The sequence below is a fragment of the Mastigoproctus giganteus genome, chromosome 11 (assembly GCF_048544385.1).
Source record: "Mastigoproctus giganteus isolate SK-2022 chromosome 11, ASM4854438v1, whole genome shotgun sequence".
Classification (NCBI taxonomy): Eukaryota; Metazoa; Arthropoda; class Arachnida; order Uropygi; family Thelyphonidae; genus Mastigoproctus; species Mastigoproctus giganteus.
Genome location: NC_143585.1, coordinates 107,394,386 through 107,971,101, shown reverse-complemented (window position 1 = coordinate 107,971,101; position 576,716 = coordinate 107,394,386). Strand labels below are relative to the sequence as shown.

The following is a 576,716-nucleotide window of genomic DNA, read 5'->3' as shown; positions in this document are numbered from 1 at the left end:
TTTCTCGTCTTCTGTTATCTCAAAGACCTTCGTATTATTTACTCGAGTGAGTTTTTTTCCTTTCTTTTCTTACATCTATATCAAGTATGCATCTTACCATTCTGTGATCACTTCCAACATACCTTATTCAGGATGGTAACATCATTCACGATATATCTTCTGTTAGTGAGGATGAAGTCGATTTCATTAGTTGTTAATCCATTTGAACTCTTCCATGTCCACTTTCTGTTCACCCTTTTCTTGAAAAAAAAGTGTTCATTACTGACAATTCTCGAAATTCTGCAAATTCCACAAGTCTTTCTTTTCTTTCACCAATTCCGAAATTTCCTGAAGTTCCTCTTTCTGCGCTGTTTTGTCTTTTTCCAACCTTAGCATTGAAGTCCCCCATAATGTGATAGTGTAGTGGGTTTTCTGCTCATCTAGAAGAGACTCAATTTCCGTGTACATTTCTTCAACCTCTTCGTTATCATGACTCGATGTTGGTGCATAAATCATTATAATCTTTAGCTTGTACCTCTTAGAAATCCTGAGTATTAGTCTTGACACCCTTAGTGATGTACTTTTGAATTCCAAAATGTTGTGTTTTATATCTTTATGGACCAGAAAGCCAACTCCACCTTCGCTCCTTTCACTGTTTCCATTGGTGTACAGCAGATTTCCCCTTGATAAACTTATAAGTGATTCTAAGTAGATTATAAGTACCAAAAATACAGCATTGTAACTTTTCCCATCTTTGATAAACATTTCTGCATGGATTATTATCATGATTTCTGTCTTTAAATTTAAACGTCCTTCGAAATGGCATACAGCAAAGAAATGCGCATTGTTTATTTATATATTTAATGTTCAGTTATCTGAAAGATTGGCTTCCATAATAGATCTTGTCGCTGTTAGGCTGGATAACTGATGCTTTGCTCTGTTGTGTTCTTCGCTTGCATATATAGAGGATGTACCATAACATGTGGGACCCACTTCAGGATTTAGGACCTAATAATAATAAAAGTGCATGTAAACATATCTGATTTTACCTTGTTTCCAAGTTATAGCCATTTTTGTGTTCCAGCAACTATCTGCTTATGTTTACAGGAAATGCTCAAAATGACCACCGTGTGCCTGAATAAAAGCCTACAAACGTCGCATCATAGACCATACCCCGCTCGAAAGTTCCAGGTGTCTGCCGGATGTGCTGACGTGTCTACCACCATCTGAAACTCGTTTTCTAAACGAACTTGTTTCCTCAAGGCGTTCATCTGTTCTCTGAAAGGTCTTATTTGGCACATAACGATTAGCGAAGTTTTCTGCATACAGACGTCTTGCCTCGGCTGCAGCGCATCTAGCAGGTCTACTATACATGAGATGGAAAACATCTCTCGATTGAATAAGACGCCATTATCATAGCAAATCCACAGTATTAAAATGTTAATAACAAGTTCTGAATGCAGTGCCCTTGAGAGAACTAACCAAAATCACTCAAAGAACACTACGGGATCTTGGTTACATAACTATCTGCAAAGTCCTCTCTGAGATATTGAGCATTCTTTGTAAATAGTTGAGTGGAGCCGTCTATGCTAACTCAACTCAGTTTGTAGAAAGAAATTCTGGAACACAAAAATAGCTGTAATTCGGAAACAAGGCGAAATCAGACCCATATTTATATTTTAGGGCCTAAATCCGTCCCTGAAGTAGGTCCCACATGTTATGATACAACCTGTGTGTGTGCGTGCGCGCGCATAAAAAAATGCAAGTAACGTAATACAGAAAAGCAGGAAACAAGAAAAATATAATTGGGTATATGTAATTATAGTATCACCAATTATATACCATATATGAAGTTCATATTGATACTTCTAAGTTACTATGTTTGTACACATGCAAAGTACATTACCAGTAGATTCTGTATCCAAACTTTTGCCTCAGTAAGAAACTTTAATTCTAATCATCTGCAGACTAGAAACAGTGGAGGTAAATATTCAGAAAGTTGCATCCTATAAATGAAATAAATTCTTATACAGCTATAATCTTAGTCTTATTTTTAGCGAAATAAATATTTTTAATGTATTTATTATGATATATTTACAGCTTGCAAATGCATCATAATTAAGATAATTACTCATTAATAAGGTAATTAAATACATTACTGGCCGTTTTTTTTTTTTATTTATCAAATTGGAGAATTCATCCCACTTATTGGATGATTTTTTCTGGCAGGATCAACCAAATAGTGAGTTAGTTGATCACAGCTAGGAAATTAAAATACATTTTCTGTTTATTCTCTGGAACAGTCGCATAGGGTCAGAGGAACTTAAAAAAGATAGAGAATACAAGAACAGCACATTATTTAGTGATCACGTGGACGCAAACAACGGTTAAATCAAAAGCGTGTACTACTGCATGTGGACGTTGACCCTCAGGTTGTCAAGCTACGATAGCCTTGGAAGTAAGAGCTAGCACCATTTGCAAAACTCGACAAAAAATATATATACAGTATAAGAAAAACCCTGTTGATGACATATTGAATTTCTTAGAAGTGGGAGACTTGAATGCCTCCAAGCCATTGGACCACGTTTCATCTCTTGTCAAAACGAGCATCCATAACTTAATCATGAGTGATGTAGGCACTGGTTAACTTTAAAATAAAGGAAAGGTAATTTTTTTTTTTTTTTTAAATATTGATAAAACTAAATGTATTGAAGGTAGCGCTATAAATCGTTTGGATGGATAATGGGGATGCACATTTTACGGTATTTTGAATATTTTCGATACATAGTTAATTTATTCATACGTTTTATTTCAAAACACTGTTTTGGATTATTAAATTTAAAAAAAACCAGTCCTCTTCAACTGAAAACTTTTGCAAATTCATGACATAACGTTCTAATGTACTTCATAGAGTTTCTGTATAGCTTATAATGAAGATATGCCTGCATTACTTGGGAAATTTATGTACTCAGTCACGAAAACTAAATTTACTTTGGTGAATCACACTAAAGCTGTAAATCCGCAAGATTAAGAAGGATTTCTTGTTTTTAATCTTTTACATCATCAACTGAATTTGTGTGAATTATGCTGTGTTAAGTCCAGAACTTTGTCAAATCGTTTGATTTAGTTCTCCGATGAACTTGAATTGCAATTGCAAGCTGTCTAAAGTCGGAATATCGCCCACGTTACAGGCAGAGTTAACACTGTTTCATTATATTTTTAATTTGGAATACCATGAAAATGTTTCGGTGTGCAAATCGTTATATTTTTCACCACGAAATTTTCAAAAATATTTATTAAGAAGCGATTTCTCATCTAATTGTATGTGTTTGCATGTACGCGCTATTCATATATATGTATGTACCCGATGAGGATTTTTCGTTTGCATGCTCGTCGTGTTCTTACATTTTTCACCCTGTACATTATATTGTTAGCAAACTTTGTGAAATATTTTGAGCATAGGACCTCGGTCAAAAGTGTGGTGTAGTTTTAAATAAGATTTATTTTGAAGTCAGTAAAAGACACCTTTTTAACAGGTTTCTTACAACGACAAAAGCGTGGCTGATTTGTTCCCGCTGCCTGCATTAATGCCAGTGGGCAGTCAAGTCTCGACACGTAGTCCTCCTAGATTTCTTAGAAGTACTGTGTAGTTTCTCTTCTCCGACTCTCTTTTGTTGTTTGTTTCTCCTTTGTGAGAAGTTATCTTATTTAGCCTAAGAGAAATTTAAATTATGTTAGTCTTTTCTTATGATGCGTGCGATATCGAATTACAGAAATATTCAATTTGTGAACTTTTTTTTCTTTCTGCATATTTTGGACAATTTCTTTGTGAGGAGGTAATAGTTAACATATGCTGTTTAAAAGATGAGTAAACTGAGCTTAATTCGCATCGATGAAAAAACATGAAGTATATTACCTTAAACAGTGATAATCGTTTTAATTCGAAATTAAGTAGTAGTAGTCAAGTACGTCGATTCCATAAAAATTTCCCCTAATAGATGTAACTGTATTTCTTTTTTTTTAATAAAAATCGCGTTTCGTTTTATTTTAAAAAACAAAATGAAACGTTTATTGTCGTGCCCTAGAATCATAATAGTAGCAGCTGTTATATTTTAGAAGAACTGTGATTAACGTTCATAATAATTAATACAAGTTTGACAAAATCAGTAAAAAATTATTTTCAAGTTTGTACTTATGATACTTCGTGATTAATCTTCATCTAAAGGAATTTGTGATACTTAATACAAGAATTCTAAAGAAATCACTTTGATATTAAACTTTTGAGAATATAAAATATTGAAAAATATGTGCTTTTAATATTGTACAACATTATTAAACGTATTTCATATAATAATTTATACATATTTTACATAATTTTAATTAAGTGGGCTGACCTTTGTTATGGACGCTCATGCTTAAATCTTTTCTGTTGGTTCATAATTATGTTGGTTGATAAAATTGTCGAATGTCAAATGTGTTCCAAATCGAAATTAATTTCGATTTGGAACATTACATCATAATCAATCGAGCATTACGTTATAATTTTTTCCTTATATGAGAAAAGAATTAATATCCGTTTCAATCTCTTTATGTTCGTACTTAAAACGGGATTAAAAATCTGACAACCCCGACCTGGCTAATGAATGTGCTGCTCTCCAACCTTTGTTCCATTTCACATTTTTTTTAAATTTTGAAATGTTAATTTTTAAATTCTTAGTTCTTTAAATTCTGATACTTTTCATCGTATTTTATGGATATAATTTACTAATTTTATTACTGGAATTTGCTAGTATTAAAATTGCAAAATAGAAAGAGATAAAGGGGGAAGAGTTTCAAGAATTTCTATTACAAAAATTCAATCTACGCTCTCCTTATTCCTTCCTCCAATAATAGTGCTTATTAATTTTTTTTATATTTTTGCTGTTATCATTTTTCCAATAACTGCTAAGTAAACTGAGGTAAGGCTTAGAGTAGTTATTGAAAATTTCACCCCTGGTCTAGTCTATTGGATTAATTCGATGTGTCTGCTCTAACAATGGGAATTCAACGCAATCAATATCTAAATTATTCACCTTAAACATTCACGAAGATAAACTGATGTTACAATTCAGTTTAATTTATTTGATAAAAGAATAAAATTTATTTCAGCGTGTGCTCACTAAAAATCTGCATTCTATCAGGATGTGAAGTATTGTTATTAAAATTACCATAGTGGTTCGAAACGTAGCAAAAATTGTGATGTCGTAAATACACTTTCTCTAACGAAAAAATTACATTCCCATAAATGTGTTCATTATAGGCTATAAGTAAACGAAATTAAACTCGACTAAGGTACAATTTGATATCAAGGAGCATTTAACTCACTTTTTTTTCGTTTTTATTCTTTTACTTCTGTTCCATTTTATATTAAAAAGCTCTTAAAGGTAACAAATGAAAATAGCTAAAGTTAATGTTTACCAGAGCATGATCAGCACTCCGAAAAGCGGCATAGAAAGAAACTGGTGCACATAATATAAAATGTCGTTTCCTCAAGTTGGAGGCCAACCGTATGTGCAATAACAGCTGTAGTTACTGTGTACTCAATACTTAAAGTAGTATGGCACACTCGCCACATAGTCTAGACCTGTGCTTATCAAACTGCTACCACTTGGGATTACCGAAGCATCATTTGTCCGGCAAGAAGCTGAACATTGGTGAATATTTAGCAAAGTCAGTGATATCCTGACTGCAGTCACTTGACCTCCATGTCTTCATAACGACTACCCAGTACTCATCCAACAGTAGGACCTGCATGACTGGAGTAGCTATTATTCAGAATGATTACTAACTTCTACCCTGTGCACAAAGTTGTATCGCTGTAGTTAAGTGAATCGACACAGTAGCTTTGTGTACTTTATTTTCGAACACCCCTCGTGTACACAGTCTTTCATGTCTTTGGCGAAATAACTTTCTACAAAGTAAGTCTATTTTACATCGGATTCATTCCGATCTCAATTTTAATCAGGTATCGCATATCTTTTCGCATGCATCAACTCTATTTCATTTGTAATTTTATTAAAATGAAGTTGTCTATTTCTGTTTATTTAGAAGGAAGGTTGGTAGTTACTTTTTGTAAAAGCGAAGCTTTGTGTTTGAGTCCCTCTATGCTGCTGTTATTGTATTAGTTAGCTGTAGTCATTAACAATTTTTTAAAATTCACATCTTAAAACTTAATTTTAAATTAAATTTAACTAAAATTTTAATTAAACTAGTCATCTGGATAATTATGACAGTTTCCAGGCTTTAAAGCAGCGAAATGGCTAGAATGAATAATAAGCAGATAATTTCTAAAGCAAGATGCACGGCAGTCAAGGCAGCATGATAGCAAGAAGTATGCTCCATATTCTGCCAATAAAAAATATATGCCATCTTATGCATTATGTAGACGTGCACATTTTACTATTTTTCCTTCAATGAACCTTCTCATTCCCTCAGAAATCATGCACTTATTAATAATTTTTTTAGGAAAACGCTGCCATTATTAATTTTTGGATCGAGTGCAAAAGGAAATTCAATAAAATTTATATTTATCACTAAAGCATTTGCTTTACTCTAGCACAAGTCCAATTAAAGGAACTATACAATTTTATAGTATGATCTGTGGCTCATGCTACACCAAAAATGAAAACTTGCCACACATATCTACTTCACTTATAGTCCCGAAATCCAAATTATATTAATGTAAATTATATAAGTAACTGCATTTTATACATCTTATAACGTCCCTCCATCTGTCATGATGAAGTCTCATATCTACTCCTATATTTCATTCCAGTAAAGAATTTTTAAATCCTTCGACAGCCTCGCTTAATTTTAATATGCGTAACTCGGAAAGTTGAATATATATGAAATCACTGCCAGTAGCCACAAGCGAAATTAATTTTCATGTAGCAGCCTCAGAATATAGCTTATGATTTATATGTGGCAGTAGTATTTGGTTTCTATTTAACAGAAATATTTTACCGTGAGTGAGTTCCTTTTAAAGGAGGTAATACTAAAGCGTTCCATTTTTCGGGTTTGCCTGCGAAGCATGATAAGAACGAGCGGGGACGGGTACGTTTCTTTAAAAATTGCTTATGATATGATCAAATGAAAATAATGACCATAAAAATAATTTCTTTGTGTGTGTGTTTTAATTGAAAGAAGCAGCTAGATTTGATGGTGAATCCTACGAGTTGGCGGGTGCTCATCTATAAATTTGCCAGTCTTTGACAAATATCGCTGGACAGTTCCCTAAATCAGGAACCGGGGGAAAAAAATTTCATATTATTCCAGAGAAAATAAATCGAGACTTTTTTTTATTTAGAAAAAATTATATAACAGCTGTAGCACGTACGTTCTAATACAACAATCTACACGTGTGTAATTTCCAAAGATATGCAATTTTTGCAACTTGGCGCGGTAGTTGTCACGGGTTCTGCCAAATTATGGGGCCCTGGCTAAGTTAGTTGGACATCTAGCTAAGTTAGACATTAATTAATTCGACTCTGAGGTTGAATTAATTAATGAAGATTTAGTATATGCATACAGTCTTTCTCATAGGTCCAGAGAAGCTTGGCCATTTCCAGCTTTTCAGAACCCATAGTTAAAAAACAAAATAGGACACAAAACGCGAGACATAATTTAAACGCATTTAACAAAGGCTTTTCTAGAACCTTGTGCAAATGCACTAAGTTTTGATGAAAAATTTATTTTAACAACTGTTATAGTCCCTTTCTTAGTTAGAAGCTCAGGCGAAATGGTCCTCATCCACTCACCTTTCCCAAGCGTTAGTTTTGTCTGCATAGTTTTTCCATGGTCGAAGATGTATTGGTCTTGCCTGCATGTAGTGAATAATTTCGAACGTATCTTTCGGTATATTTCAAAATAAATATATGCCGAGCCAAGTAAGAAAAAGTGAACGGTAGCTCAGAGTGATGATTTCTGGATACGCTTCCTTATCTAGGAAGGATGAATTTCCTGTGCTGGCTTATTATTTAATATTATTAGTGCCAGTTGATATTTAAATTAGAATTGTATATAATAATAGTAGCTTTGGCCTAAAAATTTGATAATACTTCAATTCACATTACATCCAGATAATATCACGTTGCATCCAACATATGGATGTATAATACATCATGATTTGCACCGATATAACAGTTGTATTTTGCTTTTACATAATTATGTAAAGTACAACAAAGAAGCTGTCGCCATCACTGTAGTTTTACAGTGATGTCATGTTACCGAGGTAATAATCATCTGTAAGTTCTTAAAACCACTGGAATTACATATCTTTTCCATAACTTAATTAAACAAGATAATTCGACCTTTTTTCAATCTTCAGTTAATTGTAATATTCAAACCCAAAACTTAGGAATGGACTTAAATTTTGGAGAGGGAAATAAGTTAAAGAGCAGTTTTGTAGGGAAAGAGCCCTGCATCAACTAGAAAAAATTGTTTAATATATAGTTTCGAAGTGTAGGAACTAATCCCTGATATTTCGGAATAAATATTAATACCACTTAACTTCAGACTGCTTTTGTCAACGTTATTCACTGTATAACATGTTATGGAGTTGCAATATCCTTAGATATTTTGATCCCCTGGATTAAGAATAATTTTTTTGCTCAAAACGTTTCTCCAAAGATTGTGATTCCTTTTCAAGTAAATCACTTTCAAATATAGTTAAAATGACAATGTTAATGATAATCGTTTAAGTTTTAGTCGTCGATTAAAATCAGTGGGATGCATGAGATCTAAGGAATATGGTAAATAACAAGCTAAATATTCCACTTCAAATGGATTAACAATGACTTTCGGAAATTATATTGTCTTAACCAGCTTTCAAAAATATGCTTCACTGCCATTTTGATGCCAAGGGATCATTTTCGCAAAGTAAATAGCAATCCAATCTTAATGTTTAATCAATGCTTTTAAAAAGCTTAAGTTGAAAGAGTGCTCAAGGAATCTATCCCTTGATTAGAAGGCTACAATAGAATGTAGTATTAATTTTTGTGCTATTTCCAGTATTTTCGAGTAAGCCATTTTTAAAAATAATTCCGAAATGGAATAACAACGGGAACTTTGCCTGCAATAACCATCGCGCACTGCACGGCATGCACTTGCCTGTATACCAAATATCCACAGAGATCAACTTTTAATGATGGATCAATTTTTAAAATGCCCTAACTTCTAAGCATTAAGATTTTTGAATGACATGTGAATTAACATGTTGTCATCAACATTTTTATTCTTCTTTGGTTGTGCATTATTTTATTTTATTTCATAAGAATATGTAGCTTTAACACAATTAACACTTTATCAACCTTTTCTTGATTTTCTTTTTGAAATACACCAAACTGTGTCAAAATTAAAAATATGTACGTTAACATTCTTCGGGGAAAATGAATGAATTTTGTATGTTCTGTATGTAACAGAAAGGAATTGAGCTTAATGAATGTTTACAAATATCAAATGAGGTTCGCTGTTTAGGTACTATGCTGGTATACTTGTGCATTCTAATGTAAAGTATGTGAATAAAAATGTTTTTCAAATAATGTTTCTTTTATTTTATACCCCTCCTTAATTCACTGTATATCCCCAAAACATTCTGATTTAGGAATGCAAAACGCCTAAAATCCAACAACAAGAATTCATTAGCCACAAGATTTAGGATCCAGCTTATTTTTCACTTGAGTCTATAAAAGTTAATTTCAGGAGTAAAACTCAAATTCCTTTGAAAGAGACATGATTCATCATTTATTCTTTAATACTGAGTAAAATGGAATCCATACTTTTCGATAGTCTAAAAAACTTCATCGAGCTTCGATATTTAACACTATATTCAGCATTTCATTCGCTATAATAGCTGAATCATTCAGCATTGGTATCGATACATCTGTTTAACATAGCTTTTCACATCTGAAGTGGAGCAGCTGGATGATCTAAATTCAACCACATAAATCCGATATATTGCATCAAACTATTTCAAGAAGCTTGGATATCACTATTTAAAATTCGCCAGCTCAAGTTCATGTACCATTCACTTACCATAGAAATCGAAATCTAAGTTAGTTTTATTGACCGTACTGTTATTTTTCAGGTATGGAGACACTCCATGCAACGAAATTCACACACTTAAAGTAGATACGTTCAAACTATAGTAAATCTTCGCTTTAATGAATCTCAATTTAACAGTCCTTCGATAATGTTCACTGAACCAAGCTTTTCTCTCCTTACATAACTGCCTAAATATTATGGTATTTACTATCATACTCACTAAGAAAAATATCACACTGAATTGGAAAGTTGCCTTTGCTTTCATTTACGAATACAATAGGGGATAGCAGTATAGGAAAACAGAAGTACCGTAAGAAGAATCAGAGGCGTCAACTACCCAGCTAAATCTTGACACCCTCGTGTCTGCCCTTTTCAGGGTTCACATCTGTAGTGTATCAAATAACTAAAACATTCCTTATCATTCCTCACCATTAGCCTACCGAACATGGAGGACATCAGAAACGTTATCTGAACCTCCAGAAAGTTTCTTATTTAGAATCTCAAACTCTAAATAAGCTTTAGCCAGTCAAAGCAAAATTTGAAGAATTTCAAGCTTTTCTAGCTTCCGTACAACTGGTAAGTACAGTAAAATTTCATTTTTAATATTGTATTTTACAGAGCATTTTACAAAAAACTGAAATAATTTTTCATAACATTCTATAAACTTCTGTGGCAATATTCATTTCTTCTGGGTTTAATTGGCAGACCTTATCCCCATGTAATCGATTAAAACGAGATTTTACTCTAGTTAATTTAAACAGTCTTCGAAATAAGAAGCCTGCACGTAATCAAATATTAGTCATCAATTCATTGTTTCCCCTCTTCAGAATAATGCAGTAAGAAAGAATTAATCAACAGCAATGCATTTTGTCAAACTGATATTGATGGCTTCTGGAGTTACATGACAACAGCATTTGTGCAAAGCAGGAATAACGGTTAATTTGATTCCGCTGAACTACGCTTACTTCAGATACTGATTTGGTCAACGGAATCCATGGAATGTAAAAGAAGAAAGACCAGATTAGACTTCAGAGTTTAGGAGGCAGTAGAAGGCAATATGTTGAAAGTATTTTGCACACCATGATAGTTACCAAAGTGTACAAAAAATCGTCTCAAAGGCGTATAAGGCTCGTTTCAGACGAGTGGATTTTTATTGCATGACAATTTTAACCAATTGTTCTTAAAATTATATGGAAGTAATACTGGTTCCTTTCAGGCTAACAATGTATATGTTCAACGCCACTATAGTAGTAGTCTTCAAATTAGCAGCACACTAATCACGGATAATTTTTTCTCAAACGTAATACAAATATATCCCTTGCAGAACCTCAGCCTCGTTTACATACCCATTTTTCCAGTTATATCAGAATCAATTGTAAACGGTCAAACCGCTTTGATTAAGTTTCATATGTGCGACACACATTAAATGAGTTTTTCAACGCTAGGAATGGAACTGCTGTCATTTTAAGTACTGCAAAGATTTGATATTTCACGTCAATAAGGCGAGATCTTTCTTTTTTTTCTTATTTTAATACCAACAGCGCTGAGAATCCCAACTTAAGAATTGCTTTGTCCAGTAAGGTAGACTAATCGAAATGAATGCTCAAAAACATTATCTTTTGATGAAATGCTGTTTTCAGGAAGCCATTTGAAGAGTGAAGAAAGAGTTGTCCTTTTTTGGAAATATTTCGAAACTGACAAGAATAGCTTTTATACCAATTGATAGATGTCGTCCAATTTAGAAAAGTCCCAGTACTTACGAAGGAGTTTTATTAAGCGTTCTAATGTCCCTTAATGTTTGTAACCTGTCAGCATCGGTCTTCGTATGATTGGAATACGTTTACCCTGCATTTTCTCCATTTTTGCGATTATCGCATTTACATTTTGTTAAATATCACATTTCCTTGCAAGTACAAATTTTGACTGTCAAACGAACAGGGTTAACTCCGTTTGCTAAGTTACATAGTTATTTTCGCAGTGTTAGCTGTCAGTTTCCAACTTTTTCTCACAACACAAAAAAGCCAAATTAGGACTATCACGAGAAGGGTGCCTGTTTCAATGTGAAATAGGAGCTGCGTGTAGCCTTCACCCATCTCGTCGAAAAACTGAAAAAAAAAACACGTCGGCATTCCGTTGCCAGCCTTTCACAAAAAGGTTGTCAGTACATTTTAACCTTTTTCGAAAGAATTTGCTTTAAATCTGGAAGTGTGTGACTCTTTGGCAAGATCGTCGATAACTGAATTTTAATGTTTTGAAAAATATTTCCCTAGTTGCATTGTGTTGGCAAAGGTGGGCAGAACAAAATACCATCGTGGGCTTCCCCAGTTCGCTTGTATCTGAAAAAGAACACATTAGTTAAATTCATAATATCTGCGGATTCATCGACTACTAAGCGTAGACAGTGCATAATAGCAACTCTGTATCCCCTACCCTAACAAACTATTGAATGACAAGAAATACAGGAAAAATATCCTGGAAGACTTGCACCGACCTCCGGTGAATTGATTAACGCGATCTAGTCCGTACGTCTACCAGTCTCTCATATGTCGCATAAAATCAGGAACTTCCGTATTTGAAGATTTTGGCTGTCTTTTTAATAGACTGTTTTGAATAGATTGTTAACCGAATTCATATTGTAAACTTAATTTTGCTGTGTATACATGTTCAAATCTGAATTATCTCCCTCTTGTAAATATGTATAAGTATGACTATACCTTCCAGGAACGTGCATTGTCAGGCATTATCAATCATCCTTTTAATTCATGTGCTTTCACTTATAATTCTTTGTACAACCTTCTAGCCAACCAGCTGCATAGGAGGTGAAATAAACCCCAAACACGAGAGGTATTAGAACCTATAGTACTTAGTTGTGTACTTAGTACTTGGGTTGAAGGTTGAGAAGACGAAAGAAGATATTTGTTGACATTGGACTTGAACTTCTGCAAACTGTAATTTTCAGGAAATACGTATGAAGGAAGGTTGTTCCAGAAAACGGCAGTTGAATGAATAAACGAGGAAGATGAAAATTTGGGTTCTGTGAGTTTCAAGTTGGACAGTAAATGGAAGTTGGCTGGTGGCGGCACGTGTTCGGACTGTTTTGAAAGAGAGAGCGGGCATTATAGAAGCCAATTCAGAAGAACAGTGCCCGTGAAAGTATCTCTAGAAGAGGCATGCAGCAGAAACAGTACGTCTATGAGACAGCGAGTGGAGAGATTCTGTTAGAGATGAATCATTAATTAACCTAACTGCCCTCTTCTGAATGGAATCAAGAAGCCTGAGAGAGGTTTTGGAGGCACCACCCCAGATGTGGCAACAATATTCGATGGCAGGGCGGATTTGCGATTTATACAGAGTGAACAGCTGTTTGGAAGAAAAGTAACGCCGAGAGCGAAAGAAAAAACCAAATTTTTTAGATGTAGAGGAAGCAATATTTGTAATGTGCTTGTGCCAAGAGACATTAGAAGTCAGGGTAATCCCCAAAAGAGAGATATAAACTTGCCTAGAAATCGGAGTGTCACCAAAGATAAGCATAGGAGCAGAAGAATCCTTTTGGCGAGATATAAGACAAGACTGAGTTTTAGAAGGATTGAAATCAACTAAGTTGTCTTTGCCCGACTGGAGAATTACCTGGAGATTGGCATTTAAGGAATTGGTAACGGATATTCGAGAAGTTGAAGCTGATTGAGCAGGGCAAGTTTTCTCAACATGGAAAGTAGAATGCAATGTGCTGTCATCGGCAAAACTATGGAGAGGATTTCCAGTCAAAGGAAGAAGGTCATTAATATACAAGAGGAAAAGAGTGTGGGAAAGAACTGAACCTTGGGGGAAACCAGCATTAGTGGAGAAGTTAGAAGGCAGAGCCATCTACCATCACCTCAGTGAGCGATTAGAGAGAAAACTGGATAAACAATTACTAAAAACAGTTGGCAAACCATAAGATGGAAGCTTGTTTAGAAGACTTTTTATGCCAAACACGATCGAAAGCCTTTGAGATGTCAAGAGCAACTACTTGTGTTTCACCGAACCTTTCCATTGAATTAGCCCATAAATGGTAACATAAGCCAGAATATCACCAGTGGATCGACACTGACGGAATCCATACTGGCAGTCATTGATCAGACAGAAGATTTCTAGGTAGTTTAAGAGTTGGCCATTAATTGATTTCTCCATTACTTTAGAAAGAATAGAAGTAATTGCAATTGGACGATAATTGGGTGGGAGGGATTTGTCAGCCTTTTTAGGAACTGGCGGGATATGAGCAAATTTACAAGTAGAAGAAAAAACACCTTTGGAATAAGAAAGTGAAAAAAGACGGCAAAGAATAGGAGTAAGTTCAGGAGCACAGGATTTGAGAACAAGTGGAGAAATATCATCGAGACCTGGAGCTTTCTTAGCAAATGTTCGACAAAATCCTTCTGACATCCTTTTGACGGAAGACCACAGAAGGCATTGAATGGAGTAGGTTAGGAATGGTGGGAGATGTTTTACCAAGATCATTAATACACGAGTTTGAAAAAATATGGGATGCTAGCAGGTCAGCTTTATCCTTGGCTGAAGTGACAACAGAACCATCTGGTTTGAACAGAGGTGGGAGCAGAGATGGGCAAAAGTTGCGACCAATAGCTTTGGCAAGAGACCAGAATGTTCGACTACCATTAGGGCAAGAAGCAAGTTTTCTACTCTTAGTCTGTTTAAACTCTAGTTTGGACTGATTAACAACTACTTTACAACTGTTGCGAGCGTTGGTGTAGGCGGAAAATGAAACTGAAGAATTAGAAACAACTAAATTACGATATGCAACATTCTTCTCTTGAACAGCCTTAGCACATTTATTGGAAAACTAAGGTTTAGATAAAGGACGAGATTTTAAAGTGGAGTGTGGGATAAAGGATTTCATTCCTACAAGAATAATTTCACTGACACGATCTAAGCAAACGTTGACATTAAAAGTTTTGAAACAGTAATCCGACCAAGAAAAAGAAGAAAAGAAATCTCGCAGGTCATCCCATTTTGCATTCTTGTAATGCCAAACAACACGAGGTTGGGAATAGCCATGAGATAAAGGCTCCATTGGAGGAGACAATCACCAAGTTGTGACCTGAAGTGCCTAAAGGACCACTCACTTCGACCGTGTATTTAGAATGGTTGTTTGTGAGAAAAAGATCAAACGTGTTGGCTGTATGATTAGGATTGTCCGGTATTCTTGTACGTAAGTGAACAATCTGTGCAAGGTCATTAGTAATTGCAAAAGCCTCAGCATCTCGACCAGCTGGGTCGGTGTGACTAGAAAACGGAAGCCAGCTGGAGTTGTGAACATTAATATCACCAAGGAAAATTACCTCACTGTTAGGAAAGTTGGACTGGAGAAAGTCAAGTTGCAAAGAGAGGAAGTCAAAGCGCTCCAAGTGATTAGTGGAGTTGGGAGAACGGTAGAGACAATAGATGAATTTGACACAATTAAGTAGAGATGTTAAGCCAGAGAAGATCAAAGAGAGGAGATTCCAAATTGCCAAGTCTCTGTAAGGGAATATCAGAACGGACATATGCACAAGTACCATATACTGTATGATTCCTTTCGCCTTTGAGGCGAAAGAAATCATACAGCGAATAATTTGGGCATCTGAGATGAGCAGTAGTTGAATCAACCGATAACTGAGATTCTGTCAGAAAAAGTACATGGGGTTTGGCAGACTTCAAGTGGAAATGGACATCGTTGAGATTAGAATTGAGACCACGTATATTTGTGAAATGAATTGGGAAGTGCTTGGGAGGTTTAGATCTTTTCGCAGATAAGCTTGCTCTATTAGTTTGACAATTCATGGTGTATTCAATAGTAAGACAAAGTGGGTGGGACATGCTGTATGAAGTAATGAAATTTTTGGATATGGCATACACATGGTAAGAATATACCCAGATCCTTAACATAACGTGGCCTCGACAATGCTCCCCGCATACACTCTACTCGGACTCCCTCCAGTCACCATCTGGCAGAGTAGAGTTAGCAAGATTATACACTAGCTGATCCGGAAGCCTCCTAGAGAGTTACCAATAGGTTCGTTCCGGTGTACTAACTAGCGGCCGGCCTGCGAACACCGTTTTAGAGCTGTACCCTCGAAATGTTAGGAATATTGGATCTCGCCATGATGTTCATCATAACCTCAAAAGTCATCAATCGTACTGCATGACGGAAGAGATAGGGAAGGGTTGACCGGAACTTAGCTTTAGAGACTAAACGTGAGTTCCACCACTTCAAGCTTCCAATAAGCAAAGTGGTGGTATTGCACCAGTTGATGAGTCATCTACTGCCTGGTAACATAGAGGGCGGCATTCCTCCATGTGGTGTGGGCGCCACACCTCGACCCGCTGCTTACGTTGGTTCACACTTGGGTGGTCACCCACCATGTATTTGTGCGTGGAGGTTATACCCAGGTTAATAAACTGAAAACTGATATTGTTGCTTTACGTTTTAGGCTATATATTTAATTATATAGTGAAGATATTCGTTACAGTTGTTTTTAATCTTCATGTAAAGTACCGGTTATATTAATTCTTATTTCTCAGAAGCAGTTGCTCGACAAGTTTATATGAAACTATTAAACTGGATTTCACCAAAATCGATCAATCTATTTAGGCACTGGATACACATCAATTCTGTGCATGGCAATTCACTGCATGCGACAATTCGGTGTATGACGCAGTTTGGTGCATGACATTTCGCCGTGTTACAACTGGTGGCTACAACTGTTTGGTGAGCACAACGATTCGCTGAATTCTGTGAGAACTCGGTGTATGACAAAGCAAGACCGAAACTTCAAATTTTTAACATGCCGTGATGTAAATGTTTAAGCATTTACTTCACGTTATTTAGTGATAACGGTACAGTTTATATTTCTAGTACGTTGCACTAACCATCACCTTTCTCAAGCGCGTGAGCGTATACACGTAAACCGCCTATTGTCTTCTCCATATATATCCACTTCTATTAACTCCACTCCTACTGGAGAAAGTTTCATAAAATTTTATATTTTGTTCTTTCAGAGTGATTTCTACAGTCCTCCCAAATATAATGAAACTTGGACCAATAGGAATCTGGTTTCCCCCAGACGTCATCATCTCTGCTATCTTCAGCATGACTGTCCCTGTATTGTAAAATTTTGCGAAATGAACGGACAGTCATATCGAAGATAATAGGCACATACGTACCTTCTAATCTGCCTATGAGTAGGACGAGTTGAATACTTTTACACAATATAAATTAATTAAAATATATGCATGTTCTTTTCTTTTTTTCTGTTATTTTCTAAATTTCCGCATTCCTTCTAGGTTACCAAAATTTCTCTTGGTTTCTCAAACCTTCTACTTCATTGATTTTCTTAATCTCTGGGCCGTATGTGATACGCAAAACAGTGTTTCATCACATTTTCATATACTAAATTCCGAAATATCAAGTGCCAAATTTGGTGCGTGATATTTCGGAACTGTCTTCTATCAAATTGTTACGTACAATGAATACATCGAATTGACGCAACGAATTGGCTTGCCCCAAATGGGTGTGAACATTGTAGTACCCAGGTTTTTCCTTGATAGGGAGAAAAGGTTACAAAATAGGCATTTTTACTATCTGTTAGTAATATGGTATATTTCCCTGTCAAGAAATTGTGCACTCTTCCAATAGGGCCATTTAAGGCAAAAAATGTTGCTGGGGGAGCATTTGCCGCCCCCGCACCCTCTTAGTACGCTACTGGATATGATTTCTTAGGCGCTAATACTAAGGAACTTAATTTTCTCCATATAAGGCTTGTTTTTTTAAATAAAATTGCGTAAACATGAAATAACTGAAAGCATGTAGATCAAGAACATTATCATTGTTCGGATGCCAATTAAAATAATATCCTTGGTTCTCTTGTAGTGGCGTAACTAGGGTTGATGGCGCCCCTTGAAAATTGTTCTTTTGGAATTTTTGCATTTTTTAACCATAAAAAGACGTCCCCCCAAATTTGGCGCAGATAATACGTGCCCCACCCGCCTCTCCCTAGTTACGCCTATATTCTCTTTTAATCCAAATATCCACAGCATACAATTTACATGAAAATCACATTATAAACATTCTCGCCGGATAGAAAAACAGACAACATGATTGACCCGTTTCCTAATCAAACTAAAATTATAAGGAATTTTTCTTTTTTTTAAATTTTTATCCTTAAATATATTTTTATATATTGCTTCTATATATTACGCGACGATTTTGTTGTTGGATATCGATTATGCAGCCACTTAGCTTCGTGGTCATCTTTTCCTTTCTTTCGTTTTGTCTTTCCTTCTTTCTCCTAACTTATTATTTTTGCAATTTTATTTATATATACATATATATGTTTTTCTGTTTTGTTTTTTTCGGTACGGTGTTATAAGAAAACTTCCGTTTAGTCCAATGTATTTCTAACTGCCTTATGATTTTTTTAATCTTTCGAAAAAAAAATCCCCTTATTTGAAATGGGCCTAATAACTGAAAAACCCCTATGGAAATCAATTCAGCTAGGAACCCTCTCTGGCAGACACTTTAACAGCGAGGCCTTCGTAGGCAGCACAGTTGGTATAATCACCGTTCTCCGCACACCACGGGAAATTGACCTGAATTCGAATCCGGTCAATGAGAAGAGGAATTTTTACGGGGTGTTTTTCAAAATATGTATGTATTTGTGTACGGCACCTGGAACTTAGTTCATCTCCGCCTCGTTTCACTTTTAAGATACAGGATTCTGTAGAAATGGCCAGAAATTACTCAGTTCTAGAGACTGTTTTCCCTACTCAGTTCTAGAAACTCTTGTTTGACTACCCGGAATCAGCAGATCAGAAATGCGCCACCACCTCGGTAAAGTAGACCTGGGCCTACCAGCCAGCAACAGCAGAAGAGAGGGACGTCAAGAGCCCAACAAAGTTCGAACCAAACGCTAGCCAAAAATTCTTAAAAAAAAAAAATCTTAACAATACAAATATTAAATACTGTACACAAGATTAACCTCAACATATGAGGTAAACAAATGATACTTTGAGGTTTCAAAGTAAACAAAGCAAGTAATCTCGTTAAATTTTAAAAATTAACATAAATATCAAAAATTAAAGATTATAAACAAGATCAAAGAAAATAATTAAGGATAATAATCCCCAAACAAAAAAAAAAAAAAAAAAACACCCTAGGCCAGTACCATTCAGCAGACAAAACTTTACACAGGAATTTTAGCACAGAAACAGGCACAAACCTTATAAACAGCTTAGGTTAACTGTGACATCCAGTAAGTCCTGCAATCATCAGTAGCAAAGTCACAGTCAGTCAATCACCAATAACAAAGTCAGTCAATTAACAGCCAGCCGAGCAATTTCAGGAGCACAGGAAATTTCATTGTTAAATTGAGTTGTAGTTCGAACACTTGTACAGTTGCAAAGAAAAAAAAACAAACAAACAGAGCAGAAGTCCAAAATTGGAGATCTTGTTGAGAAAATTGACGGCATTGTAGCGCTGGTGAAGTCTTGAGCTGAATTTGAAACATTCATAAGTGCAATTATTGCAAAAAGAATTGTAAGCCTTTTATTAACTGGTAGCATTTGATACAAAATTAGGGTACAATAATGATGGAAAAAAAAAATTATGATATTAGAGTCCCCTGTAATATCAACCCATATTTATTTTGTCTGTAAACAGGCAAATTGACCAGGACAATTAGTCCTGGTCAATTTGCCTGATCCATGATCCATGTCCTGATAACAAATGGGAGGTAAACAAGTCAAGACTAAACTAGACTGTAGATTTTTTATTCATAAGAGTGTCAACTTTAGGAAAAAACTTACGAGTTACACTGCCCAGTGTTGTGCTATCCCGCCTATTCTGCCACAAATTGATCAATTCTTGCCAAATTCTTTGTCGTTCAGCTTTAACATCAACTTGAGTGTTAATAGAAATTCCAAGGATCTGAGTGGGAATCTGAAGTTTGGCTATAACGTTAGCCTCTGAAAATTACATAGAGATCGAGTGGTAATGTCCCAGCTAAAACCTGCAAAGCGGGTGTTGAAACCGTTCGACAAATCTTCAAAATGCAAAGCAACATTGTACGTTAAATTGACATCGATTTTGATTGCGCACCCTATGGAACCAAGCGCCAGCAACATAGGCAACCATAGGGAGAAACACAAAGTTCCAAAACTATATGAGAGTATATGCGTCCTTCCCAAACTGTATGAGAAACAGAGTTATAGTAAATTCTTAAAGATCTTCTATAAATGCCCCACTCAGTTCTAGAAACTCTGACAAGAGCGCCGGTGAAATTCCTGATCTTAATTCGCAGAATGGATAAATGAGGGACAAAATTTAACCTGTTGTCAATAGTTATTCCCAAAAGTTTAATTTCCGTTAGAGGTATTTGTGTATTGTTTATTTTAGCTCTTAGTGGTCGACGAACGTCCAATTTAGAGCGAAGGACAATAATTTTTGTCTTGGTAGGACTAGTTTAACTTATTTTCGATTGTCCATTACTGAAGATCAGATAAAACTTTCTCAGCAGATATTCCAATTGAAGATCTTTAATTGCCGCTAACAAGGACTGTCAAATCATTCGCATATGCGATGATCTTCACGTTGTCAAAGGTTCGGGTAATCCAACCTAGCAAAACAAAGTTCCAGAAAAGTGGTCCTAAAATGGAGCTTTAAGGACACCTTCGAAAGCCCTGACGCAAAATTTGTCTGTAGTTAGGTCTAACGGTGATAAATCTGTTATAAAAATAACTCTTAATTAGAAGAGGGAATCGAAAGCATCCTCGACGTCAAAGATAGCAAGAGTATGCTTGAAATTGAAGTGTTCAACAGAAGAAATGAAGTCAACAAGGGCGTCCTCGCAAGAACTGACATCCATTTAGGCCTAAACCTTGAACAATATTGCTTAGTTGGTATGTAAAGCCTAGTAGCTTCCAAGATAAGTTCTTTGAATGCTTCCCATTTTGCATTTGCTGTTGGTAACATCATCAGTTGGTCCCACTGTATAGAATTTAAATACTGTCTCAGTCCATCGTAGTCGCCTTTACGAAAGCAATAACCCCTCCCTTTACCCCTAATGGTAGTTACCTCTTTGAGTAAATCCCACTTCAGCACACTGTGATCACTGCCACCTAGTGGTTCATTTATCTGCAGATTCTTAATGCATGAAGAGTCACAGCTGATAATCAAATCAAGAGTATTCCTCCCTCTAGTTGCCTCCCGAACATGCTGATTTAGCGAGGGGAAAGCCAGGGGTGTATTCAACTCTGGCAGTAAGCTAGAGAATCTTGTAATAACTGAGAGTAAAGTGGAGGAGAAATTGTTGAAGATAAATACAAGAAAGGCACCTGGGGTGGATGGGATCTATCCAGTTATATTAAAGGAGGCAGCAGAGGAAGTAAGTAAACCCTTAGCCATAATTATGAGGGCTTCCTTGGACTCAGGGGAGGTATCCGCAGACTACAGATGTGCAAATGTGACCCCAATTCACAAAGGAGGATCAAAGGCTGACCCAAGCAATTATAGACCTGTGAGTTTAACTTCTGTTCCAGGAAAATTAATGGAGGCACTAGTTAAAGAGGCACTGCAGGATCATTTAGACAAGACTTCAGTTATAGGTCGGACACAGCATGGTTTTGTTAAGGGGAAGTCTTGCCTGACCAATTTGATTGGATACTATGATGCAGTCACAAAGGAACTGGATGCAGGGAATAACTTTGATATTATATACTTGGATCTTAGAAAGGCTTTTGATACTGTTGCACACGGACGACTGCTGCACAAATTGGAGCAGTGTGACATTGGAGGCAAATTGCTGCTGTGGATAAAGGGATGGCTGAGGGGGATAAGACAGTGAGTGGTAATCAATGGACACTGCTCATCGTGGAATAATGGTATTAGTGGAGTCCCTCAGGGCTCAGTGTTGGGTACATTATTGTTTTCTGTATTCATAAATGATATTGATGATGGTATATCAAGCTAAATGTCGAAGTTTGCAGACGATACCAAGGTAGGCAGGGTTGTCAAGGACACTACTGACACTATGCTGCTGCAACAGGATCTGGAAAGGTTGAGCAGATGGGCTGAGAAGTGGCAAATGAAGTTTAACATTGACAAATGTAAAATGTCAACTCTGTGGTACTACACTGACAGTGGTAGAGAATGAAAGGGACCTGGGGGTGGTTGTGCAGGCAGATATGAAGTTCTCTGAGCAGTGCAGACGGGCTGCAAGAGTAGCTCATGGTGTATTGTCAATGATATATAGGAATTTTTCTAGCAGGGATAAGGAGGTGATTATTCCATTGTATAAGGCAATGGTCAGGCCACACCTAGAGTACTGTATACAGGTCTGGAGGCCTCATTTCAAGAAGGATGTAGAGCTGCTGGAACGAGTACAGAGAAGGGCAACAAGATTAGTGAATGGAACAAAGGGGTGCTCTTTCGAAGAACGGCTTAAGTTTTGCAAATTACAGTGTCTGGAGACTAGGCACCAGTGAGGTGATCTGATAGAGATGTATAAAGCATTGAATGATTTGAGCATGCTCAATGCTGATGGGATTCTTCCTCTCGCTCAGAATAATCACCTGAGAGGGCATAAATTCAAATTGAGGAAAGACAGATGTACGATAGACGTGCGAAAATTTGCCTTTAGCCAGCGAGTGGTTGGTTGGTGGAACAGACTTCCATCCCTTGTCGTGGAAGTTGATAGCCTAAATAAGTTTAAGGCTCAGCTGGACAGGTATTTTGAACGAACAGAGGGGTGAAGTGGGAGTGGTTTTTTTTTTTTTTTTTTTGGCTGATGCTGCATAAGCTTGCTTTCTTGCATCATATGCCTCTACTAATGCTAATGCTAAAGACCTTCCAGGAGTGAATCCGTATTGATGGTGCAATTAGTCCCCGTTCCAATAACAAGTTGTTTAATCGCAGGGCAATTAAACGTTCTAACAGCTTACCAAGGTTGGCCAATAAGGCTATAGGCTGATATGACCTTGGTTCCTGACGGGGGGCTTGTCTGGTTTCCTAATCAGCTTGATAAGGGCAGTCTTCCACAGATCCGGGAAAGTTCCAGCATCTAAACATTTATTCAAAAGTTGTAAAAGTATACTGGGCTTAATCTTAGCGAGATGCACAATAAAAGTATTCTTCAGCATGTCCATTTCTGAGCATTTCTTAATTTTCACTTGCTTGACCGACGTGTCCAACTTGATGGCACTAAATGTTTATATTCATAGTTTATCGTGTGCATACTACTTTTCACCGATTACTTTGGTATTGTATACGTCTCTTTTTTTTCCCATTCTGTTATTATTGAAGATTTACATCCAAACTTATCTTTCCTTGATTATGCTATCTGACTTCTTGGCGGTTACCTAAAAAAAATCCTCATCACGGTTTAGCTCAGTTTACTGATAACAGGAGACTTCTAGTTAATCAGTTTATTTTACAACGTTACTTATTAATTTTGAATGTTCTAAGCATGCCTTCGACCTAATCGTGCACTTCAGGAAGAATCAAATATTGACATATTTCTTCTTTCCAAAATGTCATATTGGGTTAACGCTTAGGTGGTTTGCATAGAATTGATAGTCTCTGAACATCGCGCTATTGAATTCAAAATTTCTAATTCAAGAAATTACTTAATAATCCACCCAACATATTAACTTATTTTTCCTTACAGCAAACTAAATGGAATAGATTTTTATAAATTATAAATAACGAAGTTTAAATTTTGATGTCGTTTCCATGAATTTCACTTCTATGGATTATACATTAGTAGTATTACAGGTCATTTGAACAAACTTTTCCCAACAGGGAGGTCCTTGGAAGTGACATCAGTGCCAAGGTAACTATCGTACTATAGTTTGTCACCCATGATCCTTTGCGCAAAACCAACCGCGTGACTGGATTTGTTTTCTCTTCGCTGCCAGGGGGGCGCCACTTGCTTATTCCCAATTTTTTTGGCTACTGCATAGTGCCACATGATTTTTTTCAGAAAAATAATTATAGCATTCAAACTGAGGTCTTCATACTCCACGGTGAACAGGATAAACTCTAAGACTACTAAGATATAAGATTTTTGAACTTTTCTGAGAGCAATGTAATCTTTTAAATACAACCTGATTTCCTTAAATTAAAAGTTACTTCATATCAAACAGTTTGAAAATATTCATTTCTGAAAATTATAAGTAATCCTTGCTGTAATCAAAGATACAGCTAGGATTCAGCTATAGTCTTTTACCTCTTACTTATTTACAAAGGAGACATTATCAATAATAAAAAAATGTGCATGAGTCTTTTCTAATAATAAGTTCTCAATTCTGATACTGTTCCATTAACAACACTAAATAAAACGCAAATTGTGATTGCCGGCTTTTCACTTTATTAATTCTGGGAGCTTTTTCAGATTGGATCAATAAGTGCTGGACACCATTTGAAACAAACTTCACAAGGCTGCCATTGGAATTTTCAGTGATAGTAAGAAACTTATAAACAACACTAAATAGGAGGCAGATCTTGAAAACTATTTACAAAACAGACATTATCAATGTGCATGAGATAATAAAGTTCGCAATAATGATAAAATTCTATTTACAACGCTAGGATGCAAATCTTGAATACTATTTACAAAAGAATCATTATCATCAATAAAAATGTTCACGAGGCTTTTCTAATAATAAAGTTCTCAAAAGTTATAAACATAACATACCATTACAATATGTTATGTTTATAACATACATCCTGTTATGTTTATAACATACATCCTGTTATGTTTATAACAGGATGCAAATCTTGAATACAAAAGAGACATTATCAATAATAAAAAATTGTGTGAGATAATAAAAAAAATTTCGATACTGATAGAATACCATTAACGACGCACACCCTGTTACTAGGTTGTTTGTTAATTCTGGAAGTTTTTTTTTTCAATCGGATCCTCAGGTATCGGGCTCAGTTTGAAATTTCACAAGATCAACATGAACAATCTGCTCACACAAGGAAAGATATAATTTATTTGTCAATTAATTTATTAATAGACAAATTATTACCTTTCTTCACTCGAATTTCAGGCCCTCATGGGTAGCACAGTTGGTAGAACTGCCATCCTCCCCACACAGGATGGAAAAGACCTGAGTTTGAAGTGAAGATTTTATGGACCTCTTTTACAACTTGTCTGAGTTAGTCGGTCCTTAGACGAGGGTAGTATGTTTTATTTTTATCCCGGTAACTCCGACTTTTTGTCCTACAAACAGAAAATTGACCACAGAACACATGCAATTTACAGACAGCATACACAGTGTAATGCAGCCTTGGTCGCTGATGCACCTAAAAACACCAACTACCACACTCGAATTTCACCGAAATGGGAAAGTTGGAGGAGCCCCAAACTTCGGAAATCATAGCAAGGACTGTTATTCAGTTTTATATGGTTTAGAAATCTAAAACTACATTAGCAGTTTTTGCGAAGCGTACCTTTATAAAAGGAATATCACCATAGAAATTGCGATTTTTCATGTTCTCGTGAACCATTACTTTCGTTATATTCTTTATCGGTGTCTAGGAATTTACAAAATCGTCCGCAAAGTGAACATATTGTTACAAAGCTTCTCTTTCGAGCCAGTTGATGTGAAGATTTCACCCCACCTCCACTAACCCGACGCTACTACCTTCAGTTTGTATTTTTTTTGTAATATGTAAACGTAGCTCGACTTCGCTTTCCTTTCGATTCACCGCATTGACTTTTGACAAGATTTGATTTTAAAAATCAAACAAATTGACGCGAAGAGCTGTAAAACATAATTTTCTTACCGAGGTTAGATTCGTTGGCAATACTGAAACTAGACACTTTAGGAATAATTTTCACAGAGCTACACCTCCGAACTACTTGACCAAGAGGTTAAAATCAACGTCGTGCACCTATTGGAAAAACTGAGGGGGAAAAAAGTACACATAATACAAAATATTCAAGTTCTGTAACTGTGAACCATCCTTTTAGTCATAAAGTTCTTAAACAAAGTCCTCTCCTCCAATACCATAACTGCAGACCAAAGTATATGATTTAATTAGAAGTCGTAGTTCTTTCAATGGACAACACATTTCCGTTTCAGGAGTTTGTGTGTGTGTGTGGTGGGGGGGGGGGATGACTCTTCACTTTCTGAAGTGTCCATAGTAAAACTGATAAATAAAAGATTTCTCTCTGTTCAAAAAAAAATAAGAGGAGAGGAAGTTTCCTACATGAATGTTCTGTTATTGCAAATGAAAGAAGAAATATAGATTTATTCCCTTAAAGCAGATTTATTCCCTTTTTTTCTTATTCTCACTCATAATGGAATGTATTTTAGTGATTAATAAATAGTTAAAATACACCTCAGCTGTTGAATTAATCTATATTCCTAAAAATTGAAGCGTGCACATACATGTTGTATGCTACTGCCGCTAACAACACAAGTTCAAACACAACGGTGGGAAATTTTCACTTATTGATGAAGCGCTGACCAATTTCTTTGTTAATTCTGACCAGTACTCATGTGTATGACTCCATATTCACCTTACATATCCATGCTAACATGAAGGAAGCAGATTGAATTATGACAGGCGAATCTGGTCTCCCATCTCTGCTAAAGACAACCATAGATCCTGCTGAAAATGTATATCGGATACAATTTTCAAAAGCCAAACACGAGCACGAAATTGAGCTGACTTATTTACTGTGCTCTTCACAACAATGAATTCAAAGTAATATTTTTACTGCTTGTAACATAATTAAAAACTGTTGGGGGAAAAAGCGTAGAAACTCTTAACACTTCAAACTGTATATGGAACAAACCTCAAAAGGGTGCTTTTTATCCAAAAACACTGAAAATCCCCATCAGTGCTTGCCTGCCAGTAAAACACGCAAAGAGGAGCATGTGATTACATTAGTCAAAAAAAAAATTTCAAATTATTATATTAGGATCACCCATAATTCATTAAATAAAATTTATTTTGTGTCTGTAAATTGCGTGTGTTCTCTGATCGATCTGCCTGTTTTGCTAGACGAAAAACTCACAGTTTCTGGGAGGAAAAAACCTTGCTATCTACGCCTGAGACCGACTAACTCAGTCAAGGAGTGAAAAAAGACCATTAAAGTTCCTCGCTTCATTGACGGGATTCGAACCCGGGCCTTTTCCACCCGGTGTGGGGAGATTACATTAGTAAGAGATCAGAGGTCTTTTTTTAAGAGACGAATGCATTCCCAGCGTTTTGTGTAAACACCACCAAACTGGTGTTCACTTTTGCTTAATTACACCAGTCGGCATCAATTTCCTCCCTGAAATAATTTCGACAGATTCGCGTAGAAAATATGCTCAAAAACACAGATATGTGCTTAAAAAGTACTCATCAGCCTCAGTTTTAATATCATAGGTTATTATCATTTTTCACAGGCCCTGCAAGTAAGCATTTTCGTATTTCAAAAAGTTTGAGTTTCAGAGAGCGAGTGTGATGAACAAAATTGAACAGTATTTGTAATAAGTTGTATGCATAGGTGCGTGCACTGTGTTTAAATTAGAAATCTGCAATATCTTAATTGTGTTCTTATGTGCACGTACCTCAACCATACATGAAATATGTCGCATTCTTAGCGTAATAAGCCTGATAGCTTTTGCTACATTTGCGGAGAAATCGTAATAAAATGGCAGCAGAAGCCACTGTCACAAGTGAGAAAAGCCCCTGAACTCTGTTTTGGATGTAAGGTCGGAGATCAAGACAAACTATGGGCTAGAGTATGATTGGTAGTCTGTCTCATCTCTCAGTGGTGGTGGGAGGCAACGTAGGATCCCACTAGGGGACCTGCAGCCAAGCAGCCAGAGACACAACTGAACAAAACACCACACTACATAAACCAGACACTACACATTTTCCTGGATTTTGCAGTAGTTCTGCATTCCATCACAGAGTACATATGGCACAGATGTAGGAAACCACCACTGTCTCCTGACCCTAAACACTATGCCACTGGGTGGAAAAGGCGAGGGTTCCAATCCTATTAATAACGCAAGGAAATTTTATGGGCTTTTTTTTTTTTTAACTCTGTAGCTGAATTGGTCGGTCTCAGGCACAGATAGCAATGTTTCCCCGACCAAGAATCGTGGGTTTTTCGTCCAGAAAAACAGGAAAATCGACCAGAGAACACACGAAATTTACGAACATAATAGACTTGGATAGTTGAATTAATACTCCGGATGACACTAGCGTGATATGTATTTAAGGCATAGATACATAAAGTATGATCAAGGTGAAAACTACAGATGTAGGAACGTGGGTTTAATGAAGCATGCTAAGCCACTCGTCGGTTTTATTTAGTGTGATGTCATGTTTGGTTCTGACTGGCTTCTTAGCAACAGTCAGCAGAATAGTTTCTGGTTAGTTCCTGCCTTTTCCAAGAGGGGGCAGGCTATCTGTTCACTTGCTATATCACTATTGGGGCTACCTGAAGTCTGGACAAGGCTACAAGACAAGAAGCCCATGAAGATTTAAAGGAGTGAAGAAGAATGGGTAGAGATAGACAGAGTTACAGGAGAGAGAGAGAGAGAGAGGGAGAAGAAAAGTGTCTTCTCCCTGGAAGTACTGAAAAGAAGAGATGAAGTATAAAGCATAAAGAGTGTGGTCAGATGTCTGTTGAGATGATGAGTTTCAGATGAGTCATATCAGTTTCACATTGAAGAGAACCTGCCTTTGGTAAAAATGGCACCTCTCATGATCAGTAGACATGCACGAGTGGGGTCAGCATAATAGACATCACACTGTGTTTCACACAATCGTCAGTAATAGCGAGGCCCCGGGTGCCAAGCGAATGTGACTGAGCGATTTATCTGTGCTTTCACTGCGATTTTCTAAAAAGTGAATTATAGTTATCTTTTACGTTCCTGTCCTTATAAAATTTATTTATTTAATAGCAGCTCTTGTTAAAAAAAGTACTTTACACTTGGTATGACCAAGTGTAAAGTACTTCTCACTTGGTGTGACCAAGTGAGAAGTAATAGGTGTTAGTAATAAATATATAAGAAATAAAGAAAGGTGGCTTTCCTTCCCACTTGGTCACACCAGGCACTGCTCCTGCCTCCCCGTGGCGGGGTCGGTAACCTTGGCAGAGAAGTTCATCTGCCAGGGGCTAAGAGGAGCCAACATGGAACAAAATATGTTTCCAACTTTAGAACCGCCAAGCTGTCGGCCAGACACAGAAAATGACCATAATTCGTCGCAAGCAAAGAGCTTGAAAACCAATCCCTCGGCGACAGACTTACCTGCATTCTTAATAATGCACTCCCTATCTGAACAGCCTCTCAGTAAGCTATCCCCCTTTCTGATTCAAAAACACCTGGAAAGTATTGCAGGGTCTCCCAAGACGGTTAAGAGACTGCAATCAGGAGACTTACTTATTGAAACTCTAAATTGCAGGCACTCTGAAAAATTACTAAAAAAGACAACTTTCGCTGGTATTCCAGTGAAAGTAACTCCACATGCAACCCTAAATACATCAAAGGGTGTAATATCTAGTTGGGACCTGATAAATGTGACGGAGGAAGAAATTAATAAAGAGCTTCAGGAACAAATTGTAATTGCTGTAAAAATAATTATGATCAAGAGAGATAATATTCTCACACCTACCAGAAATATTCTTACCTTTAACAGTCCAGGCCTACCCTCATCAGTAAAAGCTGGATATCTACTTTGCCACACTCGTCCTTTCATACTCAATCCGTTGAGATGTTATAAATGCCAAAAGTATGGCCACTCTCAAACGACATGAGAGGGAACCCAGTTTGTCCCAACTGTGGATCCTCCGATCACATTCAAAGTGATTGTTTGGCGAAAGAAATGATATGTCCCAACTGCAGAGGCAACCATCCTGCTTACTCTAAGACATGTGAGAGGTGGAAAACGGAGAAAAAAATTGTGAAATATAAAGTTGAAAACAGAGGTAGTTATCAGGAGGCAAGAAAATTAATTGCACCCAGTATACCTAACCGTACCTATGCCAATATTGCAAAAAAATATCAAACCATTGCCACACAAACCGATGTTACCGTTCCTTCAAACACACCAATCTCTGACTGGGCTCGGGCTGTCCTCTCTCAGCAACAGTCCAGTGCCGTTAAGCACTCAGACCAAGCAAATAATACGCCTCTCACAATACCAGCAAAATCTCAATCTCCGCAGTGAATGCCACTACTAAAAATAATGCTAGTTCCACTTCAAAAAATATTATTCAGGACACATCGATGGATGCAGAGTACCCATCCAAACAGGAAAATCCGATTCTGGAAATATTTGCAGAAGATGAAATGGACACCGGTCGCACTTCCTTTCCAAAATGAGACAAGCCGAAGCCTGAATGCCATAAGACAGCCACGTTAGGTACAGCTTCTTCTTCTAAATTCAAGTAATGCCTTACATTTTGCAGTGGAATTGCAGAGGCTTTCGTGGCAACATTGACGACATTCAATACTTAATTAACCGCTATTCTCCAGTTGGTTTCTGCCTGAGAGAAACCTATTTAACTCCTGAAATCTCCGTCTCCATAAAAAAACTATTCAATCTATAGAAAAGATTGGAATACATCCGATTCTGCTCGTGGTGGTGTAACCATTTTGATTAGTTCAAAGATTCCGGCTAGACAAATCGCTCTCCTAACCCAAATCGAAGCCGTTGCGGTGCGTCTGATTACTCAGATCGCTTTAACAATTGTCTCAGTTTACATCGCACCAAATCATACTGTCTCTTATAATGACCTTGAAGAACTTTTAAGACAGCTACCCTCTCCTGTCTGCTTGCTAGGGGATTTCAATAGCCACCATCCTCTATGGGGATCATCTAAATTAGACAGCCGCGGCCGAATGATTGAAACTAGAAAAACAAAACCTTACTCTTCTTAATAGTGGCTCGCACACCCATATACAGTTACCTACTGGAGAGACTTACGCAATTGACCTATCCATTTGCTCCCCGATACTGTTTTCAGTCATGCAATGGTCCGCTCTGGCTGATCCCATGGGCAGTGATCATTTTTCGATTGTTTGTAATCTATTGACTACACAACCACCATTACAACAGCCCTGCAGGAAATGGAAATTCTCTAAAGCCGATTGGGCCAAATTTCAGTCAGCAATCACTCTTGACAAAAAAACTATTCAACTACATCCCATAGATGAAGTTACTGATTATATTACATCCCGTCTTTTAGTTGCAGCTAAGTACTCAACTCCATTATCAAATCCCCCATCCCGACGGCATTTCAACTACTGGTGGAACGAAGAGCGCACAAAAGCAAAGAAGGAAAAAACATAAAGCATTTAATTTATTCCGTCGATCTCCAACCACAGCAATCTAATTAGCTACAAGAAGCTAAGGGCAAAGGTGTGTTACATTCAAAAGCAGGCCAAGAAAGATTCTTGGACTCGGTTCGCGTCTACTATCAATAGAAACACTGACTCTAGACTAATATGGAAGAAAATTAGGCAGCTTTCTGGGAAGTTTCCAACAGTTCCTTTCCCAATTCTCTCCTGCAATGAGCAAGAACTCTATGCTCCTCTAGATATAGCCAATGCCTTGGGCAAAACCTTTGCTCAAATCTCGAATGCATCAAACTACACTCCAACATTCCAGAAAATTAAGGCCGCCATCAAACAGAGACCTATCAACTTTCGAACCTCACTATCACTTCCATATAATCAGCCTCTGCAATATTGTGAATTTTTACACGCCATCAGAGCAACACGAAACAGTGCCTCTGGGCCAGATGGCATATATTATGTCATGTTGCAGCATCTCGATGACAAAAACCTTACAACTGCTTCTAGTCTTTTTTAACCGGATCTTCCTGGAAAATATTTATCCAACCTCTTGGCACCATGCTACAGTTTTGGCGTTTTTGAAACCTGGAAAAGATCCCTCCAGTCCTAATAGTTACAGACCAATATCTCTGTCAAGTTGCCTTGGTAAAATTCTTGAAAAAATGATCCACAGTCGACTTGCCTGGATCATTGAAACTCAACATCTACTGAGTAATTGTCAACATGGCTTTGGCAAAAACAGGTTCTCCCTAGATCTGATGATCAAGGCGGAATATGAAATTCTCAATGCCTTTGTGAAAAACGAACACCTTGTCATGATCTGCATTGATATAGAGAAGGCATTTGATACTACCTGGAGGTATGGCATTCTCAGTGACCTATATAATCTTGGTCTACGAGGGAACCTGCCCATATTTATTAAGAACTTCCTCAAGAGCCGATCTTTCCAGGTCAGATATCAAAATTTCCTTTCTGCTACATTCTCGCAGGAAGAAGGTGTACCGCAAGGATCCGTTTTGAGTGCAACCTTGTTTGCCCTTAGAATTGATTCCATTACAAAAGAACTCCCAAATACTGTAGAGGCTTACCTTTACGCTGACGATCTCTCTATTTCTTGTCATTCTCAGCACATGAGATCTATCGAAAGGCAATTGCAGATGTCCCTCAATAAAGTACAAAAGTGGGCTGAGCTCAATAGATATCGTCTTTCCCAACAGAAAACAATTGCGATCCACTTTTGCAGTCAACGCAAATTACATACAGATCCTGAACTTCGGATTTGAAATTCCACCATTCCGATTGCCAGCAATACGAAATTTTTGGGACTAATCCTGCACAGTAAGCTCAACTTCTTTGAACATGTTAAATTAATATATACTGCCTATCTTAAAAAGATCAACGTGCTAAGAGCTTTATCTGCCCTCTCTTGGAGAGCAGATCGTACAACAACTTGGCTGCTCTTATATAGAACACTGATTAGATCCCGTTTAGATTATGGTGCTCCACTTTACGATTCTACCCGAAGGAGTGTGATACGCTGGCTGGATCCTATTCAACATAATGCTGCGGATTGCAATTGGTGCATATAGGATATCTCCAACTCAGAGTCTATACATTGAATCTCATGAGTCCCCCTCTGCATCTTCATAGAAAAATGCTATTACTTAAATATGCAGCCAAAATACAGACTTGCTCTTCGCATCCTATTCAGCCATACCTTTTTATTCAACCACTACTCAATCTCTACAGAAATAAACCAAGTAAAATACGACCAGCTGGCCTACGGCTCCTTGAAATATCACAGAATTGGAATGTTCCTCTCCACAATAGGCAACAGATAAACAATTACTCTCATCCACCATGGACCACCTTTCCTCAATTGACCTGCGATACCTAATTTCTTCAATGAGGAAAGAATCGTCTACCTGCACTGACTGTGCAACAACTCCATACTACACATATTCAAACCTGTGCTGACTTCTTGCCGATATATAGGGATGGTTCCAAATCTCATTCAACTGTTAGAGCAGCAGCAGTGTTCCCTCTGCTATCATATCAGCTTCTCTTCCACCTGAGTATAGCAACTTTTCAGCCGAACTGTATGCAATACAATTAGCTCTAGAAGATTTGACTCTACATCCATCTGCAAAATATATAGTTTACACTGACTCTCTCAGCTCAATTAGAGCAATGCAGAATACCTCCCAAAAGAATCACCATGTTTTAATGAAAATCAGGAGTTTGTTATTGCAGATTTATCATCTTCAACAACTTGTGAAGTTTTGCTGGATTCCAGCACATTCAGGCATAAAAGGGAAAGAAGTGGCTGAGATATCTGCCAAAAGTCCAAGTTTAGACCTAACCTCTGTCCCTGTTCCAGCGCCCGATTATAATATCTTAATTCAAGCAGCATGCCATGCATAGTGGACAGAGTTATGGCATAACCAAACGAATAACAAACTTTTCCAGTTGAAACAAGACCCAAAGTTCTGGCACTCGGGCAATCAGACAGTGCGGCGGGAAGAATTGGTACTCACACAAATGAGACTAGGACACACCCATCTGACTCACCGCCATCTACTAATGGGCGATGATCCTCCTCAGTGTCCACACTGCTTAGAACATCTAACAGTCAAACATATTCTGATTGACTTTCCACACTATCAACAACATCGAGCTTCAATACTTCAAAATCTGGCTAATCGTCGAGAACCATTGATATTACATCATATCATTGGAGAGGACGCAAATGTTAACGAACTTTTCTGCTTTTTAAAACAAATTGGAGTGTATCATCTTTTATGAATAGGTTTCCGAACTGGAATTAATTTAAACTGGCTTCATTATTAATTATTTTCTAATATTCTTACGAATAGGCGCACTATAGCCATAGCAGCTAATGCGCCAATAAACAACCATACCACACACACACAGTAATAGCGAGTAACTGTTAGTGTCACCCAGAGGAGAGACCACTTGGTGTAGAAGTTTTCCGTGCCACCAGCACTAGCAAATCCCATATATTAGCTGAGTAAATAGCGGTGAGTGCTGCAATAAAGTCGCTAGTGTAGAAAAATATTCCAGACCATCAGCAGTGTAGAAGAATGTTTCAATCTGTCAGCAGATTAGATTGAATAGTATGCAAGAATGTTCTTTGCTCTCGGCGGATTAAGTCCAATGGTGTGGAAGAATGTTTCATTTCATCAGCAGTAGTTGAAACCGACATTAGTAACGACAGCAGCTGCCAATCAGTAAGAGGGATACTCCCATGGTAGAGCAAAGCATAATTCTTCTTCTGTCTCTTCTTCTATCCTTGGACCATGCATAGCACGGTCCAAGGGCAATAAATAAAACGTCAAGGAGATGCAAAAGAGGAACTGGAAGTGGGAGTTACATGAGTAGGAACTGTTGATGTTCTAGTTGAAAGTGCACTGTAGATGTAGGTATAGATATTTCAACATAGGTTTTCTAGAAAAGGAGAGAAGGAATTACTGCTGGAAAAAAAATTATCACAGATGTGTAAGAAAGCAGTGTTCCTGTCCACAGAAAAGGGCAAAAGTGCCGAGAGAGGGTACGGTTATATTTGGCATCCTTTCGCAAAGAAAAATAGAAAAAACTTCTTTACTTATGTAAAAACTAGAAGGAGGGGGATGAATCACATGGATTCAATTGATATCGAATGTTGATGATCCTGCTCGGGTTGATGACAAGCTGAATAAGTATTTTGAATCTTCAATCACACATGAGGAAATCTTTAGGGGAGTGGATTCCTGACGTTTATCAAACCCTACCACAGGGTAAATGATTTTGTAATAACTGAGAGGAAAGTAGAAGAGGAATTGTTGAAGTTAAATCTAAGAATACAGCTGGGGTGTTTAGGACCTATCCAATTATATTAAGGGAGGCAGCAAGGCAGGCAAGTAAATCCTTATCTATAATTATGAGTGCATCCTTGGATTCAGGAGAGGTCCCCGCAGATTGGACACATGCGAATGTATCCCTAATTCATAAAGGGAGATGAAAGGATGACACAAGTCATTACAGACTTGTTTAACTTCTGTTCCCGTAAAATAATGGAGTCACTAGTAAAAGAAATAATGCAGGATCATCTAGACAAGGGTAAATCTTGTCCAACCAATTTCATTGGATTTTACAATGTGGTCACAAAAAACAATTTTGTTATCATATACAGAAAAACAAGATGCATGGTATTTCAGAGACTGCTGGGAGCCATTGTGGTACAAGTAAACACATGGGTTGTGTTAGGGTAGCTAAGAATAGAAACAGGTGCAGGTATACTTGCGTGTACACCAATGCTAGGAGTTTAGTAAATAAATTTCATGAATTTGAGGTATTGCTCAAAACATCGAAGGCAGATATTGTTGGGATATCAGAGACGTGGTGTCACACAGATATAAGGGATGCGGAACTGCAATTTGGGGAGTACAACGTCTACAGAAAGGATAGACAGGATAGGAAGGGGGGGAGGGGTTATGCTATTAGTTAAGAAACACATCAAAACCAAGGAAGTGAAGCCAGTCGACATCGCTGGACAGTGCAGTGTGGAGTCAGTTTGGTGTGACATAAGCATTGGGAGATCAAAATTGAGAGTAGGAGTGTGCTATAGGCCTAATGACTCTGATAAGTATAATAAGGAACTGTACAGGGAAATAGAGTGGGCCAGTAAATCAGAGTGTCTTATAATGGGAGATTTTAATTTCCCAGATATTGACTGGAATTTGGGGGCTGGATACTCACACACTAGAAGGGCTTTTGTGGATTTATTGGATGATTGTTTTCTACATCAGCATGTTCGGGAGGCAACTAGAGGGAGTAATACTCTTGATTTGATTATCAGCAGTGATTCTTCATGCATTAAGAATCTGCAGATAAACGAACCACTAGGTGGCAGTGATCACAGTGTGCTGAAGTGGGATTTACTCAAAGAGGTAACTACCATTAGGGGTAAAGGGAAGGGTTATTGCTTCCGTAAAGGCGACTACGATGGACTGAGACAGTATTTAAATTCTATACAGTGGGACCAACTGATGATGTTACCAACAGCAAATTCAAAATGGGAAGCATTCAAAGAACTTATCTTGGAAGCTACTAGGCTTTACATACCAACTAAGAAATATTGTTCAAGGTTTAGGCCAAAATGGATGTCAGATGAACTAATGAGGCATATGGCAGAGAAGAAAAATGCATGGGATACTTACAAATTAACACATGACACAGAAGCCTATGATAGATACAAGTTGATATGCAACCAAGTTACAAAGGAGGTTAGGCAGGCGAAGGCAGATTACGAGAAATCCTTGGCAAGGGATGCAAAGAAAAACAGCAAAGAGTTCTTTACTTATGTAAACTCTAGAAGGAAAGGGATGAATCAGATTGGTCCACTTGATATTGATGGGTCAAGTGTTGATGATCCTGCTCAGGTGGCTAACAAACTAAATGAATATTTTGCATCGACATTCACACATGAGGAGTTATTCAGCGAGGGGAATGCCAGAGGTGTATTCAACTCTAGCAGTAAGTTACAGAATCTTGAAATAACTGGGAGTAAAGTGGAGGAGAAACTATTGAAGATAAACACAAGAAAGGCACCCGGGGTGGATGGGATCTATCCAGTTATATTAAAGGAGGCAGCAAAGGAAGTAAGCAAACCCTTAGCCATAATTATGAGAGCTTCCTTGGACTCAGGGGAGGTACCCATAGACTGGAAATGTGCAAATGTGACCCCAATTCACAAAGGAGGATCAAAGGCTGACACAAGTAATTATAGACCTGTGAGCTTGATTTCTGTTCCAGGAAAATTAATGGAGGCACTGGTTAAAGACGCACTGCAGGATCATTTAGACAACACTTCAGTTATAGCTCAGACACAGCATGGTTTTGTTAAGGGGAAGTCTTGCCTGACCAACTTGATTGGATACTATGATGCAGTCACAAAAGAACTGGATGCAGGGAATAACTTTGATATTATATACTTGGATCTTAGAAAGGCTTTTGATACTGTTGCACATGGAAGACTGCTACACAAATTGGAGAAGTGTGACATTGGAGGCAAATTGCTGCTATGGATAAAGGGGTGGTTGAGGGGGAGAAGACAGAGAGTGGTAATCAATGGACACTGCTCATCGTGGACTGATGTTATTAGTGGAGTCCCTCAGGGCTCAGTGTTGGGTCCATTATTGTTTTCTGTATTTATAAATGATATTGATGATGGTATATCGGGATTAATGTCCAAGTTTGCAGACGATACAAAGGTTGGCAGGGTTGTCAAGGACACTACTGACACTATGCTTCTGCAACAGGATCTGGAAAGGTTGAGCAGATGGGCTGAGAGGTGGCAAATGACGTTTAACATTGACAAATGTAAAGTACTACACATGGGAAACAGCAACCCCAGAGCAACGTATCAACTCTATGGTACAACACTGACAGTGGTAGAGAATGAAAGGGACTTGGGGGTGGTTGTGCAGGCAGATATGAATTTCTCTGAGCAGTGCAGACGGGCTGCAAGAGTAGCTCATGGAGTATTGTCAATGATATACAGGAATTTTTCCAGCAGGGATAAGGAGGTGATTATTCCATTGTATAAGGCGATGGTCAGGCCACACCTAGAGTACTGTATACAGGTCTGGAGGCCTCATTTCAAGAAGGATGTAGAGCTGCTGGAACGAGTACAGAGAAGGGCAACAAGATTAGTGAATGGAACAAAGGGGTGCTCTTACGAAGAAAGGCTTAAGTTTTGCAAATTACAGTGTCTGGAGACTAGGCACCAGCGAGGTGATCTGATAGAGGTGTATAAAGCCTTGAATGGTTTAAGCATGCTCAATGCTGATGGGATTCTTCCTCTAGCTCAGAATAATCACCTGAGAGGGCATAAATTCAAATTGAGGAAAGACAGATGTAGGATAGACGTGCGGAAATTTGCCTTTAGCCAGCGGGTGGTTGGTTGGTGGAACAGACTTCCATCCCTTGTGGTGGAGGTTGATAGCCTAAATAAGTTTAAGGCTCAGCTGGACAGGTATTTTGAACGAACAGAGGGGTGAAGTGGAAGTGGTTTTTTTTTTTTTTTTTTTTTTTGGCTGATGCTGCATAAACTTGCTTTCTTGCATCAAATGCCTCTACTAATGCTAATGCTAATGCTAACAGTACTTGGATTTCAGGAAGGCTTTTGATGATGTTGCACATAATAGACTGCTGTACAAATTGGAACAATATGGCAATAAGGGAAAATTACTCTTATGGATAAAGAGGCGGTTGAGTGGGAGAAGACAGAGGGTTGTTATCAATAGATATTGATAACAACTTTGACTTTCCACACTATCAACAACATCGTGCTTCAATACTTCAAAATCTGGCTAATCGTCGAGAACCAATAGATATTGATAACAACTGCGGAACTCTTCTGAATTTATCAGTGGAGTTTCGCAATGTTCGATGCTGGGCCTATTGTTGTATTCTGTATTTATTAATGATATTGATGAAGGTATATCAGGGTTAATGTCTGCGAGTAATACTAAGGTTGGCAGGATGGTTAATGACAGGTACGACATTATACTACTGCAACAAAGTCTAGAAAAATTAACCAGTAAGGCTGAGAATTGGCAATTGAAGTTTAACATTGACAAATGAGAAGTACTGCACATGGGTAGCAGTAATCCCAGAGTAATGTACCTGTTGTCGGCACTACAGTCAGGGTAGTGGAAAACGAAAAAGACCTGCGGATAATTGTATATGAAGTTCTCTGAGCAATGCAGACAAGCTGCCAGGACAGGACAGGAGATGGGGTTTTGTGCATGATGTAGAGGAATTTTGGTAGCAGGGATAAGCAGGTGATTGTTCCATTGTATGTAGCAATGGATAAGGCACTGTACAGTTCTGGAGGCTTACACTTTTTAGGAAGGATTTAGAGCTGCTGGAGGATACAGAGAAAGGAAATGAGATATGTTATTATTAATATTGCTCATATTATTTCTTCCTGATTCGGGGATCCACCTCGTAACGGGTATTGCTACCAAGTACACAGGGTGATTGTTGTTATGTCTGGTGTTACTCTTGGTCAAGGAACTCTCTGACTATCCTACAGGTGTTCAGGATTGCGACTTTCTGGAGTTCCTTGTAGGTGTTCGCTGGAAGACCTATTGCTGCTAGGCTGTTATGTAGGGTCTTTGGCACCATACCTGTGGTTGACACGATGATCGACATGGTCGTTACTTGTTTCATATGCCACATCTCTTTGATCTCCTGTCTTAGGTTCGTGTATTTCCTGATTTTCTCCCCATGGGTTTTCTCTAGGTTACCAGTGTTGTGTACCGCTATGTCAATCAAAGAGGTAGCTTTTCCCTTCTTGTCCGTTATTATGGCGCGGTCCCAGTACAGCTTGTGGGTTGGGTCTCTAGTACTACCTGGGCTTCACACTTGTACTACGGTATGCTTTCTTCAATCAGCTGGAATTTCCTTGCTAGCTTCTGATGTATTATCCTGGCTACCTAGTCGTGTCTATTAGTGTACTCAGTCTGGGTGATTGCCTTGCATCCCATTGTGATGTGTTGGATAGTTTCTGAGGCCAGGTGGCATTATCGACATGCATCGTCAGGCACTTCGGGCTTCTTGGCGATGTATTTTCTATAGTTTTTGGTGTTGATTACCTGGTCTTTATTAGATCATAAGTATAGCGTAGCTTAACTTTTATGGTCTTTATTATTATTATTTTTGCTGTCTGCGCGGGGAGCACAGTGGTATCGTCACTGTGCTATCCCCACACCGGGTGGAAAATGCCAGGGTTCGAATCGAACTTTAATGGGCTTTTTTCACTCCGTGGCTGAATTAGTCGGTCTCAGGCATAGATAGCAAGGTTTTCCCCCCAGAAACTGGGGTTTTTCGTCCAGCAAAACAGACAAATCGACCATATGCAATTAATAGAACACATGCAATTAACAGACATAAGATGCACAGCAAGGCAGATGAATTTCCTTATTCGGGTCGCCTTAAAATAATAGAATAGTTTTATTATTTTTGCTCTTATATTATTTCTCCCTGATTGAGGATTCCACTTCGTGATGGGTATTGCTACCAAGTGCACAGGGTGATTGTTGTTATGTCTGGTGTTACTCTTGGTCAATGAACTCTCTTACTATCCTACAGGTGTTCAGGATCGCGACTTTCTGGAGTTCCTTGTAAGTGTTTGCTGGGAGACCTATTGCTGCTAGGTTGTTATGTAGGGTCTTTGACACTATACTTGTAGTTGACACGATGATCGGCATGGTCGTCACTTGTTGCATAGTTATTATTATTGTTATTAGCCCTATGATGCAAGGAAGCCTGAGACTTATGCTGCACCAGCCAAAAAAATTCCCGAGTGACCCTAAGAGAGAGATCACCAAAAAAGAGAAGAATGATGATATCCAGCTCAGGACCATGGGTGTGCCAAGCCCACAATCACCATATGTGAGCTCTTGGGCTGAACTTAATCGCTAATACGAAAATCACCGAACTACAAAGCCATAAACCACGAGGGTTCCATGTATTCCAGGTGAACCTAAAAAATGACTGCCATTTAAATAATGTACATGTGTGTGTGTGACACACTAAATTTTGTGCAAAATTTAGAGCATAATTTTTTTAATTTGTGGGTGGTAAGTATCAAGTAACTAAGGCCATAAAGGGGTTAGTATGTATATTTTTTTGAAATTACGTGTATTCAGATTAAGAGACCGGTGGGATTACTTAACAAGTACAGGTCAATGTTGAAAAAAAAGCCGTAAGTTAGGGATTAATTTGACAGTGTCTGCAATTCTGGTGAGACACGATAGGAGGGAGTATATGAAAGAGTCTTGTCAATCAATTCGGCCCTGGAGAGATTGTGCAAGGAAGAGTTGGATCTTTTCTCAGCCTGGTCAGTGCTTGTTAACAGGAGAGACTGTTTCTACAGGGATGGGATACACTTAAATAGAAAGGGTGTAATAATATTTCTTGATACTATGGAGGCAGAGTTAGATGGGTAGGAAAACTGCCAGCTTGGTGAGATACACGGATTAATAGATTAACAATAGCCGCTGGCAGAGGTGAAAGTGATTCTTGCATCGCTTCTATTGAAATACAATTGAGCAGCAGCCTGGAAAACAAGGCAATTGGGATTTTCAGGAGTGCTGGGAGTCATAGTGAAACAAGTAAATACATGGGCTGTGTTACTGTAACTAAGAGTAGAAACAGGTGCATGTATACTTGCATGTACACCAATGCTAGGAGGATAGTTAATAAATTTGATGAGCTTGAAGTGCTAGTGAAGGCATCAAAGGCAGATATTATTGGGATATCAGGGACGTGCTATCACATAGATATAAGCACTGCAGAATTTGAATTTGGAGAGTACAATGTGCACAGAAAGGATAGACAGGACAGGAATGGAGGAGGGATTATGCTGTTAGTTAAGAAACACATAAAGTCTAAGGAAGTGCATCAAATTGATGTTGGTAAACAATGCAATGTTGATTCTGTTTGGTGTGACATAAGCACTGGGAAAGGAAAAATGAGAATAGGTGGGTATTCTAGGCCTAAGGAATCTGATGAGTATAATGAGCAATTGTGAAGAGAAATAGAGTGGGCCAGTAAAACAGAGTGTGTTATAATGGGGGATTTTAATTTCCCAGAGATTGACTGGAATTTGTGGGTTTGTCACTCACACACTAGCAAAGTTGTTGTGGATTTATTGGATGATTGTTTTCTACAGCAGCATGTTCGGGAGGCAACTAGATTGAGTAATACTCTTGATCTGATTATCAGTAGTGATTCTTCATGCATTATGAATCTGCAGATAAAGGACCCATTAGGTGGCAGTGATCACAGTGTGCTGAAGTGGGATTTACTCAAAGAGGTAACTACCATCAGCGGTAAAGGGAATAATTTTTGCTTTCGTAAAGGTGACTACGGTGGTCTGAGACAGTATTTAAATTCTATACGGTGGGACCAACTGATGATGTTGCTAACAGCAAATTCAAAATGCTTCCCATTTTGAATTTGCTGTTGGCAACATAATCTTGGAGGAAATAATCTTGGAAGCTACTAGGATTGATTTTCATACAAAGAAGAAATATTGTTCAAGATTTAGGCCTAAGTGGATGTCAATTGAACTAATTAGACATGTGGCAGAGAAGAAAAATGCATGGGATACATATAAATTAACAGGTGACACAGAAGCCTATGATAAATAGAAGCTGGTCAGTAACCAAGTCACAAAGGAGGTTAGGCAGACAAAGGCAGATTACGAGAAATCTTTGGCAAAGAATGCAAAGAAAAACAGCAAAGAGTTCTTTACTTATGTAAACTCTATAAGCAAGGGGATGAATCATATTGGTCCACTTCATATCGGTGGTTCAACTGTTGATGATTCTGCTCAGATAGCTAACAAACTAAATGAATATTTTTTATCTACATTCACACATGAGGAGTTATTCAGGGGGGGGGGGAATGCCAGAGGTGTATTAAACTCTGTCAGTAAGCTAGATAATCTTTTAATAACTGAGAGTAAAGTGGTTGAGAAATTGTTGAAGATAAACATAAGAAAGGCATCTCGGTGGAAGGAATCTATCCAGTTATATTAAAGTAAGCTGCAGAGGAAATAAGCACACCCTTAGCCATAATTATGATAGCTTCCTTGGGCTCAGGGGAGGTACCCATGGACTGGAGATGTGCAAATGTGACCCCAATTCACAAAGTAGGATCAAAGGGAGACAAAGTTAGTTTAACTGTATTGGTTAACTAAGACTTGTTAGTTTAAATTCTGTTACAGGGAAATTAATGGAGGCACTGGTTAAAGAAGCATTGCAAGATCATCTAGACAAGACTTCAGTTATAGCTCGGACACAGCATGGGTTTGTTAAGGGATGCTATGATGTAGTCACAAAGGAACTGGATGCAAAGAATAACTTTGACATCATATATTTGGATCTTAGAAAGGCCTTTGATACTGGTGCACATGGAAGACTGCTGCACAAATTGGAATAGTATTGCATTGGAAGCAAATTGCTGCTATGAATAAAGGGATATTTGAGGGGGAGAAGACAGAGAGTGGTAAACAATTGACACTGCTCATTGTGGACTAATGTTATTAGTGAAGTTCCTCAGGGTTCAGTGTTGGGTTGATTGTTGTTTTCTGTATTCATTAATGATATTGATGACGGTATATCAGGCTTAATGTCCAAGTTTTCAGACGATACGAAGGTCGGCTGGGTTGTTAATGACACTAATGACAGTACGTTGCTGCAACAGGATATAGAAAATTTGAGCAGATGGGCTGAGAGGTGGCATCTGAAGTTTAACATTGACAAATGTAAAGTACTACATATGGGAAGCAGTAACCCCAGAGTGACGTATCAACTGTGTGGTACTACACTGACAGTGGTAGAGAGTGAAAAGCATTTGGGGGTAATTGTGCAGGCAGATATGAAGTTTTTTGAGCAGTGAAGACGGTCTGCAAGAGTAGCTCATAGTGTCTTGTCAATGATATACAGGAATTTTTCTAGCAGGGATAAGGGAGTGATTATCCCCTTGTATAAGGCAATGATCAGGCCACACCTTGAGTACTGTATACAGGTCTGGAGGCCTCATTTTAAGAAGGATGTAGAGGTGTTGGTACGAGTACAGAGAAGGGCAACAAGATTAGAGAATCGAACAAAGGGTTGCTCTTACGAAGAAAGGTTTTACGAAGAAAGAAGTTTTGCAAATTACAGTGTCTGGAGACTATGCACCTTCGAGGTGATGTAATTGAGGTGTATAAAGCCTTGAATGGTTTGAGAATGATCAATGCTGATGGGATCCTTTCCCTTGCTCAGAATAATCGCCTGAGAAGGCATCAATTCAAATTGAGGAAAGACAGTTTAGGTTAGATGTGTAGGTTAGATGTGAGGAAGTTTGCAGTTGTAGGTTAGATGTGAGGAAGTTTGCCTTTAGCCAGCGGGTGGTTGATTGCAGGAACAAACTGCCATCTGTCGTTGTAGAAGTTGATAGCTTAAACAGATTCAAGGCAGAACGAGACAAATTTGGAGCCAGTGGATGGGTGAAATGAGAAGGGTGTATGTGTGTTTGGGTTTTTTTTTTTTTTTTTTTTTTTTTGGCTGATGCTATATAAGTTTGGTTTCTTGCATCTTGTGCCCTTGCTAATGGTAATGCTATTGTACAGTTTCTTTGCCTGATTTTAATGTAAAAACCTTGTTGTCGGGACATATAATATGCAGCTTCGCCCTATGCTGATTGACAATTGGGGTTAAAAGAAGAAGATGAAAATGCAATCCATTGAAAATTCTTACCGTCTCAATGGTATTCGAACTCAGACGTCTTCCCACAGAATGCCGAAAGGAATCGGGGGGGAGCTGGAAAAATAAGTCGAAGAATTGGGACAAGGAATATGTTTTCCATATTACCATGTTTAAAAAATTGGCAAAATGAATTAGTGGCTATGAAACAGTTTTTCCAAATCCGCTGCTTTTTTTTTTTTTTTTTTTTCAAATTATTTTTCCTCAATTTATTACTGTATAGGGAAGACGGCAGTTGCATCCGCTCTGCTCACTGCGAAAGTTCTACGATGTAGTTTTTAAGTTTTTTCAGTGGACATGAATAAACTGGTGAAACACTGCATATCCCTTAATCGAAAATTATTGTTCGAACGCCACAGACAAGTAAAAATCATTTTAAAAAGTTGCGTTCTGCAGTATATGCAGCATTGTTTTGAAGGCAAGAACAGAATTTAATATTGTTGCCCTTCAGTTTCTGGATCTTGCCGTATGGCAGTGCTTCGTATCATAAAATGTCTACATGTTGTGGTTGGTTTTTCATTGTGTTGTGTGTCACTATAATCTGTTTAACTGATTGTCAAAATGGTCAGAACGATCAGTGTTCAGCCGAGGAATGCCGCTATCAGCCGCATTCTCCTTTAATTCCTTGTAAGAACTTGTAAGGGCACGGTAGCAGTTATTACAATTTATAGTACTTATAGTCAGATAATATCTCGAACATTCTTCTCGAGCTTTTATTATGGTTTATTCGTTATGATTACGTATCAGTAATTTAAAAATAGCAGTTCCCCATTAACTTATTCTTTCTAAAAATGTTGTTTCATAATTTCATTTAGTAATGCTATTTGAAGTTTGTATATAAGGTACCTTCTCCAGGAAACTTACCGATCCTGACAATACTTATCGCATAATTTACCCTTTCCATAAACTAAAGTTGCACCAAATTTACTGCAGTGAATTAAGTTATTATTTGTATTATTCCCATTAATATATCAGCTATTTGACATCGATGGTTCGACTGTTGATGATCCTGCTCAGATAGCAAACAAACTGAATGAGTATTTTGCATCTACATTCACACATGAGGAATTATTAAGGTTTGAAAATGGCAGAAGGTTATCAAATTGTAGCAGGATACTTAATGATTTTGTAATAACTGAAAGCAAAGTAGAGGAGAAATTGTTGAAGTTAAACATAAGAAAAGCATTTGGGGTGGATGGGATCTATCTTGTTATATTAAAGGAGGTGGCAAAGCAATTAAGCAAACCCGTAGCCATAATTATGAGAGCATCCCTGGACTCAGGGGAGTTTCCCACAGACTGGAGATGTGCAAATGTATCCCCAATTCACAGAGGGGGATCAAAGGGTGACACGAGTAATTACAGACCAGTTAGTTTAACTTCTGTTCCGGGTAAAATAATGGAGTCACTGGTTAAAGATGCATTGCAGGATCATCTAGACAAGACTGCAGCAATAATTCAGACACAGCATGGGTTTGTTAAGGGAAAGTCTTGTCTGACAAATTTGATAGAATATTATGATGTGGTTACAAAGGAACTGGATGCAAAAAATAATTCTGATATCATATATTTGGATTTCAGGAAAGCTTTTGACACTGTTGGGAATGTATGACTATTGTACAAATTGGAGCAGAATGGTATTAAGGGTAAGTTGCAACAATGGATAAAAGGATGGTTAAGTGGGAGAAGACAGAGGGTGGTAATCAATGGGTGCTGCTCTTCGGGGACTAATGTTATTAGTGGTGTCCCACAGGGTTCGGTGTTAGGTCCACTGTTGTTTTGTATATTTATCAATGATATTGATGAAGGTATATCAGGTTTAATGTCAAAGTTTTCAGATGATACAAAGGTTGGCAGGGTTGTTAATGACAGTAATGGCAGTGTGCTACTGCAACAGGATCTAGATAATTTGGGCAGATGGGCTAAGAAGTGGCAACTGAAGTTTAACCTTGACAAATGCGAAGTACTGCATATGGGTAGAAGTAACCCCAGAGAAACGTACCAACTGTGTGGTACTACACTTAAGGTGATAGAAAATGAAAAAGACCTGGGAGTAATTGTGCAGTCAGATATGAAGTTTTCTGAGCAATGCAGACAGGCTGCCAGGGCAGGTCATGGGGTTTTGTCAATGATATATAGGAATTTTGCTAGCTGGGAAAAGGTGATTATCCCTCTGTATAAGGCAATGGTCAGGCCACGCCTTGAGGTCTGGAGGCCTCATATTAGGAAGGATGTAGATTTACTGGACCATGTACAGAGAAGGGCAACAAGATTGGTGAGGGGAATGAAGGGATCCTCTTACCAAGAGAGGCCACTCTCCAGCCACTGCAAATTGCAGTGGCTGGAGACTAGGCACCTGCGCGGTGATCTGATTGAGGTCTATAAGGCCTTGAATGGGTTGAGCACACTGAATTCTGATGGGATCCTTCCACTTGTTCAGATTACGAACCTAAGGGGGCATAAATTCAAATTAAGAAAAGACAGATGTAGATTAGATGTGCGGAAATTTGGCTTTAGCCAGCGGGTGGTTAATTGCTGGAACAAACTTCCATCTGTCATTGTGGAAGTTGATAGGTTGAATAAATTTAAGGAGGAACTGGACAGGCATTTGGAGGGAATGGTGTGTTTTTTTTTTTTTTTTGGCTGATGCTGCATAAGCTCATACACTTGCTTTCTTGCATCAAATGCCACTGCTGCTACTACTACTACTATTTGCAGTCAATTTTGATGCATAGGTTTCCAAAGTCTTAAAATTTCTACATATGCAGCCGCATATGTAGAAATTTTTGTGTTTATCCGTAATATGTATATCTTACTACAATTTAAGGATACAATGTAGTGAGATATGTATTCCTTACAACAATTTAGATAAGATATTCATCTATTGTATTACCTTCAAATAGTAATGTTTGCTTCTGCTCATAGATGGTAGTAATATTGGGACAGTTAAAATGTTCAACTTTTTAACTGTTCCCTCTTTCAGTAATTATGCTTGAGGCTTAAGCTGCACCAGCTAAAAAAAAAATTTCTGAGTTACCCTGAGAGAGAGAGAGAGTCTGAAGAGAAAAGGAATCACCATAAAAGAGAAGAATGTTGATATCCAGCTCAGAAACCTGGGTGTGCCAAGCCCATACTCACCAGATGTGAGCGCCTGGGGTTAATGGAAAGATTGTTTTAATGTGACCGTTTATCTGCATATCTATTGCATATTGTTTATTCCATCTGTGTGGGGCTCCTCCGTAACCAGGTGGGAAGGAGCAGCAGTGCATAGCACATGCTTCTTGATTAGACCGGGGTTCGAGCCCGTCACCACCAAATACGGAGGATGCGGAAAGGTCAGGGAATGACCACCGCTTATTCCGGAGCAGTATGGCCTTAGTTGCTAATTCTCCTAAACAAAAACAAAAAATCTGTGTTTTGCTTAGCTTTGGTTTATTAAAATATGTAAGCAGAAGCAAAGGAAATGTCTGAATCACCCTGACAATTTCTGCTACATGTGTGGATGGTTTATAACAAAAACTGAGAGGCTTGTTTTGCAAACAGAAATTATAGCATTACTAAACATGCATATTCTTTGTAATATTGGTGATCAGGAGCAAACTTGGGCTGCACATATGTGCTGTATTACCTGCATCACATCTGAGGATGTAGCTAACTGGAAAAGCTAAAAGTATGCCTTTTGTTGTTTCTGTGATGTAGCAAGAACTGCACAATCACATATATGATTGCTATTTCTGCATAATAAAAATGTCAGGGATATCCAGAAAAAAGCAGGCACAGCTTCAAATATCCTAATATATACTCTGAAATAAGGCCTATTCTGCATAACAAAAACGTGCTGACACCAGGTACCCCAAAATCATGGAATAAAGAGTGTTGAATATATCAAGGATTCTCATGTACCCTGTAGACTTTGCTGGACATCCATTTCAATAGTTTTGGACTACCACCCAGAAAATCATGATGCCCCTCACTTAATTAAGCAATGAGTTGAATGACTTAGTTTGTGATTTAAACTTATCTAATGAGCAAGCAGAACTGCTTATTCCAGGTTACAAAAGTGGAAGTTACTTGAAGCCGGAACTAAAACTATAATATATCAAAAACATCACAAAGTGTTTTTAAAATGTTTCTTTATGGAAAATTAAATATGTTTCTTTAAAGATATTAGTGGTCTTCAAAACCATCTTGGCATTGAATGCAATTGCAATGTAATGAATGGTGTATATTTATTGATGCCTCAAAATTAAGTTTGGTTTTGCTTCACAATGAAAATGTTTTCCCATCCATTCCTATACTTCATTTCCTTGGCTTGAAAGAAACATATTGAAGTAAGTTTCTGAGTGAAATAAAGAACTGTGATGTTACTTGGAATGCATGTGGTGATTTTCAGTTAATTGGATTACTTACTAGTTTGCTTGTGCGTTTTGCAAATATAGTCATGAAACAGAAAAACATGCCCAGCGCTGCACAGTATGTTTGTGGATAGTCATACAACACAAAAACATATTGTGCAGTAGTGGGAAAAGGGCGAGAAGTGATCAAAATTATGTTCCACTGGTAGAATCTAAAAAGGTTCTTCCACCTTTTCATATAAAGCTTGGATTAATGAAGAAGTTTGTTAAGGCTCTGGTTAAAGAAGGAAGTGTTTCCCAATTTAACAGATCCAAAACTGAAAGGAGGAATTTTCATTGGGCCTCAAATAAAGAAACTCTTCAATGGTGATACATTTGAAACAAACTACAGTATACTGAATTAGCAGCTTGGCAGATGTTTAAAGCAGTTATGCATGGATTTCTTGGAAGGAGGAAACAAGATAATTATGAATCTCTGGTGTCAAATTTACTGCAATGTTACAAAGATATAGGCTGTCAAGTGTCTTTAAATTCATTTTCTTTGGTCCATGTATATTTCCCCCTCCCCTTAGAATTTGGCAGTCATAAATGATAATCAAAGGGAATGTTTTCATTAGGACATTTCCATTATGAAAAAGCAGTAGCAAGGTTTCTTGGGATACTGCCATGATGGGAATTTACTGCAGGTTCCTTAAGAGGGGAAGCAAAGTGGACTATGAAGAATACTATCTTGAGTGGCAAACATTTCTAAATAAATAGTATGTATGTATGGGGGGGGGGGGCTGGTATCCAAGTCCCCACAGTTACAAGAATTTGAGAATTAAAGGAAGGCCTTGAGAAAATTGACCAAGCACTTGAATATTTTTGTGAGAATGACCATCTTCACGATCATCAGCAAAAGTTAAGCGCGAAGTTAAAAACATAACTAAATGCTATGACACAATTTTACCTAAAAAATACAAAACTCTGGATTCATTCTTTATTTGTAAAGCTGAAAAATAGTGTAACTTCAATAAACTTTACTTGATCTTATGTTGTTCGACGTATAATAAAAAATGTTTAATAAAATTGTCTCATTTTTCAAGTAAACAATACACGTTAACAATACACAAGTAAACAATACACGTTACAAAACTTTGGTCCTCATTTTAATTGGAATTTTCTGGAACCAGTTATCCTCAGATAATGAGAATCCCCATCATTTTAAAGTATTTTAAAATGAAGAAGATTCATTTTTAAGATCTTCCGGTCACCTAGTTCCCTGAGGAGCTGCTGTGGCCACCAACAAATTCCTTCAACTGCATTGATCATGTACTGTATGAGCAGCATCACAAAATGTCACACCCAAAAGTTCACTGATCCCATCCTTCCATCTGGTTGCAGGGTCTTCCTTTAACAGCAGCTTTTGGAGTTGGTTTTGTTGTGGTCTCTGTGGCATGATGTGGTGGTATGCCATTGCCTACCACATGGCCAATTTTGAAAGGGGCTGGCTTTAATCATCATGCATCCCACGAGATCCTCTTGAAGAGGAAAGGTGACTATAGCAGAGCCCTGCTTAGTGCAGAAGGCTGATTACAACTGGTTTTTGCCTGGTTTCCAGAGGTTGTCTATGTATATAAATGGATATATATTATTCATTAGATTTGCACAAGTAGTTATATCTTCATTAGAATATATTCATAAGGTGACACTATTATCCCTCTTCAATGTCTAATTAATGTCCTATATTTCCAACTAATTATGTCATATTTTAAAATAATTTTCTCCCAAACCATAAAGCACGCAACATTTCCTTACCATAAACAATTTTCATGCTGATTCGCACGGTCTTAACTCCCAATGAATACATTTCTTACATTTTAAAATATTCATTCCTGTATTTCAAATTTACACTCCTTTCATGTGGCATTAACTGCTGCATAATCTTCTGTATTCTTTGAACTCAATAACCATTAAACTGTTATTTTAATCTTAGAGCCTAAAGATTTTTAAGATAGCATGCATATTATTGTATGGTATTTGAAATTGGTTAAGTTATTCATTAAGTTACTAAAATTTAATCTGTCAGTGGAGATGTGATCGAGACCTAATTTTGGTATTTTTGGAATCAGTGGATCAAATTCGTTTAGAATCTACGTTAGCTGTGGATATATGATTTTTTTTTTTTTTTTTTTTGTCACTATCACCATACTGTAAAAAGTACTGCAAAATTATTGATTAAAGCCATTAAATAATTCTAAAGGAATTTTTTGAACAGTTCCACAAAATCTGTCATCTTATTTTAACACTATAGCATTAGTAGAGGCATATGATGCAAGGAAGCAAGCTTATGTAGCATCAGCCAAAAAAATAATAAAATAAAATTCCTGTTTCACCCATCCATTCATTCCAAATGTTTGTCTAGTTCAGCCTTGAATTTATTTAAGCTGTCAACTTCCACAACGACAGATGGAAGTTTGTTCTAGCAATCAACCACCCACAACACAGATTGCACCGAGCAATCTGTAATTATTGCATACCATTATAGAATTAGGAATACAGAATTAACATTGAATAAACCTGACAACAAAAAGAAGCAGTTGGAAAAATTAGGATGCATAGTTGAAATAAGTAATGTCAGACTGTGAACCTCAGGCCACCCGTCCACAGACTGGTGAACCTCTGAAAAAATATTCATATTGAAAGTACATATAGACATCTGCCTGGATATACTTAAGTACAGGGTATTTCAATTAAAATGCACTGGGTCTGTTTTGCATATTTTTCCAGTTTGTAAAATTTGTTGTCTGAACATTTTTGTAATATTTGGCTGACATTTTTGAATTTGATGTTAAAATTGGACTAAGTATAATTGTTCATTTACAATTTCTAAATTAAAATTTTATCCAATCAACCTCATTTTTTTTTTTTTTTTCCTGGGTGGAAAAGTTGTTTTCAGTCTGGTTTAAAAGCATCATAAGTGTACTTCTGAAGAGTGAATGAACCATTTTATTTGAAGAAGACAAAAATTATAAAACAATAGTTGTAGTGTACTGAGACATGATACAAACTGCTCAATGGGCATGCAGCAAACATCACATGCAACTTCTGTGTTTGTTTTATTTTTTTCAAATAAAATCGGATTTCATTTGTTTTAGAAGCAGTAATGGTGTTTTTAAACTAAAACTCAGAGAATAACTACTGAGGGAAAAATCTGTTGATATGTACAATTTTAACAAGAAATTCGAAAATTTGTGCCCAAATATGACATAAAAGAGTCCGGATGTCAAATAGCCTAAACCTAAAAACAGCAATATATTTTAGAAAGAAAGATAAATAAACATGTCACGAGGAACAGCATATACTGATTAAATGAACTTAAACTGGAACTTTTGTAACTTACTCAAATCTTTAATTCGAATGAGTACAACGAACAAGTGTACAAGGAAATAGTGGGCCAGTAAATCAGAATGTCTTATGTATATATATGGGGGATTTTAACTTCCCAGATATTGACTGGAACTTGTGGGTTGGTCACTCGCACACTAGTAAGACTTTTGTGGATTTATTGGATGATTGTTTTCTGCAGCAGCATGTTCAAGAGGCAACCAGAGAGGGTAATACTCTTGATCTGGTTATCAGCAGTGATCATTCGTGTATTAAGAATTTGCAGATAAAGGAACCACTAGGTGGCAGTGATCACAGTGTACTGATGTGTGATTTCCTTAAAGATATAATTACCATCAGGGGTAAAGGAAACTTTTTGCTTCTGTAAAGGTGACTATAGTAGTCTCAGACAGTTTTATATTCTGTACAGTGGGACCAACTGATGGATGTTACAAACAGCAAATTCTAAGTGGAAAGCATTCAAGGAATTAACCGTGGAAGCTAATAAACGTTTCATACCTATAAAGAAATATTTTTCAAGGTTTAGGCCTAAATGGTTGTCGAATGAACTAATGAGACTTGTGGCAGAGAAGAAAAATGCAGGCGACACTCTAGCCTATGGTAGATATAAGCTAGTCTGTAATCAAGTCACAAAGGAGGTTAGGCAAGCGAAGACAGATTAAGAGAAATCTTTGGAAAATAATGCTAAGAAAAACAGCACGGATTTCTTTACTTATATAAACTCTAAAAGGAAGGGGATGAATCAGATTGGTACACTTGATATCGATGGTTTGACTGTTGATGATCCTGCTCAGATAGCAAACAAACTGAATGAGTATTTTGCATCTACATTCACACATGAGAAGTTATTAAGGATTGAAAATGCCAGAAGGTTATCAAATTGTAGGAGGGTGCTTAATGATTTTGTAATAACTGAGAACAAAGTGAAAGAGAAATTGTTGAAGTTAAACATAAGAAAGGCACCTGGGGTGAATGGGATCTATCCAGTTATATTAAAGGAGACGGCAAAGGAACTAAGCAAACCTTTAGCCATAATTATGAGAGCATCCTTGGACTCAGAGGAGATCCCCACGGACTGGAGATGTGCAGATGTATCCCGAATTCACAAAGGGGGATTGAAGGGTGACAAGAGTAATTACAGACCAGTTAGTTTAACTTTTGTTTTGGGTAAAATAATGGAGTCACTGGTTAAAGCTGCATTGCAGGATCATCTAGACAAGACTGCAGCAATAATTCAGACACAGCATGGATTTGTTAAGAGAAAGTCTTGTCTAACAAATCTGATTGGATATTATGATGTGGTTACAAAGAGCTGGATGCAAAAAATAATTTTGATATCATATACTTGGATTTCAGGCTTTTTACATTGTTGTGCATGGAAGACTACTGTACAAATTGGAGAGATATGGTATTAAGGGTAAGTTGCTATAAAAGGATGGTTGAGTGGGAGAAGACAGAGGGTGGTAATTAATGGGTGCTGCTCTTCGTGGACTAATGTTATTAGTGAAGTCCCACAGGGTTTGGTGTTAGGTCCATTGTTGTTTTATATTTTTATCAATGATATTGATGAAGGTATATCAGGATTAGTGTCGAAGTTTGCAGATGATACAAAGGTTGGCAGGTTTGTTAATGGCAGTGTGCTACCACAACAGGATCTAGAAAATTTGGGAAGACGGGCTGAGAAGTGGCAACTGAAGTTTAATATTGACAAATGCAAAGTACTGCATATGGGTAGAAGTAACCCCAGAGGAACTGTGTGGTACTACACTTAGGATGGTAGAAAATAAAAAAGGCCCTGGGAGTAATTGTGCAGTCAGATGTGAAGTTTTCTGAACAATGCAGACAGGCTGCAAGAGCAGGTCATGGGGGTTTTGTCAGTGATATACAGGAATTTTGCTAGCATGGAAAAGGTGATTATCCCTATGTGTAAGGCAATGGTGAGGCCACACCTTCAGTACTGTGTACAGGTCTGGAGGCCTCATTTTAGGAAGGATGTAGATTTGCTTGATCGTGTACAGAGAAGTGCAACAAGATTGGTGAGGGGAATGAAGGGATCCTCTTACCAAGAGAGGCTTAAATTCCACAAACTGCAGTGGCTATAGACTAGGCACCTGCAAGTCGATATGAATGAGGTGTATAAGGCCTTGAATTGGTTGAGCACGCTGAATTCTGATGGGATTCTTCCGCTTGTTCCGATTATGAACCTTATGGGAATATAAATTCAAATTGAGGAAAGACAGCTGTAGAATATATGAGTGGAAATTTGCCTTTAGCCAGTGTGTGGTTAATTTTTTTTTTTTTTATGTGAACCCCAAACATGAGAGGTATTAGAACCTATAGTGCTTAGTACCGTGCTTGGGTTAAAAAAGCATGGGTTGAAGGAGAAGTATGGGGGGAGGGGGATGCCGGAAACTTTGCTCTAGAGACTAAACATGGGTTTCACCACTTCAAGCCTCCAATAAGCAAAGTGGTGGTATTTCACCGGTTGATGAAAGTAATTGCTGGAACAAACTGCCATCTGTCGTTGTGGAAGTTGATAGGTGAAATAAATTTAAGGAGGAACTAGACAAACATTTAGAGGGAATGGTTGTGTGGAATTTTTTTTTTTTTTTTTGGCTGATGCTACATAAGCTCATACGCTTGCTTTTTTGCATCACATGCCACGATTACTATTTAGTATATTTTTCAATATTTGACTTCATCGAAAGATATTTGAGAATGTGTGCTGGTAAATGCTGGGAGTTAATACCGTAATTATAAGTTTAGTATTTTTTGAAAAAAAAATCCATATACAAGGCAATATTTTAATTTTATCTGGCAGTATGCTGAGTTAAATTAACTTATTAATGTTTGCTTATTATAATAATCACAGCTGAAACATGTTATTCAAATCCAACAGAAATAATTAAAGTATTGCAAAAAATTGAATGAATAAGATATGTGCAGTGAAATGAAAAGGATTACTTTTATATATTATTAATTGATTGGTTATTTACTAATAAATTAATTATTAAGTTAATTAGTTATTTGATTTTTACTTATATTAATTACAGAAAATATAAAAAACTCAATTAATTTAAGAAAAAAATATCAAACAAAAAAAAAAAGATTCATGCCTGAAATGAAATGTGTAGTGTACATTAACTAACTTGTTCTATAGTGTTTTAGGTTAATTAGATAGTGAGAATGTATAACATATCTGAAAGATTGATTTATTTTATGTGCATCCTCTGAAGTTGAACCTGACAGGAAGTTCATAATGGATAAATGGTGTCTCTCCTTACCTCTTCTTGGATGTTCTGGAGTATTTGGTTCTTCATTCTGTAGAGTTGCCAGTTATGTCATTTTAAATATTGTTCATATTAACCCCAGGGGCTCACATATGGTGAGTATGGGCTTGGCATACCCAGGGTCCTGAGCTGGATATCATCATTCTTCTGTTTATTGTTGATTCCCTTCTAGGTAACTCAGAAATTTTTTTTTAGATGGTGCAGCATAAGCCTCAGGCTTCCTTGCACTATATGGCTAGTAATAATAATAATAAAAAATAATATTTTTGTCCATTTAACAAGAATAACAGCATTTATTATGTTATTTTACTAACTTTATGTAGGTTTAAATTTATTTAATTAAAAAATGGAACATAACTACCACAGGTTCACCATAGATCAGTACTTTTCAAACTTTTTTTTTTTGCCTGTAGTTCCCCTAGGAAAATCAAAGTCTTGAGAAGGATTCTAGTTTCTTTAATAAAAACAGTAATAAGTAACAGTAAATTAAGAACAGTAATTACTTCTGTGCAAATAAAATTTGAAATTATAAAAAATTAGTAGAACCTTTGAAATCCTTCTTTGGAGCCCAGGGATTCTGCAGAACTCATTTTTAAAACGCTATATACAATTATGACTTTTGGATGTTTCTAAATTCATATTGAAATATTAATATATCTCAGAAACCCCCAGACTTTTTTCTTTTTAAGTTATCTGCCCCCCTTTCATTAAAAAACAAACAAAAAAAAATATGCAGAACCCCAGTTTGATAATCTATGCCATAGGTAACTGACCCCTGAAATGAGTATTAGTATTAATATTGGCATGTGATGCAAGAAAGCAAGCTTATGCAGCATCAACCAAAAAAGAAAGAAAAACTTCCCACATCACATTTTCATCCGCTTTAATAATTTATATAATTCTTCCTTAAATTTTTCAAAACTAGCCACTTGTACAACACTGGATGGAAGTTTTTTCCAACAATCAATTGCTCACTGGCCAAAAGCAAATTTCTGCATATATATATCCTGCAACCAGTCTTCCTCGGTTTAAGTTTTTGCCCCCCTTATGTGTATATTGCCTGCACAAGATGCCATCTGGGCTTGGCACACCCAGAGTCCTGAGCTGGATATCATCATTCTAATCTTTCTTGGTGATTTCCTTTCTACTTCTTTCTCTCTCTCTGTCTGGGTAACTTGGAATTTTTTTTTTTTTTTTTTTTTGGCCAGTGCAGCAAAACCTCAGGCTTCCTTGCATCTTATGGCTAATAATAGCATTTAGCCTAATAATGGCCCTTTTTTTTGAGGTCAGGATGAAATATGATACTTATTCTTGTTAACACTGACTAGACAGGAAATGTAGCTGAAAATTTTTAAAATACAGGTAGCCCTTGTATAACACTGCAGTTTGGTTCCTACAAAATCTCATGTAATGCAAAATCGTGTTATACGGGACTAAGAACCAGTACAAAAAGGAGGAGTTAGGTTCAAAAAGCTAACAAAAATGTGCCATTTTTTTTTTTTTATCACCATCGGAAACTTAATTTTTATAGTAATAACTTAATATTTTAACTTTATTTTTATAATAGTAGTAACTTAAATAGTAATAACTGAACAAACGTCTTACCTTACAAACTGTGATATTTATATGTCAGATAACAAACTGTGATATTTATTTGTACGTTCATTTAATTTTTTTCCTCTTCATTGCTGCTAAGCACAATCTCTTCTGCAGCATCTAAATTTTTTGTACCTTCTTCTCTCTTGAAAAGTCTAGAACTGCACTCTTTGAAGTCAATTATTTTTTATGGTCTCAAACAGGCACAAGTTCAAAAGCACAGAATCTAACCCATGGATCTCCCAACAAAATACAGTGGATCCCTGCTTTAAATGATACGTGAAAATCAGAAGAATATTTTCCAGTTAGCAAAATAAAAATAAATTTACACTTACATACATAGCTTAATTAATACGTACTGTAATATGTACATACTAATTGATATTTCTGTTTACTGACTTTTTTTTTTTTTATTGTAAAATTTAAAACAGAACAATAAGCAATTAATAACAAAGAACATGGCACGCACAAGTTACAACAAACATGATATGGAGTAATGAGTTTCTGAAAATTTATTTATGTTTTTTATATGATTGAATATTTCATGGAAGAGGAAACACATTTCACCATAATAACATGAAAGCCCACAGAATTCCAGCTGTCGGTATTTAGCAAATGCAAGAAGATCAAGTTTACAGTTTACTATCTGTTTATAATTGATTACACTAACAGAAAATACCAATAAAGTGGAAATTGCAAATTGTTTTTATTGTTTTATGGTTGTGACTTCCAGAAATGTGCTTTAGAAAAATATCACAAAGGCGATAACAACTAGCGAATCAACAGCAGGGATTCACAAAAAGGAATGGAAACGTTGAAAATTACATCTAACATAATAGCAAGGTTTTCCCAGCACAAAAGCTCTAAAATACTGTGTTATGTGAGATTTCCAGCAATTCTCAAACCGTGTTATGCGAGGTTGCCGCAATTTATCAATCGCATTAGAGCGAAACTGTGTTTTAGAAATACTGTGTTATATTGGGGTTGCCTTTACTAAAATAAGTTTATTAATTAATAAAATTAAGAAAAGGAATAAGAATTTCAGGAAAATTCAATCAACATTTAGCGTACTCAACCCATTAAAAGCTTTAAATACCTCAACCAGATCTCCTCACAGCTGCCTAATTTTCATATACTAGAATTTTCAGAACTGAAGTCTTTCTTGGTAAGAGTGCTCTTTTGTTCTTGTCACTAATCTCGTTCCTCTTCTCTGCATTCTTTCCAATGCCTCTATGCCCTTCGTAAGATAGCTTCCAGGCTGGTATGCAATACACAAGGTGTGGCCTTACAGATGTGACTTTATAGTGAAGAATAATTACCTCCTTATCCCTGTTGGCAAAGTTCCTGTATATCAATGAAAATAATCTATCAGCTATCCCATCAACTTATCTGCACTGCTCAGAGAAACAGACTGCCCGCTATTGCTGAAGAGTTGGTTTTTGGTCCTCAACTAATAACTATGCTTGCTTGCTTATTTTTTTTTTTTTTTTGTTTTTTATATGCAAATATGTGTATACATACAACATACGTACTTATATGTGCTTATTTCTGTCTTTACTAGACCATTAGAATTTCTTGACTGTGCTGAACCATTAGATCTCTTAGGAAATGAAACAGCAAAAGAAGAATTAGGATATGGTTGCACAAAGGTAGGCTAAGAGAATAGACAAGCTTGTAAACCAGACTCATTTGTATAATGATATATATATGTGTGTTTATAGTATTTACAGTGTCCCGAATTAACCTTCCATTGCTAGTACGGCATGTGACAGATGCCACTTTTTAATTTTTTTTTTATTTATTTATTTTTTATTTGTAAATAAAATCAAATCCTCTTATGTTCCTTTGCTCACCAATATTTGCTGACTGGTTATTCAATATTTTCTGTTTTTGTTTTAATATACTATAAATTACAACACATCAGTTTGTGTTTTTTTTTTTTAGCCTATATATAGCCAGGCTGTATATAGTTTAAGGTTTTCCAGATCGAGGTTTGTCTACTCCTCTGTTCGTAAACCTTAATCTGGAATGCCTTGATACATTAGAACCAACAAAATTTTTCAAAAAAAATCCATTTGTAAGAAGTTATAAGCACAATTGCAATTGCTATAGTTGGCATTAGCCATGCCATAGTTTATACCATTTTGATAGAACATTTGGGGAAATAACAATTCTGTCTTGTGAAAAAAGACAGCTGTTACCCTTCAGCTAGATTTTTATTTCCAAAGTTGAGGGGGCTCTTTAGAGGAGGAGGCAGCTATTTTCCAGCCTAAATGAACTCAGTATAGCTGTGGCCAACACTGCATGAGTACTCACAATGAAAAGTGCTTGATGATGTTAGCCATCTTCCCCAACTATGGCAAGTTGTTGTTGATATAATCAGTAGGATTATATTGAAGATCTATAATTATGCTTTGTTAAGATTTATTAAACTGTCATTTATTGAACACCTAACAGTAGAACTTATTTACTGACTTTTAGCATTAGTTTAGGCATATGATGCAAGAAAGCAAGCTTATAGAGCATCAGCCAAAAAAAAAAAAAAAAAACCTTCCTATTTCACCCATCCAGTCACTCCAATTGTTTGTCTAGTTCAGCCTTAAATTTATTTAAGCTATCAACTTTCACAACAACAAATGGAAGTCTGTTCCAGCAATCAATTACCCACTGGCTAAAGGCAAACTTCGACACATCTATTCTACAACTCTCTTTCCTCAATTTGAATCTATGCTCCATGAGGTTCTTAATCTGAGCAAGTGGAAGCATCCCATCAGCATTGAGCCTGCTCAAGCCATTCAAGACCTTATACACCTTGATCAGATCACCTCGCAGGTGCCTAGTCTCCAGATGCTGCAATTTGCAGAACTTAAGCCTTTCTTCGTAAGTGCACCCCTCTGTTCCTCTCACCATTCTTGTTGCCCTTCTCTGTACTTGTTATAGCAAATCTACATCAATGGCTTGTAAGCAGCATTTAATTCTTGGGTACGACGATACTGAAAGTATGTAAAGTTCAAGGGAGAGTATTTTGAGAAGGAGAAATCCACAGAAGATTCAGATGATGACAGTTAAGATAAGATCTTGCACCAGTCTGCAAATTAAATGATCATCCCTAGTATATGTTTTATGAAATTCAAGAAAATACTGCCACAAACTGTCTGGTTGACCAGACAGTTTGTGGCAGTATTTTAATTTTGGCAGCAAAATTACCTTCACTTAGATGCCTTCACTCCCTTCTATTTAATCAAATTAGTTTCTGATAAAATTTTAACTTCAATCAGGTTATAATTATTCATTCAAGGGCCCCTGAAAATCACTCTTGCTCTGTCCTTGCATAGTTTGCCATATGTCAACTTTCACCTTAGCAATATTATCCTGTTATGCCCTGTTATATTGTCTCTGTTTTTTAGATTACTATATACAGTCATTTCTTGTAATAATGAAATGTTCATTCCTTCATTTTTTTCTCTTCTCTTTGCTACCTTCCCTCCCCACTGCATTTAGTTTGGTGGTCAAAGGCATGAAGATGTACAGATTACAAAAGTAAACTGCACAGTTTTACCAGGGGTTGAGTGCTTTGGTGAAACAAAGTTTTTTAAAGATGGTTTTCCATGTATCAAGTAAGTGTATAGTGATTTTATTGAATATAGGCAATTTTTTAAATAATTTTTTGATGTACAAGAAGTCCTTTGTTGTGATTTTGATTCTGCTCTTGAATGATGGGAATCAGAGTTAGAGTTATGTGTGATGATTAAGAGAGAGAGAGTGTCTCTTAATCTTGATGTGCTGAGATGCTGTAGTGTGATGTGGGATATAATTTCAAATAAAATTGGTGTGTAATCTGCTACAAGGATGGAGATGGTTATGTTGCAGTATAGGAACTGGGTTATGAAAAGGCTTTTAAATGTTTAGTTGGATTCAGTGCCTGTCTTGGTAGATATTTCTTAGCCAAGGAGGTGGGGGGGGGTCTTCTTGAGTTTAGATGAATGCAATAGGAAGACTACATTTGCAGTGGAGTGGGGGGCTGCTGAACAGCTGGAGAGAGAACCTGATTTTTTTGAGCAGCAAGTCTGGGGTCATCTTTGAAGAAAACAAGTCAGAGGAGCAGTGTGACCAGTGAACACTGGTCACACTGTCCCATTCCTTTTAAAGTTTCCAGGGGACCTGACTATCAAGTTGAAATAACCACTATCAAGTGTGCTGCCATATTTCAGCTGGTCAGTTTCTCAATCCTGGTTCTCCAGAAATGTTCTAGTCCAGAACCAAACTTCCAGCAAAACTGCTCACTGTAGTGTAGTACCACACTAATATTAAATGAAGGCAGAGATGGGAGAAACCCCCGGTGCCATCAGACAACTAACACACTAATATTATAATTTTACTATCTTGGCTACCCTTGCCTGAATATCTGAACAATATAGGAAAGTTAAGTGAGGTGTACTTCTAAGCCCTCCCTCTTCTCCATCTCTATGGCCTTTTCAAAGTACCTCTGTGGATACTACTTCAATGTGAAGATGCTAGATAATTTTGGTGTGACTTTTTAGAGGCAATCTTCATAGGATCATGACTTTATGCTGGTGGGATGGTTGGAGCTGAAATGGAGAACTGATATGGTGTTTGTGGTCTTCATGTCACTAGTTATGACATGAAGACCACATAATCTCTTTGTCCTTACGATTACACCCATGAGTGAAATGTGGTTATCCTCCAGTTCCAAGTTAAACGGAAATATTGTCAGTATTTTTAATGTGGTGGTGAAAGTTTTTCACAGTCTTTCTGTTATTGCTCCAGATTAAGTGAATATCATGTAGAGTAGACACAATGACAACTTTAAACACAAGCAAACCATAGAATTGCTTGGGACTTTGTTATTCTTAGAGGCCTTGTGCCTGGGTGTTAATCCAACAAAGGTGAAACTAATTTTACATCAACAGAATCATATCATATTTTCTAATAGAAAAATAACTTTTATAAACAGGCAATGTAGTTGTAGAAATTCATTTTGAACTGTACTATTTTCTTACTAATGTTGCAAAATACACTTACCACATTTTGCAGTATTTTTGCTATAACTCCAAGCTTCTTAGTAACTGGAGTTGATGTAACTCCAGGATAACCATGGAGTTATGCAGACCTGGTGATTTGTTGTTTATATCAGATAGTATAAGGAAACTTTTTCTTAAAATCAGTTTTCTATTTATTCATACTGATTGCCTTATTTTGGGATATTGAGTGATGTGACACAACCCTTGCCTAAAACCATGAAGGAGCACTTCCAAAGGAAAATATCCCAAATGTGGATACAGTTTCATTAGAAACATCCCAAGGAGCTGTAAAAGGTTAATGGAATGACACATACCTATCTGGTCCTAATTACTGAACAGCATAGGGGAATAGTAGTAGTAGTAGTGGCATGCGATGCAAGAAAGCAAGTGTATGAGCTTATGCAGCATCAGCCAAAAAAAAAAAAAAAAAAATCACACCATTCCCTCCAAATGCCTGTCCAGTTCCTCCTTAAATTTATTCAGCCTATCAACTTCCACAACGACAGATGGAAGTTTGTTCCAGCAATTAACCACCCGCTGGCTAAAGGCAAATTTCCGCACATCTGTTCTACATCTGTCGTTTCTTAATTTGAATTTATGCCCCCTTAGGTTCGTAATCTGAACAAGTGGAAGGATCCCATCAGAATTCAGCGTGCTCAACCCATTCAAGGCCTTATACATCTCAATCAGATCACCGCGCAGGTGCCTAGTCTCCAGCCACTGCAATTTGCAGAACTTAAGCCTCTCTTGGTAAGAGGATCCCTTCATTCCCCTCACCAATCTTGTTGCTCTTCTCTGTACACGCTCAAGTAAATCTACATCCTTCCTAAAATGAGGCCTCCAGACCTGTACGCAGTACTCAAGGCGTGGCCTGACCATTGCCTTATACAGAGGGACAATCACCTCTTCCCTGCTAGCAAAATTCCTATATATCATTGACAAAGCCCCATGACCTGCCCTGGCAGCCTGTCTGCATTGCTCAGAAAACTTCATATCTGAATGCACAATTACTCCCAGGTCTTTTTCATTTTCTACCACCTTAAGTGTAGTACCACACAGTTGGTATGTTTTTCTGGGGTTACTTCTACCCATATGCAGTACTTTGCATTTGTCAAGGTTAAACTTCAGTTGCCACTTCTTAGCCCATCTGCCCAAATTATCTAGATCCTGTTGCAGTAGCACACTGCCATTACTGTCATTAACAACCCTGCCAACCTTTGTATCATCTGAAAACTTTGACATTAAACCTGATATACCTTCATCAATATCATTGATAAATATACAAAACAACAGTGGACCTAACACCGAACCCTGTGGGACACCACTAATAACATTAGTCCCCGAAGAGCAGCACCCATTGATTACCACCCTCTGTCTTCTCCCACTTAACCATCCTTTTATCCATTGTTGCAACTTACCCTTAATACCATTCTGCTCCAATTTGTACAATAGTCATACATTCCCAACAGTGTCAAAAGCTTTCCTGAAATCCAAATATATGATATCAGAATTATTTTTTGCATCCAGTTCCTTTGTAACCACATCATAATATTCTATCAAATTTGTCAGACAAGACTTTCCCTTAACAAACCCATGCTGTGTCTGAATTATTGCTGCAGTCTTGTCTAGATGATCCTGCAATGCATCTTTAACCAGTGACTCCATTATTTTACCCGGAACAGAAGATAAACTAACTGGTCTGTAATTACTCGTGTCACTCTTCGATTCCCCTTTGTGAATTGGGGATACATTTGCACATCGCCAGTCCGTGGGACCTCCTCTGAGTCCAAGGAAGCTCTCATAATTATGGCTAAGGGTTTGCTTAGTTGCTTTGCTGCCTCCACCCCAGGTGCTTTTCTTATGTTTAACTTCAACAATTTCTCCTCCACTTTGCTTTCAGTTATTACAAAATCATTAAGTATCCTGCTACAATTTGATAACCTTCTGCCATTTTCAAACCTTAATAATTCCTCTTGTGTGAATGTAGATGCAAAATACTCATTCAGTTTGTTTGCCATCTGAGCAGGATCATCAACACTCGAACCATCAATGTCAAGTGGACCAATCAGATTCATCCCCTTCCTTTTAGAGTTTATATAAGTAAAGAAATCCTTGCTGTTTTTCTTAGCATCTTTTGCCAAGGATTTTTCGTAATCTGCCTTCGCCTGCCTAACCTCCTTTGTGACCTGATTACAGATTAGCTTATATCTGCCATAGGCTTCTGAGTTGCTTGATAATTTATATGCATCCCATGCATTTTTCTTCTATGTTACAAGTCTCATTAGTTCATTAGATAACCATTTAGGCCTAAACCTTGAACAATATTTCATAGGTATGAAACTTTTAGTAGCATCCACGATTAATTCCTTGAATGCTTCCCACTCAGAATTTACTATTGGTAACATCGTCAGTTTATCCCACTGTACAGAATTTAAAAACTGTTGGAGACCACTGTACTCACCTTTATGGAAGCAAAAACCCATTCCTTTACCCCTGATGGTAATTAAATCTTTAAGTAAATCCCACATCAGTACACTGTGATCACTGCCACCTAGTGGTTCCTTTATATGTAAATTCTTAATACACGAATGATCACTGCTGATAACCAAATCAAGAGTATTACTTTCTCTGGTTGCCTCTCGAACATGCTGCTGCAGAAAACAATCATCCAATAAATCCACAAAAGTCTTATTAGTGTTTGAGTGACCAACCCACAAGTTCCAGTCAATATCTGGGAAGTTAAAATCCCCCATTATAAGAAATTCCGATTTACTAGCCCACTCTATTTCTCTGTACAATTGTTCATTGTACTCATTCGAGTCATTAGGCCTATAATACACTCCTACTCTTATTTTTTCTTTCGCAGTGCTTATGTCACACCAAACTGACTCAACAGTGCACTGTTCATCTATATCAACTGGATGCACTTCTTTTGATTTTATGTTTTTCTTAATTAACAGCATAACACCTCCTCCCTTTCTATCCTGTCTATCCTTTCTGTACACATTGTACTCCCCAAATTCCAGTTCAGCATTCCTTATATCTGTGTGACACCACGTCTCTGTTATCCCAACAATATCCGCCTTTGATGTCTTGACCAACACTTCAAATTCATCAAATTTATTTACTATACTTCTAGCATTGGTATACATGCAAGCTTACATGCTCCTACTCCTAGTTACCCTAACACATCCCATATACCCACCTATTTCAGGATGACTGCCACCGTCCCTGAAACCCCTAACACCCCACGCTCCAGGTCGCTACTTATTCTAATAGAAGTTGTGCAAGAATCACCTTCACCTCTGCCTACGGCTACTGTTAAACTATTAGTCCTTGTATCCCCCCCCCCAAGCTATCAGTTTTCTGACCCACCTAACACTGCCTCGATAGCATCAGCAAATATTTTTGCACCCTTTCTATTTAAGTGTATCCCATCCCTATAGAAGCAGTCTCTCCTGTTAACAAGTACAGTCCAGGCTGAAAAAAATTCTACCACTTGAGCCTTGCACAATCTTTCCAAGGCCGAATTGATCGACAGGACTCTCATCATATACTCCCTCCTATCATGTCTGGGCAGAATTGCAGACACTTTCAAATTTAACCCTAATTCACGGCTTTTTTTCAACAGTGACCTGTACTTGTTAAGTAATTCCGCTGGTCTCCTTCTCTTAATATCATTAGTGCCAACGTGTACAACTATGTCACCTTTTGTGCCCTTAAAAGATGATATCTGCTCTACAACGTCATCAACCTTTACCCCTGGCAGACGTGGTAGATGACTCTCATCAACCGGTGCAGTACCACCACTTTGCTTATTGCAGGCTTCAAGTGGTGAAACCCATGTTTAGTCTCTAGAGCAAAGTTTCCGGCATCCCCCTCCCCCATACTTCTCCTTCAACCCATGCACGGTACTAGGTACTATAGGTTTTGATACCTTTCGTGTTTGGGGATTTCATAAAAAAAAAAAAAAAAAATACCCTGGTCCTGTTCCACCTATCCTTTTTACAAAGCATGTTCCCCATTTCCCTGACAATAGAGTCACCAACAACTACTAGTTCCTTTGGGACCAGCGCATTCTGCCTTGGGGGTTGCCGCTGTGTTGCGTGATGCCCGAGTGCAAGCTCTGGTGTGGGCAGCCGAGAGCTTGATGGGCCCTCACTTTTAATCCTTCGAGGACATCCACCCTGTCCTTCAAGCTCTCATATATGCCCATAACAATGCTGAATTGTCGCCTGATTTCCTTGCATCGCGCACATACAAAGACATCCCCCACGGCAGTATCATGTCCCATACCTGACTGCTCCACAAACATCAAACAAATAGTGCATTTTAAAAGGCTGTGATTCAGAGGGCAACTGCCCCCCTCAGTTCTCCCCTGAGCCACAGCACTCCCATTAGTTTGAGCCTTTTGCTTTGCTGCTCTGGTCTGGTCTGATTCATGATTTCGATTTAATTTCAATAAAATTTCAATTTCAGTACAAAATTAAAACTCTAAACTTGTATCCCAACACTGTTATAATGCTATATTTATGTTTCAGTATCGAGTGTTATCTACGAAATCCCTTTATATAACTTCCGTATCAAGTTAAGTATTAATTATTTATTTTTGCTAGTTATTTATGTTACGTAATCTAAGTCGTTATATGTATATAGTTAAAAGTACAGTTTAATTGACAATGAAGTTCAACAAGATTAATAGATTTGCTGATTAATTGACAATATTATATTATGTACTATACTATACTAATCTTATGCTATCTAGTTCGAGATATTTTGTATCGTGTAACAATGGCGGCAATTTACGAACGGTAAATCTACGGATACTTAAGTATCGATTAGCTTCCAAATCTCACTATCTTAATTCAGAATAAACTAAGGATCCTGACTAGCTACTTACAGAAATAATTTGATATAACAATTGGTTAATAATTGGCTAAATATGGTTAAAAAAAAACTTCTCGTTCAATGGAGCTGCAACTTGTAACAAGTTGATTTGATACCCTTACCGATACTAAGTAATACCTACAAAATCTCTATCTAAGTTAAACTTTAAACTAAGTATCGTAACTAGGAATATAAACCTACTCTAGAAAATAAGTTAATATGCCAATTTAAGCTAATAAATCAGAAAAAACTTCTCTGTTCCAGGAGTGGCAATAAGCTATGTCCGGACTGGCTACTCTTGTTCTCCAAAAGGTTGTTGCCATACGGTTGATATTACAGATTGCATTAACACTAGTCTATCAGTCTATCTTCCACCAAGTCATACCTTCTCTTACCAAGATCTTGAAAAGCTGCTAATGCAGTTGCCTTTCCCTGTCTGTTTCTTGGAGGATTTCAATTGTCACCACCCCTTTATGGGGATTGACAAAATTAATTATACATGGCTGCCTAATTGAAACCTTTCTGGATAAGCAAACCCTTACTGTTCTTAATACTGGTGCTCCTAGTCACATACAATTACCAACTGGACAGACTTCTGCAATTGATCTATCAATATGCTCCCCCAATTGTTTCCAATCATAGAATGGTCTGTTATGGACAATCCCGTGGGCAGTGACCATTCTCTGATTATTTGTGACCTGCTCACTGCACAACCACCATTAGCCAAACCCTACAGGAAATGGAAACTCTCTCAAGCAACCGTGTCAAATTTTAATCAGTTGTCACCCTGGATGGACAATATATAAGAACACAGTCGATAGATGAAGCCACAGATTATATCACTTTACACCTACTATCTGCAGCTAAATGTTCAATTCCATTGTCAAATCCCCAGTCCCGATAGCACCTTAACTATTGGTGGAATGAAGACTGCATAAAAGCAAAGAAGTTAAAAAAACAAAGCATGGAATTTATTTCGTAGATCCCCAACCACAGCTAATCTTATCAACTGCAAGAAGTTAAGGCAAAAGCACATCTCATTCAAAAGCAAGCCAAGAAGAATTCTTGGATTCGGTTTGCATCTGCCATAAACAGAAACACTAACTCCAAGTTAATATGGAAGAAAATCAGGCAGATTTCTAACCACCCCTTCACCAATTCTTTCATGGAATGGGCAAGAACTCTCTGCTCCTGAGAACATAGCAAATGCCTTAGGCAAAACCTTTGCCCAAGTTTCAGCGGCATCAACTTATTCTCCGGATTTTCAGAAAATAAAGACCAAGACTGAACAACGAGCCACCAACTTTGAAACCTGTTTTCCTTCCGTATAACCAGCCTCTTCAATATCACGAACTTCTATACACCATTAAAACAACACGCAACAGTGCTACTGGGCCAGATGGAATATCTTATGTCATGTTACAATAATCTTGGTTACAAAAATTTACAAATACTGCTGGTCTACTATAACCGAATATTTACGGAAAACATTTATTCCAGCTCTTGGCATCATGCCACAGTTCTTGCCTTTTTGAAACCTGGAAAAGACCCTACAAGTCCGTACAGTTACCAACCAATTTCCCTCTCCAGTTGCCTTGGTAAATTACTTGAAAAAATTATCCATAATCGAATTGTTTGGATCATTGAAACACAACACCTGATGAGTAATAATCAGCATGGCTTTCGTAAGGACAGGTCCTCCTTAGATCTCATGATCAAGGCAGAGTCCGCAATTTGCAGTGCCTTCATAAAAAATGAACATCTTGTTATGGTTTCCATAGACATAGAGAAGGCATTTGACACTACCTGTCATCATGGCATTCTCAGTGACCTCCATGCTCTTGGTCTAAGAGGCAACCTGCCTATATTCATCAGGAACGTTCTCCAGAATCGTTCACTCGCTTTCTATGACATTTTTACAGGAAGGAGTGCCACTAGGTTCTGTACCGTGTGGAACCCTTTTTTGCCCTTAAAATTGATTCCATCACAAAAGAACTTCCAAATACAGTTGAGACCTATCTTTATGTGGACGATCTCTCCATTTCTTGCCACTCTCAGAATATGAGATCCATTGAACGGCAATTGCAGATATCCTTGAATAAAGTCCAAAGGTGGGCAGGACTCAATGGCTATCATTTATCACAAAAGAAAACTGTTGCAATCCACTTTTGTAATCAATGAAAAATGCATACAGATTCTGAAGTTCGGATGTCAAACTTTACCATTCCAGTGACTAACAATATCAGATTCTTGGGATTAATCCTTGACAGAAAATTAAAATTTTTTTTGAGTCTTGGGGACTTTGCATCTTTGCTGCTTTTCTATAGAGCATTGATCAGATCCCGATTGGATTATGGTTCTCCACTGAATGATTCTGCTTGAAAGAATACACTACTCTGGCTGGATCCTATACAGCATTGCGGATTGCACTTGGTGCTTTCAGGAATCTCCTACCCATAGTTTATATATTGAATCTCATGAGCCCCCTCTTTACCTCCACAGAAAAACATTACTACTTAAGTATGCAGCTAAAATACAAAGTTTCTGTCTGCATCCTATTGAGCCATACCTGTTTAATCCACCACTGCAAAATCTGTATAGAATCAAACCTAGTAAAATATTAGCGCCTTATTGAATTAATCCAGAGTTGGAATGTTCCTAATGTCAACAGGCTACAAGTAATGAAATGCTCTCATCCACCTTAGAGACCTCCTCCTCAATTAACTTGCGATACTTACTTCACAAGTGGGAAAAGAATCACCTACCGTCACTCAATGTGAAACAACTCCTTGCAAGCCATATTCAGAAATATGTTATTTTATTGCCAATAAATTAACATATACTGATGGCTCCAAATCACCTTCAGCCATTGGAGCAGCAGCAGTATTTCCCACTACAATCATTTCTGCTACCCTTCCACCTGAGTATGGCAGCTTTTCTGCAGAACTTCATGCAATAAAATTAGCTTTAGAAAACCTGAATCTCTACCCATCTTTAAAATATACACCTTTAAAGTATACACTGACTCTCTGAGCTCAATTACAGCAATACAAAACTTTTCTTATATGGTCATCCTATGTTAAACCAAATCAGAAGCCTCTTATTAAAAATTGAGGAACGCCATCAATCTGTTACCTTTTGCTGGATCCCAGCGCATTCGGGGATAAAGGGGAATGAACTTGCTGACAAAACTGCCAAAAATCCGTCAACTTATGATTCAACCTTCGCCCCTATTCCAATCTCTGATTATAATCATATCATACAAACAACATGTCTTCCACAGTGGAAAGAGTGTGCCACAGTGGAAAGGGCACACCCAAACCAATAATAAACTTTTATTAGTTGAAACAGGATCCACAGCCTTGGCACTGTAGCACCAAAACAGTGTGAAGAGAAGAAGTAGTGCTTGCACGAGCATGGATAGAACATACATACCTGACTCACCTTCATCTACTTACAGTAGAGGATCCTCCTCAGCACATTTAACAGTCAAACACATTCTCACTGACTGCCCTCACTATCATCAGGACAGAACATCCATCCTCCTTTCTCTAACAAATCTTCGAGAACCGAAGACATTAAAATATATTATTGGTAACGGTGCAAACATCAATGAATTTTTCTCTTTTTTGAAAAAAATTGGAATCTCATAAATTCTAAAAGAACTCTATTAAAAAATGAAGTGATTATATCTGAAATTTGTTTTTTATTATTTTCCTATGAATAGGTTTACTATAGCCCCAACAGCTTGTGCACCATTAAATCCCCATAACACACACACAGTTGATACATTACTCTGGGGTTACTGCTTCCCATATGCAGTACAGGTAGTTCTTGACTTTACGAGTTAATTCGTTCCTAGCATGCACTCGTAAAGCGAAAACTCGTAAAGCAGGAATTTATTTCCCATAGACATAATGTTAAAAATAGGGGTTACATTATCAACAATGAAATTAGTTAGCTAATTAGTTTATGCTTAAACAATGATTGCTTTATCCAAAGAAATGAAAACATAGCCTGTAAAATCAAGAAAATTATAATAATAGAGAAATTATTTATGACTTACAAATGTTAAAGAATGTTTATTCTTCATCATCATCATTATCGACTAAGTGCACGCTCATCGATAACTCATTATTGGCTCGACGCTCATTGGTTTATTGCACAAGGAGTCGTCTTCTTCAGAAATGCTTTGAAGCATTTATTTCCAACATCTATTTTCTTTATAAATTTCAGTAGCATGCATAAGATTTTAACAAGTTTACGAAACTTAAAAAAAAAAAAAGGAATGAAGAGAAGATTCTGAAAATTTATTTGTTTTTTATACGATTGAAGATTTCAGTAGAGGGCAAACACATTTCACCATGATAACATAAAAAAAACCACACAATTCCAGTTATCGGGATTATTGCAAATGCAATAACATTGAGTTTACTACCATTTATGATTGCTTGCAGTAACAGAAAAGCCCAATCAACAGGAAAGTGCAAATTGTTTTTATTGTTTTATGGTCGTGACTTCTAGAAATATGCTTTAGAAAAATATCACAAAGCCTTTCAAAATTGGTTCTTATAACGGAACATATGATAACGATGAAAGTGTAGTGCATTTTAGTGATTTGAATTGGTGATTTAGTGATTTGAATAAAAACGACCTTTTAGGGAGTTATACAGCGAAAATTTGAACTTCCGAGGTCATTGAATGAATTACCAAAAAACAATGTGTTATTGGATTCACATTTCGATATTTTCACGATACAATGGAAACGGATTAATATCGTAAAGTGGGATACACTGTATTGTATAGCTACATGTGTGGTTTGAAATGCGGTATTTGTGAATGTTTAACATTCATTTTTTGCAATTAATATTTTCAATTTTGCTGATACTTGGGGGGGGGGAGGACTCTTAAACCTGGGAACTCGTAAAGCAAGAACTGCCTGTACTTTACATTTGTCAATGTTAAACTTCAGTTGCCACCTCTCAGCCCATCTGCTCAACTTTTTTAGATCCTGTTGCAGCAGCGTACTGTCATTAGTGTCATTAACAACTCCACCAACCTTTGTATCGTCTGCAAACTTCGACATTAAGCCTGATATACCATCATCAGGCCCGAGTGCTAAGCGATAGTGACAAACGATTTTCTCAATGATTTATAGAATGATCTTATCAAAGAAAAATTTTTAATTATTTTCTAGTGTCTTTTTCTTTTTTATTTACTTCAAGTGGTTGTGTGCTTAAAGTATTAAGTAAGAACACAGAAAGGAAAACAACCTTTCTTTATTTAATATATATATTAATAACAAAAACTAACTTCTACAACTGCTTGGTCACTGGTGGCACTGCTCCTGCCTCCACGTGGCAGGGCCGGTAACCTGGGAGAAGAAACTCACTCTCCCAGGGCAAAAAGGAGCTACGATGAATAGCAACAGAAGAAACAATTACTGATCTCGATCCAGCTCCATCGACTAGGGATGGTATAACTACATCCAATGCAAAGAGGCAGAAAAAAGAAGGAACTGAAAATTCTGCTCCTCTTTTTCTAATTCTGCACTCCTTGACAGACAACCCACTGAGTAAGCTTTCCCCATTTTTAATCCAGAAATGTATTGAAAATGTGGCTGGCCCTCCAAAAATGGTCCGAAGACTCCAATCTGGAGACCTTTTAGTTGAGATGAGTGAACATAAACACTCAGAAAGACTGCTTAGAATATCTACATTTGGTGGAATTCCCACAAAGGTTATCCCACGTGCCACCTTAAACTCCTCTAAAGGGGTAATAGCAGAGTGCGATCTCCTTAACATTTCAGAGGAAGAGATCGTTCAAGAACTAAACGATCAAAATGTCGTATGTGCGAGAAGGATAGTCATCAAGAAAGATGGAGTACTTACTCCTACTTGGACAGTGATTGTCACATTCGATACACCAACTCTGCCATTAACTGCAAAAGCTGGATATTTGAGATGTAAAATTACACCATACATTCCTAACCTAGTCCACTGTTTTAAGTACCAGAAGGTTGGGCACTCCCAAGCAGTCTGCAGAGGTGTTACCACCTGTGCCTTCTGTGGTTCAAAAGAGAACATACAAACAGCCTGCACTACTGAAATGCAGTGCTGTCCAAATTGCCAAGGAAATCATTCGGCATACTCAAAGGAGTGCACCCAATGGCAGAGGAAAAAGAAAATCCAAACATACAGAGTTGAAAACAAAGTGCCATACCATGAGACAAAGAAACCGTTTTTAGTGTCCACTAAATCGCCTTCTTATGCTTCAGTTATGCAAAAGCCATGGTGCTCTGTAACAGTACAGTCCGATTGCTCAGTTCCTCCAAGCATATTAATATCTGACTGGGCAAAAAAAAAAGTCTTTCAGTAAACACACCACTGGCAATACCGCCAGGTAAAACCTCTGTACAGCACCCAATAAAGCACACAAGTACTGAAGAAGAGAGTCAAAAATCTTGAACCGATACCATGGACATTGATACAAAATCACATGAAGATGATACCCTTCTTGAAATACATGCAGAGGAAGACATGGATATCAGTAGACCAATATTCCCAAAAAAAGAAAAAACAAAAATAGACAAGCGTAAACAAACTGCATCCCATAAGCAAACAGATACACCTGATAATACTCAATAATGCATAGAATCGTACAGTGCAATTGTTGCGGACTCCCAGCCAAATTAAATGATGTTTATGATCTTATTACAAAATATAAGCCTGCTATTCTTTGCCTACAGGAAACAAATCTGACCCCTCAAATATCTATAAGCATAAAACATATAATGCTCAGAAAAGATAGGAACAACTCTAATATAGCTCATGGAGGGGGTAGCACTGCTAGTCAACTCCAGAACTCCTTTCAGATCTATCCCTCTGAAAACAACATTAGAAGCAATCGCTGCCCGAGTCGGGGTTGGGATAACAATAACAGTTGTTTCCTTATACCTTTCAGCCGTGAGTGCTAAGTGATAGTGTCCAAGCGATTTTTCCTAAGTGATATGTAGTGATCTTTCTCATTGATTTCGTTCTGCTTTCTTTCCAGTGTTTTTCTTATCCTCATTTCTTTGTAAGTGGTTCTGTACTTAACAGATTCTGACCCAGAAAGGAAAATCACCTTTCTTTTCCTAGTATATTTATTAATTTTTGCACTAACAAACTAATTTCTCCAGCCACTATGTGGCACTGCTCCTGCCTCCACGTGGCGGGGCCAGAAACCTGGAAGGAAAAGCTCTCACTCCCAGGGCTAAAAGGATCAACAATGGACTGTGATGCGTGTCCACCACTAGAGCCAACAGGCTCTCAACATACTGAGACCCCTCAGAATGGAAGACAATCTCAGTCTTCCAAAAAGAATGAAAAAGGACTCTAACAAATCAGAACCACCAGCTTTTCTGATAATACATTCCTTATCGACTCAGCCAGTAAGCAAACTCTCTCCCTTTGTCATCCAGAGATGTCTCGAGACTGCAGCAAGTACACCGAAAATGGTGAAAAGGCTCCAATCAGGAGACCTTTTAATTGAGACCACTCAAGCAAGGCATTCAGAATTATTACTAAAAATGTCTTCTCTAAGCAGAATCCCAATCAAAGTCTCACTGCGTAACACATTGAACTCCTCAAAAGGAGTAATAAGTGAATGGGATTTTTTGAACGTGACCGAAGAGGAGATAGTCATGGAATTACTAGAACAGAAAGTAACTCAAACAAGAAGAATTTTGATACTGAAGGATGACAATATTGTTCCAACACGTAATATTATATTACTTTTAGTACACCAAATTTGCCGACTTCAGTTAAATCAGGCTACCTAAACTGCCGTATCCGACCATACATCATTCCAAACCCTTTAAGATGTTTCAAGTGCCAAAAGTTTGGTCACTCCCAGACAATGTGCAGAGGCGAAACTACTTGTCCTAACTGCAGGTCAAAAAATCATTCACAAACAGAGTGTACTGCAGAGACTCAGGAATGTCCAAATTGCAAGAATGACCAACCAGCATACTCAAAATCATGCGAACTCTGGAAAATTGAAAAAAGAATACAAAAGTATAAGATCAAGAATAAGGTCACGTCAAGAAGCAAGAAAGCAAATGAAGTCAACAATCCCAAAAAGCATGTACGCTTCCATTACACAAAAGTGCAAATCTGTTTCAACCCAAACTGAGGTATCAATTCCACCCAATACATCCATTGCAGCATGGGCACGATCTGTGCTATCAACACCTCAACCTACCACCAAACCTGTTCTAGTTGATGAAATAAGTAATACCTTTATCACAGTTCTGCCTAAAATCTCATCATGTGATAAAATGTCAAATAAATCATGAAGGCAACAAGCCACCGAATTACAACAGACAAACTCAAATAGAATGGACTCTGTTATGGTTGCCGGGTATCTCTACTATAATTAGTAGTGCCCCGGATCCATAACCCAGTTTAATAATTATAATTTAATACTTTTTCTTGCTTGCTTAATCGTTCAGTAATGTGATTATATCCTATTATTTTTATCAATATTATATATTATTTTTAAATCGTACAGTGCTGCTCAAAAAAATTGCATCAGCTCATTTTTTAGGTTGTTTGTCCTTATATTGGCAGCAAATCTTTTAGAAATAGCTGAAAGAACATAAGTAATAACAATGCACATATAAAACTATTAAAATCAGAAAAATTTACTTGCGTGCCTATGTGGGTAAATATACAATGAAATAAAGAAAATATAGCTACATACGATGAAACAACCCTTGATCTTCATGCAGAAGATGACATGGAGACTGGATTTTCACCATGTCAAAATGATGACGTAGAAGAGAATACAGATTCCGGATGATCCAATTTTCCTAGAAAAGATAAAACGAAATATGACCGTCAAAAGCAAACCACTCACAAGAAATAGACAGCCTTGCCTTCCCTCCTCAAACCCGGATAATGCAGAACATTGTACAGTGGAATTGTAGAGGTTTACACAGCAATACTGATGACATCTATGATTTAATCTCCCGATATGGTTCTGTAGCCGTTTGCATACAACAGACTAATCTAACTCCACAACTCCATCAATCAAAAATTTTACATTTTACAAAAAGTATAGAAACTCTTCATTATCCACAAGTGCAGGCATTGCGATTCTAGTTGACTGTAAAATACCTTCTAGAAACATTCCACTTCAGACCCACCTAGAAGCTGTTGCTGTACATGTATCAGTTGGGCAAATTCTAACTCTAGTAACTCTATACCTTCCACCTAACAAGATGTGCACATTCAAAGGACTAGAAGACCTCATAAGACAAATACCACCACCTTTTTGTATCCTTGGTGACTTCAGTGCACATTATACATTGTGGGATCAGACCCATTAAAAATAGAGGACATTTGATAGAGACGATGCTAGACCATCTGAATCTAACATTACTGAACACTGGTGAAAATACTTATACTCACCTTCCCACTGGATCTATGTCAGCAATTGATTTAACTCTCTGTTCCCCCATATTGTATCCCAGTATAGAATGGACAGTTTGAAACAACATATGCAATCATATGCAGAATCCAAACGCTTCAAACACCATACCCTGATAATCACTTAAAATGGAAATTCTCCAAAGCAGAATGGGAAAAGTTTTCAACCTGCTGTTCTTTTGATAGCCAATTGATCAGACTACAACCCATTGATGATGTCACAGAGCATATTACCAGACAAACAGGTATCAAGCCTCCACATGTAAACACAAAAACCTTAAATACTGGTAGATTGAAGCTTGTACCAATGCCAGAAAGGAAAAAAAAATAAAGCTTGGAACCTGTTTCGGAAGTTTCCAACTACCAACAACCTAATTCAATATAAAGGACTAATAGATTAACAGTAGCCGCTTGCAGAGGTGAAAATGATTCTTTCACTGCTTCTATTGGAATGACCAGCAGCCTGGAAAACAAGATGCAGGGTATTTCAGAGACTGTTGGGCGAGTCATTGCAGTACAAGTAAACACGTGGATTGTGTTAGGGTAGCTAAGAATAGGAACAGGTGCATGTATACTTGCATATACACCAATGATAAGAATTTCATAAATAAATTTGATGAATTTGAGGTGTTGGCCAAAACATCAAAGGCAGATATTGTTGGGATATTAGAGACGTGGTGTCACACAGATATAAGGAATGCAGAACTGGAAGTTGGGGAGTACAATGTACACAGGAAGGATAGAGAGGGTAGGAAGGGAGGAGGGGTTATGCTATTAGTTAAGAAACACAAAATCCAAGGAAGTGCAGCCAGTCAACATCGCTCAACAGTGCAGTGTTGAGTCAGTCTGGTGTGACATAAGCACTGGGAGATCAAAATTGAGAGTAGGAGTGTGTTATAGACCTAATGACTCTGATGAGTATAATAAGAATCTGTACAGGGAAATAGAGTGGGCCAGTAAATCAGATAGTCTTATAATGAAGGATTTTAATTTCCCGGATATTGACTGGAATTTTTGGGTTGGTCACTCACATACTAGCAAAGCTTCTGTGGATTTATTGGATGATTGTTTTCTACATCAGCACGTTCGGGAGACAACTAGAGGGAGTAATAATTTTGATCTGATTATCAGTAGTGATTCTTCATGCATTAAGAATCTGTAGATAAAGGAACCTTCAGCACACCGTTACCACTGCCACTAGGTGGCAGTGGTAACGGTGTGCTGAAGTGGGATTTACTCAAAAAGGTAACTACCATCGGGGTAAAGGGAAGGGTTTTTGCTTTCGTAAAGGCGACTACGATGGTCTGAGACAGTATTTAAATTCTATATGGTGGGACCGTATCCCACCATATAGAATAGGGATATAGAATAGGGGCTTAGAGGGGAACAGGTATCCTGTGTGTTATCACACACTCAGCCTAAAACACTGATGGATCCAATATCTCTCTATTACAGAAGATTTAGGAGAAGTCCGGTTGGCCTGCCTCCCTAAAATCCACTCATGCACACCTTCTCGATGGTAAGTCCTGTTGCGTCACTTAGGTGGCAACGAACGTGTAGAGTGGTTCTCTTTCAAGACGCCTGGTCAGCGTGAAGAGGAAAAGACCAAACCCTCCAGCAATGAGAGCACAACAATACAAATGGCCCTCAGTCCCCAGCAGCTTTCACTCTCCCTCTTACGGCAGCGAGAGGATCAGAGTGGAAGCAGAGGGTGCTAAGAATCTCTGGGTACAACCAGGCTGCCATGCACGGAAATTGAACTTGGCCTGTTATAACGTACGATTACTCATCGGTGAAGACAGGATATTAGAGCTGGAAAAGGAATTAGAAAATGTGAATTGGAATATCATCGGTTTGCCTGAAACAAGAAGAAGAAATGAATCACTTATAAGTTTATCAAGTGGAAATCTGCTGTACACCAATGGAAACAGTGAAAGGAGTGAAGGTGGAGTTGGGTTTCTGGTCCATAAAGATTTTAAAAACAACATTTTGGAATTCAAAAGTACATCACCAAGGGTGTCAAGACTAATACTCAAGATTTCTAAGAGGTACAAGCTAAAGATTATAATGATTTATGCACCAACATCGAGCCATGATGATGAAGAGGTTGAAGAAATGTACACTGAAATTGAGAGTCTTCTAGATGAGCAGAAAACCCACTACATTATTATTATGGGGGACTTCAATGCTAAGGTTGGAAAAAGGCAAAACAGCGCAGAAAGAGGAACTATAGGAAATTTTGGAATTGGTGAAAGAAATAAAAGAAGTGAAAGACTTGTGGAATTTGCAGAATCTCAAGGAATGTCAGTAATGAACACTTTTTTCAAGAAAAGGGTGAACAGAAAGTGGACATGGAAGAGTCCAAATGGATTAACAACTAATGAAATCGACTTCATCCTCACTAACAGAAGATATATTGTGAATGATGTTACCGTCCTGAATAAGGTAAATGTTGGAAGTGATCACAGAATGGTAAGATGTACGCTTGATATAGATGTAGGAAAGGAAAAGAAAAAACTGACTCGAGTAAATAATACAAAGGTCTTTGAAATAACAGAGGAGGAGAAAAAGCAGTATGTACTGGAACTTAAGAACAAGTTTGAGCTTCTGCAGACTGCTCAGGACCAAGATATCGACAAGGAATATTACAACTTTCTGAAAGTGATAAAGCCCAAGAAACCTATAGGGAAACAGAAATCCAAAGAAGAAAAAATTAATCAAGAAACACTTGTCATGATGAACCAAAGACGACAAATGAAGAGCAAGAAAAACACTGACAGGGAGAAAATTGAGTATACTGAGTTATGCAAAGCCATTAGAAAGAGACTCAGAGAGGACATAAGATTTAACACAAGAAAAGTAGAACAAGCATTAAGGGAAAACAAAGGATTTAAATCAGCAGCCATGAGCAGTAATACAGAAAGACAAATGATACTGAAACTGAAGAATAGCAAGGGTGTACTTATAAACAGCAAGAAGGCATAATTCAAAAAGCAGAAGACTACTATAGAGAATTATACAAGGAGCGAGGGAATGATACCAGCAGTGGGGAAGATGGATTGCAAAGTAGCAACACATACGACATACCCGATATTCTTCCTGATGAGGTAGAACATGCATTGAAGAAAATGAAGAATCGGAAAGCCCCGGGGGAAGATGAAGTTACTGTAGAGTTGTTAAAATTGGGAGGAAGAGACATAACACAAAAACTGGCAAGGCTCTTCACAAAGTGCATTAGAAAAGGTGTGATGCCTAAGCAGTGGAATAATGCAATCATAGTTTTGCTGCATAAGAAAGGAGATAAATCAGAAATTGGAAATTATAGACCAATTAGCTTGTTATCCCATATCTACAAGTTGTTCACAAGGGTCATTACTAACAGATTAGAAAGAATATTTGATGAGAATCAACCAAAAGAGCAAGCTGGCTTTAGGACAGGATTCTCAACTATGGATCACCTTCATGTAATATCACAGCTAATGGAGAAAGCAAATGAATATAAAACACCATTATGCCTGACATTTGTGGATTATGAAAAGGCATTTGACTCCATACAGCATAAGGCAATGTTTCGGGCACTGGAAAGACAAGGCATAGATACTCCATATATTATGATTTTGAAGAAAATATATGAGAGTGCTACCTCCTTTATTAGACTAGACAAAGACAGTAGGAAATTTAAAATCGAAAAAGGAGTTCGACAAGGAGACACAATATCTCCGAAGCTGTTTACTGCTGCCCTTGAGGAAGCATTCAGAAGATTAGACTGGTCGCAGAAAGGAGTCAATGTGAACGGAGAGTACCTAAACCATTTACGATTTGCAGATGACATTGTGGTCATAAGCCACGATCCCAAAGAATTAGAGGAAAATCTTAATCAGTTATGCACAGTTAGTAAGGATTTTGGACTAAAGATGAATATGGCTAAAACAAAAGTAATGATGAACAAGTATGCCACGGAAAGGGAAATAATGATTGAAGGAGCAGTAATTGAAAAGGTGGAGTCATATACTTATCTCGGACAAGTTATTAGCTGTAATAATGATAAATGGCTGGAAGTCAAGAGAAGAATAAATTTTGGATGGATAGCATTCAGGAAATATAGTCACATACTGAAGAGCAATATCCCAGTTTGTCTGAAACGTAAAATAATGAATCAATGTATACTCCCCACCATGACTTATGGAAGTGAAACTTGGGCACTCACCAAAAGAATGGAAGAGAAGCTAAGAACTACACAGCGAAGAATGGAACGAATTATATTGGGAATCAGACTGTTAGATAAGAAGAGAAACACATGGATTAGGCAGCAAACTCAAGTAAAGGACATCCTTATCAAAACTAAAGAACTAAAATGGTCTTGGGCAGGACACATAGCTAGAAGACATGATGACAGATGGACTAAGAAAATAACAGAATGGTACCCAAGAGGAGCTAGAAGAAAACCTGGAAGACAAAGGCGGAGATGGATAGATGAAATTCATGAGTTTTTGAGTAGTAAATGGATGGCCAGTGCTCAAAACAGAATCAACTGGAAAGTTGCTGGAGAGGCCTTCATCCTGCAGTGGATTGAAAATGGCTGATGATGATGATGATGATGATGGTGGGACCAAGTAATGATGATGTTACCAACAGCAAATTCAAAATGGGAGACATTCAAAGAAATCTTGGAAGCTACTAGGCTTTACATACCAACTAAGAAATATTGTTCAAGGTTTAGGCCTAAATGGATGTCAGATGAACTAGTGAGACATGTGGCAGAGAAGAAAAATGTATGGGATACATATAAATTAATGGATGACATGGAAGCCTATGATGGATATAAGCTGGTCTGTAACCAAGTCATGAAGGAGATTAGGCAGGCAAAGGCAGATTATGAGAAATCTTTGGCAAAGGATGCAAAGAAAAACATCAAGGAGTTCTTTGCTATGTAAACTCTAGAAGGAAAGGGTTGAATCAGTTTGGTCCACTGGGTATTGATAGTTCAACTGTTGGTGATCCTTCTCAGGTGGCTAACAAATTAAATGAGTATTTTGCATCTACATTCACACATGAGGAGTTTTTCAGGGATGGGAATGCCAGAGGTGAATTAAACTCTGGCAGTGAGCTAGATGATTTTGTAATAACTGAGAGGAAAGTGGAGGAGAAATTGTTGAAGATAAACATAAAAAAGGCACGGCGGTGGGGGGGGGGGAATTGGATCTATCCAGTTAAATTAGAGGAGGCAGCAAAGGAAGTAAGCAAACCCTTAGCCATAATTATGAGAGCTCCCTTGGACTCGAGGGAGGTACCCACGGACTGGAGATATGTAAATGTGACCCTGATTCACAAAGGAGAATTAAAGGGCGACACGAGTAATTATAGACCTGTTAGTTTAACTTCTGTTCCAGGGAAATTAATAGATACACTGGTTAAAAAAGCACTGCAGGATCATCTAGACAAGTCTTTAGTTTTAGCTCGGACACAGCATGGGTTTATTAAGGGGAAGTCTTCTCTGACCAATTTTATTGGATGCTATGATGTAGTAACTGGATGCAGGGAATAACTTTGATATCACATACTTGGATCTTAGAAAAGCTTTTGATACTGTTGCATTTGGAAGACTGCTGCACAAATTGGAGCAGTGTAGCATTGGAGGCAAATTGCTGCTATGGATAAAGGGATGGTTGAGTGGGAAAAGACAGAGAATGGTAATCAATGGACACTGCTCTTCCTGGACTAATGTTATCAGTGGAGGTCCTCAGGGTTCGGTGTTGGGTCCATTGTTGTTTTCTGTATTTATAAATGATATTGATGATGGTATATCAAGCTTAATGTCCAAGTTTGCAAACAGTACAAAGGTTAGCAGGGTTGTTAAAGACACTGCTGACAGTATGCTGCTGCAATAGGATCTGGAAAGGTTGAGCAGATGGGCTGAGAGGTGGCAAATGAAGTTTAACATTGACAAATATAAAGTACTACATATGGGAAACAGTAACCCTGGAGTAGCGTATCAACTCTGTGGTACTACACTGACAGCAGTAGAGAATTAAAAGGACATGGGGGTAATTGTGCAGGCAGATACGAAGTTTTCTGAGCAGTGCAGACAGTCTGCAAGAATAGCTTATGGTGTCGTGTCAATGATATACAGGAATCTTTCTAGCAGGGATAAGGAGGTGATTATCCCCTTGTAATTGGCAATGGTCAGGCCACATCTTGAGTACTGTATACAGGTCTGGAGACCTCATTTTAAGAAGGATGTAGAGCTGTTGGAACGAATACAGGAAGGGTAACAAGATTAGTGAATGGAATAAAGGGTTGTTCCTACGAAGAAGGCTTAAGTTTTGCAGATTACATGTCTGGAGACTAGGCACCTGCGAGGTGGTTTGTTTGGTGTATAAGGCCTTGAATGGCTTGAGCATGCTCAATGCCAATGGGATTCTTCCTCTTGCTCAGAATAATTACCTGAGAGGGCATAAATTCAAATTGAGGAAAGACATTTGTAGAATAGATGTGTGGGAGTTTGACTTCCATCTGTCATTGTAGAAGTTTATAGCTTAAATAGATTCAAGGCAGAACTTGACAAACATTTGGAGTGAGTGGATGGGTGAAATAAGGGTGTTTTTTTTTTTTTTTTTTTTTTGCTGATGCTATATAAGCTTGCTTTCTTGCATCATATACCTCTACTAATTTTAATGCTAAGTGGGGGAAAGCATTACACATGCTACCTCTTCTTTGGAGGCTATTTTTCTTCAATTTGTAGATAACATTGATTTTTAAAATTTTTTGACAGTGTTTATAAAGCAGTGGTTTATATGTAATTTGAAAGTAAGTTAAATCTCTACTATGCTTACTTTTTATTGGCACCTTCATTCTTTTTGCTTAAAAAGAATAAATTTTTAAAAATGATTTTAATAAATTATATCTTCAGTATTGTGTGAACCTGATAAATATACTGAATAATAATAATAATAATAATAATGCCATAATATGCACACACAAAAGACACTAATTACTGTACTCACAAGGAAAGCAGATGAATAATGTTGAATCTAAAAAAAGCTGAGGGGAATGTGAATAAAAACTGATGAATAGCTAATAACTATACACAGAGTTGTAAATAGCAGGCTTCTTCCTTCAAAGGTTCAAGCAAATTGTGAAATAAACATTCCCATTATATATATGAACCATTTATTTCCACCAAACCTTTTTTCAAAGTATGGTAGGAATGAATTCCACAAAGTAAGCAAATTGTCTTATAAATGATTCCTAGATTTTAGTCTCAATCATGGGAAGAATTCAGTTTTTTAAATCTTATCAGATCTTATACTAACTGGAGAAATGAATGTAAAAAGAGGCATAAATGGGTGGAATCTGTTAATAATAATCTGTACCCAAAAGACCAGAAAAAATATGCTGTCCACTGTAGTCATTAATTTTTCTGAATGTAAATTGAATTAACTCGAAATCCCTCTTTTGGAGAAAGTTCTAAATTATTGTATCAGTCACAAATTTATTCATTAAGGAGTGTGTTATGCTGTTAGAAGTATCCGGATAACTCAAGTATATGTATAAAAATAGCTGTTCATGCTAGAATTAAGTAAATCAACAAAATGCAGATTGTTAGGTCCAGGAATTAAACTTAGAAATTCCCAGTGAAGAATTATCATAGGATGCCATATGGTGATTCTGAATCTGCGAGTTGCTATGTTTGATTCCTGGACCTAACAATCTGCATTTTGTTGATTTACTTAATTCTAGCATGAACAGCTATTTTTATACATATACTTGAGTTATCCGGATACTTCTAACAGCATAATACACTCTTTAATGAATAAATTTGTGACTGATACAATAATTTAGGACTTTCTCCAAAAGAAGAATTTCAAGTTAATTCAATTTACATTCAGAAAAATTAAGCAGTCTATCTGTTTATGCCATTTCAGCAAAACTGCCACACCCTAGATCAGTGGTTTTCAACCTAGGTGCAGACACTAGGATGCCGCAACAACATTCTTGGGGTGCCGTGTAATTTTAGTTTAAGTTACTTAAAGTTATTATTATTTTTTTTTTTTTGAAATTTATACATTTATTTCATTATAAAAAGATTTTACGGTATGCATTGTACCGTATCTTTTTAATCTTGTGGTGATCTGTAATTGATCTTTATTTAGTACTGCTATATAAAGAAAAAAATTTTATTTGGATATTTCTTATGTTAAGTATTTTTTTGGCCTAGGGGTGCCGTGAAAAAATTACTGGGACACTAAGGGTGCCGTGAACCGAGAAAGTTTGGGAACCTCTGCCCTAGATGGTTGGTGTAATCACCAAATGGAAATGTCACGGTGCTACGACTATAGCTGAGAAATATGCAGGTAAACTTCAGAAACTGACAGAGAGTAGAGGGCACTCAGAAGAGTAGTACATCCCATCAGTCCTCATCGATTATTGTCAATCAGGAGTTCAGGGAAACCACAGGAACTGATATTAGTACAAGGATACTCAGGGAACTTCACAGCATTGGATTTTATTTTGCAGAAGAGCTGCATCACACAAATCAGACATGACTACCCACAGTGCATAACATTGGCTTGCCTGGTGCACAACCCATTAGTTCTTGGAACTTTGGAAAGCTGTGTTATGGAGCAAAGAATCACTGTACACTGCTTTCTGATCTGATGGTCACGTTTGAGTCTGGTGGGCACCTGGAAAATGTTGTTTACTGGAGTTTGCTGTCCCATCTGTGAAGTTTGGTGAAAGTGTTGCTACCATCTGGGATTGTTTCTCATTATTTTGTCTTAGGCCCATTGGTCACCATTCCTGGAACAATAAATGCCATGGAGTACATTGACATTCTGGTAAATTCCCATCTTCCTGTATTGTGACAGCAATATGGGGGATGAACCTAGCCTTTTCTAAATTTAATCAAATTTGACCTTAGTCATAACCAAAAATGAATATCTTTTTGGATAAACTGGAATCCCTTTGAAGTGTAATGAGTAGGGCAACATGTGAAGGAATTCACAATGTGAAATGTTCAAATAATGATGTTGTTTACAAACTTTGTTAATTTATACTTTTATGGCTATGTAAATTGATGCTTTACACTGTGTTTTATTCTACTTATACAGCTTCTCATAGCCTGAAATATTATGCTTTAAAACTTTACACAATCTGAATTTCGTATACTTTTAGCATCTCTCATATTACAGATTTAATCATAACTGTGTTGTCAGCTCCTATTACTCAGGGTGCTTACCTGTCTACTGACAAGGAGACAATCTCTGAAATGGTGCCATCTGGGTGATAGCATTCAACTGAGAATAAAGAACAATATTCTTTCCTACTTGGGAAGCATTGCTTATTCAGAATGTAAATAAGAAGTAGATAACTTATAAGGAGGATTCACAATATCAGATGTTCAAATAGTGATGCCAACTACAAACTTTGCTTATATTTTTTAGCTATGTAAGTTTAAGCTTTACACTATTTACAACAGTGATATTTATTTATTAATTCAATTTGTGAAGGTAAAAAAAACTTCTGCCAAAGAACATAGTTTGATATATGAAATTTTGTTAGAAAGGATTGACTAGCACACTAATTGATTTAGCTGAAATAGGTACTTAAATGCATGGTATAGAAAAAATTTCCACATAGAAAACTCCAGAGAAGCTATTAAGCTTTGGGCAAGGTATTTACCATTTTGTGTTGTGAATAAGCACTAATCTGTTACATTTGAAATCCTACTTAAAAGTTTATTTATTTATTTTTTTTTTTTTTACAGGTACACTGGACATTACTTTGCCACAACACTCCTTTATTCAGTACTCTTAGGCTTTCTAGGAATGGATCGATTTTGCTTGGGACATACAGGAACAGCTGTAGGAAAGCTATTGACATTAGGTGGAATTGGAATTTGGTGGATTGTTGACATTGTGTTATTAGTTACTGGTAATTTAATGCCTGAAGATGGAAGCAATTGGGTACCTTATGTATGACAGTGATGCTCCTGCTTGGTACAGTTTTGTGTGTTTAAATTTAAAATATAATTTGCTTATAATTAGGGCTTAAGGAGAAACTCGTGTATAAATAATTTTTAAAGAAGTTAAGTTTTATATGACTGCTGATTAGATAATCAGTCAGAAAAAATGTTTCCCCCCATAAACTTTTATTCATTGGTAATAAGACATTGTTCCATAATTGCACTTACCTTTGATAAAAGGACAGTATATACAGTATATTTACATACATATGTAAACATGGTCAGTTTTTTTTTTATTTTTTTTATTTTTAGCAAATACAAGTTATAGACCTTTGAGATATTTCATTAGCACCTCTCCTATAATATTATCAAAAATATTGTAAATGTTAATGAGTATTTAACTGACTTTTCAGTGTCAGTGAACACTTAAAGAGAATAGCTATACAGAGAAATAGAGTGGGCCAGTAAATCTGAATGTCTTATAATGGCAGATTTTGACTTCCGAGAAGTTGACTGGAATTTGTGAGTTGGTCTCTCACACACTAACAATATTTTGTAGATTTCTTGGATGACTGTTTTCTAGCATGTTAGAGAGGCAACAGGAGGAAGCAATACTCTTGATGTGGTTATCAGTAGAGATTGTACATGCATTAATAATCTGCAGGCAAAAGAGCCATTTGGTGGCAGTGATCACAGTGTATTAATGTGGAATTTAATTAAAGACATAACTACAATCAAGGGTAAAGAGAAAGGCTTTTTCTTTCATTGACTACAGTGGTCTCAGTTTTTAAATTCTATACAATGAGACCAACTGATGCTGTTACCACCAGCAAATTCTAAATGGGAAGCATTCAGGGAAATAATCATAGAAGCTACTAGGTTTTACCAATGAAGAAATACTGTTCAAGATTAAAGCCTAAATGGATATGAGATGAACTGTTGAGACACGTGGCAGAGAAGAAAAGTGCATGGGATGTATATAAATTATTAGGTGATTCAGAAGCATATAGTAGATATAAATTAGTCTGTAATCAAATCACAAGGGAAGTTAGGCAAGCAAAAACTGCTATGCTTATATTAACAGTAGAAGGAAGGAATTGAATCACATTGGGCCAACAAATGGCCATCTTCTCATATGGCCAACAAATTGAATAGGTATTTTTCTTTTACAGTCACACATGAGGAATTAGGGCAGAGGTTACCAGAAGTATATCAAACTCTAACAAGGAGCTAAGTGTCTTTGTGATAATTGAAAGGAAAGTGGAAGAGGAATTGTTGAAGCTGAACATAAAAAAAAGCACCTGGGGTGGATGGGATCTAACCAATCATATTAAGGAAGGCAGCCGAGCAAACCTTTAACCATAATTATGAGAGCATCATTGGATTCGGGTTAGGCCCATATGTACTGCAGATGTGTGAATCTATCCCCAATTCATAAAGGGGGATTAAAAGGTGGCACGAGTAATTACAGACCTGTTAACTTATATGTTCCAGGGAAAATAATGGAGTCACCGTCTAAAGAACTAATACGGGGCCATTTGGACATGTATGCAATTATATTGTAGTCATAGCATGGATTTGTTAAGGGGCAGTCTTGTCTAACCAGTGTGGTAGGTTATTATGATGCAGTGACCAAGGAACTGGATGCAAAATATAATTTTAATGTCATACTTGGATTTTAAAAAGGCCTTTAATACCATTTCACAAAAAAGAGCACTGTATAATCTGAAGCAATGTGGTATTATTGGCAAATTACTGCTATGGATAAAGGGATGGTTATCAATGGGCACTTCTCTTCAGGAACTAATGTTATCAGTGGAAGCCTCCAGGGTTCAGTGCTGGGCCCGTTGTTTTCAATATTTATTAATGATATTGATGAAAGTATATCAGGCTTAATGTTAATGTCAAAGTTTGTAGATGATACAAAGGTTAGTTAAAAGTAGTTCACCCTGACACAAATCAGGGTGAACTACTGCAACAAGATCCAGGAAAATTGGGTCAGTGGCTGAGAAAGAGCAGTTGAAGTTTAACATTGACAAATGCAAGGTACTACATATGGGTAGCAGTAATCCTCAAGTAACTTATGAACCATGTGGCGGGCCTTTTTCATTTTCCACTCACTCAGAGTACCTGTAGAGTGACCTGATTGAGGTGTTTAAGGCCTTGAATGGATCGAGTAAGCTGAATGTGAATGGCATTCTTCCTCTTGCTGAAACTACACACATGGGGGGGGAGGCATAAATTTAAGTTGAGGAAGGATGGTTGCAGGATAGATGTGCAGAAGTTTGCCTTCGACCAGTGGGTAGTTGATTGTTGGACCGGGCTTCCAACTGTTCCAACAGTCAGCAGCCTGTGGAATGATCTGATTGAGGTGTTTAAGGCATTGAATAATAGATTGAGTAAGCTGAATGTGAATGGCATTTTTCCTCTTGATGAGATTACACACAAGTGGGCATAAATTTAAGGTGAGGAAGGAAAGATGCAGGATAGATGTGCGTAATTTTGCCTTCAGCCAGTGGGTGGTTCATTGTTCGAACAAGCTTTCATCTCTTGTTGTGAAAGTGAATGGTTTCAATAAATTTGAAGAAGAACTAGACAAATTCTTAGAGGGTATGGATGGGTTTTTTTTTTTTTTTTTGGCTGATGCTATATAAGTTTGCTTTCTTGATGATATCTTTACAGCATATACTTCCTGCATTTTGGATATTGCCACATTATTTTTGAATAAGAGATTACAACTTGAGAAATCTAAATTTAACTTGCAAATTGCATATTAAGACTTTGAAGGAAATGTGAAAGCAATAGTGGAACAAAAAAATCAGAATGAAAATTTACTCATTAAAGCAAGAAAAATGCTTCTCTGATCACTCCAAGTATTCAGTAGTAGCTTACAACATAAAGCTGTAATGGAATAAAATTTGCACTGCTAAAAGCATTAGCATTAGTAGAGGCATATTATGCAAGAAAGCAAGCTTATACAGCCAAAAAAACCCCTTCCCATTTCACCCATCCATTTGCTCCAAATGTTTGTCTAGTTCTGCCTTGAATTTATTTAGGCTGTCAACTTCTACAACAACAGATGGAAGTTTCTTCAATTTGAATTTATGTTCCCTTGGATGGTTAATCCTGGCAAGAGGAAGAATCCCATCAGCATTGAGCTTGCTCAAACCATTCAAGGCCTTATGTACCTCAGTCAGATCACCTCGCAGGTGCCTACTCTTCAGACATTGTAATTTGCAAAACTTAAGCCTTTCTTCTTAAGAGCAACCCCAAAGGGTTGCTTTTAAGAAGAAAGAAGCATGCTCTTACAAAAATCATGCCTCTAACATTGGCTTTCACATTCTCACATAAGAAGTCAACAAATGGAGAAAGAAGTAACATAACAGTACACATAGATTATCATTTATGGGATCTCCTGCCAAGCTAGCTGTGGTGCTTTTCACTACTAAAAGATACAAGCTGTCAACTGTTTCTAACACGTCTGCCTATTACCACAAACCGTCTTCTCACTACGTGCTCCTGCACAAAATTGCTGCCCCAATATCAATCGGACTAAATTATTAATCATGCTTTCTTCTGAAAAACTGCTTCAAATGTTAGCATTAGATATCAAATTCTTTAAAACTAAGTTTCCGTTGTCAATACTATCTATCTATATGCTCGGTATGCAGATAATATTAATTATCTGAAAACAAAATTATATTGAATACCTGCTTTGTAAGTTTAATTCTTTCATTTTAGATTAAAATATGCACTGTCTTGAAGAAAATCTCAGTCCCACATTAGAGATCACTATACAAGATGTAACATATCTGAATCACATGTGGGATCCTAAGATAGATTGTAGGGCAGCTGCAGGGAAAAATTGAAATGCAAAGTACTGCATATGGGTAGAAGTAACCCCAGATAAAGATACCAACTGTGTGGTACTACACTTAAGGTGGTAGAAAATGAAAAAGACCTGGGAGTAATTGTGCAGTCAGATATGAAGTTTTCTGAGCAATGCAGACATGCTGCCAGGGCAGGTCACAGGGTTTTGTCAATGATATATAGGAATTTTGCTAACAGGGAGAAGGAGATGATTGTCCCCCTGTATAAGGCAATGGTCAGGCCGCAACTTGAGTACTCCATATAGGTCTGGAGGCCTCATTTTAGGAAAGATTTAGATTTGCTTGAGCGTGTACAGAGAAGGGCAACAAGATTGGTGAGAGGAATGAAGGGAGGGATCCTCTTACCAAGAGAGGCTTAAGTTCTGCCAATTGCAGTGGCTGGAGACTAAGTACCTGCGCGGTGATCTGATTGAGGTGTAAGGCCTTAAATGGGTTGAGCACGCTGAATTCTGATGGGATTCTTCCACTTTTTCAGCTTACGAACCTAAGGGGGCATAAATTCAAATTAAGGAAAGATAGATGTGCGGAAATTTGTCTTTAGCCAGCGGGTGGTTAATTGCTGGAACAAACTTATATCTGTCATGGAAGTTGATAGGTTAAATAAATTTAAGGAGGAACTGGACAGGCATTTGGAGGGAATGGTGTGATTTTTTTTTTTTTTTGGCTGATGCTGCATAAGCTCATACAGTTGCTTTCTTGCATCACATGCCACTACTACTACTGCATGAGGGCGTGTACTGCCAGTCATGTATGTGAAGAGCGTGGTTAATAAAGGTCTGCTAAATATGCCTCCATCATATGGTCACACTGGGTGGAAAACACCTGAGATAGAGTCCAGTCGATGATGTGAGGAATTTTTATGGGCATATTTCATCAACATAACTTTAATCGATCTCAGGAGAAGATAGCATTCTCTAGAGGAATCATTGTTTTTTCTCGCCATTTTTCGTCCAGCCAAACAGAAAATCGACCACAGAACACACAATTTACAGAAAGTATACACGGAGCAATATGGCCTTAGTCGCTAATGCTTTTAAAACCCTACAACAACAAACACCATATGGTTTGCTAACTGTTTTTTTTTTTTTTTTTTGTAATTTGTTATCCAGTTCTCTATCTGACGCTCACTGCGGATTATTGGAAGACGGCTGTCTGTCAACTAATTTCTCTACTAATTTTTGTGTTTCTCAAGGTTTGGTTCTTTTTTTTTTTTACTCTTTTTTTCTTGTATATTAACGACGTTCTTCCATTGACCGGAAATCATATCCTTAGGCAATAGAATGAGCTATCGTTTGCTTGATGATAGCACATTCCATTCCACCTTCCAGTTTGAGGAAACCATTCACTTCAAAATCAACTTGAACTTCTTGAATATCCATAACCAGTTCAACAAACCCCAGGGGCTCACATCTGGTGGGTATGGGCTTGCCGTACCCAGGGTTCTGAGCTGGATATCATCATTCTTCTCTTTCTTGGTGATTCCTCTCTCTCTCTCTCTCTCTCCCCCCCCTCCCTCCCCCCAGACTCTGAAAAAGAAGACAAGAGCTACGGGACCTTCGTCCCAGCTGTAACACTCCAAAGCACAGCTCAGCTGTTGCCATTAAGCTTTCTTTGCCACGCTCCCTTGCGTGGTTCTTTTTCTCCATCACCCAGGCAGGGGGAGGTTACCCCCTCGCCATCCCTCTGGTGGGGCATGGGCCTGCTCCACTGATTTGGGGCTCATCTTTATGGACCCCTTATCTCTGTCTTTTTCCCCCAGCCTTCAGTCTCCCTCCCCCTTCTCTAACTTATAACCAGTGTCTGAACCATCTCTAAATTGCCCTACACCCGAAAACTTAATAACAACATCAGTTGCATAAACAGTAATCCTTTTGGCTGACCCCTATCTGTAGTGTTTTATTTTTATTTATTTTTTTTTTTAGGTCCTAGCCACTGAAATCTCAGGAAATTAGGTGGCAGGACCTGCCAGGGTAAATAACTATAATACTGGTGTACCTGGTCTGCCTCCACGGGGCAGAATGTGGACAACATTGGAACCCATTAGGGGCCCAGCGGCTAAATGACCAGAGGAACAATGGTACACGACACTACACATATACAAAACCCATAAACTTTTAAACCTCTGGCATTGACAGTGTTCTGTTCCACACACAAAGTGTATAGTACGCGGAGATGGGGGAAACCCCTGGTTCCGTTTGACACTAAATACACTCTATTCTCTCTCTCAGGGTAACTTATAAATTTTTTTTGGCTGGTGCAGCATAAGCCTCAGGCTTCCTTGCACCATATGGCTAATAATAATAATTCTGATTTCCAGGTAATTCTCCAGTGGGAAAAATAAATTAGTTGATTTCAGTCCTGTCTTATATATACACTATAGCCATAGCAGCTAATGCTCCAGTAAACAACCATACCATACCTGTCTTATATCTCCAAAAAAGAGGATTCTCCTGCTCTTAGGCTTATCATCAGTAAAGCTCAGATTTCTAGATGAGATCACTTATTTCTCTCAAGGATTATCCTGACTTCTAATTTCTCTCTCTTAGCATAACACATCACAACCATTGCTTCTTCTGCATCTAAAAAACTTTCCTCTTTCGCTCTCGGCGTTACGTTTCTTTTGAAAAGCTACTCATTCTGTACAAATCGCAAATCCGCCATACCATGGATATACTGTTCCGACATCTGGGCTGGTGCCCCTAAAACATTCTATTCTCTGTCAGGCTTCTAGAGTCTATTCAAAAGAGGGTATTTAGGTTAATTACTGACTCAGCTCTAACAGAATCTCTCTATTCTCTGGCTCAGACGTTCTGTTTCTGATACATGCCTTTTCTGTAGATACTTCTATGGGCACTGTTCTTAATTGGCTTCTGTAATTCCCACTCTCTCTCTCTCTTCCTTCCAAATCAGTCAGAACACGTGCACAACCGGTCTGCATACTTTTACAACGCAACTTCAAATTCAAAGAACCATCTTTTTATTATTTCTCTTTTATTCCACACTCTACAGAAATTTAAGTCTAATATCAACAAGTATATTCTTTCAGCCTTCAACCCGCGAATGATATTAGTACTGTAGGTTCTAATATCTCTTGCTGGGGTTTTAAGAAAAAAACTATAAAACTACCAGCCAGGCAATGAATGTGTGGATCGTGCTGACAAACATCCCAATTTTTCTGTTTTTTCTGTTACAGAAAGTTCCTACACTGACTACATATCCATTATTCGAACAGCATGGTTTCAAGTGTGGCAAACTCATAGGAACAATAAACTCCTGCAAATGAAAAAAGAACCACAGCTGTGGACATCTTGTTTCAGGAGAACCAGGCAAGAAGATGTGATTCTGTCAAGACATGATCTAACTCATCTAAATTTGCTTATAGGAGAGAATCTTCTGTGTTCTTTCTATCAATTTCGGCTAAAAATCAATCATATCATATCCATGTAGAATGTTCTCAACAATCAGCTATCCAGAAATCTAGCTTTAGTTCTCTATCCAGCTTGCAGGAGCTGATAACTGTATCACACATTCTTGTTAATGATTCATATTTTATAGAGCTGTTTCAATATTTGAAAAAAATTGATATATTCGTCTGTGATCAACATTATAGAGAAGATTTAGCCATAAGTAAATGATGAACAGACACAATACCACCGAGGAAGCCCTTTGCAAAAAATCCTCAAATATAAAAGAACAGCAATATCGGCCTCTCTATTAGAGACTCGGACTTATTTCTAATGGAGAAAAAAAAATCGACTTATTATAGTAGGGTTACCCATAATTTATTACGTAAATTCGTATTTGTGTGTGTGTGTAAATTGCGTGTGTTCTCTGGTTATTTCTAATGGAGAGGTCGATTCCTTGGATATCAGAGTTTATCGACTAAACTGGAGGGGCGAACGAGTAAGTCGGTTACTTGTCCGTCACTCTGATTTCGCTGTTGTAGCGAGTTGTTGATAAAGCTTTTGTATAGAGTTTCTACTCTTGTTTTCGGTGCTTCTACAATTCATTTGGTTGTTTATGAAGGATAAAAGGTTTGAAAAATTGGAGGAGCATCAGAAGAGGGAAAAGTGGGAGGAAAATAAACTCGAATATTACCTTTCAAAAGCATTCATTTTCCATTTAAAGGTTCTGAAAGCACATTTGATCTTCAGTTATTCTATAAGAATGTAAGTAGATTAAAAAATAAATTGAGTTGTGTGAGGGACATTATTTTCAGTCTGGGATTTGATATGCTGTTGCACTGCTCGACAAAATAAACAGAACAGAATGTTTTTCATGAATACTTTATTATGAACAGTATCGGAAAGGGCGAATATACAGTATGTTCTAATAGGCATCCTGACTTTGCAAATTCAGAGTATCCAATAGAAATCGATCTACCCCCTTACCTAGCTGCACATTATGCATTACGCAAATTATTCATGCGTATAAAAACACAGGTTGCGACGACATCACTTCATTCCCGTTTTTAGGCTTGCTCAGTGGGATAGCCACACACTCCAGTGCTCAGGATGGCAATTCATCATTGTTCAGATGATTCTTTGAGATGGGGGGGGTGTTGGACGACTTGAAGCCGGGTAGTTACAGGCGGAGGTGACTTGACACGTTGGCTTAATGTGTTAAGCAGTGTTGGCACTATGAAAGCAGTTTACATTATGTGCATATAGCACAGTGGTATCGTCACTGTCCTCCCTGCACAGGTGGAAAAGGCCCGGGTTCGAATCTTTGATGACGCAAGGAACTTTTATGCTCTTTTTTTTCACTCCTTTACTAAGTTCGTCGGTCTCAGGCGTAGATAGCAATGTTTTCCCCCCATAAAAACTGATGTTTCATACAGCAAAACTGGTCGATTTGCCCAGAGAACACGCAATTTAGGGACACGATACACATGGATAGTTGAAGTGAATTTCTTGGTGATCCTAATATAATAGTATGGAAGCAGTTTCAGAAGACAAGAACCATTACAAGAAGAACTGCCAAGGTCGTCCGAGGACTTCGTCAACCAGAACAGACAGCTATCTGGCTCTAACAGCAAGACGGAACCTACGATGTCCTATCATCAATTGTCTCTTGAGGTTGCTGCGGCCATAGGTAAAAACATTGCCAACCAAACTGTGTTTAGAAGGCTCAATTCAAGTAGATTCTACACAAGGAAGCCAGTTGTTTTTTTTATTATTATTATGAAATTAATTGATATTTGGCAGCAAAGATGGAATAATAGCCATACTGGTGCTGTGATTCGTTTGTTCATTCCAATAGTTAATTTTAATTATGAAAACAAGTTGACTTAAGTGGTTAACTTGTCATGGTTCTCTAAGACAAAAGTTATATATCAGTTTGGTTTAGACTCCCAACCATATTTGATTGTAAAATGGCGAAGAGTTGGGAGCATGTTCTATATGAGTGCCCACTATATGAAGAATACAGGTATATATTAAGAGATCAATTTTCTCATTTTAATAGATGTTTTGAATATTTATATTTCAATCCAGGATTATTATTTAAGCTTTCAAGAATATTGTAGATTAGTCTTTCAAAAAAGAAACCAATTGGCTGTTTTAATAGATACAGTATAGATATTAGTTTTTTTATTGTTTTATTAATTTATTAGTTTTTTTATTATCGTTTTGTTTAATTTTCTAGTGGTCGTGTTAGTCCTGTTTGACTAATAATGGTGCTGGAATTTATTTATTCATTTATTATTATTTAATTTTTTATTTTTATTTATTTTATTTTTTTTTTTTTTGCCTTCTATCTCAGTCATGTTTTCCTGAGACAGACCGCTTGATTAATTTTTTTTTCTTTTTTTATTTATTTCTGTATTTTATTTTATTTATTTATTTATTATTATTTTTATTTTTATTTATTTATTTATTTTTTTTTTTTTTGCTAGCTTCCAGGTTTGCACAGCCTGGGAGCGGGATTGCTGGCACTCACCGGTATTGCACAACCTTTGTGGATGCGGGATTTTTTAGTGCAAATTGCACTGACAGAGCGGTAGACAGTCCATGTGCCTAGGGACGAGCACCAGGTATCAGGCACTCATTTAGTGCCTGCTCCCTGGTGGCGAAGAGGCCTGGTTTTTTTTTTTTTTTTTAACAACACATAACAAATACATACACACACATAACACTGCAGGCCCATTTGTAGGTTCTACTTGGATACAGAATATACAGGTGGAGATAGACATTAATCTGGGTGCCACTCTTGACGTGTACGTATATGTAAAATACCATACAATTATTATTATTATCTTTATTTCCTCCTAAGTGACACCCGCTTACCGCTATTAACCAGGAGGTGCATATTCAGATATACAAATACATAAAGTTATACATATAGTTTATACATATCATAATACTAATATGCGTATCATTGTCTTAATAAATTATGAAATTATACATTGTCTTAATAAATTATACAAATTATACATTATCTAATTAAATTATACATATTATTATCCTATTTTTACATGACAGGCAAATAGAAAGCATAATTTGTAATTTTACAAGAAATTAGAGAACTTTAGAGCATTTTCACATCTACCCCCACTATTTACAGGGAGATACCAAAGAGATAAGACACACGAGTAATACAAACAGCAGAAGTGCCAGTGCCGAAAAAAGCTTTAGTTCACTCTTAATTTCCTGCATTCTTTTTTATCTGTAGGCTTCACTTGTTCGCAGCATTTATAAGTGGAGAAATACATTCTGAATTAGGATACAATTGTTTATATCCCATTAACAACCCTTTTTAGCAATTGTTTATATCCCATTAACAACCCTTTTTAGCAATTGTTTATATCCCATTAACAACCCTTTTTAGCAATTGTTTATATCCCATTAACAACCCTTTTTAGCAATTGTTTATATCCCATTAACAACCCTTTTTAGACGGTTGGTGCCCTACTAGGACTGGCCCACTTTCCCCTGGTGTCGACGAGTACCCAGAATCATCTCTCCAGGTGACTGATGCTTCTAAGTAGCCAAATGACCAGAACACAACAGAACATTCCCACTTCTCACACGAACCTGCACCAATCACATTTCTGGCCTTTTTAGATTGATTCTGTTCTTCACAGCGACACGAGACGTTCCAGGTGCCATCCTATACATATCCATCGCATTAACCCCAAATCATCACAGATCTCATCAAAACTGGTGCCTTGAACATGTAACTTGGAGCCCTGACAAATGGCGTACAGTTCTGTTCTCTGGTGAGTCCCGTTTTAGCCTACAAACAGATTCTAGATTTTATTTCATCTGGAGGAATGCGGTACCATCCAAAGGATCACTTACAGATGCGATGTTCCCGTGTGGGGTGGAATAATGATAACGGCTATACCCCTCTTCATGTCTTTCATAGGGGTACAGTAACTGCACAGAGGTACCGAGAACAGATCCACGAACTAATGTCAGACTTTTTAGGGGTGCGTCTGTCCCAGATTTTCTTTTAGTGCACTAAACACAGAGATCAAGTGGTGAAGGAATATCTTGAAACTGCAGATATCCAACGACTACTGTGGCCAGCATGATCAGGAAACTCCACCAGTTCCGATCGAACGTGTATGGGATGCCTTTGGGCATCGCATTGCACGCCGAGCCAACTTCTCGGTCACTTGAAGAACTAAAGATGCGCAGGTGGAAGAATGGGATTTATTGCTACATAATGTTAAAGAGACCCTTATATCGAGCAGGAGTCATCACTCTAAGGCCTGTTTAACCATTGGAGGGGTTCATACGTCGTTCTGATGTCATGTGATCATATTTTCGAGCATCTTTTATCGACTTCTGTAATGTGACCTTTTTGGAAATTCTTATACAATCATCCCTATAAATGTCCCTTATACCTGTCCGAAGTTTCTCGCTGCCCCTCCTTTCATCATTATTCTTTGGTACCCCCACCATACCAAATTTTGACCCCCCTTCATTGGAAGCTGCAGGAATTACACCAGTTTTGTACGTGGTCTGTAAATGAGCATTTGCAGAAACTTGGTTTTCTGCTAATCATTCGCTGCATAGTTTTTGCCCTCTTTCGATTGGGTTTTTTTTTTTTTTTTTTTTGGCAATGGAAAAAGCTGCACTTGGAGGCGATGTGGCGATGCTAGATAAACCACATTTCAAACTGTTTTTTTGTGCCTAAGATGATTGGTTATAAAATTGAAGCTTGTGTCGTTAAGTTGGCTGTTTCGAATTACTCCGTGGCTGAGTTAGTCGGTTTCAGGCGTGGGCAGTAAAGTTTTCCCCAGAAACTGGGTTTTTCATCGAACAAAACAGACAAATCGATCATAGCACACACGCAATTAACAGACATAAGAGACTGCACAAAATGGTTGGTCTGCAGGGCAAACCAACCATTTTGGGGTTCGTAGGCCCACGCATTTATATATACCGAAATGTACCAAAAGAAGGAGTAAAACGTTTTATTTTTATTATTTATTATTATTTTTTTATGTTAACACTTTTGCTGCGAATCACACTAGTTAACGTGACTCGAGTGCCAACTGTTATAAATGATAAACCACCTCAACTGACGGAGTGGTCTTCACTTCTAGGTACTCCTAATTTCTAGATAGCATATGTGTATTGAATTGCAACTGTAGAGTCGATCACACATTTTCTTAGCTTGGTGTCCTTTAGTCACTAAGCAATGAAGAGAGTGAAGCATGCATTCAAAACTGTTATATATGTATAGGTAAAGTGGTAATAAATAGTGAACAAGTTTTCCACATTTTAAAAGAACAGTGTGCATTTTAAAGGAAGGTTGGTGAGATTCAATATTAACCTGACCTAAAATGTCAGATGGCTATATGCGGAAACACAAAAATCAGGCTGTGTCAAAAGGAAAACAAAAAAAGAAACGGAAAAGGGTTTGTATAAAATTAAATGGTCATTGCTGAAATATATATAAACGTTCCACAGCAGTACTAGTTGTCAATCAGAAGATTTCAGTAATGGCATTCACAGGCCTAGCTCTACCAATGAAAGAACAAGCACAGATCAAGTTAATATAGAATTAGAATCATACCAAATAGACGGTGTCGACATTTGATATAAATGAAAATTAGGATAAATCATAGCCTCTGAGTGATTTAAGTCCCCAAAAAACATCGGTTACTGTTTCACTATATCAGGTTTCGAAATTGATACAGTTAAAATAAATGCAGATCGCATTCATTACTTTGCACAAAATGTGCCATTTCAAAATTTGGAATGCAATTTGAAACCAAAGTCTAAACATTCTGGCGATGAAATATGCCGATAGGAATATTACTAAGCCCCTGATTTAAGTCACACAGATCCGTTGACATTATTCGGAATAATTGTTTGTTCCCATTGAAAAGCATGATGCGATATATCTTTTTGATATGGTAGCACCTTTTTTTTTAAACACATTGAACAAAAGAAGTAAATTGCAGTTCTCAATCATAACACAACGCTGCTGATATGAGCGGGATCTATTCTGGAGTCCAAGCCAGATCAAGAAAATCAACAAGCTGGCAGTATGGGTTCCATGTGTCTTCAAAGTCTTCATTTAGTAGTTACCACTTCTGCAGAAATATGCTGGCGTTAAAATTTTATCCGCATTTTACAATTGTTTTGCATATTCTATACAGCCTCATCATCGTGGTCGTTTATATGCTGGAAATTTTAATTTCTGTCAAAAGTATATCAGACACAAGAGAGTCATCATGTTACGATGATGCAACATCATTGAAAAGATTTGACAGTGAAATCCATTCAGCACTGTAAATAACTCAAAATGTGAAAAACAAAACTAACAGTGGTTCATGAAGCAAAAACTTTAATAAAAAGCTGAACAACTTAGAAATGGCATTAATGACAGTCATTTATGCTTCATATCTGCAGTCAGATATGAAGTTTTCTGAGCAATGCAGACAGGCTGCCGGGGCAGGTCATGGGGTTTTGTCAATGATATATAGGAATTTTGCTAGCAGGGAGAAGAAGGTGATTGTCCCTCTGTATAAGGCAATGGTCAGACCACGCCTTGAGTACTGCGTACAGGTCTGGAGGCCTCATTTTAGGAAGGATATAGATTTACTTGACCGTGTACAGAGAAGGGCAACAAGATTGGTGAGGGGAATGAAGGGATCCTCTTACCAAGAGAGGCCACTCTCCAGCCTTTTGAAACACATTGAACTAGTCTCCAGCCACTGCAAATTGCAGTGGCTGGAGACTAGGCACCTGCGCGGTGATCTGATTGAGGTGTATAAGGCCTTGAATGGGTTCAGCACGCTGAATTCTGATGGGATCCTTCCACTTGTTCAGATTACGAACCTAAGGGGCATAAATTCAAATTAAGAAAAGAAAGATCTAGAATAGATGTGCGGAAATTTGCCTTTAGCCAGCGGGTGGTTAATTTCTGGAACAAACTTCCATCTGTCGTTGTGGAAGTTGATAGGTTAAATAAATTTAAGTAGGAACTGGACAGGCATTTGGAGGGAATGGTGTGATTTTTTTTTTTTTTTTTTTGGCTGATGCTGCATAAGCTCATACACTTGCTTTCTTGCATCACATGCCACTGCTACTACTACCATTTGGGAAGCGTTTCTGAAAAACCTATCGAGTTAATGAAGCACTCAAAGAGTCTGGAATAGAGTTGTGCATAATTGCCAAATTAAGCACAACTTAATTCCGATTCTTAGAGTTCACCTCTGGATTATTTGGTTGACATTTGAGCAATTTCGCGTTATGATGCCCTTCTGAATTTGGTTGATGTTCGAAACAAAGACAATTTGAAAAAAAGTTGCATAAAACCACTGTTCCAAAATTCTGGTTACAGACAATGCACAGACCGAAAAAAAAAAAAAATATCGTTTCATAAAACACTAGTGGAAGTGGTAACAGAACTAAGTGCAAAATAGGCATTTTGAATTCAGGTTTTTTTATCGTATTGTGGATGTACTAGTCACAGAAATGACAAAAAGGCGTGCAGCATACAGTACGTTACTTGATACCTTTAGTTTTCTTGCAGACAAATCTCTATCAAAAGATGAAGTTCAATCCAAAGCCAGAGAGTTAGTGAAAATCAGTTCATCAGACTTGGAAGAAGACTTCGTTGATGAGTTTTTGATGATGTTTTTTGCGTAACAAAATGTTTGTACCAGAACTGATAACATCTGAAATAACATAATAAACTTGTTATAAGTTTTCCAAATGTGCGTATTGCTTTGAGGATTTATCTGTCAATAATTGGATCAAATACATAAGGAGAAAGATCATTTTTAAAACTTAAGAAAATTAAGAACTGTGTGTGCTTTACTATGAGCGAAGTTCACCTATCGTTTTTGGCTCTTCTGTGCGTTGACAGCTATATTATTACGTGAAATATGGACATTGAGCATGCTATGACAGACTTTGCGCAGCGAGAACCCAAAAAGAAAAGTTATAAATTGCCTAGTCATTGTGGAATTATTATTTTTTTTTAATATAATTTTGAAATTTTAGTTGCATTATTCTGTTCCGTTTAATATATGCCCCTTCCTTCGTAGGTACTTTGCACTGTGCGTAATGGGAACTCCGACTTTGCTGGTGTGGTATGGTTTTTAAAAGTCATGTCGATCCACTGGGAAATACTGCAAAACTTTCCTAGTACCCTTTGTATGAGCTGGTTTTTAGAATTTATGGTTACATCTCTGTATGATCGAGCATAAAAATTTATAATAAGGCCACTCGAGAATTGCCTCATCTACCCGTATGTATTAAATTTCAATTTCGTATGCGCTTTAATCGGTTGCTGTATCGCTGGACTAAAAACGTGGGTTTGAGGATAGTAAAACCTTACTATATTATAGTAAAATCTTACTATCCTCACCTGAGACAGACTTACTCAGCCCAAAAAATTGAAAGGAAGCCATAGACGCTCCTCTTGTTATCGAAGAGATTTGAACCTCAGCCTTTTCCACATGGCATGATGAGTGTCATGATTATAACCACTCTGCTACGCACGAAGACTATCATCGAACATAACCAAATTAATTTTTTTAATGGAAATGCAATATCATAGTGGTTTCGTTAAAAAAAATAGGGAAATTTGAATCATTTGATTTCTAGTTACTCCAATAAAGAGAGGGGGGGCACCAACAGTGCAGTCTGAAGATCTCTCCCTCTTTCCGACTAAAGATTTGCTCTTCTTGGCATACTTAGGGCTTGTAAAACAGTTGCCACAGTGGCCTTATGTGTGTGGGGTAGGAAAATTATGGCTGACCCTCCTTGTGGTAAGGCTTGTTTGTTATACGAATTGAAGAAAGCATTAGCATTAGCATTAGTAGAGGCATTTGATGCAAGAAAGCAAGCTTATGCAGCATCAGCTAAAAAAAAAAAAAAAAACCACTTCCACTTCACCTCTCTGTTCGTTCAAAATACCTGTCCAGCTGAGCCTTAAACTTATTTAGGCTATCAACTTCCACGACAAGGGATGGAAGTCTGTTCCACCAACCAACCAACCACTCGCTGGCTAAAGGCAAATTTTTCGCACGTATATCCTACATCTGTCTTTCCTCAATTTGAATTTATGCCCCTCAGGTGATTATTCTGAGCGAGAGGAAGAATCTCCATCAGCATTGAGCATGCTCAAACCCATTCAAGGCTTTATACACCTCTATCAGATCACATCGCTGGTGCCTAGTCTCCAGACACTGTAATTTGCAAAACTTAAGCCTTTCTTCGTAAGAGCACCCCTTTGTTCCATTCACTAATCTTGTTACCCTTCTCTGTACTCGTTCCAGCAGCTCTACATCCTTCTTGAAATGAGGCCTCCAGACCTGTATACAGTACTCTAGGTGTGGCGCTGACCATTGCCTTATACAAGGGAATAATCACCCTCCTTATCCCTGCTAGAAAAATTCCTATATATCATTGACAATACACCATGAGCTACTCTTGCAGCCCGTCTGCACTGCTCAGAGAACTTCATATCTGCCTGCACAACCACTCCCAGGTCAATTTCATTCTCTACCACTGTCAGTGTAGTACCACAGAGTTGATACGTTGCTCTGGGGTTGCTGTTTCCCATGTGTAGTACTTTACATTTGTCAATATTTCCCATGTGTAGTACTTTACATTTGTCAATGTTAAACTTCATTTGCCACCTCTCAGCCCACCTGCTCAACCATTCCAGATCCTGTTGCAGCAGCATAGTGTCAGTAGTGTCCTTGACAACCCTGCCAACCTTTGTATCGTCTGCAAACTTGGACATTAAGCTTGATATACCATCATCAATATCATTTATAAATACAGAAAACAATAATGGACTCAACACTGAGCCTTGAGGGACTCCACTAATAACATTAGTCCACGATGAGCAGTGTCCATTGATTACCACTCTCTGTCTTCTCCCCCTCAACCACCCCTTTATCCATAGCAGCAATTTGCCTCCAATGTCACACTGCTCCAATTTGTGTAGCAGTCTTCCATTTGCAACAGTATCAAAAGCCTTTCTAAGATCCAAGTTTATAATATCAAAGCTGTTCCCTGCATCCAGTTCTTTTGTGACTGCATCATAGTATCCAATCAAATTGGTCAGGCAAGACTTCCCCTTAACAAAACCATGCTGTGTCCGAGCTATAATTGAAGTCTTGTCTAAATGATCCTGCAGTGCTTCTTTAACCTGTGCCTCCATTAATTTTCCTGGAACAGAAGTTAAGCTCACGGGTCTATAATTACTTGTGTCAGCCTTTGATCCTTCTTTGTGAATTGGGGTCACATTTGCACATCTCCAGTCTATGGGTACCTCCCCTGGGTCCAAGGGAGCTCTCATAATTATGGCTAAGGGTTTGCTTACTTCCTTTGCTGCCTCCTTTAATATAACTGGATAGATCCCATCCACCCCGGGTGCCTTTCTTGTGTTTATCTTCAATAGTTTCTCCTCCACTTTACTCCCAGTTATTTCAAGATTCTGTAGCTTACTGCTAGAGTTGAATACACCTCTGGCATTCCCCTCGCTAAATAACTCCTCATGTGTGAATGTCGATGCAAAATATTCATTTAGTTTGTTAGCTACCTGAGCAGGATCATCAACAGTTGACCCATCAATATCAAGTGGACCAATCTGATTCATCCCCTTCCTTCTAGAGTTTACATAAGTAAAGAACTCTTTGCTGTTTTTCTTTGCATCCCTTGCCAAGGATTTCTCGTAATCTGCCTTCGCCTGCCTAACCTCCTTTGTAACTTGGTTGCATATCAACTTGTATCTATCATAGGCTTCTGTGTCATGTGTTAATTTGTAAGTATCCCATGCATTTTTCTTCTCTGCCATATGCCTCATTAGTTCATCTGACATCCATTTTGGCCTAAACCTTGAACAATATTTCTTAGTTGGTATGTAAAGCCTAGTAGCTTCCAAGATAAGTTCTTTGAATGCTTCCCATTTTGAATTTGCTGTTGGTAACATCATCAGTTGGTCCCACTGTATAGAATTTAAATACTGTCTCAGTCCATCGTAGTCGCCTTTAGGAAAGCAATAACCCTTCCCTTTACCCCTAATGGTAGTTACCTCTTTGAGTAAATCCCACTTCAGCACACTGTGATCACTGCCACCTAGTGGTTCATTTATCTGCAGATTCTTAATGCATGAAGAATCACTGCTGATAATCAAATCAAGAGTATTACTCCCTCTAGTTGCCTCCCGAATATGCTGATGTAGAAAACAATCATCCAATAAATCCACAAAAGCCTTGCTAGTGTGTGAGTGACCAGCCCCCAAATTCCAGTCAATATCTGGGAAATTAAAATCTCCCATTATAAGACTTTCTGATTTACTGGCCCACTCTATTTCTCTGTACAGAAAGGAACCCATAGAGAGTTTTTTCGGCGACCAATTGTGCCTAGTTGGCCGAACGGCCATTGCCTAGGTTTTGTCATATGAGCGGAGGCGTATCCACGATGAATTGGATACAATTTGGCAAACCCAGTGGATTTATTCTGAGAAAGGAAGACATTTGTATGCTTTCTTAAGCATCCCCCCAGTTCGAACTGTTGATGGGCTGTCGGTTTGCTTTATCCTGACAGGTTATGGCTTGAGGTCCAGACTATTTCAGCTAGGTGTGGCTTCCTCAGAAACGGGATCTTGTGGAGAACGAGAGACCAGCCTTCACACCGTGTTGCTCTCTCTTGTGTATTTGGATTTGCGTGCTCGTCTGGAGTAGGGGACGCTCGCTCTGACCTATAGAGTTCTACTCTCATTTTTCTGAATATATTAAGGAGGTTTACTGGAGGAGATCCTGAAGTTAGATAAGGGTGAGGGATATGATTGCTCGTTCTGCCACGTGGCTTATTGTGGATCATGAAATTTTCTTTATGTTATTTTGTTATTTGAGTTAGACTTGTGGAGTAAATCTATTTTTGTTGATTTCGTTGCTGACCTACTAGTTGTTAGGAAGTGAGGGATATATTTACACATCTCCACGGACTGGAGATGTGTAAATGTATCCCCAATTCACAAGGGGGGGGGAGATATAGGTGACACGAGTAATTACAGACCAGTTAGTTTAACTTCCGCTTCGGGTAAAATAATGGAGTCACTGGTTAAAGATGTATTACAGGATCATCTAGACAAGACTGCAGTAATAATTCAGACACAGCATAGGTTTGTAAAGGGAAAGTCTTGTCTGACAAATTTGATTGGATACTATGATGTGGTTACAAAGAACTGGAGGTAAAAAATAATTTTGATATCATATACTTCGATTTGAGGAAAGGTTTTGACACTGTTGCACATAGAAGATTATGTACAACTTGTAGCAGTATGATATTATGCGTAAGTTGTTACAATGGATAAAAGGACTGTTGAGTTGGAGAAGACAGAGAGTGGTAATCAATGGACGGTGTTCTTCGTGAACTAATGTTATTACTGGTGTCCCCCAGGGGTCAGTTGTTTTGTATATTTATCAATGATATTGATGAAATTAGATCAGGATTAATATCGAAGTTTGGAGATGATACAAAGTTGGCAGGGTTGTTAATGACAGCAATGGCAGTGTGGTACTGCAACAGAATCTAGATAATTTGGTTAGATGGGCTGAGAGTGGCAACTGAAGTTTAGCCTTGACAAATGCAAAGCACTGCATATGGGTTGAAATAACCCCAGAGAAGCGTACTAGCCGTGTGGTATTACACTTAGGGTGGTAGAAAATGAAAAAGACCTGGGAGTAATTGTCAGTCATATATGAAGTGTTCTGAGCAATGCAGACAGGCTGCAAGAGCAGGGGTTTTGTCAATGATATACAGGAATTTTGCTAGCAGGAAAAAGGAGGTGATTATCCCTTTGTATAAGGCAATGGTCAGGCCAAGCCTTGAGTACTGCGTACAGGTCTGGAAGCCTTATCTTAGGAATGATGCAGATTTGCTTGAGCGTGTACAGAGAAGGGCAGCAAGATTGGTGAGGGAAATTAAGGGATCCTCTTACCAAGAGAGGCTTAAGTTCTGCAAATTGAAGCAGCTGGAGACTAGGCACCTGCAATGTGATCTGATTGAGGTGTATAAGTAATTGAATGGGTTGAGTACGCTGAATTCTGATGGGATTCGTCCGCTTGCTCAGATTACGAACCGGAGGAGGCATAAATTCAAATTGAGGAAAGAAAGTTGGAGAATAGATGTGCGGAAATTTGCCTTTAGCCAGCGGGTGGTTAATTGCTGGAACAAACTTCCATCTCTCTTGGAAGTTGATAGCTTAAATAATTTCAAAGAAGAAGTGAACAATCTCATAGAGGAATGAATGTGTGAAATTGTTTTTTTTTTTTTTTTTTTTTTGGCTGATGCAATATACGCTCTACATAAGCTGATGCGGCATGCGCTCTACATAAGCTGATGCAACATACGCACTACATAGGCTGGTGCTACAGGATCAGCGCTTGCTTTCTTGCATCACATGCCTCCATTTCTACTGCTACATTACCGATGAGAATGAGTAACATAGGGGCTAGAGGCCGTTCATCAACTTGATGATAGTTTACTCAAATGAGAATTATCACCACTTTCTTGAAAGAAAGGGGCGCGGGATTAGAATCATTCGGTTTTATAGTTACACCCAATAAGCTAAGGGGTTAGAGATATTAACGTCATTATTATTATTATTATATCATATATTTTCTTAATAACCTCATATTATTATTATTTTGAAAATTCAATGATATATAATATTCGTGATGTGTATCTGTAGTTATTTTTCAAAGTGATGCGCGATATTTTGAAATGGCTTAGCGAATTACGGTTGATTTACTGCTGTATCTGTCGTTGTTACCAATGGCGTTTTGTGTCGCGGGGAAGTTATTCAAAATGTCCTTACTTTTTTTAGAGTACATTTGTTGTGGTACAAATATTAGCGGTTTGCATCACAAAAAGTGGACAATGGAACTAGTTATAAATGATAGCCATATTTTTTCTATGGCTGAATTAAATTAAAGTGCACGTTTAACGAATATAATAGTTATGAACAAATATTTTTAGGTAATAGTAGAGAAGAAAAATATAGATATTGCTAGTTCTTTAGAGCGATATTTATAAATTTTCATTTGTCATGAGATGTGAGAAAAAGTTGTGCGTAATTATGAAAGGTCACGAACTTCCGTTCGTAAGCGGTGTATGACCGCAGCTTATGTCAGTGACAGTATTTTTTATTTAGATAATATGCTGCCAGGAAACTTAACCAATTAATTTATACGGGAAACTAGTACCATACAGAATTTCCTAATTATTGGTTAAAAACATTGTTCAAGTCAACGGTGAGAATTGCTTAGATTTGCAAGTGCAGTAATGTGATTTGTGGAGGCTAAACCAGATCCTAGGGCTAGTTGGAATTGGCAGGAAGTGGAACAGGAACAGGAAGGTGTTTCATATGTGACTTCTTTAGTCACTTTGGTGCTCATTATTTTACACTTTAGCTTTTGTTGGAACAAATATAAGAAAAATGTATTATATAAGGAGAACGAGATAGTTGATAATAAACCAGTTGTTATAATGTAAGTAACTGTAAGCTTTAGTTCATATCGCAAGCTGCGAATTATACCTGATCGCATTTAGTAGCAGCGTAAGTGATTGCACGAAGCGGAGAACAAGCTAAACTAAATGTCCAAGTGCAACAAAGTATGACCAAGTAGGTTTCTCGAAATGTCATAGTGATAATAACAGTATGTCATTTTTCAGTAATTTCAAGAGGATTTTTAGTATTGGTGGTGCTGCTGGTGTAGAGCCAAAACGGAAAAGAGTGTATCATAATATTCGCTTCAATGAAAATCCGGAGGATTGGTGGAGTATCGTGGGCGAATTAGGAGATGGGGCATTCGGTAAGGTATACAAAGTAAGTGTGTTTCTTCCGTCTCATGTGTTAAGCCTACATTTCTCTTACGAACTCTAGTACTGTTATTACGTACAGATAACGGCTGCTATATGATAAGGCGACCGGACTGTTGCACATTGGCGTGATTATCTTATCTGGAAAGGAAAAAAAAAAAAAAAGGTTTTTGACCGAGTAAGACTTGGCTGTGCCACTGGCCCAGTAATTAAAATGATGTGACTACTTTTATTTATTTTTCTTTTTATTATTGTTAGCCGTTATACATTAGAATGATGAAGCTTGTAATAAACTTTTTATCCTTATCCTCAGCCTTATATCAAAATAAAACTGCAATCGAACGATGTCAACGCCAGATTCTCAGAATGCTTATTTGAATTTCGGGTGAGGATTTGTTGTGGGTTGGGGGGGGGATAGTAAAAATTTTTTGTAGTATTCAGTCCTAACCGCCCACTTGGTTTTATTAGTATTAGTGTAAAACGATACAAGGAAGCAAGCTTATACAGCATTAGCCAACAAATAAAAAATATATATATTCACAGCATCTATCCTGCAGCCATCCTCCTTCATTTTGTCCCCATTGTGTGTTTTCACACACTAGAGGATATCAATAACATAATAACAATAATGTCTGAGAAAGAGTAAGAATACCATCAACATTCAGCCTACACAATCTATTCAAAACTTTAAATGCTTCAATCAAGCCTCCTTATTTTCCCATTGCACCATTAAACCTACACCAATAACAGCAACAGTCTTGATTTCCAAGCATTGCAATTTCTAAAACTGAAGTGTTTCATGGTAAGAGAACCAACCCCCTTCGTGACATGGCCTAATAGTAATAGTGGCATGTGATGCAAGAAAGCAAGCATATCAGCTTATGTAGCATCAGCCAAAAAAAAAAAAAATTTTTTTTTTTTTTGGCTGATTTCCTCTAAATGTTTGTCCAGTTGCTCCTTGAATTTATTGAAGCTATCAGCTTCCACAAAGACAGATGGAAGTTTGTTCCAGCAATTAACCACCCGCTGGCTAAAGGCAAATTTCCGCACATCTGTTCTACAACTCTTTCCTCAATTTGAATTTATGCCTCCTCCAGTTCCTAATCTGAGCAAGCAGAAGAATCCCATCAGAATTCAGCGTGCTGAACCCATTCAAGGCCTTATACACCCCAATCACATCACTTTGCAGGTGCCTAGTCTTCAGCTGCTTCAATTTGCAGAACTTAAGCCTCTCTTGGTAAGAGGATCCCTTCATTGCCCTCACCAATCTTGTTGCCCTTCTCTGTACACACTCAAGCAAATCTGCATCCTTCCTAAGATGAGGCCTCCAGACCTGTACACAGTACTCAAGGTGTGGCCTGACCATTGCCTTATACAAAGGGATAATCACCTCCTTTTTCCAACTAGCAAAATTCCTGTATATCGTGGACAAAACCCCTGCTCTTGCAGCCTGTCTGCATTGCTCAGAACACTTCATATCTGACTGACAATTACTCCCAGGTCTTTTTCATTTTGTACCACCCTAAGTGCAGTGCCACACAGTTGGTACATTCCTCTGGGGTTACTTCTACCCGTGTGCAGTACTTTGCATTTGTCAATGTTAAACTTCAGTTGCCACTTCTCAGCCCATTTGGCCAAATTTTATAGATCCTGTTGCAGTAGCACACTGCCATTACTGTCACTAACAAACCTGCCAACCTTTGTATCATCTGCAAACTTCAACACCTAAGTCTGATATACGTTCATCAATATCATTGATAAATATACAAAACAACAGTGGGCCAACACCAGACCCTGTGGAAATCCACTAATAACATTAGTTAACGAAGATTGATTACCATCCTCTGTCTTTTCCCACTCAACCACCCTTTAATCTGGGTGTTCTTCTCTGCATTCATCCATATCTTTCTTAAAATATGGCTTCCTAGATGTGTATGCAAAACCCAAGATGTGGTAACTGTTGCTTTATACAATGGAATATTCACCTCCTTGTCCCTGCTGTCAAAATATCGCATTGACAGAACCCCATGAGCTCTTGTAACAGCCTGTGTTAGCTGCTCAGGGAATTTCATGTCAGACTATACAATTAGCTCTATGTAGGCCTCCGTAGCCGAATGGTCAGGAGCGGGAGTGCAGTAGCACATGCTCTTTGAGTAGACCGAGGTTCAAACTTCTGACTGCTGAATACGGTCAATCTGCCAACCCGCACTGGACCAGCATGGCAGATTATGATCCATTTCCCTCAGCATGAATTGTTGAGGAGGCTTCCATCCTGCAGTGGGTTGATAATGGCCGCACTTTACCTTTTTTTTTATCTTTCATTCTCCACCACCTTGAATGTGGCATCAAGTAATTGCATGTTATTCTAGAATTACTGCTTCCCATATGTAGTACCGTGCATTTATCAATGTTAAACCTCAATTGCCATTTCTCAGCCCATCCGCTTAATTTTTCTAGTTCCTGTAGCAATAGCACACTTTGATTCCTGTTATTATTTGCCCTGCCAACCTTTGTATCATCTGCAAACATTAAGCTTCAAACATTATGCCTTTATCAATAACATTAATAAATTGAGAACGGTAGGTGACCTATCACTGAACCCTGAGAGAGGCTGCTAATAACATTAGTCCAAGAAGAGCAGTGTCCATTAATAACCACCCTCTGTCCTCTGCCACTGAACCATCCCTTTATCCATAGCAGTAACTTTCCACTAATGCCACACTGCTCCAATTTGTACAGCAGGCTTTTGGGAGATCTTAGTATATGTGAGAGTTATTTTCTGCCTCCAGTTCCTTTGTTACTTTGGCATAGTCTAATCAAATTAATCATACAAGATTCCGTCTTTACAAAACTCATACTGTAAATTCTGTATAATTACGTTTCTTCTGAGATGAATGAGCAGTACTTTAACCACTGACACCATTATTTTTCTTGGTGTAAAAGTCATGCTCACAGGCCCTTTAATGCAGAAGTTATGCCCACATATCCACTTTGTTCTTTGATCTCCCCTTCATCATTAGTTGAGCTATTTGCAGTCTGTAGGAATGTTCTCATGCCAAAGATTTGGCTATAAGAATATTCTTATAGCCAAAGGTTTGCTTATCTGCAGCTTTTAGTATAATTGGATAGATTTCAACTCCTTATTTACTTTTAGCTTTAACAATTTCTCCTCCATTTTCCTTTCAGTTATTGTAAAATCTTTTAACTCCCAATTAGAAATAGTTATATTTCTAGTACCACCATTTCTAAAACTTCTTCATGGGTAATTGTAGATATGAAATATTTGTGAGCAACACGAACAGGATTGGCAGTAGTTATGCCATTCATATCTGAATGGTTCATCCTTTCCTTCCAGTGGTAACAGAAGCAAAGAATACTTTATTACTACAAGGTGGGGGGTCATCGTTATCTGAGGATAATTGGTTCCAGCAAATTCCACTTAAAACAGGGATCAAATTTTCATAATGTGTATTATGTACTTCTACAAAGTAAAAAAATGAGACAATTATATTAAACATTTTTTATTATAATAGGTTGAACAAATAAGGTTAAGTAAAGTTTATTGAAGTTACACAATTTTCAGTTTATGAAGGAAAGAATGAATCCAGAGTTTTGGTTCTTTTTTTTTTTTTTTTTTTGCTGTTTTTTCAGATAAAATTGTGTCATAGCATTTAGTTATGTCTTTAACTTTGCATTTAACTTGTGCGGCGCAATCATGAAGTGGGTTGTTCTCACAAAAATATTCAAGTGCTTGGTCAGTTTTCTCAAGGATTTCCTTTAATTTTCAAATCTTTATCCTTTGGTGATTCCATCGCAGCATCATTTTCTGCTAGCTCCTCATTTTTAAGTGTTTTTTTTTGTGCTTGATTCAAGCAGTTGTGCAATATCCCAATCATCAACTTCATGGAATACCACTTCTTTTGCAAAACTTGCAATTTCATTTTTAACCTGGCCACATTGCATTCTTCATGTTTATGAACAGCATTAGGGTATAACTTTTTCCATGAGCTATTCATTAATCTATGAAAAAATTTTTTCCAAGCTTCTCCAATCATATTTATACTGCAGAATATTAAAACATTTCCCAATATTGTCCATATTATTTTCATTTGCATTCTTCATATCACAACCTCGTAACTGTGGGGACTCGGACAATGAGTACTCTGTTACTGCCCCCCCCCCACCCCCGTACTTTTCTTTGTATTCCTACCTAACAAAGGACTTGCCATATTCTGCTATAGCTTTCTTATCCAACTTAGTAACTTGATTGCAGATTAGTTTGTACTTACTGTAGGTTTCCATTGCCCCTGCTGCTTTCTAATCATCCTTTGCATTTTTCTTTTCAACTAGTTTTATCAGTTCATCTGACATCCATGTAGGTCTAATCCTTGAACAGTACCTCTTAGTTGGTATGAAACCTTAGTAGCTTTCCTATGGTTACTTCCCTGAATGCCTCCAATTTAGAATTTGCAATTGGTAACATTATATATTAGTCCCACCAAAAGCAATGTAAAAACTAAGACCACTATAGTCACTTTTATGAAAACAAATCCATTCCTTTTACCTTCGATATTAGTATATCTTTAACTTTTTCCAACATCGATATGTTATGATTACTCTCATCTAGTGGTTCTTTTATGTGCAGATTCTTAATACATGAAGAATCACTACTGATAATTGGATCACTTTCTGTTATTGAGCCTGTAGCATGCTACTGTAGAAAACAGATCCATTAAATCTATAAAATTTCTGCTGCTGTGTGAGTGACCAACCCACAAGTTATATTTAATATCTAGAATTAAATTCCCTTCCCCACATTATAAGACATTCTGTTATATTGGCCCACTCAACCTGCCTGTGCAATTGTTCATTATACTGATCAATCATTTGTCTTATAACAGACTCTTACTGTCATTTCCCGGGGCTTATGTTACACCAAATTGACCCAGCATTGCACTTGCCACCGACCATCATCTGGGTGCACTTCCTTACATTTCATTAGTGTGCTTCTTAACCAAAGCATAATTCCTTCCCATTACACCCATGAGGTAATTTGTATGTGCTGTGGAGGACATGTCACTTGCACCACCAGTGGTGTAAGGCAAGAAAAGATGGCCACATTTCAATTGTGGTTCCAAGAAAATGTAATTCTGTACACATTGTACTCACCACATTCATATTCTGCATCCCTTTATGTCCGAGTGACACCATGTTTCTGATAGCCTTACAATGTCCATGTTTTATGACTTAACCAGTACTTCAAATTTGTTATCTATAATTCTGGCATTAGTGTACAAGCAATCATATGTGCATCTGTTTTTGTTTTTAATAAACCCAACACAGCCCATGTACTTTGTTTCATGAAGATCCCAAGCTTGTAATGTCTGACACTTTGCTTTCCAGTCTGATGTATATTCCAATAGGAGCAGTGCATGAATCAATTTCACCTTTGCTTGTGGCTGCTGTTAATCTATTATCTGGTTATCATCACTTTTATATTTATCTCTGTTGAAATAGAGTGGACACCATTAGAAATATTGAAATTTAACAAATTCAGTGTTGAAAGTGTCTCTTATTATAAAGATCAACTGAAGTATAATCATTAACAATACTAATGTATTGTTAATGAGATTATACTTCAGTCCAAATAATTAGCAGTGTTGTTACAAGAATTAAGTTTTGCTAAAGTAAGTTCACAAGGATACATATGGCCAAAATCCTTAATAAAATGTGGATAAATAATTATGCAAAGGTCATCAATATATTTAAGTAACAGGATATTTTGAGGAAGAGAAATTTCAGACCAGTAAAGATATAAAGTTGCAATAATACTAGAAGCAGAGCTACCTTTGATCTGTTGATAGACCTGATAACTATCAAACGTAGTTATTAAAGACAAAGATTAATCAAACTGTTCCAAAAAGTTATAATTAATAACATATTTATATTTGTGGTGAATTTCTAAATGAACAATTTTTAAATTAGAAAACATTATCTGTTAAAGAGGCTATGGAAATCAAAAGTGTGAATATTTTGTATTTTATTAGATTTTAATGTTTTCAAGAGGGGTAAATTATTAAGAATAATTTATATACACATATACATATACACTGGTGTTCAAAGAAAGTGCATCATACCTTAAAATTGTAATTGTCGTCCGAATAACATAAGTATATGGCAATATTTCTTACAGATTGCATTAGATAAGATTAACACGTATAGGCGATGACGTAATATTGCATCAGCTGTTACTTTCAGCTATATAAGCATGCTCTGCAAGAGTTGCAGTCATTCCTTGCTTGTGTCAGGATGGCAAGTTACGTGCAGTTGACGCCATGAAGAAAGAGTGCGATTGTGCTTTACGCGAGGAAGAATTTTCTTCCCGTCATATTGTTTATAGTGTCTTGTAATCAGTCGATAGTGAGTAGATTTCTTTCCAAACTGAAGAATACTGCTTCTGCTGATAGGATCTTGATGGATCTTCATAGACATTCTCTCAGATGGGCCAGACAAGCTGTACTTGCTACTGGGAGTCTAAAACGCTGATGGAACTGATATTTGGGTGACACTCAAGCCAAGTGGACCCAATTTTGGCAAAGTCAGGACGGTCTGTGACAACCAAATCCTCTGCTTGCACCTTCATGATGGTGGGACTGTTAGTAATCCTGGGTATAACCCCTATGCACAAGCACACTGTGGGTGACTACCCAGGTGAACCAACCTAAGCAGGGAGTCGACGTGTGGCACCCACACCATAGAGGAATGCCGCCCCTCAGGCAATACTAGGTGATAGATGACTCATCAACCGGTGCAATACCACCACTTTGCTTATTGGAGGCTTGAAGTGGTGGAACCCACGTTTAGTCTCCAGATCTAAGTTCCGGTCAACCCTTCCCCATCTCTTCCATCATGCAGTATGACTGATGACTTTTGAGGTTATGTTGGACATCATGGCGAGATCCAACTTCCTTACATTTCGAGGGTACAACTCTAAAATGGTGTTCGCAGGCCAGCTGCTAGTTAGTACACTGGAACGAACCTATTGGTAACACTTCAGGAGGCTTCTGGATCAGATAGTGAATGGAGGGAGTCCGAGTAGTGTGTATGCGGGGAGGCATTGTCGAGGCCACGTTATGTCAATGGTCAGGGTATATTCTTACCCACATCTTTGATACAGGCAGCAGGTGCACTCTATATCCAAAGATTTCATTACTGAAGTAATGAAATTTTTGGATATAGAGCATGTTTCATACAGCATGTTTCCCTCCACACTTTTTCTTACTACCATGAATTGTCAAACTAATAGAGTAAGCTTATCTGTGAAAAGGTCTAAACCTCCCAAATACTTCCTAGTTTATTTTGCAAATATATGTGGTCTCAATTGTAATCTCAATGATGTCCATTTCCACTTGCAGTCCAAACCCCATGTACTTTTTCTGACAGAATCTCAGTTATTGGTTGATTTAACTACTGCTCATCTCAGTTGCCCAAATTATTCACTGTATGATTCCTTTCGCCTCAAAGGTGGTACTTGTGCAAATGTTCGTTCCGATATTCCCTGTCAGAGAACTTGGTAATTTGGAATCTCCTCTTTTCGATCTTCTCTGGCTTAAAATCTCTCTACCTCATTGGGTCAAATTCATTTGTTGTCTCTACCGTTCTTCCAACTCCACTAATCACTTGGAGCTCTTCGACTTCCTCTCTTTGCAACTTGACTTTCCAGTCTAATTTTCCTTGATAATTTTAATGTTCACAACTCCAGCTGGCACCTCTGTAGCCAGGTGGGCAGGAGTGGCAGTGCGTAGCGCACGCTTCTTGATTAGACTGGGGTTCAAGCCCGTGACCACCAAATACGGAGGATGCGGTAAGGTCAGGGAATGACCACCGCATATCCTTGCAGTAATATGGCTTTAGTTGCTAATGCTCCTGAAAACCAAATAACAACAACTCCAGTTGGCTTCCATTTTCTAGTCACACTGACCCAGCTGGTCTGGTCAAGATGCTTTGTGGAGCCTTTACCTCATGGCTATGTGGCTTTGTGGAGCCTTTACCTCATGGCTATGTGGCTTTGTGGAGCTTTATCTCATGGCTATTCCCAACCTAGTGTTGTTTGGCATTACAAAAAGGCAAAATGGGATGACCTGCTAGATTTCTTTTCTTTGGATTGTACTACTGTTTCAAAACTTCTGATGTCAACGTTTGCTCAGATCGTGTCAGTGAAATTATTCTTGCAGGAATGGAATCCTTTATCCCACACTCCACTTTAAAATCTCATCCTTTATCTAACCCTGGTTTTCCAATAAATGTGCTAAGGCCATTCAGGAGAAGAATGTTGCATATCGTAATTGGTTTGTTTCCAATTCTTCAGTTTCATTTTCTGCCTACGCCAAAGCTCACAACAATTGTAAAGCAGTTATTAATCAGTCCAAACTAGATTTTGAACAGGCTAAGAGTAGAAAACTAGCTTTTTGCCCTAATGGTAGCCAACCATTCTGGTCTCTTGCCAAAGGTATTGGCCACAACTTTTGCCCATTTCTGTCAAAACCAGATGGTTCTATTGTCACTTCGGCCAAGGATAAAGCTGACCTGCTAGCATCCCATTTTTCTTCCAACTCATATATTAATGATCTTGGTAAAACACCTCCCACCATTCCCAACACAGTCCATTCCATGCCTCCTGTGGTTTTCCATCATAAGGATGTCAGAATAATTTTGACAAATCTTGATGCTAAGAAAGCTCCAGATTCTGATGGTATTTCTCCACTTGTTTTCAAAACCTGTGCTCCTGAACTTACTCCTGTTCTTTGCTGCTTTTTCACCTTTCTTATTCCAAAGGTGTTTTTCCTTCTACTTGGAAATTTGCTCATATCCAGCCAGTTCCTAAAAAAGGAACTGGCTGGATATGAGTCCCATTGCAATTACTTCTACTCTTTCTAAAGTAATGGAGAAATCAATTAAACGCCAACTCTTAAACTACCTAAAACCTTCCGTCTGATCAACAATCAGCAGTATGGATTCTGTCAGTGTGAACACTTTCACTGCAGCTCCGCAAAATTTTTCACTGAAAAATTTTGCGGAGCTGCAGTGAAAGTGTTCACAAGCCAAGTGTTCACACGCGATGTATATATGTCAGTTGAAGTGGCCCCATGTGGGGGGAAAGGCAATTAAATGGATAAGGCAAAAAGTCAGCAGAGGGAGAAACAAAAACTAACTAACAAAGGAGTGTGGATAAGACACTAAACTTTATTTTGTAAAATATTTTTAATATTTTTAAGATATAAAATAAAATAAACAAAGACAGGACAAAACAAATAACATAATACCCCCGTATCTCGGCTCTCTCCTTTGGTCACCATTGACTTTCAATGCGTTCCGGTCCATACAGACAGTAAGTTTTCTTGTTTTGCCCCATCTCTTAGATTTCTTTGATTTTATATTTCATTCTTCTTTTTCCACAGGATTCTATTGGCATGAACTTATTTATTATTATTTTTTTTTTTTTTTAAAGTTTATTTATTCTTTTATTCTTCCTTCTGGTTTCTGTCGGGTCGGCTATGATGTATACTTTTTATGCGTACATCATAACAGAAACAGAGACCTGGCTTATTGCAGTGGCTCCTACAATTTTTGCTGCCGACCCCCAGATGAAGTAGTTAAAGTCCTAGGACCCACAGCTTTAGGTACTTACTATAATTATGCTTATATTAATTGCATTTTATTTCAGGTAATTTGTTTTTTAGCATACAGGTTCTATCAATTCTTCCATGGTTATTACACCTGATGATAGCTCAACTCCCCTACCAAATACACATACACTATTTACCTTTTTGTCTATATATATATATATAAAACTAAACAAAAAAAAAATATATATTATAAACTGTAGGAAGTAAGAGTAGGAGACCGGCAGAATTACTTAACAAGTACAAGACAATGCCAAAAAAAAGCTGTGAGTTAGGGTTGAATTTGAAAGTGTCTGCAATTCTGCCCAGACACGATAGGAGGGAGTATATGATGAGAGCCTTATCGATCAGTTCAGCTCTGGAGAGATTGTGCAAGGCTCTAGGGGTAGAATTTTTCTCAGCCTGGTCTGTACTTGTTAACAGGAGAGACTGCTTCTACACTTGGGATACACTTAAATAGAAAGGGTGCAAGAATATATGCTGATGCTATTGATGTAGAGTTAGGTGGGCCGGAAAACTGCTAGCTTGGGGGGGGATACAGGAACTAATAGATTAACAGTAGCTGCTGGCAGAGATAAAAGTGATTCTTGCACTACTTCCATTTAAATGCAATTTTTGTACAATTATAAGAGGAGTTTACCTCAATATTGAGTATTACAGCTCTGATTCATACTATTAAATGCAATTGAGCAGCAGTCTGGAAAGCAAGGCAATGGGAATTTCCAGGACTGCTGGGAGTACCATAGTGGAACAAGTAAATACTTGGGATGTGTTAAGTATTTTCACTGAAAATACTTAGAGTAGAAACAGGTGTATGTATACTTGCATGTACACCAATGCTAGGAGTATAGTTAATAAATTCAATGAGCTTGAAGTGCTAGTCAAGACATCAAAGGCAGATATTGTGGGATATCAGAGACATGGTGTCACACAGACATAAGCAGTGCAGAACGGGAATTTGGGGAGTACAATGTGTACAGAAAGGATAGACAGGACAGAAGGGGAGGAGGGGTTATGCTGTTAGTTAAGAAACACAAAATCTAGGGAAGTGCCTCCAGTTGATCTGGGTAGACAATGCAATGTTGAGTCTGTTTGGTGTGACATAAGCACTAGGAAAGGAAAAATGAGAGTGTGTGTGTTATAGACCTAATGAACCTGATGAGTATAATGAGAAATTGTGCAGAGAAATAGAGTGGGCCAGTAAATTAGTGTGTGTCTTATAATGGAGGGTTTTAATTTCCTGGATGTTGACTGGAATTTGTGCGTTGGTCACTGACTCACTAGCAAGGCTTTTGCGGATTTATTGATGACTGTTTTCTACAGCAGCATGTTCGGGAGGCAACTAGAGGGAGTAATACTCTTGATCTGATTATCAGTAGTGATTCTTCATGCTTCAAGAATCTGTGCCGACCGGGCTAGCCGAGTGGGTAAAGTACCTGCCCGGCAACCCAAAGGTCGCGGGTTCGATTCCCGCCTTGGGCTTGGATCAAAGTACTGCAAAAACCTTGGGAGGTGCAATATGGCCACAGAAGCCGATGCGCCAACAACTACCAAATCAAAAAAAAAAACTTCAAGAATCTGCAGATAAAGGAACCACTAGGTGGCAGTGATCACAATGTGCTGAAGTGGGATTTACTCAAAGAGGTAACTACCATCAAGGGTAAAGGGAAGGGTTTTTGCTTTTGTAAAGGTAACTACAGTGGTCTGAGACACTATTTAAATTTTGTACGGTGGAGCCAACTGATGATGTTACGAACAGCGAATTCAAAATGGGAAGCATTCAAAGAATTAATCGGCCGTCTCCATAGCCAGGTGGGAAGGAGCAGCAGTGCGTAACACACACTTCTTGATTAGACCAGGGTTCAATCCCATCACCACCAAATACGGAGGATGCGGAAAGGTCAGGGAATGACCACCGCATATTCTCGGAGCAATATGGCCTTAGTTGCTAATGCTCCTAAAAACCAAATAACAACAACAACAACAAAGAATTAATCTTGGACGCTACTAGGCTTTTCATACCAACAAAGAAATATTGTTCAAGATTTAGGCCTAAAAGGATGTCAGATAAACTAATTAGACATGTGACAGAGAAGAAAAATGCATAGGATACGTATAAATTAACATGTGACACAGAAGCTTATGATAGATATAAGCTGGTATGTAACCAAGTTACAAAGGAGATTAGTCAGGCGAAGGCAGATTACGAGAAATCTTTGGCAAAGGATGCAAAGAAAAACAACAGAGTTCTTTACTTAGGTATACTCTAGAAGAAAGGGGGGGTGAATCAGATTGGTCCACTTGATATCGATGGTTCAACTGTTGATGATCCTGCTCAGGTAGGTAACAAACTAAATGAATATTTTGCATTGACATTCACACATGAGGAGGTATTCAGGGAGGGGAATGCCAGAGGTGTATTCAACTCTTGTAATAACTGAGAGTAAAGTGGAGGAGAAATCATTGAAGATAAACACAAGGAGGACACCTGGAGTGGAAGGAATCTATCCAGTTATATTAAAGGAGGTGGCAAAGGAAGTAAGCATACCCTTAGCCATAATTATGAGAGCTTTCTTGGACTCAGGGGAGGTACCCATGGACTGAAGATGTGCAAATGTGACCCCAATCCACAAAGGATGATCAAAGGGAGACACAGGGAAATTAATAGAGGCACTGGTTAAAGAAGCATTGCAGGATCATCTAGACAAGACTTCAATTATAGCTTGGACACAGCATGGGTTTGTGAAGAGAGGTGGCAAATTAAGATTAACATTGACAAATGTAAAGTACTATATATGGAAAGCAGTAATCCCAGAGTAACATATCAACTCTGTGGTGCCATACTGACAGTGGTAGAGAATGAAAAGGACCTGGGGGTAATTGTGCAAGCAGATATGAAGTTTTCTGAGCAGTGCAGATGGTCTGCAAGAGTAGTTCATGGTGTCTTGTCAGTTATATACAGGAATTTTTCTAGCAGGGATAAGGAGGTGATTATCCCCTTGTATAAGGCAATGATCAGGCCACACCTTGAGTACTGTATACAGGTCTGGAGACCTCATTTTAAGAAAGGTGTAGAGCTGTTGGAATGAATACAGAGAAGGGCAACATTATTAGTGAATTTAATAATTAGTGTATTCAACTCTGGCAGTAAGCTAGATAATCTTGTAATAACTGAGAGTAAAGTGGAGGAGAAATTATTGAAGATAAACACAAGAAAGGCACCTGGAGTTGAAGTGCTCTTACGAAGAAAGGTTTAAGTTTTGCAAATTACAGTGTCTGGAGACTAGGCACCTGTGAGGTGATCTGATTGAGGTGTATAAATCCTTGAATGGTTTGGGCATGCTCAATGTGGATGGGATTCTTCCTCTTGCTCAGAATAATCGCACGAGAGGGCATAAATTCAAATTGAGGAAACACAGTTGTAAGATAGATGTGCAGAAGTTTGCCTTTAGCCAGTGGGTGGTTGATTGCTGGAACAAACTTTCATCTGTTGTTGTAGAAGTTGATAGCTTAAATAGATTCAAGGCAGAACTTGACAAACATTTGGAGTGAGTGGATGGGTGAAATAAGGGTTTTTTTTTTTTTGGCTGATGCTATATAAGCTTGCTTTCTTGCACCATGTGCCTTTGCTAATGCTAAAGAAAAAAGTATAAAAATAGAATGCAAGTAGAGTGAGAATGCGGATTATGAATGAAGTAAATTTGTTTCTCCCACCCATTCCTCGCCTGGTGGTTTCTTCCATTGCCAGCTAACATATCCCATCCCCGGAACGGGATGTGCAGTTTGACCTTCCTACCTGATTCGACAAGACATGGACCTGACAACCATCACCGACAAAGACATACTGCAGCCTTGCTCCCAACACTCCGTTTGATGCTCTGAACTGGGTACTCTAACCCGGTTCCATTTAAAATCCCATCCCTAGGCAGGGGAGGGAGGAGACGAATCTGTCTCCTCCCCTCTCTGCCTTCCCCATACTTCGCCTGGTGGGGCTTGTCCCCACTGACATCTTTGGGGATACCTACTCTGTCGTCTTTCCTTCTACCTGTTTCACCCTAGTCTCTAGTCTCCCCCACCCCCACTAACTATACCGACCTAGCACACCCTTAACAATGCCGCCACCTTAACAATGCCGCAATCTACTGGGTGCCTGACCTGCCTCCTCTTGGCAAAGTGTGGGCAATGGTGAGTCCCGATAGAGGCCCAATGGCTAAATGATCAGAGAAACAACAGAACATAACACTACATAACAAACCACTCCCCACACACTTTTTAAATCTCTGGCCTCCACAGAGTTCTGTGTCACTTACAAAGAATACATTGCGGAGATGGGGGAACCCCCGGTGCTGTCAGACAACTAACACACTTTGCAGATCCAGCCAAGAGCAATATACACACTAGAAATGTGAAAGTTATTTTTGGTGTATCTATGATAAAATATGCATTCAAAAATGTCATTGTGTATTAATGTTACCTTAAAATTATCAGATGCAAAAATGATATTAAATATTTTTATAAGTTTCTGTTTAAATTTAGTACTGTAATTAAAATACCATATAGAGAAATATTAGAGTATTTCTGTATATATATCTTGATTCTATCTTCATTCACCTTCCACAATTCAATGTGCTCTGTAAAGGAGAAGAATATAGTCACAAACCTGAAATGTTGTGAACATACAAGAAGATTTACAGCACAGATTTCCAATATTGTCTTTCATGAAAACCTTTGCAATATATATTGGGCTAAAAACTTTTCATTCTTCCCCCCCCCATATATCAAGAATTGTGCCTTGTTTATGAAATTTTATTTCTAGTTTATTTACAGCATAGCACATTAAAAGTTTGCATTTTTTGTCTGGCACTATCATGCAGTAATTTTTTCATAAAATATACCAATTGTCTTATATATACTGAATTTTTGTGAATTTTAGTGGGAAGTGAGAAATTATCCTCATAGTTTTGGAGAAGCTAGCTTAACAGTTAATTTAATTTAATTTTTTTTTTTTTTTATTATTATTATTTTTTCTTTCTGATTGGAAAAAATGCAGTGCCTCAAAGGACATTGACTTCTGATTAAAATTTTCACTATTGATATGTCAGTTTATTTTCTTGCAGGCACAAAACAAAGAAAGTGGAAGGTTAGCAGCAGCAAAAATTTGCGAACTGAAAGGAGAAGATGACCTTGATGATTTTACCGTTGAAATAGACATTTTAACAGAGTATCGACATCACAACATTGTAGAACTTCACGAAGCTTTCTTTTATGAAGGAAAATTATGGGTATGTCCATTTTTATTTCTTATAGTTACAAGGGTGAGTGAACAAATAATGGCAATTTTGATATAAAAAGAACAATTATATCAGATAATAAAAATGTACTTTTTATTAATTTTCAATATAATCCCCATTGTTTTCAACACACTAGTTCTAAATTGGTACAAGCAATTTTATTTATTGTAAGATGAACTTTATTTTATCTAGCCAGAATAGTCTATGAATGCTAATTGTAGAAGTGAGGAGTAAGACATAAAATCCTTGTCAGCCCTGACCGAATGTAAAATGATGCTTGAAAAGTCAACATAGATAGATGTCCCTCTATATTAACTTAAAATTTTGACAGCAGTAATACACAACAATAATCTGACCGGAAGAAATTTCAAAAGTGAAAAAAAACTCTTCAAAATGCAGGGAGATGGTATATCTACATGACTCATGCCGAAATTGGTGAAATTAGAGAAAGAGTAAAGTCTGTTTAATAGTGTGTATGGAATTGGGCATCACATATTATTATAGGAGAAATGGAAGTATGTGGGATTAAGTAGAATGAGAAATTTAGCTGCTGATACCCCATTTCTTTTGCTGCAGGGCACAGCAATGGGTGAAGGAGGAATGTAATGCATAGCTGCCACTGCTCTGGATTTATGACAGAGACTCCATCCTTTTAATTGTCTCACTCTCATAATACACTTGGTAAGAGAAAAATAATTTCTCCATCTTTTCGCAAAAACTCATTTTTTTTTAGCAAAAAAATAGTAATACTACTTTAAAAGTAGAATTTTTAAAAAAATTAGGTAAATTCTGCTTATTTTTGTTAATTAATTCACCTCAGCTGTGCTGGTCTACATTGTGAAATAGAAACAGTGGATTATCTGTAATGTAGAATCATTTCATAGTGCTTATGTGGTATCAAGCTAATTAATTGTCTTTCAGTAAGATACCAAAGAAATGGATGTAAAATTTCAGAATTTATATATATTCAAGTAGGGCTAGATTTTGTGTGTTCATAGGCCATAGGCACTTTTATTCAAAAATGTGCTTAAAAAGGATAAGGTGTTTCTTCTATTTTAATACTTTGACTGAGATTCACATCAATTAACGTGACTCAAGTTTCAACTATTATAAATGATAAACCACTTCAATTGACGGAGCCACTATTGTTTCTAGAACAACCACTAGATAGCATATGCATATTAATTGAAACTCCTAGAGTCACTCACACACATATTGTCTCAGCTCATTTTTTGTTAGTCAGTAAACAGTGAAGAGAGTAAAGTATGCATTCCCCAGTTCAGAACTGTTCTATATGTAGAGTGGTAATAAATAGTGAACAAGTGTGTCACGTTTTAAAAGAACAGTGTGAATTTTAAAGGAAGATTGGTGAACTACATTTTTATATTTTGATCCTATAATTTACTTTGCTGACTGAGCATGACTTAACCTAAAATGTCTATTGGCTATAAGTGGAAACACAAAAATCAGATTATGTCAAAAGAGAAAAGAAAAGAAAAGGCTTTGAGTAAAATCAAAAGGTCATTGCTGAAATATATAAATGTTCCACAGCAGTACCAGTTGTCAATCAGAAGATTTCAGTGATGGCATTCATATGCCTAACTCTACTGATGAAGGAACAAGCAAAGATCAAGTTAATATAGAATTAGAATCAACCCAGTTAGATTCCATGGTGTAGATTGATATAACTGCAAATCAGAATGGATCAGAGCCCGTGAGTGATTGAAGTCCCCACAAAACATTGGTTATTGTTTCCCTATGAGGTTTCAGAAATGATCTGGCTAAGTGGGAAATAAATGCAGATCTCATTCATTATCATTACTTTGCACCGAATGTGCCATCTCGAAATTTGGAATGCAATTTGAAATCAAAGTCTAAACATTTTGGCAAAAAACTAAGGTGTGCATGAAAAGGATTTTTTATAGAAAAATGTGTAGTGGCAAGGTCGTTAAAACAGACTGGCCAATATTCTCAGAATTTACAGAAAAAGCGCATTGTTATGTGTGTATAGTGTTTAGAGGCAGGCTTAGTGAGTTATCTCGTCAATTTCAAATTGAATTTGACCACTGGAAAAATGCATATACAAGAATCATGGCACATGAAAAATCAAAAGAACACTTCACCTTCCGTATCTATTCTGCTACTTATCTGCTATTCCATATCTGCTACATATCTACACGTATAGCCACAGCAGCTTATGCACCATCAAACCCCTATAACAACAACATATCTACATATTCACTGTTAATTCTGCCCAAATTGACAGTGAATTGCAAATGGAGAAGGAAAAAGCAAGTAAACAATGGACTGAAGTTTTAAGAATAGTAGTTGCGGTAGTTAACTTTCTGGCAGAAAGAGGTATGACTTTTGGTTGTGATAATGAAGTAAACAATCATAACAATGGCAACTTCTTCGGGTGCATTGATTATCTGTTCAATTTTGATCTTTTTTTGAAAGAACATTTAAGGAAATATGGAAATCCAGGAAGCGGAAATGTTTCTTACTTTCCTTCAACCACATATGACGATTTATCAGTTTATTGGGTCAAAAAATTTGGTGCAGATCACATCTGAAATTAAAGAAGCCAAATAATATGGGATCAGCATAAGTTTCAACCCCTGTGTAAGTCACACAGATCAGTTGTCAGTCATTATTCTTTGCGTATCAAAAGAAGTACATGAGCACTTATTAATGTTTGTTCTTGTTGAAAAGCATGATGCAAAATATCTTTTTGATATGGTAGCATCTTTTCTTCACAAACATGGAAAAAAAGTAGTAAAATAAAAGTTTTGCTTGAATATCCAAGCCACATTTCAAGGAAATCAACAAACTGGTAGTATGCATTCCATGTGCTGCACACAGCTATAATTTAGTAGAGACTGTCTGCAGAAAGCTGTTTGACCCATTAATTTTTCAGCATTTTACAATCACTGTACACATTCTTTGCAGCCTCACCACAAAGATGGTCTTAATTGAGAATGATGTAAAACACAATCTCGGCCAAAAGTCTGTCGGAACGCTGGAGCTGCAAAATTAATTTGTTATACTAAATTATTTTCTATAAGTAGCTTTATAGTTCTAGTTAAGCCCCGTGGTTTATTTTGATTTTATATAGCGATTTTGAAAGTTAATACTAGTGTCTGTAGATCTCACCGTTCATAACATGCTGCCGTTGTTATACAATATTATTTTATTATTATTATTAGCAAGGAAGTCTGAGGCTTATGCTGCACAAGCCAAAAAAAAAAAAAAAAAAAAAAAAATCTGAATTATCCCGAGAGAGAGAAGTAGAAGGGAATCACCAAGAAAGAGAAGAGTGATGATATCCAACTCAGGACCCTGGGTATGCCAAGCCCATACTCACCAGATGTGAGCCTCTGGGGTTGGAATAGCATAACATAAATTCTGAACTTCATAGCGTAAGGTTTAATGTAAAACTAGATAGCGAAATATGTAGCACTGTATTAGAAATCTGTTCGCTTAGTATAGTATTATCAATTAATGAGCAAAATTTATTAATCTTATCTTATTTAATTAATATTATTAAATTACATTGTTAATTAATTTATACTTAAACGGAATCATGACCTAGACTAGAGCAGCAAAGCAGCGGGTACAAAGTAACAGGAGTGCCGTGGTCTCAGGGGAGAACTGAAGGGGGTGATTCTCCAATGCATTACAGTCTAAAAAAATGTGTGAAATGTGAAATGTTTGCAGACCTTTCTAGAACAGGACATGATCTAGTCAAGGAGGAGGATGTCTTTGTGTGTGCTAGGTGCAGAGACTGAAGAAATTAGGTGCCAATTCAGCAGTATTTTGCCTCTACAAATAGAGTATTTTGAGTATTTTGCCTCTACATTCACACATGAGAAATTATTCAAGGAGGGGAATGCCAGAAATTTATCAAGCTCTAACAGGGGGCTAAATGATTTTGTGATAACTGAGAGCAAAGTGGAGGAGAAATTGTTGAAGTTAAACATAAAAAAGGCACCTGGGGTAGATGCAATCTCTCTAATTATATTGAAGGAGGCAGCAAGGGAAGTAAGCAAACCCTTAGCCATAATTATGGGAGCATTCTTAGAGTCAGGGGAGGTCCCCATGGACTGCAGATGTGCAAATGTATCCCCAATTCACAAAGGGGGCGCAAAGGGTGACACAAATAATTATAGACCTGTTAGTTTAACTTCTGTTTTGGGGAAAATAATGGAGTCACTGGTTAAAGAGGTGATAGAGGATCACCCAGACAAGGCTGCAGTAATAGTTCAGACACAGCATGGGTTTGTTAAGGCAAAATCTTGTCTGACAAATTTGATTGGATACTGCAATGTGATCACAAAGGAATTGGATGCAAAAAATAATTTTGATATCATATATTTGGGTTTCAGGAACGCTTTTAATACTGTTGCACATGGAAGACTATGAACAAATGTAAGCAGTATGGCATTAAGGATGATTTGCTGCAATGGATAAAGGGATGGTAGAGTAGGAGACAGCAGAGAGTGGTAATAAATGGACACTGCTCGACGTGGACTAATGTTATTAGTGGGGTCCCTCAGTGTTCAGTACTAGGCCCATTGTTGTTTCCTGTATTTATTAATGAATATCGATGAAGGAATATCAGGCTTAATGTCCGAGTTTGCAGATAATATACAAAGGTTGGCAGGGATGTTAATGACAGTAAAAACAGTATGCTACTGCAGCAGGAACTAGAAAAGTTAGGCAGATGGGCTGAGAAGGGGCAACTGAAATTTAACATTGCCAAATGCAAAGTACTGCATATGGGTAGCAGTAACCCAAGAGAAACGTACCAACTGTGTGGTACTGCACTCAGGGAGGTGGAGAATGAAAAAGACCTAAGGTAACTGCGCAGTCAGATATGAAGTTCTCTGAGCAGTGCAGATGGGCTGCCAGAGCAGATCATGGAATTTTGTCAATGATATATAGGAATTTTATAGAGACAAGGAGGTGATTATCCCTTTGTATATGTCAATGGTCAGGCCACAACTTGAGTACTGTGTTCAGGTCTGGAGGCCTCATTTTAGGAAGGATATAGAATTGCTAGAACTAGTACAGAGAAGGGCAACAAGATTGGTGAGACGAAAAGCTGAAGTTCTGAAAGTTGCAGCATCTGGAGACTAGGCACCTGCAATGTGACCTGATTGAGGTATATAAGGCCCTGAGTGGTTTGAGCAGGCTCAGTGCTGATGGGATACTTCTGCTTGCTGAGAATAAGAACCTGACGGGGCATTGATTCAAATTGAGAAAAGACAGTTGCAGAATAGATGTGTGGAAGTTTGCCTTTACCCAGGCGGTAGTTGAATCCTAGAATAGACTTCCATCTGTTGTTGTTGGAAATTGATAGCTTAAATAAATTTAAGGCTGAACTAGACAAACATTTGGAGTGACCAGATGGGTGAAATGAGACAGTTTTATGTTATGATGCCCTTCTGGATTATTTGGTTGATGTTTGAAATGAAGACAAATTTAATGAATGTGAAAGAGTGGCAAAAAATTTTGTTCCAAATTCTGATTATAGACAGTGCAAATACCAAAAGAGGAAAAGGAAGAGACCATTTGATGAAACGCCAGGGGAATTAGTAGCAGAATTAAGTGCAAAAGATGCATTTCGAATTCTGGTTTTTTATTGTATTGTAGATGTACTAGTCACAGAAATTACAAAAACGCATGCAGCATACAGCATGTTTACATGATACCTTTAGTTTCCTTACAGACAAATCTCTGTCAAAAGATGAAGTTCAATCCAAAGCCAGAGAGTTAGTGAACATCTGTTCATCAGACTTAGAAGAAGACTTTTATATTTTACATTAACAGAACGCAAAGAATCGTAAATAGATCATCCAACAGTGCCGCAGGCCCAGATGGTATTCATTACATTATGATGAAGCATTTACTTGAGAAGGATTTGTGTACCTTGCTGATTTTATACAATCAGATCTTCTCCAAAATTGCCTATCCTTCTTCCTAGCGCCATTCTTTCATTATTGCCGTACCAAAACCAGCCAAAGATCTATCCCTGGTTCAAAATTATAGACCCATATCTCTCATGAGCTGCTTGAAAAACTTTAGAAAGGATGGTACATTCAAGGCTCACTTGGATCCTAGAGTCACAGAATCTCCTGCCAGCTCATCAGTATGGCATTTGGAAAAACAGGTCAACCCTAGATGTGCTCATCAATGCCGAATCTCATATCCGCAGTGCCTTAGTCAGAAAACAACATCTAATCATGGTCAACTTAGATCTTGAAAAGGCATTTGATACTACCTGTCATCATGGTATCATTATGGATCTTTGCCATCTGGGACTTAGGGGCAATTTGCCTAAAATAATTCAAAATTTCCTGCAATTGCGCTCTTTTCAGGTACTATATAAAAATTTACTCTCTACTTCTCACATTCAGGAAGAAGGAGTCCTGCAGGGATCAATACTGAGTTCACCACTTTTTGCAATCCGAGTTCTCAGCATGACAAAAGACATCCCAAAAACTGTTGAAACTTATATGTATGCAGATTCCTGTCAGTATCAATACCATCGAATGGCAGCTCCAACTTGCCATAACTAAAATAGAATTCTGGACTTTACGGAATGATTACTGGCTATCAGAAAAGAAATGCTCTGCCACTCACTTTTGCAAGTGTCGGGCCCTCCATCATGATCATGAATCGCAAATAAACCATACTCCAATATTGCTTGTTTCCACTGTTAGATTTCTTGGACTGATATTAGACTGCAAGCTTAATTTCCAAGTTCTCATCACTCATTTACGAAATATTTGTCTAAAGCACTTGAACATGCTTCAGTCCATCTCATCCATGTCTTGGGGAGCTGATCGGTATACTTTATTGCATATTTACAGAACTTTAATCCGTTCATGCCTAGTCTATGGTTGTCCAATTTATGACTCTGCTAGAAGCACTACTTTACAATAATGGCTGAATGTAATCCAGCACAGTACTCTGAGGGCCGCACTTAGAGCTTTCAGGACTTCTCTGATCCAAAGTCTTTAAGTCTTTATATTGAAGTGCATGATCCCCTGTTACATCTTTGTAGAAAAACACGACTGCTCCACTATGCTGCTAAGATCCAGAGTCCTCCATCACACCCCAGTTGGGAGTTTCTTTTTAATACTAGGTGGGTTTCCTTCTGTGAGAGTAAGCCAAATGAGAATCACTCAGCCTCACTCCGGATTAAAGAGCTTGTTCAGAGTTAGGATATCGACTTAAATGATATTTTTCAGGATACAAGTGCACCTGTTCCTTCTTGGACGTATGTTTCTGCCTCTTACGATATACATCTTCTTCAATGGAGAAAGAATGTCATACCTCCCTGCAATATCAGGCAGATGCACTCAGCTCACTCTACTCTAAACTCTCATGCCTGTAAAATCTGCACTGACGGATCAAAAACTGCAACTACGGTTGGTGCTGCAACAATCTTTCCTTCACTTACAGTTAAAGCCTCACTATCACTACCATGCAGAGTCTTCACTGCTGAATTATACACCTAATCTCTTAGCACTTAGTAAAATTATAGAGCTTTCAATCTCATCTGCCATAATTTACACAGACTCCCTCAGTGCTGTCTCTGCCATAAGGAAGAATTTCTCCTTATGGCAGAGACATTGAAACAGATTCATTCCCAGCTATTCTCCTGCAGTGTGTCCAATCAGTTTTTGCTGGATCCCTAGCCATTCTGGCATTCTCAACCCACTCTCTCACAACATCCTCAGGTTCCTTACACTGAATATAAATCTGTCATGTGCAAAAGCGTTCTACAATAAATGGGCACAGACCTTTAAAAGTAATACCAACAACAAACCAAACTTTACCAGTTAAAAGAAGATCCAAAGCTGTGGCTCTCTGGCTTCCTATGAAACAGACGAGAGTAAGTGGCACTTCCTCTCGTCTGTTTCATCGGAAGCCAGATGAGAGGAACAGACGAGAGGAAGTACTAGCAAGGCTCAGAATTCAACACACTTATCATATTCATCTCTTCCCAATATTGGGAGAAAACTCACCTCAGTGCTCATCCTGTCAGATGCAACTTACGGGCATCATTTTCTGGTTGATTGTCCCTTACATTCAACTATCCGGTCAAACACCTTTCAGTCTCTCTCCGTGTTGAATATATTAGCATTAGCATTACTTGAGGCATATGATGCAAGAAAGCAAGCTTATATAACTGATGCTATATAAGCTTGCTTTCTATAGCAAAAAAAAAAAAAAAAAAAGCTTCCCATTTCACCCATCCGGTCACTCCAAATGTTTCTCTAGTTCAGCCTTAAATGTACTTAAGCCAACCCAACAACTTCAACAACAACAGATGGAAGTCTGTTCCAGCAATCAACTACCTGCTGGCTAAAGGCAAACTTCTGCACATCTATTCTACAACCGTCTTTTCTCAATTTGAATCTATGCCATCTCAGGTTCTTAATCTGAGCAAGCAGAAGTATCCTGTCAGCATTGAACCTGCTCAAACCATTCAAGGCCTTATACACCTCTATCAGACCACCTTGCACTTGCCTATTCTCCCCCCTCGACGTGGGCACCTGTATGTGGTGAGGGGACCTCCCAGTGACGCTGCTGGACTCCCAGACTAGCATCACTGGGATCCAATGCCCACAGCTCAGGTTCCAGGCTTACATCAATGGAATCCGGCGTGTTTGCCGTGCGCTGCGACCCGTGGAAATTAGGAAAGGGGGATCCTAGTGGTTGAGAGGCCCAGCTTCAATACACCACTTTGCCCCTGCTTCGACAAGACGGGTGGTCCTGGAAGGCCCGGCTAGGATCAATCGGCTGGTAGGCTCGCCTGCGAGGGTCAACCGTGTCAATGCCACGCCCCTACCCTCATGGTCCGAGGGACAGGATTCAGGCTGGCGGCGGTGCGGGTATAGTGTCTGGGTAGCCCTGGTGTTCCACTCCCGAGCGCATTTATTGCATGCCGGGTAGTGGGTGTCCCTTTGGGCTCCATGGTGGGTGGGGAGCCCGGGCACTGAAACATATAAAAACTCTATGAATCCTGATAAACCTATTTCTTCAGGTGGCCCCAACCCGGTCCCTATCTGAAACTTTAGAAAAAGATACTGATAGCATTATTGCTACAAAAAGGCAGCGAACAGAAATATCATCAGGGCCTGTTCCAAGATTTTTAATTATTCATTCTACCACAGAAAAACCGATTGGCAAAATGTCACCCTTCTTCATACAGAAAGGGTTAGATGGGTTAGCAGGGTCACCCAAATCGGTTAAGAGGCTCCGTTCTGGAGACCTCTTAATTGAAACCAAAACTGACAGGCAGTCTGAGCAGCTACTCCGTGCAACATCAATCGGAGGAGTACCCATAACAGTGACACCACATAGAACACTCAATTCATCGAGAGGTGTCATTTCGGAATGGGACCTTCTCGACATAACCGAGGAGGAAATCTGCTTAGAATTGAAACCACAAGGAGTTACTGCCGTTAAGAGAATTACTGCTCAAAGGGATGGAAAAATTGTTAAAACCAGGAGCTTTATCCTGACTTTTAACTCTCCTAAACCTCCTGATGAGATTAAAGCTGGATACATTAATTGTTCAGTGCGTCCATATGTTCCGAACCCTTTACGGTGTTTTAAATGCCAGAAGTATGGACATTCTCAAATGGCCTGCCGTGGAGTCCTTGCATGCGCTCGATGCGGTGCAAAGGACCATGAAACAACAGCATGTTCAGCCGCAAAACCACCTGTATTAACTGTGAAGGCGAACACCCGGCCTACTCACGAGCATGCCAGAGGTGGAAAGAAGAAAAAGAAATTCAACGGCTGAAGGCAGAGCTAAACATATCGTACCAGGAGGCAAGGAAAGCAGTGAAACCTCTCAACATCAAAAAACCTACCTACGCCCAGAAGGTAGCAGGGAGGTGTTCCATTGGGACTCAGACGGATATGTCCGTCCTTCCAAAAGAATCATTTACTCCCATCGCACGTTATCTTTTAAGCTCCCAAAAACCTGCACAGAAGGACCAATCAGCTGCCACTCCTATATCGGTACCTCCCAATGCTGCACAAGTAACAAAAGCAATTGCAAAAGAAAAGAATGAGAAAGGTGAAGCATCCCTTAATACCCAAGAAAACATGGATGTCGAGCAGAAGGAGGTACAAGAAGACTCAGTTTTTGAGCTCTTTGCTGAGCTCCAAAAAATGGACACTGGACAGCGTCCATACTTCCCCAGGAAGGATAAAGCCAAAACTGAAAAAGGTAAGCCCTCAGCACCTTGGAAGCCGCCTGATGGACCCACCAAGCCAAAATAATGGCAAAATAATGCCGGAATCCACGACAGTTCCTACAGTGGAACTGTCGTGGATTCCGGCAAAATACTGATGACATCAAGGCACTCCTGCAAAAGCACAAACCAGCTTGCTTTTGCATACAGGAGACTTACTTAAAGGCAAATGATGACCCCACCATGCATAACATTACCATCATTCGTAAGGATAGAATTGTGGATGGTCCTGCTCACGGAGGAGTCGCAATCCTCATCAGCAACCAGATCCCATTCCAGCCTTTGCAGCTTACAACTAGCATTGAGGCTGTAGCAATTCGCCTTACAGTGGGATTCCTATTAACTGTCTGCTCTGTCTATTTGCCACCTGGGATTGACATCCCCCAGAAAGGCCTTGATGATCTTATCATGCAATTGCCTTCCCCTTGTTTAATTCTTCGGGATTTCAATGGACATAATACTCTGTGGGGTAGTGCTCACATCAATGGAAAGGGACGAGTCATAGAGCATATGCTCACTGACAATGACCTCTCCTTCTTAAATGTGGGAACAAACACCTTCTTCCATATGCCTACCCGTACTTTTTCTACCATTGATCTTTCTATCTGCTCCCCTTCTCTCCTTCCTTCACTTACTTGGGAGGTAGAAGAAAATCCATATGGAAGCGATCACTTCCCCGTGATAACCACCCTAACTAGTGGAAGACCGTGTCTGCCATTTAGTTTACCGCGGTGGAAGATTGATCAGGCTGACTGGAATGCCTTTCAACATCTGGCAAACCTTGATATCCGTACAGTCAGTCAGGAGCCAATCAATGAAGCAGTCATTCATGTCACAGAAACTATTGTCCAAGCAGCTGCAATTGCAATCCCAAAATCATCCAGCCGGTTTCCACTATTCCCCAAACCTTGGTGGAATTCAGAATGCACGGCAGCAAAAAAGCACAAAACAAAGCCTGGGGGATATTCCGCCGATATCCCACCACTGAAAATTTAATATCATTCAAATGTGCACGTGCAAAAGCACGTTATGTACGACGTCAGAGCCAAAGGAAATCTTGGATTCGTTTTACATCTTCCATAACGCAGGCTGCTAGCTCAAAAGTAGTGTGGGATAAGATCCGGAAAATGAAGGGAAAATATTCACCATGCCCTTCAGTGATCCTCGAGCACAACGGATGTCCAATTGCAGATCGAACTGCAGTTGCAAATAGTCTAGGGGAAACATTTGCAAAAATCTCTGCAATAAGATCTTTTCCCGCCAAGTTTTTGGCCCTGAAAAAGAAAGTTGAGAAAAACCCACCAAACTTCTCTTCAAAAGGGCTTGAATCGTATAACAAGCCCTTTTTACAGGAAGAGTTAAATGCAGCACTTTTTCTCACGCATGCAAGTGCTGTGGGGCCCGATGACATCCACTACGAAATGTTAAAACACCTTTCACCACAATCTAAGGATCACCTTTTAATTCCGTTTAACAGAATTTTTATTCAGAAACAATTTCCGGATTCCTGGCAAAGGGCTATCGTCCTTGCTTTCCCAAAACCAGGAAAAGATCCTAGCAATCCAAGTAACTATCGTCCTATTGCTCTGACAAGCAGTTTGTGCAAAGTCCTGGAAAGAATGGTTAATGCACGCCTCGTATGCGATTTAGAAACAAATGGTCTGCTTTCCAGGACACAGTGCGGCGTCCGAAGAAATAGATCCACTCTGGATCATTTTATCCGATTGGAAACGTCCATTCGTGATGCTTTTATTAAATCTGAGCATTTGGTAGCAGTTTTCTTTGATATTGAAAAAGCGTCCGACACAGCCTGGCGATTTGGAATTTTAAAAGACCTCTATAACTTTGGTCTTAGAGGTAACCTTCCTGTTTTTATTAAAAACTTTCTTTCGAATCGCCAATTTCAAGTCCGTTTAGGATCCACCCTCTCTTGAGTTTTCTCTCAGGAAGAGGGAGTCCCACAAGGATCTGTTCTAAGTGTTACGCTTTTCGCAATCAAAATAAACTCTATCGCAGAACAACTTCCACCCACTGTAAACAATGCCCTCTATGTAGATGACTTTGCTATATTTTGTAATTCATGCAATATAAGGGTCATTGAAAGGCAACTGCACAAAACCATTGATCATCTTACAGCTTGGTCTTTGGCTAATGGGTTCAGATTTTCATCACAGAAGACTGTTTGTGTACACTTCTGTCGCAAACGTAAACTTCATCCTGACCCAGAATTAAGGCTTGGGCAAAATAACATCCCAGTTGTAGCAGAATTCAAATTCCTTGGACTTATTTTCGACAAAAAGCTGACATTTTTACAACACATTCGTCAGCTGAGTGCAAGATGTGTCAAAGGGCGTCAACTTCATGGGGCGCAGATCGTTCTACCCTTCTTCGCCTTTACCGAGCACTTTTTACCAACTTGTCCATTCCAAACTCGACTATGGGTCTCAGGTTTATGGTTCTGCTAGAGATAGTGCACTTCGGTGGTTAGATCCAATCCACCATCAAGCTATCTGGACAGCCACTGGAGCATTTCGCACATCTCCTGTCCAAAGCCTTTACGTTGAAGCAAATGAACCATCTCTGTCTCTTCGACGTAAGCAGTTGTCCTTACAGTATGCCTTCAAATTAAAATCCCTGCCCGATCATCCCACGTGGCCATCCGTTTTTGAGCCGCGCTGGGAAAACCTCTACAACACCCGTCAGACTGCCAACAAACCTTTTGGTATTCGCATTCAAGGGCTGTTGAATGAGCTAAACTTGACGGTAGACAACGTTGCCCAGTCACCAAGGCAATTCTTTCCACCCTGGCATGCTTATTTTCCAACTTGCAACTTCTCCCTTAAGATCTGGGAGAAGGCTACTATACCGCCATCTGTCTACCAGCAACTCTTTGCATCACATAGACAGCAGTATTCTGACTTTCTGCCAATCTATACAGATGGCTCAAAGTTAGAATGTCATATGGGATCTGCTGTTGTGTTCCCTCACAAAACATTATCCTATAAGATCCCACAAGAAACTAGCATTTATACTGCAGAGTTGCATGCAATACAATCGGCCCTAGATCACATTAAAAATCGCGACTACCAGAGGTATATGATTTATTGCGATTCATCAAGCGTGTTACAGGCTCTGGTATCGGTGAGTTTTAACCCTCATCCGATCCTGTCCAGGATCCGGCAGATTCTTTTTTCTCTCATAGAATTGGAATATGATATTCGCTTTTGCTGGATCCCAAGCCACATTGGGATCCGGGGAAATGAATCGGCTGATGCCGCTGCCAAATCAGCCATTTTCCTGGATAATCATTGTCTGTCAGTCCCCTATACAGACTACAGGCAAATAATACGTTCTAAATTACTCTCCCAATGGCAAGATTCTTGGCATGGACAGGCCACAAATAAATTACATCGCATTAAGCCTGTAATTGCGCAGTGGTAGTCCAGTCTACGCAGGGTCCTAAGAGAGGAAGTTGTTCTTGCTCGGCTCCGCATAGGTCATAGTCATCTAACACATTCCTATTTGCTGAGGGCGGATGACCCACCTATGTGCGTGAATTGTAATGTTATTTTAACCGTCAGTCATCTTTTTGTAGAATGTCCTGTTTTTATTGAAGCACGACACTTGTGTTTTACTGATTTTAATAATTTGACTGAGCCATTTACACTCAGTCAGATAATAGGTGACAGAGACAATGTCTGACGTTTTTAACTTTTTACAATTTATTAATTTTTATACAAAGATCTAAGTTTTATGCTTTTACTTTTATGCCTTTTTAACATAATAATTAATTGTTTGACGTGGTAGCCTTTGCTACCAAAATGTTTAATAACATTTTAAATTTGTCTTGCCGCGTTATGGCCTTAGCTGCCAATGCGCCATTAAAAACCAAACCAAACCAACCAACCAGCCTATTCTCCAGATGCTGCAACTTGCAGAACTTAAGCCTTTCTTCATAAGTACACCCCTTTGTTCCTCTCACAAGTCTTGTTGCCCTTCTCTGTAGTCATTCTAGCAACTCTACATCCTTCCTAAAATGAGGCCTCCAGATCTGTACGCAGTACTCAAGGTGTGGCCTAACCATTGTCTTATACAAAGGGATATTCACCTCCTTATCTCTGCTAGCAAAATTTCTATATATCATTGACTAAACTCCATTGCCTGCTCTGGCATCCCGTCTGCACTGCTCAGAGAGCTTCATATCTGACTGCATAATTACCCCTGGCTCTTTTTTATTCTCCACCTTCCTGAGTGTACCACACAGTTGGTACGTTTCCCTTGGGTTACTGCTACCCATATGGAGTACAGGAACTCCCTGACTTATGTAATACTTGATTTACGGAAATTCAACTTTACGTAAGTTTTTTCCAGCCGGTGCAAACTTAAAAAAATCATGGAAACATATTTTGCATCCCATAGGAATAAATGGAGGTATCATGAAAATGTTGTAATGTTGAACCTAATAACACATTGGTTTTTTTTGGTAATTCGTTCCAAGACCTTGGAAGTTGAAATTTTCGCTATACAGTATTACTAAGCTATTTATCTGTCTAAAAGGTCTTTTATAATAGAAATTGCACTACATTTTCATCATTATCATATGTTCCATTATAAGAATCAATTTTGAACACCTTTGTTGGTATTTTTTGAAAACACATTTTTGGAGGTCACTACCAGAAAACAATAAAAACAATTTGCACTTTCTGGTTTATCGGGCTTTTCTATTAGCATAATCTGTTATAAACGGATAGTAAACTCGATTTTATTGCTTTTGCAATAATACCGATAACTGGAATCATGTAGGTTTTTACATTACAGTATTATGGTGAAATGTGTTCCCCTTCACTGAAATCTTGAATCGTATAAAAAACAAATTTTCTGGAAATTCTCTTCATTCCTCTTTATGTATTACAATGAGGAAGGGAAAGCGACCAATGGAAAGTGCAAGTGGTGGCAGTGCCAGGAAACGAAACAAAATTGATTTAGAAATCAAGATGAAAATGATTAAGAAGTACTAAGCAGACAAAGTTTGTCATCTATTGCAAGGGAATTAGGTCTCGCTGCTTCAACAGTGAATATTATTTTAAAGGACAGTGCACGTATAAAAGAACATGTCAAAGGAGCAACACACTTAAGATCAACAGTGATTACAAAACAGTGCTCAGGTGCTATATCGAAGATGGAACAGCTGTTAATAATATGGATGGAAAATCAGATTCAGAAGCAAGTGTCCCTGAGTTCAATGGCCATTCAAGCAAAAGCAAGAAGTATTTATGAAGATATTAAGGATAAGTACGGTGAACCCCAAGCCAAGTTCATGGCAAGCAACGGATGGTTTAATAGGTTCAAGCATAGTGCTGGTTTCCACAAAGTTAAAGTATGCGGTGAAGTTGCAGATTCTGCAGCTGCAGAGAAATTTTGTGATGTGTTGGAAAAAAGAAAAATGCCAGATCGAATGTACATTGCCAAACAGGAAAAGACAATGCCAGGTTTCAAGGCTTCAAAATATAGGGCCATGCTCTTGCTTGGGGCTAATGCAGTGAGAGATTACAGATTAAAATCGCTGCTTGTGTACCAGTCTGGAAATCCTCATGCATTTAAGGGCATCAATAAAGCCACCCTACCCGTGCATTTCCGATCGAACCAGAGAGCATGGATAACAATATCTCTCTTTCAGGATTCATTTAAATACTGCTTCATTCCTGAGGTTGAAAAATATTGTAAAGACAACAATGTTCCTTTTAAGATTCTGCTTCTATTAGATAATGCTCTCGGACATCCTATGCATCTAGATGATTTCAATTCCAACACAAGTCATATTTCTACCGCCAAACACGACTTCGCTCATCCAACCTATAGATCAGGGTATTATTTTGTATTTAAAAGCATACTATTTACGCAAAATATTTGCTCAGGCATTGTCTGCAGTAGACAATGAGAAAAATTTTACGTTAAGAGACTTTTGGAAATCTTACAGTATTTACCACGGCATCTTAAACATTAATAAGGCCTTGGCGGAAATTACTACAAAGTTGTTTAAATGGCAAATTTTTTTTTTTTTTTTTTAATTTCCAAAGTTAAAGAAGGAGCTGCAAGGGAAAATGTTTCCAGTCTTCAGAAAAGTTAGACTTTGGAAGTGATTTTCAAGCTCATGGTCAAAAAGTGGCTTCCACCATGTTTTTGAAGAATGGTAGAAATGTTGAAGTAAGTGCATTTCATCAAATGGGGACTATTTTGAAAAGGATCAGCAAAATATGGACGATTAATAAAAGTACATTGTGAAAAAAAAAAATTATGATCATTATTTATTGAACAGCCCCTTGTACATCCATCATAAGACTAGAAAGGAATCGTAGATGTTTTGTTCCTACAGTAAACAGAAATACAGTTAGTCATGTTATATGGAATAAAATCAGACAATGCATTTGGAAATTTCTTTCAGTTCCAATTCACTAATAAACTGGAATGAGCAAGATATTGCCAAATCTGAGAAAAACATATTTTGTTGGTTTCCTTTGCAAATGTATCAGCATGCTTACTAACCTTTCAAAAGATAATCTGTAGTTGAAAAGTATAAGCTACATTTAATACCAACTTCCATATAACCAGCCTTTCATTATAGAAGAACTGAAAGAGTCTCTGACAAGTTGCGATAGAGTGCAGCAGGACCTGATGCAGTTCATTATTAAATGATTCAGCGAGATAGTGAAAAATCTGTAAATACTCTAGTAATGGCAGATGATGTAAGAAAGTAAGCTTATGCCATCAGCCAAAAAAAAAAAAAAAAAAAAAAACCCTTTCATATTACCTGCTCATCTCCTAATTTATCAGTTTATCTTGTTCTTTCTTGAATTCATTCAAACTGCCCACTTTTACAACACCAGGTAGAAGATTGTTCTAACAGTGAACTAATTGCTGGCTGAAGGCATACTCTGCACATCTATACTGCAACCATCATTCCTTAGTTTGATTTCCCCTTTTGTGGTCTGATCACGAGGAAGAATTCCATCAGTGTTGAGTTTACTCAATCCGTTCAAAGCCTTTAAACACCTTAGTCATATCTCCTTATAGGTGCCCAGCCTCCAAATGCTGCAAGTTTCACAACTGAAGCCTTTCCTGGAAAGAAACCTTTTGATCCCCTCATTAATCTCACCCATTCCAGCAGATCCATGTCCTTTCTAAACCACATCCTTTACTTCTATTTTACTATAGAATTTATATGAATAACTATTATTCAAACTCTTGTCATCATTCTATAGCAGGGGTGGCCAACAAGTCGATCACGATCTACAGTCGATCGTGGCTTTAATTTTGGTCGACATGATGAATTTTAAATACTGCCACTTCTGACTTATGTAAGAGTCATGTTCCGTGGAACTCTATGTAAGTTGAAATTTCCCTAAATGCTTATGCAGCACTCACAACTATGCATGCTGAATTTGATTGAAGCAAAAAGGAAATGTTCGATGAACATGTAAATAAAATTATTTATTAATTTTTTTTATCTCGTGCACAGAAAAAATTACAAAAAGAGAGAGGAGACAGACATAACATCATCAAGTTTTACCTCTTGAGCATCGTTGCCAGAATTAACTCTCCAGCTGATAAGCATGCCGCTGCAGAAGTTGAAGGCTGTGGAGATTTAGAAGGGGTTTTTTCCTTGAACCTATTAAATCACCCGTTGCTTGCCGCAAACTTGGTTTGGGGTTCGCTGTACTTATCCTTAATATCTTCATAAATAATTCTTGCTTTTGCTTGAATGGCCATTGGATTTAGGGGCACTTGCTTCTGAATCTGATTTTCCATCCATATTATTAATAGCGTTTCCATCTTCGATATAGCACCTGAATGCTGTTTTGTGATCACTGTTGATCTTAAATGCATCGATCCTTTAACATGTTATTTTATATATGCACTGTGCCCTAAAATAGTATTCACTGTTGAAGCAGTGAGGCCTAATTCTGTGCAGTAGATTACAAACTTTGTCCTGCTTCGTACTTTTTTATTAATCATCTTTATTTCTAAATCAATTTTGTTTCGTTTCTTAACACTGCCAGCACTTGCACTTTCCGTTGGTCCCTTTCCCTTCACCATTGTAATAAGTAAATAGGAATGAAGAGAAGATTCTGAAAATTTATTTTTTATGATTGAAGATTTCAATGAAGGGGAGCTCATTTCACTATAGTACCGTAACGTAAAAACCCACAGAATTCGATATTATTCCAAATGCAATAAGATCAAATTTACTACCCATTTATAATAGATTCCACTAACAGAAAAGCCCAATAAACTGGAAAGTGCAAATTGTTTTTATTGTTTTATGGTAGTGACCTCCAGAAATGTGTTTTAGAAAAATATCACAAATGCATTCAAAATTGCTTCTTACACTGAACATATAATAACAGTGAAAGTGTAGTGCAATTTCCATTATAAAAATGACCTTTTAGAGAGATAAATAGCTTAGTTATATAGTGAAAATTTCAACTTCCGAGGTCTTGGAAACAAATTACCAAAAAAAAAACAATGTGTTATTGGGTTCACATTACAATATTTTCACGATACCTCTATTTATCTTTATGGGATGTGAAATACGTTTCCATGATTTTTTTTAAGTTAGCACTGGCCAGCAAAAACTTACGCAAAGTCGAATATTACGTAAGCCGGGGAGTGCCTGTATATATAAAAAAATAGATTAGTCAAAATGTAAATGTTGTTATTATTATTATGCACCTCACTGCATATGCTTATTACAAATCTGTCGAACCATGTGACTACTCTTTTTTGCCACACAGCCGCTAGGCTTGTATATTGAAAATTCACGCAGTTATGTTGTTTTGTGTGAAGGTGTTGAATTCTTATTTAGCTTACTTAATATTAACTAGACAGTACTCATACGTTAATTTAATACCCTTTGATTTAAAATGAATACTACAAAAATATTAAAACGTATCATTTTCATCAAGAATAGGAACTAGAATACTTTTTTGTAATGATAAAAGAAAAATGTTGATTTGCAATGCTTCCGTGGCTATACCCAAAAAGGAAATTTAGAAAGGCACTTCAGTGCACTCCATTGAACTGAAGTGCACACAAATACCAATCGGATTTTCTGCCTAATAGTGAGCTTAGAAAAAATCAGTTAAAAGAACTTAAATCCAGATTATTCACACAACAATATTTCTTCATGACCTATAATTTACAACCTAAAGCAGTAACTGTAGCATCATTTAAAGTGAGTCATCTTCTTGCAAAAAAATGCAGACCATTTTCTGATGGTCAATTCATCAAAGATGCATTTTTATAAATAATGGATTTTAAATCTGTTATTTCTAAAAATGAAATTAAAAATGTTCTTCACGATCTGCAATTATCTCGAAATACTGTGATGCAACGCATTGAAAAAATTAATAAAAACGTGAGTGAACAATTGCGTGCTCATATCGCTAATTGTGTGTCCTTTTCTTCACAACTTAATGAATCTACAGGCATCAGTGATACAGCTCAATTGCTCATTTTTATTTGTATGTTTTTCGATGATTCTGCCACTAGAGAAGAACTGCTGGGTATGGTTTTTGTTAAAAGAAAGAGCTAGAGGTCTTGTTATATTTAATGCATTCAAAAATTTTATTGAAAAAATGAAATTACCACTATTTAAGCTCGTTTCAATAACAACAGATGGAGCTAAAGCAGTGATGGGGCATCTTAACGGATTCGTTGCATTATGCCAAAAGTATGATGAATTCCTAGATTTTTTGAGTTACCACTATATCATCCACCAACAAGTGTTAGCCAGCAAAAGATTAAATACTAAAAGTGTTATGGACATAGCTTTCAAAATTGTGAATTCCATCAGAGGACAATCTCTTCAAAGGAGACTTCAAAATGCAACTCGAAAAATGAACCAGATCTGATATTACACACAAATGTGAGGTGGCTGAGTTGGAGTAGTTTCTACAGAGATTTCAAAATTTGCTGAATGGAATTAAAAAATTTGTTTTTCAAAGGGGAGATGATTATCAGCAGCTACAAGACACAGGGTGGTTGTGTGATCTGGCTTTTTTGGCAGATTTTACCAGTAAATTACGTGATCTGAATTTGGAATTACAAGGAAAAAATAAAAATGTGGGTGACACGATTAGTAGTATCTCTGCACATAAATATCAATTTTTAGCAATGACAAAGGATCTCAAAGAAAAAAAATTTAATTTTGCAAATATGAAAGATCATTTGCAAAAATCTCCCGTTTTTGAATTTAATAGTGAGAAATATGTTTCTGAAATTGAGGAAGTTGTGGATGATTTTTAAACCAGATTCAGTGATTTTAAAACAATTGAAGACACTGTTCAATATATTTCTTATCCATTTAATGTCGACTTGGATACGAAAAAAATTGCTGAGATTTTTCACATGGAGAAATTATTACATTGTGAAATGATATCTTCCTAAAAGCCAGATCATCAGAAAAGGACTTTGGAAATATGTTGCCGAGAAAAGTACCCAAATGTAAAAAAATGCAGTGAACATTTAAATTCCTGTCTTGGTTCTACATATCTATGTGAATCGTCCCTTTTGTATTTGAAACAAACAAAGACAAAGAATCGCTCTACTCTTACGGACTTGCATACGGAAGATTCTTTATGGTTGGCCTTATCACAGCATATCCATGATTTTGACAGCCTGGCAGATGACATGAAGGCATGTGAATTTAAAATAAGAATTCTGAATTGTATTTAGTTTTATAATTTATAAACAACATTTTTCGATATGTGTTGAACTTTTTTAACCATGTGCAATGAAATTCTTGAGATAGTAGATTGTGACACATTTTGAAGAAAAAAAGTAGATCCCATCACAAATTAAGTTGGCCACACCTGCTCTATAGTAATAACTATAGTAAATAAATAACTATAGTAGTAACTATAGTAAAACTATAGTAATAAAAATGTAGAAACATTTTCTTATCGAATGTCCACTGCATCATATATGCAAAAAACAGCCTTCCATCTCCTTATAGATATACAGGATTCACAGATCTTATTGCTAATCACAGACAGCTGTTCATTGACAATATTTTCTTTTATGAGACTAATAGGACATTTCAGCCACATATAATATAGATCAGGATTAAACAATATTGTATTATATAAAAATAATAGTATTTGCCATATAGTGCAAGGAAGCCACAGGCTTTTTCTGGATTAGCAAAAAAAAAAAAAAAACCACCAAGTAGATAAGAAAATACAAATTATATGCTTCCCTTACAGGCTCACACTTTGTGTCATATCAGAGTGGGATCTTCTTCACACCCCTTTGGCCTCCAAATTCCATTAGGTCAGGCTTCTTAAACTGCCCAGTAAGAATTTGCATTCCTAATGAGGTATTTTAAGTGCCAAAAGTAAATCCACTCAAAAATACCCTGTCATAATAACACGCTTCTTGATCTGTAGTGAAAAAGACCACAAGAGCAAGGAATGTGCAGCTTCAAACCTAATTTGTACAAATTATCAAGGCAAGCACCTTTGTATACCCACGAGTATGCCAGTAATGGAAGGAAGAGAAAGAAATTCAAAAACTGAAAAATAGTACTGAACATTTTGCTGCCAAGAGGCCAGGAAATGCATCCAACCAGTAAATACAGGCAGGCACTTATACTCCCAGAAGATTTCTGAGAAATATATTGTCAGGATACAAACAGAGACAATCATACCGCCATCAGAGTCATTTACTCCCATCACTAACTACTTACTAATCTTGCAAAAACCCTCCCAGAAGAACCAATCATCTGCCGCTCCTATATCTGTGCCTCCTAATGCTCCACCTGGTGATAAAGTGATAGAAATAAGATTAAAAAACTTCTATTAAGTACACCCTGAAACAAAGTGAAAATATCCATGCTTTCATTTGTTTCAGGATGTATTAAGTACACTCTGAAATAAAGGAAAGTATGGATATTGAAGTAAAGGAGGTACCCGATCAGTCATTCTTGGAACTTTTTGCAGAGGAAGAAATGAACATAGAACGACATCCATACTTCCCCAAAAAAAGATAAATCCCAGACTGAGAAAAATAAGTGCTCAGCACTTCGGAACCATCTGATGGATCCACAAAGTCCAAATAATGGCCAAATTCATACAGTGGAATTGCCTTGGATTCTGACAATGTTGGCACCTCCGTAGCTAGGTGGGCAGGAGCAGCAGTGTGTAGCACACGCTTCTTGATTAGACCGGGGTTCAAGCCTGTGACCACCAAATACGGGGGATGCAGGAAGGTCAGGGAATGACAACTGCATATCCCCGGAGCAATATGGCCTTAGTTGCTAATGCTCCTAAAAAGCAAATAACAACAACTGACAATGTTGATGATATCAGGTTCCTCCTCCATAGGCATAAAGCAGTGTGCTTTTTTTTTAGGAGAAATGCATATTTAAAGGCAAAAGAAGAATCTTCCTTATGTATTGTCAGCATAATATGCAAAGAGAGAATTGGTAATGGACCTGCTTCTAGTGGAATCTCCATCTTAGTGGGCAACGATACCCGCAAGTAATCCCTCTTACAACCACCGTAGAGGCAGTTGCCATTTGCCTCTTTGTTAGGTTTCTTGTAACAGTGTTTGTTCAGTGTATTTGCCACCTGGGATCGATATCTCCCAGAGAGACCTTGATGATCTTATTGTGCAACTGCCTGCTCCTATTCTCTTTTTTAGAAGATCTCATAATACCCTGTGGGGCAGTATAGAAACTAACATAGGGGATATAAAATAGTGTATACTCCAAAACAACAACCTTTCCTTCCTAAATATGGAATTGCACACCTTTTTCCACGTTCCTACCCATATGTTTATTGCCATCGATCTCACCATCTGCTTCCCTTTTCTCCTCCCTTTGTTCAACAGGGAAGTGCTCACTCCCATGGGGAGTAAGTGCTTCCCTGTTGATTGGAAAAAGACCATGTCAGCCATCAAGGATATCTCACTGGAAGTTTGAATAGGCTGACTTGATGCTTTAGCATATTTGTCGCAGTTTCACATCACAAGAGTCAGCCAGGAGACCCAACAGTAATGCTGTTGCATACATTACAGAAGCTATTGTCCATGCAACAGTTTCAATCCAAAAACATCTATATAGTTTCTACCATTTCCATAATCCTGGCATTCACAGCTTCAAGAAAAACCCAAAACAATGTGTGGGGGATATTCTGTGGATATACCACCACAGAAAATTTAATATCCTTTAAATGTACACATGCTACATCTGATGTCAGAGCCAAAGGGAATCTTGGATCCATTTTACCTTCTCCATAGCATGGGCTGCTAGCTCAAAACTTGTCTGAGTTAAAATTTGGAAAATGAAGGGAAAATATCCATCATGCCCTTCAGTTGTCTTACAGAGTAGAATTTGTAATCCCTTTCCAATTGCAGATCCAACTGCAGTTGCTAATATTCTAGGACAGGGGTCAACAACCTGTGGCCCTTTGAACATGCAATTGCGGCTCTTTAACTGTTAGTCCACATGTACGACAAGTGCAGCATGCTGCGAGCAAGGGAGGCGACATGAATATAGCATTAGTTTTAGCGCAAGCCACAAACGCTTCTCACTTTGGTTTGCCTGTACATCATGAGCAGAGCACACATACTGCAGTGTCGAAGATTAATCGTTCCGTGTGTATGTAGTGTTTGTGATAAGTATGTGAATTCATATTATAAATCACTTTACTTTTTAAATCAGTGATGTGGTATTATTAAACAAATGAAATAAGATGCCATTAAAATTACTATCATTTTTAAAATGTCAACTCAAAAGAGAAAGATTGAGCAAGAAAACCAGGAATTTAAGAAGGAATAGACTGAGTCATATGCATTTGTTGCAAATTCTACAGGACTTATGTTGTCTTTAATATGTAGTGAAAAACTTTCAAACAATAAAAAACAAACGTAGAAAGACACATTTTGACTAAACATGATACATTCATGATACATGTGGAATTTGCAGAATCTCAAGGACTGTCAGTAATGAACACTTTTTTCAAGAAAAGGGTGAACATGGAAGAGTCCAAATGGATTAACTACTAATGAAATCGACTTCATCCTCACTAACAGAAGATACATTGTGAATGATGTTACCGTCCTGAATAAGGTAAATGTTGGAAATGATCACAGAATGGTAAGATGTACACTTGATATAGATGTAGGAAAGGAAAGGAAAAAACTGACTCGAGTAAATAATACAAAGGTCTTTGAGATAACAGAAGAGGAGAAAAAGCAGTATGTACTGGAACTTAAGAACAAGTTTGAGCTTCTGCAGACTGCTGAGGACCAAGATATCGACGAGGAATATTACAACTTTTTGAAAGTGATAAAGCCCAAGAAACCTATAGGGAAAAAGAAATCCAAAGAAGAAAAAATTAGTCAAGAAACGCTTGTCATGATGAACCGAAGACGACAAATGAAAAGCAAGAAAAACACTGACAGGGAGAAAATTGAGTATACTGAGTTATGCAAAGCCATTAGAAAGAGACTCTCAGAGAGGACATAAGAAGATTTAACACAAGAAAAGTAGAACAAGCATTAAGGGAAAACAAAGGATTTAAATCAGCAGCCATGAGCAGTAATACAGAAAGACAAATGATACTGAAACTGAAGAATAGCGATGGTGTACTTATAAACAGCAGAGAAGACATAATTCAAATAGCAGAAGACTACTATAGAGAATTATACAAGGAGCAGGGGAATGATGCCAGCAGTGGGGAAGATGGATTGCAAAGTAGCAACACATATGACATACCCAATATTCTTCCTGATGAGGTAGAACATGCATTGAAGAAAATGAAGAATTGGAAAGCCCCGGGGGAAGATGAAGTTACTGTAGAGTTGTTAAAATTGGGAGGAAGAGACATAACACAAAAACTGGCAAGGCTCTTCACAAAGTGCATTAGAAAAGGTGTGACGCCTAAGCAGTGGAATAATGCAATCATAGTTTTGCTGCATAAGAAAGGAGATAAATCAGAAATGGGAAATTATAGACCAATTAGCTTGTTATCCCACATCTACAAGTTGTTCACAAGGGTCATTACTAACAGATTAGAAAGAATACTTGATGAGAATCAACCGAAAGAGCAAGCTGGCTTTAGGACAGGATTCTCAACTATGGATCACCTTCACGTAATATCACAGCTAATGGAGAAAGCAAATGAATATAAAACACCATTATGCCTGGCATTTGTGGATTATGAAAAGGCATTTGACTCCGTACAGCATAAGGCAATGTTTCGGGCACTGGAAAGACAAGGCATTGATACCCCATATATTATGATTTTGAAGAAAATATATGAGAGTGCTACCTCCTTTATTAGACTAGACAAAGACAGGAAATTTAAAATTGAGAAAGGAGTTCGACAAGGAGACAATATCTCCGAAGGTGTTTACTGCTGCCCTTGAGGAAGCTTTCAGAAGATTAGATTGGTCGCAGAAAGGAGTCAATGTGAACGGATAGTACCTAAACCATTTACGATTTGCAGATGACATTGTGGTCATAAGCCATGATCCCAAAGAATTAGAGGAAAATCTTAATCAGTTATGCAAAGCTAGTAAGGATTTTGGACTAAAGATGAATATGGCTAAAACAAAAGTAATGATGAACAAGTATGCCACAGAAAGGGAAATAATTATTGAAGGAGCAGTAATTGAAAAGGTGGAGTCATATACTTATCTGGGACAAGTTATTAGCTGTAATAATGATAAATGGCTGGAAGTCAAGAGAAGAATAAATTTTGGATGGATAGCATTTAGGAAATATAGTCACATAGTCACATACTGAAGAGCAATATCCCAGTTTGTCTGAAATGTAAAATAATGAACCAATGTATTCTCCCCACCATGACTTATGGAAGTGAAACTTGGGCACTCACCAAAAGAATGGAAGAGAAGCTGAAAACTACACAGCGAAGAATGGAACGAATCATATTGGGAATCAGACTGTTAGATAAGAAGAGAAACACATGGATTAGGCAACAAACTCAAGTAAAGGTCATTCTTATCAAAACTAGAGAACTAAAATAGTCTTGGGCAGGACGCATAGCTTGAAGACCTGATGACAGATGGACTAAGAAAATAACAGAATGGTATCCAAGAGGAGCTAGAAGAAAACCTGGAAGACAAAGGCGGAGATGGATAGATGAAATTCATGAGTTTGTGGGTAGTAAATGGATGGCCAGTGCTCAAAACAGAAGGAACTGGAAAGTTGCTGGAGAGGCCTTCATCCTGCAGTGGATTGAAAATGGCTGATGATGATGATACATTCACCAAAACATATCTAGCCAGTGAGCCAAGAAAACAAGCTGTAAAAAAAAGGCTGTACCAAATTGCAAGAGAAAATAATATAAGAGGCACTTTGCTCACAAATGTTTCTAAAAGGGATAATAGCAGTGACAGATTTGGACATAAAGATAGTCAATAAAATAATGGCACAACTACTACATTGTCGACAATTCTGTGAGCCTTGATGAAGTCGATTGTCAATACTGACCTTATGCATAACAGCGTTAGATAGCTTTCTAGAGGTGCAGCGTTAATGCCATTTGCTGCTTGTCTTGGTGAAGTGAAATTATTTTTAAGACGGATATGAATGCTGAATATGAAAAGCTAGAAGGCATTGATTGGTTACAAAAATTCAATTTATGGCAGATGTGACTTCACATTTAAATGTGTTAAATAAGAAATTTCAAGGAAAAGGTAACACACCAGTTATGCTTTTGGAAGAAGTGCTTTCGTCTGAACACAAATCGTGTTTTCGAAGGAGACATAGGAAGTGGCAAATTATTATATTTTCCAATGTTAAAAAAATATCATGGAAGTACTAAAAATAATCCCGATGTTAAAGATGAAAAAAATTTGCCATTTTTTCAACAGAAAATGCATACCGAATTTAGCTGTGGATTTCAGCAAGGAAAGGGTGACATCATTTTTAATCAAACCTCTCGGAAGTAAGTACTTCAGTTAAATTTTCCTCCATTCCTTGAAATTAACGAAGCACAATTTGAAATGGAGTTAGAGGACTTAAAAATCAAGGACATGTGGAGTGCAAGATTAAACTGCCTTAAAACTGAAATTGAGGATTTAGAGAGGCAAAAGGCTGCCCTTGCAAATAGAGACACAAATAGACAGCGATAGTTGAGTTGAAAAAGCAAGACCAAATTGTGTTCAGTGCATGGAGAGATCTGATCTGGAATGGGCACATACCACTGAAGTGTAAGAAGGCTATATATAAGGCCTATTACGTACCAATTCTGTGACATATGCATCTGAAACTTGGATTATGAGGAAAAAGGATGAAAGCAGAATTCATGGGGCAGAAATGAAATTTGTGAGGAGCATAGCCGGAAAGACAAGACCCGACAAAATCAGGAATGATGTGATTAGGGAGAGAATTCAGGTTGAAAAACTACAGAATAGAATTGAAATGGTTTGGACATGTCAAGAGGATGAACAAGAGGTGTTTGCCAAGAAATATGTTTGATTTAAAATTAAGGGACAAAAGACCAAGAATGAGATGGCAGGACATGATAAAGACCAATGTCATTAAGAGAGGAGGAAATTGAAGTGAAATCAACGATGGAGAGAAGTATACGGGCAGGGCTTGGTGGCGAGGCTTCATACATCAACCCATAGAATAGCAGAACGATTATGGATGATAATGATGCATGGAGTAGCTTACTGTGCACGTATATATATTTGAAAATATTTGCGTTTGGACTTCTCTCAGTTTTTGGTTCTATGTATTTCTGTGAGCAAATATTTTCGAGCATGATCTATATTAAAAATAAGTCAAGAAACCGTCTGAACAATGCGAGTCTCTCAGCATGTTTAAAGATGAAAATTATGGCATACTCGCTCAAGTTCTGCAGCAAAAGTCATATAGTTCGTACCTAATTAGATGTTTATTATGTTTTTTCAGTATTAATAAATATTTCAAAAAAAAAAATATATATATATATATATATATATATATATTTTTTTTTTTTTTTTTGAAACAACCTTCCCACTCTGTTCCATTTCTTAAAAAACTCTCCCCCCTCTCAGCTTGAGCTGAGGTGTGGCTCTTCAGATTCTTTTTTTTTTTTTAATTAGATCAAAAATGGCTCTTCACTCAAAAAAGGTTGCCTACCCCCTGTTCTAGGGGAAATATCTGCAATAATATCATTCCTCTCAGAATTCTTGGGAGGAATGATGTTATTGCAATTACATTTTCTCTAAAAAAAGAAAAACAAGAAATGTGCATTAAACTTCCCTTTAAAAGGACTTGAACCATAAAACAAGCCCTTTATACGCAAGAAGAGTTAAATGCAACACTTCCTTACATGAGCAAGTGCTGTCAGGCCATTTGACATCCATTATGAAATTATAAAACACCTCTCACCACAGTCTAAGGATCACCTTTTAATTTTATGTAATAGAATATTTCTTAATAAAGAATTTCTGTATTCTTGGAAAAAGGCAATCCTTGTCCTTGCCTTCCCAAAGCCATGGAAGCATTAGCATTAGTAAGAAGCATACAATGCAAGAAAGCAAGCTTATACAGCATCAGCTGAAAAAAAAAAAAAAAACTTTCCCATTTCACCCATCCATTCATTTCAAATGCTTGTCAAGTTCTGCCTTGAATTTATTTAAGCTATCAACTTCCACAACGACAGATAGAAGTTTGTTCCGCCAATCAACTACTCGCTGGCTAAAGGCAAATTTCCGCACATGTATTCGACAGCTGCCTTTCCTCAATTTCAGTTTGTCACTTCAGGTTTGTAATCTGAGCAAGAGGAAGAATCCTATCAGCACTGAGCGTGCTCAATCCGTTCGAGGCCTTATACCCTTCAATCAGATTGCCTCGCAGGTGCCTAGTCTCCAGATGCTGCAATTTGCAGAACTTAAGCCTTTCTTTCTAAGAGCACTCCTTTGTTCCCCTTGCCAGTCTTGTTGCCCTTCTCTGTACTCATTCTAGCAACTCTACATCCTTCCTAAAATGAGGCTTCCAGACCTGTATGCAGTACTCAAAGTGTGGCCTGACCATTGGCTTATGCAAGGAAATAATCACCTCATCCCTGCTTTTAAAATTCCTGCATATTATGGACAAAACCTCATGACCTACTCTGGCAGCCTGTCTGCACTGTTCAGATAACTTCATATCTGATTGCACAATTACCTCCAGGTCTCTTTCATTCTCCACTTCCCTGAGTGTAACACCACTCAGTTGGTATGTTACTGTGGGGTTACTGCTACCCATATGCATACTTTGCATTTATCAATGTTAAACTTCAGTTGCCACTTCTCATCCCATCTGTCTATATTTGAAGAAAATAGCAGTTGATGCTGCCATCATAACAATGCTCCTGTGCAATTGGCACTTTCCATTCAAGAGTTTTTTTTTTTTTTGTGAAGTACTCTGTTGCTGCAGTTCCCATCCATCATACTCCCAGAATTTAACTCTGTGATTCTTCCCCCCCCCCCCCCCAGTTTTCATGCCTCCTTGAAAGGTAACATATTTGCATCTACTAAGGAATTGGCCGCCTCCATAGCCAGGTGGGCAGGAGCAGCAGTGCGTAGCACACGCTTCTTGATTAGACTGGTGTTCGAGCCCGTGACCACCAAATACGGAGGATGTGGAAAGGTCAGGGAATGACCACTGCATATCCCGGAGCAACATGGCCTTAGTTGCTAATGCTCCAAAAAAAACCAAAACAACAACCAGAAGAATCCTGTCAAGAATACTTTTAGAAGTTGCTGAAGTATTATAATCAGTGTATATACAGCATCAAAAAAACTACTTCCAAGGAAATCATTTGAATAGTTGGTAAGCTTTATCATCCACTGGTATATTTCAGTTATTTTCATATTTGCTGGCACGTAACAAAATGTGCATAGAAGTTTGTTCATTTCGAAGTTAGTCTGTAATCCACTCCATTAATCCTGAAAGGAGTGATGTATAATATAGAATGGCCAGAGTTATGTAAATGTCTGTTGTTAGCTGAATGTGGAACATTTGTTTCTGAAGTTAAAAAGAATTATGCTTCCCTAAAACTAGTAATGGGAAGAATCTAAATAAATCATGTTTCCCTCGTACAGTTATGTGCCTAGAAACTTTGCAGACTTATAGGGTCAGTCCTCAACTGTTTTGCCCAAACATTGTACATTCTATTCTTTTATTCTGTTTTTAAGCAAAATTGATAAGTTTTATAGGTGCATTAGCATATATGCATGTAGCACCTACTGCATTCATGATGTCCATCTATCTATCTATTTGTGCGAATGTAATAACTTAACTCCTAGTGGATGGATTTTAATGAAATTTTACATTTGACTCCTTTAGAACCCAATTTTCCCTAATTTTCATTGAAATTGGCAAAATAGAAATCCAGCAGTTATTATTTCTTTGTCCATCCATCCATCTGTATATAATAACTAAACCCTTAGTCAATGGATTTTCATGAATTTTATATTTGGCTCTTTTAGAAAGGATATTAAGGATAGACAGTAGTGCTACTGTCTATGCTTAACGCGGTTACTATGTGCTCCTGGATTTCATGTTGAAAATGTGATATTAAGAAGAAGAGTTATTTGATTTTCTTAGTGATCACCTGGTGAGTTGCATTGTAGTTAGGGTTGTTTTTGCACCACATCAGGTAGTATTCAACTACTTATAAACATGTTTATTTGAAAGTTGGAACATTCTTAGTTCTAACGGTCAGCTGATTGTTTTCTTATGTTACACGCATAATGTAAATAGAGAGTTGGTTGAAGCATTAGACATTTTACCTGGCTATAATTTAAAATTTATTCATTATGAGTAAGCCTATACAAACCACCATGAAAATATGTTTAAAAAATTAAAAAAACCATTAATATATTGGACATTTATTAGCTAGTGATTGAGGCAGAAAGAAGGATAATAGCACCACCTCACTGAAGATTAAAAAAAAAAAAAATTAAATATTGCAAAACTAATTGAATAATATTTATGTATATATATTCTGAACTTCATTCCGGCTTGTTTTTGGATTACTTCAGGTGTAGTCAAACCAACGGATACAGCTGAAGTGCTGCAGTGCAGAAAGCAAGGAGAAACTACTGCACTATGCTTCCCAAGAATAATCGCCATGGCTAGTACAATAAGAGAGATGGCCCCAAGTCCCCAGCGTTCTTTAACTGGGACAGGGGTGCTAAGAATCCCCAGGTGTCAAAAACTTTCATTAGGAAAAATAGGCTCATGGAACGTTAGAACCTTATATGAAGCTGGGAAACTGGCAAATGTGGCTAGTTCTGCAACTGGACTGACAGATCAGCCTAGGATCTTTTTCATCTTGCCCAAGACAGAGAGAAGTACAGAATTATACTTCTCTCCGTCTCTCTCCAATAGGAGATGGCATTAAAAGAAGAAGAAGAAGAAAAAGGATAGTGAGCCATCTCAGATTTTATAAAATTAGACCAGTAAAATCTAGCAATTATTGCATTCATTCAATTTTCAGTGGGCAGATTTTAATGAGATTTTATATTTGAATCTTAAAATGATTTGTTGAGTATTCTCAAATTTCATTAAAATCAGACTAGTAGAAATCTGGCAGTTATTATTTCTTACTGCTAGGTGAAGATCCTCCACTTTGCTCACATTGTAGTTCACACTTACCATGAAGCATATTATCATCAAGTGTGCACATTAAAATTCAGCTAGAATTGCATGTTTCAGATCTCTACTAAATTCACAAAAATCACTGCAACTAAGACATATACTTGGAGATGATGCCAATTTATCAGAATTGTTTATTTATCTAAAAATGATCAATGTATACAACCAATTCTAGACCCATCTCTAATGTATTGATGAACACTCGAAAGTAACAGGCACAATTTGGCCATAGCAGCCCTTGTGCCAATAAATTCCCACTGCAACAATTTCAGTTATTTTTATTTTTTTTCATACCTGTCACATAGGCCATCTGTATAAAATATATTGTAGTTGGTTGAAGCATTAGATATTGTTTGTTGCCATGATAGGAGGAATGAATGCACAGATATGAAATGTTCTTGGTTTGTGCATAGAAGTCATTGCTTTTTTTTTTTTTTCTCATGCTTTTTTTTTTTTTTTTTCTCATGCTTTTTTAATGATTTTTATAAATCACAAATTACACTAGCCAACAAAAAAAATTTTTTGTCATACCTCAGAAATGAAAATATGTGATTCTGAAGGAAATAAACGCACTGAATTTGAAAATCACCATAAAAAGTCTCTGTTATGTCTACGTCAAAAGATGTACCAATGTTTAATGTTAAAATAAAAGGATTATACGTATAATTCAAGTTTGTAATAAAAGTATTAAAAAAATTATACATTCTCTAACTCATTTAACTTTGGAAAAAATATCAATAAATCATTGCAAAATAGTTATATTTCAATAATGTATAATCCACATATCTGTAATTGTCCTTAAAAATGTTTGCTACTAAGGGATTTTCTCTTATATTTCTGCTTACTCTTCCTCACAAGGAATCAGCAGTAATCCTCCATCCTTACAGGATTCCAGTTACCTTGGTACTGCTTTTCCATCATGGAAATATCTTGATGAAACTGCTTCCCTTATCATCACTCGCATCGCCAGATTTTCAGGGAAAAATTCGAGATAGGAATGAAGAAAATGAATTTTCAATGACTTTCGACAGCCCATGTTTTTGTAGCACTCAAGTAAATTAGACACCAACATTTCATAGTTTTCTTCTTTCTTATTACCCAAAAAACCATGTACTGCTGCCTGAAATGATCGCCAAGCTGCCAATTCAACCTCCTTTAACTGGTTTAAAACATATCGTCTTTCAGGATTTCCTAATTTGGGGTCCTACGAAAATTCCTTCTTTAAGTTTGACATATGTTAAATTAGGAAATACACTTCTTAAGTATGCAAATCTTTATCTAGTCTCTTCACGAAATTTTACATCAATCCAAGTTTGATGTGCAGAGGTGAAAGAAGAAGAACCTTGTTTGATTGCACTAAAGGAATATATTTTACATTACATTATCCTGGTATGAACTTGTCCTGCTTGTCCCAACATTGCACAACATAATGTTCTGTTACACAGTACCACAAACAGAAGAAACAACAATATTTGTGAAACCCCTCTGCAAACCGATAACCTTAAGATCACTGCATATGTTCCAACCATAATCCTGGTATTTTATATCATGTAGAACCTTAGACATGCTTTCGTGACTTTCTTTAAGTCCAAATGAATGAAAAATTTCCATCAGGTACTGATGGAAATTTGTTGCCATTATGAAGGAAAACTTCTTTTAAACTTAATTTTGAAGCATCTGTGAATAAACTCCATTCATGAAGTACATTTAACTATTAAATGTACTTCACTTCTGAACTTACTGGCTGATAGTCAACACCTTGTGAAGTGGTAGGAGGGCCACACTCTGAGAACATGTCACTATCAGTTAATACTTGTAAACCTTGGAACAGCCTACAAAAATCCTCACCAAAAGCACTGTGTGCTCTCTTCATATTGTAAATTGTTTCATTGGAATTTGAACCTAAGAACAATAAGTATAAATCTGATTATGTTTATCCCAAAGAAAACAGGCTAAAATCAATTGCTAAAATTAAGGGAACTAGCTTATATCTGTTAAAATAAATAATGAAATAAATAAATCAGTATGTCATACATTACTGGCTAAATTATGCAAAATTGGCATATTTGGTAAAATGTAACTCCTTCTATATTTATTAACTGATGTGATATAAAACTATCATGGTGATTTTCGAAATGTATGCATAAAAGTTGGTTAAAAACAGCATTTAAGTTCTTGCAGGTAAAAATCGTGTTGGCTAGTGTTATTACTTTTTGCTAACATGTCTAAAATTTAATGCACTGCAAAGATTAACTAACTTGTAGTGCTTGTATATTGCTAGAGGTGTAGATGGTATATTCTCCCTATTATTTTTGAAACAGTTGATCCAAAATATTAGTTATGATTTTATTCTCAAACACTATATCTTGATGTTTATAAATATAATCATTTATAAATTTGTTTATCATTTATCAATTGCCGAGGAAACTTTTTACAATTGGATGAATTGAATGCAGACTTTACAGAATACTAATTTGTTATACAGCAAAATCTCGTTAATACAAACTCGGTTTATACAAAGTACTCGTTTATATGAAGCACATACTATTCCCCTGAAAAAGGATAGGCTTTTCTATGTGAATATATTCGTTTATTACAAAATTCAGTTAATATGTGTTATAAAGTTTTTTTTTTTTTTTCACCCTGTGAGAAATAAATACAGTAGACTCTTGATTTTCCGGGATAGATGGTAAAAAACAAATCCCGGATAATCGATTTCCAGGTTAATCCAAAAATACAGAAGTCCCTGACATACGTAAAAGATGCTTTCCAGGACTTCTTACTTCGTTGAGTTTTATGTAACTCGGGAATGACTAATAACATATTGCTACTATATTATTATTGACAAATCTGAATTCAGTGCGATATTTGTTTATGTTTGACCATTTTCATACATCCTTATTAGTTTAATTTTCTGATCCAAATCGATAGCTTTCCTTTTCTTGTTAGATTTACTAGTACCGCTGTCACTTATTCTCTTAGTCGGCACCACGATAACGGTCAAAATGAAATTTTTTGTAAAGAACTTCACAGGATTAAGGCAAAAACTCACTATTATCACCCCATGTGAGCTCACATTTTGCTAAAGCACATTTCTGGAGGTCACTACCATAGAACAATAAAAACAATTTGCACTTTCCGTGTTATTGGGTTTTTCTGTTCATGCATCTAATTATAAACGGGTAGTAAACTATATTTTATTGCATTTGCAAAAATACCGATAACTGGAATTCTGTGGGTTTTTACGTTATTATGGTAAAATTGTGTCCCCTTCACTGAAATCTTCAATCATATAAAAAAAAAAAAAACCATAAATAAATTGTAAGAATCTTCTCTTCTCTTCTTTCCTATTTTTTTTGCTTGTTACTCCGTATCTCACTTGTGCAATTGGTGTGTGCCATGATCGTCGTTATTGATTGCTTATTTTATTTATTTATTTTTTTTTTGTTTGTCTTAAATTTTACAATCTTGAAAAAAAAAAAAAAAAAAAAAAAGAGTGAAAAAAAATTAACATAAATCCATAGTTGTGTAAGTCAGGGACTTACTGTATCGAAAAATGTTCAGCATCCTACGTAAAATGATATATGGCGATAGATAAAAAACTTACCGTGCGCTATCGCATGTCCAATACAATGCTTCCCTTTATTTTTTTGCAATGTCGATTTTAAGTCAATAGCTTTCCTATATTTTTTACAATGTTGCATATAGTGAACAAACTATACGCAACATCATTATTCACCAACATTATAACGGTTCATTAGAGATTTAACGGATGCACCGTTTTCAAACTTTTGAATAATTTCAAGTTTTTGTTTAACTGAAAGCACAACTCTTTTGCGTTTACTCATCATTTTCGCAATTTCTAAACAAAAAAAATTTTTACTATAAAAAAAATTTCGACATCCTTGACATAAATAATTAAACTAAATTTGTCTTTTTGCGGTGCAACAGAACACAACAATCGACGCAACACACTAAAACAAACTAAACATTTGTTCTCTTTTTTTTTTTGTTTTTTTTTTGTGCGACGAGTGTGAAGACAGCGGGAGTTGCAAGATAATAGGTACACTAATCTCCCAATGACGACTTATAATGCTGCTTGTCACTTATTAATGACTTGCAAAACATCTGTTTATACCTATTCTATTTATTACTTGAATTTTATGATTTCTGGTTGATTTTTTTTAAATTTGGAATCTTGAAGTGTCCCGATTGATCTAATCCCGGTAAATCGAGAGTCTGCTGTATTGTCATTTTGTATGTTTAATACAAATCTTGGCAGAGCTATCCAATTATTGTCCCCGGCCACCTGGCTCCGTACTTCCCAAAGGATGGCACTGACTTGTTAGAAATTAGTTTTGTGTAAACAAAAGCAGTTTATGGTAGCTACAATGTCAAGTGCACTCTGAAAAACATCTTTCTGAAGGATGAATTAACAAAATTCATTTATTAATTTAATAAATTAAATTAACAAAAGAATAAATAGTTTTTCTAAGTTGTTTACATGCACTCTCTCGCTCTCCAAGGGGAATAAGGTCAGTTGCAATTGACCTTATTACATACGATAGCAAAGAGTCTTTTGCTATCGTATACAGCAATCTATTTTTTGTTGAACGTTTTGCTGATTCTAGACCGTTGTACAGCACATTCTGCTGAGACACTTAAGTTTACAAATATACAGCTGTTGTTTTTACCCCCCAATACCACCAGTTTAATGCAACCACTGGATCAAGGTATTATTTATAACCTCAAGAGAGCATATAGAGCTCACCTGATAAGGTCTGCAACATAGGAGGGAACAATTTGCAGCCAAATTGGAATGTCTTGGATGCTATCCATAATCTTGTTATTGCTTGGGAAAGTATTGCATCAAGTGTTATAATCAGTGCTTCAGAAAGAGTGGCTTTGGAGAGAAAATCGAAAAACATGGTCGAGCAGATGAATGTGATAGCAACAGTGAGGAATGGAGGAATTTGAAGGAGCATATGGATTTTGTTGGTGAATTTGAAGAGTTTGTGAAGGTGGATGATGAAGTTGCAACCACTGCAATGCCAACATCAGAAGAGCTGCCGGGTACCAAAACAAAACGATGATGTTTTTGTTACCAGTGAAAGTGAAGAAGCGTGCACACTGCCATCTAAAAGAGATGCCCAAAATGCAATGAACATAATAGAGAGAATGTGTTGGCCTGCAGTAACATTGATAAAGAAACAACTATTTCATTTGATAATGTCTGTGCTGCAGTTGAAAATGCATATAGGACAAAAGCTCAGCAAACAACATTGGATTCTTTCCTTAAATTAGATTAATTTATTAAAAAGTTAATAAATTGTATTTGTATTTGTAATTCTTTTTACTGCATTACTAAAATACAGTAAACCCCTGCTATTCGCGGTATCTATATTTGTGGTTTTGCGTATTCGCGGTCGCTGATTTAATATAAAATGAAACCTAAAAAAATGTGAATTTTAAAGCGCCGTGAACATTTTCTGCCATAAAAAAACATGGGCATAGCTAAAATTACCTCACCTGGTCAAAACAGCGCTCAGTGGGTGGGGGAGAGGGGTAAAAAAATCGCAAGCGTGGATGTTTCTCGCTAATCCTTGTTCAGCATGTGTTATGCACTTGTCATGGAAGGTTTCGTCGTTTGCTTTTAATTTATATGCTTATAAATTGAATAAATTTATCAATTTATATGCTTACAAAAGTGATAAATCTACCGTTTTGCAGTGCAAAACAGACTTTTTCGAGTGTGTTAACGGAAGAAAGTGACTTTATTGTGGACAAGTTCTTTCTAACCCGTACAAAAATATGGCTACGAATAACAAGGGAAATGTGAAAATATCAAAGAAGGTGATGACATTAGCGAATAAAATTGAGTTATTAGACAAAATTTCTAATGGTGAAAGTGTCTCCTCAGTGGAAAAACATTATAAAATCAATGAGTCAACGGTATGATCAATCAAAAAATCGGAAGAAAAAATCTGCTGTGGTGTCCGTGAAAACGTGCTAATCGCTCCAAAAATTTGCTTTGTAACACTTGAAGTTAAATTAGAAAAAATGGAAAAGGCTTTAAATCTGTGGATAGAAGACCGAACTCGAAATAAAATTCCGTTAAGTTCACTGATCATTCGTGAAAAGGCAAAACTCCTTTATCAACACTTTAGTGAAACTGGTGATAGCACTGGCGGGATAAGTTTTTTAGCTAGCAAAAACGCTGGTTTGAAAGATTTGTTTGAAATTTCTAATAAATATTACCTTTAATATTAAATTGTTTCTTATTTTCATTTCGATGCCATATGCTTGCATTTCGCTATGTACTGTCTATGTACATAGTCATATTATGAAGGTACATATAATACATACATAGACAAAATTTTAGACTAGTTTTTCTTGTATATTTCATACTTTGGAATGGAACCCCTTTATTACTATGGGAGCCATAACTCAGTATTCGCGTTTTCGGTATTCGCGGCATTTCTCAGCAACGTAACCCCCGCAAATAGCGGGGGTTTAACTGTATTGTATATATCAAAATATATACTGTACAGTATTTTCATTTCCCTTAATATTGCTTTTCTCTTAGTTTATCTTACAAATAAAATAAAATCTTTAAAAAATATGTTATTCCTCTCGCTGTATTGCTAGAGAAGGCTTTTGTTTTTATTTTATTTTTATTTTTAAATTTTATTAATTATTTTTGATATTATTATTATTTATTATTCTTAGATCTACAGTATGTACAAAAAAAAAAAAAAAAGGTAAAATTTTGACACTTTTGGGGGCCTCGTTATTACAAAACTTGAAAATTTAGGTCCCTTGAACTTTGTATTAACGAGATTCCACTGTATTTTTGTTTCCATGAGAATACATTTATTAACTTTATTCCAGTATATTCATGGTATTATTAAAGTTTTGCCTTAACAAAATTCTTCATGTATATACATTTTTATATTTATTGCTGAATAATGTGTGTATTTATAGATGTTAATTGAATTCTGCGAAGGTGGTGCAGTTGATAGTATAATGATTGACTTAGAAAAACCATTAAATGAATCGCAGATTTGTTATCTTTGCCATGAAATCTGTCAAGGACTTTCATTTTTGCACAAGAACAAAGTTATCCATAGGGATCTGAAAGCTGGAAATGTTCTTCTTACTTTAGAGGGAGGAGTCAAATTAGGTAATTAATGGATTCATTTAAATAATTGGATATATATTAAAAATAAATTTGAATAAATATATACATTAGACTTCAATTATAACATTTCCACATATAACACTCTCCCACTTTTAGCGCTCTTTTATTTTGATTCCATAGTCATTTGTATGAAGTGCCGTGCATTTTTTTTTTTTTTTTTAAATGGATAATGCTGCAATATGAATACTTTCCACTATATTGTTCTTTTTTTATTCTTTTTTTTTTTTTTTTTTTCTTATTGTTTTGTGTGTTCAGTGCAGTATCAATAAATTTCCTTAATATCATCATTATTATGTTAATACTACATTTATTACATTTATATAGTAATACTGAAGATATGATGTTTTGCTTAATTTAATAAAATATATTTAAAAATTTTAAATTTTTTAAAGCAAATAAAGGATTGAAGGTGCTAAAACAGCTAGCAAATATATTAATTGTGTAGGTTTCAGCTTACATACAGGTCATTGCTTTATAAACACCTCAAAAAGGCTAAACAAAAAGTAATGTTATTTACCAAAATATTGATGAAAATTGAAAAATAGTCTCCAGAGAGAGGTGGATCTTTGGGACCATTCCCTTGAAAGTATTCTAATTGGAATTTATTGTATATATATACAAAGGGTACTAGGAAAGTTTTGCAATACAGCTTTGTTTATTTAATTTTTTCAAAGTAATTTCCTCTACATTCAATACACCTCTCCATCCTCCGAAACCAATCTTTAAACCAGTTCTGCCAAGTTTCACTAGGGAGTAAAGCACACTCGTTGTCCCAAGCCCGTAGAAGGTCCTCATCACTGGAAAACCGCCTCCCTTTTAGCTTCATTTTCACATGCGGGAACAGTGCAAAGTCGCAGGGAGCAAGGTCTGGACTGTAGGGAGGGTGCTCGAGAAGTTTCAGTCCTGTCGTGGTCAAATATTCGGTGCAGGCTTTGGCGCGGTTAGCTGGAGCATTATCGTGATGGAGGTACCAGGTGTCCATTCTTGACTTTGGCCGCAGGTTCTTCATAGATCCAATGACTTTAGGCAGGCATTTTTCAGTATACCACTTAGCTGTGACTGTCTTCTGCGTGTCCAAAACGACACGTTCCACAATTCCACTCGATTTGAAAAATACAGCTATCATTTTCTTCTTTACGGATCGGGATTTTCTGACAATTACGGGTGTGTCGTCATCATCAAAGACCCAAACTTTGTTTTGAGCCTTGGTCGTCAGATCGTAATAGTACAGCCAAGTCTCGTCACCTGTCACGATGTTGTTCACATACCGAGATTGTCCCTTATCAAACTTTTTTAACATCTCCCGGCACCAAGTCACACGTCGTGTCATCTGCTCTTCAGTCAGTTGATGCGGCACCCAGAGAGAACAAAGTTTCTTCACGTGCAAATGATCTTGCAGAATCGAACGAATTGCTGGTGCATTTAGACCCAAAGTATCCTCTATCTGTTGGTAGGTCACTCGCCTGTTTTCTTCAAGCATTTTCCTCACAGCAGTAACGTTTTCCTCCGTAATTGACGTTCGTGGCCTTCCCGGCCTCTCAGAATCCTCCAGAGTGAAATTTCCCCTTTGGAATTCTCTATACCACCTGAATATCATTGTACGATGTGGACAATCATCATCTAGTGCAAGAGTCATTTCTTCTAAGCACTGGTCTATGGTTAAACCACGCACGAAATTATACCGCAAAACTGTCCTTATCTCATTTCGTGACCACGATGCCATCGCAAGCACTTTACACTCTCACTACTAATGAATAACTGAGCCCATCGACTTGGCGCAGCGGCTACTATGCACGTATGAACATGTCTCAACATGCAGCAACAAGCAGCTTCATGTGATTCATTGTTGCGTCATATTGCAAAACTTTCCTAGTACCCTTTGTATATAAATGTACATCATGATTGAAACCGAAACCCTTTTTAAACGAAACTTACAACCAAAGGAAGATATGCTTTTAAATGTGTAATGCAAGTAATCTCCAGAACTTATTTATTGAATTTAGCAGTCTATCAAGGCAGCCCTAGGTGCCAAGTGATTCTGTGATCAAGCGACATTGCTCTGAATTAGCTCTCTTTCTTGAAATAGAAATTGTTTCCTTATTTAAAGTCTTCATTAACACACAATTAGATAATATATAGTAAAGAAAGAAAGAAAGAAACTTTACTAGATCAAGAAGGAAAGTAACCTCTTTTCTTTTTCTTTTCTTGTATATATATATATATATATATATTAATTACTAACCTTCTAGTGAGAGAGCATCTCTTCAGGCTAGTATGCTGCTACTTTAAATGATCATGGAATAATACATTTAGAGTAGCAGCATGATTTTTAAAGTACATTTAAAGTGATGTAATGTTAATGTTTAATAATTTATGTTTTTCTGCTGTCAGTTCAGTGCATTAGTTAAAAAAAATAGTCACTTCCATTGATACTTTAAATTAAAGCAATTTGTAAAAATGTTTCTGCAAGTGCATCAGTTCTTTTAAACATAAATTTGAATCTTTCCCCAACCACTGGATGCTGAGGTCTTCTTCTCTTGCCATATATTTTTTCCTGATAATATAAAGTTTTATTTTTTTTTAATTGCTCACCCAACTTACTGATTGCACCTGTAGTAGTGATGACCTGTTGAAAACCGAAAATAATTTTTAACAACTTTGTATGGTTTACAAATCATTTGTATTTTGGGTGATGATATTCCATTTTAAAAATACATAAACCGTTTCTTTATTACTTTTACAAATTTGAGTCAACTGAATTATATATGTTGCATTATATAATGTATAGTAGAAAAAATTGCTACAAAACCAGTCATGAACTTGTGATGCCATTTATGTTTGTAAAATGCACTGCCTAATGAAAATGTCTCTTCATTATGACACTGCAAAAGTTTTGATTTTGCACTATTGTGATGTTGAGTTTGGGCACCATTTTTTGTTGCAAAGGACCAACTCTTTAAACCAATAAAGTTCAGCCTTAATTGAATAGCTGCTTATAGTTGAGGATCCATAATAAAAGTCATCACGCTATACCTTTTTAGAAAGTTACACCAATCCTTTGCAACAGATTATTGAGTTTGTGTAAATAAAGAATTTGGCATTCAGCCTTGCTTCTGCCAGAAGGTGAGCTGTAAAATGTGGTAATCAGGTTGGATTTTGTGGATTCTAGGATTTGTTGAACCCTTTCAAGTTGGAAACAACTTTCAATGAAACATTTCAATATTTAAAGCTCTCCTTACAGATGCCTTCATATACACCACATTCAAAAATTGCCTCACTCTACTTGAACTTAGGGTAAAATGCAAACTCATCTCATAGATAATTTCTAGATCAGCACTGATCAGTTCAACTTCAGAGGCATCCAGCCACTCTGAGCTGGTTGCATTGGCAAAGTTTGGAAAGAGCTACTCAGAACAGAGAACAGCAGCTAGTGAACATCTTGTAGTATACAAGATTTTATAGGATCGTATCAATTCATATACAACAAGACAACATATACCAATGAGCTTGCTTTGATGTTCATTCAGTGCTTGCCAACATCTCAGTATCAGATGCAGGTAACAACTTTGCTTTGGTCCTGGAGCCCTTTATTAATATAGGTAATTATTGCTCCTTTAACCAGGGATGTGAAGCTAATTGAACTCAGTTAACCTAAATATATATATATATACAGTAAGCACCGGTTGTAGTGATCACATTTGAAAACTGAATTTTGATTCTAATAAATGGCGATTCTAATAAGTGAAAATCGATAAATATTATCCAGAGGCTATAAAAATAAAGATATGAAGCGCACATTTACACTTTATTACCAAAGGTTCATTACCAATTAAATGTTACATGAAAATCAGAAGAATATTATCCACAGATTAGCAAAATAAACTAAATATATTTACATACATAGCTTAATTAATATATATATTAATTAAACATAACACTTTGTAATATGATTATAATTTAAAATAGTCACTTATTTTAGATTGCTTCAAATTATCACTACAAAGTCTAGATTTTTCAGTATTGTATAACAGTCTATATTCACAATCACTTGCACCAGTTTCTTCCAAAGATCAAACAAATGATAAACTTTTTGAAATCAAGAGAGAGAGAACCTAAACAGTGGCGATCCAGCGTGAGACAAAACAGAAAGGAAGAAACTATTCTAGCCAGATTACGCATTCGTCATATATTCCTCACTCACAGCTATATACTAAGAAACAGTGACCCTCCACAATGCAGTAACTATTTATGCCCATTAACAGTAAAGCATATCATCATAGAATGCCTGCAATCAATATCAGAAAGAACAGAAAACAGCCTTTTCCTCTAATTTTAATAATTGCAATCACTTAACACTACAGTGTGTCCTAGGAGATCGAGAGAGAACATGGATGACATTTTTCTTTTCCTAAAATTGATAAATAAATATCACCTTATCTGAACCCCTATCACCGGTAAGAAAAACGAAGAAAATATCGGATAGTAATTAGTGCATTATAACCTAAGAATCTAACAACAAATCTAACAACAACAACAGTTGTTGTTAGATTTGTTGTTAGATTCTTCCAATGCTGTCCTCAGGACGGCTATAGCTTCACGAGTTTGCTGTTTTGTAACTTGAATTCGTTCGGGTTCATCTTCATTTCCCTCCTCCTCTTTGGTGAAATTATCAATAACAGACTGGGCAATTTCTTCATCTGTTAAATTCTTCACCATCTATGTCCACCCAATCATTAAACTCCTGTTCACCCATGTCTTCAGGCTTTTCAACATGATCAGTATCATGACTTAGTTGACCATCATGAATAATTAATCCACATTTTTTGAAACAGTTGCTAATGCATGTTTTGGAAACTTCATTCCAGGCACTCATTGTCATATGAAGTGCATCTAGAACAGTTATCTGCTTTGCGATATCGGATGATGTTCCCAAACCGTCATCTGTAGACTGGATGATTCTTCACCTCATACCCAATCTATAAAAAGTCTTAAAGGTTTTTATTATTCCCTGGTCGAGAGGTTGAATTGGTGATATGGTATTTGAAGGTAGAAAAACTAATTCAATGTTTTTGAAAGTCAACTTTGGATGAGCTGGGCAGTTGTCCAAAACCAATGCAATTTTTTTGTTTTTCTTATCCAATTTCAAATCCCATTTACGAAGGTAATTTTTAAATAAAGAAGCTGTCATCCAAGCGTTGGTATTATTGGCATATTCAACAGGCGGCTGTTTTACTCCTTTAAAACATTTAAGCGATTTACTTTTGCCAATAACTAATGGCTTCATCTTGATTGTTCCCGTCATGTTGCATGTTAAAAGAACTGTAATTCTGTTCTTGATCTTCTTTCCTGCAGATGCAGAGGAATTTTTAAAAATCATGCAGTGGTCTCTGGTAGCCCTGTAGTACAACCCTGTTTCATCTGTATTAAAAATGTCTTCAGGATTATAAGTGCTTAACATAGTTTGCCAAGAGGTGTCAGTTGCAGAACCATCAGAATCCTGTTTTTCTCTGAAGTTTTTTGTAAACAATATCATGCTCTCCTTCCATTTTGTCAGCCATGTGTCCGTTGCCTTAAACCTTTTGTGTAGTTTTTCATCAAAATCATTAGCTTTTTTAAGAAGAATGCTAAGATTGATTGGTGCATTAAATGAGCTGGCCTGTTTGAACCAAATGAGCAGAGTTTCATCTACTGTTTGGCATTTCTCTTCATGCTTCATTTTTCTGATTTCACTAATCACATTAGTGTTTAATTTGTGCATTATTTTAACAATTTTGATAAAGATGACTGAGGCACTCCTAATTTTACTGCCACTTCCTTTTGAGACATATTGCCTAAGTTTAATTTATCGTACGTTTCTGTAATTCGTAACTTATCGTACGTTTCTATAATTCGTAACTTATCTTTCACACTCAAATTCACTCTCTTTTCCGTTCAATGACTTATTTTTTTTGGGTATTAAAATTTAAAACATTAAAAAAGATAAGCATCAATCATTAACAAAGCACACGGCACACACACACACAAATTGGAACTAACACGACACATGCAAGTGAAACAAAGTTTAGATATAGAAATCAAGGGAAGTTTCAGTGAATGGGGAAACACACACATTTCACCATAATAACGTGAAAACACAGAATTCCAGCTATCAGTATTATCGCAAATACAATAAGATTGAGTTTACTACCTGTTTATTGCACTAGCAGAATTGCATTAACAGAAAAGCCCAATAAACCGGAAACTGCAAATTGTTTTTGTTGTTTTATGGTTGTGACCTTTATAAATGTGATCTCCAGAAATGAGCTTTAGAAAAATATCACAGAAGTGTTCAAAATTGATTCTTATAACCGAAAATGTGATGATTCTAATAAATGATGAAAGTGTAGTGCCTTTTATTATTTGAATCAGTGTTTTTATTGAATTGAATTAAAATAAACGACTGTTTATTTTAATTCAGTTATTTCTGCTCTTTTAAAAGTTTACTTACAGCACTTACTGTGTATATATGTATATAGCTCATCCTGCTGAAATGTATGATATACATTTGAAAAATGGCGTGTATAAAAATGCATATTATAGTGTGAACATTTTCATATAACAAACAGTCAGAGATATTTACCCCAATATTAGAGTCAGTAATACAGTCAAGGATCAATATTTACCCCATTTTGAAACTTATTTTTATCCATACAAATATCACTATTATTAGTAACTAAATATTTAAAGAAAAATTAAAACTCAGTGGTTATTAAATAAATATTTATTAAAATACAATAATAGCTATACAGGATAATTTTTCTGTTACAGGAGCAGGGGATTCTTGTATTTTTATTATTATTTTTTTTTTCTTCTAAAATACCAATTTGACAAATATCAAATTAAATTCACTCAATAATTTTACATTCAGTTTTTCTTTCTGTTTGGGGACACTTTACCCTCCAGTAACAGTCTGCCTTTTGACCTTTTCAAGGCTTGGGTTTATGCTCACATTTAGAGGAGACACCATTATCCACTATTTGATCTAATTTGCTAAGTATTATTTTAATTTAAATCATCACAAAAAAAAAAAAAAAAAAAAGATGAATCTGGTATTTATTTAAAACTTAGGAAATGTGCTGATAGCTGTTTTAGAACTGTTTTCTCATCAGATGCCATGTGCCGTTATGAACAAACTATATTGACTAGTGAATAATGTGCAAAGTCCAAATGAGCAACCAGTTATATGGAGAAAAACTTCTAATTAAATGCATAAAAGTTCATTGTACCTTTAACCTCTAATGCTGGGCCACATTTTCCTAACACAACAAAGTAGTAAAGGCCATTAAATAATGATGAGAGACTTTATTAGCAGACTTAATTATTCTGATTGAATTGAATTAAAATAAACGACTGTTTATTTTACTAATTCAGTTATTTCTGCTCTTTCTTTTAAAAGTTTACTTACGGCACTTACTGTGTATATATGTATATAGCTCATCCTGCTGAAATGTATGATCAATGTGCCAATAAACACCAAAACTACAACAACAATCTGTTATTTGGGGGCGGGTCCCAAGTTTCGCCCAAGACTGAAACTTAGCAGATTTTATCAATTATTTCAATGTCATTGTTGAAATATAATGCTGAAATTTTTAAAAATCTTTCTTGAATTCATTAATAAACTTAATGAGTCAATGATTTCTTAAATAAAACTAGATAAAACTATTTGTCAAAGTGCTAGTATAAAATAAAATTATCTTTAAAAATGTCATCACCATTAATATTTTAAAAAACATTTTAAATTATACATTATAATGTTAAAATTTAAATGTTTTTTAAATTATCCATTATGATGTGAGTTACTATAGTAATTATCTTCTTTCTTAGCGGATTTTGGAGTGTCAGCAAAAAATAAATCTACGTTGCAAAAGAGAGATTCATTCATAGGAACTCCTTACTGGTAAGCTGCATTTTAAAAGTATTATAAATTTAATTGGCAGTGAATGTCAATTAACACATTTAATCAGATTACTTTTTAATTAATATTTATATAATAAACGGGAAGTATGGGAATAAATGGGAAATTTATATAATTGATGAGAAGAGGTATGAATACTGCAAGTTTCCTGCTATAGTAAAATGTTTTATTGGTTGAAAATGTTAGTTAACATCTAAGGAATTCTTAGTCATTATTATCTTTTTTTATTGAGGTATTTGCCATAAGTTTTACTTCCTTTTTTTTTTTTTTTTATATAGTCATCTTTCACATATAGGTGTTGTTATTGGTAAAATCTGTGTTAAGAACTACTTTTTATTTTAATTCAGTTATTTCTGCTCTTTCTTTTAAAAGTTTACATAGGCAATTTGTCAAACTTCATAGTAAACTATAAAGAATTGTAAAGAACTGTGAAAAATGCTGCAAGCTATGTCTGAATTTGTATATGTCTGCAGTAACTGAAGACTTGGGACAATGCAAGGCGTTTGTGGGGAAATTTTTATCAATGTGACCTACACTTATAGATAGCAGATATCTATTTTGTAGAGAGAGAGAGAGAGAGAGAGAGAGAGAGAGAGAGAGAGAGAGAGAGAGAGAGAGAGAGAGAGAGAGAGAGAGAGAGAGAGAGAGAGTGTGTACATTCTAGGTGTGCTATGTTCAGTAATACTGGTTTTTGCCACTATCATTGCAGATACCATAATGGAAACTTCTAGTTAGGGGGAGTAGGAGTAATATACAGACAACCCCCATATAACACAGTACTTGTACAACACAGTTTCGCTCTAACACAATTGATAAATTGCAGAAATCCTCGCACAACACGGTTTCATTCTAATACGGTTTGAGAATTGCTGGAAATGTTTTGAGATTTTGTGCTAGGAAAACCATACTATTTTGTTATATGTAAATTTCAATGTTTCCATTCCTTTTTTGAATCCCTGCTGTTGATCTCGCTCAAACGGTTTGAGAATTACTGGAAATCTCGCATAACACAGTATATTAGAGCTTTCGTGCTGGGAAAACTCTTCTATTATGTTAGATGTAATTTTCAATGTTTCCATTCCTTTTTGTGAATCTCTGCTGTTGACTCGCTGGTTGTTGTCGCTTTTGTGATATTTTTCTTAATGCACATTTCTAGAGGTCACAACCATAAATCAATAAAAACAATTTGCAATTTTTGATTTATTGGTCTTTTTTTGTTAGTGTAATCAATTATAAACGGGTAGTAAACTGTAAACTCAATCTTCTTGCATTTGCAATAGTATCGATAGCTGGAATTCTGTGGGTTTTCACGTTAATATGGTGAAATGTGTTTCCCCTTCCATGAAATATTCAGTCATATAAAAAACATAAATAAAATTTCAGAAACTCATTACTCTGTATCGTGTTTGTTGCAACTTGTGTGTGCCAAGTTATTTGTTATTATTTGCTTATCATTTTTACTGTTTTAAATTTTACAACCAAAAAAAAAAAAAAAAGTCAGTGAACAGAAATATCAATTAGTATGTACATATTACAGTATGTATTAATTAAGCTATGCATGTAAGCGCAAATTTATTTTTATTTTGCTAATTGGAAAATATTCTTCTGAACTTCACATATCATTTAAAGCGGAGGTCCACTGTATTTTGTTGGAAAATTCCTGGGTTCTGTGCTATTGAACTTGTGCTTGTTTGAGACGATAAAAAATAATTGTGACTTCGAAGAGTGCAATTCGTGACTGTAATAGATGCTGCAGAAGAGATTGTGCTTAGCAGCAATGAAGACGAAAAATAAATTAACATACATTATTTGACATAAGTATCATAGTTTGTAAGGTAAGACGTTTGTTCAGTTATTACTATTTAAGTTACTACTGGCACCTCCGTAGACAGGTGGGAAGGAGCAGCAGTGCGTAGCACACGCTTCTTGATTAGACCGGGGTTCGAGCCCGTCACCACCAAATACGGAGGATGCGGAAAGGTCAGGGAATGACCACTGCATATCCCGGAGCAATATGGCCTTAGTTGCTAATGCTCCTAAAAACCAAACAACAGTAACAGTAAGTTACTACTATTATAAAAATAAAGTTAAAATATTAAATTATTACTACTATAAAAATTAAGTTTCCGAAAGTTATAAAAACAAAATGGCGTATTTTTGTTTGCTTTTGGAACATAACCCCCCCCCCCTTTGTACTGGTTCTTATAACACGGTTTCGCATTACACAAGATTTTGTAGGAACCAAACTACCATGTTATATGAGAATTACCTGTAGATATGCATTTATCTGATAATGAGTCAAAGTAATGCTTGCACACATTTAAAGAGTTGTTTATTTGGAGATGATCTGTGGGTAGCTTATGCTAGGGAAACAAGCTTAAATAAGTTAAAAGGGATGTGTGAGGTTAGTAAACTATACAAGTACACTTAACCTTAACCATATTTACAGTAATGTCAGGAGTGTTGTCAATGAAATGAGTGAATTCTACATACTGGTTTAATGCTAGGACAGTTAATGCTGACACAAAAGAGCTAATGAAAATTTGGTGCCACTTCCAAATAGGAGATGATGAGTTTGTGTCATATTCATCAGATTTCATCAAGTCACAAAGGAGGTTAGGCAGGCGAAGGCAGATTACGAGAAATATTTGGCAAAGGACGCAAAGAAAAACAGCAGAAAGTTCTTTACTTACATAAACTCTAGAGGAAGGGGATGAATCAGATTGGTCCACTTAACATAGACAATTTGACTATTGATGATCATGCTTAGGTAGCTGATAAACTAAATGAGTATTTTGCATCTATATTCACACGAGGAATTATTCAAGGAGGAGAATGCCAGAAGTTTATCAAACACTAACATGGAGCTTAAATGATTTTGTAATAACTGAGAGCAAATTGGAGGAGAAATTTTTTAAGTTAAACATAAGGAAGGCACCTGGGGTGATGGGATATCCAGTTATATTAAAGGAAGCAGCAAAGAAAGTAAGCAAACCCTTAGCCATAATTACGAAAGATTCCTTGACTCAGGGGAGGCCTTCATGGACTGGAAATGTGCAAATGTGTCCCCAATACACAAAGGGTGACAGGTAATTACAGATCTGTTAGTCTGACTTCTGTTCCAGGGAAATGGAGTCACTGGTTAAGGAAGTGATGCAAGATCATCTAGACAAGACTGCAGTTACAGTTCAGACACATCATGGGTTTGTTAAGGGTAAGTCTTGTCTGACAAATTTGATTGGATACTATGATATAGTCACAAACAAATTGGATGCAAAGAATAATTTTTATATAATATACTTGGATTTTAGGAAAGCTTTTGATGCTGTTGCACATGTAAGACTACTGTACAAATTGAAGCAGTATGACATTACAGGCAAGTTGCTGCTATGGATGGTTGAGTGAGAGAAGACAGAGAGTGTTATCAATGGACACTGCTCTTCGTGAACTAATGTTATTAGTGGAGTACCCCAGGGTTCGGTGTTGGGCCCCACTGTTGTTTTGTGTATTATCAGTGATGTTGATGAAGGTATATCAAGGTTAAGTCAAAGTTTGCAGATGATACAAAGGTTGGCAGGATTGTTAATGACAGTAATGATAGTACGCTATTGCAACAGGATCTGGAAAAGTTGAGCAGATGGGCTGAGAGGTGGCAACTGAAGTATTAACATTGACAAATGTAAAATACTGCATATGAGTAATAGTAACCCCAGAGTAATGTATCAACTGGGTGCTACTACACTCAGGATAGTGGAGAATGAAAAGGACCTGGGGTAATTGTGCAGTCAAATATGAAGTTTTCTGATCAGATCCTACCTGAACAGAAATCCACCACTTCTCATTTTTGTAAATTACGCTCACCACATCAATAACATTTCAATTCCTCTTGTTCACACTGTCCGTGTTCTTGGCCTCGTACTGGATAAGAAATTGAACTTTCAAGCACAAGTGGCTTATCTTAGAACTATCTGTTTGAAAATGTTGAATATTCTCCGGTGTGTGTCATCTATGTCATGGGGTGCTGATCAACATACCCTGATCCATCTTTATCGAACTCTCATCAGATCCTGTTTAGACTATGGCTCTCCAGTGTATGACTCTGCGAGAAGAACTACTTTAGAGCTATTGAATACGATCCAGCACAGTGCACTGAGAGTTTCTCTAGGGGCTTTCAGAACCTCCCCAGTTCAGAGTCTTTATATTGAAGCTCATGAACCACCTTTATATCTTCGGAGGAAAACATTACTTTTGATGAATGCCGCAAAAATTCGCAGTCTTCCCTTCCACCCTAGTTGGAAATGTCTGTATAATACCGAATGGGAGTCATTTTTCAACAGTAAGCCAAACGAAAACCGACCTGCTGCACTTAGACTTGAAGAACTCACTCAAGCATGGAATATAGACATCAGCAATATATTTCAGGACACGACACCCCCTGATCCGCCTTAGACAAATATTTCTGTTAATTACAATGACTATTTTCAACAGTGGGGTAAGAACACCTTGTACCCCAATCCTCTCACCCTGTAATAAAACAGATTCATTCTAAGTTAGTTGCCTGTAAGGAATTGAACCAAACTGTGACATTCGCTGGATCCCAGGACATTCTGGAATAGCCGGCAATGAAAGAGCAGATCATGCAGCCAAACAACCAGAAACCATTATTTCGCAAACTATTCAAGTTCCAAATACATATTTCAAACAAATTATCCGTAAAGCATGTTATAATAGCTGGTCATTAACCTGGAAAGGTTATCCAGGAAATAAACTCTACCAAATAAAACCGGAACCAAAGCTGTGGCCCTCCAGCTTCCAGAAAAGCAGATGAGAAGAAACAATTTTAGGAAGGCTCAGGATTGGGCATACTCATCTCATTCACCTGTATCTATTAACTAATGACAGCGCTTCTCAATGTACATCATGTCAAGTACAACTGGCCATTCGCCATTTGTTAGTGGACTGTCCCCACTTCAAAAAATCCACTCAAACACTTTTAAATCAATTACTAATATGCAGACATCAATAAATTTAATGCAGATTCTGGGAGATGATCCTAATAAAAAAGAACTATTTACTTTCCTAAACCGGATAGGAATATATCATAAAATATAGTTATTTCATATTCACCATTAGAAAGACACAATACGGCCCAAGTAGCCTATGTGTCGTTAAACCCAACAACAACAACAACATTCCTTTAGATGTTACCTACCTCCCTTAAACGTTTGTACCAATATTTTTGAGACACCCTGTAGATGCCAATGAACCTCCAACTACATCTTAGGAGAAAAGTATTGCTTCTTAGCTATACAGCCAAATTACATAGCATCCCTTCTCACCCCATCTGGACTTATCTCTTTGAACCTCTGGGAAAACTTGTATAGAAATAAACCCAATGAAAACAAACTTGTTGGCATCCAGCTACGAGAGTTAATGCAATGCTGGAACATCTTTCTTGAAAATATATCTCAAGCTGGAGATGCAGTGCAAGCACCGAGGGCAATGTATATACCTCTTTGCAACAACTCCTTTCTTCAGTGGGGAAAATACTCCCTATCGAATCAAAATCTGAGACATTTGGCCAATGCTCACAGTCTTCGTGTATATACAGACGGCTCAAAAACCGATATATCCATAGGAGCTGCATTGTCCTTCCTACATCTACTGTCTCTGTCCAGTTCTCAATTGAATAGTGTTTTTACAGCTGAGCTCTATGCAGTCAAAATGGCTTTGAATCTCCTTAATAGCCTTTTAAATACCCAGGTCATAATATATACAGACTCTTTTAAGCGCAGTGAGTGCCTTACAGAATAAATCACAAAATTCCCGTCCACTTCTCACACAAATCAGATCACATTTGTATAACCTCGACGAAAACAAGTTGGTCAAATTTTGCTGGATACCCAGCCACATTGGAATCCCAGGAAACGAGCGTGCAGATGAAGCAGCAAAGCAGCCTGCTTGCTTTGATTCCATCTCAGTTCCTTATTCTGATTTCAAACCAATCATATGATGGATATGTATTGAGATGTGGTCTGAAATGTGTCATACTCAGACAGGAAACAAGCTTCTTGAGATAAAACAGAATCCACACTTGTGGAAGATAGTTTCAGATTAAACAGGCATGAAACAGGCATTAGATGTGTATGGCCAATTCTTGCAAGAGCACGAATTGGCCATACACATCTAATGCACCTCTTTTTACTGCTGGGAGAAGATCACCCACTTTGCTTACACTGTAGCTCCCTACTTACCATTAAGCATATTCTAATTGAGTGTGCACATTACCATTCAGCAAGAACTGCATGTTTCAGATCACAGCTTAATTTGCAAAAACGTCTGCAACTAACCCATATACTTGAGATGATAGCAGTTTCTCAGAACTTTTTACATCTGAAAATGATCAATGGTTACAGTCATTATTTCCTGTAACTTTATACCGATGAGCAAAAACATTAGGACCAGCGAGTCGTTATGCAAATCAAAGCAACTGCATGTGAATTACGGCACGTGTGTGGGGTCAGAACACAGTATAAAAAACATCTGATACTGAGTTCCGTTATTTAGTGTTACTCCTGTTCTTCAGATGGGAAAGGCAGCAGACTTAAATGAGTTTGTGAAAACTCACGTTGAGAAAGGCCAAATTGTAGTGGCCAGACGACTGGGTCTGAGCATAACCGAAACGGCATGGCTGGTGGGATGCTCATGGTCAGCCTTGGTTAATACCTACCGAAAGTGGTCCGAGGAGGGAAAACCCACAAACCGCCGGCGAGGTGTTGGACAACCACGTCTCATCGATGTTGGAGGCGAGTGAAAGCTCTCCTGGATGGTACGTGGCAACAGTGGCGCAACTTACCTGTAATTGGAATGCTGGTGATAGGAATAATGTGTCACTACACGCAGTACATCGAACCCTGCTGAAAATGGGGCTGCGTAGCTCAGGCCACTCCGAGTGCCCATGTTAACCACGGTTCACCAGCGACAGTGCCTGCGATGGGCACTCGAGCATCGAAACTGGACCTTGAGCGATTGGAAGAAGGTCGTCTGGTCTGATGAATCACGTTTCCTGTTGCACCGTGTGGATGGCCAGGTACGTGTGCGTCGTTTACCTGGGGAAGTGATGGCACCTGGATGCACTGTGGGACAAAAACAAGCCGGTGACGGCGGTGTCACACTTTGGGCGATGTTCTGCTGGGATACCCTAGGTCCAGTCATCCATGTGCTGGGCACTCTGATGTTTAACACCTACCTAAACATCATTACTGACCAGGTACACCCTTTCATGGCAACGGTCTTCCCCTCTGGTGGTGCCGTCTTTCAGCAAGATAATGCACCATGCCACACCGCCCGGATTGTTCGAGACTGGTTCGTGGAACATGAGGAAGACTTCCAGGTATTGACCTGGCCTCCAAATTCCGCAGACATCAATCCCATCGAGCATCTGTGGTACGTGTTGGAACAGCAACTCTGATCTGCGGCGTCTCTCTCAATCACAGACCTTACGAGAGTTAAAGGATCTGCTGGTTACGTGTTGGTACCAGATACCACGACACATTTAGAAATCTTGTTGTGTCCATGCCTCGCTGGGTACAAGCTTTTTTGGCTGCACATATAGCACCAACATCATATTAGGTAGGTGGTCATAATGCTTTGGCTCATCAGTGTATACAGTTACTTCTAGACCGAAGTAATAGATGCAATTTGGCCACGGTAGCTCTTGTGCCATTAAACCCAACTTCAACAATCGGCTTAAGTTGTCATAATCTGCCCATATCTTTTCGTCTTTATATTACACTTTCTTTGTTAAAATTCAAGTAGGGATGTTTGCTATTCATTCAATTTTTCTTTATCTGGAATTAATTGGTATTAATTTTAGTTTAATTTTGCTTTTTATTTTTATTTTTTTTTATTTTAGAATTATATTTGTTTTGTTTTTTATTCCTTTTCTTTTTGGTCTCTGTCAGGTCAGCTATGATACAAAGGGTACTAGGAAAGTTTTGCAATACAGCTTTGTTTATTTAATTTTTTCAAAGTACGTGTTCTACATTCAATACACCTCTCCATCCTCCGAAACCAATCTTTAAACCAGTTCTGCCAAGTTTCACTAGGGAGTAAAGCACACTCGTTGTCCCAAGCCCGTAGAAGGTCCTCATCACTGGAAAACCGCCTCCCTTTTAGCTTCATTTTCACATGCGGGAACAGTGCAAAGTCGCAGGGAGCAAGGTCTGGACTGTAGGGAGGGTGCTCGAGAAGTTTCAGTCCTGTCGTGGTCAAATATTCGGTGCAGGCTTTGGCGCGGTAAGCTGGAGCATTATCGTGATGGAGGTACCAGGTGTCCATTCTTCACTTTGGCCGCAGGTTTTTCATAGATCCAATGACTTTAGGCAGGCATTGTTCAGTATACCACTTAGCTGTGACTGTCTTCTGCGTGTCCAAAACGACACGTTCCACAATTCCACTCGATTTGAAAAATACAGCTATCATTTTCTTCTTTACAGATCGGGATTTTCTGACAATTACGGGTGTGTCGTCATCATCAAAGACCCAAACTTTGTTTTGAGCCTTGGTCGTCAGATCATAATAGTACAGCCAAGTCTCGTCACCTGTCACGATGTTGTTCACATACCGAGATTGTCCCTTATCAAACTTTTTTAACATCTCCCGGCACAAGTCACACGTCGTGTCATCTGCTCTTCAGTCAGTTGATGCGGCACCCAGAGAGAACAAAGTTTCTTCACGTGCAAATGATCTTGCAGAATCGAACGAATTGCTGGTGCATTTAGGCCCAAAGTATCCTCTATCTGTTGGTAGGTCACTCGCCTGTTTTCGTCAAGCATTTTCCTTACAGCAGTAACGTTTTCCTCCGTAACTGACGTTCGTGGCGTTCCCGGCCTCTCAGAATCCTCCAGAGTGAAATTTCCCCTTTGGAATTCTCTATACCACCTGAATATCGTTGTACGATGTGGACAATCATCATCTAGTGCAAGAGTCATTTCTTCTAAGCACTGGTCTATGGTTAAACCACGCACGAAATTATACCGCAAAACTGTCCTTATCTCATTTCGTGACCACGATGCCATCGCAAGCACTTTACACTCTCACTACTAATGAATAACTGAGCCCATCGACTTGGCGCGGCGGCTACTATGCACGTATGAACATGTCTCAACATGCAGCAACAAGCAGCTTCCTGTGATTCATTGTTGCGTCATATTGCAAAACTTTCCTAGTACCCTTTGTATAAACATCTGCTCACTTTTTGTCTGCTACGTATATATCATAACAGAAACATTGGCCTTGCTTTTTGCTGTATTTCCTTTGGTTTTAGCTGCTGGTCTTTGACGTAGTTAAAATCTACGCATTAAGTACTATTTGTATATTTTCATTTATTTTATTTAATTTTATGTAATCTGCTTTCATTTTTCAGGCACTTTTTAATAATTTTTTCCATTTTAGCTATACCTGACAGGTCAGCACCCCTACTCATACACTTACCTAATATATTTGTTATATATATATAAACTTAAGTGAGAATAATGATTTAAAAAAAAAAAAATGCCAGCAGCATGGCAAGACAGAAGAGTGAAAATTGTGAAATTATACGTAGTGATATGTGTTGTTTTTATGTAAAATTCAGTTTTCAACAGCAGATGTGATATACTTATTAAAATATAAGTATATCACATGACAGTAGTGGGCTGATGCTAACACTGCGCCTGTGCTACCATCCATAGTTCATGTTTTGCCTATATAATCTAGTTAAGATTACTTTTGTCAGTGGTGTGGCTTTGCATTTGAGTGCTTGTATCTGTCCTATTTTTAATTTTCACTGCATCAGGACCACCGCTATTCAAGTCCTTTGCATTGGCGGTTTGATCTGGGGATCGGATGGTGGACTGATCTTTCGATCGAAATGCAGCAATTCCCTGACCATTATTGGCCTTGTGGTCCTCTGTTGAGATGGGGCATAATGGCCAGTTTGTTTTATTTTATTGTAGTTGTTCACATCTCTGCTCGTGATATTTCACATAAATTTGGACCTGGTGCTCGTCAGAGGGGGAGGGGTGCTGTTAAATTTCATTTAATTGGCTATTCAAAATTTAATTGATTATATTTTATTATCTTTGTATTTAGACTTTCTAAATTATCTTTGAGAGTTTCTGCTGCAACAATTTTATTATATTCCCTCCCTGTTGGTTTGAACATTATGTGTAATTTCACAAATTTCGCTCTTCTGTTTTGGCATGCTGCTGGCATTTTTTTATTTTTTAATCATTATTCTCACTTAAGTTTATATCTCAAGCGTCATGTAGAGGAAAATGCTTTTTTGCTGCCTCTGATGTATGCCTTACCCCTTTTTTATGTAAGATTCAGTTTTCCATTATTTCAAACATTATTCAAATATAAGTGTGTGTGTGTGTGTGTGTGTGTGTGTGTGTGTGTGTGTGTGTGTGTGTGTGTGTGTGTGTGTGTGTGTGTGTGTGTGTGTGTAATTAATAATAATAAGTTGTAGCGAAAAATCATAATGGCTAAAAATGAATTAAAAATTAATATAATATATATATTAATATATTGAGATGATTTATGGAACCGGGGCACTGCTAATAATAACAGAAATACCCAGCAAACCATAATGAATTGTAGATACATAGATTAGATAAGAGTAAGAGAAGAGGAGCTGACCTGTCAGGTATTGTTATAATCGAAAAAAATTAAATAGCACCTGAAAAATAAAAGCAGAATAAATAAAATTAAATTTACAAATACAAATAGTACTTTATGCTATAAATCCTAAGATTTTAACTATGTCATCATGTTTTGTATTTCCAAAACCAAAGGAAATACAGCAAGAAGTAAGGCCTCTTGTTCTGTTATGACCTATATGTAGCAGGCAAAAATAGCGAGCTGATGTATACATCATAGCCAAACTGACAGAGACCAGAAAGAAAAGGCAAAAGAAGCTAATCAAATTTAATTTAAAACAAAATAAAAACCAAATTAAGAAAAAATAATACCAATTAATTCCAATTGAAGTAAAATTGAATAAATAACAAACAGCCTTACATGAATTTTAACAAAGGAAATGTAAGGACGAAAGGATATAGACTAAATATAACAACCTACTTTGGTGCCTGACAGCAGATGGTGAAATAGGCTGAGGGAAGCGAATGTATCTTGGCAGTATCGGTGACCAAAGAAGTTATCTGATAGTTCCCAGCATATTTATAACCATTAAAGTAACCCCGAGTATGGGGTGGGAAGAGAAGGTGTAAGTAGATCAAAGTAAGCCATTCCCATGTGACAGGGAAGTCAACAATTAAACAAATAAGGCAAATGGACCAGCGTAGGGGAGAAATAAATAACTTACCAAGTAGCATTAAAAAGACTCTAAACTGTGTTGGAGAAGAAAAAAGTGAGCGATAGCAGAAAAATAGCATCTCAAATATTGCTTTCGGTTAACCTAATCATGCATGAGAATTAAAATTCATAATTCTTAAGAAGAGCAAAAAGTAAATGGAAGAAGGGTAATATAGTGGAGCTTTGGGAGTCCGGAGTTGCACGTAACCTGTACCAAAAGTAGATCCCTGGACATATGCCTCATGTGTTTAAGTCAATAATGGTATTGTATAATGCAAAGTGTGTTTAGTTGTCTGACTGCACCAGGGGTTATCCCCATCTCCGCGTTGTGTACTCTGTTTGTGTAGCACAAAACTCTCTGTAGGCCAGAGATTTAAAAAGCGTGTGGGGAGTGGAAGGATGTGTAGTGTTATGTATAGTTGTTCTTCTGACCATTTAGCGTTGGGCCCCTGTTGGTATTGTATAAACAAATATGAGATTAAACAATGTCAAATGAAATGAATGAAGGGGGCGAAACAACAAACAAAATATAATACCTCCGTAGTTAGCCAATCGGCGAGCACAAGCTTTCTACACCAAAGAGGCTGGAGATACTTGACTGTACATTATATACAAGCCTGAATTAAAAAGATATCAACCTGCAATTATATTGTTAATATCATTATGGTTGTCAATCAAATTTTTATATTTTATAATATTCAGTGCTTTATTATTATGATGGCAGAGGAAGGCAGAAGGGAAACTATTACCAAGAAGTTTATTATGGAGTCATTTAATATTATGTAAAAAGAGACTGTTGTTGTTACATATGGTGGCAATCCAGGTGCATTGAGAGAGTATTATATTCGAATGCACTTTTTTTGAGATGTTGGAGTGCCAATGGGTGAAGCTGACCACATTAAAGTTAAAGGCATCTCTTTTGTTATATATTTTTATTGCGATATATGTACTGTTGATATTAATGTCTAAGTAATTAGCTGAATAGTCATAGTTATTTGTTCTCTCCAGAGTAAGTTCTGGAGGATAAATGCGACCAAAGTACTGTAGAAATGTGGGGTAGTTGATGTAAATACTTATGTCTGAAGGTAGGGTGGTTTCAGACCAGTATAGGTTAGCTAAGACAGCTAGCAGAGCTGCCCATAGGGATACCTATGGTTTGCAAGTACAGTAAACCCCCGCTATTCGCGGGGGTTACGTTCCTGAGAAATGCTGTGAATACCGAAAATGCGAATATTGAGTTATGGCTCCCATAGTAATAAAGGGGTTCCGTTCCAAAGTATGAAATATATAAGAAAAACTAATCTAAAATTTTATATGACTATGTACATAGACAGTACATAGTGAAATGCAAGCATATGGCATCGAAATGAAAATAAGAAACAATTTAATATTAAATGTAATATTTATTAGAAATTTCAAACAAATCTTTCAAAGCAGTGCCTTTGCTTGCTAAAAAACTTATCCCACCAGTGCTATCACCAGTTTCGCTAAAGTGTTGATAAAGGAGTTTTGCCTTTTCACGAATGATGAGTAAACTTAACGGAATTTTATTTTGAGTTCGGTCTTCTATCCACAGATTTAAAGCCTTTTCCATTTTTTCTAATTTAACATCACGAGTTACAGAGCAAATTTTTGAAGCAATTAGCGCGTTTTTTCTTCTTCGGATTTTTTCTTCCGATTTTTTGATTGATCGTTCCGTTGACTCATTGATTTTATAATGTTTTGCCACTGAGGAGACACTTTCACCATTAGAAATTTTGTCTAATAACTCAATTTTATTCGCTAATGTCATCACCTTCTTTGATATTTTCACATTTCCCTTGTTATTCGTAGCCATATTTTTGTACGGGTTAGAAAGAACTTGTCCACAATAAAGTCACTTTCTTCCGTTAACACACTCGAAAAAGTCTGTTTTACACTGCAAAACGGTAGATTTATCACTTTTGTAAGCATATAAATTGATAAATTTATTCAATTTATAAGCATATAAATTAAAAGCAAAAGACGAAACCTTCCATGACAAGTGCATAACACATGCTGAACAAGGATTAGCGAGAAACATCCACGCTCGTGATTTTGTCACCCCTCTCCCCCACCCACTGAGCGCTGTTTTGACCAAGAAAGATAATTTTAGCCACGCCCATGTTTTTTTATGGCGGAAAATGTTCACGGCGCTTTAAAATTCACATTTTTTTCGGTTTCATTTTATATTAAATCAGCGACTGCAAATACAGATACCGCAAATAGCGGGGGTTTACTGTATACAGTTTTAACCTCAAATATGTAATTATTGGAAATGCAGAGGTTGATTTAAATTGTTCCAGTACTCAGAATTACAATTCATAAGGTATTTATAATTATTATGTATTTTATTCATGACAAATTTTAAGTTAGTTAGTTAGGTCTATGCTAGTAAATTCACTATTGAAGTCAAAAGTTTGGATGTGTGTGATATTGCCATTATTTAGAGCATTTATAATGGGTATGTTATTATTAATTATTCTGCTGTCTGGTAGGATGTGCATAATAGATTTAAGTAACTGTTCTAAAGTTTTGCCAGGCTCATGAGCATAACTGTATTTACAAGAAGTGATGAATCTGAAACCATTAGGGTTTTTGTGGACTTTTTTTATATGAAGTATAAATATATGGAAATTTGTAGTTATTTATGTTCATTTTCAATTTCTTGCTAAAAGCAATTAATTTCTTAGTGATTATACCACTGTTATTGGTGATAGCCTTGCAGGTGGCACTGGAATTAAGTTTTACCTTTAATGTTTGTAAATAATAAGCCTTACAGATAATGGCATAGTTACTGGAGGCTTTATCTACCAGAGTAATGACAAAATGTTTTTGTAGATCTGCCAGTTTTTTTCTTTTCGAAAAATGGCATTTTAATCTGGCCAAAGGTGGCTCACGTGGCTTTGATGTTTTATAGTTATGTAGTAGTTTGGTTAGCACAGAATGTATCCATAATTGGAAGGCTTCATGATGATAAGAAAGTTTAAAACAGAAGTTGAGCAAATTTTGATATAACTGTTTTTTGAAAAATGTAAACTTGATTTTGGAGTATAACATGTATTTGAAGCCATAAGACTTTTTTTTTTTTTTATCTTATGATGTGAGCAATACACGAAGGAACCAGTTTTTTCCTGCTTCCTTCGTGTATCATGGCCATGAGGTCCAACCGGAGAGTATGGCACCATTGTCATTCAAAATCTGACAAGCTCGTGCTAGTCTAACTGATCCAGTGGTAGTCCACCCCTGCATTTATCTTTAAGTTATTATTATTATTATTAGCCATATAGTGCAAGGAAACCTGAGGCGTATGCTGCACCAGCTAAAAAAAAATTTCCGAGTTACTTTAAGAGAGAGTCAGAAGTAGACTGGAATTACTAAGAAAGAGAAGAATGATGATATCCAGCTCAGGACCCTGGGTGTGCCCAAGCTCATACTCATCAGATATGAGCCCCTGGAGTTGAAGTTGCCTAGCAGAATCAAACTTAAGAGCGAGTAATATCATATGGAGGATGAGCATACTGACAGCTTTGTTAGCACACTCTCCTCTTTACACTGGTTTATAATAGGTGAATATTTATTAAAAAAATCTTGTAAACGCTTAGTTTTTTGAAAAAAATAAATGTTAGATGTTACTTAAGAGGCATAACCTTTTTAGTTCATATTATTTATTTTAATTAATTGCTTTTGGTGAGAATTTGTAAAAGTTATGGAATGTCAAGAGTGAATGCTATTATTATTAAATCAAAAGCTCAATGGACTTCTAAAGGCTTTTGATTACTAATAGCGTAATCAGAAATATCACCATTTAAATTACTTTAAAAAAAATTTTTTTTTTAAACTAATTTAAATGGTCATTATTCTGGTAGCTCTTTAAAAAGCTAAGGTGTATCTTGCTTCTAACTCTTCAGTTTCCTAGTTTATAAAACTCATAAAATATTTTAATAATAGAAGTAAGAGAGATCTTGCACAATATTTAATTACAGTTTTCCTGCTGTTATAAGACTATAAACCAAGCCAACAAGAGTGGCAAGCAGATAAGTACTAATTTTGTTCCTAAATCTTATGACTTTTATATTAAGTTCACACTTAATTTGTGCAGCCTTAAAACATCTGTGGAAAAAGTCTGCTATAATACTTAACATAAAAAAAAACAAAACGAAAAATTAAAAAAAAAATAATTCAGTTCACAGTCTGGACATAGTTAAGAATTAAGACATTTCCTTTCACTTTTTAAAAGTTGATTAGTAGAGTACTTCCCATGAGCTTTGTGCAAGTGGATTTATAAAACGGTTGGCATGCCTCTGTTGGGACTGACAGTTCTGAATAGTATTTCTTTTATAGTGTACAGCTATGCACGACTATTTTGCATGTGCTGTCAACTTGAGGTTGTCACAGACATTCTCTCAGATATGCCAGACAAGCTGTACTTGCTACCTGGTAGTCTAAAACGCTGATGGAGCTGATATTCGGGCGACACTCAAGTCAAGTGGACCCAATTTCGGCGAAGTCCAGACAGTCTGTGGCAGTCAGATCCTCAGCTTGCACCTTCACAATGGTGAGACTGTTAGTAATCCTGGGTATAACCTCCATGCACAAGTATAAGGCGTGTAAGCAGGGGTCGAGGTGTGGCACCCACACAACATGGAGGAATGCCACCTCTCTATGTTACCAGGCAGTACTAGGTGGTAGATGACTCTCATCAACCGGTGCAATACCACCACTTTGCTTATGGGAGGCTTAAAGTGGTGGAACCCATGTTTAGTCTCTAGAGCTAAGGTCTGGTCAACACTTCCCTATCTCTTCCATCATGCAGTATGATTGATTCCTTTTGAGGTTATGATGAACATCGTGGCGAGATCCAATATTCCTTACATTTCGAGGTTACAGCTCTAAAATGGTGTTCGCGGGCCGGCCGTTAGTTAGTACACCAGACTGAACCTATTGGTAACTCTCTAGGTGGCTTCCGGATCAGCTAGTGTATAATCTTGCTACCTCTACTCTGCCAGATAGTGACTGGAGGGAGTCCGAATAGTGTGTATGCAGGGAGCATTGTCGAGGCCACGTTATGTCAAGGATCTGGGTATATTCTTACCATGTGTACGACATCTCCAAAAATTTCATTACTTCATACAGCATGTCCCACCCATGTTTTCTTACTATTGAATACACAATGAATTGTCAAACTAATAGAGTAAGCTTATCTGCGAAAAGGTCTAAACCTTCCAAGCACTTCCTAATTCATTTCACAAATATCATCATCATCATCATCATCAGCCATTTTCAATCCACTGCAGGATGAAGGCCTCTCCAGCAACATTCCAGTTCCTTCTGTTTTGAGCACTGGCCATCCATTTACTACCCAAAAACTCATGAATTTCATCTATCCATCTCCGACTTTGTCTTCCAGGTTTTCTTCTAGCTCCTCTTGGATACCATTCTGTTATTTTCTTAGTCCATCTGTCATCATGTCTTCGAGCTATGTGTCCTGCCCAAGACCATTTTAGTTCTTTAGTTTTGATATGAATGTCCTTTACTTGAGTTTGTTGCCTAATCCATGTGTTTCTCTTCTTATCTAACAGTCTGATTCCCAATATAATTCGTTCCATTCTTCGCTGTGTAGTTCTCAGCTTCTCTTCCATTCCATTCTTTTGGTGAGTGCCCAAGTTTCACTTCCATAAGTCACGGTGGGGAGTATACATTGATTCATTATTTTACGTTTCAGACAAACTGGCATATTGCTCTTCAGTATGTGACTATATTTCCTGAATGCTATCCATCCAAAATTTATTATTCTCTTGACTTCCAGCCATTTATCATTATTACAGCTAATAACTTGTCCCAGATAAGTATATGACTCCACCTTTTCAATTACTGCTCCTTCAATAATTATTTCCCTTTCTGTGGCATACTTGTTCGTCATTACCTTTGTTTTAGCCATATTCATCTTTAGTCCAAAATCCTTACTGGCTGTGCATAACTGATTAAGATTTTCCTCTAATTCTTTGGGATCGTGGCTTATAACCACAATATCATCTGCAAATCGTAAATGGTTTAGGTACTCTCCATTCACATTGACTCCTTTCTGCGACCAGTCTAAACTTTCTGAAAGCTTCCTCAAGGGCAGCAGTAAACAGCTTCGGAGATATTGTTTCTCCTTGTCGAACTCCTTTCTCGATTTTAAATTTGCTACTGTCTTTGTCTAGTCTAATAAAGAAGGTAGCACTCTCATATATTTTCTTCAAAATCATAATATATGGGGTATTTATGCCTTGTCTTTCCAGTGCCCGAAACATTGCCTTATGCTGTATGGAGTCAAATGCCTTTTCATAATCCACAGATGCCAGGCATAATGGTGTTTTATATTCATTTGCTTTCTCCATTAGCTGTGTTATTACATAAAGGTGATCCATAGTTGAGAATCCTGTCCTAAAGCCAGCTTGCTCTTTCGGTTTATTCTCATCAAGTATTCTTTCTAATCTGTTAGTAATGACCCTTGTGAACAACTTGTAGATGTGGGATAACAAGCTAATTGGTCTATAATTTCCAATTTATGATTTATCTCCTTTCTTATGCAGAAAACTATGATTGCATTATTCCACTGCTTAGGCATCACACCTTTTCTAATGCACTTTGTGAAGAGCCTTGCCAGTTTTTGTGTTATGTCTCTTCCTCCCAATTTTAACAACTCTACAGTAACTTCATCTTCCCCCGGGGCTTTCCAATTCTTCATTTTCTTCAATGCATGTTCTACCTCATCAGGAAGAATATCGGGTATGTCGTATGTGTTGCTACTTTGCAATCCATCTTCCCCACTGCTGGCATCATTCCCCTGCTCTTTGTATAATTCTCTATAGTAGTCTTCTGCTATTTGAATTATGTCTTCTCTGCTGTTTATAAGTACACCATCGCTATTCTTCAGTTTCAGTATCATTTGTCTTTCTGTATTACTGCTCATGGCTGCTGATTTCAATCCTTTGTTTTCCCTTAAAGCTTGTTCTACTTTTCTTGTGTTAAATCTTCTTATGTCCTCTCTGAGTCTCTTTCTAATGGCTTTGCATAACTCAGTATACTCAAATTTCTCCCTGTCAGTGTTTTTCTTGCTCTTCATTTGTCGTCTTCGGTTCATCATGACAAGTGTTTCTTGACTAATTTTTTCTTCTTTGGATTTCTGTTTCCCTATATGTTTCTTGGGCTTTATCACTTTCAGAAAGTTGTAATATTCCTCGTCGATATCTTGGTCCTGAGCAGTCTGAAGAAGCTCAAACTTGTTTTTAAGTTCCAGTACATACTGCTTTTTCTCCTCCTCTGTTATCTCAAAGACCTTTGTATTATTTACTCGAGTCAGTTTTTTCCTTTCCTTTCCTACATCTATATCAAGCGTACATCTTACCATTCTGTGATCACTTCCAACATTTACCTTATTCAGGACAGTAACATCATTCACAATATATCTTCTGTTAGTGAGGATGAAGTCGATTTCATTAGTTGTTAATCCATTTGGACTCTTCCCTGTCCACTTTCTGTTCACCCTTTTCTTGAAAAAAGTGTTCATTACTGACAGTCCTTGAGATTCTGCAAATTCCACAAGTCTCTCACCTCTTTTATTTCTTTCACCAATTGCAAAATTTCCTATAGTTCCTCTTTCTGCACGGTTTTGCCTTTTTCCAACCTTAGCATTGAAGTCCCCCATAATAATAGTGTAGTGGGTTTTCTGCTCATCTAGAAGACTCTCAATTTCAGTGTACATTTCTTCAACCTCTTCATCATCATGGCTCGATGTTGGTGCATAAATCATTATAATCTTTAGCTTGTACCTCTTAGAAATCTTGAGTATTAGCCTTGACACCCTTGGTGATGTACTTTTGAATTCCAAAATGTTGTTTTTAAAATCTTTATGGACCAGAAACCCAACTCCACCTTCACTCCTTTCACTGTTTCCATTGGTGTACAGCAGATTTCCACTTGATAAAACTTATAAGTGATTCATTTCTTCTTCTTGTTTCAGCCAAACCGATGATATTCCAATTCACATTTTCTAATTCCTTTTCCAGCACTAATATCCTGTCTTCACCGATGAATGATCATACGTTATAACAGGCCAAGTTTAGTTTCCGTGCATGGCAGCCTGGTCGTACCCAGAGATTCTTAGCACCCTCAGCTTCCACTCTGATCCTCTTGCTGCCGAAAGAGGGAGAGTGAAAGCTGCTGGGGACTGAGGGCCATATGTATTGTTGTGCTGTCATGCTGGAGGGTTTGGTCTTTTCCTCTTCAAGGTGACCAGGCGTCTTGAAGAGAAACGCTCTAAGTGACATAACAGGGCTTACCAACACGAAGGGGTGCATGCGTGGATTTTAGGGAGGCAGGCCAACCGGACTTCTTCTAAATCTTCTGTAATAGAGAGATATTGGATCCATCAGTGTTTTAGGCCGAGTGTCTGATAACACACAGGATACCTGTTCCCCTCTAAGCCCCCTTCACAAATATACGTGGTCTCAATTCTAATCTCAACGATGTCCATTTCCACTTGCAGTCTGCCAAACCCCATTTACTTTTTCTGACAGAATCTCAGTTATCGGTTGATTCAACTACTGCTCATCTCAGATGCCCAAATTGTTCTTTGTATGATTCCTTTCACCTCAAAGGTGGTATTTGTACATACGTCCGTTCTGATATTCCCTGTCAGAGACTTGGCAATTTGGAATCTCCTCTCTTTGATCTTCTCTGGCTTAAAATCTCTCTACCTCATTGTGTCAAATTCATCTGTTGTCTCTACCGTTCTGCCAACTCCACTAATCACTTGGAACTCTTTGAGTTCCTTTCTTTGCAACTTGACTTTCTCCCGTCCAATTTTCCTTGGTGATTTTAATGTTCACAACTCCAGCTGGCTTCCGTTTTCTAGTCACACCGAACCAGCTGGCTTCCGTTTTCTAGTCACACCGAACCAGCTGGTCGAGATGCTGAGGCTTTTGCAATTACTAATGACCTTGCACAGATTGTTCATTTACCTACAAGAATACCGGACAATCCTAATCATACAGCCAACACGCTTGATCTGTTTCTCACAAACAACCCTTCTAAGTACACGGTCGAAGTGAGAGGTCCTTTAGGCACTTCAGATCACAACTTGGTGACTATCTCTTCTCCAATGGAGCCTTTATCTCATGGCTATTCCGAACCTCGTGTTGTTTGGCATTACAAGAATGCAAAATGGGATGACCCTCGAAACTTCTTTTCTTCTTTTCCTTGGTCTGATTACTGTTCCACAACTTCTGATGTCAACATTTGCTCAGATCGTGTCAGTGAAATGATTGTTGGAGGAATGGAATCATTTATCCCACACTCCACTTTAAAATCTCGTCCTTTGTCCAAACCTTGGATTTCCAATAAATGTGCTAAAGTTGTTCAAGAGAAGAATGTTGCATATCGTAATTGGCTTGTTTCTAATTCTCCAGTTTCATTTTCTGCATACACCAAAGATCGCAACAATTGTAAAGCAGTTATTAATCAATCAAAACTAGAGTTTGAACAGGCTAAGAGTAGAAAACTTGCTTCTTACCCTAATGGTAGTCGAGCATTCTGGTCTCTTGCCAAAGCTATTGGCCACAACTTTTGCCCATCTCTACTCCCACCTCTGTCCAAACCAGATGGTTCTGTTGTCACTTCAGCCAAGGATAAAGCTGACCTGCTAGCATCCCATTTTTCTTCCAACTCATGTATTAATGATCTTGGTAAAACAATTCCCACCATTCCCAACATACTCCATTCAATGCCTCCTGTGGTCTTCTATTAAAAGTATGTCAGAAGGATTTTGACGAATCTTGATGCTAAGAAAGCTCCAGGTCCCGATGGTATTTTGCCACTTGTTCTCAAAACCAGTGCTCCTGAACTTACTCCTATTCTTTGCTGCCTTTTTTCACTTTCTTATTCCAAAGGTGTTTTTCCTTCTGCTTGGAAATTTGCTCATATCCAGCCAGTTCCTAAAAAGGGTGACAAATCTCTACCATCCAGTTATCATCCCATTGCAATTACTTCTACTCTTTCTAAAGTAATGGAGAAATCAATTATCTGCCAACTCTTAAACTACCTAGAAACCTTCCGTCTGCTCAACGATCGCCAGTATGGATTCCGTCAGTGTCGATCCACTGCTGATATTCTGGCTTATGTTACCCATTTATGAATTAATTCAGTAGAAATGTTCGGTGAAACAAGTAGTTGCTCTTGACATCTCAAAGGCTTTCGATCGTGTTTGGCATAAAGGTCTTCTAAACAAGCTCCCATGTTATGGTTTGCCAAATGTTTTTAGTAATTGGTTATCCAGTTTTCTCTCTGATCGCTCACTGAGGCTGATGGTAGATGGCTCTCTGTCTTCTGACTTCTCCACTAATGCCGGTGTTCCCCCAAGGTTCAGTTCTTCCCCCACTCTTTTCCTCTTGTATATTAATGACCTTCTTCCATTGACTGGAAATCCTATCCATAGTTTTGCCAATGATAGCACATTGCATTCCACTTTCCATTTTGATAAACCTTGCCCTGCTCAATCAGCTTCAACTTCTCGAATATCTGCTACCAATTACTTAAATGCCGATCTCCAGGTTATTCTCCAGTGGAGCAAAGACAACTTAGTTGATTTCAATCCTTCTAAAACTCAGTCTTGTCTTATATCTCGCAAAAAGGATTCTTCTGCTCCTATGGTTATCTTTAGTGACACTCCGATTTCTAGGCAAAATGATATATCTCTTTTGGGGATTACCCTGACTTCTAATCTCTCTTGGCACAAGCACATTACAAATACTGCTTCCTCTGCATCTAAAAACTTGGATTTTTTCTTTTGCTCTCGCCGTTACTTTTCTTTCAAACAGCTGTTCACTCTGTATAAATCGCAAATCTGCCCTACCGTGGAATATTGTTCCTACATCTGGGGTGGTGCCACCAAAACCTCTCTCAGGCTTCTCGATTCCATTCAGAAGAGGGCAGTTAGGTTAATTAATGATTCATCTTTAACAGAGTCTCTCCACTCGCTGTCTCATAGACGTACTGTTTCTGCTGCATGCCTCTTCTACAGATACTTCCATGGGCACTGTTCTTCTGAATTAGCTTCTATAATTCCCGCTCTCTCTTTCAAAACAGTCCGAACACAATGCTGCCAACATCCATTTACTGTCCAACTTGAAACTCACAGAACCCAAATTTTCATCTTCCTCGTTTATTCATTCAACTGCCGTTTTCTGGAACAACCTTCCTTCATACGTATTTCCTGAAAATTACAGTTTGCAGAAGTTCAAGTCCAATGTCAACAAATATCTTCTTTCGTCTTCTCAACCTCCAATCCAAGCATGGTACTAAGTACTATAGGTTCTAATGCCTCTCGTGTTTGGGGTTTACATAAAAAAAAAAAAAAAAAAAAATCCAAGTCCGAGACGGGATTCGAATCTGCGAACTTTGGGTTGCCAGGTAGGCACCTTACCTACCCAGCTAGCCAGGTCGGCGTAATAAGACATGATGCTTCTTAGTTCCTGGTTGGATATAATATTTAAATTTCCAGTTATGATATGTCCAAAGTGTTTATCAACATACGGTTGAAAGTTAGCCTGATAGTAAATACGTCCACGGTCAACAGACTCAAGGTTAAATTTATCCATAATAGTGCTGTCATGGCACAATATAATCTTGTCGTTTTTGTGCCACCAAAACCAACCAACCAATCCATATTAGTGGCTATAGGTTTATAGTTACAGGCTGAGTCCAAATGGGTTAGCATATCTGAATCTGTATATAATGTTCAGATTCTCCCAGTCTGAAGGAAATAGATCAGCCAATTTATTAATGTAGCTATTAATTAGCATTATCAGAGGCAAATGATGCAGGAAAGCAAGCTTATGCAGCATCAGCCAAAAAAAACAAAAAAACCCTTCCACTTCACCCCTCCGTTCATTCGAAATACCTGTCCAGCTGAGCCTTAAATTTATTTAGGCTATCAACTTCCACAACAAGGGATGGAAGTCTGTTCCACCAACCAACTACCCCCTGGCTAAAGGCAAATTTCCGCACATCTATCCTACATCTGTCTTTCCTCAATTTGAATTTATGCCCTCTCAGGTGATTATTCTGAACAAGAGGAAGAATCCCATCAGCATTGAGCATGCTCAAACCATTCAAGACTTTATACACCTCTATCAGATCACCTCATTGGTGCCTAGTCTCCAGACACTGTAATTTGCAAAACTAAGCCTTTCTTCGTAAGAGCAACCCTTTGTTCCATTCACTAATCTTGTTGCCCTTCTCTGTACTCGTTACAGCAGCTCTACATCCTTCTTGAAATGAGGCCTCCAGACCTGTATACAGTACTCAAGATGTGGCCTGACCATTGCCTTATACAAGGGAATAATCACCTCCTTATCCCTGCTAGAAAAATTCCTGTATATCATTGACAAGACACCATGAGCTACTCTTGCAGCCTGTCTGCACTGACCAGAAAACTTCATATCTGCCTGCACAATTACCCCCAGGTCCTTTTCATTCTCTACCACTGTCAGTGTAGTACCACAGAGTTGATACGTTACTCTAGGGTTACTGCTTCCCGTATGTAGCACTTTACATTTGTCAATGTTAAACTTCATTTGCCACCTCTCAGCCCATCTGCTCAACCTTTCCAGATCCTGTTGCGGCAGCATACTGTCAGTAGTGTCCTTAACAATCCTGCCAACCTTTGTATCGTCTGCAAACTTGGACACTAAGCTTGATATACCATCATCAATATTATTTATAAATACAGCAAACAATAATGGACCCAACACTGAACCCTGAGGGACTCCACTAATAACATTAGTCCACGATGAGCAGTGTCCATTGATTACCACTCTCTGTCTTCTCCCCCTCAACCACCCCTTTATCCATAGCAGCAATTTGCCTCCAATGCCACACTGCTCCAATTTGTGCAGCAGTCTTCCATGTGCAACAGTATCAAAAGCCTTTCTAAGATCCAAGTATATAATATCAAAGTTATTCCCTGCATCCAGTTCTTTTGTGACTGCATCATAGTATCCAATCAAATTGGTAAGGCAAGACTTCCCCTTAACAAAACCATGCTGTGTCTGAGCTATAACTGAATTCTTGTCTAGATGATCCTGCAGTGCTTCTTCAACCAGTGCCTCCATTAATTTTCCTGGAACAGAAGTTAAACTCACAGGTCTATAATTACTTGTGTCAGCCTTTGATCCTCCTTTGTGAATTGGGGGTCACATTTGCACATACCCAGTCTACGGGTAGCGCCCCTGAGCCCAAAGAAGCTCTCATAATTATGGCTAAGGGTTTGCTTACTTCCTCTGCTGCCTCCTTTAATATAACTGGATAGATCTCATCCACCCTGGGTGCCTTTTCTATGTTTATCCTCAAAAATTTCTCCTCCACTTTCCTCTGAGTTATTAGAAAATCATCTAGCTCACTGCCGGAGTTTACTTCACCTCTGGCATTCCCTTTCCTGAATAACTCCTCATGTGTGAATGTAGATGCAAAATACTCATTTAGTTTGTTAGCCACCTGAGCAGGATCATCAACAGTTGAACCATCAATATCCAGTGGACCAATCAGATTCATCCCTTTCTTTTTAGAGTTTACATAGGTAAAGAACTCTTTTCTGTTTTTCTTTGCAGCCTTTGCCAAGGATTTTTCGTAGTCTGCCTTTGCCTGCCTAATCTCCTTTGTGACTTGGTTACAGACCAGCTTACATCTATCATAGGCTTCCATGTCACCCATTAATTTATATGGTTCATTAGTTCATCTGACATCCATTTAGGCCTAAACCTTGAACAATATTTCATAGTTGGTATGTAAAGCCTAGTATCTTCCAAGATAAAAATCTTTGAATGCTTCCCATTTTGAATTTGCTGTTGGTAACATCATCAGTTGGTCCCACTGTATAGAATTTAAATACTGTTTCAGACCATCGTAGTCGCCTTTACGAAAGCAAAAACCCTTTCCTTTATCCCTGATGGTAGTTATCTCTTTGAGTAAATCCCACTTCAGCACACTGTTATCAATGCCACCTAGTGGTTTCTTTATCTGCAGTTCTTAATGCACGAAGAATCACTACTGATTATCGGATCAAGAGTATTACTCCCTCTAATTGCCTCCCGAACATGCTGATGTAGAAAACAATCATCCAATAAATCCACGAAAGCCTTGCTAGTGTGTGAGTGACCAACTCACAAATTCCAGTCAATATCTGGGAAATTAAAATCCCCCATTATAAGGCTCTCTGATTTACTGGCCCATTCTATATCCCCGTACAGTTCCTTATTATACTCATCAGAGTCATTAGCCCTATAGCACACTCCTACTCTCAATTTTGATCTCCCAATGCTTATGTCACACCAAACTGACTTAACACTGCTCTGTCCAGTGACAGTGCAGTGTCGAGCCAGTCGATGTCAACTGGCAGCTTCACTTCCTTGGATTTTATGTGTTTCTTAACTAATAGCATAACCTCTCCTCCCTTCCTATCTTGTCTATCCTTTCTGTACACATTGTACTCCCCAAATTTCAGTTCTGTCTTCCTTATATCTGTGTGATACCACATCTCTGATATCCCAACAATATCTGCCTTTAATGTTTTGAGCAATACTTCAAATTGATCAAATTTATTTACCAAACTGCTGGCATTGGTACACATGCAAGCATACATGCACCTGTTCCTATTCTTAGCTACCCTAACACAACCCATGTGTTTACTTGTACCACAATGACTCCCAATGACTTGCAGTCTCTGAAGTACCCTGCATCTTGTTTTCCAGGCTACTATTCATTACAATAGAAGCAGTGCAAGAATCACTTTCACCTCTGCCAGTGGCGTCTGTTAATTTATTAGTCCTTTTATCCCCACCCAAGCTAGCAGTTTTCCGACCCACCCAACACTGCCTGCCTCGATAGCATCAGCTAATATTCTTGCACCCTTTCTATTTAAGTGTATCCCATCCCTGTAGAAGCAGTCTCTCCTGTTAATTAATGTTGATGTTTTCCAAGTATGTATTATATTGAAGTATAATGGTAGAATTTTCTTGGTTATTATGATTGATAATAGGTTTTAAATTAAATTTACAACTATCAGTTAAAAGGTGAAGTAAGTGTTTAGATGTGAACTTAAAGGTGAGGATGAACCTTTACAGAGCCTCTAGAATACAATGTTTAGTACAAAGTAGTAGATCATGAATCATCTGTACATTAAACTGACTATGGCCCCATTCAGTGATGGTCTGTTGAAAGTAACTTGAAAGTAACTTTATATTTATATTCCACTTCTTCCAATTACTTTTTGCTCTTCCTAAAAACTGTGTTTCATTTTTCGTGAGCGATTAGTTTAACTGAAAACAATATTGAGATGCTATATTTCTGCTACCGCTCATTTTTTCTTCTCGAACACAGTTTAGTCTTTTTAACGCTACTTTGCAAGTTATTTATTTCTCCCCTATGCTGGTCCATTTGCCTCATTTGTTTAGTTGCTGACTTCCCCGTCACATGAGCAAGGTTTTGATCTATTTACACCTCTCCTCCTCCTATACTTGTAGTTCCTTTAATGGTTATAAATATGCTGGGAACTATTGGCTAACTTCTTTGGTCCCTGATACAGCCTTGATACGTTCACTTCCCTCAGCCCGTTTTAGCCTCCTGCCAGGCTCAACAGCAAGTTATATCTTTTCTACATCCTTTCATCTGCATATTACATTTCCTTTGTTAAATTTCACTTAGGGCTGTTTGCCATTTATTAATTTGGTTTTTTTTTTAAAATTATATTTGATTTGCTTCTTTTGCCTTTTCTTTGTCTCTGTCAGTTCGGCTATGATATATACTCGCTATTTCTGCCTGTTACGAATAGGTCATAACAGAAACAGAGTCCTTATTTCTTGCTGCATTTCCTTTGGTTTTGGAAATACAAAACATGATGACATAGTAAAAATCTTAGGATTTATAGCGCTGACCGGGCTAGCCAGGTGGGTAAAGTGCCTGGCAACCTAAAGGTCGCGGGTTCGATTCCCGCCTCGGGCTTGGATCAAAGTACTGCAAAAAAACCTTAGGAGGTGCATTATGGCCACAGAAACCTGTTCGCCAACAACTACAAAAAAAAAAAAAAAAAAAAAAAAAGGATTTATAGCATTAAGTACTGTTTGTATATATTAATTTTATTTATTTGGATTTTATTTTTCAGGCACTATTTAATTTTTTTCAATATACAGCCAGTCCTCGTATAACACGTGTTTACACTACACAAATTCGATCATACACAATTTATAAATAGGGGAACGATATCTTATATAACATGAACCGAATTCGCTTATGCACGGTTCGCCTTTGTGTGTTTACAAAAAATGGCAGTCGAACGCAGAATCACCCCAACCGAATGCAACACGATAGGAATGAAGAGAAGATTCTGAAAATGTATTTGTTTTTTATATCAGTGAAGGGGAAACACATTTCGCCATAATAACGTAAAAACCAACACAATTCCAGCTATCGGTATAATCCCAAATGCAATTAGATTGAGTTTACTACCAGTTTATAACAGATTCCACTAGCAGAAACCCAATAACGCAACTGGAGATTGTTTTTATTGTTTTATGGTAGTAACCCCTAGAAATGTGCTTTAGTAAAATGTGAGGTGTTAGTGTATCTCTGCCTTTACGGTGTTGTTTATTCAGTTGCTACACGCATGCAGCTTTGTTTATGTGTATCAAGCATGCCTCCTCGTTTTGTAATTGTGCTTTATTCACTAAAAATGAGTAAAATACTTAAAAGGTATGAAAAGGAAACGTCCTTGTGAAGACACTGCAGATTCAGAGAGAAAAATAAAAGCAATATCAATAAACAGAGAGGAATTTATTGTAGCTTAAACACAGAGCGTACAGATAAAGCAGAAATATATGAGCTTTCGGCTATATGGTAGCCTTCGTCAGAATTAAAATACATGAATGGCAGTTGGAATGAAGATGTGCACTGCCAGGTGCGTGAGACGCGAGGTTTAATTGTTTGTTGACGTCTGTGGCTGTGACGCATGATGACGTGGCCAGCGCTTGTCCAATGACAGAACTACTGACTCTGTGATCGGGTTGACTTGGTAACCACTGTTCCTGTTTAAGGATTTATCCGAAGATTTTATATTTAATGATTCCAACCAGGTACGCTTTAGGTAATGGTGGGATCTGTCTACCACCACGACATCGCGGTGTGGGTCGATGTCGTGGTGGGTTGTCCAGACATGTTCGGCGATAGCTGAGTGTTCTATATCCGCTAAACGGATCGCTCTTTTGTGCTCCGAGAGACGTTTCTCGAGTCGACGTCCAGTCTCTCCGAAGTAGCAGCTGGTGCAGTCACGGCAAGAGATGCGGTAGACTAAACCGCTCTGCAGAAGGGTGGGGACAGGTGTTTTCACGTTGGAAATGAAAGAACGCAGTTTCCTGCCTGGGAGCTGGATGCACTTTATTCCGTGCGTTCTCAGGATTCTGCCGATCTGTTGTGACAGGTTGGGGTAGTATGGGATGAATGCCCTTGTGGATGGCTCGTCACTGTTGGTGTTGTAGCTGGTCGTCACGATGTCACGTGTCTGTAGATCACACCTGTCGAGGACGTCAATGGGGTAGCCACACCTCGTAAGGTCTACTTTGACCCTAGTGACCTCTTTGCGTCTTTCATCAGCGGAGCTGGAGTGTGTCCAGGCGCGAGTAAGCAAGGTTCGGGCCGTGGAGAGGAGGTGGCCTCGCGCGTGTGCTGACCGGAAGTTGGTAAACTGGCCAGCACACATGGGCTTACGATAAACTGTAGTCCTCAGGTATGTGCCTTCACGTCGGACAAGTGTGTCTAAGTATGGTAAAGAATTGTTCGACTCCAGCTCAATCGTGAATTTTCTTCGGAGAGACTGGACGTCGACTCGAGAAACGTCTCTCGGAGCACAAAAGAGCGATCCGTTTAGCGGATATAGAACACTCAGCTATCGCCGAACATGTCTGGACAACCCACCACGACATCGACCCACACCGCGATGTCGTGGTGGTAGACAGATCCCACCATTACCTAAAGCGTACCTGGTTGGAATCATTAAATATAAAATCTTCGGATAAATCCTTAAACAGGAACAGTGGTTACCAAGTCAACCCGATCACAGAGTCAGTAGTTCTGTCATTGGACAAGCGCTGGCCACGTCATCATGCGTCACAGCCACAGACGTCAACAAACAATTAAACCTCGCGTCTCACGCACCTGGCAGTGCACATCTTCATTCCAACTGCCATTCATGTATTTTAATTCTGACGAAGGCTACCATATAGCCGAAAGCTCATATATTTCTGCTTTATCTGTACGCTCTGTGTTTAAGCTACAATAAATTCCTCAATGAATCCAGAGCGCGTAGGCCTGTTTCGTTATATCAATAAACAGAGGCGCACTGGATCAAAAATTCTTACCCGGAAAAATTTATAGTGGCCTCATACTATGGTTTATGGCCAAAATCACACGGACTCCGGCCCACCGGGCTTTCCCCGGTAAGTCTTATGGCCAGTCCTCCTCTGTCGATAGAGAAAAAATATGAAATTGCGAAAAGCTTTGAGCGAAATGAAAGACCATGTGATATTGCACGTGCTACAGACCTAAATGAGGCAACGCCGAGAATTACAAAGAATGCAGAGAAATTAAAAACAACTTTCATAGCAGGAACAACTCAAAGTGTAATTAAAATCCATTAGATTAAGACAAAGAATTGGAAGAGGTGGAACGGCTGTCATCTATTTGGATAGAAAATCAAACAAAAAACATGTTTGCTTATGATAGAAGCAAAAGCAGTAATGCTTTTGCTTCTCAATATTTTATTACGTAATAGTCGTAATAAAAGACGTAAGTATTTTATTACGATTATTTATTGTGTTTGGTAATGTTTTGGTTACAAATGTGTGTTCAATCTTGGGTGATCAGCACCTAACCCTATTTTTCCCATAGGGCCTGTTGTTTATATTGCACGATTTTACATTGCATGAGGGTTTCTAGGAACACAACAATTGTGCTATACGAGGACTGACTGTGTGTGTGTGTGTGTGTGTGTGTGTGTGTGTGTGTACAGGTAGCTCTCGCCTTTACAAGTTAATTCATTCTTACCACACACTCGTAAAGAGGGAATTTATTTCCCATAGACATAAGGTTGAAAATAGGGTTATGTTCTCAACAATGAAATTAGTTAGCTAATTAGTTTATGTGTAAATGTTGAAAGGAATGTTTATTCTTCATCATCATCGACTAAATGCACACTCGTTGATCACTCATTATTGGCTCAGCACTCGTTGGTTTGTAGCATGAGGAGTCGTCTTCTTCAGAAATGTTTCAAGAGGCATTTGTTTCCAAGATAATCTTCTTTTAATTATAAATTTCACAATTGCATGCATAAGCGTTTTTTAACGGCACACACAAATTGCAACTAACATGATTCGCATGGAGTAACAAGTTTACGAAGCTTAAAAAAAAAGAATGAAGAGAAGATTCTGAAAATTTATTTGTTTTTTATACGATTGAATATTTCAGTAAAGGGGAAACACATTTCACCATAACATAAAAAACCACACAATTCCAGCTATCAGTATTTTCGTAAATGCAAGAAGATTGAGTTTACTAACCGTTTATAATTGCTTGCACTAACAGAAAAACCCAATAAACTGGAAAGTGCAAATTGTTTTTATTGTTTTATGGTTGTGACCTACAGAAATGTGCTTTAAAAAATATCTCAAAGGCATTTAAAATTGATTCTTATAATGGAACATATGATAACGATGAAAATGGAGTGTATTTTAATGATTTGAATTGGTAACTAATACAATTTACAAACCACGCTCACAACCTTTTATATGGCCTTAAGGTCATGCTCGTGACCTTAAAAAGGACATTTTAGAGAGATAAATAGCTTAATTATACAGCGAAAATTTCAACTTCCAAGATCTTGAAACGAATTACCAAAAAACAATTTGTTATTGGGTTCACAATACAGTATTTTAACGATATGATGGTGTCTCTTGAACTGGTTAATATCGTAAAGCGGGGTACACTGTATTGTATAGCTAGGCGCGTGGTGTGGAATGCAGTATTTATGAATGTTTAACATTCATTTTTTGCAATTAATGTTCATATTTTCGATTTGGTTGATACTTAGCGGAAAAAAACTCGTAAACCCAGGAACTCGTAAAGCGAGAACTGCCTGTGTATATATATATGTGTATAAAAAATATATATATAAATTAGAATGATAATTAAATAAAAATACTGCCAGCAGCACGGCAAGACAGAAGAGTGAAAATAATCAAAATTAAACATAATGATCAAATTATTAAAACGAAAATTATAGTTCCTCAGAGCGGTTTAATATACTTAGAACATACATACAAAGAATGGTTTAATATACAAAAAGCTTTCGGCTGAGTAGACAGCCTTCTTCAGTTAAACAGAAAATATTAAATGACAGTTAGAATGGAGATGTACACTGCCAAACTGGTGCGTGAGGCACGTGGCTAATTGTTTGAGGTTGATGTTTGTGGCTGTGACGTATGGTGGTGACGTGGCCAGCGTTTTTCTATGGACAGAATTATTGCTTCTGTGATGGGGTTAACTTGACAACCACTGTTCCTGTTCAAAGAGGTATCTGAGCATTTTATGTTTAACGATTCCAACCAGGTGCGTCGTAGGTAATGGTGGGACCTGTCCACAACCACGACATCGCGGTGTGGGTTAATGTCGTGGTGGGTTGTCCAGATGTGCTCGGCAATAGCTGAGTGCTCCACATCTGCCAAACGGATCGCCCTTTTATGCTCTGAGAGGCGTTTCTCGAGCCGATGTCCAGTCTCTCCAAAGTAGCAGCTAGTGCAGTCATGGCAAGAGATGCGATAGACCAAACCGCTCTACAGAAGGGTGGGGACAGGTGTTTTCATGTTGGAAATGAGAAGCGTAGTCTCCTGCCTGGGAGTTGGATGCACTTTATCCCATGTGATTTTAGGATTCTACTGATCCGTTGCAACAGGTTGGGGTAGTATGGGATAAATGCCCTCGTGGATGACTCACCACTGTTGATGCTACTGTTGGTCGCAACGTTGTCGCGTGCCTGTAGGTCACACCTGTCAAGGGTGTTGATGGGATAGCCACACCTCGCAAGGTCCGCTTTGACCCTGGTGATCTCTGTGCATCTTTCACCTACAGAGCTAGAGTGTGTCCAGGTGCGAGTTAGCAAGGTTCGGGCAGTGGTGAGGAGGTGATCCCGTGCGTGTGCTGAACGGAAGTTGGTAAATTGGCCAGCACACATAGGTTTATGATAAACTGACGTCTTCAAGCATGTGTCTTCGCGCCGGACGAGGGTATCTAGGTATGGTATGATGTTGTTCCACTCCAGCTCAATCGTGAATTTTATGAAGGGCGATAGTGAGTTGAGGTTGGTTAGGATTCGCTGACCTGAGTCTCTAGGGATAACTACGAACACATCGTCTACATAGCGACACCAAAAGGTGATGTGATCTGGTGCGTGTGTAAGCGCACGTCCCTCTAACTCCTCCATCACGATGTTTGCCGTGACCGAACTGACAGGGGAACCCATGGCTGTGCCATGCACCTGCTGGTAAATTGAGTCGCTAAACATGATTGCACCACCTGTTAAGCACAGTCTGAGGGCGGTGGAAATGTCATCGGGTGTCAGTCTGGTTCTGTCGCTAAGGGTTTCATCATTGTCCAAGAGTTGTCTTGCGCAAGAGATGGCAAGTTCCACTGGGATGGAGGTAAAGAGTGATATTACATCGAACGATGCCATGACTTGATCTTGTGAGATGGATATAGTGTGGATCCTTTCTATGAACTCAATACTGTTGGAGACGGTGTAGGTGGTCTTGCCAACTAGAGGAGAAAGAAACCTCGAGACAAACTTAGACAACTCGTAAGTCAGTGATCCACAACAGGATACAATTGGTCTTAGTGGTGTGTCTTCTTTGTGTACCTTCGGCAGGCCGTAAAACCGTTGGATCTGAAACACGGAGGTGATTACGGGTTGACTGCGTTATCTTCCCCTGTTTGAGCCAACTGTTGATGAGGATATTCACCTCTGACTCCCATCGTTCCAATGCTCTGATGGGGGTGACGGTTAAGGGTTTGTAGACGAAAGTGTCTCGCAAGAGCAGTAAGGCTTTCACCACGTAATCAGTGCGGTTCATTACAACCGTACGATGGCCTTTGTCCGCCGGTAGGATGACGATGGACGAATCCCGTTTTACTGCCTTGAGGGCAGAAATCTGCATATGGTTGAGGTATGCAGAATCCCAGGCAGGAGACTATGCTCTCTCATTTCCATCAAAACACCTGTCCCCACCCTTCTGCAGAGCGGTTTGGTCTATCGCATCTCTTGCCGTGACTGCACTAGCTGCTACTTTGGAGAGACTGGACGTCGGCTCGAGAAACACCTCTCAGAACATAAAAGGGCGATCCGTTTGGCAGATGTGGAGCACTCAGCTATTGCCGAGCACGTCTGGACAACCCACCACGACATTGACCCACACCGCGATGTCGTGGTTGTGGACAGGTCCCACCATTACCTACGACGCACCTGGTTGGAATTGTTAAACATAAAATGCTCGGATACCTCTTTGAACAGGAACAGTGGTTGTCAAGTTAACCCCCATCACAGAAGCAATAATTCTGTCCATAGACAAATGCTGGCCACGTCACCACCATACGTCACAGCCACAAACTTCAGCCTCAAACAATTAGCCACGTGCCTCATGCACCAGTTTGGCAGTGCACATCTCCATTCTAACTGTCATTTAATATTTTCTGTTTAACTGAAGAAGGCTGTCTACTCAGCCGAAAGCTTTTTGTATATTGAACCGTTCTTTGTATGTATGTTCTAAGTATATTAAACCGCTCTGAGGAACTGTAATTTTCGTTTTAATAATATGAATCCGGAGCGCATAGGCCTCTTTCACTATATAATGATCAAACCAACAGGGAGGGAAGAGAAGGGTAACAAGAATAAAAATATTGTAGCAGAAACTCTCCAAGATAATTTAGTAAATCTAAATGCAAAGATAATAAAATAATAATCAATTAAATTTTGAATGCCAATTAAATAGAAATTTAACAGTGCCCTCTCTAACGGGCACCGATTCAAATTTATGTGAAATATCACCAGCAGAGATGTAAACCAACTACGATAAAATAAACCAAAAATAGACTGACCATTAAGCCCCATCTCAACAGAGGACCACGAGGCCAATAATGGGCTGGGAATCGCTGCATTTCGATCGCTAGACAAATCGCTGCAAAGGCAAGCCAATTGAAAGATCAGTCCGCCATCTGATCCCCAGATCGAACCGCCAATGCAAAGGACTTGAATAGCGGTGGTCTGAATACAGCAAAAATTAAAAATAGGACAGATACAAGGACTCCAATGCTAAGCCACGCTGCTGACAAAAAGTAATCTTAACCAGATTATACAGATGAATAATAAACTATAGATGACAGCACGGGTACAGCATTAGCAAATCAGCCCACTACTGTCGTGTGTTATACATATATTTGAATAATGTTTGAAATAGTTGAGAACTGAATCTATGGTGGACTGATCTTTCGATCGGCTCTCCTTTGCTACGATTTGTCTAGCGATCAAAATGGAGCGATTCCCTGACCATTATTGGCCTTGTAGTCCTCTGTTGAGATGGGGCATAATAGTCAGTCTATTTTTGGTTTATTTTTGTTTTATTTTATTGTACTTGGTTTACATCTCTGTTGGTGATATTTCACATAAATTTGGACTTGGTGCCCATCAGAGGGGCCACTGTTAAATTTCTATTTAATTGATTATTATATTATTATCTCTGCATTTAGATTTTCTAAATTATCTTGGAGAGTTTCTGCTACAATATTTTTAATCTTGTTACTCTTCTCTTCTCTTCCCTCCCTGTTCGTTTGATCATTATGTTTAATTTTGATTATTTTCGCTCTTCTGTCTTGCCATGCTGCTGGCATTATTTTTATTTAATTATCATTCTAATTTTTTATATTTCAAACGTCATGTAGAGGATATGCTTTTTGCTGCCTCTGATGTTTGCTTTAGCTTTTTATTTTTTGTTACGAAAGATTCAGTTTTCAGCTATTTTTTATTGTGAACGATTCAGTTTTCAACTATTTCAAACATATTCAAATATATATATATATATATATATATCCAATAATTTTTTATCCAATAATAATTTAAAATCCAAAAGGCCTTCGTAGCCGAGTGGTCAGGAGCGGGAGTGCAGTAGCACACGCTCTTTGAGTAGACCGGGGTTCAAGCCCCTGACTGCTGAATACGGTCAATCTGCCAACCCGCACTGGACCAGCGTGGCAGATTATGGTCCATTTCCCTCAGCATGAATTGTTGAGGAGGCTTCCATTCTGCAGTGGGTTGATAATGGCTGCACTTTACCTTTTTTTACCTTTTATCCAATAATTCATATAAAAAAGAGCAAAAGTTAACATAAATGGAAATTGAGGTACTATTACTTTACTTATTTTTACCTCCTTTCTCATTGTGTCAGCATAAGCTTTCTTTTATGCACGTATAAATTTAAATAAAAAGTACCTACCATAATTTTCACTCAAGTGAAAATTATGGTTGGCACTAATATTCTGTATTATTTTCGGTATTTGTTTGAAAGCTATCTGTCGGGCTAGCTGTTATCTTGTCTATTTGCTGTTAAATTTAAATTTAAGTGTTGATTGCCTTTATTTGGACGTAGTTAAACAGGCAGATAACAATCAAAAACAGATAGCCATGCTAAGTATTGATGGGATATATTGAATGGTGTTAGCCCTCGAAAAAGTGCCATTCAGTGTATCCAATTATCAATAATTAGCCACATAATTATTATTTTATATTTTTTTATTTTATTGCTAATTAGATATTTATTTCTAGGGTATAATGAAGTAAACTAGCATAGGCTATCTTAATTTTTATAGGTTCTTTTGGCTTAATGACCCACCTAGTACATTTATGCTAAAGTTTTAACACACTTTGAGTACCCATATGGTACCAATTACACACGCTTACAGTAGTAATTAGATTACAGACTAATGTAATGTTTAATCTATAATCCTTTTACATTCATATTCATTCCATTATTTCGTGTGTGTGTGTGTGTGTGTGTGTGTGTGTGTGTGTGTGTGTGTGTGTGTGTGTGTGTGTGTGTGTGTGCGCGTGCGTGCGTTCCTCCATACTAGCAGTGGTGAATGTATTAACAACATATTAAACGTTTATCCATAACGTTAGCACATTGCCTTTCTCTACTACTTATATATACACAGCTGTGCCCCCCATCCACTGATTCAGTTACCCCCTGTTAACCACGGATAAAAAAAAAACAAAAAAAACAACCCGTACTATTCACATTTGTAATACGATGCTTCCCTTTACTTTTTACAATGTCGCGTATGGTTTGGTCACCAACATTATAATGGTTCTTTAGAGATTTAACGGATGTGCCGTTTTCAAACTTTTGAAAAACTTCAAGTTTTTGTTTAATTTGAAAGCACGACTCTTGTGTTTGCCCTTTTTTGCGATTTCTAAAAAAAAAAAAAAAATTCAGAGAAACCTGTCATAAATAACGAATCAAAATTTGCCCTTTTGCACTGCAACGGAACACAGCAATCGATGCAATGCACTAAATCAAACTAAACATTCATCTTTTTTTTTTTTTGTTTTTTTTGTTTTGAGCGGTAAGTGTGAAGACAGCAGGGGTTGCAAGATAATAGGTACCCAATGATGATTTATAATGTTGGTTCTTGTCGCTTATTTACGACTTGCAAAATATCTATTTGTATCTATTCTAGTTATTACTTGAATTTTATAATTTCTGGTTTTTTTTTTTTTTTTTCTTTCTTTTTAAATTTGGAGTCTTGAAGTGTCCCGGTTAATCCAATCCCAGTAAGTCGAGAGTCTGCTGTACTTTATTATTACCGTATTTAATTTTGATAATGTCTTACTGTGTGTTTAATTTATCAATTAAACTTTATTATACATATGCACATATAAGAAAATCACGTCATATATGGGGTCAGCAGGTGTTCGCTTATATCCGGTTTCAGCCATCCACGGTAGGTCTTGGAATGTATCCCCTATGGATATGGGGGTTGTACTGTATATATAATATTCTAGTTCTTCTTACATTTATAGGCTGCCTAGAAAGGTAAAAAATTTTTTTTTTTCCCCTTTTTTTTTCTGCTGGTTTAATTTTATTATTTACATTTTTTTTTTTTTTTTTTAAATGGTATGTTTAGGATGGCACCAGAAGTGGTATTATGTGAAACATTTCGTGACAATCTGTATGACTACAAGGCAGATATATGGAGTCTCGGAATAACTCTTATTGAACTTGCTCAGATGGATCCCCCAAATCATGAACTTAGTCCGATGAGGGTTCTTTTGAAGATACAGAAATCAGATCCACCTACGCTTGATCAACCTTCAAAATGGTAAATATGTATGAGAAAATGTAAATTTTGATTCCATGAAAGTTTAGAACTACAGTAAACCCCCGCTATTTGCAGGGGGTTATGTTCCTGAGAAATGACATGAATACCAAAAATGCAAATACTGAGTTATGGCACCCATAGTAATAAAAGGGTTCCGTTCCAAAGTATGAAATATATATGAAAAACTAGTCTAAAATTTTGTCTATGTATGTATGTATTATATGTATCTACATAATGACTATGTACATAGAAAACATAGACAGTACATAGTGAAATACAAGTATAAAGTATCGAAATGAAAATAAGAAACAATTTAATATTAAATGTAATATTTATTAGAAATTTCAAACAAATCTTTCAAAAACATATCAAGAATATGAGTTGCTGGGCGAAAAATAACTCTTAATCGAAGCTTGTTTCTTCATTTTTTTTATTGAGCTCCTTTTGGATTTCCCTGTAAGGCAAGAGTAATTGTATTGTCTAGTAATTGTTCTCTTCTTTAAACTTGATGCTTCTTTCCAATTTAGAATCCATTTCCAACACCTTTTCTGAAATTTGTACGGAGAGGCTAAAGATTTCCTTTAATGATTTGTTAGTTAATTCTGGTCTAACAACATCGAGATCTTCTTCCTCGGGATCATTTTGGTTCTCATTTGACTTTGTCAGTAATTCATCCAACTCTTCTATTGTAAGTTCATCTGCATGAGTCTCAATAAGTTCCTGAATGTCTGTTGCATCGATGTTTTCAAAGCTCCCGCCTTCTATTCCGTGTGCGATTGCTACAATATTGGCAACCAGTTCATTGACATTGGAGATTGTTTTAGCAACAATCCCTTCTGGCCACAATTTTTGTCAATGGGCGTTAATTGTAGCTGCTCTTATCTCATCAACTGATGCCTTGATGTTTATCAGGCAATCTGCAATATGATAATTATTCTATCTGTGACTTACAGTTAAGTCTGACTCCCTTTCCAATTTTTCAATTAAGCCAGCAAAAGTTCTAACATAGTAGGACTTAAATGCAGCAATCACACCTTGGTCTAGTGGTTGTAAAAGTGATGTGGTGTTGGTGCAAAAACACAATTTCAACGTTTGGGCGGTCAAATGCTAGACTGCTCGGATGGCCTGGCACGTTATCAATAACAATCAGAACTTTGAAAGGCAAAGATTTTGAAGCTAAGTTCATTAAACCACTCTCTAAAAAGCGTCATTCCATTTCAAGTGGCCTAGTGGTCTCTGCTTGACCATCTTCAATTTTGTTGAAACTTGGTGTGGATGTTTAAACAGGTTTCAAATGAAGCTGTGCAAAGTTCAGTTCAAAATATATGTTATGCTTGAGGCACCAGCACCTTTTTTGTGGAGGTCACTTGTGTTATGTGGAATAAATCACAAAATTTTTTTAAAGTTTTAAGTGTTACTGTTGCACAACGGTGAGAGGTAGTGCTCTGAAACTTGGTATACCTAGTTAAGGCAGAGAATGCAAAACTTTTGGTGTCCAGGCCTCAAAAACCTTCACATTTTTTACAATGCGGTCTAAAACTGGCACCAAAAATTTGTTGCAACAGATTTAAGCAAGAATCTTGAAAGTCATAACTTTGAAATAAAAACCTTTGGTACCTTCTTTGGACATTCCACTTACGAACCGCATGAATTCAGCCTAACTAAATATCAGCTCTTATACTTGTTTTCTGGCTGAGATATTTTCCTTCAAAGGTTGACTTAAAATTTGAAAGTCAAATTTGACCGATCTTAAGGGGCAAATATCTTAATGTGGGACACGTTCAATTCTCTCGTTTTTGCCACCATTGGAAAGAGCACAGTTTCAGCTACAAGGATCATGGTTTATCGGTTTTTATGTCTATGCACATAAGGCCTTAAAATTAAGCCTAAACATCAAGTAATTTTATGTGCCATATTTTTATTTGTGAGATCTTTTTTGTTTTGCAGAACACTTCCTTAATCCTGCCTGATGTTTAGAATAATCTAGAAATAGAGTATATTCTAGAATTCCAGAACATTCTAGAATATTCTTGAATTCCAAAAAAAATGATGAACATTCTAGAACTCTGGAATATTCTAGAATCATACAAAAAAAAGTATAAATAGTTGATATTTGAACCATGCTGTTATTAATGTGCTTTATCTTCACGATGAACAGTTTGTTTATTTTGTTCCTCTATTTTTTATTTGACTGTAATAAAGTTAATTAAGTTTTCATCGCTTGCAGAAACATCCACTTATTAGTTAGCATGAAAGCCATGGAATCAGAAGGTTTTGCTGGAGATAAGCTGGACTCATGCACCATTAGTCATATGGATAATTCTAAATGTCATGTGCTATCCTATACATGCAACACTGGGTTAAAATTATTTAAAGAATTTGAATTTGAAGAACAACAGCTGATAGGTCAACATTGTGGTTTAAAAACTGGCTGAAAAAGACACAATTCATCTACATTATGAGAGCATCCTTGGACTCAGGGGAGGTTCCCACAGACTGGAGATGTGCAAATGTATCCCCAATTCACAAAGGGTGATCGAAGGGTGACACGAGTAATTACAGACCAGTTAGTTTAACTTCTGTTCCAGGTAAAATAATGGAGTCGCTGGTTAAAGATGCATTGCAGGATCATCTAGACAAGACTGCAGCAATAATTCAGACACAGCATGGGTTTGTTAAGGGAAAGTCTTGTCTGACAAATTTGATAGGATATTATGATGCGGTTACAAAGGAACTGGATGCAAAAAATAATTTTGATATCATATATTTGGATTTCAGGAAAGCTTTTGACACTGTTGTGCATGGAAGACTATTGTACAAATTGGAGCAGAATGGTATTGAGGGTAAGTTGCTACAATGGATAAAAGGATGGTTAAGTGGGAGAAGACAGAGGGTGGTAATCAATGGGTGCTGCTCTTCTTGGACTAATGTTATTAGTGGTGTTCCACAGGGTTCGGTGTTAGGTCCACTGTTGTTTTGTATATTTATCAGTGATATTGATGAAGGTATATCAGGCTTAATGTCGAAGTTTGCAGATGATACAAAGGTTGGCAGGGTTGTTAATGACAGTAATGGCAGTGTGCTACTGCAACAGGATCTAGATAATTTGGGCAGATGGGCTAAGAAGTGGCAACTGAAGTTTAACCTTGACAAATGCAAAGTACTGCATATGGGTAGAAGTAACCCCAGAGAAACGTACCAACTGTGTGGTACTACACTTAAGGTGGTAGAAAATGAAAAAAAACCTGAGAGTAATTGTTGCAGGCAGATATGAGGTTTTCTAAGCAATGCAGACAGGCTGCCAGGGCAGGTCATGGGGTTTTGTCAATGATATATAGGAATTTTGCTAGCAGGGAAAAGGAGGTGATTATTCCTCTGTATAAGGCAATGGTCAGGCCACGCCTTCAGTACTGTGTACAGGTCTGGAGGCCTCATTTTAGGAAGGATGTAGATTTACTTGAGCATGTACAGAGAAGGGCAACAAGATTGGTGAGGGGAATGAAGGGATCCTCTTACCAAGAGAGGCTTAAATTCTGCAAATTGCAGTGGCTGGAGACTAGGCACCTGTGCGGTGATCTGATTGAGGTATATAAGGCCTTGAATGGGTTGAGCACGCTGAATTCTGATAGGATCCTTCCACTTGTTCAGATTATGAACTTAAGGGGGCATAAATTCAAATTAAGAAAAGACAGATGTAGAATAGATGTGCAGAAATTTGCCTTTAGCTAGCGGGTGGTTAATTGCTGGAACAAACTTCCATCTGTCGTTGTGGAAGTTGATAGGTTGAATAAATTTTAGGAGGAACTGGACAGGCATTTGGAGAGAATGGTGTGATTTTTTTTTTTTTTTTTTTTGTTGGCTGATGCTGCATAAGCTCATACATTTTCTTTCTTGCATCACATGCCACTACTACTACTACTACATCATAATGAAGCTTTGCTTTTGACAAAATTTTAATTTTTGCAGTGTTCATGTTGCAATCCTTTCCAGAAAAAAAATTATGGTGAAAAAAGTTTACAACCAATTGATTTGTCAATGGCAAACTACCTGAAAGACCTAACAAAGGTAGACATAAAACCAGGCCAGAAGCTGTACCCATCATGCCGAAAAGAGTCTAACAGCCGAAAAGCAGCAACAGGAACATCAACTTCATCTGGATCAGACCATGATGACAAAATGCATGTGACTGAAAGCTTGAACACAAGTTTGATGGTTAGTGGTATTTCTCCTCTGAAATTTCAGCAAATGTCTAAGAGAGAGAGAGAGACAAGGCTATGCCAAAAGGAAGGCAAGTCAAGTACAAGATGTAATTGCCAGTAAAATTGCATCTATTGGTGGCTTGGATCCAAATGACATCATGGAGCCAAGTGCAAGTCATCAGTGTGGAAATTGCTTAGATTACAATGAGCTGCTGTGAAAGAACTGAAAGAAAAGTTGATGGTATCAAGTCATTCAGAAATACTTCAAATATTAACACTAGCTGCAGTTAGTTGGTCCGTAACAAAAACAGTGGAAGAGTTTAGTGTCTCAGAAAGAATGGTCAAGAAAGCTAGAAAACTTAAAACAGAAGAAGGAATCATGGCCATACCTGGAAAAAAGCAAGGAAAAAAGCTTTCTAAGCAAGTAAAGCAAAAGGTGATGGAATTTTTTGAAAATGATGAATTTAGTCAGATATTCCCTGGAAAGAAAGATTACATTTCCATTTAGAAATGCAGATGGAATGCAAATGCAAAAGCTACTACTACTCAGCAACTTGAAGGAAATGATTATAACTTATTGAGACAGAAATAGATCTGACATTGGATTTTCTAAATTTTGTGAACTTCGACCCAAGTGGGGTGTCACAGTTGGTGCACCAGGAACACATTCTTTATGTGTATGCACAATCCATCAAAATGTCAAGTTAATGCTAGCAGCAAGTCCTGTTGAATGTGATTACAAGGTTCTCATTGGTAAAACAGTCTGTGATTTGTAGTCAAAAGATTGTATCCTTCATCAGTGTGAAAAATGTCCAGGAATAGATGAATTAAAAAAGTTTCTAGAGAATATTTTTGAAAACAATGAACCAGAAGATATTGAATTCAAGCAGGGGATACACACTGACAGAGATACACTGGACACAAAGCAATTAACAACAGAAGATTTTATTGAAGAGTTGAATACAAAGATATTTAACCTTTCCTGTCGATACTACATTACTAAACATTAAATCTACCATTTGAAGTCAACAAAGGAAAGCCTAATGACAGAACTGGTCATCTTGATGGATTTTACAGAAAATTATTCATTTGTTGTGCAAGATGCTGTTCAGCAGTTCCACTGGGAGGAATAGCCAGGCTACATTGCAATCATTTGTCATTTATTACAAGGATGTTGAACTTCAGAATATAAATTTCTGCATAATCAGTGACTGCCTTCGACATGACACAATTGCATTGCATGTTTTTCTAACCAACTTAATTGAATATTTGAAGAGAGTCATGACAAAAATCAGGCACATTTACTACTTCACTGATGGTTCTGCAGCTCAATACAAGAATTTCAAGAATTTTATTAACTTGTGTCATTGTCAGAAGGATTTTGATATCAGTGCTGAATGGAATTTTTTTGGCACTAGCCATGGCAAGTCACCATGTGATGGAATTGGTGGAACAATAAAATGATTGGCACGTGCAAGTCTCCAATGCCCAATTGAAAACCCTGAAAATCCTGACACCAAGAAACATGTTTGAATTTTGTGACAAGCATGTCACTGGAATAAAATTCTGTTTTGTTTCTAAAGAGGAAATTGAGCAATTAAGGCCATTTCAAGAGAAAAGATTTATAGATGGTCATACTATTGCTGGAACAAGAGAAAATCATCACTTCTTTCCTATTGGTGCTAGACAGATTCATGTTTGCAAAGTATCAAACGACACACCATCATTTGTAGTTCATGTAAATCAGACTAGTGAAACTAATATTCAATGTGTGCGAATTGTTAATTTACAACCTGGCCAATACATTGCCTGTATTTATGACAATAATTGGTGGATTGGAAATATTTGTGAAATTTCATTTGAAAAACATGATGTATTGGTAAAGTTCATGCATCCTCATGGAGCAGCTCACTCATTTCACTGGCATGCTAGACAAGATGTCTGCTGGATTCCTGAACAAAAAATTATTGCCAATCTTCCAACTCCAAAAACAACAACAACAATGGGATGACAATATAGCTTGCCTGAAGTAGTAATATCAACCGTCAATGAAAAATTCCAGTTAGTCTATTACGAAGCAGTGATTCAATATCTTCACACTCACTTGCTTATTTCAAATTGTATTGTGTTTTAAATACATTTTGTTGCGGTTATAACTTCTTTCAAGCTTAGAAACCAACAGAACATCATCTTTATGCTTGGAATCCTGAATAAAGACCACTTTTAAGGCTTGGGAACTTGCACTAAAGAAACCCATGCAATTTCTTTTCTTGCCATTTGCACCCCCATTAGAAAAAAATACAGATCCTTTTGTGCATTTGCAATATATCCTTTCTCCTTAAACCAGAGGGCAGAGTAATTGCAGAAAATTTCACTCTTGTAAATGTAATAGTTCTGTCCTTATTGAAATGTGAAACTTCACCATCAAATAAGTATGCAAATATTATGTTGAAAATGTAAAATGTTTAAGGCCATTTTTTAGGCCTTAAGTAGCAAGACACAAAACTGAAAAATCGTGATTCTTGTTGTTTAAAACCTGCTCTTTCCAATGGTGGCAAAAACAAGAGAATTGAAAGTGTCCCACATTAAGATATTTGCCCCTAAAGATATGTCAAATTTTGACTTTCAAAATTTGAGTATCTTTGAAGGAAAATATCTCAGCCAGCAAACAAGTATAAGAGCCCATATTTAGTTAGGCTGAATTCATGCAGATGTTAAATGGAATGCCCAAAGAAGAAAGTACCAAAGGTTTTTATTTCAAAGTTATGACTTTAAGTCTTGCGTAAATTTGTGGCGACAAATTTTTGATGCCAGTTTTAGACCTCATTGTAAAAAATGTGAAGGTTTTTGGGCCTGGACACCAAAAGATTTGCATTCTCTATCTAAAGTTTAATAGGTATATCAAGTTTCAGAGTACTACCTCTCAATGTTGTACAACAGTAACACTTAAAACTTTGAAAATTTTTTGAGATTTGCTCCGCATTACACAACTGACCACAAAAAAGGTGCTGGTGCCTCAAGCATACTATATTTTGAACTCAATTTTTGCACAGCTTTTTTGGAAACCTGTTTAAACATCTACACCAAGTTTCAATAAAATTGAAGATGGTTGAGCAGGAACCGTCTTCAAAATTAGGCCACTTGACATGGAATCACCCAAAAGTGTAGTTGTTTCAGGCTTTTTTATTGGATTTCCAATAAACTGGAAGATGTTGTGTTAAGTGCTGAAGAAGCGCTGATCAAGGCATCAAAAGCAGATATTGTTGGGATATCATATTCATGGTGTCACACAGATATAAGCAGTGCAGAATTGGAATTTGCGGAGTACAATGTGTACAGAAAGGATAGACAGGGTAGGAAGGGAGGAGGGGTTTCTGCTGTTAGTTAAGAAACGCATAAAATCTAATGAAGTGCATCCAGTTTACATGGGAGGACAGTGCTATGTTGAGTCAGTTTGGTGTCACATAAACACTAGGAAAGGGAAAATGAGGGTAGGAGTATGTTATAGGCCTAATGACTCTGATGAGTACAATGAACAATTGTGCAGAGAAATAGAGTAGGCCAGTAAATGAAATATCTTGTAATGGGGTATTTTAACTTTCCAGATATTGAATGGAACTTGTGGTTTGATCATTCGCACACTAGCAAGACTCTTCTCGATTTATTGGAGGATTGTTTTCTACAGCAACATGTTCAAGGGGCAACCAGAGGAGGTTAATACTCTTGATCTGATTATCAGCAGTGATGATGCATGCATTAGGAATTTGCAGATAAATGAACCATTAGGTGACGGTGATCATAGTCTACTGATGTGGGATTTACTTAAAGATGTAACTACCATCAAGGGTAAAGGGAAGGGTTTTTGTTTTCGTAAAGGTGCTACAGTGGTCTCAGGCAGTTTTTGAATTCTATACAGTAGGATCAACTGATGTTAAAAACAGTGAATTCTAAATGGGAGTCCTTCACGGAATTAATCTGAGAAACTACTAGGCTTTTCATACCAACTAAGAAATACTGAAGATTTAGCCCTAAATGAATGTCAGATGAACTAATGAGGTTCGTAGCAGAGAAGAAAAATGCATGGGATGCATATAAATTAGCAGGAGACACATTAGCCTATGGCAGATATAAGCTAGTCTGTAATCAAGTTACAAAGGAGGTTAGGCAAGTGAAGGCTGATTATGAAAAATTCTTGGCAAAGGATGCAAAGAAAAACAACAAAGACTTCTTTACTTATGTAAACTCTAGAAGGAAGGGAATGAATCAGATTGGTTCACTTGATGTTTGTTGTTCGACTGTGGATGATCTTGCTCAGATAGCTGACAAACTGAAAGGGTATTTTGCATCTACATTCACACATGAGGAATTCTGTAAGGAAGGGAAGGACAGATGTTTACTAAACTCTAACAGAGAGCTAAATGATTTTGTAATAATGGAGAACAAAGTGGAGGAGAAATTGTTGAAGTTAAACATAAAAAAGGCACCTGGGACAGATGGAATCTATCCAGTTATATTGAAGGAGACAGCGAGGGAAGTAAGCAAACCCTTAAAAGTGATTGTTGTTTTAATTCGTTTATTAGTGGAAAAAGGATAAAATTTATTAGAAGCTTGCCTAATCCCAATATCCAAATTGAAAGTGGCTACATTTCTGAATTCCACATTGAATCAGGTAACGGTTTTGTTCTTAAGGTACTTGGATGAGACCACTGTTAGTATCAAATCATAACTGTATGAAGAGAACAAATTTTATATATTATTTTGTATGATTACTTGCTAGTAGTGGGCTCATGTAAGTCTTCAGACCCCAGAATCTTGTTCTCAAGATGGACTTCATTTGGATTACAAATTGAATTCTTGGACTGATTAAGATAAGAGTTTGTAACTATCGTATCCTCTTCCTACCAGTGAACTTATTTAAACAATATTTGTATGGTAAAAGTGGGGGTTCTTCAAAACTTTCTTAGTATCATATGTTTAATGGCTTTCCCTAACTCTATTGGATAAAATTAATTTTTTTTTTTTTTTTTTTTTATAATGCAGAGGAAGCAATATTTCTTATATGTTTATGCCATGGAAGGTTAACTGTGATATGTGACCTTGTCTAGAAATCTGAGTATCATTGAAGGTGAGTGTGGGAGCAGCAGACTTGTTTTTTTTTTTTGCATGAAATAAGGACTGTCAGAAAGATAGAAGTTAACTATTCTTTGTTCCCTTGAAGAATTACCTATAAATTGGCATTTAAAGATTTGGTGATGGATATTAGAGAAGTGGAAGCTGTTTGTGTAGGTTGTTCAGGTTTCTCAAAATGAAAGGTGAATGTAGGACTCTCACAGCAAAATAATGCAGAGAATTACCAGTCAGTGGTAGAAGGTCAGAATAGAGATAGTGAAAGAACAGAACCTTAGGGGAATTTCAGTGTTAATTGAAGTTAGCATTAGCAAGGGCACATGATGCAAGAAAGCAAACTTATGTAGAATCAGCCAAAAAAAAAAAAAAAAAAAAAACCACACACACACCCTTCTCATTTCACTCATCTATCCGCTCCAAATGTTTGTCTAGTTTTGCCTTGAATCTGTTTAAGCTATCAACTTCTACAAAGACAGATGGAAGTTTGTTCCAGCAATCAACCACCCACTGGCTAAAGGCAAACTTCCGCACATCTATCCTACAACTATCTTTCCTCAATTTGAATTTGTACCCACTCAGACAATTATTCTGAGCAAGAGAAGAATCTCATCAGCATTGAGCCTGCTCAAACCATTCGAGGCTTTATGCACCTCAATCAGATCACCTCGCAGGTGCCTAGTCTCCAGACACTGTAATTTGCAAAACTTAAGCATTTCTTTGTAAGAGCAACCCTTTGTTCCATTCACTAATCTTGTTGCCCTTCTCTGTACTCGTTCCAACAGTTCTACATCCTTCTTAAAATGAGGCTTCCAGACTTGTATACAGTACTCAAGGTGTGGCTTGACCATTGCCTTACACAAGGGTATAATCACCTCCTTATCCCTGCTAGGAAAAGTCCTGTATATCATTGACAAGACACCACGAGCTACTCTTGCAGACCGTTTGCACTTCTCAGAAAACTTCATATCTGCCTGCACATTACCCCCAAGTCCTTTTAACTCTCTACCACTGTTAGTGTAGTACCACACAGTTGATGCATTACTCTGGGGTTACTGCTTTCCATATCCAGTACTTTGCATTAAGTTCCTACATTTCTACCAGCAGTCTTTCTTTGAAACCAGTTCTATACTTGAAAGCCACAAGTAATAACACAGAAAGGAAACGCACCTTTCTTTTTTCCTATATTTCTAATTGTACTAATCAACTAATGCTTCAACCACTTGGCCTCTGACCGGCACTACTCCTGCTTCCCTGTGGCGGGGCCAGTAACCTGGGGGAAAAGTTATCCTCCTGGAGCTAAAAGGAGTAACCATGGATATTAATGAATATCCACCTCTAGAGCCTTCAAACTCAAGGCCAGACAAACCAGTGATGATGACTTAAACCAACCAAAACGGCTTCGAAGAGAAGTGCAGTGCAATGAGATGTCAAACTTTCTGGTGATTCTCTCTCTCTCTCTCTCTCTCTCTCTCTCTCTCTCTCTCTCTCTCTCTCTCTCTCTCTCTCTCTCTCTCTCTCTCTCTCTCTCTCCCCCCCCCTCTCTCCCCAACAATCCTGTCTTCAAATTATCACCATTCATTATCCAAAGATATTTGGAATCCATTGCTTATTAAATGAGGAAAACCCAAGAGCATTATGCGAGAATAGAGAGACGAATGAAAGAGTAGTGGAAGGCATAAGCAGGAAAGAGGTGGAAAGCGCACTCAGAAAAATGAAGAGAGGGAATGCAGTAGGTGTTGATCAGATACCAGTAGAGGTATGGAGAAGAAGGGATCAATATCCTATGGGACTTTATAGAAAAACTGCGGCAGCAGGAGAGGATACCGGATGAGTGGAGGGAAAGTATACTTGTGCCGATCTATAAAGGAAAGGGTGATGCAGGAATGTGAGAACTACAGCGGAATAAAGTTAATGTCTTATTCGATGAAGATCTGTGAAAGAATTGTGGAAGGAAGGATAAGGCAAAGAGATGGAAATAGGAGAGGAACAGTTTGGTTTCATGCTGGGAAGAGAAACAACAGATGCGGTCTTTGCTTTAAGGCAATTGATGGAAAGATACAGGGAGATGCAAGCAGAGTTGCACATGGTGTTCATAGACCTGGAAAAAGCATATGATAGTGTGCCCAGACAAGAGGTATGGAGATGTATGAGGGAGAAGGGTGCATCAGAAAAGTATGTAAAGCTTGTGAAGGAAATGTGACTCAGGTTAATAGTAGTGTAGGTATGACTGAGGGATTCTCTGTAGAATTTGGACTGCACCAGGGATCAGCTCTTAACCCATATCTGTTTGATCTGGTAATGGATGTGTTGGTGAGAAAAGTGAAGAGTAGAGGACCATGGGGTATGCTGTTTGCGGATGATATCGTAATTGCAAACCATCCCAAGGAAAGGTAGAGAAGAAATTGGAGGAATGGAGGAAAGCGTTGGAAGAGAGAGGCTTGAGGATAAGTAGAACAAAGACAGAATATATGGTATTGAATGGAGAAGATGAGAGTTCTATAAAACTGCAGGAGGAAAAGCTACCATCAGTTTCGAAATTTAAGTATCTGGGATCGAATGTTGAGAGGGATGGAGGATTGAATGCAGAAATACAGCATAGAGTGCAATGTGGATGGTTGAACTGAAGAAAGATGAGTGGGGTGCTGTGTGATAAGAAAGTAAATTGTAGAATGAAGGGAAGAGTGTATAAAACTGTGATTAGATCCACACTGATGTACAGTGCTGAGACATGGGTGATTACAAGGGCCCAGGAGAAGATGGAAGTGGCGGAGATGAGGATGCTAAGATGGATGTGTGGTGTGACGAGGAAGGACAGGATAAGAAATGACTACATCGGAGGTATGGTTAAGGTGGGGCCTCTGAGTAAAAAAATGCAGGAATCTAGGTTGAGGTGGCTTGGACATGTGGACTGAAGAAGTGAGGAGTATGTGGGGAAGAGGTGTGAAAAGTTTGGAGGTGAGGGGAAAGAGGAAGAGGGGGAGACCTAAGCTGAGATGGTGGAAGTACAAGGTGGCAGAGGATTTAAAAGAGAGAGGATGGAGGAGAGAGGAAGCCCAGGATAGGGAGGAATTGAGGAAAAGAATTAAGGATGGAAATTTCGACCCCATATAAACGTGGGAAGAAGATGAAGAAGAAGAAAAAGATTTGGAATCCATTGCTGGAACACCAAAAATGGTTAAACGACTGCAATCTGGAGACCTTATTGAAACAGCCAACTCCAAACATTCCAAATGGCTGCTAAAAACAACGACATTCGGTGGGCTGCCAATATCTATTACTCCACACCACCTTAAATTCCTCGAAAGGCATCATAACAGAATGGGATCTACTTAACAGTATCTGAAGAGGAATTAGTTCAAGAACTGAGTAATCAAAAAGTAATCAGCGCCAAACGCATAATGGCTAAAAAAGATGGAAACCTCGTCCCAACTAGATCAATCATTTTAACTTTCAGTACCCCAGATTTGCCATCCTCAGTAAAAGCTGGCTATTTAAAGTGCCGAATCCGGCCTTATATCCCTAATCCCATTTGTTGTTTTAAATTGCAAAAATATTGACACTCCCAACAACAAGCATACAGAGGTGATGCCATTTGTCCAATTTGTGGCTCCAAGGAGCATACACAAGCAGACTGTTCAACCTCAAGTCCCATTTGCCCCAATTGCAAAGAAATTCACCCAGCCTTTTCCAAATCTTGTGAAATGTGGAAAACAGGGAAGAAAATCCAAAAATATAAAATAGAGTACAAAGTCACATACCCTGAGGCATACAGACAGGTTATGTTGACTATGCCCAGTTGTTCATATGCATCTCACACTCGAAGCTTTCATTCAACAGCAGTTCAAACAGATATCAATATCTCCCAGCACATCTCTAGCTAACTGGGTTAAAAATAAATTATCAAACTCTGGAAAAGACACACATCAAACTAAAACCAGTGAATCGACCAACACTCCAATCAGTATCCCAACTGATACTCAGACAGTCCTGCTGCATGACAAAGAAAAATTAAAAACTGCTAAAGACAATAAGAGACCTGAAATAGTATGGAAATAGATGTACACCCAGATCTTGAGGAACCTATACTAGAACTTCACGCAAATGACACTGTGGATACCGTACGCCCCACCTTTCCAAAAAAAGACCGAAAAAATGCTCCTCAAACAAAAAACAGTCAGATGAATCATCCTCAATTAAACCTAAATGAACTGCACCACCTTACAATGGAACTGCAGAGGTTTTCGTTGTGACACTTATGATATTCAATACCTAATTAATCGATATTCTCCAGTTGCCTTCTGTTTACAGAAAACTTATCTAACCTCACAAATTTCTCCTTTGATAAAGAACTATTGCCTTTATCGAAGAGATTGTAATATAGTAAATCCCTGCTGTTCGCGGGGGTTACGTTCCTGAGAAATGCCGCGAATACTGAGTTATGGCTCCCATAGTAATAAAGGGGTTCCGTTCCAAAGTATGAAATATATAAGAAAAACTAGTCTAAAATTTTGTCTACGTATGTATTATATGTACCTTCATAATATGACTATGTACATAGACAGTACATTGTGAAATGCAAGCATATGGCATCGAAATGAAAATAAAAAAACAATTTAATATTAAATGTAATATTTATTAGAAATATCAAACATCTTTCAAACCAGCGTTTTTGCTAGCTAAAAAACTTATCCCGCCAGTGCTATCACCAGTTTCGGTAAAGTGTTGATAAAGGAGTTTTGCCTTTTTACAAATGATGAGTGAACTTAACGGAATTTTATTTTGAGTTCGGTCTTCTATCCACAGATTTAAAGCCTTTTCCCTTTTTTCTAATTTAACATCACGAGTTACAGAGCAAATTTTTGAAGCAATTAGCACGTTTTTACGGACACTACGTCGGATTTTTTTTCCGATTTTATGATTGATTGTACCGTTGACTCATTTTATAATGTTTTGCCACTGAGGATACACTTTCACCATTAGAAATTTTGTCTAATAACTCAATTTTATTCGCTAATGTCATCACCTTCTTTGATATTTTCACATTTCCCTTGTTATTCGTAGCCATATTTTTGTACGGGTTAGAAAGAACTTGTCCACAATAAAGTCACTTTCTTCCGTTAACACACTCGAAAAAGTCTGTTTTACACTCCAAAATGGTAGATTTATCACTTTTGTAAGCATATAAATTAAAAGCAAACGACGAAACCTTCCATGACAAGCGCATAACACATACCGAACAAGGATTAGTGAGAAACATCCACGCTCGTGATTTTGTCATCCCTTTCCCCCCACCCACTGAGCGCTGTTTTGACCGGGAAAGATAATTTTAGCTACACCCTTGTTTTTTTTATGGCGGAAAATGTTCACGGTGCTTTAAAATTCACATTTTTTTTAGGTTTCATTTTATATTAAATCAGTGACCGCGAATACAGATACCGCGAGTAGCGGGGGTTTACTGTACAGCTAATGCTGCCTATGGTTGTGTAGCAATCCTAGTAATTTCGAAGATACCAACTAAATATATCCCACTTCAAACTGAAATAGAAGCTGTTGCTGTTCTTTAACTTTCCACAGTGCAACAGCACTTGTTTCACTCTACCTGCCACCAAACCGTACGTACTCTTTAAAAGATCTTGAAGATCTCTTTATACAGATACCTCCACCTCTCTCTATATTAGGGGACTTGAATGGGCACCACCCCTTATGTGGCTCTCCTAAATTAGACAGACGGGGTAGCCTAATTGAAAACTTTTTGTATGGGTCTCAATAAATCTCACTCTGCTCAATACTGGTGCACCAATACACGTACAGCTCCCAACAGGACACACCTCAGCAATAGATCTCTCAATTTGTTCACCAGTACTGGTCCCGACCATAGAGTGGTATGTAATAAATGATCTCATGGGCAGTGACCACTTCCCAATAGTATGGAACTTTTTGATAGCATAGACTCAAACTCAACATTGCAGAAAATGGAAATTTGTCCAAGCAGACTGGGCAAAATTTGTTATCAGTTGCCCTTGATGAGGAAAAAAATCTGCCTCCAGCATATTGATAATGTGACAGATTACATCACGTTGCATCTTCTAAATGTAGCTAAAGACCACAATAAAATCTGCTGGGCCGAAAGTATTATAATTACTGGTGGAATGAGAAATGCACCAAAGCAAAGAGAGCAAAAAATAAAGCCTGGAATATGTTTCGTCAATGTCCGAGCACAGTCAATCTCATTCACTATAAGAAATTAAGGGCAAAAGCATGCTTCATACAAAAGCAAGCTAAAAAAGAATCCTGGACCCGTTTTGCATCCAGTTTTCGCAGAAACACTGATCCCAAAATAATATGGAAAAAAATTAGACAGCTGTCTGGTAAGTTTCCTACCCTATCTTCTCCAAAACTCTCCTGGAATGGGCAAGATATATCTTATTCTGTAGATATAGCTAATGCTTTGGGCAATAATTTTGCAGAAATCTCAGCAACATCAGCCTATACTACCTCATTCCAATGAATTGAAAACACTAAAGAAAAGCAAGCTATTAATTTTCGAATTGCCCGCCTTCTCCCATATAACAAACCACTGCGATATTCTGAATTGTTACATGCTATTAGAACAGCCCACAATGGTGCTGCCAGGCCAGATGGGATTTATTATGTCGTGTTACAACATCTTGATGACAAAGCTTTGTGCCTCCTCCTGGTCTTTTACAATCATATATTTTTAGAAAATGTTTTTCCAGCTTCTTGGCATCACTCTACAGTTTTGGCATTCCTGAAGCCTGGAAAAGATCCATCCAACCCCTATAGCTATAGACCCATATTTCTCTCAAGCTGCCTCAGCAAAATCCTTGAGAAAATTATCAACAGAAGACTCGTCTGGATCATTGAGTCGGAACAGCTGATGAGCCATAGTCAGTATGACTTTTGTCTAAACAGGTCATGCTTAGATCTTATGGTCTAGGCTGAATTTGCCCTCCATAATGCTTTTGTCAAATATGAACATCTAGTAATAGTTTCAATAGATACAGGGAAGGCTTTTCCACCTGGCAGTATGGTATACTTAGTGATCTTTACCTTCTCGGACTACGAGGCAACATTCCTATATTTGTTCAGAACTTTCTACATACTAGATCATTTCAAGTTCAATACCAACATGCCCTTTCCGCAACTTTCATTCAGGAAAAAGGTGTTCCACAGGAATCAGTACTGAGTGCCACTCTTTTTGCTCTTAGAATAGATTCTATCACTAAGCAGCTTCCAAATACAGTTGAGACTTACCTTTATGCAGATGACCTTTCCATGTCCTGTCATTCTCAAAATGATCTCTATTGAAAGACAGCTTCAGATATCATTTAATAAAATTCAACAATGGGCGAGCCTCAATGGCTATTGACTCTCGCAGCAGAAAACAGTTGCTATCCATTTTTGTAGACAACGCAAACTCATCCAGACCCTGAACTTCAAATTTCTAACGTCTCCGTCCCAGTCACCAGCAACATCTGATTTCTAGGATTAACCCTTGACAATAAGTTAAATTTCCTAGATCCTACTAAAAATGTACTGACTTCCTGTCTAAAAAGGTTAAACATATTCGGAGCTTTATTTGCCCAAACATGGGGTACAGATCATATCTCCCTGCTTCAGTTATACAGGGCATTAATTAGATCCCGTCTCAAATTTGGTGCTCCCATCTATGATTCTGCCAGAAAGAGTGCATTACGCTGGCTTAATCCCATTCAACACAGTGCTTTGAGAATTGCAGTTGGTGCATTCAGAACGTTGCCAGCACATAGTCTCTACAGTGATGCTCACGAACCCCACTAACTTTACGCAGGAAAACACTGTTACTGAGATTGTGCAAGGCTCAAGGTGTAGAATTTTTTTCAGCCTGGTCTGTACTTGTTAACAGGAGAGACTGCTTCTACAGGAATGGGATACACTTAAATAGAAAGGGGGCAAGAATGTTTGCTGATGCTATCGAGACAGTGTTAGGTGGGTCGGAAAACTGCTAGATTGGGGGGGGATATACTCCAGAACATGGTGCGCCGTCAGCCTGCCATGGTCTTGGGGTGTTCATTCCCCCCTTCCAGCTGTTTTAAAATAGGAAAACGAGTTACCAATTTTAAAACAGCGGCAAGGGTGGGATAAACACCCTAACTAACGCTAACCATAGCAGGTTAGGCATGTGATTTTCAAAGGGGCACCGTGTTCTGGAGTTCTACTGGGGGGGGGATACAAGGACTAATAGATTAACAGTAGCCACTGGCAGAGGTGAAAGTGATTCTTGCACTGCTTCAGTTGGAATGAACAGCAGCCTGGAAAATAAGATGCAGGATATTTCAGAGACTGCTGGGATTAATTGGGGTACAAGTAAACACATGGGTTGTGTTAGGGTAGCTAAGAAAAAGAACAGGTGCATGTATACTTGCATGTACACCAATGCTAGGAGTTTGATAAATAAATTTTATGAATTTGGGGTATTGCTCAAAGCATCAAAGGCGGATATTGTTGGGATATCAGAGAAGTGGTGTCACACAGATAAAAGTAATGCAGAACTGGAATTTCGGGAGTACGTCTACAGAAAGGATAGACAGGATAGGAAGGGAGGAGGGGTTATGCTATTAGTTAAGAAACACATAAAATCCAAGGAAGTGAAGCCAGTCGACATCGCTGGACAGTGCAGGGTCGAGTCAGTTTGGTGTGACATAAGCATTGGGAGATCAAAATTGAGAGTAGGAGTGTGCTATAGGCCTAATGACGCTGATGAGTATAATAAAAAATGTATAGGGAAATAGAGTGGGCCAGTAAATCAGAGAGTCTTATAATGGGGGATTTTAATTTCCCAGATATTGACTGGAATTTGTGGGTTGGTCACTCCCACACTAGCAAGGCTTTTGCGGATTTATTGGATGATTGTTTTCTACATCAGCATGTTCGTGAGGCAACAAGAGGGAGCAGTACTCTTGATCTGATTATCAGTAGTGATTCTTCATGCATTAAGAATCTGCAGATAAATGAACCACTAGGTGGCAGTGATCACAGTGTGTTGAAGTGGGATTTACTCAAGGAGGTAACTACCATCAGAGATAAAGGGAAGGGTTTTTGTTTTCGTAAAGGCGACTATGATGGTCTGAGACAGTATTTAAATTCTATACAGTGGGACCAACTGATGATGTTACCAACAGCAAACTCAAAATGGGAAGCATTCAAGGAACTAATCTTGGAGGCTACCAGGCTTTACATACCAACTAAGAAATATTGTTCAAGGTTTAGGCCTAAATGGTTGTCAGATGAATTAATGAGACATGTGGCAGAGAAGAAAAATGCATGGGATACATACAAATTAATGGGTGACATGGAAGCCTATGATAGATATAAGTTGGTCTGTAACCAAGTCACAAAGGAGATTAGGCAGGCAAAGGCAGACTACGAAAAATCCTTGGCAAAGGATGCAAAGAAAAACAGAAAAGAGTTCTTTACCTATTTAAACTCAAGAAGGAAAGGGATGAATCAGATTGGTCCACTGGATATTGATGGTTCAACAGTTGAGGATCCTGCTCAGGTGGCTAACAATCTAAACGAGTATTTTGCATCTACATTCATGCATGAGGAGTTATTCAGGAAGGAGAATGATGTAGGTAAAGTAAACATTGGCAGTAAGCTGAACGATTTTGTAATAACTGAGAGGAAAGTGGAGGAGAGATTGTTGAGGATAAACATAAAAAAGGCACCTGGGGTGGATGGGATCTATCCAGTTATATTAAAGGAGGCAGCAAAGGAGGTAAGCAAACCCCTAGCCATAATTATGAGAGCTTCTTTGGACTCAGGGGAGGTACCCATAGACTGGAGATGTGCAAATGTAACCCCAATTCACAAAGGAGGATCAAAGGCTGACACAAGTAATTATAGACCTGTTAGTTTAACTTCTGTTCCAGGTAAATTAATGGAGGCACTGGTTAAAGAAGCACTGCAGGATCATCTAGACAAGAATTCAGTTATAGCTCAGACGCAGCATGGTTTTGTTAAGGGCAGGTCTTGCCTGACCAATTTGATTGGATACTATGATGTAGTCACAAAAGAACTGGATACAGGGAATAACTTTGATATTATATATTTGGATGTTAGAAAGGCTTTTGATACTGTTGCACATGAAGACTGCTGCACAAATTGGAGCAGTGTGGCATTGGAGGCAAATTGCTGCTATGGATAAGGGGATGGTTGAGTGGCAGAAGACAGAGAGTGGTAATCAATGGACACTGCTCAACGTGGACTAATGTTATTAGTGGAGTTCCTCAGGGTTCAGTGTTGGGTCCGTTGTTGTTTTCGGTGTTTATGAATGATATTGATGATGGGATATCAAGTTTAATGTCCAAGTTTGCAGATGATACAAAGGTTGGCAGGGTTGTTAAGGACACCACTGATGCTATGCTGCTGCAACAGGATCTGGAACAGTTGAACAGATGGGCTGAGAGGTGGCAAATGAAGTTTAACATTGACAAATGTAAAGTACTACATATGGGAAACAGTAACCCCAGAGCAACGTATCAACTCTGCGGTACTACACTGACAGTGATGGAGAATGAAAAGGACCTGGGGGTAATTGTGCAGGCAGATATGAAGTTCTCTGAGCAGTGCAGACGAGCTGCAAGAGTAGCTCATGGTGTCTTGTCAATGATATACAGGAATTTTTCTAGCAGGGATAAGGAGGTGATTATTCCCTTGTATAAGGCAATGGTTAGGCCACATCTTGAGTACTGTATACAGGTCTGGAGGCCTCATTTCAAGAAGGATGTAGAGCTGCTGGAACGGGTACAGAGAAGGGCAACAAGATTAGTGAATGGAACAAAGGGTTGCTCTTACGAAGAAAGGCTTAAGTTTTGCAAATTACAGTCTGGAGACTAGGCACCGGCGAGGTGATCTGATAGAGGTGTATAAGGCTTTGAATGGTTTGAGTATGCTCAATGCCAATGGGATTCTTCATCTTACTCAGAATAATCACCTCAGAGGGCATAAATTCAAATTGAGGAAGGACGGATGTCGGATAGATGTGCGGAAATTTGCCTTTGGCCAGCGGGTGTTTGGTTGGTGGAACCGACTTCCATCACTTGTTGTTGAAGTTGATAGCCTAAACAAATTTAAGGCTCAACTGGACAGGTATTTCGAACGAACGGAGGGGTGAAATGGGAGTGGTGTGTGTTTTTTTTTTAGCTGATGCTGAATAAGCTTGCTTTCTTGCATCATATGCCTCTACTAATGCTAATGCTAATACTGGCATTTCCCAAACCAGTTAAAGACCATTCTTTTCTTCAAAACTGTAGACCCATTTCTCTTGTCAGTAAGCCCTGGAAAAAATGATCCTCTGTTGACTGACATGGTATCTTGACTCAGTCTAATTTCTGATAATCAATTTGGTTTCAGAAAAAAATTAATCGGCCCTGGATCTCATGTTGAAAGCTGAACAAATGTCAGAAATGCATCCATTTGAAATGAGCACTTTGTCATTGTATGCCTTGGCTTAGAGAAATGGCATGTGACACCACATGCCACATGCCATTATCCTGATAGATCTCCATTCCCTTGACCCAAGGGGTCACTTACCATATTTCATACAGAACTTCTTTCTGCCTGGGTTTTTTCAAGTTTGATACGAACAAGTCCTCTCCCAAACATATACAAGGAGTCCCACAGGGATCTGTTCTCAGTGCCACCTTATTTGCAATAAGAATAAATCACATGACCAAAAATATTCCCAACACTGTGAATTCATACCTCTATGCCAGTTATCTGACTTTCTTGCAATTCACAGAACATGAACTTCATTGAGTGGCAGCTGCAAATCTCAGTTAATAATATTCAGCTTCGACTGTCTTGTTGATACTCATTCTGTGTAACAAATGGAAATTGCATCCAGATCCAGAGCTACACTTGGCAAATCATCCCCTCTCAGTTCTGAGCGGCATTTGTCCTCTTGGTCTGATTTTTAATAGTAAATTGAACTTCTTGGAATAGTTAAACATCTACAGACTATCTATTTGCCAGAAAAAAAAATTAACATACTCAGAGTTTTCTTCTACATTGTATGGTGCAGATTGTTACACCTTACTTCATTTGTATAGTGTCCTAATCAGATCTTGCCTTGATTATGGCATCCCAGTGTATGATTCTGTTAGTGAGAGCGCGCTAGCACGGCTTGCCCCTATTCAGCATTCTGCTCTGAGGATGTGCTTATAGAACGCCGCTAGTTCAAAGTCTTTATATTGAAGTTCATGAACTTCCACTAAGCTCCAGGAGACAGATGTTACTTCTTAACTATGTAACTAAAATTCAAAGTCTACTTATCCACCCCATTAAGCTGATACTTAATGATCTATACATCGTTATCTCTATAGATCTCTATAGTTCGCAATGTACTATAGAAATAAATCTGGGATAGCTCAGCCTACTGCTATCCGATTGCAGGCATTATCACAAACTTGGAATATACAGCTTCACAAAGTTCTGATATTCCCTGTCAGAGACTTGGCAATTTGGAATCTCCTCTCTTCGATCTTCTCTGGCTTAAAATCTAAAATCTCTCTACCTCATTGTGTCAAATTCATCTGTTGTCTACCATTCTCCTAACTCCACTAATCACTTGGAGCTCTTTGACTTCCTCTCTTTCAAACTTGACTTTCTCCAGTTCAACTTACCTAACAGTGAGGTAATTTTCATTGGTGATTTTAATGTTCACAACTCCAGCTGGCTTCCGTTTTCTATTCACACCAACCCAGCTGGTCGAGATGCTGAGGCTTTTGCAATTACTAATGACCTTGCACAGATTGTTCATTTACCTACAAGAATACCGGACAATCCTAATCATACAGCCAACACGCTTGATCTGTTTCTCACAAACAACCCTTCTAAGTACAAGGTCGAAGTGAGAGGTCCTTTAGGCACTTCAGATCACAACTTGGTGACTATCTCTTCTCCAATGGAGCCTTTATCTCATGGCTATTCCTAACCTCGTATTGTTTGTCATTACAAGAATGCAAAATGGGATGACCTGCAAGATTTCTTTTCCTTGGTCGGATTACTGTTTCAAAACTTTTGATGTCAACACTTGCTCAGATCGTGTCAGTGAAATTATTCTTGCAGGAATGGAATCCTCTCTCCCACACTCTACTTTAAAATCTAGTCCCTTATCGAAACCTTGGTTTTCCAATAAATGTGCTAAGGCTGTTCAAGAGAAGAACGTTGCATATCGTAATTGGCTTGTTTCTAATTCTTCAGTTTCATTTTCTGCCTATACCAAAGCTCGCAACAATTGTAAAGCAGTTATTAATCAGTCTAAACTAGAGTTCAAACAGGCTAAAAGTAGAAAACTTGCTTCTTGCCTTAATGGTAGCTGAACATTCTGGTCTCTTGCCAAAGCTGTTGGCTGCAACTTTTGCCAATCTCTGTCCAAACCAGATGGTTCTGTTGTCACTTCAGCTGAGGATAAAGCTGACCTGCTAGCATCCCATTTTTCTTCCAACTCATGTATTAATGATCTTGGTAAAACACCTCCCACCATTCCCAACATGCTCCATTCAGTGCGCCGACCGGGCTAGCCGAGTGGGTAAAGTACCTGCCCGGCAACCCAAAGGTCGCGGGTTCGATTCCCGCCTCGGGCTTGGATCAAAGTACTGCAAAAACCTTGGGAGGTGCGATATGGCCACAGAAGCCGATGCGCCAACAACTACCAAATCAAAAAAAAAAAAAACCATTCAGTGTCTCCTGTGGTCTTCCGTCAAAAGGATGCCAGAAGGATTTTGACGAATCTTGATACTAAGAAAGTTTCAGGTCCCGATGGTATTGTCCACTTGTTCTCAAAACCTGTGCCCCTGAACTTACTCCTAATCTTTGCTGCCTTTTTTCACTTTCTTATTCCAAAGGTGTTTTTTTCCTTCTGCTTGGAAATTTTCTCATATCCAGCCACTTCCTAAAACGGATGACAAATCTCTCCCATCCAATTATCGTCCCATTGCAATTACTTCTACTCTTTCTACAGTTATGGAGAAATCAATTAACCGCCAACTCTTCAACTACCTAGAAACCTTCCTTCTGATCAATGATCACTAGTATGGATTCTGTCAGTGTCGATCCACTGGTGATATTCTGGCTTATGTTACCCATTTATGGACTAATTCAATGGAAAGGTTCGGTGAAACACAAGTAGTTGCTCTTGACATCTCAAAGGCTTTCGATCGTGTTTGGCATAAAGGTCTTCTAAACAAGCTTCTGTCTTATGGTTTGCCAACTGTTTTTTTGTAATTGATTATCCAGTTTTCTCTCTGATCGCTCACTGAGGGTGATGGTAGATGGCTCTCAGTCTTCTAACTTTTCCACTAATGGCTGTGTCCCCCAAGGCTCAGTTCTTTCCCCTACTCTTTTCCTCTTGTATATTAATGACCTTCTTCCATTGACTGGAAATCCTATCTATAGTTTTGCCAATGATAGCACATTGCGTTCCACTTTCCATTTTGAGAAACCTTGCCCTGCTCAATCAGCTTCAACTTCTTGAAAATCTGCTACCAATTCCTTAAATGCCGATCTTCAGGTAATTCTCCAGATGGTCAAAGACAACTTAGTTGATTTCAACCTTTCTAAAACTCAGTCTTGTCATATCTCGCAAAAAGGATTCTTCTGCTGCTATGCTTATCTTTGGTGACACTCCGATTTCTAAGCAAAATTATATATTTCTTTTGGGGATTACCCTGACTTCTAATCTCTCTTGGCACAAGCATATTATAAATATTGCTTCTTCTGCATCTAAAAACTTGGTTTTTTCTTTTGCTCTCAGCGTTACTTTTCTTCCAAACAGCTGTTCACTCTGTATAAATCGCAAATCTGCCCTACCGTGGAATATTGTTCCTACATCTGGGGTGGTGCCCACAAAACCTCTCTCAGGCTTCTTGATTCCATTCAGAAGAGGGCAGTTCGGTAATTAATGATTCATCTCTAACAGAGTCTCTCCACTCGCTGACTCATAGACGTACTGATTCTGCTGCATGCCTCTTCTACAGATACTTCCATGAGCACTGTTCTTCTGAATTGGCTTGTATAATTGCTGCTCTCTCTCTTTCAAAACAGTCCGAACACGTGCAGCCCTCAGCCAACATCCATTTACTGTCTAACTTCAAACTCACAGAACCAACTTTTCATCTTCCTCATTTATTCATTCAACTGCCGTTTCCTGGAAGAACCTTCCTTCATACGTATTTCCTGAAAATTACAGTCTACAGAAGTTCAAGTCCAATGTCAACAAATATCTTCTTTCGTCTTCTCAACCTTCAACCCAAGCATGGTACTAAGTGTTATAGGTTCTAATACCTCTCGTTTGGGGTTTACATAAAAAAAAAAAAAAAAGAAAAGTAGCTGTATAGCTAGATGCTGAGTCATCAGGCTTGCATTAGAAGATATTCTCCATCTGTCCACCCAAAAAAGATATGGACTGCCAGAGTGCACTTATAGCCTTACAGAATATCTCTTCTCATATAATAAAGTCTATAAAATCCATACCGATGCATATCCAGGAACTTCAGAGAGTAGTCATCTTTTGCTGCATCCCAGGCCATGCTGGGATACCAGGAAATTAATGGTGGACTGTGCTGCTGAACATCCATCCAACACATAATTTTCGCATTATTATGTTCCATATCTTCACTACAAATGTAATATATGAAGATTGTTTAAATATAAGATAACTTCTCATACCTTTTTATAGGAAATTTCTTCACCCAAAGCTCGCATCAAATTTATCTGGTTAATACATAGTATAAAAGATCTGTTAATGATGCGATATTATACATACTAAAAGATAGTTAATTTATACGGGTTTCATTAAATTAATTGAATGCAAGATTAATTTTATGAAACCTTTATAAATTAACTATCTTTTAGTATGGATAATATTGCATCATTAACTTAGATCTTTTATACTATGTATTAACTGGATAAATTTGATGTGAGTGTCGGGTGAAGAAATTTCCTACAAAAAGGTATGAGAAGTTATCTTATATTTAAACAATATTATTAAAAGTAGGAAGGATTGGGCTTCATTGCTTTTATATTTTGAAATCTTAAATATATAAAGAATATGTAGGGAACAACTGACAATTTACTGGCAAGCTCAAACATAATAAACTTCTTCAAATTAAACCTGAACTGCAGTTATGGACCTCCAGTTTCCATGTAAACAGAAGGGAGGAAGTAATCTTAGCCACAGCATGAATTGGCCACAGTCAACTTACTCACCTGTATTTCCTCCCAGGTAATGATCCTCCACAATGCATACAATGCGACTCTCCACTTACAGAGAAGCATATTCTTGTTGAATGTACTTTGTACACCACTGCCCAGCAAGTTTCATTCAGTTTTCTACCAATCCTTAAAGAATGCCTGATGCTTTTCCATATCATAGGTAACAATGCTAATCTTCTGTAGTTTTTCCACTTTATTAAACAGATAAAATTACATGATCAGTTTTGACCAATGTCATAGCAGTCATGATACATGTGTACCATTCATATCGTTGCTAGGTGCAATATGGCCTAAGTATCCCTTGCACCAAAAATGACAACTTGCCAGCTGACAGAGCAACACAGTACTTCTTGGGAGGTGGAGAACATGAATGCATCCACATTAGACTTTGTTTTTTAGTCTCTGGGTCAAAGTGCTGAGCCTCTGTTTCTTCCATTGTAACAATCCAGGAGCAGAAATTTTGTGGATCCTCACGTAACCCAGGGGCTCACATCTGGTGAGTATGGGCTTGGCAATCCCAGGGTCCTGAGCTGGACATCATCATTCTTCTCTTTCTTGCTTTCTTGATGATTTCCTTCTACTTCTGACACACACACACACACACACACACACACACACACACACACACACACACACACACACACACACACACACACACACACACACACACACACACTCTCTCTCTCTCTCTCTCTCTCTCAGGGTAACACGGGATTTTTTTTTTTTGCTGGCGCAGCATAAGCCTCAGGCTTCCTTGCACCTTATGGCTAATAGTAACATTGTGTGATGCACATTCCTTTTGTTCATCCCTCAACATTCTTGGGACGAATCGAGCACTGACATTTACATCTTCAAAGATTTTGTCAGGATTGAATCAATACTGCTGATTAATCTGAAATGCCTACAGATTCAGCTCTACATCTAACAGTCATTTGTCTGTCTTGCATCACTAGGGGTGCCTCCGTAGCCAGGTGGGCAGGAGCAGCAGTGCATAGCACACGCTTCTTATTTAGACCTGGGATCTAGCCCGTGACCACCAAATACAGCAGATGCGGAAAGGTCAGGGAATGACCACCACATATCCCCGGGGCAATATGGCCTTAGTTGCTAATGCTCCTAAAAACTAAACAACAACAACAGCATCACTAGATTATGCATGGTTGATGTTTTCCCCAGTGGTGGAGGTAGGGGTAATCCAGAATGGTCTGACTAGCGCAAGATTCTCTGCCACAATGAAATTTTCAGTTTTAATCAGTTTTAATAAAAACTGATGATGTTATCAATGGTGAATTCTAAATGGGAAGCCTTCAGGGACTTAATTGTGGAGGCTACTAGGCATTTCATACAAACTAAAAAATACTGCTCAAGGTTCAGGCCTAAATGGATGTCAGATGAATTTTGAGGCTTATGGCAGAGAAGAAAAATGCATAAATATTATCAGGCGACACAGAAGCCTACTGCAGATATAAACTAGTCTGTAATCAATTCACAAAAGAGGTTAGGCAGGCAAAGGCAGGTTATGAGAAATCTTTGTCAAAGGATGCAAAGAAAAACAACAAAGACTTCTTTACTTATGTAACCCCTAGAAGGAAGGGAATGAATCAGATTGGTCCACTTGATGTTTGTTGTTCGACTGTTGATGACCTTGCTCAGATAGCTGACAAACTGAATGAGTATTTTGCATTTAAATTTCCACGTGAGGAATACTGTAGAGATGTAGATGGTTCGACTGTTGATGATCCTGCTCAAGTAGCTGATAAACTGAATGAGTATTTTGAATTTACATTCACACATGAGCAGTTATTCAAGTAGGCAAATGCCAGAAGTTTATCAAACTCTAACAGGGAGCTAAGTGATTTTGTAATAACTGAGAGCAAAGTGGAGGAGAAATTGTTGAAGTTAAACATAAAAAAAAAAAAGCACCTGGGGCAGATGGAATCTATCCAGTTATATTGGAGGCAGCAAGGGAAGTAAGCAAACCCTTAGCCATAATTATGGGAGTGTCAGAGTCAGGGGAGTCCCATGGAGTGGAGATGTGCAAATGTATCCCCAATCACAAAAGGGATGAAAGGGTAACACAAATAATTATAGACCTGCTTAATTATAATAATTATAAACTCCATGACCTGCTAGTAGGTCATGGAGTTTTGTCAATGATGCATAGGAATTTTGCTAACAGAGACATGGAGGTGATTATCACTTTGTATAAGGCAATGGTCAGGTCACACCTTGAGTACTGCGACAGGTCTTGAGGCCTAATTTTAGAAAGGATGTAGAGTTGCTAGAACGAGTACAGAGAAGGTGAAAGGAACAAAGGGGTGCACTTATGAAGAAAGGCTTAAGGTCTGCAAGTTGTACCATTTGGAGACTAGGCACCTGTGAGGTGATCTGGTTGAAGTGTATAAGACCTTGAATAGTTTGAACAGGTGCAGTGGCGCCTCCGTAGCCAGATGGGCAAGAGCAGCAGTGCGTAGCACACGCTTCTTGATTAGACCGGGGTTCAAGCCCGTGACCACCAAATACGGAGGATGCGGAAAGGTCAGGGAATGACCACCGCATATCCCCGGAGCAATATGGCCTTAGTTGCTAATGCTCCTAAAAACCAAAAAGAACAACAGCAGGTGCAGTGCTGACAGGATACTTCTAGTTCAGATTAAGACCCTGAGGGGCGTAGATTCAAATTGAGTAAAGACAGTTGTAGAATAGATGTGCGGAAGTTTGCATTTGGACAGACTTCAATTTGTTGTTGTGGAAGTTGATAGCTTAAATAAATTTAAGGCTGAACTAGAGCTTGCTTTCTTGCAATATATGCCTCACCTAATGCTAATATGCAAGAGCCTTATCCCCTAACGTTTGCACCATATCAGCATGAACCTCCTGTGGAGACATTTCTGTCAAAGACAGGTATTTTATCATCACCCATAGTTCATTTTTCCTCTATTTTGCAAGTTTTCTACTCTTTAGCTCACAAAATCACCTGCAGAAGAAAAAAAAATTGATCTATTAAACTGAGATTTGATACGGTGACATACAAGAAGTACTACCTGCTGAAAATATACTTCATAATCATATTCACTAGAAGTCGATTAGAATGCAAACTTTTTGAATGTCTCTGAAATGCATCAGCTTCTCTCCAGACACAACCAGTACTTGGAAATAGGTTGACCTGGCAGCAACGGTAAAAGAAATAGCTTCCAAATGTAAGTTCATTTTGTTTTGGTTAAATAAGAAGATGAATTGAATATTCTATTCCTGATATGATGCAGCTGATTGGTCAGTGCATACATATTTGAATTGACTATGGTTCGGGCCAGTGGGACCATCAGATATAGTAATGTTTTTGTTTCTTCATCTTATAAACTCCAGTGACCCTATGTGACTGTTGCAGGATATAAACAGAAAATTTATTTATTCCATTCTGTATAGCTGATTAAATTAAACTGATTTTTCTATATTAAAATCAAATATTGAACAAAATTGAATCTTGAACTGGACATTTTCTTAATAAATTGGCCAGCATAGAGCCAAATATTAAAATGTTATCCAAATATGCAAGCACAACCATCTCCTTAATTAATTTGTTTTTACTGTAGTTAACTTTAAAATTTGAAAATGTGAGAAAAATAATTTTTTAGTACTCTTTTGTGAATATGGGTTTTTTTTTTTTTTTTTGTCTTTTGAAAACTGCTTTATCTTACCAAAGCATTTATTTTTAGCTGAGTAGTACTGATTGGTACCGCAAAGAAATTCTTTCTTGTATTTGATAATATGCAAAAAAAAAAAAAAAAGTTTGGGAACGTCTAGTCTAAGAAATACCTCATCCTACTGTAGTCCTCCCTCTTGAAATTGAAGTCCTCTACCTTTCCTTTGATCCAGGACTGGATTTTGGTGTTTGTAGACCCTTGGCATTTTTATTCCGAAATGCGCTAAAGGGGGGGGGGGGTGTTTCTTCTATTTTAACACTTTGACTGCGAATCACATCAATTAATGACCGAAGTTTCAGCTATAATAAATGATAAACCACCACAATTAACAGAGTGACCATCACTTAGATCAGACCTGGCCAACCCAAATCGTTCTGCAGGCCACTCTGACGAACTACAATTTTCTATGGGCCACCTCGACGAACTAAAATTTTCCACGGGCTGTACGTAAAATAAAACAACCTTTTAAAAATAAAAAATCAAATGCCATAAAAATTTATTTTATTCATTCATTTTTATTATATATCTACATCAATGAGATATTTGCTTTTCTTTGCGATCACTCAGTTTTTTAAAATGTACTTCAATGTTGGTAGTTGCACATTTTGTAGACCAGATTTTCCAGATTTTCATCTGTTGTTGAAGCTTGTGATTTATTTTTAATAAATTTCATTTTTGAAAAGAAAGTTTCACAAACTTATGTGGATTTGAAGGTGCTCACAATTTTTTATGCAAAAGAAATCTTAGTTTGGGATACTTTTCTGCTGTCACATACGTGTTGTAAAAATTAATTTTTGATGTTATGACGTGAATGTGTTTTAATTCATTGTTGCACTGTAAACGAATTACTTCCATCTGCAGAGTTTCCGGTTCAAAGAAGGGAAGGAGTGGTGGGGATTCAGGGAAGTACAGCTGGTCTAGTATTATATTTCTTGTTATTTATTGTGCTTGGTGCAGGTGAACAATTTCCAACTGATGTAGTCAGTAGCATAAAAATCATCTGGCAGGCTGCAAAAAATAATGTGAGGTTGGCCAGGCCCGACTTAGATTCTTCTAGTTTCGAGAACAGTCACTAGATAGTGTATGCATATTGAATTGAAGCTCCTAGAGTCGATTGCGAATATCACGCATAGGAATGGTTCTCGAAAACTGTTTTTTTTTTTTCTCCCCTTCCCTCATAGGCCCTAGGCACTGCACCTATGGTGCCTAATGGGAGATCTGGCCCTGCTTTCACCACAATTTTGGAACACACTAAGTGTTTTATTACATTATTATCTGCACTGCATGTTATTGGTTCCCGCATTGTCACATCTTCATACAGCTCAGTTCCTTAGTATAAACCAGATAAAGAATATTTTTATCCTCTCTGGCATGCAAGAATAAATAAGTTACAATTGGTTCAAAAATTGTCCATTTGAACAGATAAAATGGTTTTAAACTTTTTGGCATGCATTACTACTAAAAACATTTCTTATAAAATGTCATGTTACCAGGATAGTAAATGGCGAATGTATTTATTTTGGCGTCTTCCCCCACCCCACCCCACTTAGGATTGTGATCACGTTGCCATTTATTGATGAGAAGTGAATTATTGGCAGCGATTGTGGTATTTCATTTAGTATAGAAAATATGTATGAAAACTGTTATTGATATTTATCATATTTAAAATATTTATATATATATATATATTTTATATTAGGTCTAAAGAATTTAATGATTTCATTTCAATGTGCCTTAAAAAAGATCCCCAGCAGAGGCCGGATGTAGATGATTTGTTAAAGGTTAGTGTTGTGTCTGGTCTCTCTCTCACATGCACACATTTAATGTTTCTTAAGTGTTATTTACAAACTGAACAAAAATTTATGGTTATCTTGCATATGATTATTTCCTAATATAAGGGTCATTGCCTTTTCTGGTAGAGATTGCATTAAGAAAAACAGTTACCTTCACACAGAAAGTAAAACAGTACCATTTTCATTAGGTATAATTCTTAGAGCTTATAATAATACAAGAGTAGTCATAAATCATGCTTTTAAAAAAAATGTTTATAAGCATGTCTATATGGATACAGTAGCTTATGCATAAACATGCAGAGGACTCATAGGCTAAACTGTGTACATCCCTCAACAACATCCAGCATGTAGGCATGTCAAACATCCTTTATTTCGGAGGACCCTGATACCTTATCAGTTCTTTAACATAAGTAGTTATTTCACATAAATAGTTGTTAGCACCATGAAAGCAGATGTAACATTCTACTTTTGAGTCCAAGTATCAGAATGACCTTCTCATACTTTGAGAAGTAGGCAGTAAATGGTAATTGATATAATAGATTATGATATGTGGTCATGCTGAGAGCAAAATTATAGATCTGGAAAAGTAACCACAATAAACTTTACCAGATAAAACCAGAACCAAAGCTGTGGTTCTCTCTGGCTTCTGATGGAACAGATGAGAGGAAGTGGTATTAACAAGACTGAGAATTACAGGGGCTCACATCTGGTGGGCTTGGCACACCCAGGGTCCTGTGCTGGATATCATCATTCTTCTCTTTCTTGGTGATTCCCTTCTATTATTTCTGACTCTCTCTCTCTCTCTCTCTCTCTCTCTCTCTCTCTCTCTCTCTCTCTCTCTCTCTCTCTCTCTCTCTCTCTCTCTCAGAGGGTAACTCGGGATTTTTTTTTTTTTTTTTTTTTTGACTGGTGCAGCATAAGCCTCAGGCTTCCTTGCACCATATGGCTAATAATAATAATGATTGGACACACTCATTTCTTATTATTATTGAGAAAAACCCACCTCAAGTGATCATCCTGTCACAGACAACTTACAGCCTTCATTTCCTGGTTAATTGTCCCTTACATGAGACAATTAACCTTATTCTATTTACAGAAATGTTTATTTGATAACAAAACACTTATTTTGTCATTTTTTGCCTTTTATAATTGTCATATGGTGTCTCCTGTATGCGATTCCAACTGTAGTCTGCCAACATATTTGGACTCCATTTTCCATAGTATCTTTTTTCCATTTGAGAAATATCTAGGTGAAGCCTTTCACGGTGTTCATTGAAGACTACTCCCAAGTTATCAGGAAAAAAGTCTAAATGGGACTGTAGGAAATGAAACTTTAATGACATGTTGCATCCCAGCTCTCTGAAATTAGCTCATCCACAATTTCACTGTGATTTTGTGATTTCTCATTGCATGAAAAGTTCTGGCAGATGTTCCTCTATGCCTTCCAGCTCTTATTTCTGTAACATTTAATTTTTTAGTTATATCCTTATTTTGGAATAGCAGTTTGATTTGAGCATGCACAAAAATTCTCTCTTTTATCTTGGCCGCACTGATTTAAGGAAACTTTTGCTTCAAACAGGAAAATCCTTCCCTTTTTTTGTCCATCACTTTCACAAATATTTTTATCAAATCTCGTTTGATGTACGATGAAGGTAAATAGATTTTTGACTTGTCCACCAAAGGAGGATGTGGTACATTTTTCTGGCCTGGTGTGGTTTCTGAATGGTCTAGCCATTTTTTTACCCTGTAGTGGCAATTCTTTGCTCAGCTATCCCACCCACATGAAAAGCAGCTGTATTTAGTGTAACCACCTTGCAACCCACTCAGCAAAACTACCACTTTTAGGTTAGCACAGATATTCCATTTGTATTCTTGATAGCATATTTTTTGCTAAAGAACCAGTAGGTTCTCATATAGATGGATACTTATTTTCAATTATGGAGTAAAACTGCTTTCAAACTGACCTTGGATGAATCAATGAAAAACCTTCACTGCTTGGGAATGTGCTCCAGGTAACTTTCCTTAATTCCTGGACATTATTACAATAAACCAAAGCACCATACATAGTTGGTTACGTTGGATTGCCTCTTCCTATAAAAAGATACCTTAACACCCTTTTCAAAAAGATTCCGCTGAAGCTGTGATCCTAGTAATTGAGCCTTGATTTTGGTGAGGTCCAAATCTCTGACCAAAAGATTAGATGCGGCTTTGCAGTATAAAGAGTTGAAAAGTCTGGATCAGTACTGTTCTGGGTTCTGCATCGTCTAGAGATTCCTTTTCTGATCCTGAATCAGAGTCAAATCCATAAGTTTCTGGTGGCTTTGGCACTGGCATTGTATCATTGTAAGGAATCAGCCTTAGTGCAGAAAGGATTTTGGATACTCTACTTTATGCTTTGATTTACCAGAAAAAACAGCAATATTGGTAATGCAAAAGTAACAATTGTTTGTGGTTTTGAGATTCTGGCCATGTCACTGGAACAGCAAAAGGCATTGATTTAAGCCAGCCTGTTAATGTCCTTCAACATGAGCTGTAGGAAATCTTTGGAATCCATACTTTATCTTGATCTCTGAGCTTACATCCAAAATAGAGTTCATAGGTTTTTCTCGCAAGTTGTGACAGTGGCTTCCGCTGCGATTTTAATACCACTTCTTAGCAAATGTAGCAAAAGCTATAAGGCTTATTTCTGCAAGGATGCAACATATTTCGTGTATGGTTGAGCTACATGCACATAAGAACACAATTAAGAAATTGTAGGTTTTTATTTATCATTTAAACAGTTCACGATTTATACTTATGCACACAGTTGTTTACAAACACTTGCTTACAAAAAAGTGATCACGGAGTTCTATGGTGGATGATGGAGAGAGAGGTAGCAGTTGTTAAAGGCAAAGGAATGGGTTATACAGATATTTATTTAAAGTATACCCAGTAAAATAAAATAAAATAAAATATTTCCAGAAGCTTTCGGAACTCGTGTCCCTTTCTCAACTGACAGAATTTTTGAATACATTACAAGCAAAGTGTGGCACGTTACTCATTCGTCATTGTTGTAGCACGGACGTGTGCTGCCTTGCGCCAGTGATCATCCATCAATAAAACGGTTGTCTCCAGGATTGGATGTATACGCATGCCTTTCTGGCGATTTAATGCCTTAGGGTTGTTCATTATGTTTAGTGACTCTAGCCATAGGCGGTGGCGAAAGTGTCGCGCGTGGTCCACTATCTCAAAGTCGCGCTTGGGGTCAAGATCGTGGTTGGTAGCCCAAAAATGTTCTGCAAGCGCGGACTGGTCAGTTTCGGCAAGCCGGATTGCTCTGTCGTGTTCCGTGAGGCGATCCTGGAGACGTCTCGATGTCTCACCTACGTAGCAACTGTTACAGGCCCTACAGGTGATACGGTACACTACATTGCTGCGTAAGACAGGTGTGACAGGGGTCTTCACACTGGAGACAAGTGAACGCAGGTTCCTACCTGGTAATTGTACACATTTTATGTTGTAACTTCTCAGGATCTTCGAGATACGTCCTGACACTCCTGGATAGTACGGAATGTAGGCGGATGATATGCCGACTTGCTTCGGAGGTCTTGGGTTGGAAGTAAGTTCTTGTGCCTGTAACAAGCATCTGTTTAGTACATGGGATGGATAACCGCATCTGGTTAAGTCCGCCTTCACACGGGAGATCTCGTTACGTCTAATTGTGTCGGTGCTGGAATGGCTCCAGGCCCTGGAGAACAGGGTGCGGGCAGTGCTATTGAGATGGCTTGGAGCGTGGCCGGACCCGTAGTTGGTGAATTGACCGCACCACATGGGTTTGCGGTATACTGAGGTCTCTAGATGTGGGCCTACGCGATGCACTAGCACGTCCAGAAACGGGAGCGAACCGTCCACCTCTGATTCTACGGTAAACTTGATGAAATTGGATAGAGAGTTGAGGTATTCTAGTAGTACCGTTTCAGAACCACGTGGTATTATGGTAAAAATATCGTCGACATATCTACACCACGTTGTAATAGGTGTAGGTGGGTTCTGGTGTATCTGCTTCTCCAGATCTTCCATGGCGATGTTAGCTACTACGGAACTGACAGGGGCACCCATAGCAGTGCCATGTACTTGTTTGTAGAGTGAGTCTTCAAAGGTGAAGATGCTGCTAGAGAGGCATAGGTTGAGGGCGGTACAGATGTCATCAGTGACATCTGTACCTGACATCTTGTTTGTAGAGTGAGTCTTCACCTTTGAAGACTCACTCTACAAACAAGTACATGGCACTGCTATGGGTGCCCCTGTCAGTTCCGTAGTAGCTAACATCGCCATGGAAGATCTGGAGAAGCAGATACACCAGAACCCACCTACACCTATTACAACGTGGTGTAGATATGTCGACGATATTTTTACCATAATACCACGTGGTTCTGAAACGGTACTACTAGAATACCTCAACTCTCTATCCAATTTCATCAAGTTTACCGTAGAATCAGAGGTGGACGGTTCGCTCCCGTTTCTGGACGTGCTAGTGCATCGCGTAGGCCCACATCTAGAGACCTCAGTATACCGCAAACCCATGTGGTGCGGTCAATTCACCAACTACGGGTCCGGCCACGCTCCAAGCCATCTCAATAGCACTGCCCGCACCCTGTTCTCCAGGGCCTGGAGCCATTCCAGCACCGACACAATTAGACGTAACGAGATCTCCCGTGTGAAGGCGGACTTAACCAGATGCGGTTATCCATCCCATGTACTAAACAGATGCTTGTTACAGGCACAAGAACTTACTTCCAACCCAAGACCTCCGAAGCAAGTCGGCATATCATCCGCCTACATTCCGTACTATCCAGGAGTGTCAGGACGTATCTCGAAGATCCTGAGAAGTTACAACATAAAATGTGTACAATTACCAGGTAGGAACCTGCGTTCACTTGTCTCCAGTGTGAAGACCCCTGTCACACCTGTCTTACGCAGCAATGTAGTGTACCGTATCACCTGTAGGGCCTGTAACAGTTGCTACGTAGGTGAGACATCGAGACGTCTCCAGGATCGCCTCACGGAACACGACAGAGCAATCCGGCTTGCCGAAACTGACCAGTCCGCGCTTGCAGAACATTTTTGGGCTACCAACCACGATCTTGACCCCAAGCGCGACTTTGAGATAGTGGACCACGCGCGACACTTTCGCCACCGCCTATGGCTAGAGTCACTAAACATAATGAACAACCCTAAGGCATTAAATCGCCAGAAAGGCATGCGTATACATCCAATCCTGGAGACAACCGTTTTATTGATGGATGATCACTGGCGCAAGGCAGCACACGTCCGTGCTACAACAATGACGAATGAGTAACGTGCCACACTTTGCTTGTAATGTATTCAAAAATTCTGTCAGTTGAGAAAGGGACACGAGTTCCGAAAGCTTCTGGAAATATTTTATTTTATTTTATTTTACTGGGTATACTTTAAATAAATATCTGTTAAACTATGGACCCCAGTACTCCAGGCCCATTTGTCACTATTCGAATGGGTTATAATTTCAAGAAAGGAAATTATGACGGATTGAGATGCTACATGGCCTCTATTAAATGGGTAGGTATCTCACAGAGAGTGAATGCAATTGAATTATGGTATACCTTTAAAACATTAATCACAGAAGCCTTGAATGTTTATATGCCATTAAAAAAAATACTCCACGAGGAGGATTTCAAGTTGGATGAATAATGATGTTGCCAGATTACTTGAGCAGAAAAAGACAGCATGGAAAAGTTAGAGCAGTAAAAAGTGCTGAAGCCTATAACAGCTACAAATTGATCTGCAATAGTGCCACAAAAAAGGTTAGGCTGGCAAAGGCGGATTATGAGAAATCACTGGCAAAGAGAGGGGGATAAGGAATTCTTCTCATATATAAATGCAAAGAAGAGAAGGACAAACCAGATCATTAGCATTAGCATTAGTAGAGGCATTTGATGCAAGAAAGCAAGCTTATGCAGCATCAGCCAAAAAAAAAAAAAAAACCCACTTCCACTTCACCCCTCTGTTCATTCAAAATACCTGTCCAGCTGAGCCTTAAACTTATTTAGGCTATCAACCTCCACTACAAGGGATGGAAGTCTGTTCCACCAACCAACTACCCGCTGGCTAAAGGCAAATTTCCGCACGTCTATCCTACATCTGTCTTTCCTCAATTTGAATTTATGCCCTATCAGGTGATTATTCTGAGCTCAGAATCTTATGTAATGGACATGGGATAGTATTAGATACCCCAGCTGAAGTTGCAGATGAACTGAACAGTTATTTTGCATCGATATTTACAGAAGAAAAACTCTTTACGTCAATGAGAAATTATGGGAGTGAAATTGAAAAAAATGTAATTAATGATGTTGAAATTTCACATTAGCATTAGCATTATTTCGTATGATTAGCATTAGCATTAGTAGAGGCATTTGATGCAAGAAAGCAAGCTTATGCAGCATCAGCCAAAAAAAAAAAAAAAAAAACCACTTCCACTTCACCCCTCTGTTCGTTCAAAATACCTGTCCAGCTGAGCCTTAAACTTATTTAGGCTATCAACCTCCACCACAAGGGATGGAAGTCTGTTCCACCAACCAACCACCCGCTGGCTAAAGGCAAATTTCCGCACGTCTATCCTACATCTGTCTTTCCTCAATTTGAATTTATGCCCTCTCAGGTGATTATTCTGAGCTAGAGGAAGAATCCCATCAGCATTGAGCATGCTTAAACCATTCAAGGCTTTATACACCTCTATCAGATCACCTCGCTGGTGCCTAGTCTCCAGACACTGTAATTTGCAAAACTTAAGCCTTTCTTCGTAAGAGCACCCCTTTGTTCCATTCACTAATCTTGTTGCCCTTCTCTGTACTCGTTCCAGCAGCTCTACATCCTTCTTGAAATGAGGCCTCCAGACCTGTATACAGTACTCTAGGTGTGGCCTGACCATCGCCTTATACAATGGAATAATCACCTCCTTATCCCTGCTGGAAAAATTCCTGTATATCATTGACAATACTCCATGAGCTACTCTTGCAGCCCGTCTGCACTGCTCAGAGAACTTCATATCTGCCTGCACAACCACCCCCAAGTCCCTTTCATTCTCTACCACTGTCAGTGTTGTACCATAGAGTTGATACGTTGCTCTGGGGTTGCTGTTTCCCATGTGTAGTACTTTACATTTGTCAATGTTAAACTTCATTTGCCACCTCTCAGCCCATCTGCTCAACCTTTCCAGATCCTGTTGCAGAAGCATAGTGTCAGTAGTGTCCTTGACAACCCTGCCAACCTTTGTATCGTCTGCAAACTTGGACATTAATCCCGATATACCATCATCAATATCATTTATAAATACAGAAAACAATAATGGACCCAACACTGAGCCCTGAGGGACTCCACTAATAACATCAGTCCACGATGAGCAGTGTCCATTGATTACCACTCTCTGTCTTCTCCCCCTCAACCACCCCTTTATCCATAGCAGCAATTTGCCTCCAATGTCACACTGCTCCAATTTGTGTAGCAGTCTTGCATGTGCAACAGTATCAAAAGCCTTTCTAAGATCCAAGTATATAATATCAAAGTTATTCCCTGCATCCAGTTCTTTTGTGACTGCATCATAGTATCCAATCAAGTTGGTCAGGCAAGACTTCCCCTTAACAAAACCATGCTGTGTCTGAGCTATAACTGAAGTCTTGTCTAAATTTTTATTTAATGAAAAGATTTCCAAGTCTGCAGGTCAGTAAGGCTCCGGGGGTTGATGGCATATACCCTATAATCTTAAGGGAGGCAGCAAGTCAGTGCATTGAACTATTGAAGCTAATTATGAGAGCATCACTGGACTCTGGAGTGATTCTGTTGGATTGGATAAGTGTCAATGTGTCTCCAGTACGTAAGGGTGGTTCTAAGAGTGAAGTGGGAAATTAACAGCTAGGTAGTCTAACTTCAGTAATAGGGAGACAACGTCAAGGGTGGAATCCAGGATCATTTAGATAGAAATGGAATTCTGAAGGATACTCAGCATGATTTGGTAAAGGGAAGATCAAGTTTAACTAATCTGGTTAGCTATTTTGACACGGTCACTCAAGAGCTGGACTTTGGGAATAATTTTGACATTGTTTATTTGGATTTCAGCAAAGCATTTGACTCAGTCCCACATGAACTTTATAAGCTGGAACAGGTTGAAATCACAGGGAAAATCCTTAGATGGATAGCGGGATGGCTTCAGGGCAGGAGGCAAAGGGTTGTGATAAATGGTTATTCCTCAGATTGGGTTGATGTAAGAAGTGGGGGTTCCCCAAGGATCAGTATTAAGACCACTGTTGTTTTTTGATTTTCATAAATGACATCGATGAAGGGATAGGGGGCATGATGTCTAAATTTGCAGATGATGTTAAGATTGGTAGAGTAGTTAATGATCACTGCCAAGCAGAGCTTCTTCAGAGTGACCTAGATAGACTTCAGGATGGTCAGAAAAATGGCAGCTATGCTTTAATCCAGCAAAGTGTATGGTATTACACCTAGGGAACAGTAACCCCATGGTGTCCTATTGATGATTTATCAAACAATTGTGAGTAGAGATAAAGAAGGTCATAATCCCATTATATAAAGCTATTGTTAGACCGCGCTTGGAATACTATGTTCAAACATGGAGACCACACCTAAAGACATTGTGCTTGTTGAAAGGGTCCAAAGACAGGTAACTTGCCTGGTGAGATCGGCAAAAGGGCGTCCATGTGAGGAAAGAGTTCAAATATGTGGGTTGCAGAGCATGGAAACTAGAGGTGACTTGATTGAGGTGTTTAAGGCTCTGAGAGGCATAAGCAAAATGAATGAGGATGAAATTTTCATGGTTATAAATGATTCTAGAACAAGGGGCCATAATTTCAAGTGTTATGGGTGGGGGAAGAAGTTTAGACTGGATTACAAGAAGTTTTATTTTAGCCAGCGAGTTATAAATTACTGGAATAAGTTATGTACACAGGTGGTAGAGGCTGACAATTTGGGGAAATTCAAAGGTCACCTGGATAATTACCTATGGGAGGAGGGAAATGCGTAGGTTGTCTATTTCCTTTTCTCTTATTAATTATTATTAATATTTTAAATTTTCTTCTTATTATTTTATTTTATTTATTTTTTTGTTTTTTTAATTTATTTTTGTCTGGTGTAGCATGAGCCTAATACTATTTCACTTTGTTCATTACTTGCTCTCTGAAACATACACTTTTCGAAATACAAAAATGCTTGCTTGGTGCGGAACCCACTCATATATATACTGGTAGAGAAGTTTCTAGAATGCTCACAGCATTTCTAGAGAACTCCATTGAAAGTTCTAGAACCTTCCAGAAACATCCCAACCTTTTTTCTGCATGTAACAATATTGTAGAACATTCTGAAACATTCGAGAATGTTGTAGAAAGCTCACGAATACGCTAGAAATCTCCGAAGGTTCTAGAATAAACATTTAAAGAAAAAAATAAATAAAATAGATGGTAAAGATGATTAAACCAACTACAGTAGTAGTAGTAGTAGTAGTGGCACTTGATGCAAGAAAGCAAGTGTAGGAGCTTATGCAGCATCAGCCAAAAAAAAAATAAATAAATAAAAAAAAATAAAAAAATCACACCATACCCTCCAAATGCCTGTCCAGTTCCTCCTTAAATTTATTTAACCTATCAACTTCCACAACGACAGATGGAAGTTTGTTCCAGCAATTAACCACCCGCTGGCTAAAGGCAAATTTCCGCACATCTATTCTACATCTATCCTTTCTTAATTTGAACTTATGTCCCCGTAGGTTCGTATTCTGAACAAGTGGGAGGATCCCATCAGAATTCAGCGTGCACAACCCATTCAAGGCCTTATAGACCTCAATCAGATCACCGCGCAGGTGCCTAGTCTCCAGCCACTGCAATTTGCAGAACTTAAGCCTCTCTTGGTAAGAGGATCTCTTCATTCCCCTCACCAATCGTGTTGCTCTTCTCTGTACACGCTCAAGCAAATCTACATCCTTCCTAAAATGAGGCCTCCAGACCTGTACGCAGTACTCAAGGCGTGGCCTGACCATTGCCTTATACAGAGGGACAATCACCTCCTTTCCCCTGCTAGCAAAATTCCTATATATCATTGACAAAACCCCATGATCTGCCCTAGCAGCCTGTCTACATTGCTCAGAAAACTTCATATCTGACTGCACAATTACTTCCAGGTCTTTTTCATTTTCTACCACCTTAAGTGTAGTACCACACAGTTGGTACGTTTCTCTGGGGTTACTTCTACCCATATGCAGTACTTTGCATTTGTCAAGGTTAAACTTCAGTTGCCACTTCTTAGCCCATCTGCCCAAATTATCTAGATCCTGTTGCAGTAGCACACTGCCATTACTGTCATTAACAACCCTGCCAACCTTCGTGTCATCTGCAAACTTCGACATTAAGCCTGATATACCTTCATCAATATCATTGATAAATATACAAAACAACAGTGGACCCAACACCGAACCCTGTGGGACTCCACTAATAACATTAGTCCACGAAGAGCAGCACCCATTGATTACCACCCTCTGTCTTCTCCCACTTAACCATCCTTTTATCCATTGTAGCAACTTACCCTTAATACCATTCTGCTCCAATTTGTACAGTAGTCTTCCATGCGCAACAGTGTCAAAAGCTTTCCTGAAATCCAAGTATATGATATCAAAATTATTTTTTGCATCCAGTTCCTTTGTGACCACATCATAATAACCAATGAAATTTGTCAGACAAGACTTTCCCTTAACAAACCCATGCTGTGTCTGAATTATTGCTGCAGTCTTGTCTAGATGATCCTGCAATGCATCTTTAACCAGTGACTCCATTATTTTACCCGGAACAGAAGTTAAACTAACTGGTCTGTAATTACTCGTGTCACCCTTCGAACCTCCTTTGTGAATTGGGGATACATTTGCACATCTCCAGTCCGTGGGAACCTCCCCTGAATCCAAGGATGCTCTCATAATTATGGCTAAGGGTTTGCTTAGTTGCTTTGCCGCCTCCTTTAATATAACTGGATAGATCCCATCCACCCCAGGTGCCTTTCTTATGTTTAACTTCAACAATTTCTCCTCCACTTTGCTCTCAGTTATTACAAAATCATTAAGCACACTGCTACAATTTGATAACCTTCTTCCATTTTCAAACTGTAATAATTCCTCACGTGTGAATGTAGATGCAAAATACTCATTCAGTTTGTTTGCTATCTGAGCAGGATCATCAACAGTCGAACCATCGATGTCAAGTGGACCAATCATATTCATCCCCTTCCTTTTAGAGTTTATATAAGTAAAGAAATCCTTGCTGTTTTTCTTAGCATCTTTTGCCAAAGATTTCTCGTAATCCGCCTTTGCCTGCCGAACCTCCTTTGTGACCTGATTACAGACTAGCTTATATCTGCTACAGGCTTCTGCGTCGCCTGATAATTTATATGCATCCCATGCATTTTTCTTCTCTGTCACGAGTCTCATTAGTTCATTTGATAACCATTTAGGCCTAAACCTTGAACAATATTTCTTCATCGGTATGAAAAGTCTAGTAGCTTCCACGATTAATTCCTTGAATGCTTCCCACTTAGAATTTACTGTTTGTAACATCGTCAGTTGATCCCACTGTACAGAATTTAAAAACTGTCTGAGACCACTGTACTCCCCTTTACGGAAGCAAAAACCCTTTCCTTTACCCCTGACGGTAGTAAATCCCACTTCAGCACACTGTGATCACTGCCACCTAGTGGTTCCTTTATCTGCAAATTCTTAATACACGAATGATCACTGCTGATAACCAGATCAAGAGTATTACTTTCTCTGGTTGCCTCTCGAACATGCTGCTGCAGAAAACAATCATCCAATAAATCCACAAAAGTCTGACTAGTGTGTGAGTGACCAACCCACAAGTTCCAGTCAATATCTGGGAAGTTAAAATCTCCCATTATAAGACATTCTGATTTACTGGCCCACTCTATTTCTCTGTACAATTGTTCATTGTACTCATTCGAGTCATTAGGCCTATAACACACTCCTACTCTTATTTTTGCTTTCGCAGTGCTTATGTCACACCAAACTGACTCAACAGTGCACTGTCCATCTATATCAACTGGATGCACTTCTTTTGATTTTATGTTTTTCTTAATTAACAGCATAACACCTCCCTTTCTGTCCTGTCTATCCTTTCTGTACACATTGTACTCCCCAAATTCCAGTTCTGCATTCCTTATATCTTTGTGACACCACGTCTCTGCTATCCCAACAATATCCGCCTTTGATGTCTTGACCAACACTTCAAATTCATCAAATTTATTTATTATACTTCTAGCATTGGTATACATGCTCCTATGCCTATTCCTTGTTACCCTAACACATCCCATATACCCAACTATTCCAGGATGACTGCCATCCGTCCCTGAAACCCCCAACACCCCTCGCTCCAGGTCGCTTCTTATTCTAATAGAAGTTGTGCAAGAATCACCTTCACCTCTGCCTGCGGTTACTGTTAAACTATTAGTCTTTGTATCCCCCCCCAAGCTAGCAGTTTTCCGACCCACCTAACACTGCCTCGATAGCATCAGCAAATATTCTTGCACCCTTTCTGTTTAAGTGTATCCCATCCCTGTAGAAGCAGTCTCTCCTGTTAACAAGTACAGTCCAGGCTGAAAAAAATTCTACCCCTTGAGCCTTGCACAATCTTTCCAGGGCCGAATTGATCGACAAGGCTCTCATCATATACTCCCTCCTATCGTGTCTGGGCAGAATTGCAGACACTTTCAAATGCAACCCTAATTCTCGGCTTTTTTTCAACAGTGACCTGTACTTGTTGAGTAATTCTGCCGGTCTCCTACTCTTAATATCATTAGTGCCAACGTGTACAACTATATCACCTTTTGTGCCCTTGAAAGATGATATCCGCTCTACAACGTCATCAACCTTTGCCCCTGGCAGACATACCCTGGTCCTGTTCCACCTATCCTTTTTACATAGCATGTTCCCCGTCTTGGTTTCAGTTATTAACCTACATTATTTGAAAATGAGGGTGATGAGGATATGTGCTTAAATAATTTAAGCACATATCTGACTGTTTGAATGTATATCCTACAAGAATATGTCGAAATTATTTCAGGGAGGAAATTGATGCTGACCAGTGTAATCAAAACAGCCAAGGTGTGCACATGCCACAGCTGCTCAATATTTTCAGTTAGTACATATTCAAACAAATGTTACAGTTCCTCCAAATATATCTATCGCCAGTTCCATGCTTTCTGCTTTCAAACAGTGTCCTTCGCAACAAAAACTGAACAAGCCAGTAATACGCCAATTACGATTCCAACTGACTATGTCTCCATCAACAAAATCAAAAGTGACAGAAACAATGATACTGCACCACTGCTTTCAACCAGAATGGATATTGATCATCAGAATGATTCAGATGACAGAATTTTTGAACTTTATGCCGCTGATGAGATGGACACGACATCCCTTCTTTTCTAAGAAAGATAATGTAAAAGTTGATTGATACAAATAAGCTAGAACTAAAAAGCAGTCAGAAACAAAAAAAAAAAACACATAATGGAAAGAATCCAATGGAATTGTCAAGGCTTTTGGAATACAAAAGTTGATTTACACAATTTTATCGTTAGATATGAACCAGAAGGCATATCCTTACAGGAAGTTTATTTAAATTTACAAGTTTGTCCTACTATTAAAAATTATACTATCTTCAGATGAGATAGGAGTATTCTCTCACCAGCCCATGGAGCGATGGGCAGTTCTTATTAGAAACAGCATTCCATTCAAACATGTTGCTCTTCAGACTCCTTTTGAAGCAGCAGTAGTATGCATTGTAATTGGTATCACTTTTACAATAGCTTCTGTATATATTCCTCCTAATCTCTCATTCTCCTTAGATGACCTAGGAAATCTAATAGACCACCTTCATTCAGCTTACTCGGAGGCTTCAATGCTCATCATCAGCTGTTGGGATCTCCAGTGGTTGACAAGAGAGGTAGACTATTGGAATCCCTTCTTGATGCTTGTCAACTTGCCTTTTTGAACTCTGGTAGCCTACCTATATTCATTTCTCTACAGATCCATGAGTTCAATAGACCTTTCAATCTGTTCTCCCTCTGCATATACCGATATGGAGTGGATAGTGATCATCTACTTTCTCTGCAAGCTCCAAACATGGGTAAACTCACCTCCTCTGATTGCTCCACTTGGAAATTTCATAGGGTACATTGGAATGAATATGCCTCTCATGTCCAGTCTGATGATGATGAAGACCTCCTAGTGATGCTGCTTGTCCTCCACATTAGCATCGCTGGGATCCAACGCCCACAGCTCAGGTTCCAGGCTAGCATCGATGGAATCTGGTGTGTTTCCTGTACACTGTGACCCATGGAAATTCAGAACAGAGAAGTCCTGGTGGTTGAGGGCCCAGCTTCAATACACCACTTTGGCCCCTGCTTCAACAAGGCAGGTTGTCCTGGATGGCAGGATCAATTGGCTAGTGGGTTTGCCTGCAAGGGTCAACTGTGTCAATGGCATGCCCCTACCCTCATGATCTGAGGGGCAGGATTCAGGCTGGTGGCAGTGCAGGTATGAGTCTGGGTAGCCCTGGCGTCCCAATCCCGAGTGCATTTATTGCATGCCGGGTAGTGGGCATCTTGTTGGGCTCCGTGGTGGGTGGGGAGCCCAGGCACTGAACCACAAAACTACTATGAATCCTGATAAACTTAATTCTTCAGGGACTGCAACCCAGTCCCTACCTACAAGTTTAAGTGAAGAAACAGAAAGTGCTATCGTGACAACATACTGAAATACTAGGGCCTGTTCCAAGATTCTTAATCATTCACTCGAACATCGAAAAACTGATTCAAAAAAGTCACCCTTTTTTGATATGAAAACATCTATGGTGACACTAGAGTAAAACCGATTGGTAATGAAATTTTCTTATGTAAATTACGCAATTGATGCCACTTCCAATTAGGTAGCTGTTAGATTTAAAATGCCGCAAATGATGTCACTTCCTGAATGGCACTAACGATGCTCACTTAGTCACTATTGTTGATTCGGTAGAGTAAGTTCATACTAAAATACAGAAATGATGTCACTTCCTAAATGACACCAACCTCAGTCACTAAAATGTTGATTTGGTAGGGTAAGCAGAGGGTAGTAATATTATGCAAGAACAAAAGCTTGAAAGCACCGAAGAAGCCTCTTGTGTCGAAAAGGAATGAGTTCAAAAACATAGAGAACAAAAAAAATGCAGGATTGAGTAAAATTTGCTTCTCAAGATTTTGATCAACACTGATCTTCTAAGTAGCATAAGTAAGTTTCAATTAAACTGTTTAAAAATATAAACAGTTTTGATTCAAAAACCCAACAATAAAACAATCACTTCTTGCAGTAGTTTTTGGTTATGATGTCATACTATTCTACAAATGGATTTCACTAACTATTGAATTGTAAAAATACCAAATCTAATTTCAGTTAACAACCTATAAGAGTACTTTGAAGATGGCTAAAACTACAGCTGAGCGAAATTCAGAAAAGTATTCAAGAATAAAAGCTTCAAAAGCCACCGGAGTAGCCTCCCATGTCACCAAAGGAAAAAGTTCAAAAACATGGAGAACAAAAAAAAATGCAGAGTTTAATAAAATCTTAAGGTTTTGATCAACATCAGCCTTCTACATCGACTTCTCATCAAGAAGCTGCTATACGTAAATTAAGTATTGAAGGAGCTGCACTGCTACAACAATTTTCTCACAAAAAATGCGACTGATACTTAGTGGAGTATCAGTCGCATTACTCAGGATACCAATGATATTTAGTGGAGATTTCAATGTTAAGTTTGCAGATACTCAGTCCAAACCTTTGACTAATTTCTTAGAAAATAAATTTCGACTAATGTTAAATGCGTCTAGATCTATATCAACTACTACTAACGGAACTATATGTATATATTTTTTTTTTTTATGAAAACCCCAAACACAACAGGTATTAGAGCCTAAAGTACTTAGTACCCTGCTTGGGTTGGAGGTTGAGAAGACGAAAGAAGATATTTGTTGACATTAGACTTGAACTTCTGTAGACTGTAATTTTCAGGAAATGTGTATAAAGGAATGTTGTTCAAGAAAACGGCAGCTGACTGAATAAATGAGGAAGATGAAAAGTTGGTTCTGTGAGTTCAAAGTTAGATAGTAAATGGATGTTGGCTGATGGTGGCACGTGTTCGGACTGTTTTGAAAGAGAGAGAGAGAGAGAGCGGAAATTATACAAACCAATTCAGAAGAACAGTGCCCATGGAAGTATATGTAAAAAAGACATGCAGCAGAAACAGTACAGTATATTAAGAATTAGCTTCATTAACAAGAGAACCAAACTGATTCTTCCTACCTGAATGGTTGTGCATAAGGAATGAGCTAATATCAGGAAATATAAAAACCATTTAGCTTTTGTTCCACTGGGCTATTGGTAAAAATTTGCTATGCTCTTTGTGCATTTCTAGATTGCAAGCTTAGAATTTTAGCTTATCAGTTTCGATTTTGATCAATGGCCTATGGGATACGCTACATTTGACAACAAAAAAATTTAAGGTTTTAAAAATTTTTTGACAATAATATTTATTTCTGTATGTGGAATATGTTTCGGACTGTTGGTCAAAATCAGGTTGGCAGAAATGATAATCACACAATTGAAAAATGCACACAACAGTGTAGTCAATGGTTGTGTGCATCACATTCTAATAAGTTAATAAGTTAAAAAAAAAAAAAAAACTGCTCGCCACTCAAGCTTATATTAAGTTCATTATTAACAAATCATCCAGTCATATTATGCTTGATTAGATTTAGGAAATACACTGCTTTATTTAGCAATGGCAATGGGTTGCATATTGTAAAAAAAATTGTTTATTTTGCTGTAATGGTTACAGGTAACAGATTTAAAGAGCATTTTTCATTTGATCCTTGGATATCATTATAATAAAGTTTGGTTGAGACAATACTTCATCCACATTGTTATAATTGAAACGGGCATGGTATGGTCTCAGAGCATTTTTCATGAGTTTACAAAACGCAACAGGTGAGCTTGTGGTTTATTAAAAGTGATTTTTTGGTAATTATTTCTTAAAATTATTACTTTAAATTTTTGTCTTAATTTAAGAATTAAAATTTCTATTTTAAAATTACTTTTATACAAAACTTATTTCATTTTATAGCATCCCTTCATTGCATATTCTCCAGACAGTAAACCACTAAGAGATCTAATAAGTGAATATAAAGCAGAAGTTGTTGAAGAAGTAACTGAGGTTGCTGATAGTGAATTGACTGATGTGAGTATTTTGTTTTATATAAGATATTAAATCTTGTAAAGTTTCCTAAGTATTGATAATTGTTATATTTAATATGACCTTTAATTTTAAGAAAATCTTCATTTTATATGTTTATTTTTGTCCTCTGCCTTTTATTAATATTAGCCATATGGTGCAAGGAAGCCTGAGGCTTATGCTGCACCAGCCAAAAAAAAAAAAAAAAAATTCTGAATTACTGAGAGAGAGAGAGAGAAGTAGAAGGGAATTACCAAGAAAGAGAAGAATGATGATATCCAGCTCAGAACCCTGGGTGTGCCAAGCCCATCTCAACAGATGTGAGCCCCTGGGGTTGTATGCCTTTCTTTTAGGCAGAAGACACAGCCTCATTTTGGAAACATTTGCAAAATACCTGACAAAAAAAAAAGTTATTCACATTGATTTGGTAGCTCTGAAGCATTCTTTTTTTTTTTCTTCTCCCCCTCACCTAGATGGTCATAAAATGCACAGCTTTGCCATCTAAAAATTATGGAGTAGTGTACCCCTTGCAAGTCACATTTCATCACAACCAAAACCTCATATTACTGCTTCTGTACTAGGTGCAAGTCAGTATGTTTTTAATATGAGGAATGTTATTAGAAATCTGTAATATTTGATAAATGTGTATGAAATGCTTTTGCTTTGATCTTAGCAAAGTCTTTTACATACCGTGGCATCCATTTTTTTTTTATTCGTTTTTATATTTAATTCTCATAATATTTTATATGCTGCGTTATTTATACAGGCACCTCCGTAGCCAGGTGGGAAGGAGCAGCAGTGTGTAGCACTCGCTTCTTGACTGATTTTCATATTCCATTTCTTTTAATTCTAAATATTCGCTTAGTCTATTTCTGTAGATTCAAATATTTTCATCTTGTAACAATTTGATTTTGAATTTTGTTTATTTATCTTTGTTTATTTTTTGCTCTTTCTTAAAGGATTCTCTAAATCTGAATGTTCCCACTGTTAATTTATGATTGCTTTCGATATCTTCCGCTGGCATTGCTTTACATCTTTGTATTTTCCAGTTTTATATTTCTTATAGTGATTATATAATCTATTACTGATTCACTACCTGTATTATTTGTGCATGTGATTTTATGTTTTTCTTTATGTTCAATATTGTTAATTTTCTATTCGCAATATGTACAAAATTTTAATAATTTATTTCCATTTTGGTTCATTGTGTGTTCATTAAACCATTTAAAAATTCCTGCTATTATTACTGATTCAGTCTTATGATCTATCTTATTAATTAAATTTGTAGTTTTTTATAGAAGCTATCAACTGCAAATTTAATTAATTCCTTAGGTTTTGCCTCTTTCGGGCCATATTATATTTTTCTGATTCCACATTATATTTTTCTTTGTTTTGTTTTCAGTTATTCATGTATTAAAATTCCTATGCCAATATAACACTGTTTTCTGCAACCCGCTATATATTAATATATAATTTCTACATTTATTATACTTTACTTTTCCTTTTAGTTTCTGGTAGTACACAAATCATGCTTTTTCTAATTATCCCACTATTTCTCTTTCTTTCCCATTAAGAAACCTTGCATTCCATGTTCCCACAATTATTATTCCTTTTTTCTTATAGTTTTCGTAAACTGTTACTAGTTGATTCCCTATCATCAGTCTGGTTTCTATCCTTTGGCCATTTTATTTTACATCTAAAGGGTATGTCACTATCCCTTCTAAATTTGATGGTGTAGGTCGCACAGATGTAGTGTTGCGTGTCTTTTTGCAATGTTGATGTATTTGGTTCTTACCCCTTTGATTCTCATTTTGAGAATGTCCAGTCTTAATCTACTGGACTATATTGATTGTGCCCCGTTTTCCAAAAAATTTGGAAAAAGGGCCCACACTTCAGGCTCACTTTCACCAATAGTTTGGGAAAAAATGGACCAAAATCAAAAAATTATGCAAGTGAGTGTATTGAATTGAGGTTAAGTATGAATGCATCTTTGAACTCATGAGAGATTCCTTTGTATTGAAGAAGTGTCAATGTATTGCCAATACATAAAAGTGGTGGAGGGTAGTAGTAGTAGTGGCATGTGATGCAAGAAAGCAAGTGTATGAGCTTATGCAGCATCAGCCAAAAAAAAAAAAAAAAAAAAACACACCATTCCCTCCAAATGCCTGTCCAGTTCCTCCTTAAATTTATTCAACCTCTCAACTTCCACAAAGACAGATAGAAGTTTGTTCCAGCTGTTAACCACCCGCTGGCTAAAGGCAAATTTCCGCACATCTATTCTACATCTCTCCTTTCTTAATTTGAATTTATGCCCCCTTAGGTTCGTAATCTGTGAACAAGTGGAAGGATCCCATCAGAATTCAGCGTGCTGAACCCATTCAAGGCCTTATACACCTCAATCAGATCACCGCGCAGGTGTCTAGCCACTGCAATTTGCAGAACTTAAGCCTCTCTTGGTAAGAGGATCCCTTCATTCCCCTCACCAATCTTGTTGCACTTCTCTGTACACGCTCAAGTAAATCTACATCCTTCCTAAAATGAGGCCTCCAGACCTGTACGCAGTACTCAAGCGTGGCCTGACCATTGCCTTATACAGTGGGACAATCACCTCGTTCTCCCTGCTAGCAAAATTGCTATATATCATTGACAAAACCCCATGACCTGCCCTGGCAGCCTGTCTGCATTGCTCAGAAAACTTCATATCTGACTGCACAATTACTCCCAGGTCTTTTTCATTTTCTACCACCTTAAGTGTAGTACCACACAGTTGGTACGTTTCTCTGGGGTTACTTCTACCCATATGCAGTACTTGTCAAGGTTAAACTTCAGTTGCCACTTCTTAGCCCATCTGCCCAAATTATCTAGATCCTGTTGCAGTAGCACACTGCTACTGCTACAATTTGATAACCTACAATTTGATGTGAATGTAGATGCAAAATACTCCTTCAGTTTGTTTGCTATCTGAGCAAGATCATCAACAGCCGAACCATCGATGTCAAGTGGACCAATCAGATTCATCCCCTTCCTTTTAGAGTTTATATAAGTAAAGAAATCCTTGCTGTTTTTCTTAGCATCTTTTGCCAAGGATTTCTCGTAATCTGCCTTCGCCTGCCTAACCTCTTTTGTGACCTGATTACAGACTAGCTTATATCTGCCATAGGCTTCTGAGTCACTTGATAATTTATATGCATCCCATGCATTTTTCTTCTCTGTTATGAGTCTCATTAGTTCATTAGATAACCATTTAGGCCTAAACCTAAATGGTTATCTAATGAACTAACGAACTTGTGATTAATGGGTATTCTTTAGATTGGCATAACGTCAGGTGTGGGCCCCTCAAGGATTGGTTCTAAGATCACTCATGTTTCTCATTTTAATAAATGACATTGATGAAGGGATAGAAGGCATGATGCCAAAATTTGCAGATGACTTAAACATTGGCAAAGTCATTAATGATCAGTGCAGGCAGTAAACCTTCAGGATGACTTGAACAGACTTCAGAGATGGTCAGAGAAGTGGTAGCTATATTTTAATGCTGCTAAATGCAAGGTCTTACATTTTGGGGATAGCAACCCACAAATAAATTATACACATAGTGGTGGTGAATTAAAAACAGTGGAGGAGAAAAGGGATATGGGAGTTACAATATGAGCAGATAAGAAGTTTTCTGAACATGGTGTCCTATCGATAAATTATTGAACATTATCCTGTAGAGATAGGATAGGGAGGTCATAATCGTACTGTATAAGGCAGTTGTAAGACCACATTTGGAATACTGTGTTCAAGTATGGAGACCTCATCTGAAAAATGACACTCAGCTTCTTGAAAGGATCCAAAGATGAGGATCTTGAATGGTGAGATTGGCAGAAGGACAGCTGTTTGAGGAAAGACTCCGATTATGTGGCGTACAGAGCTTTGCAACCAGAGACCTTAGAGGTGACCTGATTGAGGTTTATAAGGCTCTGAGAGGGATTAGTAAAATGAATGAAGATGAAATTCTCACTGTTATAAAGAATTCCAGAACTTGGGGTCATAAATTTAAGCTACAGGGATTGGGGTTTAGATTAGATTATAGGAAGTTTTCTTTTAGCCAGCAAGCTGTCGATTTCTGAAACAAGTTACCCTTGCTGTGGTAGTTGAGGATGATTTGAATAAATTCAGTGGTCAACTGGATAGTTGCCTGTGTGAGGAGAGAAGCACATAATTTGTATTTTTTTATCTACGTGTGGTTTTTTTTTTTTTTTTTTGCCAGTGGAGAAAAACCTGTGGCTTCCATGCACTCTTTGGTGAATACTACTACTATTATTAAGTCTTTTATACATACTTGGAAATTATGCAAGCTCAAAGAAGGTGTTATTGCAGGATCAAATCCAAGAAAAACAATTAAGGCTTCTTGCCAATTGTGTTGGCAGGAGCAGAAGTGGACACCCACCCATAAAGGAAACAGAGTACCAACATCCTGCCCTTTATATAGGAATGAAGGAATTTATTTGCAGAGGCAACAAAATTTCTCCATTCCTATATAAAAAAATAGCATTCTATTCCATGTAAATAAAAGAGTACAGTCCACCAATTCATCCATTATTCAATCTTAACTCTTCCAGTTGCAAAAGAATATTCCTTTTCACAAAAACTGAATTTGCAAAATTTTGAAAGGCAATAAAATTTTCCCTTGTTTTAATAAGTAATGGCTCATTCACATCCACTAGGCGATGACATTATACACATTATTCAGTAAATCCAAACATAAGTCAGCATATTCCAAACAATTAAAAACAACATGTGCCCATGTTTCTAGATTACCACATGTACAGTTGCATCTTTCTATGATTCTAAGACTATTCAGTTTAGAAGAAAATGATCTTTGACCTGTTAATAAGAATGTATAACGTAGATTAGGTACTAACCAGATTAGGTTAATATAATTTACACCATTAAAATAAGGGAAAAATTTGAATGTTATTCTATCCGATTAAAGAAATGTCCCGACAGCACATGGCCCACCACGCCATTGTTTACCAGAGTTGACACCTTCTACTAATAGCAGTAGCTACTCGTTTCTATTGTTTGGTTTATCTGTGTGAGCTGGGAGTCGAAGTGTACCTAGGTTGCTAATAGCCTTTCAGCCTACCACTCCCCTTGTATAGACGTTGTCTAATTTAATCCCTTACGAGTGATCTTAGTAATATTCTTGACTTGTAGGGTTTTGCTCCCCCATATTGCTATATTATAAGTTTTACTTTAAATTAATCTCACTTTTCTATAAAATAATATATTTGTAAGATTTTACATCTTACAACATATTCCCAATATGTATTTAATCATTAACACCTGCTGTAAGGAAATACCATTACCATTCAACCTTACAAGAGGAGGTCTATTAACAGCTAATTTACCCTTCAGCATTATGATTTTAGTTTTGGATGTAGAGATTGTCAAACTTTGTAAACTACACTATTTGCATAATTCTTTCAATATATTTGATCAGATCTCATTTCAAGCTTCTTTCGGGAATTTCCGTGTACAAGTATTACCATATCATCTGCATAAGCTATTTTGTGCGAGTGGTCAAAGTGAGCCGATCTTTCAAAACCAAGTTCCACATTAAATGGCCAAAGACAGATAGATCTCTGTGCACAGCCTTGAGTCACATGATGCGTAATCGATCCAGAATTCAACTTAACCATTATTGTGCAATCCTTAAAGTAATCTTTAATTACAGAGAAAATATTAAAAGAATATTTAGCCATGCACATCATCAATACACTGTCCCAACTAATGGAATCAAAGGCACCAGCAAAGCTACAAAAATTCCCAAGGTATATTTATAATTCAATTCCCGAACATTACAAACTAGAGAGTGCAGCGTATCTTCAGTACCCACACCTGGAGTTAAACCATATTGTTTGTTAGAAAGGCCAATATTACTTCTTTGGTAGAAGTACTCCATAGAGTACTCCATAAATTTTACCAAGACTAGAAAGCAATGCAATAGGTCTGTATGATGCAGGTGAACTCGTTGGCTTGGTTGGAGATTTTAGGATAATAGAGAGCTTTTTGGTTACCTCCCACTCCAGTAGGTCCATACCTGGACATTTTTTATTTTTAACAGACTTAACAACGGTGAGGATTTTCATCGGTAAAGGGTAATTCTTCAATGTCATTACCATAAAACCCATTCAAAGCATGCATATGATGATGTTCTAGATTAACACATGGGTTATCGGTCACATTATTATTACCTATAAGGTGATCTAAGATTGCACTCATGGAATCTTCCCAAATACACATCTCAGCAGCTGCTCTGAATTTGCCAGTACAAATTTTATAAACCAATCTCCAAGGATCATTATTTCCTGCTGTTTCATCAACATTTTCCAGCAGTCATATTTCTGTTTAGTGATTGCATGGACATACTGGTTATGAAGACGTTGATAGTCTTTCTTTAATCAAATAACTTCCAAGGCACTTCCCTTACATTTTCTCCTCCGAAATTGCGTCCTAGCCTTATTAATGTTTTTTCAATAGAGTAAGCTGAGGTGTCCACCACTTGACTGGTCTGTTTTATCTGTTTCTGTTTCATAGCATCTGCACACCCATCATAGATAACATTTTGCAAAAACTCCGCAGGGTTCTTATCTGTCATGTTAGATAACCCATGGACCATGATCATAGCCCACTGAAGACTTTTCTCAAATTAATCCCAGTTTGCATACTTAACAGCAAAGCACTGTAATTGAATCAAGCCAACACTGTTTTCCTATGTGTATTTATTTCATAAAATATTTATGAAAAATAGAAAATAATATAGTTCAAACTTTCCATCCCAGACAAATCTAGTGCCAGTTAAGTTAGTAAGAGTTACGTCAGTGTTTGTTTCACCATTTACTGTCCAAAAGTTGGACTCCTCCCCAGGTTGATTGTGAACCATAAGCTTCCATGCCACGATCATATCATCTAAAGCTTTCCCTCTATCATCAGTAGTGCCACTGAACCAAAGTGAACTCTTGGCATTAGAATCAATTGCAAACGATACGGGGAAATCTCCTATCCTATCAAGAACACTATTAATATAAATTAAATATGAATGTTAACACAAACCACATGACTGCTATATAAGGATTCAATTTTGGTTAATACTAAATCAGAATTAAAAACAATTATTGCAGCTCTCACTTCTGGACAAGGATTATATATGACCCTACAGGAAAGGGAATAACCACCTATCTATCATTCACATAATAAGGTTCTTGAATACAAGCAACATTGATATTTTCTTGTCAGCATACAATTTTTATTTTATCCGCAAAAGATCGAGAACACTGCGCATTCAGCTGCATTATTTTGAAACCTTTAAACAAACTTTTATTGTGAGTGTACTGATTTTGAGTTACAGTAATTTGGACTATTGACCATAGTTACGAAAGGTAGCAACCATACACAGTTTAATTAGTTTAAGCACTCTTCTGGGCACTTTTTATCATGAACAGAATGGTTTCCCACTTGATTTCTAGCAATACAGTTTGAACACACAGCCTCTTTGTTAATGTCTTTGCAATTTTTATATGTTTGACCTTTTCCAGCACAATGGCTACATATAGGATCTCCTCATCTACATGTTTTGGCAGTACGCCCAAAACCCTGACAATTGTAGCATACTACAATCACAAGATAGAAATCATTTAACCTGTATGACATCAGTCCAACAAACAAACATTCTAATTCTATGTGAAACCTCCAAAACCCAGTTATTACTGGAATCGCTCCTGTTCCTATTTATGAAGCAAACAGTGACCTCAGCAACCATCTTATCTTTTGTCAATCCCAAATGAAAAAGTTTTTTCTTCGTGCATGTCATGTAGAAGATCATCCTTTTGAATTTCCTTACTAACATCATACACAATTAATTTCATTCCAGGTTTTTTGGGAAATCGAAAAGCTAACCCACGTGTCAGTTCACACTTTTTAATTTCTTCTGTCTTTCTTAGTTTGCATCTCTAAAACAATGCCACAATCAAATGCTTTTCTTACCTTCTGTATCCTGACCCCCTCTCAATGAATTTCCATACCTACAGCAATTCAGGCATCTTCCCCACTTTTAAGTACAAGTCATCATTCACTTGAATTAATAAAACATGCTCACCATCATATGATCTAGCTACTTCATTGTCTGAGGAACTCGCTTTCAAGCCAACGTCCTTAGCAGCAGAAGTCACATCACTATAAAGTTTCACATTTTGTCAGTTTCTGAGTGGATTCATGCATACATTGTATCCATTCCTTAAATTTCTCATTTTGTATTCCAAGTTCCAAAACCATGGCCTCAAGAAGCTAGACAGTATTCCTCTGTTTGAATTTCAATTTATACTACTCTCCTTGGCAAAAGGAAATCTTCTAAATCTTTGCGTAATCTAAATGTTTTTTCTGTAAAGATATGAGTATTACCTCCTCCGAAATCACGATCTGCAGGAGGCAGTTTCTCTCCCCAAAAGAAGTTGTTTTTGTTCCTAATTTCTTTTGAACACGACAACACAGTACTCGCTTCAGTGGCATCCCTATCTCAATTTTAGCTGAAGAATTTTTATTTTCCTTGGGCAAATCAAGATCACTCTGGACATTTCTCTTAACTTTACGTAATTCCTTATCCCAATCATTCTTGGGACTATTAATCTTGACTTTCTCCTATTACTTCGTCCTAAAATGGGAGATCTACTGCATGATGAGCACAGTGATCCAACTGAAATTTCTGCCTTTGATGACATGTTTTGATGGTATAGTGTGATGTCCTTATCATCCCTATTATTATCATTATTCAATTCTGCTGCCATGATAGCATTACCCAAGAGAACCTCTTTCCATTCCAACATTTTCTCACCTACACCTCCAGAGATAGAAGCCTTGAAAGATTCTTTGCTTACACTCATTGACAATTTACCTTGTGACATACTTGGATCTTGAAATTCCAGCTTACATGAAGAATTCCAATCCTTCCTTAATTTATGTTTATAATTTGCAGACTTAGTGGTCTCTCTACCAACAGTGAGATTACTCCTTAGTACCATTTTCAAGATTTGTTGAACCTGCAACCTCTATCAGTTCAACACCACAAATTTTTTCACATTTGAGATCAACGCTGTGTATATCTGATTCCATTTGATAAACAATTTTTTTTTCCTTTTTTTTTTTTTAATTATGATATTATTACCATAGGAATTTCCAAAAGAGTGCACAAAAATAATATAGTTCCCGCTGAATAAACAGATAGAGGAACTAATAACCATATACAGGACACTACCAGCCTTCTTCCTTCATTAATAATGGCTGTATAAGCATTACTAAATAAATCGCAAAATCTTTAAAATTCTATATCTTTTCCGATAAGAAGATATTTTGTCCCAAGATTAAATACAACTAATCAGCCAGACATACCCTTCCACCTATTTAAAGTTCCCTTCATCCATAATTTGCAGAATTCAAAAATTAACTCTTCAAATTTTGAAGTACCAGCACTATGCTAAAGCATAGGCAGCTGGAGCTGACAGTCGAAACAGAGAATGCTCTAACTGCCAAAACAGACATCGTAAATTTAGCTTGAATATTACCTTTCCTTGATAAGAGTAGTCAAACCTTATTAGCCTATACTAGTGTACCACAACAAAATTTAAAGTAAACACTTTAAAACCATATTTATAAGCACTTTTAGCGAGAACACATATAATAACAACCATCACAGCTGACTGCCATTGTTGAACATCCCATCCTATTTGACAGAAGAAAAAATGGATATTTTTATCAAACCTTTTCCAATTCAGCCATTGTGGGAAGAAAGCCCAAAAATGTCTCTGCCCTCTCCGATTCCCTGCACTAAGAGGTAATAGTGCAAGTCCTATGAGTGCCAGAAAACCTTAGCCATATCCAGTGCCTGTACCATTGGAGACCAATCAAAGGTAGTACCAGCAAGATAATCCCACCTCTGCGTACAAATATAGACCCTTATAGGGGCTAGGGAAAAAAATGAACTAGTAAGCCAAATACAGTTAAATAAGCCATTAAATATATACCTATGTGGGCAGGAGCAGCAGAAAGCTTTCTAATCAGAAAGCAGTGCATAGCACCCGCTTTCTGATTAGACCGGGGTTCGAGCCCGTGACCACCAAATAGGGAGGACGCAGAAAGGTCAGGGAATGACCACCGCATATTCCCAGCCCAGATAAAGGGTAAGGGTTGGCGTCAGGAAGGGCATCCAGCCGTAAAAAGATTTCATGCCAAAACAGTAAAAACGCTGACCTAATATATATAATGGGAAAAAGGCGAGGACAAAAAAAAAAAAAAAATATATATATATATACAAAATGCTGTGTCCAGTATATAAAGTTCAAAGACAAGTAATGGTAGTAAATAGTAAAGATATATGAGAAAAACACTGCCAAGTATTAAACTTCAATTACAAAATTGAGTAACATGGAAGTATTTCGAACTATCTGAATATACAGATGGAATTCCAGAGCACTTTGGAGCAGGCTTATTCAGTGTTATTCTTCATCCAATGGAATATCATAGAAGATGTTTGACTCAGCATCCATTCCTGACCACATATCACAAACATCTGTTTCATCTAGTGCCTTGAACACTTGGAAGGAGATTTGGTGACCAGATGGATCATATTTCCTTTATTATCGTGCTAAAGGATGGTATGTGGCAAAAATAACAGCAGATGATTTATCCCACAAGGGTAGTGCAGACTGTAGGCTGGTGGCAGTGGTGTTTTGGTCTGGAGAATGTTTTGCTGGCAGAGATCAATCACACCATTATTGTTGACCATGTGCACATGTCAGTCAAGCTGCTATTCCCTCATAATGGTGTCTTGTAGCAGAATTGTACCATTCCATCAGGCCAGATATCTGCAGGAATAGGCCACTGAACACTAAAAACCTTCCCTTCCTCCCATGCCCCCTCTTTTCCTGCTAATTCCTCTGGCTTGAACTCATTGAACATCTGTGGAATGAGGCTGAATAGATGAGCCATCCTTCAGTGTGGAACAGTTATAAGCTGGTGTATACAGATAGCATTGTAATCCCACATCTCTAGATGTGTTCAAGCACCCTGCACACATCCATGTCATGTGTGCAAGCCATTCTGTGAACTTGCAATGGCTCAACTTGATGTTAGTTAAGCAGTTATTTCATTATTCTTTCAGTGTATAATCTCTCTAATCATCAATCATAATATCTAAACAGAAATTTTGTCACAAAAATATGACTAAATGCAATTTGACCCAAGAGGCCATTTTGCTGATAAAGTTCCATTGTAAGAACATTTGTTATAGCAAAATGCATTATGTGAATTTCATTTGATGCTATGAAAATTATAGCATATTGCTTAACTTAAGTTTCTCAAGCACTAAATTAAAAACACCATTGAAGAATGGTGAATTCAGTTTCACAATAATGATCTAGAATGCCAGAACCTCATGGTCATGGAAAAATTAATGCTGTTAATAATAAATGTCCCTAGAGTATATTTTACAGCAGAATTCCTAGCTAGTTTACTGATATTGTCTGTTATGTTGTGCTATCAAACATCTATTTCTGTAGAGTCCACAATACTAGAATTTTGTTAAACTGCTATATTGATAGTTGTAAATTATATTATAACATATGATAAACTTTAATTTAGTGTGTTTTCCAATATTAAACAATAAACTCATGCTATAGTATGCTTGAGCAGTTCATTAAAAATTAAACTTCATGATGAAGTGTAATTTTCATTTTTCTCTCTCTCTCTCTCTCTCTCTCTCTTGAAGGCTTAATAATCATGCATCTTATGTATTTTAAAGCAAACATGGTAAGGCTACAAATGTGATGTTTGAAAAAACTTGATTGTTGCATACTGATTCAGAACTGACAGGAAGTTTTTCCTCTGTGTGTGCAGTGTTTTTTTAATTACAAAATTTGGTTGAGAAACCTGTAGTTATATTGCCGAAATAGTATCTGCATTACATTCTGTACAGAGTTTGATTATTAGCAAATAATTAAACTGCTTATAGTTTGCATTGGCTGTAGATTGGAATCTACAGCCAGTGCAATGCAAAATGCAATAACACTCAACGAAGCACTCTCCCCCCCCCCCCCCCTTTTATGTAAAAACAAACAATTTCAAAAGGTTTCTGAATGCTGGATTTACGAAATTTTGCTTTTTACTGAAACCCTGACGTGTATATGTGTATGTTACGTAATCATTTAATGTTATCATATTAAAATATGTAGTGCTGTTGTTTTATCACTGACAGTTGCATTAAATGCTGTGGCAGTCTTAAGGTTATCATGTGACCTATTTTTACATTCTGATATTTCTAGGACTCAAAATCTAATATATGCCGAACATCACATTTAAGCATTGAGAGTGAGGTAGGTGGGGATAACCTATCAAATTTCAGTGAAACTCTGGAAGATGCTTTGGTGGATCAGAAACGTGAATATGGTACAGTATGATTTTTGCATATTTACTGAAATTTCTTTTAGATTTGCACTCAAAAGAATATTGAAGTGTTTTTTAGTCATCTACTTTACCATAATCTACCATAAAAATTAAATAGAATAAACAAAATTTATATATGTACATACATAGCAAATCAAAACAATTACCCATTTGAAGTAAAAGGCTTGTTAGCTAAAAAAAAAACATTTGAAACTTGGTGCTTTTTAATGAATTTCTTATTAACTCAATTCTTTTGCATTGAGTGGACATAATGCATTAATCCGAGAATAGCATGCCATTTGATTAGTACCAAACTTAGGGTAATTGAGAATGAAAAAAAAAAAAAAAAAAGAAAGAAATAGGGTTAATTGAACTTCCTTGACATAGGATTCTCTGAGCAGTGCACGCAGGTTTCTAGTGTAGGGTTTTGTCAATGATTTACAGGAATTTTGCTAGCAGAGACAAAGAAGTGATAACTCATTATACAGGGTGTCTCAAAAATATTGGTACAAACGTTTAGGGGAGGTAGGTAACATCTAAAGGAATGTGAATCGCATAGGAACCCATAACCGGAAACGTCACCATAAGTCGGTAGACGCTGCTGTTCATCAGTTCGCGGGAGGGAAAAATTTCTGATTTATTCATTCAAGCAGTAGTCGCTGCACGAAGAGCATGCATCGATATACGAACTGTGAGCTGGCAGACATGCAGCTAGTGTATGGATTACCAGAGGGCAATGGACGAGCTGCTCAACAAATTTATGGGGAACGCTTCCCAGACAGACATGTACCGGACCACCGTTTGTTTGCGCGTGTGCATCAAAATTTGTGCAATTATGGGTCATTTAGAGGTAACAGGAGTAGTGCGGGCAGACCACGTTCGACACAAACTCCTGCCATGAAACAAAGTGTGTTGAATGCCATCCAGAATAATCCTACTACCAGCACACGTGCCGTTGCCTCTGCCTTAGGAGTGTCTCGTTGCCATGTACAGCGTGTCTGGCACGACGATTCCTTACACCTCTTTCATCTCCAAAGGGTTCAGTTACTGCTCCCCCAAGATCATGCTGCACATGTGGCTTTTGCGCAGTGGTTTCTCCAAGAAAGTGTTCATGATTTGAATTTTCCAGCCTATGTTTTGTTCACGGATGAGGCTTATTTCACTCGGGAAGACTTATTAATCAGCGCAATGCTCATGTGTGGGCTCACGACAACCCACACGGTGTGTGCCTCCATGCGACACAACATTGCTTTTCAATAAATGTGTGGGCAGGTATGGTCGGTGACTGCTTAGTCGGCCCATGTCTGTTACCATCCCGCATGAACTCCGCTAAATATCGGATCTTTCTTGAACAAGTTCTACCAGGGTTACTTGACGATGTTCCAGCAAATGTAAGACGCAACATTTGGTTTCAACATGACGTGTCGCCTGCCCATTATGGAAAGTGCGTTCATGAGCATTTGAACAGGCGTTTTGGGCGTCAATGGATTGGCCGTGGTGGACCCGTTGCTTGTCCCCCACGTTCACCTGATTTATCAAGCCTTGATTCATTTCTGTGGGGGCCCTCAAATGTATCGTGTATGAATCACCTGTGGAGACTGAAATGGATCTCGTGGCGAGACTCGTCTGCGCTGCTGCTACTGTCAAAGAAACTCCAGGTGTGTTTGACCATGTCCGTCAATCCATGCTGCGTCGGTGTCATGCATACATCGCGTCTCATGGTGGAACCTTCGAGCATCTGTTGTAACATCATGAAATACATCCAACTCGTACTCTTGTTAATATTATGTCAAATAAATGTTTGCCACTAATTACTGTCTTGTGTCATTTCTGCTTCTTGTGCCTCTGCTACAACTTATCCGTGTCGTTTCCGGTTAGGGTTTCCTATGCGATTCACATTCCTTTAGACGTTACCTACCTCCCCTAAACGTTTGTAGCAATATTTTTGAGACACCCTGTATAAGACAGTGATTTGGCCACATCTTGAATACTGCATACAAGTTTGGAAACATCATTTTAAGAAGGATGTAAATCTAAATTGTAGTGTTTCGTATCTGGACATCCTTGAGAAGAGCTGATTGAAGTGTTTATGGCTTTTTAAATAGGTTCGGTAAATTAAATGCTGATGGCATCCTTACTATTTTTCAGATAACAGACATTAAGGGGCATAAATTTAAATTGGAAAAGGAGAGTTGTAAGAAAGATGTATAGAAATTTATCTTCGGCAATGGTAGTATTAGTATTCATAATGGCACATGATGCAAGGAAGCAAAGTTGTACAAAAAGAAAGAAAAAGAAACCTATCCACATCAACTGTCCATCCTCTCTAATAATTTATTCAAACTACCCACATCCACAACACGAGATAATTTTTTTCTAACTATCAACTGCTCTCTGGCTGAAAGCAAATTTCTGCACCAATACTTCCTTCCCTACAAATTTGTGTTCTTATGTGTGTGTCATCCAATTAGTTGGATGACACACACAAATACTCTCGCACCCAGAGTGGGCGTGAGAGTACGTGAACAGGCGAAGTTTTTACGGCTCAAGCAAATAGTGCAGTTTTTGCTTTTTTATTGACTTAAATTGGCATATTAATTTATTTTTTAGAGTTGCTTTATATTCCTAGTAACAATACTTTAGTTTAAATTGAATTTAAATAGAGATTTTGTAGGTTATTACTTAGTATCGGTAAGGGTAGCAAATCCACCTCTGGACAGGTTTTTCAGCTCCCGCGAGCGCTAGGGTTTTTAATTATACTCAGCAGCTTTATTGACTTAATTGTTAGATTAAATTATTTTCTATAAGTAGCTTATAGACCTAGTCAAGCTCTATGGTTTATTTTGAATTTACATAGTGCGATTTGTAAAGTAAATAATATCGTACATTAACCATTCGTAACTTGCCGCCATTGTTATACGATACAATGTGTGCTAGCGTAAGGTTTAACGGAAAACTGGATAGCGAGTATAGTAGTATCAATTAATCAGTAAAATTTATTAATCTTATTAAATTTCATCATCAATTGAATTGTACTTTTTTAACTAAATAAATATAGCGACCTAGTTATTACAAACGTAACATTATAAATTAATTCATATAAGTTGACAGGGGATAAGAAAATCATATAACGTAACTTGGAGATAATATTCGATACCGAAATACATATATATAGTGTTATAACTGCATTGGGATATAGGTTTAGGGTTATATTTTGCATTGGAATTTTATTGAACTTGAATAGAAATCATGACTCAGACCAGAGCAGCAAAGCAAAAGGCTCAAACTAGTGGAAGTGCTATGGCTCAGGGGAGAACTGAGGGGGGGGGGGGCAGTTGTCCTCTGAATCACAGTTCTATTGAAATGCACCGATTGTTTGATGTTTGTGAAGCAATCAGGAATGGGACATGATATTGCCAAGGGGAATGTCTTTGTGTGTGCGCGATGTAAGGAGTGCGAGGAAATCAGGCAACAACTTGGCATTGTTATGGGCTTATATGAGAGTTTGAAGGACGGTGGATGCCCTCGAAGGATTTAAATTGAGGGCCCATCAAACTCTCAGCTACCCACATCAATGCCAGAGCTTGCACTTGAACATCAGGCAACAAAGCGGAAACCCCCAAGGCAGAATGTGCTGATCCCAAAGGAAATAGTTGTTGTAGGTGACTCTATTATCAGGGAAACTGGGAACATATTGTGCAAAAAGGATAGATGAAACAGGACCAGGGTATGTCTGCCAGGGGCAAAGGTTGATGATGTTGTAGGGCAGATATCATCCTTTAAGGACACAAAGGGTGATATTGTGTACACGTTGGCACTAATGATATTAAGAGTGGAAGACCAGCAGAATAACTTAACAAGTACAAGACAATGCTGAAAAAAATCCGTGAGTTAGGATGGAATTTGAAAGTCTCTGCAATTCTGCCCAGACACGATGGGAGGGCCTTGTCGATCAATTCGGCCCTGGAGAGATTGTGCAAGGCTCAAGGGGTAGAATATTTCTCAGCCTGGTCTGTGCTTGTTAACAGGAGAGACTGCTTCTACAGGGATGGGATACACTTAAATAGAAAGAGGGTGCAGGAATATTTTCTGATGATTTCGAGGCAGAGTTAGGTGGGTTGGAAAACTGCTAACTTGGAGGGATACACGTACTAATAGATTAACAGTACCCGCTGGCAGAGGTAAAAGTGATTCTTGCACTACTTCTAGAAATGCAATTAAGCAGCAGCCGGGAAAGCAAGGCAGTGGGAATTTCCAGGACTGCTGGGAGTCATAGTGGAACGAGTAAATACATGGGCTGTTAGGGTAACTAAGAGTAGAAACAGGTGCATGTACACCAATGCTAGGAGTATTGTTAATAAATTCGATGAGCTTGAAGTGCTAGTCAAGACATCAAAGGCAGATATTGTTGGGATATCGGAGACATGGTGTCACACAGACATAAGCAGTGCAGAACTAGAATTTGGGGAATACAATGTGTACAGAAAGGATAGACAGGAAAGGAAGGGAAGAGGGGTTATGCTGTTAGTTAAGAAACACATAAAATCTGAGTAAGTGCATCCAGTTGATGTGGGTGGACAATGCAATGTTGAGTCTGTTTGGTGTGACATAAGCACTGGGAAAGGAAAAATGAGAGTTGGGTGTGTGTTATAGGCCTAATGAATCCGATGAGTATAATGAGCAATTGTGCAGAGAAATAGAGGGCCAGTAAATTAGTGTCTTATAATGGGGGATTTTAATTTCTCAGATATTGACTGGAATTTGTCGGTTGGTCACTCGCACACTAGCAAGGATTTTGTGGATTTATTGGATGATTGTTTTCTACAGCAGCATGTTTGGGAGGCAACTAGAGGGAGTAATACTCGTGATCTGATTATCAGTAGTGATTCTTCATGCATCAAGAATCTACAGATAAAGGAACCACTAGGTGGCAGTGAACACAGTGTGCTGAAGTGGGATTTACTCAAAGAGGTAACTACCATCAAAGGTAAAGGGAAGGGTTTTTTCTTTCTTAAAGGTGACTACTGTGGTCTGAGACAGTATTTAAATTCTATACGGTAGAACAAACTGATGATGTTACCAACAGCAAATTCAAAATGGGAAGCATTGAAAGAATTAATCTTGGAAATTACTAGGCTTTTCATACCAACAAAGAAATATTGTTCAAGATTTAGGCCTAAATGGATGTCAAATGAACTAATTAGACATGTTACAGAGAAGTAACATGTTACATGTTACTAATTAGACGTGTTACAGAGAAGAAAAATGCATGGGATACATATAAATTAACATGTGACACAGAAGCCTATGATAGATATATGCTGGTCTGTAACCAAGTTACAAAGGAGGTTAGGCAGGCGAAGGCAGATTATGAGAAATCTTTGGCAAAGGAGGCAAAGAAAAACAGCAAAGAGTTCTTTACATATGCAAACTCTAGAAGTAAGGGAATGAATCAGATTGGTCCACTTGATATCAATGGTTCAACTGTTGATAATACTGCCCAGGTAGCTAACAAACTGAATGAATGCCAGAGGTGTATTCAACTCTGGCAGTAAGCTAGATAATCATGTAATAACTGAGAATAAAGTGGAGGAGAAATTGTTGAAGATAAACACAAGAAAGGCACCTGGGGTGGATGGAATCTATCCAGTTATATTAAAGGAGGCGGCAGAGGAAGTAAGCAAACCCTTAGCCATAATTATGGCAGCTTCACTGGACTCAGGGAAGGTACCCATGGACTGGAGATGTGCAAATGTGACCCCAATCCACAAAGGAGGATCAAAGGGAGACAGGTAATTACAGACCTCTTAGTTTAACTTCTGTTCCAGGGAAATTAATGGAGGCACTGGTTAAAGAAGCATTGCAGGATCATCTAGACAAGACTTCACAGTTATAGCTTGGACACAGCATGGGTTTGTTAAGGGGAAGTCTTGTCTGACTAATTTGATTGGATGGCAGGATTGGATACTATGATGTAGTCACAAAGGAACTGGATACAAAGAATAACTTTGATATCATAAATTTGGTTCTTAGAAAAGCCTTTGATACTGTTGCACATGATGGAAGACTGCTGCACAAATTGGAGCAGTGTGGCATTGGAGGCAATTTGCTGCTATAGATAAAGGGATGGTTGAGTGGGAGAAGACAGAGTGGTAATCAATGGACACTGCTCATCGTGGACTAATGTTATTAGTGGAGTCCCTCAGGGTTCAGTGTTGGGTCCATTGTTGTTTTCTGTATTTATAAATGATATTGATGATGGTATATCAGGCTTAATGTCCAAGTTTGCCGATGATACGAACGTTGGCAGGGTTGTTAATGACAGTACGCTGCTGCAACAGGATCAAGAAAAGTTGAGCAGATGGGCTGAGAGGTGGCAAATGAAGTTTAACATTGACAAATGTAAAGTACTACATATGGGAAGCAGTAATCCCAAAGTAAAGTATGAACTCTGTGGTACCACACTGACAGTGGTAGAGAATGAAAAGGACCTGGGGGTAATTGTGCAGGCAGATATGAAGTTTTCTGAGCAGTGCAAACGGTCTGCAAGAGTAGCTCATGGTGTCTTGTCAATGAAATATACAGGACTTTTCCTAGCAGTGATAAGGAGGTGATTATACCCTTGTATAAGGCAATGGTCAAGCCACGCCTTGAGTACTCTATACAGGTCTGGAAGCCTCATTTTAAGAAGGATGTAGAACTGTTGGAACGAGTACAGAGAAGGGCAACAAGATTAATGAATGGAACAAAGGGTTGCTCTTCCAAAGAAATGCTTAAGTTTTGCAAATTACAGTGTCTGGAGACTAGGCACCTGCAAGGTGATCTGATTGAGGTGTATAAAGCATTGAATGGTTTGAGCATGCTCACTGCGGATGGGATTCTTCCTCTTGCTCAGAATAATCTCCTGAGAGGGCATAAGTTCAAATTGGGGAAAGTCGATTGTAGGATAGATGTGCGGAAGTTTACCTTTAGCCAGCGGGTGGTTGATTGCTGGAACAAACTTCCTTCTGTTGTTGTAGAAGTTGATAACTTAAATAGATTCAAGGCAGAACTTGGCAAACATTTGGAGCGAGTGGATGATTGAAATAAGGGGTTGTTTTTTTTTTTTTTTATTTTGGCTGATGCTGTATAAGCTTGCTTTCTTGCATCATTTGTCTTTGCTAATGCTAATTGGTAGGATGACATCCACATTTTATTTACTCAATCTATTTAAGGATTAAATAATTCAGTCAGGTCTCCTTGGTGCATTGTTTCCAGATACTGCAATTTGCAGAACTGAACTCTTTTATTATGGTAAGAATACCATTTTGTATTTTGTATTAATCTTGTTGCTTTTTTCTTCACCTGTCCACATCCTTCCTAAAATGAGGCTTCTTTATCTGTGTAGTACTAAAATTCTTATTAATCATTGCCTTAATAATCCCTGGATAATCTACTGCAGGATTATTACCTACTTGTCCCTGCTAATAAAGTTCCTGTATATCATCGACAGAATCCCATGAGTTATACTAGTTGCCCATCTGCACTGCTCAGAACTTTGTCAGATTATATCAGTAACCCCTAAGTCTTTTTCATTCTCTGCTACCATGAGTGTCACAGCACCCAATTCTAGAGTTACTTATATTCAAGGATGCCTCCGTAGCCCGGTGGGAAGGAGCAGCAGTGCGTAGCACACGCTTCTTGATTAGACCAGGGTTCGAGCCCGTCACCACCAAATACTGAGGATGCGAAAAGGTCAGGAAATGACCACCACAAATTCCTGGAGCAATATGGCCTTAGTTGCTAATGCTCCTAATTAAAAAAAAAAAAACTTCTATCCAAATTCAGTACCTTGCATATATCAATATTAAAACCCAATTTCCACTTCTCAGCTGATCTGCCTAATTTTTCCAAGCTTTCATACAGTAGCATATGTTGATTTCTGGTGTTAACCACTCTGCCATTCTTTGTATTATCACAAACTTGGAACATTGTCTTCATCAGTATCATTAATAAATATAAAGAACAGGACTGTGACCTACCATCAGACTCTGAGGGACTTCATTAATAACATTAGTCCAGTGTTATTAATGAAGTACATTGGCCATTAATAACCTCTCTTTCCCTCCAGCTCACCTCACTGTGTATTTGAGTTTTATAATAAACCTTGTGTTGTGAAAGTGGGTGGTTTTAAGGGATTGATTGATTATTTCAAGGGGTGGGAAAATGAAGTGATTTTTTTTTCTTTTTTTAATTTAATCTCCAATGCTATATGAACTTGCTTCCTTGCATCATTTTGCCACTGCTAATATAAATAATGTGTACTGGCATTGGCAGCATGTAGCAAGGAAGCAAAGTTTATAAAAACATCAGCCAAAAAAAAAAACACTATTTGCCCTTTTCTGTCTTTTATTAATCTTGTTGCTCTTTTCTATACCTGTTGCAAAAGATCCACATCCTTCCTAAAATGGGGTTTTTATACCTGTGTGTACCTTCTCTGAATTTATTTATTCAATTCCCCAACACCACGTGGAAGTTAACCATCCTTTTTCAGTTTAATTTTATGCTTTACCCTTTTTCAGATGATCTTATGTGTGTCATATGAAAAAGGGTAAAGATATCATCATCTAACTTAATCCTTTTAAAGCCTTATACTCTTCATTTAGATCACTGCACAGATGCCTAGTTTCTATAGACTGCAATTTACACTTCCAAAAGACCCCACTCTTTCCTGGTAAGAATAGCCTTTTGCACCCCAACTAATATTGTTTCTCTTCTCTGCATCCTTTCAAATAAATCTGTCCTTCCTAAAATGAGGTTTCTAAACTTGTATACAGTATTCCTGATGTGACCTAACAATTGCCTTAAAGAATGAAGTAATTACCTCTCTATCCTTACTCTCAAGTTCCTATATATTATTGGCAGAGTCCCATTTGCTGTTCCAGTAGCTTGCCTGCATTTCTCAGAGAATTTCATGTCAGAGTATACAATTACTCTTAGATCTTTTTCATACTCCACTATCTTGAGTTTGGTACCATGCAGATGATATGTTATTCTGGTATTACTGCTATTCCAAATGCAGTACCAATAATTTATCATTGTTAAACCTCAGTTGCCATTTTCTATCCAATCTACTGTCATTAACCACTGTACCTATCATTATATCATCAGAAGGCTTAGACATCACATTTGAAATACCAACATCAATATGATTAATAAATATTAAAAACAGTAAGAAATATAACACCAAACCCTGTAGAACTCCCATTCATCACATTAGTTCATGAGGAGTAGTGGCCCCTTTATAACCACTCTTGTCACCTGCTACGTAACCATCCCTTTATCTATACTGGTAACTAGACCTTTATGCCACATACTTCAGTCTATACAACAGTCATACATATGATACAGTATCAAAGGTTTTACTGAAATCTGTATATATGGTATCAGAATTATTCTTTGCATCCTTGTAGTAGCTAATCGGATTGGTAAGGCATAAGTTCCCTTTAACATATAAATGCTGACTGACTTATGGCTCCACTTCTACTAAAATGATTTTGCATTGCTTCTTTCATTTTTGATTCCATTATTTCCCTGGTACAGAGGTTAAATTACAGATCTGTGAGAGAAAGAATTAATAAAGACATTAATATATCACATGATAGATTAAGTTGTTTTTATTGGAATGTACAATTAAATTAAAACACCTCAATACCAATACTTAAAACAGAAACACGATTACAGTATGAATTTACATACAGTACAGTTTATCTGACATCTTTTTTTTTGGTCTAAATCTTGAACAGTATCTCTTATTTAATATAAAATATTTATATTAATTACAAACATTGGCTTCTATGATTACTTCTCTAATCGCTTCCCATTTGGTGCTGTTTTGACATTCAAATAAAAGAACAACTTAATCTATCACGTGATACATTAGAGTGACTTTATTAATTCTTTCTCATATGGTAGGTAGGTAGGTACAAACTTGTGAATAGGAGATCTATTTGCACATCTTCAGTATGCGAATACTTCGCATACTGAAAAGATTCAAATCTTGAATCTAAGAATGTTTCCATTATGATGGCTAAAGGTTTAATTACCTCTTTTGCAGCTTATTTTCATAATTGGATAGATTGCATCATTTCCAATCACTTTGTTTGCTTTTAGCTGCAGCAATTTCTCATCCACTTTACTTTCTGTTATTATAAAATTGCTTAAATCCCAATCAGTATTAGCTACAGTTCTATTAATGCAATGTCTAAATTGATTCCTGTCCACTGGACCAATGTGATTCATCCTTTTCCTTCTGTTGTTAATATATGAAGAATTCCTTTATTTTTCTTTGCATTTTTAGCCAAATAGTTCTTGTAATCTGCCTTAGCCTACTTGACTTCCTGAATAACATGATTACACACTAGTTTGTACCTACCTAACGTGTGACTGCGTCTCCCTGAACATTTAGAATCGTCCTGTTTTTCTTCACTGCCGGTAAGCTCATTAGATTGTCTGACATCCATTTCTTTCTAATCTTGAACAAAATCTCTTAGTTGCTATAATATGCTTAGTGGTCACTATGATTACTTCGTTGGCAATTTACATTTTTGAACATTGGGTGGTTCCATTGAAAAGAGTTTTGAAAATTTCTGAATCCATTATAATCACCTTTGTGAAAGTAAAATCCCTTCCCTTTGCCTTTGACAGCAGTAGTTGTGTTTTTTTTTTTTTTTTTTTAATAAATCCCACATAAATATGCTATGATCACTACCACCTAAAATTTCTTTCACTTTAAGGTTAATACGTGGTGAATCACTGCTGATAACCAGATTGAGAATACTGCTTGACTCTCTAAAACGTTGGTGTAGAAAGCAATCATTTAAATATTTTGCTACTGGGTGAGTGGCCAACCTGAAAATTCCAATTGATATCTGGAAAGTTAAATCTCCCTTGATAAGACATTCTAATTTGCTTGCTTGCTATATGTTTTTAGTGTATTTATTTATAATGCTCATTACAGTCATAAGCCATATATCTGTCTCACTTTTTTTTTTCCCAGTGTTTGTCGCACCAGACTGACTCAGTTATTACACCAGCAATCTCTGACTACTGGTTGTACTGTTTTATTGCCTTTGTGCTACTTAACTAAAAGCATCAAGCCCCACCACATCATGTTTGCATCTTCTGTACATATCAGAGTGACACCATGTTTCTGATATGACTAACATCAGCATTTGATGACTTAACATGTACTTCAAACCCATCAGATTCAATGAGTACACTGATATCATTAGTATAAAAGCAAGTCGCGTTTTTTGTTTTTGTTTGTGTTTTTAGTAACTCGTACATAGCCCATGTAATTGCTAGTCTCATGTGGACTTTAGCAGGCCATGTAATTCTCCCTCTTCTGCTTTTCTCTTTACTGTATGTAAAAGTAGATGCAATGCATGAATCAGTTTCACCCATTCTTGCTGCTGCTCTTAAACTGTTTATCTGTGTTGCCCCCCCCCCCAAACTAGCAGTTCTCTTACCCACCAAACACTCACTAACATCAGCAAATATTCTTGCACTTCTTCTATTTAAGGATATTCCATCCCTTTAAAAACAGTCCTGGCTATTAAAAAGTACTGGCCATGCTGTTAAAATTATACCTCATAAGTTTGCACAGCCTTTCCACAGATGAATAATATTTTGCTAATAAAGTAGTTCTGATTTCAGTTAAATTTAACGTAGAAGAAAATCTTATAGCTGACAGAAATGAGTTTAAAGGAACATACAGTTTTTTTGAGAAAGTAATGTATCAGTAATTGCCACTCAGCTTAGTAAAACTAATACGTATTTTCCTCTCTCACACTTCCCTTTGAGGTTTGTGTATATTTTATTCACTAATTACAGTGAACAGTTTGATTTTTACCTCCATTAATATATCAGCTGTTTGCAGTTAATTTTAAGTGTAGATTTTGAAAAATAATTCTTAAAATTTCACATTGTGTCATAAATTCTGTATGTACAGATTATTGTATTTACCCATAATACAATATCTTACTACAATTAAGGAGGTAAGTAGAGTTGATGTGAACACTTATGTTTTACCTGTAAATAATATTTGTATGTGCCTACAGATGGCAGTAATGCCGGGGAGAGTTAACATGCTCAAACTTGACTGTTTCATGAGACTCTTTCTCTCGCCTCCCCCCCCCCCCCTCAGTAACAGAAAGACAGTTGTAATGTGAATATGTATGCAGTTCATTTATGTATTATTGCTTATTGTTTGTTTCTTCTGTGTTTTGCTTAAAAATTTTAATCCAATGCTTAGCATTAGTAGAGCATACGATGCAAGAAAGCAAGCTTAGGCTGCATAAGCTTGCTTTCTTGCATCGTATGCCTCTACTAATGCTAAGCATTGGATTGTTAAAATTTTTAAGCAGAAGCAAAGGAAGTATCTAAATCATCCTGACAGTTATTTGTGTTTGGACAATTTATAACAAAATCACAGAGGAAGAAAACTCTACTGTGTTACTAAATGTGCATATTCTTTATACTTTGGTTGCAATATGATCATGGCAAAACGTGAGCTCCACATGTTCTGTGTTACCTACACCACAAATCTGAGGATGTATCTAACTGGAAAAATTAATACATGCCTTCCCCATAATGAAGACCTGATGATACCATATTCCCAAAATCATGAAATAAAGGAAGCAATGATGAATATAGTGAGGATTCTTGTATTGCATACTTTGATGGGTTGTCCTTCAACAGATTTGGACTAATCAGAAAATTATAATATGCTACACTTAATTAAACAAGAAGAGTTGAATGACTGTTTGTGATGTAAACTTATCTAAAGAGCCAGCAGAATGTCTTGGTTCTAGGTACAACAGTTAAGTTGTAACCTAGACCCATGGAAATTACTTGAATCAGGAATTAAAATTACAATATATTGAAACATCACAAAGTGTCTTCAAAATATTTCATTATGAAATATGTTATGTTTTTATAAAGATACTAGTGGTTTTCTGAACAAATTACATTGAACACAATCATAATGAATGTCATATATTGCAGTTCCATCAGTTCCTCTACTCAGTACTGTTGGTTTGAAAGAAACGTGTAAATGCTGTAAAGTACCACATGACTTTGCTGTTGGTTCCATATTTGTGAGGCAGCAGTGTGAAAAGAGAGGAATTTTTACCTAATATGAAATATGTTCCACTTGTTGAGCTAAAAAAACATATTTCTTCTACCTTTACATATAAACCTTGGATTAATGAAGGATTTTGTTAAGCCTCTGGATAAAGATGGAAGTAGATTCTGCTATCTAAAGGAATTGTTTCCTAATTTAACAGTTGCAAAACTGAAAGCTGAAATTTTCTTTGCACCTCAGGTAAACTCCTTAAAGATAATGTATTTGAAACAAATCTATAGAATATTGAACTGATAATTTGGCGATCATTTAAAGCAGTTATGCACAGATTTCTTGAAAGAAGGAATGAATATAATTATGAATCCTTGTGTAAACTTTACTGCAATGTTAGAATTATATGATAATGGGCTGTTGAATGTCTTTAAATTCATTTTCTTCTCCATTTCTAGTTTTTTCTCTCAGAATTTGGGAGATGTAAGTGAAGAGAAAGGGAAATTCTTTCACCTGAAAAAGGTTGCCCACCTCCAAACTGTTTCGTTTTACATGATCATCACCCAACAGTAACAGACGAATTTGGCTATTGTAACAGTTGTGCCATTAAACCCTCCACTCCAACAACAACCTTTAATAGTTAGCATATTGACATTTTTTTTTTTTTACTAAATATTTTTTGGCTTATAAGATGGTCTTTATAATGTTGTTATTACTATTCTTTGTTTAGATAACAAACAGCCAGATATTTTGGAAATTGTAAAAATAAAGGCAGATAATGAAAGAGAACAGGAAAAGAACAGAACAGAACTTTTACATCCTTTTCTTTCTGAAAATGAAGTCGTGGAATGTAAATATGATACAGCTGTTGCTGCCACTCTGCCAACCACAGATGTTAATGAATCAACACAAGCTGCAACTTCTAATGGCAAATATGAACAGGTTCCACATTCTCAGAGTGACCTACAATGGGAAGAAAAATTAGCTTTTGGTAACAGTGTAATTACGGTTGAATGGTAAGTATTTCTCTGCAGTTTTTCACATAAAAATACAGTAGAGCATCGAAAATCCAAATGTCAGTAATCCTGATGCGCCTGCATTTATTTTTTTTATGCTGGTGCCATAAAATAATTGCAGTAAGCGAAGGCCATTTATTTGTGGTTCACACACCACATGAAAGTATGATTATTTTAAGCTTAAAATATTTTGATCAATATACAAACAGGATTTCTTTAATATGTGGTTGTGTGATTTCTTGGTTTCTCAAGGGTAAGAGGAGAGTGATTCCTTTTGAAGTGAAACTTCTTTAAGTGCACGCTAGACGATTTTCACATGGGAGTAACTTGTGTCTGTGAATTGACAAAAATCACCACGAAAATGACATACACCATATGTAGCAGTGACACGACATAATCAGTATCCTCACACGTGGCCATGGTGTAACTCGCACGTGTGTCGCGTTTACATTTTAAATTGCTATATCTCAGCTTCTGGCAATCCAATTTTAAAAATTTAAAAACCAAAATATTTCTTTTGTCATTCTCTACCATATTTCATAAAAAATTTCGAGGGAAAAATTTTATAATTCAACATGCCAAAAACTAATAGTAAGCATTGTAAGGTATATAGGTCATGTATATGTACAATGTGACTACCGAAACCACCTCCATTAAGTTCAAAGGAGAGATCTCTAAAAATTTTGTAATAAACTTTTAAAAGGTTAAAAGGTGTCACTGTATTAAATATTTGAAAATATTTAATACAGTGAAATAATAAATGTTTCAAAATATTCTAAAGAAGTTTCACTTAACTTGCGCTGTGTGTGCTCAGTACACAATTTTTTTTTTTTTTTTTGTCTCCACAACAGTATTTTTGATAAGTTTGAGAATCCCAACAAATCAGAAGTCTGAACTACCTCCGGTCCCAATTAGTTTGAATTATCAACTCTCTACTGCGGTGGTTTTTGACCTTTTTTTAATAACAGCTCCCCTAAGTAATTTATTTTATTTTGTGGCACCACTGCTCAATTTTCTGCCTGTTAGATCCAATTCTCTCTCTGTGTATATATATCTAATATTAAAAAATATGTTATATGATAGTTTTTACAATAATATAACTATAAACAAAATTACAATTTATAATACAAATTATATATATAATAATTTTATTCTTTATATAGAGGTACTAAATTATAGATCACCACAAAATTGAAGATTCCATACACATTTTTATAATGAAATAAATATATAAATATTAAAAAAATAAAAATAAAAAGTTTTTTTGTAACTTAAACCCAATTTACATGCCACCCCTGGAATGTTGTGGCACTCGAAGGTGCATGGCACCTTAGAGTGCCATAAAAATTTTTTTTTTTTTTAAAAGTTGCATGAGTTGTGTACATGTACAGATGCAAATTGTTGATAAATTCTACAGGCTGTGCTGCCATCTGTTAATTGTGTTTACAAGTAAGGATGGCATTTTTATATTTAAGGGTATTTCAAAAATCAATATAAGAAGGTGGAACCTTGCAACCATATCGGAATGTAACTAACATTGTCTGGAAGGGTTCCAGATGATGTGAGGTTATGTAAGTCAAATTTCAAGAAACTCTGGAATTCAGATCTAGTAGTTGATGAAACTAAATCAAATGTTACATATCGAGGGTTTAGTGACCAGTTTCAGATGCCAGACCGTTTGCATCTGGAAACTGATTTTCTAAAACTGGGAAAGGATTCCTCAGACCCACACAACTACTGACCAACAGCTTTAATGAGTTGTGTAGGAAAAGTCACAGAAAAAATTATCACTAATGTGGTTCTTGGGCAGTAATAACCTTCTCAGTACAGCATATCATGGTTTCAGTAAAAATCATTCAACGTTAGACTTATCAGATTAGAAAAAAATGTACATAATGCTTTCCTCTGAAAAAAACTTTGATATAGAAAAGTGTGCAATACAGTGTGACAGTGTGGGATTCCTCAAAACATATATCTCTTGTATTACATGGACATCTTCCTAAATTATCCAAAATTTCTTACAACATATCAAGTTAGGCTGCAGACTGCCTTTCAAAATATTTCACACAAGGAGAAGGTATGCTGCAGGGATCAGTCCCACCCTTTCTGCTATCAAAATAAACACTGTAACTTAACATATACCAATAGCTATTGGTTTGATGATTTCAGTATTTCTTATCATTCTAAGAATGTGCAAACTATACGATTGCAGCTACAAGGATTAGTAAATGAAGTAAGCAAATGGACTTCAGGATCACCACACAGAAAACTGCATGTATACACTTTTGTAGAAAACAAAACCTACACCCTGATCCTGAACTGCAACTTGATGAACATATGATCCAGTAGTGTCAATAGCATCAGGCCACGCCTTGAGTACTGCGTACAGGTCTGGAGGCCTCATTTTAGGAAGGATGTAGTTTTGCTTGAGCGTGTACAGAGAAGGGCAACAAGATTGGTGAGGGGAATGAAGGGATCCTCTTACCAAGAGAGGCTTAAGTTCTGCAAATTGCAGTGGCTGGAGACTAGACACCTGTGCGGTGATCTGATTGAGGTGTATAAGGCCTTGAATGGGTTGAGTATGCTGAATTCTGATGGGATCCTTCCACTTGTTCAGATTACGAACCTAAGGGGCATAAATTCAAATTAAGGAAAGACAGATGTAGAATAGATGTGTGGAAATTTGCCTTTAGCCAGCGGGTGGTTAATTGCTGGAACAAACTTCCATTTGTCGTTGTGGAAGTTGATAGGTTAAATAAATTTAAGGAGGAACTGGACAGGCATTTGGAGGGAATGGTGTGATTTTTTTTTTTTTTTTTTTTTTTTTTTGGCTGATGCTGCATAAGCTCATACACTTGCTTTCTTGCATCACATGCCACTACTACTGCTACTACTATAAGAATCTTAGGTCTCATCTTAGATAAAAAAAACAACCTTTCCTTGAACATATTAAACTACTCAGAGTTGTTCTTTCTGCAACAGCTTGGGGAACACATCGATGTACACCTCTTAAGCTTTAGTGAGCAATAGTTCAGTCCAGGCTAGATTATGGAGCATCTGTTTATGACACAGCGAAATTAAGTGCACTGAGATTTTTTACTCCCCTACACTGCACTCCACATAGCACTTCAAGTGTTCCACACTTCACTTGTTTGAAGTCTTTACACGGAATCTCATGAACCTTTATATAGCTCAAATAACAGAATGTGTTGTTGCACTAAGCCATCAAGACCAGATCTCTTTCTGATCCCTTCTGTTTTTGTCAAACTGGGAAAACGTACCAAGCCATCCACGGATGAACTGACCTGCCAACATCCATCTAAAAGATTTACTGTTAAGTCGAGATCTTAATAATGATAACATAGTTACTACAATAGTACAGACCTTCCCACCATGGCTTGTGTGTGATCTGTATTTTCACTCATGGGGAAAAACAACACTATCAGGAACAAACTACAGCATTTAAATTCAGCACACAGCTCAGTATGTCCATAATACTTGCATATATTATTGTGTCAAAAATATTTTTATATTTTTCAAAAATGTTTTAAATCTATATACATATATATATATATATATATATATATATAAATAAATATATAAATAAATATATAAACACTTAAGTATGCTGCCCAACAATTAGCAGCTGGCAACAACTGCTAATTGTTGCCAGCACCCATTCACGCAGTTCGCCTCACATGATCACCATACCGAGCATTCTTTATTAATTTTTGTACTAACGTTTTTTGACTGAAGAAAGGCAAGCTATGCCTGAAAGGTAACTGCTATTTTGACTGTTTATTTTATTGTCTTTACTCAGAAAAAAAGCTTAACTTATTAACATAATCAATTTAAGTTTTAAGAAGTGTAAAAATGGCTGAACAGTGTGTAAGAACTTTCAGAAATCATAGAATAAATGCTAATGAAACATTAGAGGAGAGAGATCTAATAGACTAAGAGACCGAAACTAAACTCTGCAACTACAAAGATGGACAGAAAACATTGAAGAAAGAGAAGCAAGATTGGAAATGAGAAGATGGGTGAAACGCCATAGGACTAATCAAATAGGAGTACAAGATGTGAATAATCGAAAAGCTGTAATTAATGTGGAAATATGTGTTACAACTATTGCAATGCAAGATATTGGGGACATGAGTTAAACACATTGAATAAATTGAATAAAGCTAAGTGCTGTCGTGATGGAAAAGTTTCACTTTACCCACTGTCTGAGACAGCTACTCTATTATGAGAGCTGCTTACAGGGGATACACATGAAGCAAATAACTACAGAGAACATATACGAGAGTACAACTCAGTATTGGCATTCGCATCAATGTCCGCAGATATTTAATCACCGCCTGGAAAAGGTCCATACCATTTTAGAATACACAGCCAGATTTACCATTTGGTCTCACCACTATATCCAGATGAGGCAAATAAGCCTGGACAACTTCATATTTTCAATTCTGCTGAAGCAACAACAAAATGGCTTGAAAAACAATTAAACCAAGGTTGTATGGTCGAAGTAATGCAACAGTTGGACGAGATTCTGCAACAAGTTAACCCATTTCTGAGTAATATAAATGCATCAAATAACCCAGGCCAATCCAATAATGAATGTGTGCATGGTATTTATAGAAGACCCATACTTAGATAAGAGATGATATAATGCAGCTACATCCAAAATGGATGTTGCTGCAATATTTGTTGGAGAAGATGGGAAACCACCTGCAAATAGAGACATTTGCATATATCCCACAGGTGACTGCTGTAGAATTATATCACCTCTAAACAAGAATGGAGACCCTATGGTGTATCCATTGCTATTCTCACGTGGAGAGGATGGTTGGCACAAGGAACTACAACATGCAGAAGCGAGAAGAACCACAAAACACAATAGAGTAACACAGTTACAATTCTTTGCTTATAGACTTGCATTGAGACCTGGTTTTAGCCTAATTCATAGCAGTGGGAAATTATTTCCGCAGTACATTGTAGACGCCTATGTGAAGGCTGAAGGATCTAGATTAAACTATTTATGCCATAATCAGAAAGATCTACAAGTGGAATGTACTGTGGACTATTGGACGCAGTAGAAGCAAGAGCTCAGAACCAAAACTTGAGAGCAGGGAAGATGATAATTCTGCCTTCGACTTTCCAAGGCAGCCCAAGGTACATGCAGAAAAACTACCAAGATATGATGGCAATTGTACGAAAGTTTGAGAGACCTGATCTATTCGTTACATTTACTTGTAATCCTGCCTGGCCTGAGTTATGAATGCAATGGAAGGGAAGCAACCACCCAAAAAGAGACCAGACATAACTGTGTTTGTGTTCAAAATAAAACTTGCAGAACTTCTTGACGACATTCTCAAGTGGAATCTTTTTGGTACTGTGATAGCGTTCATCGACGTGATGGAGTTCCAGAAACGTGAACCACCACATACGCACATACTCCTCACTCTGTCTACAGATTCTAAAATATGAACAAAGACATTGACAGAGTCGTAAGTGCAGAGCTGCCATGCTTAAAAACAAATTCAAGGTTGTTTGAAATCGTCACAAAGTGCATGCTACGTGGTCCCTGCAGCGCACTCAGTGCACAATCTCTGTGCATGAAAGGTGTATGCAGTAAGGGGATTTCCGAAAGGGTTCATAGATACAACAGAAGAGAATGTTAATGGCAATCCGATATATAAGAGAGGGACCTGCTGTTAAAGTAGGAAAGTATGACGTGGACAATAGATGGATTGTACCTTATAATCCATGGTTGTCGAAGAAATTCAATGCCCACAATGTGGAAGTGCATGCCTCCGTAAAGAGTGTAAAGTACCTCTATAAATACGTTTATAAAGATCATGATGTGGAATCTGTATGATTACACAGGGAAGGTACTGATGGTAGTTTGGTCTTTGATGAGATTCAGACTTCCTTAGATGCACCTCAATAAAATGCCACAGTGCACCTGAAGCACTGTAGCGTTTTATTGAGTTTCCAATGTCAGAGAAGTTACACTTCATTATAAAATTGGCAATGCATCTACCTGATCAACAGCAAGCGATCTTCCAAGAGGGCAGAGAAGAGGAGACCTTGAAGCAGAAATGCCTACAAAGACTCTGCTTGAGGCATGGTTTGAATTAAACAGAACAGATGTGTAAGCAATGCTATTAAGTTATGCAGAGATACCAAAGTACTACATATTTTAGAAAAAATCAGGCAAATGGAAACATAGGCAAAAGAGATGGAGATAATGTTATTGGATGTTTGCCTGTGTAAGTGTTCAGCGAGCGCCACTATCTATGCATGCTTCTTACAAGAGTTACAAGTTTTGAGCATTTGTGAACAGTCAATGAACAGCTCTGTGAAATATTTCAGCAAGCTTGCAGAGAACATGGACTTTTGAAAGGAGACAGGATATGGCACGACACACTTTCCGAGGCAATCCAGACACGTACACCAAGTTATATATGGTTACCTGAACTATGGGAAAGACGTAAGCAGGGCATGAGTGAAGATTTCATAAGACGTTATTCTGAAGAAACTAGCCCTCTCTATGCTCTTGCAGAAATAAACAAAATGTTGAAAAATTATGGTCTGAGCCTTCAAAAAGTGCATTTGCCAGCTGTTGAAATGATGATAGCACCCCTGCATTGGCAATCATTTGATGTTTTAGAAGAAAAGCAATCGCAAATCCAGAAAAATTAAACAACGAACAAAAAATGGCATTTGACATTATTCTTGACACCATATACAATAAGTCAAACACTAATCATAACTGGTTTTTTTTTTTTTTTTTTTTTTTATGATCCGGCTGGAACTGGAAAAACATTTCTTTACTTAACTATACTACACACCATACAAGGCAAGGGAGATAGCCTTACTCCTGTTGCATCTACAGGTATTGCAGCAGCTCTGTTAGCAGGAGGCAGAACTGTTCACTCTACGTTCAAGGTACCTCTGCTTCTGAATGCAACTTCAACATGCAATTTAAAGCTGAACACAGAGGAAGCTAAGGCACTTCTACAGTCAAAACTACTGATAGTGTGGGACGAAGCACCAATGACTCACATTCACCCTTTCAAGCAGTAGACAGGCTACTGTGCGATCTGACAGGATTAGACAAGTCTTTTGGAGGGAAAGTTATACTACTAGGCGGAGACTTCTGGCAAGTTCTACCGGTGATACTACGAGGCTCAAGATCTCTAACAGTTGCCAATTTTATAAAGAAACAGTCTATGAACCCAATTCCATGTACTGAAACTTATATGTAATATGCAAACAATAGCAAGCAAGAAGGAATTTTCAGACTGGCTATTAGAAGTAGGTGATAGAAGAAGTGGTGCAACTATAAGTTTGCCTATAACCTGTTTTTCAAACACACAACCCTGTAAAACAACTCTATGGTGACATTAACTTCAACACTGATACAGCTCAGAAACTCAAAGGCAGAGCAATACTAAGTGTTACAAATGAGGATCCTTTGGAACTGAACAACAGCATGTTAAACCATATTCCCGGAGAAGTGACTGTTTACAAATGGTGGATACTGTAGCAAGCAATGAACCATACCTTGAAATTCTTCATGGTGAGCATCTGGCATACCTTGAAGAATTTCTCAACAGCTTAATACCAACAGGAATGCCTCCCCATGAGCTAAAACTGAAAGTAGGTGCTGTAATCATGCTACTACGGAATCTTATGCCATCGAGGGGACTCTGCAATGGAACAGGATTGATAAAGACACATCATAGAGGCTCGCGTAATAGATGGATTGAACTTAGATGCTGTTCAATCCATCATAGAGGCTCCCATAATAGATGGATTGAACTTAGATGCTGTTCAATCCATCATAGAGGCTCCCGTAATAGATGGATTGAACTTTGATGCTGTTCTCATACTGCGAATAACTCTTATTCCATCTGATACAAATATGCCTTTCAAATTCAAAATAAGACAGTTTCCTATACTTTTAGCATTTTGAATGACCAACAGCAAGTCACAGGGACAGATTTTTGAAAGAATATGCTTATACCTTCCGAAACCTGTATTCAGTCATGGGCAACTGTATGTTGGGCTTTCAAGAGTTAGATCAATGGATCATTAAGTTTTGTATCTGAGAATAATGAAAATTTTATTGTGCTTATAATGAAATTTATGAATAAATAAATAAAATGTGTTGATATTTAATTAATAACCTTTAAAATATGCTGATGGCATATGTTACACCGAGTACAACTAGTTTGATTTAAATTACAAGCCATCTTGGTGGCTGTAAACCAAATTGAATATAAGTAGGTAGCAAACAGCATAATTTTCACTGACTCACTTAGTTCTCTTATTGCATTGCAGAATGGCAATACCATAGCATACCCAGTTCAACAGGTCCAATATTCAGTGGCAAAGCTATTGCAAGGAAATCACAATATCAGATTCTGCTGGATTCCAGGCCACAGAGAAATAACTGGAAATGAAAAAGCAAACAGAGCAATAAGAGAAATCCTTCATCTGCCAAGGCAGTATAAAGCAGTGGTACTAGCAAGATCAGACAAACAACAAACTTCGTCTAATTAAATAAATATCTCAACCATGGCACACTACCTTCTGATCTAGCAGACACAAAAAAGTGACCCTTGCTCGGTTACGAATTAAGTATACGCACATGACTCATTCCTGTCTATTCAGAGGTGAAGCTCCTTCTCAGTGTACATGGTTCGGGGACCTTCCAGTGATGCTGCTGGTCCTCCAGATTAGCATCAATGAAATCTGGCATGTTTGCCATGCGCTGTGACCCATGGAAATTCGGAAAGGGAGATTTTGGTGGTAGAGCTTGATAAAACTGTCAAGTTCTTCCACTAATGGCATAACACTTGATTATGAACTGTTAAAAGGGAACAGCTTAGCATTTCAAGCTGTAATGAATTAAATGCATTAAATTAATTAAAAAAAAATATATATATATATATATATATATCAGAATAATTTTGGACAACCAGCAAAGTATTATCAATGTTTTCTTTTTTCTTATATTAATTGGCTACTTCCTAAACTTATACAAGTTAATATAGAACTACATGATTATATTTCAGAGTTGTATTGTTAATGTGCAGATGACGAGGGAATTTTTTTTGCTGGTGCTGTACAGGCTTGCTTTCTAGCATCAACTGCCACTACTATTAACTAATACTTAATACTAGTCTGCTGAGACAAGACAAATTTTCAACATTAACATCATACAAAACTCTCCTAACCTAAGTTAGACACATTATAGCCCAACTTGCTCTTTGCACCAATAGCTTCAACAATAACTGCATTGTATGTTTCCATTTTACAGTGCTTACAAGAAAAGCTGTCAGGGAATGGAATTTTTGCAATGTAAATAACAGTTTCAGTGTTGAATTTCACACTCATTGTGTACCTTTTTTTTTTTTTTCTTATTTTTATAATTATCATTATTATTTTTTATTTATTTTTTTTTTTTTAATTTCTTTTCTCCTTTGGCTTTTTTTCTTAATAGGCTTCATTGATATTTATTTATAAGACCATTTATTTCTCTGTAAGTTTATTTACTACTTTTACAATTTTTTTTATATTCGTGTTTTCACATTAGCTAGGGTTTTTTTTTTTTTTTTTGTTCATGCCACAATTTTTTTTTTTGTTTTTAGCTTATGGTTTTAATATTTTTAATGTAGTTTGAATTGAAGCATAAACCCACATGGGGTAAGTTTTAAGTATGTTTCTTAACTTTGATAATATCTTTTTACCATGGTAACATTCTAATACTAAGTTGTACTCTAGAAAAAGTGCTCCTCAAAATACAAAGTTTTCTTTAAAAATGAAATAAGATTTAATGGTTTCCTGTCTTTAACTTTTTTTACTTTATTATTGAATTGAGAAAATTTAGATTGTTAGTTTGGCTACCACATGGTATGTTGAAAAATTGAGAATAAGCAGATCAGTAGTTTTAAAAAGCTGGAATAAGAGGTACAGTAATACCCCGAAGTTACGCGATAGGTGGGTCCGACGAAAATCGCGTAAGTCGGGGTACAACTTTGCATATAAATACATATAAATTTTGCTTAATTGGGACCAAGGACTAACAAAAACACTAGTTTAGAAGAAAAATATTAATAAAATTGCAGTTCTTTATACATATTAATACAAAATATGTATTAAAAAAACAAATGACTTACGTAAAAAAGTTATTTCGATGTCGATGGCTTCATAAAATCTAACAAATTCGCCTGACGACACAGCGCGTTCTTTTTTTCACGCAGAATTTCTTCGTAGCAAGCTAATAATTTTTTTATTCCTTGCTTTGTAGCTATAACGCGTTCTTCGTTGGAGTCTGTTTTCTAAAATTTTTAAGCCCTTTACAATTGAGCCCTTTTCAATTTTCAACCTGTCAAGTTTGCAATTGTCATGTGCTTTTCGCCGTTGCTTCATTTAGGCCTGTAGCACGTGCAATATCACATGGTCTTTCATTTCGCTCAAAGCGTTTCACAATTTCATATTTTTTCTCTATCGACAGAGGTGGACTGGCCATAAGCCTTACCAGGGAAACCCCGGTGGGCCAGTGTGATTTTGGCCATAAACCATAGTATGACGCCACTATAAATTTTCCCGGGTAAGAATTTTTGACCCAGTCCGCCTCTGTTTATCGATAATTGCTTTTCTTTTTCTCTCTGAATCTGCAGTGTTTTCACCAGGACGCTTCCTTTTCACACCTTTTAATTAAGTATTTTACTCATTTTTAGGGAATAAAGCACAATTACAAAACGAGGAGGCACGCTTGATACGCATAAACAAAGCTTCGCGCATGTAGCAACTGAATAAACAACACCATAAAGGCAGAGATACACTATTAACACCTCACATTTCTAGGGGTTACTACCATAAAACAATAAAAATCCAGTTGCGTTTCTGCTAGTCAAATCTGTTATAAACTGGTAGTAAACTCGATCTAATTGCATTTGCGATTATACCGATAGCTGGAATTGTGTTGCTTTTTACGTTATTATGGTGAAATGTATTTCCCCTTCACTGATATAAAAAACATAAAAGCAGCAAAGTTGAATTTTGTTCATCTTTCGCTCTCATTCTCCGCCGTCGCACCGTATATCGATAACATATGAAAAACGACCTTGAAGATAGTGGGCGGCAGCGTTGCCAAACGAAAAAAATCAAGAACCGCGTAACTCCGAGTTCGCGTAAGTCAGGGTAGCGTAAGTCGGGGTATTACTGTATATATTGTTTGGAAGCTGAGTAACAGCACTCATTGTGAAAGTTTAAAAGACCATTAGAAATTAATCTATTGCCTCCTGAATCTGTAACTACAGAGACACTCTGTAAGAGTTGGCATGGTAATCAAACAGAATCAGACTTATGAGAGTCAGAGGAATTTTTAGATCCTTGAAGTGCTATATGGAGTGCACCACAGTGCACTCCATATAACACTTCAAGCTTTTAGCGCTTCACCGTTCAAAGCCGTTATGCAGCCCCTCGATGTGGGCACCTGTACATGGTTCGGGGACCTTCCAATGATGCTGCTGGTCCTCCAAATTAGCATCAATGAAATCCGGCATGTTTGCCATGTGCTGCGACCCATGGAAAGGGAGATTCTGGTGGTTGAGGGGGCCCAGCTTCATCGCATCACTTTGGCCCCTGCTTCAACAAGACGGGTGGTGCTGGGTGGCACGGCCAGGATCAATCAACTAGTGGGTTTGCCTGTAAGGGTCAACCATGTCAATGCCATGCCCTCATAGTCTGAGGGACAGGATTTAGGCTGGTAGTGGTGCGGGTATGGTGTCTGGTTAGCCCTGGCATTACACTCCCATGTGCATTTCTTGCCGGGTAGTGGGCATTCCTTTGGGGTTTGTGGTGGGTCGAAAACCCAGGCACTGAACTACTTCAAAAACTTCATCAATCCTGATAAATATATTCCTTCTGAGGGCCTCAAAGCAGTTCCTATCTGAAAATTTTACGGTTGATCCAGATGATGTCACTTCTGCTAAAAGACTGAAAACAGAAGTTATGAGTATATCAGGTCAAATACCTTACTACCTGATAATTCACTCCACTTAGTGATAAGCACTTAGGAAAAATTTCACCCTTCTTTATCCAGATGGATTTGGAAGAGTTAGCAGGTTCTCCTAAATCTGTCAAACGGCTTTGAACAGGCAACATTCTTATACAGACCAGAAGTGAAAAACATTTAGAACAGCTCCTCCAAGCAACATCTATTGGGGGAATGTCCATCACTGTTCCCCCCACAAGTCATCACGGAATGGGATCTTATGGATGTGACCGAAAAAGAAATCTGTTCTGAATTAAAACCGCAAGAAATGATAGTTGTGAAATGAATAGCCATGTGTATTGATGGGAAAATCGTTCCAACAAGAAACATAATCCTGACATTTAATTCACCATCTCCAAATGAAATCAAAGCAGGCTATATAAACTGTCCAGTCTGTTCATAGGTACCAAATCCTTTACAGTGCTTTAAGTGCCAGAAATACGGACACTTCCAAATCAACCCTTCCTCATCTCTTCCATCATAGCAAGAGCTAATCTTTCTTACATTTTGAGGGTACAGCTCTAAAACGGTGTTCGCAAGCTGGCTACTAGTTAGTACACCGGACCGAACCTATTGCTAACTCTCTAGGAGGCTTCCAGTTCAGCTAGTGTATAATCTTGCTACCTCTACTCAGCCAGATAGTGACTGGAGGGAGTCTGAGTAGTGTGTATGTAGGGGGGGGGCATTGTTGAGGCCATGTTATGTCAAGGAATTGGGTATATTCTTACCATGTATATGCCATATCCAAAAATTTTAATTCCTTCATACAGCATGTTCCCCCTCCCCCCACACTTTTTCTTACTATTGAATACACCATGAATTGTGAAACTAATAGAGTAAGCTTATCTGCAGAAAGATCTAAACCTCCCAAACACTTCCTAGTCCATTTCACAAATATACATGGTCTCAATTCTAATCTCAACGATGTCCATTTCCACTTGCAGTCTGCCAAACCCCATGTACTTTTTCTGACAGAATCTCAGTTACCGGTTGGTTCAACTACTGCTCATCTCAGTTGCCCAAATTATTCTCTGTATGATTCCTTTCACCTAAAAGGTGGTACTTGTGCATATGTCCGTTCCGATATGCCCTGTCAGAGACTTAGTTTGGAATCTCCTCTTTTCAATCTTCTCTGGCTTAAAATCTCTCTACATCATTCTGTCAAATTCATCTGTTGTCTCTATCATTCTCCCAACTCCACTAATCACTTGGAGGTCTTTGACTTCCTCTCTTTGCAACTTGACTTTCTCCAGTCCAACTTTCCTAACAGTGAGATAATTTTCCATGGTGATTTTAATGTTCACAACTCCAGCTGGCTTCCATTTTCTAGTGACACTGACCAAGCTGATCAAGATACTGAGGCTTTTGCAATTACCAATGACCTTGTACAGATTGTTCATTTACATACCAGAATGCCGGATAGTCCTAACCATACAGCCAACATGCTTAATCTTTTTCTGACAAACAAGTGAGTGGGTCTTTAGGCACCTCAGATCACAACTTGATGATTGTCTCTTCTCCAATGCAGCCTTTATTTCATGGCTATTGGGCTATTCAAAATGGGATGACCTGTGAGATTTCTTTTCCTTGGTCAGATTACTATTTCAAAACTTCAGGTGTCATTGTTTGCTCAGATTGTGTCGGTGAAATTATTCTTGTAGGAATGGAATCCTTTATTCCACATTCCACTTTAAAATCTCGTCCTTTATCTAAACCTTGATTTTCCAATAAATGTGCTGAAGCTGTTCAAGAGAAGAATGTTGCATATCGTAATTGGCTTGTTTCCAATTCTTCAGTTTCATTTTCTGCCTATACCAAAGCTCGCAACAATTGTATTAATCAGTCCAAAATAGATTTTGAACAGGCTAAGAGTAGAAAACTTGCTTCTTACCCTAATGGTAGCCGAGCATTCTGGTCTCTTGCCAAAGCTATTGTTCCCACCTCTGTCAAAACTAGATGTATCTGTTGTCATTTCAGCCAAGGATAAAGCTAACATGCTAGCATCCCATTTTTCTTCCAACTCATGTATTAATGATCTTGGTAAAACACCTCCCACAATTCCCCACACATTCCATTGACTGCCCCCTGTGGTCTTCCGTCAAAATGATGTCAGAAGAATTTTGATGAATCTTGATGCTAAGAAAGCTCCAGGTCCTGATGCTATTTCTCCACTTGTTCTCAAACCTGTGCTCCTGAACTTACTCCTGTTCTTTGTTGCCTTTTTTTCACTTTCTTATTCTAAAGGTGTTGTTCCTTCTGCTTGGAAATTTGATCATATCCAGCCAGTTCCTGAAAAGGGTGACAAATCCCTCCCATCCAATTATTGTCCCATTGCAATTACTTCTACTCTTTCTAAAGTAATGGAGAAATCAATTAACCGCCAACTCTTACACAACCGGCCTTGGGTGCCAAGCAAATTCGAGGTCAAGCGATATTTCTGCTATCCATAAAGTGCTCTTCAAGAGCGATTCAAGTTATTTCTAAGTTCATACTTTTCTCTTAGCAATCTTATTTTTCAAACCGTTCTATACTTTAAAAGCCACAAGTTAGAACACAGAAAGGAAACCCACCTTTCTTTATTTATCCATATATTTCTAGTTCACTAATCAACTAACACTTTAACCGCTTGGCCTCCTAGCAGCACTGCTCCTGCCGCCCCCGTGACGTTGCCGGAAACCTTGGCAGACAAGTCCTCTTGCCAAGGCCTAAAAGGAGCAAACACGGCAAATACAGACCATGTAGACATGGGAAACAAAAATCCAAAGAGACAGAAGACTGACCGGATAGAGCACCACTGCCCCTCTTTCCTAATCTTCCACTCTTTAAGTAGTCATCTTATGAGTAAATTGTCTCCCTTTGCCATACATAAACATCTGGAGGGTATTGCAGGATCTCCCAAGAAGGTGAACAGACTGCAATCAGGAGATATTTTAATAGAAACTGCGAATCAAAGACATTCTGAAAAGCTTTTACAACTAACAAGCTTTGCTGGCATTCCTGTAAAAATATCTCCTCATGCAGCCCTAAATTCATCTAAGGGTGTCATATCTAGTTGGGATTTATTATATGTCACCGAGGAGGAAATAACCCAAGAACTGCAGGGACAGAATGTAATTGAAGCAAAAAGAATAATGATTAATAAAGATAATCAACTGGCACATGCCAGAAATATTATTCTTACATTCAATATGCCTAACTTACCCTCCGCTGTAAAAGCAGGTTATTTATTTTGTCGCATCTGCCCTTACATTCCCAACCCTTTAAGATGCTATAAATGCCAAAAGTATGGCCACTCTAAAACTGTATGTAGAGGAATTCCTGTCTGCACCAACTGTGGATTCTCAGTCCACATACAAAATGACTGCACAGCTCCAAAAATGAGCTGTCCAAATTACAAAGGTGACCATCCTGCATATTCCAAGGCATGTGTAAAGTGGAAACTGAGAAAAAAAATAGTAAAATACAAGGTTGAGAACAAAGTCAGTTACCAAGAAGCAAGAAAACTAGTTGCACCAACTATAAACCAAAATGTATCGAGCAGTCTCCGTTCAAACTGATGTCAAAGTTCCTACTAATAAATCAATTTCTGATTGGGCTAGAAATGTTCTCTCCGAACTCCAACTAACTGTAGGCAAGCAACAGTTCAAGACCACAAACCAAGCAAATAATACTCCTCTGACAATACCAGCAGCACTTCCTCCTCCAGTGATTGCCACCACATCTTGTATTACAAACTCAAATACTGTGAAAAATATTCAGGACACAACCATGGACACAGATGGCACATCTATACAGGAAGATCCTATTTTAGAAATCCATGCCGAAGAAGAAGAAATGGTCACTGGTCAGCCAGTTTTCCTAAAAAATGACAAACAAAAATTGGAACGTCATAAACCAGTCACCTTCAAAAAGCAGTCAGAATCATCTCCATCAACTAAACAAAAATAATGCCTTGTATTTTACAATGGAACTGCAGAGGCTTTTGTTGCAATACAGATGATATCCAAGATCTAATTAATCATTATTCGCCAGTTGCCCTTTGTCTTCAGGAAACATACTTAACCTTGCAAATTTCTCCTTCAATAAAGAACTATAATCTTTATCGAAGAGATCGAAATACAGCTAATGCTGCCCATGGTGGTGTGGCAATCCTAGTTAATTCAAAGATCCCAACTAAACATATACCACTTCAAACGGAAATTGAAGCTGTTGCTGTTCGTATAACTCTCCACATTGCAATAAAACTTCTCTCAATCTACCTACCACCAAACAATACTTACTCTTTAAAAGATCTTGAAGACCTCTTCATACAGATACCTCCACCTCTCTGTATATTAGGTGACTTTAATGGTCACCACCCCTTATGGGGTGCTACTAAATTAGATAGACCGAGTTGACTAATTGAAAGCATTTTAGAGGACTAAATCTCATCATATTTAATATTGGTGCACCCACACATGTACAGCTCCCAACTTTACACCTCAGCAGTAGATCTCAATTTGTTCTCCAGTACTGGTCCTGACCATAGAGTGGGTACGTATTACATAATCCTATGGGCAGTGACCATTTTCCAATAGTATGCAACTTTTTGATAGCACAGACTCCTTCAACTCTTTCTGATTTCCTTTGAATAATAAACGAATAGGTGCATTATAGCCAAGCAGCTTATGCTCCATGAAACCCCCATAACAACAACAGCCAAACAACCAGATACTTCTGTTTTACAGACTTGTCAAGTTCCATATACCGATTTCAAACCCATCATCCTTAAAGCATGTTACAATAGCTGGTCAATAATATGGAGAGGTTATCCAAGAAACAAACTTTACCGAATAAAACCAGATCCAAAGCTGTGGCTGCCCAGCTTCAGGAAAAGCAGACGAGAAGAAGTAATTCTAGGAAGGCTAAGAATTGGGCATACTTGCCTCACACCTTTATCTATTAATGAATGACAGCGCTCCTCAATGCACATCATGTCATGTGCAACTGACTATTCATCATTTATTAGTGGGCTGTCCTCATCTTCTCAATATCTGCTCAAACAGCTTTAAATCATTTGCTAATGCACAGTCATCACTAACGTCCTTGGAGATGACCCTAATAAGAAAGAGCTGTTTGCCTTCCTAAATAACATAGGAATATACCATAAAATATAACAGGTATTACAATAAACTTAGTATTCCCTATTAACCATGGGAAAAAATGCAATGGAGCACCTTCCACAAATATCCCACCACTGCTAACCTTATTAACTTCAAGAGACTGAAAGCCAGAGCTCGTTTCATCCAGCAAAAGGCCAAAAAGATTCATGGGTAAAATTTGCCCCCTCAATCAACAAAGATACTAATACCCGAATAATCTTGGGAAAAATTAAACAAGCTAAGCAGGAAATATCACCTCCTATTATTATTAACTGGAATGGGAAGGATATCTCCTGTCCCGGGGAGATTGCCAATGTCTTAGGAACTGTTCTATGAATTGTCCGCCTCAAGCGCATATCAACCATCTTTTCAAAAAATTAAAGCCAAAGCTGTGAAAACGAAACTGAACTTCAAAGCTATATGTCCTTTACCCTATAACCAACCACTCACAATATCTGAATTGAAAGAATCCATATATACCTCAAGAAACAGCGCTCCTGGCCCAGAAGGAATTTACATAATAATGCTTCAACATATCAATAAGAAATCACTATCGTCATTGCTAAAATTTTACAATCGGATATTCTCAGAACATATGTTCCCCATTTCCTGGCAACGTTGTTATATAATAGCTGTACCGAAACCTCGAAAAGATCATTTGATTCCTCACAATTATAGAACAATCTCTCTAACCAGCTGCTTGAGTAGGACTTGGGAAAAAATGGTTCCCCATCAACTCACCTGGTATCTTGAAACCTAATCAGTAACAGAAACAGTATTAGTAACAAACAGTTTGGTTTTAAAAAGAATAGATCTTCCCTAGACCTCATGACGAAAGCTGAAACAATCATAAGAAACACATTCATCAGAAATCAACATCTCGTCATGATATGCCTTGATATACTACATGGTGATATGGCATCCTAAGAGATCTCCATCTTGTTCATATGAGAGGCCATTTACCATATTTTATTCAAAGCTTCCTTTGACATAGGTCTTTCCAATTTAGGTACCAGCAGGTTTTATCTCAAACATACATACAAGAAGAGGGAGTCCCACAAGGCTCTGTTCTTAGTGCCACTCTGTTTTCAATACAAATAAACAATATCACAAACCTCATTCCAAATACTGCTGACTCATACCTTTATGCAGATGATCTTACTATATCATGCCATTCCCAGAATGTGAACTATATTGAGAGGCATCTACAAATCAATAAATAACATTGAATTATGGATGGCACAAAATGGATACAGGCTGTCAAGCCACAAATCTACAGCCATACATTTCTGCACAAAGCACAGAATGCATCCTGAACCTGAGTTGCACTTGGCTAATCACCCTCTACCAATCGTGAACAGTATTTGCCTCCTAGAGCTAATTTTTGATAAGTTAAACTTCCAAGAGCACATCAAATATCTAAGAACAACTTGCACAAAGAAAATGAATATACTCGGGTCATCTCCAGTATACCTTGACATGCCGATTGTTATACCCTGCTCCAATTATGAGTACCTAATTAGATCTCGGCTAGATTATGGGGCACCTGTTTATGACTCAGCTAGGGAGAGCACCTTAGTCCATCTTGCACCCATCCAACACTTAGGATAGCCCTAGGATTCTTCTAGCATTAGAAGAAAGATGTTACTGATGAACTACTCTGCTAAAATTAAAAGCCTGCCTACTCATCCTGTTTGGCCACTACCGCATGATCCTCAGTGGAAAACCCACTATTCAAATAAACCCAGAACAATTTGGCCTACTGGCTGTCAAGTAGATTTTGATAGATTCTACAGACTGCAGAATCTATCAGAAAGCTGGAACATTCAGCTTGATAATATCATCAGAGAATCAGAATATCTGGATCCTCCATGGTCTACCTTCACACTTTCTTCTGATGAATACTTTGAGCATTGGGGTAAAGGTTCTATAGCAAATTTTAACATCCAACAACTACATTTTGCTCATACACAAAAGTACCCCCACTTTACCAAGATCTATACTGGTGGTTCTGTCTGACAATCAAGTGGGTGCAGCTGCCATCTTCCCTAATACAACTCTTTCAATTTCACTTCCAGCCGAATGCAGCAGTTATACTGCTGAGCTCCATGCCATTAAGCTTGCTCTGAAAAACATCTCACTTATGTCAATAAATAAAAGCATAATATATACTGATTCACAGAGTGCTATTTTAGCTTTGAAAGGCACTTCCTCGCCTAACAATCCTTTATTAAAACTTATAAGACATAAGCTGATGTATCTTCATGAGCATCAACAAACTGTTATCTTCTCTTGGATCCTGCCCACAGTGATATTCCAGGAAATGAATGTGCAGATGATGCTGCAAAGCATCCTTCTAACATAACGCAACAAATGATCTAGTCCTATATCTTGATTATAGACACAATATATGGAGGACTTGCATGGAACAATGGACACTTCTGTGGAAAATGCAAACAAATAACAAGCTATTTCAAATAAAACCTGACCCACAATTATGGACTTCTAGCCTTCATAAAAATAGAAAAGAAATAATCTTAGCCAGAACCCGAACAGGTCACACTCACCTCACACATCTCTATCTGCTTACAGGAAATGATCCTCCACAGTGTGCTCACTACCACTTACAGTAAAACATATACTCCTTGAATGTGGCTTGTTGAACAATGCCCATCGAATGTCTTTTAGTTTCATTTCAGACCTACAACAACCTGTTGTACGACAACTGTCTCTCAATAGCATCATAGGTAAAGAAACAAATCTCTCTGAATTCTTTCTCTATTTAAAACAAATTGAAATGTATGGCCATTTCTAACTGCTGCACAAGCATTTCTTATATGTAAAGTGAATTGATTTGGGAGGCGCATTATGGCATAAGTAGGCCTTGCCCCCCAGAAAACACCACAACAACAACAGCAGCAGCGCTACCCAGTGAATTTAACTGAACACCCGGCTACAAATTTAAGTGATTCTCGCTGTACCGTATGGTACTGCTCACTAATCTTGATATATTAATTTGAACATACTATGCGATTGAGATCAATGCAACAGGAGCATATAATGTTAAATTATGCAATTAATTTTTGCTCTGGATCGCTGTCTCGTTTTTAAATACAGTAGGCCCTCCATTTAACGGACTAATTGGGGGAAGGGGTGCCCGATGTTTCCGAAATTCCGTTAAATCGAATGTATTTTAAAAACATATTAATAAATTTACAATGTACATTAAGTAATTTATGCACGCCACTAAAACATCTGTTAAAAATATAAAAATAAATTTACGACTGAAACTATACTTTATTTTAATTAAACACGTCGAAACTATACAATGCAACAAATGGAGTGTTTCCACCACTTTTATTTTTATTTATTTATTTATTTTCTTAAAGCTCACACACAAAGTTGTTTTCAATGTGAACATTAGTTTTTTTTTTTTAATTTAAATCCATTTTAGAGGGGGAAAATACTTTAAAATTCTTAAACTCCATTGAATAAAAAACAAAAAATTGTTTAAAAAAGATGTATAATATCTTTTTTTAACATTTTTTTTTTATATTAATATTAACTTAATTGAAAGAATCACAATTTTCAGAGTCAGAAACAACTGTCATATTGAGGGAGAGGTGTTAATTCCTTGCTGGTAGAGAATTCTGGTGAAACAGGTCCAGTTGATGAAGTGGTCTTGAAGAAATCATCAAGCTTCAGTTGTCTTACATCTCGGTGCTGCTTCCTTATTATTATAATATTAGGTGCCTCCGTAGCCAGGTGGGAAGGAGGAACAGCAGCAGTGCTTCCTTATTACTGTAGATCGAAATTCTCTAAAATATTCATAATCGATAAGCACATTCAGGGTCTGATGATGATTCAATATAATGTATGATGTTGTCCATATGTTGCTGTTATGGGGGTTTCATGGCAGATAAGCTACTTGGCTATAATGCTGTTCATATGTTGTCTTATAACAGACAATTTAGGATGTGGTGCAACTGATTCTTTGTCATCGTCATCGTCCTCTTGTTCTCCATGAAGAACATTTTCCGCAATCTCTACCTCAGAAAAAATTTCATAGTCCAGAATCACCTTCATCATTTTCGAGCCACTGTTCCACATCATTCTCAGTTGCATTTTTGTTGCCGACCCTCAGAAGAATGTCCCAAAAATTAGATGCCTCAACTCTCTCAAAGTTTGTTTCTGGTTCTATTTTGTACAACAACTTCTTCCAAGCATTGGCCAAGGTAGCAAGTAATCTTTATATCTTCCCACACAGCTGCTAAGTTGAAGTTATCAGATCTGATGTCATATGCATGTAAATTTTGCAGTGTCATGGTGCCCCTTCTACCTTCTTCTGCCTCTTCTATTTCTTCCAAAATAACCATGACCTCTTCCAAAAATTTTTTCTTATACAACCTCTTACATGCAACGATTATACCCTGATTCATCAGCTGTATCAGTGAAGTAGTGTTAGGGGGCAGAAAAACACATTTAATTCTCCCATCCCTGCTAACTAACCCTTCAGCATTGCCGACCGGGCTAGCCGAGTGGGTAAAGTGCCTGCCCGGCAACCCAAAGGTCGCGGGTTCGATTCCTGCCTCGGGCTTGGATCAAAGTACTGCAAAAACCTTGGGAGGTGCAATATGGCCACAGAAGCCGATGCGCCAACAACTACCAAATCAAAAAAAAAAAAAAAAAAAACCTTCAGCATTAGGGTGAGGGGTTAGTTACAGGTGCATTATCTAGCAGCAAAACAGCCTTTATTTGATGAGGAGGAATTTTCAGCATATCTGTCTAATAGCATTGCACATCAGGAATAAAATGGTTAAGAATCAGTCTCAGAAAATATCCATTGTAAACCAGGCATTAGGCTTGATGTAGCCGAGTTCCCAAGAGCGCGAGTGCAGTAGCACACTCTCTTTGAGTGGACCGGGGTTCAAACCCATGACTGCTAAATACAATTAACATTTGTATTGTTTGATTTATTGTAAACTCCACTGACCTGGTGGTCATGCCAGAGTATAAACAAGAAAAATTTTTGAGTGGGAATATATTACCAGTGACTGGTTCATTAAATCCTTTAAAACACAAGGTTTTTTGCCCTACCAACTACCATAGGCTTAAGCTGATGCAAGCCATCAGCGTTTGCACAAAATAATACTGAAATTCGCTCCTTATTTAGCTTACAGCCAGGGGTGCTTATTTCATGCTTGTATGCCTAGGTATTTTCAGAAACAGCACAATAAAAAAGCCCAGTCTCGTCAGCATTATAAAGCTGTGATAAAATGAGGTCATTTAGATATTTTCTGAAAGCCTCAACTTGTTGTTCATTTGCACCTAAAGATTCACCACAGGTTCTTTTATTAATAATGCTACAGCCATCCATTACTCCCCTGAAATTTTAGGTCCAAGCTATTCGCGAATAAAAAAAAAAGGTTCTAAATTTTTCCTTTAAATCTAATAAGTCGAGAGCCTACTATAACAGAAAATTTTATAATATTGTGAAGTATTACACTTCTCTACCTAGCTACTTCTGGGGAGAACACTGTATGCAAGCACTAAGGTGTTCAAAGAGAAATATATTAAGCATTTTGGATAATTAGTTTATAGGAAAATATGCTGAAAATGAAGTGAAAAAAAATGAAATTTTCCAGGCAGTAGATCTGCCACAACCTGTGACTGGAGTGCAATAACTTTCAAGGAGATTTTTTAAAGGCATGATAACAGGGTACAAAGTCTGAATTTTCCATTGTGACACCTTATTTTAAATGCCCGTCTCTGGAATGGAATACATCCATCATTTTTGGATTTTTTTCATCATTGGAGGTTATTATCACCTGTGAAGAAAAAACCTTGTGCTGTCAATCATCACAAAAAATTTGTGTTTTGAGACAGAGAAGAGCTGAGTTTTGGTTTATTTTTTTAGAAAAAAATTAGGCTATAAGCTTTTATCAAATATATGTAGACTATTAGACTACAAATAATTGATTAAGTTTAATATGGCTATAAAACAAAAAAGGAAGTCTCGCCTGGGTTTGGCTCCAGGAGATTTCTTTTCTATTTTTACATATAAAGAAATATCTTCATAAAAACATTTTTTGAGTGATAAGGAGCTGAAAAAGACAGCGACAGGCTGCCTTCAGCAGCACGATCCATCCTTTTACCATGATGCATATGTGAGTTGGAAAATAAACTATGCCAAAAATGTATTGATAAACAGGTTGATACATGAATAATGTATACATGCTTTCAGTGTTTGTTTAATAAAAGAGATTCATTTCAACTTTGTATCTGTTGCCTTTGTATTTTTATGGCCAGTGAGGCATTACTTATGGACCAGTGTCCCTCTTTGTTTGGCATCCTTGATTCCTGTTTTCTGCTATACACCTATGAGAGTAAAAGATTTTCTCTTCAGTCACCTCTCAGAAAACTGGAAGAACAGAGGATGCCAAAAAAAACAGGAGATTGTTAATTTAAAGGTTGAAAAGGAGGAGACTGAGAGGAGTCTTAAGGCTCCTGGGTGCAGGTGGGTAAGAAGTGATCTGTTAATAATGCAGTAAGGAAGTTATGCATTAGAATGAATTGAGTGAACATAAATTTTTTCTTGCAAATTCTGCTTCAAATGTAATGCAGTATTCTGTGTTTCTAATAACAAATTGCAAATGTATGTACCATCTTAAAATTTAATTTTTTGTAACTCACTTTTCTTTTTTTTTTATTTAAGTAATAAAGATGATATACAAAGAGAGCCAGGTTTGAAGACACACTTAGTCATATCCCTCTCATGTCCTCGTTTAAATGAAATTAACAATGAAATACCTTACCTTGATTCATCTATGATTGAGAAACATATATCTTCAGGTAAGAATAACTTCCACTTTATCATTAGCTTATACAGTACTTATATTTTTATGCCTCCTCTTCTGCTGATCACTTGGTCACTGCTTGGCACTGCTCCTGCCTCCACTTGGCGGGGCCAGTAACCTGGGAGAAGGAATTTCCTCTTCCAGTGATAAAAAGAGCAGCGATTGATTGTGACACATATCCACTGCTAGAGCCCACAGGCTCCAGACTTGATAACACTGTCTGAGACCATGATTTGAATCGTCTGAAGAGACAATGGACTGAAAAACAGTGCAGATATGCCAGCATTTCTAAAAATGCATTCACTATCCACACAACCTACAGAAATGTTTTGAATCGGTTGTTGGATCACCTAAAATGGTCAAATGTTTCCAATCTTGGAGACCTTTTAATTGGAAGCTTTTAAGCCAAGTCACTCAGAAAAATTGTTAAAATTAACAACATTTAACAGTATTCCAGTGGAAGTTACACCCCATAACACACTAAACACCTGTAAAGGCATTATCAGCGAATGGGAAATGTCTCAGAAGATGAAATAATACAAGAACTTAGTGATCAGAAAGTGACACGTACACGGAGAATTATGACCAAAAAAGATGGGAACCTGCTACCAACCAGGTCCCTCGTTTTGATATTCAGTACTCCGACCCTTCCATCTTCTGTTAAAGCAGGTTACTTAAAATGCAAAATTTGGCACTTACATCCCAAATCTCATTCACTGCTTTAAGTGTCAGAAGTATGGCCATTCTCAGGTGGCATGCCAATGCGATGCTGTGTGTCCTCTTTGTGGCTCCAAGGAGCATTCTCAAGCAGACTGTACTTCCACTCCTATTTACCCAAGCTGTAAAGGAAGCCATCCTGCATTTTCTAAAGCATGTGACCTTTGGAAAACAGGGAAAAAAGTCCAGAAATATAAGTGGAGCATAAAGTCACATACTCTGAAGCAAGAAAGCAAATACTGCTAACCATGCCTAGCCGATCATACACATCAGTCACCAGAAGCAGCCGCTAAGCTGCAACTCAAACAAATGTCTCCATAGAACCAAGCATTTCCTTTGCCACCTGGATCAAAACTGTGCTAACACACAATAAGAAACCTATAGTCAATGAAACCAGCAATATGCCAATCAGTATCCCAACTGATGCTATCTCAGCCTTGCCAGAAACAAAAAAAAATCAACTATTTTCGAAAATCAGAAAAAAAGTGAAAACATGCAATAGCAACATGGAAATGGATGTTCAGTCAGAGGATGGTGACACATTACTAGAGTTACATGCTAATGACACCATGGATACAGGATGCCCAACCTTTCCCAGAAATGAAAAATCAAAACTAAGCAGACAGAAACCTTCTCAGAAAAAACAGTCAGCTCAATCTTTTTCAAATAAATCCAACCAATGAATAAATTCCTACAATGGAACTGTAGAGGATTACGCAGTAATATAGATGACCTGAGTGATTTGCTAATTAAAACTAATGCAGTATGTGTATGCTTACAAAAAACCTTTTTCTGAAAAATTACTGAAATTCAAAAATTACTTTATGTTTAGGCAAGACAGAGATTCCAGCACTCCTGCTCGTGAAGGGGTGGCTATACTTGTCAAAAATACCATACCGTCAAGAGATCTTCAACTACAAACCCCCTTAGAAGTTGTAACAGTTCGGATGACAATGGGAATATCATTAACCCTTGCATCCATTTAAATCCCACCAAATTATCCTTGCTCTCAGACTGAACTTGACAATCTTATCACACAACTACAATCTCCTGTCTGTTTATTCAGTGATTTCAACAGTCACCACCCATTGTGGGGATCTTCTGCCATGGATGCGAGAAGCCAAGTAATCAAAACATTACTGGATAACCACACTCTGGCTCTCCAACTCATATTCAACTACCTACAAGTGTTTCATCAGCCATAGACTCATCCACATGTTCAGCGTCTCTTTTTCCAAGCATGGAGTGGTCGGTGCTGAATGATCCATTCCACAGTGATCATTTTCCTATCATCAGTTCAATTCAAACACAAGTCGTGTCATGTCCTAAAGGCCGTACTCCTTGAAACTTTCATAAAGCAGACTGAGAAACTACTCCACTTGTGTCCTACTCGACACTCAGTATGTTCAACAACAACATATTGATGATGTAACTAATCACATTACCAGCCATATATTATCTGCAGCAGTAATTTCCATTCCAAAATCTGGCCAGTGCAAGCGTGTACACCACAATCAGTGGTGGAATGAAGAATGCTCCAAAGCGAAACGAGAAAAAAAACTGTGCTTGAAACTAGTTCCACAAATTCCCAACTACCGCCGACCTAATTGTCTACAAAAAACTCAGATCAATAGCAAGACAAATTAGGAAGAAAGCAAAATGTGATTCCTGGATTAACTTCGCCTTAGCTATTAACAAAAATACTGACACTCGAATTATATGGGAAAAAAATACAAGCTCTCAAAGGGAAATTTCTACTGCTGCAAACTCCAATAATACAGTGGAATGGGCAAGACCTATCGTCCCCAGCTGATATTGCAAATGCTTTAGCAGAATCTTTTTATAACATTTCCTCCTCTTCCTCTTATGTGACCTCCTTTCAATGCATTTAAACTGATGAAGAACATCATAAATTTAATTTTTCAACTAGACTCTCACTTCCGTATAACCAGCCCTTTACTCTAGCTGAGCTCAAAGAATCCTTGAGCAAATCTCCGAACAGTGCAGCAGGACCAGACTGCACTCGCTATAGTATGCTGAAGCATCTATGTGAAGCCGATCTCTACATACTATTACTCTTTTATAACTGGATCTTCTCAGAAAATACGTATCCCCTGTCATGGCATCATTCCTATATTTGTGTTATTCGAAAACCAGGCAGAGATCTTTCTCTGGTTCAGAATTAAAGACCTATATCGTTGACAAGTTGTTTGGACAAAATCTTTGAAAGGATGGTGCATAAGAGGCTCAACTAGATTCTAGACTCCCAAGACCTTTCTGATCATCAATATGGCTTCCGTAAAAAAGCCAGATCTACCCTAGATTTACTTGTAAAAATTGAATCAAACATACGTAACGCATTCATCATGAGGCAATATCTAGTGATGTTGAACCAGATATTCAGAAATCATTTGATACCACTTGGCATCATGGTATTGTTAAAGATATACATCATTTAGGGCTTAGAGGTTAACTTCTTCAAATCATTCAGAACTTTTTAAGGGTACACACCTTTTTAAGTCCGATATCAAAACAGGCTGTCAGCATCTCACATTGAAGAAGAGAAGAGGAGGATGTACCACAGGGCTCCATCCTGAGTGCTACCCAATTTGCGATTTGGGTCAATAACATATTGCACAATCTCTCAAAAACTATTAAAGTATACATGTAGGCAGATGATCTCACCATATCCTGCCAGTCACAAAATATGAACACCATCGAAAGAGTTATACAAATTACTCTTGCCAGAATCCTGGACCTTACGAAATTGATACCATCTTGTAGAACAGAAATCCACCACTACTCACTTCTGCAAACTATGGTCACTTCATCCTGATCCTGAGCTAAAGATAAATAACGTGCCAATACCCCTTGCACACACTGTCCGTTTTCTTGGCCTGATATTAGATAGGAAACTGAACACCTCCGGTGTGTGTCACCAATGTCATGGGTCGCTGATCGATATAATGCAGCATCCTTCCCTTCATTCACCACTTCTTTCTCATTACCAATAGAATGCAGTATCACTGCATTCTATTGGTAATGAGATACTTCACTGCTGATATTTATCCTATAAACTTGCCTCTGGATCAGATTAACTTTAGCATTAGCAAGGGCACATTATGCAAGAAAACGAGCTTATATAGCATCAGCCAAAAAAAACCTCGCATACCCTTCTCATTTCACCCATCCACTCGCTCCAAATGTTTGTCTAGTTCTGCCTTGAATCTGTTTAAGCTATCAACTTCTACAACAACAGATGGAAGCAATCAACCATCCCCTGGCTAAAGGCAAACTTCCGCACATCTATCCTACAACTGTCTTTCCTTAATTTGAATTTATGCCCTCTCAGGCGATTATTCTGAGCGAGAGGAAGAATCCCATCAGCATTGAGCATGCTCAAACCATTCAATGCTTTATACACCTCAATCAGATCACCTTGCAAGTGCCTAGTCTCCAGACACTGTAATTTGCAAAATTTAAGTCTTTCTTCGTAAGAGCAACCCTTTGTTCGATTCACTGATCTTGTTGCCCTTCTCTGTACTCATTCCAACAGCTCTACATCCTTCTTAAAATAAGGCTTCCAGACCTCATTTTAAGTACAGTACTCAAGGTGTTACTTGACCATTGCCTTATACAAGGGGATAATCATCTCCTTATCCCTGCTAGGAAAAGTCCTGTATATCATTGACAAGACACCGTGAGCTACTCTTGCAGACCGTTTGCACTTCACAGAAAACTTCATATCTGCCTGCACATTACCCCCCAGGTCCTTTTCACTCGCTACCACTGTTAGTTTAGTACCACACAGTTGATGCGTTACTCTGGGGTTACTGCTTTCCATATGCAGTACTTTACATTTGTCAATATTAAACTTCAGTTGTCACCTCTCAGCCCATATACTCAACTTTTCTAGATCCTGTTGCAGCAGCGTACTGTCATTAACAACCCTGCAGACCTTCATATCATCTGCAAACTTGGACATTATGCCTGATATACCATCATCAGTATCATTAATGAATACAGAAAACAACAATGGACCCAACACTGAACATTGGGGGACTCCACTAATAACATTAGTCCACGAAGAGTAGTGTCCATTGATTACCACTCTCTGTCTTCTTCCACTCAAACATCCCTTTATCCATAGCAGCAATTTACCTCCAATGTCACACTGCTCCAATTTGTGCAGAAGTCTTCCATATCAAAAGCCTTTCTAAGATCCAAATATATAATATCAAAATTATTCTTTACATCCAGTTCCTTTGTGACTACATCATTAGTATTCAATCAAATTGGCCAAATGAGATTATTGAACTTTTAATTACGCCTGCATTAATATACACTGACTCACTCAGTGCTGTCTCTGCTCTAAGTAGTAATACCAATTCTGCTCACTCTTTAATAAAAGAAATGTATTCTAAACTACATATTTGCAGTAAGTTGAATCAAACTGTGACATTCTTCTGGATCCCAGGGCATTCTGGGATAGCAGGAAATGAAAGAGCAGATCTTGCAGCCAAGCAACCAGATACTACTATTTCACAGATGTTTCAAGTTCCACAAATCACAACTTATCTGTAAAGCATGTTATAAGAACTGGTCAACAATCTGGAAAGGTTATCCAAGAAACAAACTTTACCGAATAAAAGCAGACCCGAAACTATGGCTATCCAGTTTGCAGAAAAGCAGCAGGCAAGAAGAAGTAATTCTAGCAAGGCTAGATTGGGCACACTCACCTGTATCTCTTAATGAGTAACAGTGCCCCACAATGCATGTCATGTCATGTACAATTGACTGTTCATCATTTATTAGTGGACTGCTCTCACCTTTCTAATATCGGCTCAAGCACATTTAAATCAATTACCAATGCACAGTCATCTTTAACATTATTACAGATTCATGGTTATGATCCTAATCAGAAAGAACTGTTTACCTTCCTAAATCATATAGGAATATATAATAAAATATAACAGTTATTACAATAAAATTAAAATATATTAACCATTAGAAAGACACAATATGGTCCTGGCAGCCTATGTGTTGTTAAATTCACAACAACATTTTTTATGCAGTAAACAATGTCAGATAAATATGTACCAGATAAGACAAAAGTCTTTTCCATATGTGTCACTGATCTCTCACATTCTGAGGCCATTGTTACAAATTTACCAGGTGTTGTATGTAAATGAAAAACACCCAGAACAGGAAATATATTTTGCTATTTATGTGTAACCTGTTTTCTTCTTCCTATTTTATCTTCTCAACCTTCATTCCACGCACAGTACTAAGTACTGTAGTTCTAATACCTTTTATGCTTGGGATTTTCATTATATAAAAAAAAAATACCACCATTCATATAACCTTTCTGAAGGTTATTGCATTCTTTTGAATAAGTGATTTTCAGCTCCATCAGTGCAACATTGCAGAAAATCTAATGATGAATATAATTACTAAAGGATATCATGGGAATTTAGAAGTTTTATAAAGAAAGAGACACTATGTCTGTATGTTAAACAAATTTTAGTATTAATGATTATACTCATGAGGGTACAAGGCCCTTTGCATAGTACTCAAAAATTACTAAGCACGAAAGCTGCATTTAAATCCATTGTGGAAACTCATCAAAACAATTGCGGAATGGATGGGCCATTGTCGTGCAACAAGAATGAGCTGCCTTTCTCTCAAAATTGCAGCTCACCTGGGAAGGGTGCGTCTCCCAAGCCGCAGCACTTCCTCTACTTTGAACCCTTTGCTTTGCTTTCCTGCTCTGGTCTGAGGCACGATTTCTGTTCATATTTTAAATCCTTTTCAGTGGGGACAGTGATGATGTTAACAACTGCAGTCCCAAATGGGAAAATTTGGGGGGGGGGGTTAATCATAGAAGCTACAAAGCATTTTATACCAACAAAGAGATACTAATCAAGGTTTAGGCCTCAGAGGATATCAGATGAATTGTGATACGACTAGTGGCAGAGAAAGAAAATGCACTGGATGATTATAAATTATCAGGGAACCACAGAAGCCTACAGTAAATATGAAATAGTCTGCAATTGAATGGCTAATGGGGATAGGCAAGCTAAAGAAGACTGAGAAATGCAACTAAGATTGTGAAGAAAAGAACAAGGTGTGGCTGTTAAATAACAAGACTGTGCATGCAGCTACTACACCCCAACCACCTGTTAAACAAAGGCGCAGCAATTGATCGTGAATCTTTCCCCTAATTGTCTGCCAAGTCACGTTCCAACACACTGATTCATTGCATTTAGACAGGTTCTCGTTACCTTGTATTTTTTCAGTTTGGTGGATAAATGACAAAGAATCAAATAATGAATCAACATCACTTTATGGTGAAGATACTATGTCAAGAGTTCGCGTGTTTTAATGACATAAGAGATGACATCTTCTCTATAGTATCATCAACTTTTGTAGCTGGCAGACATACCCAGGTCCTTTTTGCACAATAAATTTCCCATTTCTCTTTCTGTAGAGTTACTGATAATAGATCAGTGCATTCTGCCTTGGGGGTTGCTGCTGTGTTGCCTGATGCTCAAGTGAAAGCTCTGGAGTTGAGGTGGGTAGCTGAAAGCTTGATGGGCCCCAACTTAATTACTTTGAATGCATCTACCCTGTTCCTCAAGCTCTTATAAATGCCCATCAAAATGTTGAGTTAATGCCTAATGTCCTCACACTCTTTACATTGAACACACACAGACTTCCCCCCTTGACAGTATCACGTCCCATTCCAGAGAGATCTGCAAACATCAAACAAGCAGTGCATCTTGTGAGGCTGGGATTCGGAGGACCTTTGCCCCCCCCTCCCCAAGCCATAGAACTCTACTACTTTGAGCCAGTTATATAGTAATAATAGTGTTACTGTTATTATTGCCGTTATGAAATTACAGTTATTAAATATAAATATTACATTATCAAGGTTACGTTATACTATTAAGCTTGTAAAGTTCTAAGTTAATTATAACAGCTAATAAAGTTATCTGCTAACCTATGTGATGCAAACTTTTGAGATACATATTTACCACTACAGTACAAAGTTATGATGGTGTTGGCAATATAATGCAAGTAAGCAAGACATACAAAAAAAAAAAAAAAAAAACCCCAACAATTAATGAAATACTCTAAATATTGGACTTAAATGCTGATGTATTCTATATATTGTAAAGATTTAATATATCATGCCATCAATTATTGTCAGTGTTAGTACTGTGAGCATTGCTTCTGCTTGGCAGTCAACAGGGTTTAACTGGCAAAATCTCCATCAATTTATGCGATGATCATTGTTTATAAAGCCTATCCTTATGAAGGAGGAATTCCTTTAATTTCACCATTGATATCAATCGCATAATTTAAGATATTCTTTTCTCTAAGCGGTTTAATATCCCATGCCATCAGTTATTATCATTGTTAGTACTGTGAGAATTGCTTCAGGTTGGCAGTCACCTGGGTTTAACTGGCAAGATTTTAAATAAATAAAATGTTTATACACCAGCCAGTAAAGGAATTTGCAGCTGAAGGGGAGTTTTCAAATGCACAAATGCCTGTTAACTGCTAGTGTTTATATATTTCTTGGCAGAGACTATATGAGTGGTATTTGAAAAGATCATGGGCTGAGTATGAAGGGTTTATTTAAGGAGTCTGGCAACAGTTACTTTTCAACGTAGTCCTCTGTGGAGTCAATACAGTTTTACCACCAATGTTGAAATGCATTGATTCTAATTGCAAAGAAAGTTTTCTCTTGGGCCTCCAGGAATGAATTCACTGTAGCAGTGACATCACTGTCAGTGGGAAAATGGATGCCAGCCAGGTATTTTTTTTTTTTTAATTAGGAAATTGGTGAAAGACCAGTGGTGCTGGATCTGGTGAATATCGAAGAAGGTTCATATTCATCAGATCACAAAATTTCAAAGCCACACTCATGCAGTGCAGCCATGGCAGTGACTGACTTGTGAGCAGGTGCATTGTCCTTGTGGAAAAGACTCCTTTTCTGAGTTTTCCTCAGCATTTGTCTTTGATATTTTCACCCAAATGCTTTATAAGTTCTGCATAATATGCCTCTGTTACTGTCTGGCCTTTCTGAAAATAATCCACTAGCAATATTCCATTACAGCCCAAAAAACCAATGCCATCACTTTGCCAGCAGAAGGAATGAACTTGGCTTTCTTTCAAAGGGAGAAGAGCTGCATTGCCACTGTTTAGACTGCCGCTTTGTCTCTAGCTGAAAGTGATGGACCCACATCTCATTCACAGTTACAAACCTTACAAGGAACTTTGCAGGATCTGTTTGCAAACAATGCAAATGTTCACTTGACAACACTTGTGCATTTTTGATCTACTGTCAACAGCTCTGAGATCCATCATGCTGACACCTTTATCATAGCAAGAATCTCTGTTATTAAGTAGTACACATGTTCAGATGAAATGCCCAATGTGCTGGCAATGTATCGAACTGTTACTCGTGAATCACTCATGTACGTGAATCAGATCATGTACACTTGCAACAACTTCAGGGGAGATGGACATTGCAGGTCTTTCACAGTTTAGGTCATCTTCCAGACTCTCCTCCTTCCCTCCCTACCTCATTTAAATTCTGCTGCCCACTTCTTAACCATGGAATAGGAAGGGCCATCCTCTCCCAATGTTGTAACTATATCTTCATGAATTGTCTTTGGCATTAGTCCCCTTGTTTTTTTTCTAAATATTGGATGACTGCATGGTGGCCGATTTTGACCATCTTTCCACATTAACACAACTTTGACTTCAGGACCTGTAATTAAAAAAAAAAAAAAGTTATTGAAACTTCATGAAACTTGTTGGGTTACTGTTTAAAGTGTTATACATAAGTACAGAAAATTTTAACGCTATACTACTACTACTCTTTCTTACTCGGACCACAAATTTTTGAAATTACCCCTCATATATTCTTGGCAGAAGTCGTAACTCACTCCAGCCTTTCAAAGTTTTGCCAAGGTTATTAATTGGAATGTATTCTGTATATTAAAGGAAAATCCCATAGTGAAATCTTTATTCTAAATGGAGATTTAACAGGTGTTTCATCTTCCACTATTAAAGTATATATAAAAGGGGCAGTGGCATAGCAAGGTTCTTCGCAGCACCACTGCCTTGTTGCAAACAAAGCCATAATTAATTTCTTTGATTTGTTTTTTTATCCCCATTGGCTTCTGGATGGGATTTAATAGTCATGAAGACATAGCCTGTATCAAAGCCAATTTGTATTATGATTTTGTATCGAGGTGACCAATTGATTATTGTGTTTTGGCATTTTAATAAGTATCTTGATCCAAAAATCACATGTATAATAGCATTTTACTTTAGTATTAATACTGGCAACATGATGCAAGAAAGCAAAGCTTTCTTGCATCATGTTGCCAGTACCAGCACCAGCAAAAAAAAAAGTCCACATTTCTTTCAACAATTTGTACAAACCATCCTTAATTGTATTCAAGCAGAACATCAAGAAGAACTTTATTCCAACAGTTGATTACTCTTTATCATTTTCCACCCCATTTGTTCAGTTTATCTAGATCATCTTTAAGTATCATATCGTGATTACTGTCATTAACCACTGTAATAATACCTTTGTATCATTAGCAAATATAGACATTAAACTTGAAATATTTACATCAATAAATAATAAAAACAGTAATAGCCCAACACTTGACCCCCCCATGTGGAATCCCACTTATCACATTAGTTCATGGAGTGGTAGCCATTTACAACCGCTCTTTCTCGTCTGCCACTTAGCCATCCCTTTATCCATAGTAATAACTTGCCCGTAATATCACATTGCTTTAATTTATACAACAGGCATACAAATGGTACATTATCAAAGGATACAATAAAAATCTAAGTATACTGAAGTAAAAACTGCCTTTTGTAGTTCCTTTGTAACAACCTCATTGTATCAACTTCAAGTGCTAATCAGATTGATGAGGCATGATTTTTCTTTAAGAAATCCATACTGTGGTTGCCTTTGTCTCCACTCTTATCAAGATGATCTTGCATTACTTCTTTAAGTGTTAATTCCATTATTTTGTTAGGCACAGAGGTTAAACTTCCAGGTCTGTAGTTACCCGCATCACCCTTTGAACCACCCACTTGAATAGAAGATGCATTTGTGCATCGCCATTCTGCAGGTACTTCTAAATTTAAGATGCTCTCATTATGACGGCTAATGGTTTTACTACTTCCTTTTCAGCTTCTTTTAGCATAAGTGAATAGCTTTCATTAGTTTCCTACTTCATTCACTTTTAGCTGCAAAAGTCTTGCACCTTATTATCTCTTATCATAAAATCATTTAACTCCAAATCGGTATTAGATAGAACTCTTCTAGCACCATCTCTAAAAACTTCATGTTTTAACATATATGCAAAATATTTATTCAGTACCATCAGTAGTTACCTTTGATATCTGTTGGCCTCCCAATGGCACTGCTCCTGCCTCCCTGTAGCAGGGCCGGCAACCTTGGCAGATAAGTCCTCTTGCCAAGGGCTAAAAGGAGCAAACATGGCAAACACAGACCATTAGGATATTGAGAATGATAATCCAAAGAGACAAAAGACTGATCAGATGGAGTAACCTTGCCCATCATTCTTAATCATCCACTCACATACTATTCAGCCTATGAGTAAATTGTCTCCCTTTGTGATACAGAAATATCTGGAGGATATTGCAGGATCTCCCAAGATGGCGAAGAGACTGCAATCAGGAGACCTACTAATAGAAACCACGAACCAAAGACATTCTGAAAAGCTTTTACAACTACCAAGCTTTGCTGGCATTCCTGTAAAAATATCTCCTCACACAACCCTAAATTCATCTAAGGGTGTGATATCAAGTTGGAACCTATTAAATGTCACCCAGGAAGAAATAAACCCAAGAACTGCAGGGACAATACGTAATTGAAGCAAGGCGAATAATTATTAAAAAACATAATCAACTTACACCTACAGAAATATTTTTCCCACCTTCAATACACCCAACTTGCCCTCCTCTGTAAAAACAGGTTATTTACTTTGACGCATCTGCCCCTACATTCCAAACCCTTTAAGATGTTATAAATGCCAAAAGTATGGCCATTCATAAACTGTATGTAGAGGAGTTCCTGTCTGCCCCAGTTGTGAGTCCTCAGATCACATACACAGTGACTGTACAGCTACAAAAATAACTTGCCCAAATTGTAAAGGTGACCATACTGCATATTCTAAGGCATGTGAAAAGTCAAAAACCGAGAAACAAATAGTAATTAAATACAAGGTTGAGAACAAAGTTAGTTACCAAGAAGCAAGAAAACTAGTTGCACCTACTATAACCAAAAATATGACCTATGCCAATGCTGTAAAAAAGTATCAAACATTCTTCACTCAAACTGATGTCACAGTTCCCACTAACAAATCAATTTCTATTTTGGCTAGAAATGTTCTTTCTGAGCAACAACCAGGTATATGTAAGCAACAATCCAAGTTCTCTGACCAGGAAAATAACACTCTTCTGACAATACCAGCAGCATCTTCTCCTCCAGTGATAGATACCATATCTCATAGTACAAATGTAATGAAAAATATTCAGGACACAACCATGGACACACTGTTGTGTCCTGAATATTTTCAGGATGGCACATCCATACAGGAAGATCCCCTTTTAGAAATTTATGCAGAAGAAGAAATGGACACTCGTCAGCCAGTTTTCTCCAAAAAAGATAAACCAAAATTGGAACGTCATAAGCTAGTAACCTTCAAAAAAGCAGTCAGATACAACTACATCAATTAAACACAAATAATGCCTTGTATTTTACAATGGAACTGCAGAGGCTTTCGTTGCAACACAGATGATATCCATGATCTAATTAACCAATGTTCTCCAGTTGCCCTTTGTCTTCAGGAAATTTACCTAACCTTACAAATTTTTCCTTCGATAAAGGAGAAATTTGCCTTTATCGAAGAGATTGTAATACAGTAAATGCTGCCCGTGGTGGTATAGCAATCCTGATAAATTCAAAGATCTCAACTAAACATATTCCACTTCAAACTGAAATAGAAGCTGTTGCTGTTCGTATAACTCTCCATATTTCGATAACATTTGTCTCAATCTACCTACCACCAAACCATATTTACTCTGTAAAAGATCGTGAAGATCTCTTCATACAGATATTTCAACTTTTCTGTATATTAGGGGATTTTAACAGGCACCACTTCTTATGGGGTGATCCTAAACTAGACTGATGCGGTCGACTCATTGAAAGCTTTCTAGAGTCACAAAACCTCAGAATATTCAATACTGGTGCACACACTCGCATACAGCTCCCAACTGGACATACCTCAGCAATAGATCTCTCAATTTGTTCTCCAGTACTTGTCTCAACCATAGAGTGACACGTTATAAATGATCCTATGAGCAATGACCACTTTCCAATCATATGCAATTTTTTAATATCAAAGAATACTTCAACCAAACTCCGCAGGAAATGGAAATTTGTTTTAGCAAACTGGGCAAAATTTCGATCATCAGTCTCTCTTGATGAGGAAAAGTGGCCAATGACACAATACCGTTATCAAATCCCCCAAGTCGAAAGCATTATAATTACTGGTGGAATGAGGAATGCACAAAAGCAAAGAAAGCAAAAATTAAAGCCTAGAATTTATTTCGGCAATGTTCAACCACAGCCAACCTCATTAATTATAAGAAGATAAGGGCAAAAGCACGTTTCATACAAATGCAAGCCAAGAAAGAATCCTTGACCCATTTTGCATCGAGCTCTAACAGAAACACTGATCCCAAAATAATATGGGGGAAAAAATTAGACAGTTATCTGGTAAGTTTTCTACCATACCTTCTCCAATCCTCTCCTAAAACAGGCAAGGCCTATCCAGTCCCTTAGATATTGCTAATGCTTTGGGCAATACTTTTGCTGAAATCTCAGAAGCATCAGCCTATACGACATCATTCCAATGAATTAAAAACACTAAAGAAAAGCAGGCTATTAACTTTTAAACTTTCCGCCTTCTTCCATATAACAAACTTCTGCAATACTCTGAACTTTTGCATGCCATTAGAACAGCCCACAGTGTTGCTGCCAGGCCAGATGGGATTTATGTCATGCTACATCTTGATGACAAAGCTTTCAACCTGCTCCTGGTTTTTTACAATCGTATATTTTTAGAAAATGTTTTCCAGCTTCTTGGCATCACTCTATTGTTTTGGCATTCCTAAAGCCTGGAAAAGATCCACCCAATCCCCATAGCTATAGACCAATATCTCTCTCAAGCTGCTTAAGAAAAATCCTAGAAAAATTGTCCACAGAAGACTAGTCTGTATCATTGAGTCAGAACATCTAAGGACCATAGTCAAATATGACTTTGTAAAAATAGGTCATGCTTAGATCTCATGGTCAAGGCTGAATTCGCCATTTGAAATGCCTTTGTTACACGTTAACATCTTGTAATGGTTTCAGTAGATATAGAGAAGGCTTTTTACACCACCTGGTGGCATGGCATACTTAGTGATCTTTACTCTCTTCGTTTGCAGGGCAACCTTCCTATATTTGTTCAGAACTTCCTACACACTAGATCATCAGATCCTGCCTTGATTATGGAGCTCTCATCTATGATTCTGTCAGAACAAGGCACTGACTTGATCCCATTCAACACAGTGCTTTGAGGATCCCATTCAACAGTGCTTTGAGGATTGGGGCTTTCAGAACATCGCCCACACAGTCTCTATATTGACACTCACAAGCCTCCTACGTAGGAAAACACTGTTACTGAAGTATGCTGTTAAGATACAAAGTTGTTTCTCGCATCCCATTCAGTCATACCTTTTCAATCTACCTTTATAAAACCTCTACAGATAGAAACCTAACATAGTAAAACCAGCTGGTCTTCTTGAACTGTTGCTTGTTTGGAATGTTTCCATACAAGAGATGGCAACTTACTCTCAACTACCATGGGCTCTTCCTCCTGTACTAACGTGTTTGGGACCCCCACTCGTTTCACTTGAGTGGGGGGTTTTCAAATAAGTTTCCAAATAGATTTTTGGATACTTGTGTTTTGAGTTAAAGTTTGGTCTTGAAGACCTTGTATAAAGTTAAAAGTTATAAATAGTTGGCAATTGTAGCCTTTTAATATGTCCGGTAAAAAGTCGAGCGCTGGCTCTCTTTCCAAGAAAAAAGCAGAGATGGAGTTGGAAGCAGATAGTGATTCGGAGAGTGAAAACTCTGAGACTCAGAAGTAAATGGGAAGAAGAAGTAAATGGGAAAACTGACAGTACTGGGGAATCTCATGATACAGCTCGTGAAAGGAAAAAGCAGGAGATGTGGACACCAGAAAAGAAATTAGAAATGATAAATAGTATGAAGAAGCTGTTAAATTCTATGACAAAAAGTTCGGAACAAGGACCTGTGGTAACTGGATTAGATAAAATAGCAGAGGCACGAGGGAGATTAAGGGCTCTCCTATTGCAAAGAGAACATCGGGTAAGGGGCAATGTAGCAACCAAGATTATGGAAATATGGGATGATCTAGAAATGGCCGTAGTAAAGCTGGAGATAGATTTACGTGTTATTAAGGCTGAAAAGAAAGACATTCAAAAATAATACAAAAAGGAATATGCCACTGTGGTAAAAGAAAAGTGCGTTGCAAAACCCAGAGTGGCAGTTATTACTACCAAGAACAGTAAACATAAATGTAGTGAAGATATTAAAAAAGATCTAATTAAAAAAGTGAGACCTGAGCTACAGAATGTTAAGGTACAAAATTTAAGAGCTGTACTGGATAAGATCATCATCCTTGAGTCAGAAAAGGATATAGATTTACTCGAAGATTGTCCAAAGTTTAAAGAACTGAAATTGTGTGTGGAAAAAGTAAAGAAGCGAGATCCTAAGGTTCTGATTTATGACGTGGAACTAGATGTGAATAAAGAAGAGTTGAAAGAACAATTATGGATTAAGAACTTGAAAGATTATGGAGTAAACCAAGATGTACTGACGTGTGACACTTAAATCTATCAATGGGGAAAGAATATTTTAAAAGCATCAAATGTCAGACAACTTCATGCAGCTCACACTCAAAGATATATTGATTTTTTCCAAATTAATACAGATGGCTCTAAATGTAATGCAAACATTGGAGCAGCAGCAGTGTTTTCAAATATCATTATTTCAGCAACCCTTCCATCTGAATTCAGTATCTTCTCAGCTGCATTAGCAATAGTAGAGGCATATGATGCAAGAAAGCAAGCTTATGCAGCATCAGCAAAAAAAAAAAAAAAAAAAAAAAAAATACATGCTCCCATTTCATCCCTCCGTTCTTTCCAAGTCTGTTCCACCAACCAACCACCCGCTGGCTAAAGGCAAACTTCCGCACATCTATCCTACATCTGTCTTTCCTCAATTTGAATTTATGCCCTCTCAGGTGATTATTCTGAGCAAGAGGAAGAATCCCATCAGCATTGAGCATGCTCAAACCATTCAAGGCTTTATACACCTCTATCAGATCACCTCGCCGGTGCCTAGTCTCCAGACACTGTAATTTGCAAAACCTTAGCCTTTCTTCAAAATCATTCCATTCACCAATCTTGTTACCCTTCTCTGTACTCGTTCCAGCAGCTCTACATCCTTCTTGAAATGAGGCCTCCAGACCTGTATACAGTACTCAAGGTGTGGCCTGACCACTGCCTTATATAAGGGGATAATCACCTCCTTATCCCTGCTAGAAAAATTCCTGTATATCATTGACAAGACACTATGAGCTACTCTTGCAGACCGTCTGCACAGCTCAGAAAACTTAATATCTGTCTGCACAATTACCCCCAGGTCCTTTTCGTTCTCTACCACTGTCAGTGTAGTACCACAGAGTTGGTACGTCACTCTGAGGTTGCGTCTTCCCATATGTAGTACTTTACATTTGTCAATGTTAAACTTCATTTGCCACCTCTCAGCAAATCTGCTCAACTTTTCTAGATCCTGTTGCAGCAGCGTACTGTCATTAGTGTCCTTAACAACCCTGCCAACCTTTGCATCGTCTGCAAACTTGGACATTAAGCTTGATATACCATGATCAATATCATTTATAAATACAGAAAACAACAATGGACCCAACACTGAACCCTGAGGGACTCCACTAATAACATTAGTCCACGATGAGCAATGTCCATTGATTACCACTCTGTCTTGTCCCACTCAACCATCCCTCTATCCATAGAAGCAATTTGCCTCCAATGCCACACTGCTCCAATTTGTGCAGCAGTCTTCCATGTGCAACAGTATCAAAAGCCTTCTAAGATCCAAATATATGATATCAAAGTTATTCCCTGCATCCCGCAAAGTTATTCCCTGACCAATTTGATCTTGCCTGATCAAATTGGTAAGTGGAAGTCTTGCCTGATCAAATTGGTCAGGCAAGACTTACCCTTCACAAAACCATGCTGTGTCCAAACTATAACTGAAGTCTTGTCTAGATGATCCTGCAGTGCTTCTTTAACCAGTGTCGCCATTAATTTTCATGGAACAGAAGTTAAACTAACAGATCTATAATTATTTGTGTTGCCCTTTGATCCTCCTTTGTGAATTGGGGTCACATTTGCACATCTCCAGTCCATGGGTACCTCCCCTGAGTCCAAAGAAGCTCCCATAATTATGGCTAAGGGTTTGCTTACTTCCTTTGCTGCCTCCTTTAATATAACTGGATAGATCTCTAGGTGCGTTTTTTATGTTTATCTTCAACAATTTCTCCTCCACTTTCCTCTCAGTTATTACAAAATCATCCAGCTCACTACCAGAGTTTAACTCACCTCTGGCATTCCCCTCCCTGAATAATTCCTCATGGGTAAATGTGGATGCAAAATACTCATTTAGTTTGTTAGCTACATGAGCAGGATCATCAACAGTTGAACCATCAATATCCAGTGGACAAATCTGATTCATCCCTTTCCTTCTAGAGTTTACATAGGTAAAGAACTGTTTGTTGTTTTTCTTTGCATCCTTTGCCAAGGATTTCTCATATTCTGCCTTTGCCTGCCTAATCTCCTTTGTGACTTGGTTACAGACCAGCTTATATCTATCATAGGCTTCCATTTCACCCATTAATTTTTTATTTATCCACATATCTCATTAGTTCATCTGACATCCATTTAGGCTTAAGAATAATATTGAACCTTGAACAATATTTCTTGGTTGATATGTAAAGCCTAGTAGCTTCCAAGATAATTTCTTTGAATGCTTTTCATTTTGAATTTGCTGTTGGTAACATCATCAGTTGGTCCCACCTTATAGAATTTAAATACTGTCTCAGACCACCGTAGTCACCTTTACGAAAGCAAAAACCCTTCCCTTTACCCCTGACGGTAGTTACCTCTTTGAGTAAATCCCACTTCAGCACACTGTGATCACTTCACTGCCACCTAGTGGTCCCGTTATCTGTAGATTCTTAATGCATGAAGAATCACTACTGATAATCAGATCAAGAGTATTACTCCCTCTAGCTGCCTCCCGAACATGCTGATATAGAAAACAATCATCCAATATATCCACAAAAGCCTTGCTAGTGTGTGAGTGAACAACCCACAAATTCCAGTCAATATCTGGGAAATTAAAATCCCCCATTATAAGACTCCCTGATTTACTGGCCCACTCTATTTCCCCTGTACAGTTCCTTATTATACTCATCAGAGTCATTAGGCCTATAAGACACTCCTACTCTCAATTTTGATCTTCCTATGCTTATGTCACACAAAACTGACTCGACATTGCACTGTCCAGGGATGTCGACTGGCTTCACTTCCTTGGATTTTATGTGTTTCTTAACTAATAGTATAATACCTCCTCCCTTCCTATCTTGTCTATCCTTCCTGTACACATTGTACTCCCCAAATTCCAGTTCTGCATTCCTTATATCTGTGTGACACCATGTCTCTGATATCCCAACAATATCTGCCTTTGATGTTCTGAGCAATACCTCAAATTCATCAAATTTATTTACCAAACTCCTAGCATTGGTGTACATGCAAGTATACATGCATCTGTTCCTATTCTTAGCTACCCTAACACAACCCATGTGTTTACTTGTACTGTAATGACTCTGAAATACCCTGCATCTTGTTTTCCAGGCTGCTGGTCATTCCAATAGAAGCAGTGCAAGAATCACTTTCATCTCTGCCAATGGTTACTGTTAATCTATTAGACCTTGTATTCTTCCCAAGCTAGCAGTTTTCCGACCTACCTAACACTGCCTCGATAGCATCAGCAAATATTCTTGCACCCTTTCTGTTTAAGTGTATCCCATCCCTGTAGAAGCAATCTCTCCTGTTAACAATTATATGCAATCAAACTAGCTTTAGAAAATCTGTGTCCTTACTGTTCTTTGAAATCTATTATTTACGCCGATTACCTCAGCTCAATCATGGCATTATTTTATACTTCAGATAAAGTTTGCCCTGTTCTAGATGAAATTAGAAGCTTTTTGTTACAAATTGAAAAATACCATCAGCTCTTCACCTTCTGTTGGATTCCAGTACATTCTGATATTTTCGGAAATGAACTGGCTGATAAAGCTGCAAAAAATCCCGCTACCTTAGATTTCACCAATATTCCCTTTCTGGCATCAGGCTATGCACTAACCATTCAGGCTGCATGCCTGTCAGAATAGACAGCACTCTGGCACTCACTGACTAATAATAAACTTTTTCAGTTTAAACAGGATCCGAAAATTTGGCGATCCAGTGTTCGTACTTCAAGACGAGAAGTAGTCCTTTCAAGAGCAAGAATGCGTCATACCCATCTGACCCACCTTCATTTACTCACAGGAAATGATCCACCACAGTGTCCACATTGTTCTATAAATTTGTGAAACATATTCTGATTGACTTCCCCCTCTATAAAAAAGACTGAACTTCAACCTTGTTATCACTGGTTAATCTTTGTAAACCAAAGATTATATATCTGATTATATATCAAGCAAACTGAACTTTTGAATAATTTGTGATTTGACTTTTTTTTTCTGTTAGATTAAAAATTTTTCATTTTTTTTATATAATAAATGAATAGGCACATTATAGCTATATACAGAAAACTTTATATAGCTATAATGTGCTTCATCATCAGCCATTTTCAATCCACTGCAGGATGAAGGCCTCTCTAGCAACTTTCCAGTTCCTTCTGTTTTGAGCACTGGCCATCCATTTACTACTCAAAAACTCATGAATTTCATCTATCCATCTCCGCCTTTGTCTTCCAGGTTTTCTTCTAGCTCCTCTTGGGTACCATTCTGTTATTTTCTTAGTCCATCTGTCATCATGTCTTCGAGCTATGTGTCCTGCCCAAGACCATTTTAGTTCTTTAGTTTTGATAAGAATGTCCTTTACTTCCTCTTCTTATCTAACAGTCTGATTCCCAATATAATTCGTTCCATTCTTCGCTGTGTAGTTCTTAGCTTCTCTTCCATTCTTTTGGTGAGTGCCCAAGTTTCACTTCCATAAGTCATGGAGGGGAGTATACATTGATTCATTATTTTACGTTTCAGACAAACTGGGATATTGCTCTTCAGTATGTGACTATATTTCCTGAATGCTATCCATCCAAAATTTATTCTTCTCTTGACTTCCAGCCATTTATCATTATTACAGCTAATAACTTGTCCCAGATAAGTATATGACTCCACCTTTTCAATTACTGCTCCTTCAATCATTATTTCCCTTTCCGTGGCATACTTGTTCATCATTACTTTTGTTTTAGCCATATTCATCTTTAGTCCAAAATCCTTACTAACTGTGCATAACTGATTAAGATTTTCCTCTAATTCTTTGGGATCATGGCTTATGACCACAATGTCATCTGCAAATCGTAAATGGTTTAGGTACTCTCCGTTCACATTGACTCCTTTCTGCGACCAGTCTAATCTTCTGAAAGCTTCCTCAAGGGCAGCAGTAAACAGCTTCGGAGATATTGTGTCTCCTTGTCGAACTCCTTTCTCGATTTTAAATTTCCTACTGTCTTTGTCTAGTCTAATAAAGGATGTAGCACTCTCATATATTTTCTTCAAAATCATAATATATGGAGTATCTATGCCTTGTCTTTCCAGTGCCCGAAACATTGCCTTATGCTGTATGGAGTCAAATGCCTTTTCATAATCCACAAATGCCAGGCATAATGGTGTTTTATATTCATTTGCTTTCTCCATTAGCTGTGATATTACGTGAAGGTGATCCATAGTTGAGAATCCTGTCCTAAAGCCAGCTTGCTCTTTCGGTTGATTCTCATCAAGTATTCTTTCTAATCTGTTAGTAATGACCCTTGTGAACAACTTGTAGATATGGGATAACAAGCTAATTGGTCTATAATTTCCAATTTCTGATTTATCTCCTTTCTTATGCAGCAAAACTATGATTGCATTATTCCACTGCTTAGGCATCACACCTTTTCTAATGCACTTTGTGAAGAGCCTTGCCAGTTTTTGTGTTATGTCTCTTCCTCCCAATTTTAACAACTCTACAGTAACTTCATCTTCCCCCCGGGGCTTTTCGATTCTTCATTTTCTTCAGTGCATGTTCTACCTCATCAGGAAGAATATCGGGTATGTCGTATGTGTTGCTACTTTGCAATCCATCTTCCCCACTGCTGGTATCATTCCCTCGCTCCTTGTATAATTCTCTATAGTAGTCTTCTGCTATTTGAATTATGCCTTCTCTGCTGTTTATAAGTACACCATCGCTATTCTTCAGTTTCAGTATCATTTGTCTTTCTGTATTACTGCTCATGGCTGCTGATTTCAATCTTTTGTTTTCCCTTAATGCTTGTTCTACTTTTCTTGTGTTAAATCTTCTTATGTCCTCTCTGAGTCTCTTTCTAATGGCTTTGCATAACTCAGTATACTCAATTTTCTCCCTGTCAGTGTTTTTCTTGCTCTTCATTTGTCGTCTTCGGTTCATCATGACAAGTGTTTCTTGACTAATTTTTTCTTCTTTGGATTTCTGTTTCCCTATAGGTTTCTTGGGCTTTATCACTTTCAGAAAGTTGTAATATTCCTCGTCGATATCTTGGTCCTGAGCAGTCTGCAGAAGCTCAAACTTGTTCTTAAGTTCCAGTACATACTGCTTTTTCTCCTCCTCTGTTATCTCAAAGACCTTTGTATTATTTACTCGAGTCAGTTTTTTCCTTTCCTTTCCTACATCTATATCAAGTGTACATCTTACCATTCTGTGATCACTTCCAACATTTACCTTATTCAGGACGGTAACATCATTCACAATATATCTTCTGTTAGTGAGGATGAAGTCGATTTCATTAGTTGTTAATCCATTTGGACTCTTCCATGTCCACTTTCTGTTCACCGTTTTCTTGAAAAAAGTGTTCATTACTGACATTCCTTGAGATTCTGCAAATTCCACAAGTCTTTCACCTCTTTTATTTCTTTCACCAATTCCAAAATTTCCTATAGTTCCTCTTTCTGCGCTGTTTTGCCTTTTTCCAACCTTAGCATTGAAGTCCCCCATAATAATAGTGTAGTGGGTTTTCTGCTCATCTAGAAGACTCTCAATTTCAGTGTACATTTCTTCAACCTCTTCATCATCATGGCTCGATGTTGGTGCATAAATCATTATAATCTTTAGCTTGTACCTCTTAGAAATCTTGAGTATTAGTCTTGACACCCTTGGTGATGTACTTTTGAATTCCAAAATGTTGTTTTTAAAATCTTTATGGACCAGAAACCTCCATAACAACAACAACTTTGATATCCAGTGGACCAATATGATTAATCCCTTTCCTTCTGTTGCTACCCATACACAAAGAATTCCGTGCTGATTTTCTTTGTATTCTTATCCAAAGTCTTCTCATAATCTGCTTTTACTGCCTAACTTCCTGAGTATCTTGATTACACTAATTACTTCATATTCATTGCAAGATTCTGTATCCCATGCATTTTTCTTCTCTGCCATTAAGCTCATCAATTCATCTGACATCAATGTAGATCTAAATCTTGAATAATATATCTTAGTAAAACACTTAGTGACTTCTATGATTACTTCTCTGAACATATCACACTATACTACTACTCTTTCTTACTCAGACCACAAATTTTTGAAATCATCCCTCATATATTCTTGGCAGAAGTCGTAAGTAACTCACTCCAGTCTTTCAAAGTTTTGCCAAGGTTATTAATTGGAATGTATTCTGTATATTAAAGGAAAATCTTCAAGTCAATCCCATAGTGAAATCTTTATTTTAAATGGAGAATTAACAGGTGTTTCATCTTCCACTATTAAAGTAAATATAAAAGGGGCAGTGGCATAGCAAGGTCCTTCGCAGCACCACTGCCTTGTTGCAAACAAAGCCATAATTAATTTCTTTGATTTGTTTTTTTATCCCCATTGGCTTCTGGATGGGATTTAATAGTCATGAAAACATAGCTTGTATCAAAGCCAATTTGTATTATGATTTTGTATCGAGGTGACCAATTGATTATTGTGTTTTGGCATTTTAATAAGTATCTTGATCCAAAAATCACATGTATAATAGCATTTTACTTTAGTATTAATACTGGCAACATGATGCAAGAAAGCAAAGCTTATGCAGCACCAGCAAAAAAAAGAGCTGTTTAAAAAATGTCTGAGCCAATTACAGTCATTTTTATAAAAACAAACCCTTTCTTTATACCCTTTACAATATTTATTTCTATTTCTTTGACCAAATTCCACATCAATATGCAATGATCACTACCACCCAAAGGTTCTTTTACTTGAAGTGCTTAATAAGTGATATATCATTGCTGATAACCAAATCAAGAATATTGCTTTCTCTTGTTGCTTCTCTGACATATTGGTGTAGAAAGCAGCCATCCAGCAAATCAAGAAATGTTTTGATTCTGAGTGAGCATAACAACTGGCGAGTTAACAGTGGAGATTCACAAAAAAGGATGGAAATGTTGAAAAATTACATCCAACATAATAGCAGGGTTTCCCTGTGCAAAAGCTCAAAAATACCGTGTTATGCAAGGTTTTCTGCAATTCTCTAATCGTGTTAGAGCGAAACCATGTTATATAAGTACCGTTGTGCGAGGAGTGCCACAATTTATCTACTGTGTTATATGGGGGTTTCCTGTATATGATATCCACACTTGTAAGGCATATAATTTTCTGCTATATTCTTTGATGTTTATCCATTCACTTTTTGCTTCTATATACTTTGAAGATAATTCCCCCCCCCCATGCCCTAAAATGTCTTTTATAACATATATTAGATTATCTGTTATCCAAAAGATGAATCATGCAGTGTGATAAAGAATGCAAGCAATATTCATTCACTCACACTGCATGAGTGAGTAGTGTTCACTATGAAAGACTGGGTTTCTTTACTTAAGAATTGCTTTAGAAACACCATTATTTATATTTAAGATAAATAACAATAGTCATTTTAATTGTTTATAGCCACGTTTGATTTTTATAGCCTCCTTACCTGAAAATATTAATCAACCTGATTGTAGAAGTAGTAGAAAGAAATTTGTAGAAAAAAGCACAGGTTGTACTGAAGATAAAAATTTTCTTGCTGAATATTCTGAAGAACAACAGAAGAAAGAAGAAAAAGAAATTAACAGGCAAGTTTTTAACCAGTTAAAATAACTTTACCTGAATTTGGTATAAGACTACAAACGTTTTTTATAAAATATTCAAAATTTTGCATTTTTCAACAGCCAGAAAGGTTTTAATTAATGTTTTTGGCTGTTTGAATCCTACTCCCTTCACCTGTAGTTTCAGCCAAAGGAAGTAGAGTTAAAACTATTCAACTCAGCTACTTAACAATTACAATGCAAAATTTCATAAGGGACAGTTTTGGATAAATACATATGGATGTATTTATGGATAATAAAAAATTAAACTGTTCCTCATTAAAATCAGAAATGAATTTAGTAAAGTTAATTCAGATAACTGTCTTCAGGGTTTCCTAATCATATAAGTAACGTTACACAAACTGGTGCTTTTGGACTATTTTTGTCTTTTCATAGAAATTATGTATCACAAAGTGTTGCAACTCACTGCTGTGCACAGAAGCTATCTTAAAGTGATTATATAAACTATTTTTGACTATTTTTGAAGAAGAAAAGATTGCTAACAAATTTTTTTTTTTTTTTTTTTTTTTTTTTGCAGTATTCATATTGCAAACTTTTGTAGGCTTTGAAGTTTCCTAAAATCTCTCTTTTTGCATTTAAGTCATCTGCTCATCCTTTGATAAAATAGCTGTCATCAAAACAACTCTCAAAATATTAAAGATCACTCATAATGGCAGTAAAGCCAACAACCCAATTATATAACAAAATCTTTAATAAAATAAAACCAAAACTAAAGGATAAAAATATGATAAAACTGTATATTTAATATAAAAAGAAATTCACTGATAAAATTATGAAGTTACAAGCAATAAAAAAATATATATATATAAATGTTACAAGAGCCAAAAGCAATAAAACTACCAAAACATTCAAAGGTGACTGCCTCCTTTGTCAGCAGTGGAATTTTACAGTACTAGTACATCCTAAAATAATACTTGCATGATCACTGCTCAGTACATGTTACTAAAGGAACATGGAAATTATCATCCAAAATACATAGAGACTGGAAATGGCCTAGGAGTGTTCTAGGACAAATTGTTCATCCTGTCCAAGAGATATGGGAATGTATTAATACATACATTCCCATATCTCTCTTAGTAGTGTTATGTTACAAAGAACAAATTATTAAGCTTTCTAGCCATTCCATTGCTGATATTTATGCAAATGATCAATAATAATTGCATCACCTGGAGAAATTTGATCTCCTTCCTAAAAGTGTTCAGCCACAGCAGATTTTCCATAATCAGTGGACTCTGTTGCTTTTAGCATTAGTAGAGGCATTTGATGCAAGAAAGCAAGCTTATGCAGCATCAGCCAAAAAAAAAAAAAAAAAAAAAACCCACTTCCACTTCACCCCCCTTTTATTTTCTCCCCCACATGATCTTGAAACCTGCATGCTGGCTCCCTTTATAACACTCCACCCACAATCTGGACATTTTATCTCATATTGTTCCACTTGTGCCTTTTGAGAAATACAGTGTCATTTACCCTGGACAGAACTGTATGCAAACTCTCCCATGGCAACCGCACATGGCATCTCTGAAATATACAGTCAAAGGTTTGTAATATCCTCAAGATCCATTCTGTTTAAGCCTGGATAATAAGGAATATATGATTGGCAATAGGTGGGAATGCCTCTCTCTATCTCTGTTTCTCCTCTCCCAAACGTACTTTTCCAAAATTTTCTGGTGACAGCCACATCTTCTCAGATCTGCTGTGAAACATCTTGCTTCTTCCAGTCCATCATTGGAGGCACTGCAGTGGGACCAAGCCTTATCGTATAAGGCCCTAATTATGCAGTTTTTATGAATGTTGGATTTGGCTGTATTGTATTAATCTTGGCAAATGACCAAGAAAGCAAACTTATACAGGCATCAATTTAAAAAAAAAAAAAAACTTCCCACATCATCTGCCCATTCCCTCCAATAGTTTGTTTAGTTCTTCCTTAACTTTCTTCAAAATACCCACTTCCAGAACAATAGATGGAAGTTTGTTCCAACAATTAGCTATCTGCTGGCTGAAGGCAGATTTCTGCACATCTATCCTGCAACTGGCCTTCCTCAATTTGAATATGTGTTTCTTTCATATGTGTATATTGTGAGCAAAGAGTTTACTCAGTGCTGCAATTGAGTTTATTGGATCCATTTAAAGCCTTAAACACCTCAATCAGATATTTTTGCAGGTGCATGGTCTCCAGACATTTCAGTTTGTAAACTGAAGCTTTTCCTGGTAAGAGCACCCTTTTGTTCCCTTCACCAATCATATTGCCCTTCTCTGTACCTGCTCCAGCAAATCCACATCATTCCTAAAATGAGGCCTACAGACCTGTATGCAGTATTCAAGATATGGCTTAGCCATTGCCTTTTACAATGGGATAATAGTCTTCTTATCTTATCCCTACTATGATGCTGCCAGGCATCAGTCCAGCACAGCCCAATGAATTATGAATTTTCTTGTAACTGTCAGTAATTACAAAATGCATATATGAAATATCTGTAAAGGTCGATGGACACTTGGTCGATGGTGGCAAACTCATATACATAACAAACTCCTTTAAATTAAACCTGTTCCACAGTTATGGACTTCCAGCTTCTGTACAAACAGACAAGAAGAGGTAGCCCTGGCCAGAGCCCAAATAGGCCACACTCATCTGACTTATCTGTTCCTATTATCAGGTAATGACTCACCACAGTGTACACACTGCCACAGACCACTCACAGTAAAACATTTACTTGTTAAATGTGCCTTGTATAACAACTCCCATCTAATTTCACTCACATCTGTTTAAAACTTACAGGAATTGTCATTGTCATTGATAACATTACTATCATAGGTGAAAAATCAAACCTTACAGAATTTTTCTCTTTCCTGAAACAAATAGGTTTATATGACCGTTTCTAAATTTTCCATAGATGCCAACACAAATAGTATCAACTATACTGATAGGTGCAATATGGCTCAAGTAACCATTGCACCAGAAAAATCCAAATACAACAACAGTTATTACTACTGGCAAAATTCTTGTATATCATTGACAAAATCCTATGAGTCTGGCATCCTGAGTCTGGTTCTCTGAGCAGTGCAGACCTGTCTGCACTGCTCAGAGAACTTCATATCTGACTGTACAACAGATCTTTTTTTTTTCCTGTCTCCTGAGTTTGGTGCCATACAGTTGTACATTAATCAGAGATTACTGCTACCCATATGCAATACCTTGCATTTCTCAATGTTAAACTTCAATTGCCATTTCTCAGCCCATCTCATTAATTTTTCTAGATCTCATTGCATTATCATACTTTGATTACTATCATTAATCACCCTGCTAACTTAACATTAACCTTTATATTCCTTCATCAATATCATTAATAAAATATAGAAAACAACAATTGGTCGAGCACTAAAACCTGGGGGCCTCTGCTATTAAATTAGTCCATAAAGGGCAGTGTCATTGATAACACATGTTACTCCTGGCACAAAGGCTTTCACATGTCAGGGGGCAATAAATAGCATAATTGGGCCTTATTAGATAGGCACTCCTTCCATCATAGACTGGAGGAAGTTGTGTTTTGTGAATTAAAGCATTCTCTTCCCCTCCTTCAAAAAAAAAAAAACCCCTTCCCATTTCACTGATCCATTCGTTCCAAATGTTTGTCTAGTTCTGCCTTGAATTTATTTAAGCTATCAACTTCCACAACAACAACAGATAGAATTTTGTTCCAGTAATCAACTACCCACTGACTAAAGGCAAACTTCTGTACATCTATTCTACAACTGTCTTTCCTCAATTTGAATCTATGCCCCTCAGCTTTGTAATCTGAGCAAGAGGAAGAATCCCATCAGCATTGAGCCTGCTCAATCCATTCACGGCCTTATACACCTCAATCATATCGCCTCGCAGGTGCCTAGTGTCCAGAAGCTGCAATTTGCAGAACTTAACCCTTTCTTCATAAGAGCACCCCTTTGTTCCCTTCACCAATCTTGTTGTCTTTCTCTGTACTCATTCTAGCAACTCTACATCCTTCCTAAAATGAGGATTTCAGTACTCAAGTACCCGTATGCAGTACTCAAGGTGTTGCCTGACCATTGCTTTATACAAGGGGATAATCAACTCCTTATCCCTGCTGCAAAATATCATTGATATGACCCCATGACCTACTCTGGTAGCCTGTCTGCACTGCTTAGAAAAATTCATATCTGACTGCACAATTACTCCCATGTCTCTTTCATTCTCCACTACCCTGAGTGTAACACCACCCAGTTGGTACATTTCTCTGGGGTTACTGCTACTCGTATGTAGTGCTTTGCATTTGTCAATATTAAACTTCAGTTGCCACTTCTCAGCCCATCTACTCAACTTTTCCATATCATGTTGCAGCAGCATACTGTTATTAACAACCCTGCCAACCTTTGTATCATCACCAATTATAGTTATTTCTTTATAGGCATCATACCTAATGCAGTAAACCTTCACTTTTTTTTTAATATTGTGGGAGCCCAGAAGATTGAAGGAAAAGGAAAAGGTACACAATAAGTTTATGTAAAATAAGTACACTGTACACTATTGAATAGTTATAAATATTGTGGTCCCATAGTGTCTATTAAGTGATGTAGTGATCCTCAAGTGACTCCCTCTTAAAAATACTTGAATATACAGAATAAAGTTTATTGATTCGCATAGTTCTATCCTGTTTTGCCCTTCTAAGTAAAGAAGTTTACAAAAGAAGGAAGGATGCCTATATACATCTAACTGCACTAACCACTGCTAACTCTTGTTCCCCAATGGTAACCATTCCAGAGCATTTTTTATGTGATTTCTGCATGTTCTCTAGAACTATTTATATATATTTATCACTTTTCTCCTTGCTACAATGTACTGCTAGTTCTCTTATAATGTATGCTATTTCACTTCCATCATATTGCTGTTATATTTTTCTGCTCACTTGCTCAGCAGAAAAAGCCCACATTACTGGGCTGACAACTCAGTGAGTAAAATTAATCCACAGATCCAAAAGTTGCAGCTGTAGATCACACTGCATTTGCATTACCTGAGTAAAAGAACTCCTTACACATGGAAAAAAAATTTAATTTTGCTCCTAAAAATCCTGCTCATCACCCAAAACAGTAAAGAGTCTTCGGTTTAGAGACCTATTTGCAGAAACCAAAAATTATTTTAAATTTTTAAAAATTATTTTAAAAATTTAAAATAATTTTTAAAATTTTTAACCTTTGAAGTTCTGAAAAAGTAACCACTTGTGCTACTCTTAATCCCCACAAAAGCATTATCTTTGAGTTGGATGTTATAGAAGAATTTTTTTGTCTAGGAACTGTGATCAAATGGTTATTCAAGAAAATGTAATAGTAATAAAAAAAAAAAAGATGAATCTGTTAAACAGACTTACGAAATTGTAATAACTTTTAATACACCATCTTTAATCCATGGTTATAAAAGTTTATTGTAACTGCGGATCTATAGAACAAATGTTCTTTATAAACATACTGTTTTCCTGACCCCAAAATGCCCTAACTGCAGAGTAGTCATGCAATTTATTTTCTATAAGTAGCCTATAGACCTAGTCAAGATCCGTGGTTTATTTTGAATTTAGATAGCGCAATTTGGAAAGTAAATAATACCTCATGTCCGTAGATAAACCGTTCTTAACTTGCCGTCATTGTTATACGATACGTATGCACCGAACTAGATAGTGTATGGTCTAACGGAAAACTAGATAGCGAGTATAGTAGTATCAATTAATCAGTAAAATTTATTAATCTTATTAAATTTCATTGTCAGTTGAATTGTACTTTAACTAAATAAATATGGCGACCTAGTTTTTACAAACGTAACATCATAAATTAATACATATAAGTTGACAGGGGATAAGAAAGTCATATAACGTAACTCGGAAATAACATTCGATACCGAAATACATATATATAGTATTATAACTGCATTGGGATATAAGTTTAGGGTTATGTTTTGTATTGGAATTTTATTGAACTTGAATAGAAATCATGACTCAGACCAGAGCAGCAAAGCAAAAAGCACAGACTAATGGAAGTGCTGTGGCTCAGGGAAAAACTGAGGGGGCCAGTTGTCCTCTGAATCATAGTCTATTGAAATGCACTGCTTGTTTGATGTTTGTGGAACAATCAGGAACGGGACATGATATTGCCAAGGGGAATGTCTTTGTGTGTGCGTGATGTAAGGAGTGTATGCCAGAGCTTGCACTTGAACATCAAGCAACACAGCGGCAAATTCCAAGGCAGAATACACTGGTCCCAAAGGAACTAGTTGTTGTAGGTGACTCTATTGTCAGGGAAACGGGGAACATATTGAGCAAAAAGGATAGATGGAATAGGACCAGGGTATGTCTGCCAGGGGCAAACTGCCAGGGTTGATGACATTGTAGAACAGATATCATCTTTTAAGGGTACAATGTGGGTGATATTGGTGTACACGTTGGCACTAATGATATTAAGAGTAGGAGACCGGCAGAATTATTTAACAAGTACAAGTCAATTCTGAAAAAAAGCCGTGAGTTAAGGTTGAATTTGAAAGTCTGCAATTCTGCCCAGAAACGATAGGAGGGAGTATATGATGAGAGCCTTGTTGATCAATTCGGCCCTGGAGAGATTGTGCAAGCTCAAGGGATAGAATATTTCTCAGCCTGGTCTGTGCTTGTTAACAGGAGAGACTGCTTCTACAGGGATGGGATACACTTAAATAGAAAGGGTGCAAGAATATTTGCTGATGCTATCGAGGCAGAGTTAGGTGGGTCGGAAAACTGCTAGCTTGGGGGGATACATGGACTAATAGATTAACAGTAGCCGCTGGCAGAGGTAAAAGTGATTCTTGCACTACTTATATTGAAATGCAGTTTAGCAGCAGCCTGGAAAGCAAGTCAGTGGGGATTTCCAGGATTGTTGGAAGTCATAGTGGAACAAGTAAATGTATAGGCTGTGTTAGGGTAACTAAGAGTAGAAACAGGTGCATGTATACTTGCATGTACACCAATGCTAGGAGTATAGTTAATAAATTCGATGAGCTTGAAGTGCTAGTCAAGACATCAAAGGCAGATAGTTGGGATATCAGAGACATGGTGTCACACAGACATAAGCAGTGCAGAACTAGAATTTGGGGAATACAATGTGTACAGAAAGGATAGATAGGACAGAAAGGGAGGAGGGGTTATGCTGTTAGTTAAGAAACACATAAAATCTAAGGAAGTGCATCCAATTGATGTTGGTGGACAATACAGTGTTGAGTCTGTTTGGTGTGACATAAGCACTGGGAAAGGAAAAATGAGTGGGTGTGCGTTATAGGCCTAATGAATCTGATGAGTATAATGAGCAATTGTGCAGAGAAATACTGGGCCAGTAAACTAGAGTGTCTTATAATGGCGGATTTTAATTTCCCGTATATTGACTGAAATTTGTCAGTTGGTCACTGACACACTAGCAAGGCTTTTATGGATTTATTCGATGATTGTTTTCTACAGCAGCATGTTCAGGAGGCAACTAGAGGGAGTAATACTCTTGATCTGATTATCAGTAGTGATTCTTCATGCATCAAGAATCTGCATAAAGGAACCACTAGGTGGCAGTGATCACATTGTGCTGAAATGGGATTTACTCAGAGGTAACTACCATCAAGGGTAAAGAGAAGGGTTTTTGTTTTCATAAAGGTGACTACAGTATTCTGAGACAGTATTTAAATCTTATACCGTGGGACCAACTGATGATGCCAACAGCAAATTCAAAATGGGAAACAGTCAAAGAATTAATCTTGGAAGCTATTAGGCTTTTCATACCAACAAAGAAATATTGTTCAAGATTTAGTCCTAATGGATGTCAGATGAACTGATTAGACATGTGGCACAGAAGCCTATGCCACAAAGAAATGCATGGGATACATATAAATTAACATGTGACACAGAAGCCTATGATAGATATAAGCTGGTCTGTAACCAAGTTACAAAGGAGGTTAGGCAGGCGAAGGCAGATTACGAGAAATGTTTGGCAAAGGAGGCAAAGAAAAACAGCAAAGAGTTCTTTAGTTATGTAAACTCTAGAAGGAAGGGGATGAATCAGATTGGTCCACTTGATATTGATGGTTCAACTGTTGATGATCCTACTCAGGTAGCTAACAAACTAAATGAATATTTTGCATCTGCATTCACACATGAGGAGTTATTCAGGGAGGGGAATTCCAGAGATGTATTCAACCATGACAGTAAGCTAGATAATCTTGTAATAAATAAAGAGAAGGAGAAATTGTTGAAGATAAACATAAGGAACATAAACATAAACATAAGGATAAACCAGTTATATTAAAGGAGGTGGCAAAAGAAGTAAGTAAACCCTTAGCCATAATTATGAGAGCTTCCCTGGACTCAGGGGAGGTACCCATGGATTGGAGATGTGCAAATGTGACCCCAATCCACAAAGGAAGATCAAAGGGAGCCACAGGTAATTACAGACCTGTTAGTTTAACTTTTGTTACAGGGAAATTAATGGAGGCACTGGTTAAAGAAGCATTGCAGGATCATCTAGTCAAAACTTCAGTTATAGTTCAGATACAGCATGGGTTTGTTAAGGGGAAGTCTTGTCTGACAAATTTGATTAGATAATATGATGTAGTCACAAAGGAACTGGAGGCAAAGAATAACTTTGATATCATATATTTGGATCTTAGAAAGGCCTTTGATACTGTTGCACATGAAAGACTGCTGCACAAATTGGAACCTGTGGTAATCAATGGACTAATGTTATTAGTGATTCAGTGTTGAGTCCATTGTTGTTTTCTGTATTTATAAATGATATTGATATTGGTATATCAAGCTTAATGTCCAAGTTTGCAGATGATACGAAGGTTGGCAGGCTTGTTAATGACACTAATGACAGTACACTTCTGCAACAGGATCTAGAAAAGTTGAGCAGATTTGCTGAGAGGTGGAAAATGAAGTTTAACATTGACAAATGTAAAGTACTACATATGGGATGAAGTAATCCCAGAGTAATGTATCAACTCTGTGGTACTACACTGACAGTGGTAGAGAATGAAAAGGACCTGGGGATAATTGTGCAGGCAGATATGAAGTTTTCTGGGCAGTGCAGACGGTCTGCAAGAATAGCTCATGGTGTCTTTTCAATGATATACAGGAATCTTTCTAGCAGGGATAAGGAGGTGATTATCCCCTTGTATAAGGCAGTGGTCAGGCCACACCTTGAGTACTGTATACAGGTCTGGAGGACTCATTTTAAGAAGGATGTAGAGCTGTTGGAACGAGTACAGAGAAGGGCAACAAGATTAGTGAACAGAACAAAAGGTTGCTCTTACAAAGAAACGCTTAAGTTTTGCAAATTACAGTGTCTGGAGACTAGGCACCTGCGAGGCGATCTGATTGAGGCGTATAAAGTCTTGAATGGTTTGAGCATGCTCAATGCTGATGGGAATCCTTTTCTTGCTCAGAATAATCACCTGAGAGGGCATAAATTCAAATTGAGGAAAGATGGTGTAGGATAGATGTGTGGAAGTTTGCCTTTAGCCAGTGGGTGGTTGATTGCTGGAACAAACTTCAATCTATCATTGTAGAAGTTGATAGCTTAAATAGATTCAAGGCAGAACTTGACAAACATTTGGAGCTGGGGGATGGGTGTAATAAGGGTTTTTTTTTGCCTGATTCTATATAATCTTGCTTTCTTGCATCACGTGCCCTTGCTAATGCTAACTTCTGAACCTTGGGAGAAAAAAAAAATTAATATAGAAAATAAGATAACGTGTGAAGATATAAATATAAGGCCATTCAGATACTTCAATGCATACCTATGGAGAAAATATTTGTATTACAAAGGCAGCAACCTGCAGGTTCTACCCTTGAGCTTGTCTCACATGGACAGACATCATGCTGATCATGACACTTCTCAGTCACCTTTTATCAGAGAAAGTATATTATTCAACCACTTTCCCTCCTTTTTTATAATACATTCTCCGATGAATCAGCCTCTGGGGAAGTTATCTCCATTCTTAATCTGCAAATTTCTTGCAGACTGCTGCTGATGATTCAAATTGTGACATCACACTTGGTGCTGCATTTATTTTCTTTGTTACTGCTGTTTTACCCCACCTTCCAAATGAATGAAGTAATATTACTATAGAATTATATGATCTTAAATTAGCATTTGAAACCTTAAGCCCTATAACTGACTCAAAATATGTAATTTTTATAGATTCTCTAAGTGCATTTAATGTATTTCACTAGATAACGTATCAAATTCTAGATCTACTAAGAAGCATGCCATCCTGAATCAAATCAGATCTGTTATGAAAAATTCAAGGCAACCAACAGTGTATATTCTTTTCCTGGATCCCAGGAAAAGAATATACACTGTTGGTTTTCTTGAATTTTGGGATCTGCCAAGGGCTGTTCAATAAAGAATGATGATAATTATTTTATTTTATTTTTTTCTTCTTTTAGTACATATCTTTATTAATCATTCCTATTTTGATGGTCTTTTTCAAAGTAGTCTCCATTTAATGAAATGTGCTTATTCCAAAATTTTTGCCTTCTTCAAAAACATGGTGGCAGCCATTTTTTTACATGTATTTGGAAAATTGCCTCTGATGTCTTTACAACTTCTGAGAAAACATTTTCCTCTTAACTCCTCCTTTAACTTTGGAAATAAAAAAAATCTCAGGGTGCAAGGTCAGGGCTGTAAGACAGATGAGGAACACATTTGACATTAATGCTGATTAAGTATTTGATGACAGTGCAAGGTCACACATTGTTGTGATTCAGCATCAACCCCACCTACATTCAGTTGTGGTCATTTGCAATTTAATGTGATCCTGCAAAGTGTGCCATACAGCTCTGTAGTAAGGTCCTGTACTAGTCGTATGAAGTGGCACAACATGCTGGTAAACTATTCCCCAGATGTCAAAAAAAGAGTTGATCATATCCTTTCCTGCCGAAGCCACAACTTTTGCTTTTTGGTGTTGGCAAAGACGTAGACTTCCAAACAGCTTTGTTGCTTACTCTCTGAGTCAAAAGCTATGTCTCATATGCCATTATCACCTTGTGCAGAACCTCACTGTCTTCAATAACCATCTGATTCAGCTGCTGACAAACCTTCATGTGAACTTTCTGTTACTCAGTTGTGAGTAGTCTTGGAACCCATGTGCACAAACGTGCACATGGGTTCCAAGATATGCAAATGGTCATGGAGAATACTGTTCGTGCTTCCTACTGATATTGTCGGCATCTCTGCCAGTTGCCTTACTGTTATATGATGATCTTCTCTCACGATTATGGTTTCTGTGGTGATAGCAGTGATTGGAGCTCCAGGACAGCCAATATTTGTGATTGAATCATGTCCATCTTTAAACATTCTAAATGACTGTGCTATATGGAAGTGTAGATTCATCATAAGCCTCTTTTAACATTTCATATGCTTCAGCTGATGTTTCCTTGAGTTGGAAACAAAATTTGGGAGCAGCATGTCACATCCATTGTTATGCAGTGAAAACTGAATGTATAAACTTGACTGTCTGCCAAGGTCACACCATGTGCACGTCAACATCACAAGCTGCATCACACAGTTGCTGTGTGATGCAGCTTGTTTGCCCTTAAATTCTGCAGCTCAGCTAGAAACAGCAAACAGTATACAGTTCTTTACGAAAAATTATGATCATTCTTTATTGAACAGCCCTCATAGGAAATGAACGTGCTGATCAAGCTGCCAAAATTCTGAAATACATTGACACAACTCATCTTTCAGTTTCTCTCATTGACTATAAATCCTCAATATGGAAAGCTTATGCAGCAGAAACAAATATGGCACACCCATATAAATAAACAAATTCATGTCAATCATACCCCCCCCCCTCTATGTGGGCATCTGTATGTGGTGCTCCTGGCCTTTCAGATTAGCATCACTGGGATCTAATGCCCATACCTTGGTTCCAGGGTTACATCATTGGAATCCAGCAAGTGCAGCCGTGACCCATGGAAACGTGGAAAGGGAGATCCTGGTGATTGGGGGCCCAGCCTTGATACACCACTTTGCCCCCTGCTTCGACAAGATGGGTGGTCCCAGACTGGCCCCGACTGGGATCAGTCGGTGGGTGGTTCTTACTGCTAGGGTCAACTGTGTTCCAATAAGTCTCCCTCCCTTTGGTCCTGGGATGGGATCAAGGATTATTGGAAATGTGGGTATGGTGCTCCTAAGCGAACTTGGCGTCCCATTCGGGTATGCAGTACCTGCTCGTTCACAAGTGAGCATCCCCTTGTAGGGCTTCATGGTGGGTGAGGTACTTAGGGCATTGAAATTTTTATCTTACTCATATGAGTAATTTAAATCCTATTTCTTCTGGGGCCCCAACATGACCCCTACCTAACCGATCAGAATATACTGATAATAGCAATTCAAAAAGACCCAGAACTGAGGATACACCACCATCAATGACACTGCTTTTCCTCATTCTGCATTCCACCAGAGAGCAGTCAGTTGGAAAGATGTCACCCTTCATTATCTAGAAAGGATTAGCCTAAATCTGTAAAACGATTGCATGATCTTTTGGTTGAAGCTTCAAACATGAAACAAGCAGAAAAAATCCTGAATGCCAATCAATAGGGGGGAAATACCCATCACCATAACCCCCCACAAACCTGAATTCTTCACAAGGTGTCATATCACAGTGGGACCTTCTTCGTGTCTCGGAAGAAGAGGTCTGCTCTGAATTGAAAGAATAAGGAGTGACAGCTGTCAAGAGAATATCATTGCGGAAGGATGGGAATCTTGTCCTTACCCGAGTTCTCATCCTGACATTTAACACCCCACGAGCTCCAAGTTCCATCAAGGCATGGTACTTAAACTGCCTGGTGAGGATTTACATTCCAAACCCACTGAAGTGTTTTAAATGTCAAAAATATAGCCACTCACAAACAGCTTGTTATGGTAACCCTGCCTGTGCTCGATGTGGTGCGAAAGACCACGAGAGCAAGGAATGTTCAACTTCCAAACTGATCTGTGTAAATTGCCAAGGAGAGCACCCTGCCTACTCCAGAGCATGCCAGCGGTGGAAGGATGAAAAAGAAATCCCAAAAACTAAAAACAGAGCTGAATATCTCCTACCCAGAGGCTAGAAAAACGCATCCAACCGATAAATAGCCGGGAGCCTTCATATGCTCAGAAGATTTCTGCAAAGTGCACTATCAGTGCACAAACTGAGATGACTGTACCACCAAGAGAGTCATTCACTCCAATTGCATTCTATTTATTGAGTTCACAAAAGCCCACCCAAAAAAACACAGTCAGTTGCCACTCCTGTATCTGTACTATACCTCCTAGTGTTCCACCATTACCAAAATCAAGTGGTAAAGAAAATGCAAAAAGATTGGAAGAGCCACCTGTAATACTAGAAACAATGGATGTAGAGGATAAGGAGGTACCCGATGAATCGGTCTTAGAACTTTTTGCGGAGGAAGAAATGGACACAGGACAGTGTGTATACTTAACAAAAAAGGATAAATTAAGACTGACAAAAGTAAGCCCTCAGCACCACGGAAGCCACCTGATGGACCCACCAAACCAAAATAATGGCTAAATTCCTAGAATGGAATTGTCGTGGATTCCGGCAAAATGATAAAGAGAGTCACATCACTGCAAGCACAGGCATCAAGCTGGACTGTATCCATTTTAGAGAGTCACATCACTGCATGTACAAGCATCAAGCTAGACTGTATCAAACGTGTACATGTAGTCCAATACAATAATTAGTGTAACCAAGTGATTCCAAGTGAGCTCTATACTGCATGTGCAAAGTGAATAGTTTTCTTTTGGTTTTAAATAGTTTTTACATTATTTAATTGTATTGCGTAACTTTTGCACTACAAGAACTAGACAGAGTTCCAGAAAGGAAACTCATCTTTTTGTTTCTTTACTAGTATTACCCAAACTAAGTCGCTTGGTTACCCTTGTGGCACTGCTTCTGCCTCCCCAAGGTGGGGCTGGTAACCTGGAAAGAAAAGTTACCTTTCCAGGGCTAAAAGGAGCAAAATGATCTCCCCTACAGGACCTAAGGATCTAAATATGGCTAACTCATGCAGTGCCAAAAGACAAAAAAAACTGACACTATTAAGAGAACAGTCTCTAGGTAGTCTCTTGCCTTTTAAAATGCAGAAGCACATAGAAAATCTAATAGGATCACCAAAAACAACCCAGTGTCTTAGATCTGGCGACATGCTTGTTGAGGTCTCAAACGAACGGCAATCACGACAACTCCAAAAACTAACATCCTTTGGAGGATTATCCATCACTGTTTCCCCTCATATTACTCTAAATTACTCTAGGGGTGTGGTAGGTGAGTGGGACCTCATAAATCTCTCAGAAGAAGAGTCGAAAAGTGAATTACAAGACCAAGGAATTGTGCATGTAAAGTGCATATATACCAAACGAGACAATGCTCTAGTTCCAACTCGGAATATAATATTAACATTCGATAACCCCCAAACCTCCAACATCCATCAAAGCAGGGTATTTCGGTTGTCAAATAAAACTATACATTCCTAACCCAACATGCTGTTTTAAATGCCAAAAATTAGGCAATTCCCAAAACGTGTGCAGAGGTTTACCCACTTATGCTAATTGCGGTTCATGCGAGCACGTTCACTCGGAATGTAAATCAGAACAGCACAAGTGCTCGAATTGTAATGGCCCACATACTGCCTATTCCAGAGATTGTCCTCTTTGTAAAAAAGAAAAAAAAAAAAAAACACACCACAGGTCAAAGCTGAAAAAAACATCACCAAGAAGCTAAAAAATTGGTACAGACTCAATTTAACGCATGACTCACTTTCGCTCAAGTACAGGCTGGCCTCAGTTAATGTGATTAATTCGTCCCGCGAGCACATCACGCAAAACGAAAACACGTTAATCGAATATAATAATCAATAGGAAAAATTATAATTGGTCCTTGACCTTCTGGAATGTCAATAAAGAATTTAAAAAATACCTTTAAATAACTTAACTGTATACAATATAAAAGATAATGAAAATAATTATGTAATTAAATGTTTATTGCATAAAGCAGTGGTTCCCAAACTGTGCGCCATGGAATATTTTAAAATTTCGAGGGAAACACAGCGATACTCGACATCTGTCGGACACCGCTCAAAATATTAGCTAGAGGTAGTTCACAGTTTTAACATTTCTTATTAAGTTGTTTGTACCTAACTACTTAATGAATGGAACCGTTAGGTTTTTTTTTTATGTAAACCCCAAACATGAGAGGTAATAGAACCTATAGTACTTAGTACCGTGCTTGGGTTGGATGTTAAGAAAACGAAAGACGATATTTGTTGACACTGGACTTGAATTCTGTAGACTGTAATATTCAGGAAATGCGAATGAAGGAAGATTGTTCCAGAAAACGGCAGTTCAATGAATAAACGAGGAAGATGAAAAGTTGGTTCTGTGATTTTGAAGTTGGACAGTAAATGGATGTTGGCTGGTGGCGGCACGTGTTCGGACTGTTTTGAAAGGGAGAGTGGGAATTATACAAGCAAATTTAGAAGAACAGTGCCCATGGAAGTATCTGTAGAAGAGGCATGCAGCAGAAACAGTACGTCTATGAGACAGCGAATGGAGAGACTCTGTTAGAGATGAATCATTAATTAACCTAACTGCCCTCTTCTGAATGGAATCAAGAAGCCTGAGAGAGGTTTTTGGGGCACCACCCCCAAATGTAGGAACAATATTCCATGGTAGAGCGGATTTGCGATTTATACAGAGTGAGCAGCTGTTTGGAAGAAAAGTAACGCCGAGAGTGAAAGAGAAAACCAAGTTTTTTAGATGCAGAAGAAGCAATATTTGTAATGTGCTTGTGCCAAGAGAGATTAGAAGTCAGGGTAATCCCCAAAAGAGATATATCATTTAGCCTAGAAATCGGAGTGTCACTAAAGATAAGCATAGGAGCCGAAGAATCCTTTTTGCGAGATATAAGACAAGACTGAGTTTTAGAAGAATTGAAATCAACTAAGTTGTCTTTGCCCCACTGGAGAATTACCTGGAGATAGGCATTTAAGGAATTGATAGCAGATTTTCGAGAAGTTGAATCTGATTGAACAGGGCAAGATTTCTCAAAGTGGAAAGTGAAATGCAATGTGCTATCATCGGCAAAACTATGGATAGGATTTCCAGTCAATGGAAGAAGGTCATTAATATACAAGAAGAAAAGAGTGGGAGAAAGAACTGAACCTTGCACGACATCGGCATTAGTGGAAAAGTTAGAAGACAGAGAGCCATCTACCATCATCCTCAGTGAGCGATTAGAGAGAAAACTGGATAAACAATTACTAAAAACAGTTGGCAAACTATAATATGGAAGCTTGTTTAGAAGACCTTTATGCCAAACACAATTGAAAGCCTTTGAGATGTCAAGAGCAACTACTTGTGTTTCACCGAACCTTTCCATTGAATTAGTCATAAATGGGTAACATAAGCCAGAATATCACAAGTGTATCGACACTGACGGAATCCATACTGGCGATCGTTGATCAGACAGAAGGTTTCTAGGTAGTTTAAGAGTTGGCGGTTAATTGATTTCTCCATTACTTTAGAAAGAGTAGAAGTAATTGCAATGGGACGATAATTGGATGGGAGGGATTTGTCACCCTTTTTAGGAACTGGCTGGATATGAGCAAATTTCCAAGCAGAAGGAAAAACACCTTTGGAATAAGAAAGTGAAAAAAGGCGGCAAAGAATAGGAGTAAGTTCAGGAGCACAAGTTTTGAGAACAAGTGGAGAAATACCATCAGGACCTGGAGCTTTCTTAGAATCAAGATTTGTCAAAATCCTCCTGACATCCTTTTGATGGAAGACCACAGGAGGCATTGAATGGCGCGTGTTGGTAATGGTGGGAGGTGTTTTACCAAGATCATTAATACATGAGTTGGAAGAAAAATGGGATGCTAGCAGGTCAGCTTTATCCTTGGCTGAAGTGACAACAGAACCATCTGGTTTGGACAGAGATGGGAGCAGAGATGGGCAGAAGTTGCGGCCAATAGCTTTTGCAAGAGACCAGAATGCTCGGCTTCCATTAGGGCAAGAAGCAAGTTTTCTACTCTTAGCCTGTTCAAACTCTAGTTTGGACTGATTAATAACTGCTTTACAATTGTTGCGAGCTTTGGTGTAGGCAGAAAATGAAACTGAAGAATTAGAAACAAGCCAATTATGATATGCAACATTCTTCTCTTGAACAGCCTTAGCACATTTATTGGAAAACCAAGGTTTAGATAAAGGACAAGATTTTAAAGTGGAGTGTGGGATAAATGATTCCATTCCTCCAAGAATCATTTCACTGACACGATCTGAGCAAACGTTGACATCAGAATTTTTGAAACAGTAATCCGACCAAGGAAAAGAAGAAAAGAAGTCTCGCAGGTCATCCCATTTTGCATTCTTGTAATGCCAAACAACACGAGGTTGGGAATAGCCATGAGATAAAGGTTCCATTGGAGAAGAGACAATCACCAAGTTGTGATGTGAAGTGCCTAAAGGACCTCTCACTTCAACCGTGTACTTAGAAGGGTTGTTTGTGAGAAAAAGATCAAGCGTATTGGCTGTATGATTCGGATTGTCCAGTATTCTTGTAGGTAAATGAACAATCTGTGCTAGGTCATTAGTAATTGCAAAAGCCTCGGCATCTCGACCTGCTGGGTCGGTGTGACTAGAAAACGGAAGCCAGCTGGAGTTGTGAACATTAAAATCACCAAGGAAAATTACCTCACTGTTAGGAAAGTTGGACTGGAGAGAGTCAAGTTGCAAAGAGAGGAAGTCAAAAAGCTCCAAGTGATTAGTGGAGTTGGGAGAATGGTAGAGACAGTAGATGAATTTGACACAATGAGGTAGAGAGATTTTAAGCCAGAGAAGATCAAAGAGAGTAGATTCCAAATTGCCAAGTCTCTGACAGGGAATATCAGAACGGACCTGTGCACAAGTACCACATTTGAGGTGAAAGGAATCATACAGCAAATAATTTGGACATTTGAGATGAGCAGTAGTTGAATCAACCGATAACTGAGATTCTGTCAGAAAAAGTACATGGGGTTTGGCAGACTGCAAGTGGAAATGGACACCGTTAAGATTAGAATTGAGACCACGTATGTTTGTGAAATGAATTAGGAAATGCTTGGGAGGTTTAGATCTTTTCGCAGATTAGCTTGCTCTATTAGTTTGACAATTCATTGTGTATTCAATAGTAAGAAAAAGTGGGTGGGACATGCTATATGAAGTAATGAAATTTTTGGATATGGCATACGCATGGTAAAAATATACCCAGATCCTTGACAATGCTCCCCGCATGCACACTACTCGGACTCCCTCCAGTCACTATCTGGCAGAGTAGAGGTAGCAAGATTATACACTAGCTGATCCGGAAGCCTCCTAGAGAGTTACCATTAGGTTCGGTCTGGTACTAACTAGCGGCTGGCCTGCGAACACCGTTTTAGAGCTGTACCCTCGAAATGTAAGGAATATTGGATCTCACCAAGATGTTCATCATAACCTGAAAAGTTATCAATCATCCTGCATGATGGAAGAGATAGGGAAGGGTTGACCGGAACTTAGCTCTAGAGACTAAACATGGGTTCCACCACTTCAAGCCTCCAATAAGCAAAGTGGTGGTATTGCACCGGTTGATGAGAGTAATCTACCACCTAGTACTGCCTGGTAACATAGAGGGTCGGCATTCCTCCATGTGGTGTGGATGCTACAGGTCGACCCTTGCTTTACGTTGGTTCACACCTGGGTGGTCACCCACCATGTACTTGTGCATGGAGGTTATACCCAAGATTACTAAAAGTCCCACCATCGTGAAGGTGCAAGCAGAGGATATGGCTGTCAAGACCATCCGGACTTCGCCGAAATTGGGTCCACTTGACTTGAGTGTCACCTGAATATCAGTTCCATCAACGTTTTAAACTCCCAGGTAGCAAATGCAGCTTGTCTGGCATATCTGAGAGAATGTCTGTGACAACCTCAAGGACCAGGTGTGTCTAGACCAGGTTTTGATCTAGGTGCGCCATGAAAAAATTACTGAGACACTAAGAGCGCCGTGAACCGAGAAAATTTGGGAACTTCTGACATAAAATACAATAAACCCCTGCTATTCGCTGGGGTTATGTTCCTGAGAAATGTCGCGAATACCGAAAACGCGAATACTGAGTTATGGCTCCCATAGTAATAAAGAGGTTCCGTTCCAAAGTATGAAATATATAAGAAAACTAGTCTAAAATTTTGTCTATGTATGTATTATATGTACCTTCATAATATGACTATGTACATAGACAGTACATAGTGAAATGCAAGCATATGGCATCGAAATGAAAATAAGAAACAATGTAATATTTATTAGAAATTTCTAATAAATATTACATTTTCTAAAAAATGTAATATTTATTAGAAATTTCAAACAAATCTTTCAAACCAGCGCCTTTGCTTGCTAGCAAAAAAAACATGCCGCCAGTGCTATCACCAGTTTCACTAAAGTGTTGATAAAGGAGTTTTGCATTTTTGCGAATGATGAGTGAACTTAACGAAATTTTATTTTGGGTTCGGTCTTCTATCCACAGATTTAAAGCCTTTTCCATTTTTTCTAATTAACATCACAAGTTACAGAGCATTTCAAAGCAATTAGTGCGTTTTCACGGACACTACGGCGAATTTTTTCTTCCGATTTCTTGATTGATCGTACCGTTGACTCATTGATTTTATAACGTTTTGCCACTGAGGAGACACTTTCACCATTAGAAATTTTGTCTAATAACTCAATTTTATTCGCTAATGTCATCACCTTCTTTGATATTTTCACATTTCTCTTTTTATTCGTAGCCATATTTTTGTAGGGGTTAGAAAGAACTTGTCCACAATAAAGTCACTTTCTTCCGTTAACACACTCGAAAAAGTCTGTTTTACACTGCAAAACGGTAGATTTATCATTTTTGTAAGCATATAAATTTATTCAATTTATAAGCATATAAATTAAAAACAAACGACGAAACCTTCCATGACAAATGCATAACACATACTGAACAAGGATTAGCAAGAAACATCCACACTCGCGATTTTTTTCACCCCTTTCCCCCCACCCCACCCCACCCACCGAGCGCTGTTTTGACCGGGAAAGATAATTTTAGCCATGCCCATGTTTTTTATGGCGGAAAATATTCACGGCGCTTTAAAATCCACATTTTTTTCAGGTTTCATTTTATATTAAATCGGCGATCGCGAAACCGCGAATAGCGGGGGTTTACTGTACACAATGAAGAAATGACTGTTGTGGAAATATTTGAACAGTGTTGACTCTCTTTTCATCAATCAATTTCTGATAGCCAACAGCAATCTTCTCTGGAACCTGGCGAAATAAATATCAGCAGAGAAACTCAAACCTTGTTTGAGGTTCTCTGCGATAAGAAAGATTTCATCTAGTTCTTTTACTGTTATCTCCTTCACAGTAACATTTTCATCTGGCTCATTTAAAAATTTGAATTTTTAAATGCAAGTCTGAATTTACTTTATTAGCAGGAGACAATCAAGTAACACTTCTTCTTCCAACGGTTGATGGAACACACTGAGGCGAGCAGCAGGCAAAAGTTGTTTATTATCCGTCTGAAGCGTGGTAAGCTTAACGCGCGATTCAAATCTTTTTCAACTATCACATAAAAAAAAAAAAATCGCGTTAACTGGAAATTTGCATCACGAAAAGTGGTATAATTTTTTCAAATAGTGGTAACTGAAAAACACATTAATCGAACTCGCGATATGCGAGGCCTGGCTGTAGTCAAAAGCCAACATCAGTAATCAGTACATTTAAGACAAGCAGGGCTATTAATACACCAATCACTGTTCTGCATACCGATAATAACTCACAATACTCAAAAAGTGATGATTCTACTAAAACTGATTCAATAGAAATGGAAGGAAACACTGACCGTGAAGAACAAGTTCTTGACCTCTTCCCAGTGGAAGAGATGGAGACAGGAAGACCGTACTTTCCGAAAAGAAAATCTGTTCACCATAAGCCAACAGCTCCTCAGACAGAAATTGAGGACCCCACTACATCCAAATAATGCCCAGTTTCCTTCAATGGAATTGTAGAGGATACCGCAGCAACTTCATGACATTCGGGATATCCTTCTTCAGTATAACCCAGTTGCCTTTTGCCTTCGAGAAACTAACTTAACCGCTTCTGTTACTACCTCACACATCATGTTATCTACAGAAAAGATCAAGTTTCTTGTGTAACCAATTCAGCTCACAGAGGGGTTGTGATTGTAGTCAGCTCCAATATCCCTTCCTGACCATTAATGCTACAAACAAATCTTGAAGCAGTAGCCGCTCGAATATCCTTTCATTTTGCTCTTACAACTGTCTCTCTATATCTTCCCCCTAATCAAGACATCTGGTACAGTGATTTTGAAACTCTTGTATCTCAGCTTCCTCTTCCCTTTTTCATCATAGGAGATTTTAATGCACATAATCCTTTATGGGGTGATAAGAAACATGATAAATGGGGAAAAATATTAGAAAAATTTCTTGATAAATTAAATCTGACACTACTGAATACTGGGCTAAGCACTTATTTTCACCTGCCTTCTGGGTCAAGCTCAGCAACTGACCTCTCCATATGCTCACCAGCCCTTTTTTCACTGTGTGACTGGTCTGTTCATGATAGTCTACTGGGCAGTGACCACTACCCAATAGTCTGTCATATAGAATCAAATTTACCACCCTGCCATAATCAGACAGCCAAATGGAACTTTGCAAAAGCTGATTGGGAAATGTATAGTAGCTAGCAATCCTAGAAAAAACAGTTGTTTCAAATGTGTCAGTAAATGATCCTGTTGATTTCATAACAAACTAAATATTGCAGGCTACAGAAGCAGCAATACCATGAGTTTTCATAAGTCATCAAATTAGACCAAAACCCTGGTGGAACAATGAATGCAACTGAGCTAAACGAGAGAAAAATAAAGCCTGGAATAACTTTCACAAGAATCCTACCACTGCTAATCTAGTCCAGTTTAAAAAAGCCAGAGCCAATGCTAGGCGCATCCAGCGGTCAAGCAAAAGAGAATCATGGAAGTGTTTCATTTCCACAATTACAAGGACCACCAAAACACAGACAATCTGTAAAAATATTAGAAAAATGTATAACAAATATCCTCCTTCACATCTATCAATACTGAATGTAAATGATAATGACATTTCACTGCTCAGGACATAGCTACTACTCTCGGAGAGGGTTTTTCTCAGACCTCTGCGATATCCTCATACTCACCAGAATTCCAGAAATTAAAGTCCCTTGCTGAAAAACAGAAGTAAAATTTTGGCACTAACCACCACCAATTATACAACTGTCCCTTTACCATAATTGAAATATGGCTTGCTCTTAAAGCTCAAGACCTAGTGCTGCTGGACCCGATGGAGTTCACTATTCCATGTTAAAAGAGCTGAGTGAAAAGTCGCTTTGTGTCTTACTTTTTCTGTATAACCAAATATTTACAGAAAATGCTTTCCCCGATACCTGGAGACATGCATATGTCATAGCATTATTAAAACCTGGCAAAGACTCGATGAATCCACGTCATTGCCGGCCTATTGCCATCACGAGCTGTATGGGCAAAAAAAATGATATACTCTCATCTCACCTGGTTGCTGAGCAAATATAACCTTATCAGTTCATCGCAGTGTGGATTTCATACAGGTAGATCAACTTTAGACCTCTTGACTCAAATGGAAACCCAAATTCGCAATGCTTTTGTAAGGAAGGAACATCTGAACTACAGTTTATTTAGACATTGAGAAACTTTTGACATGGCTTGGTGGTATGGAATTCTTCGTGATCTCTACACTTTAGGTTTCAGGGGCAATATGCCAAAGTTCATACAGAACTTTCTGTAATAGTGGTCATTCCAGGTATGCATTCAATCCACCCTCTCTCGTAACATCATCCAAGAAGGTGTTCTACAGGGTTCAGTTTTAAGTGCTATGCTATTCGTTATAAAAATCAACTCAGTATCAAAAATCATTCTGCCCACTGTTTTTACTGCTTTGTATGCAGATGACTTTAGTATATCTTGTCACTCCCAAAACATGAGAATGATTGAGAGACAACTTCAAGGTGATCTTAACAGGATTATGATATGGGCTGCAGAAAACGGTTTTCACATATCACCTGAAAAATCTATTGCAGTTCACTTCTGTAGAAGACGTAATCTCCATCCTGACCCAATTCTGAAGCTGGGCAACTATGACAATACCTGTTGTGCCTACTATCTGATTTCTTAGCTTGACCTTAAATAAAAAATTGACCTTTATTAACCATATCAAACAACTTAGAATCACCTGTTTCGAGGAATTAAACATATTGAGAGTATTATCAGCTACATCATGGGGTGCTGACTGTCATACACTTCTTCATTTATAACATGCTATCGTAACATCACGATTAGACTATGGATCTCCAGTTTACAACTCTGCTAGACCCAGCATCCATCTTGGAGCCTACCACACATTTCCAGTCCAGAGCCTTTACGCTGAAGCTCATGATCCTCCACTCTTGTTACAAAGGCAAATTTTACTGTTAAATTATACTGTTAAAATCAGAAGTCGACCCCTGCATCCAGTATGGAAACATCTATTTACTCCAGATTGGGAGAACTTGTATGCCATTTATCTATCAATAAATCGACCTGCTGGCATACTTCTTCGCTTATTATTCGATAATTGGCAGCTAGACCTTTCTAAAATAGCTACCACTAGTTTCACTGCTCCTCCATGGACTCTCTGTCCTGCAGCATGTGATCTGTGCCTGCAAGAATGGGGAAAAGTACTTTTTCTTCACAGAATATAAAACAGCTTAACAAATCTCTAATTGAAAAATATGAATCTTATACCCAGATATACACTGATGGCTCCAAAACTGACCATGTCGTTGCTGCTGCTGTTCTTTCTTCGTCCTCAGTCATCTTCAGTCAATTACCTTTAGAATGCAGCATCTTTACTGCTGAACTACATGCTCAGTTAACAGTCCAGCATGTCATAGTTGACTGCCCTCTCTTGCAGCCTTATGCAGCTCAAATCATACCTACTTTGCAACAAATTTTAGATGATAGGTCTGTCATTGATGCAGTTTTCACTTTTCTAAAATAGATAAAATGCTATGACAGAATATAGTATTTAAATCCCACGAAATACATATCTCGCTTTTAATGGCACCTGGTAACTCCTACCATTGTTGGTGCGTAATGGCCTGTTGCTGCCATTGCTCTGTAAAACCTCCAACAACAACAATAGTGCAATAACATAAATACTAAATACAGTTATGTACATATCAGTATATTCATATTGTGAAATTCTACTATTTTGATATAATTTGTCATTGTATTGAATTAAAAAACCATCCTTAAAAATGTTCTGAAAACGGAAAGTCAATTTGGAGTGTCGTATTTTTAATCAAAGGTGGACTGAAAACTTTCTTCAATTGTGTAAGGAGCCTGTGTCAGTTTTAAAGAATATAATTTAAAGCAAAACTATGATTCCAAGCATAAATCTTATGATTAATATTAAGGAGCGTTGCAAAAGAAAAGTGTTCAAAGTGACAAAATAAATTAAGAAAACAACAAAATACACCGAAAACATGTCAGTCGGGGAATTTATCTGCTGTAAGTGCCAGTTATCAAGTTGCACATTTGATCGCTTTTGAAAGTAAATCATTCAGTGATGGTGAATTTGTTGAATGTTTTTTGTTTAAAGTTGTTTTTTTTTTTAGTTGGAAATTGAGGAACTAACAAGGAGATTCCTAAATAGAGGTTATCCATTTATCACTAATAATAAAGTTAAAGAGCCCCAGGTGCCAAGCAAATTTGTGATCAAGTGTCTCTGCCAGTAAATTAGCAATCTTTCTTGGTGAAATAAAATTGTTTTCTTATTTTCAGCGTTACATTAACACTCAATTCATTCAGTAAAGGAAGCACTTTACTAGATCAGAAGGAAAAGTAACCTTCTTTCTTCCTTCCATTTATTGTTTTATTACTAACCCGCTACCCGCTTGGTCACAAAGGTGGCACTGCTCCTGCCTCCACGTGGTGGGCTAGTAACCTGGAGGGGAAAAGCTCTCCCTTATGGGGCGAAATGGAGCAAACAGATCCTAAGACCCAGAAATCCACTGGGTGCGTGGATGAGACCCTTACAGGGCAAAAACAGTCAGAGCCTGATTTTGTTGCAGCTAAACGTCAAAAGACTGAGGTAGCCAAAATTAGAACTCCAACCTTTCTTATCATTCGCTCAACTGAAGAACAACCTATTGGCAAACTATCGCCGTTTCTAGTGCAAAAATGCCTAGAAAGTATAATAGGTACCCCCAAGACAGTTTGTCGCTTAAGATCGGGAGACTTACTGGTTGAAGTTGCCACTGCCCGACAGTTTGAGCAACTACTAAAACTAAAAACTTTCGGTGGAACTTCCATTACTATTTCACCACATTTCCCTGAACACATCAAGAGGTGTCATCACCGAATGGGACCTCATGAACGTGTCAGATGAAGAGTTAAAACAGGAATTACAAGATCAAGGAGTAATCAATGTAAGAAGAATAATGACAAAGAAAGATGGCATACTAGTTCCCACTCGGAACATAATATTCACACTCGATAACTCTAAACCACCAACAGCAGTCAAAGCAGGTTATCTTAATTGCCGTGTTAGAGCGTACATTCCAAATCCCTTACGCTGCTACAAGTGCCAGAAGTTTGGGCACTCACAGACAGTCTACAGAGGAGCCTGTGCCGCATGTGGGTCCACTGCGCACACGAACACTGAATGCACAGCTACAACATCTAGTTGTCCAAACTGCAGAGAAACACATCCAGCGTTTTCTAAGGAGTGTCCTCTTTGGAAATGTGAAAAACACACAACGATACAAAACTGAACACAATGTCACCTATCAAGAAGCCAAAAAATCTTTACAACCCTGAATAATAATAAACCAGTCTATGCTCAAGCAACCAAAAAACATATATCAATTGCAACCCAAACGGTGGTAACCATACCACCAAGCGAATCGCTATCTCAGTGGGCAAGGTCAGTATTGACCACCTTACCAGTAAACCAAATGACAGGCAAACAAAGTAAAGCCATAAATACCTACCCCAATTACTGTACAACCAGGTGCCTCCCCACAGCAAAACACTAAAGTAACTCCCTCTCCTGATGCAAACCAAACAGATTGCATGAACTTAGAAGATAGCTCACAGCAAGATGAGCACGTACTAGAACTATTTACTGATAGGATATGGACATTGGAAAACCATACTTTGCAAAGAAGGGGAAAGAAACAAACCTTCGACCCCTCGAAAACAAATTGAGGGTTCTACTAAACCCAAATAATGCTTACATTTCTTCAATGGAACTGTAGAGGATATCACAGTAATTTAAATGATATCCAAGATCTCCTCACACAATATGATCCTATGACTTTCTGTCTTCAGGAAACCAATCTGACCCCCACATATATAACTGTTTCTCTCTGGAACTATATAATTCATCAGCAAGATCGTGTTGAACACAACCTTAACAATCAGGTGCATGGAGATATGGCATTGATAATCAATGCTCAAATACCCTCCACACCGCTCCCATTAAAAACAAACCTTGAGGCAGTTGCAGTGTGAGTCAACGTTAATTTTGACTTTACTATCGTCTCGCTACACTTGCCGCCTAATCAAAATATAAGCTACACCGACCTAGAAGAACTAGTGGTACAACTTCCTCAACCCTATTTCATCCTAGGGCACCTCAGTAGTCATCATCCTTTATGGGGAAATCAAAATATTGACAAACGTGGACAAATTATAGAAAAGTTACTTGACCAGCACAATTTGATTACTCTCAATAATGGCTTGCACACCTATACGCATTTACCTACAGGATCTACCTCAGCTATTGATGTTTTGCTATGCTCAGCATCCATATCTTATATTTGGATGGACTATTCACAGCAATCCACTGGGTAGTGACTATTACCCAGCGATATGGCGTACTGATACAAACATCCCCCACTTTTCTAACAGAACTGTTAAATGGAACTTTTCCAAAGCGAAATGGGATATATACAAACAACTAGCAATACTGGAAGAAAAGCAGGTCCAGCAAGCATCCATAAACTCAGCCACAGAATGTATATCTAACCAAATACTATAGGCAGTGGACCAAGCAATTCCAAAGCAATCCAACAAAATATCAGCATGCTCAAAATTTTGGTGGAATTGATGAATGCAGCGTGGCTAAAAAAGAAAAGAACAAAGCATGGAACATCTTCAGGAAGTTTCCAACAACTGCAAATCTCATCCACTTTAAACAGGCTCGGGCAAAAGCAAAACGTATTAGACAGACTAGCAAAAGGGAAGCATGGAGACGTTTCGCCTCCACAATTACAAGAACTAAAAAACGCAAATGATGTGGACCAAAATATGATGTATGTACTGAGTGCCACCCTATTTAACATAATAATGAACTCCATAACACAGGGTTTACCACAAACAGTGTCCACCACCCTGTATGCCGATGACTTCAGTATCTCCTGCTATTCGCCTAATATGCAAATGGTAGAAAGACAGTTGCAAGGTGCCATTAACAAAGTTGTAAAATGGTCACAAAACAATGGCTTTTGCCTCTCACCCCAAAAGACTGTTGGGATACACTTCAGCTTAACCTACATCCAGACCCAGAACTTCACCTAGAAAATTAAATGATCCCAGTGGTTCGCAGTGTCTGCTTTCTTGGTGTGGTTCTAGACCAAAAACTTACCTTCCTCGAACATATAAAACAGCTCTGGTTTATTTTCCTTAAGAAGCTAAATATTTTTACTATCTGGCACAACATGGAGAGCTGATCATTACACGCTACTGCATTTGTATCATGCATTAATACAGTCACGTCTAGACTACGGCTCTGTGGTCTGCAGCTCTGCTAGACCAAGTGCCTTATTTTGGCTTGATCCCGTACATCACAGTTCTCTTCATCTTGCACTAGGGGCATTCCATACATCGCCAGTTCAGAGCTTATATGCTGAAGCAACTGAAACCTGTTTACATCTACGCAGACAAATGCTGCGCAGTTTAACATTTGTTAAAAATGTTAAACTATGCAGCAAAAGTCAAAGGGCAACTGGACAACCCTACTCGGAACGGACTTTTCTTGCCCAAAGGAAAATCTTTACAGAGCCTGCCCATCTAAAAACCCATCAACAGGGATATGCTTGCGTTCCCTGCTCAATGATTGGCAAATTGACCTTAACATTATACAGCCGGCCACTTCGCGTACAGCTCCACCCTTGATGTATCACATATCGCTGTGCGACCTTTCACTCACATCATTGGGGAAACATACCTTATCCCAGCAGAACATACTGCAAATTCATGCCACATTGAGAACCCAACACGTAGAGTACACGCCAATCTACACGGACGGATCTAAAACTGGTACCCATGTTGGTGCAGCAGCAGTATTTCCCAACCTTACTATAGCCAAGAAACTCCCCATTGAATGCAGTAACTGCACTGCAGAACTCTATGCTATCTACGTAGCGTTAAATTTCACCCACTTCGCAAATATTTTGCACAGCGCTATCTACACAGACTCAATTAGTGCTATCCAAGCTGTACAGCAGAATAAAAATCATCATAACCCCTTACTCATACACATTTGGAACACCATGACCAAGTTAAATAAAAACAAACAACAAATTCTCATTTGTTGGAGCCCTGGTCACGTTCAAATTGTTGGAAATGAATGTGCTGACCTATCTGCCAAAACTGCTACAATCCTGTAGATCAACCCTTTAGCATACCACTCTCTGATTTCAAATTAATTATAAAGAAGCAAAGTGTTGAGCAATGGCAACATATCTGGCAAAACCAAGTTGGTAAAAAACTGCTCCGTATAAAGAAAGCTCTCTCAAGCCTTGGAAGTCGAGTACACGCGAGAATAGAGAAGTAGTACTAGCTCGATTACGAATAGGTCATACGCACCTGACTCATCTCTATCTACTTGCAAGCACTGATCCATCACGGTGCATAGGGTGCAACACTCAGCTCACTGTCGAACATGTGCTTATTGATTGCCCCAAATATGATACTGATCAACAAGCTATGTTTACCTCATTTTCCACAACAAACACCTCTTTCAGCATTTCTGACCTCCTAGCAGATACGCCAAATGTAACCGAAATTTTTGGTTTCCTCAAACAGATAAAACTGTGCAATGCAGTATAAATTTAAATAACATCTGTACGGATAGAACTATGTATTTAACATCACCATAGTTAGGTGCATTATGGCCTTGCGCCGTAAAAGACTACATACATACAAACAAACAAACAGACAGACAATAAAGTTAAACTGATTGCCCAGGAAAAGACAACTAATAACAATCCAAAAACAAATATTGATAAAAGCATTTTATTATAGTCCCATATGTAGAAAACAGTGCAAATTAAATGATTTATGTAAGGGTACAGATAAGAAAGTAATAGCTAGACTGACCAATAAATTAGATACATTATTAAACGCATGATCTCGTCTTAGTATTTCGTGTAAAGACTGCAATTCAGTTTACTTGGATCTACATGGGGGGGGGGTAGATTTTCGCATTAAACAACATGAGGCTTCTGTACACATATCAAGAGCAAATGCTTCAGAGTTGGAATTCCATGCCGTGAATGAGGCACATTCCTTTCTTTTTAATGAAGCCAAAATAATATTCAGCACAATTATAGTAAATTGCTTATTGTTGAAACACTTGAAATGAACTTCGAAAAAATATTGGATGATTTGTTCTATAAACGCATGCGTGATGAGGTCTAAATTCCTTTTAAATACTTGAGCATCAGTGCATTTTTTTAGTTTCACTCTGTCCTGTGAACACAAAGTATCGAAAAGTTTCCGTCTAACTTAAGGAGGAAGAAATCTGCCTTCACGTATTTCTTATTTAGTTGTTCTTTCTACTATGAGTAAATTTGACATCATGTTTTGCTATAATGATGGTTGCATCACAGTTGATAGTTTTGGAGTTGGGTTGGGGTTTCAACGGTGATTCCAGGTTAAATCAGTGTCGTAGTATCGCTATGGAACACATTAAAATGTAGTTTATTAAATTTATGTATTTTAATTAATTTACTTGATGGACTAGGAGAGTTGGATAAGAAGCCTTCCTGTAAAGAGATCAAGGTAATCCCTGTATTATTTACTAAAAGTAACAAAGAATTAGGAGATATTAAGCAGATAATAGCTATTATTATACTAAGTTAAAAGTTGTGGAAGAAATTTGTCCAGAGAAACGAACAATGATACAAGACATTAGTTTGTCTCGACAAACAATTATGTGCAAAGTAGAAGAACTGGAAAGAATTTGTTCAAACAACTTTTGGAAAACATAAAACAAATGAAATATTTTAGTGTGGCACTGAATGATAGTACTGATGTAAATGACACAGCCCAACTCTTTATCTTCATACGTGGAATTAATGATAATTTTGTACCAGTTGAAGATTTAGCTGACCTACAGAGTATGCACTGAACAATTACAGGTGAAAATCTTTTTGAAAATTTTTGCCAGTCTATTGAAAAGTTAGAATTAAATATTAGAAACCTGGTAGGAGTCACTGACAACTGATGGTGCAAAAAATGTGATTGGTAAAAACATTGAGCTTATGAGTAGAATAACCAAGAAAATGATAGATATCGAAACTGAACCTCTGGTTGGAATTCAGTGCATTGTGCATCAAGAAGCTCTCTATGGGAAAGTATTTAGTCTCTAACTGGTTATGTCAACTGCAAATTTTATAAAATCACATAGCCTTAATTGCCATATGATTCAGCAGTTAATCACCATATTATTCAAGGCAAAACATGCTTCAAAAATAAGAATATAGACTGCCAAATAAACTACTTGAATTCCACAAGACTCCATCTGAAGATTTTCCGCTAATAAAAGAAAATGCCATAAAAATCGCTACTTTGTTCGGATCAACATATGTTTGTGAGCAAATTTTTTCGCACATGAAATCAAATAAATATTTAAAAAGAAAAAGAATAACAGGTGAACATCTTCATTCTGTATTGAGATTGGCATCGCAATCTCAATACAGAATGAAGATAATCTCAATACAGAATGAGATTGACATCGCAAATTTTCAACCACATTTTGAACAAATATCTAAAAATATCCAGCCTCAGTCATCTCATTTAAATGTTAAGTTTTGTTCAGTAAATGTTATTGTGTATTGTACTAAAATTTTTGTATTGTAAAAAATTGTGTATTGGAATAAAATTTTTGAATAGCTTAATATGGTTTATTAATTCATCTTAATAGTGAAAAGCAGTGATCTTTTGCAGATTGTTAATTTTCTAAAGTGAGCAGTGAGAATTTAAAAGCAAAAGTAAGGTATTTAAAACAAAAACAAAAGTAAGTCATTTTAATAAAAATCTAAACAATAAATCACTAACATAGATATGTTGCATATGAAAGTGTTAGGAATTTGCATTTTTTATATATAGTCTGAAAAATAAAAAACAGTAACCTGAAAATAGAAACTTCCTTTTATATATAACAAGATACGGAAAATGTAATGCACTAATTTTTCTCCATCACTCAGTGTGGCCCACAAAACAAATCTAACTTTGAATATGGCCCCTGTACAGGAAAAGGTTGGACATCACTGCTCTAGAAAATCAAGAGTCGTGCAACATACATTACACCAATACTTAATTCAATATTGATGTAAAATCAACCTATGGTTTATAGGCTAACTTTTGTTCCAAATCACCTGTAGATGTGCTTCTGAAATTTGGTGATTATGTAACAACACCATGTATAACTTTTTGATTACTTTGAATACTTCAGCTTATGGTCTGGAAATTTACTAATTTGCCATTTTACATTTTCAACAGATGGAATAGTGACCAACAGAACACATTAGCATCAGAAGTTAAAGAACATGAAGTAAATGTATCATCTCAGCTCAGTATTTTAAAAGCAGAAATTACTACTGATGTGAGAATACCAAATCAGGAACTGAATAACTTAAACCACATTTCAGTTACCAACATTGAGAAATATGATGAAGTTGATGATGTACTACAGGTACCACCAGACGTCAAAGAAAATTTATCAAACAATCAAAATATCAAGTTGCTGGGCAGCAAAAATGTTTCAGAATTTGGTTATGACCCAGATGAAAATTTTACAGAATATAAATTTTCTTCCCCATGTGAAAAAGGTGTGCAGTCTTCCACAGAAAAATTACCACTTGAAGTGTCACAATGTAAAGATCATAAAGAAACAATGCCTTCTTGTACAGAAAGTGATCTAATTACTAACACATTAAATCAGGAACTACTTGAAAATAAAGCTTCTTTGAATGAAATTGACTGTGACAAAACACATGGGGTTAAAAGTGAAAACTGCACCCAGAAATCTAAAATTAATTTAAATTTACAGACAGATAAATCTATGCACTCGTTTCAAGAAAGTTCATTAAGGGAAATTAAGGAAACAGTATTAGCTGATGAAAATATTAAACATGGTTCTCTTCAGTCCACTCCTATAGAAAGTGAAGATACTGGATTTGTCCAAGAATTTAGTAAGCAAATTGGAACTGATAATGAGAATTTTGAAATTGAAGATAGCAGTGACAAAGAAAATAGGACAAGAGATGATGAAGATGGACAAGTTGTTTTGAGAAACAAAAAAGATAAGGTAAGTGGAATTTTTTTATGATACCTAATAAATCACTAAGCAAATTAAAATTGAAACCATGTGGTATGGTAAATAGTCAACAGTACTTTTCTTTACTAAATTTTACTTGGTATAAGGTATAGTAGACGACCGGGCTAGCCCGGTGGGTCAAGTGCCTGCCTGGCAACCCAAAGGTTGCGGGTTCAAATCCCGCCTCAGGCTTGAATCAGAGTAGTGCAAAAACCTTAGGAGGTGCATTATGGCTGCAGAAGCCAATACGCCAACAACTAAGAAAAAGAAGCAGAAATTTGTTAGCTATAGATATGAAGATTCTGTGGAGTTCATCTGTTATGCAAATTAGCCAATTCAGTACCTCCAAAACTCAGTAATGATGGGAAATGAATTATTGTGAACATTAAGATCATTGCACTTGTTATAGTGTCTTCACTGTTGCTTCAATTTCTGGCTTAAACAGGTACATATGGTTAACAAACTCTTTCATTGAACAATTGTCAAAGTACCACTGGCTTGTTTACTTTAATAATAATAATCGTTGAATGAAAAAGCTGATAACTTGTTATTTTTGTTTTCCATGCCTACCAATTATTTTATTCCTGTGCTTTTTTTTCTGTACTGTAAATCAGTGGTCTTCAATATTAGCCATAGCACCCACAGAGATTGTTTTAGAGTTTTTGCTGGATGTTAAAGAATTCACAAAATACTATTCTAATTTTAAAACTGAAAAATAAAATTATAAGGAAGTTTAATTATATGTGCATATATTTTCTGTATTCTATCTACCAACAGTTGGCAGACAGAATTTAGAGCACTGCTGTTATTTGGTTATTGGCTCCTTTATTTTTCTGAAACTATGGTTTCTTGCTGAAACCATAGTCATAACTCCACATGCATTACTATTACTGCATGAACATTTTGATAATTTGATTGTGTGTTCCATGAGAGTTTTATCTTTGGTGTGATATTACTATATAGGTGTATACTTTGTGAATGAATTTATACTTGTTGACTTGTGTTTAAGTTTGTTTGTTTTGAGGCATTTGTATTTTGTGAAACTCGTTTACAGTCAGTTATTTGAAGCTGTTTAGTTAACTTTTTCTGGTTATTGGATTGACCCCAATTACAAAACTGTCTCCAAAGAAAATACTGCCATCAGTATTCCTATGATTACTTGGCATTTAGGTTCATTGAGTCCTCTATCAACAACCATTTGCTAATGTGGTTATAGTGTCAATAAACATTTTCAAATGAGGCCCTTGAAACTTTCACAGCATCATGATAATCCTAATCCAAAGCACCAAGACAGAGAGGATAAGCTATTGGAATGTTTTAAAAAACATTAATAAAAAAAAATTAAATATTTAGCAATATCTATTTTAAAACACCAGGGGGAAATGGTAATGTGGGTTATCTCCACAACAATGATCCCAATAGATATTTTGAAAGTCATGCCAATTATTGATATATCCACAATGTGCGATGCTTTGATGAAATAGTAAATAATATTGAGAAGCCCTTATAATTAGCACAGTGCTTACATTCATTGCCCTTCCGTACTGTGTGGACATCAAGTCCCAACTACATTTTAGTTCAGAAGGGCAACATTGGAGTGTCATAGGATCGTTCAGCTATATCTGACTGCTTGGCTGAGTTAATTATTCTCAGTTGAGGGATTTTTTTTTTTTTTATGTCCAACAAGCAGCCCAATCAAGGAATACATGTCATTGTGGACATGATATGCTGACATCTCATAGAGAATTTTCCTTGCAGTTGGGAGAGTCTCCATGAGTGTGGAAAACATTACTTTACTTATGAACATAAATAAAATATTTCAATGATAATTTTATATTGAAAGATGTATTTACAGAATAACTTATAACTAATACAAAAGCAGAATCAATTTTTGCAACTCTGAAAGCATATTTTTAAAAATATCACATTCCATTGATAGATCTCATAGCTGCCAACTCTCTGGATTTGCAATAGAGAATCTTGTCTTTTTTACTTGATTTCATCCTTCTCTGTGCTACCATTGTGATGTAGTTGATGACAAAAACTGTTTCTGTCCATCTTTTTCTTTTCATAAAAAAATTAAATATACATTAAAATGTAAATTTTTTTATTTTTTTTTAAATGTTGGGAATTCCTGCTTATTTTCATTAACAAATTGGTTGTACTGTAGTAGTACATGAGATAATAACATTGTTTTCTGTTATGGAAACCTACTCCCTACTAGAAATATTATCCTTACATTTGACTCACCAGCATCTCTGGATTCCATTATAGCTGGGTACTTGCACTGTCCATTAAGACCGTGCATACCTAACTCACTATACTGTTTCATGAGCCAGAAATACGGACACTTGTAAATGGCATGTCCTGGTGCCCTTCCATGTGCTCGAGGTGGTGCAAAGGATCAAGAAATTAGTCTCTTCAGCCTCAAAACCTCCACACATTAACTGCCAGGAAGAAAACCCTGCATACTCTGAGCATGCCAGAGGTAGAAGTGAAAGAAGGAAATACAGATATTTAAGGCAGAGCTGAACATATCATACTAGGATGAAAAGCATGAAACCTCTAAATACCAATAAACCGTCATACACTCAGAAGATAGTAGGCAGATGTTCCAACAGAACTCAAACTAAAATAACTTACACCAAAGGAGTCATTTACTTCCTTTACACATTACTTACTAAGATTGCAAAAAACTGTACAGAAGGACCAATCAGCTGCCAGTCTGATATCTGTACTTCCTAATGCTCCATTGGTAACAAAAAGTGATAAGAAAAGACTAAAAAAAACCATGGATATATCAGACAATTTTTTGTGCAGGAAGAAATGATCATAGTGTTGATTGTCAAGTGCTGCCAGAGTCTTCCCCCCCCCCAACTCTGCAAGGAAGAAATGCACACACTACAGAGTCTATATAGCCATAAAAAAAGATAAATCTCAATATTCCAATATTCAGAAGTTATCAAGTGGCAGCTTCCCCCGCCCCCAAACTCAGCATTACAAATAATAAACACAGGACAGAGTCCATACTTCCCCAAAAATGATAAATCTCAATACTTCAGAAGTCATTCATCACACCAAGCCCAAATAATGACCAAATTCATGCAGTGGAATTGCCGTGGATTCCAACAAATTTGTTGACGACATCAAGGTTTCCTACATAGGCACAAGCTAGTATGCCTTTGTTTGCAGTAGACGTATCTGAAGACAAATGAGGATCCTACTTTACATAATGTCAGCATGATATGAAAGAAGAATGGGTGATAGACCTGTTCATTGTGAAGTTGGCAGTCCTTTCCAAGTAATTCCTCTTCCGACCACTGTAGAGAGCAACTGCTATTTGCCTCTTTGTGGGATTTCTCCTTGCAATTTATTCCGTGTATTTGCTACCTGGGATCAACATCTTCCAGGCAGACCTTGATGATCTTAGTGGGTATAATATCCTGTGGGGTAGTGCAGACAATATGAAGGGTCATAAAATAGAGAACATTGAAAATAATGGTCTCTTTCCCTTAATTGTAGGAATGAATACTGTTTTTATCCACATACCTACCGTATCTTTACTGCCATTGATCCTCACCATCTGTTACCTTCTCTTTTCCTCAGTCCCATATACAAATACACAGTCAAGCAATATGTAAAAAACTGTATTCCCAGTGGCAGGATTCTTGGCACAAACAGGCTACAAATAAACCAAAGCAGATTAAGCCAGTAATCATGCAGTCGCAGTTGAGTCTATGCAGGGTCCAAAGAAAGGGAGTTGTTCTGATTGGCTCACAGACAGCTTGCACACCCATTTCTGCTGATGGTGGAAACCCACCTATATGTTAAAACTGTAAAACAGTTTAACCATTATTCATATTTTTATGGAATGTCTTGTTTTCATAAATGCACGACATTTATGTTTTACGGATTTTAATAATCTGGATGAACCATTTACACTCGGCCAGATTTTAGGTGAAGAGATGACATGAATGATGTTTTTAACTTTTTACAATCCATTAGTTTGCACACATGTATTTGAATTTATCCTTTTTGTATTTTGATTATGTATATTTACTTGCGTTGATATGATACTCTCATTAGAGGTTGCCAGATATATTTATTGATGTTTCTTTGCACCAAGTGAAAATGAAGATCTTGACCTGGTGCACTATGGCCTTAGCTGCCAGTGTTGTTCATTAAGTACCAAATAACGAAACCATTCTCTGTTATTATCATTAGTACAGGCATATGATGCAAGAAAGCAAGCTGATACAGCATCAACCCAAAAAAAAGAAAGAAAAAAAAAAAATCCCATCTCACCTTGAATTTATTTAAGCTGTCAACTTCCACAATGACAGATGGAAACTTCTTCCAGATATTAACCACATGCTGGCTAAAGGCAAATTTCCACACATCTATTCTACAACTAAGGCCTTACACACCTCAATGAGATCATTTCACAGGTACCTAGTCTCCAAATGCTGCAAAGGTGTGGCTTGACCATTACCTTACACAAGGGGATAATCACCTAATTATCCCTGCTAGCAAAATTCATTGAGCTGCTCTGGCAGCCTATATCATTTAGCTGCTCTGGCAGCTTGTCTGCACTGCTCAGGGCATCTTCGTAGCCAGGTGGGAAGGAGCAGCAGTGCGTAGCACACGCTTTTTGATTAGACTGGGGTTCGAGCCCATCACCACCAAATATGGAGGATGCGAAAAGGTCAAGGGAATGACAACCGCATATTCCCAGAGCAATATGACCTTAGTTGCTAATGCTCCTAAAAAAAAAAAAAACCAACCACTGCTCAGTGTGTAGTACCACACAGTTGGTAGGTTACTCTGGAGTTACTGCTACCCATTTGCAGTACTTTGCATTTGTCAGTATTAAACTTCAGTTGCTATTTCTAAGCCTATCTGCCCAACTTTTCTAAATCCTGTTGCAGTAGTGATAGTATTGTGACATAGTTTTACTGTCATTAAAAATCCTGCCAACCTTTGTATTGTCTGCAAACTTGGACATTAAGCCTGATATACCTTCATCAGTATCATTGATAAATATGGAAAACAATAATGGGCCCAACACCAAACCCTGGCAGACTCCACAAATAACATTAGTCCATGAAGAGCACTGTCCATTAATTTCTGCTCTCTGCCTTCTCCCTCTCAACCATCCCTTTATCCTTAGCAGCAACTTACAGTTAATGCCATACTGCTCCAATTTGCACCACAGTCTTCCATGTGCAATGCAACAGAATCACATCAGCTTTTCTGAAATCCAAAAATATAATATTAAAATTATTTTTTGCATCCATTTCCTTTGTGACCACATCGTAGTATCCAATCAGATTGGTCAGACAAGATATCCTCTTAACAAACCTATGCTGTGTCTGAACTGTAACTGCAATCTTGTCTAGATGATCCTGCAATGCTTCTTTAACCAGTGACTCCATTATTTTTCCTGGAACTTAACTTAAACTAACAGGTCTGTAATTATTCGTGATCCCCTTAGTGGATAAATTTCTACGTCTCCAATCCATGGGGACCTTCCCTGAATTCAGTGATACTCTTATAATTACGGATAAGGGTTTGCTTCTTTTGCTGCATCCTTTTTCGTGATCCCCTTGGACCTCCCTTAGTGAATTGGTTTTTTTTTTTTATGTAAACCCCAAACAAGAGAGGTATTAGAACCTATAGTACTTAGTACCGTGCTTGGGTTGGAGGTTGAGAAGAAAAAAGAAGATATTTGTTGACATTGGACTTGAACTTCTGTAGACTGTAATTTTCAGGAAATACGTAAGAAGGAAGGTTGTTCCAGAAAACGGCAGTTGAATGAATAAACGAGGAAGATGAAAAGTTGGTTCTGTGAGTTCGAAGTTGGACAGTAAATGGATGTTGGCTGGTGGCGGCATGTGTTCGGATTGTTTTGAAAGGGAGAGCGGGAATTATACAAGCCAATTCAGAAGAACAGTGCCCATGGAAGTATCTGTAGAAGAGGCATCCAGCAGAAACAGTACGTCTATGAGACAGCGAGTGGAGAGACTCGGTTAGAGATGAATCATTAATTAACCTAACTGCCCTCTTCTGAATGGAATCTAGCAGCCTGAGAGAGGTTTTGGGGGCACCATCCCAGATGTGGGAACAATATTCCATGGCAGGGCGGATTTGCGATTTATACAGAGTGAGCAGCTGTTTGGAAGAAAAGTAATGCCGAGAGCGAAAGAGAGAACCAAGTTTTTTAGATGCAGAAGAAGCAATATTTGTAATGTGCTTGTGCCAAGAGAGATTAGAAGTCAGGGTAATCCCCAAAAGAGATATATCATTTTGCCTAGAAATCGGAGTGTCACTAAAGATAAGCATAGGAGCAGAAGAATCCTTTTTGCGAGATATAAGACAAGACTGAGTTTTAGAAGAATTGAAATCAACTAAGTTGTCTTTGCTCCACTGGAGAATTACCTGGAGATCGGCATTTAAGTAATTGGTAGCAGATATTCGAGAAGTTGAAGCTGATTGAGCAGGGCAAGTTTTCTCAAAATGGAAAGTGGAATGCAATGTGATATCATCGGCAAAACTGTGGATGGGATTTCCAGTCAATGGAAGAAGGTCATTAATATACAAGAGGAAAAGAGTGGGGGAACCTTGGGGGACACCAGCATTAGTGGAGAAGTTAGAAGACAGAGAGCCATCTACCATCACCGTAAGTGAGTGATCAGAGAGAAAACTGGATAACCAATTACAAAAAACAGTTGACAAACCATAAGATGGAAGCTCCTGCACAAAGTTAGTTTCCTTTAACTTTCTGTGCAGATTTAATTCTTCATGTTTTTGCCATAAAATCTCAATTTCTTCACATCTTTCTTCCATACATTCCTCCTTTGCCTTTTTTATCTTAATTTCGATCAATTTCTGAATTCTGTCGGATTCAAAACAATTGTTCTTGACTGCTCTTCGGTGATCTACCAGACTCAAAATCTTCTCCATCATCCATTTATTTTGCTTCACTTTTTGACTTTGTTCCCAGAATCTCTTCACTAGTCTTGACAATTGTGCTTTTAATTGTTTCCCAACCATCTTTTACATTACTCTTGCTGATATTGCATTGCAGTAACTGGTTGTTCAGCGTTGTTCTTGCTTGTCACATATCTGTTCATTCCTTAGTCTGTCAATATTTATGTTTTTCTTGTGAAGATGTTTCTTCTCAGCTTTCAGCCTTATTTTTACATTAGAACATAGCAAGGTGTGATCAGAGTATACATCAGCACCCATATATGTTTTGACTGAATTAATTCAATTTTGAAACCTTTGTTTACTAAAATTTAGTCAATTTGGTTTCTTATCAGGCATTCTGTACTATCTTGAGGTGAATTCCACGTGTAAAGTCTTTTGCTGGTAGAGTGTACCGTGTGTTACATATAACCATCTGGCACATCTGAATCAGCCGCTCTCCACATTCATTTCTATCACCCAATCCATATTTCCCCATGTCTCCTAATCTTCCTTTGTCGACCTTAGCATTTAATTCGCCCAACACCAGGTTGAGATCTCTCTTTTTCGTATATTTGAGTGCTTTTCTTAATTTATTGTAGAAGTCTTCAACCTCTTCTTCACTCTTGTCTGCTGTTGGGGCATATAATTAAAATTCACAGACTGGTGAGCTTTTAAGCTGTCTCAAAATGATTTGGTCAGATACAGACACAACATTAATAACTGACCGATTTATGGCATTACTAACAATGATGGCTACTCCTCTCCTATGATCCTCTCCAGAGTAGTACACAGTGTAGTCACCAAATTGACATATTCATTGCCATATTGACAAATGGCATCCTATTTAGAATTTTAAATAGGATGCCCTCAGGGACTTTATCTTGGAGGTTGGGGGCCATTTTTGTTTCATTCTCCATAGTGATCATTCTTGGGAATATACTGAGGAGGTTTCCCCTTTCCAGCCTCAGGCCCTAATTTTGAGAAGATACCCCTAGCCTTTGTTGAGACCAACATCATCTGCAAGGTAGCAGCTTCTTCTGACATACTTTGGCTTTAGGCGGCCTAACTTTGCCTTGACACAGAACCATCAGTTGGTCTGTGTGGCATTTTATAGGAGTATCAGTGCCACCTGCTATTCCACCACACCCTGTTAGTACTGCTGCTTTAGGTTCAGGACTGCTTATTGGTTATTTGAAGCTGCCCACCATATCTGGTGGGTGTTCTGCTACCACTATCCATGGACCCACCTGGTGGCATCCAGCTCTGCCCCTGGAAATTTACCCAGAACCAGGACTTTAACTTTACAGTATATACATAACATTTTGATGTCAGGCAATTTTCTGAATCCAATCAATTTTGTACATCCCACACATAACATGCAATATAGTACACCTGGTGGCCAGTTATTTAACTAGAATTGAACGTTTAATGCTGAAACCATAGTTTTATGAAATTTTTTGTGAAAAAGAGAAACCTATGATAGGACTGTGGGATTCGGTTCAAAATCAAAGTGCCTGTTGTGCATCTGGAGATTTGGCAGGTATGAAAACATATTGAAAGGTAATAAAAAGAATAATAAATATTTGAGTGAAAGGCATTGTATGGGATTGTTATGAATTTTATTATCTCAATAAATACTTTTAAACCCTATGAGCCAATCAATTTCTTCAGTTTATTAAATCTAAATAAGTGATTTTATTCCATACCTAGTACATTTGACTACCGAAACCTGTTTATCAGGTTGTGTTTCTAAATCTACTTGTTTAGGCTGGCCCTGAGTACCAAGCAACTGACTGTAGCGATCTCTGAGTGATTTCCAAACGATTTTCTTAAAGAGCGGCTGATAATTATAGTGTTATTCGTTTTTCCAGAGTTATTTAATTTTGCTCTTCTAAAGTAAAGAAGTTAGCATACCTAACAGAAAGGAAAGACACCTTTCTTCTTGTACATAGGACTAACGCACTAACTACTAACCTTCCTTTATCACTTGGTCACTGGTGACACCACTCCTGCCTCCACGTGTCAGGCCTGGAAACCTGGGAGAAGAAAGCCACCCTCCCAGGGCTAAAAGGAGCAAAGATGGACAAAACTAAAAGGCCCATTTATGGATCTTTTGATCCAGATCATGATGACACAACATCCCATGCTAAGGGGCAAAAAAAAAAAAAAAAAAGGTACGGATAATACCGTACCTCTCTTTTTAATACTGCATTCCTTCACAGACCAACCATTGCGTAAAATAATGAAAAATTCGAGATAAATACAACCTAACTATTTTAAATACCATACGTGCATGTAACATCTGGCTCAAACTCTGCTATTGATCTGCCATATGTTTTCCAACAATATCTCCTCTCATAGACTGGACAGTTACTGACAACCCGTATGGTAGTGACCACTTTCCAATCATCTGTAGTTTCTATACTAAGTTCTCCTCTGCAGAGTAACATTAGAACAATTTGGAAATTTGACAAGGCCAACTAGACTAAATATCAAGAAATAGCTCATTTAGATTCCTCCTCCATTAAATGTCAAGAATGATTCTGCAGTAAGCTATATTACACAACAAAAAATGATAGCAACTGAATCTGCTATCTCAAAATCATCACCTAAAATCCAGCTCCATCCTAAAATGTGCTGGAATGAAGCATGTAGAATTGTTAAAAGAGAAAGGAATAAATTCTGGAATCAGATTCAAAAAACCTCTCTCTCTCAACTGTAGGAGGTTGGCTGTGGTTGGATAACCACAGCCAACCTCCTACAGTTTGAGAGAGCAAGGGCTAAAGCTTGTCATGTAAGACGAATGAGTAATAAAGAAACGCGGGCACATTATGCTATCACCACAAACAGATACTGCTACAGCATGGGATGGTGTCATTGTGATCTGGATCATGTTTATCTAGATCTGGATCAAAAGATCCATAAGTGGACTGTTTAGTTTTGTCCATCTTTGCTCTTTTTAGCCCTGGGAGGGCGGCTTTCTTCTCCCAGGTTTTCAGCCCTGACACGTGAAGGCAGGAGCGGTGCCACCAGTGACCAAGCGAGGGAAGGTTAGTAGTTAGTGCATTAGTATGTTAGTCCTATGTACAAGAAGAAAGGTGTCTTTCCTTTCTGTTAGGTACGCTAACTTCTTTACTTTAGAACAGCAAAATTAAATAACTCTGGAAAAATGAAGAATAATACTAATTATCAGCCGCTCTTTAAGAAAATCGCTGGTAAAAAATCAAACGAATTAATGGCAAATACTCGCAACTTCTCAGTTTCTTTTTCTGAAAGGGAAGGAAATTTCTGAACTTGTGGAAGTTGCTAATGCATTCAGCTTGTCTTTTGAAACACACTCAGCTGTTTCCACATATGACCAGTCTTTCAGTTGCTAAAATCCAGGACAGAAAAGTATAAACTGAATTTCAATACTGCTCTCCAATATTCATAAAATCTCCCATTGACCATGACCGAATTGCACAATGCGCTCACATGGGTGAAGAACAGTGCTCCGGGTTCTGATGGAATTTATTACACTGTGATTTCCCATTTAAGTGATAAAACGTTAAGTGCTCTCTTATGACTGTATAATAGAATTTTGTTAGAGGAATATTACCCTACTCCCACTAGCTGGTGCCATGCTTATGTGCTAACCTTCCCAAAACCAGGAAAAGACCACACAGATCCGGCAAACTATCGGCCTATTTCCTTAACCAGTTGCTTGGGAAAAAACATTGGAAAAAATAGTTAACACCAAACTAACATGATTCCTGGAGACTCAAAACATTCTGAGTCCAAGCCAGTGTGATTTTCAGAGAAGTAGATCAACACTTGATCTCATTATTAAAGCTGAGGAAAATATTCGGAACTCTTTTCTAAGATGTGAGCACTTTGTCATGATATGCGTCAACGTCGAAAAAGCCTTTGATACAACTTGGCGATATGGGATTCTTCATGATTTACATAAATCTGGCCTTTGGGGACATCTCCAGATATTTATTCAGAACTTCCTAGCTAACAGATCCTTCCAACTCCGATTCCATTCTTCACTTTCATCCTTCACATATTAGATAGTATGAATCAGAGCTGTAATACTCAATATGTTCTACGTTGATAATAATATTAGTAAATTAATAAGAGGAGTTTACCTCAATATAGTACGTGGAACACTTCCGTATGATACCCTCCAGAAATTAAAACGGAAAAAACGAAAAAATCGACAACTTACCGGTACATTAAAGTAAAATATAAATAATTAAAGTAAAATATAAATAATTAAATAATCAATTTAACACAATTCAAAATCAATTCAAAACAATTAAAATTCAAATTAACGCAATTAAAAGAATCTAACGAAAATATTCAAAACGATTTTCCTTCCTGAAGCTGACAATGCTTTTCGACCGACTGTCGTGATCACAGGAATGAAAATTACCGAATCAGGCTAAACCTGCAACTTAAATAGTGATTGTGTCTTCGCGCATGCGCGTAAAGGTCCACGCATCGGAGATCAAATATGGCCGCCGAACATTAACAGAATTCTCGTGTAATTTAATTTCAACGGTTTCTGCAATTAATAGTCGCGTATAATTACGTTGAACGTTAAGTATTTTGGCCTCGTTAAATAAAAAAGTATGTTTTTCGTTAATGGCATGAAGTTTTTACGATATGTGGTATTTACGATATGTGTGTTTTTACGATATGTATAAAACGTTAACCACATATCGTAAAAACGACTACATTACTATGGTTCAGTTGAAGGAATTGAAGTCCAGAACATACAATATTCCTGCACTTTTTGGTCAGGTAAAATTACACAAACCTGGATTTCCGATTCGACCTATTGTTTCCTACAGGAACTCGGCATTTTCAGCCTTAGCCACACATGTATATAACATTATAAAACCTTTTAGACAGGTTATACAATTTGGGATTAAGAATTACGATACATTATTTAATAATCTTAAAGACTGTAGACTCGGCGACAATGACAATTTATTCTCATTAGATGTTACATCATTATATACGAATGTAAACGTTGAATACACATTAGATATTATTTGGGATATGTTAAATAAAAACTCGACACCGATTAATTATACGAAGCTGCCTATAAAGGAGATTTTTCACTTAATTAAACTATTAGTTGAGGCTAACTACATCACCTTTCGAGACAAGGTGTACAAACAAATTTTTGGATTACCAATGGGTTTGAGCCTGAGTGGCTTAATGTCAGAGATCTATCTCTCAACGATTGAGCAGATACATTTAACACCTTTTCGTCCCCGTATCACATACTATGGGAGGTATTTAGACGATGTTCTAGTTATTACCGATAGTAGTACTATCCAAGATATTTTACATTCGTTTAACAATATTCATTCTAGACTCAAATTTACACTGGAAAGGGAAGATACGGATACTAAGTCATTAAACTTTCTAAATTTCACGCTTACCCGGGACTCGAACAAAATACAATTTAGCATCTATCGAAAACCCACAAACACCGGTATGCTTCTACATTATAATAGCTACCACCCGTTCACCTACAAAAGATCGATTATCTTTAATCAATTTCTAAATGCCTATAAATATTCAACGACGGATTCTGCTTTAGACTCAGAAATACAAATATTAACTAGCAGATTCTTGAACAGGGGTTATCCCATTAACACAATAAATCGAATTAGGGTACAAGCTAAGGATAGGATACAAAATACTGCACCAATCAACAATAGTAATATCAAAAAATACTTTATTTCTGTCCCATATGTTGAACAGTGGCACAAACAGCTTAACAGATTCTTTAAAGATACCGAATTTAAAATTATAGCTAGGCCTATACGGAAGTTACACACTATACTGAACAATCGCTCGGTTCTTTCGGCGTTCGCAGCACAAATTAATGATCTAGTATACAACATTTCTTGCGGTGATTGCGACTCGTCTTATCAGGGTTCCACGCGGTTTTCTCTTAATATCCGTGTAAATCAACACGAAGCCTCTGTTCGTGCTTCTCGTTCAGCAGCGTCGGAATTAGCCTTTCATGCCATTAACGAAAAACATACTTTTTTATTTAACGAGGCCAAAATACTTAACGTTCAACGTAATTATACGCGACTATTAATTGCAGAAACCGTTGAAATTAAATTACACGAGAATTCTGTTAATGTTCGGCGGCCATATTTGATCTCCGATGCGTGGACCTTTACGCGCATGCGCGAAGACACATAATCACTATTTAAGTTGCAGGTTTAGCCTGATTCGGTAATTTTCATTCCTGTGATCACGACAGTCGGTCGAAAAGCATTGTCAGCTTCAGGAAGGAAAATCGTTTTGAATATTTTCGTTAGATTCTTTTAATTGCGTTAATTTGAATTTTAATTGTTTTGAATTGATTTTGAATTGTGTTAAATTGATTATTTATATTTTACTTTAATTATTTATATTTTACTTTAATGTACCGGTAAGTTGTCGATTTTTTCGTTTTTTCCGTTTTAATTTCTGGAGGGTATCATACGGAAGTGTTCCACGTACTATATTGAGGTAAACTCCTCTTATTAATTTACTAATCCTTCACATATATACAAGGAGGGAGTTCCCCAGGCCTTAGTGCTAAGCACCACACTTTTTACCATCAGGATTGATTCTACAACTAAGTGTATACCTGACACGGTTGATGTATACCTGTATGCTGATAGTCTTACCATCTCGTGTCATTCTCAAAATATGCAACTTATTGAGAGACAACTACAAGGCACCATTAATAGAATAGTCTCTTGGGCCAAAAACAGTGGTTACAGAATTTCTAAATCGAAACCAACTGCAGTACACTTTTGTCATAAACAAACATTACATCCTGATCCAGACCTTCACTTAGACCAGTGGTTTTCAACCTTTTTTTAATAACAGCATCCCTAAGTAATTTATTTTAATTTGCGGCACCCCTACTCAATTTTCTGCTTGTTAGATCCGATTTTCTCTCTCTCTCTTTCTCTCTCTCTCTATATATATATATATATATATATATATAATATTAAAAAATATATATGTTATTATATGATATTTATTATAATAATATAATTGTAAAAAGTACATATATAATTTGTATATAATTTACATTTTGTATATAATATACAGTATATAATTTTTTTCTTTATATAGAGGTACTAGTGTAAACATCAATTATAAATCACCACAAAATTAAAAAGATACTGTACACCTTTTTATAATGAAACAAATATATAAATTAAAAAATAATAATAAGTTTAAGTAACTTAAACCCAAATTACGTGGCACCCTAAGGTGCCGCAGCACCCCGATTGAAACCACTGACTTAGTCTCTCGTTGCATTACATTTCAGCCCGGTACTCGATTTCTTGGTATAATACTAGATAAAAAATTAAACTTCCTAGAACATATAAAATATATTCGTACCAACTATCTTAAGAAATTAAATATTCTCAGAGTAATCTCCCCTGTTTCATTGGGGTGCAGGTCGTTACGTGTTGCTACACTTATACTGCTCATTAATTAGATCCCGCCTAGACTATGCATCTTCTGCATATGCCACAGCCAGGCCAAGCATACTGAAATGGCCCAATCCCATTCATCATAGTGCACTATGAGTTGCACTGGGGGCCTTTTGCACATCTCCCATTTTAAGTCTATATACGGAAGCCCATGAACCGCTGCTACACCTCCGACAACAAATTCTTCTCCTTAATTATGCCGCTAAAATCAGCAGCCTTCCACATCACTCCATATGACAATATCTCTTCAGACCAAAATGGGAAAACCTCTATCAAAATAAACTACGTCTCAACAAACCATCTGGCATTAGGTTTCAAGCTTTAAACATAAGCTGGGGCCTCAACATGAATAACATACTGCAGAATACTAGCATGGAAACCCAGCCATGTTCAATACCCACGATACATATTGACAGATATTTTCAGAAATGGGGAAAATAAAATCTTCCAGATATTAACATCAGACAATTACATCTGGCCCACTCCACTCAGTTTAGAAGTTATGTACAGCTATATACAAATGGATCCAAGACTGCCAGTAAAGTTGGTTCAGCTGTAGTCCTGCCAGATGATATCAGCTCCCCTCAGAATGTGGTACTTGTACCACAGAGTTATATGGAATCCTGTTAGCCCTGGAGAAAATAAATGAAGCCTCGTATACTCAATCCATCATATATACTGATTCGTTAAGTGCTGTGAATTTTATACAGTGTAAACACTCCAGCAGTCACCCTCTGGTACAGAAAATCTGGCCTCAGTTAATGAAAATTCATACATGTGATCACCGCATGATTTTTTGTTGGATTCCTGGACACTTTGGAATCCAAGGAAATGAACAGGCTGATTTAGCTGCCAAATATGCTTCAAATCCGATGTCACCCAATTTTAGGACATCTTATGTTGACTATAAATGCATTATACAGCAGACCTCTAAAGGACAGTGGAAACGTATATGGGGAAAAAGAAACAAATAATAAACTTTTTGAAATAAAGAGGAACCCAAACAGTGGCAATCCAGTATGAAAGGAAATAGTAAAGAAGAAACTGTACTAGCGCAACTGTGCATTGGTCACACATACCTCACTCACAGTTACCAATTAAGAAAGGAAGATGCCCCACAATGCAGTAACTGTTCGTGCCCATTCAGTGTAAAGCATATCGTCATAGAATGCCCACTACATCTAAGAGAATGAAAAACTGCTTTCTCCTCACTTTTCAAAAATTGCAATCAATGAACACTACAGAATGCTCTTGGCCATCATCAGGATATGGATGATGCTTTTGTTTTCCTAAAATCGATTGATCATATCACCTTGTATGAACTTATCAGAAGCAAAACAAACAAGAAAGAAAACTGATTACTAGTCAGAAATCAGTGCATTATAGCCACACTTGCTGATGCACCAGCAAATCCAACAACAACTTGTTTAGGATAAACTTGGGGATTTTTATTAACAAATCAAAAAATGCTCAAGCAGATAGAAAGAAGAAATAAATTAATAAATAAATTCAAAGGTCACCCACTAAAATTCCAAGATGAGCTAAGAAACTTTTTGCATAATTGGGTTTATTTAAACTTTATTTAAATTTCAGAAGTAGGTTCTTAAATTTAAATACATTACTTTTAGTATGTTTGTACATTGTGTATTATGCTTTGGCTTCTTGGTGACTGAGTTTTTATTAATTTATTTTCTCTCTCTCTCTCTCTCTCTCTCTCTCTCTCTCTCTCTCTCTCTCTCTCTCTCTCTCTCTCTCTCTCTCTCTCTCTCTCTCTCTCTCACACACACACACAAACACACACACACACACACATTTTTTTTTTTTTCACTTGATGAATAAAATCCCTAAGTTTTGAAAAGAAGATACGTAGCTCTAAAAAGTTACAGTTTGCCTTTATTTGGTATTCAGTAAACTGGAGTATTCAGTTAAATCACGTGGTATAACAGTTTCCATTTATGTTTACAAGACGAATAAAATTTTTAATGGGGAACCTTCAGAATATGGATCCTATTTAACAAGTGGAATTAGTCTTGTGTGTGCCTTTAGGACTGGGATTCTGTCAAATTTGAAAGAATATTGCTATAAAACAAATTTATATTCTTTGCTTCTGGTCATTCTGGTGCTAACTAATGTAAAAATTATTTTTCTAGGAAAAACCACTTCCTTCTTCAAATATTGTAAGAAGAGCAAATGGAGTTCATAGTAGTACTAGCATGGTTAGACAGAAAACTTTAAAAAGGACTAGAAAGTTTGTAATTGATGGAGTAGTGGTAACCACAACTACTAGTAAAGTTATATATGGAGATGAAGAAAGAAATCCTAAAGCTGATCACTTTCTTAGGTACCTTTATTTAATATTTTTTTGTATTAAATTTTATTATGTTATTAGTTATTACAGTAAAATAATACAACCTCGTTTTCATCAGAATTCATAGAAACTCGTTTATATGAAGCACATACCATTCTCCTGCAAAAGGATAGGCTTTTCTATGTAAATATATTCATTTATTACATGTGAGAAATAAATATTGTCATTTTGTATGTTTAATACAAATCTTGGCAGAGCTACTTTCCGAAGGATGGCACTGACTTGTTAGAAATTAGTTTTGTCTAAACAAAAGCAGTTTATGGTAGCAATTAACAAAAGAATAAAAAATTTTTCTAAGTTGTTTACATGCACTCCCTCGCTCTCCAGGGGAATAAGGTCATGCAATTGTTACCCCAGTTCAAAGAGTCTTTTGCTATTGTATACAGCAATCTATTTTTTATGCCATTTTATCTGAGCTGATGTTTTTTTCAGAACTTGTGTCTTTAAATTAATTTAAAATTTGTTTATATTAAATCTTATCTAGCAGTGTTATGGCGACAAAATGTAAATGGATGGAATTAAGCCTGGAAATTAAACTAAAAATTATTCAAGAGGCTGATAGGATGGAAAGAAGCAAAACAGACATTGCAATTTTTGGCAAATTTGAAGCAATTTTTGGCAAATTTGAAGAGTTTGTGAAGGTGGATGATGAAGTTGCTATCACTGCAATGCCAACACCAGAAGAGCTGCTGAGCACTAAACAGAATGATGTTTTTGTTACCAGCGAAAGTGAAGAAGTGCACACATTGCCATCTGAAAAAAGATGCCCAAAATGCATTGAACATAATAGAGAATATGTTGGCCTGCAGTAACATTGATAAAGAAACAACTATTGCATTTCATGTCTGTGCTGTAGTTAAAAATGCATATAGGACAAAAACTCTGCAAACAGCATTGGATTCTTTCTTTTAATTAGATTAATTATTAAAAGTTAATGGTTTGTGTCTCCTTTTATATTAAGATCCTTTCGTATTTTTATATTAAGATATAATTCTTTTTACTATGATACTAAAATATTGTATATATCAAAATACACTGGTGTTCAAAGAAAGTGCATCACCCCTTAAAATTGTAATTGTCATCCAAATAATGTAAGTATATGGCAGTATTTCTTACAGATTGCATCAGATAAGATTAACACGCATAGGTGATGACGTGTGTCAGGATGGCGAGTTACGTGCAGTTGACACCATGAAGAAGGAGTGCTGTTGTTGCTTTACGTGAGGAAGGATGTTTTTCCCATTGTATTGCTTATAGAGTATCTTGTAATCAGTCGACAGTGAGTAGATTTCTTTCCAAACTCAAGAATACTGGTTCTGCTGATAGGAAAAAAGGAACCAGATGCAAACGAGTCTCTATGCCAAAACAGGACTGCATTTTGAACCACTTTTGCCTTAAAAACCGTAAAGCTTCTTCGTCTGAGCTGAAAAGAGAATGGGAAGAACATACAGGAGTGGTAGCAAGTGCACTAACAGTCAGAAGACGCCTCTTCAAAAATGGACTTGTAGCCTATCATCCTAAGAAGAAGCCCATCCTCTCACAAAAAATGAAAAAGACCCGATTAATTTGGTGTAAGGAGCATGTCAAATGGATTTCCCCCCCCCCCAGCAGTGGAAGTCAGTTGTTTTCTCAGATAAAGTGATAAGGATGTGGCGTGTGTGCCACAAAACCATCAGCAATCTAAATAGCAGTTGATTGATACCAAACCATGCCCAGTGGTTTGGAAATGTTCAGTTGTTGTTTGGACTGCTGTTAGATTTTACTTACAGATTTCACAAAATTTGGTCTGTCAAACCATGTTACAATAGGCTTTTGAGATAACAGCGCCTTTGGGGATTCGAGGTGCTGTTATTTCGATTTTTCCTTTATCTAGAAAGTTTTATTTTAATGCATTTAATGCAGAAACAATGAGGCCAAATAAGAAATAGAGAGATTAAGAATACAATTTTATTAATTGCACATAAAAAACAAATGTGTTGAGGGTCCAATGTTATATTCTGCCATTAATACACTTCTGCTTATGCCCCCATTCCATTTTCTTTACTATATTGTCACTGCCCTCCCCCACACTGGGTGGAAAAGGCCCAGGTTTGAATCCCGTAGATGACACGAGGAACTTTTATATGCTTTTTTTCACTGCGTAGCTGAGTTAGTGGCTCAGGCGTAGATAGCAAGGTCCCCCCCCCACACACACACACCCGAAACTGGGTGTGTGTGTGTGGGGGGGGAACCTGGGGTTTTTTTGTTCAGAAAAACAGGCAAACCGAGCAGAGAACACACGCAATTTACAGACACAGTACACATGGATATATGAATTAACATTCTGGGTGACCCTAATCTGACAGCTTGGGTTATATTAAGTTTGTCACTAAGCTTTAATGTTGTTCTTCTTTTCTTATCTGTATGTGGTTTATTAACTTTAGGAGCCATAGTGAGGGATTTTTAATTTAAAATAAATGAAAAACAATGGTATAATCCATGATATCAGTACAGAATTAACTTTGAAATTGGCGAACGTAAATAAATAAGTAATCACGTGACTTGCCGTTTTCTTTTTTCAGCACTGCAAAACATCTGCACTGTATGTATATACATCCAATGTCAATGTTCCCTTATTTTGGCTGCCACTATATCGACAGTCTGCTGTATATATTAAGTCTTGCAACATATCAATTAAACAAACCACTCAGTCCTCCACCACATTATATAGCTAATAACAAAATATAAGTGAAAAATGAAGTATGGAATATGATAGATACTAGGTATGTACAAAGTGAAAAGGTTTGCCAAAAATTTAATATGAATGTATAATATCTTTTGAAAGAGAAAAACAATGAAGTTTGTTTTTTCCTTGTTTTTCCATCTTGTGACTGGTACTCTGTGAAGTTTGAAGTATCATTTAGTCAGTGAGCAGCATCTCCTTTTTTGTTTCACTTAATTGAGACTTATTAAAGTTGACACTATCACCTTTTTTATAGTTATTGATGTGGTGAAGGTTTTGTTCAATAAAAAAAAATTCCTTTTCTTTTTAACATGATAGAATGCACATGGATTCAAAATAAAAAAACTTGAGAAGTTTTAAAATAAACTGCACTGCAGTAAAACTGAATTATTAAAATGTCTAGAATGAGTTAGCAGGCAAAACGCAAAGGTGGGGATAAGGTTTTTAAGAAATTCAAGCGTCTTGTCTGTAGTAATTATAAATTTTAATTCTACATATTTCTTTTTGTTATTCATCTTAGATTGATTTAGACACGTGCAGACTATAGAGACTCCAATAAATCTGCCACTGGATTAACTGGGTTGCAGATAATTGAGAATCTACGGTACTATAAAATTTGCTTAAAATTTTCAGGATGGTTTGATGCAATATTCATCAGCAATACTAGTTTCCCCAAACATTTCAGTGAATTCCACTTCAGTTTTTAAAATGTTCAAACCAGCTACCATTAGCATTAAATGTCTTAATCTGGAAACTTTGCCGAATTCAACTTTTAAAGCCTCAGTTTTATGGCTTTTTCTGGAATTACCTAGCGGCATGAGTAATTACAAACCTGCAAACTTGAGCTCTGTTCCAAGGAAAATAATGGAATCAGCAGTAAAAGAAGTATTGCCAGATCATCTTTACAAGGAATGGAGTTATACAGAAATGGCAGTCATGGATTTGTTAATGGGAGAGAGATCTTGTCTAGCCAATCTGATTAGCTACTGTGATGCAGTAACAAAGGAATTTGATGCAAAAAATAATTTTCACATATACTGAGATTTCAGTAAAGCTCTTGACACTGTCCATCCGTGTGAAAAATTGCTGTACAAATTGGAGAAGTGTGGCACTAGAGGAAAGTTACAGCACTAGATAAAGGGATGGTGAAGTGATAGAAGCCACACGTGTGGTAATAAATGGGCATTGCCATTCTTGACCTGTTAGTGGTGAAGACCCTCATAGTTCAGTGCTGGGCCCTTTACTGTTTTCAGTATTTATTAATGATATTGATGAAGGCTTATCAAGCTTATTATCTAAGTTTGCAAATGAAACAAAGGTTGGCAAGATTTTTAGACAAGGATCAAAACATACTACTGCAACAAGATCTAGAAAAATTTGGCAGGGGGGGGACTGAAAAGTGGCAATTGAAGTTTAACATTGATAAATGCAAGCTACTGCATTTGGGCAGCAGTAATCCCATAGTAACATACCAATTATTTTAGTGGTGGAGATCCAAAGCAATCTGAGGGTAATTATACAGTCTGACATGAAGTTTTTTGAGTAGTACAGACATGCTTCTGGAACGGGTCTTGTCAATGATATACAGGAATTTTTCCACTAGGGACAAAGAAGTTATCATATTATATAAGGTAATGATTAGGCTAGATCTTGAGTATTGCATAGATACAGGGCTGGAAGCTTCATTTTAAGAGGGTTGTGGATGTCTTGGAATGGAAGCAAAGAAGAGCAACCAAATTGTTCCAGGACACAAAAGGGTATTCTTACCACAAAAGACATCTATTTTGCAAATTGCAGCACTTGGAAACTAAGCACCTGCAATGAGACATGATTGTAATGTTGAAGGTTATAAATGAATTGAGTAAGCTAAATGTTGATGGCATCATTACCCCTTCTCAGACAGCACATAAGAGATATAAATTTAAAAAAAGCAGATGGCTGTAGAGTTGATGTGCAGAAATTGATTTTTGGAACAGCCTACCATCTGGTGTCATGGAAGTGAGTTTGAATAAATTTAAAGAAGAATTAGACAAATTATTAAAGGCAATGAACTGATGACTTACGTAGGGTTTTCTTCTTTTTTTTTTTTTTTGGCTGATGCTCTAGAAGTTTACTTCCTTATATCATTTGCTGCAACTAATACTAATGTTGCACTGAGTGTAATCTTCAGTCAGTAGTCTTTCCAACTTTACCATAAAGTTCTCATTCCCCTTCACAGCTTACTTTTCAGCTCCATAAATTGCTTCATTAGTATTGCCTTTTTTTCACTGTTTCTTATATATTTTTTTTTTTTCTTTCAAATATAAAGCTATATACCTGTATTTGGATATCATAAAGTAGAACCATTAGCTTTACTAATGAGAGTTCAGCACCATTAGCTTTACTAATGAGAATTCAAATATCAAAAAAAGTGCACAAGGAAATCTGAAAATAGCCCTGTGCTATAGATGATTATACACCTAATTCTGTTTTTGCACGAACTTTTTTTACACGAATTTGATTTAACACGAATTCAAAATAAATATTTCATTCTCTTTTTACACGAGTCATTTTGATTTAACACGATTTCTATGAATTTTGTTTTGCCTAAATTGTAAGAATTTTTTTTTTATTTGTGGCATATTAGTATCATTTCTATATTACACGCACCAATAGATTGGATAACAGCTAGTGTGTGCGTTTTGAAACGCGTGCTTTTGCTTACCAATGTGTACGTCTAGGTATCTATGAATCATCAACGTTTTTATTGAATTTGGTGCACATTTACGGTATTCGTGCATTGTACCTTCGGAAGACATTTAGTAGTAAGCTCTATTTCAAAGTGAAAGAATCTTTAGTGAAATTTGTGCACATATAAATTTATTAATTTTGCCAAATAGTCAATAAATTGTAAGTTTACAAATTTTTCATACCTTTTTTTATTAATTATAACTGAGATATTTTTCGGTAGCCCTTATATAATGTCGAATAATTCGCCTATTACCAAAATGAAAAGGAAAGCGATTTCTTTGGAACTTAAAATTCAAATTTTAGATCGTCTTGCAACTGGACAAGTGGCTACGTCTCTAGGAAAGCATTTTGGTGTACATGAAGCTACCGTAAGAACTATTAAGAAAAATGAAGCTGCAATTAGGAAGTCGGTATGTTCTGGAACAAAAGTAAGTGTTAATTCATCATCATATACAAGAGATATTGTCAAGGAAAAAATGGAAAAGGCTCTGGTAATATGGATAGAAGATCAGTCACAAAAAAGAGTAGATGGAAATGCCATCAAGCAAACAGCACTAAGAATTTACAGACAGATTAAAGAAAAGGAGCCAAGCATTTCATCTCAGTTAAACAGAAAGTATGAATTTTCTGCGAGTACAGGTTGGATGACAGGGTTTCTTAAAAGGAATGCTCTTCATAATATAAAAATTAAAGGTGAAACTGCATCTGCAGATGAATCGGCTGCTAAAGTATTCCCGCAGGAACTTGCAAAAATTATTGAAGATAGAGGATACACTCCTGATCAAGTGTGGAATGCAGATGAAACTGGTTTCTTCTGGAAACGAATGCAACAGAACGTATGTAGCCAAATCGCAGAAAACTGCTGGTGGTTTTAAGGTAGCTAAGGATCGCGTGACCTTATTATTTTCCTCCAACGCTTCAAGAGATCGTATGTTGAAACCACTGCTGGTAAATCGAGCCCTAAACCCACGTTCAATGAAAGGTGTAGATATCAATAAACTGCCTGTTCACTGGATGGCAAACAAGAAGGCCTGGGTGACCACTACTATTTTTACAGAATGGTTCAACAAATGTTTCGTCCCAGAAGTCAGACGTTATATGAATTTGAAAGGTCTCGAATTTAAAGTTCTTCTGATTCTTGACAATGCACCCGGCCATCCTGTCTTGGAACACCCAAACGTACAAATTTTATTTCTGCCACCTAATACTACATCTTTGATACAACCGCTAGACCAAGGTATAATTGCGACAATTAAAACATACTACGTAAAACGAACATTCCAACACGTTTTGGACAAACTGAATGATGAAACACTAACAATCATTGATGTGTGGAAGAAATTCTCAATTATGGATTGTATCAATCAAGTTGGATTAGCGTTAACTGAATTAAAACCAGCAACTTTAAATGCGTGTTGGAAAGCGGTTTGGCGACAATGTGCAAAAAGCAAAGATCCCATCATCCCTAATACGACCGAATTTCCCAACATCATTACAATGGCACACAAAATTGGTGGAGAAGGATTCGATGATCTATCGTTTGAAGATATTGATGAATTGTTAACCGACAAAGCCCTAAGCGAAGATGAAATATTAGAGATTGTCCTTGGGACTCCTTATCCCACAGAACGTAGTGATAATGAAGAAAATGATCCTGTTCTAAATGCAGATTTAATAAAAGATGGTCTGGAACTGGCCAGAAAATTAGGTAATCATTTTGTCAAAAATGACCCTAATGAGGAACGCGCTGGGAAGTTTGAAGTTGTTGACAGCCTCTTACAGAGAATTATATAACGGCCTAACCAAAACACGAACACAACGATTAATAACTGAATTCGTTCGTAAAACCGGTGAAACATCAGCACCAGAGGAGACTCGTGCTGATTTTGCTCAAGAGATCACAGAAAGAATTTCATTAATAGAGGAAGAAGACGATGTCCACAACATTTCTAGTGATGGCAGTGATATTCCAGTCGTACGCAAACATATGCGCCGTTTATTATCAGAAAGTGAAAATGAATAAAATCTTGTTATGTGTAAAACAGATTTTTTTTGTTCATGAAGAATTTTTTTTCATTTCATATGCATACAAATTTATTTTAATACATTTTAATTACATATTATTACATGTGTATTTTGTTTAAATAAAATAATAAGCTTAAAACGAATATTTTTATGTGTTTTTTTTTTAATTATTTTTACTGATTTTTTTAGATCCGGAACCAATCTTCTTTTCTTCCATAAATACAATGTCTTTTTTTACACGAATTTTTTTTACACGTATTTTTCAGGAACGTATCTATCGTGTAAAAACAGAATTAGGTGTATATCTGTAGCACCCCAGTAGAAATCATTGAATGTCTTTTGAAACAGTCAGAAGAGAAAAGTAGTAAAGTACTAATAAAGTGATTAGATACAGTAAACTATATTGTGTGTATACCAATCTTTAATATAAGTATTAAAGGAAACTTTATTATTTTTTATTTTTTTGCAGAAAACAGGAATTGCGTGAACTGAAAATGCTCCAAAAACAAGAGAATAAGCAATTCCAAGATCTTGCTGATAAAGCTCAGTGTGCCCAAGAACAGATGGAAAAGCGATCTGAACAAGAAATGACTGTAAGTTATTTTGAGGAAGGGTTGGAATTTTTCATTATTTTGGGAATAATAATCTTAACTACCTTAAATATATATAAATGAATATGCAAGTGATTTTGAAAAATTTATGGATAAATTATATTTCATTGTTATAAAATAAAATAAACATGATAATATTAGATTATCAACATTTGTATACCATGATTTGCCTTTAGCCAGCAGGTGGTTGATTGCTGGAACAGACTTCCATCTGTCGTTGTGGAAGTTGACAGTTAAATTCAAAGCTGAACTAGACAAACTTTTGGAGTGAATGGATGGGTGAAACTGGAGGGGTTTTTTTTTTTTTTTTTGCTGATGCTATATAAGCTTGCTTTCTTGCATCATATTCCTCTACTAATGCTAATTTGTATTTTATTTTCTTCTCAGACAGTGATTGTTATGCAGTACCATCAAGAATCCAATTGCTGAATTTAAAAAGGGTCAAAGAATTACCAAGATCTGGATGACCACGACCCTTTCAACCACAAAAAACAGTGATGCTGCACATGACCTGATTTTGAAAGGTCATTGTATTGAGTTATAATACATATCAAAGACACTGAATGTATCATGTAAACAAGCCCATCTTATTGGCTATAATGAATTATACATAAAAAGAATTTCAGTGAAATGGGTATCACTTCACAGAAACTCTGGGTGTTCCCCTTCTGATAAAACATGGAAAAAACAGAAAGGGTAAATAGTGTAAAGAAATTCTTACAAAATTTTCCCAGGATTCAAACAAATTTGTCAGTCATTTGGTGACTCTGGATGAAACTTGAATTCATTACTATAGTCCAGACCCGGGTACCAAGCGGATTGGTGACTGGAAATAGGAAATGATAATAGAAGATAACCATGAAGAATCAAAGACTAGGGGAGCCAAATTTGACTTCTCCACGAACCCTTTTTGCATTGCATTGCATTTGTAGTTTGACGAAGCTTTTAGGCAAATTGTCTCCATTTCTTGTACAAAAGAGCACAGAGGCAATTGCAGGACCCCTAAATTGATAAAGAAGTTTCATTCGCGAGATCTGATAGTTCAAACAACCCAGAAGAAACAATCAGAAAAGTTACTTACAGTAATGAAATTTGCGAGCCCTGTCTGTGACAGTAATCCCACATAACTCTCTAAATGCATCTAAGATTAATTACAGAATGGGATTTGCTATTGAAGAAGACATAGTACAGGAAATGAAAGATCAGTCAAGTCATTGATGCCAAATGAATTATGATGAAGAAAGTGAGTGGGCTCTCACTCTTACAAGATCACCTTCAATATCCTGTTATGCGACTTGACATGGACACCTGAACAAGGTGAGGGAATTCCCTAGTGGTGGTGGTGCTGGGCTTCCAGATTAGCATCACTGGGAGCCAACTCCCATACCTTGGTTATATCATTGGAATCTGGCATTTGCACCACGATCCGTGGAAACCCATGGGGATCCTGGTGGGTGAGTGGCCCAGTCCTAGTACACCACTTTGGCCCCCGGTTTGACAAGTCTCAGACCAGCCTGACTGGGATCAATCGGTGGGTGGTTTTTACTGCTAACCCCTCGGGTACATTGTGAGAGGACCTCCCAGTGATGCTGCTGGTCTTCCAGATTAGCATCACTGTGATCCACAGCCTAGGTTACAGGCTAACATCAATGGAATCCAACGTGTTTGCGTGTGCTGCGACCTGTGGAAATTCGGAAAGGGGGATTGAGTGGCCCAGCTTCAATACACCACTTTGGCCCTGCTTCAACAAGAGGTCCTGGAAAACCTGGCTAGGATCAATTAGCAGTGGGTTTGCCTGTGAGGGGTCAATGCCATGCCCCTACCCTCATGGTCTGAGGAACAGGATTCAGGCTGGCGGCAGTTTAGATATGGTATCTGGGTAGTCCTGGCATCCAACTCCCAAGCGCATTTATTGCTTGCCAGGTAGTGGCCATCCCTTTAGGCTCCATGGTGGGTAGGGAGCCTGGGTACTGAACTAATACAAAAACACTATGAATCCTGATAAAGTAATTTCTTCTGGTGCCCCAACCCGGTCCCTAACTGAAAATGAAACCGATGGAAGAGAAAGCCAATGTAGCAAAGAGGGCACGAACTGAAGAACCGTCAGGTCCCACACCAAAATTTTTGATTATCCATGCCATGGCTAACACCTCTAAACCCTTCTTTATACAGAAGGGTTTAGAGGTGTTAGCATTTTCCCCTAAATCAGTTAAGAGGCTTTGTTCTGGAGACCTTAATTGAAACAAAAAGCAACAGGCACTCAGAGCAGCTACTCTGTTCAACATCGATCGGCGGCATACTAAGGAGGTCCATATAGTGGGACCTCCTTGAGTTCATTGAGGAGGAACTAAAACCACAGGGAGTGGTAGCTGTGAAAAGAATTTCCATGTGTAAGGATGGGAAGTTGGTACCAACTAGAAACATCATACTTGCATTTAGCTCTCCAACATCCCCTGATGAGATAAAAGCTGGGTACATCAAAACTACCCATACATTCCAAACTCACTGATGTTTTAAATACCAAAAATATGGATATTTGCATATAGCCTGCCATGGAGTGACTACTTGTCCTCATTGCGGTACAAAAGACCATAAAAGCACTGCATGTATAGCCACCAAGCCCAGTTGTGTCAAATGTGGAGGTGAGCACCCTGCTTACTCCAGGGCATGTCAGCAGTGAAAAGGAGATACAAAGGCTCAAGGCACAGCTGAACATATCCTACCAGGAGGCAAGGAAAACAGTCAAGCCAATAAATAGCAAAATGACTATATATGCAGAGAAAGTTGCAGGGAAACAGTCCATTGCAATACAAACTGATATGTCTATCTCAAAAACCTGCTCAAAAAACTGTCAGCTGCCACTCCAATATCAATACCTCCTACCGCTCCACAACTACCGAAACCAAGTGGGAAAGAAAAGCCACAAAACCTGAAGCACCACCAACAACAACACAAGAGAAAATGGAAGTTGAAGACAAGGAGGTACCAAACGATTCAGTCCTGGAACTCTTTGCAGAAGAAGAAGAAATGGATGCAGGTCAATGCCTAGTCTTTTCAAAGAGAGAAAAATCCAGGACTGAGAAATTAAAGCCCTCAGACCTTTGGAAACCACCAGACGGGCCACCAAAATCTAAATAATGGCTATACTAAATTTTTACAGTGGAATTGCCATGGATTCCATCGAAATTGTGATGACATCAAGGCTCTCCTCCATAAGCATGAGCCAACATGCTTTTTCGTACAGGAGACTTATATAAAGGCAAATGAGGACCCTCACTTGCATAACTGCTCTATTATTCGTAAAGATAGAGCTGGGATTGGACCTGCCCATGGAGGAGTCACCATTCTTGTGAGCAACCATGCCCCTTCCAAGCCATATCACTAACTTCCTCATAAGAGGCCATAGCAGTTCGTATTACAGTAAGGTTCCTCCTGTTTGTTCCATATATTTTCCACCTGGGAATGACATCTCCCTGGATGCCCTTGATGATCTCATTAAACAATTGCCACACCTTTTTTTTATTATTATGGGATTTTAATGGACAGTACTCTGTGTGGTAGCTCCGACATCAATAGGAGGGGTGAGATTATTAAGCATACGCTTGAAGACAATGATTTGGCACTCCTAAATGTGGGTAACCTTCTTCCATGTGTCTACCCGTACATTTACTGCAATAGATCTCTCTGTATGCTCCCCATCACTCCTCCCCTTTGTATATGGGAGGGAGGTGGATGATAACATTTACAGTAGCGATCACTTCCCTGTGTTATCCACACTTTCAAATGGGAGGCGCCTCCGTAGCCAGGTGGGAAGGAGCAGCAGCGCATAGCACACGCTTCTTGATTAAACCAGGGTTCGAGCCCGTCACCACCAAATACGGAGGATGCGGAAAGGTCAGGGCATGACCACCGCATATTCCCGGAGCAATATGGCCTTAGTTGCTAATGCTCCTAAAAACCAAATAACAAACAAACTTTCAAATGGGAGACAATGCCACCCATCTAGGATACCACGGTGGAAGCTCGATCACAGACTGGATTGCCTTCACACATCTGGCAACGTTTAATACCATCACAGTCGGGGAGAAGCCAATTAGTGACGCAGTTATGTACATCACAGAAAGAATCATCCAAGAGCAGCAGACTTCAACACGGTTCCCACGATTTCCAAAAATTATGGTGAAATGAGGATTGTACAGCAGCATGAAAGGCTCAAAACAAAGCATGGGGTATATTTCGCCATTACCTCACCACAAATAACCAAATAGCCTTCAAACATGCATGAGCCAAAGCATGTTATGTTAGATGTCAGAGTCAGAAGGAATCTTGGATCCGCTTCACTTCTATCTCCCAGACGTCACCTAAACTTGTCTGGGATAGAGTTCAGAAAATAAAAGGCAGATACACATTGTACAATACATCGATCCTAGAACGTAATGGATGTGCAAAAAAAATTGCAGATCCAACCGCAATTGTGAATGCTAAGGGCGACATTTGCCAAAGTGTCTGCCAAAACATTGTACACCCTGAGTTCCTGGCCCTGAAACAAAAAGCTGAAAGGTTGCCTTTGAAATTATCTTCAAATAACTGTGAGACATACAACCAACCATTTACAGAACGTGAATTGAAAACTGCACTATCTCTGTCCAAGGCGAGTGCCATTGGGCCAGATGACATCCATTATGAGATGGTTAAACATTTTTCGTCTGATTCTATGGATCGGTTGCTCTGTCTGTTCAACAGAATATATCTTGAAGACCAGTTTCTGGACTCCTGGCATAAGGCAATCGTTCTTGCCTTTCCTAAGCCAGGAAAGGATCCAAAAATTCCGAATAACTACTGTCCTATTGCTCTAACAAGCTGCCTGTGCAAGATCCTGGAAAGGATGGTCAATGCACGGCTCATGTGGTATTTAGAAGCAAATGACCTCCTTTCCAAAGTACAATGTGGCTTCCAAAGGAACAGGTCAACACTCGACCATCTAATAAGATTGGAAACGTAAGCACCGGGTGTCAGTTTTCTTTGATATGGAAAAAGCATATGACATGGCTTGGAGATTTTTAATTTTAAAGGATAACTATAATCTTGGTCTTAGGGGTCATCTATCCCTCTTCATTAAAAATCTTTCATTAAATCGCTCATTCCAAGTTCGTGTTGGATCTGTTCTCTCTCTCGCTCTTTTTGCCAAGAAGAGGGAGGTGCCACAAGTTTCATTCAGTTTTGAGTGTTACGTTTTTTGCTATCAGTTAATTTTATTACCAAACAACTTCCTCGAAGCGTAAACAGTGCCCTCTTCATCGATGACTTTACCTTCTTTTCACAGTCATGTAATGTGAGGGTTAACAAAAAGCAACACGCCGTTGACCAAGTCAACTCTTGGGCACTGGCTAATGGTTTCAGATTTTCTGCTTAGAAGACCGTCAGCGTACAATTTTGTCGCAAACAGAATCTTCACCCACAACCTGAAATCAAGCTTGGACAAATATCATTCTAGTAGCACCGCAGACAAAATTCTTGGGGCTCATATTCCATAATAAGTTGACATTTCTACCACATATCCGTCAACTGTGGACAAAGTGCAAAAGGTATTGACCCTCCTACAAGCCATTTTGTCCAATAATTGGGGAGCAGGCAAACTGCCAATGGCCTAGCGACGAAAGCAATTGTCACTAACATATACTTTTAAACTGAAATCCCTGCCAGACAACCCTATGTGGACATCCATTTTCGAGCCACTATGGGAAAATCTCTATAAAATCCATCAGACTGCCTACCATCCCTTTGGTATTTGCATCCAAAAGCTGCTCAGAGAACTTCACATTACAGTAGACAGTGTTGCCGTCACCAAGGCAACACTTTCCACCATGGCATGCCCACTTTCCATCATGCAATTTCTCCCTTAATATCAGGAGAAAGGCAAGCACTTCATCTGTCTACCTGCAATTCTATGCTGCCCATCGATCTACCTACTCTGATTTCCTGCCCGTCTTTACTGATGGCTCGAAATCACAGTCATCTGTAGGATCCGCTGCTGTCTTCCCAGACGGCACAGTTTCTCAGAAGTGCAGTATATACACAACAGTGTTGTATGCTATAGATCTAGCCTTGGACCACATTAAAAGTAATAATTATCATAGGTGTATGGGTTAGGCTGATTCTTTCAGCACATTACAGGCCTTATCCATAATCAGATAATTCCAATCCAATCCTGTCCAGGGTCCGGCAGAAGTTGTTTACCCCTTGAAGACCAGTTTGTGGACTCCTGGCATAAGGCAATTGTTATACTTTTAAACTGAAATCCCTGCCAGACAACACTATGTGGACATCCATTTGTGAACTTGTGAATCTACATTTGTTATCTGCTTCTGCTGGATCCCAAGCCACATTGGGATCAAAGGAAATGATCTGGCAGACACAGATCAGCACAATCCCATAAGAGCAGCCCACTAGTCCTCTATACAGACTATGGGCAAGTGATAAGAAATGCATTACACACCCAGCGGCAATTATGGCATGGACAGTCCACAAACAAGTTGTATCAAATCAAGCCTGTAATCCAAAGATGGCAGTCTAGTCTGCCCAGCAGCCCCTCGAGGTGGGCACCTGTACCTGGTGAAGGGACCTCCCAGTGATGCTGCTGGGCTTCCAGATTAGCATCACTGGGATCTAACACCCATACCTTGGTTCCAGGGTTACATCTTTGGAATCTGTGCACCGCGACCCATGGAATTCGGAAAGGGAGATCCTGGTGGTTGAGGGGCCCAGCCTTAATACACCACTTTGGCCCATGCTTCGACAAGACGGGTGGTCCTGGACCAGCCCGACTGGGGTCAATCGGCGGGCGGTTCTTACTTCTAGGGTCAACTTTTTTCCAACTTTTTTTCTCCCTCCCTTTGGTCCTGGGACGGGATCAAGGCTTATTGGATACGTGGGTATGGTGTTCCTAAGGTAACTTGACGTCCCATTCGTGTACGCAGTACCTGCTAGTTCACGAGTGGACATCCCCTCGTAGGGCTCCTTGGTTGGTGAGGTACTTAGGGCATCGGAAATTTTTATTTTACTCCTATGAGTATTATAAATTCAAATTCTTCTGGGGGCCCCAACAAGGCCCCTACCTAATGGAGATGATGACGCAGAAAACACCTCTGCAAAAAGAGCCACAACTGAGGATACACCACCACCACCATCAGTGACACCGCTTTTCCTCATTCTCCATTTCACCGGAGAGCAGTCAATTGGAAAGATGTCACCCTTCTTTATCCAGAAAGGATTAGAAGGGTTGGCATGTTCACCAAAATCTATTAAATGACTGTGTTCTTGCGACCTTTTGGTTGAAGCTTCCAGCACAAAACAAGCTGTAAAAATCTTGGACTACATCCATAGGGGGAATACCTATCACCGTAACCCCCCACAAAACTCTGAATTCTTCACAAGGTGTTATATATCAGAGTGGGACCTTCTTCATGTGTCTGAAGTAGAGATCTACTCTGAATTAAAAGACCAAGGAGTGGCAGCTGTCAAGAGAATATCGATATGGAAGGATGGGAATCTCATCCCTACCTGAGTTCTTATCCTCACGTTTAACACCCCATGGCCTCCAAGTTCCATCAAGGCAGGCTATCTAAACTGCCCAGTGAGGATTTATATCCCAAACCCACTGCAGTGTTTTAGATGCCAAAAATACGGCCACTCACAAACATCTTGTTGTGGTAACTCTGCCTGTGCTCGATGTGGTGTTAAAGACCACGAGAGCAAGGAATGTTCAGCTCCAAAACTGATCTGTGTCAATTGCCAAGGAGAGCACCCCGCCTACTCTAGAGCATGCCAGCGGTGGAAGGATGAAAAAGAAATCCAAAAACTGAAAACAGAGCTGAATATCTCCTACCCTGAGGCCAGAAAACGTATCCAACCAATAAATAGCGGGAAACCTTCATATGCCCAGAAGGTTTCTGCTAAGTGCACTATAGGTACACAAACTGAGATGACTATACCACCAAGAGAGTCATTCACTCCGATTGCCCGCTATTTATTGAGTTCACAAAAGCCCACCAAAAAAACACAATCAGCTACCACTGCTATATCCGTACCTCCTAGTGCTCCACCACTACCAAAACCAAGTGGTAAAAAAAAAAGCCAAAAAGTTCAGAAGAGTCACCAGTGATACCAGAAACAATGGATGTAGAGAATAAGGAGGTACTGGATGAATCAGTCTTGGAACTCTTTGCGGAGGAAGAAATAGACACAGGACAGCGTTCGTTCTTCCCCAAAAAAGATAAATCGAAGACTGACAAAAGTAAGCCCTCAGCACCTTGGAAGCCACCTGATGGACCCACCAAACCAAAATAATGGCTAAATTCCTACAATGGAATTGTCATAGATTCTGGCGAAAATACTGATGACATCAAGGCCCTCGTGCAAAAGCACGAGCCAGTTTGCTTTTGCTTGCAGGAGACTTATCTAAAGGCAAATGATGATCCCACCATGCATAACATCACAATTTTTCGTAAGGATACAATTGCGGATGGTCCTGCTCATGGAGGAGTGGATATCCTTGTAGGCAACCAAGCCCCAGTTCAGCCCTTGCTAGTTACAACTAGCATAGAGGCTGTTGCAATTCGCCTTACAGTGGGATTTTTATTAACCGTGTGCTCTATTTGTCACCTGGGACTGACATCTCCCAGGAAGACCTTGATGATCTTGTAATGCAGTTGCCTCCCCCTTTCTTACTTCTCGGGGATTTTAATGGACATACCACCCTGTGGGGTAGTGCTAACATCAATGGAAGGGGACGAGTCATAGAGCGTATGCTAAATGACAATGACCTTTCCCTTCTAAATACTGGAACAAACACCTTCTTCCACATGCCTACCCGTATGTTTTCTGCCATTGATCTCTCTATCTGCTCCCCTTCTCTACTCCCTTCACTTACTTGGGAAGTGGAGGTGAACCTATACGGAAGTGATCACTTCCCTGTGATAACCTCATTACACAGTGGGAGACCGTGTTTTCCTTTCAGATTACCTGGTGGAAGACTGATCAGGCTGACTGGACTGCCTTCCAACATCAGGCAGATTTTGACCTCAGTACCACCAGTCAGGAGCCTATCAATGATGCTGTAACGTACGTCACAGAAAATATCATCCAAGCAGCTGCAAATGCCATCCCAAAAACATCTGCCCAGTTTTCACCATTTCCCAAACCATGGTGGAATTCACAATGCACAGCAGCAAAAAAGGCTCAAAACAAAGCGTGGGGGATATTCCGCCGATATCCTACCACGACCAACCTTATAGCCTTTAAACACGCACGAGCCAAAGCATGCTACATCCGCCGTCAGAGTCAAAAGGAATCGTGGATCCGTTTTACTTCATCAGTTACTCAGTCCACTAGTACTAAGTTGGTCTGGGATAAAATCCGGAAAATGAAGTGAAAATATACATCCCACCCTTCTTCAATCTTAGATTATAATGGATGCACTATTGCAGATCCAACTACAATAGCAAATTCTCTTGGGGAAACATTCTCCAACATCTGTGCAATATCTTCGTATTCCCCAGAGTTCCTGGTTCTGAAACATAAAATCGAAAGACAGGCACTTAATTTTAAGTTTAAGTCTAACGGGAACTGGAAAGAGCTCTCATTCTTTCCAAAGCAAGTGCTGTTGGACCAGATGGCATCCATTATGAAATGATTAAGCATCTTTCACCAAAATCTATGGATCATCTGCTCCTTCTATATAACAGAATCGTTATTGAAGGGCAGTTTCCGGATTCCTGGCACAAGGCAATCGTTCTTGCCTTTGCTAAGCCAGAAAAGGATCTAAAAGTCACTACTAATTATCGTCCTATTGCTCTGACTAGCTGTCTGTGCAAAATCCTGGAGAGAATGGTTAATTTTCATATAATATGGTATTTAGAATCAAATGACCTTCTCTCCAACATCCAGTGTGGCTTCCGAAGGAACCGGTCCACTCTGGACCATCTTATTAGACTTGAAACATCTATCCGCGATGCTTTCCTAAAACGTGAACATTTGGTGTCTGTATTCTTTGACATGGAGAAAGCGTATGACACAACTTGGAGATTTGGCATCTTAAAGATTTGCATAGCATTTTGGTGTCTGTATTCTTTGACATGGAGAAAGCGTATGACACAACTTGGAGATTTGGCATCTTAAAGATTTGCATAGCCTTGGTCTTAATGGCCATCTCCCCATTTTTATCAAAAACGTTTTAGCCAACCGATCTTTCCAAGTTCGTGTGGGATCCTCACTCTCTCGTTCCTTTAGCCAAGAGGAGGGAGTACCACGAGGATCAGTTTTAAGTGTCACACTTTTCGCCATCAAAGTAAATTCCATCACAGAACAACTTCCTCCAACTGTAAACAGTGCCCTCTATGTTGATGACTTTAGCATATTTTGTCAGTCACACCATGAGGGCTATTGAAAGACAACTGCAAAAAGCCATTGATCGCCTAAATTCGTGGGCACTGTCTAATGGATTCAGGTTCTCGCCGCAGAAGACAGTTTGCGTACACTTTTGTCATAAGCGTAATCTTCATCCTGAACCTGAAATAAGGCTTGGACAAAATGCTATTCCAGTAGCGACGGACACAAAATTCTTGGGACTCGTATTTGATAAAAAGCTGACCTTTCTGGATCACATCCGTCAACTCCGCACAAAGTGCACAATAGGCCTGAATATTCTGCGCTCTCTTTCCTCTACATCTTGGGGTGCGGATCGATGCACCCTACTACGCATCTACCATGCACTTGTACCATCCAGACTAGATTATGGTTCCCTGGTATACAATTCAGCCAGAGGCAGTGTACTTCGATGGCTGGATCCTGTCTATCATCAGGCTCTCTGTATCGCTATTGGAGCATATCGAACATCTCCTGTCCAGAGCTTATACGTTGAAGCAGACAAACCACCGTTATCGCTTCGACATAAACAGTTGCCTCTAAAATACGCTTTAAAACTGAAATCCCTGCCAGACCATCCTATGTGGCCATTCGTTTTTGAGCCACGATTTGAAAATTTGTACAACACCCATAAGACTGCCAATCGTCCTTTTGGTATTGTCTCCAAGATCTACTCAAAGAACTTAAGATCAAGGTGGACAAGGTTGTCCAAACACCAAAGCAACCCATTCCACCCTGGCATGCTCATGTTCCGGCATGTGACTTGTCCCTTAGAAATTGGGGAAAGTCGGACACTCCATCATTTGTCTACCTGCAGCTTTATTCAGCACACCGAGCTGAACATTCTGACTTCGCGCTAGTTTACACAGAAGGTTCGAAGTCGGAATCATATGTGGGATCTGCTGCTGTCTTTACAGACACCATTACGTCGGAGCAGATTCCCTCTGAATGCAGCATATTTACTGCAGAGCTGCACGCTATAGAGTTAGCCTTGGATTACATTAGTAAATGCCAATACCAACAGTTCATTTTATATTCCGACTCTCTCAGCGTGTTATAGGCTTTAATAACTGTGAGATATAATCCTCCTCCGGTTCTGTCTTGCATTCAGCAGAAGATTCACTTCCTCCGTGAACGTGAATATGATATCCACTTCTGCTGGATTCCCAGCCACATTGGGATTAGGGGGAATGATTTGGCTGACACTGCAGCCAAATGAGCAATTCCCAATAATAATCACTGCCTGTCAGTCCCCTATACAGACTACAGGCAAATAATACCCCAAAAGATATACTCCCAATGGCAAGATTCGTGGAATAGACAAACTATGAATAAATTATATCATATAAAGCCTGTAATTGAACCGTGGCAGTCTAGTCTGTGCAGGAATCATAAGGAGGAAGTTGTTCTTGCCCGGACCCGCATAGGACATAGTCATTTGACTCATTTGTATTTGCTGAGGACTGATGATCCTCCTATGTGTGCGTCCTGTGGCACAATTTTATCAATCAGACACATTTTAATTGACTGTCCAGATTTTAGCAATATCCGTTTTACTGCTTTTAATCATCTGACTGAGCCTTATACACTCAGTCAGATTTTATCCGACAATGACAATGTGTCTGCTGTTTTTAGCTATTTTAAATCAATAAAGGTTTTTACTTGTATTTAAAATTTACATGTTATTATTTATTTATTGATTTATCTTTTCTACATTTTATACCTTTGTTATTTTATATCTTGACGTGGTGTCCTAAGTAATTAGGTCAGTGAAGGTTAAAATTTTTTTTATATATCACCTGGTTTTGGTGCATTATAGCCTTAGTTGCTAATGTGCCAATAAAACCCAACAACATCTGCCCAGCAGTTGTAGAGAGGAAGTTGTTCTAGCTCCACATAAGGTGCCTCCGTAGCCAGGTGGGCAGGAGCAGCAGTTCGTAGTAGATGCTTCTTGATTAGACAGGGGTTCAAGCCCGTGACCACCAAATACGGAGGACGCGGGAAGGTCAGGGAATGACCACCGCATATCCCCGGAGCAATATGGCCTTAGTTGCTAATGCTCCTAAAAAAAACAAATGACCAATAGCTCCACATAGTTGTCTGACACACCCTTTTCTGCTGAGGGCTGATGACCCTCCTATGTGTGAGTACTGTGACACCATTTTAACTGAATGTCCATGTTTTAGACATGAATGACATTTATCTTTTACTCTTTTTAACCATCTGACTGAGCCCTATACACTCGGTCAGATACTTTCTGACAAAGACCATGTGTCAGCTGTTTTTAACTGTTTAAAACTGATAAACTTATTTACATCTTTTTAACATATACTTCTGTTACATTTTATATATTGTTTATACCTTGTTGACAAATTTGTACATATTTTTGTTCAAATCTTAATGCTAGGATCAACTGCATTCCAATAAGTCTCCTTCACTTTGGTCCTGGAACAGAGTCAAGACTTATTGGAAATGTGGGTGTGATGCTTGGGTGAACTTGCCCTTCCCCTTGTAGGACTTCCGTGGTACATAGGGCATCAGAAATTTTTATTTTACTCTTATTATAATATAAATCCTGTTTCTTCTGGGACCCCAACAAGGCTCCTACTTAATTGCTTAGATAATACAGACAGTACCTCCTGTAAAAATGCCAGAACTGAGGAGACACCACTATCACCATCAGTGGTATCTCCTCAGTTTGGGTTATTTTACAGAGGTATTCGATGGAATGGAGAGCAGGCAATTGGAAAATTGACTTGACATCCTTCTTCGTCCAGAAATTATTGAAACGGTTGGCAGGATCTCCAAAATCTGAAAAATGACTATTCTGGGGTTCTTCTAGTTGAATCTTCATGTCCAAAACATGCCCAGCAAATCCTGAGAGCCATATTGATAAGTGGGAATACCTATTGCCATAATCTCATATAGATCACTGAACTCGCCATATGGTATCTTATCAGGGTGAGATTTTCTTCACATCTCTGAAGAAGAGATCTGCTCCAAATTTAAAAACTAAGGAGTGGCTGTCGAGCATGTATCAGTGCAAAAGGATGGAATTTTCTCATTCCTGTTCGAATTCTCATCCGTACTTTCACTACCACACAGCCTCCAATTTCCATCAAGGCAAGCTGTTGAGGTGTTTTAAGTGCCAAAACTATAGCCCCTCACAAACATCCTGCCTCAGTAAACACATTGCCTGTGCTCGATGTGGTGCCAAAAATCATGAGAACAAGAATATTCAGCTCCACAGATAATCTGTACAAATTGCTGAGGATAGCATCCTACATACTCTGTAGCACGCCTGCTGTGGAAAGAAGAAAAATAAATTCAAAAACTGAAAACAAAACTAACATTTCTTATTAAGAGGTCAGGAAATGCACCCAACCTATATATATAGCAATAAGCCCTCATATGCCCAGAAAATTTCTGGAAAGTGTACTGTAGGGATGCCAATGGAGATGACCATACCACCATGTAAGTCATTTACTCCCATCTCCCACTATTTACTAAGATCACAAAAACCTGCCCAAGATCAATCAGCTGCTACTCCTATATATGTGCCTCCTAATACTCCCCCAGTACAACTGATAGAAGTAAGATCATAAAAACATGAAGTATCTGGTGCTAACACTGCAAAACATGAACATTGAGGTAAAGCAGGTGCCAGACAATTCAGTAAGTCTCCTTCCCTTAGGTCCTGGAACAGGATCAAGACTTATTGGAAGTGTATTACATTTTAAGCAAACTTAAGACAAGATTGAAGGAAAATGAAGGGGGATTGGTAGGAGGCAAATGTCTTAGCTACATAACATCCAACAGTGGACTAACATTTGAAATGTTAAACTGATCAGACCAGCAGAAGACAGGAACGCTTTTTCCGTAGTAATTGCCAACGTCCAGGGGTCTAGACAAGGCACTTGAAGAAGAAGAATGGGGTTTTTGTGAACTGACTATTAGTATTTAGATGATAAATAATAAATATTTCCTTTCGTTTTCTCATTTTCTCTTATTATAACATTCATAAATATAGAGATTTGTTTGTAACATATACATATGTTGTAAATATTAAATAATAATAAAAAATATGTTACATGTACCCCAAAGTTTACATTCTTTCCCTTCCCTCCCAGTGCAAACACTCTGGATTCAACACTGCCAATAAGACTACTACCTAATCAATCAGGTGACACAGACAGCACTTTGTAAAAAGACCTGGAACTGAAGATATACTGTCACCATCTGCGACTCCATTTTTCTTCATTCTCCATTCCACAGGGATGTCAGCAATCTGGAAACTGTCACATTCTTCATCCTGAAAGGGTTAGAAGGGTTGGCAGGATCTCCAAAATCTGAATATGCTGCATTCTGCAGCATATTCACAGATTTTCATCTTTTAGTTGAAGCTTTTTGTCCAAAACGTGCTCAGCAAATCCTGGGAACCACATCAATAGGGGAGAATACTTATCACAGTAACCCCACATAAAACTCTGAACTCTTCATATGATGGTTACATCCGATTAGGATATTCTTCGTGTCTCTGAAGAAGACGAGTGCTCTGACTTGAAAGATTAAGATTGACAGTCGTCAAGTGGATATCGATGCGAAAGGAAGGAAATATCATTCCTGCTCGAGTTCTCATCCTTAAATTCAACACTCCACCATCCAAGATATCAACACCCCAGGATACTTAAACTGCCCAGTAAGGATTTATATTCCAAATCTACTGGGTGTTTTAAATATCAAAATTACAGACTGCTATTTTGGCAACCCTGCCTGTGCTCAGTGTGGTGCCAAAGACCACGAGAGCAAGGTTAGGCGCCTCCGTAGCCAGGTGGGAAGGGGCAGCAGTGCGTAGCACACGCTTCTTGATTAGATCGGGGTTCGAGCCCGTCACCACCAAATACGGAGGATGTGGAAAGGTCAGGGAATGACCACTGCATATCCCAGAGCATTATGGCCTTAGTTGCTAATGCTCCTAAAAACCAAAAAAAAAAAACAACAAACATGAGAACAAGGAATGTTTACTTCAAGGCTAATTTGTGCTTTGTGTTGTCCCATCTTCATCTTCCTGGCAGGACAACACAGAGTAAAAACTAACCTTCAGTAATTTATATAATCTTTATGCCCATCTTTGAATCTTCCCACTGAGGAAAGATGGCAGAACAGAGGCATTGAATCTCCTCAAATATTTGGGAAATATGGGGTTTTTGATTTCCTAATGCAATTAACAACTTTTAATGGATGTTATTTTGTATACAGCCTCCAGTATTACCTTCAATTTCAGCAACAGCCTTTCTGCAATCAAGTTTTTCTTCTTATCCTATACCTTTTACATTTGTAATTTGCAATTTTGTTGTCATCAAACGACTTTAGAAAAACTAGATGTAGAATTGTGTTCTGGCTGCTTTGTATTATAGTCATTGTCTGCTTTCTGTCTCACTACAACTTTGTACTATTCATTATTACAAGAACTTACCTTATTTGCCATAATCATATTTCATTGTTCAGTGATGAGCTTTAAAAAAAAAAAAAAATATATATATATATATATAATAGTATTAAGAAAATAAGTAAGAGTAGAGGGTGGAGAGTAATTGTAGCGAAAAGGAAGATAACATTAATTCTGGATCTGGGACATTGCATAAGCAAATGTACTCTACAGCCATAATCAGGGTGTTTCAAAAGTGATGGTCAATAATTTAAAGGTGAACTGTACAGACTACAATATGCAAAAAAAAGCTTAGTAAACATGGGTCCTTAAGTAAATAGTTTCAAGATATTGCACATTTCTAGTTGGGCTCCACCACTGACTTGTTTGTTTAGGTTAGGTTATGCTCATTCTCTCCGTTTCCCCTCTCTCAATGCTCTGAGTAGCAGGCATACTAGTACTTGTCAAAGGATAGTCAACATGGAAAGAGGTTACAGCAACAAGTGCATATTCATCAGGGTACATTAACGCCTTAAAGAACATGGGCACTTCGCACATGGAGTAAGCAGGTAGGCCCAGAAGCATAACACCTGATGTTGAGGGGAAAGGGTGCAGAAGCATATGATGCAAGAAAGCAAGCTTATTCAGCATCAGCAAAAACTTCACTTCACCCCTCTGTTCGTTCGAAATACCTGTCCAGCTGAGCCTTAAACTTATTTAGGCTATCAACTTCCACGACAAGGGATGGAAGTCTGTTCCACCAACCAACCACCCGCTGGCTAAAGGCAAATTTCTGCACGTCTATCCTATATCTGTCTTTCCTCAATTTGAATTTATGTCCTCTCAGGTGATTATTCTGAGCAAGAGGAAGAATCCCATCAGCATTGAGCATGCTCAAACCATTCAAGGCTTTATACACTTCACAGGTGCCTAGTCTCCAGACACTGTAATTTGCAAAACTTAAGCCTTTCTTCGTAAGAACAACCCTTTGTTCCATTCATTAATCTTGTTGCCCTTCTCTGTACTCGTTCCAGCAGCTCTACATCCTTCTTGAAATAAGGCCTCCAGACCTGTATACAGTACTCAAGGTGTGGCCTGACCATTGCCTTATATAAGGGGATAATCACCTCCTTATTCCTGCTAGAAAAATTCCTGTATATCATTGACAAGACACCATGAGCTACTCTTGCAGACCGTCTACACTGCTCAGAAAACTTTATATCTGCCTGCACAATTACTCCCAGGTCCTTTTCGTTCTCTACCACTGTCAGTGTAGTACCACAGAGTTGATACGTCACTCTGGAGTTGCTGCTTCCCACATGTAGTACTTTACATTTGTCAATGTTAAACTTCATTTGCTACCTCTCAGCCCATCTGTTCAACTTTTCTAGATCCTGTTGCAGCAGCGTACTGTCATTAGTGTCCTTAACAACCCTGTATTTATAAATGATCATTTATAAATACAGAAAACAACAATGGACCCAACACTGAACCCTGAGAGACTCCACTAATAACATTAGTCCACGATGAGCAGTGTCCATTGACACCACTCTCTGTCTTCTCCCGCTCAACCATCCCTTTAACCACCTAGTGGTTCCTTTATCTGCAGATTCTTAATGCATGAAGAATCACTACTGATAATCAGATCAGGAGTATTACTCCCTCTAGTTGCCTCCCGAACAAGCTGATGTAGAAAACACTCATCCACAAAAGTCTTGCTAGTGTGTAAGTGACCAACCCACAAATTCCAGTCAATATCTGGGAAATTAAAATCCCCCATTATAAGACTCTCTGATTTACTGGCCCACTCTATTTCCTTGTAGAGTTTCTTATTATACTTATCAGAGTCATTAGGTCTATAACACACTCCTACTCTTGATTATCTTATGTTTAATAAAACCACCCTTAGCAAAGGATTCACAGCATTTTGCTAAACTAGTGCTCCCATAATCAGTGGCTGATCTTAACAGAAAATGTGCATTATCTCAGAAACAGTTCATTTGCAGCCCAACGTTCACTGGGACTTTTTTGCTTGTTTATTTTGTACTTTTCGCCTTTAAATTATTGACCATCATTTTTGAAACACCCTGTATATATTTAAGGTATGAAGAAATTAATAATTATAATTACATTTATTGGCACAATTTATTAGACTTTATTCTAACTGCAAAATTTTGAAATTTCGTGCTTAACACATATCTACAGCACACATGCACCATAGCATACAGAGCATGTCGGAAACAGAAGCAAGAACATTGATGTCTTTCTCCTAATTTCAGTGGATGACCTCTGATGAAGACGGTAAAATTGTAAAAAAAACACTGCAATGTAGTCTTATTTTGGTCACTTTTTTCATATCTTATTTTAATTTTTTTTTGCCAACTAATATATATATATATATATATATATAAAAAATCTTGTTTTATTTTGTAGACGTTGGTAAAAGGCTATGACAGTGATCTGGAAACACTGAATAGGCAACAAAAACAGCTTGTGGAGAAAGCTGAACAACAACAAGAATTGGACCTAAAAATCTCATCTAAAAAAATCAGAAACGAACAGGTTAGATAGCTCAGAGAAACATCTTGTAGATAGTTATAAATTAACACATTTGCTGCTGGCTTGACTATAATTAATTGAATTCAAAAATCGTGGGAATAAGTCAATCTAGCTTGGGCAGGGCAGAAACATTTTTGGGCTTTCCTCTCACTATGGCTGAATTAGTCAGCTACTGTTGAAGATACCAGAAATCTGTGTTTTCTTCCAGCAAATTGCAAGAAAACATTTCTTGGTTTTTTCGATGTGGATTGAAAACACTTTCATGCACATATGTGTCAGCCAGCAGTGAATGTCTTAATATATCTTGTTATTATAAGATATATAAGAGTGTAAGTTGAAAATGTGAAATGCAATTTGCATTTCACATTTTCAACTTACTTGGGCAATCGCTTTGGACAAATGTTATTCCAATAAAAAAACTTATACTAGTGCATTCTACCAAATTACACAAGTTTTATTGAACCCCATTGTATACCTTATTAAATAAAATTGCAGTGTGCAATAATATTTAAGATGACATTTTTTTTGTTTGGTATACCAAATAGGATATACAGTAGACACTAGAGAAAAGTTATCTGCCTAATTGATATTGAATTGTACAATGTACTTTGTTTTTCAGTGTACTTTGATTTTCAAACCAATAATCTTGTCATTTAAAAGCACCAAGTTTGATCAAAACCAGTCTGCTGAAAGTTGTGCAGGGGTGTGGGCAAAAATATTTTGAACAGCCTTTTGCATTAAAAAAAAAAAAAAATGATGTATTACAGTTAAATGAATATTTTTATTTTCAAGATGTATGAAAATAACACTGAGTCGTCACTATATTAGGTACAACCTACCCTTTTTTTGAAATTGTGCAATCCTTCAGTAACAGCATCTGTGCTTGTATCATGTTATATAAAGCAGGGCAGATGCAGTATGTGAAATTCATGTTAGAATGGGCAGGACAAAAGCTTTGAATATGTCATAGTAGTCAGCACCAGACTCGCTGTGCCATTATAGGTATCTTGTAAACTGCAACCCTTCTGCTGCCTTTACACATGGCTGTGTCTTGGGTATGTTCAGATTAGTCAAATAACCAAATAACCTCCAGGGGTAGTCCTGTGGTTGAAAAAAGGCTGTGTCTTGGGTATGTTCAGATTAGTCAAATAACCAAATAACCTCCAGGGGTAGTCCTGTGGTTGAAAACAGCTTATTGATGCAAGAAGTCAATAGAGGTTAAAAAGATTTGTGTGGGTTAACATAATTGCTTCTGCCTGTATTATAGAGTGAATCCAATGTACAGTAATATTTGGAATGAACAGGTTTTGAAATTTTGTTGAATAAAAACATTCCATAATCCTAAGAATTCCAAAAATTTGCAAATAATGGTTGAAAATTAATTCTGGAATGCATAGCTAAATGCAAACACTTACTTTTGTGCTGAGCTGTATATCAGAACAGACCTCAAAATTTTATGAAACATTTATTCCACCCTCATAAACTAACCCCAACACAAACAAATAAAAATAAAACTGTATACTAAACCTGTAAACAAAAACCACGCATTACTCTGAATTTAAAATAAATAAATGCACAAGGCATAATACTTTAAGAGTTTGGTATCTATATAATATCGGTGTTTAAATACACCATAGATAACTCTTAATAAACTACAAAGTAGTTGTTGTAGGCATCATTTGCTCTTTCTCATATTGTGCTCTGCCTTCACGACGAGTTGCCATGATATTGCACTACTTCGAATAAGTAACTCTTCACTAATAGAGAAGGCTATTGTTACTTATTCTCAGTTGAGTACCACCACCCAGACAGCACTGTTTCACGGCTATTGGCCGATCATCAGTGGGTGGGCAGGTACCCTGGTAATGCAGACATGACGACCCAGTTGTGAAGTTAATCACACAATATGAGAGATGCCAAGAGGTGTAGATGTCAATATTTAAAATAAATAAATGCACAAGGCATAATACTTTAAGAGTTTGGTATCTATATAATATCGGTGTTTAAATACACCATAGATAACTCTTAATAAACTACAAAGTAGTTGTTGTAGGCATCATTTGCTCTTTCTCATATTGTGCCCTGCCTTCACGACGAGTTGCCATGATATTGCACTACTTCGAATAAGTAACTCTTCACTAATAGAGAAGGCTATTGTTACTTATTCTCAGTTGAGTACCACCACCCAGACAGCACTGTTTCACGGCTATTGGCCGATCATCAGTGGGTGGGCAGGTACCCTGGTAATGCAGACATGACGACCCAGTTGTGAAGTTAATCACACAATATGAGAGATGCCAAGAGGTGTAGATGTCAATATTTAAAATAAATAAATGCACAAGGCATAATACTTTAAGAGTTTGGTATCTATATAATATCGGTGTTTAAATACACCATAGATAACTCTTAATAAACTACAAAGTAGTTGTTGTAGGCATCATTTGCTCTTTCTCATATTGTGCTCTGCCTTCACGACGAGTTGCCATGATATTGCACTACTTCGAATAAGTAACTCTTCACTAATAGAGAAGGCTATTGTTACTTATTCTCAGTTGAGTACCACCACCCAGACAGCACTGTTTCACGGCTATTGGCCGATCATCAGTGGGTGGGCAGGTACCCTGGTAATGCAGACATGACGACCCAGTTGTGAAGTTAATCACACAATATGAGAGATGCCAAGAGGTGTAGATGTCAATATTTAAAATAAATAAATGCACAAGGCATAATACTTTAAGGGTTTGGTATCTATATAATATCGGTGTTTAAATACACCATAGATAACTCTTAATAAACTACAAAGTAGTTGTTGTAGGCATCATTTGGCATCTCTCATATTGTGTGATTAACTTCACAACTGGGTCGTCATGTCTGCATTACCAGGGTACCTGCCCACCCACTGATGATCGGCCAATAGCCGTGAAACAGTGCTGTCTGGGTGGTGGTACTCAACTGAGAATAAGTAACAATAGCCTTCTCTATTAGTGAAGAGTTACTTATTCGAAGTAGTGCAATATCATGGCAACTCGTCGTGAAGGCAGAGCACAATATGAGAAAGAGCAAATGATGCCTACAACAACTACTTTGTAGTTTATTAAGAGTTATCTATGGTGTATTTAAACACCGATATTATATAGATACCAAACTCTTAAAGTATTATGCCTTGTGCATTTATTTATTTTAAATATTGACATCTACACCTCTTGGCATCTCTCATATTGTGTGATTAACTTCACAACTGGGTCGTCATGTCTGCATTACCAGGGTACCTGCCCACCCACTGATGATCGGCCAATAGCCGTGAAACAGTGCTGACTGGGTGGTGGTACTCAACTGAGAATAAGTAACAATAGCCTTCTCTATTAGTGAAGAGTTACTTATTCGAAGTAGTGCAATATCATGGCAACTCGTCGTGAAGGCAGAGCACAATATGAGAAAGAGCAAATGATGCCTACAACAACTACTTTGTAGTTTATTAAGAGTTATCTATGGTGTATTTAAACACCGATATTATATAGATACCAAACTCTTAAAGTATTATGCCTTGTGCATTTATTTATTTTAAATATTGACATCTACACCTCTTGGCATCTCTCATATTGTGTGATTAACTGCACAACTGGGTCGTCATGTCTGCATTACCAGGGTACCTGCCCACCCACTGATGATCGGCCAGTAGCCGTGAAACAGTGCTGTCTGGGTGGTGGTACTCAACTGAGAATAAGTAACAATAGCCTTCTCTATTAGTGAAGAGTTACTTATTCGAAGTAGTGCAATATCATGGCAACTCGTCGTGAAGGCAGAGCACAATATGAGAAAGAGCAAATGATGCCTACAACAACTACTTTGTAGTTTATTAAGAATTACTCTGAATGAATTACACAGATTTCAGAATAGAAACACAGATTTCAGTTGGTTTTTCGGTATCAAGCAGTTGTTAATTTCATGTGCCTTTATTTTACAGCACTTGTTTATTGATCACTTAAGATTGATTGCTTATATGCATAATGACACATCAGTTCTAGTGAGTGGTGTTTGATACTTATATGCATCACAGATAGTAAACGTGTTAACAGAAAGGCTACAGACAGTCGGTCAGATAACAACATAATACAGTGGTGGTAGCCAAAGAAGCATTTGGTTACCACATATATTATTTTAGAACACAACTCATTGTACCTTGTTGATGGAATATTGCAGCTGATGACTGAATTGGGTTCCACTCTAGAAGATACAGTTACACTGAGATCAGGGATTCGAACACTGGATGGTGAAGAATTGGGAAGTCATTGCCTGGTCTGATGAATCCCATCAGACCAGGCGAAGTTTCTGCTATTTCATGCTGACACCTGGCAGGATGCTGACCCATCCTACCAGGTGTCAACAGTGCAGGCTGGTGGTGGTGATATAATTAATGATGTGTAGAGAGTTTTCATGTTGCCCATTGGGTCCCTTGATACCAGTAAAGTATCCGAATGATGGGGAGGCCAGTGGAGCAAGATTTCACAGGTTATCTGGAAAATGTTAATGACCACTTATGTCGTGGATGCAGTATCCATCTGTGAATGAGTTTTTCCAAAAAGATGATGCACCATATCACAAAACAAGAATTTTGTGGAGCCCTTGTGGATAGCACAGTTGATAGAATCGCTGTCCACCCCACATCAGGTGGAAAAGACCTGAGTTCGAGCTCCATCAATGTCGTGAGGAATTTTCATGTGCCTTTTCCACAACATGGCTGATTAATCAGTCTCAGGCAAGGGAAGCTTGGTTTTTTTCTCTCCTGGAAACATGAGTTTTTCATACAGCAAACATCAAATCAATCACAGAAATTTTACTCTTTTGAGTAAATATCTACAGTCATTCAGCAACTATGGGAAGCAGTAGAATCAACATGGACTAGCACCTGTGTGGCACAATTTTAACTGCTTGTTGAGTCCAGCCATGACAAATGGGGACAGCCTGGATTTGTCATGGCTTAGGGCTAAAAAAAAGTGGCCACTCAGTTTATATGATTACAGGACAAATGAACATTACCAAGTTGAACTTTTTTTTTTTTTTTTTTTTTTTGCACCTAAATTTCTATGGCATTTCAAAAATGTCATAGAAAGTTTGCTAAAAAAACTTTTCTGAACACAAATGCTGCTTTAAAACCTTCTTCTTCTACTCCAAAATTGAATGGAACAGTATTTCAAAATAGCTTTAGCAGCTTCCAGCAGATGATTTCCATCAATGTCATCTTGTGAAACCATATGAAAATCGTTTCAGTGTTTAATGACATTTTCATCATTGATATCAATAATGTTATATAAAAATTTCTGCTGTTTCAGTTATAATTTTCTTCTTATAATTGAAATCATTTTTAGTGACACAAGAGAATATTAATAATTTTTTAAATAATCTGTTTCAAAATTCTTTTGCATGGCATTAATTTATTTGCTGTATTTATATTTGAACATTTTCCTTTTCTCTGATAATCTCTATGGCTTCAAATCAGGATTTATATTCTTAAGCCCTTGTATATCTCTGAGGCTGTATACAGGGAATTTTGAAATTCACTTGAGTGATTTTGCTGTAAGAAGAAAAAGAAGAAACAAATTTTTAAATGTATTAACACACTAACGTATCATGTTTATGCAAGATGTCTGTAACAGTTTTCTGGCTACGTATACATATAGTACTCATATTTCATACCACAATTAGGCAACAGTGATCACAGTTTACTGATGTGGGATTTACTTAAAGCTGTAACTACCATCAAGGGTAAAAGGAAGGGTTTTTGTTTTCGTAAGGGTGACTACAGTGGTCTCTGAAAGTTTTTAAATTCTATACAGTGGGATCAACTGATGATATTACCAACGGTGAATTCTAAATGTGATGCCCTTAGGTACTTAATCTTGAAGGCTACTAGGCTTTTTATACCAACTAAGAAATGCTGTTCGCGGTTCAGGCCTAAATGGATGTCGGATGAATTAATGAGGCACATGGCAGAGAAGAAAAATGCATGGGATGCATGTAAATTACCAGGCGACACAGAAGCCTACAGCAGATATAAGCTAGTCTATAATCAAGTCATGAAGGAGGTTAGGCAGGCAAAGGCAGATTATGAGAAATCTTTGGCAAAGGATGCAAAAAAAACAGCAAAGAGTTCTTTACTTATGTAAACTCTAGAAGGAAAGGAATGAATCAGATTGGTCCACTTAACATAGATGGTTCGACTATTGATGATCCTGCTCAAGTAACTGATAAACTGAATGAGTATTTTGCATCTACATTCAAACATGAGGAGTTATTCAAGGAGGTGAATACCAGAAGTTTATCAAACTCTAACAAGGAGCTAAGTGATTTTGTAATAACTGAGAGTAAAGTGGAGGAGAAATTGTTGAAGTTAAACAGAAAAGGCACCTGGGAGATATAGAATCTGTCCAGTTATAATGAAGGAAGCAGCAAGGGAAGTAAGCATACCCTTAGCCATAATTATGAGAGCATCCTTAGAGTCAGGGAAGGTCCCCATGAACTGGAGATGTGCAAATGTATTCCCAATTCACGAAGGGGGTTTAGAGGGTGATACAAATAATTATAGACCTGTTAGTTTAACTTCTGTTCTGGGGAAAAGAATGGGAGTCACTGGTTAAAAAGGTGATATAGGATTACCTAGACAAGACAGCAGTAATAGTTCAGACACAGCATGTCCAAGTTTGCAGATGATACAAAGGTTGGCAAGATTGTTAATGACATTAAAGACGATATGCTACTGCAATAGGATCTAGAAAAGTTAGGCAGATGGGCTGAGAAGTGGCAACTGAAGTTTAACATTGACAAATGCAAAGTACACCATATGGGTAGCAGTAACCCAAGAGAAACGTACCAACTGTGTGGTACTACACTCAAAGAGGTGGAGAATGAAAAGGACGTGGGGGTAATTGTGCAGGCAGATATAAAGTTTTCTGAATAGTGCAGACGGTCTGTAAGAGTAGCTCGTAGTGTCTTGTCAATGATATACAGGAATTTTTCTAGCAGTGACAAGGAGGTGATTATCCCTTTGTATAGGGCAATGGTCAAGCCACACCTTGAGTACTGTATACAGATCTGGAGGCCTCATTTTAGGAAGGATGTCGAGTTGCTAAAACGAATACAGAGAAGGGAAAGATTGGTGAAAGGAACAAAGGGCTGCACTTACAAAGAAAGGCTTAAGTTCTGCAAGTTGCAGCATCTGGAGACTAGCACCTGCCGATCGGGCTAGCCGGGTGGGTAAAGTGCCTGCCTGGCAACCGAAACGTCACGGGTTCGATTCCCGCCTCGGGCTTGGATAAAAGTACTGCAAAAACCTTAGGAGGTGCATTATGGTCACAGAAGACTATGCGCCAACAACTACCAAAAAAAAAAAAAAAAAAAAACAGGCACCTGCAAGGTGATCTGATCGAAGTGTATAAGGCCTTGAATTGTTTGAGCAGGCTCAATTCTGATGAGATACTTCTGCTTGCCTCAGATTAAGAACCTGAGGGGGCATAGATTCAAATTGAGGAAAGACAGTTGTAGAACAGATGCATGGAAGTTTGCCTTTAGCCAGTGGGTAGTTGATTGCTGTAACAGATTTCCATCTGTTGTTGTGGAAGTTGATAGCTTAAATAAATTTAAGACTGAATTGGACAAACATTTGGAGTGACCAGATGGGCGAAATGAAAAGGGTTTTTTTTTTTTTTTTTTTTTGGCTGATGCTGTATAAGCTTGCTTTCTTGCATCATATGCCTCAGCTAATGCTAATTACTCCTTAATAAAACAAAAAATTCAGAGGATAATTTACATATTTTGTTAATGGCCTAACTTCTGATTTAATTTTAGTATCTCTAAAATCAAAATTGGATGTTGCATATACTGTAAATTAATATATCAGCACACTAGTTCATAAAAATACTTCTATCGTTTTTTTTTTTTTTTTTTTTTTACCCTTTGTTATGGCTTTTGTGTGTATGACATTTCAAATAAATGGTGCATCAGAGTCTAAGCTTTCCATGCTGCAGTAAAAGCATTCATCTACAACAGTGGAAAAATGTTAATCCCAAATTTTTGTAGTTAAAGTTATTTGAACCAGTTTCTCTGACCACTGTTGTTTTTTTGCTGTTAGATTTTGAAGAGCCTGATGCCAACATTAAGTCAGACTGGTATGCTGAAACACTGAATCAGAATAAGTGACAGAAGAAATCATTCTGCTTCATTATAAACACATTGCCAATTTGATAGAGGTATTTAAAAGATGCACTGCATACAATCACGATTTGTTGCAATGCAACTCTCATGTTTCTGTCAGATGATGAAAAAGACTAATCCCTTCATGAGTGTGTACATATATATATATGTGTGTGCATGCGCGCATATTCATTAAAGTAGTAAGGGACCCATAAGAGACCAAAGGAGTGTGCACATATGTTTTCAAACTTCTATCAAAAATTACATCTATAAATATACAGGGTGATCCAGGAGGAATAGTAAATATTTTGGGAGGTTATAGTATCGATTATTTTGTGTAAAAACATTCATATAAACATGTCCAATTCTCAATGGATATGGAGATTCAGCTGTTTGAAACTGGCACGCACAGCTCCCTGAATCAGATGTGACCAAGAAGCAGTTATAACCAGATGCTGTTTGGTGTTAGAAGTGTTGTTAAGAATGCCACATCTTCACGCATGCTGAATATGCCGATATAATGTTTGTCTATGGTTTTTTTGTGGTGGAACTGCTACTTGTAGAGAATACTTTCGACGGTTTCCTAACCACAGAATGTCGGATTCAAGAGCATTTAGCGTTTACACCGAACTTCTTGAGATTGGTACAGTTCCCAACACTCATATTTCTTCTGAATGTGCAAATGAACAAAATGTGGATGAAACAGAGCACGAAGAATTTCTGCACATATTGGTGTTCCACAGACAAGAGTATGGCAAACATTACATGAGCACAGCTTGTATCCATTTCGCATACAGTGGGTAAATACTAATTGCCGATTAATTCCATTAATACTGTTCAGCAATGAAGCTACTTTCACCCGTGGCGGTATCAACAACACCCGTAACTCTCATAGGTGGTCAGATGAAAATCGACATGCCACTGTAGACACAAATTTTCAACATCGCTTCTCTGTAAATGTGTGGTGCGGTATCATTGACAATCAGTTGATTGGGCCTGTTGTGTTACAAAATCGTCTTACAGGGTGCATTTACCTAGAATTTCTGCAAAACGAACTTCCACTACTATTGGAGGATGTTCCCTTGGCTGCAAGGATTTGTATGTACTTTCAGCATGACAAAGCTCCTGCACATTATAACCATCTTGTGAAACAATATCTAAATCAAACTTTCTCTGGACAATGGATCGGCCACACTGGTCCCACTCATTGACCACCAAGGTCTCTAGACCTCACTCTGTTAGATTTTTGTTTGTGGGGATGGATGAAAAGTGCAGTATAGAAATAAAAGGCAAATGAACTATATGTGAACGTGGCGGGGTCAGAAACCTGGAAAGGAAAGTTATCTTTCCAAGGCCAAAAGGAGCAAAATGGTCTCTAATACAGGACCTGGGGATCCTAACATGACTCCTCATGAGATAGAAGACTAACCCATGCAGTGCCAAATACCAAAAAAATTGACACTGTTAAAAGCAGAGCTCCAATGCATCTTGTATTGCACTCTACTCAAGAACAGTCTCTAGGTAGTCTCTTGCCTTTTAAAATTCAGAAATACCTAGAAAATCTGATAGGATCACCAAAAACAACCAAGCATCTTACATCTGGCTACTTGCTTGTTGAGGTCTCAGATGAATGCCAATCACAACAGCTCCAAAATGTCACATCCTTTGGAGGATTATCCCTCACTGTTTCCCCTCGTGCTACTCTAAACACCTCCTAAGGATGTGAAAGCAGTGGGATCTCATAAATCTCTCAGAAGAAGAAGAGTTGAAAAATGAATTACAAAACCAGGGAATTGTGCATGTAAGGTGCATATATACTAAATGAGACAATGCTCTAGTTCCAACTCAGAACATAATCCTAACATTTGAAAGCTCCAAACCTCCAAAATCCATTGAAGCAGGGTATTTCAATTGTCAAATAAAACTGTACATTTCTAACCCAACATGCTATTTTAAATGCTAAAAATTTGGCCATTCCCAAAACATGTGCAGAGGTTTAGCCAATTGTGCTTATTGCAACCCACACAAGGACATTCGCTAAGACTGTAAAGCAGAGCAACACTAATGCTCAAATTGTGATGGCCCACATGCTGCCTACTCCAAAGATTGCCCCCTCTGGAAATAGGAAAAAAATATATTCAACAGGTCAAAGCCAAACAAAACAAAATCGGTACAGGCTCAATTTAACACCTGATCCACTTTTGCTCAAGTAATTCAAAAGCCAGCTCCAGTAACCACTACTGTGCAAAGAACAATAATGACTGGTACTCAAACAGAAGTAACTCAAACAGATCAGTATCAGACTGGACTCGGTCATTTTTTTGGAAAGTTTGCCCTTACCTAGTAAGGGCACACTTTCTAAAACATCTAGTAAAACATGATCATCTTACTAAAACCGACTCAACAAACATGAAAATAGATGGAAACGCTGACCGTGAAGAATTTCTCTACCTCTTCCCAGAGGATGATTTACTTCCTGAAAAGAAAATCTGTTCATCATAAGCCAACAGTCCCTCATACAAAAATTGAGGACCACACTACACTGGTATGTAGAATGTCCCCAAATAATGCCCAGTTTCCTTTAATAGAATGGAAGAGGATATTGCAGCAACTTTTAGGACATTCTGGCTCTCTTTCTCCAGTATAACCCAGTTGCCTTTTGTCTTCAAGAAACTAACCTAACTGCTTCTGTTACTGCCTCACTTAAACATCATGTTATCTACAGAAAAGATTGAGTTTTCATGTAATTAATTTGGCTCATGGAAGGGTTGCATCTGTAGTCAGCTCCAGTATTCCTTCCTGACTATTAATGCTGCAGACAAATCTAGAAGTTGTAGCTGCTCGAATATCCTTTCATTTTCTCTTATCGTTGACTCCTTATATCTTCCTCCTAACAAAGACATCTCTTACAGTGACCTTGGAAAGTGACTCTTGTGTCTCAGCCCCCCTTTGCATCATGGGGGATTTTAATGCACATAATCCCATAAAGGATTATGTGCATTTTCCCTGTTTATCATGTGATAGGATACATGATAAACAGGGAAAAATATTAGAAAAATTTCTTGATAAATTAAATCTGACAATACTGGCTACTCAATTGCCACCTATTTTTACATGCCTTCTGGGTCAAACTCAGCAATTGACCTCTCTATATTCTCACCAGCCCTTTTTCCAATGTTTGACTGGTCTGTTCATGATAGTCTACTGGGCAGTGATGGTTACCCAATAGTCTGTCATATAGAATCAAATTTACGACCCTGCCATAATCAATCAAATGGAACTTTGCAAAAGCTGATTGGAAAAATATAGGCAGCTAACAATCCTGGAAAAAAACAGTTGTTTCAAGTGTATCAATTAATACTGCTGTTGCTTATATAACAAACCAAATATTGCAGGCCACTAAAGTAACTATGCTAAGACTGTCCATAAGTCATTGAATAAGACCAAAACACAAACCATTTGGGAAAATATTAGTAAAATGTATAACAAATATCCTCCTTCACATCTATGAATACTGAATGTAAATGGAAACGATGTTTCACTGCCTCAAGACATAGCTAACACTCTCAAAGAGTCTTTTTCTCAAACCTCTACTATATCCTCATACTCACCAGACTTCCAGAAATTAAAGTTCCTTGCTGAAAAACAGACCTAAATTTTGACACTGATCACCATCAAACATACAACTGTCCCTTTACCATAATTGAACTACGGCTTGCTCTTAACAGCTCAAGACCTAGTACTGCTGGACCTGATGGAGTTCACTATTCCATGTTAAAAGAGCTGAAATAGAGTCACTTCATGTTTTACTCCTTCTATATATTACTCCTTCTTCTTTACTCCTTCCAGATTTTAACAGAAAATGCTTTCCCTGATACCTTGCGGCATTCGTATGTAGTAGTAGTAGTAGTGGCACATGATGCAAGAAAGCAAGTGTAGGAGCTTATGCAGCATCAGCCAAAAAAAAAAAAAAAAATCACGCCATTCCATCCAAATGTCACAGCATTATTAAAACCTAGATTCATTGAGTCTATTTTTTCCAGAAAAGACTCGGTGAATCCACGTCACTATCAGCCTATTGTCCTCACCAGCTGTATTGGCAAAATAATGAAAAAAATGGTAAAACTCTCATCTCACTTGGTTGCTGAGCAAATACAGCCTTATTAGTTCATCGTAGTGTGGATTTCTTACAGGTAGATCAACTTTAGACCTCTTGTTTCAAACAGAAACAGATTCACAAGGCTTTCATAGGGAAGAAATATTTAATTACAGTTTATTTAGAAATTGAAAAGGCTTTTGACACAGCTTAGTGATATGGAATGCTCTATGATCTATACACATTAGGCTTTAGGGACAATATGCCAAAGTTTGTACAACTTTATGAAGCAGCAGTCTTTCCAAGTCCACATTCAATCCACCCTATCGTAACTTCCTCCAAGGTGTTCCACAGGAATCAGTTTTAAGTGCCACTCTATTCATTATAAAAATCAACTCAGTAACTAAAATCATTCCACCCACTGTTTTTACTACTTTATATGTAGATGATTTTAGCATATCTTGCCACTCCTAAGACATGAGAATGATTGAAAGGCAACTTCAGGTTACCCTTAACGAGGATTACAGCTTGGGCTGCAGATAGGTTTTCACATATCACCTGAAAAAACTGTCACAGTTCATTTCTGTAGAAGAGATGATCTCCGTTGTGACCCAATTTTAAAGCTGGGCAACTAAGATATACCTGTTGTGCCTACTATCTGATTTCTTAGATAAAAAATTGACCTTTCTTGACCATATCAAACAACTTAGAACCATCTGTTTCAAGAAATTTAACATTTTGAGAGTATTATCAGCTACACCATCGGGTGCTGTCTGTCATACACTGCTTCATTTATATCATGCTATCATTACCAAGGTTACACTATGGATCTCCAGTTTACAACTCTGCTCAACTCAGCATCTTGAGGTTTTTGTATCCTATGCATCAGTGGCCTACACATTGCTCTTGGAACCTACCATACATCTCCTGTCCAGAACCTTTATGCTGAAGTTCGTGAAGGCTATGTGAACTCTTGAGTAGACCGGGCTCGAACTCCGGTCTAATCAAGAAGCGTGTGCTACACACTGCTGCTCCTTCCCATCTGGCTACGGAGGCGCCGACCATCCAGTACAAAGTGGAGAACTCCAGACAGATTTTTATGAGAAATATGTGATTAAACCTGCAACAGGTAAGATGTATAGCATCTGATGACTAACTAACTTGCCACCTTTCCTCACTTGGAACCAAAAACTTCAGCTGGTGTGAAGAGTGCCAACAATGTGGCAGAAAGTCTAGGGAAAAGGATCTGTTTGTAGTAGAAGTAATCGAGGCTTGTGATGCAAAAAAGCAAGCTTATGTAGCCTGAAAATCAGCCCAAAAAAATAAATAAATAAAACACATTTCACACATCCATTCCCTCTAAACGTTTGTCCAGTTCCTCCTTGAATTTATTTAAGCTATCGACTTCCACAATTACAGATGGAAGTTTGTTCCAGCAATCAACTACCCACTGGCTAAAGGCAAATTTCCGTACATCTATTCTATAACTATCGTTCCTCAGGTTTGTAATCTGAGCAAGAGGAAGAATCCCATCAGAAATGAGCCTACTCAACCCATTCAAGGCCTTATACACCTCAATCAGATCACCTCGCAGCTGCATGGTCTCCTGATGCTGCAATTTGCAGAACTTATGCCTTTCTTCGTAAGACCACCCTTTTGTTCCCTCACCAATCTTGTTGCCCTTCTCTGTACTTTTTTTTTTTTTTTTTTTTATGTAAACCCCAAACACGAGAGGTATTAGAACCTATAGTACTTAGTACCGTGCTTGGGTTGGAGATTGAGAAGATGAAAGAAGATATTTGTTGACATTGGACTTGAACTTCTGTAGACTGTAATTTTCAGGAAATACGTAAGAAGGAAGGTTGTTCCAGAAAACGGCAGTTGAATGAATAAACGAGGAAGATGAAAAGTTGGTTCTGTGAGTTTGAAGTTGGACAGTAAATGGATGTTGGCTGGTGGCGGCACGTGTTCGGACTGTTTTGAAAGAGAGAGCGGGAATTATAGCAGCTAATTCAGAAGAACAGTGCCCATGGAAGTATCTGTAGAAGAGGCATGCAGCAGAAACAATACGTCTATGAGACAGTGAGTGGAGAGACTCTGTTAGAGATGAATCATTAATTAACCTAACTGCCCTCTTCTGAATGGTATCAAGAAGCCTGAGAGAGGTTTTGGGGGGCACTACCCCAGATGTGGGAACAATATTCCATGGCAGGGTGGATTTGCGATTTATACAGAGTGAGCAGCTATTTGGAAGAAAAGTAACGCTGAGAGCGAAAGAGAAAACCAAGTTTTTTAGATGCAGAGGAAGCAATATTTGTAATGTGCTTGTGCCAAGAGGGATTAGAAGTCAGGGTAATCCTCAGAAGAGATATATCATTTTGCCTAGAAATCGGAGTGTCACTAAAGATAAGCATAGGAGCAGAAGAATCCTTTTTGCGAGATATAAGACAAGACTGAGTTTTAGAAGGATTGAAATCAACTAAGTTGTCTTTGCTCCACTGGAGAATTACCTGGAGATCGGCATTTAAGTAATTGGTAGCAGATATTCGAGAAGTTGAAGCTGATTGAGCAGGGCAAGGTTTCTCAAAATGGAAAGTGGAATGCAATGTGCTATCATCGGCAAAACTATGGATAGGATTTCCAGTCAATGGAAGAAGGTCATTAATATACAAGAGGAAAAGAGCGGGAGAAAGAACTGAACCTTGGGGGACACCGGCATTAGTGGAGAAGTTAGAAGACAGAGAGCCATCTACCATCACCCTCAGTGAGCGATCAGAGAGAAAACTGGATAACCAATTACTAAAAACAGTTGGCAAACCATAAGATGGAAGCTTGTTTAGAAGACCTTAATGCCAAACACGATCGAAAGCCTTTGAGATGTCAAGAGCAACTACTTGGGTTTCACCGAACTTTTCCATTGAATTAGTCCATAAATGGGTAACATAAGCCAGAATATCACCAGTAGATTGATACTCACGGAATCCATACTGGCGATCGTTGATCAGACTGATGATTTCTAGATAGTTTAAGAGTTGGCGGTTAATTGATTTCTCCATTACTTTAGAAAGAGTAGAAGTAATTGCAATGGGATGATAATTGGATGGGAGGGATTTGTCACCCTTTTTAGGAACTGGCTGGATATGAGCAAATTTCCAAGCAGAAGGAAAAACACCTTTGGAATAAGAAAGTGAAAAAAGGCGGCAAAGAATAGGAGTAAGTTCAGGAGCACAGATTTTGAGAACAAGTGGAGAAATACCATCAGGACCTGGAGCTTTCTTGGCGTCAAGATTCATCAAAGTCCTTCTGACATCCTTTTGACGGAATACCACAGGAGTCATTGAATGGAGAATGTTGGGAATAATGGCAGGTGTTTTACCAAGATCATTAATACATGATTTGGAAGAAAAATGGGATGCTAGCAGGTCAGCTTTATCCTTGGCTGAAGTGACAACAGAACCATCTGGTTTGGACAGAGGTGGGAGCAGAGATGGGCAAAAGTTGCGGCCAATAGCTTTGGCAAGAGACCAGAATGCTCGGCTACCATTATGGCAAGAAGCAAGTTTTCTACTCTTAGCCTGTTCAAACTCTAGTTTGGACTGACTAATAACTGCTTTACAATTGTTGCGAACTTTGGTGTAGGCAGAAAATGAAACTGGAGAATTAGAAACAAGCCAATTACGATATGCAACATTCTTCTCTTGAACAGTCTTAGCACATTTATTGAAAAACCAAGGTTTATTTGAAGAACGAGATTTTAAACTGGAGTGTGGGATAAAGGATTCCATTCCTGCAAGAATAATTTCACTGACACGATCTGAGCAAACGTTGACATCAAAAGTTTTGAAACAGTAATCCGACCAAAGAAAAGAAGTCTCACAGGTCATCCCATTTTGCATTCTTGTAATGCCAAACAACACGAGGTTGGGAATAGCCATGAGATAAAAGCTATTCCATTGGAGAAGAGACAATCACCAAGTTGTGATCTGAAGTGCCTAAAGGACCTCTCACATTGACCGTGTACTTAGAAGGGTTGTTTGTGAGAAAAAGATCAAGCGTATTGGCTGTATGATTAGGATTGTCCAGCATTCTTGTAGGTAAATGAACAATCTGTGCAAGGTCATTAGTAATTGCAAAAGCCTCAGAATCTCCGACCAGCTGGGTCAGTATGACTAGAAAACGGAAGCCAGCTGGAGTTGTGAACATTAAAGTCACCAAGGAAAATTACCTCACTGTTAGGAAAGTTGAACTGGAGAAAATCAAGTTGCAAAGTGAGGAAGTCAAAGAGCTCCAAGTGATTAGTGGAGTTGGGAGAATGTTAGAGACAACAGATGAATTTGACACAATGAGGTAGAGAGATTTTAAGCCAGATAAGATCAGAGAGAGGAGATTCCAAATTGCCAAGTCTCTGACAGGGAATATCAGAACGGACATATGCACAAGTACCACCTTTGAGGCGAAAGGAATCATACAGTGAATAATTTGGGCAACTGAGATGAGCAGTACAGTAAACCCCCGCTATTCGCGGTATCTGTATTCGCGGTCGCTGATTTAACATAAAATGAAACCTAAAAAAATGTGAATTTTAAAGCGCCGTGAACATTTTCCGCCATAAAAAAACATCGGTGTTGCTAAAATTATCTTTCCCGGTCAAAACAGCGCTCAGTGGGTGGGGGGAGAGGGGTGACAAAATCGCGAGCGTCGGTGTTTCTCGCTAATCCTTGTTAAGTATGTGTTATGCGCTTGTCATGGAAGGTTTCATTGTTTGTTTTTAATTTATATCCTTTTAAAATTGAATAAATTTATCAATTTATAAATTGATATGCTTACAAAATTGATATATCTACCATTTTGAGGTGTAAAACAGACTTTTTCGAGTGTGTTAACGGAAGAAAGTGACTTTATTTGGACAAGTTCTTTCTAACCTGTACAAAAATATGGCTACGAATAACAAGGGAAATGTGAATGTGAAATTATCAAAGAAGGTAATGACATTGGCGAATAAAATTGAGCTATTAGACAAAATTTCTAATGGTAAAAGTGTCTCATCGGTGGCAAAACATTATAAAATCAGCGAGTCAACGGTACGATCAATCAAGAAATCGGAAGAAAAAATCCGCCGTAGTGTCCGAGAAAATGCGCTAATTGCTTCAAAAATTTGCTCTGTAACTCGTGATGTTAAATTAGAAAAAAATGGAAAAAGCTTTAAATCTGTGGATAGAAGACCGAACTCAAAATAAAATTCCGTTAAGTTCACTCATCATTCGTGAAAAGGCAAAACTCCTTTATCAACACTTTAGTGAAACTGGTGAAAGCACTGGCGGGATACGTTTTTTAGCTAGCAAAGGTTTTAGCTAGCTGGTTAGAAAGATTTGTTTGAAATTTCTAATAAATATTACATTTAATATTAAACTGTTTCTTATTTTCACTTCAATGCCATATGCTTGCATTTCACTATGTACTGTCTATGTACATAGTCATATTATGAAGGTACGTATAATACATACATAGACAAAATTTTAGACTAGTTTTTCTTATATATTTCATACTTTAAAACGGAACCCCTTTATTACTATGGGAGCCATAACTCAGTATTCGCGTTTTCGGTATTCGCGGCATTTCTCAGGAACGTAACCCCCGCAAATAGCGAGGGTTTACTGTATTTGAATCAACCGATAACTGAGATTCTGTCAGAAAAAGTACAGGGTTTGTACTTTTTCTAACAAAGTACAAACTTTGGGGTTTGGAAGACTGCGACTGCAAGTGGAAATGGACATCGTTGAGATTAGAATTGAGACCACGTATATTTGTGAAATGAATTAGGAAGTGCTTGGGAGGTTTAGATCTTTTCGCAGATAAACTTGCTCAATTAGTTTGACAATTCATGATGTATTCAATAGTAAGAAAAAGTGTGTGGGACATGCTGTATGAAGTAATGAAATTTTTGGATATGGTGTACACGCACGGTAAGAATATACCCAGATCCTTGACATAACGTGGCCTCGACAATGCTCCCCGCATACACACTACTCGGACTCCCTCCAGTCACTATCTAGCAGAGTAGAGGTAGCAAGATTATACACTAGCTGATCCAGAAGCCTCCTAGAGAGTTACCAATAGGTTCGGTCCGGTGTACTAACTAGTGGCCGGCCTGCGAACACGGTTTTAGAGCTGTACCCTCGAAATGTAACGAATATTGGATCTCGCCACGATGTTCGTCATAACCTCAAAAGTCATCAATCATACTGCATGATGGAAGAGATAGGGAAGGGTTGACCGGAACTTAGCTCTAGAGACTAAACATGGGTGCCACCACTTCAAGCCTCCAATAAGCAAAGTGGTTGTATTGCACCGGTTGATGAGAGCAGTACCACCTAGTACTGCCTGGTAACATAGAGGGGCGGCATTCCTCCATGTGGTTTGGCCACCACACCTCGACCCCTGCTTACGTTGGTTCAGACCTGGGTGGTCACCCACCATGTACTTGTGCATGGAGGTTATACCCAGGATTACTAACAGTCCTACCATCGTGAAGTTGCAAGCAGAGGATATGGCTGTCACAGACCGTCCGGACTTCGCTGAAATTGGGTTCACTTGACTTGAGTGTCACCCTAATATCAGTTCCATCAGCGTTTTAGACTCCCAGGCAGCAAGTACAGCTTGTCTGGCATATCTGAGAGAATGTCTGTGACAACCTCAAGGACCCATGGACTTGCTCAACCTCAAGGACCCGTGGACGTCCTCAAGGACTTGCTCAAGCAACTCTACATCCTTCCTAAAATGAGGCCTCCAGACCTGTACACAGTACTCAAGGCATGGCCTGACCATTGTCTTATACAAAGGAATAATTACCTCCTCTTCCTCCGGTGCCTCCATAGCCAGGTGGGAAGGAGCAGCAGTGCGTAGCGCATGCTTCTTGATTAGACCGGGGTTCGAGCCCGTCACCACCAAATACGGAGGATGTGGAAAGGTCAGGGAATGACCACCGCATATTCCGGAGCAATATGGCTTTAGTTGCTAATGCTCCTAAAAGCCAAATAACAAACAAACCTCCTCTTCCCTACTAGCAAAATCCCTGCATATCATTGACAATACCCCATGACCTGCTCTGGCAACCTGTCTGCACTGCTCAGAAAACTTCATATCTGACTGCACAATCACTCCCAGTTCTTTTTTCATTTTCTACCACCTAATTGTAGTACCACACAATTGGTACGTTTCTCTGGGGTTACTTCTACCCATGTGCAGATATTTGCTTTTGTCAATGTTAAACTTCAGTTGCCACTTCTCAGCCCATCTGCCCAAAATTTCTAGATCCTGTTGCAGTAGCACACTGCCGTTAACAACCCTGCCAACCTCTGTATCATCTGCAAACTTGAACATTAGGCCTGATATACCTTCATCAGTATCATTGATAAAAATACAAAACAACAGTTGGCCCAACACCAAACTTTGAGGAACTACGTTAATAACATTAGTTCATGAAGCACAGCATCCATTGATTACCACTCTGTCTTCTCCCACTCAGCCATCCTTTCATCCATTGTAGCAATTTACCCTTAATACCATACTGCTCCAATTTCTACATAGTCTTCGACGTGCAACAGTCAAAAGCTTTACTGAAATCAAAGTATATGATATCAAAATTATTTTTTGCATCCAGTTCCTTTGCAATCACATCATAGTATCCAGTCATTTGTCAGACAAGACTTTCCCTTTACAAACCCATGCTGTGTCTGAATTATTACTGTAGTCTTGTCTATATGATCCTGCAGTTCAACTTTAACCAGTGACTCCATTATTTTCCCCAGAACACATTAAACTAACAGGTCTGTAATTACTCGTGTTACCCTTAGATCCCCTTTTGTGAATTGGGGATGCATTTGCACATCTCCACCTTTTTTATGTTTAACTTCAACAGTTTCTTCTCCACTTTCCTCTCAGCTATTACAAAATCATTAAACACCTTGTTACAGTTTGATAAACTTCTAGCATTTCCCTCTCTTAATAATTCCTCATGTGTGAATGTAGATGCAAAATAGTAATTGAGATTATCAGCTATCTGACCAGGATGATAAACAGTCGAATCTCGATATGAAGTGGACCAATCTGATTCATCCCTTTCCTTCTAGAGTTTACATAAGTAAAGAACTCATTGCTGTTTTTCTTAGCATCTTTTGCTAAAGATTTCTCGTAATCTGCCTTCGCTTGCCCAACTTTCTTTGTGACTTGATTACTGACTAGCTTATAATTATCAGAGGCTTCTGTGTCGCCGGATAATTTATATGCATTCCATGCATTTTTCTTCTCTGCCACGAGTCTCATTAGTTCATCTGATATCCGTTTAGGCCTAAACCTTGAACAGTATGCCTTACTTGGTATTGAAAAGCTTAGCTTCCACAGTTACTTCCTTGAATGCTTCCCATTTGCTGTTGGTAACATCATCAGTTAGTCCAACTGTATAAAATTTAAAAATTGCCTGAGACTGCTGTAGTTACCTTTAAGGAAGCAAAAACTCTTTCCTTAAACCCTGATGGTAGTAATATCTTTAAGTAAATCCCACATCTGTACACTGTGATCATTGGCACCCAGTGGTTCCTTTATCTGCAAATTCTTAATGCACAAATAATCACTGCTGTGATAACCAGATCAAGAGTATTACTCTCTCTGGTTGCTTCTCTCTTTGGTCATGCAAGTGACCAACCAAAAGTTCCAGTCAATATCTTGAAAGTTAAAATCTCCCATAACAAGACATTCTGATTTACTGGCCCACTCTATTTCTCTGCACAGCTGTTCATTTTACTCATCAGAGTCATTAGGCCTATAACAATCTCCTACCCTCATTTTTGCTTTCCCAGTGCTTATGTCACACCAGTCCGACTCAACATTGCACTGTCCATCTATGTCAACTGGATGCACTTCCTTAGATTTTGTGTTTCTTAACTAACAGCATAACCCCTCCTCCTTACCCTGTCTGCCCTTTCTGTACACATTGTACTCCCCAAATTCCAATTCTGCACTGCTTATATCTATGTGATACCATGTCTCTGATATCCCAACAATGGTTAGAAAGATTTGGTTTGATGAATGTTGTTTATAGAAAACAGTGTAATAGTTATATCAAGCCAATGGCAAGTTCTATATTTAGAAAAGGATTAAGGCCATGGATGCAGTGTGTGTTGTATGATCATTATTCAAACCAGTGGTGTTCATACAGTGGTTTGTGGGGTGGTCTGCTGTATGCTCTGAGACCTCTGGTATGTGTGGAATATCATTTGAATGGTGAACATACCTACAGATCATACATCCAGTTATGCTAATCCCTTTTCCCAGCCAAGATGGCTTGTTCCATCCAGAACATATTTGCTGCGTTTCACCATATATACACAAATGGTTGGATGAGCATTCAGTGTTACCTATTGGCCTTCAAGTTCACTAGACCTGAATCCAAATGTGCATCTGTGGGATAAGGAATGAGTTGTTCAACTTGCTAATTGTTCACTGGTTAACAAATATGGATGCTCCATAGTCAGCATAGCTAAAAGTCTCCATGTCTTCTGGAATCTTGTCATCTTCATTCCCCAAAAGCAAAAGGTAGTTCCACACATTATTAGATTGAGTGGTCATAATTTATTGGCCATTACATGTATATATTTGATGAATTTGAAATGCAGGTCAAGACATTAAAGGCAGATATTGTTGGGATATCAGAGATGTGGTATCACACAGATATAAGCAGTGCCGGATTAGAATTTGGGGAGTACAGAGAAGATAGACAGGGTAAGAAGGGAGGTGGGGGTTATGCTTATTAGTTAAGAAATGCATAAAATATAAGGAAGTGCATCAAGTTGACAGGGTGGACAGTGCAATGTTGAGTCAGTTTCGTGTGACATATGCAAGACTTCCAAAAAATGCTCCTCTTTTCCTTGTGTTTTTTGGGAACACTCGCTTTTTACAAAAACCTCCTGTATTTCACCACTGTTCTGGCCCAAATACTTTCAGTTTTCCCTCTGCTTACAAATGCATTAAAAAAAAAAAAAAAAAAAATCTCTAGTTCTTCAAAAGTTAGGCAGCTATTGCTGTTTTATTAAGTTAAACATTCACACTTGGTTCATGTAGTATCACAAAGTTTGAGAACCCCTGAATTAGGTCAAATCCTAAATGCATTTGAGAAGAGACTACATCTGGTAATGGTATATCTGGATTTTAAGAAAACCACACAAAGATATGACACTTTCTCAAAACTTAATTTATGTTGAAGAGGATAATTGTCCCATCTGATCACAAAACTTCATTGTTGTAATTTTCTAATTCATAACTAAACCTCATTCCCTCTGCCATATCAAGAAGAGGATTTAACAGAAGTATCTGTTCTAAGTACATTATTTGCAATCAGAATTAATAACAGAACACCCATTCCAGTATTGTCTGACTCTCAACACATTTGGAGAATGATATTAATACTCACAGAAAATAAATCAATCATGCAAACTGCATATTTCAAAGCTTTCTTTTAAAAGCAGATAATTATGAGAATTAACCACTTACAAGTGGAATAAATCACACAAAGTCTCATTACACCATTAGTGTCTACAAAAAAGAGACACTGAGGACATATACTCAGCACATGAGTATTTTACATCTACATTCACACGTGAGGAATTCTGTAGGGAAGTGGAGGACAGAAGCTTATTAAACTCTAACAGGGAGCAGAGCAATATGGCCTTAGTTGCTAATGCTCCTAAAAACTAAATAACAAACAAACTAATAGGGAGCTTAATGATTTTGTAATAACTGAGAGCAAAGTGGAGGAGAAATTGTTGAAGTTACACATAAGAAAGGCACCTGGGGTGGTGAGATCTATCCAGTTATATTAAAGGCAGTGACAAAGGAAGTAATCAAGTTATGAGCCATAATTATGAGAGCATTCTTGGACTCAAGGGAAGGCCTCGTGGACTGGAGATGTGCAAATGTATCCCCAATTTACAAAGGGGTATCAAAGGGTGACATGGGTAATTACAGACCTGTTAGTTTAACTTCTGTTCTGGGGGAAAATAATAGATTCATTGGTTAAAGAAGCATTGCAGGATCATCTAGACAAGACTGCAGTAATAATTCAGACACAGCATGAGTTTGTGAAGTCTTGTCTGACAAATTTGATTGGATACTATGATGTGGTTACAGAGGAACTGGATGCAAAAAATAATTTTGTATCATATACTTGAATTTCAGTAAAGCTTTTGACACTGTTGCGCATGGAAGACTACTGTACAACTGGAGCAGTATGGTATTAAGGGCATGTTGCTATAATGGATAAAAGGGTAGTTGAGTGGGAGAAGACAGAGTGGTAATCGATTGACGCTGCTCTTCGTGGACTAATGTTATTAGTGGAGTCCCTCAGGATTCGATGTTGGGCCAACTGTTGTTTTGTATATTTATCAGTGATATTGATGTAGGTATATCAGGCTTAATGTCCAAGTTTGCAGATAATACAAAGGTTGGCAGGGTTGTTAATGGCAGTGTGCTACTGCAACAGGATCTAGAAAAGTTGGCAGGTGTGCTGAGAAGTGACAACTGAAGTTTAACATTGACAAATGCAAAATACTGCATATGGGTAGAAGTAACCCCAGAGAAACGTACCAACTGTGTGGTACTACACTTAGGGTGGTAGAAAATGAAAAAAGAACTGGGAGTGATTGTGCAGTCAGATATGAAGTTTTCTGAGCAGTGCAGACAGGCTTCCAGAGCAGGTCATTGCATATTGCCAATGATATACTGGAATTGTGCTAGTAGGAAAAAGATGATTATCCCTCAGTTCTCAATGCAATGGTCAGGCCATGCCTTGAGTACTGCGCACAGGTCTGGAGGCCTCATCAAGGATTAATCAAATAATTTCATAAACAGGAACAAATGTATAAATTCTGAAAATGAAAATCAAACCATTGGATCATATGTAACATTTCTTTCAGTAAAGAAATACGCTATTCCATGATCAAAACTTTTAGAACAGTTTTGATCATGGAATTTTAGAATAGTGTTCATTATTCTCCAGAAGACTGGAATATAGTAAATCAAAAGCCCAAGAACTTATTTGATACAAAACAGGTGTGAGGTGAGATTATATATTTCTTCTCTTTCTAACCTTGTTTAACTCCACTATACATAGGATTCATAATCAAGTAAATGGAAGACAAAATAAAAATGCACCTCTACTTCCAGAAAAGTGCTATCAATCATTGCATTTTAAAGAAGAAAATCAAAAACATAAACAAGATTTCAAGGTTGCTTAAGTACAAAACAAATCTAAAAACTGAATTTTGTTCTTAGCTCCAAGAAATAAACAATCAAAAACAAGTTTTATGATGTATTTATTGTAGCATTCATTTTTTTTACATATTTAGCTTATGTTCATAGTAAGTGATACTTTAGTTATTCTAAGTAAAGATGAGAAGAAAAATGTATACAAGAGTTTCTTTTCCATTCTTTTCTTTTTTTACTCCCTCTCTCTTCTACTAACTTCTTACAAAGTTAATGCATATGTCAGTAATTGCCAGTCAGTAGAATATTAGAACATTCCTTTTTGAGAGGAACTTTGTTTATTAACATTTTCTTTTTCTTGAGTTTGAATCCTAACAGTGCTGCCAGCAGTGAACTTGTTATTTTCCTATTTTGATTTCCACTGCTTCAGTTTGTTTCTGTGAAGACTAAGTGTATGTCACTACAAGGAAATGTTTCAATATCAAGGTTAAACTTTTCTATTGTAAGAAGTAGGAAGTGAAATTATTATCATTCATTGCAATATACTTTATTTATCAGTTAAGTAAAATATCATATGCACTTCATGTAAAATTTTATACTTTTGTACATCATTTAAAATTGTGAAGATTAGGGGCTAAAGATGTCCCATGGAAACTTTCTGTGGTTTCTTTCCAGGTTCAAAGCATTAAAAAAATTTATTTTGTGAAGGAAATTTAAGGGGGGTGGTGAGATCAATTCAGTTATTTATTTTCATTATAATATTTCCATACTCTCCTATTCCTTTCATATGGTATGAATAGATAAGCATGATATTGTTATAAAAGAAATGTGCACACTTATATTTTGTCATTATGGCCAAACTAACCACCACAGCTTTTCAGAGGTATAATTTCAATTTCAATAAATGTGTGCTCTTCAAATATTTGAAAGATTTTAATTTTATTCACTAGTGCAATTTATGCTGAAATAAATCATTATTATATTAATTCCACAACCGAAGAGTTATAAAAGAAGTAAAGAAATTTAAAAAAAAAAAAAAATATATATATATATATATATATATATATATATATATACACACATGCACACACACATAAAAAATATATATATATATATATATTTTTTTTTTTTTTTTTTTTTTTTAACCTAGGAAAGGGAGTTAAAAGCCTTCAGGGAAAGCTTAAAGAATGAACTGAAACTTTTGAAACAAGAAGTAGAATTACTAGCCAAAGACAAAAGAAAAGATACTTTTCGTGTGCATAAAGAAAAATTAGATGGTGATCATGCTGAGAAAGTAAGTTTATTCAGTATAGTTTTTATTATATGGATTAAAAAACACCATAAACTGTTTTTAATAAATATGTAAATTTTATATTTAATTATTTTTCTTATTATTCTAAATTGCATATTACATTATAACCTCATAAATCTGACATCCTTTGTGTGCACATGCCAGTATGAACACTTTTTTTTTTTTTTTTAAGTTATGCATATAGCCTAAGTATTCAGGGGTAATACACATTATGTATGTATTCCATACCTGGCAAGTGACGATAGCATAATTTAATGCAGTCACATGATCAGAGACAAATTTTTAAATTTACTGATGTCAATTCAGGAAGCGTTTTCAATTGTATAATAAAATAAGTACGCTTTTTTGCTAACTAAAATAAGCTACAAATATCATCAGAAAGCACATTTGAATATCTTTATTAGATAAAAATATTCAAATGTGTTTTCCAACAACACACACACACACACACACACACACACACACACACACACACACACACACACACACACACACACACACACACAGTAACTCTGATTCACGTAATCTCCATTTGGCCACTAGCATTAAAGTTAAAATGTGGATCTGTGCTGGTGAATTGGTCCAGCAGGTAGTATGTTTGCCTAAGAAATAAAGGTCACTGGTCTGAATCGTACTTATAGTACGGTTATTGCAGTTGTCAAATAATATATTTTTGTATGAAGTATAAATGGTGCAATATGATTTCAACAATCAAATCACCTTAAAAACTAAGAACTGTGAACTAAATGTCTTGCAGAATTAATGATTTCATATATCAAATGCAGGAGTTCCCCGGTATTCGAGTATTCGTTATCCAAGTCCCCGCAGTTACTAGGATTTGAAAATTAAAGCATTAAGGCTTTTTCCCTTGAGAAAATTGACCAAGCACTTTATATTTTTGTGAGAATGATCTTCATGATTGTGCAACAAAAGTTAAGCATGACGTTAAAGACATAACTAAATGGTACAACACAATTTTATCTGAAAAAAACGTGACAAAAAAAGGAAAACAAAACATGAACAACTCTGGATTCATTCTTTATTCATACAACTGAAAAATAGTGTGACTTCAATAAACTTTACTTAACTTTGCATTGCACAACATATAATAATAAAAAAAATGGGAGCTACTACAGCGTGCAGTCTACTACGTCTACCGGCCGAATTTAAATGATATCTTTTATGAATTATACACAAACTGGTTAAATAGTACATTTAAATTAATGACTTATACTTTTTAACGATATACACTTCAAATGTCATTTAAAAATGTCACAAATAAATCATCTACATCTTTTCTTAGTGCTTTCCAGAAAAAGTGATCAAGGCAAGATTGAAAAGCTTACTGTTAATGCCTCTCATTTTCTTTAGAATACATTTTTGCTGCTGTCACTGGATCTACATAATTTACCGTAAAATTGCGATAACCCACGACATTTAGACTGTTATACCCATGCCATTCATCAGAATGAATCACTGAACCAGATTCACAGTCTCATTCAACAATGTAGAGATCAAGGTGCCTCTGTCATGCTATTGCACATAAAAATACTGACAATCAGGGCCTTGCTTGAGACCAAAAACCCAAGACTTGTCAATTCTTGGTCCATGGTGCTTGTTGTTTTGTACAACTGCATTACTATCCTCAGAGAGAGAGAGAGAGAGAGAGAGAGAGAGAGAGAGAGAGGAGCTTGGTTGCCATTTAGCATGCTCTGTACCAACCATCTTACCTCTTGCATAGTAAGAAATAATCGCTCACACACACTCTGCACATATTATACCAGTCAGGTATAGAGTGAAATGTCCATTGGTATTTCCAGTACTAAAAAGACACCAGTTCTAAAATTTCGCACAAACTCAGATTGCCGTGTAATTTATTGTTTATGTCCATATAATGGAAGAATGCATTGCCTTTCTGGACAGAACTTGAAGTTTGGCACACTTTTACGTAGACAACGAAGTATAGGCCTCTATTCTCCACCTCTCATGTTTTCTTTTTTCTTGCGTGACACTACCACATCGATGACAATGCTCTAAGTCTTGAGGTACGTCCAAAAGATGGTGTTCACGGTGCCTTCTGTAAAGATGGCAGTTCTGTAGAAATCTTTCAACAACATTGCATAGGGTAAAATTTTTAGACTTCTATTCTCAAATTTCAGGTTTCTTAATTTTAACGAAGGTAGACCACACGCTATAGTGTATATGTTGCATCAAAAATCATTCAGCACATAACTTTGTTTTTATCATAATACTGCACTACATAAAATTAGAGTAGCTAATATTTAGTCTTTATTAAAAATTATTTAGCACATAATTTTGTGTTTTTATCACATTCATATTTATTCATATATCATATTTTTAGCATTCACTATAGTGTCGGTAGACCACACGCTATAGTGCCAGTAGTGTACTTTCACATTCTAGCATCTGGTAGACGCTGTAGACTGCACACTATAGTAGCACCAAAAAATGTCTAATAAAATAATTTTCTCATTTTCAGTTCCTTCATCCATTTTATACTATGTACAAATACATAATAAACATTATGAAAATTTGGTCCCCATTTTAAGTTGAACTTTCTTGGGATGTGTCCAAAAGGTGTTCACATTGAAATGCAAGTGCAGTGCCTTCTGTCAAGATGGCACTTCTGTGGAAATCTTTCAACAGCATTGCATAGAGTAAAATCTTAAACTTCTCTTCTCGAGAAGAGAAGTTTCATCCCTTTCCTTCTAGAGTTTACATAAGTAAAGAAAGATTCGCTGTTTTTCTTTGCATCCTTTACCAAGGATTTCTCGTAATCTGCCTTCGCCTGCCTAACCTCCTTTGTGCCTTGATTACACACTAGTTTATATCTGCCATAGGCTTCTGTGTCACCTGATACTTTATATGCATCCCATACATTATTCTTCTCTGCCACGAGCCCTATTAATTCATCTGACATCCATTTAGGCCTAAACCTTGAACAGTATTTCTTAGTTGGAACGAAAAGCCTAGTAGCCTCCAAAATTAAGTCCCTAAGAGCTTCCCATTTAGAATTTAATGTTGGTAACATCATCAGTTGATCCCACTGTAGAGAATTTAAAAACTGTCTGAGACCACCGTAGTCATCTTTACGAAAGCAAAAACCCCTCTCTTTAGCCTTGATGTTAGTTACATCTTGTAAGTAATTCCCATATCAGTACATTGTGATCACTGTCACCCAGTGGTTCCTTTATCTGCAAATTGTTAATGCATGAATAATCACTGCTGATAATCAGATCAAGAGTATTACTCCCTCTGGTTGCCTCTCGAACATGTTGCTGTAGAAAACAGCAATATCTGGAAAGTTAAAATCCTCCATTATAAGACATTCTGATTTACTGGCCCACTCTATTTCTCTGCACAACTGCCGATTATACCCATCAGATTCATTAGGCCTATAACACACAACTACTCTCGTTTTTCCGTTGCCAGTGCTTATTTCACAACAAACAGACTCAACACTGCATTGTCCACCAACATCAATTGGATGCACTTTCTTCAATTTTACTTGTTTCTTAACTAACAGCATAACCCCTGCTCCCTTCCTGTACACATTGTACCCCCGAAATTCCAATTCTGTACTACTTCTATCTGGTTGACACCACATTTCTGATATCCCAACAGTATCTGCCTTTGATGTCTTGACTAGCACTTCAAGCTCATCAAATTTATTAACTGTACTCCTAGCATTGGTGCACATGCAAGTATACATGCACCTGTTCCTACTCTTAGTTACCCTAACACAGCCCATGTATTTACTTGTTCCACTATGACTCCCAGCAGTCCTAGAAATCTCCTTTACCTTTCTTTCCAGGCTGCTGCTCATTCTAATAGAAGCAGTGCAAGAATCACTTTTGCCTCTGCCTGCAGCCACTCTTAACCTTTTAGTCTTGTCTAGTATGTTTGTCTAGTTCAGCCTTAAATTTATTTAAGCTATCAGCTTCCACAACAATAGATGGAATGATTCCTGACTGTTCAGGTTGCCGAACAGTGAATAGCAGACCAGAGCTGGACCACCGGTAAGAAGAACCTGATAGCTCCTCCTGCAATCTTCAAAAAAAAAAAAACAAGCAGGGTGTAAGTAACCAACCATAACCAATAACAGATACAGCCATAACGGAAGAATTGGAGGAACAGCAGGAACAAGAACTGCAACCCGGAGCAGAATGGGCAGTTTGACCATCCTACGGGACTCGACACAGTATGCCATTTGGAGATCTGAACTGAGTACCCAGTACTCAAACCCAGTTCCCTTTAAAACCCCATCCCCAGGCAGGGGGAGACAGGTCTCTATCTCCTCCCCTCCCTGCCTCCCCCATACTTCGCTTGGTGGGGCTCGTCCCCCCCTAACTAAACCGACCGAGTACACTCCATTAACAATGCTGCCAAATTCTAATCAACGCTGTCTTGAAAATCTCTTTTGGTCTTTCCAAATTGTAGTGTTCAACCCCCACCCCCTTTTTTTTTTATAATACCAACATGATAACAGAAGTAAGAAGCTGATCATAAAAGCTAAGCCCATTCTCAGAACGACAATATCCACAGCGAGTACGAGAATCAAAGAATACCTTGACACCCTCAAGTAGAAACTCCTGGCACTGCAAAAGATTTTGCTGTTACTGGGAGAGTGTCCAGAGGAAAACTGACAACAGGATAGTTGATGAAAACTAGAGAGCCTTCTACAGGAAAATCGATCAGAAAGAGAAGGAAGCCAATGCACTTCCCAACCAGAAGGTACTTGAAGTTCTGGGTTGAAAATAATGGATTCACTGGTTAAAGAAATATTGCAGGCTCATCTAGACATGACTGCAGTAACAGTTAAGACACAGCATGGGTTTGTTAAAGGGAGGTCTTGTCTGACCAATTTGATTGGATTATGATGTGGTCACAAAGGAATTAAATGCCAAAAATTATTTTGATATCATATACTTGGATTTCAGGAAAGCTTTTGATACTGTTGCACATTGAAGACTGCTGTACAAATTGGAGAGATATGACAACAACTGGTACAAGAAGTTCACTGCACACTTACACAGGCACATAGCAGAGCAGCAGTTCACCCAGATAATATTCCTCAAAATGGACACCTGTCCCACTAATGCTGCTGGTCTTATAGACCAACAGCATTAGTGGGAATCCAACACCCACATGCCTGATTCCTATAGTGCTAGGCTCCAGGCTAGCACTATAGGAATCAGGCATGTTTGCCATGCGCTGCGACCCGTGGAAACTTGGAAAGGGAGATCCCAGTGGTTGAGTGGTCCACCTTCGATACCACTTTGGCCCCTGCTTCGACAAGACAAGTCATCATGGATGGCTCAAGCAGCTAGTGGGTTCTCTTGCAAGGGTCAACCATGTCATTTTCACGCCCCTATCCTCATAGTCTGAGGGACAGGATTCGGGCTGGCGGAAGTGTGGGTATAATTTCTGTGTAGCCGTGACGTTCCATTCCCGAGCTCATTTGTTGCTTGTCGGGTAGTGGGTGGAGAGCCCGGGCACTGAACCAAACTAAAAAACTCTCAAATCCTGATACTCTAAACTTTTTTTCTGGGAACCAAGACGGTTCGTACAAGAAGTTAATGACACAAATGCAGACTCCACCATTTCAGCAAGAAGGCCCAGACTGAAGCTATATCAGATCCAACACCTAGATACCTCGATACTCTATTCCACCGGAGATAAATCTATAGGGAAAATGTCACCTTTACAAGAGCTTTCGTAAAGGTAACTACAGTGGTCTCAGACAGTTTTTAAATTCTGTACAATGGGATCAACTGATGATGTTGCCAATGTTGAATTATAAATGGGAAGCCTTCAGGCTACTAGACTTTTCATTCCAACTAAGAAATACAGTACTGTTCAAGCTTTAGGCCTAAGTGGATGTCAGATGAACTAATGAGGCTTGTGGCAGAGAAGAAAAATGTATAGGATGCATATAAAGTATCAGGTGACACAGAAGCCTATGGCAGATATAAACTAGTGTGTAATCAAGTCACAAAGGAGGTTAGGCAGGCGAAGGCAGATTACGAGAAATCCTTGGCAAAGGATGCAAAGAAAAACAGCAAAGAGTTCTTTACTTACATAAACTCTAGAAGTAAAGGGATGAATCAGATCGGACCACTTAACATAGATGGGTTGGCTATTGATGATCATGCTCAAGTAGCTGATAAACTGAATGAGTATCTTGCATCTACATTCACACATGAGGAGTTATTCAGTGAGGGGGAGTGCCAGACGTTTATCAAACTCTAACATGGAGCTAAGCGATTTTGTAATAACTGAGAGCAAAGTGGAGGAGAAATTGTTGAAGTTAAACATAAAAAAGGCACCTGGGGTGGATGGGATCTATCTAGTTATATTAAAGGAGGTAAGCAAACCCCTAGCCATAATTATGAGAGCTTCCTTGGACTCTGGGGAGGTCCCCATGGACTGGAGGTGTGCGAATGTATAACTAATTCATAAAGGGAGGGTTCAAAACGTGACAAGTAACTATAGACTTGTTAGTTTAACTTATGTTCTGTGGAAAATAATGGATTCACTGGTTAAAGAAATATTGCAGGCTCATCTAGACATGACTGCAGTAACAGTTAAGACACAGCATGGGTTTGTTAAACGGAGGTCTTGTCTGACCAATTTGATTGGATACTATGATGTGGTTACAAAGGAATTGAATGCCAAAAATTATTTTGATATCATATACTTGGATTTCGGGAAATCTTTTGATACTGTTGCACATTGAAGACTGCTGTACAGGAGAGATATGGCATTAAGGGTAAGTTAAGGTTGGCAGGGTTGTCAAGGACGCTACTGACACTATGCCACTGCAACAGGATCTGGAAAGGTTGAGCAGATGGGCTGAGAGGTGGCAAATGAAGTTTAACATTGGCAAATGTAAAGTACTACATATGGGAAACAGCAACCCCAGAGCAACGTATCAACTCTGTGGTATACACTGACAGTGGTAGAGAATGAAAGGGACCTGGGGGTGGTTGTGCGGGCAGATATGAAGTTCTCTGAGCAGTGCAGATGGGCTGCAAGAGTAGCTCATGGCGTATTGTCAATGATATATAGGAATTTTCCTAGCAGGGATAAGGAGGTGATTATTCCCTTGTATAAGGCAATGGTCAGGCCACACCTAGAGTACTGTGTACAGGTCTGGAGGCCTCATTTCAAGAAGGATGTAGAGCTGCTGGAATGAGTACAGAGAAGGGCAAAAAGATTAGTGAATGGAACAAAGGGGTGCTCTTACGAAGAAAGGCTTAAGTTTGCAAATTACAGTGTCTGGAGACTAGGCACCAGCGAGGTGATCTGATAGTGTATAAAGCCTTGAATGGTTTGAGCATGCTCAATGCTGATGGGATTCTTCCTCTTGCTCAGAATAATCACCTGAGAGGGCATAAATTCAAATTGAGGAAAGACAGATATAGGATAGACGTGTGGAAATTTGCCTTCAGCCAGCGGGTGGTTGGTTGGTGGAACAGACTTCCATCCCTTGTCGTGGAAGTTGATAGCCTGAATAAGTTTAAGGCTCAGCTGGACAGGTATTTCGAACAAACAGAGGGGTGAAGTGGAAGTGGTTTTTTTTTTTGGCTGATGCTGCATAAGCTTGCTTTCTTGCATCAAATGCCTCTGTTAATGCTAATGCTACAATGGATAAAAGGACGGTTGAGTGGGAGAGATGACAGAGAGTGGTAATCAATGGACACTGCTCTTCATAGACAAATTTATTAGTGGAGTTCCCCAGAGATCGGTGTTGTGCCCATTATTGTTTTGTTTATTTATCAGTGATATTGATGAAGGTATATCGGGTTTAATGTCCAATTTCACAGATGGTTCAAAGGTTGGCAGGGTTGTTAACGACAGTAAAGACAGTATGCTACTCCAACTAGATCTAGATAAGTTTAGCAAATGGGCTGAGAAGTGGCAACTGAAGTTTAACATTGGCAAATGCAAAGTATTGCAAATGGCTAGCAATAACCGAAAGAAACGTACCAACTGTGTGGTTCTACACTCAGGTAAGTGAAAAGTAAAAAAAAAAAAATTGGGGGTAATTGTGCAGTCGAATATGAAGTTTGCTGAGCAGTGCAAATGGGCTACCAAGTCTGGTCATGGAGTCTTGTCAATGATATATAGGAATTTTTCTACCAGGGACAGGGAGGTGATTATCCCGTTATACAAGGCAGTGGTCAGGCCATACCTAGAGTACTGTGTACAGGTCTGGAGACTTCATTTTAGGAGGGATGTAGAGTTGCTAGAATGAGTACAAAGAAGGGCAACAAGATTGGTGAGGGGGAACAAAGGGATGCTCTTACCAAGAAAATGCTTAAGTTCTGCAAATTGCAGTGGCTGGAGAGCAGGCACCTGTGAGGTGATCTGATTGACGTGTATAAGGCCTTGAATGGCTTGAGCAAGCTGAATGCTGATGGGATTCTTCCTCTTGCTCAGATAAGAATTTGAGGGGGCACATATTCAAATTGAGGAAAGACAGTTGTAGAATAGATATGTATGCGGAGATTTGCCTTTAGCCAGCTGGTAGTTGGTTGGTGGTATAGAAGTTGGTAGCTTAAATAAATTTAAGGCTGAGCTGGATGGGCATTTGGAACGAACAGAGGGGTGAAATGGGAGGGGTTTTTTTTTTTTTTTTTTTGGCTGATGCTGAATAAGCTTGCTTTCTTGCATCATATGCCTCTACTAATGCTAAAACCCCACAAGGCGTGATCTCTGAATGGGATCTTGAAGGGTAGGGGGGGGGGATTTGCTCAGAACTGTAATCGCACGGAGTGAGAGCTGCAAAGCAAATGTTGAAATGTAGGGATGGGAATCTAGTCCCGACTAAATATCTCATTGTTACTTTTAATATGCCAGTAACACGTAATGAGATTAAAGCTGGTTATCCGAACACACAGTATGTCCATCTGTTCCAAATCCATTAAGATGCTTTAAGTGACAGAAATATGGACATTCACAAATGGCCTTCCATGGTGCCATTGGCTGTGAAAAATGTGTTCGAAGGACCGTGAGATTACATCATGTAAAGCTTCAAAACCTAGCTGCATTAATTGCCAAGGCAAACACTTGCCTACGCTTGAGCATGCCAGAGGTGGAAGGAAGAAATATATATATATACGATGACTTAAGGCAGAGCTTATCTCCTATCAGGAGGCCAGAAAAACAATTAAACCAGTAAATAGCAATAAGACAACATATACTGAAAAGGTTGCTAGGAAATGTTCTATTTGGAATCAAACCAAAATGACAGTACCACCAAAAGAGTCCTTTACACGCAAAGAAAACTCAGTCAGCTGCAACTGCAATATCGATACCTCCTTTCACTCCAGCATTACAAAATCCAAGCCGAGAAGTAACTGAACAGAAAATCCAACCACTAACTCCAGTACAAGGAAAAATGGATGTGGGAACCAAGGAAGTACCTGACGAGACAGTCTTGGAACTCTTTGCAGAGGAGAAATTGGACAAATTGGAAATCGGACAGCATCCATAGCTCCCCAAAAAAGATAAATCCAGGACTGAAAAAATTAAGCCCTCAGCACTTCGGAAGCCAATTGATGGATCCACCAAGCCCACATAATGGCTAAATTCCTTCAGTTGAATTGTTGTGGATTCTGGCAAAATGCATATGCCTACAGTCAGTTCTGCTATAGCCGACCGGGCTAGCCAGGTGGGTAAAGTGCCTGCCTGGGAACCCAAAGGTCGTGGGTTTGAATCCCGCCTCGGGCTTGGATCAGAGTAAAATGCAAAAACTTTGAGAGGTGCATTATGGCCACAGAAGCCGATGCGCCAACAACTAACAAAAAAAAAAAAAAAAAAAAGTTCTGCTATAATGTGCATTTTGGCAACACAAATTTGCTCCAACACAACTGATATATTAGGGAACAATGCAATTTTTGCATTGGTTCATGCACAATTTCATCTGTGAGTAACATCAGCGAATGCAAAGCCTGCACCAAGCTGAACATAGTGACCTGTGCAGCAATGCATACAAATTTACAAAGCTTAAAAAATGTCAAATTTGTGAGAGCTATATTTCCCATTTACTTTAGCTGTATTGATCAGAGACACTGTTGTCATTCGCTGTATTCACAATATATTGTAGGCCAACTCATGTTTTCAGAGGCTCACATTTTTCAGTTTGAACAGAAATTTTGTGAGGCGTGAGCAGAGGAGTACATTTCTGGAGGTCACTACCATAAAACAATAAAAACGATTTGCAGTTCACAGTTTATTGGGCTTTTCTGTTAGTGCAATCTAATTATAAACGGGTAGTAAACTCAATCTTATTGCATTTTCAATAATACCGATAGCTGGAATGCTACAGGTTTTTATGTTATTATGGTGAAATGTGTTTCCCCTTCTATGAAATCTTCAATCATATAAAAAACAAATTTTCAGAGTCTTCTGTTCATTCCTATTTTTAATGTGCAAAATTGTTTCCTTAAAATGCAGTTTCCAGATAGCTGGTGCAAGTCTATTCTTATTGCATTTGTTTAGCCAGGAAAGTATCCTAAATTTATGAAAAGTTACCATCCAATTGCTCTGCTTTGTGTAAAATATTGAAGAGAATGGACAATGATCGTGTTTTATGATACTTAAAATGAAACTTCCTTCCCTCCCACTTTCAAAGGAATGGGTCCACTCTGGACCATTAATTAGAATGGAAACATCTATTCAAGATGCATTCCTAAAAAGAGAGCACCTGATGTCCATCTTCTTTGACATGACAAAACTTGGAGATTTGTGATTTTGAAAAATCTTCCATATGTTTTTTCCAACTTTGAATTGGATCTATCCTCTCTTGCCCCTTTTTGCCTAGAGGAGGGAGTAACACAAGATCTGTCTTAAGTGTTACGCTTTTTGCCATTAATGTTAATTCTGTTACCGAACAACTTCCTCCAACTATCCAGGTGGGCAGGAGCAGCAGTGCGTAGCACACACTTCTTGATTAGACCGGGGCTCAAGCCTGTGACCACCAAATACAGAGGATGCGGAAAGGTCAGGGAATGACCGCCGCATATCCCCGAGCCTTACTTGCTAATGCTCCTAAAAACCAAATAACAAACAAACATCCTCCAACTATGAACAGTGCACTCTATGTTGATGACTCCAGCATATTTTCTTAATCATGCAACATGAGGGATATTGAGAGACAGTTGCAACAAGCTGTTGATCTCTTAAACTCCTGGGCCATGGCGAATGGTTTCAGGTTATCACCGCAGTAAACTGTTTGCAGTTTGCATCCACTTTTGCTGCAAGTATAACTTTCAGCCCAAACCTGAATTAAGATTTGGACAGAGCACCATCCCAATAGTAGCAGAGACGAAATTCTTGGGAATCATATTTGATAAAATGGTGACGTTCCTCCAGCATATTCGTCAGCTATGCACAAAGTGCATGAGTGGGCTGAACATTCGACATGTGCACTTTGGACAGGTGATTTGAATGGCATGATGATGAATAGGGGTCAAGCCACTGAAGGGCTATTTCTGGCAAATATACCTGAGACTCAATCTAATTTGGACTGTACAAGTGAACGATATAGACAGAGTAAAGTGCACCAATCTGTATCCCAAAACATAGAAGAGAGAGAACGTGGAAAATGAACCATCCCTACTGCTTCAAAGAAAAGAGTTCTCTGCAATATTCTTTTAAACAGAACTCCGTGCCGTACCACCCTACTTGAACATCCGTTTTTGAATCCCGATGGGAAAATCTTATAACGCACGTCAGACTGTAAATCTCCCATTTGGTATTCGTGTCCAAGAGCTTCTCAGATAACTTAACATCTTGGTAGACAAGGTTGCCCAATCACCAAGGCAACCATTTCCATATCGGCATGATGAAATTCCAGCCTTTGACTTCTTTAAGAACTGGATTAAGTCAGATACATCGTCTGCCATATACCTTCAGCTGTATTCACAACACCAAGCTGAACACTCTGACTTCTTGCCCATTTTTACAGACGGCTTGCTCCAAAAATGGTGTATCTAGTTTACCAATGCCAGTGTTGCCTAGGATAGTCTAGAAAATTAAGTGCAAATATACATCTCATCCTCCAACACTAGATCAAACATTTGCTAAGGTGTCTGCAGAAACGTTGTCACAGAATTTCTTTCCCTGAAAACAAAGAAAAAAACCTTTCAAATCTCCTAACAGCTCTTAGCATTAGCAGAGGCATATGATGCAAGAAAGCAAGCTTATTCAGCATCAGCCAAAAAAAAAACACACCACTCCCATTTCACCCCTCCGTTCGCTCGAAATACCTGTCCAGTTGAGCCTTAAATTTGTTTAGGCTATCAACTTCAACAACAAGTGATGGAAGTCCACCCGCTGGCCAAAGGCAAATTTCCGCACATCCGTCCTTCCTCAGTTTGAATTTATGCCCTCTGAGCTGATTATTCTGAGAAAGATGAAGAATCCCATTGGCATTGAGCATGCTCAAACCATTCAAAGCCTTATACACCTCTATCAGATCACCTCGCCGGTGCCTAGTCTCCAGACTCTGTAATTTGCAAAACTTAAGCCTTTCTTCGTAACAGCAACCCTTTGTTCCATTCACTAATCTTGTTGCCCTTCTCTGTACCCGTTCCAGCAGCTCTACATCCTTCTTGAAATGAGGCCTCCAGACCTGTATACAGTACTCAAGATGTGGTCTAACCATTGCCTTATACAAGGGAATAATCACCTCCTTATCCCTGCTAGAAAAATTCCTGTATTTCATTGACAAGACACCACGAGCTACTCTTGCAGCTTGTCTGCACTGCTCAGAGAACTTCATATCTGCCTGCACAATTACCCCCAGGTCCTTTTCATTCTCCACCACTGTCAGTGTAGTACCGCAGAGTTGATACGTTGCTCTGGGGTTACTGTTTCCCATATGTAGTACTCTACATTTGTCAATGTTAAACTTCATTTGCCACCTCTCAGCCCATCTGTTCAACCTTTCCAGATCCTGTTGCAGCAGCATAGCATCAGTGGTGTCCTTAACAACCCTGCCAACCTTTGTATCATCTGCAAACTTGGACATTAAACTTGATATCCCATCATCAATATCATTCATAAACACCGAAAACAACAACGGACCCAACACTGAACCCTGAGGAACTCCACTAATAACATTAGTCCACGTTGAGCAGTGTCCATTGATTACCACTCTCTGTCTTCTGCCACTCAACCATTGCCTTATCCATAGCAGCAATTTGCCTCCAATGCCACACTGATCATATTTGTGCAGCAGTCTTCCATGTGCAACAGTATCAAAAGCCTTTCTAAGATCCAAATATATAATATCAAAGTTATTCCCTGCATCCAGTTCTTTTGTGACTACATCATAGTATCCAATCAAATTGGTCAGGCAAGACCTGCCCTTAACAAAACCATGCTGCGTCTGAGCTATAACTGAATTCTTGTCTAGATGATCCTGCAGTGCTTCTTTAACCAGTGCCTCCATTAATTTACCTGGAACAGAAGTTAAACTAACAGGTCTATAATTACTTGTGTCAGCCTTTGATCCTCCTTTGTGAATTGGGGTTACATTTGCACATCTCCAATCTATGGGTACCTCCCCTGAGTCCAAAGAAGCTCTCATAATTATGGCTAGGGGTTTGCTTACTTCCTTCGCTGCCTCCTTTAATATAACTGGATAGATCCCATCCACCCCAGGTGCCTTTTTTATGTTTATCCTCAACAATCTCTCCTCCACTTTCCTCTCAGTTATTACAAAATCATCCAGCTCACTGCCAATGTTTACTTTACCTACATCATTCTCCTTCCTGAATAACTCCTCATGCGTGAATGTAGATGCAAAATACTTGTTTAGATTGTTAGCCACCTGAGCAGGATCCTCAACTGTTGAACCATCAATATCCAGTGGACCAATCTGATTCATCCCTTTCCTTCTTGAGTTTAAATAGGTAAAGAACTCTTTTCTGTTTTTCTTTGCATCCGTTGCCAAGGATTTTTCGTAGTCTGCCTTTGCCTGCCTAATCTCCTTTGTGACTTGGTTACAGACCAACTTATATCTATCATAAGCTTCCATGTCACCCATTAATTTGTATGTATCACATGCATTTTTCTTCTCTGCCACATGTCTCATTAGTTCATCTGACAACCATTTAGGCCTAAACCTTGAACAATATTTCTTAGTTGGTATGTAAAGCCTGGTAGCCTCCAAGATTAATTCCTTGAATGCTTCCCATTTTGAGTTTGCTGTTGGTAACATCATCAGTTGCTCCCACTGTATAGAATTTAAATACTGTCTCAGACCATCATAGTCGCCTTTACGAAAACAAAAACCCTTCCCTTTACCTCTGATGGTAGTTACCTCCTTGAGTAAATCCCACTTCAACACACTGTGATCACTGCCACCTAGTGGTTCATTTATCTGCAGATTCTTAATGCATGAAGAATCACTACTGATAATCAGATCAAGAGTATTGCTCCCTCTTGTTGCCTCACAAACATGCTGATGTAGAAAACAATCATCCAATAAATCCACAAAAGCCTTGCTAGTGTGCGAGTGACCAACCCACAAATTCCAGTCAATATCTGGGAAATTAAAATCCCTCATTATAAGACTCTCTGATTTACTGGCCCACTCTATTTCCCTGTATAATATCTTATTATACTCATCAGAGTCATTAGGCCTATAGCACATTCCTACTCTCAATTTTGAGTTCCCTATGCTTATGTCACACCAAACTGACTCGACACTGCCCTGTCCATCGATGTCGACTGGCTTCACTTCCTTGGATTTTATGTGTTTCTTAACTAATAGCATAACCCCTCCTCCCTTCCTATCCTGTCTATCCTTTCTGTAGACGTTTTACTCCCCAAATTCGAGTTCTGCATTCCATCAGAGACGTGATACCATGTCTCTGATATCCCAACAATATCTGCCTTTGATGTTTTGAGCAATACCTCAAATTCATCAAATTTATTTACCAAACTCCTAGCATTGGTGTACACGCAGGTATACATGCACCTGTTTCTATTCTTGGCTACCCTAACACAACCCATGTGTTTACTTGTACCGCAATGACTCCCAGCAGTCTCTGAAATATCCTGCATCTTGTTTTTCAGGCTTCTGCTCATTTTAATAGAAGCAGTGCAAGAATCACTTCCACCTCTGCCAGTGGCTACTGTTAATCTATTAGTCCTTGTATCCCCCCCAACTAGCAGTTTTCCGACCCACCTAACTCTGCCTCGACAGCATCAGCAAAAATTCTTGCGCCCTTTCTATTTAAGTGTATCCCAATTATTTAAGTGTATCCCATCCCTGTAGAAGCAATCTCTCCTGTTAACAAGTACAGTCCAGGCTGAAAAAAATTTTACCCCTTGAGCCTTGCACAATCCCTCCAGGGCCGAATTGATCAACAAGGCTCTCATCATATACTCCCTCCTATCGTGTCTGGGCAGAATTGCAGACACTTTCAAATTCAACCCTAATTCACGGCTTTTTTTCAACAGTGACCTGTACTTGCTAAGTAATTCCGCTGGTCTCCTACTCTTAATATCATTAGTTACACTTACACTTAAAATGGCACACTCACTTCCCATTGGATCACATGACATCCATTATGAAATGATTAAACATCTTTCATCAGAAACTATTAATATTGATTACTCTATCTTTTCAACAGAATGCAGCTTGAAGAGTAGTTTCCGGACTCCTGGCATACGGTAACTGTTGGTGTAACAAGTTGGTGTAGGGTCCACACTTTCTCTTGGCCCTTTTGTTAAGAGGAGGGAGTTCCCCAAGGATCCATCCTAAGTACCACACATTTTGCTATCAAAGTTAATTCAATTATGATCAACTTCTTCCAGCTGTGCATAACACCCTTTCTTGATGACTTCAATATTTTTATGCAGTAATGAAATGTTGAAGGTCATCGAATTGCAACTGCACCAAGCTTGTGCCTCAGTTCCTGGGCAGTGACTAGTGGTTTCAGTTTCTTACCTCTGAAGACTGGGTACATTTATACAAACAGAACCTTCATCCTGAACCAAAACTAAAATTCAGACAAATGTTCTGTAGCACCTGAGAAAAAATTCTGGTCTAAACTGGACTGTGTCTCAAGTTTCAGCCTTTGCTGAAATTAGCAGGTTGCATTGGCTACCTTCTCCAATATCAGGCCATGCACATTGCTGCTGGAGCATTTAGAAAATCTCTTGTCCGGACTCTATACATCAGAGCTACCGAACCACCCCCGTTTCTTTTGATGAAAGCAATTGTAGATACAGTATACTTTTAAACTAAAATTGTTTCCAGATTACCCTCACGCAGTTGCCAATACTCTCAGCTTAAGGTTTCAGTCCACTCAAAAAAAAAATAACCACTTCCACTTCACCCCTCTGTTCGTTCGAAATACCTGTCCAGCTGAGCCTTAAACTTATTTAGGCTATCAACTTCCACAACAAGGGATGGAAGCCTGTTCCACCAACCAACCACCCGCTGGCTAAAGGCAAATTTCCTCACATCTATCCTACATCTGTCTTTCCTCAATTTGAATTTATGCCCTCTCAGGTGATTATTCTGAGCTAGAGGAAGAATCCCATCAGCATTGAGCATGCTCAAACCATTCAAGGCTTTATACACCTCTATCAGATCACCTCGCTGGTGCCTAGTCTCCAGACACTGTAATTTGCAAAACTTAAGCCTTTCTTCGTAAGAGCACCCCCTTTGTTCCATTCACTAATCTTGTTGCCCTTCTCTATACTCGTTCCAGCAGCTCTACATCCTTCTTGAAATGAGGCCTCCAGACCTGTATACAGTACTCTAGATGTGGCCTGACCATTGCCTTATACAAGGGAATAATCACCTCCTTATCCCTGCTAGAAAAATTCCTATATATCATTGACAATACACCGAGCTACTCTTGCAGCCTGTCTGCACTGCTCAGAGAACTTCATATCTGCCTGCACAATCACCCCCAGGTCCCTTTCATTCCCCACTGTCAGGGTAGTACCACAGAGTTGATACGTTGCTCTGGGGTTGCTGTTTCCCATATGTAGTACTTTACATTTGTCAATGTTAAACTTCATTTGCCACCTCTCAGCCCATCTGCTCAACCTTTCCAGATCCTGTTGCAGCAGCATAGTGTCAGTAGTGTCCTTGACAACCCTGCCAACCTTCGTATATCGTCTGCAAACTTGGACATTACGCTTGATATACCATCATCAATATCATTTATAAATATACAAAACAACAATGGACCCAACACTGAACCCTGAGGGACTCCACTAATAACATTAGTCCACGATGAGCAGTGTCCATTGATTACCACTCTCTGTCTTCTCCCACTCAACCATCCCTTTATCCATAGAAGCAATTTGCCTCCAATGCCACACTGCTCCAATTTGTGCAGCAGTCTTCCATGTGCAACAGTATTAAAAGCCTTTCTAAGATCCAAGTATGTAATATCAAAATTATTCCCTGCATTCAGTTCTTTTGTCACTGCATCATAGTATCCAATCAAATTGGTCAGGCAAGACTTCCACTTAACAAAACCATGCTGTGTCCGAGCTATAACTGAAGTCTTGTCTAGATGATCCTGCAGTGTTTCTTTAACCAGTGCCTCCATTAATTTTCCTGGAACAGAAGTTAAACTCACATGTCTATAGTTACTTGTGTCAGCCTTTGATCCTTCTTTGTGAATTGGAGTCACATTTGCACATCTCCAGTCCATGGGTACTTCCCCTGAGTCCAAGGAAGCTCTCATAATTATAGCTAAGGGTTTGCTTACTTCCTTTAATCCTTATTTTATCCTTTAATATAACAGGATAGATCCCATCCACCCCAGGTGCCTTTCTTGTGTTTATGTTCAACAATTTCTCCTCCACTTTACTCTCAGTTATTACAAGATTCTTTAGCTTACTGCCAGAGTTGAATACACCTCTGGCATTCCCCTCGCTGAATAACTCCTCATGTGTGAATGTCGATGCAAAATATTCATTTAGTTTGTTAGCAACCTGAGCAGGATCATCAACAGTTGACCCATCAATATCAAGTGGACCAATCTGATTCATCCCCTTCCTTCTAGAGTTTATATAAGTAAAGAACTCTTTGCTGTTTTTCTTTGCATCCCTTGCCAAAGATTTCTCGTAATCTGCCTTTGCCTGCCTAACCTCCTTTGTAACTTGGTTACAGATCAACTTGTATCTATCATAGGCTTCTGTGTCACATGTTAATTTATATGTATCCCATGCATTTTTCTTCTCTGCCACATGTCTAATTAGTTCATCTGACATCCATTTAGGCCTAAATCTTGAACAATATTTCTTTGTTGGTATGAAAAGCCTAGTAGCTTCCAATATAAGTTCTTTGAATGCTTCCCATTTTGAATTTGCTGTTGGTAACATCATCAGTTGGTCCCACTGTATAGAATTTAAATACTGTCTCAGTCCATCGTAGTCGCCTTTACGAAAGCAATAACCCTTTTGTAATACAATAAATAGATTTGTAGGAACTCTAGCATTGTGGATTCATTTAGATGTAAACTGTGCTACCAAAGCAAGTTGAAGGCACCAGCAAAGTCAGGGGCAGTGGCAAGAGAGTACTTTTCCAGGGTGTCTGTGGCCTTAGTGATGAGTTGGTGGATAGCATCCTCAGGGAGGAGCCCAGCTTAGACAAAACTGTTCTTGTTTGCCTTTGCTGAGGATTGATCACCCTTTTCCCATGTGTGATAATTGTGATACCATTTCATATGCCTGTCATATTTTTTATCCAACTGTCTACATTTTGTAAAAAAAAAATGCTGTGTACCTTTTGCCAGTCCCTTCTAGTCTGACTGAGCCTATGTACTCAGATTTTATCTGACAATGATCACATGTCTTCTTTTTTTGCCCTGAAGTCCTTTCTTTGTGGAAAACACTTTGCTGTTGGTGATGAGGTGATTTCTGCTGCTGAGTTGTTTGAAGGATAGTCAGAAAATTTCTGCTAAACTGGCCTGTGGAAGTGTATTGAGAAGTGGGAAAAATGTCATTTTGTCTGGTGACTATATTTAAAATGTTTAATACATGGTGTTTGTTTCACAATATTTTTCACAACCAAATGCAATTATTGAGTTTGCAGAGCCAAAACTACGGTGGGACAAGTTGGGGCCCCATCCCCAGCATTTTAATGGCCCAATCGATCAGTTATGTATTTTAAAATTGCTTCGTTTTGATTTAATTACAGTCGGACTGCGAGTTAACCAATTTCTTTATAGCGAATTTTTTTTGAATTCCACTTGGTAATTACATTTAAAATAGTTTCCGTAAAATGAAGAAAATTTCCATATAACGAATAGATTACGAGAGACAACTTGGTATGTATTGTTCCCACCTCTGCCTTTTTGGCAATTTAGGTAATTACAAAGTGCAAATTAAGAGTGAAAGGGATTATCATTTCACAATGTTAGTGGTGTCTGTAAACCCTGTGCAGTCACATACCGAGAAGTCGCGCTAGTCAATATGCTTTCCATGGCCAGTCAGAGGATTAAAAAGATTCTCAACACGGATTATAGCCTCTGGTCAACCTGTGTTGTGGGTCCCCTTTACTCTGACAAACAGACATATGTTTTTCGGAGAAGTGAGTGATCCACGCCTTCCAGTAAATGTCTCCTGTCTATATTTGCATGGCACAATAGCTGAATATCCATGTGATTCCGACATTTTGCACAGTATTCAAAGAACTAGGGTTGGTAGCAAGGTGGGGGGGTTGAGGAAACTAAGATATTACATGAACTTTACGAAGATGAAATGTTGGCAGATTTTGAATCTTCGTCGAGGCTTTCACTGTGCAGAAAATGTTTTAAAATATAACGGCATACAGGCAATAATAAAAACACCTAGCATTCTAACTATGCAATCGATCAAAAAAAAAAAAAAATTGTAAGCATTATATCACCAATCTACAAAAAACCAGCACGAGTTGAGGATGATTGCTAAAGAACTTGGTGGAAACTATAAAGGTCGGTCGTGCGTTACAATGTAGCTTGCAAACAGCAATTGCGGGTTGGAGGAATTATCCCACTTTGTGCAAACATTTTGAATCAGAAGTTAAATATTCCAGATTATTAAATCGACTTTTAATCTGGAATTTCGTAACCATTAGCACTAATGATTGGCATTCTGCAGGAGCTCTCTTACCTTTCAGAAGCTTTACAGAATCACTATGGTAAAAGAAGATAAATTAATTATTCCAACTGTGAATGCTATTGCTAATTTGAAAAATTCTGAAAGAAATTACAAAGCTAAAGTTGAGATCATGTTGAAGTAGAAAGAATTTCAAGGAATCAAAATTGAAAGGAAGACGTTTAAAAAATTACCGTGTGACAAGTTATTAAATGCATTATTTTATCCTAAATTGAAAGGAAGACGTTTAAAAAATTACCATGTGACAAGTTATTAAATGCATTATTTTATCCTTAAAGGATAAGTTATTAATGCAACAGAATGATTTTAAATTAAATAAAGAAAATAATGATACTATTGATAACAAGGAATTGAAAGAAATTTTAAACATATGCTACCGGAAATCATGGAATAAGAAAGAACTTTTGTCTCGGTGGCAAGACGGTGAAAACCGAATAAGAAATTTAAGTTTCTGATAAAATATGAAATAAAAATTAATGATTTTAGAGATTTTGTGGAAGACAGTTTATCTTTGAAACCATTGCGATTACCAGTGCTGAAGCTGAGCGACTTTCAACGTAATGAATAATATTGTGTGAATGAATGAATAAAGTTGAAAATTAAACACATTGCAGATTATGATGACCATACATCCAAATGGAAAACCATTGCTTCAATTTGATCCGGATCGTTACATCAAATCCCCTCTGTAATCATCGCTCAGTATTGAGCAAAGCAGATCAACAACAAATATTAATAAAGAAGTGAATTGTATATGGAAATTTAAATACTATCTCAGTCCATCGTAGTCGCCTTTACGAAAGCAATAACCCTTTCGTAATACAATAAATACAAAAAATAAATTTTTCTTGAATATTTGTGTAATAATTTTTTTTTTTCATGTAATCTGTGATTTTTGTGTACCTTTTCTAAAATAGTTTGTTTTTTATGTAATATTTTTTTATATTGTGGAATGTTTTGTGATATGGGAAATACTTTGTTATTTTTTATATGCAATATTAAAATTTTATCATCAAAAAATGTATCCATTTTATTTCCCTAGTTGTAAAAAAAAAAAAAAAAAAAAAAAAAATAAAAAAGTTGCACGTCTGCCGAGCACGTACAGTAGATGGTTTTATGTGGAACATCCTTCGCATTTCTTTTAGATATTTTGATTTGTATATATTGATTACGAAATAAAAGAACTTTTGTATTGAAAATATTTTATTGATCATTCACAAATTTCTGGAAGGAATTATGGAAATTTGTGAATGTTGGAAATAAATCATGGAAATTTCCATGAGTTATGATAACTATAGTAAGAGATGTATACTTGTGATTGCAGCATATCTAAATGTCTCTGAAAACAGTGTCAATTGAGGTACCCGATCTTTTAGTTGAAATGACGTATGTAGCTGTTCGGGGCACCTAACAACAGAATGTTACGTGCCTCGAACAGCTGCATATGTGAAAATGCAATAAGAAAAAAAGAAGGTGCCTCCGTAGCCAGGTGGGTAGGAGCAGCAGTTCGCAGCACACGCTTCTTGATTAGACCGGGGTTCGAGCCCGTGATCACCAAATACAGAGGATGCAGAAAGGTCAGGGAATGACCACTGCATATCCCCGGAGCAATATGGCTTAGTTGCTAATGCTCCTAAAAACCAAATAACAAACAAACAAACAAACGAAAAAAGAAATTGTTGACAAATCTTTGTATTGTTGCAGTCATATTTCCCACAGTAGTAACTGCAGGAAGTGTGATTGTGACCTCATACTATTCAAAAATTCTAAAAAGTTAGAACTTGAGATATCGTAATGGTCACGAAAAATGCATCATACTACTGCTCTGCACAGACTAGTGGTGTGAGCATGGGAAGTGCCTCTGGCAGACGGCACAGATGACGATACTTCCATGACCGATCAGATTTACTTGGTAGGCGCCCCCCCCCCCCCAGGATGTTTAACATCGAAAAGTCTGCAAAAGTGCGAGTCCATTGTTAAAATATCTACAGCTCACCACTGCATATACTTGTTAGAACTGCACTGGACTACAGTGTACCTGTATATGATTCTGCTAGAAAAAGTACCCTTAAGTGGTTTAACCCAATCTGTAAATTTGCATTACGGATAGTCCTTGGAGCGTTCCGGACATTTCCTGTTCAAAGTTTATACATCGAAGCAAATGAGCCACCTCTTCATCATAAGAGAAAATTAATTCTCCAAACTTATGCCATATGGCTATATCTGTTTGATGTGTGGTTAAAAATGAACTATAATGATAAGCCTAGAGAAGATAAACCTAATGGAATAAGGCTACAAGAGCTGACAGAACACTGGAATGCTCAGCTAGATAATGTATTCCAAGAACCTTTTAAGCCAGATCCTCCATGGCTGTATACTCACCATCTTGTGATAATTATTTTTGTAAATGGGGGGAAGCTATCCATAGCATATATGAATATCAAACCTCACATGGCACATATATCATCATATTCCAATTGCATACAGATATATATATAGATGGATCTGCTGCACCTACGAACTGTACAAAAAGACAGTTTGTAGGTGCAGCAGTGGTGCTACTTTCATTATTTCTACATTACTTCCAGTAGAATGCAGCGTGCGCACTGCCAAACTATATGCAATTAAATCAGCCCTTGATCATATCACTGTTTCTCTTCCTCCATGTATCATAATTTAGACAGATTCTCTGAGTGCAGTGAAGGCACTACAGTGCAAATCTCCACCTTCCCATCCATTAACACAGCTTGGAGATTTGGAATCTTAAAAAATATCTATAATCTTGGTATTAGGAATCATCTAACCCTTTTTATTCAAATTTTTTTTACTGAAACACTCATTCCAAGTTTGTGTGGAGTTCATTCTCTCTCTACCTTTTTGCCAAGAGTAGGGAGTATCCAGGTATCGGTACTAAGTATTACACTTTTTTGCTATTACTGCACAACTTCCTCCAACTGTAAATAATGCCCTCTCTGTTGATGACTTTAGCATCTTTTCACAGTCATACAACATGACGATTATCGAAAGACAATTGCAGCACGCTATTGACTGTGTCAACTCTTGGGCAATGGCTATTGGCTTGAGGTTCTCTACCGGGCTAGCCAGGTTGGTAAAGTGCCTGCCTGGCAACCCAAAGGTCATGGTTTCAAATCCCGCCTCGGGCTTGGATCAGAGTAAAGTGCAAAAACTTTGCGAGTTGCATTATGGCCACAGAAGCCGATGCGCTAACACAAAAAAAAAAAAAAAAAAAAAAAAAATTGAGGTTCTCTTCTCAGAAGACAGTTTACATTCACTTTTGTCGCAAACAGACCCTTCACCCTGAGCCAGAATTAAAGCTAAGATAAATAAACAAAGCTAAAATAAAACAAAGAGGTCAAGTAGCACCCTAGACAAAATTCTTGGGCCTTGTATTCGATAGTAAGTTGACATTCCTTCCATATATCCATCAGTTGTGGACCAAGTGCACAAGAGGACTAAACCTCCTTCATGCCATCTCATCTAATAATTGGGGAACAGACTGCTGTACTTTACTCCTCCTCTATCATGCATTAGTCTGATCTAAATTAGATTGTGGGTCTCAAGGGTATGCATCTGCCAGATGGCTAGACCCAGTTCACCACGAAGCTATCTACATTGCTACTGGAGAATTTCGAACATTACATGTGCAGAGTTTATACGTCGAAGCAACTGAACAACCTCTTTTGCTTCGACGAACACAGTTGTCACTAAAATATACTTTTAAAATGAAATCTCTGCCCAGATCACCCTACGTGGGCATCCATTTTCAAGCCACAATAGGAAAATATATATATAACACTCATTGGACTGCCAACCATCTCTTTGACATTCGCATCCATGATTAAGCTGCTCAAACATCTTAATATTACAGTAGACAATGTTGCCCCGTCACTAAGGCACCGCATCCACCCTGGCCTGCTCATGTTCAACCATTTGACTTCTTCATTCATAATGGAGGAGAAAGCTAACACTTCATCTGTCTACTTAAAACTATATATATGCTTCCCATCAATCATCTGTGGGATTCGCTGCAGTCTTCCCAGACAGTATGTTATCTGAGAAGATTCTCCACGAGTTCAATACATACCACAAAGTTCTGTGCTATAGAGCTAGCCTTGGAACACATTAAATGTAATAAATATCAAAGGTATACACAGATACAGTAAGTACATTACAGGCCCTGTCACTGATGAGATATAATCATCCAGTCCTGTCCAGGGTTCAGCAGAAGTTATACTGTTTTTACTAATCTACATTTGACATCCTGTTCTGCTGGATCCCAAGACACATTGGGACCAGAGATCATTATCTCTGGTCCCAATGTGTCTTAGGACAAGAGATAATGATCTGGCAGATGCCGTAGCCAGATCATCACAATCTCAGAACATTCATAGCCTGTTAGTCTCCTATACAGACTACAGACGTATGATACACTCCAAATTATTCTCCCAGTGGTAGGTCACGAACAAATTGTATCAGATAAAACATGTAATCCAACACTGGCAGGAACTGTAGAGAGGAATTTTTTCTTGCTTGCCTCCACGTAATACACAGTTATCTTACACACTTGTTCTTGTTGAGGGCAGATGACCCTTCTATGTGTGAGAATTGTGATAATTTAACCATTCAGCATATTTTAACTCTGCTCACATTATTGACATGAACATGCTTTATATTTTACCACTTTTATTCACCTGACTGAGTCTTATACATTTGGTCATATTTTATCTGACAAGAACCAAGTGTCAGCCATTTTTAATTATTTAAAGTCTTTACACATTTTTAGCCTTATTCAAAAATATATCTTTTACACTGATTATATACCTTTATTGTTATACAATTTTACATAATGACCTAATATTTTAAATTATCTTTTCATGACTTGGTTTTGGCTCATTATAGCCTTATCTGATATTGCAGCAATAAAACCAAAAAGCTAAAAAGTTGGCATTATCTGTCTCGTATATGATTTGATGCAGTTACAATAGATTAACTGTTTCTACCTAACATTACAAGTTTAGTCTATTAGCATATGAATGTCAGATACAGTGGTGTTTAGTATAAAAGCTGAAATCACTTAGTGTCACATATCCACATGTTCCTTAGAACTTGATTTATCAGTAACTAAATTTTTGGGAAATATATCCTGAATTTTGAAAAATTATAGAGGCAGTGTATGTATGCATTTATTTACTACTTTATGTATTTTGCTTTAACCAGGAGAGAATCTTCTTAGAAAAATTGAATGAAAATCATGAGTTGTCTATGAAAAGATTAGGGGAAACCCATCGAGAAAGAATTGCACTTTTAGAAAAACAGTTCCTTCAACAAAAACAACAGCTGCTCAGAGGTCAGTTTATTTGTAAGATATTAATGATTTAAAAGAGTGACTTACAAATAACAAACAACTAATTGTTACTTTTGTAAGCTATATGCAATAGCTTGTACATACATAGAGCATCAATTATTCAGAATAATGGATCTTATGCCTTTTCCTGGTTAATCAATTTTACTTTATATCTTTCTCAAAATTTGGTTTTAATATTCACATATGTTTTAGAACAAAGGTATTGTTTGACAATATGTCATGATAGCTTCATCATAAACAAAATGTTGTTAATGAGTTTCCATGAGTGTTACCTAACAACCACTGTTTTGCATGTAGAGGTAATACAGTGTTACCACAGATATGATTTTTAAGAATTGTGAATGGTTACCAAAATGAGAGAAATTAACTCTTTCACTTTGAGTTGCACAAATTTTGAATCACCTTGTGTATAGACAAATGCAGTTCTTTTTTTTTTTTTTTTTTATATGAGGAAACATTAAACAATAGTATACAATTTCTATTACATATATTTATTAATTGATTTTTTTTCATTTGAAAAACCTTTTCTTAGTGACTAAATCCCAAAGCTATCTTAAACAACACTTTGAATTACATTTTTCTTGCATTTTCAATACTGTTCCTAAAACTAAAATCACTCCAATGTGTGTTGGACTAGTTTCTTCCTTATCAGATTCTTGTTCCTTTTCCTTTTCAGTAATGTGTAGTACAATTTTATCTTCAGTTAGAATTTGATAACCTGGATCCTGGCCATCAGAAGAAAGTTCACATTGTCCATATCACAATCTTTGCATTCAGGAACCATTCCAATAATTCCTGGGCTTTGTGTTGAGGTGACTTTGGGAACCAGATGGATCTTCTAAGTTTCATTTGTTGTACCTCAAGGCCACAGTTTTCATCTGACTTGGCTAAGTGAGTATAATGCTTGTAACAGCTGATCATGTGTCTGCACACATGTAGGAAGAATCCAGAAATTTAAAACATGTATAAAAGAAAAAGGTGCCATCCTCATCTCCCTCAGTGAAGAATAAAACACCACAATAGTTCCTTTCTGTACAGATGTTTGAATGTCTCAGTCACCTTGATCCATACCTCCTCAGTAAAAGGTAAAAATATAATGCAAAAATTTTCATATACCTCATTTAAAACATCTTTGCACAGATGAAATGAAAAATTGTCTAATATCAACAGCATTTTTCCATTCATACCAAATTCTTTTTGGTATGAATGGAAAATTCATATGGTTGTCCTTAAAAACTTCCACATCCATTCAAGCATTTCACATATTTTGATATAGAATCAGAAATTATACCCTTCCTTTGAAGCATTTTGGTTTTTGACTTTCCAGTTGTTAATAATGGCAATCTCTGGGACCCAGAAGCATTAGCACATGCCGTGATTGTCATTCTTTTTTAATCCAGGTGCTGTCCACTCTTTCCTTGATGCCAAAGTCTTCTGAGGCAAAGATTTCCAGATAAGTCCAGTTTCATTAGCATTATACACATTTTCTTTTTTATAACTTTCTCAATTAATGCTAGAAATTTACTTTGGAAATCTTTTGATGCTAGCTAGTCAGCTGACAGCTTTTCTTTGGATTTTTGATTTCCAGATGCATGACAATTTAAATTCTTAAGTCACTTAGTGCTTGCCTTAAATTCTGCAGAATTGTTTAATCCTTTTGTTGAAGTCCAAAGTTCTTTCTTACACACACACACAACAGAGGACATGATATGGGCTTGCCTAGACTTTGCTTTTATTGGAACCACATAAAAATAGCATTGTTTCACTTTGTACCTTCTTCATGCTTTATTGTTTTCCTGATCCCAACATCACTGTCAATAATAAAGACAAAATTTGTAACTGAAGAATTCTTCAAGTCCTAAACTCTTAACTAATCCTACATTAAATTCTTTAGCAAGTTTTATTATAGGCTTCCCTATTTTAATTCTTTTGAAAATTGTGATATTTGTCTTTGAATTAAAGGTACAATACACTTACATTTTGGGGCTATTGTCAAAAGTAGTGAACAGGCAATAAACTTTAGCCCTTCACTCAGTGAAGCAAATCACATTACTGACTTGAAATTAATAAGTTCTGCTTAAGTAGAATTTGGTTTCAGAATGTGATATTAAATTACAATAAGGTGCATGCAATGTAATAAATATTCCATAGCTTTGTGTCAATTATGTGATTGAAAATTTTGGTGTGGAGTTTTTTTTATGTTGCTACCCTCCTTTACTTGGAACCATAAAAACTTAAATACCAAGTAGCTGTTCTGTTTAATTGATGTTCTGAATTAACTAACATTCTACTGTATCCCCCCAGTTGCATATATTCAGTTTATTGTTAATAAAATATGCCAATGTTTCATTTTGTTTAGTTATATAACACTAATATGTCAAACATTCTTTTATTTCATGATGAAATACAGAACAACACCCATTACCAAAAAAATCATTTGCTTAGGATGATTTTAATTGCTTGACCATGTGAAGCAAAATAAACTCAAGGGAGAAATAGTGGGCAGAAAAGAAACTACTTAACAGTCATAACAAAATCTGAATTTGTTGTCTCATCTTTAATGCTGACATGATTATTATTTTTTTTTTTTTTTTTTCTCCTGCTGGGAAACCCCCAAGCATATTCTATGCTTTGTATTTTAATAATTGAGGATATGGATGTTATTGATAGAAAAGCAGTAGTTAGCTGAAGCTAAATGGAAAGTGCATTATTTCTTTTAATTCCCAAGAACAGGACACTAGTACTAGTATATTTACACTGCCTGACCACGGTATTAGAATCATGGAGATTTGCACTATATGCAACAATGTGTAATTCAAAGAGGTGGAACATGAAGAAAAGTGCTTTAAGGCTTGATTTCTGTCCTTGGATGCTTGTATCACCCAATTAGGCAATTGTTGTTAGTAGGGATCCGGTTCAATTCCTCACAACCGGAGAAATTTTATTTTATTATTATTATTTTTTTTAATTCTTAGTCCTCTTCAATCAAGGCTTCTCTTTAGCCTAAGTATGCAGACTTTGTCTGGAAAGAGACATTAAGCTTCTTGAAAGGACCCAAAGATGGGCAACTTGATGGTGAGATCTGCAAAATGGTAAGTGTATGAGGAAACTCTTGGATTATATGGATTACAGAGCTTGTCCACCAGACACCTTGGAGGGGACCTGATTGAGGTTTATCCGAGAACCATTAGTAAAATGAATGAAGATGGAACCTTCACTCTTATAAAGAATTCCACAGCTAGTATATAGATAACTGGCTGGTTAGTTATTTATTTGAGGAAGGAAGCTCATAATTTGAATTTTCTTATCTACCTTTTTTTTTGGCCAGTGCAAAAGCCTGGTGCTTCCTTCCACAATATATTTAATACTATTTCACCAAATTTAACTCTTTATAACTGGTAGTTTCAAAAATTACTTTCCCCAGAAGAATTCTGAAAGCAAGGTAATTCTGGGATTGCAGCTACAGCATATGGCTGCATATTTCCAAAGCACTTAATTGCAGGTTAGTTTTTGAGTTTTTTTTTTTTTTTTATATTATTATAATATACTTAACTGCAGTTAATGTATAGTTTAAATTCCTATAGTCATGTAGGTTAGATTATTTTTGTATTTAGATAAGTATTTGGAAAACTGCAGCTTAATATTTGCAGAGCTTTTACTAACAATATTTTGGCAGGGATGTAGCATTAGTAGATGCATAGGATGCGAGAAAGCAGTGTTAAACAGCATCTGCCAAAAAAAAAACTTTCCATTTCATCCATCCATTTGCTCCAAAAGTTTGTCCAGTTCTTCCTTCAATTTATTTAAGCTATCAACTTCCACAACAACAGATAGTTTGTTCCAGCAATTAACCATCTGTTGACTAAAATGCAAATTTCCACACATCTATTCTACAAATGTCTTTCTCTACTTGAATTTATGCCTCTCCAGTGTGTAATCTGAACAAGATGAAGAATCCCATCAGCATTGAGCTTGCTCAAACCATTTAAGGCCTTATACACTTAAATCAAATCACCTTGTAGGTTCCTAGTCTACACGCTGCAATTTACAGTACTTGAGCCTTTCTTGATAAGAGCAGCCCTTTGTTACCTGCACCAATCTTGTTGCCCTTCTCTGTACTCATTCCAGCAGCTCTACATCTTTCCTAAAATGAGGCCTACTGACCTGTATATACTCAAGGTATGTCCCGACTATTACCTTATACAAAGGAATAATCACTTCCTTATCCCTACAAGCAAAATTCATGTATATCATTGACAAAACCCCATAAGCTGCTCTAGCCGCCTTTTTTCACTTCTCAGAAAACTTCATATCTGACTGCACGATTACTTTTTGGTCTTTTTCATTCTCCACTACCCCGAATGCACTACCATACAGTTGGTACATTACTCTGGGGTTACTGCTACCCATATGCAATACTTTGCATTTGCCACTTCTCAGCCCAGCTTTTCTAGATTCTGTTGCAGTAGCATACTGTCATTAACAACCCTGCTAACCTTTGTATCATCTGCAACATTCGACATTAAGAATGATATACCTTCATCAATATCATTGATAAATATACAAAACAACAATGGGTCCAACACTAAACCCTGGAGGACTCCACTAATAACATTATTCCACGAAGAGCAGCATCCATTGATTACCACTGTCTGTTCCCACTCAAACATCCTTTTATCCATTGTAGCAACTTGCCCTTAATGCCATACTGCTTAAATTTGTTCATAGTCTTCCATGTGCAACAGTATTAAAAGCGTTCCTGAAATCCAAATATATGATATCAAAATTATTTTTTACATCCAATTCCTTTGTGACCACATCGTAGTATCCAATCAAATTGGTCAGACTAGACTTCCCCTTAACAAACCTATGCTGGGCCTGAACTATTACTGCAGTCTTGACTAGGTGATCCTGCATCACTTCTTTAACCAGTGACACCATTATTTTCCCCAGAACAGAAGCTAAACTAACAGGTCTGTAATTACCCATGTCGCCCTTTGATCCTCTTTGTGAATTGTGAATACACTTGCACATCTCCAATACACACAACCTGCAATTTCCCTGGGTCCAAGGATGCTCTCATAATTTTGACTAAGGGTTTATTTACTTTCTTTGCTGCCTCCTTTAATATAACTTGACAGATCCCATCCACCTCAGGTACCTTTCTTATGTTTAACTTCAACAATTTCTCTTCCACTTTTCTCTCAGCTATTACAAAATCATTTAGCTCCTTGTTAGAGTTTAATAAACTTTAATAAAAGTGTGGCTGTCACTTCCCTACAGAATTCCTCATGTGTGAATGTAGATGCAAAATACTCATTTTGCATCTACATTCACAAATGCAAAAGAGTCAGCTACCTGAGCAAAATCAATACAAATCAAACCATTGATATCAAGTGGCCTAATCTGATTCATACGCTTCTTTCTAGACTTTATATAAGTAAAGAAGTCTTTGCTGTTTTTCTTTGTATTCTTTGCATTCTTTGCCAAAGATTTCTTGTAATCTGTCTTCGCTTGCTTAACCTCCTTTGTGACTTGATTACACACTAGCTTATATCTACCATAGGCTTATGTGTCACCTGATAATTTGTACACATCCCATGCATTTTTCTTCTCTGACATCTGTTTAGGCCTAAACTTTGAACAAGAATTCTTAGTTGGAAAAAGAAAAGCCTAGTAGATTTCAACGTTGCTTCCTTGAATGCTTTCCATTTAGAATTTGCTGTTCATAACATCATCAGTTGATCCCACTGTAGTCACCTTTTATGAAAGCAAAAACCGTTCCCTCTATTTCCCCCAGATGGTGGTCACATCGTTAAGTAAATCCCACATCAGTACACTGTGATCACTGCCACCTTAGTGGTTCCTTTATTTGCAAATTATTAATGCACAAATAATCACTGCTGATAATCAGATCCAAAGTATTAGTCCTTCTGGTAGCCTTTTGAATATGCTGCTTTAGAAAACAATCATACAATAAATCTACAAAAGTCTTGCTATTTTGCAAATGACCAATCCACAATTTCCAGTCTGTTTCTGGGAAGTTAAAATTGCTCATTATAAGATGCTTTTATTATTTACTGGCCCACTCTGTTTCTCTGTTCATTGTACTCATCAGAGTCATTAGGCTTATAATACACTCCTGCTCTCATTTTTCCTTTCTCAGTGCTTATGTCACACCAAACGGACTCTACATTGCACTGTCCACTAATATCAACTGGATGCACTTCCTTAGATTTTCTGTTTCTTAACTAACAGCATAACCCCTCCTGTCCTGTCTATACACATTGTACTCCCCAAATTTTAGTTGTGCATTCCTTATATCTGTGTGATACCAAGTCTCTGATATCCCAACAATATCTGCCTTTGATGTCTTGATGGGTGCTTCAAATTCATCCAGTTTATTTACTATACTCCTAGCATTGGTATACATGCACTTGTTCTTATTATTAATTACCCTAATACAGCCCATGTATTTACTTGTTTCATGATGACTCCCAGCAGTTCCTAAAATTCCCAGCATCTTGTTTCCCAGGCTACTGCTCATTCCAATAGAAGCAGTGCAAGAATCACTTCCACCTCTGCCTGCAGCTACAGTTAATCTATTAGTCTTTGACTCCCCCTGAAGCTAACAGTTTTCCGACCCACATAACACTGCCTGGACTGCATCAGGAAATATTTTTGCATCCTTTCTATTTAAGTGTATCTCATCCCTGCAGAAGCAGTCTCTCCTGTTAACAAGCACAGACCACACTGAGATAAATTCTTCCCCATGAGCCTTGCACAATCTCTCCAGGACTGAATTGACTTACACGGCTCTCATCATATACTCCCTATTTTGTCTGGGCAGAATTGCAGACACTTTCTTGACTTTTTTTCAACATTGATTTGTACTTGTTAAGTAAGTCCGCAAATATCCTACTCTTAATGTCATTAGTGCCAATGTGTAGAACAGTATCGCCTTTTGTGCCCTTAAAAGATGATGTTCTCTCTTTGTCATCAACTTTTGCCTGTGGCAGACAAACCCTGGTCCTATGAAGGAGAAGGTTGGCGTGATAAGCAAAGGAATTTTTATAGATGGTTGCCACTGCACCATCACGGCGAATGGCCCGTCCATTAGATTGAGCAGCATAGTTCAAAGGGAGGCAAAGGGTATTGATAGATGTATTGTGGTTCAGCCAGGTCTCCATTAAACAATATCATACTGTGCAGCAAGGAGAATAGACTGAAGTGTATAGAGTTTGCAACTTATCCCTCATGTTATGAATGTAGCATCTGATATTTACTGATGCAAGTATAGATGAGGCACTTTTTATTTGTTGTGCATGAGTATTATACGTTCCCTGTGGAGCACATAAGCTTTTCTGTCTCCAAAAAGTTTGATTAGGGTATTTTGTGCCCATGAATCCAAGCTGATTAGTGGTTGGTTGGGATTGAGACAATGGAAGAGGCATAAAATGTGTAACTCATACTTAATTGTCTTCCATCTACTTTAATGGAGTATTTCTTCCAATACGTTTCTGTGATTGCTTGAATAATGGTTTTTGGATTTAATCTTGAGACAAAGATTTGGCCTCGTCTGTATGGAAGTTATATGCTGAGCAAGCCACTCGTTGATTGGGTTTTGGATAATTACTTATACAGTGGTACCTTGGTTTGCGAGCATAATTCGTTCCGGAAATGTGCTTGTAATCCAAAGCACTCGTATATCAAAGCGAATTTCCCCATAAGAAATAATGGAAACCCAGATGATTCATTCCAAAACTCAAAAATATTCATATAAAAATGATTAATACAAAATACATGTATACCTTTTTATATTTTTAATGTTTAAATTTAATATACATAAAGCAGTCGAATTTATTAATTATTGGGTAGGGTGACTTTCACTGTCACTAACGGAATCACTGCTATCTGTTGACTCTTTTACTTTTTGTGCGACTTTAACAAGGAACTTATCCAATGACACCTCTTTTGAGGATTTCATGGAAATATGACATTGCATTGTCGTTAAACAGATTCATCGCTCGCACTGCCACAGCCTTACTTGGGTGGTGCTTTTCTACATAATTTTGCAGTGTTTCTCACATTTTACACACCTCCCTAATCTCATTTGAAGAGAGGGATGTCTCCGTTTTTTTTCTCCTCCTCCTCCTCAGATGAGATCTCCTCCATAACCTCTTGATGTTGCTCGCGATGCAGATCCATCAGTTCGTCGGTGGTAAACTCCTGGCCATGTTCCTCCACCAGCTCTTGAATGTCATCCTTATTCGCCTCCAGTCCCATAGTCTTCCCCAAGGACACAATTTCATTGACAACTGGCAGCTCTTGTTCATGAGAAAACCCCCTCAACGCAATCAGACCACAGTTTTCTCCAAGTGGAATTGGGAGTTCTCTTGGTGACCCCATCCCAGGCTTTATCGATGATCTTGAGGCAGTTTACGATGTGGAAATGATTTTTCCAAAACTCTCGGAGGGTAAGGTTAGTTCCTTCGGTTACCTCAAAGCATCACTGAAATAGTGCCTTGATGTAAAGCTTTTTAAAGTTTGAAATGACCTGCTGATCCATGGGCTGGAGTAATGGAGTAGTGTTGGGAGGAAGGAACTTGACCTTAATGAACTCGAATTCTTCCAGTAAGTCGTCCTCAAGGCCTGGAGGATGAGCAGGAGCATTATCCATAACCAGCAAGACTTTGAGTGGCAATTTTTTTTCTAAAAGGTATTTCTTCACTGCAGGACCGAAGATCTCGTTGATCCACTCAACGAACAAGATACAAATGACCCAAGCCTTGCTGTTGGACCTCAACATAACGTTTAACTGGCTCTTCTGCACTGCTCCTTGCATTTCTCGAAGGCTCGTGGATTCTCAGAATAATACATGAGCAGGGGCTTGACTTGGAAATCACCGCTTGCATTAGCACACAGCAAGAGGGTGAGATGGTCTTTAATGGGCTTGTGACTGAGCATTGCATTCTCTTCTGCTGTAATGTAGGTCCTCTTTGGCATCTTTTTCCAAAAAAGCCCCGTGTCATCGCAATTAAAAACTTGCTGCGGCAGGTAACACTCGGAAACCATGAGCTTTTGGAACTCGGCAACGAACCCCTCAGCTGCCTAAGCGTCCGAACTTGCAGCCTCTCCGTGCCTCACAACACTATGGGTGCCACTTTTCCTCCTAAAGTTGTCAAACCATCCCCTGCTCACCTTGAAGCCTTCTTCGTTTTCTGTAGACGTACCTGGCAGTTTATTATGAGGGCGGCATACGAGGCCTTTCCCTTCTCACAGATCAAGTTCTTGGTCACAGTATCACCTGCTAGTTGCTTCTCGTTTATCCACACCAAAAGCAGCTTTTCTACATCTTCTAGAATACGTAGCCGTTGCTTTGATACTCTCGTGACTCCTTTTGCTACATCCAGCCCCCTTAGTTCTTCTTTCTTCTTTAATGCTGTGCAAATCGTTGACGTAGACTTCTTATAAAATCTTGCGATGGCGGCCACTTGCATACCTTGTTCGTGCTTCCCGATGGTTTCCTTCTTAACTTCTACTGTAATCGTCTCCTTCTTCTTACCGCCTTCCTTTTCTTCATTGGGGACATTGTCGTAGTACAGTTAATGAAGAACAGTCACTACATTTGGACACAAAATAAAAAAATGCTTTATACACATACACGTGGTCACAACGCTAGCACGAATGTTAACTATACGAATGAGGTATGCTGATTGAGACCGAGCATGCAAGACAATTACCCACAATCCTGAGCAGCTTGTGATCACGTGATGCTCGGCAGACAAAGTGTGTAGGTAATACTGTACTCGTATTGCAAGACTTCGCTCGTTTATCAAGTTAAAATTTATTAAAAATTTTTGCTCGTCTTGCAAAACACTCAAACCAAGTTATTTGCAATCCAAGGTACCACTGTATTCGTCTTTTCATTGATGTTTGTTAGAGATGGAGGGAAATAAGACGCAGCACTGGTATTAATCAGTTGATTTTCTTCATTGGTCTCTCATTAGTTGGTTGGTTTTCTTCATTGTCCTTGGGTCACATTACTGCTATCGGCCAGTGGGGCCGATAGCAGTAACATCGGCACAAGACTGCCAAAACAGTAATTTTTGTTGTAGAGTGTTTCGGCTGCAGTTGACCACCTCATTGATATATATCCCCTGAATTAGTACTGGCAAGTGTTATGCCCTTTATCTTCTGAGTATTCTTTTTCAATGTATCCTCTGTTGTTGTTTTTACTGTATGAATTTTGGACGAGGGGTTATTATGCACTAAATTCTGATGGGATTCTTCCTCTTGCTCAGATTACGAACCTCGGGGCATAAATTCAAATTGAGGGAAGACAGTTGTAGAATAGATGTGCGGAAATTTGCCTTTAACTAGTGGATGGTTAATTGCTGGAACAAACTTCCATCTATCGCTATGGAAGTTGATAGCTTAAATAAATTCAAGGAGGAACTGGACAAACTTTTAGAGGGGATGGATGTGTAAAATTGTTTTTGTACTTGCTTTCTTGCATCACATGCCTCCATTACTACTACCTGAAAACGAACAGCACTAAAATCAGGGGACTACATTGATAAAACCCCATGAGTTAATTGTGCAGTCTTTTTCACTCTCCACTGCTCTGAATGTGGTATCAGAGCTGGTACATCAGTCTTAGATTACTGCTCCCCATATGAATTGCCTCACATTTGTCACTATTAAACTTTAATTTCCACTTCTCAGCCTTTCTGCCTAGTTTGTCTACATCTTGTTGCATTAGCATACCCTGATTACTGTGATTAACTACTGTGCTAATCTTTGTTTCATCTGTAGTGTTAAGCAGATATATGATGAAATATAATATAATGAGATATAATGCCTGATATAGAAATATAGAAAACAACTACAATGGGCCCAGTACTGAAACCTTGGGAACTACTAACAATATTAGTCCAAGAAGAGCAGTGTCCATTGATAACCACCCCCCTGTCTTCTCCGACTCAACCATCCCTTTATCCATAGCAGCCACATTGCTCCAATTTAAAAATAGTCTTTTATGTGCAGCAGTATCAAAAGTTTTTCTGAAATCTAAGGATATGATGTCAGAATTATTCTTTGCACCCAGTTCCTTTGTTAGTGTTATAGCATCCAATCAGATTGGAGACAAAAAGAACATCTGGAACACAGTTGGTTGCCATTTGCCAGGAAGACACCTTTGCAGTACTCCGTCTTTGTGCTCAAGGCTCCAGAGTTTCAGTAGACACTTCCCAAATGTGACTTTGGACACTCAACTTGCTCAACATCGACTTGGACCTATGGGCGATTGACATCTTGGGCTATCTTACTGTATGTAAAGGACAGGTTTACAAGTGCCGGTCCTAGTATGTCGATGTCATTTTATATTATGATTAATTCTCTGTTCAGATATTTTGTCTTTAATGGTTACTTTGTATTTTTGTGATTGATCATTTATATAGTTGAATGTTTTGTAAGTTTCCTCTGGTTATCTGTGCAGGGAATCAAAAATGCATACCAGTTAATTTATTAAAGAATTTTATTATTATTATTATTGCATCTTAACAGATCCATGCTGTGAATGCAGTATAAGCTAGACAATCCTTTATTACTTCTTAAACCAGTGACTCCATTATTTTCCTTAGAACAGAAGTCAAGCTAATAGGTCTGTAATTACTCACGTCTTCCTTTGATCTGATATGAATTGGGGATATATTTGCACATATCCTGTCCATAGGGATCTCTCCTGAATCCAAGGATACTGTCATAATTATGGCTAAACATTTTCTTACCTCTTTTGCTACCCCCTTTAACATTATTGGTCAAATCCCATTCACCCCAGGCAATCTTTATGTTCAGCTTCACCAATTTTTCTTCTGTCAGTTCTAAGAAAATCATTAAGCTTCCTATTAGAATTTTATACACTTCTGGCATCCCCATCCCTAAAAAATTCACCCTGTGCAAGTATAGATGCAAACTGCCCACTCCTTCCTTTTACTGTTTTAGATAAGTAAAAAGTTTTTACTGCTTTTCTTTGCACTCTTTTCCAGAAGCTTCTTTATCTACTGTAGCTTGCCTAACCTCCTTTGTGACTTGATTGTAGATTAGTTTATATCTACTGCAAGTATCTATATCACCTGATAATTTATATGGATAACATGCAATTTTCTTCACTGTCATGAGTGTTATCAGTTCATTTGACATACAATTAGGTCTGTGCCTTGAACTGTATTAGTTGGTATAAAATGCCTAATAGCATTCTTTGATAACTTCACCGCTTGATTCCACTGCAGAGAATTCTAAAACTCTCTGAAACCACTGTAGGCACCATTACAAAAGTAAAGTCCTTGACAGCAGTTACACCTTTAAGCAAATCCCACATCATTACATGTGATCAGTGCCTCCTAGTGGGTCCTTCATCTGCTGCTGACAATCAGATTGAGAATATTGCCCTCTCCCACTTGCCTGGATACTGCCTCTTTAGCAGCTGTGTATAATTATAAATAATGGACATCACAACACTTATTTTCAAAATACAGCTGAAACACATCAAGCTGCATGACCAGTAATAGTAGCTAAAATAGAACTTGATATTTGTTTTACATTAAATAAAAAAAGAATTGAATTTCTTTATAATACAGTTGTTATTTTTCTCTGTTAGTTAAATTGCTGCATGTAGAGGAAATTATTTTGGTTTATTGGTTTTTATACATTACTTTTATTTATTTATCTTTACTAGTGCTTTGAAAACTTCTGGCCTCCTTGCCGAATAGCCAAAACTAATCCTAAGGTGTACCAAAGTGAAATAAAATATTCTAACATTTTAAATGAGAGAATTGCAAAAATTATCTGCAGTATTAGTTAGTGCAGTATCTGACAGAAAGTTATCTCTTGATTAATACCAATGTGTTCTTATTTTGTTTGATACTTCAAACCCATTTAAATTGAAGCAGATATATTTTTGTCCCAGAATTTTAAATTATCGACGTTTTTCTATATGTTTCCCTCCTTCGATCTGTTTCCTCATCCAATCAGTGCATTGTGTGAATAGGCTTCACACTAAATAAATATGTTCTTTATAGAACAGATTTATCCAATATATGCATGTATTATTTCAGGCTCAGCCAATCTTTGTTTATTTCTTAATACATCTATAGTCTCTGCCTCTTTACCTCTTAATACATCAGTAGGTCTTGCTTGTCTATATCTTTATAAACAATACTAGACTTTTTGAAAAAGATATTGTTTATGGGATGCTAATAATACATCTCAAAAACTTTCCCTACCCATTAGTGTTTTTCACATATAGGTGGATCTTTTCATTATTCAACCAATCACCCAGATTTTCATTGGTTTGTAATAAGAGTGCAAGCATGACTACCCATTCTGCTTTTGCCTAGGAAACAGTACTATGCAGTTAGTTTGTTTGGTGAACTTGTGCATATGCATAGTCTGGCTATATTAACTATCATAATTTTTGCTCAGAGATATAATCAAGTTGAATTCCAACCTAATGGAAGGTGTGAAGGTCTTTAAGAGATGGCAAGTGAATTTGCCAACATCAAAACTCAGCAAGAAAAAATATTTCAGCCATAACTATATTTGTAATATATCTCTTCACAAGTCATGTGCATAAAATACTATCTTAATGGTAACTGCACACTTTTCAAAATTGATGATCATAATGACTTCAGTGTGCAAAGTGAAATAATGATGAACACTTCTTTAATGTTACTGTCGAGATTTTCATTATTTAGTTTATTTTTATAATGGCAGTTTTCAAAAAATTTGTTTCTTCAGCTCGTGAAGCAGCTATTTGGGAATTAGAAGAAAGACACATGCAAGAGAAGCATCAGTTGGCTAAACGTCAGTTAAAGGATATTTTTTTCCTACAACGACATCAGATGCTTGTGCGACATGAAAAGGTATGCCAACCTAAGCTAGTTACATATTTAGTGATTTTTATAACTTTTTTTTTCCCTTTTAAAATATGTAATTAATCTTCTCTCTTCTTCTTTGGCCACTGTTTCATTTGCTAAATTAACTTTAGCATCATTAAGTGCTCAACTACTTAACCAGTTCTCAGATTACACCATACTGGAATGTTGTTCCAGTTCCTCATACACATCAGTAATGTTATGTACATACTTGTTTATTAACAGTCTGATGTTTTGTTAATGAGAGTTCTGTTTCATAAAATTTTCCATTTTGCATTCTATCTACGTGAAATCACTAAGAGCAGAAGACACTGATCCCACAGGAGGTAGTTATTCTTGGTGACTGTTGTTAGTGAAATATTAAACATTAAGGATAAATGAAATAGTAACAGGGTGTCTACCAGGAGCAAAAGTTGGTGATATTGAAGTTCCTTTTAAGGGCTCACAAAGTGGGTGTTTTTTTTTTTTTTTTGCATGTAGATATTAATGATATTAAGAATAAACAATCTGTGGCTTTACTTCATAGTTAGGAGGTGATGTTGAGAAAAAACTGCAAATTAGGACTAAATTAGTGTCTGTTATACCAAGGCATGACAGTTGGGCATTCACTTATGCCCAGGAAAGATTGTACAGGGCTCATGAAATAGGATTTTTCACAGTATGTCCTGTACTTATTAGCAGAAAGTACTGTTTTTATACCATTGGAACACACTTGGATAGAAGGGGTGCACGAATATTTGATTCTATCAAGGGAATGTGGTTTGGTGGGGTAATAGTCTAATATTAACAATAACCAGAGGCGAAGTTGATTTTTACATTGCTGCTATTTGGACGTATAATAGCCTTGAAAGCTAGGGGTGATGATGATTACAATGAAGTCCACATAGGACTTCTATGTATATAAACATACATGGGCTGTATTAGCATTACTAACAGCACAAGCAGGTCCATGTACACTTACATATTCACTAATGCTTAGGAGTGTAGTAAATGAATTTGACGTATTGATTAAATCATCAAATGCTAAGATTATAGGAATATCTGAAACATGGCATCACTGATATAGATAATGCAAGCAAAATTTGAATGTACACACACTCCCAACTTTTCGGAATCAAAAAACGAACACACTTTGATTAGAAATATAGCATTGGACAAATTGCTCCCAAACTGTGTTTGTGCACTGTCTGAATTGTTCCTGGGCTTTTTTTATACATTAATGGTAACTGATTAATGTAGGACATATGCTGCCAAACAAAAATTACACATCATCATGAAATGCAATGAACAGCAGTTTGGGAGCTGTTTTAAAGTTTTCTGCTTTATTTATTTATTTATTTTAAATATTTATTTGTTTCTATTTTATTTTTTTTTTATTCTGCTCAGTTAGTGTGTTCGGTGACTGTGTCAACAGCAGTCACTGAATATGGGCACATGAACAGGTTACCTACTCCATAGGTCTGTCCACAGGAGCACCCACTAAATGGTGTTCTCAGAAATGTGTCTGTGCACATTGGTTGTAGTCTGAGAAATCATAAGCCATCTGTTGTTCCAGACAGAATGCGCCAATGGTCATTCACCTCAATTGTCAACCAGATGTGGTCTCCCATCCCAGCATATTAGATGGTTGGTTTTCCTCTCTGAACCATCCCCACTACACCTTCACTATGGCAGCCCTTGAACTGATTCCTACAGTTGCTGAGATGTTGTCCCCCATCTTCCTAGTCTCACAAATAATTTCCCATTGCATGGGCTTTGTACTATGACCAACCGACAGGCACTACCTATGCTGTCATAATATATGCTGCACTGGTTGGTGACATCATTACTAGGTATTTGGGATGCATCCACTCATGGAGACAGGTGATCATAATGTTTGACTCATGAGTGTATAACCACTTTTAGCTTGAAAGATTTTTATCCTGAATTTTTTACCCAGGCCTATTTTAAAACTGGATTTGGCACATTATGGCATTTATTGTCAATGTGATATTAAAACACAAAACAAACAACCAACCTCCTTTCTCCATATATTTGATATTAAAATAGCACATATGAGGAAATGCCACTTTCCATTAATAATATCTGTGAATTCATAAGAATATTGAAAAGTAGTGAAAGATTATTTTCATTTTCAGATTTATAGTTATATATTATGATCAAAATGTATCATTGATATTGCACACAGATCTCATTTGGCTCATAAATATTTTGTTTTATTTAGGAGCTGGAACAAGTTAAAAGAATGAATGTTCGAAAAGAAGAAGAATTGATAAAATGGCAGTCTATTGAAAAACGGCAGTTACCAAAGAGAATTCGATCAGAAATGAAAACAAGAGAAATGATGTTTAAAGAAAGTCTACGAATCAGTATGGCCAACCTTTCAGAGTCTCCAGATGAAGAAAGAGAAAAGCTAAGGAAGGTAAATTGATTGTTTCTGTCAAAAAACTAAATTTCTTCCAAAGAAGTTTTTCTTTTTTTAGCACATGCCCAATTTAAAATAGTTATATGGTACATCTGGTGTAGAGTATATAATAGGATTATTTTTGTGAACAGAACTTTTAAGGGATGCATAAATAAAAAATCTGGAGTTCATCGTAATAGTAAAGTTAATGAAATTAGAAATTTTGCTTTTATTTGTGCAAACTCTGTCAACCCATGGGTTGTCTGGATTTGCTTTATCTAAAGTCCTTAAAATTTTATCCAGCTCTTTGTATGACATCTGCAAATTGCTGTGCTGGATGAGTCTTAATAATAATATGATGTCATAATACAACTCTCCTCTGGTCAAAAGGCCTCGTGGGTAGCCCAGTTGGTAGAATCGCTGTCCTCCCCTCATGGGGTGGAAAAGACCTGGGTTTGACTCCTGTCGATGAAGGGATGAATTTTTATGGATTTTTTTCATAACGTGGTTGAGTCAGTCAATCTCAGGCAAGGGTAGCATGGTTTTCTCCAGGAAAGTCTGGTGTTTCGTCCAGCAAACAGAAAATCAACCTCAGAACAAGTGCAATAATAATAAATTACAGACAGTATATATATGGAGCAATATGGCCTTAGTCACTGATGCTCCTAAAACTGTACTACAAGAACAACATCTCTGCTGAATGAGTTATAATAATAGTAAATGAGTTATTGTAAAGTAAAGTTCACTGAAATTAAAAATTTTGCTTTTATTTGTGCAAGCTTAATTTTTGCACCTAGCAATTCAGAACTTTTTCTTACAAATTAACCTCTGTTACCCTGTGGCTCCCTTGACTTACTGTAGCTAAAATTCTTAAAATTTTATCCAGCTATTTACATTGCATTTGCAACATATACAGAATGCAGTAGATGAGCCCAGTAAAATCATCTGGTTGTATATTCCTTTAGTGTCAGGAATGAGTGACTGAATTTTACACTTTCCAAAAAAAAAAAATTCACTTCCCTCATCTCTTGATACCTTTCTCAAAATGATTAATGTATACCACCTTCTTTAGCTAGTTAAAAACTAACTTTCTGGTACTATTTTTGGCAATTATCTCTATCTGACAGGAAATAGCCTAACTACTTATCATATGTATGGCACACTATGCCCATAGGTGTCGCTGCACCCAATAAATCCCCAAACTAACAATAACATATCTTGATATTATGCAAAAAAGCTGAATAAAAACTGTGACAGTGTCAAGCATGAGGAATAGTTCTGTTATTCCCCATCATAAGATTTCTACCAGATGTAACCTTTCGATAATTACAAATAAGAGAAAAAAATAAAATATGTTTAACATCGACAAATACAAAGTACTGCATATGGGCAGCAGTAATCCCAAATTAACTTACCAACTGTATGGCACTACACTCAGGGTAGTGGAAAATGAAACAGACCTAGAGGTAATTGTGCAGTTAGATATGAAGTTCTCTGAGCATTGCAGACAGGATGCCAAGACAGCACATGGGGTTTTGTCAAATGATATACAGGAATTTTGCCAACAGGGATAAGGAGGTGATTATTCCATTGCACAAGGCAATTGTCAGATCACACCTTGAGTACTGCATACAGGTCAGGAGACCTCATTTTAGATTGTTTAGGGTAACAAAGGGATGCTCTTACCAAGAAAGGCTTCAGTTCTGCAAATTGCATCATCTGGAGATTGGGCACCTGCACGGTAAATCTGATTGAGGTGTTTAAGGCTTTGAATAGATCGGGCAAGCTCAATACTGATGGGATTTTTCGTCTTCCTGAGACTATGCACATGAGGGGCATAAATTCAAATTGGGGAAGGATGGTTGCAAAAGAATAGTTGTGCAGAAGTTGTCTTTAGCCAGCAGATGGTTGATCTCTGGAAAAACTTTCATTTGATGTTGTGGAAGTGAATGGCTTGAATGAATAGACAAACTGTTGGAATGGTTTTTTTTTTTTTTGCTGATGCTGTGTTAGCTTGCTTTCTTGCATCATTTGTCAATACTAATACTAAATAGTAGTATTATTAGTATTGGCCAATTAAAGTATTTTGTATTGTTTGATTTTGATGTTTTCTTACTGGCTCTTTCACCTTTTTATGTACACATTTCTACTCTGCTTCAGAAACAGCACTGAATAGTCATATTGTTTTGTTGGTTATTGTTATCAGTTTAACTGAATTATGAAATGATCACAACAATCAGCATGCACTATACAGTCAGTTCTGTTATAACATGGTACATGTGTTCCTAAAATTCACCATGTTATGTTATTTCATGCATTAAAAACAACAGGGCTTATGAGAAAAATAGGGATGGGGCAGAACACTCAAAAAAAAAAAAAAAAAGTTCAGTCTGTTAAGTAATACATTAAAAAAATAAAAAGTTAGGCTCGGGGTGGATCTTTCATTTTTGTAAAAAAAATGAATACAGTTGGATTTTTGTGCTGATAAGTGATAGCCACTGCGAGACATCCACAGCTCAATATTGTTAATTGAGATCTGAAGCTGTCCCTTGATAGAATTCATAATTTTCCCTTGGCATGAGATCATGAGGTCATCAGCACAGTGATATAATTCTACTGTGCTTGGAATATCACAGATGATATTGTTTATTCTTATTAAAAATAGAGTAGGACTCAAAATAACTTATTGTTTCAGGGGACCACCCCCTCCTGGATATGGATTATCGAAAGAACATTTCGATGACTAACCTGTAAGGTTCTGTCCTTACATTTTTGTGTCAATACACAAAAATCCAGCTGTATTCATTTTTGTAAAAAACGAAAGATCCACCCTGAGTCTGAATTAAAACTTAAAAATTTCACCATACCTCTTTCAAATAGTATTAGATTTCTTGGCCTAATCCTGGATAATAAATTAAACTTCTTACAACACATCACTTGCTTGAAAAAATTAAATATCCTCAGAGATCTTCAACATGGGGTCCCCCCCCCCCCGATACACTCTGCTTCGACTATATCGGGTATTAATCCGATCTCACTTGGATTGCGGAGCTCCAATGTATGACTGCCAGGAAAAGTACACTAATTTGGCTAGACACTATCCATCACAGTGCTCTAAGGACTGCTTTCGGAGCATTCAGAACATCCCCTGTACAGAGTCTATATATAGAGGCACAAGAACTTCCACTCCATCTTCGGAGGAAAATGTTGCTACTCAACTATGCAGCAAAAATACGGAGCCTTCCCTTTCATCCTATCATGCCATACTTATTTGAGCCCCATTGGACCACCTTTTATCAGAACAAATCTAATGAAAACAAGCCAATTGGGATAGGCTGCTATGTTAACACAATGCTGGAATTTAGACATGGGTAATATCTTTCAGGAAACAAGCACACATGACCCTCCATGGTCTGATTATACATCAGTCTGTGATGTCTCATTCCAGCAATGGGGGAAAAAGCAAGCAGCAGATCTCACCATCAGGAAACTCCATGCTGCTCATGTAGCTAAAAATTCTTGTGGTTTCAAATATATACTGATGGATCAAAAACAAGTGTGACAGTGGTTGCAGTGGCAGTTTCTTCTATTTTTTCTAGCTCTGTGTCCCTGCCAAAGGAATGCAGCATCTATTCTGCTAAACTGTGGGTGATTAAAATATCTCTGGATCATGTGATTAATCTGTCCAGTAAGCAAACTATGATCCACTCTTATTCTCTGAGTGCAATAACAGCATTGAAAAATCCATCCAAGCCAATCTACCCTGTATTGAAGAAAATCAGATCCCAGATAATTGCATTACAAGCTGATAACCAATCAGTTACTTTCTGATGGATACCAGGTCATGTAGGCATCAAAAGAAATGAATATGCAGATCAAGTTGCTAAACATCCAATCATTGCAAGCTCTCCTAACTACCAAGTGCCATATACAGACTACAAATCAGTCATAAAAAATGTGTGTGAAGAGCAACGGTTGCAAATCTGGCAGGCTCAGGGCAGCAATAAGCTGCTTCAATTTAAACAGGAACCTAAGTTGTGGCCATCAAGTATACGATCAAATAGGCAAGAGGTGATCCTCACTAGGATGCATATTGGCCACAAGCATCTAACCCATATTTATCTACTCATTTGGGAAGATCCACCTATTTGTGCATATTATCAGTCTACACTTACAGTGAAGCATATTCTAATAGATTGCAACCATGATAATAATTAACGAAACACAATTTTCACATCACTTTCACATCTGCAAGAACCTTTAACATTACCTTATCTAATTGGAGACGATGCAAATCTATTTGAGTTCTTTGTTTTCTTGAAGCAGACAGGATTATTTAACACATTTTAACTGGTAATTGCACTACAAAATAGAATCGGGCACAATATGGCCTTAGTAGCCCTTGTGCCATTAAACAACATATCAACCAACCACTCGTTGTAGAAGGGTGTGACTCATTGTCCTGCTTTTCTTTCTTCTGCACTGGCTTAAAATAGCTATATAGCTTTGTTGTTTTTCCTGCCTCCTCCTTTCATACAGGAGCTGCCTGTATGGTTCCAAATGGGTTCAAATGCCACAAAGCACTATCATCATTATCTTCAATCCCACTTAAAGCAGCTGATAACTGCTGTTTTAAAATAAAAACCCTTCACTTTACCCTTGATGGTAATTACATCTTTAGGTGGTGCCTCCATAGCCAGGTGGGCAGGAGCAGCAGTGCGTAGCACATGCTACTTGAATGACCGGGGTTCGAGCCCGTGACCACCAAATACGGAGGATACAGAAAGGTCAGAGAATGACCACAACATACCCCGGAGCAATATGGTCTTAGTTGCTAATGCTCCTAAAAACCTTAAGTAAATCCCCACATCAGTAGACTGTGATCACTGTCACCTAATACGTGCCTCCGTAGCAAGGTGGGCAGGAGTAGCACATTCTTCTTGATTAGACCTGGGTTCGAGCCTGTGACCACCGCATATCCCTGGAGTAATATGGCCTTAGTTGCTAATGCTCCTAAAAAACCCAACAACCTGTCACCTAGTGGTTCCTTTATCTGCAAATTCCTAATGCATGCATCATCGCTGCTGATAATCAGATCAAGAGTATTATCCTCTCTGGTTGCCCCTCGAACGCTGTAGAAAACAATCCTCCAATAAATCCACAAAAAGTCTTGCTAGCTTGCGAGTGACCAATCCACATTTTCCATTCAATATCTGGAAAGTTAACCCCCCCCATTACAAGACATTCTGATTTATTGGCCCACTCTATATCCCTGCACAATTGTTCTTTCAGTCATTAGGCCTATAACACACTCCACTCATTTTTCCGTTCCCAGTGTTTGTCACACCAAACTGACTCGACATTGCAATCTCCACCCATGTCAACTGGATGCACTTTGTTAGATTTTGTATTTCTTAACTAACAGCATAACCCCTCCTATCTTCCTACCCTGTGTATCCTTTCTGTACACATTGTACTCCCCAAATTCCAATTCTGCACTGCTTATATCTGTGTGACACCATGTCTGATATATCCCAACAATATCTGCCTTTGATGTCTTGATCAGCCCTTCAAATTCATCATTTAGCCCGGGGGGTAGAAGATTGCTGGAACAAACTTCCATCTCATTGTGGAAGTTGATAGCTTAAATAAATTCAAGGAAGAACTGGACAAACTTTTGGAGTGATATGGATGGGTGAAATGGGAAGGTGTTTTTTTGGCTGATGCTGAATAAGCTTGCTTTCTTGCATCACATGCCGCTGCTAATGCTACTTATATAAACTAATGGAATACATTATTCACATTGTATAGCAAAACTGCCTTTAAACTACTTTTGAGGCATCAGTAAATAAAGAACATTCACAATGTTTCTTTAATTGCATGCTGTTTTTTAAATGGTTTGCGCTGCAGCCATACATTGACATTAACATTGACGTTAACCTTGGTGCACACATATGCCAAGTTGGAACTGGCTCAACCACATCATGTATCACAGCCGATTGATTGAAAAATGTTACCTTTTGAACAGCATCCTAACATCAAGTTCTTATATAATTTGGAAAAATTGCTACAGAGACACTACAGCCAGGAGCTCACATCTGGTGAGTACGAGCTTGGCACACCCGGAGTCCTGAGCTGGATATCATCATTCTTCCTTGCACCATATGGTTAATAATAATAATAATTATAGAAAGTTTAAGGAGATGACGCTTTGAAGAAAACAGCGGTTTATGAGTGTTTAGCCAGTTTAAAAAACAGACAGGAAACACTGGAAGGTGAATCTTGCAGTGGATGAACTTCAGTGTCATAAAACAACTAAATTGTCACCGAAGTTTGTTTGTTTGTTATTTGGTTTTTAGGACCATTAGCAACTAAGGTCATATTGCTCCGGAGTTATGCGGTGGTCAATCCCTGACCTTTCCGCATCCTCCATATTTGGTGGCCATGGGCTCGAATCGCGGTCTAATCAAGAAGCGTGTGCTACACACTGCTGCTCCTGCCCACCTGGCTATGGAGGCACCGTCACTGAAGTGAAGGAACTCATGTGAAATGATAGGCAAATGACTGTCATTGAGATTACTCATGAAATTGGGCTGTTTGTTTGTTTCAGCATGCATAATCCTGACCCAAAATTTAGGATTGCATCGCTTGTGTACAAAATTTGTTCCACACTTGCTGTCAGATGAACTACAGGGAAAGCCATCATGGGTGATTTATTTGAAAAATTTACTCGAGATCTGTTTCTCCTAAGAAAAATGGTCACTGGGGTTGAGAGTTGGGTCTTTGCCTATTTTAGCACATATAAGGCCGCTTCAGCATTTTCTTTGATCATCGTTTCCCTACAGTGAATGACATCAAAGACAATGCCAAAATTACATGCACTAAAAAAACATGGTTTTAAGGAATGCTTCTAAGCTTGAGAAGACCAATGGAGCAAGTGTGTGTGCATGTGCAGAAGGAAGATACTTTGAAGGTGATTAAGTTAATAAGCCCAACTTTTTACTTGATAAACTTTTACAGTAAAATTCCAGGGAATTTTTGAATGTACCTTGTATGCTACTCATTAGGATTATGTTTAATGCCAGTTCATTCAGAATACCACTTTTATCTTTACAGAAACATGTCATCTTGCATAACGAAATATTTTGAAAGTGCTTTGTGACATTTTCAATATAATCTTTTCAAGTAACTGCCACTGTTGAACCAAGGAGTTCTTTCTTTTTAGTTAAGATTAAATCACAAACCAAAGTCATTCAGCTCTTTTTGCTTAATTAAGTGCAGTGTGTTATAATTTTCTGATTGTTAGTAAATCATTGAAGTGGATATCTAACAAAGTCTGAAACATAAGAAATTTTGCTATATTCATCATTGCTTCCCATGATTTTGGGGGAAGGAAGGTCTTCATTATATGGAATAAGTCTTATTGCAGATGATATGTTCACATATATGATGCTGTGCTGGCTTTTTCTTGACATCCCTGATATTTCTGTCATACAAAAATAACAATCATCAATATGGTTGCATGGTTCTCAGTGAATCATAGAAACAGCAAAAGGCATAGTTTTAATTTTTCCAGTTAGTTTGTGGTGCAACTAAAACAGCACATAAGTGAAGCCCAAGTTGTGTCCTGTTCGCTACTCCAGCAAACAAAATGCAAAGAATTTGCACATTAAGTGATACTGTAGATTTTCTTCCCCTGAATTTTTGTTGTTATCTGTCCACTCCCGACACACACACACACACAATGTGTGCACAGCAGAAATTGTCAGGCTGATTCAGACACTTCCTTTGTCTCTGCTTAAATGTTTTAATGATACAATGTTAAGCAAAACAATGTTGGGCGCTGGAAATGAATATGCCAACTTAACCACCAAAAACTGCAATTTAACCGATCAACCTGTCTTTTAGTACCATATTCTCAGGTTACAAGTTCATTGTAAAGAAGTGATGTGTTGAAAAATGCTAAAACGTCTGATAAAACCAGGTCAACAACAAGAAATGATTAAGCATGCTTCATCCAATTCTAAGAATCACTTGTTTGTCTTATATAATTTGAATATAGCATCATCCAGTAACTATAGGAAAATATAACAATGAGGCTTTTGGAAATCTTGGCTAATACCCCTTAGCATGCCACAAGAGAAACACCATAGATTCCTGAAAGCTTCATTACAGCTGCAGAGGATTTTTTCCAAGTTATGTTATTTTTGTAGGGGCATGAAAATAGAGATAAGAATAACAATATTTTAATCCTTAAAAATTGAAGAAAAAAATAATATATTTACACTTGCTATGCATAGTTTTCTATAACACTCATAGATGCATTGCTAGATTTATAATATTCAAGCTTCACAGCAGCAGTATATTTTCAGAAACCTATAAGTATGACAAAGGGGAAATTTCCTACCCTGTCTGAAATAGAATGCATTAAGCATTTAAGTACTATTCATTTTGAAAATTAAAAAAGTCACATTTTTTTCTACTACTGACTAATGATTTAAAATTTCTAGTTTCAAGAAGGAGAGCGGAAACGTTATAAAGCTGAACAACAACGTCAAGAACAAAAACAAAAAAGGCAGTTAGAAGATATGAGAGCTTCAGCTGAATCAACCATAAAAGAACTAGAACAGTTACAGGTAACATTATTAAGCTTTGTTGGATTTGTTATTTTACTCTATACATATTGTGCGGTGCCTCCGTAGCCAGGTGGGAAGGAGCAGCAGTGCATAGCACACGCTTCTTGATTAGACTGGGGTTCGAGCCCATCACCACCAAATACGGAGGATGTGGAAAGGTCAGGGAATGACCACCGCATATCCCGGAGCAATATGGCCTTAGTTGCTAATGCTCCTTAAAAAAAACCCAACATATTGTGCATTTTTTATTTTCTATGAAATACTTGCATTTTGGTGAAATGTTTAAACATCTGTGGGAGCACCTGTAACGGTAACAAACATGGTGGCACTCAATACAAGTTGCAGATAAGCCTTTGTTGTTTTTGGTTATTTTGTATTCTGCTTAACAATTTGCTAATACACTGCTGTATTTAATAAATACAGTTTTATTTACTATTATCATATGATCAGTATTACTTATATATTATAATTAAACAAAATAAACATGATCTAATGCAGGGGTGGCCAAGTTAATTTGTGATGCGATCTACTATCTCAAGAATTTCATTGCATTTGGTTAAAAAAGTTAATCACATATTGAAAAATGTTGCTTATAAATTCATACGTATTTGAAATTTTAATTTATGCAAAGTTTGTGATGTCATCTGCCAAGCTTTCAAAATCAGAGATATACTGTGATAAGGCCAACCGTAAAGAATGTACTGTATGCAAGTCCGTAAAAGTAGATATGTGGAACTGAAACAGGAATTTAAAAGTTTACTCCATTTTTTTACATTTGAGTACTTTTCTCAGCAAACGTATTTCCAAAAGTCTTTTTCTGATGATCTGGCTTTTAGGAAGATATCGTTTTGCAATGTAATCATTTCATTTTCAAGTATTATTTTTTTTCTTCCATATGAAAAATCTCAGCGATCTTTTTTGCAATTTGTTTCATATCTAAGTCGACATTAAATGGATAAGAAATATATTGAACAATGTCTTTAATTGTTTTAAAATCACTGAATCTGGTTTCAGAATCACCCACAACTTTCTCAATTTCAGAAACAGGATATTTTTGAAAATGATTGAATTTTTTTTCTTTGAGATCTTTAGTCATTGCCAAAAATTGATATTTATATGCAGAAATACTATGAATCATGTCACCCACATTTTTTATTTTTTCCTTGTAATTCCAAATTCAGATCACTTAATTTACTGTAAAATTTTCCAAAAAAGCCAGATCACACAACTACTCCGTATCTTGTAGCTGCTGATAATCATCTTCCCAAAAAAGTTTGATCAACAAATTTCGAAATCTCTGTAGAGACTTACTCTGACTCAGCCACCTCACATCTGTGGGTAAAATCAGATCTGGTTAATTTTCATCGAGTTGCATTTTGAAAAGTCTCCTTTGAAGAGATTGTCCTCTGATGGAATTCATGATTTTGAAAGCTATGTCCATAACACTTTTAGTATTTAATCTTTTGCTGGTTAACACATGTTGGTGGATGATACAGTGGTAACTCAAAAAATCTGGGAATTCATAATCCTTTTGGCACAATGCGATGTCCTGTCATTGCTTTAGCTCCATCTGGACCTCTAGTTCTTCTCTAGTGGCAGAATCGTCGAAACCCATACGAATAAAAACGATCAATTGGGCTGTATCACTGACGTCTGTAGATTCATTCAGTTGTAAAGAAAAGGACACACAATTAGCAATGTGAGCACGTAATTGTTCGCTCACATTTTTACTCGTTTTTCGATGTGTCGCATCATAGTATTTTGAGATAACTGCAGATCTTGAAGAGCACTTTTAATTTCATTTTTGTTCTTAAAATTTTCTAAAAATGCATCTTTGATGAATTGACCATCAGAAAATGGTTTGCATTTTTCTTCAAGATGACCCCTCGACGTGGGCACCTGTACGTGGTGAGGGGACCTCCCAGTGACGCTGCTGGACTTCCAGACTAGCATCACTGGGATCCAACGCCCACAGCCCAGGTTCCAGGCTTACATCAATGGAATCCGGCGTGTTTGCCGTGCGCTGCGACCCGTTGAAATTCGGAAAGGGGGATCCTGGTGGTTGAGGGGCCCAGCTTCAATACACCACTTTGGCCCCTGCTTCGACAAGACAGGTGGTCCTGGAAGGCCCAGCTAGGATCAATCGGCTAGTAGGCTCGCCTGCGAGGGTCAACCGTGTCGATGCCACGCTCCTACCCTCATGGTCTGAGGGACAGGATTCAGGCTGGCGGCCGTGCGGGTATAGTGTCTGGGTAGCCCTGGCGTTCCACTCCCGAGCGCATTTATTGCATGCCGGGTAGTGGGTGTCCCTTTGGGCTCTGTGGTGGGTGGGGAGCCCAGGCACTGAACCAAATAAAATTTCTATGAATCCTGATAAACCTATTTCTTCAGGGGGCCCCAACCCAGTCCCTATCTGAAACCATAGACAAAGAATCAGATAGCATTATTGCTAAAAAGAGGCAGCGAACCGAATTACCATCAGGGCCTGTCCCAAGGTTTTTAATTATGCATTCTACCAATGAGACACCGATTGGTAAAATGTCGCCCTTTTTTATCCAAAAAAGGGTTAGATGGGTTAGCAGGTTCACCCAAATCAGTTAAGAGGCTTCGTTCTGGAGACCTTTTAATTGAAACAAAAAATGACAGGCAATCAGAACATCTCCTCCGAGTAACATCAATCGGTGGAATACCCATAACAGTGACACCACACAGAACACTCAATTCATCGAGAGGTGTCATTTCGGAGTGGGACCTTCTTGACATAACCGAGGAGGAAATCTGCTCCGAATTAAAACCCCAGGGAGTTATTGCCGTCAAGAGAATTACTGTGCGAAGGGATGGAAAAATTGTTAAAACCAGGAGCGTTATCCTGACTTTTAACTCTCCTAAACCTCCTGACGAGATTAAAGCTTGGTACATCAATTGTTCAGTGCGTCCATACATTCCGAACCCTTTACGGTGTTTTAAATGCCAGAAGTATGGACATTCTCAAATGGCCTGCCGTGGAGTCCTTGCAATGCGCTCGATGCGGTGCAAAGGACCACGAAACAACAGCATGTTCAGCCGCAAAACCCACCTGTATTAACTGTGAAGGCAAACACCCGGCCTACTCACGAGCATGCCAGAGGTGGAAAGAAGAAAAAGAAATTCAACGCCTGAAGGCAGAGCTAAATATATCATACCAGAGCCTGAATATCAAAAAACCCACCTACGCCCAGAAGGTAGCAGGGAGATGTTCCGTCGGAACTCAGACGGACATGACCATTCCTCCAAAGGAGTCTTTCACTCCCATCGCGCGTTATCTCTTAAGTTCTCAAAAACCTGCACAGAAAACCAATCAGCTGCCACTCCTATATCAGTACCTCCTAATGCTCCACAAATAACAAAGGTAATTATGAAAGAAAAGAATAAGAAAGGGGAAGTCCACCCTAGTACCCAAGAAAATATGGATGTCGAGCAGAAGGAGATACCCGAAGATTCAGTCTTGGAACTCTTTGCGGAGGAAGAAATGGACACGGGACAGCGTCCTTTCTTCCCCAAAAAAGATAAACCCAAGCCTGACAAAAGTAAGCCCTCAGCACCTCGGAAGCCGCCTGATGGACCCACCAAGCCAAAATAATGGCTAAATTCCTACAATGGAACTGTCGTGGATTCTGGCGAAATACTGATGACATCAAGGCCCTCCTGCAAAAGCACGAGCCAGTTTGCTTTTGCTTGCAGGAGACTTATCTAAAGGCAAATGATGATCCCACAATGCATAACACCACAATTTTTCGTAAGGATAGAATTGCGGATGGGCCTGCTCATGGGGGAGTGGCTATCCTTGTGGGTAACCAGACCCCAGTGCAGCCCTTGCTAATTACAACTAGCATAGAAGCTGTTGCAATTTGCCTTACAGTGGGATTTTTATTAACCGTGTGCTCTATTTGTCACCTGGGACTGACATCTCCCAGGAAGACCTTGATGATCTTGTAATGCAGTTGCCTCCCCCTTTCTTACTTCTCGGTAGTGGCAGTAGAAGTCAATAACAAAGTATTGATTAGTTTTTTCCTCATTATTGAAAGCAGATTACCCCACTCACAATATCTGAACTGGAAGAATCTATATATATACCTCAAGAAATAGCTCTCCAAGCCCTGATGGAATCTACAATATAATGCTTCAACACCTCAATCAGAAATCACTATCTTCATTGCTAAACTTTTACAATAGGATATTCTCAGAACATACTTTCCCCAGTTCCTGGCGACATTCTTATGTAATAGCCATACCTAAACATGGAAAAGATAATTTGATTCCTAACAACTATAGACCAATTTCTCTAACCAGCTGCTTGAGTAAGACTGGAAAAAATGGTTCGCCATCGACTCACTGATACCTTGAATCCCAAAACATACTTTCCAAACAATAGACCTCATGACAAAAGCTGAATCAAACATAAGAAATGCCTTCATCAGAAATCAACATCTCATCATGATATGCCTCGATTTAGAAAAGGCATTTGATACCACATGGCGCTATGGCATCCTAAGAGATCTTCATTCTTTCATATGAGAGGCCATTTACCATATTTTATTCAAAACTGCCTTCGGCACAGATCTTTCCAAGTTAGGTACCAGCAGGCTTTATCTCAAACATACATACATACAAGGAGTCGCACAAGGCTCTGTTCGCAATACGAATAAACATCATCACAAACATCATTGACGTGTATCTCTATGCAGATGATCTTACCATATCCTGCCATTCCCAGAATATGAACTATATTGAGAGGCATCTACAAATATCCATTAATAAAATTGAATTATGGATGGCACAAAATGGATACAAATTATCAAGCCACACATTCTGTGCTTGGTGCAGAAATGCACCAAGCACTGAATGCATCCTGAACCTGAGTTGCACTTGGCCAATCATCCTCTACCAATTGTGAACAGTATTTGCCTCCTAGGGCTAATTTTTGATAAGAAATTAAGCTTCCAGGAGCATATCAAATATCTAAGAACCACTTGCACAAAGAATATGAATATACTCCAGATTATCTCCAGTACATCTTTGGGTGCAGATCGTTATACTCTGCTCCACTTATATAGGTCCCTAATTAGATCTCGACTAGATTACGGAGCACCTGTATATGACTCAGCTAGGGAGAGCACCTTAGCCCGTCTTGTGTCCATCCAACATTCTTTTCTTAGGATAGTTCTAGGTGCATACAGAACATCAGTTCAAAGTCTTTATGTTGAGGCTCACGAACCTCCACTTAGCATCAGAAGAAAGATGTTGTTAATGAACTACTCAGCTAAAATTAAAAGCCTGCCTACTCATCCTATTAAGCCTACTGCATGATCCGCAGTGGAAAACTCACTATGAAGTTAAACCCAGAACAATTCGGCCTACTGGTATCAAACAGAAAGCTGGAACGCAGAATCAAAAGATCCAGATCCCCTGTGGACTTCCTTCACACTTTCTTCTGACTTTGAGCAATGGGGTTAAGTTTCTAAAGCAAATATTAACATCCAACAACTGCATTTTGCTCACATACAAAAGTACCCTCACTTTACCAAGATCTATACTGATGTTTCAAAGTTTTACAATTGGGTGGGTGCAGCTCTGTCTTCCCTAATACAACTGTTTCAATTTCATTTTAGCGGAATGTTGCAGTTATACTGCTGAGCTCCATGCCATTAAACTTGCTCTGAAAAACATCTTACTGCTGTCAATAAATAAAAGCATAATATATACTGATTCATAGAGTGCTCTTTTAGCTTTGAAAAACATTTCCTTACTTAAAGCTCATAAGACATGAGCATCAACAAACTTATCTTCTCTTGGATCCCTGGTATTCCAGGAAATTAAATGTGCAGATGATGCTGCAAAGCATCCTTTCAAAATAGCCTCAACAAATGATCTAGTCCCATATCCTGATTATAGATACAATATACAGAGAACATCTATGTACACTTCTGTGGAAAATGCAAACAAATAACAAGCTATTTCAAATAAAACCTGAACCACAGTTATGGACTTTTAGTCTTTGTAAAAATAAAAAAGACGAAGTAATCTTAGCCAGAACTCGAATAGGTCACACCCACCTTACAGGAAATGATCCTTCTCTGCGTGTGCACTGCTTGCAACCACTTACGGTAAAACATACATTCAAGAATGTAGCTTGTTCAACAGCATCCAACGAACGTCTTTTAGTTTGATTTCAGATCAACAACCTCTCTGAATTCTTTCATTATTTAAAACATATGACTGTTTATAACTGCTGCTCAAGCAGTTTTTATATGGATTTGGGAGGTGCAATATGGCCTATGTAGCCCTTGCACTAGAAAACACCACAACAAGTGCCCTAGTTCAAAATAATATCTGTTTTGTAGTGCTTTAAACAGCTCAGGCTCTCATCAAAATGTGATAAATATCCTAAGGATCTTCTTAGAAAGCAAGTGTGGAGCAGACCCTACCCTGCTTAAGCTGTATAGAACACTTGTGAGGTCTAAACTTGAGTACAGCTCGCCCACCCAGAATCCCAGTGTGCTGAAGATGGCTTTTGTATTGGCTCAAGTAGCCCATATGTTCCCAATTTAGTTTGTAAAACTGGAAATGTGTGGAAGCATTTGAGCTTCCACTTTATATCAGAAGCTGTTGATACTACAGTATGCTTTCAGAATCAAGTTGACAGCCAAGCACCAAAACTTGACCACTCTGTTTGTTCAACACTTGGAAATTTTATGCCAAAATTAGCATACTTGTACTAAGCCTTGCACTTTAGGAACCAGAAAACCCTCCCACACTTCTTTTAGTATCTTGGAGTTCCCTGGGGGAATAGTAATACCATGGGTCAGGAAGTAAATGAAGATTGTCGGTGGTTTTTATTGACTTCAGTAGCTGTCAACAAAAAAAAAAGGAACCTATTCATATTTTCATTTACTCTCTTCCTTTTGGTATCTGATTCACCAGTTTTCCTCTAGCCCTCACAATGGTATAGACTTCAACAGCTTTTTTTTTTTTTATTTAAAAAAAAATAGTAACCTTAATTTACTGTTTTGTGTCTATATTAATAGCATAATAGTTACAATCACTGCCATTAATTTTTCTGTCTGGTAAATAGTTTGTTTTGTCTATTTAATTGCTCAAGCAATAGAAAAGAAGTGATATGTATATATATTTTTTTAATTCATAATTAATTTCATTCCAATTTTTATTTTATTAGAATGAAAAACGTAAAATGTTAATGGAACATGAAACAACAAAGTTGAAGCAGTTAGAGGATGAGCATAATGTTGAATTGCGAGAATGGAAAGCTAACCTTAAACCTCGTAAACAAGTAAGTTTTTCCACCCTTTACTTTTTTAGTATTCTTATTCAGGCTTGATTGAAAGAAAGTCTTTATTTTTCTCATAACTAAGCTCATTTGCTTTGGGATATTAATTCATTATACTCAATGCAAAATCAAAACTTATGGTAAAAGTTGTAGTTGTTTGCTTTATTTTGAAAATTATACAAATTAATGACCTGTTTAATAAATTTTTAATTCTAAAATATTTAATGTGTTGAGTAATAAACATTGGTCATTAGTTTTTAACTAATAATAAAATATACATGCAAAAAAAAAGTTCAGGTAAGATGAGTCATCAGTGATACTATCACATATTAGCATGTGTCTACTACTTTATAATAATCAAACTTCATGATGTGTATCTCTCATTACTTATCAAGACTGACACTTACTGTTTTTCAAACCATAACTTTGTGATGTTGAGGATACTTTCACAAGGCAGTTGCCAGCATTTTTTGCTTTTCAATTTACATCATATGGTTTGACATTGGGAAATAATAGCAGCCAATGAAGTATGGGACTCCTAGATTATTTGGATTTCTTTTTTTTTATGTGAATTTAAAAAATTGCCAGATTTATGAGGTTTTACCTTACTTTATATATTAACAAGCTGTTTTCTTTTGATATAGAAACTCGAAGAAGAATTTGCAAGACAGCAGGAAGAACAAGAAAAATTTTATGGCACTAGTACTTTCCTTCATGAATATGTGGAAAATGATAAGGAATCTCCCTGTACACCAAGTACTCCAGGATCTGAGGCATCACCCTTTCTCCCACTTTTTAACTAATGCTGTCTTTTGAATATATTGGTGCCATTTTTCCCAACATGCACCTCTGAGATCATCTTGGAGTGGAGCAGAGATACATATTCTGGACTTGCGTCAAGCTTGAATCCATATTGAAACACAACACTGTGTTTTAGCTTTTGGATTATGAAAATGGTCACAATTAGTGGTGACAAGAATAAAACCAGCTGAGTTACATCAGGGTATGTAATTATATATATATACAAAACTCTCACTTCTGCTACAATTGCAAGTAACAATTATTTGTAATAAAATGTGGGAGTGGTATTGCTGTTTATTCCTTAGCAGCAAAAATTCAGATCAGAAACTCAGGTGTTATTTTTATCATGAAGCTGTAACTTTTGACAGCTTGCATTTTTTTTTTTTATACATGTTAGTTATTCTCGTGTTTTCTTAACTGAAACTTTTAATCTCACAAGTCCATAAGTATCTTCTAAACCAAGCAGCAGTGTATATTAATTAGCATTTACTCTATGGGGAATAAATACTACATTTCTAAGATATCAAATTGTTTTGTTAAAAATTGAAAAGAAAGTGAATATGCAGCACCAGATATGTATCTTTGAGAAGACTGGGCAGTGTTACTTATATATGTATTCAAACAGATTACATATACTGGATATAAAATTTGGTGAGACTTCCAGCTACTGAAATACACTTAAATGTGTGCTTTTGGAAGCACATCACGAGTTTTGTAAATATTTAGTTTGTTTGGAGGTATTTGTACAATAATGTAAAATAGCATATCAACATGATAAAATGATCTGTAATCTTATAGGTATTAAGAAGTGTTAGTATGAGGATAGTTAAAATTCAGTGCTGTTAAATGTTGAAGTTATCTAATATGAGTTATGGTGTTTTTGAGCCATTTTATTCTTATTTAAGAATTGAAAGAGTTATTTAATGTCTCTTAACATGAAACTGCGTGCAGAATTTAGCTAATTTCCGACGCACAGGATATATAGGGAATAAAATGCAAAAGGACTACTTTATTTACTTATATAGAGATTCTTTTTATTCAGTTTGGCATAGAAATTTTCAGAAAATGCATTACCATCTCTCAACAAAATGGTTGGCTTATTCTGTCAGTTTTATAACAAAAATAATAATTATTGATTACATTAGCCACTGTATGCAGAACTAAGTTTACTTCATATTAGTAAAAACAGTAGTGGAAAGATGTGAACCATTCATGTCCTGAAGGCAGCACACTTCATCATCAGAATATTTATGCTAGAAAAAAAAACTGCAGAAAGCCAAGGAATAAGTGAAATTGTTGGAGGAAAAACAAAGCATGGATCTTTGTAAAAGATATATTAGGGCAAAAATAGTGCCAATAAAAACAAACTTGTGAATATCACTGAACTTAAATGTTCATAGGTATAAAACAAGGTGATAATAGGGTGGAAGCCTCCTCGGTGATTCATGTTGAAGGAAATGGACCATAATCTGCCATGCTGGTTGGCAGATCAACCATATTTAGGAATCAGGGCTTGAACCCTGATCTACTCAAAGAGCATGTGTGATTGCACTTCTGGAGGCTGCTACAATGCAAGTTTAGAGTAGTAATCATAGGAGGCAGAAGAATGGCCATGTCAGAAACATCATTTAACAGTCCAGAATGTGGAGGGAGAGAAGTAACTAGCCATTAAATCTATTATTTTTCAGAAAACTGCTGCTGATTACTTCATTCAAGTTGTATACAGAGTGCCTTTTGATATCTTCATATCATGTATTCTTATGTGGTAAAGTTAACATAGTTTTGTATTAAAAATAACTACAGTAATTCAAACTAAGTTGCTTTGAGCACTTATCTGACTTTTGAAATATTATATTTAATGGCTGATTTCTTCCTTTTTTTTATTGCATGCACAGTTTGAGCTATTAAGTGATTTTCTGTGGCTACACTGACCCTGATAGTTCCCAACCCATATGCCACAAGATTGCATCACCTTTTCAAGAGACATTGGTGCTGGTGAAGTCCATTTGTTGACTTCTATCCAGCCAAAGGATGATATAGGCCATTAAAAATTGCCAGCTAATTGTTCATGTGAAGGAATTAAATTTTGTTGGTAGTAGGCTGCATTAAAGCACAGCTTGAGTTTCATATGTGATTTTGAACTTGGTATACCTGTTATAATTTTTAAAATCTTCAGTCAAAATAGCCTGAACCAAACAAACAAGATGTGTCCTCAATCTGATCAAAGCATAGACTTCATTTCAGAATATTGAGAGGTAACCATGACATCTATCTTGAAGGAAAGTTTTCCCTTTAGGGAGAGATAATGATGCTATAGCATCATTATCTCTCCCTAAAGGGAATTATTAATAATATTTTAATAAATTTAATAAGAGATAATGATGCTATAGCATCATTATCTCTCCCAGACTTGAAGCTGGTTACTTTTTATATAGGCTCAGTTCTGTGTATAAACATTCTGATGAAAAACAATGTATGACTTCAGAACTTGAATAACTGGTATTTGGGATACATTATATTTTGGCCTTTTGGAAAATGTCTTAACTAGAAGTATTACTTTAGTCCATCAAAGAGCTAGAATGATAACATTATTTTATCATAGTTCCTGGATATTGTGATATTCTGTGGATGTACTGGACTCATTCCAGTACAACAGTTTCATTTGGTTGAAATCTAAGCAACATTACTTAGATAATGAGTAAAATATCATGAAAGTAACAAGTTGTGTAATTGTACTGAATTTGAACTCTGTTTATCAGTTAAAAGAACATAACATTGGAATGTACACTTGCCTTGACATTTCTTTGCTGATCCCTAGTCATATGAAGAGTACCAAACTAAGTTGGTTACATCAAGAAACAATAATCAGTTTAAACATTATTTTAATGAATTTGTAATTGCACTTTCATGTTAGGAGGCTAGATTTTTTTGCATACATATCTTTCTTAAATAAGGAGATGTTATCAGAAATATAGTGTTCTGAATATTTAGAAAAGTATTTTTAAGAGTGCCTTATTTGCATCATCCTGTTTTTTAATGTAAATGACTGAATGTTACATTAGTGCCACAATTAGAGTAACTTAGTATATTGAGATTCCCCAGTATCCAAAGAAGTTACCTAATTACTAGTCTTTTAACTACACAAATCAATCAGGAAAGAGTTTGTGTTTATTTATTTTCTGAGAAAGGTAGAAATAAGTGTGACTATATGATAACTATTCTGTATTTCTTTTAAAATATAATGCATCAAAAAAAAAAGGTGTTGCAATAGTTATTTCAAACAAGCTCCCCTGCATGTAGTTTGGAATTCCTAGTTTCATAAGATTCTTTTCTCTCTAAGGTGAGGGAGGAAGTGGAAAATAGTAGTAAGCAATAGTCCTACCCATAATTCCATGTTCATTGATAACATTATTCAATCTGCTTCAGCGTAATTAAAATGGTTACATAAGAAATAGCTCTTTCACAGTATGAATTGATTGACTGTGAAAAGTGTTTTTAGTTTAATAAATGCCTGTAGAAGTATTTCAACCATTGTACAGTAATGCTTGATCAATTCACTAGAAAGATAGTACCTGGATGTCGTTGACAAAGTTGAAGTCAAAATGCATGGTGTTTTTATTCAGATAACACTTATGCTGTTATGTTACCTTGGTCAAATGCTTTATTATTGCCATCAGAATATGGAAGTCTGTACTTTGCATTTAATCTATAAATCACACCATTTCAAAGTTTAATGACTCATTTAAGGTTAAATTAGCCTGAAGCACCTATAACCCATATTACATGTAAATAACTATTTTCATGCTGTTCCTGTTACATAAATTAGAATTGTGGAAGAGTTGATATTCTCATGTTTGTAACAATGACATATCATGAAAGAGATCTAATATGGGTTAAAAGTGCTTCATTCCTGTTTTGATTTAAAGCAATTATCCATCTAGAAATCTACCTCATTTTTCTTCCTGAAGCAGGCATTGCATGTTAATAGAATTCTTGAAATTAATAATCTCATATGTTAGAAACTAAGTATTTTAGCCTTGTTAAGGGCATGAAAGAATGAAAAGTGCAATCATTGGGTATCTGTATTTCAGAGTTACATGAACAAATAATATTTTTAATTTCTGGAGAGTATCATACTGAGGTAAGTTTCTGTGGTATTTTATCATGTGTCAGCTGTTGAGAATTCAATTAGCTTTAAAGACAGGTATGAGTTTAATGCTGGTTTCAACAAATATCTTCTAGTGTTTGAGGTATTTTTTAAAAAAAAGGTACAATGTAAAACAGAGGCATATTATATTTGCCAGATAATTTAAGCCTTGTCATTTTAGGAAAGATATGTATGTATACTCAAAAATCATTTTTAGAATGTTGATACTTTATACTGCAGTTTGTTTTGATAAATTGTTATGCAATTTTTTTTATTATATAAGGTGACAAATATTTTCTTCTTTGAAGACTGATAATAAGTATTACTGGTTATTTTTTAGATTGTCTGTATTTGAACTGTTTATACAATACTTACTGGATAGTGAAGGAATCTCAAGTATTCTGGTTGCCAAATAATGACAGTCAGTGTATTTTTTTTTTTTCAGAATGAAAAAATTTTGAGACTTGTTTGTGTAGGTTTTTACTCAGTCTAATGGTATATTACTCCTTGAACATGAATAGTGTTGTGTTAAAATTACTGCCAAGTTCTAAATACTGAAATTTCTTTAGAAGCTTTTAAATAATTTTATTGGCTGCTAACATGTACACTGGTAATAAACATCAGACATGTTCTAGAAAGTTGTTTTTATATTTTGAATATCAGTTATTACAGAGGGAAGGAATCTCGTGAAATTAATATTTCACAGGTCTTGTTTTTCAGCTGTAGCTATTTAAATTATTATTGATATGTAGTTTTTGTGGTTGAAATCAACATCTCAAAACTGACACTGTCATTATTTGAGTATACATTCAATTGTATCTTGTACACTGATGAGCCAAAACAACATGTAACCAGCAGATCATGGAAGGTCCTAATGTTCTGTGAATCAGTCTTGAACATTCTGGCATGGTGTGTTATCCTGCTGAAGGCACTGAATGTCAAGCGATTATCTGGTACACTTTACTGTAAATGTGTTTCTCAAGTCTGTTAACTCTTGAGTATCAGAATTAAATAGAACTATTCAAATAATATAACATAGAAAGTAAAGCACCTTTCCTTAATCCCTCCCCTTTTATTTTTAGTTCATACTAACTTTCCCTCTACGTAGTGGGGCTGGTAACCTTGGAGGAAAAGACAATCTTTCAGGGCCAAAAAGAGCACATCATGAGTAAAACAGTTCCTGCATTGTAACTGCCAAATGTCAGAAAAGTGAGACCTATCCTAGTCCAACTTTCTTAATTATTCACTCAACTGGTGGAACTCACCATTTAGAGTCCAAAGGTAATTAGAAAGTAGAGCAAGATCAGGAGACCTCTAATGCTGAACATTAAACTCTTTGCCAGACTACCAGTCACTGTGATACCTCTAAAGGAGTTATTCAAGAAAATCTGACCATTTATTCCAAACTGCTCAGGTGTTTCCGAGGTTAGAAGTACAGACATTCCCAGACAGCTTGCTGGGGAACCTCTACTAGAAAAGGGAAAAACTTATTCAGAAATAGAAAGCAAATCATCTAATCTCCAAGTAATGAAAAGAATATCAGACAATAGCTACACAAACTGAATTATCAGCTGCCAAAAGAGTTTTTGTCAAACTACCTCAAAACTCCCAGAGGATATTAATGAAAATTCTGGAGATGGTGTCAAAGAAGACATGGATAAGCCTTTCTTTCTAAAACAAGAAACTAATAACCCAGTAATTCAGTGCCAATATTGATGATGTCACCTCTAAAATACACACCAAAATATTGCATATGGTGGTGTAGCTATTTTAGTGAACCTTACTGAATTCTGGGAGATTTAAATAAGCAACAATGCCATTGGTTGAAGAGGAAAGGTAACTAAAAAATGTTTAGAGGTGATTATGCATAAGGCAATGGAACAAAGGCTTAAGTTTTGCAAATTACAGTGTCTGGAGACTAGGCACCTGTGAGGTATATAAAGCCTTGAATGGGATTCTTCCTCAGAATAATCAACTTAGAAAACAAATTGTGGAAGTTTGCTGGAATAGACTTTGATCTATCATTGTAGTAAGTGAAATAAGGAGTTTTTTTGCAACAAATACAGTAATACCCCAACTTCCGCTGTTCTTGATTTTTTTTTTGTTTGGTGAATATCTAAAATTAGCTTACCAGTGATTTGGATGTCAAATCATAAAGTGTGGGTGACAGCTTCCATTTTTGAGGACTGGTTTGGTCACCACTTCATACCTGAAGTTGAATGTTATTGCAAGTCTAAATAGATTACATTTAAAGTGATGCTTCTTATTGACAATGCACCCAGTCACCCTCCTCCCACCCTAATTAATTTTGACCCACATGTGAAAGGCGCCTCCGTAGCCAGGTGGGAAGGAGCAGCAGTGCACAGCACACGCTTCTTGATTAGACCGGGGTTCGAGCCTGTCACCACCAAATATGGAGGATGCGGAAAGGTCATGGAATGACCACCGCATATCCGGAAGCAATATGGCCTTAGTTGCTAATACTCCTAAAAACCAAATAACCCACATGTGAAAGTTGTGTTTTTGCCTACAAACTCAACTGATGGACCAGGGAGTCATCAAAACATTCAAGGCTTACTATATGAGGTGTTTGTTTGCACGTTTGAATGAAGCTATGAGAAAAACAGTGAGATATCTGTTAAAGACTTTTCAAAACTGATCATGTTATAGAAGAAGTTGTTAATCTTGCCAGGCAATTAGATTCACATAGAAGCTGACAGTGAATGAGCTCATAGAGATGCGTGAGCAAAACTTCACTGAACTATCTGACACACCAGAAAAACAGACTACAAAGAAATTTTGTGTGAAAAAAAGAAGGCACTGTGTCATCAGACTTTATATTTTTCTTCTAAACTAGTGTTTTTGTTAGTCCTTGGTCCCAATTAAACAAATTTTATATGCAAAGTTGTACCCCGACTTAAGCGATTTTTGTCGGACTCACCTATCGCGTAACTTTGGGGTATTACTGTACTGCAGCCCTATATCCTACCCTAAAATGGATAATGATCATTTTCCCATAGAAATTGAATTACTAAACAAACCCTCTTATTATCCTACTAAAATTCTGCAGTGGATCGGCAGCTGTAATAAAAAGTTGGCTTGGATTTGACCATCAATCAAGAAACTCCTACACATAAAATTTTGAAAATGAGTGGTAAATATCAGACAACTTCTGTGCCTATGTGGAATGGAGGGGACAGAATGTTTCTGACCCTGCTCAAATTGCCAAAACATTCCACTTGCTATAGACCCATTACCTCTGCAAAATTCTTGAAAAGATGGTAAATCGTCAACTCGTATGGTACCTGACAAAACAGATCAACACTAGATATTCTAGTATGACCAGAGAACTCCATTCCTTAGATTGGAACATCGTCATCCTTATGATTCCATGTGGACTTTGGGGTCATCTCCTAAGGTTTTGTACATGACCTTAGCATTTCATGTAAAAAAATATAAGATGAGTTAATCCCAGCATGTGGTTCTGAGGAATCACATTAGACCATATTTCTGTCAGCTGATTGAGTTAACTTGTTATGATTAGACAGAGCACCAGTGTATAGCTCTGGAAGACCCTATCCATATCACACGACAACTTATATTAGATCTATCTATGCCTGAACATGCAAACTGGCAGATGCCCATTAGATATGGGAATACAAATTTTCTGAAAATTACTTTGGCCCCCTAACAGTTATGTATTAAGAGGGAAGATCCCTCCCTGAGTGTCATCACTGCAACACATTGCTTTCAAATAAAACAAATGTCTCCCAACTCATTTAACTAACTGCCAGATTCATCAGACTATCTTTTTTTTTTTTTTTTTTCAATTACTCAAGATCCAATTTTGATGCTCATGCAATCACATCCTATCTGGGAGAGCTGTTGCTTCAAAGGACTTTGAAGCTAGGAATTAGTCTGATTATTGAATTTAAAGACTGTGAACAAAATTCCACTCTGAATTGATGGTCTGCAATTAATGTATTGTTTGGTACAAGAAGTTCTTGATCTGGCTAAGCAATGATAATAGGTGGTGAGTTGAGACATGTCTGTAACTGACTAACATTTTTGTGTGAATTGTTGCAGGCCAGCATATAAACTATTCATTTCTTCAATGATAAGAGAGACATTCTGAGCTAAAAAAATCTACACAAGATTTTATTATAAATTAAACATGTTTGTGCATGTTCCATCCAAATTTTTTCATTAATGGTTTTAACCTTTCCAGAGAAATGGGAGGAAAATAGTTCCTAACATATTTTCTAACCCACCACTGTCCATTTTTAGCTTCTTTGCTTTCCAGTTTACTATAGGAGTATCTATAGTGCTCTGCTCTCAGAAATCTGCAAAAAAAAAAAAACTTGTTAATTGAAAAATCTGTGGATTTCTAGCACTTTTTAATATTATTATTACTGCACAGGGGATTGGTGGTCTAGAGATTATTTCTGATACTGGATGAACTAAAGTTACTGAAATCTAAGGCTGTGCAAGGCTTAGAACAAAAATGACTTTTCTGCTGCATCTACACAATTTGAAAGATGGGCTTGAGCCTTTAAGTTCCAACTTCAATATGATAAGTAATTAATTAAATACAATAACAAACCATGAGTGATGTGTGTTTGACTAAAGGAAAATTTCCAGGCATTTAGTTTACTCATGCTTAAAAAATGATTATTATACTTACTTTGGAGGATTCTTCCCTTCAAAAGGATTATGAGAAAGCAGTGTCAGTATTTCTTTGTCATTAACAAGCAACTTTGCTGTTAAGTGAAGTAACCATGGATTGTATTGATAATTCTAAAAAAGAGAGGGGAAGAAAAAAAAAAAACCTTTATTATTAGCTAGACAAGGGAAAGATTCTAAAGTTCTGTGATGCCCCCATTAAGCATTTTCCAAGGGAACATTTAGTCACAGAAATGTTTGACACAAATTATTTAATTATTTCTATGTGAGGAACTGCAATGTTAAACCTCAGCTTACTGTCATTAACTTGTGAATTATGGTTTTTTGTTAGATGAGATATATATCTTTGAATTGAAATCCAATCAAAAGACCTAATTGCCATAAATATCTTCCCAAAGGGTAAAATGAGCAATCATGACAACCAAACATTCATGTACTGTAAATTAGTGCTCAATATTTTGTTTCTTGAGCTGGAATTATGAGCAATTTTCAACAGGGTTCAAATCTGGACTATGTTTTAAGCCTTGTAAGAGAAACTCAAATCTAAATAGCATAAAACTTACCAATTTTATTGTGTGGTGATCCCTAATAACAGGTTTCAGGCACTCCTCCAAGATAGCAGTGTAGGTTTCTGCATTCACTGTTAATAAATGGAATTTGCCCAACCCTTTGCTTGTTATGCCTCCTGACATATCACATTCTGAAAGCTGTCTTTGCATAGTTCCTACACCAGAGGGCATCTCAAATATTGATCTTGGGAAGGTGTGGTATTCTCTTCACAGCCTATTTTATCAGTGATAGCATGCATAGAAAGCTCTTCCTGGGTGAGAGTAACAGCTACACCTGTGCAGCCATTTTAAACCTCTGCAAAACAGGATACTAATAATGTATACCCTTCCAATGTTGTTTTTATAGAGAATGCAATAAAAAAAAGTAACTTTTTTCTGCTAAAGGTTACATCACTTTCCTTATCTTAGCACTACAAGGAAGTAAGTAGAGGTTGTATTTACCATAGAACTTGCTTTCTCTAGCATTTAAATCTAATCCACCTCTCTAACTTGTAATGCTGAGTATAAATTTCTTATCCCCTTCAATAATTAGCATCTGACTATTTCCTGAATCAAAGTGAAATGTTATTAACCAACTTTTCTTGTCAGTGCAGTTTTAGGTGCTTTTGTGTCCCAGAAAATGTTTTTTTTGACTGATGGTTGGAGACCTCTTCTGCTTGATGATTATTAAAATGTAGAAGTTTCATCACTAAATAAGACAGGTTAAGCTCAATTCATTAAAGTTCTCAGAATGAACAACAGGAATTTAGGGGTGTTTATTTTTACGTGTGCAGGCTTATGTTTGCAAGTCTAAAAAGGACATGGTATTAAATGCAAATAACAGCTTGTAGTGGCTTAATAAAATGGCCAGGCAATATAGTGAATTTATTATATGAGGAAAACAGAAATTTCTAAATACCTGAAATGCTGCAAACCACATTAGCCAGTCAAGTCTGTAATGATATGGTGAAATAATGCAGGGTGTTCTATGCACATCTCCAGGTTTACACTTAAATTCATACTCTTCCCATATTGTTCTAGGATTATTTGGGTCTTCACTATATGTTCCTTGAAGTATCACTTCTGTTCTTTCTTTGGTAATGCTAAATAAAATAGAAGTGATTTTTAATCTTATTAATAATAAAGGAAACTTTTAAAAGTTTCCTTTAAATTACCAAAAGAGCTCACTTATAACACCATTAATCAGAAAAAATAAATAGTAGTTGCCTTCATTGTTTAAGAAACACAGGCTGATGATGGAGAGAGAAGAAAATTATTTTAATATGGTATTCTAACCACCCTATATAATTTCTTTTTGTGGTGGAACAGCCCCTGTATAACCTCAACTGAATTTATATGATTGGGAAACAAATTTCACTATAATAACCTACATAATTCCAGCTATCAGTATTATTGCAAATGCAATTAGACTGAGTTTCTACTGATTGATAACAGATTCCACTAGAAGGAACAAAACTGGAAATTGTATTATAGTTGTGAGTTTATGCATATCAAGCATTCCTTCATTTTTAGGGAATGAAGGTAAACTCAAAAGTGTAACAAAATCCAAATGTGTGTTTGGCACCTAACCCTATTAGGAACAGAACTATCATGTTATACTCTGTCAAGAATATGATTAGCTGTATGCACTCTACTTTATCCAGGCTCTGATTCTAGTTTTAAACAAGTCTTGCAAAATATCTGCATGCATGGAGGGTGTCCAAATAGATCTGATAGGGCCATTTGCATTACAGTTCTTCCCCTGCATCTTTCTGATATCTGTGTGGAATTTACTTTGTCCAATTAGTGTCTTGATGGTTAATCCAAGCATGAAGTATTTTATGTGAAATATATTGCTTGGACAGTCTGTGTTCCTTCAACAACAGTTTTGTAGTACCAGAGAAAAGAACTAATCATATGAGTGTGAAAAATCTTAGAATAGTTGGGGAACTGGGTTTGAGTACCTGGTTCAGATTAGGATATCAGCAGTGTAGTCAAACTGCCCATCCTGTTCTGGGGAAAAGAAATGTAAATTTTTATTATGGCCAATTACATTTGCTCTTCCACTCCCTTTTACCAAAGCATAAAGGCAAAACTGAATAAAACCATGTTTAACCAACCTAGTCAGCTAATTTGGATGTAGGAAATAATTTCGAATTAAGAACAAAATATATATATATTATTGAATTGTAGCCAATGAGTTCTTAATTACTGAAACACAGAAACTTTAGGTTTTACAAACCTAAATTAACTGGATACCAAGTCCTTTTTTAATCATATATTTATCTGTAGAAACTATATATATATTCTTACCTCCCAAAGGCACCATATGTGTTTACAATTCTTAAAGGTTCAAATGAAGTATTCATCTGTTGGTGTGGAGACAGAAGATTTATTATCACAGGAATACTCAAGTATGCAATGGTAAATCCTAATGACAAGTTAATCATTTGCCTTGTTTTTCCTATCAAAAGAAAAAATATATATATAATGCAGGATATGGGAGGTTAAAAAAAAAGTCCAGTTCATATGATTTTATTTTACAGAAATTTGCCTGCTTATTTATTTCTCTCCCTCAAATATTTGAACCTTACACACAGTCAAATGACAGTTGTCCATCATGGTATACTTCCATTTTGTGGAGCATTAAGACATGGTTGAGTGGGAGTCAACGGCCACTGCAACAAGATCTAGAAAAGTGGCAATTGAAGTTTAACATTGATAATTGTAAGGTTAGGCTGCCAGAGCAGCTCATTGTCAAAGATATACAGGAATTTTGCTAGGAGGGCAACAAAGGATTTAGTTCTGCAAAATGATTGATAGCTGAAATAAATTCAAGGAAGAACTGGGGAAACCAGAATATTCTCTCTTTGGGAGTATCACCATGTATAAAAAAGGAATTACTATTAAAGAAACATTAGTGAAAAATGTGTTACTTGTCTTATTATAAAGTTATTTTTTTTCTGGGCAATATAGGTCATAAAAAAAAAAATAACTTGAGCGCACTGGCTATAATCATCAACAAAGTACCAAAAATGGGGTGATATGAAATATTATAATACTCACTGCATCTAATTTTTCCTTGCTTCTCCTCTACTTGAAGTTGGTGGACTTTCCATCTGGTACCACCATACATTCCAGAGAATAAGCAACTGAGTGTGCAGTCATCAAAAAAAAAAAGGATATGCTAGGTAAAATTGTCAACCAGTTGAGGAAACTCAAGTTCCCACTCATTATAAGCACTATCTGAAAGAAAAGATATTCACACATACAGCAAAACTTGGGTTAAACAATCAGCTATTATGGAAAAAAAATTCTTTTTCCCTGTAACTTTGGAGTAAAGGTTACAATTGTGTCTCCAGTGCAAGATATATTGAACGACAAAATATCATACATTCTGTTTTGCCTCTTAAGAAACTGGCAGTAATCTCCCAAATTAATGCTGTTGTTCTCTGCACCCTTTTCAACAGATTAAAGTCTTTAACTAAAATGAAATTTCTTGTATGCAATACCATGAACATCACCTATTTTTTCCATTCTCAATTACCTTGAGTACAGTGCTACTCCTATCAAATGTAGGATATTGCATTTATCAGCCCATCTCTATTTTTTTTTTTAAACTAAATCTTGAGGAACATACTCTGATTAATGTCAAACCTTTACAAAGTTATTGCAGCAGTGTGTGGGAATACCTACCAATTACCTTATATCCAGTAGAAACACACTGGACCTACATTGTCCTTGGAAAGAAAACAGTTAATGTGTAAAAAGCAACACTTGGGTTTTCCAGGATGCATTTTGTTAGTTCTTTCATCAGTACATTTCCAAAATGACCACCACTGTTCCTTGTTAAATCTCATTCTACAGAAAGGGAGTGTCTATATTTCTTTTTATTTCCATGCTCAGAATCAAACAGTCATTAATGTGAAATGGGTTATATAAACTGAACAATAAAAGATAAGAACGATTTTGTGCTTTTATTCTTTATTATAGAATTCTGAAATGATGCTTCATACACATTTTGCTGGGAGTCATCATGGAACAAGTGCTGATCAGGACATCAAAGGTAGATATTGTTTGGATGTCATGCTGTTAGTTAAGAAACAAAATCTAAGGAGGAAGTGCAATGTTGAGTCTGTTTGGTGTGACATAAACACTGGGAAAATGAGAGGAATATGTTATAGGCCAGTAAATCAGAATGTCTTGTAATGGGGGGGGGGGGGGGTGGAAGGGAAAGAGAGATTTTAACATTCCAGATATTGACTGGAGGGAGTAATATCCTTGATTATTCAAGAATTAAAAATTTGCAGATAAAGGAACCAGTAGGTGACAGTGCACTGATGTGAGATTTATTAAGTGACTACAAGGCTCAGGCAGATTATGACAAAGAAAATAGCTCTTATGTAAACTCTAGAAGGAAGGGGATGAATCGACTATTGATAAACTGAATAAATATTTTGCATAAAAAAAGGGGCAGGGGAACTGGAATTGTGCAAATGTATTGTCCAGACAGCATGAGTTTGTTAAGGGGAAGTCTTATCTGACTACAACTGGATGCAAAAAATTATTTTGATATCATATACTTGGATTTCAGTAAAGCTTTTGCTACTGCAGGTGGGTAACAGTAACCCAAGAGAAATGTTACGAGAAAGACCTGGGGGTAATTGTGCAGTCAGATATGACATAAAAGGGATTCTCTTATCAGGAGACTAGGTGACCTAATTGAGGCCTTGAATGGTATGAGTAGACTCAATGCTGATAGGATACTTCTGCTTGCTCAGTTTAAGAAATTGAGGAAAGACAGTTGTAGATGTGTTGAAGTTTGCCTCTAGCCACAGATTTGGAGTGACTGGGGAAGGGGTTTCTTGGCTGATGCTGTATAAGCTTGCATCAACTAAAAGATACCATTTAGAGAATATAAACTATTCATGAAACATCAATATATAATATTAGTTATAGAATTCTGAAATGATGCTTCATACACATTAGTGAAGTTATAACGGTAACTCATTACCTTATGGAATAGAATCATATGATACTAAGAGGTTGAATTAAAAACTGGACAAGCAATAGGTTGGTATCCCAGACCAATATTAGAAGGAATAAACAAAGCATGTAATCAGTTGCTACTTGCACAAAAATAGGGTTGATGCAAATGCTTAATTTATGATAAAAACATGTGGGTGGGTAGTACTGTGCATGACCTTGGCCGACATTCACATATTTAATGGTAAAGAATTGGTCTTTATAGCCTGAACAACCTTTTGTATTGGCCCCAGTCTAGGAAAGCTACAATTGCAGAGATCACAGTTTTTCCCTTTATTTTATCTGATTGGAGATATTAAAGAATGTCATTCATTCCAAAAGTCCTCTTTTTATTTAATTTTTCACAAAGAAACTCACTTATGTGAGGAGGAAAGCAAATAACTTCTTTTTTTCATGGGTTGTGGGAGTACTGCATTTATTAGCCCATCCATTGATATAGAAAACAAAAATGGGCCTGGCACTGTCCATTAATAACCACTTTGTCTTCTCCATAGCAATAACAGTAGCAAAAGCTTTCCTGTCTAAATGGTTCTTTTGATCCCTTTTGTGAAACAAAAGATGTGCTCATAATTTGGTGAGGGGTTTACTACCCCCCAAGTGCCTTTTTCATGTTTAGCTTCCACAAAACATTTAGCCTCTGTAACAGTTGGATACCCTTACCTAAAGAATTCCTGAGCAGAACATTAACAGTTAAACCTGCAATATCATGGTGACCAATGTGATTCAACCTCTTTCTAGTACTGTTAACATATGAAGGGCAGTCTTTGCCAGAAACTTGTCTAAATCCTTTGTGACACCAGATGATTTATATGCATCCCAAGCAATTTCCTTCTCTACCATCCATTTAAGCCTTGAACTATTTTTTTTTTAGTTGGTATGAAGAGGCCAAGTAGCTTCTCTTTACCTTTGGCAGTAGTTATGCTTTTAAGTACACCCCACATTGGTATGTTGTGATCATGTCAACTACAGATTCTTAATGCAAAACACAGTTTTGCATTAAGAATAAGACACCCAGTATAAGACATTGATTTACTGGCCTACAAAACCCCCTATTTTCACATCAAATTTAATTAAGAGTGTAACCCCTCCCCACATCTCAATTTGATTGCTGCTCCTAGCATTTGTGTACATACAACCATGGTGTCAGGGATTTCAGACCTGATGCATAGTGGTTCTTGCACTGCTAAGTAGTCAAACCTGTGCTCCCTCCTCTGACAGAAGTGCAGACAAATACCAGTCTCCAACAACTATATAATTAAAAACAAAAGAAATTTCTGATCAAAACTGGTTTTCCTCCCTATAATGTATCAATAACCAAAATTTATTATGCATACAACCTACATAATAGGAAATGGCATATTTTCCTTAAGGAAAATATGCCATTTCCTATTATGTAGGTTTAACTTTCTTTCCAAACATCAAAGAATCAGCAGCCAATTAAAATGCTAGTCCTGTACAAAAAATCTAATTTATCATTTAATATGCAATGAACCATATTTACCTGAAAAGTAATTTGCAGACAGCCACATAGTATCTTATATCGTCTTGTTAGAAAAGCAAACCAAGGAACAATTAATTCTATAAAATGATTACCCAGTGTTTCAAACTGGTGCCATATCTCTGGCATCTGATGCAAATAGTAACTTAGTGGGTTTGGCACTGGTTGAGTCTGTGAGGGACAAAAAATGTAAATTTTGCAATCAGTAAACAGTTGAAAAGGAAACATATATATTATAATGACTGCTAAACAAAAAAAAAAAACTGCACTAGTACAAAACCAATTGTAGATATGATTTTTATCCAATGTAGTTTTCCCTGTAGCAGAATGCTAGTCAAAGTGCATGCATATGATAAGGTAAGTTAATAACAGAAAAGCCTTACAGTGAAGATGTCTTTCTATTTGTTCCTTTAATGAAATAAGTTCCTCATATGTAGACAATAAAAATATTTTATATGAACATAGTTCCAGAAATGCTTGGTTCCTGAGTTATTAACCAGAATGTCTTATCTCCCGCAAGTGATGTCCTTCATCACAAGGTACTGACAGAATCTGGTGGCTCGTCATTTGTATGTATGTGATGAGGAAAACCTAAATGCAATTCTTCCAAACAACAAATGCACTTCAGCCACCTGAATCGAAGGATGCCAGGAATTTGGCATTGTCTTTGTGAGTCCTGTATTTAGGCAGACCTTCAAAACTCGGAAACCAAGTATTTCTGGAACTATGTTGATATAAAATATTTTTACTGTCTACATATCAGGAACTCATTCCTAAGACACCCTGTATATTAGAGAGCAGATGATTGTAAGAAAGTTATGCTAAATACCAAAGAAGGGCTATATCTTTCCTCAATGGTGTAAACTGGAATTCCATTTGTTAAAAAAAATTTACAGTTGATCCCTGAGATATGAATTTTTCTGTTGAACTTTTATAAGCACATTTGTCAGCCAGCAGTATTCTCACATGATTAGGAATCCACTAGTTTCTTTTAGAGGCAATTTAATCAGAGGAAGACTACATCCATAATTATCATCAACAAGATGCTCTCTAAATCCAAACTGGTGAGGTAGAAATATTTTCCATCTTGAAAATGTACCTACCTGCATGATTCAGTTATCAGAAACATCCTGACCCACTCCAATGTAAGAGCAATTTTTACTGGATATTTATAAAAGTTATTTTCATTGATGTTCAATATAGACAAGTGTGCTTGAAGCAAAATTATAGCCCCTTCTATCATCACAAACAATTACCTTTTCCAAGTCTTTTGAATAAACATGCTGGTACAGTACAGCATTTTCAGTTATGCAAAGGTTGTGAGACAGATGTCTCGAGTTGAAGAAAAAAACTCCCAGTATTCCACTACTTTTGGAATGTGCTCTTCTGAGTATAACAATATTAACAGAGACAGGATGAATGGTTCTGCCTGGCATTCTCCTGCAGATATTTAAGGATTTACTTGAACATGTTAAGTATTACTGTTGATAAAGTAAGTAGATGCCTTTGAAAACTATGGTTGTTGTAGCATTAATATTTCAGCTGTTTTCTTACTCTGTGGAGACTAAAGTGTACTTCTTTTTTTTTTTTGTAATTTGACCAATAAATGTAACTTTCAGAGGAAAAGCTGCTTTCAACTAAAGAAGTTAATAAATGCCTTGAAAAGAACTACAATGTAATATCTTTAGAATAAACTATAAGATTTGCATGTATAAAGTAGTATTTGTTATTTTTATTTTAATAATATTTTTAAAAAAAATAGTTGAATTTACTGCATCATTCATTTTTAGTGAACAGTTTTATTGTTTTCTTCAAATGAAAGAAGCAATGTCGTACAGAGCTGGCTGACCTACCTTTAAAGATCAATATATAGTTTAATCTTCTTGGAATAGAATATAGTCCTATTCTGATGCTTCCTTGTCACAGTTAATATAAAACAGATTACACTTAACAAAAAAAAAAAAGCTAGCTGATCATTTATTCAAGTCATTTCCTTACCCTGGCATTAAGGAAAGGGAGTTATAAATGTAGTAAAATACAATTTCGCGTGAAGGCTTCTTCATTTCACATTGTGTTTTTCCCAAGGGAAAAACAAAAAAAAAACACATCTGCTAAGGCTCATTTAATGACAGTGTTGTTCAATTTCCAATACTGAGCAGGTAGATAATTTTTTTAACAGCAGAATGATTAGTGTACTATCCAGATGCTGGAATTCTTGACAATGGTATTAGAAGATCCATGGATGTTTCGGTGATTAACCTCAAATGCTCATTTAAAGAGTTTGGTATATAAAATTAAGTTTCAGATATCTTAGAGCAACATATATTTGAACCTTAATTTTTAAAGGATAACTCAGAAATAAAGCATTTCTAGACACAGCATATATATGAATGCTGTGGAACAATACTGTAACTTCCAGGAAACATCAGAGATTTCATTTTAAAGTGTCATAGCTACATATATTATTGAGCACAACAAAAAGTTATTTTGAAAATTGTGTGCATTTCTATTTTCATTCAGCGTAAATTCTCAAATTATTTCAAAGCTACAGTGAAATATAGCTCCACACTGCAAAATTAATATAGGGATTTTTTTTTTTCAAGGCTCTTTGTACCCCACATAAATGAAAAAAAATTTGTATAGCATTGTTTTGTTTTGGTTTTTTTTTTTAGGAGCATTAGCAACTAAGGCCATATTGCTCCAGGATATGCGGTGGTCACACGGGCTCGAACCCCGGTCTAATCAAGAAGCGTGTGCTATGCACTGCTGCTCCTTCCCACCTGGCTACGGAGGTGCCGTATGGCACTGATTAATCAGTAGATAATTTACCATGACAATGTAATAGTAGCTGGAAACACTTAAATACTTACTTTGTTGGGTTGAGATCCTGGTAAATCATAGTTAAGCTCATCCTTGCTTTCTACAAGATCTGATGCAGTTCCAGCCCACCCCTTACAGATTTGGAAACAGGGCACATTATGATAGCAAGCTTATCCAGAGTATAAAATAGTGCCAAATAGTTCATCAGTGTTTAAACAACCTCAGTCATAGCAAAAGTTTACCAGTGCATGCCTCCTGCCAACAATATTTTTCATTATACTGAATACTTGTTTGATTTTAATCCAGAAATGTCCCTTTAATAACATATTTAGGTCAAAAAGCCTTGCTACCAACAGCTATGACAAAAAATTCATTGCTTTACATAACAGTACATTTACTGTCAAAAGGAATGTTTTGCCACTCCTTTGTATTCAGGTAAGTTGGAAGCCTTTAGTCAGTAGTGTAATGCTAAAAACAAAGTTGTATGCAAACAAATTATTGTGCTTATTTTTTAAAAAATGGAAAGTTTACTTTTATACTACAACCATAAAATTCATACGCAGTCGAATACTCATACCTCATAATGATAATTCATACAGGTTAAGTTTATCCAACATTTATCACCTCTCAATTTGATGAGACCCTAGAAAATGAAATATATCACAGTTAATAATCAGAAAATCAGTTTATTTGCATTATTTTAAATACAGGGTGGCTCACAATTCAGTTACTAATATAGTTTGAAAAAAAAAAAAAAAAAATTTCTGTCTTTACTTCCTAGGGACGCTATTGTCCCCTCTAATGACAGTGCCTACACATTATATTTTTTTCACAATTCAGACGAGAGTTATTTTTAATTGCTTAACATAATCAATGAAAAAAACCTGATGGCAATGTGTTGCCAGTTTCAAAGTTATTTCACTCCTAATACAGTAAAGCATAAAAACACCTGTTGTGTTATTATGACATTTTCTTGTTGATCTGAGGTAAAAAGTAATAATTTATATATTACTTGAAAGTGTACATGCAATCATTTTAATGAAAGCAGCTAGGATATATATAGAGTATGCTTTTCCTAAACATTATTGCAAAAGAACTTTATTTTTACTATGAAATAATAATGTACATATTATACAAAAAATAACGTGTCAACTAATGGCTTCTTTGCATCACATCATTTGGTCAATTTTCACACACTCCTATGCTCCCTTCCTAATAGCAATAAAAAAAAAACCATTCCATGTTTAAGAAGTACTTCTCAGGAATGCATATTATCTACAAATTAGAATGTTACTGCACAGTACAGTTTTTTTAGAATTTAGAAGTATATTTTGGTCAGAGTTTTTCATAGGACTGTTGATGCTGGTGAATAAAATTAGCAATCAATTTCTCAATCCTACAACTTTCATCCAAATGATATATTATGTAGCCTTGTTTGTATATTTACATGAAGCAATGGGAGTACACTTAAGATTCACTATTGAGCAGTTAGTGCTTTCTGCACCATTTCTATGAGAGCTTCAGGTGTGGGGTAGATGCCCTCAGAGAAATTAATAAGAGGCAACACAGTGGCACTCTACAGGGTAGAATGCACTGGTCCCACAGAAGTTAGTTATTGTATAAAAAGGCTAGATGGATTAGGACCAGGGTACAAGGTTGATACTAATGGCAATAAGAGTAAGGGCGCTGCAGATGTACTTAACAAGTACAGGTCAATGTTGAAAAAAAAATTCATGAGTTAATTAAATTTGAAAGTGTCTGCAATTCTGCCCAGCTACAATAGGAGGTAGTACATGATGAAAACCTTGTTAATCAACTTAGCCCTGTAGGGATTGTGCAAGGCACATAGGGTAGAATTTTTCTCAGTGTCATCTGTGTCTGTTAACAGGAGAGACTCCAAGAGTGTTTGCTATTGAGGCAGCATTAGGTGGGTCAGAAATTCACATACTAAAAGTAGCAGTGGCCTGGGAGTCATCATGAAACAATTAAATACATGGGTTGTGTTAGGGTAACTAAAAAATGTACACCAATGCTAGAAGTATAGTAAACAAATTTGAAGTGCTGGGATTTCAGAGACGTAGTGTCACACACATTAGGAATGCAATGTGTACAGAAAGGGAGGAGGGGTTATGCTGTTAATTAAGAAAAACAAAATCTAAGGAAGTGCAATGTTGAGATATAAGTACTGGAAAAGCAAAAATAAGAGTCGGCCAGTAAATCAGAATGTCTTATAATCATCATCAGCCATTTTCAATCCACTGCAGGATGAAGGCCTCTCCAGCAACTTCCAGTTCCTTCTGTTTTGAGCACTGGCCATCCATTTACTACCCACAAACTCATGAATTTCATCTATCCATCTCCGCCTTTGTCTTCCAGGTTTTCTTCTAGCTCCTCTTGGATACATTCTGTTATTTTCTTAGTCCATCTGTCATCATGTCTTCGAGCTATGTGTCCTGCCCAAGACCATTTTAGTTCTTTAGTTTTGATAAGAATGTCCTTTACTTGAGTTTGTTGCCTAATCCATGTGTTTCTCTTCTTATCTAACAGTCTGATTCCCAATATGATTCGTTCCATAAGTCATGGTGGGGAGTATACATTGGTTCATTATTTTACGTTTCAGACAAACTGGGATATTGCTCTTCAGTATGTGGCTATATTTCCTGAATGCTATCCTTCCAAAATTTATTCTTCTCTTGACTTCCAGCCAATAACTTGTCCCAGATAAGTATATGATTCCACCTTTTCAATTACTGCTCCTTCAATCATTATTTCCCTTTCTGTGGCATACTTGTTCATCATTACTTTTGTTTTAGCCATATTCATCTTTAGTCCAAAATCCTTAGTAACTGTGCATAACTGATTAAGATTTTCCTCTAATTATTTGGGATCGTGGCTTATGACCACAATGTCATCTGCAAATTGTTTAGGTACTCTCCATTCACACTGACTCCTTTCTGCGACCAGTCTAATCTTCTGAAAGCTTCCTCAAGGGCAGCAGTAAACAGCTTTGGAGATATTGTGTCTCCTTGTCGAACTCCTTTCTCAAGTCTAAAGGAGGTAGCACTCTCATATATTTTCTTCAAAATCATAATATATGGAGTATCAATGCCTGAAACATTGCCTTATGCTGTATGGAGTCAAATGCCAGGCATAATGGTGTTTTATATTCATTTGCTTTCTCCATTAGCTGTGATATTACGTGAAGGTGATCCATAGTTGAGAATCCTGTCCTAAAGCCAGCTTTCTCTTTCGGTTGATTCTCATCAAGTATTCTTTCTAATCTGTTAGTAATGACCCTTGTGAACAACTTGTAGATGTGGGATAACAAACTAATTGGTCTATAATTTCCAATTTATCTCCTTTCTTATGCAGCAAAATTATGATTGCATTATTCCACTGCTTAGGTGTCACACCTTTTCTAATGCACTTTGTGAAGAGCCTTGCCAGTTTTTGTGTTATGTCTCTTCCTCCCAATTTTAGGCCTGACAAAGCCCAGTGGTCAGGAGCGAGAGTGCATAGCACGCGTTCCTTGAGTGGACTGGGGTTCTAGCCCGTGACTACTAAATACGACAAATATTTGTATTGACGATTTATTGTAAACTCTACTGACTTGGTTGTCGTGCCGGAGTATAAACAGAAAATTTATTTATTTTAACAACTCTACAGTAACTTCATTTTCCCCCGGAGCTTTCTGATTCTTCAATGCATGTTATACCTCATCAGGAAGAATATTGGGTATGTTGTATGTGTTGCTACTTTGCAATCCATCTTCCCCACTGCTGGCATCATTCCCCTGCTCCTTGTATAATTCTCTATAGTAGTCTTCTGTTATTTATAAGTACACTATCGCTATTCTTCAGTTTCAGTATCATTTGTCTTTCTGTATTACTGCTGATTTAAATCCTTTGTTTTCCCTTAATGCTTGTTCTACTTTTCTTGTGTTAAATCTTCTTATGTCCTCTCTGAGTCTCTTTCTAATGGCTTTGCATAACTCAGTATACTCAATTTTCTCTGTCAGTGTTTTTCTTGCTTTTCATGTTGTCTTCGGTTCATCATGACAAGTGTTTCTTGACTAATTTTTGCTTCTTTGGATTTCTTTTTCCCTATAGGTTTCTTGGACTTGATCACTTTCAAAAAGTTGTAATATTCCTCATCGATATCTTGGTCCTCAGAAGCTCAAACTTGTTCTTAAGTTCCAGTACATACTGCTTTTTCTCCTCTTCTGTTATCTCAAAGACCTTTTTGTATTATTTACTCGAGTCAGTTTTTTCCTTTCCTACATCAAGTGTACATCTTACCATTCTGTGATCACTTCCAACATTTACCTTATTCAGGACGGTAACATCATTCACAATATATCTTCTGTTAGTGAGGATGAAGTCGATTTCATTAGTTGTTAATCCATTTGGACTCTTCCATGTCCACCCTTTTCTTGAAAAAAGTGTTCATTACTGACAGTCCTTGAGATTCTGCAAATTCCACAAGTCTTTCACCAATTCCAAAATTTTCTATAGTTCCCCTTTCTGCGCTGTTTTGTCTTTTTCCAACCTTAGCATTGAAATCTCCCATAATAATAGTGTAGTGGGTTTTCTGCTCATCTAGAAGACTCAATTTCGGTGTACATTTCTTCAACCTCTTCATCATCATGGCTCGATGTTGGTGCATAAATCATTATAATCTTTATTTTGTATGTCTTAGAAATCTTGAGTATTAGTCTTGACACTCTTGGTGATGTACTTTTGAATTCCAAAATGTTGTTTTAAAAATCTTTATGGACCACAAACCCAACTCCACCTTCACTCCTTCCATTGGTGTACAGCAGATTTCCACTTGATAAACTTATAAGTGATTCATTTCTTCTTCTTGTTTCAGCCAAACCGATTATATTCCAATTCACATTTTCTAATTCCTTTTCCAGCTCTAATATCCTGTCTTCACCGATGAGTGATCGTACGTTATAACAGGCCAAGTTCAGTTTCCGTGCACGGCGGCCCGGTCGTACCCAGAGATTCTTAGCACCCTCTGATCCTCTCGCTGCCGTAAGAGGGAGAGTGAAAGCTGCTGGGGACTGAGGGCCATTTGTATTGTTGTGCCGTCATATGCTGGAGGGTTTGGTCTTTTCCTCTTCACACTGACCAGGTGTCTTGAAGAGAACCACTCTACACATTCGTTGCCACCTAAGTGACATAACAGGGCTTACCATCGAGAAGGTGTGCATGAGTAGATTTTAGGGAGGCAGGCCAACCGGACTTCTCCTAAATCTTCTGTAATAGAGAGATATTGGATCCATCAGTGTTTTAGGCTGAGTGTCTGATAACACACAGGATACCTGTTCCCCTCTAAACCCCATGTCTTATAATAGGAGATTTTAACTTCCTAAATGTTGACTGGAACTTGTGGATTGGTCACTTGCACACTAGCAAGACTTTATTGGATGATTGTTGTCTGCAGCAGCATACTGATGTGCGATTTACTTAAAGATATAATTACCATCAGTAGTAAAGGTCACTACGACGATCTGAGACCAATGGCAAATTCTAAGTGGGAAGCTACTGGAATTTTGTACCGATTAAAAAATACTGTTCAAGGTTTAGAACTAAATGGTTGTAAAATTAACTAATGAGACTGGTGACAGAGAATCAAGTCACAAAGGATGCTAAGAAAAATAGCAAGGACTTTTCTTACTTATATAAACTCTAAAAGGAAGGGGATCAATCAGATAGCTAACAAACTGAATGAGTATTTTGCATCTATTTTAACATGTGAGGAAAATGCCAGAAGTTCATCAAACAATAACTAAGAGTGGCACATGTGGTTGATGGGATCTATCCAGTTATATTAAAGAAAGCAGCAAACCCATAATCATGAGAGAATCCTTGGACTCGGGGTAAGTCCCCACGGACTGGAGATGTGCAAATGTATCCACAATTAACAAAGGGGGACATGCCAGTTGAACTTCTAGCTGGGTGGGTAAAGTGCCTGCCTGGCAACCCGAAGGTTGTGGGTTCGATCAAAGTACTGCAAAAACCTTGGAAGGTGCATTATGGGCACAGAAGCCTATGCGCCAACAACTACCAAAAAAAAAAAAGTTGAACTTCTGTTCTGGATAAAATAATGGAATCACTGGTTAAAGATGCATTGCAGGATCATCTAGTCTGAATTATTGCAATAATTCAGACTCAACATGGGTTTGTTAAGGGAAAGTCTTGTCTGACAAAATTTGATTGGATGCAAAAAAATATTTTGATATCATATACTTGGATTTAAGGAAAGCTTTTGACACTGTTGAGCATGGAAAATTACTGTACAACTTGGAGCAGTATGGTATTAAGGTAAGTTCAACCCAAGCACTGTACTAAGTACTATAGGTTCACATAAAAAAAAAAAAAAAGTTGCTACAATGGCTAAAAGGGTGGTTGAGTGGGAATCAATGGACGCTACTCTTCGTGGAGTCCCCCTGTTCTTTTGTATATTTATTAATGAAGGTATAGCAGGCTTAGTATCAACGACAGCATACTACTGCGCTAGAAAATTTGGGTAGGTGGGCTGAGAAGTGCCAATTGAAGTTTAACATTGCATTTGTCAAAGTACTGCATATGGGTAGTAGAAAATGAGAGTGATTGTGCAGACAGGCTGCGGGATAATTATCCCTCTGTGTAAGGCAATGGTCAGGCCATGCCTTGAGTACTGCATACAGAGAAGGACAACAAGATCGGTGAGGAGAATGAATGTGTCCTCTTACCAAAAAAGGCACCTGTGAGGTGTATAAAGCCTTGAATGGGTTGAGCATGCTGAATTCTGATGGGATTCTTCCACTTGCTCAGATTACGAACCTGAGGAAAGACAGTTGTAGAAGAGATGTACGGAAATTTGCCAGCAGGTGCTTAATTTCTGAAACAAACTTCCATCTGTTGTTGTGGAAGTTGATAGCTTAAATAAATTCAAGGAGGAAGTGGTTGTGTGATTCTACCTAAACTTGCATCACATCTTTATTCCTACAAACAAAACATGATGCCAAAAGCAAATCTTAAGCATACTCCCATTGCCTTAGTTTATACTATTTCACACCATCAGGCATCACTCATATTGTGGACTTTGAGTTGTCACTATTGCAACAGTGCTGTCTGTGTGGTAGTATCTGCCAAGAATAAGTAACATTAGTCTTCTCCACTGGTGAAGCATTACAATACCTTGGGAACTTGTTGTAAAGGTTGAATCACAATATGAAATAAAATTAAAATAACAGCACTAACCGTTCAAAAGTATATTTACACTGTAACAGACAAATTTGATTATGTGGGCTGAAATTGCCTGTCCCTACATTATAAAAGAAATCATGCTTCCATTCATAGTTTAATGAATGAGTCGTTACTTTATAAGCTGGATAACAGGAGGCAGAGAGTGTGATAAATTGTTATTCCCCAAGGACCACTACCAAGCAGAGGGTCAGAAAAAAAATGGCAGCTATGCTTTAATCCAGCAACCTCAAAATAACTTATACACTTGAACTAAAGTCAGTAGAGAAGAAAAGAGACTTGGGTGTTACGATACAGTCAGACGAAGTTCTCTGAGCATTGTAGATAGGTTGCAAGGAAGGCCCATGGTGTCCTATCGATGATTTTTCGAACATTTGCTAGTAAGTAGAGATAAGGACATCATAATCCCATACTTGGAATACTGTGTTCAAGTATGGAGACTGCACCTAAAGAAAAACATTGAGATTCTTGAAAGGATCCAAAGATACATAACTCACCTGGTAAGATCGGCAAAAGAGGTCCATATAAGGAAAGACTTCAAATTTGTGGGTTGCACAGCTTGGAAACTAGGCACCTTAGAGGAGACTTGATTGAGGTGTTTAAGGTAAAATGAACAATGATGAAATTTTCAGTTATTCAGATTCTAGAACTAGGGGCTATAAATTCAAGTTATGGGAGGGGAGGTTGTTTAGACTGGAATGCATAAAGTTATAAATTACCTATATGGGTGGTAGATGCTGACAGTTTTGGGAGGAGAGAAATGCATAGGTTGTCTGTTTCCTTCTGGTTGATGCAGCATAAGCCATATGCTTCTTTGCACCATCACTAATATTCAGAACATCAATGTCTAAAGGTAACAACTTATATGACAAAATAGCAGCGTAGCTCTATCCTTGCTTCGTTTTAATTACACTTTGTTAGGAGTAAGATTTTAGGTCAAGGAATTTGTTGATATACATTTGCTTAATGGCATCCTATAATACAAAGCAACGTTGTTCACAGTTACATAATTCTTCAATACAGTATCCTTCTTATATTATTACTCTTTACAATTCTTTCGGAAACTGAAAGGAATTTTTGCTTACAAAAGATTGATTTCTCTTCTACAGTTATTTGACGAATTCCATGATACCCGAATATCAGTTCCATAGAATGGAACTGATATTCAGGTGACACTCAAGTCAAGTGGACCCAATTTCGGCGAAGTCCAGACAGCCAAATCCTCTGCTTGCACCTTCAAGATGGTGGGACTTTTAGTAACCCTGGGTATAACCCCTATGCACAAGCACACTGTGGGTGACCACCCACACTACATGGAAGTTGACTCATCAACTGGTGCAATACCACCACTTTGCTTATTGGAGGAACTCATGTTTAGTCTCCAACCCTTCCCCATCTCTTCAGTCATGCAGTATGACTGAAGACTTTTGATGGACATCATGGTGAGATCCAATCTTCCTTACATTGCAAGGATACAGCTCTAAAACGGTGTTTGCAGTCTGGCCTCTATTTAGTACACTGGACCGAACCTATTGGTAACTCTTTAGAAGGCTTCTGGTTCAGCTAATGTATAACCTTGCTACTTCTACTCTGCCAGACAGTGACTGGAGGGAGCGGCATTGTCATGCCACATTAAGTCAAGGATCTGGGTATATTCATACCATGTGTACACTATATTAAAAAATTTCATTACTTCATACAGCATGCCCTCACCACTTTTTCTCACTATTGAATACACCATGAATTGTCAAACTAATAGAGTAAGCTTATCTGTGAACAGATCTAAACCTTCCAAACGTCCATTCCAATATTCCCTGTGAGAGACTTGGTAATTTGGAATCTCCTGTGGCTTAAATTCTCTCTACGGTTTTCCCAACTCCACTGATCACTTGGAGCTCTTCGACTTCCTCCAGTCCAACTTTCCTAGGTGATTTTAATGTTAACAACTCCAGCTAGTTGAGATGCAGAGGCTTTTGCAATTACTAATGACCTTGCACAGATTGTTCATTTACTTACAAGAATACCAGACAATCCTAACCAAATAGCCAACACACTTGATTTCTTTCTCACAAATAACCCTTTAAGTACACGGTCGGAGTGAATTTTGGGCACCTCAGATCACAACTTGGTGATTGTCTCTTCTCCAATGGAGCCTTTATCTCATGGCTATTCCCAACCTCTTGTTGTTTGGCATTACAAGAATGCAAAATGGGATGACCTGCAAGATTTCTTTTCCTTGGTTGGACTATTGTTTCAAAACTTCTGATGTCAACGTTTGCTCAGATCTTGTAGCAATGGAATCCTTTATCCAAACCTTGGTTTTCCAATAAATGTGCTAAGGTTGTTCAGGAGAAGAATGTTGCATATCGTAATTGGCTTGTTTCGAATTCTTCAGTTTCATTTTCCACCTACACCAAAGCTCACAACAACTGAAAAGCAGAAAACTTAAGAGAAAAAAATGCATTACTTTTCTACTATTAGGGTCTCTTGCTAAAGCTGACCTGCTATCATCCCATTTTTCTTCCAACTCATGTATTAATGATCTTGGTAAAACCCCTCCCACCATGCCTCCTGCCAAAAGGATTTTAACGAATCTTGATACTAAGAAAGCTCCAGGTCCTGATGGTATTTCTCCACTTGTTCTTGAAACCTGTGTCCCTGAACTTACTCCTGTTCTTTGCTGCCTTTTTTCACTTTCTTATTCCAAAGGTGTTTTTTCTTCTGCTTGGAAATTTGCTCATATCCAGCCAGTTCCTAAAAAGGATAACAAAACCCTCTCATTGCAATTACTTCTACTCTTTCTAAAATAATGGAGAAATTAATTAACTGCCAACTCTTAAACTACCTAGAAACCTTCTGTCTGATCAACGATTGCCAGTATGGATTCTATCAGTGTTGATCCACTGATGATATTCTGGCTTATCTTACCCATTTATGGACATCAATGGAAAAGTTTGGTGAAACAGAAGCAGCTGCTCTAGATATCTCAAAGGCTTTCGATCGTGTTTGGCATAAAGGTCTTCTAAACAAGCTTCCATCTTATGGTTTGCCAGTTTTCTCTCCGATCGCTCACTAACTTCTCCACTAATGCTGGTGTCCCCCCCCCCACTCTCTTGTATATTAATGACCTTCTTCCATTGACTGGCAATCCTATCTATAGTTTTGCCACTGATAGCACATTGCATTCCACTTTGAGAAACCTTGCCCTGCTCAATCAGCTTCAACTTCTCGAATATCCTTAAATGCCAATCTCCAAGTAATTCTCCAGTGGGGAAAAGATAACTTAGTTGATTTCAACCCTTCTAAAACTCAGTCTTGTATCTCACAAAAAGGATTCTTCTGTTCCTATGCTTATCCTTAGTGACACTCCTATTTCTAAGCAAGTTGATGTATCTCTTTTGGGATTACCCTGACTTCTAATCTCTCTTGGAACAAGCACATTACAAATATTGCTTCCTCTGCATTACTTTTCTTCCAAACAGCTGTTCACTCCGTACAAATCACAAATCCGCCCTACCATGGAATATTGTTCCCACATCTGGGGGCAGTGCCCCCTAAACCTCTCTCAGGCTTCTAGATTCCATTCAGAAGAGGGCAGTTAGGTTAATTAATAACTCCTCTCTAACAGAGTCTCGCTGTCTCATAGACATACTGTTTCTACTGATACTTCCCGCTCTCTCTTTCAAAACAGTCCGAACATGTGTCGCCACCATCCATTTTCTGGAACAACCTTCCTTCATACATTCCTGAAAATTATAGAAGTTCAAGTCTAATGTCAACAAGTATCTTCTTTCGTCTTCTCAACCTCCAACCCAAGCGCGGTACTAAGGACTATAGGTTCTAATACCTCTTGTGTTGGAGTTTTCATAAAAAAAAAAAAAAAAATGCCTTCTTCAATCTGTAGCATGAAATTCTCCTCCACATTTTACCTCATGGAGAAAAAAAAAAAACTGCCAATCATTTTACACCATATACTTAAATTTCAGTAAAGTTTTTGGACACAATTCACATCAGAGCAGCATGGTAAAGGCATAAAAATAGACTTCTTTAACTGATGTTATTGGTGGAGTCCCTCTACTGTTGTCTATATTTATTAAATGATACTGATGAAGCTTAATACTTAATGAAACGAATCAAGTTATAAAACTGCAACAAGACCTAGAAATAGGCAGATGGACTAAGAAGTGGCAACTGAATGTAACTAGAATAACATACCAATTAAGTGGTAAAAAAAAAATACCTGGGGGTGGGGACAGGTAATTGCACTGTCTGACATTACTATGCCAGTGGTATTCAGGAATTTTTTTTTTCCAGCAGATATCTTTATCCCATTATATACAACATGGTTAGGCTGCATCAAGGTCTGGGAGCCTTCTTCAAATGAGGATGTGAATCTATTGGGATAAACTGCTTCCTCAATGGTTAATATATTTTATTATATATGATTTAGGAAGGTAAACAATTCTTTCTTATTAGGATCATCACCAAGAATCTAATAATGTTAAAGATGACTGCATTGGTAATTGATTTTAATGTGCTTGAGCAGACCACTAATAAATGGTGAACAGTCAGTTGTACATGACATGATGTGCATTGTGGGGCACTTACTCATTAAGAGATACAGGTTGGCAGATCAACAGTCTGGGACTTAACCCCAGTCTACTCAAAGAGCATGTGCTACTGCATGCACTCACTCCTCCAAGAACAGGTATACAAAAAAGATTAGTTAAGGCCAGTTGAACCAAGAAAGACTTTGGTTCTGTAAACTGCAGCCCTTGGAAGCTAGGCACTTGACTGAAGTCTTTAATATCGATGGCATCCTTCTCAAGTGACAGAAATTTAAATTAGACAAATGTTAGCAATTTTTTGGCAGATGCCAAAGTAATTTTACATCATTTGTCACTACCAACTGCATGGAAATAACTGAAGATTATTCTGATATAGCAGATAGGAAGTTATGCAATTCAAACACTTCAATAACCAAAACATCTGAATCCAAGGTGTGCAACTGGGGTGCACTGTGCAGGAACTCCCCAACTTACATAAGGGTTGTGTTCCATAGAACGCCATTAGTCGGAAATTCCCCCATGCTTGTGCAGCACTTGCTGAATTGATTGAATCAGAAAAGAATATTTATCTCATGTGCAGGAAAAATTACAAAAAAAAAAAAAAAAAAGAGGACACAGGCATAACGTCAGTAAGTTTTACCTTTTGAGCATCGTTGCCAGAATCTGTCTTCATCTGATAAGTACGCTGAAGCAACGTTACAAAATGGATGACTAGACAGTGGCTTTTTTTCTTGTCACGCTCCATCTTCTCAAACCTTGCCATCTCTCTGTTGATGAAATGTCTCGGCTCCTCATTTGATTCATATTGAGCTTTGTCTTCTTTCATTGTTGTTGCCTGCAAGTCAATTAGTTCTTCGTTAGATAATTCCTTCTCTTCCATGTCTTTGGCAACACCCTCTGTGTGATTCATCTTTTTCAAATCCTTCTATGTGCCGTGGGCATATTTTCTTCTGTGCGCCATTTAAAAAACTTTTAGTAATTTCTGCCCAGGCCTTCTTAATGTTTAAGATGGGTGGTAAATATTGTAAGATTTCCAAAAGCCTCTTAACAATTTTTCTCACCGTCTACTGCAGACAATGCCTAAGCAAATTTTGTATGTAAATAGTATGCTTTTAAATTCGAAATAACACCCTGATCCATAGGTTGGATGAGTGAAGTCGTGTTTGGCCGTAGAAATATGACTCTCACGTTCAAATTGAAATCATCTAGATGTGTAGAATGTCCAGGAGCATTATCTAGTAGAAGCAATGGTGTCTTTATAATATTTTTCAATCTTAGGAATGAAGCAGCACCAATGCTCAAAGAGAGATATTGTTATTCATGCTCTCTGGTTCAATGGAAAATGCATGGGGATTTCCAGAATGGTACCCAAGGAGTGGTTTTAATCTGTAATCTCCTGCTGCATCAGCCCCAAGCAAGAGCATAACCCTATCATATGATGCCTTGAAACCTGGCATTGTATGTTCAATCCAGAGCAGTCTTGTCAACGTTAAATAACTGCCTTCATCAATAATTTTTTCTAACGGATCACAAAATTTCTCTGCTGACTTCACCGCACTTATCCTTAATATCTTTATAAATGCTTTTTCTTGAATGATCATTAGACTCAGGGGCACTTGCTTCAGAATCTGATTTTCCATCCATATTATTAGCAACTGAACACTGTTGATCTTAAGTGCATTGATCCTTTATATGCAAAGCACTGTCCAAGCAGAGAGACCTATTCCCTTGCAATAGATGACAAACTTTGTCCTGCTTCTTAATTAATCAATTTTGCTTTGTTTCCTGGCACTACCACCACTTCATCAATATAATATGTAAATAGGAAAGAAAAGAAGTTTCTGAAAATTTGTTTTTTTATATGATTGAAGATTTCAGTGAAGGGGAAACTCATTTCACCATAATATCATAAAAACTGCAAATTGTTTTATGGTCATGACCTCCAGAAAAATATCACAAAGGCATTCAAAATTGATTCTTATAATGGGAACATATGATAACGAAGAAAGTGTAGTGCAATTTCCATTATAAATATGATCTTTTAGAGAGATAAATAGCTTAATAATATAGCAAAATTTTCAATTCCAAGGACTTGGAATGAATTACGAAAAAAAATGTGTTGTTGGGTTCACATTACCTCCATGTTTTTAAGTTTGCACTGGCTGGCAAAAACTTATGTAAAGTCAGGGAGTTCCTGTATGTTTAATGCTGGGCACAGCAGCCTAGTACCACTAATTAACTCTTCCCTCCTCCAAGGAGGGGCTGTATAGATGATCTATAAATCAAATTATTTTTATACAGAGAAATGTCCTATAACCTATCATTTTATGATGCAGGTACCCTCAAATAAAATTTGAATATAATTAGACACCATCCACATTTTTAAAATTGAAAACAAAATACAACTTACAGCTCCAAGCATAATTCTGAATAACAGCCATCTATAGCCCCAGATAACAACAGAAGGTGGTGGAATTTCTTTTGGTAACTGTTTCCATATTAATAATGGACAGAAAAATATTGCTAAAAATCCTGTTTCCAGCAACTGTGATTCCCAACCTAGAAATGTATTAGAGCCATATATTATCTATTACCAAAGTAATAACAGAAAGGTATTCATCAACTGAAAATTACACATACTATGAATATTAACATAGCAGTAGTGGCACTTGGTCCAATAGACCTGTTGGCAAAATATATACTGCATGCCAGAAAAACATGCAAATTTTTTCCTGTATGCTTATTCCCAATGCACATTAATTGCTGCTTCTTTATTTCTCTCCCCTCATTGTTTAGCTGATACTATTGCTAGAAAGTTAGATACCATTTGTTTTCTAATTGAATTACATAAAATAGTTTCTGATAACAATATTATTATTTATTTTACAAAACATCAATACATGCAAATATATAATTTTGAATTTTTGCAACCTTCTAGTTTTATGCCCTTTTCTAATACTTTGCATTTAAAGGTGAATATGGTTGTTAACTATCTGCATACCCATATTCTGATTAATGTTATCAGTTATGCTAAGAATTAATGATTCTTTGTAAATCCTGCACTTGTTGTACTTATTGGTGACAAATGTTTCTGAAATCCCACTGGCAATCTTCACTCCAAATATGGTAGGCAAGATCTTATTTGATAAATATAAGATTTTTGACAATTGCTACATGGGTGTTTTGTGGATAGAGTTTTTGTCAGTGGGTAAGCAGGGTACATATAACTAACCTGTATTTCTGCTATATCTGTTTAATATTTGGGGGGGGAGGGAAAGAGAATAGCAATAAACTTATTTTCCAGGTTTTTTGTTAGCTGAGCATGTATTTTTCATTAGTTATTTTAATAGCTTTTCTGATAATTTTTTTTTTGGGGGGGCAGCTGTTGTTTCTAAATATTTGGGAAACACTTTCAATTTCTTTTTTTTGAATGCCTGGTCTTTACATAAACAATAAGCTCTTAAGAATGCCCATTTAATTTTGTATTTTGGGATAGCTCCAGTGTCTGTAGGTTTCTTGTATATATCAAGAAAGAAGATCTAGAAATAGTACGCTACTGTTTTGCTCTATTTCTCTTTTGAATCTATGATATTTAAATAATTATGGAAGTTGTACAGTTCACTCCAACGGGACCGACAAAATTTCCTCATTATAAGGTAGATGGGGAAATCCCTGGGGCTGTTAGACAATGAACACTTTATATCATTGAGTTAAATCCAAAATATAAGTATATACCTACATATTATTTGTATTAATATGCTTGTATAAACTACAAATTTCAATTAGTCTTTATTTTTGAATCTTAAAATTGATGTTTGTTTTAAAGATTTCACTTTAGTCTTTTTTTTTTTTTGAAGTAACTGAGGCAAGTAATGAGTGTTTTAAGGGGGAAACTTAAGAAATATTAATGTGCTCATTACCAGCACTGATTCACTTTCAATTGTCATCTGTATTAAAACCTACACCGTTAAGTAGCAACTAATGGTAAATTATTTTATTTCAATTTCTTGAAGCAGCATTTTTCCACGTATCATTCAATAAATTTATAGCATCTGTTCTCTGATTGATCAGGTGTAATCGAGAGTTTGAAAGGATTTTATAAAAGATTTCTAGTTTTACATCTATGTCCACTGCCAGGCAGAAACACTAGCTTAATGTTTGACAAATTTTGAATCTGGGGATGTGCAGGATAGTTATCAACTAACAATAGAGTCACCAACAACTACTAGTTCCTGTGGGACCAGCGCATTCTGCCTTAGGGGTTGCCGCTGTGTTGCGTGATGACCAAGTGCAAGCTTTGGCGTTGATGTGGGCAGCTGAGAGCCTGATGGACCCCTCAATTTAGATCTTTCGAGGGCATCCACCCTGTCCTTCAAACTCTCATATAGGCCCATAACAACGCTGAGTTGTCGCCTGATTTCCTTACATCGCGCACACACAAAGACATCCCCCATGGCAATATCATGTTCCGTTCCAGAGAGTTCGGCAAACATTTCACAAGTTGCACATTTTTTTAGGCTGTGATGCGTTGGAGAATTGCCCCCCTCAGTTCTCCCCCGAGTCACAGCACTCCTGCCACTTTGTGCCCATTGCTTTGCTGCTCTAGTCTGGGGCATGGTAGTTTAAATTAATAAAATCAATAAATTAAATAGTATTTGAATAGAAACAGTGAAGCGTATTACTATATAATTATGCGTTAGAGCTACCTAGCTACCTCAATTAAAAAATTTGAATTCCCTACCACTATATCCAAAAACAATGGCTACAAAAATGGAACGAAATAACGGTTTTACCTATCGTAAGTAAAATCCACAAAAACTCTTTATCTAAATTAAAAATAAAAAATAAGCAGCGTAACTATATGACTACGTATTAAGTACAATATAAAATAACAATCATGTAAATAAAAGGCAAACACTTATCGTTTTTGCGGAGCCTGTAACTTTTAAAGAGATTCAGCGCCCTCTTCAGGGAAACGGGGAACATCCTTTGTAAAAAGGATAGGTGGAACAGGACCAGGGTATGTCTGCCAGGGGCAAAGGTTGATGACGTTGTAGAGCGGATATCATCTTTCAAGGGCACAAAAGGTGATATAGTTGTACACGTTGGCACTAATGATATTAAGATTAGGAGACCGGCGGAATTACTCAACAAGTACAGGTCACTGTTGAAAAAAAGCCGTGAAATAGGGTTGAATTTGAAAGTGTCTGCAATTCTGCCCAGACACGATAGGAGGGAGTACATGATGAGAGCCTTGTCGATCAATTCGGCCCTGGAAAGATTGTACAAGGCTCAAGGGGTAGAATTTTTTTCAGCCTGGACTGTACTTGTTAACAGGAGAGATTGCTTCTACAGGGATGGGATACACTTAATATTTGCTGATGCTATTGAGGCAGTGTTAGGTGGGTCGGAAAACTGCTAGTTTGGGGGGATACAAAGACTAATAGTTTAACAGTAACTGCAGGCAGAGGTGAAGGTGATTCTTGCACAACTTCTATTAGAATAAGAAGCGACCTGGAGCGAGGGGTGTTGGGGGTTTCAGGGAATAGTTGGGTATATGGGATGTGTTAGGGAAACAAGGAATAGGCATAGGAGCATGTATACCAATGCTAGAAGTATAGTAAATAAATTTGAAGTGTTGGTCAAGACATCAAAGGCGGATACTGTTGGGATAGCAGAGACGTGGTGTCACAAAGATATAAGGAATGCAGAACTGGAATTTGGGGAGTACAATGTGTACAGAAAGGGAGGGGGTGTTATGCTGTTAATTAAGAAAAACATAAAATCAAAGGAAGTGCACCCAGTTAATATAGATGAACAGTGCTCTGTTGAGTCAGTTTGGTGTGAGATAGCACTGCAAAAGGAAAAATAAGAGTAGGAGTGTGTTATAGGCCTAATGACTTGAATGAGTACAATGAACAATTGTACAGAGAAATAGAGTGGGCCAGTAAATCAGAATGTCTTATAATGGGGGATTTTAACTTCCCAGATATTGACTGGAACTTGTGGGTTGGTCACTCACACACTAGTCAGACTTTTGTGGATTTATTGGATGATTGTTTTCTGCAGCAGCATGTTCGAGAGGCAACCAGAGAAAGTAACACTCTTGATCTGGTTATCAGCAGTGATCATTCGTGTATTAAGAATTTGCAGATAAAGGAACCACTAGGTGGCAGTGATCACAGTGTGCTGAAGTGGGATTTACTCAAAGAGGTAACTACCGTCAGGGGTAAAGGAAAGGGTTTTTGCTTCCGTAAAGGGGAGTACAGTGGCCTCAGACAGTTTTTAAGTTCTGTACAGTGGGATCAACTGACGATGTTACAAACAGTAAATTCTAAGTGGGAAGCATTCACAGAATTAATCATGGAAGCTACTAGACTTTATATACCGATTAAGAAATATCGTTCAAGGTTTAGGCCTAAATGGTTATCAAATGAACTAATGAGACTCGTGACAGAGAAGGAAAATGCATGGGATGCATATAAATTATCAGGTGACGCAGAAGCCTGTGGCAGATATAAGCTAGTCTGTAATCAGGTCACAAAGGAGGTTCGGCAGGCAAAGGCGGATTATGAGAAATCTTTGGCAAAAGATGCTAAGAAAAACAGCAAGGATTTCTTTACTTATATAAACTCTAAAAGGAAGGGGATGAATATGATTGGTCCACCTGACATCAATGGTTCGACTGTAGATGATCCTGCTCAGATAGCAAACAAACTGAATGAGTATGTTGCATCTACATTCACACGTCAGGAATTATTACAATTTGAAAATAGAAGAAGGTTATCAAATTGTAGCAGTGTGCTTAATGATTTTGTAATAACTGAGAGCAAAGTGGAGGAGAAATTGTTGAAGTTAAACACAAGAAAGGCACCTGGGGTGGATGGGATCTATCCAGTTATTTTAAAGGAGGCGGCAAAGCAACTAAGCAAACCCTTAGCCATAATTATGAGAGCATCCTTGGACTCAGGGGAGGTTCCCACGGACTGGAGATGTGCAAATGTGTCCCCAATTCACAAAGGTGGATCGAATGGTGACACGAGTAATTACAGACCAGTTAGTTTAACTTCTGTTCCGGGTAAAATAATGGAGTCACTGGTTAAAGATGCATTGCAGGATCATCTAGACAAGACTGCAGCAATAATTCAAACACAGCATGGGTTTGTTAAGGGAAAGTCTTGTCTGACAAATTTGATTGGTTATTATGATGTGGTCACAAAGGAACTGGATGCAAAAAATAATTTTGATATCATATACTTGGATTTCAGGAAAGCTTTTGACACTGTTGCGCATGAAAGACTACTGTACAAATTGGAGCAGAATGGTATTAAGGGTAAGTTGCTACAATGGATAAAAGGATGGTAATCAATGGGTGCTGCTCTTCGTGGACTAATGTTATTAGTGGAGTCCCACAGGGTTCGGTGTTGGGTCCACTGTTGTTTTGTGTATTTATCAATGATATTGATGAAGGTATATCAGGCTTAATGTCGAAGTTTGCAGATGACACAAAGGTTGGCAGTGTGCTACTGCAACAGGATCTAGAAAATTTGGGCAGATGGGCTAAGAAGTGGCAACTGAAGTTCAACCTTGACAAATGCAAAGTACTGCATATGGGTAGAAGTAACCCCAGAGAAACGTACCAACTGTGTGGTACTACACTTAAGGTGGTAGAAAATGAAAAGACCTGGGAGTAATTGTGCAGTCAGATATGAAGTTTTCTGAGCAATGCAGACAGGCTGCTAGGGCGGGTCATGGGGTTTTGTCAATGATATATAGGAATTTTGCTAGCAGGGAAAAGGAGGCGATTGTCCCTCTGTATAAGGCAATGGTCAGGCCACGCCTTGAGTACTGCGTACAGGTCTGGAGGCCTCATTTTAGGAAGGATGTAGATTTGCTTGAGCGTGTACAGAGAAGAGCAACACGATTGGTGAGGGGAATGAAGGGATTCTCTTACCAAGAGAGGCTTAAGTTCTGCAAATTGCAGTGGCTGGAGACTAGGCACCTGCGCGGTGATCTGATTGAGGTCTATAAGGCCTTGAATGGGTTGAGCACGCTGAATTCTGATGGGATCCTTCCACTTGTTCAGATTACCAACCTACGGGGACATAAGTTCAAATTAAGAAAGGACAGATGTAGAATAGATGTGCGGAAATTTGCCTTTAGCCAGCGGGTGGTTAATTGCTGGAACAAACTTCCATCTGTCATTGTGGAAGTTGATAGGTTAAATAAATTTAAGGAGGAACTGGACAGGCATTTGGAGGGAATGGTGTGATTTTTTTTTTTTGGCTGATGCTGCATAAGCTCCTACACTTGCTTTCTTGCATCATGTGCCACTACTACTACTGCCAGGCAGAAACACTAGCTTAATGTTCGACAAATTTTGAATCTGGGGATGTGCAGGATAGTTATCAACTAACAATAAACTATTTTTCTTCTTTTTGAACAGTTTCTTATTCCAATCATTTACATATTGCCGAAAAAATATCCAAAGTCATCAAAGCTTTTTTGTTTGCAGTGTAATCCACAGGAACTTTCCTTACATTTTTGAAACACCAAGGGTTTTTTTTTTTTTTTATCAGTTCCTGTCATATTTGTGCTTACGAGTACCATCAAGCAAGCCTTTGATTTTAAATGTATTATCAGGTGTCAAATTATAAAACAGTCCTGTTTCATCAGTGTTGTAGATGTCTTCGTCATTGAAACCTTTACTGATTTTTGCCATTATTGGATTTGCAGATCGTGATTCTCCACAAACAATGTTATGTCGGTTTTTAATTTAAATCGATCTAGCCAACCGTTGTTGCATCCAAATTGTTTAGCAAATTTTTCTGCTTGAGCCTTCAAGAGTGAACTGTCTATTGAAAATCCAGCACTTCTTTGACGTCTGTAAACTCACACTTTCTAAATTATTTTTTCGGTTATGTTCTTTATTTTCCCACAATATCAATACACTTGAAGAGGTTTGTTTGTTATTTGGTTTTTAGGAGCATTAGCAACTAAGGCCATACTCTGACCTTTCCTCCGCATTTGGTGGTGATGGGCTTGAACCCCAGTCTAATCACGAAGCATGTGCTACACACTGCTGCTCCTTCCCACCTGGCTACAGAGGTGCCTCACTTGAAGAGGACAAAGCTTTTTACACCGCATTCTAACTCACGAATAATTTCCACTTTTTCGCAAATCGAGAGAGACTCTTTTGTTAGTAGACATGTTTCCAAAGGAAGGGTTCGTTTCAAACTGATTTTACTTTAAAAATGATAAAGTGATCTGCATACAAAATCCCAAAATAAATTTATGGTTCAGTGAATACAAGACAATCTGTAAATAGGGTAATGCAACAAGCGGAACACCAATGCAGTATTGTATAGCCCCTGTCCCAGGAGGACAAGGTCATAAAGCTAAGCCACCCTTTTCATATTAGTCTATTCTAAGAATTGGGTTTTTCCGTTATTTGGTTTTTAGGAGTATTAGCAACTAAGGCCATATTGCTCCCAGGATATGCAGTGGTGATGGGCTCGAACCCCAGTCTAATCAAGAAGCGTGTGCTACCACTGCCCACGGAGGTATATCTGTGTAGTATGCTCATTATAACCATAAGCAATTCTATGGGAATACATGCAAATTAGACTGTAATTTAATATGCCATCAATATAGAAGTTGTCTTAGACAACTTCTACATGCTCAGTAAAGAACCCTTCCTATGCAAATACATAAAAGGATCTCATTTTTAAGAGGTGTAGCTTGAGCTCAAGCTGGGTTAGTAATTTATTTGTTTTGGGAATTATAAAGTAATTTCATCTATTAATGGAAAGCATTTGTAATTCTAGATTGTTATAAACTGTTGTCTATTTGATTTGTCAGTCAATCATTTCAACCCATTCCAAATGCTGATCAGCTGGTGTTTTGGCCCTGTTAGTGTGTTGATAAGTAGCTATTTCAATCCTATCATATACCTATTTTCATAATGATATTGTGAATCTTTGTTTCTGTACCACTTGAGTTTTATTAACTCAATTAGAGTTGAAAATCACATTGTTTTGTATAGTTTGGCATGAATTTTTCATGTTAGGATGTAAAATTATATAATCAAAAAAAAAAATAATAATAAAGTTTACTTACCAAATGAATACCTTCCAGTCCAAACAGTTTCCAGAAACACATATTAGAAAAGAAAAATAAAATTTATTTATTAAATCTTACTCTACAAAAAAAAAAAAAGTGACCTTGTAACATAAATATGTTTATCTCCAACAAGTCAGAAAAATATCACACTTTACATTAGCAGAGGCATATGATGCAAGAAAGCAAGCTTATACAGCATTAGCCAAATAAAAAAAAAACTTTCCCATTTCACTCTGAATGTTTGTCTAGTTCTGTGACAGATGGAAGTTTGTTCCAGTAATCAACCACCCGCTGGCTAAAGGAAAACTTCCACACAGTTATTCTACAACTTTCTTTCCTCAATTTGAATTTATGTACCCTCTGGCAATTAATCTGAGCATACTCAATCAAATCACCTTGCAGGTGCCTAGTCTCCAGACACTGTAATTTGCAAAACTTAAGCCTTTATTCATAAGAGGAACCCTTTGTTCCATTCACTTATCTTGTTGCCCTTCTCTGTACTCGTTCCAGCAGCTCTATATCCTTCCTAAAATGAGGCCTGACGATTGCCTTATACAAGGGGATAATCACCTCCTTTTCCCTGCTAGGAAAATTTTTGTATATCATTGACAAGACACCATGAGCTATTCTTGCATCCTGTGTGCACTGCTCAATTACCCCCAGATCTTTTTCATTCTCTACCACACAGTTGATATGGTTACTGCTACCCATATGCAGTACTTTACATTAACATTTGTCAAACTTTAGTTGCCACCCCTCAGCCCAACTTTTCTAGATTCTGTTGCAGTAGTGCCATTAACAACCCTGCCAACCTAGACATTAAGTCTGATATACCATCATCAATACAGAAAACAACAATGGACCCTTGGGGACTCCACTAAGCACAGTTTCCATTGATTACCACTCTCTATCTTCTCCCACTCAACCATCCCTTTATCCACAGCAGTATCAAAAGAGTTCATAAGATCCAAGTATATGATATCAAAATTATTCTTTGTATCCACACCATAGTATCCAATCAAATTGGTGAGACAAGACTTCCCCTTAACAAACCTGTGCTGAGTCTGAACTATAACTCAAGTCTTGTCTAGATGATCCTGCAGTGCTTCCATTACTTTTCCTAGAAAAGAAGTTAAACTAACAGGTCTATAATTGCTTCTGTCAAGCTGGGGTTGAGTGGGAGAAGACAGATCATCCTTTGATCCTCCTTTATGAATTGGGGTCACATTTGCACATCTCCAGTCCATGGGGAACTCCCATAATTATGGCTAAGGGTTTGCTTAAACATAAGGAAAATTATATTTAGTTATATTAATCTTCAACAATTTCTCCTCCACTTTGCTCTGAGTTATTACAAAATCATTTAGCTCACTGGCATTTCTCTCCCTCAATAACTCCTCATGTTTAAATACAGATGCAAAATACTCATTCAGTTTTTAAGCTACCTGAGCAGGATCATCAACAGTAGAACCAACCTGATTCATCCCCTTCCTTCTAGAATTTACATAAGTAAAGAACTCTTTGCAACCTGATTACAGACCAGCTTATATCTGCAATAGGCTTCACTGTCACCTGTTAATTTATATGTATCCCGTGCATTTTTCTTCTTTGACACCCATAGTCACCTTTGCAAAAGGCATACTGAAATATAGTAAGTTGGCCAGAACTACTGATTTTGCCTCACGCTTCTCTTCTGCTAGTAGAAAGATCTCAAAAAGTGCTGCCACACTGTAGAGAGCCTTTTTTTTTTTCAAAGTTACACAAAAATTTGGTTTTGGCACTGCTTATAGCATAACCTTTCATATGGTCTCTTTATAGTTCTGCTATAATTAAATGGATAAATTTGATTCGATAGCTTTATTTTTCAAAGTATTATTCATCTAAATATAGAGAGTGTATCAGCAATTGATTTTTCCACATGCCAAAAAAGGCTGTTATTTGGTTTTTAGGAGCATTAGCAACTAAGGCCATATTGCTCTGGGATATGCGGTGGTCATTCCCTGACCTTTCAGCATCCTCCGTATTTGGTGGTGATGGGCTCGAACCCTGGGTCTAATCAAGAAGCGTGTGCTACGCACTGCTGCTCCTTCCCACCTGGCTACGGAGGTGGCAATTCAGCTAAGTAACATGCATCTTTTTATGAAAACATTATAATGTAATCATGGCCCTTCAATGCTTATTTATTTCATTATCATTTCCACATCAGCCATAATAATCCAGCACTGCCTTTAAAAGGAAGCTTCTGGATTATAATGTATATACTACAAAACTGCCCTTCAACACTGTCAACAGCAGCATTCCAGATGGGAGTTTGTGATCCATTTTGCATATAGATCTTAACTGCCACCAAATAAAATCCCCAGGCAGTCCATGCATTTAAATATGTTAACTCCTGACTCTTCTGAATGAGAATAAACATTTTATAACTGATGAAGCATATTTTTAGGTTTGTTAACAAGCAAAAACTCCCATCAACTACATCCAGCCTTAACTTCTTCACAAACAACTGTGACATATGCCACTATTTCCCCATGAATAATATTTTTATTGCAAGGATTAACCTGGTTTCATCATGAAACAACTTGTAACTATAAAATGGAGCAACTTCTCGTACCACCATAATTCTAATATATACAGCACTTTCCCAGTTGTCACATGCAAGGATATTACCTGATTTGGCAGCATATCACTTGTTTTTTTTTGTGGGGCTATGTGAAAAGCAAAAGATCTTCACTGATCACAATTGCAGTGTAAATGCTTCTCCATCCAATTATAGATAATATGTGCAATGTCCTCAACATTGGAGGACTGTATACAGAAATGTGGAAGTTACCTTGATGATGTATTTTCAAAAAATAAAATGCTCTTAAGTTTGCATATTTATAATTCCTTAAATATTAGTCACATAAATATTGCTAATGGAACTGATATTCAGGTGACACTTGCAAGTCAAGTGGAATGAATTTCAGTCATTCTTGCACCTTCACAATATTGGAACTTGTAATTGCAACCCTGGGTATACCCCTTCCATTATACTGGCTGCAGAAACACTGTAGCCAGTATAATGGAAGTGAGCATCCAAGTGTGACCCCTCTATGTCACCAGGCAGTACTAAGTGGTAGATGATTCATCAACTGGTGTAATACTACTAGTTTACTTATTACCCATGTTTAGTCTCCAGAGCAAAGCTCGCAGCAACCCCCATCTCTTCCATCATGCAGTATGACGGAATCATAGCAAGATCCAATCTTCCTTACATTTCGAGGGTACAGCTCTAAAATGGTGTTTGCAGGCTAGCTGCCAGATTGTCCCCTCAACTGAACCTATTGGAAACTCTCTAGGGGACATCCAGATCAGCTAGTGTATAATCTCACTGCCACTACTCTGCCAGATAGTGACTGAGTAATGTGTATGCAGGGGGGTTGGACATTGTTGAGGCCACATTATGTCAAGGAGTTGAGTATATTCTTGCCGTGTGTACTCCATACATATCCCTCCCATCTACTGAATGCACCACAAATACTCAAACTCATTTACAAAAAAGATCTAAACCTCCCAAACACTTCCTCATTCATTTTGCAAATATAACTGGTCTAAGTTGCACTCACTCTAAGCTCTATTTACTTTCTGACAGAATTCCAATTATTGGTTACCCTAATTATTCACTGTACAATTCCTTTCAAGGATAGTACTTGTGTATAAGTCCACTCTGATATTTCATGTCAAAGACTTAGTAATTTCCTTGCCTCTATCATTTTCCCAACTCCAATAATCAATTGGACTTCCTTACTCTGAAAATGGGGCTTAGAGGGGAACAGGTATCCTGTGTGTTATCAGACACTCAGCCTAAAACACTGATGAATCCAATATCTCTCTATTACAAAAGATTTAGGAGAAGTCCGGTTGGCCTGCCTCCCTAAAATCCACTCATGCACACCTTCTCGATGGTAAGTCCTGTTACGTCACTTAGGTGGCAACGAACGTGTAGAGTGGTTCTCTTCAAGACGCCTGGTCAGCATGAAGAGGAAAAGACCAAACCCTCCAGCATATGACGGCACAACAATACAAATGGCCCTCAGTCCCCAGCAGCTTTCACTCTCCCTCTTACGGCAGCGAGAGGATCAGAGGATGCTAAGAATCTCTGGGTACGACCGGGCCGCTGTGCATGGAAACTGAACTTGGCCTGTTATAACGTACGATCACTCATCGGTGAAGACAGGATATTAGAGCTGGAAAAGGAATTAGAAAATGTGAATTGGAATATAATCGGTTTGGCTGAAACAAGAAGAAGAAATGAATCACTTATAAGTTTATCAAGTGGAAATCTGCTGTACACCAATGGAAACAGTGAAAGTGGAGTTGGGTTTCTGGTCCATAAAGATTTAAAACAACATTTTGGAATTCAAAAGTACATCACCAAGGGTGTCAAGACTAATACTCATTTATACACCGAAATTGAGAGTCTTCTAGATGAGCAGAAAACCCACTACACTATTATTATGGGAGACTTCAATGCTAAGGTTGGAAAAAGGCAAAACAATGCAGAAAGAGGAACTATAGGAAATTTTGGAATTGGTGAAAGACTTGTGGAATTTGCAGAATCTCAAGGACTGTCAGTAATGAACACTTTTTTCAAGAAAAGGGTGGACATGGAAGAGTCCAAATGGATTAACAACTAATGAAATCGACTTCATCCTCTAACAGAAGATATATTGTGAATGATGTTACCGTCCTGAATAAGGTAAATGTTGGAAGTGATCACAGAATGGTAAGATGTAGGAAAGGAAAGGAAAGGAAAAAACTGACTCGAGTAAATAATACAAAGGTCTTTGAGATAACAGAGGAGGAGAAAAAGCAGTATGTACTGGAACTTAAGAACAAGTTTGAGCTTCTGCAGACTGCTCAGGACCAAGATATCGACGAGGAATATTACAACTTTCTGAAAGTGATAAAGCCCAAGAAACCTATAGGGAAACAGAAATCCAAAGAAGAAAAAATTAGTCAAGAAACACTTGTCATGATGAACCGAAGATGACAAATGAAGAGCAAGAAAAACACTGACAGGGAGAAAATTGAGTATACTGAGTTATGCAAAGCCATTAGGAAGAGACTCAGAGAGGACATAAGAAGATTTAACACAAGAAAAGTAGAACAAGCATTAAGGGAAAACAAAGGATTTAAATCAGCAGCCATGAGCAGTAATACAGAAAGACAAATGATACTGAAACTGAAGAATAGCGATGGTGCACTTATAAACAGTAGAGAAGGCATAATTCAAATAGCAGAAGACTACTATAGAGAATTATACAAGGAGCAAGTGAATGATACCAGCAGTGGGGAAGATGGATTGCAAAGTAGCAACACATACGACATACCCGATATTCTTCCTGATGAGGTACAACATGCATTGAAGAATCGGAAAGCCCCGGGGGAAGATGAAGTTACTGTAGAGTTGTTAAAATTGGGAGGAAAAGACATAACACAAAAACTGGCAAGGCTCTTCACAAAGTGCATTACAAAAGGTGTGCGCCTAAGCAGTGGAATAATGCAATCATAGTTTTGCTGCATAAGAAAGAAGATAAATCAGAAATTATAGACCAATTAGCTTGTTATCCCACATCTACAAGTTGTTCACAAGGGTCATTACTAACAGATTAGAAAGAATACTTGATGAGAATCAACTGAAAGAGCAAGCTGGCTTTAGGACAAGATTCTCAACTATGGATCACCTTCACGTAATATCACAGCTAATGGAGAAAGCAAATGAATATAAAACACCATTATGCCTGGCATTTGACTCCATACAGCAATGTTTCGAGCACTGGAAAGACAAGGCATAGCTACCCCATATATTATGATTTTGAAGAAAATATATGAGAGTGCTACTTCCTTTATTAGACTAGACAAAGACAGTAGGAAATTTAAAATCGAGAAAGGAGTTCGACAAGGAGACACAATATCTCTGAAGCTGTTTACTTCTGCCCTTGAGGAAGCTTTCAGACGATTAGACTGGTCGCAGAAAGGAGTCAATGTGAACGGAGAGTACCTAAACCATTTACAAATGACATTGTGGTCATAAGCCACGATCCCAAAGAATTAGAGGAAAATCTTAATCAGTTAGTAAGGATTTTGGACTAAAGATGAATATGGCTAAAACAAAAGTAATGAGGAACAAGTATGCCACGGAAAGGGAAATAATGATTGAACAAGCAGTAATTGAAAAGGTGGAGTCATATACTTATCTGGGACAAGTTATTAGCTGTCATAATGATAAATGGCTGGAAGTCAAGAGAAGAATAAATTTTGGTTGGATAGCATTCAGAAAATATAGTCACATACTGAAGAGCAATATCCCAGTTTGTCTGAAACGTAAAATAATGAATCAATGTATACTCCCCACCATGACTTATGGAAGTGAAACTTGGGCACTCACCAAAAGAATGGAAGAGAAGCTGAGAACTACACAGCAAAGAATGGAACGAATTATATTGGGAATCAGACTGTTAGATAAGAAGAGAAACACATGGATTAGGCATCAAACTCAAGTAAAGGACATTCTTATCAAAACTAAAGAACTAAAATGGTCTTGGGCAGGACACATAGCTCGAAGACATGATGACAGTTGTTGTTGTTGTGGTGTTTTTTTGGTGCAAGGGCAACTTAGGCCATATTGCACCTCCCAAATAAATTTATTTTACATACGGGAACTGCTTGTACAGCAGTTAAAAACGATCATACACTTTAATTTGTTTTAAATAGAGAAATAATTCAGAGAGATTTGCTTCTTTGCCTATGATGTTATTGAGAGACAAAGGTTGTTGCTGATCTGAGATGGAACTAAAAGCCATTAGTCGGGCATTGTTATACAAGCTACATTCGACAAGTATATGTTTTACTGTAAGTGGCTGTGAGCAGTTTGCACATTGAGGAGGATCATTCCCTGTAAGCAAATAGAGATGTGTGAGGTGAGTGTGACCTATTCGGATTCTGGCTAAGATTACTTCTTCTTTTCTATTTTTACGAAGGCTAGAAGTCCATAATTGTGGTTCAGATTTTATTTGAAATAGCTTGTTATTTGTTTGCATTTTCCACAGAAGTGTCCATTGTTCCATGCATGTTTTCTGAATTTTGTGTCTGTAATCAAGATATGGGACTAGATCATTTGTTGAGGCTATATTAGAAGGATGCTTTGCAGCATCATCTGCACATTCATTTCCTGGGATACCACTGTGGCCTGGGACCCAAGAAAAGATAACAGTTTGTTTATGCTCATGAAGCTGCATCAGCTTATGTTTTATGAGTTTTAATAAAGGATTGGTAGGTAAGGAAATACCATTCAAAGCTGTAATAGCACTTTGTGAATCGGTATATATTATACTTTTATTTATTGACAGCAGTGAGATGTTTTCAAGAGCAAGCTTGATGGCATGAAGCTCTGCGGTATAACTGCTACATTCGACTGGAAGTGAAAATGAGATAGTTGAATTAGGGAAGACAGCAGCTGCACCCACTTGATTGTCAGACTTTGAACCATCAGTATAGATCTTGGTGAATTCAGGGTACTTTTGTGTATGAGCATCATGTAGTTGTTGGATGTTAATATTTGCTATGGAACTTTTACCCCATTGCTCAAGGTATTCATGAGAAGAAAATGTGAGAGTAGACCATGGGGGATCTGGATCGTTTGATTCTCTGAGGATATTATCGAATTGGATGTTCCAGCTTTCTGCTAGAATCTGCAGTCTGATACCAGCAGGCTGAATTGTTCTGGGTTTATTTCTATAGTGAGTTTTCCACAGAGGATCATGCAGGAGTGGCCAAACAGGATGAGTAGGCAGGCTTTTAATTTTAGCTGAGTAATTCATCAGTAACATTTTTCTTCTGATGCTAAGTGGAGGTTCGTGAGCTTCAATGTAAAGACTTTGAACCGGTGATGTTCTGTATGCACCTAGGGCTAACCTAAGAGACCAATGTTGGATGGGCGCAAGACGCGCTAAGGTGCTTTCCCTAGCTGAGTCATAAACAGGTGCTCCGTAGTCTAACCGAGATCTAATTAGTGACTTATACAAGTGGAGCAGGGTACAGCGATCTGCACCCCAAGATGTACTGGAGATTACCCGGAGTATATTCATTTTCCTTGCGCATGAGGTTCTTAGATATTTTATGTGCTCCTGGAAATTTAATTTCTTATCAAAAATTAGCCCTAGGAGCCGAATACTGTTCACGATTGGTATAGGGTGATTGGCCAAGTGCAACTCGGGTTCAGGATGCATTCTGTGCTTTGTGCAGAAATGTATGGCTGTTGATTTGTGGCGTGACAGTCTGTATCCATTTTGTGCCATCCATAATTCAATGTTGTTTATGGATATTTGTAGATGCCTCTCGATATAGTTCATATTCTGGGAATGGCAGGATATGGTAAGGTCATCTGCATAGAGATATGAGTCAACTGTGTTTGGAATGCAGTTTGTAATATTGTTTATTCGTAGTGAGAACAGAGTGGCACTAAGAACAGAGCCCTGTGGGACTCCTTCTTCTTGTATATATGTTTGAGATAAAACCTGCCGGTACTTAACTTGGAAAGACCTATGTCGAAGAAAGCTTTGAATAAAATATGGTAAGTGCCCTCTCATATGAATAGAATGGAGATCTCTTAGGATGCCGTATCGCCATGTGGTATCGAAAGCCTTCTCTATGTCAAGGCATATCATGACGAGATGTTGATTTCTGATGAATGCATTTCTTATGTTGGATTCGGCTTTGGTCATGAGGTCTAGGGATGATCTGTTCTTTCGAAAACCAAACTGATTATTACTGATTATGTTTCGGGATTCAAGATATCATGTGAGACGATGGTGAACCATTTTTTCCAAAGCCTTACTCAAGCAGCTGGTAAGAGAAATTGGTCTATAATTGTGTGGAATCGAGTGATCTTTTCCAGGTTTCGGTATAGCTATTATATAAGAATGTTGCCAGGAGGTCGGAAATATATGTTCTGAGAATATCCGATTGTAAAGTTTAAGCAATAAAGATAGTGATTTCTGATTGAGATGTTGAAGCATTATATAGTAAATTCCGTCAGGGCCAGGAGCACTGTTTCTTGAGGTATACAAAACTTCTTTCAGTTCAGAAATTGTTAGTGGCTGGTTATAGGGTAAATGGCAGTTAGCTTTGAAGTTCAGTTTCCTTTTCTCTATTCCGGCTTTAATTTTTTGGAAAGACTGTTGATATGCACTTGAGGCAGATAATTCACAGAACACAGTTCCTAAGGCATTGGCAATCTCTCCAGGAGAGGAGATCTCCTTCCCATTCCAGTTAATAATAGGAGAAGGTGGTACATGATATTTTCCACTTAGCTTCTTTATTTTTTCCCAGATTATTCGGGTATCAGTATCTTTGTTGATTGAGGAGGCGAATTTTATCCATGAATCTTTTTTGGCCTTTCGCCGGATGAAACGAGCTTTGGCTCTCAGTTTCTTGTAGTTAATAAGGTTGGCAGTGGTGGGATATTTGCGGAAGGTATTCCAATGCTGCATTTTTTTCCTTTTTCGCTTTATTGCAATCACCATTCCACCAGTGATTGGTATGCCGATGCTTTCTTATTTGAGACTTTGGGATGGCTGTTGTTGCAGCTGTTAGTATCTGCTTTGTAATATATTCGGTGGCAGCGTCAATAGGAAAAGACGTAATAATATCCTCATCAAAAGATACATGATTGGTAAATTTTGTCCAGTTTGCTTTGGAAAATTTCCATTGAGTTTTTGTTTGCGTTTGTTTGAAATGGGTGGATTGAATGCTACAAATCAGCGGAAAGTGATCGCTGTTTAGAGGATTGTCGTGTACTGTCCATTCTATGGTTGGGAACAGGATCGGAGAGCAGATTGAGAGATCGATAGCAGTGCTTGACCCAGTAGGAAAATGGATGTAGGTGGGTAAGCCAGTGTTCAACAGTGTCAGATTCTCTCTATCAAGTAGCATTTCAATAAGTTCGCCACGTCCATCTGAGACCAGTGAACCCCACAATGGATTATGTCCATTAAAATCGCCTAATAGACAGATTGGAGATGGTAATTGAGAAATAAGGTTTTCCAGATCCTGAAATGTGCATGGATGGTTTGGCGGAAGATATATCGAGACCACTGTCAATGTAATACCGATAACTATACGGGTTGCAACAGCTTCTAATGGTGTTTTCAAAGGAATCTGCCTGGAAGGGACTCTTGATTCCACAAGAACAGCTACTCCTCCATGAGGACTGTTAGTTTCAGATCGATCTTTTCTGAAGATGGTATAATTTTTGACTGAAACGGAGACTTGTGGTGTTAAATTGGTTTCTTGTAAGCACATAGCAGCGGGTTTGAAATGGTGAATTAATTCATAAATATCGTCAATACTGCTGCGAAAACCTCTGCAATTCCACTGTATGATCTGTTCCATTATTTAGTTCTGTGGGTGGAAGTTGAGTCTGTCTGTTTTTTGTGGGTGGCTTGTTTACCTCTTTCGAGTTTTAATTTTTCTTTTCTTAAAAAAGTAGGGCGTTCTGAGTCATTAATTTCTTCCATATCTCCATTTGCATGTATTTCCAGCAGATCCTGATTAGTTATGTCATCAGTGTCCATGCTTGATATATGAGATTGCTTTGCCTCAACAGGATCTGGTTTCTGTAAATTATCTACTGTTTGAGAACGGGGAGGTGTCTGGGATGGAACTGTTAGTGGTGTATTACTGCATTGGTCTACTACGTTTGGTGGAGATGGGTGTTCATTGGATAGGACTAACCGAGCCCAGTTGGAGATCGATGTGTCTGGAGGAATGGTCACTTCAGTCTGACATGCTACTGATTGGTGACTGTGTGTAGCAGTAGCATAGGTGTGTTTCGGCATACTTAATTTTACTTGTTTTCTTGCCTCTTGATAGGAAACCTTATTTTCAATTTTATATTTTTGTATTTTTTTCCCCAACTTCCAGAGGTCGCAGTCTTTGGAATAAGCGGGATGGTTGCCTTTGCAATTCGGACACTGTGGAGTTGGTGCCTTACATTCTGTTTGTGTATGAGTTTTACACCCACAGTTTGCACAAGTTGCATCTCCACGGCATGCTATCTGGGAATGGCCAAATTTCTGGCATTTGAAACATCTTAGAGGGTTCGGGATATAGGGCCGAACGCGACAGTTTAAATATCCTGCCTTGACTGAAGATGGTAGATTTGGAGAACTGAATGTTAAAATTATACTCCGGGTAGGGACTAAATTGCCATCTTTTCGGATCATGATCCTTTTTGCTTGAGTGACGTTTTGTTCTTTAAGTTCTTGAACTATTTCATCTTCGGGGACGTTCAATAAATCCCATTCAGTGATCACTCCCTTTGAAGAATTGAGGGTGGTGTGTGGTGTGATTTGAACTGGGATTCCACTCAAGGTTGTCAGACGTAGTAGTAGCTCAGAATGTCTAGAATTGGTGGTCTCTATTAACAAATCTCCAGATTGAAGACGTTTCACCATTTTTGGTGAACCTGCAGCATGTTCTAGGCATCTCTGAATGGTGAAGGGGGAGAGCTTGCCGACAGGTTGCGTTGACAGAGAATGTATAATCAGGAAGGCTGGTAATTCCTGTCTGCCAGTGTCTTTCTTCATTCTCTTTGAGATAGAGGAGTCATGGTCAGTGTCATGTGTCTCATTTAATTGAGAGCTCTTCGGCTCTAAGCGTGGAAAATCACTTGTTTCCATCTCTGCTCCTTTTAGCCCCGGGGGTTGTCTTATCCCCCAGGTTACCAGCCCCGCCACGTGGAGGCAGGAGCGGTGCCACCAGTGACCAAGCGGTTGTAGAAGTTAGTTGTTTGTTATTAGTAAAATATATATACTAAATAAAGAAAGGTTGTTTTCCTTTCTGTGTTCTTACTTAATACTTTAAGCACAGAACAACTGGAAGTAAATTAAATAGAAAAAGACACTAGAAATCAAATAAAACTTTTTCTTTAATAAGAGCACTCTATAGATCACTGAGAAAATCGCTTGTCACTATCGCTTGGCACTCAGGGCCACATGATGACAGATGGACTAAGAAAATAACAGAATGGTACCCAAGAGGAGCTAGAAGAAAACCTGGAAGACAAAGGCGGAGATGGATAGATGAAATTCATGAGTTTTTGGGTAGTAAATGGAGGGCCAGTGCTCAAAACAGAAGGAACTGGAAAGTTGCTGGAGAGGCCTTCATCCTGCAGTGGACTGAAAATGGCTGATGATGATGACTGAAAATTTATGGGGGATTTGTCTCCCTTGAAGCTGCAAGTCCAGTTTACCAGAGTTTCAGATGAACCCTCTGAACTCAAAAAGCAAGATCAAGAAGTAGGGGTGGAAAAAGAGAGACAGACAGGTTTTTCCCCTGTGCAGCATCTTCAGTTTTTAGAGAGAAAATGAAATTTTCTTCTTAAGTTTATCAAATGCAGCACTAGCCTCAGAATAATTTATAAGAAGTTGGAAAATATGCTGTTTTTCCCCCCTAGATTTCTTGTTTTACTGTAAAAACTTAGCACAGTTGGGGAAAATCAGAAATTCTGAATAAAGCCACATCTTGAGTACTGCATACACGAGTACAGAAAAGGGCAACAATATTGTTTAAAGGAACAAAGGGGTGCTCTTACCAAGAAAGGCTTCAGTTTGCTGTATAAGCTTGCATCATTTGGCACTGCTAAAGAGACTGCACAAGCATTTCGTAAATAAAATCAGAAATACAGGGTGTCCATAAATGATGTTTCCGATTTTGATATTTTTTTTTATTCAGAATTACTTCAAGCTACACCATGAAACACATACCAGCTGAAAGTTCTATGTGGGCACCATGAGTAACTCGAACGATATCATAGCAATATTCAATCTCCTGCCACACACTGTGCTTCATTTCGCAATCAATTTTACCAAAGGCCTTCAGCTCCTGCAGTGGAGGAATGTACACATTGTCCCACGAAAAGAAATCCTATAACAACAGATTTTGTTGCATCAAATGCTAACACCCAGAATGCAAAACTGGCAGTCGAGTGGCAATTTATAAAAAAAAACTTATTGAATTGATCTTTCAGCAATTCTGAAACATCATTTACGGACACCCTGTATATGCTTAAAAACTGTTAGCTAGAATAGAATGACTTCATTTTGTAGATTGAAAGGTAACGATTATCAAGGACAAATCAAGAAGCAAGGTGAGTAATGTGCAATGTAGGGAAAAATGAAATCCAGGGTTTGTCTACATGGACTGTGGTTGTTGTTTCTATTCGTTTTATGGTATTTTGGCCATATTCAGTATATATTACAAGTTTGCAGGGGGCTAAAAAATCCAAAATAACTAACACAAAGGAAATCCGAGGCTTATGCTGCACCAGCAAAAAAATTCACAAGTTACCCCGAGACCGAAGTAGAAAGGAATCGGCAAAAATGATGATATCCAGCTCAGGACTTGTGTTTGTAGGACCACAGATCCAAAAAGCTGGGATACAAAAATTAAATCTCGAAACATAATTATGGGGACAGTTCAGTTGAAATTTCAAGTTGCCTAGGAAATAAAATTAAGTTAAGCTTCTTCATTGGAGGCTCAAATTGTGAACATTAACCTACTGAGGAGTAATTTTGATCCCCAACTTTTTTTCACTTCAGTCCAAAACTATTCTGTGTTCACTCCCGAGTAACTCAGTACTTTCCAAAATAAAGTAAATTTTTGATACAGTTTTCTCTATTAAAAATTTGACAAGTCCATCTACATTGACTACAGTAAAAATGTTTTTCAAAGTTGGCAACATCTGGTATATGTTTCACAACTGCCAACAGGCTAATAATGGTGGGTAAATAAATACCTGATCTATATATACAATAATAACTGCTTCCAGTTTGTCAGAACCAGATTTTATAATTTTTACAGGAGAAGAAGCAGTATTAACCATCCCTTCCTATCTTCAGTTAAGGAATGCAAAAGTAGCTTACCAGACAGAATATAATTTCTCCTGAATTTTTAGTTGGGAAAAAATTCTATTCAAATATCATTTAAGTAAATTTGTTAAATAGGTGAAATTCAGATATAAAGAGGCCCACTCAATAAGATAAAAAGTTATTTTTGAGACACATCTATAAAAAAAAAAACTCTGCAGAGAAGTTACAGGTGCAGGTCTCAGAATTACTTATCACTGTTCTTTGAATGGTAAAAATTCTAAAAAAAGACTTGGTACTGATCTTTCTTCAACCTCAGGGGTGCTGGTCAACTTTATGACTCATTTCTCTCTCATGTCACCATTTACTGGAATAAAAAAATATTATGAGAGAGCCACAACACCAAATTAATTATTTGGTGTGATAGCTCGTGACTGTTTTCATATAACTGCCAGCAAACTAATAATGGGAACCAAATGCTTCAACTTTGCAAGAGGTGGCTTACAAAACTTTTAAATTCTTTACACAGTATCTGAGCACCATTAATGCCCAAACCCTTTGTATCTAATTTGCAGGAAGAAATAAAAATAGCTCAAGTCATCCTTGCTACTTTAGTTTAAAAGTTTTCTAATATCTGAATCAAAAATGTCACGTGTTGAGCATTACTGTCTTAGATAATCAAATCTTAATATGTCTCCTACACAACATCCAAGATAGTCAGAAAAGATCCAATGTAATCAGCAATGGCTGCCAGAGTTTACTGAAATGAGCCTCTCTTTTGGGTTATTTTGACTCTTTCAAGTATATAATAAAAAACAAAGATAAAATAAATCTAACTGGATTATATATGCATGACACAGCATTCAACTATTATATAGAGCTGAATTTGAGTTTTTCTATCAAAATCTTTTCTCAAAATTAAAAACAACTGATTTTTTGGGAAAATTATTTCCAAGCTCTGGAAAACAGAGCCTGAATCTGAAAAAAAAAAAAAAAAAAAATTAATTACTGTAATCTAATTCAGCTAAAAAAAATACACTAAACAATTAATGCAAGAGAAAGATTCCTATTCCTGAAGTCCACTATACATACCATCTCTGACCAACATTCACAATTGAATGATACAAAATCCACAACGTGAGCATTGCAATCATGTTGGCAGCACCTGTTATACAGATAACCACAGAAACAGCCAATCCTATTGAAGCAAAGAGATCAAGATAGAAATCGATGTTTTCTGTTTTTACCAGCCAAAGAAGTGATGGTACATGAGTAACAGCTTGGAAATTGATCCCACCTGCACGAGCTTTTACCTACAATTATGATAAAAAAATGTCAGAAACAAAATTACCTTGTATTAACATTATTACTACCCAACCCCCTTTATAACTCAAAGGAAGGTTAACAAAAATTATAATATCAATTAACCACCACTCAAAAAGTCAGCAGCATTGCATGCACATTCAAACTTGCCTATTTTTTTTCTAATCAACCATTCATCTAAATTACCTTTATTTTTTCATCATACCTTACAGTCAAGATCAAAATAATCTATTTTATCTGGTACACCATTCTTGGCATATATATGCTTTGCAACATCAAAAAAAATAAATTTGGCTGTATCTGTAAACAGTGTTCTAATGGGCATCTATGAGAGCTTGAGGTGTAGGGTAGATGCCCTCGAAGAAATTAATGAGGGGCCCCGTCAAGCTCACTCCTGGGCATCAGCCAACACAGAATGTGCTGGTCCCACAGGAGTTAGTTATTGTTGGTGACTATTATCAGGGAGACGGAATAGGACCAGGGGCAAAAGTTGATGAAGTTGTAAAGCATATATAATTTTTTAAGGGAACAAAAGGTGATATTGTTATACACGTTAGCACCAATGACATTAAGAGTATGAGATCTGCAGATTGACTTAACAAGTGCAGGTCAGTTTGCAAAAACGTCGTGAGTTAGGTTAAATTTGAAAGTGTCTGCAATTCTGCCCAGACACAATAGGAAGGAGTACATGATGAGAGCCTTGTCAATCAATTCGGCCCAGGGTAGAATTTTTTTTGGCATGGAATACACTTAAATAGGAAGGATGCAAGAATATTTGCTGATGCTATCATGGCGGTGTTAGGTGGGTCGGAAAACTGCTAGCTTGGGGGGAATTCACAGACTAAAAGGTTAAAAGTAGCTGCAGGCAGAGGTGAAGGTGATTCTTGCACTACTTTTCTTAGAATAAGCAGCGGCTTCAGGGACTGATGGCAGTCATATCAATGCTAGCAGTAGTAGTGGCGCAAGAAACCAAGTGTATATGAGCTTATATAGCATCAGCCAAAAAAAAAAAATAATCACACAATTCCCTCCTATCAACTTCCACTACAACAGATGGAAGTTTGTTCCAGCAATTAACCACCCACTGGCTAAACGCAAATTTCCGCACATCTATCTTTTCTTAATTTGAATTTATGCTCCCTTAGGTTCGTAATCTGAACAAGTGAAGGATCCCATCAGAATTCAGCGTGCTCAACCCATTCAAGGCCTTATACACCTCAATCAGATCACCACGCAGGTGCCTAGTCTCCAGCCACTGCAATTTGCAGAACTTAAGCTTCTCTTGGTAAGAGGATCCCTTCATTCCCTTCACCAATCTTGTTGCTCTTCTCTGTACACGCTCAAGTAAATCTACATCCTTCCTAAAATGAGGCCTACAGACCTGTACGCAGTACTCAAGGCATGGCCTAACCATTGCCTTATACAGAGGGACAATCACCTCCTTTTCCCTGCTAGCAAAATTCCTATATATCAGTGACAAAACCCCAGGCAGCCTGTCTGCATTGCTCAGAAAACTTCATATCTGACTGCACAATTACTCCCAGGTCTTTTTCATTTTCTACCACCTTAAGTGTAGTACCACACAGTTGGTACTTTGCATTTGTCAAGGTTAAACTTCAGTTGCCACTTCTTAGCCCATCCAGGTTATAATAAATAAGGAGTAGGGAGGAGAAAAGAAAGCAAAACACTAGTTGGAAAATCTAACAAGCGAGAGAACTTGAAGCCCGAAGGAAGCCCAACCTGCACCGACAAGGGGAAAAAGAAAAGAACGTAGGTAATGTACAAGTGGCTATTAGATAGCTACTTAAAAGAATAAATACTTATGTCACCGATATGAAACATAGCAGTAAACATATTAACAAATTACACTGCATAAGCAGAGAGTAAAATATACAGTATTTACAAAATAAGTAATTAAAATCTTAGCTGAAAAACCAGTCAACCAATAAATTAACAGACACAAAAAGAACTCACCCAAGGCAAAACCAATAAATACTGTACAAATAAATTAGTTAACCAAATCAAAAACAATTCTAAGTATAACAAATCAAGTATTAAACAATAATTAATGAATATGCAGAGAAAATGTCTCTGTACAAAAATAATCTAATCTATATACATAACCAGCAAGTGCAAAGCTGCGAAAAACAAAACTTGTTTCAAATAACAAGACGTGGCACAACATGTTGGAAACTATTCTTTGGATGTCAAAAAAACCAAAGAAATTACTATAACATTTCCTGCAGAAGCCACAACTTTCTTTTTTGGGTAGTAGCAATGACGTCGATATCATCCACCATTATCACCCTGTGCAGAAACTCACCAACCATCCATTGCAGTTCCTGACAAACCTCTGTGCAAACTTGCTGTTACTCAGGTGTGAATAGTCTTTGCATATGGCACAAACATGTGCCATATGCAAATGGTCATGGAGAATACCATGTGTGCTTCATACTGACATTCACTCTACTATTATACAATAATCTTCTCTTATGATTACAGAAGCAGTGTTTATGATTTCTGTGGTGACAGCAGTGGTTGGAGCTCCAGGCACTGCTAACTGTTGTGATTGAATCACATCCATCTTTAAACATTCTAAACCACCTGTGAGCTCCACTATAAACCTCTTAACATTTCATACATGTCACCTGATATTTTCTTCAAAGAGAAACAAAATTTGAGAGCGACACTGTTCTTCAAATGTTACAGCAGGCATAAACCTGACCAACAACCAAGGTCACACAAGTCAACTGCAGCTTAGATAAAAACAGTACAGTTGTTCAGGAAAAATTATGATCATTCTTCATTGAACAGCCCTCATATGTGAAATAAAATGAACTTACAAAAATGCAGAACTAAAATAATTAGTTTAAGTCTAAACACTTCATGGCACCTAAACAAAAAAAAATTTGTAATTATTACATTAATATCACATGAAGTTAATAATATAGTTTATTAAGCTATTTGCCTACATTACCACACATTAAAGTAACCTGTCAGCTATCTTACCAATACCCATTAACAGACCATGCTGTTGGGGGAAACAGAAAAAGGTTACAATTACATTTATAATTAGCAATATTACAATTTGCAAATTATGATTCGAAATTATTAAGTTGCCTTCACAATAGGAAATCTAAGGTAAATATAAATGGATTAAATTCTTACCTGCTGACAGGTTCCTCTTGCCAATGTTCCCAGAAACTTGACGTGCATACTGGCAAGAAGGCACTGCCAGCAGGTAATTTATAGGTGAGTGATTAACTCCATTAGCCAACAGGATAGTGTCAAGTTTTTATCCTGGATCCACGGGTGAACTTTGCACATCAGGGTTGGTGTGCAGGGAGAGTATCAGCAAGACACTTTAACATAGGCAAACAGCCTAAATGAAAACAACCACATAGCATCCTTCCCTAACTGAATAACAGGGTTAAATTTTACTTTTTTCAATTGTCCTGTATACGGTTTACATTGGTAAATATCCAAAAATTCAGTTTTACTTTGTTATTCATTTATTTTTCTTAGGTTGATAGGTCACTCAAATAACCAAAACAACCTCATACTGTGTCAGTTATGGCAGATTTCCTGTCTTTAGTAAAATGCTGCACTCCATTTTGCAGACACATATCAGGAAACACGGAAGCATAATAATTTTGGGAACTTCTCTATAGAAGTTAGTGACAAATGTTTTAAATTAACTTATTTCTCTATTTACTTAATTAGAAAGTAGGCAAGCAGAGCCGTGCCAAGGCGAACGAGGCTCTTGCCTCACATGAAAAGCTGAAAGGGCTGCAAAAAGAAAGAACTCTTAATTGCCAACGTTGCCATCATTAACAGTAGGGTGCAATTTTTCATTCTTGCCTTAGGTACTAAAATGGCTCGGCATGGTCCTGTAGACAAGTAATGTTTCAAACATGCAGAACACAAGGTGTGATCAAAAAGTTCAAGGACTGGCTTTGTATCTTGAAATTCCAGTATCATAACAAGTGGAAACATGTTCAGGGACTCATCTAGGCATACTACTGAAATTATCTGCAGTCAGTCTGAGTTAGCAAGGCTAAACATTTCACTTCATTAAAATGACCAATTTCCCTGAACATCAATTTTTTTTTTCCCAAATTAAGGAAAACTGCAATATGAATCTATGAAATGTTAAAAACAGCTTTGGAGGGAAGATGATATGTGTTGCTTGAAGACTTTCCAGTGGTTAACAAAGTTTTAAGAGGACTACTTTTCCATCGCGGATGATTCTCATTCTGGTTGCCCTTCAACTTCAGAAACCACAAAGATTTGATCCCTCGTGTTTGTGATCTGGGCAGGAGTGATTAACAGTTAAATATCTGTGAAACTCATGGTGAAACTGGTATTTCTTATAACCCATCAATCAATTTTAGCACAAAGCTTGGAATGCAATGTGTTTTAGCCAGATTTGTGCTTTGCACATCCTCACTGATGATTACACAGACAGCAACAGGTTTGCGCATGTCAGGATCTTTGCCAACATACTGCAGATGACCCATACTTTGTTTCTTCCATCATTACTGGTGATGAATTAGCATAGGCATATGATGCAAGAAAGCAAGCTCATACAGCATCAACCAAAAAAAACTTCCCATTTCACCCATCCATTCGCTCCAAAAGTTTGTCCACTTCTTCCTTGAAATTTATTTAAGCTATCAACTTCCACAACAACAGAAGTTTGTTCTACCAATCAACTACTCGCTGGCTAAAGGCAAATTTCCATACATCTATTCGAGAACTGTCTTTCCTCAATTTCAGTTTATGCCCCCTCAGGTTTGTAACTGAGCAAGAATCCCATCAGCATTGAGCCTGCTCAACCCATTCAAAGCTTTATACACCTCAATCAGCTCACCTCGCAGGTGCCGCTATTAGAGCACCCCTTTGTTGCCCTTCTCTGTACTTGTTCGACATCTTTCCTAAAATGAGGCTTCCAGACCTGTACGCAGTACTCAGGGGTGGCCTGACCATTGCCTTATACAAGGCAATAATCACCTCCTTATCCCTGCATATCATTCAGGTGCATGACTATGGTCCAGAAAACAAAAGCCGACTCCTCTAAACAAAAGATTCAGCCTTCACCGAGCTCAATCAAATGTAGTAGCATGTGAATGAGCTTATGCAGCATCAGCCAAAAAAAAAAAAAAAAAAAAAAATCACACCATTCCCTCCAAATGCCTGTCCAGTTTCTTCTTAAATTTATTTAACCTATCAACTTCCACAAATGTGAAAATCATGCTTATATTTTGTGTCACTCAGAGCATTGTTCATTGTGAATTTATCCCACATGGTCAAAGAGTGAACTCAATGTTATTTGGAAAAGGTAGGCTTGAGAGAATTGGCACTTGAATCCTAACAATACTCCTGCATATGTGGTGCTTTCCCCCATAATTTACCATACACAGCAGATTTAGCTCTCTGTGATTTTTTTTTTCATCACTCAAGCTTAAAGTCTCCTTGAAAAGCCACATATTTTCAACAATTGAGAAAATTATTCGTAACTCAACATAACAACCCTCAGTAAATCAAAAAGAAACCTTATCAGAATGCTTACGGATGTTGCAAAAGTGTTGAAATCTGTGTATACAGTATCAAGAAGACTAGTTCAAAAGAAATCCACCCAAACAGGCAGTAAGCTTCGTATTTTCCAAATATTAGTTCAGTCCCTGAACCTTTTGATAACACCTTGTAATAAGAACAATGTTCTTTTGTTAGTTTCAATAAGTATAATCAACCTATTTCTAGCAAACTGCATTTCACAAATTCTCTTAGAAAAAAAAAAAAAATTTAATTCACAGAATTTTTGTAGGAAATCTCACCTCAGATAAAAACAGTGAAACAGGCATTAATCCATTACCACCTAGGAGATATTTATTTTGATGGAAAGCAATCAAAAAGGCCACACCTGGTTACAGTAATATAAATAAGAATATAAACATTCTTTTTTATACACTTCAAAATAAAAATGCATTATTATCTAGAATCATACCACTATTCAATCAAAATAAACTTCCACAAAACAAAAATAAATGATCAATCTGGTATGAGGCAATACTGCAGTTAAACAAACAAAAACAATTAGACTACTGAACTCTAATGTGCTGTTTTGCAAATCAAACAAATAATTAGCTAAAGATTTACCATTACTGTTTTAACCAACTACTCCACATTTACAACCTTATCCTCCATCTCAAACTATTCTTTATCAAAGTGCACTTTTCCCCAAGGAACAATAGCATGAGAAATTGTCAGTTACACTAGGCTGAAATCTTATTCTAGCCAATAGTTTGTAAGTTCCCAGAAGTTACAGTCTACTAATTTTTTTTTTTTTTTAAATTTAGTAGACTTCATAAGTTTTGTCAATTAAGCTGTATGTAGGTGGAAAACCATTAATGGCAGAAAGGCTCACATCAGTTTTGTCAATTAAGCTATATGTAGGTGGAAAACCATTAATGGCAGAAAGGCTCACATCTGGTGAGTATGGGCTTGGCACATCCAGGGTCCTGAGCCTGGATATCATCATTCTTCTCTTTTTTGGCAATTCCTTTCTACTTCTCTCTCTCAATAGATATATTTTTTGGTTGGTTGAGCATAAGCCTCAGGCTTCCTTGCATCATATGGATTTTAATAATAATAAAAAGGTAAAACTTGAATGTATACTATCCAATCATGCAGAAATACAAAGTGCAAAAAAAAAAAAAAAAAAAATAATAATAACTTGTTCCAAAAACTACCATCAGGGAATGACTGATATTGTGTGCACCAGAATGCATATGTAACATTAGCATTAGTTGAAGCATATGATGCAAGAAAGCAAGCTTATATAGCATCAGCCAAAAAAAAAAAAAAAAAAAAAAACCCTTCCCATTTCATCCATCCAGTCACTCCAAATGTTAGTCTAGTTCAGTCTTATATTTATTTAAGCTATCAACTTCCACAACAGATGGACCTCACCACATAGCCATCACTGATGTTCCTGAGAGGATTTAAAAACAATAAACAGATCTCAAATAGTACTCCAAAAGAAGGATCACATTTTTTTTGTTAAAGCTGATTTATTTTACCGTAACAGGAGCAACTCCATGGCTGCACTTAAAAGGATTGAGAAGAGGACACTTTCCAAAAATGGGTTCAAAATTATAAGAAAATGAAATGGATGACTTATCTGTAGCTCACAGTAAATGATGTCCCCTATTCACAGCAGCTGTCAACTATGCATAAAGTTCTTCAATCCATTTGTTGCTACCTAAACAAGATCCATGTGGATGTAATAGCTAACATAAGCCAATCTACATGAACATAATGACTTTGGTCTATGGTTTCAGGCAACGGCAGGGACCATCTTGTGGACAAATGGGAGCTCATTTCTAATTAACTAGTAGTGTGAATACTCATAACCAAATTGTTGGGATCATTTCCGAAGGTAGTTGATGATGAAAAGCCTCTTCCTTGCCCATGCATTTGCTGTAGGTTTACGGCAAATTTCATAACTGGACCATTTTAGTTCTAGCTCATGGTCCAGAAACATGTACCATGACACTCAAAGCATTACTGCAATCTTCTCCATTATCATCATGTAATAATTCCTAGTTTGTTTTTTTTTTTCAGGGGTAAGAGATTTTTGGAAACAACTGATTTTAAACAGGATGGGAATCCTCTGCACGTTGGTCAGCCAGAAACTCAGCTCCTTTGATACATTCGATTATAATCACATTATTTCCCATCACTCTAGAAATGTTTGGCCAACTTGATCTCCAGACCTCAATCCTTTTGAATTTTGTTTATAGGGAAAGCATCACAACGCATGTCACTACCATTCCTTGTAATATATGCTTCAGGCAACAGTTGACCATGCCATACTATACTGGAAGCATAGTATGGTAGTGTACACAAAGTCACCACATTAAACATCTTCATACCTAAGTTTCGATAAACTCAAGTATAAAGTACTCTAGGAGTTGCACACAAGGTCAACTGCCACTGCCTTGTGGTGGAAGTGTTTGAATGTTTTTTGCATTTCCTGCATCCATTCCAAATTTCAACTTTCTACCTACAGCTAACTGAAGTGATGCACTATAATTATAACTACCGTTCAGATTTAATTTGCATAATAATTTGAGTTGGTACTCATTCAGCTTTTTAAGTAGGTTGCATTGTTATCCTATTTATATGTTCCATAATTATGAGGGAATCCCATATTTCAGTAAAATTGGACAAAAAAAATCACCCCAGGGGTTCACATGGGCATGGCACACCCAAGGTCCTGAGCTGGATATCATCATTCTTCTCTTTCTTGATGATTTCCCCCTCTCTCTCTAAGGAATTTTTTTTGGTTGGTGCAGCATAAGCCTCAGGCTTCCTTGCACCATATAGCTAATAATAATAAAATAGAAATCCAGCAATTAAATATAGTTTTAATGCAGTATTTTTAGCTTTAGGCAGACCATGCAAGACTTATTAACATGGTGCCGAAGTCTACTAATGGGTTAATTAGCATTAATGTTGACAAAATGATGAAGAAAGCATTATGTAGCATGAGCAGACAAAAAAAGGGGGGGCAGCCAATATCACTATCCTTTATTCATCTCTTTCAATCTTAAATTTAGGTAAACTTATCGACCTCTAAACACAAGACTTGGGAGTTTATTCCATAGTCAATCACTCTGTGACCAAAGGGAAATTTTCAGACATCTCTTCTACTCTCAATGTAAATTTATGATCTGTGTATATGTCACAATAACTAGATGCAAACATGCCTCAGCATTTAATTTACTAAATCCTTTTTTAAACACTATTTTAGAAAATGTGATTTCCAAATCTGTATACAATATTCAAAATTTGATGTAATCATTACATTATATGTACCAGGAGACAGCAGTAGAATATGGGTTGATGTCACACTGTTCCAATCTGTGGAGTAATTGTTCATATGTAATTGGTATCAAAAGCTTTACTGAAATCTAAGTAAATGATGTGAGTTATTATTTGCATCCAATTCTTTTGACAACCTGACAGTAGCTAATCAGATTATCCAGACATGATCTTCCCTTCAGAAAGCAACACTAATTCCTTGAATAGTACAGGTATGTTGAGGGTCTGGCGGCTCCAGGGATTTCTCCCATCTCCACGTATGTTCTATGTATCGAGTGACAGTACCCTGTCTATGCCAGAGGTTTAAAAATAATGTATGGGTCATGTGGTATGTAGTTTGTTGTGCCCATTGTTCATCCTGCCTGTTGGCCGCCGGCCCCCAGTGGGACCAGATGTTACCATACCTAGCGATGGGGACGCCAGCCAGGTATACCAAGAGACTAATTATACTCTGGCAGGTCCTGCCACTTACTTTCCTGGGATTTCGGTGACTAGGACCTAAAATAAAGGTTGGAGCTATCGCTGTTGATTTAAGTAAAATTGCATTTAGAAAGCGCTGCGTGGGGTTTTACGCTGAAAGAACTATTTCTAGAGAGCCTAAAAGGTCGGGCAAAATTTGATGTGATTTAAATTTGGACATGTGGGCCAGTCACTGTACAAGAGAAAGTGATGGGAGGGAGGGGGGGATGAAATAGGAAGAAGAGGGGTTGGATAGGAAGGTGACCCCCCATTTTCAGTGGGGCATGCCCATGCCCTACGACAGTGAAAATATGGGGAGGCGAGCAAATACTCCCCTCACCAAAAAAAAACGCATAAGGGAGTGCAGTTTTGGATCGACAGTAGGCCATCCAAATCATCCTAAAGTCTTGTCTTTCTGTCGTATGGCGAGTTTTTTTTTTTTTCTTTCTTGTTTGACCTCCTGCATTCTTTCTAGTCGGGTTGCCTTTGGTGTATTTCTATCATTGTTTTCCTTCTAGAAAATAGATCCTGGGCATATTGACCGAGTGCCTTGTAGTCCTCTTGAGTGTCTAACAGTCTGGGATATATTGGATTGCCATTATTAGGCATGGTCGTAGGTCGTCATACAAATCGCACTCAAACATTAAGTGTCTCCAGGACTACGGGTTGCCACAGGGACAGTCCGCGTTATTTATGATGCCAAGTTGGTGAAGTTTAGCTTTAAACGGGCCATGTCCTGTAAGGAGAAGGGTGGTATTTCGACCAAGGTGAAACCACGCTGGCACCTTAGGGTACAGCTTGGTGACAGTGGGGAGAAATCTTCTAGTCACTGCACCTTTTTCTGTGTTGCTCCATCACCTCTGCCAAATCTGGATGAGGTGGTCGGTGATTCTTTTCTTCTCATAGTTGCAGTCATTAGTGATGTTATACATTGTAGCCGACGTGTTTCTGGCAAGATGGTAGAGCAGACCATCTTGCCATCAAGCATAGTGGATAGCTTCGAGATCCAGGGGCAGAACTCCTACCAGGACTTGGAGGGCAGCCATGCTAGTCGTTCTAATTGCTCTAGACATGGTAAGGAGGATGGTCCTCTGAATGGTTTTGAGGATCCGTTTATTCACTTCTAGTGCTGCCCTCGTGTACCAGACAGGGGAGCCATATGTGATGGCAGGGATGAAGAGAGCTTTGTAGTACAGAGACAGGGTAGTACGTCTGAGTCCCCAGTCCCTGCGAGTGACTCTAGCGACGAGGGCCGCATATCTTCTTATCTTTTGTTTAATATATTCTAGGTGTGGCTTGAAATTTAATTTTCTGTCCAGGATTATTCCTAGGTATTTAATCTGTTTGCACAGCTTAACTGTTTTGTTCTCAATCTTAATTTGTGGTGGTCTCCTTAAGTCTAGCGTACCTTTTAGCAGCACCGATTTTGTCTTGTCGGGTGTATAGTATTAGTATTAATGATGACAAATGATGCAAGAAAGCAACTTATACAGCAACAGCAAAAAAAAAAAAAATCACATCAATCCACGCCAATAGTTTGTCTGGTTCTTCCTCCAATTTATTCAAGCTATCCACTTCCACACCAGACAGAAGTTTGTTCCATCAATCAACCACCCATTGACTAAGGGAAAACTTCCACACATCTATTCTGAAACCAACCTTCCTCAATTGCATTCCACAATGGTAGCTTTTACAAGCTTCAACACATGACAGTACAATTACATAACATAAATACCATGTTCTTGTGAAGCTTTATGGGTGTAAGAAAATTCATTGAGTTCTGTAAATAATATACAGCAAGCATGTGAAACCAGTGGCCTGCAAGTCACATGTGATTTCACCCCCCCCCCAAATGTTAGGAACATTCACATATTAACAAGGTTAAACCTATATGATGGTAATGATATCTGGTAATACTTAACATTTAGCATTAAAAAGTGGTATATGATGCAAGAAAGCAAGCTTATACAGCATCAGCCAAAAAAAAAAAAAAAAAAAAAAACATTTCACCTATCTATTCCCTCCAGTAGTTTGTCTAGTTATTCCTTGAATTTATTTAAGCTATCAACTTCCACAACAACTTGCTAGCTAAAGGCAACTGTCCTTTCATACCCCCTCATGTGCATAGTCTCAGCAAGAGATAGAATCTCATCAGCATTGAGCTTGCCCAAACCGTCAAGATCATCTTGCAGGTACCTAGTCTCCAGATGCTACAATTTGCAGAACTGAAGTCATTCTTGATAAGAGCACCCTTTGTTTCCCTCACCATTCATGATGCCCTTCTCTGTAATTGTTTCAGCAGCTCTACATCCTTCCGAAAATGAGACCCCCCAGCCCTGTACACAGTACTCAAGGTGTGGCCTGACCAGTGCCTTTGCAAAGGGATAAACACCTCCTTATCCCTGCTAGCAAACTTCCTGTATATCATTGCCAAAACTCTATGAGCTGTCCTGCTCAGAGAATTTCATATCTGAATGCACAATTACCTTCCCTTCAAGCTTTTTCATTTTCCACTACCCTAAGTATATAACCAGAATAACCTACATAGTTCGTGGGTTGTTCTGGGATTTCTGCTATCCATGTGCAGCACTTTGCATTTGTCAAACTTCAACTGCCATTTGCCCAATTTTTCTAGTATATCTTACAGTAGCTTACCCTGATTACCAATAATTATCCATCCTGTCAACCTTTGTATCATCTGCAAATTTGGACATTAAGCCAGATATACCTTTAATATCATTGATGAAAAATAGAAAACAACAATGTGCCCAACACTGAACCCTGGAGGATTCCACTAATAACATTAGTCCATGAAGAGCAGTGTGTCCACTGATTACCACTCCATCTTCTCCCACTCAACCATTCCACTGATATCATTACTGTGCAGAGGACCCTGTATTATATCTAATCCTAAAGATTTCTGTTTGTTTAGGGATTTATTAGGTGCATCGGCAACTATGGCCATAGTGCGTCACTAAGGATTTCTAATCTTTCCCTAATCCTTCAACATACCTGGCAGCAAAATATTTATTCAGCTTATCAGCAACCAATTCAGAATCACTGATATTATCATAGATAACAAATGAGCCAATACTTTTGATTCCTTTCCTTTTACTGCTAACAAAGATTTTTTGCTACATTTTGCACTCTCAGCTAAGGAATTCTCATAGTCTGCTTAGTACACCTAAACCCCTAAGTAACTTTATTACAAATTAATTTATATTTATTGTAGGATTCAGGTTCCCCTGACAATTGATAACCATCTTGTGCATGTTTCTTCCCTACCACCAAAGTCACCAATTCTTTTGGCATCCATCTATACTTTTAACAATACAGTTTCACCCCACCTGATTTGATAGTGGACCAGGCAGAATGGTAGCTTTGGGGCCACTTCAGTTTGGCACAAAATTGTACAACAGTTAAGTGCATAACAATTTGCTGTCTACAACAACATTGGCACTCCATCATATGACAAATACTCTCACAGAAAATTCAGTATAAAGAGAAAGTAAAACCAAAAATGCCACACTTTAAATGGTTATTTTAGTGACCACAGTACAGTTCTTGACATTTTTGCACTTTGTTTTTTAATGCACATTCTACTTTTTTTAGAAGATCCTATAAAATAGTACCAACAGGTTAATAACCAGGAAACAAGAAGAAACATTTTCACACTTTACTTTCACTTATGTAAGTTGTGCTTTACTAGTATAATAAATGGTAATATAATACTGTAGATAGGTTGTGGGGAGGAGTGCCAAAAGCAGGCAAGTAAGCTCCCCCTGGACATTGTGGAGGCCAAAATTGAAGTCTGTATTCCCCTAAGGAAAAGCAAGGTAGCCAAAGAGACATTTTCCCCAGAGCCCTTAATTTAAGGGTCGGTAAGTCAGAAGACCCTTTTTTTTCATCACAGGGGATTAAAAGGGTGTTTATTCTTGCACCAAACAGTTAAGGCCACAAGGAGTCTATATATAATAGAATTTTAAATTGCATTTATTGCATTCTCGGTTTGCCTTATTTGCTTGATAAAAAAACCTAAATTACCCAGTGCATGGTGGAAAGGGGGGGGGATTATGCACCTACCCATAAAAATTTAGCCACATCCTCTTTCAAATGGCATAGCAAGGTAGTTATCCTAACCATCATGCTAGCGAAAAGGTATAAGTACGGAGACCATATAAGAAATTAGGGTATCGATGTTTGAGTATGTTGATTTCTGGTCTTTATGTGATGCATGGAATTGTGCACACACACACCGAATTCTTATATAGTGATACGTTCATCATCATCAGCCATTTTCAATCCACTGCAGGATGAAGGCCTCTCCAGCAACTTTCCAGTTCCTTCTGTTTTGAGCACTGGCCATCCATTTACTACTCAAAAACTCATGAATTTCATCTATCCATCTCCGCCTTTGTCTTCCAGGTTTTCTTCTAGCTCCTCTTGGGTACCATTCTGTTATTTTCTTAGTCCATCTGTCATCATGTCTTCGAGCTATGTGTCCTGCCCAAGACCATTTTAGTTCTTCAGTTTTGATAAGAATGTCCTTTACTTGAGTTTGCTGCCTAATCCATGTCTTTCTCTTCTTATTTAACAGTCTGATTCCCAATATAATTCGTTCCATTCTTCGCTGTGTAGTTCTTAGCTTCTCTTCCATTCTTTTGGTGAGTGCCCAAGTTTCACTTCCATAAGTCATGGTGGGGAGTATACATTGATTCATTATTTTACGTTTCAGACAAACTGGGATATTGCTCTTCAGTATGTGACTATATTTCCTGAATGCTATCCATCCAAAATTTATTCTTCTCTTGACTTCCAGCCATTTATCATTATTACAGCTAATAACTTGTCCCAGATAAGTATATGACTCCACCTTTTCAATTACTGCTCCTTCAATCATTATTTCCCTTTCCGTGGCATACTTGTTCATCATTACTTTTGTTTTAGCCATATTCATCTTTAGTCCAAAATCCTTACTAACTGATTAAGATTTTCCTCTAATTCTTTGGGATTGTGGCTTATGACCACAATGTCATCTGCAAATCGTAAATGGTTTAGGTACTCTCCGTTCACATTGACTCCTTTCTGCGACCAGTCTAATCTTCTGAAAGCTTCCTCAAGGGCAGCAGTAAACAGCTTCGGAGATATTGTGTCTCCTTGTCGAACTCCTTTCTTGATTTTAAATTTGCTACTGTCCTTGTCTAGTCTAATAAAGGATGTAGCACTCTCATATATTTTCTTCAAAATCATAATATATGGAGTATCTATGCCTTGTCTTTCCAGTGCCCGAAACATTGCCTTATGCTGTATGGAGTCAAATGCCTTTTCATAATCCACAAATGCTAGGCATAATGGTGTTTTATATTCATTTGCTTTCTCCATTAGCTGTGATATTACGTGAAGGCGATCCATAGTTGAGAATCCTGTCCTAAAGCCAGCTTGCTCTTTCGGTTGATTCTCATCAAGTATTCTTTCTAATCTGTTAATAATGACCCTTGTGAACAACTTGTAGATATGGGATAACAAGCTAATTGGTCTATAATTTCCAATTTCTGATTTATCTCCTTTCTTATGCAGCAAAACTATGATTGCATTATTCCACTGCTTAGGCATCACACCTTTTCTAATGCACTTTGTGAAGAGCCTTGCCAGTTTTTGTGTTATGTCTCTTCCTCCCAATTTTAACAACTCTACAGTAACTTCATCTTCCCCCGGGGCTTTCCGATTCTTCATTTTCTTCATTGCATGTTCTACGTCATCAGGAAGAATATCGGGTATGTCGTATGTGTTGCTACTTTGCAATCCATCTTCCCCACTGCTGGTATCATTCCCTCGCTCCTTGTATAATTCTCTATAGTAGTCTTCTGCTATTTGAATTATGCCTTCTCTGCTGTTTATAAGTACACCATCGCTATTCTTCAGTTTCAGTATCATTTGTCTTTCTGTATTACTGCTCATGGCTGCTGATTTAAATCCTTTGTTTTCCCTTAATGCTTGTTCTACTTTTCTTGTGTTAAAACTTCTTATGTCCTCTCTGAGTCTCTTTCTAATGGCTTTGCATAACTCAGTATACTCAATTTTCTCCCTGTCAGTGTTTTTCTTGCTCTTCATTTGTCGTTTTTGGTTCATCATGACAAGTGTTTCTTGACTAATTTTTTCTTCTTTGGATTTCTGTTTCCCTATAGGTTTCTTGGGCTTTATCACTTTCAGAAAGTTGTAATATTCCTCGTCGATATCTTCGTCCTGAGCAGTCTGCAGAAGCTCAAACTTGTTCTTAAGTTCCAGTACATACTGCTTTTTCTCCTCCTCTGCTATTTCAAAGACCTTTGTATTATTTACTCGAGTCAGTTTTTTCCTTTCCTTTCCTACATCTATATCAAGTGTACATCTTACCATTCTGTGATCACTTCCAACATTTACCTTATTCAGGACGGTAACATCATTCACAATATATCTTCTATTAGTGAGGATGAAGTCGATTTCATTAGTTGTTAATCCATTTGGACTCTTCCATGTCCACTTTCTGTTCACCCTTTTCTTGAAACGTTACATATCACCATAAGTGATACGTTACATATCACCATAAGACAATTTGGTGATTAGACAGTTCTGCGAGTATGACACTGAACTGTCATGAACCAAACTGCCACTAATTGAGGCTAATGACAGCAGTTATCTTTTTTGCTTGGGTGATGCAATGCAACACACATTTACCCACTGCAAAAATTTAGTGTAGAAAGTAAGTCAGTTATGTTCAAATTACATCTTTTTAATTAAGAAACAGAGCAAGTACTGTATAAATCAAAAAGTATAATAATTTTGATCCATCTTTCACCATCTCGCTAAACTTCTCTCAATTTCTTCTCAATTTCTTCCACAATTTAACAAACTCTCGCATGGAGTCAGTTCTTTTTTGTTTTAATTATAAAAAAAATTAATTTTAGCTTTTTCACTGAGTTGAAAACAGTGATCTGTTAATTATGATTTGCTAAAGTGAATTAAAAAATATATCAAACAAAAATAAAATAAGAGAAACCAATAACAAGTTTTATTATTATTTTCAATCATTGATCACCGGATTGAAACTGAAAAGCTTGCATGGCATCTGACAAATGCAATGTGAACCTCTGTATTTTTGTTAGCTCTTCTGCCAACGAAACCAAAGCTCTATGGCAAGATCAGACACTTGTCTCTACTTACGCCGGACATGGCAGTTTAAACTCAAAGTTATTTTCTTTGGATGTCTCTCTGATGTGCAAATGTGGCTTTCCGGAGACTGCGCAGCATCTAATTTTGAATGTAATTATTATGTAGATTTCAGATATGAGCTTCAACTGTTGACTTGCATATATATGATGAATGTGACCTACCAAAATCCTTGAAAATCAGAACTACCTTGGTTTGGCAAGTTTTGCTGACAGTGTTTTTCAACGTAGGAAGAGAACAAAGGAAACTCAAGATATTGTCGTTGACACCATCTTGAGTTTCCTTTGAATTTGAAAGTTGGTTGGAACTGTTTTGCAGTTTAAACTTTTCATTTGGCGACAATTAATAATAACAGTCACGTTATTATCCCACTGTGTATATATTGTAGATAACTTATATTTTGGTGTATATGGTTTATGTTTAGTTATATCCCATAGTGCAGCAGTTCTCAACATTTTTTGACCCATCATTGATCACCGGATTGTACTAGAAATTTTTATTATAAAATATTTCCAGTACTACGTTTTTATAAGCAACATTGCGTAATAATAAAAATTATTATTAAATATTATTTATACTGTACTTTCTAGAGTAGTTATGAATCAGTCCAAATGGGTTTAGAACAGGCTAAGAGTAGAAAACCTGCTTCTTGGCCAAATGGTAACTGAGCATTTTGGTCTTGCCAAAGCTATTGGTGGCATTTTTGCCCATCTCTGTCTAATCCAGATGATTCTATCACCACTTCAACCAAGAATAAAGCTGACCTGCTAGCATCCTATTTTTCTTCCAACTCATGTAGTGATAATCTTGGTAAATCACCTCAAACCATTCCCAGTACACTCCATTCAATGCCTCCTGTGGCCTTCGGTCCAGAGGACATCAGAAAGATTTTGATGAATCTGATGCTAAGAAAGCTCCAGGTCCTGGTGGTATTTCTCCAATTGTTCTCAAAACCTGTGCCCCTGAACTTACTCCTGTTTTGTGTCATCTTTTTTCACTTTCTTATTCCAAAGGGTTTTTTCCCTTCTACTTGGAAATTTGCTCATATCCAGCCAGTTCCTAAAAAGGGTTACAAATCCTTCCATCCAATTATCGTCCCATTGCAATTACTTCTACTCTTTCCAAAGTAATGGAGAAATCAATTAACCGCCAACTTTAAACGACAGTATCTGGAAATCTTTCATCTGATTAACGATTGCCAGTATGGATTCCGTTAGAGTCGTTCCACTGGAGATATTTTGGCTTATGTTACCCATCTATGGACAAATTCAATGGAAAAGTTAGGTGAAATTCAAGCCATTGCTCTTTACATTTCAAAGGCTGTTGATCGTGCTTGGCATAAGTCTTTTAAATAAGCTTCCATCTTATGGTTTTGTAGCTGTTCTTTGTAACTGAATATCCAGTTTTCTCTCTGACCGCTCACTGCGGGTGAGGGTAGACAGCTCTCTGTCTTGTAACTTCTCCATGAATGCTGGTGTCCTCCAAGGTTCAGTTCTTTCTCCCACTCTTTTATATTAATGACCTTCTTCCATTATCCGGAAATTCTATCCGTAGTTTTGCTGATGATAGCACATTGCAATTGCATTCCACCTTCCAGTTTGAAAAACTTGCCCTGCTCAAACAGCTTCAACTTCTCGAGTATCCACTGGAAAATTCTTAAATGCTGACCTTCGGGTAAGTCTCCAGTGGGGCAAAGATAACTTAATTTCAATCCTTCTAAAACTCAGTCATGTCTTATATATCGCAAAAAGGATTCTTCTGGTCTTGTGCTTATCTTCAATGACGCTCCAATTTCTAGGCAAGATCTTGGAGATTACCCTGACTTCTAATCTCTCTTGGCATAAAGCACATTACAAATACTGTTTCCTCTGCATTTAAAAACTGGGTTTTCTCTTTCACTATCGGCATTACTTTTCTTCCAAACAGCTGTTCACTCTGTACAAATCGCAAATCTGCCGTACCATAGAATATTGTTCCCACATCTGGTGTGGTGCCCGCAAAACCTCTCTCAGGCTTCTAGATTCCATTCAAAAGAGGGCAGTTAGGTTAATTAATGTCTCGTCTCTAACAGAGTTTCTGTTGCATGCCTTTTCTATAGATACTTGCATGGGCACCGTTCTCCTGAATTGGCTTCTATAATTCCCGCTTTCTTTCTTTCAAAGCAGTCCGAACATGTGCTGCAACCAGTCAACATCCTTTTACTGTCCAAGTTCACACTCACAGAACCAATTTTTCTTCTGCCTCATTTATCTTCAGTTTTCTGGAACAACCTTCCTTCATAAGTATTTCCTGAAAATTACTATCTACAGAAGTTCAAGTCCAGTGTAAACAAGTATCTTCTTTCATCTTTTCAAAATTCAACCCATCATGGTACTAATTACTACAGGTTCTAAAAAAAAAGTACCTATACATAACAATGATCCTTGAGAATGAAAAAAAAATCTAGTATGGAAAACAGATTTATTTACTTTCCTTTACTTTTACTCTATTGTTTATCATTAGTTACATTTTGTAGTTTAGAATAATATACCTATGTAAACCTAAGCAGACGACATTACAGAATTTTTAGTGCAAACTCCCTGGAACACTTTCACGAACCACCAGTTGGGAACCGCTGCCATAGTGTATGATGGTGGTGAATTGTTGATGTGTGTTGTTGAATAAGGGTGAAGTTGATCATAAGATCAATGGGTTGGGTTTTTTTTTTTTTATCACCGTGGTCCCAGTTCTAGTATGGCAGGACACATTTTGGCTTGCACTATAGGTGTATATTCAAATAAATTTTAGAACTTCGACTGGAATTATATTTGTGGTTTGATCGTGGACTGTAATTTGGTTAGTTTTGTATATTGGTCTTGGCTGTAGTCAATTATGTATATGGAAGAGTGTTGCAATGATTAATAGGTTGTTAAAAAAATTTTTATCGCAGCTGCAAGTGGGCAGCTGGATGTTTCTGGTTTTAAGTTAAAACTTGTTCTTGGGCTTTGCTAACTTAGCAGCTTCAGTGTAATTGTATATAGTTATGTACATATTAGAAAACAGGCCTTGTGCGTCGGGTTGCATTATATCATCAAAGTTTCTTGTGACAACCAACTAACTGGTTAAAATAAATTTATTAAAATAAAAATATAATATATACATAAGATAAAACTGAAATAAAATAAAAGCGTTAAAATACAATAAGATAAAAATATTTAAAATATATACTGTAGTAGCTTTCGAAGCGAAGTACCTCTTCATCAGGCTAATGAAGAGGCACTTCGTTTTAACCAGTTAGGCGGTCATCACAAGAAACTTTGATGATAGTTATGTATATAATTAATTATATATTTTGTATTGTCCACTAGTACTTTCTCTATACTTCTATTTTCTTCTTTTCAGGGATGCCTCTTCCTTTCATCCCTTTCCTACCTTACCATTTCTCATAATATTCCTTCTATTTTGCTGTTTCCTTTCTTTGAAAATTCAGGGCTCCCAGGTAGCCCCAGTAAGTGTCTCAGATGGATAATGGACTCTAGCACACCTCCTCATGGCCAAGGTTAGGAGTCGGGATCTAGTGTCCCCTGGCTGAGAAGTCACCAGGTGCCGGCACTCAACACAACAGTACACATACTTACACACACTTGGCATTATGCCTTTTCAGATGCTACAGCAGTACATAGGGGAAACCCCAAAGACCGCAATAAAACATGCACACCTTGACCTTGTATTCTACTCGCATATCTGGCCCTTTTTACAGTGGTACTGGTTCTTCCCAGAGATACGAGGTGGAGCTTAACTGATGTTCTAGGAGCCACCCCTTAGATAAAACATCTTTTTTGTGCCTCACAGATATCACATAGAAAACAGAATTGCCTAGAAGAGCAATAGATGCTTTTACTCTCCTGGAGTCTGCCAAAAGCCAAACAATAAAAAAAAAAAATCAATAAAAATTAATCTCGCAATTCACAGTATAACAACATGAAAAGAGAAAGTATTGTATAACCAGTTAGAAAATATTTGGCAACCAAAAGTAGATGGAACGATTTGATTTCATTTACAAATTAAAAAAATAAATAAATAAACAAAGTGGCACCTGTCAAACATCATACTAGCAACAGAGGGCTTGCCAGGGTACTTAAAAAAATCTACTGGGCGCCTGGCCTGACCTGCCTCCTCGTGGCAAAGTTAAATGATCAGAAGAACAACAGAACATTCTCCACTCACACACTAAAATTTCTCTGGTCTCCACAGAGTATACAACGCGGAGATGGGGAAACCCCTGGTGCCGTCAGACAGCTAACACACTATACTAGCAACGGAAAGTTGAAAAAAATAACATGCTTTTAGATTTATACCTTTTGAAAATGTCATTTTTTTGTCTTCGACCTCAACAAATTTTCACAGTGGGTAAATTTGCATTATATCGCACGAACGAAGAAGACAACTGTCAGCCGTCTCATTTTACACACATGCTTACATTATCGGCGACCATAGAGCCGTTCAAGTTCCGAATAACACATTACATTACATTTTCATAACAGTCAGTCCACCGGTAAATCATTGATAGGAGCTGATGCGCAAGGGTTGCTGGGAAAAAATGTCAGATCGGTAAAGTAAAGGAATACCTGGCTTTGTTTACTGCATTTTCAACAATATTAAATTTAATTCCATATGCAGCGATAATAACAAAAAAACTAATTATAATACTCTAACAATCCCTACCATATATGAAAGCCAAACTTCTAAGAAACACGATACGTGTCAACCAATAGGTACCAGGTCTGGGAATATAACTTTTCGTTGTTTCAGTTTCCTCTTTCTCTGATACAACATGCTTCCCTCTATCACTATCAAAGTCTTCAAAATTACGTCTCTTTCGAAGATCAGACGGAGAATTTGGGCAACTAAGAGATGCCATCTCTTTCACGCCAGACACACCGATTTTAATACTCTATTACGTAATATCTAACAAGCCATCAGTAGCACAGTAAGGCAGAGAGTACTACTCTGCGCAGTAAGACAGACTTGTCTGACACATGCCTGAGAGTTGTGGCGGGGCAACTACGCTATTATGTTGGTTGATAGTGCCTTAAAAGTCACCTGGATTCAATCGGTTTTTCATATTTCAACCAATGAAATATACGCTGCAGGTACATATCAGTTCTGTAGTAGTCTACGATGCATCTTTATTATCGACTAGATCCGTCAGTTTTGCCCATTTCCGGAAATGAAAATGCCGGCCACCTGGTCACAATAATATCTTTTTTTTTTTTTTTTTTTCATTAAAAAGAACAAAATAGGGATAAAATCTATTATTTGGGTACCACTACGCGCAGTGGGCGTGGCTGTAGAACGGAGTGATTGTAACAAAAAAAGCTTCACTTATAATATTCTAACAATCTCTACCATATATGAAAGCCAAACTTCTAAGAAACACAATACGTGTCTACGAATAAGAATAATGTCTGGGGATATAACTTTTCGTTGTTTCCATTTCCTCTTTCTCTGACACAACAATTTGGGGGATAAACACCCTAGGCAGCCGACCGGGTAAAGTACCTACCCGGCAACCCAAAGGTCGCGGGCTTGGATCAAAGTACTGCAAAAACCTTGGGAGGTGCATTATGGCCACAGAAGCCGATGCGCCAACAACTACCAAATCAAAAAAAAAAAAAAAAAAACCCAGGCATGTCAACCTACGGGGGGGGAACAATGAGTGGCACCTGCCAATCACTGCCTTCTCCCTGACTTTTAGTCGAAGTATGGAGAGGTACCAAGATATGAATTTTTACCCAAAATAATTCTCCACTGCCAGTGAAAGAATTGGGTTTAAGAGAAAGATGTGGTAGTCGAGCCGAGGTATGTACCCTTCATACAGAAGGGTAATATCACAGTACTTAAAGCATAACTTGAATAACTCTGTGATCGAGTATCAAAAATTCTTATTAAATGTAACACAGCCTCCAAACTTAAGCAGAAATATTGGTACAGCGCATGTACCAGAAAAAACTTAAGTGTGACAAACTAAAAATTCATACAGAGTTCACTGCTGTTTTATTATGAACCTTGAGCTGACAGAGAGAGATATCTCTGCAGACATTTTGGGTTTTTCACACGTGCAATGTTTCTTCTGGCATCTTTGTTATACCCATATTTTTATATGATAAAAGTGATAAAGTGAAAAAATATATGATAAAACTGATAAAAGTTTATATTAGATGTTAAGATCGTCAACAATCTAAAGCAGAAGCTTTAGATTGTTGACGATCTTAACATCTAATATAAACTTTTATCAGTCACGGCGTGGCTTGCCTGTTTAATACAACCACTTTGTAAATCACAAAATGCAAGTAGACGTATAAAGCAGTTAACAGATCTATACAACACGGCCGATCGTAGTTCTTGGGTAATCGTTTGCTCACAGCTTGGTAGCCTTGGTTACTAAGTGTTGGGTGAGTCCTGCATTCAGAACACGACGATTGGGTTCGTTGTGCATTTTCCAAGAATATGTTTTGTCTGTACGCCATTACATTCTATTAGTTCTTCTGTTGCCGGATGCAAACATCTTTCGCTCAAGAATAAAAACTCATGCAACACTGAGACCGAAAAACTAGGAAATTATGTTGGGTAGGCAAGCAGAAACAAAGAAAAAGAAATGCACAGAGATCATCTTTATTCGATTCTCTCTGGAATCGAATCTCTTTAGGCCATTTTCTCTAATTGCAAGAGGGTAGTGACACTCTCTACACATAGAGATCTATTCAGTTTGTGTCCGAACCGATAAGGTCAGTTAACAGTGTACAGGGCCGGTTCTGGTAAGTGTGCAGTACATGCATGCACACAGGCGGCCAATAGTGCACTTTAAAGAATAAAATTAAAATGTAATTTAATATTATTTTAATACAGTGGTCGGCGATGAAATAGAGGACGTGGCAGTGTTAATAAATAATATTTTATTCTCTAAAGCCAACAAACAGATTACTGTTTGAACTATGACCATCCAGTTGTTGTTGTTTGGTTTTTAGGAGCTTTAGCAACTAAGGCCATATTGCTCCGGAGATATGCAGTGGTCATTCCCTGACTTTTCCGCATCCTCCGTATTTGGTGGTCACGGGCTCGAACCCCGTCAAACCAAGAAGCGTGTGCTCCTGCCCACCTGGCTACGGAGGCGCCTGCAGGAACTGATAGTACAAGAACAATAAGTGGGGAGGTACACAGAATCAGATTTTAGGGAGCGCTGAAGCTCATAAATCGAACAATAAGGTACGCATATTTATTTTTCTTAATTATCTACTTACATGGACCCAGATGAGCAAGAAGCCAAGGCCCCTACGCACTTTTTCCTGACAACAGTTGTTCAGAGTACACGGCCAGTGTTAAAGGCTCTCTAAGAATTTCAGATCACAACTTGTGGGTGACCCCTTCTCCAGTGGAACTCTGTCTGAGGGCCATTCTCAACCAGTGTACTTTAGCTTTACAAGAAAGTGAAATGGGATAATCTGTTTGATTGGATTATTGTTTTAAATCTTCTGAGCTTAATGTTTGCCTAGATCGTGTCAGTGAAATTTTTGTCGGAATAAAATCCCGTCCTTTATTTAAACCCTGGTTTTCCAATAAATACGCTAAGGCTGGCTAAGTTAAGAATGTAACATATATTAGTATGTAGGCTTGCCTACATACTAAAGCTTGCAACAATTATTAATCAATCAAAGCTCGAAAAGTAGGTCGCTAATAATGTAGCTTCGCCTAAAGATTAAGCTACATTATTAGCGACCTACTTTTCGTCTAATTCTGTTATCAATGATTTTGTTATTTGTAAAGTAGATCACTTTCTACTATACAGAACATTCTTCACTATATCTCCAGTGAGATTCGGAAAAATCAATAATATACATTATTTTGTTATACACTTATGATTATTTTAAACAAAGGTGATTCAAAAATCACCTCTTTACGCCTTTAAAAAACAGACTGCGTCCGCTGGTGACTTTCGGTGGTGGTATGTCTATATATGGTCGTCCAGGAGTATAAATACAATAATTTTAAAAACACGTTAAAAAATTATTAGGATTTCTTGGCTTATAAATATGCCGTCTCGATATCCATCTCCGGTGGATATCGAGAAATATCCATTTTAGTGGTGGTCTTCTTTTCTTTTAATTTTGCTGTTCCTTTCTGTATTTCTTCAAGCAATATACAGCACATATGAAGTAGGAAAAGTCTGTTTATCAAAGTTGTTCCGAATAACAATAGACAACGTGTTTTAACAGAAAAATTTGGTAATTGTACGGACTAAATTATAGTGCGGTATGGAGAGAGTTTTTATGGCTCTGATGTGAAATCTCTGATCGCGCACCGCAACCAAGGAAATTAGAAAACAGTGCATGTAATATTTCTTTATTTTTATAGATTTTTTTTGCTATTCGAATTTCAATAGTATTGATTTCTGCTATTTTACAGCCAACATCCAATTTAAGGTGTGGGGGGGGGGAAGGCTAGCAGTCTCAGCTGCATTCTGGCTACCAAGGAGCCCAAAAACTGTGCATCGCCCCAAGCTCTGACAGCGCTTAAATGAATCCTGATTTCAGTTACATTGTGGATTAAATATGCTTTTTCCAGCTACTCTGGGATACTAACTACTATTAATAAGATTGTTTCGGCAAAAGTTGACTAAACAACTGTTTTCATGCTGCATAAAACCTTCCCCTAACTTTCAGGTCAATAGTTTCCAATCTCATTGTATGATATTCGCCTCTCATCGGTTTCTATTGATCATTACCGACAGCTACCACTTTTATTATTATTATTTTTTCTCTCCCATTTTCGGTCATGTAATCTCATTTAATAAAGTAAGGCTACCTAAAATTTTAGAAAGAGCGACACGTGCCATATGGATAGTTATGAGCAATTAAAATCCAAATCTTAAGACAACTATTAGCTTCCGAAAAAAAAAATAGATAATCAGTAATTCTTTTTCAATTAAGCATTTAGGAAATTTAATATTGATAAATAATGTTAGGTTACTTAACATTATTAATTTAAAGGTAAACGGTAGCCATTATCAATCCACTGCAGGATGGAAGCCGCCTCAACAATTGATGTTGAGGGAAATGAGGACCATAATCTGCCATACTAGGTATGTCAGATCGACCATATTTAGTAGTCAGGGGCTGGAACCCCGCTCTACTCAAAGAGCGTGTGCTACTGCACTCCCGCCCCTGATCACTCGGCTACGGAGCCTTCTTTTAGGTTAAACCCCGGGGGCTCACATCTGGTGAATATGGGCTTGGCACACCCAGGGTCCTGAGCTGGATATCATCATTCTTGTTTTCTTGATGATTCCCCTCTCTCTCTCTCTCTGGGTAATTCAGAAAATTTTTTTTTTTGCCTGGTGCAGCATAAGCCTCGAATTCCTTGCACCATATGGCTAATAATAATAATAATAAAACAGAAATTTGTCACAAAGTTTACTTGCGGTGGCTCCAGTAATGGCAGTTTGATTGATTGACATTTGTCAATCAAACTGCTTTAGAATACGCAGCACCATATTCTAAAGTTTTAACAGTCGCTACTAAGATAGACAAGCATGCCCATGTCCCAGTTTAATGTCAAAGCGAAGTGGATAAATGTGTTTCAGTTCTCCCCGTTTCCATTTCATACACCTAGTTTGAAAACCGACACGGACCCTTGAAGAGAGAAAAAAAAAAGAAGTAATATCAAGAAAACCTACAAAACAGAGTGCACTGGCACACTATCCCCCACTTCAAAGAAAATCCTCCACTCCAATCGAAAAGACAGTAGGGGGGGGGGGGGGATAAACTGGAGCTGTGTAGACCAAAACAAAAAATATCTTCAATGCTGAAAGTAGATTATTATTCTTACCAATACGCTTCCAAATTTTTTTGATATAGCCTCACAGGACCTAACGGTTTATAACAATACATTTTAAAAAGTTGTATATTTTATTGGAAAAGTAATCAGATATTTTTACCGGTACGCAGTACTGGTTTACTTTCAGCACTGAATGTCCCAGTAGTAAGAAATAAATAACTTTGCATAAATACTCTAGACTTTGAAGAAATTACTCTTATAGTAGAGCGAAACTAAGAAATAAGTATTAGGTTTATTTTCTACCATAATAATTCGATATAAAATAAAAATGATCGTAATCAAGCTAAATATTAAGCAAAATGAACTGGGCTGCATAAAAAGAAAAAAATGGGGAAGGGGATAGATAAGATTACAATAATTTCGAATTTATTAACCAATTTAAGCCTCAAAATACAGAACGAAGCAATTAATGGCAAAACATTAAATGTTTCAGTTTTTTAAGAAAAAATAAGAAAATATACTTACCTATAAATTTGAATTCATATGAGTGAATTAGCAAAACAAAAGAAAATAGCACACGGTCCAATTCGAAGTCGTTGCTGAATAATTGAAGGTAGCAGCTAAAGCAATGCAAGTTCCAGTTAGGCCAATCATTTTGAATGAAGCAGCTGAATCTGATTCCTATTTTGCGGACTTCGTATATTCTGCTGAACACACTTAGGCAAAAGAATTTTAGGATATCGTTTCGAAACGGATAATTTCAAAGTGAAACTACACTTAAACTCGGGGCAGCATCATAACACTTAGTTTTTTTTTTTTTATGAAAACCCCAAACACGAAAGGTATCAAAACCTATAGTACTTAGTACCGTGCATGGGTTAAAGGAGAAGTATGGGGGGGAGGGGGATGCCGGAAACTTTGCTCTAGAGACTAAACATGGGTTTCACCACTTCAAGCCTCCAATAAGCAAAGTGGTGGTATTTCACCGGTTGATGAAAGGAAAGTCATCTACCACCTACAAGTGCTACTTACATGGCCGCAGATTATGAAGGAATTGGCTACGTCTGATTTAATTTAATGCTTTAATAATACCGTTTATTCACTGATAGTCAGAAAGGAAAAAGTGACGTGCGGTTAGTTTTTGAATCTCCCCTGTAATTCAACGAAGATTGCTACTTTGTATTTCCTGGTAAATTGGAATAGTTAAAGAACGACTTGGTGCCATATTCAATACTGTAACATATTAAAATAGGACCACACTAACAACAAAATATTAATTTTTGTAATCCATTAACTCAGTTCAGCGATTGAAAGTAGTGAAGTAAAACTTTAATTTTGAAAATAACAATGTTTGGAGGTGAACTGTAATTGAATCTTT

General features: G+C 37.6%; 3 protein-coding genes across 4 annotated transcripts; 2 read left to right on the top strand and 1 right to left on the bottom strand.

Moving 5' to 3' along the window:
• Positions 1–45,124: 45,124 nt before the first annotated feature.
• Positions 45,125–86,900, top strand: amrt (TM2 domain-containing protein 2 amaretto). 2 transcript variants are annotated; one of them, XM_090384831.1, is made up of 4 exons: positions 45,125–45,375; positions 58,927–59,014; positions 60,867–60,982; positions 86,534–86,900. In XM_090384831.1, the coding sequence occupies exons 1-4, from the start codon at positions 45,230–45,232 to the stop codon at positions 86,745–86,747; spliced, it is 564 nt and encodes a 187-aa protein (XP_090240957.1). In that variant the 5' UTR covers positions 45,125–45,229; the 3' UTR covers positions 86,748–86,900. The 2 variants fall into 2 exon arrangements, with proteins under 2 accessions (XP_090240957.1, XP_090240958.1); XM_090384832.1 differs by having other exon boundaries at positions 45,224–45,365.
• Positions 86,901–108,129: 21,229 nt separating this feature from the next.
• Positions 108,130–495,327, top strand: LOC150078339 (serine/threonine-protein kinase 10-like). The gene is made up of 22 exons (XM_090385108.1): positions 108,130–108,939; positions 123,733–123,897; positions 162,835–163,033; positions 170,918–170,990; positions 208,698–208,892; positions 239,900–239,981; positions 257,231–257,344; positions 269,695–269,818; positions 283,663–283,948; positions 307,878–308,014; positions 332,204–332,351; positions 364,373–365,180; positions 381,823–382,013; positions 389,987–390,110; positions 408,412–408,540; positions 434,226–434,369; positions 459,798–459,927; positions 473,746–473,870; positions 476,107–476,304; positions 484,797–484,922; positions 492,136–492,249; positions 492,891–495,327. The coding sequence occupies exons 1-22, from the start codon at positions 108,772–108,774 to the stop codon at positions 493,047–493,049; spliced, it is 3,939 nt and encodes a 1,312-aa protein (XP_090241234.1). The 5' UTR covers positions 108,130–108,771; the 3' UTR covers positions 493,050–495,327.
• Positions 495,328–501,125: 5,798 nt separating this feature from the next.
• Positions 501,126–570,698, bottom strand: LOC150078338 (lipase maturation factor 1-like). The gene is given in 14 exon segments (XM_090384184.1): positions 501,126–501,537; positions 501,879–501,991; positions 503,345–503,528; positions 504,739–504,889; positions 505,492–505,603; positions 505,606–505,671; positions 508,973–509,140; positions 512,367–512,432; positions 522,788–522,791; positions 526,010–526,172; positions 533,733–533,743; positions 548,741–548,961; positions 554,809–554,894; positions 570,230–570,698. Coding segments are annotated over 14 exon segments (1,716 nt in total). The 5' UTR covers positions 570,426–570,698; the 3' UTR covers positions 501,126–501,362.
• Between the last annotated feature and the right edge of the window lie 6,018 nt (positions 570,699–576,716).

Excerpts from the sequence above, each read along its gene's own strand:
- amrt (XM_090384831.1), top strand. The coding sequence starts at position 45,230 with ATGTCTACATGTTGTGGTTGGTTTTTCATTGTGTTGTGTGTCACTATA. Across the intron at positions 45,376-58,926 it reads TTAATTCCTTGTAAGAACTT|ACCATTAGAATTTCTTGACT; the intron begins GTAAGGGCACGG and ends TGTCTTTACTAG. Across the intron at positions 60,983-86,533 it reads GATGGTTTTCCATGTATCAA|GTACACTGGACATTACTTTG; the intron begins GTAAGTGTATAG and ends TTTTTTTTACAG.
- LOC150078339 (XM_090385108.1), top strand. The coding sequence starts at position 108,772 with ATGTCATTTTTCAGTAATTTCAAGAGGATTTTTAGTATTGGTGGTGCT. Across the intron at positions 163,034-170,917 it reads AGAGGGAGGAGTCAAATTAG|CGGATTTTGGAGTGTCAGCA; the intron begins GTAATTAATGGA and ends CTTCTTTCTTAG. Across the intron at positions 269,819-283,662 it reads GGATCAGAAACGTGAATATG|ATAACAAACAGCCAGATATT; the intron begins GTACAGTATGAT and ends TTCTTTGTTTAG.